At 42.4% G+C, this 576,716-nt stretch overlaps 3 protein-coding genes across 10 annotated transcripts in view; 1 reads left to right on the forward strand and 2 right to left on the reverse strand.

The window, feature by feature from the left end:
- Window positions 1-94,775, reverse strand: part of SUPT3H (SPT3 homolog, SAGA and STAGA complex component) — a 429,490-nt gene extending 334,715 nt beyond the window's left edge. The window contains exons 1-3 of one of the 3 annotated variants that reach the window (XM_067006330.1): window positions 94,575-94,773; window positions 92,120-92,170; window positions 84,615-84,715 (exon numbers count right to left, since the gene is read on the reverse strand). In XM_067006330.1, coding sequence (XP_066862431.1) covers window positions 84,615-84,715 — 101 coding nt within the window. In that variant the 5' untranslated portion in view covers window positions 92,120-92,170; window positions 94,575-94,773. Of the gene's footprint in view, window positions 1-84,614; window positions 84,716-86,438; window positions 86,509-92,119; window positions 92,171-94,574 lie in introns of those variants that run through there. The other 2 variants (XM_059077802.2, XM_067006331.1) reach the window with 2 other exon arrangements.
- Window positions 94,776-132,431: 37,656 nt separating this feature from the next.
- RUNX2 (RUNX family transcription factor 2) lies at window positions 132,432-434,490 on the forward strand. Of its 5 annotated transcripts, XM_059077788.2 has the most exons (7): window positions 132,432-133,298; window positions 141,947-142,103; window positions 148,076-148,180; window positions 202,467-202,640; window positions 222,081-222,242; window positions 253,163-253,228; window positions 254,833-256,198. In XM_059077788.2, the coding sequence occupies exons 1-7, from the start codon at window positions 132,918-132,920 to the stop codon at window positions 255,309-255,311; spliced, it is 1,524 nt and encodes a 507-aa protein (XP_058933771.2). In that variant the 5' UTR covers window positions 132,432-132,917; the 3' UTR covers window positions 255,312-256,198. The 5 variants fall into 5 exon arrangements, with proteins under 5 accessions (XP_058933771.2, XP_066862430.1, XP_066862429.1 ...); XM_067006329.1 differs by lacking the exons at window positions 253,163-253,228; window positions 254,833-256,198 and adding an exon at window positions 434,205-434,490; XM_067006328.1 differs by lacking the exons at window positions 253,163-253,228; window positions 254,833-256,198 and adding an exon at window positions 362,728-363,498.
- A 128,184-nt stretch (window positions 434,491-562,674) lies between these two features.
- Window positions 562,675-576,716, reverse strand: part of CLIC5 (chloride intracellular channel 5) — a 112,510-nt gene continuing 98,468 nt past the window's right edge. Inside the window, exon 6 of one of the 2 annotated variants that reach the window (XM_067006336.1) lies at window positions 562,675-563,558. In XM_067006336.1, the coding sequence (XP_066862437.1) occupies window positions 563,544-563,558 (15 nt within the window). In that variant the 3' untranslated portion in view covers window positions 562,675-563,543. Of the gene's footprint in view, window positions 563,559-566,089; window positions 570,634-576,716 lie in introns of those variants that run through there. The other variant, XM_059077805.2, reaches the window with a different exon arrangement.

Here is a 576,716-nt window from a genome sequence, read left to right on the forward strand (position 1 = left end):
AAACTGGATCACAACAACATGCAAATATTTATTCTCAACTGTGTGCCATATATTGTACTATAGACATCTCACTCAATCCTCATCAACAGGTGTTAGTTCTATTTTAGACAGGAAATTATGATGAGACAGGTTAATTAACTTGTCCAAGATCACAGTTAATAAGGAGAAGAAGCTTCTGATTTAATTCTACAGTTGATGTTGTTCTGGTCCAAAACTCATTTACACACAATTTAAAAATGAAATTTAATACTTTCATCTGAATATGTGTTTATGATGCTGTGAAGCCCATAATACTTCTAATGAAATAATGAAGCAACACAGATTCAAGGAAAAATGGTATTTGCCAGTTGTCTCTATGCTGTCTTTCTGCTCAATTTGCTTATCAGTTCAGTTCAATATTTGTCATTTTCTACTATATAGTAAGCATTGTCCTGGTGCTCAAAGTTCTCTCCAGTGGAATTTCAGATGTGGAAATGGCAGAGTAGACACTTAAACATATAAATTAGAAAGGATTAAAAGTTCTAAGGTTATAATACAAATAGGCACCAAAAAAGGAGGGTGCTCTCAGAAAAGGTATACCAGAAGAGGTGACTCTTAAACCAGTTCAGGAAGTTTATTTCTCCATTCAAAACTATTTCCTGGGCTTCCCTGGTGGCGCAGTGGTTGGGATCCCACCTGCCGATGCAGGGGACATGGGTTCATGCCCTGCTCTGGGAAGATCCCACATGCCGCAGAGCGGCTGGGCCCATGAGCCATGGCCGCTGAGCCTGTGCGTCTAGAGCCTATGCCCCACAACGGGAGAGGCCACAACAGTGAGAGGCCCAAATACCAAAAAAAAAAAAAAAAAAAAAAAAAAAAATATATATATATATATATGTATATATATATATATATATTTCCTACCATCCTATTATATGCCAGTAATATTTAGTAGCAAGTAACAAGACGGACATTAGTAAGTAACTAGGACTGGGGTTATGAAGAAGAGAAGAAAATCAGGGATAATGTATCAGAACACAGGAAAACAAGCCAAGAAACCAAATGTTCTAAATCCTATAGATTACTCCTGGGAGAACTGGTTCAAGGTCTAATGAGTATTTAAAAAGATCAAAAATGCCAACATGTAAGCCTACCATCTTCAATGAGATATTCATATCAGCTATGAGGTGACTTTAAATACTAATGCTATCGAGAGTATTCACCAACCATGAACCAAAGTCAGAAAACCACAGATAAGAATGTTATATGTGGGACTTCCCTGGTGGCACAGTGGTTAACAATCCGCCTGCTAATTCAGGTGATACAGGTTCAAGCCCTGGTCTGGGAAGATCCCACATGCTGAGGAGCAACAAAGCCCGTGCGTCACAACTACTGAGCCTGTGCTCTAGAGCCCGCAAGCCACAACTGCTGAGCCCACGTGCCACAACTACTGAAGCCCGTGTGCCTAGAGCCTGTGCTCCACAACAAGAGAAGCAACCACAGTGAGAAGCCCACACACCGCAACAAAGAGTGGCCCCCACTCGCTGAAACTGGAGAAAGCCCGCATATGCAGCAACAAAGACCCAATGCAGAAAAAAATTAATTTTTACAAAAAAGAATGTTATATTGACATATAGATTTTAAAACTTCTGAATGAAAATGATAGGATAAACATGCAAATTTATTATTTCAAATAATAAACTAATAAACCTTTGAATTACAAACTATGAAGGTTTAAAGACCTCCCCTTAATACATGGAGGACTTACAACTCAATAAGGGAATATAAACATCTCTATCTTTTTAAAATGAGTAAGAAATAACAAATAATTCACATAGAAATTAGTCCGTTTGAAGCAAGTGTTGGGATCTACAAGTCACAAACATTTTGTTTGTGACGCAGGGATAATTTGCTGACTCAGGGATAATTTGCTGACTACCTAATTACCAAGCACTACTGGGCAGTTTGAAATAAACGCCTAGAAAAGAGCATAAATAAGCAGTCAAGTTTTAAATTTTAGTTAATCCACTTCTTCATCTGCCCCCATGCCATCCCCAACACACAATCAAAACTAAATGTAACAAAGACGTCACAAAGAAAGAAAACTACAGGCCAATATCACTGATGAACATAGATGCAAAAATCCTCAACAAAGTACTAGCAAACAGAATCCAACAACACATTAAAAGGATCATACACCATGATCAAGTGGGGTTTATTCCAGGAATGCAAGGATTCTTCAATATACGCAAATCAATCAACGTGATACACCATATCAACAAACTGAAGCAGAAAAACCATATGATCATCTCAATAGATGCAGAGAAAGCTTTTGACAAAATTCAACACCTATTTATGATAAAAACCTGAAGAAAGTAGGCATAGAGGGAACTTTCCTCAACATAATAAAGGCCATATTTGACAAACCCAAAGCCAACATCGTCCTCAATGGTGAAAAACTGAAACCATTTCCACTAAAATCAGGAACAAGACAAGGTTGCCCACTCTTACCACTCTTATTCAACATAGTTTTGGAAGTTCTAGTCACAGCAATCAGAGAAGAAAAAGAAATAAAAGGAATCCAAATCGGAAAAGAAGAAGTAAAGCTGTCACTGTTTGCAGATGACATACTATACATAGAAAACCCTAAGATGCTACCAGAATACTACTAGAGCTAATCAATGAATTTGGTAACGTAGCAGGGTACAAAATTAATGCACAGAAATCTCTGGCATTCCTATACACTAATGATGAAAAATCTGAGAGTGAAATTAAGGAAACACTCCCATTTACCACTGCAACAAAAAGAATAAAATATCTAGGAATAAACCTACCTAAGGAGACAAAAGACCTGTATGCATAAAATTATAAGACACTGATGAAAGAAATTAAAGATGATACAAACAGATGGAGAAATATACCATGTTCTTGGATTGGAAGAATCAACATTGTGAAAACGACTCTACTACCCAAAGCAATCTACAGATTTAATGCAATCCCTATCAAACCACCAATGGCATTTTTTACAGAACTAGAACAAAACATTTCACAATTTGTATGGAAACACAAAAAAGACCCCGAATAGCCAAAGCAATCTTAAGAACGAAAAATGAAGCTGGAGGAATCAGGCTCCCTGACTTCAGACTATACTACAAAGCTACAGTAATCAAGACAGTACGGTACTGGCACAAAAACAGAAATATAGATCAATGGAACAGGACAGACAGCCCAGAGATAAACCCACACACATATGGTCACCTTATCTTTGGTAAAGGAGGCAAGAATATACAGTGGAGAAAAGACAGCCTCTTCAATAAGTGGTGCTGGGAAAACTGGACAGGTACATGTAAAAGTATGAAATTAGAACACTCCCTAACACCATATACAAAAATAAACTCAAAATGGGTTAAAGACCTAAATGTAAGGCCAGACACTATCAAACTCTTAGAGGAAAACACAGGCAGAAAACTCTATGACATAAATCATAGCAAGATCCTTTTTGACCCACCTCCTAGAGAAATGGAAAAAAAAAACAAAAATAAACAAACGGGACCTAATGAAAGTTAAAAGCTTTTGCACAGTAAAGGATACCATAAACAAGACCAAAAGACAACCCTCAGAATGGGAGAAAATAGTTGCATATGAAGCAACTGACAAAGGTTTAATCTCCAAAATTTATAGGCAACTCATGCAGCTCAATAACAAAAAAAACAAACAACCCAATCCAAAAATGGGCAGAAGACCTAAATAGACATTTCTCCAAAGAAGATATACAGATGGCCAAGAGGCACATGAAAGAATGCTCAACATCATTAATAATTAGAGAAATGCAAATCAAAACTACAATGAGATATCATCTCACACCGGTCAGAATGGCCATCATCAAAAACTCTGAAACAATAAATGCTGGAGAGGGTGTGGAGAAAAGGGAACCCTCTTGCACTGTTGGTGGGAATGTAAATTAATACAGCCACTATGGAGAACAGTATGGAGGTTCCTTAAAAAACTAAAAATAGAACTACCATATGACCCAGCAATCCCACTACTGGGCATATACCCTGAGAAAACTGTAATTCAAAAAGAGTCATGTACCAAAATGTTCATTGTAGCTCTATTTACAATAGCCAGGACATGGAAGCAACCTAAGTGTCCATCAACAGATGAATGGATAAAGAAGATGTGACACATATATACAATGGAATATTACTCAGCCATAAAAAGAAATGAAACTGAGTTATTTGTAGTGAGGTGGATTGACCTGGAGTCTGTGCTACAGAGTGAAGTAAGTCAAAAGGAGAAAAACAAATACCATATGCTAACACATATATATGGAATCTAAGAAAAAGAAATGTCATGAAGAGCCTAGGGGTAGGACGGGAATAAAACACAGACCTACTAGAGCATGGACTTGAGGATATGGGGAGAGGGAAGGGTAAGCTTTGACGAAGTGAGAGAGTGGCATGGACATATATACACTACCAAACGTAGGGTGGATAGCTAGTGGGAAGCAGCCGCATAGCACAGGGATATCAGCTCGGTGGTTTGTGACCACCTAGAGGGGTGGGAGGGAGGGAGATGCAAGAGGGAAGAGATATGGGAACATATGTATATGTATAACGGATTCACTTTGTTGTAAAGCAGAAACTAACACACCATTGTAAAGCTATTATACTCCAATAAAGATGTTAAAAAAAAAAAACTAAAAGTAAGCACTGAAACTCTCTCCCTCTTTCTCTCTCTCTATATATACACACACACACATACACATATATGCACACACACACATTTATACCTATACCTATATCAATATTTGAGCAATATATACCAAACAATAGAAATTAATTAGAAATGCTGAGTTTACTAGTATTTTGTACCTTTAAAAAATACTTTATATCTGCATTTTTTCTGTAAATGAGTATGTACTACTTTTATAATCAGGAACCAACAACAACTTCCTCTCTATATAGCAACTCAGGTAAAGGGCTGGGGAAGGTAAGTACTAGCATTTTAAACATTTTTCTACTTCAATCATAATCTATATAGGAACTCAGGTTGTATTAAATCTGCAAAGAGAGGCTTCAATCATGAAGTGCTCAAGCGCAAGACAGATGCAGAGGAAATGAGCATCCAAAAATAAGTAAATTTTATGGCTGTTACTGTAGTTGCATATTAACCATAAAATCAGGACTACAAACAGATACATCCTAGAGAAGAATCATGATTTGGTGTCTATAAGCTGTTATATACAGTTTTTTGATGCTGATTTACTGCTTAGTTTAAATAGGTCATTCTGTTGCAACTGAAACTAATTATTTTCCACTAATTAAAAAATATAATGAGAAAGATGGCTTTCATAATAAAGTATATTACTCTACAAAAATAAAAAGTCAGTTAAGAGTATGCCAAGAATACCTAGAAGTCACTTCCTTTTCTCTCTTACTAACAAATGATTAACCACAAAGTATTAGCAACCACAGTCTTGTGCTGAGCAATACAAAGGACATTAAAATTTAAAACATAGCCCTTGCTATAAGCAAAGAATTTTTAATTCATTGATGACATACAAACTCAAAATAAAAATACAGATATTAGCATATACAAAGGCCAAAAGTGGTAAAGCCTCTAAGTATAACGAGAAGGGCACAGCTAACATGCACTGAGATAGAGTAAATGAAGGTGTTGTATCAGTAAGATGCCTTCAGCTTCAAGAAACAGACCTGAATCAAACAACTTATTTTATCACATAAGTAGCTCCAAAGCAAGGCAGCTTGAGTCCTTTCCAACTCTAGGACCTTCTCTCTTCTGTATACTGTTTCCTGACTAGCTCTTCTAGAGGCTTTAATTAATTTTTAGCATACTTATCATTATTTGAGTTATTGCTATGAGCCAAGCATTATTCAAATAACTTTATGCCTATAAGGTAGCCCCATGTTTAACAGCTTTATTGAAATATAACTCACATATCACTTAATTCACTGATTTAAAGTGTACAATTCAATGGCAACCATCATTATAGTCAATTTTAGAACATTTTTATCACCTGAAAAAGAAATCCTGTAACCTTTAGCTATCACTTCCCATCCCTGTCCTACTACCACCCACGACTCTAAGCAACCACTATCTATTTTCCATCTCTGTAAATTTCCCTACTCCAGATCTTCATATGAGTGGAATAACTTGGTATGTGGTCTTTGGTGACTGGCTTCTTTCACTTACCATAATGTTTTCAAGGTTCATCTATGTTGCAGCATGTATCAAAGGTACTTAGTTCCTTTTCGTGGCCAAATTATACACTGTATTGATACACTGTGTTTCATTTATCCATTCATCCACTGACGGGACATTCAAGTTGTTTCTACCTTTTTACCATTATGAATAATGCTACTATAAACATTTGTGTACAGGTTTCTGTGTTGACATATGTTTTCAGTTCTCTTGGGTATATACCTAGGAGTGGAATTGCTAGGTCATATGGTTAACTCTATGTTTAATCATGTAAGGAATTACCATACTGTTTCCCAAAGCATCTGACACATTTTACATTCCCACCTGCAGTATATTAGGGTTTCTCTACATCTTCACCAATACTTGCTGTTGTCTGACTTTCTGACTGCAGCCATCCTAGTGGGTAATGAAGTGGTATCTCACTGTGGTTTTAATTTCTCTAATTACTAGTGATGATAATGATTTTTCTCTAATGACTGATGTTCCAACTGTTTTAGCCCCATTTTTACAATAAGAAAAACTGAGATACAGAGAGATGAAATAAACTGCCCACGGTCACAAAGCTAGTAAGGGAAAAGCTATGGTTCTAACACAGGCAGGGTGGTTTCACAGTGCAGTCTTACATTATAATAGTGAGGCAGTTCCAATGTTTTCCATCCAGGGGAAGAGGGGCAGCCTTTTCCAGGTAATCTATTTTAACAGTGAGGGAACCTTCTCAAGAAGCCATTCAGACTTCTCATATCTCATAGACCATGTGTGGGTCACATGACTCTTCCTAAACCAATTACTGATAAGAATAGGGTCATCATTATCGGTTTAGATTATTCAGGATTTTTTTGTAAAATCAGGACTCTTCCAGAAAGATAGAAGGTAAGAATGGCTCTTAATCAGTCGAATCAAAAAAGTCTACTACAGATATATATATAGAAACAAAACTTCTGATTTTCTTGTTTATACCATCTCAGAAATGAGTGAATTTAACAGGTTTAAAAAGAGTTACCAGGGCTTCCCTGGTGGCGCTGTGGTTGAGAGTCCGCCTGCCGATGCAGGGGACATGGGTTCGTGCCCTGGTCCGGGAAGATCCCACATGCCGCAGAGCGGCTGGGCCCGTGAGCCATGGCCGCTGAGCCTGCGCGTCCGGAGCCTGTGCTCCGCAACGGGAGAGGCCACAACAGTGAGAGGCCCATGTACCGCAAAAAAAAAGAGTTACCACTCAGTTACTACTGTGCCAGTGTTACTTGTATGAGTAAATGGATAATTATAATGTCAGGCAGTGAGTAAAAGACTTAGATAACAAAGAAAGCAACCATTTCAATAAAGCAAAGAAACCAAGACTTGCATTAGGCTGAAATCTGGCTATGGAAAATTAAGCCTTAACTATAGAACCAAAGCATTAAATATGAAACATTTATTTGTACATTTTCAAACAGCCAAAATATAAATTAACTGCAGTTTAAAGCTGGAAAATGACAAATAATCATTAATAAAAAAATAACATTTTAAATTATAAGGCTTCAAAGTCTCTCTTCCAATAAAATACCATTATAACAAAATTTTTCATTCACTTTAAGGTTCTGTGAGGCTTAGATAACCTTTCCTTAAGAATGTACAGTTTAACTTAAAACAACTTTAAGTACTATTTTATATTACTTTAGCAACTATATTAGCAAACAGATTTCATAAATCATATTTTAAATAAAGTACTAATTCATAATCGACAAATGGTTTTCATTTTGCATACATTTTATAGTATATTACTTGTAAATTAGCATATATGCTCCAAAAATGATATAATACATATAAGCATTTGCTTCTTGGGAAGAGATTAGAAAATAAGATGAGTTTACCAGATCATTCAAATATATATTAGAAATACTTTTGAAGCATCTATGTTGATCCCTCACACACACAAAAATTAAGGTTGCAGGAGAAATTGAATAAATAATTACAAGCCAGGCCTGCCTTTAGAAAGAGGGTTTATCATGTAATTATAATGCTGATCATTTAAAAGTATCCAAAATGTCTCCAGCATTTTAAAGAGCTAAGCAGAGTTATTTTTAAAATCAAACATATGTGCTTTTTCTGTTTATGTCTTTGGAAAGAACATTCTGTATAATGAAAAACATGACCAAATTTTTCACAGTACATCACTATAAAACCCTGTAATTGACTTTTGGGGTTGGTTTACTCTATATCTATTTTTGACCACATAGAAAACAGCAATGATGTGGTGAAAAGCCCAAAATGTAAGTCCCATTGCAGGATAAGACTCCATCCTGATTAGTATAGAAGTATCATATTTATGCTGGGAAATGTGCCCATTTTAAAAGAGAAAATTTCAGTGCATAGGAGCCTCCTCTTTTTTAATCAAGCCATGTAAAAACTAGTTACTCTGGTGCCTGGTCTGGGCCTTGGCTGGAACCTAGATGTTGTTATACACAATGATCCCCTCCATTGAAGGCAGCTTAATACTGATGCTCAAAACTGATATTGAAAATAACAGGTTCATTTCTACTGGTTAATCTAAAGGAAGGTAACACTGGATATAACCATCTGACACTGTAAATTAACTATTAAAAATATAAATTAACACTGGATAGTTACTTTTCTCCTGTTTTAATAGAGATTATATAAAGAACTTAATCCCCTCCTAAAAGCTCCGCACTTAGTGACAAAACTAATTTGTCATGCCTAACAAAAGCACCGTTTTCCTTCACTGAAAAGAAGTCTAAAATATCTCTGAATGAGCCCTCCTGGCTTCGTTAATAAAATTTACATATTAGCAAGTAAAATAAACTAAAAGAGGGAGATGGTGTGTGGCTTAAAAAAATCAGCCTGTAACACCTACCACAGATTTATCTCCTGTGAGTTGACTCAACCATTCCTTCTTCTCAATAAATAAACTACATTCTATGCAGTGTACTGCAAGAGAGTTTTTCAAGGACCAAGTAAAGGAATATGTTTTAGATGGAATCTTCCAAATTGACAGCCTGCCCACTTCTGGTAGGTATTAAAGGGTCCACAGCCCTTTATGAATTAGTTGTGGTTTACCTAAAATAATTATGGCCAGAGCCACCACAGTCACTGCACGTTCAATTTATTCCTATCAGAAATCAATGTGTCTTAAAAAAAAACTTAACCTAGGGACTTCCCTGGTGGCACAGTGATTAAGAATCCGCCTGCCAATGCAAGGGACACGGGTTCGATCCCTGGTCGGGGAAGATCTCACATGCCATGGAGCAACTAAGCCCATGGGCCACAACTACCGAGCCTGTGCTCTAGAGCCTGCGAGCCACAGCTACGGAGCCCGCGTGCCTAGAGCCCATGCTCCACAACAAGAGAAACCACCACAGTTGAGAAGCCCGCGCACCACAACAAAGGGCGGCCCCCACTCGCCACAGCTGGCGAAAGCCTGCACGTAGCAATGAAGACCCAACACAGCCAAAAATAAAAATAAACAAATGTATTTAAAAAAAAAAAACTTAACCTATTTAGAACAAAGTTAAGCTAAGTGACAGCATTCTAGTAGTATTGTTGACTGAATGGCAATATATCATTATAAAACCTATAAGTATATTGAACAATAAGTCAATTTTTATTATTATTTAGGTCTTTCATAATACAGATCATTTGTCTTTTATCTCTACATTTTAATTGAACCAATAAAACAATGAATGAACATTAACTGCATAAGAATATGTACTAGCTTTTGTCAACTTCTTGGGGAGCAGTGGTACAAAGATGTTCATAGAAACCTCACTATTTTATGAAAAAGAGAAAACCCCTGACTAAATAGCCAAACAAAACATCACAATCAGACACCTGCTCTCCCAGTAAGAAATACGTGAAAGGCTTAACTGGGCTACAAGGGAAGTCACCAAGATAAGAATTAGAGGGAAAGACTTGACCCAGCCATGTCAGTCCTAGTCCAATTCCTTGCAATAAATTCTTCATCTAAACAAATGAAATTATCCACCATTAAATTACCTGCATCACTAAATGAGCCGGCTTTTATTTAAAGTGTATTTATACACATTTTTAAACTCCTGTGGTGAAGGAAAACAGGGAAAAGTTCATCAGCCAACATTTTTTCTTTCATTTGCTAACTTTCTCAAGAAAATTAAGCCTATGTTAAGGAAGGAAAAACAATTACCTTCTCAATAAATGACATAAGAATAGTAATAAGTGGGACTAAATAGTTTCTTCAAAGTCATTGCACAGATCCTTTTACTGGAAAAGCTTCCCACTATATTAACATTATATTTGATAACTAAAATTTTATTATTAAGCTCAAATTATTAAGACACTATTAAGTCTAAACCAGGGGCCTAGAAATGTCTAAATTTCAGTGAAAATTCAATCTAACTGCTGCAAACTTGTAATGATCCAAGACATTTTTACTTTCTCCATGTATACCCTACTATGTATAAAATAGATAAACAACCAGGACCTACTGCATAACACAGGGAACTATATTTAATGTCTTATAATAATCTATAATAAAAAAGAATATGAAAAAGAATATATATACATGTAACTGAATCACTTTGCTGTACACGTGAAGTTAACACAACATTGTAAATTAACTATACTTCAATTAAGAAAAGGGCTTAAAAAATTCCTCTTACAATAGTGGACAGAACAATTACAAAGAAGAAAATATAAGACTTTAACAACATTATAAACCAACTAGACCTACAGACATCTACAGACCAATCCAACCAAAATGAGAATGCACTTTGTTCTTCTCAAGACTGCATAGAACATTCTCCAAAAGAGACAATATCCTAGCAACCACATAAAACAAGTGTAAATAAATTTTAAATAGGTGACATCATACACAACCACAGTGCAGTAAAATTAGAAGTCAATAAAATTAATAAAAGATGGAAATTTGGAAAATTTATAAATATGTCAAAACTAATCAACACGCCCCTAAATGGCCAATTGGTCAAAGAAGAAACTACAAGAGAAATTAGAAAATACCTTGATATGAATAAAAATGAAAACTCAATATTAAAACTTATGAGATAAAGCAAAAGCAATGCTCAGAGAGAAATTCACAGCTGTAAATACTTACATTAAAAAGGAAGAAAGATCTCAAATCATTAACCAGTATCACAACAGTGGATTACAGGTGAAACAGCTCCAGGAAACAGACATTTTATCAGGGGTAGCACTAAGAGAGGCCCAAATTCAAGATGAGACAAAATCATGAACATCAGAAGAATTTGAAGTCTCTGGCACCTACTGATAAAGCAAACAAAGGCAAACTCTAAGCCAGACTGGTACAAATCCATAAAGATGTATTTATCTCAGTAACTGTTACCAAATATAGCATCCTGATGTCAAGAAAAAATTACAAGGTATGCCAAAAGGTAAAAACAAACACAGAGGAAACAAAGCAATCATCAGAAACAAACTTGTATATGACACAGATACTGGAATTATCAAAAAGGGAATTTAAAATAACTATGATGAACGGAAAAAGTAGACAACTTGTAAGAACAGATGGGTAATATAAGCAGACCTGTAAATTCTAAGAAAGAATCAAAATGAAATGATAAAGAAGGAAACTGAAATCACAGTAAAGGAAATGAAGAATCCTCTGATGGGCTCTCATCGGTAGACTCAACAGAGACAAAAAAGGAATCAGCGAAATTGAAGATTGGTCTATGGAAATTTCCTAAATTGATATGCAAGGAGCAAAAAAAAGCATGAAAACAAAACAAAAACAGACAGTTCATCCAAGAAATGTGAAATAATATCAAAAGGTATAACACACATTACTGGAACACCAGAAGGTGGAGAGAGAATAGAGAAATATTTCAAATAATAATGGCCAAAATCTTCCCAAACTAGTAACAGACAAGCTACAGAGGATATCTAGAAGAATAAAATACACCTAGAGGCGTGTGTGTGTGTGTGTGTGTGTGTGTGTGTGTGTCACACTGAAACAACACAAAAATCAAAACAACAAAAAACAAAAAGAAAATCTTGAAAAAAGCAAGAAGAAAAAAATACCATACCTATAGAGGTACAAGGATAGGAATTACCAGTTTTCTTATCAGAAACCATGCAAGCAAGAAGGGAAAGAAGTGAAATATTTAAAGTGTTGAAAGGAAAAACCAACCAACCTAGAATTCTATATCTGGAGAAATTATCCTTTAAAAGTAAAGAAGGAATACTAAAGACTTTCACAGACAAAGAAAAACTAAGAAATTTCATCACCAGCAGACTACCCTGCAAGAAATGTTCTCCAGGCAAAATTTAAAAAGGAAGAAAAGAAAAAAGGGGGGAAATAGAAAATACAGGAACCAGTTTAAGAAAAAAAAGAAGAAAAAGTGTTTTTAAGTGAGAGAAGACCTGATATGTCTATATCAGAAAAATAAATGTAAATAGGGCAAACTAACCTATTGAAAGAAAATAAATCATCTTAATTACATTAATTTGAATTGAAATTTCCCCTATGAAGTGTTTGGCTGAGAAGACAATAGCTATAATTAAAGTTTTCCTTGACATACATACAATTATTTCAAGACCAGTATATTTCCTCAAGAGAATTTTTATTCTTTTGATTAATGCAGTACTTTTTAAAGTGAATTGAATACATACAGTACAAAAAAGCACACAATAGACACCTAACATTATCAGTTTATTGTAAATGATCATAAATTTTAATAAAACCATATTAAATGACTAATTATATTTAGAGATTTTCTTAAGACCATATATCTGTTTCATTCTATATTAAATTTCAATTCCATTTTATGGTGTCACAAAAATAAACATGTATATTCCATTGTTTATGTATAGTTTTTTTAAATTGTCGATGGATGGAGAATGTTTAAACTGAACTTTGTCCTGTCGAATATAAGCAACTAACAATTGTTGTGGCTAATTTAGTAACATCTAGCATGACTTCAGTAGATGAGGTCTTAAAATATTTTTTATAATTTTTTAACCTTTCTATCTCCTAGGATATAAGTCTTCTTAGTAATCACAGCTCTCAAGTAAGCAAGAAAGGACTGCACATTGAGCAACACTGATAATACCTTTAAACACATTAAGGTTAAAGTCAAGTAATTTTTAAAAATCCTTAAAGATGAAAAAAAAAAAAAAAAAAAATCCTTAAAGATGCAAAGCACACCAAATTAGGGTTTCTACCGCCTGTCTTTGGAAATAATTCTTCAGAAAAAGTACAAACGATGTCACATGGCCATGAAAAACCACAGAAAATTTGTGTGGTCCTTGCAGCAATTCAATGAAAATTACACCATTTCTTTTAGTGGAGGTTCTGAATATATTATGCATGCAAGAATATTATGTTTGATCAATTAATCTCTTGAAAATAGTTAAAGACAAGACTACACTAAAGGAAAAGAAACAATGCATATGTGAAGAAGATAGAAATATCAATATGTTAAAATTTATCTTCTTAAGGTGATCAGAAATGAACTTTTGTATACCTTTTGCCCAAATATAAATCAAACTTTTTTCTTCACAAAATTATCTTTCAGAAAAAGAGTTGTCTCATCTTAGAATCCTAACAAAGGTTCTCCTATTACAGGGCACTCTACCACGATATTTTATTTAGAATCAAAAAGTATAATTTGGGAAACATACAGGAGCCTGAATCAACCTCACTCAATACTAGTTCTGGAAGCTTATAAAAGTCACCTAACAAAATTAAGATTTAAAAAATAAAGAGAGAGAGACAGAGAGAGAGAGAGAGAAGCAACAAGAAAATTCAATACAAGTTTAATTGTTATTCCTGGGAGAATTACTCTAAAATTAGAAATGCTAGATGCTACTGTAAAAAAAAATTTTTAATGCTAAAAAAGAAATAGATCAAAGTACTTATCATGTAGATACCATAAAGAATAAATACTTAGGACTTGGTAAAATTTTCTAATTATTACATTAAATTATGCTGTACCTCGATCAAGAATCTTAAACACAGCTCTAGCACAGATGAAGTTATTAAAGTCAGGTGCATGTGAACAATTTGAAGATTCATAAAATTTAAATGGGAAAATCACATTTCTAAATTACTTTTATTTATATAATAATTTAAATGTGTACAATGAAATTATCGTGCACAGAAATTTTAGGACATCTATATCCCTCGTAGTTTTCACACTCAGGTCGGTAAAAACTCATCAATCTTCTCATCCAGTACAAAGGAATTTGCCTTATATTCAGGGACACTATACTCAGGTATATATACCAACTTAAAAGCATAATATGAAAACTATATTTTCAAACATTAACAGCGATAGCCATCATGGTAATTCTTTACTAAAACTGTTGACAAATTTAATACAATAGTATTAATGAAAAGGCTGACTAAGGCTTCCCTGGTGGCTCACGGCCAATGCAAGGGACACAGGTTCGAGCCCTGGTCTGGGAAGATCCCACATGTCGCAAAGCAACTAAGCCCGTGCACCACAACTACCAAGCCTGCGCTCTAGAGCCCATGAACCACAACTACTGAGCCTGAGTGCCACAACTACTGAAGCCCGTGTGCCTAGAGCCCGTGCTTGGCAACAAGAGAAGCCACGGAAACGAGAAGCCAGCGCACTGCAACGAAGAGTAGCCCTGGCTCACCGCAACTAGAGAAAGCCCGCGTGCAGCAACGAAGACCCAACGCAGCCAAAAATAAATAAGTTGTTTTAAAAAGGCTGACTACGCCACACATATCTCAGATTCTAATTTATAAAATAGGTCTAGAGTGAAAACAAAATATTTTCTTTAATTCTCTCTCTACTACATTCATACATAAATACATATATGCACACACTCTTGAACATGCATTAAGTGTACTGTTTTTATTTTAAGCTTTAAAATGATCCTAACGGGCTTCCCTGGTGGCGCAGTGGTTGAGAATCCGCCTGCCGATGCAGGCGATATGGGTTTGTGTCCCGGTCTGGGAAGATCCCACATGCCGCGGAGCGGCTGGGCCCGTGAGCCATGGCCGCTGAGCCTGTGCGTCCGGAGCCTGTGCTCTGCAATGGGAGAGGCCACAACAGTGAGAGGCCCACGTACCGCAAAAAAATAAATAAATAAAATAAAATAAAATAATATGATCCTAACATTAGAGTATGTCAGGGCAGTTAATTAATATTTATTCAATTAAAAAATAAAAATAAAAAATAGATATTAGGGGATGGTGATTAGGAGAATTTAGTGAATATTCAAATCACTTAAGTGTCTAATTAATTTATCTCCTTTGAACTCTCAAACTGTGGTAGTTTACATAATGGGCTCCATGTCTCCAGCCACAACACTGCCATGGCCTCACTGTGGGTGGAGTGTACTTCTCTGCCTCTTGACTTCAAATTGGCCATGTGAAATTTTTTGTGAATGACAAATGGGCAGAAGTGACAAAATGTGCCAGTTATAAACCAAGGCCTGAAGAGGCCCTCTTGAGACTCTGCCATCACCAAAACAAGAACATTCCCTAGGTACCCCATGAAATAAAGAGGAAAGTCAAGGGGAGTAGAGCCACCCTCCGTTTACCCACACATGGGCAGTCAGAAGCAGAGTTGACTAAGCCCAGTCAACTGATAAACAAATAGGCTGTGTTTTGGGACATTGTTGCAATAGCAAAATGAGTTATAGGTAGACTATTCTCTTTGGCACCAACTGAAACATCAACAGTATAAAATTATTCTCTTTCCATAGAATCAAATACCTTGATTTCCAAACATACAACCAAACGGGAATAAAATTGTTAAAGTAAATACACCACTGAAAAAATTAGACTTTTCCTTTCACTATCTCCATAATTGTATGAAGTCATAATCCTGCTGCTGTGACAAATGACAGACTCAGAAACCCAAATAATTTATATCTTATAACTCCGATAAACACATTTAGAAAAAAAAATCAGAGGCACGTGAGGAACACTGCAATTAATAACTGTAAATCATCCAAAATTCAAACAAATTTTAATGATAAATGATGTGTTTTTCCATTGCTTAGCATCTAAGTAAACACACTGTTTGTATACCTCCTAACACGGTAAAGAAAAAGACACCTCATCCAACGTAAAAGTACAGTTGAAATGTCTTAGAATGTTTTTAAATGAATGATTAAGGTAAACTGGAGGTCATTTAAAAATATAATCTCCCTAACATAACCACAACACTTTCTTGTATAAATCAACATATGAATTTTTTCTCATTCTGAGCTATTATACAAATGTATAGTTCACCTACTTTCAAAAAAGTATTTAAACTATAAGAAAGGAACAGATAAAAACTGACACTATTCAACAAAACTAAAAGGTTAGATAACTAAGAAGATAGCTGTGATAGTTTAGGATGGAAAATTATTCCAGACAACCTAGTCTGAGTTAATAAACTGAACACAGATCTTTGTTTTGAACATCATGCCAATTAAACTTAAAAAAAGAGCACATTGGTTATATGGCTCCCATTGTTTTACCTAACAAAATGAAGCACAAGCGTCTGTCAGGAAAATATAACTTTTTTTCAAATCTTCAAAAGGACAGGGTCATGCAGGCTTTTTTTTTTTTTTTTTTTTTTTTTGCGGTACGCAGGCCTCTCCCATTGCGGAGCACAGGCTGCGGACGCGCAGGCTCAGCGGCCATGGCTCACGGGCCCAGCCGCTCCGCAGCATGTGGGATCTTCCCAGACCGGAGCACGAACCGGTGTCCCCTGCATCGGCAGGCGGACTCTCAACCACTGTGCCACCAGGGAAGCCCAATGCAGGGCTTTCTGATAGAGAAACTGGAGCGTTGTAACTGAAGGTATTGTTCTGTAAAGTCACTCATCTAAGGACCCAAATAAGTAAAGCCTGGGTATGTCATACTACCATCAACAAACCTGGCAAAAAGATAAAGAAATCAGAGCAGGATTTACTAAAATGTGTTTCAGGGAACGCAAACGCAAAACATGTTAATAGGTGTGGTGAAAACAAAAGAACGGTGGATAAACTAAGTTTGGGAAACTTAGAGTTAAAACAATAGTTTCTTTACTGCAGGACTACTCAGAGCCTTTAATAGAGTACATATAGTGTTAAGCACCAAAAATACCACTTTCCTCAAACTTATTTAACCTTAGTAGCTTTTATTCTAGAAGCACCTAAAGGGATGCCCGACTCAGAGCATTTAAGAAAAGGCTAATGTTGAGGAAGGACTAGTTCTGCAGACTATGTCACTTTAATTATTAGCGTCATCACTTTGTTACACAGCAGAAACGAACACACCATTGTAAAGCAATTATACTCCAATAGAGATGTTAAAAAATTATTAACATCACTAGTATTGTTGTCTCATTGTAACTATCATGACAGCTACAATTTGAGAGTCACTAAGTGCTGAATATTATTCACATACATTATTCCTACTTAAACAGGACTATCTGTCAATCCCTAAAAGTATCGTCTCCTCTCACACTTGTATGCTTAGCAGAGAAAATTCTGTCTACAGGGAACCCTTTCCCAGGTCTCTCAGACAGGCAACTAGTCAAACATCAAGCTTCACAATACCTTCACTTTATTTAACTCATCACATTATAAATTTAATTGCTTTACACATTTGTTTCCCACACAAGACAGATAGATGTTTAAAGGGCAAAGGCTATTGATCATTTTTAATAATTTTATAGAGATATAGTTCATAAACCATACACCTCACATATTTGAATTGCACCATTCAATGGTTTTTAGTAATTTATAGTTTTGCGACCATCACCACAATCTAAATCTAGAACATTTTCTTTATCCCAAAATAAACTCTGTACCCATTAGTAGTTACTCCCCCATCCCAACCCTATTTTGACCCTTGCCTACAGCCCTAGGCAACCACCAATGTATTTTGTTCCTATTTATTTACCTAATCTAGATACTTCAGAATAGAAGTATCTAGACGATATGGGAATCATACAATATGTGGTCTTTGGTAATTAGCGTCTTTAACTTAGCTCAACACTTTCAAGGTTCATCCATGTTTTAGCAAATATCAGTAATTCATTGTTTTTATTGCCAAATAACATTCCATTATATGAATAATTCTCACTTATCTATCAATTCATCAGTTTATGGACATTTTTGTTGTTTTTTACAATTATGAACAATGCTGTTATGAACATGTGTGTACAAATTTTTGTATGGTCTTCATTTCCCCCTTCACTGGGAGTAAACTGATGGGTCACATGGTAAAATTGTTTATCATTTTGAGGAAATGCTAAAATGTTTTCCAAAGCAGCTACACCATTTCACATTCTCATCAACAATGCAAAATGGTTCCATTTCCCAATTTCTCCAAATCATCAATGTTGTTAATGTCTTTTTAGTCACAGACAACCTACTGGGTGTGGAGTAGCCTATCACTGTGGTTTTGATTTACATTTTCCTGATAGCCAGAAATACTGACTGGTATCTTTTCATGTGTATATTGGTGATTTGTAAATCTTCTTTGGAGAGCCATCTATTCAGATCCTTAGCCCATTTTTTTAATTGGGCTGAGTTTGGGGGTTTTTTAAATTATTTTTTTGGTTGCTTGTGATTTTGGTGTCATCTAAGAAAGCTTCGCCTAACCCAAGGTCAAAAACATTTATTTTTATATTGATTTCTAAGAAGTTTATAGCTTGAGTTCTTACATTTAGATCTATATACTTCATTTTCAATTAATTTTTGTATATGGTGGAAAAAGGGGTCTAAATTCTTCCACCTCTATATTGTCTCAGTATCATTCGTTGAAACAGCACTCTTTCCTTACTGAACTGTTTCAGAACTGTTGTCAATAATCAATTGGTAATAAATGTGAGGGCTTTATTTCTGGATTCTCAATTCTATTCCATGGGCCTAAATTAAATGTCTGTCCTTATGCCAATACCACACTAACAGCTTTATACTAAGTTTTCAAATCAATAAGCATGAGCCCTCCAACTCTGTTATTGTCAAGACTGTCTTGGCTAATCTGTGCCCCATATGACCCAGAATATGGGCCATTTCCATGCTAGAACCTAGCATTAACATTAAAATTCCAGAATCAGCCTATTTCTATTTTTAAAAAGCAGGTAGAATTTTGATAGCAACTGCATTGAATCTATAGATCAGGTTGGGGAATATACTGCCACCTCACTGAGTTTTCCAAACTAGGAGCACAGGATGTCTTCCCATTTATTTGAGTCTTGTTTTTTTCAACAGTGTTTTGTAGTTTTCAGGGTACAGGTCTTTGGTTACATTTATTCCTGAGTATTTTACTCTTTTTGATGCTATCATAAATGGTATTATTTTCTTAATTTCATTTTCAGATTATTCAATCTAGTGCACAGAAATAGAACTGATTTTTGTGTATTAATCCTGTATCCTGCAACCTTGCTGAGCTCATTTATTAGATTTAACAGTTGTTTTGTGGATGTCTTAGGATCCTCTTTCTAGGAGGTCATGTCACCTGAAAGAACTGAAAGAGTTTTACTTCTTTCTCTTTCTTCTCCTCCTTTCTTGCCTCATTGTTCTGGCTAGAACCTTCAGTATAATGCTTGATAAAAATGGTGAGAAGGGCTTCCCTGGTGGTGCAGTGGTTAAGACTCCGCCTGCTAATGCAGGGGACATGGGTTCAAGCCCTGGTCCGGGAAGATCCCACATGCCGTGGAGCAACTAAGCCCGTGCGCCACAGCTTCTGAAGCCTGCGCTCTAGAGCCCGTGCTCCTCAATAAGAGAAGCCACTGCAATGAGAAGCCCATGCACGGCAACGAAGAGTAGCCCCCACTCGTCGCACCTAGAGAAAAGCCTGTGCACAGCAACGAAGACCCAATGCAGTCAAAAATAAATAAGTGAAATAAATTTTTTTTAAAAAAAAGAAAGAAAAAGAAAATGGTGAGAGAAGACATCCTTCTCTTTTTCCTGATCTCAAACAGAAAGCTTTCAGTTTTCCACCATCAAGTATGATGTAGGCTGTGGGTTTCTGTAGATGTTCTTTATCAAGTTGAGGAAGTTCTCTTCTATTCTTACTTTATTGTGTGTTTTTAATTGGAAAAATATGTCGAATTTTGTCAAATGGTATCTCCGTGTCTACTGAGATGATCATGTGGTTTTGTCCCTTATTGATATAGCATTATTACATTAATTGATTTTTTTGATGTTGAACCAACCTTACACTCCTAGGATAAATCCAACTTGGTCTTGGTGTGTAATCTTTTTTATATGTTACAGTTTGCTAGCAATTTGGAGGATTTTTGTGCCTACATTTGTAAGAGATAATATAGTCTATGGTTTCCTTGTGATTTCTGGTTTTGCTATCAAGAAAATACTAGCATCATAAAATGAACTGGGAAGCAGGGTAGTGAAGGGCTCAGTGGTTATAAGGGAGCATGAAGGGGGATGCTTCTGAGACAAAGACAATCTTCTATTTCTTGATCTGCATGCTGTTTTCATGGGTGTGTTCAGTTTGCAAAAATTCACTGAGCTGTACTCTTACGATATGTGTTCTTTTCTATGTGTGTTTTATGTCATCAATTTTTTAGAAAAAGGGAAAAATCACTGACATATCTTTAAATTTGTTCTTATAAAAAGTCCCTTTAAAAAGTTATCTCTTAGACATTCTACAGAATGGTTGCTAGTACTCATCAAAAGTATCATGGTCATGAAAGACACAAAGATTAAGAACTGTCACTGATTGGGAGAAACTAAGACAAAAGGAAAGACAGAACGTCTAAATGCAATGTGGGATGCTAGACTGATTCCTGGAACAGAAAAAGGCGAGTAAGGGAAAACTGGTGAAATTTAAATAAAGTCTGTAATTTAGTTAATAGCTTTATAAAAATTCATTCCCTGGTTTTAATAATTGTACTATAGATAGATAAGTTGTTACATTAGGGGAAGATCGGTTAAGAGTATACATGAATTCATCGTACTATTTTTGAGACTTTTCTGAAAAGCTTAAATTAATTCAAAATAAAAGTTTAAAATTTTATTTTGGGATTAAATACATTTACATGACTCAATATTCAATAAGTTAAAAAATTAAAAGTTACACAGACTGAAAAATCTCCCTCCTACAATCATTTGCCATCTATCCAGTTCCCTAACTGAGGGGCAACCAATATTATCTGGTTTTTTGTATACCCTTCTAGAGATTTTTTAAATGTACATGCAAGCAAATACATAAATGGATAGGTATGCATTTTATTTTCTCCCAGAAATAGCTTTTTCATACAGTAATTCCAGTCACAGAATTTATACAAAGAGTGAGCTTAAAGATTTTGCTGCAGGAATATTTGCAGCATCACTGTTTACTATACAAAAAGTTCAAACAAATATACACAAATAAAACAGACTAAAAGGTGAATAAAAATTGGACTAAACATCCATCAAAATGCTATGCAGACATATACACAGGGTGATAACGCAAAACTAAGTAAAGTTTATTCCAGAAACGCAAGAATCATTTAACATGCAAAAATCAGTATTTTTAAAATTCCAGCTTTTAAAAATTATAATATAGAGACATATTTACTACGACTGAAAACAAATTCGTAGTGTTTAAAAAAGAGAAAAAATGGAACCCCAGCTATAAAACCACTTATAAAAAGATCAAGTGGGCTTCCCTGGTGGCGCAGTGGTTGAGAGTCCGCCTGCCGATGCAGGGGACACGGGTTCGTGCCCCGGTCTGGGAGGATCCCGCATGCCGCGGAGCGGCTGGGCCCGTGAGCCATGGCCGCTGAGCCTGCGCGTCCGGAGCCTGTGCTCCGCAACGGGAGAGGCCGCAACAGTGAGAGGCCCGCGTACCGCAAAAAAAAAAAAAAAAAAAAAAAAAAAAAAAAAAGATCAAGTGACATGTAAAGAGAAGAAAGCTATGCACTGAAATAATCACTGTTCACTTGTTTTGGTTTTTTTATGTTTTGGGTTGGCTGCAATGGGCCCCAATTCTTCACCCTTCCCCATAGCTAGACCTTTTTCCACATGATTTTGCAGTTCCTCTCACTAAAGAGATGGTGTCTATTTCCTTTCCCTGGAACATTAGCTGGCCTGGAGATTTACTTTGGCCAACAGATTAGGATGGAAGTGATGGTACGCCCCCTACAACATCAGGCTTCAAAACGCATTGCATTTTTTGCTCCTTATTACAGTTCTGCCATCATCATGAGAACATACAAGGATAGCCAGTTGAATGATGAAACAAAGTAAAACTGAATCAACCAGTTATTCCAGCCAAAGCCACGCTAGATCAGCAGAGCTGCCTAACTGACCATCCTAGGCACATGAGCAATAAAGACTGATGGTTGTTGTAATGACAACAATCAGAGTTTGGAGTGGTTTGCGGTACAGCATTATTGTGACAGTAGATAACTTATACAAGATACCTATTTACTACTTTAACATTAGTACTTTGGTTGTCAGGAAATTACTTCTTCATTACAATACCTCTAAAGATAGAATGCATTTCTGTTTTCCATAAATTTTTCTTATATTATCTTTATATTAAACTCTGTAATCCAATGTGACATTATTTAATAATTACTTATTCTTGTTTTATGGTTCTTACAGTAAATTTTTAATTGCAACTGATTCTAGTTTGGGGCTCTCCATTTATCCCAGATTTCAGATTAATTATTATTATTATTATTTTTTTTTTTTTTTTGCGGTATGCGGGCCTCTCACTGTTGTGGCCTCTCCCATTGCGGAGCACAGGCTGCGGACGCGCAGGCTCAGCGGCCATGGCTCACGGGCCCAGCCGCTCCGCGGCATGTGGGATCTTCCCGGACCAGGGCACGAACCCATGTCCCCTGCATCGGCAGGCGGATTCTCAACCACTGCGCCACCAGGGAAGCCCAGATTAATTATTATTAAAGATAAATTCTAATACCTCAGAGTTTTCACTACAGAAGTATCTTTCTAAATTATATATAACTATTTTTATATTACTGAATAACAACCATATACTAATTATTCTTCTTTCACAAAGAAAAGGACACTTGGATCAGACAGTCATCAAGTATCTAGAATCAGCCCTTCTGATACATCTGGAATCATGAGGCTAAAACAAACATACAGGTTTATATGGGCTACAACCCTGAAGAATAGATAATTCAGGCACCAGTAAAAAACAGATGGGAATAACTGAGATAGTTGCATCTTATCTCTACTACCTGTTAATTTTCCATCACAAGTGGATCTGGAGGGCCAGACACCAGAAAAGAATTTAGAGTGACATGTGGTGACTCAATAGGAATTCAAGGGCTTCCCTGGGGGCGCAGTGGTTGAGAATCTGCCTGCCAATGAAGGGACACAGGTTCGAGCCCTGGTCCAGGAAGATCCCACATGCCGTGGAGCAACTAAGCCGGTGCGCCACCAACTGCTGAGTCTGTGCTCTTGAGCTCACAAGCCACAACTACTGAGCCTGCGTGCTGCAACTACTGAAGACTGCACGCCCAGAGCCTGTGCTCCACAACAGGAGAAGCCACTGCAAAGAGAAGCCGGTGCACCGCAACGAAGAGTAGCCCCCACTCGCCACAACTAGAGAAAGCCTGCGTGCAGCAACGAAGACTCAACGCAGCCAAAAATAAAACTAATCAATTAATTAATCAATTTAAAAGTTTACCATTGCTAATTTTAAAAAAAACAGGAATTCAAGCAGGTAGAAATTACATGGATCTGATTAGATCATCAACTTACAGGGACTTGGGAGAACAAAATTCTTGGTGGAATTCAAATTCTGTGTGCGGAGATTTATGCACACAATACCGCACACTACCTGGCTCTCCCATTAGGAAATATAAAACACAAATCACATCCTGACCATGTTAAGTATAAACTGTTTGCCTTTTAAAAGTTCCTTCATTATCTTATTCCATGAAGGTATTAGTAACTATGAAAATAAGTGGGTGGGAGTGTGTAATTTGAAAATATTTGGTCAAAGAAAAAGCCCAGTATGACTAAAACAAGATGGCAAATGACTTCATCTTCTTTTGGAAAATGACCTCATTATGACAATTCGCTAACCAACTAGCTTCCAAAGCCACTAACAGTAGCTTACAAAGTCACAGCTGTTACTTTTTCTAACAACTAAAAGTTGATTTCATTTTAAATGTCATTTCAAAAGAACTGAATGATTTCTTCAAAGCACTACAATTTATGAGCAAGAATTACATTGAGGAGAGTACAATGATAAGTCTGTGACTTGTTCAATAAAGATGATTATAAAGAATGACAGAACAATCAGTTAGAAAACACTTGACTGTGGCATTCTTGGACAACAAGCAGACATATTGAGGAGAACTATAAATCATTCATGAATAAGACAGTAAACACAGAAAGTGCTTATTTTGACCTTTAAGCAATATAAAAATAATTTAACTGACAGAGGAGTTGTGATATAAATTTTTGATAACCAGCTTATTTCATAAGTAAAACAAGACGAATATCTGAATAATCTTTCTGGAAAAAATATTCAAATAATTCATGAAATTTAAAACTTCCAGATCCCAAGTACAATGAGAAAACGATCACCAATTAAAATTCTGTGGAATCCTGTTCTTCACTTATATTATTCAAAAGCCCGTCATAATGGAGCCCCTAATATGTCTGTAATCTCATCTTCCACGACATGCCCTGCCCCACCTCTACTCCCTCCACTCAGAGAGATGTATTGATAAATGAAGGTAGACGTGGGGATAAATTTTGACTTAAACATAGACCGAGGGAACTAACATACAGACTAACATCCTCAAAGCAGTGGAGGATTTCAGCATGTCAACATGGTATACAAAGTCCTTCATTATCTAAATCCATTTACTTCCCAGTCTCATCGCCCACCAACCCTTCACAAATATCAGCCAAGGGCCAAGCATAGAACCTGCAGTTCCCTCAGAATGGTTGTGCTCTCTCAAGCCTCAATGACATTGCACATGATGTTCCATCTAGGTAGTCCATCTCTTTGGAATTCTCAAACTTATCTCCCTTAAAGACCCCACAATGACCACCACTTGTGTCACAACCCTCTCTCTTATCCCAACCCTGGGACTCCAGGAGTCCTAAGATACAGTGCAGCAAAATGTTTAAGAGCACAGATTTGGGCCAACTACCTGAATTTGAATCCTTATTCCAAATTGAACTAAATCCTGTATCATCTTGGCAAAGTCCTTATCTCTCTGTGTCACAGCTTCTTTATATGTAAACCTTGACAATAATGGTAGCTATCATATAAGGTTGAGATGCAAATGAGTTAATGTATATAAAGCCTTAAAGAGTATGAGCCATGCAAGATACACTTCAAGTGTTAGCTATAATTACTCTCTTAAAATTCAGTTTAAGTATCACATCCAGCCCAACTGTTATCCCCTGAGGCTAAGTTATGTACCCCTCCTCTGCCATCCTTATAATGTTGTTTTGCTCATCTATTTACCACCTAATACACTCTAATGTCCTTTATCCATTCTATATCTCCAGCACTAAGCACACATACTATATATACTTAACCAGTACAAGGAATTAATGAAAAAAAAAATGAAGTAGTAAAGGATAAGGCACATGGTTTTAAAGATATGAAATACATAAACAAGCAGAATTATCAAGCGTAGTTAGAGGATTTATACCCTGCACAAAAGCACCTGGCTGAGAGAGTAGGTATGAGCTGAACTAACCAGGGGTGCACCCTGTTGCACGGCAAAGTACACCAGAAGAAGGGAGTGGTTGTTTTTGTTTTTTAATCCAAAGGTGTCATCTTCTCACCAGTCTGTATCGTCAAGGGTTTTTAGCCCAGAATGGAACTCTAATTGATTTGCCCAGAAAGGACACCTGTCCTAATTCACAGAAAGGATGAATAGGGTTTCCCTGGTGGCGCAGTGGTTGAGAATCCGCCTGCCGATGCAGGGGACACGGGTTCGTGCCCCGGTCTGGGAAGATCCCACATGCCGTGGAGCGGCTGGGCCCGTGAGCCATGGCCGCTGAGCCTGCTCGTCCGGAGCCTGTGCTCCACAATGGGAGAGGCCACAACAGTGAGAGGCCCGCCTAGCACCAAAAACAAACAAACAAACAAACAAAAAAAAAAAAAAAAAGAAAGGATGAATAGATAAACAAAATGTAGTATATACATACAATAGAATTCAGCTTTAAAAAAAAAAGAGAAATTCTGAAACACACTACAACATGAATGAATCTTGAAGACATTATGCTAAGGGAAATAAGCCAGTCACAAAAGGGCAAATATTGTATGATTATACTTATATAAAGTCCCACTGAGAGAGATACCTTGCTACTCCCAGTTGACAAATGAGGAACCAGAGGGTCAGGGAAGTGAAGTACCTCACATCCAGTCACACAGCAAATAAATGGGAAAGCCAAGTTTCCCCAAGAAGTCTGCCTCAACCACTACACTGCAAGCAAAAGAGAGAAACTGAGAAGGCTGGCCTTGAGAAAATAAAATCTAACAGAGATCTCACAAACATTTTCCAGTCTAAACCCCACCTGAAACATAACTCTTCTATACAGAATTCTTGTTAGCAATGGGGGCAGATAGATCTGGGTTCCAATCTTAGATCCACTACTTATTGGCTGTGTGACCTTGGTCAATTCACACAACCTTTCTCTGAGCTTCAGCTTCCTCATTTGCAAAACGGAGATAAAAAGAATCTTCACAGCTGACAAAGGAATGAGATAACTCATGAATGCCACATCTACTATGAGCTAAGCATTATGTCAGAGGGAGTTAAACTTTATCTCATTTTAGCCTTACAATAATCTTTCAAGATGCATTATCATCCGTTTTAATGATTTAGGATAGCATTTCAGAGGTTATGTGGTTTATCCAAAGTCACAGTTATTAAGTGATAGAAGAAAAATTTAAATTATACCCTTCAAAATTCAAAGATAACACAGCTTTCCTCTTATATCAATGTTATCACCAAGTAGAACAAAGAGTTCTCTTAGAAGTTAATCTGAACCACAATGAGATTATCAATCCTATGACCTTTCAGCAATCTAATAGTAATTCTGGACATACAGTTATTTCTCCAGACTCTCTAGACTCTGGACCATCAGCTAATATCATTGATATGCAACTTCCTATCAACCATCACTGCCAAGGAAAAGCCACTGGGATTCTCTCCCCTTGCCTATTCCCCTGTGTAACACAGATCTGCATTACAAACAACAGGGACAAAACTTTGGTGAGACCAGAAACTACAAACTCACAGAAGGCAGTGAGAGAGGTAGGTGGCAATGGCAGCTGCTTTTGCTGCCATTACTATTAACTGCAAGACTGTAGATAAGTCACTTAGAATTCATGTACTTCCATTTCCTCATCTCTCATAGTATTACTGTGAGGACTTAGAACAGCACTGTAGCCCTGTGCTAATTTGTTTACATACATTATCTAATCACATTCTTACAGAAGTCCAAGGGTAGGGGGAGTTCACTCTTAACCCTATCTTACAGATGAAAACACTGAGGTTGAGGTTTACCCAAAATCACACCATCCTAAAGCTGCCCTGGTTCCAAAAGACCTAAAGATATGTTGATAAAAATTCTGTACATAGTCTCTTAAGATGCAGTAGGTCTTTCTGACATTCAAGCATAGGGACTTTTGCTTTTGCTACTGAAAACATAAAAGACAATCTTACTTTCTCTCACCTTCATAATTCCCCTCCCCTAAATTATTAATGGTATGTAAAATTTTAAAACTTCAACATCTACTTCCCTGTGCAGCTCATCACCTACAGAAAACCCAGCACAGAGTAGACACCCCATATGTACTGAATGAATGATTCAACATAATTTGCTTATCAGCTCCTCGTATTAGGCACTTTACAAACAGTATCTAATTTTCATAATATTCATAAAATGATTATGCCCACTTTAGAGATGAAGAAGCAGAAAATTCCAGAGGTTGAATCACAGAGTCGATCATTTGCAGAGCCAGGGATGGAACACAGTTTTGACAAACTCCAGAGCTGTTTCCTTTCTAGAACCTCATGTTGTTCTCACTCTGAAGTTCACTAAAAAGTTTTAAGGAAAGGCAGGGCTTGTGAAAACTTGGAGGATGACCAGGACTTCAGAAAGTGGAGACAAGCAAGCCATTACAGACACAGGAATAAAGAGAAGTGAAGACAGCAAGAAAAAAGTTTGGAAAATGATGTTTAGCACCGTTACCTAGAACAAGCATTTAACCTACCTAACTATACATAAGTATATAAGAGGTTTGTAGTAACAAAAGTAAAAACAAAAAAGTACTAGAGTGGATAAATTTCGAGACAGAGAAATGAGGTCATCATTCATAAGGCAAGGGTCAGGAAATTTAGAATATAAACCAAGTTGGAAAAACAGAAGGGAAAGAAAGCTACAGGGAAACAAGTGATAAGAATCAACTAAAATAAAGGAGTCAAAGAACAAAATAGCTCCAGTGACTGGAGGAATGATGGTGACATTAAGAAATTTTGTTTTCTACATTTCAACAAAATACAGGTATAAACTTCATAACAGGAAAAACTACTGATAATATTCTTTTTCATTTAATTTTAATTTAATTGCTTAAATGAAGGAAAAAGAAGGGATTGAAGAAGAGAATTAAACATGTTTCACAGTTAATTCCCAGACATCTGTGTCTTGATCTACCTGTAACATATCAAAACAATCATTTACAAAAACCAGGAACAAATCTTACAAGATATGTCTAACAAATGTAAAGAATATTTATTAAAATGTTACCTAATTCTTAATGACAAATAACTCAAAAGTCCATTACAATACATTGTAAAACATACACAGCTACTAGGTCTGCTCAAATGAGAAAAATAAATGACTGATGATGAGCAACATAAACATTATTTCATGAACTAAGTGATAAAATTTGAAAATATCACATGTTGCAAATTAAACCAATTTATTTCTCAAAACTCTCTACCAAAATACTAGAATTTATCAAAATTCTTTGAAATCTCCAGTTTTATATTTAAATTTCCTGTTAACTTTACCTTGATCTCACAACACATCCATGTTTATAATTATATTTTTAAAATTACTTACCAGAAATTAAAATTGATGCTTCAAAAATATGGGTCATTTTAATCTTGTGGCTTTTGATTATCCCTGGCACAAAGCCATAAAACCACAGAAGTTGAAAGCTTAAAAAGCATCAAAATAAGTAAAAATGTTTTATATTCAATATAATTACATGAAGCAATGATGTTAAATTGATGACTATTTAAAAACAAAAGCAGTAACAGGCTCTAAAACAGCAGCCTCTGAAACAAAAGAAATCTTAAAATAATTGAAGATCCCAAATACAAAAACAGGTTTTAAATACACACATGCGCATTAGAGAAAAACAGAGAAGTGAAAGTTCAACCATGTGAAAATGCTATAATACCCACAAGGAGGAATACTATTTCGTAACTAAAATGGTATTACAGAGATTCTTAATATATTTAGAAAACATACCATAATGTTAACTTAAAAATTAAGTTTAAAAAGTCACATATATATGTATAAATATAGATGTCTCAAACATATACAAAAAGAAAAAACACTGATTTAAAATTTTTATCTCTAGGAAAAAGAATTATGAGTGCTTTTTGTTCTTTATATTATGCAACATTTTGCCATTTTTCTAAATTGGTATATAAACATGATTTGCAACAAAGCCTAACAATGGCAAATTTTGGTGAAAGCAGCCATTTCACGGGGGGTTGGGGGAGAGGGGTGGGGGGGACCTTACCTAAAGAGGTCAAGGATAATATTGGATAATAATTATATTGGACTTCTCTTCAGAAACTATGCAAGTAAGAAGAGAGGTGAATGAAATATTTAAAGTGCTGAAAGAAAGAAGCCACCAACTTAGAATTCTGTGTCCATCAGAATTATTCTTCAAAACTGAAAAAGAAATAAAGCCTTTCTCACACACAAAGAAAATCTTAAGGGAGTTCATTACCAGCAAACCTGCTTTGCAAGAAATGCTAAAAGACATCCTTCAAAGAGAAAGAAAATGATTAAGTCAGAAACATAGATCTATATAGAGAAAGAAACAGCATTATACAGGGAATAAAAAAGGTAAAATAAAACTTTTTAAAATTTTATTTATACTTAATTGATCTAACAAATATTAGTTTGTTCAAAATAACAATAGCAACAATGTATTCCATGATTATAGCTTATAGAGAAGGGAAATGAATAACAACAATGCTATAAAGGAGGGAATACTCTTTTATAAGGTACTTGCACTGGATTTCCCTGTTGGCACAGTGGTTAAGAATCTGCCTGTCAATGCAAGGGACACGGGTTCGAGCCCTAGTCCAAGAAGATCCCACATGCCACGGAGCAACTAAGCCTGTGCACCATAACTACTGAACATGAGCTCTAGAGCCCGCATGCCACAACTACTGAAGCCCACAAGCCTACAGCTCGCACTCCACAACAAGAGAAGCCACCACGATGAGAAGCCCGCTCACCACAACGAAGAGTAGCCCCCGCTCGCCACAACTAGAGAAAGCCTGCACGCAGCAACAAAAACCCAATGCAGCTAAAAACAGATATATACATAGATAAATAAATATATATTTTTTTTAAAAAGGTACTTGCACTACCCATGAATCTATATAGCGTTATTTCACAGTGGACTCAGAATAGTTTTAAGCATATATTTCAAACTGCAGAATAACCACAAAAAAACTTTTTAAAGAAAGGAAAGTATAATTGATATATTAAGAGAGGAAAGAAAATGGAATCATATAAAATGCTCAATTAACACCAACCAGGAAAGGCATAAAAAGAGTGGAAGTCAAGAAGAGAAAGAGAGAGAGAGAGAGAGAGAGAGAGAGAGAGAGAGAGAAACAAAGAACAAGATCAGTGATAGACAAATTACAAATATATAGATATTAAACCAACTATATCAATAAACACATGGGTAAAAGAGTCTCAAGATAAGTTTGAAAATATTTCAAAATATTTCAAACTAAATGAAAAGTAACATACAACACACCCAAACTTGTGGATTCAGAAAAAGAAGTGCTTAGAGAGAGATTTATAGCACTATATGCATATATTAATATTAGAAAAGAAGATCTAAAACCAGTAATTTAAGCTTCCACCTTAGGAAAACAGAAAAAAGACAAATTAAAACCAAGGTAGGCAAAAGAAATAATAAAATTTAGAGCTGAAATTAAAGATATTGAAAACAAAATCTATAGAGAAAACTGATGAAACCAAAAGCTGATTCTTTGAAAAAAATGAAATTTATAAACCTCTGGCCAGTTTAAGAAAAAAAGACACAAATTACTAATATGAGAAAGAGAGAAAATTACTACTTATCCCATGGACATTTAAAAGATAATAAAGGAATACTGTGAACAACTCTATGCCCACAAATTTGATAACTCAGATAAAATGGACCAATTCCTTGAAAGACACAGGCTACCAAAACTCACACAATGACAAATAGATCATCTGAATAGGCCTATATCTATTTTAAAAATTGAGTCAATAGACAATAATCTTCTAAAACAGAAAGCGCCAGGCCCAGATGGCTTCGTTGGTGAATCCTAGCAAATATAAGGAAGCAATTCTCTACTATCTGATCCAGAGGGAACACTTCCTAACTCATTCTATAAGGTTACCATTCCTCTGTTGCCAGACAAAGACACTGTAAGTAAGGAAAGATACAGAACAATATCTTCCATGAACACAGATGCAAAAAAATCCTACACAAAATATTAGCAAATAAAATCCAATATTGTATAAAAAGAAGTGTTCACCATAACCAAGTGGGATTTATTTGAAAATCAACTGATCTAATCCATCATACCAACAGGCTAAAAAAAGAAAAACCATACGCTCCTATCAAGAGACAAAATTTGACAGGATCCAACACCCCTTCATCATAAAAAATTCTCAGCAAATTAAAATTCTTCAACTTGATAACAAACATATGCAAAAACCCTACAGCTAATGTCATATTTGATGGTGTGAAACTAGATACTTTCCTCTCTAAGATCAGTAACAAGACAAGGATATTCCCTTTTCACCACTACTATTCAACATCATACTAGAAGTTCTAGCTAATGCAATAAGCTAAGGAAAAGACATAAAAGGTATAAAGACTGGAAATGAAGAAATAAAACTATTTTTGTTCACAGATGACGTGACTGTCTATGTATAAAATTACAAAGAATCAATAAAACACTCCTAGAAACAATAAGCAATTAATAATAGCAAGGTTGTAGAATATAAGGTAAATATATGAAAGCCAGTTACTTGCCTGCATACCAAGAATCAATAATTGGAATTTGAAATTTTAAAAATATGTACCATTTCCCTTGACATTAAAAAAATGAATACTTATATATAATATTAATCTAATAAACTATGTAGATCTATATGAGGTAAACTACAAAACTCTAATTAAAGAGATCAATGAAGACAAATAAAATGGAAAGACATTCTGTGTTCACTGACACAGCTTTCCCACTCAAAATTGTTAAGATATCAGTTTTTTCCAACTGGATCTACAGATTCAATGAAATCCCAAAGAAAATCCCAGCAAGTTACTTTGTGAATATCAACAAACTGATATGTCACTGCACCATAATAAAGCTACAGTAATCAAGACAGCACAGTATTGGCAAAAGAAGAGACATCTAAATCAATGGAACAGAATAAAGAGCCCAGAAACAGACGCAAGCAAATGAGCAGGGCAATCCAACAGATACTCTTTTCAGCAAATGGTGCTGGAATAACTAAACATCCAAATGTAAAAGAAATGAATCTAGACACTGACCCTACATCTTTCACAAAGATTAACTCAAAATGGTCCACAAATCAAATGTAAAATTCAAAACTATGAAATTTCTAGAAAAGAAGATAGGAGAAAATCTAGATGACTTGAATTTGGAAAGACTTTTTAGATACAAACACCAAAAGTATGATTCATGAGAGAAAAAACTGGTAAGCTAGACTTCATTAAAATGAAAAACTTCCACTGTGAAAAAGATACTGTAAAGAGAATGAAAAGACAAGTCACAGATTGGGAGAAAATACTTGCAAAACACACATGTGATGTGGCAGCTCCTCAGAAAGCTAAAAACAGAAGTACTGTATGACCCAGCAATTCCACTCCTAGGTATACACTCAAAAGAACTGAATACAGGAACTTGAACAGATACTTAAACATCAATGTTCAATTACAGCATTATTCACAATAACCAAAAGGTGGAAATAATTGAAGTGTCCATCAACAAATGAATGTACAAACCAAATGTGGTATGTACAAAGAACTCTTAAAACTCAATTTAAAAAATTTTAATTTAAAACAGGGGATAGATCTGAACAGGTACCTCCCTAAGATATATAGATGGCAAATAAGCATATGAAAAGTTGCTCAACACCATTTGCCATTAAGGAATATACAAATTAAAACAATGATGAGGTCCCATTACATACCTATCAGAATAATTAAAATCCAAAACACTGAGAACAGCAAAAGCTGACAAGGGTGGAGCAATGGTAGCTCTCATTCTTTACTGCTCTGAATACAAAATGGTAAAAGCTACTTTGGACGACAGTTTGGCAGTTTCTTACAGAGCTAAGCACGGTCTTAACAAACAATCTAGAAATCGCACTCCTAGTATTGATATTTACCCAAATGAGTTGAAAACTTATGTCCACACAAAAAGCAGCACTCGTATTTATAGCAGCTTTATTCATAATTGCCAGAAACTGGAAGCAACCAAGATTTCCTTCAATAGGTGAATGGATAAACGAACTGTGGTACATCCATATAATGAAATATTTTTCAGCAGTAAAAAGAAATCAGCTTTTAAGCCACAAAAAAGACACAGAAGAACCTTAAATGAACACTGCTGAGTGAAAGAATTCAGTCTGAAAAGGCTACATTTTGTATGATTCCAACTATATGACATTCTGAAACAGTACTATAGACAGAGTAAAAACACCAGTTGCTAAAATGGTTAAGACGCTGAATTTTGTTAAGCGTATTTAACCAAAATTTTATGACGATTTCTAGAAAAAAATATTCTGTATGGTACTATAATAATGGGTATATAACATTATGCATTTGATCAAGCCTACAGAACTGCACAACAAAGAATGATGCCTAATATAAACTACTGACTTCAGGAGATAACATACCAATATTGGTTCATCAAGTGTAGCAAACACAGGCCCCAATGGAAGATGTTAATAGTAGGGGAAACTGAGGGCTGGAGGAAGTATATAGAAGTCAGTACTTCCCGCTCAAATTTCTGTAAAATTAAAATGGCTCTAAAAAATAAAACCTATTAAGTTTTTAAATGGTTCTTTTGACACTTCCAGTATTAAATTTATAAAGATTTCAGACAGTAAATACAGAGCAGTGCTGTCATATATATCAATTATATGGAATAAGCTCTTCCAGAAATATGCAAACTTTAGGATTCTTAATTTTTTTTAAACTGAACTGATAGTTAAAAGGACAAGAACCCTGGAAATTTAAAATTGTACAAAGAGAAGGCAAAACATAATAAACAAATCTGTATTTAACCATTAATTTTTAGGCCAGGTTTTATTCCTCAAAGGTTCATCTTCCTACTAAATAAACATTAAAACTTTAAATGCCAAAACTCTTTTGAATTAATTTATAAAAATGCTACCTACATATTAAATATTTCCTTAACTTTTTAAACAAAGTATGTTTAATAAAATGTTCTTCCTGTTTGTTAAACTGCTTTCAGCACAGTGCTACCTTTTAAAAAAATCTATTAAGGTAGATAGGGTAGTCTGAATCCACATTAAATGACCTTGGAGGATGCTTGTTGAGGTTTGGTTTATTAGTACTTTTGTGTGTTTAGTCCCCAGACAGGCTATTCTCATTACTTGCAATGATTTATGTGTCTGTTTTATAATTAAATATTGGGGAAAGGGGTGTGGCGTAAAAACAATCATGTTAGAACTTTATCATAAATGAGGGCAAGCAGGCAATGACCAGAGCTTGCAGGAGAGAAAGAAGGGAGGAAGACTTTATGATGAAATTTTATGAGATTTATAAAGTAGTAATAATACACTAAAGGTCTCAAATTCAGATCAAAATATGGGTTCATTTGCTCTTTACCAATTGAAAAAAATGTGTTCTTTTCCTGTTGTTGTAATCATCACCATCACCCAATAAATAACAGTCAGTCTAGCTAATGTAGGTGAATCCTCAGAAAGCTAGATTACTTTGGATAATATGTACAGTGATGGGTGCAATGAATGTTTTAGAGATTAAGTAATACCAAAAATAATTAATTCCTTATTCTACTCAGATTTAAATTCAAATATAAATGAAAAAGAGAGAAAATAGCTCATAATCTCTGATAAGATTTCTGTTAAATATTTTATGCTTGGGCATTAAATCCCGTGAATTCTGAAAAGAAAACATTTCTGTGGATAAAAGGCATAGGAATCTTACCATCCTTCTTACTAGTAATAATGAACAACTAACATAAATACTGAGATTTATGATAACTTGGGGATACATTATAATCAAGATTATTTATTTGGATTCCAACCCTATTCCTAAAAGAATTTTAGGGTGCCTTATAAAACTATTCACAATATAATTATATGATCAAGATGAAATTACACTACTCAATTCAAATTCAAAAGACAGTTATAAAGCCCCACAGATATGATCTTTCACACAACAATCAATTAAAACAAAAACCAAAAAAACCCCAGATTTTTAAAATACTTCAAGAACAGATTTTCATTATAATAAGTAAATTAAAAGTTTGATCATTATTTCAAACTGTTCTTGCCTCTTCTATAAAAGAGGCTATCCACTAGGCCACAAGTTCTATATATAAAAGTACAGAGGTAGCAGGAGTGGGCAAACTATGGCACACCAGCTGCCTGTTCATGCATATATGGTTTTACTGAAACACAGCCATGCCCATTCATTCACCTATTGTCTAATTTACTTACTGTCTCTTTTTCAGACTACAATGGCAGAGTTGAGTAGTAAACAGGGACCTTACAGCACACAAAGCCAAAAATCTTTACTATCTAGCCCTCTACAGAAAAAATGTAAACATCTCTGGTAGGGTGTTAACTAAAAAACCACAAATTCAGAATAATTTAAATACAGAAATATAGGCTTCTGCTCATTAAAATACTTCTTCAAAGAGTATAATTTAATAGTATAAACAATTTAGTAGCAGTAGTACAATTCAGTAGTATTTATTTAATGTGAACGAACTTTTAAAGGCATTTTTACATATCTTAGAAGAATCCAATTAATAAACAAGGACATAGTAATAACAGATGCTTATTTTGATCCTCTATAAACCTCTAGCTTATTGGTCTAGACTTGTGTTACTATAATAAAAAGGTAAAATTTTTTATATTGCTATTTTCAAAAATATTTTACCATTTTCAATTTATATTTGCCATGTATAAATTTGTGAAAATTAGTTGTTTTAATGTGAATGGAATTTCAATGTAAAAAATAAAACTATAAACTAAAACCTAAAATTGCTACGTATAGCCCAGGCTATCCATATTCTCTTCCTTAAAAAAAAAAAAAAAACTTACTATTTATAAAAAGAAATGAATTTTCCCCACCTATCTGATTTCACTTTGAAATCAAATCTCCATACACCTTTTCCAAAACATGTTTCACCCTTAAGAAGTTATTGTTGTATGTATATGTATAGCTGATCTACTTTGTTATAAAGCAGAAACTAACACACCATTGTAAAGCAATTATACTCCAACAAAGATGTTTAAAAAAAAGAAGTTATTGTTTAAGATGAGAAATAGCAGAATAAATGCCTAAAATAAATAGTAAAAGAAAAAAAGTCCCCTCACCTGGACTCCCCAATAGTTAACATTTTGCCACATCTGTTTTATGTATGAATTTAAGTATAGTACTGACTTCATGAAAATAACTCATCATGCACCTCTTTTAAGAGTAAGGCTATTTTCCTATATATGGGCAACAGCATTATCACACTTAATAAATATTCCATAGTATCATCAATATCAAGTCCATGTTCAAGTTTCCTCAAATATCCTAAAAATGACTTACGAAGCTTTTAAAAATATCTAGCATCCAGTCAAGGTTCACATACATGACCAATTTCTGAGAGACAAGGGCCAAATTTTTCTTTAAACAGTCTTTTTGTGTATACTATCTTCTCTCTTCTTTCCGAAAACTTTTTCTCTGGAAAAGCTGTAGGAACACAATTTCCCCAGTACTTTCCTGCCAGAACCATTCAGCAATGGCAAGGTATTGGGATAATGGTGGGGAGTAAACTGAATTTCCAATTATCTCAGTAGATTCTGTTTTTGCTATGAAAATACCTAGAATGAAATTGCAATCTTATCAAAGTTGATTTCATTTTTTATAAATATATACCTAGCCAACCTTCATTGATCATCAAGTGAAAAGTCTTGTGACTAACACATGCCAGCAGGACTTAAGAAATTAAGCTTTAATACTGTTATCACTAATAACTTAATAAGAATCATGAATAACTATCCAAATACTATATCTTATAAAAACAATATTTTCTAAAAGTCTAAAGCGTGCTCTTTACTGGTCACTGAAAAAGCCAGTTTTAGAAGACAAAACATACTTTTTTAAAAAAAATGTAGTCAATTTTTATAGTTCACTAAGTTAAATAAAGTTTTAATCATCCCATAAAAAGACTGACTAGCTTGCATATTATGCCCATGCACTAAGAAACCAACTCTTTTGGCAATTTGTTTCAAAATTTTCAAGCTTTTACTAAAGTATAAAACTTATATTTTGAACAATGCTTTATTATACCATTATAAAAATATGTACTTCTGAATAACATGAACCACACATTTTTTATTATTAATATAATTAAAGTATATAAATATTTTCAAATTCTTTCATAATTTATTTAATCTTAAAGTTCAAATTGGAGCAATTTTTGACTACTAAGCTGTCTGGGAAATTGAGATTTCCAATGGGAATACTGTCAAATTTATAAAAACAAAAAGATCAGTATTCTAGTGATTCATTTCCAATATATTCTCTATATTGTTAATTATGGCTGAACTCAGAGTATTTTCCAGTGTAAATTATACACAAAGTTTAACAAATAGTGACCTAAATCTGCAATTGCCTTTACAGAAACCAATGAAAAATCTATACACAGCAATGAAATTGGCATGCAAATAAAAGAACTGTCAAGACATGTATCCCTAAAAATAAGCCTACAATAACTATTTTAAAGGCTGTGTGTGGTCTCACCCATATATTTTGGCAAGATGCACTTTCTCCAACCACAGCTAGATTCATCCAAATGCAGTGGCACTGGAGAGCCTCTGTCTCACCTGTCAAAGTTGAAGAACGTTGTTCCAAAGACCACCATGAGTCCATGGAGAAAAGCCACAGTGCTACAGCTGTTATTGATAAGCAGTCTCTTAAGGAGAAAATACTTCAAACAATTAAGCAAATCATCCTTAATACAGATATAGACAGATGGACAATATATTAATGTTTAAATGGTGAGATGACAAATACCATGCCAGGTCGGAAACAGTGACAACTTATATACTGTAATACTAAGGAATCTTTCATAAGTAACACTAACTTAATAGTCTTTTCTATTCTTTATCTAATATAATTTCTATACATTATTTACCAATTCAAAATAACTATTATGTTTCCCTGATTTAAATATTTAAAAACCTCCCGTATAAAACCTCAAAATTCGTCTAAATTACTAAGGTACTAAATTCATCAAAATTACTAAAGTCTGATAGTTAAGAGCACAAAAGATTAAGACTTAAAAACAGAAACCCTAAATATATTAAAACCTGGTTATTTTTTTAGAAGATATCTTTGTATCTTTTTCAACCACATTATAAAAGCAGTTTTCTGCTTTAGATTAACCCCCCCTTTAGTAAAGCATATAAACTGGTCAGGTAAGCTATATGTAGGTTAAGGTAAATAAAAAGAAAGAGCAAGAAAAACAGTTACTTTGAAAAGAAAAAAGCTTCAGTGAACAATTCAAGCCCCATCTCAAACCTGGCAATAAAAAACAACTTAAAGCAAAATGTAAAGAAATATACCTGGCTGGGTGAAAAGTTTAAATAATCGTGATGAACATCTCACAATTTAACTTATTTTTCCTACTGGGTGACAATGTCCTCGAACCCTATATAATACTGCAACAATTCAATCAAAAAAGAAAAAGGGTGCCCTTTTGTTCCTTTTCCAGGAAAGTGAATATCCAAAAAGTTCTCATTATAAGAGAGTTTCACCTAGAAACAAGTCCCATAGCACAAAGGCTCCAATGTACTATGATGTCCCACACTTTCATTTACTATATTCTCTAAGTATAAAGGTTCCAAAAAGATTAGTTTCACTTTTCCCTAGATATATTTAGTATGTTAACTAGTATAGCTGGGATATTATTTTCCTTTGGTTTTGTCAATAGCATGTCTGATATAAATTTTATTAAGTGGTAGTATATGTAACATTGCATTGTGGGTAGTAGTTTCCTGCTTTACCCTAGCCACATCCTCAGCTGTCATATGAGCATGTTTCCCATATTTTCTGCAAGTTCTCGACTTTTTTTTTCTTCTTAGAAAAATGACAGCAGTAGAAGATGAATTGTTCTAATAATTATAAGAAACATGAATTATTTATACAGTTACATTAAACAAGTATGGATCACTGTGTACTTTGAAAAACAGTCAAAGGGAGAAAAAAGTAATCCTCATAATTAAAGGGCTAAACTCATGTGAAACAATGTTAAAGTAAATTAACACAGAGGAAGGAAGTTAAAAATGTTAAAAGAAAAAAATCTCTGTAATCAGATGCCAATACCATCTAACAAATGAGGTGTACTATAACAAGATATAACAATGATTTGCCTTGAATGTTAGAAGCTTCAAACCTGTTACGTATTCATTAGTGAAGATTAATGTCAATATCCCCTACTAGAACCTTAAGAATCTACTTTGAGATTTTATAGAAATGTCAAAAGAGAGAAAGAGAAACCAAAAAAGCCTGGAGGAGAGAGGGAAGAAAGGGGGAGGAGTGGAGGGGAGAGAGAAGGGGAGAGAGGGAGACACAAAAGTTAACTACTTTCTCTTTTGGCATCCAACTTCCACATTATCTCACATTAGACAGAGAGCTGCTAATACTAACCAAATGAAGTTGTTCAAACAATCATGGATATGGTAGTGCTTTGGGTTTTTACAAAATTTAAAGAAATTGAGGAGAAAAACAAAGAATACTCTGATTGCAAAAAATACCACTTTTTTTAGTATATATATACATACACACACACATATACATAAATTTTTTAAAGTACCACAAGATAATACCTTGTACACACATACAACCACACGTGTGTGCAGCTGTGAACATGGATATATACCCCATTAAAATAAGGAAGTGGAATTAAATCTCTCATAATCATAATTTAAAATATCAATAAAATTATACATATTTTACTAATGTAAAAATTTTTCAAAGCATCAATAAAAGGCCCAATAAATGCTATGTAAATCTCAATAGCTATACATCAAATCCAAAAAAAATTGTCACATACCAAGTTGAAACAATAAATTAAGAAAATTCCTTGCTAAAACCTCATAATCAATGAGAACATTTTAAGCCAAAAATAGGACTTCAACAATTTATAAAACTCCTACATCAAACTTATTTTGCTTCTATTGTTTTCAATTAAAAGAAAAATAGAACAGCAACAAATATAAGTTTAAAACAATCAAAAAAATAGAAATGGGCACAAGACTGATATTGATAAAACTACTGTATTATAATAGGATCATTAATTCAGAAAATTAAAAAATGATTCAAAAGGTAACAATGAAGATATATATGTAGCATTTAAAACATTATAGTCTTATATCATATAACAATATACAAAATAAAAAATTCGACCAATGTTGACAAACTTATTAAACACAAGGCAATGGGAAAACAAATAACTAACTTCTTTACTTTTTGTGAAACTGTTTTTAAGTTCAAAGCTATATTTCATTTCCATGGCATTATAATACATAATTTATACAGCAGACTTAAACTCGATACTTACTTCAACATAGCAAATACTAATATATCCCCTAAAAGAATGAAGTTTTGAGGGTCTTTAAAAAACCAAAAAAACCCTGTGGTTTGCATTTCTGATTTTAAGCATAATCAAGAGCTTTATCTGCAGTGACTTTTCTGAGTCAGTCTCTCTTCAACACATGTGGTAAGCTATTTCTAATGAAACAGACTGTCAATTATCAAATGTGTACCAGTTATCACTGTTGTTTTTAAGTTTTTACCACAAAGTAGTATTTGCTCCAAAGAGGACAGATTTTCAATTTATAAAAAGAAAAAAAGTATACGTATGTATGTACGTATGCATGTGTTTGTGTGTGTGCGGATACTGAATATACAAACTTTAAAGCACATGACTTCACTACTTTCTCCTGCCAGAATTTGATGGGCCTCACACAGAACAGAAAGGGCATATTCAACAATATCTATTAAACTCTTAAGCAATAAGAGTGATTACCCTGACCCAAAAATTATGTGCAGGAGAGTTACCTGCAAAAACAGAACAAGCAGTTAAGAGATACATAGATGTTAAAAATTATTCAAATACATATACAGTTAATTTGGAGGGCCAAAGTACACTTAATAAAAACAAAAAATTTTAAGGGAGAAAATATTTAGCAAAAAGTTATAAGATGTCAGCAAATCCAAACGCAGAAACTGAAAACTCATTCTGAAAAAAGAAAAGCATTTACTTAGCAGACTACTAAATTTTTTCAATTGCCTGATTCTGCTGCTATTGTATGTGCATATGGAACTATGTTTGAAAATTCCACAAATGATATAGACAAAGCCCTCCTTTAACTTACTTTATATATTAATTAGAGCTACAGATCCCACTGTACACCTTATTTATGAAAGAGAATCAATGAATAAATTTTCCCTTTTGCATGAATAACTGCATGTTAAATGAAAGCCTTTACTTTTCAATGTAAAACCTGTTTACATACACAATGAGGCATGATAAACCTGTATTTCAAATAAAACACTAAAACGTATTTCTGGATTTTTATCACTAAAAATTTATTATGGAAAAGTTCTAGATATTTGAATAATAAAGGATTAAAGTCATCCCCATATCCTCCCAGTGTATTTTGGGCAAATTATTTTTTTGTAAGAAACTTATGAGCACATCAGTACATTTATCTTTATCGAATATAAACCAAAAGCAGATAATGAACTGTGCTAGGATGACCATACGAAGGGGTATTTTGGCTCTAACATCCTCCTCAGTATTTCCCAGTCCTTACCCCATTATACACCCCAAAATAATGTTTTGTAATTCACTGTCTCCGCCCACCCTCCCACTCATTTACTTCATGCCACTCCTCGTTACTATCACACTAGGAAGAAGTCTAACATGCAAATTCAGAGTGGCGTGGATAAATGGCAAAAAAATGCCTAGAAAATTGGTCTGTTCAGCTTTATAATTTTTTGCTGAAAAATACCCCATCTCTCTCAACTGATGAAAACAGGAAGCTCTATTCATAAATATGAAATTCTCTGCCTATGATATATAATCATCCTAATAAGAAAATGAGTTCTATACATACATGTCCAAAGGGGCAAAAAAGGAGATAGTTTCCCAAAGATGTTTCCAATTTTCTTCTGAATCAGAATTAGCAAATCGAGACGACTAACATACTCTGTGTGCATTATTCCTTACTGCACACAGCATTTTGTAATTTATTTCAAAAGCTTCTATTATAAACAAAAAATACAGCTTCTGTTAACCCACTCCATTCTGAGCTTAGAAAAATCAATAACATTGAACAATCTAAGTTACAACATAAGAATTTTACTTTATATTTGTATAAGACTTGCTATCAAAGGCTCTGTTAAAGTTAATATCCAAGTAAGCTATACAAAATGAGTATATTTCCTTGAAAAATAAAAATTATTACAAACATAAAGAAAACTAAGATTCATCCAATAAGCTATGCTATAATTTTTGCTATTCATTTTTATAAGATACTCAAACTAGCCATGAGATAAAGGTAAACATAATACAAAAGATACTAATTATAGTTAATCTTTATTGTAGGAGCCGGCATCTAATATTGATCATACATAAACTAGACAGACATGATTTAATATTTGTAAAGGAATCCCCAGACTAACACTTTCATGACAGCCAATTACAGTCCAGCCCAGCAAGCAGTTTGCAACCAGACCTTAAGAAAGGTAAACTGTTTTCCAATGAGTTACAGATTCATGAGTTTAAGAAGACAAGAAAAAGAAAAACAGAAGGACTCCAATCACCCAGCAAATATGAAGCAGACCCCAGAATGTGATACAATCCAAAGATGTAAATTATTGTAAATCATCACTGTTGTTCAGGATTTCACACACAGCCTCTTGAGCCAATTTTGCTCACTTTTCCACAGACACAATAATGAACTAAATAAAAGGAGGAAGCACAAAAAGTAGGGGTGGGGGGATAGAAAGGAAAGCCCACAACAGCAGAGTTCTGCTCTACAAACGCTTAACCTTACAGGAGTTTGGGCTCCTTCAGCATTTGTATTCTATCCAAATCCTCATGAGTCACAAAAATTAAAAAGCTATATCCTTCTGGATGCCAGGAAGGGCCTTACCACAAGCCTTTTGTCAGAGAGAGAGAGAGAGAGAGAGAGAGAGAGAGAGAGAAAGAGAGAGCCTGAGCAAGGGGGGAAAGCCACAGTGGTAGGCAGTCCCACTTGACTGTGAGTACTATGAGGTCACAAACCACATGATTCTGTCTCTCCAGTAATAGTGCTTGCAGAAAAAAGGAGTTTGAAAGCTTTTGCTTTTTTGGATTGTGTGAATGCTTCATTCGCCTCACAAACAACCACAGAACCACAAGTGCGGTGCAAACTTTCTCCAGGAGGACAGCAAGAAGTCTCTGGTTTTTAAATGGTTAATCTCCGCAGGTCACTACCAGCCACCGAGACCAACAGAGTCAGTGAGTGCTCTCTAACCACAGTCTATGCAGTAATAGTAGGTCCTTCCAATATTTGCTCATTCTCTTTTTGTTTTGTTTCCTTGCTTTTCACATGTTACCAGCTACATAATTTCTTGACAGAAAAAAATAAATATCAAGTCTATGTACTGCAGGCATACTGTAAAACTAAAACAAGGTTTGGGTATGGTTTGTGTTTTCAGTTTAAGGCTGCAAGCAGAATTTACAACAGAGGGTACAAGTTCTATCTGAAAATAAAAGGAGGGACTATGGCATCAAACAGCCTCTTCAGCACAGTGACACCATGTCAGCAAAACTTCTTTTGGGGTAAGTGTTATCATATTTTAAAATCCTATAAGAGATGAACCTGTTAAACATAAAGGTATGTTTCTCGGATAAACTTGCTAGCTTTGCCAGCTAACATTATATTACAGATCATAATGATGCTATTTTGTTGCACTAAAAGTTGAAAAATGAAATTGCTGTACAAATTTGCTTTTGGCATCTGTAACTTATCTACTTCTCGGACTAATGACCTGAAATAGAAAAAAATTAAATTATCTCACATTAGTCTAAATGTTTTCTAGAGCTATAGAAATAAGGTAGTTGAAACAGTAAAGGAAAGTTTAATATTCTCATTAACCTTTACTGAAATAAAATTAGACACTAGATTAATCAAAGTACTGTGAAGTATTCACTCCGGCAGCTCCCAATATTTGATCAAACTTTTAAAAGGAAGCAATTTTACAAAATAACAGACCACAGAATTAGCTTGACATTATACTCTACTATGTAAAACAGAGAAATAAACCTGAAGTATAACTTACATTTTAACCAGCTCAACTACTAGAAATCTACTTATAATTTTAGACTGCATCATAAGATATCTGCACAAGTTTGTTTCTAAACAACTTTACATAACTGAAGCATATATTCAACTGAAATAAAATTATGATAAGTATGTAATAGCCATTTTTAAAAGATCTTTATAGTTGCCCAGGATATCCAGGATATTAAAAAGCTCACAGAAGTCATCAAAAACTTACATGCAATCATAACTTTCTATACAATTTTAGTTTACATCTACACACTATTATCCATAAGTAGAAATTGTTATCAACATAGCAAGCATTAAAACGTCTAGGATTCTTTTAATCATATTCTTTGACCTACCAAAATGAGTATAGTTTAGTCTCATAAAAAAGAAAACTCTGTAAGGATACTCTACATGATTTAAAAGAGCCATACCAATTAAATCATGCTGGACTTTAAAAGAAAATAGGCATATATAGTATTAATATTTAATTTCAAGTTAGTGTTAATACACAAAAGTAAACTACTTCAACATTCATCAGCTAAGATGGTATTATAGTAAAATATCTAAACACTTACAAGATTTTCTTTATGCTGTCCAACATGTTCTACAAGGCAAGTTTATAAAATTTTCTTTTATCCTTTAAAATAAATCCTTTTGCTGTGTATACCTGTATTAACTTTGCTTTATAACTTACAACTAACGATTGGAGTTTCTTTTACTCCTCCTACTTCACACATTTTAACTGGCTACCAGAGGATCAGTCTTAGTTTCAGTCAAAGAGAAATAATTAAACCTGAAGGAGAAAAAAGGTTTCTCTTAAAAGGGTGAGGAAATATACTACGTATTTTACAAAAAAATGTAAAATTGCTGTAGTGACTCCCTCAATAGTTCTAAGTGGGCCCCCTCAGTTATAACACATACAATACAATAATCACAGATTATTTTTTTAATTTAATGGAAGGTAATAAGCATTACTGTAAAAATTTCTGCATTAAGGAAGCAGAACATATACACAACTAGACTGAATTAGCAACCCCTATTATAATTATAGTTCATACATGGAAACTTTGCTGTTCCCACCCAAGAGAAGAGGGGAAAAAAATGCTTAAAACTATTGTTATATGGAGGGATAACTTGAAACAGCATCTCAAGCAGTTAAGTTACTCTTCACAATGTTACTCTATTTTTTAAAAAATAAGAATTTTTCAAACCAGATTGGTAACACAAATTTCAAGGACTATTTCAGCATTAGATGTAAAGTTACTAATATAGTCACAAAGATATGTTAAAATGTTCTTTATTCTGTCATATGAGGGAGTGTTACATTTCTGTGACATCCTTAGTAACTATTTCTACAGTAAAATTTTCAAAACTTGACACAGTTTCAAACAGGCATGATAATGAATTAAATAATCTTCTGTCACATCACATATTTTTATACATCATAACTAAGTCTTCCTCTTCTGAAAAGTGGAATTTACCCTCTCTCACTCCCAAATAGTATTTGAGAGCCTGGATAGAGAACATAAGATGAACCCACTACACGGGACTAATTACAGGTGGGTGGTGGTGGACATAATGTATAGGTTATCATCGCACGACAAACATTTCCCCCTTCTGGAATCTATCTGAAGTCTGAAACCTCACTTCAGGCTTTAAATTCTTAAGTAATTGATTATCAAAACAACCTAATGAAATGTCAAAAGAATGTGCTCCAATTTTGTAAAATAGTTTTAAAAGTTCAGGCTCTTCCTAGGTAAGGGACAAAAGCACAGGCTGACCAACTGCCTCACCTCAAAATAATGAGTGAAAAGTGTGTGTGTGTGTGTGTGTGTGTGTGTGTGTGTGTGTGAATTTTCAATGTGCACTACTCAAAATCTGTCCATTATTTATCACAAATGAAGTCTGTTAAAATGAATAGATGTAACTCATGGAGTATCTTACCATTAAGAACTTATTTATGAAAATATATCAGCAGACAGACTAAATTTCTACATAAAACCTTTGTAACTGACCGTAGTGCCTGACTGAACGTGATGTGTGAAGACTGATTTCCAAAATAATAGTTGTGGTCCATATCAATGATAGTGATTTTATAGTTTCAAGATTTAACAGCGACAAAGTGTCACAACTTGCTTCTAAAATAAGAGTGCTAAATTCCAAAATCCAGGGAGATGATTTCAAAAGAGCATACATAGAAGACCACTCCTATTAAAAGCTAACAATGTCGATGCAATTTCCAAAGACTCTTATTACGTATTATTTAACATTATAGTAAATAATCATAATTTTACATGAAAACTGGTAAAGATTTCATTTAAACATTAAAAATATTTTAGAATGTAGAAGATTTAAAACAAATCACAGAAAAATATTGTTAGCCTATATAAATCTCTTGATAGTCTCTAAAATCACAAGAAAGCATGAAATATACATGGTTACATTATGATATACTTTAGCTATTTTAAAAGAAGAAAAAATTAATCTCTTCAATTACACCCTTCAAACTAATCACTGATAGTTTGACTTGTTTAAATCAGTCATGCTAAAGTTAAATTCAGTAAGATAGAAATGTTCCAGTTTGTTAAAAGAACACTGAAATATTTGATGGTTAAATAAACTGCAGAGGGGGGAAAAAACTAACTCATTGAAGGCACTAAGATTTTATCAAACACACAGAATTAATCTTTATTGAATAGAACCATTCACAAATCAAAACTCACTATACTTCAGTACTTTCAAGCAGCGCTAATCAATTACAAACCTTTTCTAGTGCTTCAAAACTCATGTGCTTTCAATTTTATACACTGGTGGTCCTCAAGTACTGTATTGGGGCTGAGTTAAGACATTCTGTATCACAACTTTTTTTTTCAACAAATATTCATCTAGAGGGCTTTTTTTTTCCTTCTCAAGAGCTGCTCACATGAAAACTGTGGTAATATTTTTATACTGTACTTCTTTGTTGAAGCAAAAGGTTAGGGGTTACCTAAATACCTCAACTGTATATATGAAAAAGGGAAAAGGTAAGTATTCATATAAAAAAATCCAATGGGACTGGATTATTTATTTTTGCATTTCCTATGATTAATGATGCACCCATGCATACTCAAAAACTGATGGCAAAACAGGGTAACATCTCGAACTCCTCTCCAAAGCATACAAATACCAACTTTCCATGCTGTTCTAACCCTTGTTGCAAGATACTAAAATGTGACAACTCTAAGTCAATAGTGAGGTCACGCAAATCTCCTCGAAAGCATTCACTGCAAATGCAATTAATTACCTAACAAAAGTCTACAGAGATATTTTTACATAAGGGATTCACTGGAACAATCTACCTCTACAGTGTGTCTCTGTAAAAATAATACACATATTGTCAAACAGACAAATACCTTCAATATGAAAGAATCCTTCCTACAAACAATAAACCTGTAAACGTGACAAAGCGTAACTATTTTTTCTAGTCATCTGCCATGCAAGATTTATTAGTAAATGGGTGCTAACAAAACCAATGCTAATTTAAGCAGTATTCCCATTAGGTTACCCAAGTGCACTACCTTTTTCTCCTATACCAATGAATTCCACTGAAGATAAAACTTCATCCAAAAAGAAAAACCTGTCATTAGCCTCCAATAATAAGGATAACAATAAACTCCATATTCAGTATTTTCTAAAGAGCAAAATATTCTAAGCTGTCTAAAATATATGGAAATTCTTCATGAAACAGGAAATACTTAATGTTTTAAAACAAATCTTTAGAAAAGGAAGTTTCACATAATGAAAATATACACCGTGATACAATCTATTGCCATTTCAAAGTTTATGGAATTCGGTGGATATGTATTTTGATTAATGTATTACAATTCAAAAAAATAATGGGGAAATTCTATACCTTATTCAAAGGGAGTTTACTTACAATTTTAACCACAGTTGACCACAAGCTTTTGTCCATTTAACAACAAGCACACATACATTCCCACATAATTTTTTAAAGATCTGTACAGCAACTGAGATTAAATGCTCTTTTATTACATTGTATGCAAAATCTTCATCTTATGTTGAATTCTTAGGAATTTCTCCCCTTTGTATTATTTACTAAGGATGTAGGATTCAACTTTGGACAGTGCTGAATGTAAGCAATACCATATCAATCATTTCGGGTGTTTATTGTTGTTGAACAGGATGTTAACTCTAAAGTATATTTTTTCATAAATATGCTGTCTTATACTAATAAAAACCTAATCATTCACCATTATATGTTAAGATAATTCCCCAATAAAATGAGCTTTAGAATTGAGTCCAGATAAGCATTTAATACTTGCAGTGAAGAAAAAATTCATTATTGATACACCTCCTATAAGTACTCTTTATTCTTGTTAATACTCATAAATCCAACATCCAATATGTAGTCCAGGACTAAAAATCATACCGAGTGTGATTTTGCCTCGAATTAAGTGATTTTCAATTTTTAAATCAACTGCCCACAAAACAAGGAATTCTGCACCATACAGACATATATTAAGTGAATGCAATTTTAATGATGCTTAAGATATTTTAAAATTATTATATTGATGTCAGAAAATTTACCAAGTTACATTATTCTCAGACATAGTATTTAAGATTATGGTGGCAATTAGTTTAAAGACTGTTATCTGCACTACTTCTACTGCCATCCCTTAAGAAATTATACATAAGAGTTACAATAGAGAAGTGAGAGTCTAAAAAGGTACATCCAAGTATCCTGTGCAAGGCCAATAATTTTTACCACAAAATCAAAAAAAAATTAATTTTATTTTATACTTTTCAGTCTTTATATCAATAGTGTCTACTGAAATCATTATACTCTCAACTATAAAAATATATTTACATAAAAGACTTAGCTAAAAACTCAAACATTTAAATACACATTTTCAGGTTCACAAAAATCATATGAACCATGAGTGTGCCAGACTTTGTTTACACATTCCTTATTGTTAGATATTCCTTGTAGTCAGGTATCTTACAACTAAATCCATTTTGTGGTTCAGTTAAAAGCAAAAGCAAAAAAAAAAAAGGGAAATAAAGGAAAAATGCTAGCCAAATCACAGTAACAATCAGTAAGGTTCTAAGGCATGTAGATGCAATGTCTTTCTTTGGAAAAATTCGAATAATGATGTTGCGGTATTCCACAGAACTTTCTATGGAAATGGACATATTTTTATACAGAAGCTAAATATTTGCCACATAAATACAACTTCAATTTCTTTCAATTATGAAAATTTTAATATGTAGTATATGAATTTACCTGTGCATATGAATGCATACACACAAGTGACTAGAGAAACTTGGGATAATAACTGTAAACCAGGAAGAAAACAACTGTAAATTAGTTAACTGAGGTATCATTTGCAGTTCTATTGGAAAGATAATCAATTACTTTTTGCATGTATACTAACAGAGAAATGTTAATCTGTAAAACCAACAACAGAGATTAGGCATCTGTTAGGGTATACAAGATTAAAATAATCAAAAACTATACTTGTAAAACACAAGCACACTATTTTCCAGTTATAAACTTAAATTAAAAACTGGTATCAGTTAAACAAATTATTACAGTTCACAAGGGAAAATATGAATGTAATTAATCTGCTAACAGATACCTATTTACATACATTATCTCAAAGAACAACTCTGGCTTGAAGCTAAACAGGTATATTTTCTGTATATTTACTCATTGCCCATATAACCTAGGTAAACAAGTTAAATTAGGCATTGTGATTTTTAATTCGGTTATTTCATTTTGATAGTAATAATTATAATTAATTTTATTTTTAAATTTTTCTACTGAAGTTCCCAATTTAAACTTCAAATTTCCAGATAATCTTTAAGTGGAAAGGTATCATCATTTCTACCAAATGATTAAGAATTACTTAAATGGATCTAAACAAAGTGAATTCACTAAGAACCTGAAAAGAAAAAAGTGCTGTATTTTACAATTAATATTTATCTCATGGGTTTTACAGTATTAGTGTAATTTGATCCCAGAATTAGACACAAGAGTATGCAAAAGTTACAGGGTACGTGTTCCCTTTAATCAATAACTTTATTATAAGTTTTGTAAACACACCTTAAAGAAAACCTATTTTTTGAAGAAAAGTGAATTCTCACTTTATTTTATAAACTTCTGTCAGATTACAGAAATCTGCAGTATTATACTACCACCGAAAGAAAACTTCTTTATGCTAATAGTCTACATTATTATCAGTCACTGTGTTTTCCATAAAATGTATAAATATACAAGCATTTCACACTAAGGACCTTAGCACCCGATTCAAAAATATTAAGACACTATAAGATATCTACAAGAAAACTTCCATCAAGACAGTACCATCCTAATATCAGGCAAGATAACTGGTTACAAAAGGTAATCTAGCAAGATTTTTACTTCTCATGAAACTTGTAAAGCTTTTAGGTAATTCGTCTTTTGACAAAATGCAGAAAAAACTGCTACTGCTCTTACAGAGTTCAAAACAAAAATTAAAATATTTAAGAAGATAATCCATAAAACAGCTATACTTACAAAGACAATGTACTACAGTATGTTCGTAAAGCAACATAAAGGTGAAAGTCAATGTAATCCAAACCTTTGGATTATGGTTAATTAATTAAATTTGGATTAATTAATCCAACCTTCTCTTCATCGTAGAAACTCCTCTTTTTCATATTATTAAAACTCCAGTGTTACAAAGAATTCTTTACATTCCCTCAGTTGTTAAAACTAAACACACATAATATATTCTATTTAAAGAGGAAAACATAACATTTTAAAAACTTTTTACCACAAGTATTCACTTTATTTTAAAAATACTATTATCTAAGCTAGGTCAAGACAATCGGTATTGTCAGAACATCACTCTTGATTTAGTAATAAAGATTTAACAATATATTTCCCATATACTATGTATAAGCAGATTGCAGAATATTTTAGTGTACCAATAGGACCAAAGAAAACACATACGGAGATTTATTTTTAATCATCATTCACAAGTATCTAGAAAGAAAATTGAGACATATGCTGATTTTTAGTTTATTTTTATTTTTATAAATGTTCTTACTTTTTAATGTAATGATAGATTGGAATATATCAAGAGATATAACTATTTTTTAAGAGAGCAAAATATTTGGCTTAAATTGCTAAATTATTTCATTATTAAATGGTTAAACCATTCTATATATGTTTATATGTGTAAAAATCATTTTTACTCAGACATGTTCAAACTGTTTTCTTGGCTATGAAATGAAATCATGTGCTCCAACAAATAACATAGTATTTTTGATAAAGTATTTATGTACAAAGTAAACATATATTACATGTACAAAATTATAAGCGATTTTCTATAATGAAACTAATATATGTAACTCAAATTCTCCACTTTGCTTTAAACCTTATTCAGCCAAATACATGGTCAATTCATTGTGTTTCCATGATCAAAAAACATCTGCCCCTGAATGCTGCTTTAAAGGAAACTTTAAGAAAAATTATCTTATTATTGTAAGCTGAGAGAAAGGAATTTTTTGAAAAGTAGCTGTGAAAAGTGTGTGATCTGAAAACTTACAAATGAACTTAAAACTTACATACTCAAACATATGAAATAAACAAGAAAACAGCAAACAAATGGCATAAAATAAAACTCTACCTAGCAAAAATACCACACTAAGAAGTCAACCCTGAGCATAGGAGAAACACATACGCTTTTTTAAATAAACGTTCAAATGCAAACTTGCATTTGAACATTTTAAACAGATAACATTCCAGTGATTACAGAATTTTCTTCTAAACTGGCAAGACTAAAAAGAATCACATCTAATTCCTAATTTTGCAATTATAATGTCTGATACTTTCTTTAATCATAAGACTACCATTTATTCTAAACTGGCTGGAAAGGCTTGCCCATTGCATTTTTCCTGTACGTACCTCTTCCTTATCAATTATGGTGTATCTTCATTCGGAGAAGAGAAAAAAAAAGCTTCGAACTTTAACAAAGTTTAAAACATATCATTAAATCAATATTCACAGGCTACTGTAAAAATATTCATTTCTAGAAGGCCAGAAAATCTTGCTTTTTTTAAGCTGACGCATCTACACATAGAAAGCAACTTTTAGTAAGTTCTTTTGCTACGCCATAATGATCTGCTCCAAAAACTCAAGGGTACCTAAAACAACGGGCTACCTGTTCTAGCCATGCTTAGGAATGTGTCCAAATCATTTTTATTGATTTAACCTTTATAGGAATGCTACATATCCTCAGAGCAAAACATTTTGAATGTATTTATAATATGATACACTTCTGAGAAACCATGAAAAAGAAAGCTAAAAACAAATCTAGATACTCCTCCACCCTTGGTTGTTATGGGTTTATTTTTGTTTACTTTAAACACTATCAACAGACCTAAATATTAAATAATTTTATTTAGGAAAACTTACTTTGGCACCACTGTAAGTAGAAATTAAAAATTTATTTTGGAAAAAAAAAAGTGCATTTAAATAAATTCTAACAAAATGCCTGACTTGACAATGATGTCACATCTACAAATTTTAACAGATTCTAAATACTCCTTTTATACTCTAGTTACACATTAATCATGGAACCTACAAACATATCAAACTTAAAGAATTTAGTCCTTATTGAATAAACTAGGATGTACTGTAGTTTACATTCTGAGAGTTTACAGAGAAAGTTCTATGTTGCCTATCTCTCTAGCTTTCTGCAAGTGGTACTTTATTAATGGCTTCAGCAGCTAATGCCTGCATTAGTTATGTTTGCCAAATAATAATTCACAATATTATGCTTCCTCACATTATGGTTCATCATTCGTTAACTTGAACCTCACCTCTAAAGAAGTTATACTTTCACTGCAAACTGTTCTCTTTAAAAAGGCAAACAAGGTTTGAGCATTTCCAGATGTGGCACTCCAAAAAAAAGAAAAATCATAGGCAAATTCTCAAAGAATTCTAAAATTATTAATAAAAATATGATAAAACTGGAGTTACCACTTATTGCTTCAATGATCATCCATAAGTTCAAGAGCTGAATGTACTATTTATCAAATTAAGAAACTTATGATAGAGCACTAATGATTTCAGATAGCTGCCAGTAGATAAAATAAGCACATTTCAGTGTGAGACAAGATTCTACTGAACTGGAATTTCTGACACTCTGACAATGACTGAACACGCAAGAATAAAATCATAATATTATCTTTTTCAAATAGTCAACCTATTTTTTCTGGGTAATATAAATTTGGGTTCGGCTACATTATTTTCATTGTCATTATTTTTTATGAAACATACAAGCATGCATAAGATTATGCTAAAATTAAAATAATGTATATGCAGCCTACTTCTCTGGAGCAAGGTTGGAAGAAGAGTGAGGCAAGCAAGCAGGCGCCTATGGTTCAAAATTTAAGGAGATCCTCAGGCACAGCCCTGACAGTGAGTGCCTCCTTAAACGCTGTGCCCTGGACACTCTGCTTGCCTCACTCTAGGACCAGGTTCTCCTCTGGAGGCACATTAGCGTAAAGCATTTCATGAGACATATTCTAAGCAAGGTATCATAAACAGAAATATGATAATATAAGAATAAGAAAATTAAAAATAAGTTTCTATCTTTATCTGATTTATATTTTTCTAAAAAAACAAAAAAGGAACCACTCCAACTTAAATGTAAATATTTTTAAAATAATCATTGTATATTATAATGAGTAGTTAAGAGTTCGGAGACTGCACAAATTTTCTTTAAAGGAGACTTATATTTGTCATAAATATCTTTCAAAGTAAACTAAGTTGCCTTATTGTTTTTTAAAAAAAGAATTGAGTGTGTTCCATTATAGGGTTCACAGAGCTACACTTGAGTTGTTGTAGCCCAGTGACATCCAGATCTGACTAATCAAAAGAATCATTTGAGGAATAGGTCTTGGGGAGGGGAAGGGAGAAGAGGCGGTCTTGGGAATTTTTTTTAAGCAAAGCTCTCCAGGTAAATCAGCCAAGTTTGAGAGCCAATAGTCAACTTATAATAAGCTTATTAAGACAAGTTATACATATTAATTATATAAATTTCCAAATTGTCTTCTTCCTAAACACTTGTAAAGCTTGTTCACAAAATAGAAACCATTAAAATTTCAGTTTGTTACTTTACTTCCCCTTCTTCAAGTAGAGGTTAGTCAATGGTGATGTGTCCAACAAGTAATATTAATAAGGAAAATAAAATCAGAAGCATACACAATTCAATGAGATGAATAGAGCTGCCCAAATTAATATTTTTATTTTTATTTTAGGTTTAAATAGCTATTCTAAGTATATCATCTCAATCTATTCTACAAACCTAGTATTTTAAACTTTAAATTCATTTAACTAAGTTCACAGTAACATATCTTAAGAAAATATATGTGCCTAAAATACCTTGAAACTGTACTTTGTTTTTATGTTAGCTTTTCTTTCTTGACTGTTTATTGTGCCAGGCACTACACTAAACCCTTTACAAACATTATTTCCTTTAATTCTCACAACTCTCTTATATGAGATGGGCATTATAATTATTTACAGATGAGGAAACTGAAAATGAGGTAATAAAATCTGCCCAAGGTCACACAGTTAAAGAGCTGGGATTCAAACCCAAGCCTTCTCACTCTTAATTACTACCTTATAGTGTTAAACCTAACCTTCATGAAGTTACTTCCTAATCCCCAATTTCGTCTGTAAAGGTATTAGTTCTCAGAAACATAATTAAAGTTAAACTGACAACATACAAAAAAAGAGAGAATCTTTGTATCTCCAAAGACTTCCAAAGTATAACTTTTAGTAATACTGATCAGTGAGAATAAAAAAGATTAAGAAAAAGTGAAACAAGAAGACACCAAAGGATAAGATTTGGGTCAGGTTTAATCAGAAAATGCAAATTCCAAGGAAATAAGTAATTCTTGACCAATCATTGTAATCAATAATCTTATTTAATGTCCACACCACACAGCATATACTTAACATGAGATAAAAATACCATTTTAGGAGTTAAAAAGTAAGCTCTTAAATTGAACATAAGGAATTTATAATCCTCCTTATTTATAAAATTAAAACGATAATCATTTCAATCACAGGCTTTGGTGTCAGTCAGATCTGGAGTCAAATCCTAGTTCCTGTAATTATCCACAATATTCCCTTTACCACGGTCTCACTGTCCTACCTAAAATGTAAGGCCTATATGCACACACTTATGCTAAGTGACAGAGACAACTTTAATTTCTAAATATTAATTTCTAACTATACTTTTCCTAAATTCTTATTCACTTAAATCTTTGATGTTCCCAAAGATCCATGGATAAGGGTACATGTTTCTTTACCTACCGAAGAGATTATATTCATGATTTTAGGAAGTATATATCTTTTGACATGCACTGTTCATCCCAATTTCATCCACAACCATTTCTCTATTATTATTCAAAACAAAAAATCTTAGAAAAACCACAAAAGAGCTCTAGCTGCTGCTTTTTTTTTTCTGGCAGAGGGTAGGAATAAAGCTGTGAGATTAAATTTCTCAGTCTACATGGATCCACTGAAAGAAGATGCACTGACTGGAAGCCACAGGTGATGATAAGTAGATGAGACATTTTTGCAAAGAATAAAGAACTGAGGAGAAGAGAAAACTGTTTGAGCATCTACAGACATCAACAGACTTCTCCAGTCATTCTGCACCCATATTTAATTTGATACGTAAAGTTTTAATGATCAAACCAACAACTTGAGAAAGCCTAAATAAGGTAGAGTTATTTATTAAAATTAAATAAACACACATGCAAGTATAAAACCATAGATACTACATTTTAGAAAAGGAAATATGCAAACCGGTGCCCTATCTGGCAATGGAGGCAAGAAGTTAAAACAAATTTTTGGTTAGAAATAAAAGCTAATAGGGTCAGATACTTCACTGGCTTTAAACTCCACATGCATTCACATTGATTTCATCAAAGTCACTAAAAAGATGTGAGAAAAGAAAGACTAAAGGTTTTGTGTGCAGCCAAAATAGTCAACCAATGAAGCAGAGAATGAATTTAAGAATTATATGGTGATTTAGTCATCATTAACTAGTAGAAAAAAATCTAGCCTGGATGTGAAAAACACAAGCAAGTTACAAAGATAATACAAAGAAATAGCAGAATTTGGCAGCAATTACTGGGAGAGACGAAGAATAAGGAAAATTTGATTGCAGCCTAGGAGAGAATGGTGAGGTTGCCAATGATTAAGAGAAAAACAGGAAAGGGTAAAGTAGAGTTTTGTTATGTCATTATTAAAGTTGTGCTTAGTGGGAAAAAATAGGTGTACACAACACAATTTTAATTTTTAAAAAATTATACAGGGGCATGATGTGTATCAGAAAAACTCAGAACAGTGGTAATCATTATGTTTAGATAATTCAGAAGAATTATGAAAAACTTTTTTTATACTTGCCAATATTTTTCCACTAAAGAATGAATAAATTTTATAATTTTTAAAATTTAGTTGATAGTATGCTGTAATGTTTAAAAAGCTTATTTTTCCTGAACCCATACAACAAATTTGGTACTAGAAACAATGTTGGGTTGTTTCCCACCCCCCCCATGCATGAAATAGAGTAAATTCCCACAATTAGAAACTATTTTTAAGCATGAAAATCAGTTTCACAAAAACCACAGAATCTCATGGAAATATGACAGACCTAGGAAGGGTTTTGGTGTCTTTTAAGTTTAAATCCCAGTCATACCAATTACAAACCATGAGCAAGCTACTTAAGCTCCCTGTGTCTCAATTTCTTCATCCATAAAAATATTACCACCTACCTTGAATGTTTTCTGTGAAAAGTAAGATAACGCGTGTAAAGCACCCATACCCAGTCAGAAAAAAATCACTGCAGTTATTATTACACATAATCAACTTACCAATTCTTAAATCTGACTACTTAAAAGACTAAATCTGACTACTCAAGAGTGTGGTCCACAGACCAGCAGCAACAGCATCACCTGAAAGTTTATATAAAAATGCACAACCTCAGGCTCCACCCCAAACCTTCTGAATCAGAATCTGTATTTTCACAAGATCCCCGGGAAAAACAATATTTGAGAAGCCCTGTTCCAAATAACACTCAGTTAAGGAGTTACCAGCTCCCTGAACTTGTCCACTCCATCTCTGTCCCAGAGTTCTTTCTGATGCTGAGTGAAGAGTACCTCGTAGTTTACTCTTAATTCCTAATTCTGAGAGACTAGCAAGAAACCGATGGAAAGTCTAATCTACTTCCAGTGCCAAAACATACTTTTCAAACCTAAAGAGAACTCTCACGTTCACCCCTCAATTAATCCACCGAGAAGGTCCTGTGGTACATAACTCTCTCTTGTGAAACAATGTCTTTAAGAATTCAATAAATTCAAATTTTTTAATAATTTGATAATTACACTTTAAAAATTATTAAGCTGCACAACTGTATTAACTAGGTACCAGGCTATATTTACCCATGTTGTCCATGAAGTCTCACCACAAACTTCTCAATTCCCTACTGAAAGTTAAAAACACTCTATCTGGCCCATGTTCCTGAGACAGCTGCCCAGTAGCCCTGGCAGCACAGAGTTTGTGAGGCATGGCTACTGCTGAGCACAAACTTCTGGCTTCCAGGACTCACCTTCTAGGTGGCTCACAAATCATGTCTTTAAGAACCTATTCTAGAATCTCAGAGGCCTCAAGCTGAGAGGTATTCAGACATTCATTCTGAAAACTAATTCCTCTCTTTGATATTTTATACTATTTACTGTTAAATATTCTACAATTGCAGGCGCCCAGTCTTGTCTTTTTTCCATTCCATGAAAACTAACTGAATGAAACAGGAAACACAGAAGACAACTGTATATATGAAAAATTGTCAGACAAAATAGCAATTCAAATTTCCTAACTTAGAGTCATAAAAAGTGGCATGAAGTAGTATCACAAAGAAAAAGAACATCTACTAGATTCAGCAGTACACTAATATGATTTAGACTATTACAGATCTCCTAGAAGTTGATCTCCTCTGAAGGATTTCTTAGACTGCTTTGAACAGAACTTTCAACTTTCTTTTATTTCTTGTACAGTTGAGAACTCCCTCACTTACTCAGCCTAAATTTCCCCTCACCTTTATACTTATTCTTGCTCTCTACCATTATAAAGGACATACCCTTAGTTGCCCATTCAGGTACCGCCTTCTTCTTTCCGTTCTCCTACCTGAACTTTCTTTTCATTCATGTCCACATGAGCACTGCCTTAGATCCCAAACTTCCAGGGAAGGGTCCATATGTGTAGGTTTCCCTTTGAAAATTACCTAGAATAGTAAAATTTAGGATGGGCACACCTATAATGATTAAAAGCCCACAGAAAGACAGGCTTACCACAAATTTAAAATTCATTAAAAATTAAGAACAGATAAACGCATGTCAACTTTTTGGGTAAGGAAGTTGTGTATGAATCAGCATTTTACTCTTGGCTAGGAACACTTAGAGAAAAAGAAACCTGAATATGAAAGGTGAATTGGCCTTAAAGACAACAAGAGGAATATACTTAGTGGATGGAGAAAGGAAGCTCATTTAAGAAATAAAGAATGTGAGGAGTTAGACAAGGGAGACAATAAAACAAGTGGAAGTTGAGAATTTTTAAATCTGATGTTTAAGGGACTATTTATAAGCAGGGTGGTTTGGTAGTTGCTATACACTATTCTCTAAAGCTGGCTTCACTCTTATGAGTCTAGAAATGTCTCCATTGAACCTAATTGAATCAAAATCAAACAAACTGATTTATGCTAAAAAAAGGGCTGTATATTAAAATGTTCCTCATGACCAGTGTCTACTTGCTCAGCACATGAATATCTAATAGGTAGCCCTACAAAGGAAACAAACTTAAAAATACAAAGTATGATGGCCAGCCAGGATATCAGAAAGTCAAAGTGAAAGATTAATTATAGTCACAGGACATAGTCTTAATAAATTATTCCTTTTGATTTCTTTATATGGTTTAGTTTTCTTGTTTTTTTCCAAGCTTCCCACTTCATCCCAACTTTTTTAGTATGATAGGATTTTTAAAGGACTAAGCTGCAAGTCAGAGAATTAAGATCTAGTTACAGGGCTTCCCTGGTGGCGCAGTGGTTGAGAATCCACCTGCCAATGCAGGAGACACGGGTTCGTGCCCTGGTCCGGGAAGATCCCACATGCCGCGGAGCGACTGAGCCCGTGAGCCATGGCCGCTGAGCCTGTGCGTCCGGAGCCTGTGCTCTGCAACGGGAGAGGCCACAACAGTGAGAGGCCCGCATACCAAAAAAAAAAAAAAAAAAAAAAAAAAAAAAAAAAAAAAAAAGATCTAGTTACAGAGTTATGATGATATAAGACAAAACAGTTTTTCTGAGCTTCAGTTTCATCGCTTACCAGTACTGAACTATATAAAACTCTCTATGGCTTTTCCAAATTCTCTGTCTCTGCCATACTTATTACATTCAGGATAGAAGATAATTTCTAATAGTACTTCCTGGCTAGCAGAAGGCCATACACAGCAGATATCATGATAGAAGGCATTTTTTCCCACTGAGACCCTGCATAACCACAATCCTTCTCAATTCTGGTCTTCAGGGAGCCACTAATAAACAATCGGAATTTGCAGAAGTTTTTTACCATTACATGCCTGAGGGTTTATCCTTCCATTTAAAATTCAGTTTCTTCTTCCTGACTTTCATCTAACCATGCTCATTTCTACTGAATCCTGACATCAATCTTTTATTTTGAGTTTTTGCTTCTGCAGCCCTAGATGCATGTTTTAAAGAGGCATTAGCAGGGCAGTGATTAGAAGCAGAAAGGTAATGAAAAAGATAGATAAGATGGAAGAATTTCATTCTAGAGCCCTTTTACTTTCCTGCATGGCTTTTAGAAAAATAATCACCTCCTCATGCCTTAGTTTCCCCATCTGTGAAATGTGACGAAAAATCCACCTACCTGCCCTGCCTTACATGGATGTTTTGAGATTTAAATGAAACAAAATACGTCAAAGCTCAAAAAAACATCTCACGTATATCATGTGAAGTCATTACAATTTAGTACTGTTAAAAAAAAAAAAAGTTCAAACTTGAATATGCCAAAAAAAAAAAAATGCTTCTGCCTTTAAATGGCAATAGGGGATATGGGCTGGCCAGTTTTTTACGAAAGAATAAAACTTTAAAATTTTCAGCAAACCAAGTAGTTTTGAAGACTAAACTTTGTGATACAATATTCATTACAAATTATCTCAGAGTTACTCTGTCTATACATTCCTCTAGCTCAGTGGGTCTCCTCTTTTTTGTAATGTAACCCATCAATAAAATATACATATAATGACCACCACTGTACATTTGTTTATAAATTATATATATATGTTACCTTTCTAACACATTATTTACCTTATAAATTATTCATGAAAACAGAAAATTTAAGGCATGAAAAAATATATAAATAGAAGTATTAGTATTTTTTCCCTGAACTCTACTTTGACACCACTGCTATAAGCCAGTGGTTTCAAACTTTTTTTTTTTTTTTTGTGGTAGCGGGCCTCTCACTGTTGTGGCCTCTCCCCTTGCAGAGCACAGGCTCCGGACGCGCAGGCTCAGCGGCCACGGCTCATGGGCCCAGCCGCTCCGCGGCACATGGAATCCTCCCTGACCGGGGCACGAACCCGTGTCCCCTGCATCGGCAGGCGGATTCTCAACCACTGCGCCACCAGGGAAGCCCCCAAACTTTTTTAAGCTATGGAACTCTCTGTTCCAACACCAAATTTTAAAATGCAAACCAAATCTATAAAACAAATAAAGGCAGAGCTGCTCTGATTAAAGTGGGAATAAGGGAACCAGAACCTGGAGGTCCGTGATGAAACACCTACGGTTCCAGAAAGCACAATTTGAAACAACTAATCTTGAGATCAGACTTTCCATTAACCTCCTTAAAAATAAATAAATGTGGATGGATCTAGAGACTGTCATACAGAATGAAGTAAGTCAGAAAGAGAAAAACAAATATCATATATTAATGCATATATGTGGAACCTAGAAAAATGGTACAGATGAACCAGTTTGCAAGGCAGAAATTGAGACACAGATGTAGAGAACAAACGTATGGACACAAAGGGGGGAAAGTAGTGGGTTGAGGGGGCTGGGGAGGTGATGAACTGGGAGATTGGGATTGACATGTATACACTGATGCGTGTAAAATGGATAACTAATAAGAACCTGCTGTATAAAAAAATAAATTAAATTAAGTTCAAAAATTCAAAAAAAAAAAAAAGTACACTAAATAAATAAATAAATAAATGTGCTTTTACTCAATAGTGCTGTTTCCTTAGCTGGAAGTCAAAGATGTTATAAGAATCAGCTGAATACTCAGGACTATATTTACTGCTGATACATAGTTAAGGATACTGTTGACTATATAATAAAGTGTCCCTCTGCAGGCTTCCAGGGAAGAAAATTTTCTCAGGCCTCAGTACCAATAAATGTTAAACTCCTAATAACTATGTGTTATATCATGGACTGTGAATCTAGTTTCTTTTGAGACAGTATAGTATACAATGCTATCTTTCATATTTTCTAGGAAGCTTAACAGTAAAACTTTTGTCCCAACTCAGCAATCAGAGAGGGACTTTATTATATGCATCTCAGTGCATTTTTACCACCTGTATTAATTTTGCATCTCCACTCCTTTTAGGTTTAATCTTGATTCTCATTTTTTCTATCCTATTCTATTATAAACAATTATGACAAACTCCTCATATCTTTTCGGATTAAGATACAAATGATAAAACTCAACACTCAAACCTGCCACTTAGCACCATCAGCTTCCCATTCCTCCAGGAGGGAAACCTCAGAATTATCTTTGGTAACTAATGCACTAATTCCATCAGCCCCCAATACCTAACAATCTAGCCCCTGCTTTATCACTTATAATCATTTCTTATTCTTCATTCCCACTGCCATTACCACTCACCTCAACTATTACAGTACAACAGGTCTTGCCACAGCCAATCCATTGTACATGCTGCTTACAATCAATCTTTCTTAATCAGTATCACCACATATCACACCTTTACCTTTTCAAACACCTACTAAAGCTTTCCCACTACCTACAGAAAAGACTACACTCCTTAGTCTGGCATCCAAAGCTTGCCACATTCTGATACCAATCAACAGTTTTGTCTGTTTTTCCTACAGTAAAGTTTCTCTCCGGACACATTAAACTTTCTGTCGCATATGCCTCATCTCTGCCTCTGGGTCTTGAATCATGCTGTTCCCCTTACTTGCAGTGTTCCCTACCTTTCCTCACTGCCACACTACCTCCAGACTTCTACAATGCCAAATATTAGCCATCCTTGAAGACAGAGCTCAAATGGCATTATTTTAACAAGCTTTCAAACTCCAAATTGAAAATCCCCTTAACCTACCTCTGTACTCCGAAACCAGTATATCTCATTTTTCACATATTCATCTCCTATCATTCTATTTCTGTTTCTATCTGTGTATAAGACTATTTATCTCTCTACTTACACATATATGTAAACATATACAATTCTCCTAGACCAGTGACTCTGAAGCCTTTTATTTTTTAGCTGTAAAAATCCATTTTTCACAAAAGATGCTATGAGAAAGCCCAATAAGGAAAATGGACTTTTAAAGGAGCTTTTCTGGTTGCAAGGGAGAAGGGCTGAGAAGATAGCTAGAACTTCACGCTCTCTGCAGACATCTTCACAAAGCACACCAAACCACACCTTCTATGAAGACAAGCAGTACACTCACTTTATTCACCTATCTCCCAGGTAGGAAGGCAACACTGTGTAAAATCAGATAGTCCTGGAGTCAAATCATAGCTCTGCTGCTTATAAACTATGTTCTCTATGCAAACCCTTAATCTCTCCGAACCTAAATCCCCATCTGTAAAATGGAAATGGTAAAATCTATCTCATGTGATGACCACATGAGATAAGACACATAAAAGTCATACCTAAGACATGCATCAGTACAAAAGAATTTCCATTCCCTTCTTCCTCCCCGTACTTTCTTTCCACATCATGTAGTCAAATGCCTAGCATATAACAGGAATTAAATAATCATTTCTTGAATGAATCAATAAGTGGATGAACAGCTGAATGAACAGTTGTCTAAACAAAACATAAAAAGACTTAGAAAAGGGATTTGATAACAAGTACAGAAAAGACATGGTAGAGAAATACTATATTAGAAAAAAGGAAAATACCTTACATATAACTTTAATGGTTAGAAAAGAAAAAAAGTGGTACTTTATATATTTTAAAAATGGAGATTTTTCAGTAAAAAATTACTACCAAAGAACGAAGCTAACATGAAAGAATTATTTACACACATCATTTTAAGGCTTATGTGTGAATAATATGATTATCTGGCTAATATCTAAACTCAATTTACATCCAACAGCTTAAAAATAAGAGTTATACTAAATTAAACTATAGTGAACGATCAGCATGCTTTTGTTTTGTTTTTTTTGCGGTCTGCGTCCTCTCAGTGTTGTGGCCTCTCCCATTGCGGAGCACAGGCTCCAGACGCACAGGCCCAGCAGCCATGGCTCACGGGCCTATCTGCTCGGCGGCATGTGGGATCTTCCCAGACCGGGGCATGAACCCATGTCCCCTGCATCGGCAGGCGGACTCTCAACCACTGCACCACCAGGGAAGCCCTAGCATGCTTTTTTTAATGAATTTTATTTCACTGATTTATATATGACTGTTATGGAATGGTGTTCTGATTTTCTTTTTAAAATGTGTTTCCTTGTTTCTCAAGTTACAAAGGTAAAGTTCTGCAACTGTATTTAAAATCTTTTGGAGGTAACTGTACACAAAATACCTCAACACAAATCACTATGACATATAATGAACCCAAAAGGAATAGGCATATATCACTAAAGGCAAGATGTTAAGTTTGATAAAACAAAATCTGACCTTTAATATTTTTGAAAATTGGTTAATAAACATAAAATGTGGCAAGGCTTACAATCCACAGATTTTTAAACTCTTCTGGCATCCCTGGGGGTCTGTCTACAAAAGCAAAGTAGTATATACATGATAGAAACAAACAAACAAAAAGTCAAATAAACATAATCCCATTGTACTGTGGTTTAAATACAGGGCTGAAATCTAAATGATTTTTCTGTATTCACAAAACAAACACACAAAACTTCATGCAATGGATAAAAATCAATAAAAGAAAAGTAACAGCATAAAAAAATTAGTGACACTATTAGCACAATACTCTTGAATGGTAAACTACAAGTCAAGATTATATCTTATTCTTAAAGTTATTTATACTCCATTAAAAAATGAGAAAAACAGCCCAGAAAATAGATTACAAATATCTCTTTTAAAAACTTCACTCCATCAGAGCAACAAGGTTAAAGAATGATTTACCAAATTTGACTCCCAAAGATGACTATAACAGAATGCTTTTAATCTGACTTCATGAAATATGTGAAACCCCTTCCCCTTCTCACTAACTACATGAAGGCTAAAGTCAATACATTATGAGATCAAACTATTATACAAAATTACTAGCATTCCAAAAATAGATGTATATCTCGTGTGAACACTGCAGGTCTATTTATCAGTAAATAATTTTGTATACAAGGTATGCTTACAATTTTTAAAAAATAACGAATGCCGAAATACTGAAATAATCAAACATAACAAAATGTCAAAGTGATTATCTCTGAATGATGAAATTATTTCCTTATTTTTTCTTCTAGAGATTTCAAAATCTCTCAAGTGTTACCTTTACAATGAGAAATAGTTAACGTTACAGAAATATAAATACGTATGTATGTATAGACGTGTATATCTGAGTATGTATGTTTGTAAACGGCCTACTCTAGTCTAATTTATAGAAAGAGCAGGGCCCGGGTGTAAAAATAAGAAAAAGTAAAATATGAAGTTAACTCATATAATTTGATAATTTAGAAAATATTCTCAAATCTCCCTAATGTAACATGGCAGTTAAAAGTTTGGATGTAGAGTCAGGAAGACCTAATGAAATCCCAGCTTCACCACTTAATAGCTGGGTAACTTTGGAAAAGTTATTTAACTTCTTTAATTTCAGTTTCTTCATCTAAAATTTGGGAATAATATTATCCAACTAACAGGGCTAGTAAATGAAATCACGGAAAGATGTTAGTGCATAATGCCTATTTAGTGATGGTAGTAGTAGTTCCTCTTCCTGTAACTCTTTGTGGAGCCAAAGTTCTTCCTTATCCTTCAGGCTGCAGCTTAAATGAACTTCCTTAGAGAGGCTTTCTCTAAATTAAGTTCCTATATTCCACTATTTCATAGTGGCCTGTACATTTCCTTTAATAATCATCAGAATTTATAATTATTTATTTATACAAATGCATCCACAGTGCATAGCATACAATATATACTTAGTATTAATTTATGAATAAAGATGTTTAAATTTGTAATCTTCCCACTGATATCATTAAAATTTTGTCTCTATATAATCAGTGGGATCTTGATTATAAATGTTATTGACTGTGATATGAATGGGCTATCTAAATTTGAATCTAGTACTTCTGGGGGCAACTGAATGAGGGAAAGAAAAGAACATCCCGGGCTTCCCTGGTTGGTGCAGTGGTTGAGAGTCCGCCTGCCGATGCAGGGGACACGGGTTCGTGCCCCGGTCCGGGAAGATCCCACATGCCGCGGAGCGCCTGGGCCCGTGAGCCATGGCCGCTGAGCCTGCGCGTCCAGAGCCTGTGCTCCGCAACAGGAAAGGCCACAGCAGTGAGACGCCCACGTACCGCAAAAAAAAAAAGAACATCCCATCACTGGTACTTCAGTCTACCTCTGCATAATTAGTCACAATGACAGAATCACAGTAACTACATTTTGTCCTTTGATTTTCCATTAATGAGTCTACTAAAAATAAAGGTTAAAAAAAATTTCAAGTTTCTTTGTTGGCTTTTAGCTTACCCACTGAGATTTCTTTTAATCACCACCTGCTAGAACTGTGATTAAATCAGCTATTTACTGATAAGTCAGGGAGTGCTACTAGATAACATTAGTGTGCTGGCTCTCAAAGTGTGGTCCCTGGACCATCAATACCAGAATCAACTGAGAATTTACTAGAAATGCAAATTATTGGGCTCACCCTAGATTTACTGAATCAAAAGCCCTGGAGGTGAAGTCCAGCAGTCTTACGGTTTAGCAAGGCTCCGGGGTGATTCTAATGCACACTGAAGTTTGAGAACCATCACATTAGCGGATTTAGTCTTTATAAGCAATAGTCTGTTTCATCGGTTTTCATCAATTTGTCAGGCTTTATAGTTCATCATTAAACTTCTAATATTGGAGTACAATCTCTAAAATACTCTAAAATCAGAAATAGGACATGGGTCAGAAACATAAGACAGACAACCGAAGAATGACTGTTTAATACACTGTTCTATCCAGATATGCTGTGTAGTCAATTCATGATGCCACTGTTTTCTTTTATTATAAATTAACTCCCTCTACATCTCCTCCTGAAAAGGTCCTTCTTCAGAACCACTAACTTCGAGTAAAGCTAGAAGGTGACAAAAAATACAAACACTGTTTTCAAAGGTTTTATAAGTCACAGGAAAGAGAAAATGATCTAAGCCAAAAATGTAATTAAAACTATTACCACTACATGTAAAGATATACACAATTAAGTCAAAGATTCAAGTGGGTTCTAGATTAATCTTTAGAGATATAAAAGGGTTCTAGATTAATCTCTATTTCAGAGATATAATTCATTAATAAATGATAGTAAACTTGCACAACAAGATTGCAAATGTGGCTTAATGATAGGAAACTTATTAACATAATATAACACAACAGTAGGTCAAGTGTGAAAAAAGCAATCGTCTCAAAGATATCCTTTTTGGCATGTGATAAAACTCAACTCCCCTTCATTTTCTTTTTTAAATCCAGAAATATAAAACTACTTCCTCAAAGTGATTTAAACCATTTTAAACCAAAAGTCAACATCATGCTTACTAGTGAATATGAAAAACATTTCCATTAAAATCAGGAATAAAAAGATCCATTATCCCCACTCCTAGTTATTAATGTTCTGGAAGTTCTGACTTAAAAGAGAAGCATTATTTGTGGATAATACAATTCTCTACCTAGAAAGCTCAGAAGAATTCACTAAAAAATTAATCTGATTAAATTTTTAAAATTTAATTTTTTATAGTAGTATTACCACTATATGTAAACATATACAGAATTAAGTCACAGCTTCAAATGCATAAGACTGTAAACTGCAAAAATACAGCTTTAATACAAAAACAACAGAACTTCTGAGAAAAGAGAAATAATAATGGTATTTCTAACAGAACTAGAATGTAAACTTCATGAGATCTGGGGGGGGGGGGGGTGTTGTTTTATTCACTGGTATATCGCCTAGCAAACAGTAGGCACTCAACAGGCACTTGTTGAATGAATAAATGAAAAGCACTAGCATTTAATAATCCTTTATATCAAAATATGGTCTGCCTACAAGTGACAGTCTCAGACTGCCTATTACAAGTCCACAATGAGTTAAAGAGTTTGCACCAGAATGTGCATCGCTGTGCACATCATTTAATTCCTCTTGTAACACAGGAAAACTATCTCAACGAAGGAAACAGAGGACTTTTACAATCCGGCTCAGGCTACTTATCTCATAAAAGACAATGAGAAACAGTTCACATACTGGCTACACTGGGTGGCACCTCTTTAGACTAAATGTTGGGAGTTGAAATGAGAGGGGAAAAAAAACAACAACAACAACAAAAAACTAACTTCAAACCAAAGAATAATTTGTAAAAATAATGTCTGGCTGCTGAAATGTGCTCATAATTAGGTCACTGTGTCTTTTAAAGGAAGCTTATGAAACATGAAAGCAACAAAAAAATTTAAGGATAAATTCTTTTTGTCAACCGAATGGCAGGTTCTAATCAGGAAATTCAGACATCCCAGTAGTGTCTAAATGAATGAAGTCTTTATACTTTCAGAGCAGTTTATAATAGATAATCACAGGAATTCAGGCACGTAGAGAAGTTATGCTTTAAGTTAACATAAACACTTCAAGTATATACTTCATTCCTTACTTTAAAGTGGGTCCAATACCGTAGTGTCATCACAAATATAAAAGTAAAACAAAGAACTGAGCCAGTGCTGGCAGTTTAAAAAATGAGGAACAAGTGAGGAATAGTCAAATTAACACTAATTTATAGCAGACAGGCTCTGCGAAAGTAAACTGGGCTGATATTCAGAAGACCAGGTATAGAGCCCTGAACCCAAAACTAACCCAAAACACATCCTAGGGCAAATCACCTCATCTCACTGTTCTTCAGTTTCCTCAGGAGTTAATAAAAAGACTCTCAGATTTTCTATTCAGTCAAAGTAATTGATACTACCCGGATTCCACTGTTTCTGAATAAAGGCAGATAGGTGGTCCTACAAAAATATGCTGAGGTTCAATTCTATCTATAACCCTGTAAAGTCAAACTAATTAAAAGGTATAGACATTTATATAGAGATCTACAATGAACACCTTTCTATTTTCTATATAAATGATTTATACAATCTAATTCAATCCACATAAGAAATCTGAGAGATGTATATGTTTATCTGAATTTTACAAATAGAATTCCCAGCAATATAAAAAAGAGAACTAATGGCACTCACTCAGATTTGTATGACTCCACAAGACCATCCTTCCTTCTACAAACCACATGACATATAGCTACAATTTTCTAAGGAAGCAGTAGAGGTTTCAAGTAAATCAAATACACTCAAAATATAGAATGTTAAGTACTTCCCTGGTGGCGCAGTGGTTAAGAATCAGCCTGCCAACGCGGGGGACACGGGTTGGAGCCCTGGTCCGGTAAGATCCTACATGCCACGGAGCAACTAAGCCCGTGTGCCACAACTACTGAGCCCGTATGCCACAACTACTGCAGCCCACGCTCCTAGAGCCCGTGCTCCAAAACAAGAGAAGCCACTGCGATGAGAAGCCCGCGCACTGCAATGAAGAGTAGCCCCCGCTCGCTGCAAGCAGAGAAAGCCCGCGTGCAGCAACGAAGACCCAATGCAGCCAAAAATAAATAAATAAATAAATTTTAAAAAGAAAGATAGCAAAATAGATAGGTGATGAGTGACATAAAAATGTTCTAACCTCTTCTCAGCTTTAGCAACTCCCATGGAGATTATCCTCCTAAATTATACTATCCCATTCTGAACACAACTTCCTATTCTTTCTATTAAATTCAACACCTACTAGGTACCTAACAGGTACCATGTACTGTAAAACAGGAAAATTAAAACAAGCTCTGTACTCATGAAGCTTACAGTGGGAAATAGAAATAGACAAGTAAATAGATCCCTGGAATGCAGTAAAATAAGGACTTCTATAAGAGTATACTACAAGGTGCCACGGCACACAGAAAGGAATTAACAAGATTGGACAGGCCAAGGACGTCTTCTTGGAAGATGAAACATCCAAGCTGATGTTTTCCATTTTGCTGTATTTTCTATACCTCTGTCTGGTTCTCTTAATTAATTTTCTATTTTACTTAATTTCATATTTCACTGAACTCTCTAAACCCTTCTCCTTCTCCCATTTTTCTACAAATTGGTCAACTCCTTCATACCTTTCTATTCCATCCCTCCCCACCAGCCTAGGCTCAGTGATCAGAGACTCAAACACCTCGAATTTCAATATTCTTCTGTTATATCTGCGCTTCAAATCCCTAAATCAACCCAATCATCTTGCTTTTCCAGTCCTATGCTCAGCAGTTGAGCACTGCTATAGGAAATTATACAACCTTGCTATTAGAGCCCTTTTATAAGCTCTGCAGAGCCCTTGACAAATTAGGTAACACTAAGCATATTCCTAATTAGCTTTCTCTCCCTAACTCCACTGTTGCCATTACAAAACTTCACCACTCTCAAGCTTCCCTACCTCCTATCCTTGCCAACCCCAGCCAGTGGCCTTGCCTGCTTCTTCAAAATGGTATGAATGATAATTACACATAGCTGAAAATGTTACTTCAGACTATTTTTTATGGGTAAAAAAAAAAAATTTGTGTGTATGGAACTAACCCAGAAACCTAACATGCTTAACATGGTTTCATTGTGAAAACAGATTCAGTCCCAAGCAAAGGACTTAAAAATAAACTCTGACCTGCTACCTGACAATTTCAGCTACTAAAAATACAGCCAAAACCCAAAAGTAATAAGTAAACTCAACTCTCAAAATTGATATTAAGTTTTTGCACCAAAGATCAAGTAACTTTTCTCAGAAGAGAAAGTGTATCAGGCTTTCCTAGAGTATGACTTCTTATTTTAGATACAAATCTAATAAATTTAATTTCTAGTCTAGAGTAGGCTGGAAGCAGCATGCAAAAGGTGGGGGAGGTGAAACATTGCCAGAACATGGCACAAGAACAGCAACAAAATTAGCAGATGCAAACAAGAGAGAAAACATAAAACTCTACCCAAAAAAATTATAAATTCAAAGAGCATAGCAAAGTAGGACTATTCATCATAGAAGCAAACTACACTTTATGTCTCTATGGTACCCTAGGGCATTACTATAGTACAAGTAGATTGCAACACCTGATATTTACAATGAAATTTCAGTTAAAAAAAGATTAAACTGTACCTGGTATTCCATTTATACATAGTCATAAATGTGCTATAATAAACTTACTATAGAAATATTTTCATTAAAATGGTCAAAATGAGATCTATTTCATCACTTAGATTAACTCATGTATTTATAAAATAAATATATTAAATGTTTATTTTCTATGATATATATGGCATGGATGCCCTTGTATTTAATTCTATTAGTCAGAATACAGATTTACACCCCTATAAAAAAATTAAGCTAGTCTTTTGTTTCTAGTCATGCTCTCCATTCAAAAATAAGACAATAACTGCACGATTTAAAAACTGAGGAGATAGTTTGGCTGATTTTTACATACTGCAGGCACAGCACAATTCTACATTCAAGCAAGAAAAACAAATACTAAAGAAAACTGAGAAGTTCTTCAGCATCTCTAATCACACACTAGTTAACCAAGTCACTCATTAGTCAGTTTCTATCCAGTGCTGTTTCAAATAAACTTTCTAAAAGTAAAATTATTTTATTAATCAACTTTAAAAGTAAAATGAATCACATAGACCAATGTCTGAAATTTGAGTATACAGCAGAAAGCATAAAAAGAAAAGAAAAATGAAACTGCTTAAAATTTGCACTTAGAATTTGCTTTGGAACTTGATAAAATGATTCCTTAAAATTCATCTGGAAGAATAAAAATAGGAAAAGAGACAAGAAATATTTTAAAAAGAAAAGTTATGCAGGTGACCCTGAACTGTAATACCAAATATTAAAACATATTAAGAAGCTATAATAACTAAAGTAATGTAGTACTGGCAAAGGAATAGACAATTCAGTGGACAAAGCAGAAAACTCAAAAATAATAATTTATTATCTGATAAAGGTAGCATTTCAATTCTGAGAGAAAAGGGAGGTTTATATAATTTGTGGTGGTGAGACCACTGGCAAACCAACTTAAAGTAAAATTGTTTTAACTTAGAACCCTCCCTGGCACATTACAACGAAATAATGGATTAAATATTAAACTGTAGAAACTAAAAGCCTGAAATATAAGAAGTACATGATGATTTGTACAAAAGTTGAGGGTAGGACTTTCTGTCAAAGTGGAAGTAATAAAGAACAAGGCTGGGACTTCCCTTGTGGCGCAGTGGTTGAGAATCTGCCTGCTAATGCAGGGGACACGGGTTCAAGCCCTGGTCTGGGAGGATCCCACATGCCGCGGAGCAGCTAGGCCCGTGAGCCACAACTACTGAGCCTGCGCGTCTGAAGCCTGTGCTTCGCAACAGGAGAGGCCGCAATAGTGAGAGGCCCACGCACCGCGATGAAGAGTGGCCCCCGCTTGCCACAACTAGAGAAAGCCCTTGCACAGAAACGAAGACTCAACACAGCAAAAATAAATAAACTAATAAACTCCTACCCCCAACGTCTTCTTTAAATAAATAAATAAATTAAATTAAATAAAGTACAAGGCTGATTTAACTACATTAGAAATGAAAACAAACATATTAAAAAGAAATAAACCTTAAGGTAACCAAATGATGAAGGGTATGGGCGATTGTGGGGTGACTGCTGTATATGATCAATAAAGGCTCAGTGCCTTTAGTATATTAAAAGCCCTTAATAAACAATGGGAAAAAACAAGAACTCAGTAAAATTGTGCTAAGAATATGAACATACACCCACAAATGAAGAAATATAAATGGCCAAAATATTTTCAAACTCATTAGTCAAAGGAAAGCTGTAATGTAAAATAGATAGAGAAAAGCACAATGCTTCTACTGTTAAAATGTCAGAGAGAGATGGAAGGGGGTACTCTCATAACTATTGATAGAAATGTAAAAAAAAATCCAACTTTCTTGGAGAAAAAGTTAGGAAGTTACTATCAAAAAAGCTTTTAGACTTTTAGACTTCAGTTAAGTCACATACACACACACCCAAAATATAAGCATCTCTTGGTAAAAGATTACAGATAGCTTTTATTTTCTTCTTTTTGCTTATCTGTGTGAGGACCTTATTACCTCTTCTGACTTAAGTAACTCATTTAGAAGTTGCCTCAGTTTCCTTGAAAAATAAAGGTCTCCCTTCTTTATTTAGGCTCCAGAGTTCATCGAACAGTAACTCATCTACAAAATGCTAGAAAAAGTTGATGCTAAAACGGCACTTGATAAAATATCTATTCCTGATAAAGGCTTTAAAAAACTAGTCATTCATATTCTTGAGTGTAGAGAAATACTGTTTGATTCCACTTATACGAGTTACCTAGAATAGTTAAATTCATAGGGTCAGGAAATACACAGGTAGATGCCAGGGGCCGGGGATGGGGGGAGTGGGGAGTTAGTGTTTAAAGGGGACAAAGTTTCAGTTTAGGAAGGTGAAAAATTTGGCAGATGGATGATGGTGTGTTGCACAACAATGCGAATGTACTTAGTGCCAGTTAAATATGCTTAAAATAGTATGTTTTATATTATGTGACTTTTACCAAAATAAAAATAATTAAACAAAAAAAGAGTGACCCCCCCCCCAAAAAAAATGCTAGAAAAACTTTAAATTAAATACATCCTCCCACCCTTCCTCCTTCCCTCCCCGCCTCCCTCTCTCTCACATGTTGCTATGCAGAGATCTCCTGGTGCATTTTTTTTTTTTACACCAAATATAAAAGAATGCCTACAGAATGGTACTCCATGTGTAAAAAGGAAAAAATAAGCGCATATTCATTATGTGCTTATAATGTGGATAAAGAAAGTCAGAAAGAATACCCAAGAAAGAATAAAAGTTGTTACTTAAAGGGAAGAAATCAGGCAACAGGAATAGGAAAACTTTTTATTGTATAACTATTCTTAAATTACTACCAATTAAAAACTAAACTAAAACAATTCTTTCATGATAATAAATATTTTAAATATGTATAAATTAAAAGATTATATATAAATGTAAATTTATTTATATATAATACATGTCACATTACTCAATACTGGCAAGGCATACATACACTATTGGTGGGATTATAATTCATTAAAGCCTTTATGGAAGGTCACCAAAAACCTTAAAGGAGGGACTTCCCTGGTGGTCCAGTGGTTAAAAATCCACCTTCCCATGCAGGGGGCTTGGGTTCGATCCCTGGCCGGGGAACTAAGATCCCACATGCGGAGGGGCAACTAAGCCCTCAAGCAGCTGCGGAGGATCGCACGTGCCGCAACAAAGGTCCCACGTGCTGGGACTAAGACCCAACACAGCCAAAGTTAAATAAATAAATAAATATTTTTTAAAAAAAAGAAACGTAAAGGAATTATTCCTAATGAAATATCCAGTCACATGCTCAAAGATATAGATACAGAGGAAGAGAAAGTGGGGGCGGGGAGGAAGGCAGGAAGGAAAGAGAAGGGGAAGGAAGGGAGGAGAGAGATCTATACCTGTAAGTAAAGGAAGTTCATTACAATCCTATCTATAAAACTGAAAAATTAGAAATAACCTAATGTATCAATACTTAACAAGACTGCTTAAAGACATCATAATGGAATACAAACTATTGCAGCTACGAAGATAATGCCAAATATTTATCAATACGGAAAGGGCCTATGATATTATATAATAAGTAGAAACCCAAGTTACACAACAGCTGCTATAATATGGGATTTTGGCATTTATTTTTTATGTGCATTAGAAAGGAAGTGGAAAGATAAATAGGAAAGCATTAACAGTGCTTTAATTCAGTGAGTTTTAATGTTCTTTATTACCTTTCCGTATTTTCTTTTCAGAAAATAACATGAACTACTTCTAAAGTATAAAAAAATACTTCATTTTGAAAAAATATTGATATAATAATTCCCCTACCCATAACATTTGCATGGTTTGTGATTTTTTTTTTTTTTTTTTTAGAGGAGGCAGGTATTTTGGTTTTTTTTTTTTTTTTGGCTGCATTGGGTCTTTGTTGCTGCACGTGGGCTTTCTCTAGTTGCGGCGAGCAAGGGCTACTCTTCGTTGCAGTGCACAGGCTTCTCACTGTGGTGGCTTCTCTTGTTGCAGAGCACGGGCTCTAGGTGCGGGCTTCAGTAGTTGTGACACGCGGGCTCAGCAGTTGTGGCGCATGTGCTTAGTTGCACTGTGGCATGTGGGATCTTCCCAGACCAGGGCTCGAACCCAGGTCCCCTGCATTGGCAGGCGTATTCTTAACCACTGTGCCACCAGGGAAGCGTGGTATTTTGTTCTTAACATTATGAAATCCACCAATACAAAAGTGAACCAAATCTTCTGGCTCCAAATCTACAATCCTTTCCATTGTACCATGTTATCTTAATCACTCACTTATATGTGGTATTACTGTCCTTAATGTTAATTTATCCTTTAAAATATTTATATTTTATTACAAATTCCAGATAAGTGAGGATTAGAGACACAAAGGATGCCGATAATCCCAAATTCTAGGTTGGAAGAGACAAAGTTTAAAAATACAAACAGTATTTGACTTAGAAATGGGTTGTACTCCAAGTTCGACTGTTTGGAAGTAATTCCACACAAAAAGAATGTTATTTTTGTTGTAGAAATAAGTATTCATTGACTGCCAGCCCAGCCCCAAAAGTTTAACCCACAATTGGCAGAAACATATTACTAGTATATTGTTATCCCTATTAAACACACATTACCAACCCACGTAATCTAGGAATAGGTAGAAAGCCACAAAAGGTTAGTAACACTCAAAAACTGGTCATAACCTGGTTCCTTCAAGACAGAGAAACAGGAAGAAAGCAGTTATTCAAAGATAACAGGTTAAGGATTATTTCTCACTACTCTTCCTCAGAACCGGGGTTTGTGAACTCTATTTATTCTGTCCTGGGAAAAAAATGTTATGCCAGTTAGAAAACCTAATTACTACAGTATTTTTTAAAAGGCATATGGTGTTTTACTTGAGATTGTTTAAATGTCTATGCAGAGATGTCAAAAAAAAAAAAGAAAAATTTGCAAAAGATGACATACTCATACCAATATATATACCAATATATACTTTTGTGATGTATTTAAAATATGTTAAAAATATGCACACACATATTCATAGGTATGTTGACATATTAAAACACACCACAGAATAAGTCAATTCCCATTTCTTTGGAGGTAATATAAAATTGCACATGTCTCACATCTAGAGAGAATCAGAACTGTGCCTCTCTGTAAACTTAAAAACAGCCATGGATCTTCTGACTCAAGAGAGTCAAGATCAAAAAGAGCCATTCCTCTATATTAAGAATCTACTATTCCTTTATAAAATCACACCTTTTTAATTTTAAGAGTTTACATTCTGTACCAACAGAATTTATTTTAAGGAGGAAAGCACACAATCATAGATAATGAATTTTAATTTCCTACCCAAAATTACTAACCACTTTCTGATATATTTTCAGTATTGAAGAATCCATTTTTATCGAGTAACTTTTTCAAAGATTAATTTTGACCTATATACATTTAAAAATAAGTTTTCAAAATCTCAGCTTATTAAAAAGAAAAAGAAAAACAGTGAATTGACAAAATGCTACGTAACATACTGCTAACTTATAGCTACCAGGAAATTTTGCAAATCTAGCTACATGAAAACGAGTGCCCAAAACTTACGACCATATTACATATTCAGTTACACAACTGGCATGATTATCAAGTGCAATACAATATACCCAGAGCTACAGTCACAGGATTTTCAGAAGGACTAAGTATAAATATATTAAGTAAATTCACAAAAAACATTTTTAAGGGCTTCCCTGGTGGCGCAGTGGTTGAGAATCCGCCTGCCGATGCAGGGGTCACGGGTTCGTGCCCCGGTCCGGGAAGATCCCACATGCCGCGGAGCAACTAAGCCCGTGAGCCATGGCCGCTAGGCCTGCGCGTCCGGAGCCTGTGCTCCGCAACGGGAGAGGCCACAGCAGTGAGAGGCCCGCATACCACAAAAAAAAAAAAAAAAAAAAAAAAAAAAACATTTTTAAGAAACACACTTCAATATTACCCAGACTGCCTACAAAATGGAACACAAATGTAATATTAAACCTCCCAATCAAATCTGACCTGCCAAAGTAACCAAAAATTAACAGCCCCAATCACTAAAGAACTGTGAGACAATGACAATCCAAAATAAGAGGAAGAAGTAAAAAGTAAATGGATGACAGTGTTAATAGTAAATACAAAATAAAACCATGTAACATGTAAAATGTGTTTTCCCAACTTCAATAAAAATATAAGCGTACCAAAAAGAAGTATTCTGTGTACTTTCCATATTTCTTCTGTGTTGTCCAATATGGTAGCCATTTGCTACATGTAGCTATTTAAATTGATTAAAATAAAATGCAAAATTCAGTTGCTCAGTTACCTAGCTCATTTAATGTACTCAAAAGGTACATGTGGTGCGTGGCTATCACACTGGAGAGCACAGAAGTAGAAACTTCCATTACTATAGAAAGTTCTACCGCGCACCACGCTGTAATAGACAAATCAAGTTTTTCTCTATAATTATAAAAATTCTTCCCATAAAACTGCAAACATTTCCCCCTGCACCTGAAACATTTTTATAACTTCCTAAATCTGTATGTTGATGATTATAATTATTCTTTTAAATACAATGATAAACGCTAACAGGACAGTGTTTACTATGTTCAGGAACAATACTACGTGCCTTATCTCAATACCTCACTTAATCTTCATATAAACCCTATGAGGTAGATACAAGTCCACAATGCCTTATCTGAAACATGTATTTCACAATTCGGAAGTTTTCAGATTTAGAATGTTAATACTAGGAACTTCCCTGGTGGTGCAGTGGTTAAGAATCCGCCTGCCAGTGCAGGGGACATGGGTTCGAGCCATGGTCTGGGAAAATCCCATGTACCGCAGAGCAACTAAGCCCGTGTGCCATAACTACTGAGCCTGTGTGCCACAACTACTGTAGCCCGTGTGCCTAGAGCCTGTGCTCCACAGCAAGAGAAGCCACCCAATGAGAAGCCCACACACTGCAGCGAAGAGTAGCCCCCATTCACCACAACTAGAGAAAGCTTGTGCACAGCAACGAAGACCCAATGCAGCCATAAATAAATAAATAAATTTATTTAAAAAAAAAAAAAAAAAGAAAGAAAGTTAATACTACACAAAAACCATATGTTACATAACACCCTCAGCAGGGTCTAGGGAAGCAATCAGGAACACAGAAGAATGTATGAATATTAACACCAAAGATAAGTGAAGTCAGTAAATAACCACATATCAGTTAGGTCCTGGTTCTGCCATCAAACTAGTTCAGAACAGATATTCCCATTGACCAGTGTAATAACTTGCATTTATACAATACTAGAATTTTAGAATAACAAATCCATGAATTTTTACCTATTTTTCCCCACATAACTAAGGATTTTCAACACAGAATTATTAAAATGATTCTCCCTGAATTTCAAGAATTCATTTCTAAGACTGAACAAAATGTTCTTCCCTCTTGTAATTACATATCCTAAAATAAAAGGCCTAGGTATTTTCTTTTCATGAAACAATTGATAGAGATATTTAATATAAATTCAAAATTGTATTCTGTCATATTTATAAAATGATACATTCTTTCAATGCAAGCACTTAATTCAGTTGGATCTAGCAACTTAAACATTACCTTGTTTCATTTCTGAAAGGAAAAAAAGTATAAACAACCTTCAGTTACACAGTGCTTTTATGTTCTCAATTAACTTTTGCACATTTTCTCACTTTCAGGAAAGATTATGACCAATTTTATAATGTGGAAATCTTCATTATTATCATACTTATAAACCAGTGCATATCTTAAAACATTCCAAATAGATACAGTTCACAAAAAGTACAAGGATAAGTTTATCCACATATTTTAATGTAATTTAAATGTCAGGAATTAAGATAAATTATTATTTAATAGTGACAAAATATAAAAGTAGGATAGACATTTAAATATTCAACAATATGGCCATGTTTATATCCATAATTATGAACCATCATAAATATAAGCATCCAATAAGGAGTATATTAGTATTCAACTTCTATGAAAAATTATACTTTCTCTTGGTTACCAATATGGCCTTGCTTAAAAAGATTTGGTGGTTAGGAATAGGAAATTGAAATAAATGCTATTATAATATGAAAAGAGCAACTTAATCCAATATTTATTATAAAAATTAGACCTCATCACAAATAACAGTAATTAACTGAACAATTATTCATCTTTCCCATTATTACCTCATTACACCACACTAGTCATACATGTTGGTAAAAGTTCATTTGTAAACTAAATTTTATAAATCAAAATAAGTTTTATTGGTCGAAATGTAGTTTAGTGTAATTTGTCAAGGGCATGGACTCCGGAGTTAGGCTTCCTGGTTCAAATCAAGTTCTTACCACTTGCTGTAATGGCAATTTTTGGTGTTAGGAACCTCTGGGTCTCAGTTTCCCCATCTATAAAAGGGACTAACAGTATCCTCACAGGGCTGTGAGAGGAGTAAATGAAATGGTATGTAGAAGTACTCAGGAGAATGCCTGGTACACATTAAGAGCATTCACTATTATTACTGGCATTATTAAAGCATCTCCAAAACTATAATATATTAATGTTAGCACTTTTTACCATTAAGAATTTCTTTCCTCCAGTTTCCTGAAAACCTTAAATGCACCAGGGAAACTCAAGGTTTGAAGGAACCCTGTGGCAGTTTAATAAACATCTATTACTAATTGATTCATTTATATATTAGGTCCCTTTAAAGTCAGATTAAGGTAAGGATAGAACTGGGAATACATTCTTTCACAGCACATAACTTCATACTGTTAAATAACAGCCAAATGATACCATTTCACATATACAACTATGTCATACTCTAGTGAATAAATGGTTGTTGCTATTTATCTCAAAAATTCCCAAGAGAAGCGAATCTTACTGAGAAAATTATTAGTTCAGTTTTGGATATACCAAGTTTGAGGTGCTAACAGAATACTTAACGGACATTCAGGAAGCAGTCAAAAGTACAGACCTAAAGTTAGGAAGCTTACACTCAGAAGTTCATCACTCCCTCCTTTGTATTACCATGGAATTTTTCACATCCTATTACATGACAATTTTTAGTCTCCACAACCCTTCTCTACTGCTAGACTATATTGAAGGCATTTAGGTCTTGCTATATATAAGGGCTTAATAATGTTGATTTTTTTTTTAAAAAATGCAAAACTTGCAGAATGGTACAACTAAGAGAATGAATTTTATTGTTTATAATAAACTCTGATTTAGAAATTTTTTTTTCAATCTGTGGATTTTAAATAAGGATGACATTTTCATTTGGAAGTACTCTTATAATATATAAGTAGCATACAAACAAAAATCCTTTTTTTTTTTTTTTTTTTAAATTTGGTCACATGAGAATTACTAAACGCTACCAAGCAGTGAAACCTGACATTATCACCAGGCCTATAAACCTTCAAAAGTACAATATAATGAGGCAAAGAAATTTATAAATGAGTCAAATAAGGAAAAGAAAGTCCAATGAAGATTCCTTGAAGTGAGTTTAAATTAATTTAAATTCTTAAGAAGTCTGTCAAAATACCTGCAATGTAGATTGAAAAGATTTCACTTTCTAATTTACTGGCTACTTGAGTTCAATAACTTAAAAATGAAAAGCCTCTGGACGCTTCCAGCACATGTTATTCTGAGAGCTGTGATAAGGAGCATGTAGCAAACGTGCTCAGTTACATGCACTAGGTAAGGGAAAGCTGCTGTCATCCGCAATCCACCAGCAACCGTCTGACCACCAATCCTTTAGTTTAAAATTTGTAGAAGCATTTCCTAGAGAATGCTGCAGTCATAGTGTTTCTCACCCAAACTTAAAATGTGGTCAGTCCCATCAAGGATCTAATAGGAGAACAAACCGGCTGCCAGTTCTATATTTAATAGCAGATCGTGACAATTCCATTTCTGCCTGACAACTAGATGCCTTTCAGTGAAGCCATTCCCTGGAAATGACACTACAATACTGTTACTTATTTAGCGGGCATGGAGCCAAGAAAAACCAGCTCATTAGTGGTGAATGAGTAGGGAAGACAGTAGCCAGAGGACTAAAAAACAGCAATATACCACACAAACAGGCTTAGAAGAACTGTGAAAATGCAGGAGAAAAAAATGTAGAGATCCACAGAATATAAAATTCCTACAACACAAAATTAACACAGAGACTTAAGTTTGCACTTTCTCATTTAAAATCACATAAGCAAGGATCAAATGCATATTGATTCTAATTTTACATAATCAAAAGCCTGAAAACCTCATGCCAATAGAAAATATTGGTAAATTAAAAAAGGACTCCCCTAATCTTGGCCCTATTTTCCTGTTCTATGAAGCAATTCATAAGAAGAAAAAATAACTTCAGACTATAAATGATGAATGTATAACTATTAGGAGTGGCCTCTCTATGAGGTCTGAAATAGAAGGAAAATGTACATTTCTTCCAAACCTGTGGCCAACAATAACTTTCGCATTCTGAATCTAGCTTAAGCACATTAGTTGGGAAGATGTTTGCAAAAGTATTTCATAAGAAAGTGCTGAATTTAGCTTTTATTTTATTTTTTTCTGTTTTCTTAAGTGGCCTGCAGTCTATCCAATGTGCTAAGTAGAACCTCTCCTAAGTATAAATAACAAAAGGAAATACAGCTTTCTTCTTACAGAGAGCTGTTTCTATAGATCGGGGTCATCAAACTTTCTGTAAAGGGCCATATAGTAAATATTTTCAGCTTTACAGGCCATATGTTGTCAGTCACAAATACTCAACTCTGCCATGTAGCATGAAAGCAGCAAAAGATAACAGATAAATAATGACTGTGACTGTGGTCCAATAAAATCTTATTTTCAGAAACAAGCAGCCAGTCTATGGCCACAGTTTGCTGACCTCTGCTATAAAGCATGTTTTTTTACCTACTAATAAATACGTTGTTTTAATAAATAACACCAAATTTGAAATATGATGTCTGGGATTTGCTTTGAAATATTTCATTTAAAAAAAAGTGAAGAGTAGAGAGAAAGGTTAACGAAGACTGGCAAGGGGCTTCCCTGGTGGCACGGTGGTTAAGAATCCGCCTGCCAATGCAGGGGACACAGGTTCGAGCCCTGGTCCAGGAAGATCCCACATGCCGCGGAGCAACTAAGCCCATGCACCAAAACTACTGAGCCTGTGCTCTAGAGCCCGCGGGCCACAACTACTGAAGCCCGCTCACCACAACTACTGAAGCCTGTGCACCTAGAGCCCGTGCTCCCAACAAGAGAAGCCACCAAAATGAGAAGCCGACACACTGCTACGAAGAGTAGCCCCTGCTCGATGCAACTTGAGAAAGCCCATGCACAGCAACGAAGACCCAACGCAGCCAAAAATAAAATTTAATTTAATTAATTAATTTTTTAGACTGGCAAAACACAATTAGCGTTAGTCTGATGATGGATGCATGAAGTTCATTATACTACTACAATAATTTTATGAGTTTGAAATTTTCAAAATTAAAAGTTTTTAAAAATACAAGGTAGATCAATGAGTTGGCTCTACAGGAAAATTAATTTCCTCACTTTACTATAAACATTCTAAAACATGTCTAGTATTTTTAAACATAATCAACATAGTACAACATAAAAGTTTAACATAAAGCTACTAAACCATAGCTAAAAAAAGTAAAACATACAAAAGTGTATACAAACCCTTAACATTTTCCATAATTTAACAGACAGCCTCACCTCATACAACTCCTAAATTAACACATTTTATTAGTCTCATCTTAGCTAACAAAATGTTTTACCAATTTTTGGTTTTAGAATATAATTATTTTATAGGGTATATATCACTTAACATATCATAGGTTTATTATTTTTTCAAATAAAGTAGTAAATTTTTATTTCTCAGTTTTAAACTCTAAGCAATAAATATGAATAGAAACAATTCACATAAACAAACGCTGTTTAAGGTCTTCATCCCGAGGCCAAAGTTTGAGAACCTGTGACCTGAACGTTTTTGATGCTGTTTAAAGTATATTTACCAAGCAACCATTAGATATATGCTCAAACTCATTTTTCCTTTGAACAATAATCATCACAAAGTGGAGTTAATCCACTATGAAGGCTATCAATATACACCCATTTAAACCTTCAACAGAAACATTCTTTTAAAATTGCTGGGTATGTCATGAATAATGTGAAAAGAAGAGCTCTAATGTGTTGTCCCCCTTATGCAGAAAATTGTCTCCTGGACCAATAATAAAGAAAAACTAATATGCGCCAGCAGACATTTCTAATAAATATGCTACCTCTCATCAAATCAAGATATGCAGTCTCACTCAATGAAAGAAGCCAGAAATCAAGCTGAAAAGAGCTTGAGGAAAGAAATGTTAATGACTATGCAATTTCTCAAAAACTAAATAAATGTGTTTTTTAAATGTCCTAAGTTTTTTCTCAAGTTCTGAAACACAGTGATTTCAAATATTATCAAAACTGAAAACTAAATTAGGCTCACAGAATTATTATGACTGACACTTGAGAAAAACTGAGAACTCTGTGAAAATATTTCCAACTATCCAAGAATATAATCAATGTCAAAATTTTCTAAATCTAAAACTAAAATAGCAATAAGCAATCCATAGCACAGATTTGGGCAGATAATAATCAGCACACAAATGTCTACATGAATATTCATTATTTTATCAAGATGAACCAATACTTACTTTTTGACTACAGTATCACTGTAGCATTTTTAACCAATTTGTTCCTTCCATATACAGCTATTTAAAATGTTTTCAGACTATTTCATTTTTACTTAAGTACAAATTTCCAAGTTAAGTTTTATAAATCTCGTTATTTCTATTGTCTTTTATCAACATGAACTTAAAATAGTAATAATTGACATACAGAACCATACTTACATCATACTCTGCAATTCTGCTGCAAAGCTTATAGACTTCCCTGTACTTCTTCCACTACTTGAAGTGGCAGTAGACATTGGGCTGGCTGCAGTGTTATTCATCTAAATAAAAAAGAGAACTCAGCTTACAAAATGTATTTAGCTATAAGTAAATGCATGGAAAATGGAAGCAATTATAAGTTACTTCAAAAAGTATAGAAATTTTTTAAATTCTGATTTGTTTTACGTAAATCTGATTTGTCCATACTTGTTCTTTATTAAAAGGAAATAGTAAGGTAGAAAACTGCTTAGTCAAATATGATGTAAAAAAATTACTCACTTGGGTGATAAACTTTTCATTACATATTTTGTAATAAGTATTGGAAGAAAAATACTCATTAAAATATTTTAACAAAGTTCAGTGGTTTTCAAAATCCATTCCATGGAGCCCAAAGATTCCCCAGCAATATTTCAGTGAGCTCCCAGTGGCCCCCAAGCAGTTCCATCCAGAACACAAGAACTCTGATTTTTCTATTTCGTATACTGGGGTTGCAAGTAAGATTTCATTTAAAGAAAGAGTTGCACAGCTGTAAGATACAAAATTAGAAAACCAAAACATAATCTAATTCCCATTTGAACCATAGCCTAAAATACAAATAATACAAATAAAGCCAATCAGTAGATCAGAAGTAAGCATTGTGATATTTTATAATCTTATGGTTGAATTACTCATCAATTTAAAATGTGACTTTAAAAAAAATAAAAAATTAAATAAAATGTGACTTTTTTCCCAATAAAATTAAGCTGATGCATAATGGGAAAGCTAGATGCTAATCCTAATATAAGTCATTTTATTTATTACATGTGGCAGTCCCACAAACAAGAATAAAAATAACATTAAGGTAATAGAAGTAGATAAAAGCCTCAGGCTTTTACCTCAAGGACACAGTAAGTGCTCAATAAATGTTAGTTATTATTTCATGTTTATATAAATTTTGTAATACTACGATTTTCTTTAAAAAATCCTTTGCTGGGCTTCCCTGGTGGCGCAGTGGTTGAGAGTCCGCCTGCCGATGCAAGGGACATGGGTTCGTGTCCCGGTCCGGGAAGATCCCACATGCCACGGAGCGGCTGGGCCCGTGAGCCATGGCCGCTGAGCCTGCGCGTCCGGAACCTGTGCTCCGCAACGGGAGAGGCCACAGCAGTGAGAGGCCCGCGTACCGCAAAAAAAAAAAAAAAAAAATTTGCTGATTAAAGAAGAATTAACAGATTTAAAATATATAATAAAGTAAAGCAGTTCTGAGAACTTTAAGTACAGTAAAATAATTAGGAGTCAGAAGTCAGTCTGCCTAGGTTAGAATCCCAGTCTACTACTTTACTAGGGCTCGGGGCAAGTTCCTTAACGTCTCTGTGCCTCAGTCTCCTCATCTGTAAAACAGGAATGATAATCGCACACTCTTAGGGTTGTTGTGAGGATTAAATGAACATAAACAAAGCAGTCAGAATAGTTCTTAGCACACAGTCAGTACACAATGTTAACTATTAAAAACAGAAAAAACTCAAGAATTTTCCCTTTCTTGATCTGCTAAAAGCTTTTAAGTGACTAATTTAATTATCCTTATTTCATAATCACAAACTTTAAGAAACTTGAATATTTTCACTACAAGACCTCAATACAATTCAACAAATATTAATTAGTTTCCTTAAAAAATAAGTTCTGTTTTCACACTGACATCACTACTGCTACTAGTCAGCCTGGCTTAAAATCTCAGTCATCATCTTTGACTCCTTCTCCTGCACCCTATAATTTGTAAGAAGCCAAATAAATTCTACTTCATGTTTTTACCTCCTCTCTTTCTTGTTGAGCTCTATTTATAGCTTCTTTCTTTGCAGCTCAGTTCATTCTCCACACTGCTATCAAATTTATCTTCTTAATACATCCTCTAATTTGACCACTTCTGTGGGCAATGGAGGCTTAAAATTGATAAAGTAAACTTGAACCAGGGTCATTCACTGATGGCTGAGATGGAAAGGCTGGGTCCCATAAATGAAAGCTGAAAAAATTAACTACTACAAACCACTGCCTGAGATGGGCCACATATGAAGCTTTCGAGAAGGCAAAAGGACAGAGACCTAAGACAAGCAGCACACTAGTTGGGTGGCTAGATCTGGAATGTCCCAATATCATTCTGTGGCAGGACCAACTCTCTGCCAATATAAGCCCTGGTCTAACCTAAGGTCCCTAGGAGCCAGGCGAAAACCACTAGACAGAGACTGCAAAAGCAGAGAGAGAGAAGGAAGAAAGTTTCACTCAAACTGAACCTGAAAACCAAAGTTCTAAAACACATAAAGAAGTTAGCGCTATGAAAGACCATCGGTCTTTTTAAGAGTAAATTTGTCCTATTTGTTCACAAAGACTTTTTTGGAATAAGTACTTTTTTCTACAAGTAATAGAGGAAAAGAAGCAACAACATTTGGAACTCAGGTTAAAAAAAAAATTGCATCATCAGTCCAAGACTGGAGAATAATAACACAGGAAAGCAAGTTCAAAAAGGAACTTGGCTTTCCAGTGACCTTAGAAAATGGTTCACTTGTCCCAAGAGAAGACTGACAGAGATATGACATCCTGGAGAAGATGTTAAACTCAAAGATTATGTATTAACCCCAGTCTATGATTTAAGTTGACTCATGTCAGATTTGAAGGCATGCCATTCTTGGGATTATCCTGAGACATTGCTGGAGTTATTGCCCTCTTTCATTCTACAAATCCAGTCACCTTGCTTTAACACTCTCTGAAGAAGAGACATTTCAGAAAGTAAATGCATACTAAAACCCCAGCTTTCTTAGGTTGTGTCTCTACTGCAAATGTTTCATATCAAGAGTATTTATTGGTAAGAGTGAAAAGATCCCAATCCTTTCACAGTCAAGTTATTTACTTCTTAAATCAAACAGGTGAATAACATTTTTCTTGACATCATGAGCTGACAGTGCATTAGAATCTTTAAAATAATTATTTCCTGTGCACATATCTTGTTTGATGTTTTAGATAATTAACTTCTTTAGACATTAATTTCTTTACACATCAAAGTCCTATCATTCCAATGCTTTATTTCCTATCTCCCGGACATTAAAAAAAAAATGTCGGTTAAAAGCAGAAGCACTCAAGTCAATTTTCTCTAATAAATACAGTTAACATGGAACTGAAAACCTACTGTAATCTTCTCAATGGGTTAATGTCCTGCAGTTGTTTTAGCTTTCAATTGAAATGCAGCTGTTTGCCATATTTTACAAAATGAATTCAGATGTGCAGATGGAGACCCAGATTATTTCAACATGCCACAGTTTAAATGTGAACTCAAGGAATAAGTTCATCTCTGATTAATACTTATATTTAAACCTGATTATTAAGCCAGTAGCCAATACTATGTCACACCTGTAAAATTCTGTTCCAGAGTAGAAAAACTGACATCTTTTAATAACAATAATGGAATTTAAGGATATACCTTTTCTCAGAAAATACCAGGACAAAAAAATTTTAACTGTAGTAAAGTTATACATCACAAATGTGAATTAAACAAAAATGTAATGAACATGTTACTGCATTTCTATTTATAGCTCATATTTTTAGTGACTAAATGACCAATGAAGAAATACCATGAAACATCTTCAGCTTAAAATACCTCAGAGTTGAAAACGTTATTACCAGTTACAACACCCTCAATACAGTGTCAAAAATCTGGGTTGTGAAATCCATCAGTGTACTCATTTACTAAAAGACAGTGGAATTTTTAAATTGTTTCACTCCTGAGAAATATTAATTCAGCAGACCTATGTACTGATTCTGAGCATCTACAGAGTCTCAATTTCAATCACTCATAATCTGAGCATCCCACATAATATAAATTAATAGAAAACAATTATGATCAGAACATTTTCATTTTCACAGAACCCCAAAGGCAGGAAGCGATTATGGTTAAGCCAACACTATTAGACACTACATTTTAGTTTAAAAAAAAAAAAAAAAAAAAAAAAAAACTCAAGTTACATCATGATCTAAATTTCTCCTGCTGTGCAAAAATAATAACAAACGACCATTCAATCACTGAGAATGCAAAATATTTTAAAAAAACAAATTAAAATGTGCAAAATTTTAAAACATCTATACCTAGTTTTAGTATAACACAATGATAATTCCAATATATTTATATATGCCCCAATTCAAGTTAATCAACATAGTAGAACCTGGTAATAATGATCAACTAATCTCTCAAGTTCAGTTTCTCCATCCGTCAAGAATAGTTTCTACCTGTCTCAGAGGAGTGTTGTAAAGAAGACAGTGGCTGCAACATAATGGGCGCTCAAAAAATATACGTGAAATGAAAACATCAAAACACCTGTAAATTATGAAAATTCCCTATAGACAGACAGATTGTAAACTGAGTTTACTTATCTCAGTTGTTTACATGAGCGATTATTTTTTTAAACCTATAGACATAGAAGCCGTGACACACTGCTCAGAGACACGTGAAGTTCTATTATTATATTTTTCTTCTTTAGTCTGATATTAATGTAGGCTTCTACTCCATGTGCTTTCATATCCAGTACTCTCAAAGAAATACTGAGTTTCAAAAAAAATTTTATTCTTTGCAAAAATGGTTCTTAAAGTGCACTGCCAACGTGCCTATCAGATCATCCTAAAATACGTGACATCCAAACCCTGAAAAAATGGCAAGCTTACTTTTCCATATTGAAAACACTGTTGTTTTTACATAAAATATTATATAATTGAGTGACAATGGTTAACGTTCTAGATATATGCAAAAATTTGGAATCAATTATACTTCTAATAGTAAGAAGTAAGTGTATTTGACAAGGATATCAAAAAAGGAGCTCTCTTAAACATCAAGATTCTCTTCCAGTCCAGATTCACATTTTAGAAATATTAAACCTTATGAGAAGTCCATATTAAATATAAACAATTCAATAAAAGATCTCATGTGGTTAAAAACACAGTTCATGTGACTAAAAAGGAGTGGGAGATTTACTGGAGGCATGTAAAAAAGAAGTGAATTTGTATAAGCATTTCGGAGTTTATAAGGGGTCTTTCACCTGTATTACCTCACGTGTTTCACAACCACCCTCTTAGGCATGTATCTCCTCCCTATTCATGAAGAAGGTAAGAGTAAAAACACTGGGTAAAGGTAACAAATCTAACACAAAAAACAGGTTTTGATCCGAGATAACCTGAAATATTCAGTCCATCTACATACATACTTTTAAAAATTTACCAATCCCCTACCATTTTAGTGCCTTAGTTTTAACACACTACAATAATATGGAATTACTGAGAAGTTGTACACATAGTAGCCAGGGGATTTGTCATTACGTTTTCTTGGAGACTGATGACTTTAAAAGTTAAGTTCAGGAATTCTTTGCTTAAAAGTAAATCTTAGGCAGACAGATAAACAACTATAACAGACAAAGTATAACTATGGAAATTGGCGGGAGGAGGGACCAAAGACATCTGACGTTCAGAACTACAGTTTGAAAATCACTAATTTCATCCAAATCCCTCATTTTTCAGGTGAGGATACTGAAGTCCAGAGGGGTTTCTTGAACTGCCCAAGGACACATCACTATTTAGTGATACAGCTGGGACTAAAACTGAGGTCCCCTGACTCCTGGTCCAGAGTTCTTTCTACTATCCCACAAGGAACACACAAATAAAAGTTGATTATAATTAACTCACAAGACCTCCACAATGTGTCTGTCATAGTGAACTTTGTTGTGAAGTATCTGTCTATGCCGACTCACAGTTAGCTGTAAAGAGCTGGGCTCTGGAATTCAAACACAGGCTCTAACACTTACCAGGTGACCTTGGGCAAGTCACATCACCTCCCTGCCTCAGTTCCCTCATCTTTAAAAAGGAGATTAAAAATACTCCTCTCATAGGTGACATCAAGTAATGTATACAAAGCACTTAGGACAGTGCCTGGTACCTAGAAAGCACTCAGTTCATGATGATGACGATGATGATGAAGGATCCAAGCAAAAGTATAGCTTCTTGAAAACATATCAAAAGTATTATTATTAAACATGTATAGTCTCAGAGGAAAAATATTATCATTAGGAATAGTCTTTTAAAGATTCAGAAATAAGTAATATGAATAAAGTAAAATATAAAGGATTCAGTCATAAAACTGCTATAGTATTTGAAATAGCAAAAGTACACTTCAAGATTTTTAAATAGTTTATATTTGTATAATATTTTATATTTACTGCCCTATGAATTCAATGAACACAGCAGTTTTTCAGCAACTAGTATATACTATAAGCCAGTTAGCATGTTATTTTAATATTCATAACCTTATTTAACCTTCAATATCCACTATCAGTCAGATTTTATCAGAGGCAGTAGTATAATGCAAAAAAAAACTTACAGATCCGTTCCAGAAAGTAAGAGACTCATCAGTATCACCTATTAAGTGGAAATGACATGTTTGGATAAATAAATGAGATGGAGCATTAGTCTGGAACACATCAAGTGCCCATGAAAACGTTGGTTCTCCCTTCACAGTAGTATGGAGTTGTTTTGTACGGGGAATATACTGTAACCAGATCAATACAGCACCATTACTGGGGCGTACAGTATTATTTGTCAAAGAGAATGATCTTAGGTAACAGTGTCTATTACACTCTATGCTGTTTCACAAATTAAAATACGTGTAAACAGTTTTTGCAGATTTACTGAAGGTAGTCGGTAGACAAGTTGAGAGGAAACCAATTAAATAGTTAAATGTCTGTAAAACAACACAACAATTTATGTTAATTCTCATCTGAAGCCTCCAGCGATCCTGGGAGGAGGTGGGATATGGTTAGGTACTAAGTCCCTTTTACTGATGAGGAAATTGAGACTCAGAAAAGTTAAATACCTTAATTGAAATCACAGAGAGAATTAAGGCAGAAAAGGGCTACATCTAGATTCTGAAATTAGTTTTAAGTGCTCTTTGCACCTATCCACAATGCATCTCGGAACATTAATCTCTCTCCAGATCCATTATTCAATAAATTTAAGGCTACAGCAGCCAATATTTACTGAGTACATACTTCTTATGTGCTTCGCTACACCCAACACACATCACATGGGTTACTTCATTTAACCCTCAGCAGTAAGGAATCAAACCAAATGTGTTTTGACTCTCAATAAAATATTTTATCCACTATAGTATAAATTCAATTAATACAATAAAACATTAAGTTGAATTATTTTTCTTTACTATTTAGGTGAGCCATCAGAAAAACCAGTCTTTAATATAATAAGTAGATTTCTAACTAATTTCACTATTCAGCCTCACCATAAAGTAAAACAGGTATTATTTTCAACAAGAATACTCAATGTTCTGATTTAACTGGCATGGCCTAACTTTCTTTGCAGATTCCTACATCAAAAATCAAGAGAGAACCAAAAATCAAGTTGCCTAAGATTTCTATCCAATTATATGGAGAAAAGTAGAAAATTTTAATTACCTGTGGCTTAAATGGACAGGTCACTTGCTGGCCTTATTCCAGATAGCTCATCTGTTATTTAAGCACATAAGCAATAAAGCTGTCACTACTTTAAAGCAAGTACATTTCTGAGGTTGCAGTACGTTTAATCCTCCTAAAATCATATATTCCAAATTTCAGCAAGCCTGAAAGGAGGGTGACCATATTATTAAGTAGACCCAACTGGAACATTTTTGAAAATGGAAGGAGTTCTACTAAGAATTATCCTGAGACAAACAGACTCTAAACCATGACTGCCCCAGAAAAAGCAGGGTATACATAAGAGCAACCCATTTTGATTTGGGTGTTATGGACTACTCTTTGTATATGCTTAATTCGTGAGCTTTAAGTTTTTGTTCCAGATCCAAGGGTTATCATCAGCCTTGAGACCAAGGGTACCACTTCACAACATCAGGCCTGAGTTAAGGGTGTGTTATCTATAAACAAAGTGGGGGTTTTTTCTAAGTTTTTCTTTCAAACTTAACTTTATAAACATTTGCTTGAAAAAAACCACTCTATGTATTTCAAAGAAAGCAATCTTGCAAAATATCGCCAAATTTCAGACTTATCTCTGCAAAAGTTTTGAATACCTATAACCACAAAACTACTTCTGAAATGGCCCAACGCTCAGTTTACTACTATAATTTATCAAATTGTTTTCTATACAAAAAGTTAAGGAAAAAGCACCATTTTTCAAACTGAAAAAACTAAGGAGTAAAAAGAGTTGAAAGGTTTTCACTGAAAACTAACTAAAGTGATAAAAGATAGTGGAAACCCACAGTCACGAAACAGTACAATGATTAAAGGAAACTCCACTTAGTATTATTATGACTCTCCAAACAAATCTGCCGTTAGCCGTACAACCTAGGAGTCAAAAGAATGCTTTGCTTTAATTTTCAAGCTGTAAGTAAGTATTAACAGACCCAAGCTTTGAACTCAGTATTTGAATGAAAGGCATTATTTGAATATAATTTTAATTCCCTAAAGCAACAAATGTTCTAAGAGTTGGCTTCTCTGACTTAAAACTCAACAAAATCAAGAACTGGAAAAGGTCTCAAAGGCTAGATTCTAGACCTATGCTGTCCAATAAGGCAGCCACTAGCCACATGTGGCTATTCATATTTAAGTTAATTAAAATAAAATTAAAAATTAAATACCTCAGTGCACTACTAGCCACACTTCAAGTGCTCAAGAGCCACTTGTGTCTAGTGGATACCATATTAGGACAGCACAGATTACAGAATATTTCCACAACGATAGAAAGTTCCACTGGACAGGGCTGCTCTAGATCTAGGCTGCTCTAGATCTTTTCTTGAATATTGCCAGAGATAAGAAACTTGCAATAACACAATGAAGTGCACTTTATTTTTGCAAAGAAGTAACTATCAGGAAATTATTCATAACATTCAGTGAAATCCAGCCTCTCTAAAACATCCACCAGAAATTCCACAAGTTCCATCCTCAATTTGGTCTTCAAGTCAATCTTTACAGAGGTAATTTAATTCTGTTTCCAAAGTTCTGCCCTCACACATATACTAAAACCCTACGTCCTCTCCTCCCAGATAAATACATCCTCATTTCTCTGGAACGAAAGAGTTTAAAGTTTCTATAGCCTCACGGAGTTAAGCTCATTTATCCACATGTACGTTAACAACACATTTCCAGGATCGCCTCTGAGTGTTAGATATTACATTCCACTGCCCCTATAAAAATCCACACCAGTTTCTTGATTTTTCCACTTAAAAAGCCAGGTCACAGTCATTCTGAATTCCTTAAACAGGGAGATTAAAATGACAGATAATTGACAGGTAATTGATCAGTGCCTGGAGCTTGTTATAAGCATTAACCTGTATTACCTCATTTAATCCTCACAATTCTGAGCTAGGTTATTACTATCCCCATTTTACAGACCAGAATACCCAGCCAAAGACACGCTAAATAATTTCCCCAGGGGTCACAGATGTCGGCTCACCCCAGAGAGAAGGGAGTCGATCCTTTCCTTTTCCTAGACGCTACACTTCTACTAACGCTACCTAACTCTTCTTCCACCTCGCCCATAAAGCTACAATTTCCTTGTTTAAGAATTCTTCCCCTCAAAACACGACCTAGATGACACGCGGAAGGTGCTTCTGAACACACCCAGCGACGCCCGCTCCCGCTAGCCCGCCCAGCTCCCCTGGCCCCACGCCCACCCGCCTACGGGGAGGAGTCAAGGCCAACTCCACACGCAGCGGGAGAACCCGGCCGACTCGCGGGGCCAGCGTCTCGGGAGACGCTGCTTCTGTGTCCCTCAGCTTCCCACGCGAACGACCGGGACCCCCCGCGGTAGCTCCCGGGGGCAGGGGGGCGGGGCCCAGACACGCAGGGCTCGGCGCCTCTCCCGGCCCCCAGCCCTCTTCCCCGTCCGCCCCCGCGCCTCCCCCGGTCCCCCTACAACCTCTGTTCTAAGAACACTTGTAGACCCGGCTGCGCGTCCCGCGTGGAGAATGTGGGGATAGAGATGGTGCGGTTTCTGCGGCGGCGGCCCGGGACACGCTTGGAAAGGGGCGGGGTAGGGGTCTGAGAGTGTCTAAAGGGAAAGGGTGGCTGGGCGCGGACGGTGGGGGGGGCAAGATGGCGTGAGCCCGACTCTCTCTGTGGGGCGGGGGTGGCGGAGGTGGAGGAGGGAGGGCTACACACACCCCCGCCACTCCCGACGCGGGCGCTGGCGCATGCGCGCTCGGCCAGGTGGCGCGCGGTTTCTTTTCTCTAGGCAGCCACTTCCGCCACGCTCGCTGGGGCGGGGCGTCGCGGAGCGCGCCGGACGCCGCTTTCCATGCGGCATTGGTGCGGGCGGTGCGGGCTGCGCGGAGCCGGGGGCGGGCGACCCTGAGCCACGCGGCGGCCCTTAGAGCGGGGGCTGCTGGGAGATGAGTGGGGATGAGTTGAGAATCGGAGGGTGTTCGAGGCCAGTCTTGGACTCCTTAAGAATGAGCTGAGAAGACTAGGGTTTTCGAGGGACTTAGTGACCGAGGCTGGAAGTTTGTTTTCAGCTTCAGGGCAGAGATTGGCCTCTGTAACAGTCTTGTCCGCAGTTGGGGTGAACCGGGATCTTACCGGGACGATGCAGGGAAACGGAGACATCAGAAAGGCCCTCCTCCCCCAAAGGACTGCGGTGCCGGAGTTTGGATATGCGACCCTTTCTGGGACCGTGAAACACCCCCTCTTACGCCGGCCCTCGCACATCACCGCTCCCCATCCTTCCCCTGCGCAGTCATTCCTGAGGCAGTGGGAGATGATAGTCAGCAGCGAATTTTTCCCTCCTATTCATTTTACCAATCTCAAACACTTAATGACCACGTTTTTATTGAAAACTATTTGCTATTTCAAGGCTTCTAAATGGATGATCCTATATTTATTTTTCCTTAGAATTTTAGCCTGCTTCTCCTTATTTTAAAATCTTGCACTCCCACTTTTGAACTGTATATCCTGTCCTCTCAGAATTGATACAGATGTATTTCTTTAAATAATACAGTCATAAGACAGTGATTTCAGTTGCTTTCATTATTTTACGTGGTCTTGTTATTTATATTTTTAACATTATTTTCAGCTGCTCAGGAAAAAACTATTACCCACTTAAGTCCATGCCTATGACGTCAAATATTATATTTCAGAGATTCAACTACTGACCCTCATCAAGTCTTTTTTAAGCATTACTACTTCAGTTATTTTCTTGCCTGTGAATATTTGTGTTCTGAAATAATCCCTTCCTCCTATTCGCTTACATTGTTTAAAATAGCAACTTATTTGGTTATTTCATCCTGTGGATTGTAGTTGAGTCTCTTGTTAATTTTGTTTTTAGCTCTCCTTTAATCTCCCCAACACTTAAATACTTGCCAAATAAAGTTCCAAAAGAATAAATTTGTTTAGGATGTAAAAACTCACCATGATGTGTAAATCAGGGCTCAATCCACTGATGGGCAAAGTGTATAGGGGAAGAAAGTAACAGTGAGAGAGAATCGTCATAATTTCTTATGAAGGAAGACTGGTTTATACAATAGTTGAGAAGCCCTTTCAAGTACATTAGCAAGAAAATAGAAGAAAATTAAGAAAAATATTAATAGTACGTCTAAGGAAATATAACCGGAAGGAGATCCTTTCAAGTAAAATTATGTTCAGTCAGTGTTGCCATACTGATATTTTCATGAGACTTTTACCTGCATCACATGGAGGCCAGATTTGACCTAGTTTTTCAGGACAGAACCCAGAACTTATTCTCAAGCCACTGGTGTTTAACCTACATATAATCACACACAGCAGGAGTTAATCGAAGTGTGCCATGGATAAGGGAAACCGAATTAAACAGGCCCTGGTAGAGGGCGCTCAAAATTTCACTCTTAGGAAATTGCGACTTCTGCTGTTGGCGGAGATCTTAGCTTTGCATTCACATGAGTTATCTTAGTGTTCCTACCTCCTGGAATCTGTTAAAATCTATTTTAAAAATTTGATTTATTCATAATTTTGTTTGTAGTTTGAGAGCACTCCTGCCCACAATGGATCAAAAATATTCTCCATTCGATTAATATCAAAGATCCTAAATTATCAATGCTACTAAGGTATCTTCATTATAACAAAGCTAAAACAATGGTGCTGAAATTAAGACATTGATGACTACCACCTCTCAGAAAAACACGTGGTTTCCAAAGTATATGGAAAAAACACATCAGGAGACCAAGTGAATTCATCACACCACAAAAATGTCTTCATCCCTTGAACAAAGCCATTAAAGGAAAATGAAGCATTGTTACTGTAGATTTTTACATTCCTCTGGTATAATAACCTTCATACAGACTGACTAATGAAAACAGAAAGGGTACATATCTAAGCAAAAATGCCTCTTGGCATCTTAGAAGATGACTACATTAGATAATGAAGGAAGGCTTAATCCTCCAAATAATAGCAGAAGCCATGCCTAGTATGGAGCTATCTCTGTGATAAAGTGTTTTCTTCTCCTGTGGATGCCAGGCAGACAGTTTACTCCAGGTGACCTGCAAATTCTTACTCTTTTGTGACCCATGACTGTCATGTATTAGGATGCTTGTGGAGGCTTTTTCTTTTCCTATTTATCAATTATTTTACCCTTTGCTATATTTGCTATTCTAATGTTTATACAGTCACCATGGAAATAAACCAGGTAGAGCTGAATATTGTTTAGAATTGCATATTGAAATTGTTGCTATATTCAGTTAATTTCCTAATATTAAGAACTCTTTTTCAATTGCAATCTCAGAGGTATCTTGTTTTATCTTTAGAACGAGGAGTTCTGACCAAAACAATTATTCATCTCTGTGGTACCTGGGCAAGTCATTTTATGTCATGGGTCCTCAGTTTTCATATCTGTAAAATGAGGTGATCAAACCAAATGAAATAAAACCTGTAACCCTGAGACTGTACGCTTCTTTAAAGTAGGAATAAACAAAAGACGAATCTTAAAGGTGTACAGAATAATTTCAGCATTTATATTTATGCTACCAAAAATTATGTGACTATGCAGGACTCTTGCTTTAGGCCAACTTGGATCAACTGATGTTATGTATTTCAAAAGAAAACCCAACATGAAAAGATATATATTAATCAAATTTATTGACACACTGGAGGGAGGGTGCATCACATAACTGTTCAGAGTGTAATCAAATTGGCTTCCCATACCTTCCAATTATATTCATATGTTTTGAAGTAAGAAAAGTAACACAGTGATGAGAGAAGAAATGCTAAGAATTGCAGCACTGAGCAGCTTGAAGAACTATAATCATGAACCATCCTCTTAGGAATCTCTCATTGCAGGTTTAACACTCCAGGATCTTTTTAAATTAGTGCTTGGCTGCTAGAAAATGGTCATTTTTGAGACTTAGATGGGAAGGGAATCTTAGAATATCAAGGTTTCATGGGGCCCCTGAACTCTCTAGACATATGGAAACTTAGTTGCTCGCATTCCCATAGAATCCAATATATAATACCTCTTGTACTGGAAACGAACAACTTTTACATTTCTCCCCTTGAAAATAAGGTCTGTTTGCTGAGTGTTAGTGATAGGTGCTAATTATTTCGTTCGTTCAACAATTATTATGATGGGCCTACCATGTGCCTGACACTCCTCTAGGAGCTGCAGATATAGCAGTGAACAAAACAAAACTCCATGCCATCATCAAACTCACATTCTAGAAGGAGGAGTTGGACAATAAAATAAATACCCAAATTGTGTAATATGTTAAAAGGCTATGAGTGGGCTTCCCTGGTGGCGCAGTGGTTGAGAATCTGCCTGCTAATGCAGGGGACACAGGTTCGAGCCCTGGTCTGGGAAGATCCCACATGCCGCGGGGCAACTGGGCCCCTGAGCCACAACTACTGAGCCTGCGCGTCTGGAGCCTGCGCTCCGCAACAAGAGAGGCCGTGATAGTGAGAGGCCCGCGCACCGCGATGAAGAGTGGCCCCCGCTTGCCACAACTAGAGAAAGCCCTCGCACAGAAAGGAAGACCCAACACAGCAAAAATAAATAAATTAACTAATAAACTCCTACCCCCAACATCTTCTTTAAAAAAAAAAAAAAAAAAAAAAAAGGCTATGAGTGTTAGAGGGGGAAAATTTTATACAACAGGGAAGGGATTATGGAATGAGAAGAAGCACAGGAGGAATAGAAGAACTGTGATATTTGTATTGGGCAAGCAGGGTAGGGCTCACTGAGGAAGTGGTATTTGAATAATGACTTGAGAAAGAAGGTGAAGAAGGTAGTTGTAGATATCTAAAGAAAGAGCCTCCCAGACAGTGAGAACAACCCGTGCCAAGGCCCTGTAGTGGGAACGGGGCTGGTAAGTTGCAGGAGTGGCCAAGAGGCCATTTTAGCTGAAGAATAGTGACCCAGAAAGAAGATAGTGTAATATGAGGTCACAGAAGAACTAGGAGACCAGATGGTGGAAGATCTGTGTGCCTGTGACTAGGAGGCTATTAGCAGAGAATTGATATGATGTGGTTAAGTGTTTAAAATGATTACTCTGGCTGCTGGGCTGGAAAGAGTCTGTAGAGGCACAGAGAGTAACCAGGCAAGAGATGACTGTAGCTTGTATTAGGGTTGTTACAGTAGATGCCATGAGACGTGGTTGGATTCTGGATATAGTTTGAAACTCATTGTGATTTACTGACAGATTGGATTTGGGATTCTAGAGAATGAGAAAAATAAAGGATGACTCTCAAGGGTTCTGAGAAAGTGGAAAAATGAATTTGCCATGAACTGAGATGGAAAGGACTGGGGATGGAGTATGTTGGGTGGGTATAAGAGATCAAGAATCCAGAGACTTCCCTGGCAGTCCAGTGGTTAAGACTCTGCACTTCCAATGCAAGGACCACAGGTTCTATCCCTGGTCAGGGAACTAAGATCCCATATGCTATGTGGCCACGGCCAAAAAAAAATCCAAGTGTAAGAGATCAAGAATCCAGTTTTAGGCATAAATAAGTAATTAAATACAGTGTTTGTATTATCTTTAATGTTTTTGCCATCATAAGCCAGTTCTTATGGAAATGAAGGAAAGTTTGTAACTCTTTTAATAATAATTTAATTTCTAATCCTGCTCACATAATAGAGGTCCATCTAGACCTAACATATGTCAAGGAATATTTTATTTTTGCTTTAAGAAGAGGTGAGGAAAGCTAAACATTCCCTTGTTTAAAAAGAAAAAAGAAAGAAAAGAGAAGAATAACTGTTTTTGGTTTTTTTTTCAGCAGGGTGTCTATCAATACCTGAAAATAAAGTAGAGAATTCAGTTGAGACAAATATACAGAAACATTCAGTTCCCCAAAGTACTTTCATTGAAAAATTTAGATGTAAAACTGGATCGAATTCAGTGAATTATTTGAATAACGGCCTCCATTTTATATTATGCATATACATTTATTTTTCTATGATACATGGAAACAGGGCACAAAATGAATCAGTACCATGAGTGAAATAAACCACAGTATAGTTAATGCAGCCTGCTATTCCTAGTTCATACTCAGAAGTTGGATGCAATAAACCTGTATTGACTAAGGAATGCTCAGATCAATTGCTAGTGATCAGGGATTTATACCAAAAATTTTGACCAAGTTACTTTATTTTTATTTTTAGTATTTCATAGATGCAGCATAAGGTATATTTTCTCTTTCCAGAATATACTTAAAACAACTTCATTAACCCCAAAAATATGGGCTTTCATGCCACTTATTAGCATAATTTATGACAAGGATGTTATAAACTTCAGAGTTTTGTTGTGAGGATTGCATGTAAAGTGAGAATGTATGTAAAGTATCTGGTACATAACATGCACTTAATACATCTTGTTTTTTATTAGTATTATTACTATTGAGAAAATGACTCAAAAACTCAGTCTTGGGGCTTCCCTGGTGGCGCAGTGGCTGAGAGTCCGCCTGCCGATGCAGGGGACATGGGTTCGTGCCCTGGTGTGGGAAGATCCCACATGCCGCGAAGCGGCTGGGCCCGTGAGCCATGGCCGCTGAGCCTGCGCGTCCGGAGCCTGTGCTCTGCAACGGGAGAGGCCTCAACAGTGAGAGGCCCGAGTACCACAAAAAAAAAAAAAAAACACCTCAGTCTTGAAAAGTGAGTAATAGCGCAACAAAATGAGGAAGGATTATTTAGGCAGAGGGCATAACATGAGCAAAGCCACAGTGTGTTAGAGGGAATTGCAAGTTGTCCAGTATGATGGGATCACAGGGTGTAGGAAAGGAAGCCAGAAACTTGGGAAGTGCCAGATCGTAGAAAGTCTTGTGCATTACTTTATAGAATTTGGACTTTATCTAATAAAAAATGGGGAAACTTGGAAATATGTTTTTTTAATGACATGATTCAATTTGCCTGTTAGTAAGTTGGCAGTAATGTGTAAGAAATACTGGAAGGGTGAAAAACTGGAAGAAGTTAACAATTCAGGAAAGAGCTGATATGAGCTTGAGCTACGTCAATGGACTAGGAAATGATAGAAGATGACAGATGGAAGAAATACTAAGGGAGTGGAATTTATAGGACCAGTAACTAACTGGTAAGCTATCAGGATGGACGTAAGGCAAAGAGGAAATATCCAAGTTTTCTCAACTTACTGAGAGGCAAGTTAGTCTTGGTAAGTTTAAGTTGACCATAATGAAATTGCAGGTGGCTATAAACCAGTAGCCAACTGGACTATCCAGACAGAATGGTGGTGATAGAAGCCAGAATAAAGTCTGGAGTTCAAGAGAGCAGATGGACATTTAGGTTTGGGAACCAGTAGCATACAGCGTTCCACACACATCACTTGAATGTAGAATTTAGACCTGTTCCCATCTTTGGCCAGAAAACATTCTCATGAGGATCTGTGGGCACAACTGAAGCCAAGAGAGACAATGAAATGGCCAAGAGAGCATGCATAGAGCAAAGAGAAGTGAGTCAAAGATTGAATTCTAGATGCCCACATTCGGTAGGAGAGGGAGAGGAAGAGCCTATGAAGGACACTGAGGAAGCAGTATTGTCATGGAAACCAGGAGAGCAAGGAATTAAAGGTACTAAAATAAGAATCAGAGTTAATTGGATTTAGCCAGTTCAAAATGACCTTTTCCAAAGCAGCATAAAGTGGTAGGATTAGAAACCTGATTGTAGTAACTTGAAAAAGGAAGAGTAGATAAGGAAGTTGAGAAATCAAGTGTGTTATTCTTTCCAAGAACTTGGTCTGTGAAGAAGAAAGAGAATAGCTAGAGAAATATTCAAGGTCACAGGATAGATTTTTTAGGATCATGGCCTTGAGCTTGTCCACAAGCTTTGGAGAAGAAGCTGGTAAAGAGGTTGAACATTTGATATAGAGGAGGGCCAATGGCAAAATCTTTAGGACATAAAGATGGAATTAGATCCTGGAAGAAATGGGAAGGTTTTTGATTAAGAGTCCAGGAAGTGGGATGAACCTTAAAATGGAAAAGTACTAACTGGAAGAGAATAAGAACTTGAGGTAGTTCATACCCAATGACCCCAATTTCTCCCTGAAATGTAGGGATGCTGAAAAAGTGGGGATGATGGAGTAAAATGGGTGTGAGGTGATAAAGTTTGGTTAAACCACTGTGAGGAATGGGAGAAAGATAAACAAGAGCTTGTTAAATGGAAGATAGCCCAGGGTATATAGAGCAGTGGTCCTAAAATCTGGTACATCTTGTTGGAAATACAAATTTGGGCCCCACCCTACACCTACAGAATCAGGAACTCTGAGATAGAGCTCAACAATCTGCTTTCACAAGCCTTCCAAAGGATTTTGAGGTTCCCTAATGTTTGAAAATAACTTCTACAGAACTTGTGACTTCCGCCAACTAGCAAGCAAATAATAAAGCACAAACTAGGCTACTCGACCATATTCTAGTTATTTTTTAGTAATGTTTTTCATATCATAGTAAAATATATTTATTCAGAACAATATCCTTAAGGATTTAAAAAACTCTGCTGGTTTCTCTCTGGAAATGGATGTCATATAGGATTAAAAATCTGAACCAAAAGAATCCTTTTTTCTAAGTTCTACCAGGCAAATACTGTAAAACATTTTTGCCTCTCTACTCAATTTCTACATTTATAATAGAAATACTAAAATTGTTATTTACTCCATCAAAAGTATTCAATAACTCACCATATAGTAGCAGTTCTCAAATTATGCTCCTTCATTAGTATCATCCCATTCTCATTAATAATAGTGATCACTTCTCAATTCATGGGGAGAAAGTTTATGAATTGAATTTTCTCAATTTTAAGTTATTCTCCCATAAATTGTTCTTAAACTTTTGGCCCTTGTAACTGCTTGTCTTGCAAAAAAAAATGCTAATAGATTACAATAGAACTGAACGAATAGTAAATGAATGTTAATGAAATTTGAAGTTAGCCAGTCATTCTTAGTTCAACATTTTCTCTATAATTGGACACATGTTTGTGACTCTGATTTTTATACTACATACCAAAAATATAGTCAGTTTCTACTACCATTGTCCCAACAATGTTGCCTTTGCTCAAATATTTGGAACCTAACTTAGAACAGTTCTCTTTCAGGATCTGGGGGGATGTTCTTTTGAATACCTTAAACAATGGAAAAGCCAACAGTTGCAATCTAGAAGAATCTTAAAGACTTATCTTACAGCCAGTAGGCAGGTGGGTGATCAGGCTGATTTTTTTTTTTTTTTTTTTTTTTTTTTGCGGTATGCGGGCCTCTCACTGTTGTGGCCTCTCCCGTTGCGGAGCACAGGCTCCGGACGCGCAGGCCTAGCGGCCATGGCTCACGGGCTTAGTTGCTCCACGGCATGTGGGATCTTCCCGGACCAGGGCACGAACCCGTGTCTCCTGCATCGGCAGGCGGATTCTCAACCACTGCGCCACCAGGGAAGCCCGATCAGGCTGATTTATCCTGGTGTACCTTGCTTTACGAAATATGACATAATATGCGGAAATCCATATTTACAATCTATAAGTGCAGATGACAGTAAGACATTTTTCTAATTACCAGTAAGACCAACCTCTGAAAGTCAATTTGTACAATAAACAAGAAATGGATCGCAGAAGGGATATAGATCAACACAACAAGCCTTAATTATATAACCTGATTTAAATAGTATGTAAATAAGAGAGGTTGGTTAGTTACAAAGCCCAGAAAAAGCAGAATTAGAACAAATTGGCATAGCACATTCCTGTATGGTGGAGACGAGTTGGAAATGATAAATGAGTCAGTCTATCAGAGTCCTAATATTCAAGAATTCAAATTAGGTAGCTAACTCTTCTTATCCTGATTCTCTTGTGACCAGCAATCTTTAGCTATTTTGGCTTCCATGAAGCTTTCCAAGAAATAGGATGACCAGGCTGATAGGACGGTTCATCCCACCCAACCGTTATATTTCCTCGTTACCAATCAATAACTCAGCATTTTGGTTTTTATGCTGGGTCTCTTATGAGTCAGGGTGAGTCACCTCTGAAACAGGGATAATATTGCCTGGTGAGCGCTAGGGAGCCAAACCCCAAACGCCAGCTCCACTGGGAGCGACTAAGACAGCCCTCCTTGGCAACACCCCAACCTGGAAACCTGCCTTCCTTTCTGAACAACTCCAGGAAACAGATAAGCGAGCATGTGATTATTCACTTCATAAAAGGATCATTTACTTTATGAAAGTATTTTGAAGCACAGGGAACTTAAAGTGGATGAGAAACTGAGAAACGACTTCCGAGTTCGGTCAGAAATCCTTTAACCTTAACATAACTAGTCTTGATGCTGTGGTGGGGTTGGAAATGTGAATGTCTTGAACATGGTACATTTGAGACATTTAGCCGTTAAAGAAAGGAAGGAAGCAAGGTGGGAGTTGGAAAGGGTAATGGTGCAAATGGAAAGAGGTTTGGTTCTTTTGTTGTTGGGTTCTCCCCCCACCCCCATGAAAAGGATATTAGATCAGGAAAAAAGAGAGAAGGAGCCAATAGAAACAGAGATATGAAAGTCATTGGGTAGAAGAAGAGGGGCTGAGTGGAATCCAGGCTCCCTAAGAAGACTGGGTTTTGGGGGCAAAGAGGTCACATTACTTCTCTGGGAAAAACTCCTTCAAAATTCCTCTGAAATATAACATTTAGGTACTTCTTTTAAATGCATAGCTTTATTACTATAGAATGGCTTTAGGCTCTCTTTCCTCTCATCAGTAATCTCTCAACTTTTTATTTACCAAATGTGAGTTAAGTGCCTCTCACAATTAAAAGAGGAAAAAAATGTGACCCCATCCTAGAGGAGCTTACACTCTAAGAGGCTAAATGGACTTGTAAACAAATCATTGCAGGTCTTATAAAGGCACAACATACCATGGGACCATAGAGAGAATGAGTTTTACTTTTTAAATATTTAAAGAATACTTCAAAACTATTTAATCCACTTGATTAGTGGCTTTCCTCTTCACCAGGCTCCAGTCTCAACCTGCAGGTCCCAGTGTAGTTAGGTTTTTACAGTTACTTCCAACCAGTTAAAACAACAGGATGTCATTTTCTTCAACACTATAGATGGCACTACACACTCTAAGGGATTCAGAATTATGCAGTATATAATCCCTGCCTTCAAGAAATCTGCAGTTCATTTGGAGAGACAAAGCTAATAGAACATTCTGTTTGTTGTTCTTTATACTTAAATAATTTCCTTATTAAAGAGGGAAATAATTAATTTATACAGCCCCCATAACAATTCTACCATATTCCCCAGACAGAGAGACTTTAGGTGGTGGGGGGAAGTCAGAAGAAAAAGAAGGGAGACCAAGTAGTTGTCATTTTTTAAAAATAAATTTATTTATTTATTTATTTTTGGCTGCATTGGGTCTTCGTAGCTGCGCGCGGGCTTTCTCTAGTTGCGGCGAGCGGGGGCTACTCTTTGTTGTGGTGCGTGGGCTTCTCATTGCAGTGACTTCTCTTGTAGCAGAGCATGGGCTCTAGGCACGTGGGCTTCAGAAGTTGTGGCACGTGGGCTCAGTAGTTGTGGCTCGCGGGCTCTAGAGCTCAGGCTCAGTAGTTGTGGTGCACGGGCTTAGTTGCTCCGCGGCCTGTGGGATCTTCCTGGACCAGGGCTCGAACCCGTGTCCCTTGCATTGGCAGGCAGATTCTTAACCACTGTGCCACGAGGGAAGCCCTAGTTGTCATATTAATTGGAAAAAACAAAACAAAAAACCCTTTACACTTTGGATCCATGCTCCAATTTCCCTTTGATTTTCTGCAGTTTGAATACCACATGCCTAGTTGTAGATTTTTTTTGGTATTTCTTCTGCTTCGTGTCCTCTGGGATTCCCAGTCTGTGGTTTGGTGTTTGTCATTAATTTTGGAAAATGCTCAGTCATTATTCAAATATTTCTTTTGTCTCTTCCCTCTTTTTCTGGTATTCCCATTACAGTTATGTTACACCTTTTCTCATTGTCCCACAGTTCTTGGGTACTCTGACCTTTTTTTTTTTTTTGCGGTACGCGGGCCTCTCACTGTTGAGGCCTCTCCCGTTGCAGAGCACAGGCTCTGGACGCGCAGGCTCAGCCGTCATGGCTCACGGGCCCAGCCGCTCCATGGCACGTGGGATCTTCCCGGACCGGGGCACGAACCCGCGCGTCCCCTGCATCGGCAGAGGGACTCTCAACCACTGCACCACCAGGGAAGCCCTGTCTTGATTTTTTTCCTTCTTTTTGTTTTTTGGTTTTGGAAGTTTCTATTGACACATTTTCAAGCTTACTGAAATCTTTCTTTGTCTGTATCATTTCTGCTGATGAGCCCATTAAAGGCATTTTTCATTTTGATTACAGTGTTTTTTTTAATCTCAAGTGTTTCTTTTTTGGGGGGCTGCGTTGGGTCTTCATTGCTGCACGTGGGCTTTTCTCCGCTTGCGGCAAGCCGGGGCTACTCTTTGTTGCGGTGTGTAGGCTTCTCATTGTGGTGGCTTCTCTTGTTGGGAGCACTGGCTCTAGGCACGTGGGCTTCAGTAGTTGTAGCACGCGGGCTCAGCAGTTGTGGCTCGCAGGCTCTAGAGCACAGGCTCAGTAGTTGTGGCGCACGGGCTTAGTTGCTCCACGGCATGTGAGATCTTCCCGGACCAGGGCTTGAACCCGTGTCCCCTGCATTGGCAGGAGGATTCTTAACCACCGTGCCACCAGGGAAGTCCTCTAGCAATTCTTTTTGATTCTTTCTTAGCATTTCCATCTTCCTGCTTACATTATCCATCTGCTCTTGCATTGTAGTCCACGTTTTCCATCAGAGTCCTTTACATATTAATCATAGTTATTTTAAATTCCCAGTCTGATAATTCCAATAACTCTGCCATATCTTAGTCTGGTTCTGATCCTTGCTTTGCCTCTTCAGATTGAGTTTTTAGCCTCTTAGCACTCCTTGGAATTTTTTGTTGAAAGCCGGACATGATGTATTGGGTAAAAGTAAGTGAGGGCCTTCAATGTGAAGTTTTGTGTTTATCTCGCTAGGAGTTCAGTTGTGTTTACTGTTGCTGCAGCCATAGTGTCAGAGGCTAAAATTCCTCTAATGTCCTTATTTTTGTCTCCCTGAGAGAGTCCTTCTTTAGTAGGGTCTGAGGCTTTCAGTTCTTTTAGCTGTAATTGTTTGTTTTTATACAGGAATCTGAGTGACATGGTGGTGAAGTATGGGACAGGAGGAGTGTTCCATAGCCTATGATTACGTTTCAGGTTTTCAGTGAGCCTGTGTCCCTGGGCTATGACCTTCCTGAGAGCTCATCTTTTCCTCCCCAACTCCCTGCTATTAAGTAGGAGAGGAAGGCTACAGGGGTTTGGAATTTGGTATTTCTCTTCCTCCAGGTATAAGGCTAGAGGGGGCTGGAATTAGGTATTTCCTTTCCCTCAGGTCATTTAGACTCTGATAAAATAGTTTATCTTGAGGGCAAGCAAAGACATCTGTCTCTCCAGTGTTTGGGGCAGTGGTTTGCCCTGCAACCTCAATTATCTGATAGATCTAAGAAGAATGGTTGATTTTCAATATGTTCAGCTTTTTTCTGTTGTTGTGGGGATGGGAGAGCGACAACTTCCAAGCTCTTTATATGTCGGACTGGAGACCGGAAGTCCACTCTAATTTCATATATAGAAATAATCTGTGAATATTAGAATCCTAATATCTATCAGTCGAAGCCACTCTAGCATCCAATCGTTGAAGGACACACTGTTTTTTGCTCAGATATAATTGTTAACTCTCCTGGATGCTGAGTCACCCAACCCACTTGAGCCCATATTTACTCAACTGTAAAATGGCAGTAATATCCATTCTTCCTAAATCATAGGCTTACTGGAGGGTAAACTAAGACTATATAAGAAAACATTTGGACAAGAAAGAAATGTCACAAAAATTCAATGAAAAAGGAGGCAATTTCTATGGTTCTTTACTTTATACTGTAGCCTGTAAAAGTAAACATTTCAAAAGTCATGCACTATTTAATCTAAGACATTTTTAAACCACTATATTAATGATAAAAAGATTATTTGCTTTATGAAACTATTTCTTAATTGAGTAATTGCTTTAAAATTGAGATAGAGTTTAAACCTGAATATACATGATCAAGTGACAGGCAATTATAAAGCTTTAGTACAGAAAACCCCCATATTCTATTCTATTATGTAATTATATATAATAATATTATATATTTTAATAATATATAATTATTATATATATTACTGAATATATTTGTTAAACTAAATATTATATAAAACAAAAATAGTTCCTATTAATAACTAAAATACCAGAGATTTTCAGTTCCATACTGATTTGTTTTAATGTTTTTAAAATAAATTTTGTTTTATTTTATTTTGTCTAGGATTTTAAAATAAGCTTTATTGAGGCATAATTTGCATATCATAAAATACACTTATGTTTATTGTATAAGTCAATAGTTTTAAGTAAGTTTACCAAGTTGTACAACTATCACCATAATCCAATTTTAGAACATTTAGAACATTTCATCACCCCAGTAAAATACTTTACGTGCGTTTACAGTTAATCATTGCTTTCATTCCCAGCCCTAGACAACAGCTAATTTATTTTCTGTCTCTACAAATTTGCTTTTTCCGGACATTTCATAAAAATAGAATCGTATAATATGTGGCCATTGGTGTCTGGCTTCTTTCATTTAGCATGTTTTCAGGGTTCATCCATCTTGTAACATGTATCAGTATTTCATTCCTTTTTATTGCTGAATAACAGAAATCATTGAATAGATGTCCCGTATTTTGTTTAACCATCTGCCAGTTGATGGCCATTTGGGTCATTTCTATTTTTGGCCATTACAAATAATGCTATGAATAATACTTATACATACTTGAGTACAATTTTTTTGTGTAGATGTATATTTTCATTTCTCACTTCTACTCATAGGGATAAACCTAGGATAAGACTTGCTGCATTTTATGGTAACTCTTATGTTTAACTTTTTAAGAAATAGTCAAACTATTTTCCAAAATGGCGGCACCATTTAACATTTTCCTACCAGCAATGTTTGAGGGTTCTGATTTCTCCACATCCTTGCCACCATTTGTTACTGTCTTTCTGATTATGGGCATTCTAGTAGGTGTGAAACTGTATTTCATAGTAGATTTAATTTGCATCTCCCCAATGACTAATGGTGCCAGATTTGTGATACTTGTTAATATTCCAAGAAAGGCATATTGGCCATTTGTGTACCTTCTCTAGTGAAATGTATATCCAAATCTTTTGCTAGTTACATAATATTCTAAGGAACCCAAATTAAAGAATTACAGATATACCATTTAGGTTCAATTTGATTTTTTTATTCAGGAATTGCATGTATACATCAATATAATTGTAGTACAATTAATTATCTTTAACCTTATAACGTTATATAAGAACAACACAACAGAATATCAATAATGACCTGCTGAGGTCCTCAAAGGCAGGAATCCTATTTCATCTTAGTATTTCCTGCATCTAACATTGAACCTAGCACCGTGCCTAAAACATTCTGTGGGTTCAGTGGATGGTTATTAAATAGTTTACACTTAGGTTTGGAAATTCAGAACGTGTGAAGTTATTTTTCTCCGTGGAACTTTGTCAGGGGTTCCGCTGAGCTGCCTCCTTGGCTCTTGGACACATGGCAGTATAATGCAGTAGCTAAGTGTGCAAGCTGTAGAGTCAGATTGCCTGGCATTGCGACTTTCTGTGTACACTTGGGAAAGTGACTTAGTCTCTTTTATCAGTCCCCAGGCTTGTCACCTATTAACTATACTTGCTGAATAGAGTTGTAGTGAGGAGGAGATGAGGCTACCCACATAAAGCTCTTAGCACGATGCCTGGTCAAAATAAGTGCTCAATAAAGATTAGCTGTTATTACTCGAACTGGTTGTTAGAGTCCGAACAGCCAGACTTCAGCTATAGGTTTAACAGAGAGGTAGGTCAGCTGCTTTTCCCCCAAAATATACTTACATGTGTATACTTTCTTTTGAAACCAAAACACATAACAACACTCTCAATATTCAAAAGGTGACATGTCAACAGCAAAGTTGCAAAGAGATTGGCAACTAGATACAATATGGTAGCTTTATTACGAAACCTTAAATATTAGCAAATATTACTTTACCACAGTCTATCATCATTCCCCGGGTTTATATAAAACATTTTCTTTTCTAATTCACCTTAAATCTTTATTTTGAAATCAGGCAGTCCCTCAAAAGAGCTCCTCAAACCTGAACACCAGTTTATCACCTAGAATTCCAATTTAGGGCTTACTGCCTTGTAACAGTAACAGCTGTCATTTGTTGAGGGCTTGCTATGTGGCATGTATTTTAATGCCCCTTTATCTCTAATCCTCACAACCACCTAGGAAAGGAGGTATTATTGGCCCTATGTTAGGTGCCAGGAAATTGAGACTTAAGGCAGTTGTATAATTTTCTTCAGGCACATAACAAGTAAATAAAGAGCTTGTATTTAATCCAGTGTTTGTGTGACTCTCATGTGACTTGAGAAGAGGTGTTTGAAGGTTTGTTTACAAAAGCAAACTGTAAAGAAATTTCTAATTAGGGATAAAAAGTCACTGAGGTACCTGTAACTGTAAGACTGACTTTCTGGGACTGAGTTTGGGTTTATGTGGGTAGGAATAATGCTTAGAAGAATTAGTGATTTCTCTTACACAAGTGTTTCCTCCTCTTCTCTCCCATTTTTCTACTGGCTCCACACCTCATCCCCCCATCAGGAGTAGTTTGTTTCCTCCTCTCTTTGTCTTACCTGTGCTAATCAATTGTCTAAAGTAGGAGCAGAAATTGAGCCTGATCAGATTGGAGGCAGAGAGAAGGGCCCAGATTCCAAAGTGACTTCCTTTTTTCTTTTCTTTGGCCCTTTCTCTTCTTCCTAATTTTTTCTTTCTTCTGTCTTCCCCTATTTCTCTCTTTCTTTCACCCTCCAGAGAAAGAAAGGAAGGAGTAAGAGAAGTAGAGAGGGAAGGAGAGAGAGAGACAAGGAGAGACAGGGAGAGAGGAAGGAAGGAAGGAGGAAAGGAAGGAAGAAAAATTAGGAGGTGTAGGGGGTGGGTAGGGAAAACAGGGGAGACCTAGGGCAGTGGCTGGGTCTCAGGGTTCAAGTCAAGGTTTTCTTTCCTCTCTGCCTTGCCCCTTCCTTCCAATCACAGGTGTTGCCTCCAGTGCTAGAACACCTCTAGTTCTAGTTAGTGGTAACTGAGAAAGAGGTGGTAATCTACTTGTCAACTGGTATTTGCTTGGCCTTTCAAGGATCTGCGTAAGACAGCCTCAGATCCCTAACTCCGCCTTGTGGAAAGTCGGATGCGCTCCCCAAGACTCCTCCACAGTACAGGGAGTTGATAATCTTGTGTTCATCTCTAGTTCTGACTTCCTGATTAGACTAAATTTGGCTTCTCCCCTTTGTCTTGTATATTCTTTTATCTCAAATTCTACATCTACTTACACTTGGAAGTCAGCCACTTTCCTTGACTTCTATTATTTAAAAACACCATTCTTACAAGGCCTCTTTGTGTAGAGTGAGCTTTACTGAAGGTAAGGAGACATGAAGAATTACAGTGCAGCAACACAGATAACTTAAATGGAATACAATACATCCCTGTTTTTAAAATGCCTGCAGCTGTACTAATGTCCACGATTTACTTTGAAATCCTTTATTTTTTTTTTTTTAGAAAGATGAATTGCTGGAGAGATAGAGGGATGATAGATGTACAGATGTGTGATAAAACATATGTAATAAAATATTAATGTGGAATATAGGTGGGTAAGAAAATGGGTGTTGGCTGTAAAAATTCTTTCAACTTTGCTGTTTGTTTAAAATTTTTTCACAATAAAAGATTGGAAAAAACAAAACCAAAAAAATCCCTTCTGTCTCTTTGCCAAGTCATTCATCCATTCATCCTACTCTCTGTCTCTCCAATTCTGGATTGTCTCTATAGTGGGGAAACCCTGCCAAAATTTCTGTTTATTTCTAATGGAAAGCAGTTCAGCTTTCTTTGTTGCATTATCTCCTACTAATCGTAGTTTTATTGTCTTTTCACCGAAGCTACTTAAGATCTTCTCCTCAACATTTCCTTAAGAATTCTTTAAGAGCAAGAACCGTCTTAGATATTTATATAATCTTTAATGCATTTAATGGTGCCTTGTCCAAAAGAGATACTGAACACATTAAATGAGGGCAAAGCCTAAAAAAGTTGGTTTAAGCCCTGGCTTTCTCACTAACTGTGTGACCTTGGACTCACTGTATAACTTCTCTGAGTGCATTTCCAAGTTTCCTAATCTGAAAAAGAGGTATGATTTTTTTTTTTTTAATGCCTACCTCACAGAATTGCCCTAAGAATTAAATTGGATAATGTGGGCTTTTAAAAACTAGAACCAGTAATTGAACTATTGGATAATGAAAAGAGGGCAGAACCTGTTCATGTGACTGACTCTTGGGGGTCCCTGCCTTTCTGGCTAATGCTCAACAGGAATTCAAAAGCCAATACATTTTCCTCATGTGGCAGCTCAGCCTCTTCCAGTTGCATTCCTTCTCCTTTCCCGTTTCTAAGACTAGTGGCAGCCCTCTTCCATGAGCTACTGTCCAGATGGTTCTAGTACTGTTACTGTCTGCAGTGCCCACTTGGCACAAACAAATCTCATGCATCCATGTCAATCCAAACAGTGGTAATGGGGATACCCAACTTCTCTTTGTTTTTAGCTTTAAGTCCTGGTGCCTTGGGTTCTAGTAGTTATTTCTGCAGCATCAAAAAATGTCCAATTCAACCTTTTCAAACACTATGAGAAATAAATTAGATAATGCAAGGTGTTGGTTAAAGTGAAAACAGTGTAAGCATCCCTTATCCTCTTCTAACTTGCCTACTTCCTTTTATAAGGAAATAAACAGATTTACCAAATGGTGAACTATTAGAGACATGGATAAAAACAACACAGGGGAAGGGACATAAGGGAGCTAGCTGCTGAGATGTGGGGTGCAGCCAGAATTGCTATTTAACATATACAGTCTAGGGAGGCCTCTCAGAGAAGGTGACATTTAAAGGATGAGGGAGGGAATTCCCTGGCAGTCCAGTGGTTAGGACTCTGTGCTTTCACTGCCAAGGGCGCAGGTTCAATCCCTGGTCAGGGAATGAAGATCTTGCAAGCTGCCTGGCAAGGCCAAAAAAAAAAAAAAAAAAAAAAAAGGATGAGGGAGTGAACTATATAGGTATCCTGGAGAAAAGTGCTCCAGGCGGAGGGAGATGCAAGAGGGAAGAGATATGGGAACATATGTATATGTATAACTGATTCACTTTGTTGTAAAGCAGAAACTAACACACCATTGTAAAGCAATTATACTCCAATGAAGATGTTAAAAAAAAAAAAGAAATGCAAGTGCAAAGGACCCACCTTCTTTTTTTGCGGTACGCGGGCGTCTCACTGTTGTGGCCTCTCCCGTTGCGGAGCACAGGCTCCGGACGCGCAGGCTCCGCGGCCGTGGCTCACGGGCCCAGCCGCTCCGCGGCATGTGGGATCTTCCTGGACCGGGGCACGAAGCCGTGTGCCCTGCATCGGCAGGCGGACTCTTAACCACTGCGCCGCCAGGGAAGACCAGGACTCACCTTCTTGAGATGGTCTCTTACCCTGAGAGTCTCCATCCTCAATCCCTGCCTCTCCACCTCCTCTGCTCCCTTCCGTGGTGTTTCTCCGTCTTCCTGCTTAGAAAAACAGCCTGTGTGGAAACTGGTTTCTACTCCTCTCCCTATAAGCGCTCATTTATTCTTTTTGATAGTGTTGTTGTCAATTGACATTTATTAATTCATTCTTTAAAATATCCATGCAATTGAATAGAATTTCCAATTCTTAGGATATCTGTCAACAACACACTAGACATCAACATAACAGACAGACTTGATTGATTACCCACAGTTTAACCAAAAAAAGGATGTGAAATTGGTATTTTAGCCAGAGGAAGATTCTCAGCATTCCAGAACCAGAACATCGCCTTTTGAAAGATTAGATTTAAATGCTCTCTTCATTAACGTATTTTAAGATCAGAAAGGCTAAAGAGTTACAGCTATAAGAATTAGAAAACTTGGAAAAGATTTCCAAATGTCATCCGGTTCATCCCCCTGCCTCTTGGCAAATCAATGTTGAAGCTGATCTAGGTCACTGAGAAAAATTTCCATTGAGAGAGGTTGTACAATTTCCTTTTGTAGTATGATTTAGTGAACTGAACTGATTTCAAAAAACATTAATTCACTTAAATAGTGCTTTTTGTTCATGTTCTTACCCCTGTTTAGAATGCTTTCCTCTTCACCCACGCAAATTCTGCAATGATTTAATAACGTTAATTCTCCATAAAACCTTACTTGTCCATAGAGGCCACTGCTATTTTTTTCCACCTCTAAACTACAACATTTATTTGACAATTAAATGTGAACTCTCATTCCTCTTATAAAGTTACATATGTATGTTTTATTCAGTATTTCATTAACGTAAATATTGTCTCTCCATTCATCCTGTCACTACCAGAAGGGCAGGAATTGGAGCCTGAACAATTGTTTTGCTTTAGCATAGTATTTCTTGTATACAATAAGCACTGATAAATCATTGTTCAGTTTTGCACTACAGCTGGCTCATATCATTTTGCTAGAGCCAATTGTGCATATCCCTTTCCAACCCAGTGTTGGTGACATCATGTTGGTAGCTTAAGGTCAATTGTGATGGAAGTATTTACACCATAGAAATTGGCAGATGCTACAAATCAATGGCCTGGGTTTGCATATGGCTTTACCATTTACTAGTTGTGTGACATTGGGTGAAATATCACTCTGCTTCTTAGTAATCTGATACTACTCTGCCTCTCAATTTCTTCATCTGAAAATAAGGATATTGAATTATCTACATATTTTATGAAGTTGTTGTGAGTAGTATATGACTTTGTGCATGTACACTACTTGGAAAAAACCCATGGTACATAGTAAATATTCAGTAACTGATAGCTTAATTTTTATTAGATCATCCATCTACCTATCTCATAAATTCTCAGCTGCTCTGTGAAGCTTTCAAGGAAGTCCACAATATAACCATGCTTGATTTTTGCAACATCATCTCCCACGATGCCTCTGCTGTATAGAGTGGGACACTTTCTCAGCTGCCTCAGTGAATTCTTCTTCACCTACACCTACGATAAGGGAAGCTGACCACAGGATGAAAATCTCTCTCTCTAGATATTTACAGGAGAAGGATCACTGGGTGAGAGACTGGGGCTATAGCAGTAGCTAGTATGTTCTAGCATCCTGACATCACAGGCAAAAGTTAAGCCTCATTTTCCACAGAATCAATGGAAGAATATAAGACTCGGTATTATATTTAGTTATATTGCAGGTTAAATAGGCTTTCCTGGGCCAGATGGGAATTTGACCAATATTTATAATACTGTTTTATGGGAAAAAGTATTCCCAACTCCCCAAAATTCTTTTGCAAACAAAATTTAAGAATACAATTCTTCTGAATTGTATACTTGGAAATTAACGAATAGGTTGATTTTTCTGGGTTAACTGATTCACACAGGATTTGACTAAAAACTTTTTCTTCCCTAAGATCTTGAATCAACCAATAGAATAATTAACAGTATGTAAAGATAGGAAAAATAATGACAGATTTTCCAAACCAGTCTCCAGCCCAACCCCAAACTGGGAAGCATATGTGCTTTAAGTTATACACTTTGGCTCTCAGAACCATAGAGTTTTTAAAAATAGCTTTTATTAAATATTGAGTAGTATCAAGAGGATTTTATAAAATATTGTTGAGTGTAAGGAATAGCAATACAATGAAAAGTTGTGTACCTACCACCCCGCATATGAGATAAAATATTACTTATATCTGTGAAACCCTGATCTGGTCTCTGATCCACTTTAGAGGTAACCACAAGCTTGAATTTGGGGTTTATTGTTATCTTTATAATTTTACCAAATATTAGTTTCTCCAATATATTATTTAATTTTATATGTTATTGAATTTCACATAAATGGTATCATATTTAATTAATAATTCTTTAGCAAGTGATCGTTGTTTTCTTTTTGAACTTTCATTTGATACATGACATACATACAGAAAAGTGTACACCTGATATGTGAATATACCCATTTAACCTTCACTGAAATCGAGAAACAGTATTATCAGCATCCCAGAAGCCCCTGTTGGCCACCTGACAGTCACTACCCTCCTTTCTGCCTGGGGTATGCAGTGTCCTAACTTTTAACCTTGTAGATTAGTTTTGCCTGCTTTTGATTTTTTTATAAAGAGAAACATACAGTATGTACTCTGTCACTTCTGGTTTGCCCATTCAATATTATTTTTATGAGATTCATCCTTATTGTGACATGTAGATTGTACTTAATTCATTCTCATTGCTCATAGTATTCCATTGTGTCAATATATCGTAATTTATCCATTCTACTGTGGATGTTGGTTGGGTAGTTTCCTTTCTGGTTATTATGAAGAGCATGGCTATGATCATTCTCCTATATGTCTTTATACTGAAGCAATTTGTTGTTTTAGTTCAATAGTGGTTTCCTGAGATTCATCTATGATACTGTGTGTAGCTGTTGTCTATTCATTTTCACTGTAGATAGTTCTGTGGCATAAGTGTTCCACTGTATGTTTATTCTTTACTGTTGATGTTTCTAGTGCTGCTATGAATATTCATATGTTCTCCTAGAGCACATATGTACAGGTTTGTTTCTGGAATAATTTCCTAGCTGAGGTGCTATAGCTCCTTTCCCCCAATATATTTCTAGTCCCAATCATTCATTTTTTTAAAAATTTAATTTAATCAAAAATTGAGATATAATTCCCATTATATAAAATTCACCCTTTGAAGCACACAATTCAGTAGTTTTTTAATATATTTACAAGGTTGTGCCATGATCACTACTATCTAATTCCAGAATATTTTTATGATCACTACTATCTAATTCCAGAATATTTTTATCACTCCATAAAGAAATATCATACTCATTAACAGTCACTTCCCTTTACTCCCTCCCACCAGCCCCTGGCAACCACTAATGTACTTTCTGTATTCTGGACATTTCTTATAAACAGAAGCACACAATATGTGGTGTTTTGTGCCTGGCTTCTTTCACTTAGCATAATGTTTTGAATGTTCATCCATGCTGGAGCATGGATCAGTACTTCATTCCTTTTTATGACTGAATAATATTCCACTGAATGGATATACCATATTTATTTATTCATTCACCAGTCAATAGACATTTAAGTAGTTTCCGCATTTTGGCTATTATGACCAAAGCTGCTATGAATACCTATGTACAAGTTTTCGTGTAAATGTATATTTTCTTTTCTCTTGGGTGTAATTGCTGTGTTTTATGGTAATTTTATGTTTAACTTTTTTTCTTTTTTAATCTATTTATTTATTTATTTATTTATGGCTGTGTTGGGTCTTCATTTCTGTGCGAGGGCTTTCTCTAGTTGTGGCAAGCGGGGGCCACTCTTCATCGTGGTGCACAGGCCTCTCACTATCGTGGCCTCTCTTGTTGCAGAGTACAGGCTCCAGATGCGCAGGCTCAGTAGTTGTGGCTCATGGGCCTAGTTGCTCCGTGGCATGTGGGATCTTCCCAGACTAGGGCTCGAACCCATGTCCCCTGAATTAGCAGGCAGATTCTCAACCACTGCGCCACCAGGGAAGCCTTATGTTTAACTTTTTAAGAAACTGCCAAGCTATTTTCCACAGTGGCTACACTATTTTACACTCCCACTATTAATGTTTTAATCTCTCCACATCTTCTCCAACACTTATTGTTCATCTTTTTTGTTATAGTCATCCTAGTGTATATGAAGCAGTATCTCATTGTGATTTGAGACCATTATGTAAAAATATATGAACAAGATCCTTGTCAGTCAAAAGTTATACATTGTTTCCTTTCATCCCTCTTCTATCATACATCCTGCACAGAAAGTGTCTTAATGTAATATATTTTTATGCTTTAAAATCTTCAACCAGTAATGCTGGACTATTTTTCAGCAGCAAAAATAGGTACATAAATTAACAGGTACGTAAATTAGAAATTATTAGCTTCCTAGGTCCATACGTTTCTAATGGTTAAAATACTTCTTCTGGTTTGAGTTATTATATTATTAGTGTTCCCATAGTATACAACTGATGAAAACAACATAAATACATTATATTCTTTTATAAATAATTACTGAGCATGAAAGTCAAACTGTTTCGGAAATGCATCTCTTAAGGAGTAGACTGAAATGGTGCTTTTGGTGTCTTGATTAATGGAGTTCTGTGTGGAAGCCAGGAGATTTTTAATTTGTCCTGGGGCAATGCGCAATAGGAAGGGAAGGTGGCCAGGAGGTATCCTTTCTTTTGTGAAGTGGGAAAAGGGAAATATAAAGAGAGAAAATGTGAAGCACAGGCAAGTTCCCAGGAAGATCATTTTTAAGTATATATGACTTTGAGGATTTTAAAATTAATTCTTAAAACAATTTGTGTTCCTGGAAAGTTTTCATGTCCTGTAGGGGTACATATAACCCAGCATTATGTGGGAAATTATCTTGATGCAATCAATGGTAGCCTCTAAGAACACTAAGGCAAGCTATTTGTCACTGAACTAAAGGCATACAGACCACATTAAGAATCTTGAATCGTGCAATTGATTGAATTAATTGAAATCAGAAGAAGAAGCAAGAGGATAGAGATGGTATAGATTGATACACTTAGGATAGGGTGCAAAGAGGGTGCATATTTCCAAATTATGCAAAGTTTGTATATTTCATTTCTTTCTCTGATGCTTTAACATTCTCCTGATGGTGTGGTTACAAGCCAGAGTGGAGGTTTATGCAACAGTGTTCTGCAGAAGGAAGGTACCTAGAACCAGTACACACTTGCTTATGGTACACCTGGTCATGGTTGTAGCTTACCCATTAGACTGATGAGCAGCTATTGAGTTTATTGGGCAGAGGACACATGGGCCAGAATGGATGTCATCAATGGGATGCCCATTTAAGACCCTGGGAATATTGAGTGCCTCATATTTACTTAGTGTGTCATGATTATTTGATGCTCTTGGTCCTTCTAACCCTTCCAACTGACGTTAAGTACACATACGCTCTATTTCCTTTATGTCTAATGTGTCTTACAAATGACTAGCTTCTATATTTAGTTTCATTTATCCTCATTTGCTTCTCTGATTTTCTAAAGCAGAGTGAGTATTCTTAAATAATACAGCAAACCACATTACACCGGGTTTGAAGACCACAGATGCAGCAAAAAGTATTGATGCCTGAGCACTCAGGACACAGGGTGGGCTGAAGTGGTGGAAGCCGCACTTCCTTGCCTGCAAACACAAGCCTCTCATTTCTTTACTCCAGTAAAACGTGTAACCTATCATCATTTTCTATGTGTCCCTCATCCAGGGTAGATACTTAGGTGTGGAACTGCAAAGTCACAGAGCATATGTGCAGCTTCACCTTTACTAGATATCACCAAGCTGTGATCCCAAGTCTTTCCCCGCAATTCACAGTCTCAATAAAATGTTAAGAAACTTCCTATTGCTCCACATCCTCATCAGTATTTGATCATTTCAGACAGAACCATAGGATTTAATAACACGAAAAGTTCCTATTTTAAAGGACAGAAAATTCAGGTCGAAACAGAATTTTAAGTAAGTTTATTTATACATGGACTCATTTAAACCAATATTTATAGGTACTTATTGTATTCTAGACATTATCCTAAGTGCTGAGGATGAAAAATGAATAAAACCAATCCCTGCCCTCAAGGAATTTACACTCTCTTTGAGAGACGTGTATGTGAACAGAGAATTCAGGTGATGAGTGCAATAATGGAAGTAAATGCAAATTGCAATAGCATTGTTGAAAGAAAGAGAGAAAATGTGGCTGATATGGGGGCAAGGGATAGTAGGAGATGTGTAGTTGGGGTTTTTCATAAGATACGTTTGTTTTCAAATTTGGGTTTCACCTTTTAACCTCTGTACTCGTCGTTCTGTGATGATAACTTGAGAAGGCCGGATCGTGAAGCGTTTTATCCCTTGTCCCATGTGATAGATGATATAGAACCACTGAAGAGTTTCAAGCCATGCAATGACATGGTTGACATTGTGTTATAAAAAAAGAGACCCCTGATGGTAACATGGAGGGTGATTTGGGATTGAGGCAGGCATGAATGGTGTCAGGGTGATAAGCTAGAAGTCTCTTGCAGTTGAGATTCAAGATGGTAGAGGCTTGAACTAATGCAGTGGTAATGGAGATGGAAAGAAAATAGATATGAATGATATTCAAGAAGTAGCATTAATAGAATTAGGTGATAGACTAGAAGTGGAAAATGATGGAGAAGACTAGTGTATCTTAATACTCAAGTTTCTTAGTTTATCTTGATACTCAAGTTTCTGCCTAACAGGGAATATTCATTCATTCAGTCAACAAATATATATTGGTCACATACTATAAGCCAGGCCTTATGCTAGCTGCCAGGGCTATCTAGGGGTACCATGTTACACCACTCCAGGGAACATTATTCACATTGTGTATATGTGGAACATAGTAGGAATGGAATTCCCTGGACTTCTTCAGTGGTATGGTTCTAGATTATTTGTGAGCCAAACAAATATAGTCCCTACCATTACAGAGTTCATCACAATCCTGTGTTCAGTAGGAGTATTAATAAAGATGGGGGGAAATAAGGACTGTGTACAGTGGGACTTTGCAGTATAAATGTTGCCCCTTGTTTCCCTTTCTGCTTGGAACAATGAGCTAGGTATATAGGACATATTGACCTTGACTGGTTTATGGAATGAGTCTTCAGATGGAAATTTCTGTGAGGTCATAGGACATGTTGGTCTGGAGCCCTTGTTCCAGGTTTTATGGGGAGTTAGTTAAAAAGATGTGCCAGTACACTTCCCATTTTGCACCTCTACCCTCTCCTCTAAAATGTGCTATAGTATAGAAGAGCTATAGTTCACATGTGGTCATGTTGCTGTGCTCCTGGAAGAGAGTTCAGAGGGAAGAGACCAAGTCTCCACTCCAATATAAACCTGCTGAAAGTTTGTTTTTTCTTTCAGTGGCTTCAAATTGCATGTTCTCTGACAGAGAAGAAAAGAAAGTTGAGCAACTTGTATTAAAATGATCAAGGCCACATAAGATTTTCACATAATACAATGATTTCAAGGGTGAAGTGAATTTCTTTTTCTTTTCATACATGTGTAATAAAAATCACTGATGGACTGTTTAGACTTTAATTTATTTAGATATAAGCCACCCCCCCTTTTTTCAGTGACAAGTGCAATGCAACTTTCCAACTATTTTTCTTCCAATTTTTTTTTTTTTTTTTTTTTTCGTGGTACACAGGCCTCTCACTGCCGTGGCCTCTCCTGTTGCGGAGCACAGGCTCCGACGCACAGGCCCAGCGGCCATGGCTCACGGGCCCGTCTGCTCCGCGGCATGTGGGATCTTCCCGGACCGGGGCACGAACCTGTGTCCCCTACATCGGCAGGCAGACTCTCAATCACTGAGCCACCACGGAAGCCCTCTTCCAGTTTTTTAATTTTTAACACTGACAGTAGGAAATCTTCTATAGAAAGTTTGGTTCTGAATGGAAATATTCTTGCCAGAGGGAAATTTTATTGTTGAGTTTATAAAAGTTTGTAAAACAAAGTTGAGAATTGAAAAACTTTCAAATTGCAAAGCTGACTCTAAGTTATGGCTCTATGTATCATACTTCTAGTAATTCTCTGCTTATTAATATATTTTCCATAGTTCGTTTTATCACAGATACCTTTGAAAAAAGATATTTATTTTTGTGTCAACAATACTGTCAGCATCAAAGAAGCCATGATTAAATCTTGAATGACAATATGTAATAAATTGTAACACCTCATAGTTTCCATGTTTACAGTTCCGGGTACACCATAATAACACCCTTCAATAAGGATAAACAGTGAAGCAAGTTAAAAACAGGAAAAAACATCTATGTTCAACGAAACTACTAGATGCAACCCACATTTTCAGCAATCTTAGAGAAGAATAAGCTTTAAACTAAGTAAATTAGATGAAGATCTGGAACATTTCATCAGTTTCTTTTTTACTTGACAATAATGAGAATAGCGTCAAATAAGATTTTAGATTTGTTCATTAGCCATATACATATAAGTCTGACCTAAATGTTGAAGGCAAAATCCTAATTAAGACTTGCTAGGAAGAGTCAAGTAAAAAGTTTGATTTTATGGCATGTGAAAAATCTATATTTCACAATGCCTAAGAATCAACACGTCACGGTTAAGCCTCAAACCTGGTCATCAAAAACTATAGAAAGTTAGAGATTTTACTTAGGAAAGAGAAATAAATATATTCTCTGGGCAAAGAGGTGAATTAACAGAAAAAGAACTGTATTGACAGAGGAAAGAACAGTGGCCAAGTAAGCTTTTTTTTTTTTTTAATATCTTACTTTTTTTTCCCCACTGGTGAAAGTTTATTTCCACCACATTGACACCAGTAGGAATTGTCTCTTATAAAACTCCTATAAAGATTTGATAATGGAATCCATTTAATTTATTAAAAGAATCTAATGAATTTAACACCAATACTACACTTACAGAAATGAAAAATAACAGGCCCTAATGTATCACGTTTGCAATGTATTTAATTTAAATAAAATTGAAGACAGTTCTTCTAAAACAGAGTTAAACTACAAAGAAGACACATTTTTGCCTTTTAAAATTGCATAATAGGGAATTCCCTATCAGTCCAGTGGTTGAACTCTGCGCTTTCACTGCTGAGGCCCCAGGTTCAATCCCTGGTTGGGGAACTAAGATCCCACAACCAAGTGGCCAAAAAGATTGCATAATTAAAAGCAGATGATTTGTATTTTTGTAGCCAAAGAGTGATAACCAGGTAAACACACATACAGAGTTACCCTTACATATTATTTATTATATTATTGAAGGTCAAACTCTTCTGTTATATTCACTATTGAAACCTCAGTTAGGTACTGAACATTATAAGGTATGTTCTTTTGTGGGAGAATATGGAATTATTGCAATTTGTATTTACATTTAGTAATATATGAAAAAAAAAGGAAAGACGGTGACAAAGCAAGGAGGTCAGGAATTGCTCTGTAAGTTCCACATCCCCAAAGAGCTGGGCCAGCTCTTTCATTAGGATGAAATGAATTGAGGCACTGGCCTTGAGTGCAAAATTTAAGGGCGTTCCAAGAAACCCATTATTCACGATAATATTTTCATGCAGTATTCTTAAAAATCAAATTTAATACCGAAAGATCTATGATTAGCAAAGTATCAAAACTTTAAATAAAGATAGGATGGGGACTTCCCTGGCAGTCCATTGATTAAGAGTCCATGCTCCCACTGCAGGGGGCACAAGTTTGATCCCTGGTCAGGGAACTAAGATCCCACATGCCCTGTAGTGTGGCCAAAAAATAAAAAATAAAATAAAATAAGATAGGATGGGACCCCGCCCTTGCAGGATCTTCTGCTTCACCCTCCTACTGGCCCTGCCCAGAAAAGCTTCCATTCAACTCTTCTGTCCAGATCAAGAAGGGTGGAACTTCCCTGGTGGTGCAGTGGTTGAGAGTCCGCCTGCCAATGCAGGAAACGCGGGTTCGTGCCCCGGTCCGGGAAGATCCCACGTGCCGCGGAGCGGCTGGGCCCGTGAGCCATGGGGGCTGAGCCTGCGCGTCCGGAGCCTGTGCTCCGCAGCGGGAGAGGCCACAAAAGGGTGAATGGGCTGGGATAGTGGGATGAGGACCAAGAGCAAGACTTGTAGAAGCAGCCTAAACATTCTCTCTCCTGTAAATGTGCACAAAGGTAGGAATCATGGTACCAAGGTCCCCATGACCTAGCTATAAGTAGCTTAGCCAACTTTATTTCCCCACTACATTACAATATTCCCTTCTAGACAGGATAGTCCCTTTAATGTTCCAACAATTTTTTTCCACTTTGATTTAGCTATGGATTTTCTAAAAATACTTCAAAGAACTTTAAATTAAGTAAATTTGGGAAATGTTATATTCTAGTTTCTCCCATGGAGGTTCAAGATACCTATAGCATATTAAAAGCTGGGAGAAAATTGGCAGTACTAAGTCTATTTACTTTGTTTCATTCAGTGTTTCTCTGGTTTATTTTACTGTAGAAACATAGCATCGCCTAGTCTCTGACTTCAAGTACAATAAGGCAACATCATTTAATCCGGCTCCCTGTCTTTCCTGGGCAGTAGCATTTTGCTCTCCAGATCCTGCAAGATATCTATCCACCTTCCCTGATTCTGGCTTTTTATTGGATCTAGGCATGGAGCAGCTCTGGAATTTTTGTGTGTGATTTTATTTTATTTTATTTTATTTTATTTTATTTTATTTTATTTTATTTTTTTGCGGTATGCGGGCCTCTCACTGTTGTGGCCTCTCCCGTTGCGGAGCACAGGCTCCGGACGCGCAGGCCCAGCGGCCATGGCTCACGGACTCAGTTGCTCCGCGGCATGTGGGATCTTCCCGGACCAGGGCACGAACCCGTGTCTCCTGCATCGGCAGGCGGATTCTCAACCACTGCGCCACCAGGGAAGCCCTATTTTTGTATATTTTAATTGAAGTGTGGACTACGGGATTTAATGACAGATGTCAAGAGACTCTGGGGGGTGGGGAGAATATTGACCCATTTTACCTCTACTTTCTGTCCTCTTTTGTTTAATTTTTTGGCTGTGCCATGCAGCTTGTGGGATCTTAGTTCCCCAAAGAGGGTTCGAACCCAGGCCCCGGCAATGAAAGTGCCTTGAGTCCTAACCACTGGACCGCCAGGGGAATTCCCAATGTCTTCTAAGTATATATTTATCATACTTCTCAGGTAGGGGTAAGTCAAATAGATGTGATGTAGTGTTGGAAATGCTCATCTTACAATGACCCAAAAGGTGTGACCACAAATGGAAAACACTGTGAACAAGTACATCATAGGGGCCAGAAAATTTTAAACCCTTGTAATATCAGTCTGGGAACAATGAGGAAAGAGAGACCACACAGTAATTTGAACAAGGAAAGTTTAATATAATTGTGGACTATAAAAATGGATTGGAGTAACAAAGAATTGGCTAGAAAGAAGTCAAGAGAACTCTAAAGACTATAGGAATAAAAGCATCCACCATCCTCAGGACTGAAACAGAGCAACCAAGAAAGAGTCCTCTTCTTTCCTCCCCCTGGGCTGAGATACAGATCTTATTGGGAGAGCACAGCCTTGACTCCCAGGATGGTAGAGAAGTCGCACTCGTGGAACTTGCTGGCAAGTTGCCCTCTAGACTGCTAAGGAAAGCTGTTCCCAAGTAGGTGACTTACCAGAGACACATTGCCATAAACCAGTCAAAGGTGGAGGGTGCTGGGGGAAAATGCTGGGTGCTGCTGGTGGCTGGCTGTGCACAGCAGGAGCCTGGCACTGGAGAAACCAACTTTGCTGCAGCAGCTGGGCCCTGGGGAAACTGCTGGAGTGTGTCCTGGAAAAGCTAGGAGCTAGAGAAGCTACACTTGAAGGGCTGTAGCAACCTGCCTTGTTGAGCACAAGGGAACCAGGAAGCAAACCCTTTTCCCTCTGTAATGTTTCTCCAATGCCCCCTACTGACAAAATGTCAATGCCAGCTGGTAAGGAGAAATATTTAAGGGGCCCAGATCCATTTTCACAGAGCAGGTAAAAAGATGAATTTGGACGTGAGAGGTAATAAGTTGATAACTGGCTCCTCTAGGGAAGAAAAATGATCTGGGGAACAATTGTGACTTATAGGAGTGTGATGAACAGATCCCGCCCGACAGAAAGATAATTCATCTGAAGTTAAAAAAGATAAAAGAATCATTGCGTATAGAACTTGATTATGGCTAGATGGGAAAAAGAAAGTGCTTTCTCTGAGAAAAGTCTAGTTCAGGAAATCCTGGGGGTGAACACTGGAGGAAGAGTTTCTGAATATGAAATACAGAGGAATGAAACACTTAGGATGGTGACCCAGAACTGGCATCCCCTAGGATTACAGCTAAGAGAACCACGTTGGATTATTGCTATTCTGTTCTTTTTTCCCTCTTCTATTTTTCCTACCTTTCTAGTTGGTAACTCAAATTTCTCAGACTGCACAAATGCTGATTTTGTACTTTGTTATTTGGACTAAGATTACTATGATTTATGTTTCTCACTCTGAAGCAAGTTGGAGAGAGGGGACAAATGGTTCAGGCCACCATCCCAAAGTCTACAGTGAAACTGTAGAACCGTAGGTAGTGGGATTAGAATTGAATAGCAACCTGCCTTGGTTCCTTGAAAGTAAAATGCAAGCACATCAATAAAGAATGGTTAAATCACTATGGTAAATTACTACGGGGCTTCCCTGGTGGCGCAGTGGCTGAGAGTCCGCCTGCCGATGCAGGGGACGCGGGCCTGGAAGATCCCACATGCCGCGGAGCGGCTGGGCCCGTGAGCCATGGCCGCTGAGCCTGTGCTCCGCAACGGGAGAGGCCACAACAGTGGGAGGCCCGCGTACCGCAAAAAAAAAAAAAAAAAAAAAAATTACTACTGAAGTTAAATTATTACTTCCTTTTAGGGTGTTCTTAGATGCTTCATCACAGACATTTGTAAACTTTTACATATAATATTGCACTACTTCTCGAAGATCACTGCCACCAACATAGGACAATTACCAACATCAAAATACCAAAGGACTGATTTAAGAAGATGAGTTTTATTTCTCTGACTCCTGGATAATAAATGAGATTTTTAGAAATTATATTGGTCGTCTGAGGTAAAAACGGTGTCATTTAGTAAGTTGATATTATCGTTAAACACATGTGCCACTCTAGTCATTGTCGTTCCTGAAGTACAATTAGACAGGTGCTCCATAAATGTGGAAATGATATGGCAAGCATCAGCCTTTTTATGACAATGCTGTTCTCTCTTATAAATACCTGAAAATGGTCCATGGGAATGCTAACTGGAACAACAAGGAAAGGTTTATGATGCTAAGCCCTCTAACTACAAACATTCATCTCTTGTTACAGCCATGCAAATTATTATAGGTCCATTGACAAAGGGAAAAATTGAGCGAGCTTACAACAAATCATACAGTATTGAACTGTATAAAAAATTAAAATGAAAAAATATGTCAGAGAGTTTTGGGATCACTTAAGTTATTAAGCTAACTATCTTAAAAGTATATATAGGACTTGTGAAAATCTAATATACCAGAAAACTCTTGGTAAGCTCATTTACGTTTCTTGTATAATCATTTGTAGAACACATGGAATAAACCTGTGCAAGCCATACGTATTTTTTTTCACGTTCAGACTACATGCAAGTTTCTTTACTCTTTTCTCATCTATGCAGTTAATGTGCTCTCACTGTGAAGGATAATGGAAGATGCTGACATATAGAGATGTGTAAGACAACAGTGCTTAAAGAGCTCATGCAAACGCACTAACTTCTCATTCTCTGATTTTCATTTTGGCCCACTAAAATGATTAAGTGAAAAATATTAGTCTAACTGATTAACATTTTATACAGAAAAGAATAAGTTAAATGAAAAAATTTTCACTTTTAAAGAACCAATTTGGACCTTACACACACTCCATCCTTCCATCTTCTGAAATAGCTACTTCTTTCTGCTGTCCCATTCCACCAGAATCCTGCATCATTTTCTCTTCAGGGCAGGGATTGGCAAACATTTTCTGTTTTAAAAAAAACCCTGATATTAAATATTTTAAGCTTTGCAGACCATGCAGTCCTTTTCACATCTGCACAATTCTGCTGTTTTAGGCAAAGGCAGATACAGACAATACATTATTAAATGAATAAAGCCGTGTTCCAATAGAACTTTGTGGACACTGACATTTGAATTTACATCAGAGTCATGTGTCATGAATATTATTCTTCTCTTAATTTTTTCCCAACTATTTGAAAATGCAAAAACTATCCTTAACTTGTGGGTTATACAAAAATAGGCATCAGGAGAGATTTGGCCTGTGGGCTGTAGTGTGACAACACCTGGTCTACTGGCAGTGCTACTTCTACAAGGGCTGGGTGACTTTCACTCAATTACGGTTCAAAGGAAAACTCTCTAAAGATGGTTCTATTTATAAAGTTTTCCCATACAACCATTCAAAACTTTAGCAGTCATCGATATGTCCATTATTTTTTACTGCATGTCTGAAAGGTCGTCCCACTTTATTAGCTGGCCCATTGAAAATTGTTTTACAATTTCACAGTGACTTTTTCACTTTTCATGAAGAAAAAAAGTATATATAAAATAATTTATCACTTAGAAGATGAAACCTGAGTGAAAGAAGCATGGATTCTGGTCTTGGTTTTGGGAGTTCAGTTCTTTGACTAGATAAATAACTTGACCGTTTCACATCTCATTTTCTTTGTCTGGAAAGTCAGAATTTCCAGGTGTTGTTACTAAACAGTTATATTAAACGTTAAAGGAGATGGAGGGGAAAATTATGCTTATATTTTCCGAACAGGCACATGCTCAGAAAAACGTGTGTGCGTGTGCATGTTTTAATGCCATAACATCCAACAGAAGAGAGGCATGCTTCTGAAGAGAAATCTTTTGGGTGATTTGTTCTGAACATTTCAGGGTAGAAAAAAAAAAATCTAAGCCCAAGAGTGAGATCATACAAACTATAGCACAAAATACACACATGTAAAATTTCACAGTTTCCCTCTGTGCCTACTATTACCAGGAGAGGTTCAGTTTAGGGGTCTGTAAAAATGTTTTCTTCCTTTAAGTATAACACTCTGAGCCAAGACATCATCAGTTCCAGGCTCAGTCAGCTCCAGTTGAAAGTGTGAATGTTCAGCAAGAGGATATTTTTGAAAGAAGACTGAAAATCCGCTGTGCCAGATACCTGAAACGTTGTTAGGGTATTCGGTGGAAAATTTCACTTCCCCATTATAAATAACTGTAGGATATTTTAAGGGATCCAAGACTAGAGTTGCTTATATTAGCTCCACTGAAATGTGAAATGGAGGGAGGATGTCCAAGGACGGCTATAAAGCTGAATTACTGGATATGATTAATTAAAATAAATAATTCACCATTGATTAAATAGCCCTTAAAATCCCCAGTCAAAGCACCCAAACATTGAGGCCTGCATATTTTGCTATCCACCAAGTAAAACAAAGAACGGACAAAACAGCAATGGAGAAAGAAAGAGGAGGAAAAGCCCCCATGATGATTACTTAAGTTCAACTGCCCTAGAAGTTCTTATTCAAAAAAGCCCGTCTGGTCGCCCATATTTGAAATATTGACTGTTATTGAGCACCACATTTTCTGGTAGTTCCCGGTTCTGTGGATTTCCAGGGAGAAGGACAACTCCAAAGAAGGCGGCATAACACCGACTTACGGTAGTTACTTAAGTTTTATCTCCCTTTGACCACAGAAATAATCAGCTTCCGGTAACTTCTCTCCTCCTTTGCAGCCCCTACACATTCAAAAACGCAACAAAAAAAGTCAGAGATCGTTGATAGACTGAGGTGCAACGCGCCCGAAATAAAACTGTCCCGCTAAAAGGCAAAAAAAAAAAAAAAAAAAAAAAAAAAGCCTTGTGTGTGAGTTGTGTATGTGTATTTATGTGTCAGTGTGGGGATGTGTGAGGCGTGTGTGCTCCGGTGCATGTGACTAAGTGGGGGGGGGGGGGGTGTAAGGTAGGAAACTAACGCAGGCAGTCTGGTCTTTTTTTTTTTTTTTTTTTGGAAGGGTAAGCCTGGCTTCCCGTGGCTGGTCGGCCGCGTGAGGCTGGGAAGACCTGACCCTGGCGCGCGCCGGCAGCGCGGCAGTGCCCGGGGTTAGAGCTCTCCCCTGTGACCGAAAAGATAATTAAAAATCACAGGCGCGGGAGACAGCTCCGTTCCTCGCTGCGCATCAAGTCTGTCGGGATAAGTGGGTCCTCGCATGCCGGGGGCGCCCGGGCTCCGAGGCCAGTGGGCCGCGGCGAGGAGTAGGCTGGGCAGGGGGTGTCCCAGCGGGTGATGCAGAATGAGTCATCCAGGGGGGCAGGCAGCCGTGGGAAGGCCGAGGAGACGGGAGGGGCGCGGTGAGGAGGCTCGCGTCTGCGGGGGGATTTCTGGGGAGAGGTGGGAACGTGGGGGAGAAAACTGGGGAAGGGAGAGCCGGACGAGGGACGCGTGGAGTTGTGGATGGGGAAAGGGAAGGTAAAACTAAAGTCCCAAAGAGGAAAGAGCAGTGTCCCCTGGACCGCATCCTTACCCCCGCGAGGGCGCTCGCCGAGCCACCCCGCCCCACCTCCGCTCGCACGGCTGGAGGCCCCTCAGTCGAGGGAGCATCTATTTAGAGGGCAATCCTGGTCCCCAAGCCACTCAACTACAGCTCTCCAAGTTCATCTTGCTCTTGAAATAGGCTCCAGAGACCTTGACAGACACCAGGTCCCCCCTTCCGCGTCCCCCACGCTCTCCAGGCCCCTTCAAAGGCGCAGACCCCCAAGTGCCCGCTGGGCTAGTGGAAGCAACGCTTTAAAAAGCGGGAGAGAGAGTCGTGGCAGGTCGCTACCGGGGTGAGAGAGGCGTTTGCGCTGAGCAATAAAAATGCCGATTAATGGGTACGTGGACTGATTTAAGTAAGATGGGGGGGCGATGAATGATGACTCAACTATGTTTCTTTCTGAATACTCCGAAGAGGAGGCACTATAACTTCATTTCTTTTATAAAATCACTTATTACTGTGTAGTGTCAGCTACGCTGTTAGGAATCTTTGAAACTTTGGCAACTGATGATTCTTTTTGCAGACAAGTTTTCAAGCCTTGCGAGGTTTAACGGAGATTGACAGCAAGGAACGTAGCAGTACACTACGAGGAGGGGAAACGGCCCGGTGCCCCCTTCTTAGGGGTGCAATAGCCTCAAGCGGATTTCCCGGCTTCTGCGGGCGCCCCACATTGTTTTATTTGTTTTGAAGGCTCAGAGTTTGAGGCTGGTCGGAGACACCCACGTGCTTCTGACTCTCATCAGCGTAATGATCGCCTTAGCCAGAGTCGTGTCTATATAAACCACAAAAACCTAATCATTAGAAATCCCAGCCTCCAAAAACCACATTTTAGGTAAAACTGCCGTTTTTTTCCTGCGCTCCTTCATCCTCTCGACCACAACTTTTTTGGGGATCCAAAGTCGCTTTTTAAACCCACATTGGGAAATAAATACATAAATAAATAGCCATTGAAGCATTTTGAATATTTTATTTTGTAGTTTTATTTTTTTTCCCCGGGAGTGGTGGGGGAGAAAGTTAAAACATTAGATGTAGTTTTAGATGCAAAATAGACAATAAAAGATTGAGATTCATGGAAAACTGCTGGGGTTTTCCCCCAGCGAGGGTTTTTGCAACTTATTTTAATCATCAAGCTGACAGTTTTCCAGTCCTTAAAAAACTCATCCTTGTTTTCTAGGAACGACAAATCTGAATATAGAAGAAAAAAGTGTCCAGCCACCCACTTGAGTTTCTAAAAAGTATTTTGACAAGTGTCCCCTCCATCCCAATTTTTTGTGCCACTTAAGTAAAAAACAAAAACAAAACAAAACAAAACAAAAAACCCACCCAAACCCTGCAAAATCTTTTTTTCCCTCGGGAGCCGCTCCGGCAGAGGTGGAGGGGGGGGTAGGGTGGGGGAAGGGTGAAGAGAGCTGAGAAGTCAGCACAGACGCTCAAGAATTTTCCTTCCTCCTCTCCTGAAGTTACAACGAAAAATAACGACAGTCAGATCAGCCGGCGGCTCTCTGGCGTCTCAGCTTCAACCTCCTCCGACCAAGAGGGGGTTCCTTGTCTTGGGGGGAGGAGGCGAGAAGCAAGAGGACGCGACCAGGCGAGATCCCCGTAGACCGGGGCCGCCTCTCTCGGCTTCCGAAGCTGCGCGCGGCGCCCCGGGGGCTCCTTCTCGCGGCCGGCGGGCGGCGGCAGCGGCTGCGATTCGCAGGCTCGAGATCCGTTGCCCCGAGATCCGCTGCCCGCGACTTACCTCCTGGCACCTCGAAGCACGAGGGTCAGGGGAGCTTTGCAAAGAGCAGGAGAGAGTGGATGCGAGGAGGTGGCGGTGAGAGGGCGAGAAGAGGAGAAGGGAAAGGAAGGAGCCGAGCCGGGGAGCCGGGCTGGCAGCCGCCGCGGGAGGAATCTGAGTGTGCAGCCGGCGCGGGGGGAGCGGCGGCCGCCGCGGAGGAGGCGGCGGCGGCGGCAGCGGCGCGGGCGGGCGGGCGGCGGCGCGGACGCCTGCAGCTGGGCAGCAGCGCGCGGCGCGGAGCGGCGGTGGCGGGCAGCGCGCGGCGATGCTGGCCTCGGGGCTGGACTGCTGAACCCACTCGGCCCCACCGCCGGACTCGAACTGGGAGGGGGCGCCAGCGCACCCAGGACGCGGTGCCCCACGGGACCCCACTACAAGCTGCTGCAAACTGAAGCCTCCCGCCTCCCCGGGCCAAACACATCCCGGTGCCCGTTCGCAGCTGCCACCCCGGGTGTTCCAAAGGCTCCGGCAAGATCTGCGCCTCCCGGGTCTCCCCACCCGCCAACCCGATTGCTCCGCACCGCCACCTCTGGCTCCCGTCAGACTCCGCCCGGCAGTCGGCTTCATCGAACTTGATTTCTCACCTCCTCAGCCCCATCACCTCCAGCCCCTTTCCCCCGTCTCGCCTCCACCCCCCCAATTTCCTCCTCCTCGCCCCTCATTTCCACCCTCCTCCCCCTCCCCCGGCCACTTCGCTAACTTGTGGCTGTTGTGATGCGTATTCCCGTAGATCCGAGCACCAGCCGGCGCTTCAGCCCCCCCTCCAGCAGCCTGCAGCCCGGCAAGATGAGCGACGTGAGCCCGGTGGTAGCTGCGCAGCAGCAGCAGCAACAGCAGCAGCAGCAGCAGCAGCAGCAGCAACAACAGCAGCAGCAGCAGCAGCAGCAGCAGGAGGCGGCGGCGGCGGCGGCGGCGGCGGCGGCCGCGGCTGCGGCCGCGGTGCCCCGGTTGCGGCCGCCGCACGACAACCGCACCATGGTGGAGATCATCGCTGACCACCCGGCTGAACTCGTCCGCACCGACAGCCCCAATTTCCTGTGCTCCGTGCTGCCCTCGCACTGGCGTTGCAACAAGACCCTGCCCGTGGCCTTCAAGGTAAGAAGCTGCGGCCGCTCCTCGCTCCCCGCCCCCGGCCGGGCGCCGCGGGACCTGCCCGGCGTCGTTTTCAAGCCCCCGGGGGCCGGGCCCCTGACTCGGACGGCCTCCAAGGCTCCTACCTCGGTGGCTCTGACCCGAGGGACCCCCGTCTGGCCCTCTTCCTCCGGATCCCACAGAGGGCTCGGGGCTTAGTGACCCCGCGCAGATCCTTCCCTCTCCCACCTGTGCCCGTAGCCACCACTTCAGCCCTTGTCCCCTTTATCCGTTCATCACCCCTGGAGCCTCCCGGCCAACGTCCCGACCCACTCCTCTGAGCGGTCTCCCCTCCCCCAGGAGCCCCCAGGTGCCCGCTCTCGGCGGCGCCGCCGGGACGTGCTCCACCCCGCCCCCACTCCCCAGGAGCGAGGATCCCCGGCGTTCTACCCCGAGACTCCCGTGTCCCCTTCCCCGGCATCCCGGCCGCGCCCGCACCGAGGGCCGCCGCGCCGCCCCTCCCCGGGATTCCGCGCTCTTCCCTTCCCAACCGAACACTCTCCGCCCGTCTCGGCGCCCCCTTCTCTGACCCGCTTGCGCCTCGGCGGCTCCGGCCCCTCCCGGACTCGGGGGCCGGTGTTGGTGGGGTGCCGGCGCCGGGCGTTTGCGCCCGGGGCGGGGCGCCGCGTGCCGGCTGCTGGCTGCGGCGCGTGGGCCGCGTTATTAGTATCCGAGAGGGTCCCGGGCGAACCTAGGGACTCAGGGAGCGAGTGAGGGGCAGACAGGACGGAGGCGCTTTCTCCGTCTGCAGACCCGCGCCCCTTCCCGCTACCGGGAGGAAGGCGGGGCTGCAGGGGTCGCCGCGCGCCCGGAGGCGGGGGAGTCCGGGAGTCCCCGGCGTCGGACCCTCAAGTGCAAGGCGGCGCGGGCCAGTGGAGGGGGCGGGGGCTCGGGCCGCCTCTTCCACCCGGACCCGCTCCCGGCCTCGCCGCGCCCGGGAGGTAGAAGGGAAACCTGTGAAATGCCTTCGGCTCGCCCGCCTTGAAAACTGAGGTGATATTGTGCGATTCTCCTTATTCTTACTTTTAAGGACTCAGACCCCCAAGGTCCCTCCCGCTTCTGAGAGGTCGTGGGAGGCTCGGGCCCGTGGCCTGGGCGCCGAGGGAGTGACTCCTGGGCTGGAGAGCGCCCTGCGCGCGCCCCGCGGCCTCCTCCGCCCTCCCGGCCCGTTAGTCTGAGGGCGGGTCTCAGCAGCCGGAGTCGCGGGCAGCGGCTCCGCAGGTTGAGCGTGTAGGGTCCGGAGTCTCTGTAAGGCGATCGGGATCCCTCGGGCAGCCCTCGTCTCCTCGCGGAGCACGCAGGGCCGGGAGCGTCCCAGGTTGCTGGGGAGATGGGGTCCCGGGCCGTGCTCCCTCTCGGGACTAGGCGCCTGGGATGGAGGGGGCGGTGAGCCAGACAGGGACGAGAGCGCTCCCAGGAAGATGCTTCCGGCCCTGTTTAGCCTCTGAACCCGCTAAGGTGGGCCTGGGTCCCCTGGGTTCTGGGATTGTGGAGAGCAGGGTAAGCCAGGCCTTGGGGGGAGGGGGAGAAGGGAGGAATCCTGCCAGTTCCTCCCTTGTGGACCGTGGGGCCAAACTCCCACGGGCGACTGGCAGTTCCCGGTTGTTAACCACCCCCTCCCCACGCGCATCAATTCAGATTCCAGGCGTGGGTGGGGTGGAAAGAAAGAGGAGTCCAGGTCAATTAGAGCTGGTTATCTCGCTATGTCTTGTATCAGAACAGAAATCGAATGAATTGTTATGGAAAGGGGATGTTGCATTCTGGGGTAAGTTTCATTTTGCAGTTGGCTCAAGAAATGTGTGTGTGTTTTAACCGTCCCATTTCTCCTTTTATAAACCACTCATTTTGTAGGTTAAGCCTTTCTTACTTGAAATATGAAAAGCTCAGAGTATAGGCGAATCGTAGAAATTTGGATTTTCACATGAGAGATATCTTTTACAATTCATCCTCCAAGGGCCCAGAATTTTCTAATTGGCCTTATGTGAGAGCAGAAATTTGTTTCCACGCCCCCCCAACCCCTCAAGACACACACAAAAAACACTGGATAAAAACAGTAAATAATACAAATAAATAGATAATTTATATATAAAGTGCCACAAGTTAGGGCATGAAAAAATTAAGGATAGGTGCCTACATTTTTAAAAGATGTCATTTAGATGTCTGATGTTCTACATTCCGTTTGTCCTGATAAACATGTTTAAGGTATAACTGTCTTGAACTATACTCTTACATATACGGTGCTGAATTGATTCTGAGCATTAATATTTTGGATAGAAAGGATGTTTTTAGCATAAAGATAGAATACAATTTAGTTAAAGCTATTCTCAGATAATTTGGCTACCTTCAAGTTTTCTCACTACCGCCCTTTTAAAATTATTTTAAAAATAAATTACTTTCTCTGCTCTTCATCATACTTATTTTTAATTACAGATTAAGTTTACTTTTAACCAGTAAACAAAACCATAGATAACACACGGCCATATTAAATTGAATGTTTTAATTCATATTAATTGAAAGTTAAATTGAGTTAACCAAAAACTTGACTTTCATGTTTTCCCACCCCCCCACCTGTGTTTAACAAAATTCAAATAGCGGGTGATAGCTGAGATCCACTCAGTATAGAAGTTTTGTCTCTGTTGAAAACGTGTAGATATTTGGAACATCCAGATTTTGACAATAATTTTTTTGTTTTCATCTGCATGTTAATAAAAACAACCTCTTTTTACCTTACTTTCGAGATAAAAGCCTGTGAGCTGTAGACTTTCTAGACTCTTGCAACATAATCAAATACATGTGCAAAGAAGAAGTAATATGAAGAAGTCTCAGTTTTAAAAGTGGTGACAGCAATTTGGCTGTCATATTTAGAGCTATGTACAAAGTAAATTATAGTGTTGTTGGGTAGATAGCAGACAGGTAAATATATTTAATACAGGACTTAATTGTTGAGAAGTCTGGTATTCAAATCAATATAATATTTATTGAGCTCATATTTTATGTCCGTGACACTGAGCTCGGCAAGGTAGAGAATCAGAAATGAATTCAGTAGACTGTGTTGTGATACGTTAACTTAAAACAGCACTTCAGAATGATATTGGCAATGTATTGTATTAAGACATGTCATGTATTAGAATTGTTCATCTGATCTTGTTTTAGGATTATAGGAAAGTAGTTAATTTATTTACACTCTGACATGTAAAAGTGCAAAAACAACTTGTGTACTTTGAAAAACACCAAGCTGTTTATAAGCGTTATATTTTTAACAAAGTTCTGCAGTTTTGAAATGTTCAGTGCTCCCAGGTGTCAAGGAAATGGAAATAAATATTTTTAACCTTTCTCTCAGGTGTATCTCACTGAAAGCTTAAAATAGTTAAGGCATACTATTAGAAGATCCCAGGCCCTTTCTGTCCTAGGTAATTGTAGTGATGAAAAAGCAATATGCAAATTCAGCTCATTAGTTAATGGTCAGGTAGAAATAGTGGAGAGAACATGTTAGCCCTGTATCCAGTAGCACCCTGGTAAGTTAGGGGTCTGTCAGCATTTCCACCCTGAAGCCTGGTGTTCAGGGTTCATAACTCAGCTGCTTTAAATAGCTTCAAGCTGAAACACTATGCAGAAAATTTAAGTCCAGATGTATATTTTAAAGCTAAAAGTAGTGTAAGACTGTTGCACTGTTTTAAGTTAGCAAACGCTGGACTATATATTTACCAGTATCATATGTTTTTCTGGCAATGTTAATGAAAAGAAACACAGTTTTAGATATATGATCTATTGCTCATAGTTAATTTTGCATGTTTAATGATACCTTTCAGTATTTGTCATAAGTAGGGTTTCAAAATGATGGAGCAATTTCTATTTGAAAATAATTTTTCAACATCATTGGCCATTTTTCTCTTCATAAGCAAGTATGCAGCTAATAACTATTTGACATAATGAGTTGTAGTTTCCTTACATGTTTAATGATCAGATTTTATGTTTGTGTCTTTTTGAATGTAATTACACCTAAACAAAGAAAAACAGGTTATTAAACCTGTTAAAACTTTGCTAAACCTACTATGAGTTGCTGTGCAAAATTATGTAAGTCGTAATAGATCTCAAGTTAGGTAAAGACAGACACATTTTTGTGTTATGCCTTTAAATGCAATAAAAATTATTTAAAGTTAAAAATTTTAGGATTGAGTATATAAAACTTACTGGTAAGGTAATGGAAACAAATAATTTTAGATGGAAAATAAATACTCAAAAATTTTAGAAAACTTATATTTGAAAACAGGCATGGTAAAATATCGTTCATTATTTTCTCCCCATTGGCATTGCTGTTTGTATCCTTTCAAAATTCCAGAATATTCATTGTTAGATGATCTAAACCAGCTTGATACATGGCTCATAAATTTCTGGCTTAAATTGAAATAATTTCCATCAAATTTCTCTTTGACATGTATTTAAAAAATTATGAAACATTTTATATTGTATTTACTCTTTTCTCTACAATTCAACCAGGTTTTTCTAAATTCTAAGTTAGATTGTAAGAAGTAACTGTAATATTTGTGAAACTTTTGGTTGGTAGTTAAAGTTATCTTTAACTAATTATCATAGAAATAAAACTTTTCCTTTTTGCAATTACTCCCTTACCTCTCTTTGTATTCCAAAGAAAGATTTGATAAGATTCTATCTTGAAAAATAATTATATTTCAATTTTGCTGCAAGTGCAATGTGCCCAGTGATATTGGTCTTAAGAGTAATTGATTATCGAAGACTAGACTTCTGTACGTGGAAATGTCATAGGCAATTTAAATTTCCATATAATAAGACCACAAAAACAATTTTAAGGGCCTGAGTTAATTCTCCATTGTTCCTCTTTCAGAGTAACTCACAGATTTAGCCGTAGGGAGTCTCATAAAAATTTTCAATAGCGTTTCTAGAGTTAAATATTCTTTTACTTTATTTTGCACAAGCTCCTGTATCATGTGATTTAAATGCTAGTTATAATGAGGTGTGCTAAATAAAGGAACTTCTTTCTCTATTCTAAAATGTCAGGACACAAAATTACTTCCCTCTTCCCCATGAAGTTTCTTGAATTTGTAGATTTTATATGTTAAAAGCATCTAGAAAAGTAACTGTTAAGTTTTCGTCACAAATTATTCTTTGCAGAACAACTTTTTGTATTGGGTAGTGTGGAAACAAATTTTAATGCGTGCTAACTCCTAAGTAGTTAAAGGGCGATTTTTGACTACTCTCTCTACCCCTTAAAGTGTTTTCCATTGCTTGGGTTTGGTACAGATGAAATGTGTAAAAATTTCTTGATTCTTTTGGTTTTCTTTTAGATAAACACAGTCGAGAATCTCCAAGGGAAACTTTTTAGCTTTAGAGATCTACTTTTTGTTTAAACCCTCAAACATATAATTACATTTCTGATTGGTATAAAAGTCACATACATTACTTCTTATCCCCCCTTTTTTCCTCAGAAAAACATTAGGCAATCTGCTTTGGTAGAGTGAATAGCAGAAAGAACCAATATATTTAGCCATTAAAAGAGAATTCAGCCATAACAGGAAAAGTTGTCACTATATCTTGTTAGTTAGCAATTTTTTTTTTCCGGGCCAAGTTGTAAGCCTCATAGAAGACTCACACACTTTGTGATGACCCATTTGTTTTGTTATTAAATGTAATGCATAAAACATACTAATATTTAATTATACTGCTTAAGCAAAGAAAAATGGATTTATGTATTTCACGCTTAGGGCCCTTTTCTTTTGTATTTTCCCATATTGAATCAATTTTCCTTTTCTTCTAACTAAAAAAAATCCATTATGTTAAAAATATGCAGTAAAATAATAATGTCCCAGAGCTCTTAAAAATCTTTATATTGGGGCAGATTTCTTCACTTTTTAAAAAATGAAATTTAGCCAGCCTGGAGTGAAACCCATCAGCAGTCCTCCTGTATCTCCAACAACACCAAAAAACATCTCAGGACATGAAGTAAAGAATTACATATTCAATTGAACCCTTTAAGGAAGCTTATAAGTAAAAGCCTGTGTTTAGCACACAGCTGACTTGGAACAGAAGTTAGCCTGCTCATCTTACAAAAAGTACATGATTATAACTGTACTCTATACTTATATAGTATCTTCTACATTTTACAGACTTTCAAAAAACGATTTCCAATTTATATTGGAAAATGGTAGTTTCAGGAGATGAAGTTACTTGAGATCATAGCAGATGTGTAACAGAGGTGGGGGAGAAGTGGGGCCTCTTGATTTTTGGTGCATTAATTCTCTTCTAAACAGTACAACTTTTCTACCTTCCTTAGTGCACTTACTGGTTCCGTATTTATGTTGACATAGAAAGCCTCACAGCAGGTGTTAAAACACAATATGCTGAGTGCAAAAAAATGTCAAACATTCAGATGAATACTGGCAAACAGTCAGTTTTTTCAGTATTTCAGTATTTTTCAAATGTGCACCTTTTTGGCACTGTGAATTCAAAAAGTTGGAAAGGACATTGCCCCCATCAGGGGTACAGCATTACCTGTGTTCAGCAGCCACTTGAGGCACTAGGTCAAGTATGCAGGAAGGAAGTCATGTTCTCAAGGGATTTACCCTTGACCTGGGAGACTTCTCAGATTGGATAGAGTAACCGTATATTCCGGGTAAAGGATAGTGGGCATGATTCCCTCTCTCTTCTGGGATGGAAGAAGTTATCAGAAAACTAGTTTGGAGCAAGGGCATATTGCTGCTAGCTGGGGATGCTGACTCAACCTTTAATTGGTTCTCTCATGGACTATTGGCAGTGGGAAGTGGTGCTCTTTGTGGAGCTCTTTCCTTTATTTATTTCAAAAATATTTATCAAACACTTACTCTGTGCCAGGCACTGTTTTGGGAGCTGGGTGTATAGTGGTGAACAAGACAGATGAAGGCCCTTGCCTTGTGTAATTTCTAGTCGAATATAATCTGGGCTCCTAAGAGGGAGTCTCATAGCTTTGGGCTAGCATATCAAAAGGAGTAGAGGGGTCATTCCTATATGTACTTTGAAATGAGGATCATTTGAGTCCAGTGGGACGCTCAGAAAGTGGTTTCTGTAATTTAAGGACAGCTTTAAGATTTTAAACTGAATAACAAAGTGCTAAAGAAGGAAGGGAACAGCCTAAGAAAACAGTTAGGGTGAAAAAGATATTGACAAGTTTGTTTGTTTGGTTGTTTCCCTGGCCTGAGCAGAGGGTATAGTGGTGGGGTGTTAGGGTAGGGTTCAAGGGTGAGGGAAATGCAGCTCTAAAGTGTAGTGATGAAGTCTGTCTCATCACATTGTAAGAAATCTGCTTTAATGAGAGTTACATACAAATTGTATTGGGAGCATGGGATTAAATGCTTTCGTTTGCCTTATGGACATCTTGACAAGGAAGTAGCAGAAGGATGAGGGTAATATTTGCCAGACAGGCAAAAGCACACATGGATATTGTCATTGGAGGGTAGTGGGGCTACTGTAGCTGGAGCTGTGGCTTAGTCACCACGTGGGCATCTGGAAGCCGAACGAGCAAGAGATGGAACTCATCTGAATATTATAGGATCCTGGAAGTTAGTTGAGAGAAAGGATGTTATCAAGGGGCAAGGCCTGAATTCATGGATTAAGAATAGTGTGTTTTATATATGACAGCAAAGACTCTGCACCGGCATTCCCTTCCGGGATCCATGTTAATGAGAGGCACCAATTTGCAAGTTAGCCGACCCTGGAGTGTGATCCTTGCCTTGCAGCAGTGAAAATGTTTATTAGACTCAAAGACTGATTATTCTGGATCCTGACTTGCCCGAATTAATCGGCCACAGGTTAATTGTTGAAGATTAAGGAGGCAAGTGTGTCATTCCAAGATGGCAGATGGGACAAGACAGAATTTTGGCTAAGGGTGTATTTTCTGTCTATACCACTCATTTGTCGGTGGTCATTTTCAGCCTCTTATATATCTTTATCCTGTACCTAGACTTTAGGCTTCTTGATGGCTTTGTATATTCCATGGGTCCCACTGCAGAGTGGGCATTCAGTAGTTCTTTGCAGTGTGATTGAAAGCTGAATATGTAGCTCAAAGTAAAGAGATGAAATGTAGTTCTGGATACCACACTATATTTAGTCTTCCCTATAGTCAGAAACTGTAAGGTTTCCCCTAAATATCTTCTCCCATAGAGCTGACCAGACTTCCTTTTTTTTTTTTTTTTTTGGCCTGTGATCTGGATGAGACCACACCTCAGGGCGCTCCAGGCTGCAGACAGGCGGTCCCTTAATATGTACGATGCAATCTGCAGATGGGGCATCAGCTTTCCTTCTGTGGCATAATTCCTATGGACAGTTTAACATGGGGATTTAATAAAAATGTACATGCATTCTGTGAAGAATCCAACAACAAATGAAGGAAACTTTTGCCTGCCTTTGGAATGGGTGGACCCTGAAACACTGGTCTCTTTGAAGTGGCATCCGAACCCATATGCAGATGCCTCACTCCTGTCTGCCATTACTGGGCTAGAGCACTAAGTCCTGATAAGATGCATCATTTACCATGAGACTATATTCTCAGGTTTTAAGCTTTTCTGATATGCCATTATTGTTGCTGTGTTTCCTGTTTTATGTAGGTGGTAGCCCTCGGAGAGGTACCAGATGGGACTGTGGTTACCGTCATGGCGGGTAATGATGAAAATTATTCTGCTGAGCTCCGAAATGCCTCTGCTGTTATGAAAAACCAAGTAGCAAGGTTCAACGATCTAAGATTTGTGGGCCGGAGTGGACGAGGTAGGTCTCTGATTTTTAATATGGATAATGGAATAAACACATTAGGATCCTCTGATGAAATGTAGGCCTGTCTGTATTCAAATCAGTACCTTCTACCTAATAGAATTACTAAATGTTTTCTTTAAATACGTCCAGATGAGGTTGAGTGTTTTAGTGAGTACTCAGGCCTTTTTCATTTGTTTTATGACATTGAAAATTCAAACAGTATTTTCAGAAGAACCAGTTCTTAATTTCACTGGGCGTGAGCATATAAGGTAGAGGGAAGAACAGTTGGAGGTTCAAGTTCTGAGTTACAGGAGCCAAGTAACTGAGTACATTTAGTGGCAAAGGGCAAAGAAAAGGGAATACATTGGATCAATTTCCTGGTAATATCACTTTTGCTCTAAGTTGTAGCAAGGGGAGCAAGCATAATGCTCTTCACTTATCACATATGTTACCTCTATAGGATTTAATTTACTTCTATAAGAACCTATTTAAAAATCATGGTGTTTTACAGAAGGCTTTTCATTTGAGTAAGTGAATAAGGTGTTACTCATGTTAGTATGACTATGTAGATGAATGATCAGGACTCTAAATATTTGTACATTATTTAAGAGTTTCCACCATCCACGCCCCCATTCACATATTAGCAATCCATCAAAAGATCATAAAACAGAAAATAATCCCTTTTAGGGTTTTTATAGCTGTTTCATAAATGGGGTTAATGTTTTTAAAAAAGTCTCAAAGCAAAACCAATATTTGGCTTTTATTTACTTATTCTATAGAGAGACTTTTAGTCATTATTCATTAGAAGTATTATGTTCATTTATTTATTGATTGAATCTAATATTTCCATGTTAAGTATTTCGATGAGAAGAGAGAAAATAGACCACTTTAGGACTGGGGTGAAATAAATTATAAAGACCTATGGGGTGACATAAACCCAGGTTCGAATTAGGAAATAAGAAGCATCAATTTTTAAACCATGTCCAATAATTGCCCTTTAGTTTGGATCAGATGTCAAATTATTACCATTGTAAAAACTTGATAAGGGAAGTTCAGGCAAGGCTGTTTCCGATGAGTAGTTTTAGTGTACTTTCTAGGAACGGGGCCAAGAAGTTGTACTTTTTAACTTAAAAAAAAATGATGCATGCTAATGAGATACTGTTACTGAAAGGTTTGAAATAAAATGAGGCTCAGAGCCTCTGGTAGAATCAAAACTCAAGGGGTTATCTCAGCATCAGGTTTAGTTCACTTTCATTAAAAGAAAAAAAAAGACACATTCTGTCTCACTGTTGACTGATTAGGTGTGAAGTGTGTATGTGTGTGTATTCATTTTTTTTTTTTTTCTCAGTTACTGGTGCAGGTCCACAGTACAATTAAAATTTCTTTTTTCTAGTAAGAATCAAGAAAAATTTGAACACGATGATTTACCTGTATGCTCTGAGTTGCATCTTTCTCCTTATGTAATATTACTTTGTTTTGAACTAGAGTAATGAACTTTAGTATTTAAAAGACCGGGCGCTATACTTCATTTTACTTTACAGATACAAACTAGTGTTTTCATTTATCTTGCTTTTGTATTATATAGATGCTCCATAACTTTTCTCTGATCAATTTGAGTAGAAACTATGGCAAAGTGATAGTGTACTTTGTAAACCCTCAACATATTTATTTAAGAAACTTCAAAGAGAAACAAAGGGTGTGCACTGTTTTACTATATTGGCTTTCTGAGTTTTGGCTGGTTTCCCAAATAGCAATTTTTATATTTAAAAAAAAAAGACAGACTTAACTGCTTGCAGACTTTTCACGCATGGAAGATGAAGAAAGCTTCTTTTGATGAAGTGTAATTATGTCCAAACAGAGCTGACCCCCTCCCCCTATATTTCTTATGATCTTAACTGAAGAAAGTAGGATTTTTCCTTTGAAGCAGCCGGGACTTGGTGGAGGATCTGAAATGCTACAGTTTGCTGCCAGAGGCAGGATGGAGAAATTGGTCCAGACTTGTCTTCGAGACTTAGATTGGGGGTGGGGGGAGCGGGTGGAGAGAGAAAGAAAAATTGACTTATCACTAATAATAGATTTTTATATCATGACATTAACATTATATGAAAGGAAACAGTAATATCAAGCTGAAATGAAGAGGAAAAAAGGACAGAATACTGACAAGAGATACTACTCTGAAAAAAAAAAAAAAAATGGGTCAGTTCTTCAGTGGCAGGAAACCCTTTAACCTGCCCGTGTACCTGACCTGCTTTCTAACAGACTCTTTCCAGCTTCCTCTTTGATTTTCACACTTCTACATTTCTCTCAGGTTTTTAAGTCTGGGTCAACATGCTGCTACCATTGTATTTTTTCCCCAGCTATTTAAATTTTCTATTTCAGTAGCATTAAAAAATAAAAAACACCAAGTTCCTCAAATGGTACAATTTTTTTCACTGGTAAAAATATAAACTCTCAGAAATTGAAAAACAGTTTTTGATTTATAAGGGAGTCACATCACTATTTACTCTGGCATTATGGGTTATCCAGTGACCACAACTTTTATGAAGTACTTTGGAATAAAAGTAGAGCATCGGTGAAACTTGCATTAAGTGAGGAGTGGCTTATATTTTTAAATTGTCTTTTCCTTTTTTCTCCTTTATATTTTAAACAGAAGTATTTAAAGTGACTTTGGTCTTTAAGTTTTCTTGGTGTGTTTCCTCACTTTTGACATCAAGCATGTTGCTTTTAATTTACAAGCACTTCTAAGCACCTGCAGTGTACAGAGCATGGTACTTTGTCAATTTAGGATACAATCCCTGCTTATAGTCTTAACTTTCCTGACAATTTCTGACAGCCCCTCGGGCTAGGCTAGAATTGTCTTTCAATGACAGTTCCTACTGTATCTCAGAAAATATATGACTTGAGGACACATTGCAGAACTAGTTCCTAGATGCAGCCAAGGATGCTACAATTAGTTGTCTAATGAGCGCTAGCTCCTTAAGAGCCTGCATTTTTATCGCTTATTATGGAAAGTAATAAACAATGGGATTTGGAAAATTTTTTTTAATTTAAGGAAGTCATGAATATGCATATAAACATTTGACTCAGGAAATGTATCACTATTTATAGGGGGAAGAACAAATTACCTAGTTGGGTGGAAGTTTCTTGAACATTACGTTCATGTTCCTTCTAAAGGGGCAATGAGAAGTTGAAGGAACCTCCTTAGTTTTTGTTTTAGTTGTTAAAGTACATCTTGATCCTTAGGATTTGATTTTAGAAGACCACCGTCGGACTCAAATACTTGTTTCCTTTCCCCCAAACCCACCTCTTTTTAAAAGAGGTCTTTATAGAAAACTGGTTCTGGTTTTTTTTGGTGGTACGCGGGCCTCTCACTGTTGTGGCCTCTCCCTTTGCGGAGCACAGGCTCTGGACGCGCAGGCTCAGTGGCCATGGCTCACGGGCCCAGCCGCTCCGCGGCATGTGGGATCTTCCCGGACCGGGGCACGAACCCGTGTCCCCTGCATCCGCAGGACCACTGCGCCACCAGGGAAGCCCACTGGTTCTGTTTTGAATATTTAGATGCTTTATCTTGGAGGTGAATTTTATATTTGGCTTTTGTTCCTACCTAAGGTGTTCCTCTGAATTTGGGAGAAGCATCGATGCCTTTTAATATCCTAAGTGCGTTTTAAAAGTCTGAAACAGCAATACTCTTAGAACCGGTTTATATAAACTCATGGGCAGTGTCTCTAGCAAGTTATTTAGAGTCATTAAGGACAATTGAGATGTGTACATCCTTGATTTATGAAGATTTGTGCCACAGATGACAACTGTCTTCCAAGCACTGCCCTCAAAGCCACTGTTAGAAATGTGATCCTGACTCACAGACCATTGATTCAACCCAGAATGGATCTTTTTACGGTTTAATGCAAATTAACTTTCAATCTAGGGGTTCAGCCCATTCACTCCTCCAGAACTTCCCATTGTTTTAAGGTCCTGATCTGGATCCAGTGGCTTCCTATGCAACTTTCTAATCTCCATTTCTTTAGACTTTCAGTTTTCTGTGACTAGTTTAGACTCCTGGCTGCCTTATTCTTCTGGTTAGTCTTAATGTTTATAATAAATCCTCTGTTCCTCAACCAGACAATTAAATTACTTAAATCCATGTAACATTCAATATATAATGGATGAAATACGATATATCAGTGACACTTTAAGAATAGATGATTTCATCATTCTGGCTGACCTACTACATTAGTAGATTTATATTTGCTTCTTGGTCTGATAGAGCTGTTTGGGACACATGTGGCAATAAATTACCTATTAATTTCTAAAAATGTTCTCTGACAAAGTTAAAAGGAAGAGCATTAATTTTAGGGTCTGGAAGACCTGGGTTCGGTCCTGATTTTTTCCACTTATTAGTTGTGTGGTTAAATTACCAATACTCTCTGGGCTTCGGTTGCCTCATTTGTGACATGGGGGTGATAAACCTGACTGGGTAGTGTTAAATGAGATAATGTGTATGAAGTGACTGGCACTTAATAGGTTTCTAATCAATATTCATTTCCCCTGTACCCCCTCCCCCTGCATCTCTCTCTCTTTCCTATTTTTTTTTTTCTTGGCCAAAGTATAGCCAAAGAGACTTAAAACTATATATACAGAGTAACAAATGATATGTGTCTTAAACATATTTTAGGAACTTACGTGGTCTGGGTTGAAAAGAAAACCCATTCACTAGACTTGACAGCCAAAGACCTGTTCCACATTAAGCCTTGTATATAACCTGTTCCATATTAAGCTTTGAAAAGATTGCATTAAACTTTGCATTGCTACATATTGTTTAAGATTTGTGTTTTGATTTCATACCCTCTGCTTTCAGTAAAGGGAAAAACAGTCTCTGACCAAAAAAACAAAGCAAAATGAAATGAGCTTTTTAAAGATCTGTCCCAGGAGCAGACTAAATGAATGCTCTGGCCTGAGATTGCTGAATGTTTTATTGAGTCACTGCTTCACGCCCACCTCTTCCGGTCTTGTAACAGTTTGCAGTTTTGACTATCTGACATGACTAACCGTCACAAATCTAACTGATTACAACTGTCAGTGAGTCTGGGTAACAGAGTCTGGTATCTTCTTCTGGAGAAAGCAAACATCCAAATCTGCTCCTAAACTCCCCCCCTCCCCGCTCCCCCCCCACCCCCGCGTCTTCCCCCCAACCTCTGTTCATCACCTTTAGCTCATTAATTTGAAACATCAGATGTAATATTTCGATGAAGTACACCCTCCGCTAAAAGCAAGTATTCATACTTACATTGGGAGATGTCATGTACATTTAGCCAAAAATAAGTCACTGTCAGGGAGTCATTTTAAGATTGCTGCTGAGCCAGGATGTATGTTAGGGAAGGGGTGGGCAGGGAGGAAAAAAACTTTGTTCCAGTAATGATGAAATCATCATACCACAGGCACATTAAGGCCAGGATGGGAGACACTGGCTCCTGTTAAAATGATTCCCATAAGAACCTTCCTCTTTCATCTTCTCACTGTAGTGCAGTTAAGCAAATGAAATGCTAAAGCCATGTGAAGTCAATAGCATAATCAACAGTGATTTACTATTGTTCTCTCACGGGGTCATGACCTAATCCTAAATAAAGACTTCTAAAATTTTCTGCTTGGATGTGTTCCTGATGTTGGAGAAAACTGAAGGGAAAGAGAACCCTCTTCAAGAGGTCCAGTTTTTGTTTTCATTATGGCTCTTGCTACTGAGCAATTCTTTTTTGGAATTGGAGCCTCCTTGCACAGGACTGCCATGAAGATGATGATCTTAGCACTCAGTGAGCTTAGCAACTCCCTAAGGTGGCCATCAGAGGGTTTCTCATTAGAATAAGGAGTCCTGACCCTTGTTTTGTTCCCTCTTCAGCAATACTTAAATGCATTTTGGACATCTGTACTGCTATTTTTATCATCAGAACTGTCTTTTTATATTCACTGTGGATTTTCCCCTTTTCTATCTGCAGGCAAGAGTTTCACCTTGACCATAACTGTCTTCACAAATCCTCCTCAAGTTGCCACGTACCACAGAGCTATTAAAGTTACAGTGGATGGACCCCGGGAACCCAGAAGTAAGTGCTTGCCTTCCTACTGGAAATGGGATTAGAGTTTGCAGAGACCCTGTGAGGAATTTATCCCAAATAAGTTAGTGCTACTTTCACATAGTTTCTTTGCCAAGTTTGCTATCTGCATATATTTTTATGAGGGACAATTAGGAGAACTTCACAGTTAGTAGAAAATCAAATTACACTTTTCACCTTTGCCGGAAAATTGCTAAGCCCTACATAACTTGGTGACTTTTCGTCGCTGTAATTTTTTACTAAAAATTCTGTTCATCCACTGGGCACAGTAGACAAGGCAGAACAGACCCACGAGAGCTGAGGAAGAAAACAATAAATTGAAAAATCCTGAGCTTAGTCAAAAAGCATTTGCGTGTGTTTCCCATGGTCTAAGAATGTGTTTTAACTTTTTAACTCGCCCACTCAGTTCCCTTTATAAAGAGGACACTGCTTAATTACAAAGAATTTATTTGCAAACGATAACTTGCTTGATTGTTACAACACTGTTGTTTGATCTTGTTCTAGTAATTGCCATAGATAGTTTCTTTAACAGAGTCAAGGCAGGTTTAAATGCACCTTGATTTATTTGTCTCCTGAGACATCTAGAAGGTTGAACCAGCATCATTTTAAGGCAGTGCACACAATCCATTTGGGCTAATATCATTTTCCTCCTAAACCTAAATTAAAACAGGTTTGCCTTCCCTGCCCCGCCCCCATAACTAATTTGAACATACTTAGCAGAGCAGTATTTAAATATATTTAAGGATTAAAGATTATTTGATATATACAACATTAAAAATTTTGTGCCAATGGAAACATCATACAGAACTCTGCCTTTGATGAGTGAATTCATTGGAGGCCTAGCCATTGTGTTTGGAGAGTTTAATTTGGTTTGTGGTGGAGGGACAGCTGGCAGAAATATTTGTTATATAACAATACACCTGCCTAGACAGTGAGAGTGGCATAGCTCTTCTTCCCCTAAAACCGAGAGCAAAGGGCTGGTGAAGTTTTGCCTCTCCCCCTGGCAGCCTGTCCTTGAGTGGTGGGAACACGTGTTGCCTTCCACTCCTCTGGCCGCTGTTTCATCTCAAGAAGGCTGACTGCTTGCCTGAACTAGGGAGGTTTCCTGCCTCAAAAGCCAGTCTTTGAGGTTTTTCTTTTCTATGCCTTTCATGTGTATGGCGTTCTTCTAGATTTTTCCAACGTTGGGAGTGCTGGACCTGTCTGCTCAGTTTGAGAATGTCCTATTAGGCTGTGGCCACACACACGTCTCTGGTCGCCCCAAGTCTGGTTGTCAGGGCTAGTGGTCATGCAGTGCAGGCGAATCAATCAGCGCAGGGCCGTCTGGCCGCGTTTGGGGTTTTGTCTGACTTTTCTGGACTGCCATCCATCTGGGACGATGCCTTAGGATGGAAGACATCTTCTGGCATTTAATCTCATTAGCCCCTGCGTTCCTGGAAAGGCAGGGGCATCCCTCTTAGTAATGCATAAAGCAGGATGGTAGTCTTTTAACATTTAACACGACTAATACTTGTCTTGTAAAGATGTTTCCTGCTGATCTCAGCTGCTTTTCTCAGTTCTTGGAAAAACCATCATTGTGTGTGTGTGTATATGTTTGTGTGTGTGTGTGTGTGTGTGTGTGTGTGTGTCTCCAGATGTTCACGGGTTGATGCTCACAGTTGATGGTTGGGAGAGGAAGCGGGGAAAGGGGGGTGCTGCCTCATTCTGAAAGTGGTGACAAAAGGGAGGAGGTACAGTAGCTTTGGGAAAGTCACTTCTCTTTCAAGCGAGGGTAGTATTACCTCATTCCCAAGAGGCTGTTGGAAGAATTAATAGTTGCTAGGTTCACTGCCCTGCGAAGGCAAAGAAGTGCTCTGAAAGCAATGAGGGTTAGGGGTAGAGGGTGCGGCTGGTACTTGTGTGACCTGAGTCCAGGCTTTGGGTGCTGCTGAGGGTGGGTGGGGGAAGCAGATACAGAAGTCGAGTGGCAGACCACCACCCTAGATCAGCCTCAGTAACGTTGCTCATGATCCAAAGATATCTGTGGAATGTGATGTCACTTGCTTGACATCACGAGGTGACCGGTCAAACTCAGTGTCTGGATGTAACGAAGTGTCTGGTATCAGTAACATTTTAATCCTACAACCTGGGTTCTCTGTACTGGATTATTTCCTTCTGCCCTGCTCTTGGCCATCTGGGCACTGAATGTTTGTAAGTATAGCTCTCATCTCAATATTGTTCTTTAATTTTGAGACTCCCAGGTGTGGAAAATGCCCGGGATTTTCTACTTCCTTCAACTGTGAGTATGATAGGATTTTGACTGATTTTCGTGTATGTGATGGTAAATGGAGAATCCTCTAGAACATGGGTTGGCCAACTTTTTCTGTAAAGTGCCAGATAGTAAATGATTTCAACCCTTTGGGCAGTACGATCTCTGTCACAGGTACTCAGCTCTGCCAATGTAACTCAAAAGCAGCCTTCACCAGTACATAAATGGATGGTTATGGCTGTGTTTCAATAAAACTTTATTTACAAAAACAGGTGGTGGGTGAGGTTTGACACACAAGTTGTGGTTTGCCAATCACTGCTCTAGACTTCAAAGTGGCTTATTTTTTCGACCATTAACCGAGAAGGACTTCAGAAAAAGGCTTTCCTGAGGGGAGAAAAAAAGACAATGAATGCAATTGTTTTAGGATCTTCTCCCACAAAATTTTAATTCTTTAAGTAGTGGTTGTCATTGAAAGAATGTACACCTGTTTATTGCTGCAGTGATCTGAAGGGGTTGAGTGTTTTGTGCTCTTGATTTCTGTTAATGGAATTTCAGTCCTTCTTTGGAAGACCATAGTATACATTGAACAGGCTACTTCTGGTAGATGAGCTGTTTGAACAAGGACAAGTTCTGCGTTAACTGGTTGGGTCTTTACTCAGCAATAACATAGTGATTGAGGGTATGGGCTTTTGTGTCAGGCTGTCTGGACTGAAAGCCCAGCTCCGCTGTTTACCAGTTGTGTGGGGATAGGCAAGTTACCTAAGTTCTCTTTGCTTCAGTTTCCTCCGTTAAAGTGAGAATAATAATAATAGTTAGTGAGGAGAAGAATAGTATCTTTCTCATCAGTTGCTGCAAAGATGTTCAGTGATGTCATGTATGTAAATGCACAGCACTGTGACTATCGTGTAGTAAGTGCTAATTAAGCATGAGCTATTATTACATCAATTTCAGTGTCAGAAGTTTGCTGTAGTTTTGCTTAGAGTACGCTTCCAGGAAATTGACACCATCTAGATTCTGATCTCTAGGGTAATATTTTTTTTTTCTTGCAGATGGCTTTACTAATTTCTGCTCATCAGTGAATAACACTAATAAGTGCTATAAATTGTGCGTGAGCAGGTATTCATGCTGCCTGGGGACAGCTGTACAGAACTGATGATAAACAATTTATTTGCAGCAAAGTCCAAGAGAGGATGCTCTGGCACTAGTACCCCTCCTTGGAGGCCCTGCTTATCAGCACATCTTCCAAGACTTGCTTTTCACTCAAAAATCAGGAAGGTTTCTTCCTTCTATGTTTTCTGTTTCTATGCTTCTCTGGCAGCTGAACTGGTGCTGTCACATCACAAACAACTCCTTTTCTTAATATACACATCTGGCATTGGCAGTTGGACTAACTTCATAAGAGCACATGATCATCACTCATTACAAGATTAAAAAGTACCCCATGGCATCATTGATGTTTTTTAACTTTGATCTTTTGCAGTTGTGATTCATCTCAGTTATAAAACTTCCCTTTAAAGGAACATAGCCGATGACTTATTAGAACCTTCATCTTAAGCAGCGTAAACATGAGAAGGTGCACATCTTTACAAAATGCCATTTATTTTCTGTGCCAGCTTATCATTTTAAGACATGACATCACACTTAAGATCCCAAATTTGTAAGTCTTGGGTTTAGGCAAGGTGTTTTGACCTCTTGTTGGCAAGTTAGCTCTGAAGAGGCGCTGCCATATGATCGCCAGCAGAAGTCAGTGGACCAGCAGCAACAGTAATGCGTTTGGTGCCTCTTGTTTTTCCTTTTTTTTTTTTTTTTTGCGGGACGCGGGCCTCTCACTGCTGCGGCCTCTCCCGTTGCGGAGCACAGGCTCCGGATGCGCAGGCTCAGCGGCCGTGGCTCACGGGCCCAGCCGCTCCGCGGCACGTGGGATCTTCCCGGACATGGGTACGAACCCGTGTCCCCTGCATCGGCAGGCGGAATCTCAACCACTGCGCCACCAGGGAAGCCCTGGATGCCTCTTTTAAAGATCAGTTTCTATTAGGATCCTTTGTTCTTTGTATGTGCTTGGTTCCAGCTGCAGTCTGCTCGAAAGAATTTCTCCAGGAAGGTGAAATGTTGCTCAGCAGTGTCATGTTCTATTGCAGTGGTTCTGAGTTAGGGAAGAGGACTGATGGGAAGGGTTTTATTGGCTGTGCAGAGGATGGAAAAAGTAAATCACCTTTACACAGTCAGAAGCCTTTTCATTCTCTTGCTGCTTTGTCAGTTTTCTGTTACTAAATAACAAACCACCCCCAAACATAATGTCTCTTACTTTTTTTTTGGCTGCACCATGCCGCTTGTGGGGTCTTAGTTCCCTGACCAGGGATCGAACCTGGGCCCTCGGCAGTGAAAGCACGGAGTCCTAACCACTGGACCGCCAGGGAAGTCCCCATAATGGCTTAGAACAGCAACCAGTTTATTATTTCTCATGACTCTATGGGTTGACTGGGGTTCATCTGGATGGGTTTTCTTTGGTCTTGCTTGGCATCTTTCTTGTGTCTGCAGTAACATGGTGGCTAGTGCTGGAACATGCATGCTGGCCTCATTGCTATGTCTGGTGCCTTGGTGGGAAGGCTGGAAGGTTGGGCTCGGTGGAATAAGGGGACAGCTGGGCCTTTCTCTCTCTCCTGTAGTCCTAGAGCCTCCCCCTCTCCATGCGGCTTTTCCAGCAGAATCTGACTTCCTATATGGCAGCTCAGGTCTCCCTCAGGTGCAAAAGTGCGAGCTTTCAGGTCTTTGTAAGGCTTCTTAAGGCTCAGAACTACTATGGAGTTACTTCCTCCACATTCTGTGGGTTAAAGCAAGATACAGGTGCAGCCTAGCCTCAAGGTGAGGGGGAACCCCACAAAGATATTAATGATGGGGGCAGTGGTTCACTGGACCACCAATATCACCAACTTCCATCAGTGCTTAGATGGGAAATGTCATTGTTGCAACAGGAGAAATAATTTTTTGAGGTACCATCTCCTGAAAAGATCTCTTGACTTTTTAATCTGGAAGACATTTAAAGTTCTACAGGGTGACTCCAAGTTTTGGTGATAGTAGCTTCACTCTGAACTGGACCAATTTTGTAGTTACCAGATGAATTAAGGGTGGGTGTTACCTTGTGGTGCTTGGTATTAACAGGTCGGTAGCAAGCCAAGCCAGATCAATACAGATCTTTGAACACAAAGAGGTTATTAGCCTTGCTTGGCAACATGGCAAGTCTGTAGCCAGAGTATCTTATGACTCTTCAAATGAGCAAGCCTGGAGGCTTTGTATTCTACATCATCCAGCACTGAAAAGTCTCACTTGCCAGCACACCTGCAAACCTGATACCTAACACACATGGATGGGTTTCTAATAGCTTTTGTGTGTTGTGCCCCAGGGAAGTAAATCATAGTTAATAGTTTCTCTCAGGGAGAGACCAGAGCCATCACCTGTGTCCTTACTGCTGGGACACTCCCGGTCACTGCTGGCCAGCTACCTGACCTGACCTGGTGGGAGGAGGGGGAAGCCCCGCCTTTTCTTTCCCACCATCCGGCTCCTTTCCTGTAGGCTTGGAGCGCATGGCCGCAGCAGTGCTCTGCTTGGCTCCGTTTGTGACTTCAGTAGGGCTGGTGCTTAGGTGAGTGAGAGCTTCTCTGGATGTGCAGGGCACATGTATGTTTCTAGAGCTGCCGCAGCACCCTGCTTCACCCAGCTTGTCAGGCTTGTGTCGTGCAGGCAAACTGTTTTCTTTTCCCTGACTTGATCCTTCTCACCTGTGTCCAGTTCATCAGCACGTTTAAAATTCTTTAGAGAACATTTTATTTTTCCATATTCTTGGGCACTTCCAGTTGCAGACATTTTACCTTATAAACTGAAGGTAACAGATGGAATCAAAACAGAGTGGTCTGGGCACCGAATCATCTCATTTTTCTCCTGTGCTGTTCCACCCAGTTCTGAGACTGGGTCACCTCCAGTTCCCTGAAGGGTGGCAAGAATGGCGAGCTTGGCATTTTTTCTGCCTTATTGCAGATGGTGTCAGTGGTAGCTGGCTTTTATTCTCCACTACTCTTCATCCTAGTTGGGTGAAGGAATAGACTTTTGATGATGGCTGGCCCATGACCTTTCCTTATTTATCCATGGTGGATGCTGATATAAAGCTTGGTCACCTGTGAAAGAAAATGGGGGACATGTAAAGTGTGTTGGATGGAGGGACAGCAGAATTGTTTTAAAGCTATTTGATACATCTGGACACAGTTCTTGTATTCACATTCTTTCTGTCTGTGAAGACAATTTGAGATACCCTTGCTATTGCTAAGCCTCGTAACATATTCCTGAGGCCACAGACCTGAATTTTAGTCTTTGGTGGAAAGTATTAGTAGAAAAGCCTTTAACTCTTTTTTAATGGGAAAAAAAATTTTTTTAATGAAAGATTCTTTAAATTCTATAGTGCTTTACAGTTTTCAAAAGTTTCACACACATGATTTCATATAATCCCATTATAACCCTTTTCTTTTTCCCCTACCCCTATATTGTCCCTCCCCTCTTCCCACCAGTAACCAGTAGTTTGTTTTGTATGTCTGTGAGTCTGCTTCATTTTTGTTTTATTCACTAATTTGTTGTATTTTTTAGATTCCACATGTAAATGATATCATACAGTATTTGTCTTTCTCTGTCTGACTTATTTCACTTTGCATAATGCCCTCCAAGTTCATCCATGTTGCTGCAAAAGAACTCTTCACTTCTTGACTTGCAGACTTCCAGTGGTTCTTCCCTTTCTCTGAAGTGCCCAAGGAATTTACGTGACGGATACATGTCATGTTTTGATATTTACAAGTCAGCAACACAAGCAGCAGTTTGATGGTCATAAATATTCATCCTTTAGTCACTAGTATACAAAACATCGTTGAACATTTTTTTTTAAATAACTTTATTTATTTATTTATTTATTTTTGGCTGTGTTGGATCTTTGTTGCTGTGCGCAGGCTTTCTCTGGTTGCATCAAGCAGGAGCTGCTCTTCGCTGGGGTGCATGGGCTTCTCGCTGCAGTGGCTTCTCTTGTTGTGGAGCACAGGCTCTAGGTGTGCAGGCTTCAGTAGTTGTGGCATGTGGGTTCAGTAGTTGTGGCTCGCGGGCTCTAGAGCGCAGGCTCAGTAGTTGTGGCGCATGGGCTTAGTTGCTCCGCGGCCTGTGGGATCTTCCTAGACCAGGGCTCGAACCCGTGTCATCTGCATTGGCAGGTGGACTCTTAACCATTGCACCACCAGGGAAATCTTGTTGAACATCTTTGACTTAAGAGTATAATCACAGTTTTAAAAAACTGCTCCCTCTCCCCCTTTCCTTAAGGAGGATGGTGAGGGAGAGTCAGAAGCGCTGGTGGAGGTTAAGTCTGGTGGTTGGTGGAATGTGCTCTTGAGAAGAGCATTTTAAAATCCCTTTCAGTACTATTTTTTTCTGTTGACTGACTGTCAGGGGCTGGGAAGATGGCCAAGAAGGAAATGACACATCGAGAGGCATTTTGGGTTGTGCAACATTCTGTGGAACTGATGCAAGGCTATATGGCCTGTTTACACATTCCTTTGCTCGCAGACGGCATGGCAGTAATTGAATTCAGCAGCACATGGCATGCTGCAGCAAGGAGCCGGGCCTTCACATCCTTTCATGGCAAATTGTCACAGCCGTTAAAACACGCTCATGTCCCTCCTTTGCACTCTCCCCTGGCTTCCCAGTTCCAAATGTGCTTTCTCAGTGTATCGGACGTGTGTTCACAAGGAGTGTGGCTTTCCCAGTAAGAACACCTTGTCCACAGACACAGTTCCAGTTGATATATTTACTTGTAACTAAATATAGCGTGGCAGGTTTTCAAGCGATATATGCTCTCAAAACACACACAGACTGGATCCAAGTGTGTCACCGGTTTATATCTCACTGTAAGTCAGAAATCATTCATTCTTAAAACAGTGTAAGGGACTTGAGAGAGAAGAAAAAAATTTTTGGCTTTATTTATTTTATAAAAGATAAATTTTCCTTCCCAAGAGAGATAATTCCCAGTAGATCACTGAACTACTTTACTTCTATTTTGTTTGTACTCTAGCGTTTGCTTCAGGAAGGGATGGACCAAGGAAAATAGGAAATACTTAAAAATAACAGAGAAAAAAGATTTGTCATGTTGCTCTTCATATTCATACTTGTCCCTACCTCGCATGTTACAGCATACCTTTATGATGTCAACTAAAGCCTATCTTTGGTCTTCACATGAAATCTCGGAAGTTTTTATTTAGGCAGGCATGGAAAATAATTGCTCATGTTCTTCGAGAAACTCTTGGAAATTAAGGGAGTTCATAAAACACATAAATTGAAAATATTAATTCAAGGTCATATGCAGGAGACTGTATTGGGGATGTGGTACTTACATAGCAAAGGAAGGGCTCCCCATTCCCTGCCAGATTTCTCTGCTGCTATGCACTGGCAGTGAGACTCTTTGCTAGCAGACAAAAGGACTTCATTAAAATTCAGAATTATGGCTTATATCCAGACACCTCTGAGAAAGGTAACTCAGACTTAAATTCGTATTAAGATAAAAAACAAGTCATCTTGAATCCTTTATCGGGGGTGGTCTTGGGGAGATAAAGGGAGAGTAATCAGCCAAGTCCTGGGTACTAGAAGTAAACAGAGAGTCAGGTGGGCAGGCAGGGCCTTGGCCAGCTTTGAAGGCAGTCATTGCCAAGTTCAAGTGTTGCAATTTTGCTGCAGGTCAGCTGTTGCAGTGTGGATTCCTGATGCTTTTCAGGTCTGGTGTATTACTAAGAGTGCAGGATTTTATAATTTCAAGCTGTGAGTTTGGGTTTTTATATTTCCATATTTCCTCCTTTTGCAAACATTTCCCTTTAAAAAGAGTATTTCTCATCTAGTTTTGTTCTAGATATGTGCCGGCTGTTTTCCTCTCATGGTTTGCAAATTATCATTCAATTTCTTTCTTTTCTTTTAGTAATTATCATTACTATTCTAAAGTGTATATCTGTCTTAATAAAACTCATCATAATCTCTGTCTACCTCTTGGATAATAGAAGAACCTTAGCATACTTTTAACTGCAGTCACTCTCTCTCTCTCTCTTTTTTTTCTTTTTTTGGAGTTCGAGAGATCTTGTTTTATTTTTCTCCCTTTTTAATTGAAGTATAGTTGATTTACAGTGTTTCTGGTGTACAGCAAAGTGATTCAGTTATGTATATATATATTCTTTTTCAGATTCTTTTCCATTACAGGTTACTGCAAGATATTGAGTATAGTTCCCTGTGCTATACAGTGGGTCCTTGTTGTGTAATCTATTTTATATATAGTAGTGTGTATAAGTTAATCCCAAACTCCTAATTTATCCCCCCCTTTTCCCTTTGGTAACTGTAAGTTTGACTCTGTCTCTCCTAATGTCGCTGTCTGATTCTTTTTCCCTGTGACCTCGCGGCATGGCATGCGGGATCCTAGTTCTCCAACCAAGGATCGAACCTGTGCCCCCTGCAGTGGAAGCGTGGAGTCTTAACCACTAGACCACCAGGGAAGTCCCTGTCTGATATTTTTATCTTTGTTTTATGCTCCCCGAATTAGTCATATCAGTATTTAAATTGTTTATTTCATATTTACCTGTATGTGTATCGATTTATTCGCTCAGCATTCCTTCTTGCACCTCAGTTCTTCCTTCCGGATTCAGTTTTCTTTTTTTTTTTTTTTTTTTTGCGGTATGCGGGCCTCTCACTGTTGTGGCCTCTCCCGTTGCGGAGCACAGGCTCCGGACGCGCAGGCCTAGCGGCCATGGCTCACGGGCTTAGTTGCTCCGCAGCATGTGGGATCTTCCCGGACCAGGGCACGAACCCGTGTCTCCTGCATCGGCAGGCGGATTCTCAACCACTGCGCCACCAGGGAAGCCCCAGTTTTCTTGATGTAGGTCCTTTGGTAGCTCCTTCAGCGAGAACCCGTTTGTCGGAAACTCTGGTTTTTTTCCTGAAAACGTTAGCAGTTGTGGCTGCTGGCTGCCAGCGTGACATGGTGTGAGAGAACCCCCTACGGGGAGTCTGGGAGCCACACTCCTAGCCATTCTCTAGGCTGAGACTTTCAGGCCATTATGATCAGGTTAGTGGAGTAGTAGTTAAGGGAATGCAATCCAGGACAGGTATACTTTCATGAACGATGGATGAAGGGAAATAGGGGCTCTGAAAAGTCCAGAGCCAGTGGGTGGAGAGGTGGTGGGAGGGTATGTTCCCACAGACAGAGTCAAAGGAAGGGACATTTAAGGAGAGGAAATTCAACCCCCAACTTCACTGTTTTGCCTCGGGCAGGGCCTGTGGTGCTCTGGAACTTTCTATCCAAATTTATGGTAAAGAACTTCACTACTGCACTTGACTCTCTGAGGTAATCTGGCTGCTGCTCATTGAACAAGCAGAGCAGCACTTCTTAGATGTCGTGTCCACACGTCTTCTGTCATTTTAGGGAGAGTACAGGATTCAGAGCCAAAAGATGCTTCATTTAGCGAAAGAAGGTAAATGAGTCATTGAATGAAGCAGGGGGAGAAAACAGAGGTGTGGACTAGAGGAGCATGGTTCAGGAGAACCAGGGCCATGATCTTGGGTAGTTACTGTCTGTAAGCAAAGTAGATGGGGTGACTCCGGTGTTGGCTCTGTGCACGCCTCCTTGGAGTTATGCAGGAAGTGGCTGGTGGGAAGAGGTCAGCTGACACTCAAGCAAGCTGGTACTTTCCACCTTTTCATGGCTCCTCGGACTGTATATGCACTCTGTGTGATGTGCATCTTCTCATTCTTTACCTTCTTTTTTTTTTTTTTTTTTTTTTTGGTGGTACGTGGGCCTCTCACTGTTGTGGCCTCTCCCGTTGCGGAGCACAGGCTCCGGACACGCAGGCTCAGCGGCCATGGCTCACGGGCCCAGCAGCTCCGCGGCATGTGGGATCTTCCCGGACCGGGGCACGAACCCGCGTCCCCTGCATCGGCAGGCGGATTCTCAACCACTGCACCACCAGGGAAGCCCTCTTTACCTTCTTGACACTAGTTTTCATGAGCTACAACTTGGGTGAAAATGCCAGTATGTATTTTGCTGGGCAAAACTCAGGGTGATTTAACCTGGGCTCTATGCCTCCTTAGGGTTGGTCCTGGAAATTATTCGTAGAAAAATATGGGCCCTTCAGAGAGATCATTAAGGTGCTGAAACACTTAAACCGGAAGTGAGGAGAAATATAGATGTGTTAAAAAAAAAAAAAAAAGAGGCTGATTGTGAAGTCTGGGTTACTAATTCTAGAGCTTTGGTTTCTGTTTCACCTCCTTGCCATTCACTCTATTCTACAAAAGCAAGTTACAATTTTTCTGTACCCCGAGGGCTATTTCAGAGCAGTTTAGCGGGGATTTCATCTGTATTGGTAGTTTGTGTTGAAGATGTGGGTTCAGGTATGGTTGACGGAATTGGAGACCTGGAAAGTCCTCTTCTGAGACCTCAATGCCATCTTAGTGACCATGAGCAAATCTCTACACTTCTCTCCAGTTCAATTTCTTCATCCTTTTAGTGGAAATAGACACGAAGACCACTTCAGAATAGCTGGGAGTGACCCCTAAGGAATGATCGTAAAGTACTTGGCACACATGAAGGGCAACTTAAATACCAAATAGTAATTATGTAGCGCCTTCCTGCCAAGGAGTTCCAAAGGCTTAGACTGTTACCTCACAGATTCTCTTTACATCCCTTTGAGGGACGCATTATGCATTTTATGGGTGGGTAAACTGAGGCACGGGCACTTGAAAACTCTTTTGCTGCATGCTGGTCCGCAAGTCAGCAGATGATTTATGGAGGTAGGCAAGGAGCCCAGGTCTCTTCCTGTTCAGTTATTCACTGCTCAGACTCCCTGATGCTTCGTCATTAAAGTGGTGGGAGCTCCTGGTATCGTGGCCCAGGGTATTCTTGGTTGATGTTATGTTTTTTTTTTTTTGGTACGCGGGCCTCTCACTGTTGTGGCCTCTCCCGTTGCGGAGCACAGGCTCCGGACACGCAGGCCTAGCGGCCATGGCTCACGGGCTTAGTTGCTCCGCGGCATGTGGGATCTTCCCGGACCAGGGCACGAACCCGTGTCTCCTGCATCGGCAGGCGGATTCTCAACCACTGCGCCACCAGGGAAGCCCTTGGTTGATGTTATGAAGTAGTATTACCTGAGAGGCAAGCCTGGTGATGTGGTAGCCTTGCTGTATAGTAAACAAGTCCCAAGGTATAAGGCCTCACACACAGAAGACATATATATATATATATATATATATATATATATATATATATATATGTAAATATGTGTGTGTGTGTGAATATCTATGTGTTTGTTGAATGAGTCTTGAATTCATTAAGATGAAAGTTGAACAGAGCTGAAAACACCGAATTTTGTGTGACGAACCCAAGTTTTGTAAGTTAACCCTCAGTAGAATCTCACTTTGCATACCGTTGAAATAAAGCTAGTTAACCTTAAAAAACAAAATCACCTGAGTAGAAAATGCAGACAAGTACATGGTGGAAAAACTAGAGAATAAAAATTAATCAAAAGAAGAAAATTTTAAAAAGGTCCATTATCGCATCTCCAAAGATTCCCACTGCCAATGATACATCCTAGATATTAGTAAATAATATTCATTACTCATTAAATTATCATAGAAATGAAATGCCGGCTCTTCTGTGAAGGGCTCAGCCATGAGGACATAGCATCAGGAAGGTGATGGGAATGCTACAGGAGGCCTGACTATGTTGAAGCTGAAAGGAGAGAGAATAACTGGACACGAGATTAATTGTTTTAAGGAGCAAAAACAAGATGGTGGGACGGACCACAGTTTCCAGTTAAAGCAGCAGCTGTCTCTGTGATGGGGTGGGGGTAGGCCAGGGCGTGGCCCTGGCCATGTCTGAATGATTAAACCAGACGGATCTGGATGGGATGCCCCCTCCTACCACCCTGTCCCACTGCTAAAAATACCATCCCCCCAAATACCACCCCCATTTGTAATAGCTGACAGAGCCCTTTATAAGACAGTTAGAGATGTTTCTTCCCTTCCAGTTTTATTGAGCTATCATGGACTCACAGCACTGAATGCATTCAAGGTGTACAGCGTAACGGTTTGGCTTACCTACATCATGCAATGATCACCGCAGGAGGTTTAGGCAACATCCGTCATCTCCTATAGGTACGACATTAAAGAAATAGGAAAACTATTTTTTCCTTGTGATGAGAACTCTTAGGATTTACTCTTAACTGCTTTCATATATCATAGACAGCAGTGTTAATTAGATCACTTATGTTGTATATGACATCCCTAGTACTTATTTATCTTATAACCCGAAGTCTCTACCTTTTGATGGCCTTCATCTCATTCCCCCTTCCCCCCCCCAGCCCCCGAGATATGTTTTTAAATGTAAATAGTTCCAGCAGTGGAGACATTTATTCCTTCAAAACTTGTGTGTGTGCTGTTAGCCAGTGCCAGTCATACAAAGCAGAGCAGACACATGACCCCGCCTTTGAGGAGCCATTCAGTGGGCAAGACGGTCAAGAAGTGGGCAAACGAAGCTTTATCTATAATTGCATCTAACTGCAAGTTGTGACAAGTGTTGTAAGGGGAACTGATGTAGTAATAAAGAAGGATGGGGCATTGGGGGACAGCTAGGAACCTATTCTAGAGTGTGAAGGGAAGGAGGTTCCACTAGAGCAGAGACCTGAGGGTGAGACAGAGCCAGCTCTAGGAAGAGTGGGGAAGAGGCTTCAAGGCGAAGGGCACGGTCAGTGTCAGAATCTAGTATTTCATTCGAGAGAGGAGAGGCCATAGGGAATGCCTAAATGGTTGGAGAAGGTTGCAGAGGGAGTCGACTAGAATCACACACCCCAAAGCTGCCTACCGTTCTGCCCACGGCTGCTGTGGTGCAGTTTGAGCGGTACAGAAGGGGTCTCCACGTCCATCCCGACTGGCCCCGACCTCCCTCGTGTGATTCTTACCAGAGAAGGTGCCGGAGATTCTTCTTTGAGTTAAGGCTTTGAGGACAGGACCTTCATAGATGTTACCTGCAAGGCATAGCATATTTTAAGACTTTTTTTTTGGTTAACAACTTGGTTTAAATAAGTGGATCCGATTAGCTAGATACTCATTGTATAACAGGATCGTTTGGGGAAAGTGGGTTGAGAAAGGCCCGTGAAGAGCTCTGGTGGGGAAGAACGCATGGGAGTGAGAACACTGGTTCCCAAAGAACATGTTTTCCTTAGAGAAGGAGCCGCTGGAGTAGGCTTGTACCAAAAAGAACCCAAACAAAGCAGTAGGTTTCCTATTCGAGTACATTCTGTGGGTTGTGTGTAATGCACTAAAGTCCTGGGTTTTTATAGACAACGAGAAGCAATTCCAAAGGTGAGCTGGGTTTCAAAACATAAGAGCAATGTGGAAAACTTAAGAATGCTTAGCAAAGAGCATTGATGATGATTAAAGGATTGTAAAATTGAACCTATAAGGATAAGTTGAAAGACTTGGGATTATTTAGCTTCAAGAAGAGGAGACTAAAAAATGACTTAATAACAGACTTCAAAATTATGAGGAGTTATTAAGCTGTGTATGGTGACCAGCTGTTTTGTTTCTGGCACAGACAGAGTAGGTTTTCACTGAAGCATGATAGATGTAGGTTAGATTTAAAGAAGAACTTCTTGACTCTAAGAATTGTTAAGTAGAACGGGTGGCTGAAGGCTGAGGTTTTGACTGGACGGCTTTTCATTCGAATCTCTTCCGTTTTCTCGATTCTCTGTGTGTTTATGAAGTGCAACAAAGTGCCACCTTTCTGCTTTTAAAATCAAAGGCACGATTTCTGTTTCCCATTATAATTCTGAAGCTCAGAGTCACAGAGGTTTATAGACATAAATGATGAGGGTAATTTGTCTTGCTTCAATGGCCATTAGAATCTTTAATTGAGAAAAAATATGATGAACAAGAGAAACGGATATGCCACATGGTCAAAAACAATTGTTATTGATAATCAGAAGAGATGCATTATTAAGAATTTGGGGGGCCGAGTGAGGGTGAGACCATTTTATCCTTAGAAAAACTCCTGTTTATTTGATTTGGGTATGCCATATTCAAAAGGTAAAGTTTTAGGAGGTCGATTCATTTTTCTCTGTTCCCTCCATACTGGGAGAAATTAAAAAGATTTCCAGGTGACACCAAAGTTCATTTAACCTGGAGCTTGAGAGACTCAATCCAAAAATCACCCTCAAGGAATTTATCGGCAAGGAGAAGGAAGGAGAGAGGAAATAGGCAGGATTTATTTCTGAAAACAAACCTTCATGCATTTAAAAGCTGGCACAGCAGGGGAGAAGTTGAGCAGAGCAAATCTGAGAAGGGCTGACGTTATCCACTGTTCCTTTCCGCCATGGAGCTGGAGCCGAAGGGAAGCAAAGAGCCCAGCTTCCTGGGTTAACCTTTCTCGTGAAGCCAAGTGTCAGAGTTTCTGCTTTAAAATTTATGCCTTAATCCACTCGTTCACTGATTAAATACCTGTCTGAGCAACTTTTGTAATCATAAATTAGCACGCCTGCAGATGGTTTGCTTGAAGCACTGTGAAAAACAAAGCACACACATATGTAGTGTTCTCAGATGGGTTCTTTGTTTTGAACTAAGTGGATATAATTTTCTCTAAAGGAAAAGAAATAATCAAAGAGACCAAAGAAACAGACTTTGAAACAGGTGACACGACTGGAAAGGCTAGATGGGTGTGGTGCTAAGCTAGGGGAAAGGAAAAATACTCAGAAGACATATTTTTCTTTCCTCCCAAAATAACTTGGGCTCCTTGGTTCATTAAGCACATTTAGACCCTTGAGCCACTACACTTGACCTTTCCAAGGCATCGCTGACCATTGGAGAGCCACCCACAGCCCGCGGTTGGGTCAGAAGTCACAACCTGCTTCCTTTTACAGGCCTCCTTTCTTCCTTGACTGTGGTATTTTCTTAATGGCCTTGGCACTTTGGGACTTTATGGAGTTATTTTTGTGATTTCTACATTTGGGTATCCCTCACCCCCAGATAATTTATTTTCAAAACCCCATCCTAAGGATTCTTAAAACCTACAGCTGCCTTTTCCACTGGAAAAGGTGACCTAAAGGGGATCGGTGGCCCTTCTTTTCTGCTCTTGAGGCCAAGAGATTGATAGTGGGAAGGAAAAACAACTGACAAGAGACGTGGTTTACTCCTATTATAAAAAGGAGCCCTCTTCTGAATCCTTCTTTGTTATGGGAAAAGTCTCTTCATTATACATATGTGGGCAGTGGAAGGGAATTTATTCCTTATTGTCCGTGATACTTTTGAAATACCGTGAACCGAGGCTGGCTGTGTTTCCCTGAGGAACGAGCCATGAAACTGATCATGTATTGGTTTATCTGAAGCAACAGAAAACCCACTGGTGTGTCCATAGAAACTGTCTGGTTGTCTGTTCTTCTCTGAGCTCCTTTCTTCCCTGAGGACTTAAGACTTGTGAACCAACCTCCCATTCCTTTAGGAAAACTGTGATAGAGACAGAGTGAGAGCTTTCAGTGGTCAGGACTTCACAGAAGGTTGGACACATGGCCATGGTAATGTCTAAAGCATAATCACGAAGGATGAAGGTTTTTGTAAAGGTCCAAAGGGAGCAAAGGTGCATGATTTGGATAGCGTGTTGGCGGAAGGTCCTGTGCTTTGATCACCTCTCAGGGGGTTCCTGCGTGGGGTGTCCGTGGGTATTTTTAGAGCTCTACATTGCTGGCACAGATCAGACATAGCAAGGAAATTTGCTGGGGCCAGGGATACAGGAGTTTTTGGAGTCTGTAATTAGGAAAGCATAGATGGACCAAAATGTAGGATATATACCCATTTTATTATTTACAGAACATATTTTGGCCCCTTTTTAATCTGTTCTATGTTGGTTCTCTATATTGTAAGCTTCGATTCCACCGTTCCTTGGTGGAGCCAAGTAGCTGGAATAACCCAAGCCGGACACGTGCCTTTTCCCTTTGCTTTCATCCAGCCTGTCTAGGAGTTGTACTGAGGATTCGGTTTGACTGTAGTTTGTCTGTCACATACTGGTCCAGTGGTAGCATGCGAATTGAAGTTAGTTATAGAACGGGATGAGGTATAGCAGCACCAGCCACCTGTTCTTTACTGCGGGTCCACCTTCCACCATCGGCTCAGGAGAAGCCCTTATGTGGTGTGGAGGCGACCACTTCTGCATTCTCTGTTGTTGGGGGAACTGAAATAAAAGTAAATAAAAATTTGCAACTGAATTGGAAGAAATCTGACAGTGAAGGATGAGTTGTAGCTTTTGCAGCATGAGATTTGTGGCACATACTGACCAGAGGAAGGAAATCTGATGATCTAGATAGATGCCTCTGGTTGTTACCACTTTTGTTGTGTGCCTCTAGGCTGGGCACTCAACAGTATGAGCCCAATTCAGCTGTAAATAAAGGCTTTTATGGGGGAATGGGGAGATCCTTGTGCTGGAAGGCGTAGGTGGCATTTCTGGCTCATTTATGTATGTCTCCTTTCATTCTTTTCAAAATAGGAATAAATTGCACTAAAAAAATCTATTGGAAGACAACTTAAAAAAAAAACTTTGCTACTGCAAAGAGCTTCTGAAGGTGAAACATAGCTGAGCTCTATTCCTAGTTCTATCCCTGGTACTATTTGGCCAATTCTGGGAATGGATTTTGATAGTTTTCACCTCAGGAAAATGTAATCATACTAGTCTCTTCCACATTTAGCCAGACTATTGGATGACTCATGGTTTGTAAATTATTAAAAATAACTGCTTTAAAAAATATTCTTATTTGCACATTAGGATCCGAAATCCCAAGACCTCTACACACTTACAAAGAACGTGTAGCAATGCAGTGAAATCCCAATGTTGATACTTCGACCCTTTTGTCCATGATGACTTTGGTAGTTAAAATAACCTTAGGAAGAAAAGTCAGCCTGTATCTGTATTAATTGGGCAAACATTTCTAGCAAGACTGCTCTGTGTCAGAGCCTCTGAATGCTGGGTGCTGAAGGAATAACTGAGAATCTAACTTGAAAGAGCCAAGGGTAGTGCACAGTATTATTTTGAACACATCAGGATGTAAAGCGTTTAATTTGTAGGGAGAACGAGTGGGGTCCCAGCTTTTATTTTAGTAACTTAGAACTTTATGGTTTACTTGTCATACTTTATAGTCAGCTGTCCCCACTCTGGCCACATCCGCATTTCCTTACAGCCTTCAGTGCCCTCATTGAGAACGCAGTCCCACCACCTCCCACTTTATCTTAGCTTATCCTGTCGCTCCATTCTCTTCACTTCTTTGTCCCTCACCAGACCCGCTTCCTCCCCGGCACCTTTGAGCTTCACCACTCCCTTCCACAGGAGCGGGGTTCCACCTTACAAAACCACCTTCCAAGGACATTTTGACTCTAAGGGTTCCAAAGCTGAATGGAGTGTAACAAAATTCATTCAATTTAAAGTGTGTCTGTGCTGTGGGGTGGCTTGGGGAGGACAAAAATTAATGTTCATTAGTTCACGAGGCTCCGGGCTGGATGCCTTATGTTTACTAACTTCTTTTTTACAAATGAGGAAACTGAGACCTCACGGGGTTGCATTTCCTAGTCCTTCACACTAGGAGAGTTGGCTCTGTTTTCTCACTTCAGGTCCGTACTTTTTCTGCTGCTTTGCTTTTTTTTTTTTTTTTTTTTTTTTTTTTTTTTGCCAAGCCATGCGGCTTACTGCCGAGTCCTAACCACTGGACGGCCAGGGAAGTCCCCTTTTCTGCTGTTTGATAACAAAGGCTTTGAATATCTGTGAGTATTTTGAGGGGGAAACTTTATAGAGATTTCTATCAGGGGTTAAGACAAAGCTAACTTAGACTCACATATATTTTTGTAGTCGTTTGATTTGTCCTTTGTTCAGTGTGAACTGTGAAGGACTAGGGTGCAAGGTGGGGGACCAGGTAAAGAGTCTCGTGTGACAACCAGTGATACCACTTTGGACTCCTCTGAGGCTTGCTTAACTTTATGTAGCCATCTTTTCTTTTTAGCGAAATTAGAATTATTAGTCACAGGAGACGAAAAATCTCACCTACTAAACAGGATTTGTTTTTTTCTGTTAGTCTTTAATGCCATCGTGGATAAATGCTCTGCCATGGTAGAGAAGTAATAATACTTTCATTTTTCGGTAGTTTAGATTATGTGGAAAATATGTTGTTTTGATGAAAATACAACATTTGTGGTAATAGTAACAAAAACATATGTGATGTTCAGTGCTGCCCACTTGTTTCTTCTTACGTTTTAAGTAGTTTTTTTTTTTTTTTTTTTGAGCAGGGAAAGGTTTATTGCAGGGCCAAGCAAGGAGAACAGGTGGCTTGTGCTCAAAAACCCCCAACTCAAATAATGTTTATTTTTAAGATTTAATTTTTTAGAGCAGTTTTAGGTTCACAGCAAAACTGAGAGGAAGATACAGAGACTTCCTGTATACCCCCTGCCCCACACATGCACGGCTCCTCCATCATCAATACCCCCCACCAGAGTGGTACTCGATACAATTGATGAACCTACATTGATTAACACATCGTTATCCCCCCAAATTCTTATTTTACATTAGGGATCACTCTGGGTATTGTTCATTCTGTAGGTTTTCACAAATATGTAATGACATGTGTCCACCATTATAGTATCATACTGAGTAGTTTCACTGCCCTAAAAATCATCTGTGCTCTGTCTATTCATCCCTCCCCACCCCACCTCAAACCCTTGAAAATCCCTGATCTTTTCACCATCTCCATAGTTTTGCCTTTTTCATAATGTCATATAGTTGGAATCATACAGTATGTAACCTTTTCAGATGGGCTTCTTTCACTTAGTAATATGCATTTAAGATTCCTCCCTGCATTTTCATGGCTTTATAGCTCATTTCTTATAACACTGAATTCCATTGTCTGAATATACCACAGCTTATTTATCCACTCACAATAACATTTGTTTTAATTTAATTACTACGTAAGAGAAACATTTGCTGTGAAATTTCAGAAAATGCAGGCAATATGAAGAAGAAAGTAAAAGTCACTTGAAATTCAATACCGAATATAACCCCAGTTAGTATTTTGATGTATTTACTTTTAATATTTTTCCTAATGCATATTTGTGTATATGCATATATGTACATATTTCCTAAGTGCATATTTGTGTGTATGCATATATGTTCACACATTTTATTTGACAAAATTTTGCTCATATCTTCTAAGCTGATTTTATTTTTTACTGATTGGAAGGAATTGGGCTGCATCCTGATTCGTAATCTCAAAATGGTAAATCTTCTGTTTGGTAAACATAAACATTGTGAAAATTAGCTTATAAAAATTGGCATAGGGCTTCCCTGGTGACGTAGTGGTTGAGAGTCCGCCAGCTGATGCAGGTGACATGGGTTTGTGCCCCAGTCTGGGAAGATCCCACATGCCGCAGAGCGGCTGGGCCTGTGAGCCATGGCCGCTGAGCCTGCGCGTCCGGAGCCCGTGCTCCTCAACGGGAGAGGCCACAACAGTGAGAGGCCCGCGTACCGCAAAAAAAAAAAAAAAATTGGCATAAAAAATTTCTTATTTTGGTTCCTTTAAAAATATTATAGCTCCTGGGATTATTTAGTTCCTTATATAGTTGCCTGTCTCAGAATATAACTTACGTTAATTGTACTTTCTCCCCGTCGCTTTTCTTGTCTCTTTTTCCTGTCACCTGTATTCTGTTTTATAGGTGCTCACGTGATGTCCGGTATGCTAAATGACCAAGAATATGCTATGCTGGGTGCCATAATCATGCTTTGAGGGTCTCTTCTCAAGCCTCTTAGAGGCTCCATCTCCATACGTCCTCTTTCAGAGTGGTCCTGTGTGCCTTCACTTAGGATATCATATGCTATATTTGTGTAGTTTCCAAAGTTTATGTTAACTCTTGATTTCACAATAACCCTGTGAAGCAGGCAGAGAAGATGTCGTTTTGCAGGTGAGGAAGAAGCTTGAGAAGTTAAGGGGCTTGCCCAGGGTCACACATCTTGACTGAACATTTAATGTTTAAAAACAGTTTAGTATGACTCAAAACAAATTCAAGAAAAGTTTCCTGCTGAGAATTTAAGGCAAAGTGCAGGAAACATTACTACAGTCAGAATGACTTTAGGTTATTCTAACTAGAAAAATTAATCCTTTTTATATGCCTTTTTTTTGCAAAAGTAAGTAGGGATCAAATACAAGTGAAAAAAGAAACAATTTAAATCAATTCATGGAGGAAAATAGATATAGGAAAAAAGATGGTCTCTTCAGTGTAGCAGCTCACACGTTATGAGGAATGGAAGCGAAAGATAGTGGTTTATCTTTCCCAACAGAAGGCTATAGGGAGAGTCAGTGGGTAGACCAGTTGTTCGTTCTCTCCTAGCCTATCTCCTTGGGAGTGAGGTTGTCTGGTGAAGGGCAAGTGAAAGGAAGATCCAATGTCAGACAGTGGCTTTACCTATTTCTGAAGTCCTAGAAGAGTGAAAGATGATCCAATGTATATTCAAATTTCTTAGAAATCCCTAAAATCTAAAACTTGCTCAGTTCATAAAGATATCTGGGAAAGAAAGAAGCATCCTGTTTGGCAGATGCTTTGTGTTAAGCTACTTCATCTACCTGGAAATGTCATTTGAATTATTATTATTTTTTATTCAAAGCTTGTGAAAATGAAACCAGCCTTTCTAGTGTCAGACTTCTTACGTCGGCAGGCTGAGTTGGGGAGTCTGCCCCACAGAACCAGGCGGAAGAAATAAGCCAGGACGATGATGACTTGGCTGAGGAGGGCCTGTGACTGAGGGGAAAAGATGAGAGGCTCAGTTAGTCTTCGTGGTCCAAAGCTCTGGGAAAAGTTTGCAGAGGTCGTTCTAAAGTCGTTATCCCTGTTAATAAGACAAGGACGCTTATGGGCCTGGACTAGGATGAATAAAGGTGCTCTGATCCAATGACAGAGGCAATGATGTGTTCTGGGGTAGGAAATTAAAAACAATCCAAGGACTTCCCTGGAGGTCCCGTGGTTAAGACTCTGAACTTCCAAGGCAGGGGGTGCGGGTTTGATCCCTGGTCAGGGAACTAAGATCCCACATGCCGTGGGCAGCCAAAAACAAAACAAAACAAAACAAACAAACAAACAAAAAAACAGTAAAAACAAGCCAGTGCTAACTCAGGGGCAACGCAGAGTATTTGTTAAGCACCTTAAATTCTTGATGGAACTACCTAGAGTTCTTATTTCACTTTTGTAACCTTGAAAAATCACAAAGAAGTACCGGGTTACTAGGGAACCAGCTATGATAACCTCCACAAATTATACCTTTATTCAGTGCCAACAATGTGTTCAATGGCAAATACAGTATGCCTTTCTTCCATTTCTAATCCTTTTTGCCATGAAAATTAAGTCAACAAAAATAATTTCTTGATTATTTTTCCTTTCAGGTATAAAAAATTCTATTAAAAGTATGTGAATAGCAGACTGCTAAGGGAATCACCTAGTAGTTAGCTCAACGAACCTGTCAAGGTTCACATACGCATTTTGTAAATAAAACTGATTGGGAGTGATCTGTGGCAGGACAGAGGGACTGGTTTGAAGCATGATCTGGAAACATTACAGAACCTCCCAGCGCCCTGAAATTCCAGAGCTGCTGCTCTTTTACTAATGATTCTGATTCTCAAGTCAGTGGTGCCACTGATGCAAAACCTCACATTCCTTCCTCTCAGAACAAACTTGTCCACAGGGACGTGGGGCTGTGTTCTTTGGTCCTAAACCCTGACAGGCACCTGTAGCTTTGGACCGCTACCTTCTTCCTTCCTCTCTCTGGATTAATTCCCCTCTCCTCTTTGTATGGAACATTCTTCAGTTCTTATTTTTATCTAGATTTCTTGAGTTAAAATCCCATATTCCGCCTTTAGCCTTAACACCTGTTCTATCTTTTAGTTGAATTTCTTTCAGCTTGGGTTCTTGCTGTAAGTGTTTGACCTATTTTTAGTTATTTATGTACTTGTTAAAATTCCACATACGTTATGATTTTCCATTTTCAGTATCATACAACTATATTCCCACAGGTCAGGGACTCTTATCGGTTCATTTTCTTTGTAAAAATCTGCACATATAGAATTACCTAAAAATAATGACTTGCTGAATATCCTTGAAATTCTGGTCCTGCTTTTCTCTGCATTGCTCAAATCAGTCAGGCAGCCACAGTCTTTATTGAACACCTACTGCGTGCCCACAACTATAGCAACTACATACACATTTGGAATGTAAGGCACAAGGTTCTCCCCTTAAGGAATTAAAATATGGTTCAGGTGATAGCATTTACAATTACTAAACAATTAGATGATATATACTTATTCACTTGTGTGATGTTATCATATGTTCATTCCTTCAACTAGTATTTATTGAGTCCTACAATATGTCAGACACTTTTCTAGGTGTTAGGGAGGTAGTCTTTAACAAAAGAGACAAATTTCTTTCCCTCATGGAGCTTGCATTCTATTGGAAGAGGCGTAAGCAAACACATACATATATAATATGCAAATATGCAGGGTGGTGATAAGTGGTTTAAAGGAAAAGGAGGCATGGTAAGGGGATAGAGGTCACAGACGGGAGGTGGGTGCTCTTTCATGTAGGTCAGGCATGCCTTGCTGATGGGGTGGCATTTGAGCAGAGGCCTGAATTAAATTACATATCTGGGGAAGGATCCAGGCAGTGGAATGTCAAGAGCAAAGGCATTGAGGCTAAGCTCCTTGACATTTTCAAGGAGTGGCAAGGAGGCCCCGTGTGCTGTAGCAGAGTGAAGGGGGAAGTGGTAGGCGAGGAGGCCGCAGAGTGAGTCGGGGGCAGAGGCCGGTGCTGGAAGGCTAGACCATATACGGGTTGGCCAAAATGTTTGTTCATTCGTCTAACTATGGAAAGGCCCGAGCGAACATTTTGGCCAACCCAATACATCTAGACTGTGGAGCTGGAGTTCAGGCTACAGAACAGGTCTGGAGTGGTGTTTAGAGCCATGGGACTGAAAGAAGTATTTTTATTTATTTTTTATTTACTTATTTTTAATGTATGTATTTATTTATTTATTTTTGGCTGCGTTGGGTTGCTGTGTGCCGGCTTTCTTCAGTTTCGGCAAGCAGGGGCTACTTCCGTTGTGGTGTGCAGGCTTCTCATTGTGGTGGCTTGTCTTGTTGCAGAGCATGGGCTTCAGTAGTTGTGGCATGCGGGCTCAGTAGTCATGGCTCGCGGGCTCTAGAGCGCAGGCTCAGTAGTTGTGGCACACGGGCTTTTAGTTGCTCCGTGGCATGTGAGATCTTCCCAGACCAGGGCTCGAACCCGTGTCCCCTGCATTGGCAGGTGGATCCTTAACCACTGTGCCACCAGGGAAGTCCCGAAATATTTTTAGATAGAGAAGGGAAGAGGGCCAAGGACAAAGCCCTGGGGTGGTTCCCAACATTTGAAAATTGGAATTGGGAGAAGGGACCAGTGAGGGAAACCGAGAGGGTACAGTCAGTGAGTAGGTGGGGCCCCAACGAGTGTGGTGGCCAGAAAGCCGGGGACTCAGCTCCAGAATAATGTCACCAACCGTGTCAGATTCTGTTGATTGGGTTTGGCCATACAGTAACCATCGGTGATCTTGGCCAGGAAATGTCCGGGAAGGACAGGTTCAGAAGATGGTTTGGTAAAGTTTAAGAGGAAACGGAGGACAGGAAGTGGGAAAGGAATTTAGAAAGTTGACAGCCTTTGAGAGTGTTGGCTGTAAGGGGATTACGGAAGCAGAGAGGACCTGCAGGGGGAGATGGCACAACAGGAGGACCATTTGGACTTTGTTACACACCTGGAGCCCCAGGGCCGGTCCTTTGGGAGGGAGTGTCCTTGACAAACCGCTCTGTGTGTCTCTTGGGGCCTTAGCATCGTCAATGGAAAAATGGGAGTGTTGAAACCTGCCTCTGATGGTGATCATAGGGGATCATGTATAATAAGTTTGTCAGTTGTAAACTGCAACATAAATGTCAAAGTCTTGGCATCTTTAACGTGTGGTAGAAATTCTAAAGAAAGATGTGATCATTTGGAGGAAGCTGAGTCCCGAAGAAAGTGGGTATGAATTACTGGGTGAACTGAAGACATTCATTAAAGGCACAGGGAAGGGAGGGAGCGTTGCAGTGTGAAGAGGGAGTCAGCAGCAAGGCCAGAGTGGCGCAGAGCATGCATGGAGGGGAGAAGAGGACAATCCAGCTGATGGTAGAACTGGGCGAAGGATGCAGGGCTGGAAGGCCGTACAGAAGAGCCTGAGTTGATGGGGCAGCCGGAGGGTGGCTCAGTGGGTTTGCCAGCAGGAGAGGTGGGAGTGGAAGGCTTTGGATTTCTACATCATGTGGAATTGCAGGAACTGCAGCGAATTCGGCCTCCGTCTGTGGAAGAGCTCCAGCGGTGGGTTGTGACTGGAATGTTTTAATTTGGTGGGGGAAGCAGGAGGAACCAAGAACAAGGAGGAAACAGGAGGTAAGAAGCATACGGGGGCAAGGAGGCCAGCTGGAAAGGTTCTTCCACGACCCAGGTGTGGTGAGAATCAGGGTTGATTGAACCTTATTGTTGGGGAGTTTCTGTGCCATTGAAGTCAGTGTTAGCACCGTGGAGAGGACAGTGCAGAAGGAAGGTGTGCCTCCATACAGTCAACAGGTATTTATTGAGCACCTACTATGTGCCATTGCAGTTCTTGGCCCTCCTCTGGGCCCTCTTCCCAGTGCCATCTGAGCATGGACTATCTACCCTTGACAGCAGGAAATGTGTGGGAGGAAGCCAAACTGTGACAAAAATGGGCTTAAATTTCCTTTTCTTTTTGTCTTTTTGTTTTGTGAGGGATTACATCTTACTGGGATTCTGTATATTCTTCTGTGCCTATCATACAGTTTGCTACATGAATCTGTAATACCTGTTCAATGAATTAGCCATGTTAATCTGCTGCCGCAGTTTCTTAAAAAACATGATTTGTCAGTAGACATTAATTACTAGCCTTAAAAATGTTCCCAGGGCAGCTGTGGTTAGGACGCATGACCACAGTTGGCTTGTCCAACTAGAATACTATCAAATTCAAGCCCCCACCCCATCACCATTCATTTGACACTCACACAAGTAAACACTAAAAATAGAAGATATTAACTAAGATTCAGAAAACATACAGAGAAACATTGATTCAGAATAAAGGGGAAAAAAAGATCCCATTTCTGACAGTCTCTCTTAAGGAAATTGGTTTAAATACATGAAAGGTTTTAGACACAATGAAGGGCACTGCAGAGTTATTTATATCAGTGAAGTAAGCTGTTTTCTATTTCTAATCCGGTGGGAAGTGCTGGTTTGATCCTTACCAAGGGAATAGGAATGGGGGGTGGGGGCTGATCCGCTGTCACTCCTTCAATGTTAATCTGACGGGGTGTGGCAGTTCTGTCATTGTTCTTCCTTGATATTGGTGAGCTGATAGGTCTGTGTATATATGTAGAAGAAGACTGCATAACAATGCACCTGGAGATTTAGGTGAGAATGGACATATACATGAATAAGAGAACTCTTTACTAGCTAAAAACTAGCTTCCAGCATGAGATAATGAGCACTCACTAATTTGTGAACTATAGTTTTGAGTAATTCATCAGGACTAAGGCGCTGGCTTTAATGGCTTGTGTGGTGACAATGCACAACTACTCACAGTAGAATTTTATAAACAGTATGCTTGTAATTGATGTCATTAAAATGATGGATTTGGGTTTGGGTTTTACAGCAGATGTTCAGTGGTTCAGATTAATTTCTAGCAATGGTTTCAGAGGTTGAAACCAAAATGTGTACAAGAGTAAACATTTCCCTTTCGGAGCAAAAGAATTTGAACTCAAACGAAGGAAACATAAGCAAGTAGGCATCAACTACAAGTTAATTTTGACACTGATGTCCGGAAAGCATCACCAATTTGCATACTTTTTATGAGCCATAGTGTAATATTGTCTCTCTGTACTCATGTCAGGAAAGACAGGTTACTTGCTTGAGCCCATGCTTGTACAGACTGACCAGAACCCGAGGCTGAAGTTATCCCCATCTGGACCTGCGTGAATGATGCACTGAAGCAGACAGCCTCTCAGAACCGCAGCCACTGTGTGTCTGAGCCGAAACAGAAGCGTGTCACAGCCAGTTTCTCTTTCCACCAAATATTGATCAGTGACTTTTTAAAGGGGAGGAGTCTTTACCAAATGGTTTTGTTCCTGGTCACTTCTTTGTCTTCCTTTTTGGTTTTATGAGTACAGGAAACAAGACATTCTGATACCTTCTAATGGAAATAAAACGCATGCCATTGTTCTCCAATGGAAATAAAATCTTTCCCTACAGAAGCAAGAGGAAAAGTCTATACAAGGAAGCATTTATATCATACTCAGGCGTATTAAAAATTGAGTGAATTGACTAAGTAAATAGTAAACACTATAAGGTGGGTTATATGCTAAACAGGTTGACATTAAGGCATTTTAAGTTCCCTTATTATTCCAAAAGGATGGAGATATTTCCTTTTTAGCTGGGGAGAAAAAAAATCTTTCCCATAGAGACTAACTTTATTTCATTTGGTACACGTTGGGTTTTTTTTTCCTTTTGTCTTGCCAGTAGAGTTAAAACTGATGGATTCCTTCAGTATAAGTGTCATAGTCATAAACCAAAGAAATTGATACAATGATGCTCACATATATTTAAGTGCTTTTTATTAAAACATTAATTCTTCTCTTACTTTTGTTCCTTTTTTTTTCTTTCAGTTTAGCTTTCCCTGGCAAGAAGAGGGTAGCTCAGTTTATTTGTCTTTCTTCTTTAACTAGAAGAATACAGTGAAATATTTGCATCCAGGTCTTTATTTTATCCCGGAAATAAATTAATTAACGGAAATGTTTTAACCTTTATTAATTTGTGGGATAAGACCAACTAGACAATGAGTTGGACTCGTTGTAGATTGTGTTGAAAATTAGAAAAAATGTCTCAACAACTGAGATAGTTGAGCTCCTAAACAAACATTTATAGGTTCTTTATCAGGGACCATGTCTCTTTTTATCCGAAAGTACAGGTACCCAGCTCAGTACATCAGGCACTAGTTAACTCAAATGTTTAGAATGAGCAAATGAACTGTTAAATGATGGCTAAACCCAAGAAAGCACCCTAAATATAAGCATGATTTTTTTTTTTCTCTTTAGGGGACTAAGATTATGACATGAGAGTAAATGTAAAATGAAATGCAAATCCTTTATTTCACCTTGAGCAGTGTCAGCCTTCCGAAGCTGCATCTTCAGTGGTCCTTGGTTGGCATGAGCTGCCTCAAACCAGATTACTGTGTCCTTTTCTTTGCTCTTTACAGAGCTGGAAAAACCAGCTGAGACCTGTGTCACAGCATTATCCAATACTTGCTTTCTTACAGGAAATGGAGGGATTTCCTTCTTTAGAATCTGTATAGGATTGAGCAGATATATATATATAGCCTGTTCATTCACTTTGCTTATTTTACCCTAATGAATATCCTCTTATCATTAGTTATAGCAGACATTGTTGTTTTGATAGCTATAGGCACCTGACTGTGTCTCAGTTGGATTTACAATTTTTAAGTTGTCTGGACAAGGCCTCTGCTGGGTGTGAATCACAATCTCTCTCATTGCACAGTGAGACCATGGCAGCGTCTTATGTATCTGGAACATTTGTCTGTAATGTGGCTACATCACTGCTTTCAAACACAAGGGAACTCTAAGGAGAGCCTCACTGATACTTGAACGTACATGATTTGCTATCTTTTATAGCAAATCATGTTTATAAACCAAGGGAAATGTTTTAGAGTTTACGTGTGACCCTCTTTCTTTTGTCTCTACTGTAGTTTCTTGTAATTCACCCAGTGGCTTTGGGGCCTGTTTCTGAAACCAGGTCACCTGGGCTGTGACATATTTATAAGACTTGGCCAGGGCGCTCTTTGTGGCATTCCATAGATACTCTGAAAACTGCAGGTTACTATAGTGATCTTAGTCCTGAGAAGAACACACTAGCCAAACGTCCGGGACACCTTCAGGTGGGCCTAGCGCCAGCCAGTTGGGCTCCCCTGGTCACCAGATCCCAGATGTCCTTCTCTCCCGTACCCTGCTCTGGCCTGTGGGTAAGGTGGGTCGGGCTTCCGAGATCAGAAGATGGCGGTGGAATGGAAACATTGCAGCTCTGAATCCGTTCTTTTGAAATAGTCATCTCTCGTGGGTAATTATATAGCACTTGGGGGTTTTGCCTGATGCATCTAGAAAGAGGTAAACATCGCTGGTCACAAGAGTCTTATTCTTCAAGGACTCTAATATTGGTACCACACTTACCTTGTGGATCACTATCAATACTTTGTTGATCTGAGCTGGTACAAACTATTCAGTCAATTAAGGAGGAGCCCGGGCTAGCTGGTATGGTCACTGTGATGCTAGCTTAGAAATTTGCCTTCCGTTCTGCATCTGTGGCAACTTAGAAAAAGCCACTTCATCTTTCCACGCCTCAGTTCCGTACCTGTTAAACTGCAGCAGTAACTCTAATCTTGAGATGTTAAGAATACCAATAATAATACCTTATATTATATAATATACATGACAGCCCTACGACTAGCTGCTGGTAGGATCTCACTTTAAACGTGAAAGAAAAGGAAAGGGCTTGGAGAAGTTAAGGAACACGTCCAAGTCCTCAGACCCAGTGGGTTGCAAAGCCACGATTGAAATCCAGCACCGGCACCGATGTCAGGGCCTGAGCTCCTGCCAGGCTGGGACGTGATCGTGCAGTGGGCTCTCAGGTCCCCAAGCAAGGAGGGGTCTGGGTTTTGACACCTCTTCAATGGTGGGCGTGGTGAGCCCTTCAAGTATTATAATGCTCTGTAGTCTATAGAAGGAGCCTCATAGGAGTGGGACATTTGTTTTTCCCTCTTTAAATCTCATGGAGAAATAAACCCTGTTTCCATGACACAAGACTTCTGTTACAATGCTTTCTTTCCTAACCAATGTGATTTGTACCGAACCACTACTCATCAGAGAATCTTAGGGTTGTACCAAAGGCCCCTGGAGCTCAGTTCATTTACTTGACAGATAAAGAAACTGAAAAACAGTCCCTGCAACATTTTGTTGTTTATCTGGTCAGATTTACCGTCCTAAGATGTCCCTTATCTTTCCTCCTCCTTTGAGCTAATATCTTCTTTCTCTTCTTTCTAACCACCAAACTTCTTGAAAGAGTCATTTAGACTTGTCGCCTCCACTTCCTCACGCCCACTCACCCCTGGCCTCCTGCAGGCTGGCTTCCGCTCCCTGGGCTGGACTGAGACTGTTCTGACGGCTGCTAGGAAGGCCTGAGCCTCTGGCAGCCATCCTCCTGGTCTCCAGCCTCGACCTCTCTGCACACTAACCCTGCCGATTATGTCCTCCGCCTCTGTCCTTGGCTTCTGCTGGATCGTACTCCGCTTTCCTCCTGCCTGTTTGACTATTCCTCTTTCTCTTCCTGCTATGGCTTTTAAACTCTCACCACCTCCTCCAAGTGGGCGTCACCCAGAGTTCTGAACTTGGCTCTCCTCTCTCTGTTTCCTTCCCTGCTCATTTATGGCACTGTCACATGAGCAATCACCTTGATTTTATGAACACCCCTCCAGATCTTTATCTTTCATCCTAAACATCTTCAATTGCCCCATTTCCCTTATCCCTAAAATGAGTGCCACAAAATCCTTTCAATCTTTAAATCCTTTTGACCTATGATCTTTAAATAATATATCCCTGTAAAAACTATCCTTTCCTTACCTTAACATAGAGTAGTGTAGTGACAAGCCAGGGTTACTAACTGTTGTTGTCACCACCAGACTCTTTCCTCTTAAAGTTCTCTTTACCCAGAGTTGCAGCTCAGTCCTCCTAAGGCTCAGCTTTGATCATGTCAACCTGAGGGCTTTCTATTGTGTCACCCTCGTGGGGCTCTAGTTGTTACCCAGTCACCTACAGGCTTCTCAAAGCCACAGTCACCTGGCCCTGTCTTACCTTTACATCTCCCATCACTTTCCTACACACTTTCTAGTCCAGTAGTTCTCAGATGTATTAGAGCCAGAGTCCTCTTTTTATAACAGAAACTCAGTAGTCTCCCTTTACTTATCCTGAAAAGAAATCATAGGTTTTCTATATCTATCTGATAGTAATTTCCAAAAGGGCAACATAATGCCAGGATTGCAGTATAAAGGAAAAATCAAGGAACTTAATTTAAAACTAAATTATATTTATATATTTTAGTATCTAAATACTTGGAGAAGAATAGGCTAGAAAACATAATGAACTAACCAGCTGCTTGAACGTGTGTGTAGAACTGTCTCACGTGGGACAGCTACAAATTGAGATTGATCCAGGGGTGGGTTAGGGGCTCAGACACCCAGAATGACATGACTGTTGGTGAAGATTTTCTGAAATGTTGTACAACTCTAGGTAAAATTCCTAACCAAAAAGTATGCTCTTCCTTTGACTTCTAGGTAGTTTTATTCCTAGAAAATCCAGTGTGTTAAAACTTCAGGGGAAAAAAAAAAACTTCATGTTTATATTTAAGTAGAGTTACGTTGTAGGGTCAGGTAATTATAACCAGATTTTTTTCCACCTATTTGAATGCCCGATGGGTTTTCCAAAAGTCCTGAGGGATGTGGGCAAACTACTTTGTGTAGGACTATCCCATGCGTTGCAGGACAACTAGCATCTTTGCCTCTGCCCCCCAAAATCCAGTAGTGCATCTTCAGCCATGTGACAATCAAAACCACCTCCCCGAACTTCTGAAGCTCCCCCAGGGGCTGGCACACTCTCCGTGTTGAGAACCACGGCTGTAGCCAAACTGTTCTCACTGCTCCCTGAATGTGCCTTGCCCTTCCCCAGTCACAGGTCGCTTTTCATGCTGTGCCTTTTGCTTTGAATATGCTTCTTCCATTTCCATCTTTTGAAACCTCACCCACCTCTCTAGCTCAAATGGTACATAATCCATCAAGCTTTCCTTTAGGAGGAAAGCCTGGCATCTAAAATCTTGCAGCGTTCTTGACTACAACACGTTACCATTCTTAAAACATACTGCTTTGTGTTAGTTACTTATGTATAGGTATTATCTCACTTACCAGCTTTATAAGATCCTTGAGGATATAGACCATCTATTATGGGAGGTTATTTCTTCAGTGTTTGTAGCAAAGGGCCTTACATAGTACATACCCAATTAATGTTTATTAGGTAAATGAATGGATAGTTTGTAAAGAATATTGTAGAGAAAAAGAAAAGGAAAGGTTGGTTCTGATTTTAGCATTTAAAAACTTACTTTTTTTTTTTTTTTTTTTTTTCGGTACGCGGGCCTCTCACTGCTGTGGCCTCTCCCGTTGTGGAGCACAGGCTCCGGACGCGCAGGCTCAGCGGCCGTGGCTCACGGGCCCAGCCGCTCCGCGGCATGTGGGATCTTCCCGGACCGGGGCACGAACCCGTGTCCCCTGCATCGGCAGGCGGACTCTCAACCACTGCGCCACCAGGGAAGCCCTAACACTTACTTTTTAAGTGATATTTACATTTTACCTTCACTTCACAAATTTCTTATAGTACAAATTAATATGGGGAAAGCACATAACAAGTTTATGGGTCTATAGGTTTGGTCTGTCTAAATACTTATGATATTTTATTATATGTGTTTGTTGGAATTATTATTAAAGATAAGAATTCTTTATCCAGAGCAAGAGTTTGGAGCAGAATTAAACCAGCATTCAAACATTGTAAGGAAAATGTGGATAAAGGGCTTCTTTTTCATTTAGTTCTGAAATGTACAGATAAAAATCAACTTTTGAAGTCAATCAGGATGCCTGTGCAATTTCCCTTGTTTTCCCTCTTTACTCAGAAACCTCAAAACCACTATGGGTAATTCCCTCGAGATCTACTTCTAACACATAGGGTCTAAAGCATAAGCAAGATTTCCAAGAACTCAATGCTTTCAACTTTTCCACTTTATACTCCAGTTTTGAGCATCTCTCTCCAAGGACATGAGCCCAGGGCTCACTCCACACACACCTTTCATCTCTAACTAGAGGCGCATGAAGCATTTGTGCAGTCTCTCCTGCCACGGCTTCATTTTCTGTCATCTTAACTCCATCACCAATCCTCAGCTTCCTAACAATATCCGTATGAAAGAAATCAGACCCCTTCGACAATGAAAACCACATTTAAGCTACTGCACACCACCACTGCCACTGGAAAAGTAGATATTATTTTTTCTGTCAATCCAACTGCAGCACTCTGGCAAATTGTAGTTCTGATGGTTGTGTTTTCATGTATTAAATAACGAGTCAGGCCATAGGTGCTCATCAACAAAGGCATTGTTACCGTTGAGGGTGACGAGAAAATTAACAGCTCTTTGTTTACATTATTTTTTTGAAGTAGGAAGTATTTGTCTTTGTATGTAAAGGCCATGTAAAGTGATCTAAGAAAGTGATACAGCCAAATGACATCATCAATTTTCATTATTTTCTTTCCATCTCTTGACTCATATGAGTTTGAGCCTTGTTCACACCCCATCTCGTTAGAAAAAGCTCAGACTTTGGCCAAATGAGTCAATTAAAAACCAGCTCTTCTTGTAGTTTGGGAGATCTAATGGAGAATAAAGATGGGCTCTGTCTTCAGGGACCTCATGTAGAGCTGGGAAGTTGAGAAATACACTCCAGGGGATATTACAAAGAAAAGAAGTATATGATACGTGTCCAAGGAGTGATACAGACCAGAGTTCTGCAGAGTACTGGGACAAGATCACTGTGGACCCCGATATTCAGAAAAAGCATCGTGGCCTCTTTCTGAGTCGACAGTGGTTCTTTGATCAGATTGTCCTTCTTTGATACCTGGAATACTTCTCTTGGTGACTATGAGCTTCTGTTGGGGCTCAGACACTGTCTTCTGTAACACCGAGGTAGGGCGTTAAGAATGGGTCACTCCCAGGCCTGTTGCTTTTCATAATACACCTCTTTGAAGACATGCCCCAAACTGTCTGTAGTTCTTACGTGTTTGTTAGCTCAGGACTCTGGCAGGTACTGTGGCTTCTGGGAAGGCAAAAAGTTTCCATAGGAATGAAACTGATTCATTTTAACTTTCCTCCCTCCACCACCCAGGGAAATTTTTACAGGTTTTGTGGATTCAAGTCCCCAAATTTGAGATTTAACAAAAACGTACATAATAATGGTATTGAGGTAATTAAAACGGTATAGCTGTTCAGTCTTGCCAGTTAGAACCAAGGAAAATAGAAAACCTACCCAGGAGCCGTCTTAAGAAGGGGTGACGCTGGGCTGTCGGGAGTGGTGGTGGCAGATTACTGCGTGTCTTCCCGTTCTTTTTAGCAAAGGTGCCTCAACTTTTAAATTGGGTAGAGTGGTTCCCAGTCATTGGCTTCACCAGATTTGTTATATGTCCAGACCAGAGATATTCCTCACTATAAGGAGTATGTATGGCTTTCGTACAAAATGCTGCTGTTTGGGTGATGTTTATGGATATAAACCGGAGAATTGTTCTATTTTGAAATTTCTAAGAAGCAGGGTCTGTGTTCTGTGCATGTTTTTTTTTTTTTTTTCCTCTGAGGAACTCAAGCGATACCTGTATGCCTCACCCCAGGCATCTTCAAAGCTATTTAAATTGAATGGAATAAGCAAGAAGGTGGTGTCCTATTATTCCATTGAGATTGGAAGCTGGCTGCTACCCTCTATTAACAGTTAATTTTTCAGGCTTGCCTTTCTTTTCTCTATTGAGCTCTGACTTTTTACTCTGAAGGACACACAATAGAGGCTGACTTTTTTTTATTTATCAGTGCTCTGTTTTTGTTTTACTGTTTTAGCCAGTATACTGTCAAAGTAAAACTTTGGTACTGCTAAGTGTTTTGAGAAATCTGATCAAGGAAGATAAGTCGCATTTTTTTTTTTTTTAATTTAAGAAAATTCAACCGAAACCTGTTTAGCAGCATAGTTCTCAGGTATGGCTAGGCCGTTTCCAGTTGTTTCTGTTTTTAAGAAATTTCAAGATTTCCAGTTTGTTTTTTATTTAAACATTCTCCTGGACTGTTCCAAACAAAAATGCCTTAGTGTCGGCTGGCACAATAAAGAGATGTAAAAGTCTTACTGGAAATGAAAGCGAGCAGAGAGAGATTTCTCCGCCCGATCAGTCAGCAGACAGCAGACACAGGGTTGCAAGTGAGAAACAGAATTTAAGTCTGGGGTGTCGGCAACAGAGGCAAAGTTTCACTCCGATGTGCATGGTGTTGGAATTTCATTCCCTCTCCCCGCAAAGAGAACATCCTTGGGTTTTCTCCTGTTGTGCTAAGAACTCCCTCCCAAGCTTTTGAGACGTTCTACAGGCCACACACACAGGAGCAGGGCTGTCTGTCACAGAACCCAGATGCCCAGCTGTGGAAGATATTCTTTCAGCAGCATCCGTCTGTTTCTTGGCAAGACTTTGAGGCAGTCTAAAGAAAACAGTCCTGGCCTGCCTCGTAGTGAATACTGTACCGCTTGTATCTGGTTCCTCCTCCCTGGGCCTGGACACTGCTTGCCCTACAACGCTGTCTGTCTCTCTGTCTCTCTCTCTCAGGGAATATTTGTGATTTTGGTTCGATTTTGTGAAATTCCTGTGGACATCTCCAGAAATTTTACTGTTTTTTTTTTTTTTTTTTTTTTGGTTGTTTCTCTGCTGATTCAAAGAGAGGTGGGTAGGTATTGGAAGGCAAAGATCTAATGTGGGGAAAAGAGACTTCAAGGTGCCAAGTACGCTAGCAAAATAAAAAATAGTTTTCCTGGGTTCATGTTCAAACTCGGTGATCTTTAATCGTCTGAAAGGGAGAAACTAGTTCATTTTCTAGCCAACTACTATAATAAAATTCAGATTCAGGGGCAACCTGACGTGGCTCAGCCTATTCTGCTCTTAAGGGAATATTCTTAGGCTTAAAGGGTGGTCTTCTTTGAAAGCCTATTTAATGGTTGTGTTCTTTGGTTGAAATCTTTATTTTTACAGCATTTGTGTTGTTCGGCTTTGGCACTGGAGGGATTTTATTTTCCTATTCTCTTGATTTTTTTTTTTAAGGTTAGCAGTTGAATGTTGCTAAAATTTACATAAGGGAGTGGTTCTCCATTACCCTCCCCGCCCCCACCCCCCCCGCCCTCCCCCAGCCCTCCTACCTGTCAATTGTGTCTGAAGTAATTCCGCAGCAGTGCTGTTGACTTTGGGAGATGCAGTATTTCAGGTTCTCAGCGCGAGCGCGTGCTGTGTGTGTGTGTGTGTGTGTGTGTGTGTGTGTGCGCGTGCGCGCGCTTGTGTGTTTGCCCTACTATCTGACTGATAATTAGTTGTTACTTGCAAGCTCTGTTCATCTCCCTCCTCTTTCCTGACCTGCTCAGAGCATTAACATGTGAGAGTCAAAGTGGGGGACCCTTATGCATGGCGACAGGTGCTAATCTAAAGGGAAATTTCCCTTGCATTCTACCGATTAAGGGTACGGTACATAAAAATGGCTTAATGTCTCTTTGAAGGTGTCAGCAGGCATGTGTGGACCACACAGAATGGGTTTCACTGAGAGTAATGGAGTGAAATTGTCTGCATAATTATTTTCCTTGGATTGAGAATCAGCAGCCCTCTTTGGGTTCAGGAAATAAACCTCTGTTAAAACCATATGGCACTATTCTCAGAAGAGATGTTATTACAGGGCCACTTCCCTCTAAAATTTTGAGTCAGGAGTTCTTGAAAGGAGTCACATATGTCTGAGAACGTTTTCTGCCTCCTGCTTAGTTGTGAAAGTCAGATGTTCGTTCTCTTGACTTTTTCACAAATGCCACCTCGGGCAACAGGTAGAAGGTCTTGGGACGGGGCTGGCGGAGTTGCAGTGGTCCAGCCATCTCAGGTATACACACTTTGAATTATTATCTGGGCCAAGCGATTTTGTTCTTAAAAGCAAAGAAAAATTCCCCTTAATCCAGTGAAACATGTGATTTGTCAACACCGAAAGCACATCTTAAGGCCAGGATAATTATATTCTGTCTGCCCAAACCCTGAATGCAGATTCAGTTGCTTTGCTATTTTTTTCCCCTTGTCTAGCATCAGTGACTGTAAAGTTTTCCTCTGAACTACTTGTCACAGTACTGGTGTGCTCTAGATATAGAGGGAATGGTAAAGTGAATAAGAGTATGGTTTGTATAATGGCTAAGGGAATATTTGAGGGAGAATTAGGTTTGGTAAATATATTAAAGGATACAATATTTTCATATTATACATGTATATGTATTTAAGTATTTAAGGACACAATACAACGTGTACCTTGTGATGAATCATTGTGCATTTCATATTTTTTGGGGGGGGGATAGTCTTCCTGTCTAGTGTTTGCTGTAGAAGGAATATAAGTTGATATTTGTTCATTTCTGTTAATAAGCCTGAAATATGATCAGAATCCGTAGCGTTTCGTCTGGCTGTTGGAAATACTAGGAAGTTAGAGTGTCTCCTTAAGTGTCAGACTCCCAGGGAGCACTTCATAGGTATTAAGTCCAACTTTTCATTTCTTATCTTAGAAAAAGAAGGCAAGATAGGTATGGTTACGAGGCTTTCCTGTTGCCTTTGGTGTTTTTGTAATGAGAACTACTTTTTTACTAGAGAGGATGATTGTTAGCATATAGATTCTGTCAGTCACTGGCCCATTTATTTATTCAACAGGCACTTGTTGGGTACCTATATGTACTTGAAAGAGGGCTGTGGGGGTGCAGAGATGACTTAGTCGTATAGATTGCCCGGAAGGCAGCTCCGATAAGGGGAGAAAGCACGGGTATTCACACCTGTGCCTTTGTAACAGAAGGTGATAGGAAAAGAGAAGGGGCATAAGGTAGCGGCAGTGGAAGTGACAGGGAAGTTCAGGAGCAGCTTTACTTCAATTTTGGGGGTGGAGGGAAGGTTTTATGGATATGAAGGCCCGTGAGCTGGATCTCGAATATCAGCAGTTAAACTTAACTGGCAGAAATTCTTGAATATGAAATTCTAGGTAGATAGATGGTGACTTTCAGAAGACTAACACTAAATCTCTTTTATTTTTATGATTAATGCCTACCACCCCTTGCCAAAAAGACCCCCTAAAAACCCCAAAAGCAAAAATGTCTCCATCTTGACTGTTTGCAGACCACTGATGGAAGTTATGACCTGGTGCTTTGGCTGGGGTGGTATTTTTTTGATTTTAACTCTCTTCTGTGTTCCTCTCTATTAATCTGGGGCCTCCTAGACATTCAGGGCTAAGTTCAAATAGCATTTTGCCCCTTGTAGATACTCAGTTGAGGGTAATTCAGTGGAACAAAGTAGATCAGGTAATTGAATTAACTTTTAAAACACACACTGAAATTTGTTTTTTTCAGATTAGTATTAAGGAATACAAATTTATGCTGTGACCTGGTACCTAAAATTATTGACCAGCCTAGGACCTCATTTTGAATTAACAGGAAAAAAAAAAAAAGTCCATTGCAGAGTCAGTAGAGGTGATAATCATGTTTTTTCAAGGGAAATTGTAAATTGGTCTGGACTTTAGCAACCTCCAGACTTCAGTGTTCATGGAGGGGAAAGGAAAAGGTCTAAAGATCTTCAAGGCCAACTTGGTGGCTCAGACTTTCTTTTCAAAGTCCTTTGATATGTGTTTATTAGTTAAGTTTGCAGTTCTCTAAATGCTATCACTCCTACTATTTGCATTGGACCCCTGCCACGTCTCCATCCAGAGCAGATGGATTCTTTCCTTCCATCTCCATATACATTCTTCAGGGTTGGTTACTTTCTGATTGACACTGAGAGTGAGACTACAGAAAGGGGGAGGGTGCAGAAGAGGGATTGGGTTTATTTGATTTTGTTTCTGTGTTTCTGTTAAGCTTATTGGAGTGCAAATGGCAGGCTAAGAAGTGGTCAAATATACTGCTGCATAGGATTCTGGAGGATTTTTTTTCCAAAGTTATACTGCGAAAGATGGTTAGTTTTAGAGATTTTTGCTGTCGCCTCATGTTTTCTTTTGCTTCCCCTCCTCTTGGACGCTGGTTTAGGTGTTCCCGGTGTAATATTTAGACCAGAACACACTTTGGTTACCCTCTGACCTGTGCCAGTGACAGGTACAGAGTCACAGTCTGACTTGTGACTTGGCCCAAAGAGGGCTGATGGCTTTGCAGTTGGGAGGCTTTAAAATATTCCTTTAAAATCACATGACCAAGACTGAACTCAGAAGACCCTATGCACACTTGCAGTCACTGGTGAAGGTATTCTTATTAAAAAGATGCCCAGAGGCAACTAGAAATGTGAGTCGCAAGTTCAGGAGAGGCTGGAGATGCATTTGAAGCCATAGTGTGGATGAAGTCACTTGGGGAATGGGTACAGAGGGATTGGAGGAAAGTTATCTTTTTTACCATTGTGGCTGAATTAACTTTGTGCCCTTGGTCCCAGAGTAGAAGGAGAGGATGCTTCCTCTCAGGCTTCCTCGAGCCCCTGAAGTAGCAGTGGGGCAGTGGTTCCTGGTTTGTGTCCTTTCAGGAGGAGGGCTGCCTCCTCCTTGGTTTCCATGGCACCACTGGCGCCTCCTCCTCCTCTTCCTCCATCTCTTCTGGCTCCTCTTGTTTGCCGACCCCTTAAGTGTTTGTGCTTTTTAGACTCCTTTTAAGATACTCTTCTCCACTCATTCTCTATATCCATTCCCCGAGGGACCGAGTCATTTACACCGATGGCTTCACGTTCCTGTGACCGCTGCAAATGCATCACCGTCCTCTTCGGAATCTCAGACTCTTAATTCTGGTTTGCTGCCTGGGCATCTCCACCTGAGTATGTCCCATAGGTACTTCCAACTGATGTCCCCTGCAATAGTCGGGATCCTCCCACCCTCACGTTAACCAAACTTCTCCACCCAAATAGGAACCCCCTCTAGTTTCACCAGTTTTGAACGCCCCACAGTCACCTATTTGACCAAACCAGAAACTGGAGACTCATCCTCTCCACCTTACCTCTTATATCTTCTTGTTCTACTGTCCTGTCTATCTCTTCTGTGTCTGAAATGCTTTCCTGCATACCCATTAGCCTGGCTGTAGCTGAGTTCACACTCTCAGTGTTTGTCTCTTGGTCTATAATATAAAAATAATCCCCTAACTGGTTTCATGCCCCAAACTGCACTGCTTTTTAGATCTGTTTTCCCCTTTAAGCAAAGTGGTCCTCTGAAACTATAAATCAGCCCATGGCACACCCTTGCCTACAGTATCTCAGTGATCCCCTGTTATTTACAAGGTGAAGTTCTGATGCTGTGACTTTGTGGACAAGGCCTTTCAGCATCTGACCTGCCTGACCCCCTCCCTCCCACACCCCCAGCCACGCCAGATTGTTTCCTCTATGCTTTTTTAACCTCTCTGTCTTTGCACCTGCTGTTCCTTCTGCTTGGAATGTCTTTTTCTTCTGCATTTGCTTGACTGAATTCTACTCATCCTTTCAGTTTACTCAAATGCCATCTCCTCTGTGAGCCCTTCCTGTCTGCTCTTGGAAGTTAAGCATTTATTCTTTGGTTTCCCTTTGCCTGTTCAGACCTCAGTTATGCTATTTGTCACATTGCTGTCATTATTTGTTTATACGATGCCTCCCCAAGTATATGCTGGGCCCCCTGGTGTAGCACAGTTCATGGTACATAATAAATGCTTAGGAAATTTTAATTGAGAAACGAATATTGTATTTGCATCGTGGTTTCCCCCGTGTAGGACATTTTCACCTCTATTACATTTCATCCTGATGATGTCCCTGTGATGCAAATACTTTGATCCTCATTTGATAGATGAGGAAGTTGAGTCATAGGAGGAAATTGAGTCATAGAGATGATAGATTATTTGCCTATAGCTCCACAACCAAGTTGGTGGCAAAGCCAGGAACAGACTCCAGATTTTCTGATCCTTGTAAAGTCAGGCCCAGATTTAGGTATGGGATTCTGCTTTTAGTCAGATGGTGGTTTGGTCTTTTAACTATTCCATTAAGTTCACTAATTGTGTGTGTGTGTGTGTGTGTGTAACCCATGGTGACAGGTGAGGTATCCATGGCATCACTGATTCTTAGAATTGTAAGTTAGGTAGTTTGTTATCTTACAGATGAGAAAATTCTGTACCCGAGAAGTTCACAAGCTACTATTAGTGGCAGAACCCAAATCTCCTGACGATTAGTCACGTGTTATCTTTCTTACTACATGTTGGGCAATCAGTTCTATTGGACAGAGTTTTACGGTTGAATCTCATGGGTTGTTAGTAGGATTTGTTGAGCCATTAGGCCAGTGAATTCTTGGGAAGAGCCTACCTTTGGAGCAGAAAGGATATCATTTCTGTGACCATTAAGGTCCATGAAAGTGATAGAACCCAGGAGGGAAAGAATAAAATGATGAGGTTGTTTCATTGGTTACCCCAATTTCCAGACCATATTCCTTCTTTTCCAATGGGCTTCCTGGATTCTTGAGCATGTGCCATTTTGAAATAAAACCAAGGCATCTAATTAGGCTGATGGTGTGTTCAGTAGTCAGAAGGGTTGTGGTGTCCTGGTGTAAGTAGAGTATATAGCATGTTGGGCCTCAAGAGGACAACATCCTAGTTACCTGGAAAGAGACATGGAACTGACATTGGTGGTGTCTCTGTCCCTTTCACTGGGCTCTCCCTCTCTGTACATATATATGTATGCATGTAATAGAGATAATGTAAATTTATAACCATATACACATGTATGTGGAAAAGCCAATACTTTATACATTCTACGCAGACAAAAGAAAAATCTTCAACTGTCATTACTGATTAGATAATTCAGCATGAAGCCAGCAGACAAAAATCTTTAAAACTTTACAGCTGCTTTTGGGAAAAAAAGGTTTAATTTTAATCACCTGAGTTTCTTCTTTTTTTTAATATCTAAAAAAACGTTGAGCTGGTGTCTCTATCATGTTCTTTCATTGAGGGGGTGCTGATGATGAGCTCTGAAAAAATGGCCACCAACCTACTTCCTTGGGTTTGATAAGAATGCACTTTTCTAATCTGTTGTGCCTTGAAAAAAAAAAAAAAGGTAAAACTTGCTATCTTCTAACTCCATTTAACACTACTTTAGATTCCCTTTTATATAACAATAACTTGATCCTACTCAAAATACTTGGCACCTTTAGTGACAGAGTGGAATGTAAGAACACTTTAGCAGATCTGAAAGTGAGTAAACGCTGGTTGTTTTGGAATGAAGAGGGTAGAGTTTTCAGTTCTTTATTCAGAGTTCGCAGAAGATAAGAGTACAGGGATTAACACAATAGACTCCCTTCATTACACATGGCTGAACAAAGCAATTATCTGTCTATCAAGACTATAGTACATTGTGCAGCAGCCTTTAGGAAGGGTGTATGGATGGGTGGATAAGCGCTATTCCATTGGAAAAGGCTGCTGATCCACGAGGGAATTTTTCTGAGTTTAACTTGTAAACTGTTTTATTTTGGAGTTTATATCATGTTACCCTTGCAGTTTAGAGAGAAATGAGGTTGTTATTTTTTTAATGTTGTTGATGGCATTTTTCAGTTCCTTACCCATCTGACTTTTATTAGGGGGGTTATTTCAAAGACATCTCCTGTTTAAGCATGTTTAAACAATCTGTTTGAGACCTGTTGTGTAGATATAAACACAATAGTCCTTTAATGTAGTAGAACAGACTTCTGACAGACACAGCACATAACAGACATCCATCCATTATTGCTTAAGCCGCTGTTCCTTCCATGCCTGACCTGAGAGGGTAACCACAGAGCTCAGCTGACAGCATTGGCCGCTCGGAAGACACTGACATACCCTGTATTCCTGTCTAGTGAGCAGAGAATTGCAGAGCGGCAGACAATTGGAGAGGCCTTAGACCAGATTAAAACTAAGTCCCTTAAATCTGTCTTAATGGCTGTTTACCTCTCCTTCTTCTTCATTCCTTTAAAAAAGTAATCAGGTTTTGCAAGTGTTAAGAAAACCACCTCTTCTTGCCAGCTGGACTAGGTCCAGTTTAAGCAAGAAATTCTCCCCCTCCCCCTCTTTTCCTTCTCCCCTGTCTTTTTCTTTTTTCTTCTTCTATGATCTTCACTGCCATTCAGCACAGCAAGACCAGGCTGCGGGAGCTGGCTGACTTTCTCCTTGGTTATTACTTTTTAACATTTTCTTCCTGTTACAGAAAGGGGAAAATTGAAAATGATGTTCCTCGGCTGTAGCAGCAAATGTCAAGAGAGGAGCCCTTTGCACTTTTTAATTGCTTCGATGTAGCGCTTTTTTTTGCTTTGCTTGAAACACACACACAGTCACACAGCACATGCCCCAAACCGTAATAATGAAAGAGAAACGGAGAAGATCGCATGCTAAGGAAACAGCCAGGATCCAGGAATTGCGTGACAGCCTGTAGGCTAGTTGTCACTAGGCTCTTTGAAGAATAATGCCATCCATGTTTAGCTGGATTATTGGCAAATAAACAGTGATGCTTTTTGTTCAACTATGGAAACTACCATTTCCATTGCCTAAAACGTTACCGTTAAGAAAAAACATCTTTACATCTCTCAGTGGGGTCCTCTGTAAAGGCCAGTAACACAAAACTGTGGTGTGTATGAATATATTATAGTCAAAGAAGGCAAAGGAAATGTTTTCAGAACTAACACACTTGAGTTTTACTAAGTTTTGTGAGTGAAGTGTAGACACAGAGAAAGAGATCTTTTGTTCATTTCCCAGAAACTGAAGGGAGACATGCGGATTCTGATGGCCCAGGACAGTCGTGGATGTTGGGTTGTAATTAATAGAACAAGATGTGTTGTGATAAAATGGAGTCAGTAAGACTGGATATAATGTAACAAAATCTCTGAATTAAGCTGCTCGGCTTTTTCTTATTTTGTTCTTTTTAGGTCTCTTTTCCTTAGCCTTTTTCCCCCTTCTTTCCTTGTATGGCAGCCTGGCATATGAAAAGGAGGACAGAGAGAGGCTGGTCAGGGGCTAGTGTCCAGTGTCACTGCCTACTTCTGTGACTTCAAACAAGTCACAGGGGTTTTCTGGGCATCCATTCCTTTTCTAAAATAAAACGTGGTCTGGTGAAATCCACATTCTCTTCCAGCTCTGAAAAATTCTAATTCATATAACCTTATTTTGAATGCAAGTAAAGATGGAAAGAAACATCCCTTGGAAACAACAGGCAGGCAAAGTCAAGGGTAGCAGGATTGGAACTAGAAAGAAAGTGCCAGAGAATTTAGAGGTAAAGAGGCACAGTAGGGCTTCCCTGGTGGTGCAGTGGTTGAGAATCCGCCTGCCGATGCAGGGGTCACGGGTTCGTGCCCTGGTCCGGGAAGATCCCACATGCTGCGGAGCAACTAAGCCCGTGAGCCATGGCCGCTAGGCCTGCGCGTCCGGAGCCTGTGCTCCGCAACGGGAGAGGCCACAGCAGTGAGAGGCCCGCATACCGCAAAAAAAAAAAAAAAAAAAAAAAAAAAGGCAGAGTAGATTCGAGACGTATTAGGACAGAGGATAGGGGCTGAGCTGAAGTCAGCCAGGTTCCCGGTTTAGTTCTTTTTCCACCGCCTGCAAAAATATTACATCTCCTCCTGTATATTTCCATTATGCTTTCATCTGGTCTTTCTTTACATTTCTAAAATCCCTTTTTCTCCTTACCTCCCAGGAATTTCTCTTTCTTTAGATATTTCAGGTTGCTTGACTCCATTATTTCAAGAAAAAGGATTGTACTCTAAGCATGTTTTTCAGGGGTTATTCCGTGGTGAGTGACTGTCCTTTCTTCCATATACTTATTCTTTGATTGTTGGGATCTGCCACAGCCTAAAATCTAAAAGTTATAGATTAACTTGCATTTATATACATGCGAATTAATATCTCACAATTCTTTCATTTGTGTATTTATCGAAAGATCTTGAATTCTTTAACCTTTAGAAGCCTACATTTTGAAAGAGGCTGTCCTTCAATGATCTCTCTCAAGCATCTAATTATATTTAAAAAATGACTCCATACGAGTTTGGGAGAGTGAACTTTTTACTCACTGATCTAAACTGGCGCCTCTTATTATTAAAAGAAAGCAAATTCAAGCTTTTAACATTTTTTTCTATGAACTGGAGTTCCTAGAATATTTCTATGGAGTCTATGGCTTAACTGTGTAATTATGTCTCTTGAGTAGATTATGTTTTTCTTCCCATAATTATGTTTTTACCCAAGAGACTTGGAAGCCTTCAGACCTCTCTTGGGTGAAATTGTTCTTCTTCTCTTCTTTCCTGATAAACTCTGAATTCTACATGCCTGACTCTGTTCAAGGGCTCGAAAGAGAGCTCTTGAAGATATGTGGTAGTGATTATCATTTTTTTTTTCCTTTAGAAATTGGTTTATATATTAAGAAGGCCCTTAGAGGGAAGATCTGTTAGTTCATTTTTGAAATGCCATCAGAGAAGAATCTCCTGGAAGGGGATTTGTTTATGATCTGTGGTCCTCTGTCTGAAGCCACACACTAACAGTGGTCTAGGGCTGTCTTGTCTCACGGGCCGTCCTGTGTGAGCTCTGGGGCCCCATGCACACATCATATTCCACGGCTGCTAATTTCCAGTGGCTCGGAGGGGCTCCAGGCCTTCCTTAAACATGAAGACAGTTTCTTAGTCCATTTCATTATCCTAGTCCCGAAATAGGTTTTGACCTGAACCAGACAGCATAGTCTTAGGAAAAAGGATGACTCAGCAGCCTTTCCCAGCAAAGATTAGAGACTCATCAATTTAACTGTGGGAAATGTTGCCCAATAACCAGCCTTCCCCCCCCCCCCACCTCCTCTCTGACTTTTACTGGACAAAAGGAGAGATAATTCTAAATGTAACAATGTTCTTATTTACTAATTTAGCAACTATTTGTTGTGTGCCTTCTCTGTACCTAGGCTCAAATTTACGTGTTAGATGTAGGACGTGACACCCATCCTTGGGGTTCACAGTCCAGTCCAGGAGAATCTAAGATATTAGGATTTGAAATTTTATATACATATTTTATATCAGTTCACAGAAAGTTAATGCTTACTGAATGCCTACTACACTTAAGTATAAACACATGTAGTGGACAAAAAGCAGTTGTAGCTGCTCTCAGTTTGCTGTGATAGAAACCAGAGGGCTCACCGAGGCCCTAGAGACAGAAAAGACCAGAACAAATGTGGTGACCAGGTTGAGACTGGGAAGGGATTTGGCCAAATGGAGGTGCTGGGGAGAGGCAGTTCTGAGGGGAGGAGGGAGCTTGGGCAAAGACACGGGGACTCTGAAGAACTGTGGGGAGTCCAGCGTGAGTGGGGCATAGGCTGGGAGCAGTACGGTTGGAACCATTGGAAGAAAGTGTGATAAGGTGCACTGAGACCGTCTTTTCCAGGTTCTTGTTTACTGGGCCCAGGGGGCTCTGTTTAATTTGATAGACACTGTAAGACGACTGAAAGGGTTTGAGCAGGTACATAACGTTAATGTTAGGATTTAGGGACTGAAAGGACTTTAGAAATGATGGAAACTAACTCTTCGTTTTTGCTAGGTCTCAGAGAGTTCCATTAAACCCTTCCTGTGGTCATACAGCTGGCTGGTGCCCTTTCATATATGCCAGCCTGCTGCTCTGGTATCTTAACCACAAGTGAGAGGTTAGGAGTGGTCCTAGTGAGAATGGAAACTAGGGGCTCATCCCTGTAGATGGGCTAGACCTGCAGAAACTACAGGCATGGGCTTGACCGGATGCTGGGGTCTAAGAAAGGGAGGTGGAAAAGACCTAGGCTGAATTTTGAGCCTGGGAGACTAGAAAACAGTTATATTAATGGAAACAGGGAAATTAGAGAAGAAGCTGGTTGGGACTGTTTGTAGTGGCACAGAGAGGTGTGTCAGGGAGAGGCAAAGCACTTATCTAAACATTGGGTGCATGACAAGGGTACAGTCTTCGATTTTTAGACTTTCACAAACCACCAGTGAAATGGATTCATTTGAATGTAAACAGATAAGAGTTTCACTTTTCTCAATAGTATTTTCATTTTCACATGTATGTAGGAACACAGAAAATCAAGGTTTTTAACCTAGAGCCTCAATAAAGTATTTGGATCCAAACTTTGCATGGCTTCCCTAAGAACTCACTTGAGTCTGTGTCATCTTCCATTTTTGCGGGAATGTAGTAACGCTCGTCCTCAGAGGTAAAATTCCAAGTAACTTCATTTGGAATTGAGTTCTGTCTTTAAAATTAGTCAACCTGTTCCCTAACCCCTCCCTGCAAACACTCTTTCATGTGCCACTTTCAGGGTAGAGAGATTAGAATTGAAGGCGTCATTTTTGTCCCCCCACCCCCCAGAACTGCTGTGGAATAGCATCTCTGTTGCATATAACCAGTTTACTCTGAAAAATGGTAATTCTGGTTCAAGTCCTCTCCCCTATTCCTATTTACTCTCTAAGTCATTGTCACAGCATTCTTAGATGGTTCTACTCTGTGGCTTGAGCCCTGGGGTATTGGACCAGATCTCATTCTGTCACTTGACTTGCTGGCAGCACAATTAGCTCATGTCTTCCCAGACCCCCCTCTCCCCTCAGGGAGGCCTGACGGCATGGCACAGGAGTCTCAGGGGATGCCAAAGTGTTGTTTTATTAGTCAGGGGATGAAAAGATCTGTCTTAAAAGACAGATTTCCGTATATATTGCATCGTTGAAAAGAATTAATGTTGTCAAATGAGAAGTGTCAAGTGATTTGTAGATGGTTTGCCCCTGGTTAGGTTAATATAACATATATGTTCAGCACCATCTTGTCTCACAGGACATCTATTATCATGGTTCTGTCATTTGTCCTCCAACTAGCTTTTCTCCTTCCTTCTCTGCTTATCAGGTTCCCCCTCCACCTTCAAGGATGTAATAATCTCATCGGTGAGGGTTTCCTCTTCCCTTTTAGTCAGCATCAGTTGTTCCCCTGTTCTTCCAATGGCATTTTATTGCTTTTTAAAGTTTTTTTTATTGTGAAAAATTTCAAACATACATTGAAAGAGATTATATTTCATAAAACCCCAGGTACCCATCGCCTTGTTTTATAATTAATAGCATTTTGCTGTATTTGCTTCATTTGTTATTTTGCTGAAATATTTTAGAGCAAATACCAGACATCAGGACATTTAACCTCTAGTTACCCGTTCTAAAACCTGAGGGCATACTCTTACATAATCACCAAAAGCACCTCTTCCTTAATATTTTGAAATAGTCCATATTTATATGTTTTCAATTGATCCCCAAACTGTAGCATTTCAGTGATTGTCTCACACAGTCCTTTGCAGTTAGATTTAACTGCTTGCCTTTCTTCCCTACTAGACTGTGCACTGCTTGAGGGCAAGGACGTTATCTTATATATTTTTTCCCCGCTCAAATTCACATAGTAGATGCCCAGCACACACTAGCTAGACTGACTGACCTGAATATGGACGCCATACTGATTCCTGATTGATGCTTTATTGCAGATCTGCCTTTTAACTTTATTTTATTTAAACATTGTATCTTCCTGATACCCAGGATACAAGTAGATAGATACCTAATAAAACAAGTGAGTGTTTAAAACTGATTTAAAATACTACTGTAAAGAGAGGAGCTGTCAAACATCATGCCCTAGTGACCAGCAAAATGACCCTTCTGTGCCACGTGAGAGCGAAGGGGCTGTGACACCCCCTGCCTGTTGTGAAAGGCGTACTCTTCTGTAAGTGCACTTGGGCATCCTTCAAGAGGGCTCACTAATTGGCATAGTGCATCACGCTGTGAATACAGGGCACAGAGCGTGAGGTTCTGGCTGGACGCCCACCTGCCTCTCCAGAGTTGTGAAGCGGTGCTCAATCTACTTTTATGAAAATGGGCAAAAATGGGTTACATCAGAGTGGCACGTTTGTTTTTGTAGTTCACATTACCACGGTTTCAGAGTCTTCATGGACCAGTTTCAGAAGCGTGATTTTTTAAGCAGAAGTTCTAAAGGCAACATTACCAACTTTCACCGTGGGTGAGTTGCCCTTGGACTGAAAGAACCGGGTGGGGAAGAATGGAACCATTAGACTATTGGTTGGTGACTTAACCGTTCCTCATGTGTCTTTGCTCTAGGGATGTGTGAATGCCGTGACCCTTCCATCACACTTTCTTCTTGTGCCCCTGAATCTGTTGCAACAAAAGTCATATTCAGCCAAACACACTGAACTTTTTGAATGAAATTTGTTCTGAAAACTACTTTTTTTTCCACTTGAAATTCACTTTTGACTGTGATTTTTTCTGAATAACTGATGATGTGCTATTTTAATCTAAAACAAGCTGGTTGGCAAATGGGAGGGAAAAGAGCCCCAGACCAGCAGTCAGAAGACCTGAGTTCTCGTCCTGCCACTAACTGTGTGACTTTGGGCAAGTCACTTCCCCTCTCAGGGACTCAGAGTCCTCTCCATTAAAGAGGTACACTGCTCTAAAACTGAGAGTCAAAATGATTTCTCTTGTCCTTTTCAGCTCTATGATTCTAAATGACTTGCGGCAATACTTAAGAATTATAGTAAGAGCAAATACTGCTTTTTCAGAAAGCAAGCAAGCAAGCAAGCTTTCATTTAAATGAACGTTCTTCAGGGAAATTTCTTAGGAAACATCCATCAATAAAGGCTGGTCTCTCAAAAAGGGGTTTCCCTGCTGCATTCACAAGACTGCCAAATAAGAAGGGAAGAGTTTTTCTGGGAAAGATAGTGCTATAATATGATATCCTGGGCCAGAAAAATTTCTCTCAACCAAGACATTTATCTAAAAGAGGAGAACATTCATTCATTGATCGTATAAACGTTTATTGAGCACCTACTGTACGGCAGGAACTGAGCTGGGTTGTGAGAATTACAGCTGTAAACATGCCAGAACAGTTGCTCTTGTTGGACTTACAGTCTTGCAGGGGAGACAAATCAATGCGTGAGATAATTACAGACGGTGGTTACAGCCATCAAGGAAATAAACAGGGAGTGCTCGAGGGGAGGGCACCTACTCTGGGTCTAGTAGGCAGGCACCTCTCATAGGAGGTGGTGTTCACCCTGAGGTCTAAGGGTTGAGAAGGAGTGGGCTATACAAAGAATCCTGGGGAGAGCATTTCAGGAAAATGGAAAAGTCCTGGAATGGGACACTAAGGGAGACAATGGCAGAGGCCTAGAGAGACATGATGGGGTCCTGGGTGAGGGTTGTGCTGGTGGAACTGAACAGATTTGAGATAGACTTTCAAGATGGAAATGACAAAATCTGTTAATGGATTGAATGTGGGGAGTGAGGGTTAAGGGGAAATTAAGGAAAGTGTTAAGGTGTTTGACTTAAGGGACTGAGCGGCTGGTGCCATCTGAGATGGGGGACTCTTAGGGAGGAACGGGGTTTCTTGGAGAGAAGAAGCAAGAATTGTGTCTTAAATATGCTGAATTTAAGATACCTTTGAGATGTCCCAGGGGAGAATCAAAGTCAAGTAGGCGGAGGGACACACAAACCTGGAACTCAGGACAGAGGTCAGGGCTCAGCCTAGCGATGGGGGAGGCATGGATGTGAGTCGGTGGCCTTGAGCGAGTGGGGTTGTGGGATCATTCTGGGCTGTGGCTCTCTACCTCAGCTGCACGTTGGACTATGTCGTGAGCTTTTAAAGAATAACTTTCCCCAGGACCCTCTTGCAGAGCTCCCGATTTAATTGAGCTGATGGACATCTATATTTTTCAAAGCTCCGTAGAGGAGATTTTTATTCGGCTTGGATGGGAGAGCCACTGATCAAAGCAGGCAGTGCAACTAGAAAAGGAGATCCAGGACCGAGCTTTTTCACAGTCTTAGATATGCAAGACTGTGCAACATGGAGACAGCAGTTCTCCATTCTTTATGGCTTCCTCCTGCTTGGAAGATCCACTCTTTGGCCCTTTGGATGAGGTTTGGTTCTCCCTGTACTGTGGCAGAGCACCCCGCCCTTGATTTAAGTCAGTGTGCCCTTTGTCTTTGGAGCCCCCAGTTTCCGAAGGGATGGCTTGGGTGCTGAGGATTTAAGTACCTCTTCTTTCAGCCCGTCATTTCTGTGTCACCCTGATGTGGTTCAGCGGTAGCAGTTATTTGCCACGGTTGAAAGATGAAGACCCCGTTTGGCTTTTGCTCTTCAGTCTCCTGTAAGAATTTTGTTGTGGTCGTGGTGGTGGCTGTGAAGGGGCAGACATTCTAGGAAGAAAAATGGGTATGTTTTTTGTATAGATGCAGCTGCAGATAGGTGTTCCCCGAATTACTCTAGCGTGTGTGTAGATACTCGGTAGCTTGCCTTCGAAGATCATTTCCAAAAGGTGATTGAGTCTTTTCAAATTTCACCTGCTCTTAAATTTCTCACACACATCCGTCCTTGCTCCTCCAAGGCGTTTCTTCTTGCCTACGACCTCCTATTACTGCCCCGAAGCACCGGACTCAGAGAAAATAAACGTGTCCTCACTCATTTGTGTACTGAGTTCACATCTCATACGGTCCCCATGAAAACCTAACGAAAGGGCTGTAGAAAGCAGAGGCAGAGCTGATTAAATTTTCTTGTGACCCATGGCCCACATAGAGCCCCAGTATATAAAGGAACCATGCAAGATCGTGTAGCCCTCCCCTCGCAGCCCTCAGGGAATCTGCCATTCCAAAAATATGGCCTATTAAATAACTTCCAGGGACAATTCCATAAGCTTTCTTGTTAATGTTTACAGCTGTATCAACACCACAGCAATCCTTTATTTTTTTTGGTATGTGTATGAGGAACAGAATCCGTGGATCTAAGTGTGACAAGTACTGTATGATTCTCTAATCGTGAACCTTGTAAGACACAGCGAGGTATACTGATGGAAGTATGTTTAGGGTAATGGGCGAGCTGTTAACTTTGTAACTGAATCCTTGCTGCTGCTTCTGCCTGCCTTGAAAACCAGCCTGACGCCTCCCAGGGCTTAGTCCTCAGGTGCATCACTCTGGATATTTGCAGTCCTTCGTAGCAGCTGGGAGAGGAAGGGAGAAGCTAGGATCCAGCATGGACGGTGCCACATGATGTATGGAAAGCTGAGTCCACTAGGACCCAGGCTGCATCCTGGTCCAGGCTGAGCTAGTCAATAGCTAAGACCCCCACGAGCTAGTTGTTTTATCTCTGCAGGCCTTGGTCACTTCAGCTATGAACACCTCACTTCCTGGGGTCTGGGAGCTGTTCTGGGTAATCCCTAAAGGCCCTTTAGATTTCTAAAATCTATGTGTAATCTGGATAAAAAGTCCTAAATGGTAGGGAGAACAACTATCAGTAAGCAATGAGTTTCCCTAGTTTTTCCTGATCATTTTTCTCCCAATCTTAGCCCCTCAGTTGTAGCACATGCCCCAGACTTACACTGGCAGGAAATAGGGTGGTGGGTGCATTTCAGTTAATGAGCCTTAGTTGGAACATGTTTGGCTGGGGAGACAGCTACACTCCTATTACCAAACCTTGGCTTCCTGTCTGTTTTCTTTGGGCTGGGTAGGCAATGAAAAAGGAGACAGGAAAATACATTTGGTGGCAAGTAAAATAAGGAATTTGTCTTAGGAAGACAGCTTATAGTTGGGAAATTCTAATGTTCGGCTTAACCCTGTCCTGATATATTCCTCTTGTCCTGTACTAAGTGGGAGATGAGGTGTTCTTGCTACTTGTAGAGTCTACCTTCCTATTCTCGAAGGCTCTTAATAATCCTCCTTCAAGGTTTTCTTCTGTTATAGATACTACTCCTAATGCCCTTAATTTTTCCTGCAAATTCTTTTTCTAGTCATCATCTTAAATGGCTCTTCTTTGAATCAGCTTCAGTTACTTAACATTTTACTAAACTGTTGGGGCAACATACCAGGGCTTCACTGGTACAGAATATGGAGTATATTTCTGTTTAGGAAGTAGGCATTATTGTACTTGTTCACCATAGTACCACTCTACAGATTTACACTTAACTAATGTTGCATCAATATTCAGGTGTTTTCCAGTTATGCCTGCACCAAGGCAATACCATGCTCTTTGCTAAGAATGATTGGATGATTTTTAAAAAGTCTTAGTACCTTGGTTATATTTCAACTTACATAGTTCTTTAATATCTAGAATTTCTGTGGATTTTACACTTGAATAGACTAGAAGAGAGATAAAGTGAGGTTTTTGTTTTGTTTGTTTTAAACAGTGGATTCTCACATTCACATGGTAACCCAAAGGGTATTTTTCAGTTTCTCTTACAGAACCACAGTACTAGATTTAAAATAAAAAAGCATTCTCTCTGATTTAACATAGTTTATTATACGCTTTCAGGCTTTGGCGTATCACAAAATATCCACATTCCTCTCGAGGATTTGAGTTTCCTTGCCTGTATTTCTGTTTTCCTCTTAAAGGGGTTCTCGGTTTGAGTTTTAATTTTTCAGAAAGGAGTCTCCATAAGGTACAGTGGTAACATAAAAAAGAAAAAGTCACTTATGGTCATCATGGAAGTGTCCCTTTAACAGATGTGTTTGTCTCTGTTTCTGCCCCAAGTATGGCCCACTGTGTGTCCCATGCACAGATTCTGAACTTTCAGGGCAGGTTTCCTCCTTCATGAAATGAGCAAACACAGCCCAGGACACAGTCACCTTTCCCAGCCTCCCTAAGAATCCAGAGGGGGTGCCCAGAGAGTCCCTCTTGGACTCTGGTGTCTGGGCCTCACCGCTGATGCTTGGCCCCGAGTCACCCTCTGGTCCCCTCCGCTCTCCATTCCTAGAACAGAACCAGGGATGCTTGCCACCGGACGATGCTTATTACAAAGCCCTTTGAAATGGAAGGCATTATATAGACGCATCATTATAAAGATCAGTATTGACAATTCCTTGGCTTAAACCCCTAGTATGTATGTTCACGTATCTATTTAGCATGGTCAATTGTTCAGCTAATTAATATGCTTTTATTTTATGATTTGCTGTTTCCAGGGCACAGACAGAAGCTTGATGACTCTAAACCTAGTTTGTTCTCTGACCGCCTCAGTGATTTAGGGCGCATTCCTCATCCCAGTATGAGAGTAGGTGTCCCGCCTCAGAACCCACGGCCCTCCCTGAACTCTGCACCAAGTCCTTTTAATCCACAAGGACAGAGTCAGATTACAGGTAAGACAGACTCATAGGTCTCACTTTCGCAGACTCCGGCAGGCTGGGGGTGAGGGGCTGCCTGACAGATGAGACGCGTTCACTTCAAAGCTTCTGGAGCTGGGAAATGGCTTATGATGAAAGAAATCAACACTTGAAGACACTGGCCTTCTTTTTTTTTTTTCTTTTAAATAAAAACCAAATACCAGTATTCACTAACTTTGGGATAAAATTTGGGGGAAGTTTCTACTGATACTGTCCTCTGTAGCGATGTCAGTCTGCACACTGGTGGGATGGTAATACCATGCTGTCTGGGAGAATGTTTGTTGTCAGTTTCTATATTGTGTCCAGGTGGTGCAGGGGATAACATCGCACCCTCACTATTAGAAAATTAGCATCACTGTCTCAGATGGGGGCTAATGTTTCTTACATGTATAACTGTTTCATTAAGTTGGCTGGAAAAGTGCCCTGGGCTAACAGGTAGCCTTAACTGGTGGTTATAAGGCAAGACCAAGGAGCGGCCCATTGGGCAGACAGAAGTCCCCTCTGCTTCACATCGAGCTCCCCGTTCTTCATGTGACATTTCTCTTTGTGCATTCCAGTGTGCTGCTTGCTTTACCTTTCTTCTTAAAAATGAATATCAGCATCGCATTACAGACTAATCATTCACATTTGGTGCATTAAGACTCCCAACCCTTTTTTTTTTTTTCCTGCCCCACTTGGGCAAAAGCAGATCTTCCTGTAGGACTAGTCTGCTTGCTTTTATGCCACGGTGACAAGAGAGTGTGCTAATCATCACAGGTCTTTAATTTGCAGATCACAGTACTGAGGGCAGCAGGGAACTCAACATGTCATCTAGTTACTACTGTTGGCAGACCGACTAGATGGGAAGGAAAATAACTCAAAATGTACAATAAACTCTCAACCTGGATCTTTTCTAATGGTTAGGGTTTTGTCTGTAGCCGTTAGGTTTTGAGTGTCTCTAATGGTTTATAAGCATAATTGTTTATAAACGAAATGACCTACTTCTGCTTCTGTCCTGCCCTTATTAGGTATATGTCATTTTGGATATTTACTTAGGTTTCTGTGGGTCTATGTGTACTAGTCTGAATATATGGATGTGCCTGAGTATGTATTTTTAAAATAATATAGAACTATAAAAATAAAATATCTAAACACTGAAGAGAACCAGATATCTGCATGAGAGAAGAAACTTAGAACTCTGTGAAGAATAGCCATGTGTTAGGTTTAAATAAATCTCCAGTTATTGAAATGTAGGAGTCAGGTTAGTGTGTTCACCTGACATGGGTCCTTGATGAAAATGCCAGGGTGAAATTCACACCAACTTGTGAATTTGAAGCTTGTCGCTATGTGTGCTACTACGTTTAAAGTAATGGACTTAATTTTTTTATTTTTAATTTTTTTATTGACATAGTTTTTACAATATTATATTAGTTTCAGATGTACAACGTAGTGATTCAAAATTTTTATTGATTATACTCTGCTTATAGTTATTATAAAATATTGGCTGTATTCGCCATGCTATACAATACATCCTTATGGCTTATTTATTTTATATACAGTCGTTTGTTAAAGTGATGGATTTTAGATCATTGATTAAGGTTCATAATAGCTGTCCTTTTGTCTTTATAGTAATCCTTAGATTCTGTGTGTGTGTGTGTGTATGTGTAGAAGTATGTGTGTACATATATAGAAGTGTTTACATATGATTTGTAAGGGTCTTATGATGGCTAATAAGATACATATAAGAAAAATATATGTTCTATGATTTGACAACCCCTGGGTTCTTAAAATGTGTGATTTCTATATTTAAATCCTTAACTGTTTACTAATTATATTTTGCTGATGGCTAAAGCCTTTAAAATGGCCTCTGGAACCTTTGTGCTGCGAGATTCATTTAAGAAGGTGCTTTTCTCAAGGCGTTGTCCTCAAACCTAAAGATGACACCAGAAAATAGGACCCAGAGGACATTTTAGAATCCAAAGCCCCCTTAGATATCATTAGCCAAAAGCTAGGTAAACGTTGTGAAGATCTACATTTTAGCAGCACCCCTGACCCCACATATGAGTGCAGAGAGGGAGGCTCCGAGGAGGCCTGAGGCACGTTGCTGCCCGATGAGCATGTGAGCCGAGCAAAAGCCTGGCCACCTCCACCAACCCTGCTCACCTCCAGGCATCAGCCTCTTCCCCGTCAGGAGGCTCACGGAGGTTAAGCTCCTTGACTGCAGTTTTACAGCACGTTAGTGACGGAGCAGAATTCGGTCTCTCGACTCCTAAGGCAGTATGTTTGGTCTTATACAATATCATGCTGCAATTCCATCATGATCATTTAAAAACAGTATTTCAATGTTCACTGGATGTATTCTTAAAAATGAAAATATCACTTTCTGGAATTATAGTACAGGAGTATTAGCTCTGCATTTTGGGATGATGGCGTCAATAGAATTGATTCATAGATGAGTCTCCTCACTTTTTTAAGCATCCACAAGGTATTGGTCCCTACAACTTCCTTGAACTTTCCAAATTTGCAGACTTACACACACTTTCATGCCACCCCTACCCACTGTTGGCCACATGCCCTTTCTTTAAACCCCTGCATGTCGTTAGTGAGACAATACAAGTATCTACCCATAACCAAGGATGTGCAGAGTTCTACAATGACCTGGCTTGTTAGGACAGCCCAGAAACATCCGTAGCAGCAGCAATTTCAAAGTGAATTGAATAGATCACTTTTTTCTCCCTGGATTAATTTTCTTATTTATTTAATAAGTGTGAGTTAGAGTGAATCACATGTAGAGAATTGGGTCTTATGGAAAACGGGGGAGAGCAGAAAGGTTCTGTCCTTGAGTTAAAGTCTAAGTGAAGAGTTGTCTTCTTTCCCAGCCCTTGCACAGCCACATTCTATCCCAAGGCTATAATGTACATGTCGTCCCTCTGTACCCCCTGACTTACACTGTTCTATCTATGGTGGTCTCTTCCTGTTGACAAGATCCACCCATCCTTCAAGGTCACTGTTATCTTCTTCATGAAAGTCTTGGAACCTTCATCTAGAGGCTGCCTCTCCATCCTCTAAGCTTCAGTTGAGATAGCCTTATTTTATGGCTTCTGTGTCTCTCCCCTTTAGATTAGAAATTCTCTGAGGGATTTATTCCAGGCATTTATTTTCTCTTGTGCCTAGCACAGTGGTAGCTAGCGTCTCATTAAATGTTGAATGAATGAAAGTTGAGATAAGAAGAAATCATTGCAAGAAGGGTTGGACTATCATGCCTGGTTCGTGTTGACCGTTCTTTCTGATTTCCCACCCCAGGGTGCTTATGTCCCTTCCGATGAACAATAACAGCAGAAATCACATTTCAGTAGAACATGTACATGGTTAAACCATTTGGTATCATTTCAGTTTAGGGTCTACATTTTCACATGATTAAGTTTAAATTCTCCTTAAGAGACTGGATTTTGTAACTTCTTTGCAATACGCCACACCTGCATTTTAGTGCACATAATCCTTTGGATAAAGGTATTGGCAACAGAAAGGGCCCAGTTATCTCTCATCGATCAGCTTGGCTCTCTTGATATCTCAAGCTCTTACCCCCAAACTATAGACAGTGATCATGGTTGTATAGTCACTATGAGTTCTCCTACATGCCAGCATAAAAGGCAAGTCGAACTCCCAGAAGAGTGAAATGAAATTAGGAATTGTAAAGTGAAGAAGTCCTAAGCCTTTAGTGTTTCATATTAGTGTGTCTTGCAGTTCCTAGGGCTCAAGGTCCTGGGAAGGACCAAAGGGCTGGCTTCTTTGCAGTGCAGGTCTGACCTGTCACTCTGTTGAGGTCTTTAATGGTGACGTTCTGCCTGAGGGCCCAGGGCCTGCCCATGGCTTCCTGAGGAAATTGCTTCCTCTGCACCTCTTTTTTTTTTTTTTTTTTAAATCTTTCAGACATCGGTTGCCTGTCTCTGGGTGCTAGGAAACAACCTAGCTTGTCACAAATGTCCCCTTCTTTTGATTCAGAACATGGTGGTAGCAGTGGAGTAGGGAGACTATGTTAGGAGATGTTGCTCAAGATAAGCACTGTTTTGAACTCAGTACCCTCTGGATGGGTAAGCCACATCTAGGGGAAAAAAGAGCTGACTCAGGCCCTTGGCGGATTGGGAAATTCACGTAACCTTGGGGGTGGGCATTCTGCGATTCTGTTACTCATTGCTAAAAAAATATTTATTGAATGCTTATTTTTTGCCAGAGAACAAGATAGTATAGTTACTCTTCACCAGAGGCTCACATTTTAGTGACATATAGTCAGCGATTGGGTCAATAAGCATGCATGCAAGGTACTTTCAGATAATAACAGAAGCTTTGGGGAAGTGAAATAGAGTAATGGGAGAGAGCAGTGTAGGGAGGGAAAAAGCTAATTTTGATTGGAAAGTTTGAAGAGCTTTGAAGATCTCTGAGGAACAGCATTTCTGGCGGAGGGGAAACTCAGGCAAAGGCTCTCAGGGAGCAGTGATGCGGTGTGTGCAGGGGACAGGAAGCTCAGGATAGGTAGAGCAGAGTGAAAAAGGGGAGCGGGCAGGGGCTCGATTAAGGAGAGTCTTCAAGGCCCTGGTAAGGATTGTGGGTTTTGTCCAGACCACAGGGGGGCGCTATTGAAGGATATGAAGCAAGAGAATGACATTATCTAATTCACATGCTTTTAAGAACTCCTTTGGCTGCTGTGTGTAGCATGGATCATAAGGGGGCAGTGGTAGGAGCAGGGTCATTCTTTAGGAAGTGACTGCAATAGCCCCAGAGGGAATTAAGGATGGTCGCATTCAGAACTCAGGTCAAATGCTGGCACCTCTGTCAGGCCTCTTCCAACCCACCCAAGCTGAGTCTAAGGCTCCCACACCACCGTAGCACATGGTGACAATTATTTGTGTACACGTCTGTCTCCTCTGTCAGAGTTTGAACTTTCAAAGTCTAGGGCCATGTTTTACTGACCTCTGTGTCCGTGTTGACTTCTATGGTGCCCACTGCTTGGTGACTTTTGGTTTGGTGATGAATGAATGAACAGGGGTTGGACTTCTTCAGGAAGTGTGACCCATTATTATCCTACCCTGAATATTTTTCTAGTACCTATTTGATTGGATTACTCTTAGCTGCCATTTATTGACTGTGTATCACGTAGCAGGCATTTCTCACAACGGTTCTATGAGATGGGTAGCGTTGTTGTAAAAACTGAGGGTCCGAGAGGCTAGTAACTTGCTCAAGGTCCGACTTACACACCAGTGAGTCGTAAATATAGGAATTAAGGCCAGATTTATGTAGGGAGGAGGATCCTGTGCACTCAACCACCAGGGACCCTCAGGAGGCTGAAGCGTACGTCTCTCTTGGCCCAGTTTCCTCCCATTTCAGACTTTCATTTGTGCAGCTCTTTACTATTTACAAACTAGTTTTACATAAAGTTCTTGTTAAAGCCTTAAAACAGTTCTGTAAAGTACATATTTTATAGGTGGAGGAAATGGACTCTTCGAGAAATGAGCTGCTAAAGGCCTCTTGAGCTACTATAGTTGACTGAGTTCTAGACTCTTAGTGGGCAACCAGCCTCATGGCCGTTGAGTCGGCCATGTTGCTGACTGTCTAAGTGGCGTGTGTCCTAATGGACCAATGTCTCTTTCTTTCTCCATCAGATATTATTTAGGATCCTCAGAGACGAAATGTTCATAAAAGGGATGCATTAGGAGTATCTGAATTAAGCTTTAAAATGCAATATAATTGCTTTTGCTAATTAAAGGACAGTTATATATGAGCCTATATCCAAGGTAACCTTTTTAGGGATATCTTGAAAATCAACTTGCCAGGCATCATGTAGGATGATGATGATCTTATCAGCAGTTACCTCGCCTGAAGCGAAGTCGTTTCCGCCCAACTTCAGTCTGCTGCTGTGTCCCCTTGGCAAACATGCTCCTTTAAGCATTAAGAGGATTCTGGCCAGCTGGGCTTCAGCTGTGTATGTGTTTGGCTGTTTTAGCCCTCAGGCTGCTGTGCTTGCACTGAAACATTTACTAGCAAAGCCTTCTAGAAATAGGAAAGCACAGCTGAGCAGCCGTGTCCCAAACTACCGTCCTATTCAAGTGCCGAGTGACCCCGCAATTCTTTCGGGTGAAACAAGTCGGGAGGTGAAGCGGGCGAGGGTGGGTGGCGGTGGCTGTGAGTGTGAAGAGGAGGAACCCACGAGGGGCACAGTGACTGTTACTGAGCAGGAAGGATGACTGCGGGTGCCTTCAGCGTGAGAAGAATTGTAGGATGTGGGGAGTGGGAGGCAAATGAGGTCCCCTGCTTTACGATCACCGTGGCCCTACTCACCTATAGGCATCTTGTGTCCTAAGGAACTGAAATCACCACACTCAAGGCAGGTGGTTGGAAGTTCTGTTCTTTCAGTTGGGTGGTGCTGTGTTTTCATTTCTGAAGTTACTGCAGAGTCTTGTCCTGTCTTCTTCCTCTGAGATCTTTTGGGCAGAATAGCCAGGAAAATTTGCTGCTGCCACGCACACGTGTGAGCGGGAAAGCTCTTCAGAGGAGGTTGCTGGTTACAGTTCTTATGAAGAAATAGCACAAATCCTGTGTGTGAACACAATTTCACATCTCTTCAACTCTGGCAGCCACCTGCTAAGGAAGAGTGGAGTTCAGGTCCGGCCTGGGCTGCTTTGAAGGATAAAGCTCAGTATGACCCTGTGAGGGGCTGGCTGTCAGTGTGCTGTGTGTTCCCTGCAACTGTTGGCATCATTCGTAGATGAGCTCCTTAAAGGTCTATGGACTTCTGTCGGTTGGAATTCCCTATTAACTGAAGATGCTCTGACTTTATTATGCTTTTAGAAAAACACAAGACGGGTAATGTTCCAAGAGAAAATCAATTTCTTGAGTTCCAAAATCTTGTCATCGTAATGTTCTCCTGTCTGGAATACAAGATGCTCAGTTAATATCAAATCACGATAAGGAGAATCGATCTCCTTCACGATGCGTCTCCTTGTCCTTCCCCAAGACTGTTCCATTTCTAGCCTGACTTCAGGACTCTGCCCAGAGGAGGTCTGGGTTTCGTTCTCTCATTCTTTTCCAAAGCATCATCTTTCTCTTTTTAGTTTTATATTTAGTTTGAGCTTTACATATATGTATATGTGTACACACATGTATGCGTGTCTTTACTAGTTGCCTAGGGACTCTTCTTGCCTCTTTTTACCTTTTGCTATGGATTCTGGGAAGAATGATCAGAGTAAGAGTCTCACTTTGAATGAAATATTCAACCTCCAGGGCTACCCCAGGAGAAGGGCGAGTCAGGCATGCAGTTTGATATAATGGATGCTCTCATGGTGTATTTTGATGTTGGATTGTGGATGGGTACCCAGGCCTTCAAACAGAGAGCTGGAGTTTATTGTACTATGTGGTATTAATAGCAGCAACATTATATTACAGATGTTATCAGTTTGAAAAGTATTTTCATTCCATTTTTTTTCATTTTAATATATGCAGAAGTATTCCAGGAATAAAAATGTATGGCGTTATTCCCAGTTAAGACCATCAGATTCTTTCCAGGGCTTTGTTTATTTTGATAAGGACTTGCTTTTTAACTGTTTAAAAACAGTTGGTAGTAACAGATTTCACAGAAGAGTCAGTAAGAGGACAGATTTCACAGAGGGGTCAGTATTGTGAACCCTGTTCAGCGAATAAGAAAACTTAGGCACCAGGAGATTCTGGAACTCTCAGGGCTGAAATTAGAAATCAGTGTCCCGGGAAGGTGAAGTCTGACAAGGTGGTTTTAGGTGGGGAGGGTGTAGGGGGAAGGGTTAGAAGAACAGTACACCTTTGGGAAGGTGAGTGGGGGGAAAGGAAAATGCCTTTGAGCATCTCTGAGGACCCCGGTAAGGACAGAGATGCTGGGAAGAGCCAGTCAGCAGTGATTGTCTCCTGAGGTGGTTGCAGCTTGTGAACAGGAGTGGGCCCTGCAGTGGTTCATGGTCAGGGGGAATGACAGTTTCTCTAGGACTCGGTAGGACTCGGTGCAAGTCAGGGAAACGAGGCAGATGTTGAGCCACTTACCAACGTGGAAGAATGTTCTGGAGGTTGGTAGGTTAGGGTCAAGACAGAAGAACTTCTGAAGAGGAGTTGGCTCATCTTGTGGGCTTGGAGAGTGAGCAACCGCCAAGTGGAAAGGTTAGGAGGAAGGATCTGGGGAAATCCAAGCTTCAGTTCAGGTGGGAAGGAGGTGTTTCATGGAAAGACTGAGGGTATATGGGAGCTCTATGGCCATTCCTTAACCATTCCTCGTGTGACAGATGGAGGTCCCATGCCTTGTTCTGTCTTCTCCAGGGCTCTGGGCTGACCCTAACCTTGAGAAAACACAACCCTCCAGCACTGACCAGTGGGGTAGGGGTCCGCTCGTGCTGTGTTAATCCATCTCAAGATTGTGCTGACTTTTTGTCATCCCATCACACTGTGGCTTGCAGTCCATGAAAAGCTCTGCTCTTAGGGCAGACTTCCCCTGTCCCGTCTTGCAGTTGACCAAATGCAGCACTGTACTCTTGTTCTTTGTCTATTTCATTGTGTCACTTTCACTTCCTCCTTCCATCTTGTAGGGTTATTTTATAGTTCTGGCTCCTCATCCAGTATGTTGACTGTTTCTCCCAATTTTGTCTCATCTTGAAGCTTATGAAGGTTGCTTTTCATTCTTAAAGACTTTGCTGAAGATGCAGGACGTAACTAGGATTATCATGCCCTTGAATATGCCACTGTGTTCCTCTCTCGAAGCTGACCGTGACCTGTATCAACAACCACTTTCTGGTAGGCCTTTTAACTACCTGTACCTCCCTTTAGAGGTAACGTGTGTATCTTGCCGAGGTCAAGAGGCACAGCAGACAGAGGGGCTTTCTTTTAACCTATTGCTCTTGTAATCCTAGGAAACAAGTTTTTAGTGAACCCATTCTGCTTTCTTGATGTCACTTTGGGCATCAAGTGTGAAGTGTTGATTATACACAGGCTTTTGAAAGGGACTCAAGTGTTTTTAGAGGTCTGCAAGCAATGGCTCCAAAAAACTAGTTGCAATTTCGCTTTTTACCATGGCAATGCCATTCTCAGGAAAGGCAAATGGGGAAAGAGATAAAAGTACTGTCTATCATGGAGTAAACTTTAAAGTCACTCTCTTCAAATAATAACTGTCATGTGGACGAGGAATCCCAGACAGCGAAGCTATGATGAGGAGTGAGTGGAGTTCCAGGGAGACACGTTTTCCTTAATACAAGGAAGAACTTTGCAGACCCTGCTCTGTCAAAGAGAAGCCCCTTGTCTGCCAGTCTCCATACATTCTTGCAATATTGTGGGGTGTAATTCATCTCGGAGCAGGAACTTGAATTCATTTAAAGCAGTGGGTTGCTCTCTCTTATCTCCTCACGTCTCTTGGGCCTTAATTTCCTCTTAAGCATGTTTTTTCTGCTCATTCTATTTGAAGATCATTCTTCCTGATAGGGCAAATTAATTCAGAGTAGTGTTGGGTAATTTTCCTTTCTAACAATCATCAGTAAAAATCAGTAAAAATGATACCCGTTGTTCTCAAACTTTGGCATCACCTGGGGAGCTTGTTACACGTACAGATGCCCGGGCTTTACCCCTGAACCAGAATGTATGAGGTGGAGCCTGCCCAGATCACAGCTGCAGGCCCAAGGCCCTTGATTGCAGGCTCACCTTGCCCCCCCAGAGCCAATCTGATCCAGCTGAGGCATCTCAGGACCTCATCCCCCTCGTTGGACCACGTGCAGAGGCAGCTGAGTGCCTCAGACCGCTTCCTGGTTCCCTGAGTGCAACTCCTGGACTCCACCCTTGCATCTGTTTCAGCTGCTGTTTTCCCTACACACCCTTCCCTGTGTGTGTCCTGGGATGGCTTCTGCCCTGTTTCTATTATGATGATGTCAGAGGGAGATTTTTTTAAATGTGAACCTGTTGATGTCACCCCATACTTAAAAACACCCCCGTGACCTTCCATGGCAGTTAGGATAAAGATCAAAACCTCTCGCGTGACCCAGCAGGTTCTGCATAGCCTGGGTCCTCCCTGCCTGTTTTCCAGTCTCTTCTCACACTGTCTTGAACCTTTTGTCAGTCTTCCAAGCACACTGGCTTTCTCATCTCTTCAAAAAAGCTATACTGCCTCCGTCCCAGGAACTTGATATATGCTGTTCGCTTTACCTAAAGCCCTCGTAACCCCACCTACGTATCCACTGGACTTCTGCTTGCCTGTCTCTAATCATCACATCATTAGAGAAACCTTCCCCAGCCTTGGCTGGAGTCCCCCACTGTACACTCTTATGATGCCAAGGACATCTCCTTTTTAGCACTTATCACAGTTACATGATTAGTTGATTAATGTCAGCCTCTCCCACCAAACTGTAACCTCTGTGAGGTCAGGCAGACTCTTTATTCACCATTAATATCTCTAGAACCTAGCAGAGTACCAGAGGAGGTACTCAATAGATATTTTTTGAATGAAGGAGTGGGAGCCAGTTCTTGGAACCATGGACAATACCATCATCCATCCGACAACAGGATTCACCATGTCTGGGGACCTTCTGTAACACCCCGACTGCTATAATCTCACCCACTAGATGTTAATAGCTTGATTTGAACTTGAATTTCCTGCATCCACTTCAATACTGTGATTTGAACTAAGGTCACTTCCCCTGGCCAGCACCACATCCCAGTTATTTCTCAAATTCTGGTCCTACCTGTTTGTAGCTAGTTCCCTTCCCTCTGCTACCTTTACACTGAGGTCCGGGATGTGCCAATGCTGAGGCCCGGTTAGGTGTGACATATGGTATAGCCTCTTGTTTCTTCTCTTAGGTTTTTCTAGGTAAATGGGGTAAGAGGATGTAAAAGTACTGTCTATCATGTAGTAAACTTTAAAGGCATGATCTTCAAATAATGTAATAACTGTCATGTGGACGAGGTATCCCAGGCAGCAATGATGAGGAGTGAGTGGAGTTCCAGGGAGACATGTTTTCCTTAATATAAGGAAGAACTCTGCAGACTCTGCTCTGTCAACGAGAAGCCCTAACTAAAAAGAAAATGAGAAAATTCCCTCATTTTCTGTAAGACAGTGATGAGTTCCATCCAGCCCCAAATTGGTGGTACTGAAAAACGGCACTTCTCATTACCTTGTCTTAACTTCCTTCTGGTCTTTTCTTTTGACATTTTGTTAGGGGCTGTGACGTCTCAGGCTGTACCTGTCATTTCTCATTCTCTTCCGCACCATATGGTCCCTTAGGATTTACTAAGTCCCCCTCGTTCCATTGCTTGTACTGACACATAACTCCTCATGCCTGGTGCACCCTGCATAGCATCCAGTTCTACCCGAACAGGTTGCTGCTTTTTTCTCAGATTTCAGCCTTAAGCTCTGGAGTCGGCTGGGCTGGTGGTCTGCCGAGCGATTCTGGTGGCCACCTTAGTCAGCTGGAGACCGCCTGGCTGGGGACAGGAGGGGAGTCAAAATGCCTCTCTGGGTGCCTTCTCTGCCGACGTTGAGCCCCAATGCTCTGTGCTGGGCCACACCGCGAGTGTCAGCCCCCATCACTTCCTCTCCCAGCCGCCCCAGGTCAGCTCAGGGCGGCTTCGGTCCTTGCTGTTGCAACTATCGACTCCAGAAAGGACTGAGGGTTGGGAGCCCAATTTTCCGAGTACTTAGAATCATAGCATTTCATTGCTGGAAAACATCTTAGGGATAACCCGTGCATTCTCATCTTACACCTGACGACAGCAGTGCTCAGTGAAGGTGACCTGTTGGTGCACAGCTGCACAGTTAGTGCCAGAGCCCCCCATCCAGAGCCCCTCCTGCCCTTGCAAGTGCCTGTTTGTTTTCAGACGGTGTCCCCTCTTGGTCAGGAGAACGGGGAGTGAGTGGGAAAGCTCATTCTAAAACTCCAGTCTAGTTAGCAGAGAGTTATTAGAGAAGACATAGAATTTAAGATTTAGCCTTTAGGGTAAATGTTTGGAAATAGGAATTCACGGAGTTAAGAACGTGAGTTTATTTGTCTTATGGATGACAGTAATATGACAGAAATAGTCTAGGATAGGAAATTGTACAGCTGCCTCTCTCCATGGAGAGGACTGACTTTGACCCTGGTTTCAAGGGAGAGGCATAATCTTCAGCTAGGAGAACCATCTATGCAGTTCATTTTAAGTACCTCAGTTTTCTCATGAAATATTGGAGGTTTGTGCAGCCCGCGTTGAGTGCTGAGGAGGGGGAAGTGGGTGGAGGAGAAGGGGTGACACTGTGACGCTCTCTGAATGGACTGGGCTCCCCAGATACGGCAGATGCTCCCTGGGGCGCACATGGCAGAAATTACCGGCCACTGTCCTGCCACGTTACACAGCAGCCCACTGGCAGCACAAACAGGAAACAGTCGCTTGTGTGCTGGTTCAGGCTTGGCCCCTGTTGACTTGTTTCCTCCTGTCTCTGCGTGAAGTTCAGCACTGCGTCTAAGGTGTGCCCTGTTGCGAGCGGTTCCTAGGAAAGCAGCCCTTCATTCACACCCACAGGTGTCTAACCAGAGTGTTTACCAAACGGGGCTCGTTAATAGCAACCACTGAGTTTCCACGTGTCCCTTTCCCTGCGCTTTTCTAAAGCTCTCTGCCCACTCTGCTGTCCCCACTCAAACTTCTTCATTAAGAGACTTCTTCTACCTGTTCTCCTGGAGTCAGTTCTTTTTCCTACGGTGCCTTTTTTTTTTTCTAACCATCTGTCTCTTTATTCCTCTCTTATTATGACCCCAAGTGTTCAGAGTTCAAGTAGGCAGACATGAAATTTAGCTTCTCAGTCATTTGAAAGCCTGGATACGCTTAGAACCCATGACTCTTTACAAATCATTTTAGGAAATGCATGGCGCTGCTTCCTTTTCCCCATATCCGTTATTGAACTTCAGAAGCTGTGGTCCAACTCAAAGGAGAGAGCTTGCTTTCCTCATATCCACGGTTTCAGTAAATGGTTGTCTCCATTTTTTTGCCTGATGCCAAGACCATTTAAGACGCGTGAACCACTTCTCCCCCAAGTAGCATCAATTTTTGAGCACCTCCTGGGAATGTTGCCTCCTGTACTTTTATGTTTTGGGGTCTATAGAATGGAAAGCAGATGGCTCAATCTCCAAGCAGCCTAGGCTGAAGGAACACCACCCTAGAAGGAGATCTTACAAAATCCACACTGATATTGGTGCCCTGTGGTTCATGTCTATCTTTAGAGCTGTTTGAAAAACACAGGTACATGCTTTGAACATTTTTAAGTTACTTGTTTTATATGTTAGTCTTACTTTCCCCTCCTGCATGTATAAGCTTTTGCACGGCAAGAAATGTCTTTTGTTACTTATCTATCCTTTAGGCCATTGCACAGCCATGTAGGTGTACAGAAGCTGTTCGTCACAATAAAAATGGATAGTTTGCTGACTCACCAGAATAGCATGTAAAAACTGTCCCCCCCACCCCAAAAACCCTGGTAAGGTGGCAGTAATGACGATTGGTACTTTGTAGGTGAAAAAGGGATAGCTAAATAAGAACCTTGACCTCAACTTTAGTGAGTTGGGAGAGAAAGTGCAAAGTGTATGTGGGCCCCTGGACTTCTGGTGTCTTTTTTTTTTTTAAGTAAAAAATTTTTTTTAAGCTTTTATACAATATTTAAAGGTTACTTTCCATTTCCAGTTATTACAGAATATTGGCTATATTCCCCTTGTGGTACAAAACATCCTTGAGCCTGTCTTACACCCAGTAGTTTGTGCCTCTCTGGTGTCTTTTTAAAATTTGTCTAACAGACATTGCCTCAGTTGGAACAAAGGCTGCAGGGATTCTTTTTGTCAAGTGACTGGCTCCTCTTTATTTAACCTGAGCTCCTAGTAGCTAGATTTGGTCTACAGTTTCTTGTGGAATTGTACAACTGTAGGTCTGAGGTGTCCAGTCACTAGCCTGACCTCGCAAGCCTGGTGGCGGTTCCTAGCACGCGTTGGCAGTTGGACTGGGGACTGTTTTCTCCTTGGTGTCGTCCCCAGCGCCTCCAGGAGCTCTGCCCTGCCCTAGGTCTTCTGCTTCTTTCTCTTCTCTCCCATTGAGTCACTGATGAGTCACATCCTGCTGTGAGCACAGCAGCCCATTTTATAGGGAAGACCCGATCTTCTCTCTCAAGTTTATGTTACAGGTCATACTTAATTACGACTTCGCTTTAAACTCCCTCCTCCCCTTTGTTAGGTGATAGGAGAGAAGTTTGGGGAGAAATAGGGGTGGAGTCCTATTAAAATGCTCCTGTGCTATTTCGTATTTCAGGTTTCCCAAGCACAAAAGAGTATGTGCCCATAAAAAAACCAACACCCAGGGTTTTGTTTTTCAATTGTCATATCTATATAAAAACTTCTGTCAATGCTTTGAATTTCTAGAACATAGTAATAAAAATAATATTGATGCTGTTTCCGAAGATTTGCCATAGAAAAATAATGAATTATCGTTTTTAAAGCACCCTAAAACCATTTAAAGTTCAACAGCAGTTTTCTTGTCTTTTGGGAATGTCTGTGAAATAGAATGCAGTTATTTTCTGAAAACTTGCTCATAGGTAATCTCAGGTCACCCAGGATGTAATATCAAGGCAATGATTGGCACCTCTAGCCTCTGAGACCCCCAAAAATCAAGGATATTCTTATTTATGTTGGAGTGGAAGGACAGGGTACTTCCCTCCATGTTTCTGCAGACACAGAAGGACGAAACATTCAGTACAACTCTGCATGGGGTATAGGAAAGGAGTAAGTTCTACTGGCCCTGTGGGGCCTGAGGTTGATGAAGACAGTTTCTTGTTTGTTAATGCTTAATTAGTAGGTTTGTCTCAGAGCTAGGCCCTATACTCGCTCTTCCCTATTAGTAACCTTAGGATTGACCAGCGGTGCCTAAAACCACCTGTCACCTGCTCTGACTCATCCAAGTTCAGAGTGAATCTCAGAAGTCTCAGGTTTCTTCAGGAAGTTGAGTTCAGAAATCGTTTATGAGATCAGGTTAAGGTGACTTTTCTCTATTGTAAGCATTAATAATTGTCCACAACAAAGCAAATATGATGTAATCATATATTTGTGATAGGATTACATTTTCTTAGTGATTGGACATTTTATGGCTATTTTGTAGCTTTGCCCCCCCTCCCCCCCCCACTAAAAGTTTGAAAAAAGTTGAAGCATACAGTATTAGAAAACACACTAAACAGGTGAGGATTTCTTGGTCTGGGAGAAGCTAAGACTAAGAAGGAACACAATTCAGGTGAAATGATTGTACAGGGTATCAAAGCGACCAGTGCAGATATGGTCTCCAAATGGCAGACTTCAGAACTACAGGAAGCTTTCTAAAAATGGCCCTCTGCTAGAATAAGAGGTTATGGGCTGGAAACATAAATACAGAATGAAGGCTCAGTAAAGTAGATGCTTTAACAGTGGTGAACATTTATTGGGTTCTTTCCATGTGCTACGCTCTTTCCTACATTACCTCATTGAATCTTTAAAACAACTTTAAGAGGGAGAGCTCTTCTTATTTATTCCCATTATACACTTTGAGCACCTTGAAGTTAGATAGGTTATGTAATTTGTCCACCGTCACACAGGCCAGACGTTCGGGAGCTGGGATTGTTGAGGCCTCATTCACAGGGTATTAGAGAAGCCCTGGGGTGCTTGGAGACCATTATTATTATTATTTTTTTAAAGATTACTGTTCCCTTTTAAAATTCCTTAGACTAGATCTAGTGAGCCCTATATGGCAGTTCTTGTGTTTTATTTTTCTTTAGTAACTCTCTCTCCTTAAGTAGGTCATTATCATAGAATCTTAGGACAGTGAACTTGGAAGAGAGATTGGCTGGCCTGCAGCCTGTCCTCTGAGAAAGAAAAAAAAAAAAGAGAGAGAGAGAGAGAGATCGAGATCTTCTCACTTGTTTAGGGCTAGTGAGAAGTTCTTTTTGCTAATCTTGGAGATCTTCAGGAAGGACCTCCACTCAAAGGAAAGCTATCCTTTGATAGACTGTTCTAGTATATATTCCAGCAGTCAGGAAGTTTATGGCAAAGCTAAAACGTCACCAATAGCAAGTTCTTTTGTAGCCTAAGGGGAAGTTAGAGAAGGACTAATTACTACTTTATTATAAAATTCTATTATTCACTCCAGCCACCCTGGGAGGTTCATGCAATGGTTATTTATTGAGCACCTACTATGTGCCAGGCATTGTACTGAATTGTGCTGAGTCTGATCTTGGAAATCTTCAAGACTTAACGCTAGACAACCCAACCACCCTGGACAGTTTAGAGTCAGATTTTTAATTTTTTTGAATAATGATAATTAGCCACTTGCTATATGTTATTTAATCCTTACAACACGCTCTGAGATAGTATCCCATTTTACAGATGAGGAAATTAAAGCTCAGCAACATTAAGAAACACCCCATGAAACACAGGAGGGCCTTGGCCACGTGATATGAGCTCCTAGAGAGAATAATAATCATTTTCATATAGTACTTTACAAAATGCTTTTACTTGTACTATTTCACCTAATTCTGTAAACAAAAAATGATAGTAGTTATAATTATACTCACTTTACAGATAGCAATAATCATATCTATTTATTATATACTTAGTATGTGCCAAGAGTGTCAGATAACTTAGAAGTTAGGCCTTAGAAGAACTCGGCCTTAAAGAAGGCCTAGTTCATGTAATGCTCACAAGAGCCCTAATAAGTGTCATGATTCCCATTTTACAGATGAGCCATTGAGGCCCCCAAAGTTTAAGTGACTCGCTCAGCAAAGTGGGGAGCTGTGATTCAAGCCTAGGCTTGTCTGTCCAGCCAGCACACGTGAGCACTTTGCTATGTTCACTTTACCATGTTATGCTGCTTCATTTTCCAGATGAGGAAATTGAAGTTCAGAGAGTTAGCTAATACAGCTGAGGTCATCCAGCTCACAGATAGCAGAGCTGGGACTCCAACTCAGATCCTCTCATCAGAAAGTCCCCTTCTTTCCCCCTGTACTGGCCTGCCTCTCAGCTTAAGGAGAAATGAAAGGCTGCATCTTACATCCAAACTAAGTTCCCTAATTCCTTCGTGATATGTCTAAAGGTCAGTGATTTTAGTCATTCTTTAGATTTCTTTGTATTTTTCCCCCACTTGCAGGCAGAGAGCCCAGTACTGCTGGTAACATGTTATAGTAGAGGGTTGGAGATAGAGGTTAGACTACTTGCTCAGGGAGTCATCTGGTGATGGTAGATTAGAACTCAAATCCAAATTTGAGTCCCGTGTGCCCTGCTCATTGTGCTATGTGGTTCTTGTCCTTTTTGTCTATTGAAAATAGTGCTTGAGAGAAGGCCTTACCTTTGTGAGATTACTTCCTGGTGCTGTAAGGAATGCATCTTTTTCCATCTGAAGATCATTTACCGTTTATCTGAATAGTGAATTACATTAATGGTTAAAGCAAGGAAGTATGGCTGTATCAGATATATAACAAGGACCACTCACTCAGATTTGAAATGTTGCCGATCTATACAATGTCAGCCTTGCACATTTTAAAGCACAAAAGTTCATTACTTTAATGATCAAGTATCCTGTAGATTTCTGAAGGAAAATTTTCTGTTAACCATTTACAGTGCTATACTTTTATTCAAATTGCAAACTCAGGTAAATATTCCTTAAAACTGAGTTGGATGAAATTTTCCTGTACATCTGTTGATACAGTAACATTAGATAAATATCCAGATGTATTTAATTATTTTGACTCAAGAAAAGTATGTCCTATTTAGATAGTCTTTAAATAAAATATTTCTGAATGGAACAAATAAACAAGAAATAGCTGAAACTAAATGGCGTTGTACAGAAAAACTGTGAGAGGCTTTAAAAGAGGAATCATCTCAGGAAAACCCATGTTTGGTTACACTCACTTTTATTTGTAGCAATAAACCTGAATTGACTTAAATATATTTATAGTTTTTTAAAATTGAGCTTTTCGTTTTCAGAGGCTGATAGGTGATATAGGAATAATTTAAAATTAGACCTATTCCAAATGTATTTTCTCCAGTTCAGATGTGTCTTAACCATGGAACTATCCTCGTGTCACCAAGAGTTTTTCTAAAAGACAAGAATTAATACTTACTGAGTGCTTCCTATGCTAGCCCTCTCCACATAGTTTTCTCATGCAATTCCCACATCCCTGTGATTCATATATTATTACTCCCCCACCCCCTTTTACAGATTAGGAAACTGAGGTTCCGAGTCACTGAGTAATTAACCCAAGATCGCACAGCTAGAAAATAGAAGTCTCAGAACCTGAACCTAATTCTGCACATTCCAAAGTCCATGGCTATTCTAACATACAAAGCTGTCTTGAGAACAGCCTGGTATATTAGAGTGTTTAACATTTTTAAAATGTGAAGTTAGAAAAAAAAAAATGATAAGAGGAATTTGCTTATGATTCTGTTTGTACCTCCAAGAAACTCCATAGATATAAATCAAAAGATATTGCTAATTCTCAGCAGTTCACTCTAACCAGTTGGTAGCCCATTATTTTTATCGTTATAGTGACTGTAGGTAACACAGGCCACATTCCAGACACGTGACATCTTTTAAACAGATTCCAATAGGATTGAAGACATTTCCCTGTTGTGTTTTGGATCATTTTCTTACTGTCAGAAACGCATGTGCTTAACATTGAAAGTGGATGGTGATGATGCTTTTCAGTTCTGAGTTGGCTTTGAAATTAAGTTCTGTTTTATTCATAAAGGTTACTTTCTGGCATAGCTTTAGCATGAGAATAACATAACTGGCTCCCCTCTTTCCTCATCTCCTACATGCTGCCCCTTCTGTGCTCGTCTCTACCCCAGCCTCCCAACCCTCAGGCTGGAAAGGGCACCCCATTGACATGTCTGGAAAGAAAGCAAACCGTGCTAAAATCATGGAATCATTTACCAACCAAAAAGCACGGCTGAAAGATAGTGGCTGGATGTGTAGCAGTAAAAGGCACCGTCTACCTGCTCTTTAATCAAATACATTGTTCCCAAATTTTCTAACTTTTTTAAAAAGAAATAAGTAATACATATTCATTGGAGTAATATTAAAAAACATACAGGAAATACAGAAAATAAATAAAATGGAATTCAACTTTGTGACGATAACCAAAGCAGACTGTTTCCTTAAATGACAGTTAGGCTTTCCAAATAGAAATATTTACGTGTGAGAGAGACAAATAGTCCTTACACACGATCCATTTTGTTACTTTCATAGAGACTCGAAGTCTAGAAAGCTCTGTGCCCTGGGGGGCCTGCAAGGGTGGAGTTGTGGGAAATAAACCGTCCTTGGGTATTCTGATTTTCCCCTGCTTTATCCTTTCTGAGTTTGGGGTTGTGTGTTCGAAGGCCACAGCGGCTGGTGTGCTAAAGACGTTTCTTCTTTGCCCAGATCCCAGGCAGACGCAGTCTTCCCCGCCATGGTCCTACGACCAGTCCTACCCCTCGTACCTGAGCCAGATGACTCCCCCGTCCATTCACTCCACCACCCCGCTGTCCTCCACCCGGGGCACCGGGCTGCCTGCCATCACCGACGTGCCCAGGCGCATTTCAGGTAAAGACCACACTTGAACTCAAAACCCACTCCGGTGCAGGGGTGGGGTTGGGACCGCGGGATGAGCCCAGCTGTCTCAGCTACACTCACAGTAACCCTCCATCAGAGGCATGTGGACAAGGGTCTTACAGCTGCAAACCAGGTCTTCTGAATTATGGGGCTATTGAGGGCTTGAACCTAAATTGAAGTCAAGAGACTGAAGGTCCACCAGAGATGGCATCCTTGTCTAAGATGACACTCAGTGCCCTCCCAGTTTCAGTCCCACTGAATTGCATGCCCTTTGGTTGGCTCTGTCCCCTAACTGGGGCCTTCTCCTGAGGGTCTTCTACCAGGCCTTCCTCTAGCTTGTGTTCCTTTCTGTTCCTAACATCTGCCTGAAAGCCAAATTACAGCCTGAGGGCACAGCCCTCCATTTCTAGAGGCTCTTAAATCCCAGGAGTCCCAGGTAGCCAGTTCTGAGAGAGAGCGCCTGCAAACTTCAGATACCTTGCCAGACATGTGTCACTCCAAGTGCAGTGGGGCTGTAAGAGTCTTTAAAGGCCACGTATGGCCTCTGAGCGGCCAGGTCAAGACCGAGGCAGCCTCTCCACAAATCACACAGCTCACTGCTGTTGCTGTCAACGTGGCAGCCCCGGGGCTCACACACCCCCCTCTTCCAAAGGCACCACAGAATTCTGTGACTCATGGTGGCAGCGTGTGTGATCCACGTCCTGGCTGCCCCTCTCTCTCATGGAGAATTCATCCCAGGGAGCCAGAGAGTATCCACGAAGATGTCAGACTGACAAGTGGAGGAAAGTTAAAGGCTCTTGGCCAACCACATGAGTCCTGTGAATAAGAAAAAAAAAAAAAATCTGTCATCCACCCCTTGACATCCAGACTGCAGCCCTGCCCCCATCAGTACAGAAGCAGCCCCCAGAGGCACACACAGTTGGATCTTCTATTTGTCAGACACTCTTCTCAGCGTTCGGGCTCCATGCACCTGTTTGACTCCTGGCCAGGTTAATGCCTTTCTTTCTTTCTCTTTGTGTTTCTGTCTCTGTTTTCTCTCCCTCTCTCATTTTCTGCAAAGCTCGAAGCTGGTACTCACTCCTCCGCTGAGTTGCACCACTGGCAAGCTGACGGGGCCGCCAGCAGGCTTGCAGGTTGTGACTAGCTCAGACTCCTTTATTTCTTTCAACTTGGGAGGAGGGAAGGCTTTGTTTCTCAAGCAAATAGCAGGAAAGGGCTCTCTGGTCCTAATGCCTTCACATTTTCTGCCACAGACGGACTCCCATAGGGGTGAGTAGGGAAAGAAGGGGTGGGGGAGGGAAACCTCAAGAGTCTTTGGAAAACCACGTGACCACTTTTCATTCCGACTGCTGTTCTTACTGTCATGAATCACATGGTGTTTGTTGGGGAAGTGTGCAGAGTATAGAATTTTCGTGATCATTTCCCTTGTCTGGAATGACTCCCTCCTATTGGCAAACATCCGTTAACGACACAGGAAAGGATGAGGAAGGCACAGGGGCTGACGCAGGATCGTAGGTATAGTGTTGGGCGGTGGGTGCTGAGTTAGTTCTGGTCATTCCTTCTGTATTTTAGACCGAGTCTGTTTTGTCTTACCTGGGGCCAAGGTGACACTTTGCGGGGACAGATTTGTGCAAACTTGTTTCTGTTTAGGGTCCTCTGGGGCTTCCATCTGTCCAGCCCTCTGTGGCTGAAGCAGATTTTGCTGTTTGTCCTCTGGCAGTACCTGGAGGAAAAGAAAAAAACCTCAAGGAGTGATCGCAGCCTTAGAGACACTTATCTCCAGCATTTTCCCGCTGAGGTGTATTCGTATGTGAATTCAATGGGAAAACCGTTGAAAATAACACTGAAGATGGCATTTTATGATTTGCATGTGTAATACGGAACAGCCAGATTATTTGGAGGCAATTTACTGATAATTAATTAAAACATTTCTATAAACGAGCACAGCACAGCTTTTCTCATTTCACAGAGGAGACAGAAACTGGTTAATTATCCAGCCGTATATTGATCTGAGGCCAATGGTGGGAACGGGCCTCTGCTTTAAACTAGTTTGAGATTGAGTTTAGTCCAGTATTTTCCTCCCACCCCAAACAGTTGTTCCTGGCAAAGTAACATGGTGCCAGGGTGGGAGGTTCTGTATAAACATTACAACGAAGAGAACAGAAAATCCCTCTTGTCAGCAGTAGGGAATCAGGAAGAAAGAACTAGAAGTGGACTGTAAGGGAACTGGAGGAGCCTTGCTTTCTCCGACCTTGCTCTTGGGTGTGGGCCTGTGTCTGCACCCCAGAGCGCTGCCTGGTGGACTAGGGGACCACATCATCTGGAGTGAGCCCCATTTTCAGTTCCCTGGGGACCGGTCCTAGGACACTTCTTGGAGAGGAGCCTGTCTCATAAGTTCTCAGGTACCAAGTTGCGTACTTTCTTCTTCTTATTCCCCTCAATATCTAAAGGTATCCCTAAGTTCCAGGATGCTATGTCTCTGCAACACGGACAGCTAAAATATTAACCTCTGTCTCCATCTCCAAGTAGTCCTGTGTTCACTTTTTGAGATGCTTTCCAGAACAGTTCCTGTTTTTCTGTGTAGAGAGATCAGTTCTCATCTTGCTATATGAAGGGGCACACAGAACATTCTCATGTGATCTTGGGTGAGAAAGAATAAAATTCCTCACTTATACAGTAGGGTTGGAGGTTCAGACCCAAGTTTGAATTCTAACTCACACATGTATCAGGCAAGTTTCTTACTTCTCAGAAACTTAGTTTTATTTTTTGTCAAACGGGTATAATATTTATCTCTTGGGGTTACTGTGAGGATTAAATAAGATGCTTACTGTAAAGTGCTTAGGGCAGGCCTGACACACAATATGTGCTAAACAGATTGTAGCTGAGATTATGAAGCTAACATTGTTTTGTAAAAATTGTATGTCTGTATATAATTTGCAGGCAAGCCCTGGTTTAAATGAATCAGTAGGTAAAAATCTAAACTTTTAAAGGGATTATTTGCTTTCTAAAATGGATGGCTACAGAGTATATTTAAAACAAAAACCACCATGAAATATTTAAATATTTAAACAAGTTAATACTCATATGGCATTCATAAAGCACTTAACACAGTGCCTAACACAAAGAAGTACTCAATAAATGTTTGTCATTATTATTATTATTCCATAGACTTATAAATTTTTATAGAGCTAAAAGCAGTTGGGAGCCATTCACAAAAACTCAATAAAGCACTAGGAGAAAATAACTATTCAGTTATAGTGTCAGAAAATAGAAGATGTTAAATTGCATTTACATGTAACTAGGCATGCTAAGGTCCTTTTCCAAGGGGTCATAGGAATAAAGGGGACCAGAAAGATCTTTCGGAAAGAAATATTCCTAAAGAAATGCCATTTCATCCTAAAAGACCATTGCAAAGAAAGACCATGATTTAATCTATTTAAAGACCTTCAGAGAATCCAATTTTACAACTTCTTTTTTTGTTATCCTTTCTTCTGAGTAATTTTTCAAGTGTGGCTACAAAGGCTCAAACTTAATGAATTATGAGAATGACAATGATATTATACCATATAGCTCCTGTAGTCTTCTTCAAATTCTTTATGGAAGCAAGGAGTAAATAAAATCAGATGATAAAGATATATCACTAACATTCTCTACTTTATTGCAGAGAAAGATACAAACCCAGATATCTTGAAGTTCACAGGGGCAGTCCAAAGATTCAGAAAATATTTCCTTAACCTTGAGTAGCCTTTACTATTATAACAAGAACAGTAGCAGCAGTTATAAGTTGTGGCTGAACAGTAAATTATTGTCGTGTAGTTGACTAATAGGGTCTACCTTATTGTAATCCAGCCGAATTATAAAAATCAAGCAGAAACCAGTCTAGAGATACCTAGTGCAGAAGAAGCCCTTGCAGGGGTTGGTTCCCCTCCCCACCATACTTACTATGGTAAGTATGGCCTTATCACATAATAATCTGTATTTAAGTGGCACCCCCAATCCCCAGAGATTTGATACATTATCTCATTTCATCTTATATGATCCTAAAAGAATATTCACCACACAGAGGTAGCCAAAGTTACTTCTCACTGATTCTATTAAAGAGCAAGGTGTGTGGCAAGACAAGCACGGAACCTTGACAACAAACCAAACCATTGCATGGCTTCATCATTGTAATGTTATCACCCATGGCATTTTTGATGTTCAAAGCACTTGTGAGGCTTAACACAGAGATTATAATTGCTTTTCTGGAGCTCATTAAAAATTAGTACATAGATAAATAATTACTGACTTTCAAAATGTAGTTTATGTAATTATACTCTTAGGAAAAGAAGCACAACTGTTTATTGAGTCTTATTCTTTGACTGGTGGGTAAGAGTGTGAGCTATTGTTAGCCTCCTAATGGAGACTGGTACCTTGGGTTATTCACTGCAAATCACTTCTCCTCGTCCCACCCATCTGAGTGAAGTATCTTAGATTAACCTAAGTCTATACCACTCTGGCATACACGAGGTGGAAGGGGTTTATATAGGCATTTTTCTGCATTCTTGGCCATTGTACCCATGGACCTCTCTGATCCTTTCTGGAGGTCTCTTAGAGTGGTAGGATACATGAATTAGAGATGCAAGGTCATACACGTTGTCTGCCTCAGGTACCCTGGGAGAGGCCAATACAGGTTGTGTGGATGATTTTTCTCTGCAATTGTAGGATTATTTTACATGAGACAGAGTTAAGAACTGTAATCTTTTTGAAGTCTTTTTTTTTTTTTTCCTGTTTAAGCAAGTAGTCTTGAATTCCTTCTTTCAAGATATTTAAATATTGACAAATTCCACTTAATCAACTGTACAGGACTATTAAAGATGTCTCCATTTTTATGACTCTTAGTCGCTAAACTCTAATATTTCCAAAGGTCAGCAGCATAGGGATTGGTCTAATAAACAAAGTTCCTAAAAATTATTTTATTACTACCACAAAATCTAGAAACTGCAGTGGAAAAACTCCATTTGATCACTCAAGGTCTATCGGGAGGATTGTTTCATGTCATTTCAAAGCCAGAGGTGTTTGATGTAGTTCATTTTTTAAATGTCCCTTATAGCTGAGTCTCTGTCAGTTCCCCTGGTTGAGGGTTTGGAACCAGCAGCTTCAGTAATGTTTCAAGTATATGTGGACATTAATTTTAGCAGGGCCACTCAACTCACAGGAGGGAATGATGCCTTAAGAGAGGTAAAAAGGAAAACTCCAGCAATTAATACTAATAAACCAGAAAGTTAAAGCAACTATAATAAAACACTAGACCATCTACTTTTTTTTACTATAGAACCATTCCTTTCTTAAGACCCACCTATTTGGTAGACACACCTCTGCCATCGCAGCCACGGGCAAGTAATTAAGTTTAATAGGAGCCGCTCTTATTTTGAAGAAGTTCTCTGTTTAAAGCCACAGAGGGGGAAGTTATTAAATTTAATGGACCCTAAACAAAGGCAAGCCCTGTGTTACCAATTGAACATTCAATATTCTTCCCTATAATATTGACTGTGATTGGTTGGGTTATTTTTGCATTCCATAAGTTGAAATTCATCTTGCTTTCTGTAGAAATGGGCTATTTTCTGACGTGAGCAGAGGATATTTTTTATCTTACTGCTGTAGGCCCAGTTTTCCAGGGCATCCCTGGACCTCAGTTGAGCATAACTTCTGAGTTACTGGTTCTGACGATGCAAGAAGTGGTTTCCGTTCCTACGAGATCAGTTGGGGATAGTTGGCCCAGCTCACACAGTTGACTAAACTTGGTTGTATGACTAGTTACTGCTACTTGCAGCTAGACTGAGCTACCAAAGCACAGAATGAAACCTGTGTACACGGTTCGACTCTGACTTTATACGCGGTTCTTGTCAGTTGTTTCTGTGACGATTTATTTTTGATACATGTACAACCACCCACATATGGAGAAAAGACTCTGTAATGAAAGCAATCATGCTTTTGCAGGGATGGCAAAGACATGGTTACACATTTTATTGAAAGATTTGCTCTAATCCCTTTCTTTTCATAGAAGAAAGCTTGGGAGCTTGAACCTAGCTTCACCAAAAGTATTAAAGTTAATTTTTGAATGACACAGTGGCTTCTGTGGTTCACTGTGATCTAAGAAGAGGGTGGAGACAGTTGAACTAAGGAAACCTGAGTTTTAGTTTCATTGTCACTAAAGACTCTTCGCACTGTTCTCAGATAATGTCAGTTAATTTATTGTGCCTCAACGGTCCTGTGTAAGTGAATTACTCAAAACTGCCCACCTACATGTCTCAGAGGTTCTGCAGGGAGTACGATCATGTCTGTCCAGGGATTTGTTGTTCTTAGGACTTTTGGTAAAGAAAGCTTGCCTGACCTGATAAATGCTAGTGGAAGAACTAAGTTATGTCATTAGCTTCAAAAGAGTAGAAACATACTATCATATATATTTGTTTTCAAATTAATGCTCCATTTTTGAGAGCAGTTTTAGATTTACAGAAAAATTGAGCACAAGGTGCAGAGGTCCTATATCTCTCCCCCGCACCATCCCCACTGCCCACTTTTTCTTATTATTAACATCTTGAATTTGTGTGGTACAATTGATGAACCAATATTGATATATTATTATTAACTAAAGTCCATAGTTTACGTTAGGGTTCACTGTCAGTGTTGTGTACTCCTGTGGATTTTGCCAAATGCATAGTGCCATGTAGCCATCATTACAGAATCACAGAGAATAGTTTCACTGCCCTAAAAAATCTCCTGTGCTCCACCTATTTCTCCTTCCCCAACTGCCCCCCAACCCCTGGCAACCACTGATCTTTTTCCTGTCTCTCTATTTTTGCTTTTTCCAGAATATCATATAATTGGCCTTTGCAGTATGTAGCCTTTTCAGACTGGATTCTTTCACTTGGCAATGTGCACTTAAGATTCCTCTGTATCTTTTCATGGCTAGATAGCTCATTTCTTTTTACCACTGAATGATATTCCATTGTAAGGATGTTATTAAATTTTAAAAAAAACATCCAGACTGTTCTCCCTGCACCTCTGAATACTACCACCCCATTTCCTTTTGTTACTGACTGAGTGCTATTTCTTTTTAGAAAGCATTTCATGCATTCCTGCCTGGGGGAACAAGTCCTCTGTCTCAGCAACTGTCCCCAAATGGTCCAGATTATGGTTTTCCTTATCTTTGGCCCATTTTAAAAAAAAAATATTTATTCATTTTATTTATTTATTGTTTTGGCTGCATCGGGTCTTAGTTGCGGCGTGCTGCGCAGGCTCTTTGTTGTGGCACGCGGGCTTCTCTCTAGTTGTGGCACACGGGCTCCAGGGCGCATGAGCTCTCTAGCTGAGGTGCGCGGGCTTAGTTGCCCCGCGGCATGTGGGATCTTAGTTCCCCGACCAGGGATCAGACCCACGTGCCCTGCATTGTAAGGTGGATTCTTTACCACTGGACCCCCAGGAAAGTCCCTGGCCCATATTTCAATTAAAATTTTTTTCTTTGGTTTTGCCTATAGAAACATTTACCTTTAGGTGGTCATGTTCCCATCAACTCAAGTACAGCACAGACCCAAGCTCAAAAATACCAATCCATTTATGTTATGGATTGATATCTGCCTCCGCAAGTACTCACCTCTCCTCGGTAAAGGATGCTCCTTTTCTCCTAAGAATGCCTGGCATTCCTCAAGTATGCTGTGCTGCTTCATACTTACGGGCCAGCCCATTTCTCTGCATTGGCTGGATAGGGCCCGACGGATCCTTCTCAGGCATCCTTTTCCCAACCACCACTTTCCTCCAAGTGAATCACTCTCTCCTCCATTTCTCGTCTCTGTACTCTGGACATACCTCTAATGTGTATGTATTTTCCTTTAGTAACAATTTCATTAGATGCCTTTCCCCTTTCGTAGGAGATAGGCTTCTCCAAGGACAGGACTGTGTCTTACATAGCCTTGCACAGGATATTGGTGCTGCATAGTAGGTGCTCAGTGAATGTTTAATGGAAAAACTGTTAGTGGAAAAGACAGTAGAAAAAAAAAAAAGGAAGATTGGCATGTAGGAAAAAATGGAAGAAGAAAGGGAAAAAGGAGAACGAAGATTTTATTCACCTGGGAAAACAAATAAAGGGCAAAACAAGAGAAACTTTTATGACTGATAAGGACAGGAAATAGCACAGTAAGAGTGTGCATGAGCAGTGTATATTTTTATTTCCAAGTCTCTTTGCAATGTGTTTCACATTTAGAACACATATCAAGACTGCATCTGTTTCCAGTACTTGCTGCTAACAGTTAGTAATCATGCCAAAACATACTTTAGATCCAGCTTGAAACCAAATGATCAAATAGAGTTTTTGATTTCTAATTTAGAGTCTGACATTAATTATAGCCGTCATGTAATAAAGTGTCAAAATCTTTTCTGAGAAAACGATAGAAATTATATTAACTAAGCCATAAAGTGAAGGAAAATTACTCCTCTAAAACAAAGTAAGAGATCTGGTTTGGACAACTATCATTTCTCACAAAGTCTTCTGAATTTTTCCTGTGTTCACCTATTCTTCCCCCGCCTATTTAAACTCTTGCCGTATGGTGGGGTTTTGTGACACATTACCTCACTGTCCTGGTCAGTGGTCTCTGGGCAAACTACACTTTCTCAGTGGCCCTCTTAATGCCTGATATCCAGAACCAAACTTCTTTATTCTTGGCCCCTGCTGGTGCCAGCTAACGTGGTCTTGGTTATTTGGTGACCATGGTACGCTGTTTTCTCACATTTGCCACTTTCTGTCAAGCTGCAATTCTCCCATTTCTAACTTCTGCAGTTTTGGGTTTTGTTTTTTTTTTTTTAGATCCAAGTATAGAAATTTAGTTATTCCTATTAGGTTTAATCTTATTTAATTCAGGTAATAGTTTCTACCTGTCAAGAACTTTAGATTTTTATTAATGTCACACAATATATTAGTAGTCTCTTGCTTTCTTTCCAACCTCAAGGGTCTTTCCTCAATTCATTTCAGCCATTTCAAGTCAGCTCAACAAATACTTGGTATGTGACTTAAAATGTGCTTAGGCAGGCAGTGAATAAAAGCAAAATGGAAGACATCATCTCTGCCTTCAGGAAGGTTTCAGTCTCATTCAGAAGACATGATGGGAATCGGACATGGTTACATTATGATACCAGCCCGTATGGAGGCCAGAATATGCAAAAAATGCTCAGGATTTTAGTGAAAGGAAATCTCTTTTGCCCCTGCATCAACTTAAAGTTTTCTCCTTTAGGAAATTAAAATTCACTTCCATTCTGCTCAGATTATATTTTTACTCTGAATTGCTTCAACAATTACATTTTCAGCTGAAAAAAAAATTTTCACTTGTTGACATGTGTGGTTTCTTAAGATATGACAAGAATATATAAGATCTTGTCTTTTCCCAGCTAGATTGAAAGCTCCCCTTAGGCCAAGGACCTGGCCTTCTAATCCTTTGCAACCTCTGTTACTCTCTCTCTGCTCTGCATGTAGATGCTCATGGGAAGTCCGTGCCTGAAGAAGAAAAGTCTACCCAATAGTCCAGGCCACATCCCTCAGAGTTAACTATGCTCTGACCATTGGGAATTGGCTAATAGATCTAGAAGTGGGGCTGTATAGGAGACTAAAGATAATTGTCATTTACCTTAATTTCATATTCCGTATACACAGATATGGTCCTAGCACATGATTATGTTATAGAATTTTCCACTGTCTCTTTTTTTTTTTTTTTTTTTTTTTTTTAACATCTTTATTGGAGTATAATTGTTTTACAATAGTGTGTTAGTTTTCCCTCTACAACAAACTAAATCAGTTATACATACACACATGCTCCCACATCCCCTCCCTCTTGCATCACCCTCTCTCCCACCCTCCCTATCCCACCCCCCCAGGCGGTCACACAGCACAGAGGTGATCTCCCTGTGCTATGCAGCAGCTTCCCACCAGCTATCTAATTTACATTTGATTCCACTGTCTCTTTTAAAGTGAAGGAACACTGTTAGATATGTGCTCTAACATGTACATGCATATGTGCATGTATTTACCTATTCACTACATTTAGAATAAATATACATGTGAATATTCTTGACAGGTCTCTTATTTGGGATATTCCTAAATATCAACCAAGCTACTACTTACTTTTTTCAGGAAAAATACATTATTAGTATTATTTTGTTACTTTATTGAGCACTGCTTCCTCAGAAAATATTACTTGATCAGTGCTGGTAGAAAAAGGGAAAGAAAAACTGCATGATTATATTAAGTTAGTTTTTAGGTTTGTTAATATGTAGAAATAGTTATAAGGGAGAACTTAGAAAGATATAACTAAACAACTAAAAAGCTTTTTAATAATTTAAATTCTGTATGATAAAATGTAGATTACAGCACTTAAATTTGAATTGTTCAAAGTCATTTTGGGGTAGTATTTTATTTCGAACAGTTCATTTTCAGAAAACAAATAGGAAGGCATATATTATTAAATTGGGTTGGAATATAAGTGACTTGGTCTGAGGTAAATCTAGGATCCCATTTGACTAAACTGTCTAAATTATTATTTTTTTGATGTGACTCTCAAGAAATTCATGACTATCAAGTCTATGAACATCATGTAAATTAAAATACTGCTCAGGCAACATTGTCCCTGAATTATCTCAGAGGATTTCTTCCGCAGGAAGGTGTCATATCTTTTCCAGAGAGACTTTCACCTTAAGTGACCAGCTTAGAAACAGCCAAGCATGGTGGACTGGGATAAGACCAACGTTTCTATATCCAAACACTGGCTACAGCTGTCTCCAACCCAAATGGTCACCATTCCAGCTCCCTGTTGTAATTAATAATAATGGTATCATTAACGGAATAATAATAACAAGTATAAGGATGGCTATAAACATTCTACCCTATGCCAAGGAGAGCAGTGATTCATAATAAATCAATAATAAACCCATTGATGTGGATACAATAAATCCACATGTAATTAAGAAGAACCCTTTCTAAATAACAACTACAGTGGAAATTAAAACAGGCTTGGAAAAGAGGAAAAAGTCTGATAATACTGTTGTGGTACTCATCATTAAAAATAACAAACCTGTAAGCTCCCAACCTACACCTTGGGAAAACAGTGGTTCTCAGTATTGCTTAAAGGTGTGGTGGAGAATTGGCCTTAAAGATTCCAAAGAGGAAAGAGTTTGACTCCCTGGGCAGTTAATAGAACAAGTTCCATTTTTTCTGACCTTAGAAGTTTATAGGTCGTCAAGAGTACCATACCTTTGAAGCATTAGCTGGGTCTTGGTTTTCAATCCACTCTCTCTTTTAATTGGCGCATTTAGACCACTGACATTTAAAGTGATTATTGATATAGTTGGATTAACATCTACCATATTTGTTACTCTTTTCTTTTTATTGCCCTGTTCTTTCTCTGATTTTTGCCTTCCACTCTTTTCTGCCTTTTGTGGTTTTGAGTGTTTTATATGATCCTCTTTTCTCTCCTTAGCATATCAGTTCTACTTCTTCTTTAACCTTTTTTTAGTGGTTGCCCTAGAGTTTGCAATGTACATTTATGATTACTCCAAGTCTTTCAATAACACCATACCACTTCATGGGTATTGTGAGTACCTCACAATATATAAACATCTGTGTGTAGGTTTTGTGTGGACATAAGTTTTCAACTCCTTTGGGTAAATGCCGAGGAGTTCAGTTGCCGCATCGCATGGTAAATGTATGCTTAGTTTTGTAAGAAACGGCCACACTGTCTCCCAAAGTGGCTGTACATTTTGCATTCCCACCAGCAATGAATGAGATTTCCCATTGCTCCACATAATCTCTGTGTGCCTTTATGTTTAAAGTGCCTTTCTTGTAGATAACATACAATTGGGTCTTTTTTTTGGATCCACTTTAACAGTCTCTGTCTTCCTCTCCCGTCGTGGAGCACAGGCTCCGGACGCGCAGGCTCAGCGGCCATGGCTCACGGGCCCAGCCGCTCCGTGGCATGTGGGATCTTCCCAGACCGGGGCACGAACCCGTGTCCCCTGCATCGGCATGCGGACTCTCAACCACTGCGCCACCAGGGAAGCCCGAACAGTCTCTGTCTTAATGGTGCATTTAGACCATTGACATTCAATGTGATTATTGATATAGTTGGATTAGTATCTCTTTGAAGGGTTAGTAAAGTCTTAAATAATCTTTTTAATCCAGCAAATGATTGAAGCATTTAAATTTGGGACACGCATCCCCAAAGAGACTAGAACCCAACAGTGATAAAATAGCAGTTGTTCAATAAAACTGTGTTGAATTGACTTGGTTTAGCAGAAAAACATTTCTTCTAAGGCCCAGGCATATGGCACAGTGATTAAACTCTCATAGCATCACTGGAGGTGTGTTGGAAACAGCACTTGGCTAGGAATTGAGGAACCTGGCATCTAATTTTGGATGTGCCTCTGAGTTCTTGAGCAAGTCACTTAACTTCCATGGGTCTTAGTTTCCTCAGGTGTGAAATGAGTTAGTTGGGCTAGATATTCGTAAAGCTTTGAATGTCTGTGATTCTAAATTAAGGCCTGAGAGCACATCAGAAAACTGGATACTGCCACCCATAAATAAGAATAAAGGCTAGTATAGTATTTGATTTATGAACTAAATTTATAGGAATAACTACTACAGATGTCAAGGAAAGCTTTGTCTTGTGCTTCAGTTGATTCTGATGAGAAGCAACCTAAGATCAGGTTAGTTAATGCCAAAGAACTTGACCACAGCTGAGCTTCTTTCTGTACATGGTGAAGCCTCATATATGTGCATGTATGTCAGGGTCTGCAGACAGATTTTGAAACCCCAGCTTTAATTTAAAATTAAGGAACTTAATTTCATTGACATTTTACACACCCTTGCGTGGCTTTATGCAACTTATCTGTGTTACACACTCTTTACCAGAGTACTTTTTATCTCACTGGAGAAATGAGAATCTTGTAAGCTAAAGGTTATTAAAACAAAAGGGGAGGGCTTCCCTGGTGGCGCAGTGGTTGAGAATCTGCCTGCCAATGCAGGGGACACGGGTTCGAGCCCTGGTCTGGGAAGATCCCACATGCCGCGGAGCAACTAGGCCCGTGAGCCACAATTACTGAGTCTGCGCGTCTGGAGCCTGTGTTCCGCAACGAGAGAGGCCGTGATAGTAAGAGGCCCGCGCACCGCGATGAAGAGTGGCCCCCACTTGCTGCAACTAGAGAAAACCCACGCACGGAAACGAAGACCCAACACAGCCATAAATAAATAAATAAAATTTTTTAAAAAAAACAAAAAAAAAACAAAAGGGGAGGTGAATTTTGTAAATAACAGAATAACTGGGATCAGAGACCAGACTTTCTCTATTAAAGAAATTAGATATATTTAGAGAAAATATGATTAGAATTATAACAAATTTCCTTTTAGTGATGCATTGCTATCATAGTGTTTTACGTCCACATGATAAAAATCTTTATTCATACGGTGATTAATAAAAGATCAGGGAGCTTTTTCTAATGGCATATGACATGGTGATTAAACATTCAGTCTTTGGAGCCAAACTCCCTGGGTTTAAATACAGGCCTCTTCACTCACTAGTTGTGTGATCTTGGGGTTATTACTTAGCTTGTCCGTACCACAATTTTTCTACCTGTAAAATGGGCTAATAATAGTAATAATAATATCACCAATATTGAAAGGTTGTTATGAGGACTCAAAGGTAGTTAATATATGTAAAGCCCTTAGAATAAAGCCTGGCACTGTATACATGTTAGCTATTCCCGGGGAAGGGTAGGCAATTGAAAATAAGAAAATATTATCTAGGGATATGTGCTGTGAAAAAAAATAAAGCAGGGTGATGTGATGAGGAAGAAGCATTTAAGGTGAGATCCAAATAGCCAGGAGGTGTAGCCCTGCGCCATCACCCCAGGCAGTGGGCAAGAAGCATGCCCAGTGGCTGGAGTGTGTAGAAGATGAGATGCCTCAGAGGCATGGGCTCCAGGTCACGCAGGGCCTCGCTGGTCAGGATTCGAGGTTTGGATTTGCAGGTATCTGCAGTGATGAGCCATTGGCAGATTTTAAGCAAGGTCACGATAAAAACAGATTTCTATCCTTCAAAGTTCACTCTGGCTGTTTGGGGGAGAATTGTGTAGAAGGATGAGGGAAGAAGCAAGGGTGTGGCTGGGAGGCTGTGGCCGTCATGCTGGTGACAGGATGGTGGTTTGTGCTTACCTGGAAGGAATGGGGATGGAGAGACTTGGGATTGGAGGAGGTATTTGCAAATACCCTCGTATCATTAAAATGTTTCAGTAATGCTCCCTCCACCCCGGTCATTAGTTTACTTTAAAAGGAATAATACTGCATCTTATAAAACCGTAGTTAATGTTTAGACGCTGTTCATACACCCCAGAGTGAAGTGGTAATTCAGGAATTGCTTGATTTATTAGGTGAATACAGAACCACCCACCTGGAAAATTCAGGCCAGCAATCCATTTTGAGAGCTGAAATGTTTGGTTTGGTTGTTTTCTTTGACACATTAATCTGATTATTTCCAGTAGCTCCCCTTCCTTGGCACCGTGCAAACCCCGACTACAGTGCAGTGAAGTGAAGTGCACTGATGAGATTAATTAGGGGGACTGACCTGCATTGTATGTCCTCCTCTGAAAATGTAGGTATTGTGTTTTTATGTCTTTCATGGCCTTTATATACTATATGCTATACACTGCTTTTAAGATGGAGTGAAATGCTGTGCAGGGGCTATTAGATGATCACAAGGGAAGCGTGTGTAGCAACAGTCCTGAAGGGGAGACCCATGGGCGAGGGGCTGGGGGTTCCTTACATCAGGCTTGCTAGCTCATCTCCTGCATTTGAGGCAAGGAAAGCTGGGTGAGACAGCAGTACTTGTCCTCACTGGGAATGGAGTCAACAACCCCGGACAGCTGCCTCCCAGAGGACTGAGAAATGGGGACATGGCTTAAAGTGGGAAGAACTTGAGTTGATAAGGGATGAGGGACTTGTTCTAAGCAGAATCTCATAAGCACAAACTAGGGTTAAAGGAGGAATCTTCAGACATCTGAGACTCTTGTACAGAGACACTGTTGTAGTCAGTGATCACTCCCTTCTCAAATCCTTTAACCGGGCCTTCAAGAGGGAGTCTTCCCTCCCCCCACCCCCAAACCTTCCATTTGTGGTTCTAGTAATTAGCTTCCAGATCTTATAAAGATATGAGCACTTCTGACATTTCCTGTTTGAAAAGTAACAAAAGTCCTGCTCTCCATGGACACCAGCCTCCTCTTCTTCCTGCAATGCCAAGGTGCAGAGGGAGGTGTGTCTTGAAAACCATTACCCTCATTTGTTAGCTTGTTTTAAAGGAAAGAAGGAGAGCAGTAAAATCAGAGTCTGGGGAGCATATTTCTCAGTGACCTGATCCACTTAAAATTTATTTGATGGGTTTATATTGAGTTTTGGAAGCCCAAAGGACCCCAAATAAGGTACGATTCAAAGGGCGTCAGCATCTTCTAGGATGGGACATGTAGAATAATTCCAGGGGCTCTGAAAACTTGATGGATTGGAATTCCGGATAACAGGTGGGGCCTTTCTTTAGCTGTGGAAGCTCGTTCTTAACCTTTCTCTCTGGCTTTGTCATTTAGAATAGAGCAGTCAAGGAAGATTGAAACCAAAAGACTCAGTGTAAGGAGGATGCAAAACCAGATTGAGAAACACCGAATAACAGGCCACTGGGGAAAAAAAATAGCCACTTTTTTTAAAGGAATAAAACTGAAAGACAACAGGCTTGAGAAGGAGGGCTGTTTTCTCCCCAGGAGCCAGGTCTGAATCCTGATGGTCAGACTTGCTTCTGCCTCAAACGAGGGGTGGTCTTGATCAGACTCATGGCCCCCTCCAGTTTTAAGGCTTTGGTCCTGTTCTTTTTTGCTATAACTTTGCAGTATTATATTGAAAAATCACGACAAAAGTGGGCAAGGAGGTAGATAACTAGGCCTCTATTTAGGGACCTTGGAACTACAAAACGGGCGATATTGCGGTTGTGTTTCAGCCCCTGTGCAGACCTTCCAAGCTAGTATTTGAAGTGTCAGCTTGAAGCCAGAGCTTACGCCCTGGGTCCCTGCAGGTGGCTTCGTGGCATTCCCCAGCTCTTTGCCATGTTCCCTGGTGCCTAAATTAAGAGAAAAACTATTTCACCAAAGTGAACCCCACCCAAGGGTCTTCCTGCTAACATTTTAATACAACGGTAACATTTCAAATGGTAAATAACAGAACTTCCGCTTGGAAGTTGGAGAAAAACATCTTTCTGAAAGTTTGTAAAAATCGAATAAGCAGGGCTTCCCTGGTGGCGCAGTGGTTGAGAATCCGCCTGCCGATGCAGGGGACACGGGTTCGTGCCCCGGTCCGGGAAGATCCCACGTGCCGCCGAGCGGCTGGGCCCGTGAGCCATGGCCGCTGAGCCTGCGCGTCCGGAGCCTGTGCTCCACGATGGGAGAGGCCACAACAGTGAGAGGCCCGCATACTGAAAGAAAAAAAAAAAAAATTGAATAAGCGAGTACCACTTGAGATTATGTAGAAGGCAAATTGGAGCCATTCACACTGAGGTAAAACTCTGCAGTTACTGAAAAATGTGGCAAGTGAGCTCTAACAAATAGAACAAAGAGGCAAGTTAGCCTTGAGGGGAACAGGGGACGAAGAAGACCTGCAGGTTGGGACTGTGGATTCCGGTGGCATCACACTGGGGGTGACAAGGACCATGGCCCCGTGCAGTTTGAGGACGAGGGGCCTCCAGCAGCACGTCAGGCTCAGAGGATGCTGGTCTGAAGGCTGGGTCGGCCAGGAGATGCGGAGATTCGGGCACGCACCCCTGAACATGTGAAGAAGAACTGAAGACGCCACCAGGGAGGAGGAATCGACCTCGTGGTTGGGAGGCTGGAGCTCTCCTGCCGCTGTAATTCAGCAACTCCCAAGAGGAAACTGAAAAGACCCAGGGCGCTCACGTCATCGATAACAGTGGCTTTTCTGATGGCAGAAGTTACTTAAAGCCTACAGAAGAAAAATAACGTGTTACAACGGATTAGGTGCAGAGGAAAGGATTCTACAACAGCAACTATATCCAAAGGTGATAGTAAAATTAAGTGCATAGCAAAACTCAGTATTAATAATGATAATAATATTTAGATAGTGTTTTAAATATATAGAAAAGACTTTCACAGACATTCTCATTTAACCTCACAGCAGCTCATCGGAGTATAGATGTTATTATAGTCCCTGTTTTGCCAGTAGGAGGTTGGGCTCAGGGACATTCAGAGACTTGACCTCTAGGTCACATGGGGAGAGGGGAGAGGGAAAGACTCAACCCCACATCTTGGGGCACCAAGTGTGCTTTCCCCACCATGCATTGTCATAGGGGTCTCCACATCAGAGCCAGATTTTGCTACAAAATCTGTTGGGTGTCATCCTAAGAGGGATTTTTATCACATTGGTCTTTCCAGGCTATCTTCAGGGGACATAACACCAGTAATCCTTCCTAAGTAGCCAATGTTCATGCTTACAGGTCAGAGAACCCAAAATAAAGTAAAAGTCAGCAGATTCCTATGAGAAACAACAGTGGAAATAATGCACCTTCTGATTTTTGTAAACCTGAATTTTATTCTGAGATGAAAAATGTACGTATTAATGAAATCTTAAAACCTGAAAGTATATATTTTTATGTGTGGGGCAAGGAAACTTAAGCTACTTAAATTATGCATAAAGCAAATTTTAACCCCCTTTTTACTGCTAAATTTAATGATGAAAACCTTTCTTGAAAAGCTAATAGTGTTCCCATTCTCTTTTGGCCTCCTTGCAAACTGTTGTTAACAATTATACTTTTTTTATTCTGTGGAAGAACTTAATTTTCTCATCGGCATTTTGTATATCGAGGGAAACCTGGTATTTTTTGCACAGTGGATTTATATATTTCATTTTAAAAAAGACTGTAATACTGTTTTTTAATGAATGGGCACCTTTCTTTAGAGGAACAGCACTTCTAATAGAATTTTAAAGGTACTTTTGGAATTCTCAAGGTTTTGTAATATGTAGCTGAATTAGAATTTTAGAGCTGGAAACCCATAAAGATGATTGAGTCAAGTTCCATCATTTTACTGATGGAGAATGGGGTGGGAGGGGGCTCCACCATGATCACCCTTCCCATTAGATACACTGCTGTGACCAGAACCCTCCCCAACCCCGACTGCTAGCCCAAGGCTCTAGAATCCTATTCTCCTGCTACATATCTAATAGACCACTGACATTTGTTTGCTGTTGCTGCACATGGCCATTGTAATCTGAAGGGGAAAAAAAAAAAGCTATCCCTGAATTGTCTCCTTTGCCCCTTTCCTCTTTTCACCCTCGCATTAACTCCTTATGAATAGACCAAGTAGACTCTGCTCCACGTCTGTGACAGCACCATCTCTCCTGGCCGGTCATCAGCTGTTTTGGGCCACCCCTAGAGTGCACTCAGTGGACAGTATTCCCAGGCTGGGGAAAAATAGGGCTCAGGTTTGGGGCAGGCAGAGAACTTCCACTGTTGGAGGAGCTACTGTTGGACTATTTGTTGTGTTTTTGTGTGTTTCTCTCAAGGATATGGAGCTGACCAGGCACTCTTTTTTTTTTTTTGTCATCAAAACAAGTAGCTCCTCTCAGACACCTGAATACATAATTAGGTGTGTCTGTTTACACTTGGGAGACAGCGGTCTTCATGTCCTAAAGAAGTGCAAGGAGTCTGGGAGCAGCCACAAACAGATGTTGAAATTGTCCATTTGAGGCAGGGTTATTTCTATAGCACCAGGAATAAACATTGAGGATGAAACCCCTCTGCAGGGGTGGGTGTGTGTGTTGAGAGGGCAATGTTATCGAGCAGAGTAGAAAGTGAAAGGAGGTCCTCTTTTTCTTTTTCTTTTTTTTCAATTTGCCTTAGTATTTGTTTATCTCCTACGACAAGGAAAATTTCACTATTTGGCTTTGGCTGTTTGAAGGCTTTTGCCAAATGCTTTACAATCTATAGGGTTTGATTTGTGTCAAAAAACCCACTTTGAGAACAAGGTTCTATGTAACTAAGATGTGTTTGTTTTTGTTTAAATCACTCAGAAGAGAAATCATCTCTTGTCCATTGTGAAAAGAGAGGTTTCAATCAAAGGAAAATTCTCCATATTCTAAAATATACAAACAGCTCTTTGAAATGGATGCCAAATCAAACTCTAAAAGGGACGTTTTTCTTGCAGAAGTTTTGAGTTAATTCCGTGTGCAGGGCCTGAGTGGAAAAACTCAGAATGTCAGAGGACCGAGTTACTGCAGCACTGTGTTTGGATTCGGAAGTTACATAAGGAGCATTGTCTCAGGACAGTATGAAGACTTGTACATGGTTTTAGGCTGAATCCTAGCAACAAAGAAAAAGAAATTCTTTTCAAAGTGAGTCAGTTTTTTCAGTTAAATAAAAGGTTGTAGTTTGGTTTCTGATATTATTGGATATAAACCTTCAACGTGAGAAGGCATGTCGGTCATCACTTAAAAAAAAAAATGTAATCGAGATGATCCCTGTTGTTAAAGAAATACCATCTTTCTCCCTGTCAGGACTTCTCTTAGGATGAAAAGTAGTAGATGCTAAAGGGACAAGTTGAGTGGGGGAAAGGGGACAAATTAAGAAACCCAACAATTCCATCCTGGCTCTGCCACTAATTGGCTGCGTCCTTGAGTTGGTGCCTTCTTTCCTTGACACAGCTTCCACATCAGTTGGTACCTGTCAGCTGGGCTTTTTGTGAAGGTAAAACCAGATGTATGTAAAAACGGTGACAACCTAAAAAGCAATGTACACATTTGCAACATGATTTTTTATTTTATTTTTTATTTTTTTTATTTTTTTGGTGGTATGCAGGCCTCTCACTGTTGTGGCCTCTCCCATTGCGGAGCACAGGCTCCAGACGCGCAGGCTCAGCGGCCATGGCTCACGGGCCCAGCCGCTCCGCGGCATGTGGGATCTTCCCGGACCGGGGCACGAACCCGTGTCCCCTGCATCGGCAGGCGGATTCTCAACCACTGCGCCACCAGGGAAGCCCTGCAACATGATTTTTTAATTGAACTATTATTTTTGAGAGTCGGTGTTGATGTGGGACAGGAGAGTTTGCTTGGGACTGAAAAAGCCAGAACAAATTTTTGCTCTTAGTGTAAGGGAGCAAACCCAGGGGACAGGATAGAACTAGAGATGCACCCCCAAACCAGTGGGCAGAGCAGTGCTGTGGGTCTGGAACCAACCTGAGCCCTTTTGGTGCAGGTAAACCACAGGTGTAGTAGGTCAGGAAAAGCCATCGGCTGCAGAGGGACAGGAAGAAATCGGAAGGCACAGGCAAAATGCAGTTAGAGAAAAGGCTTTAGGTCAAACCTGGCATCACCGTCTCTTTTTCCTCTCACACACATTTAAAAACTTCCCGAATGTCACTCTGAGAGGAGCTACAGTGTGTTTGAAGATATGTAGGTCAGAGTTGTCGTTCTCAAGGCATTTACAGGCTGGTAGAAGCGGTGAGGTGGTTGTAGGTCCTCTGCATGTACATGCCTGCCTAGAAGAGAAATATAAGCGAAGAACCAGGTGCAGAGGAAGGAGCGGTCACTCTGGGCTAAAGCAAAAACACGAGAAGACTCCCGGAAGCGGAGGGGGATTGTGAGGTAGGTTTTACAGGCTGCTTAGAATTTCAAGGGATTGAGATAGAGTGGAGGTGGGGACACTGAGGGCTGAGGGGAATAACCTAAAACCAGCACGTGAAGGAGGGAAAATGGAAGGTGGACAGGACAGAACACGGACAGGGGTCCAGTCTGAATGGGTTGTAGAGCTCCCGAAGGAGAGTGAGAAACGAGGCTGGAAAGGTAAGTTGGGACAGGATTGTGACTCCAGCAAATGTTTGCTGTGTGCCTAATAGAGAGAGCTAGAAACATACACACAAAGCCGAGTAAAAAGCGTGACATGAAGTCACAGGACGGGTAGGAAAGCTTGAGGAACCAGCAAGTTGGATGAGTCAAGGATTGATAAGCCATCTAGGCAGCAGATACAACACACACACAAGTGGACCTTGGATCTAAGGCTACCTTCTGTCACAACCAGGAAGCCTCTTCCATGGTCTCCCTGGGACAGGAACCCCTCCCAGGGCATGGACAGAGGGAGCCTGTAAGTGGATGCATCTGACTGGAGAGGGAGAGAGGGCACGGGTAAGGACAGGTCCCGACAGGACACAGCTTGAGGCTGAAGCCTGTGGCTTTTTTTTTTTTTTTTTTTTTTTTTTCCTGCGGTACGCGGGCCTCTCACTGCTGTGGCCTCTCCCATTGCAGAGCACAGGCTCCGGACGCGCAGGCCCAGCAGCCATAGCTCACGGGCCTAGCTGCTCCGCGGCATGTGTGATCTTCCCGGACCGGGGCACGAACCCGTGTCCCCTGCATCGGCAGGCGGACTCTCAACCACTGCGCCACCAGGGAAGCCCAAGCCTGTGGCTTTGATCCCAGATTAACGTGGGTCATATCAGGCCTGGGAGAGCTGTAGCTTGTGGAGCTGACTTCAAGCCTGAGCCAGAGCACTTTGGTCATCTGGTTCAAATTCTGGGTCTTGGGACATCGGGTGGTTTGAGACACAGGCGTTAAGGTTCAGGATGGCTTCAGGGCTGTGGGACCACACCAGGGCGCTAAGCCCTTTGAAGGGAATTTTATTTGAAAAAAATGGTGCCCCAAGCTTGTCACATTTTGAGCCATGCTACCTCCAAAGCAGCTGCTGCCTGGAGCCTTCCTGGGTCAGCGCTAGAGTCAGTCACAGGGAGAGTCTGAAACTGCATTGGTGCTGGATTTAGTCTATCTGTTCCTACTTTAAGAAGGGGAGAATCGAGCTGGATCTGAAAACAGTCTGTGCATTTAGGGGATGGTGGAATGTGGTTGCTATGGTGATTATTTGCTCTCCTAGCCTCCTTTTCCCACTGCAAGAGGCTTTTAAAAAAAAATTTTTTTTAACAGAAGAGTTTGGTTGGGCCTGGAGCTGGGTGTGTGGAGTGAATCAGGAGTTTCAGGATTCTAATACTCAACTCACGTCTCGCCTAGCTTGGACCCAATTTTTAAATTTTCCTTCCTCTCTGGCTCTACTAATTCAAATAATACCGTATGAAGGAATACCCTTTTGAGATGGAGATGTTTACTATTTGCTGTGTACTTTTGCCCATTCTCACTTACAAGAGCCTTACCCAATGAGAGGACCTGGGGAATAAATAAAATGTGACTTGCTTACGATTACTCAGAACATCAACGGTAAGGACCATATGAGCATTCTGGGGCTGAGTCGAGCACGGAAAATAGGTGGCAGGAATCAGCCCCCCCACCCCCACCCCGTTCCACATCCCATCCCACCTCCATCCCCAGGTCTGTCACTGACAATTGATCAGAACCCTTTCCGTCATTGCCCTCCAGGTAGGCATGGCCACCAGTATGTTAGAACTCGCATGAAAGTGACACAGAATCCCTGAACCGTGGAGGGGACTGTGGCAGCTGAGCCCCCTAGGTCTGGGGCCATGTCCCAGGCCACCATTTACTGGTGTGTAACCTTGAGGAAATCACTTTGCTTCTTTGGGCTTCAGTTTGTCATCCATAATGTGGGGTCAGTGATGCTGTCTCCCTCCCAGGGCTGGGGTGAGGATTTAATGTGAGTAGATGCACCGTAATGTGAGTAGACATCTCCCATGGAGTACAGATCCTTTGCAAGTGGGATCCTTTGAATCTCTTTCCCCTTAGTAAAACCTGTGACACCATGGGATGCTGTGACTACAAAATCACTTGGAGGATTCCTATGCTTGGAGCCAAGACTGGTCTGTTAAGCATCAGCCGGTACTGGTTCCCAGCCCATCCTCAGGGCATTCCTTTTTTTTTTTTTTTTTTTCCTTGCGGTATGCGGGCCTCTCACTGCTGTGGCCTCTCCCATTGTGGAGCACAGGCTCCGGACGCGCAGGCTCAGCGGCCATGGCCCACGGGCCCAGCCGCTCCGCGGCATGTGGGATCTTCCCGGACTGGGGCACGAACCCGCGTCCCCTGCATCGGCAGGCGGACTCTCAACCACTGCGCCACTAGGGAAGCCCAGCTCAGGGCATTCCTAAACAGCGTACCAAGCTTGAAAGACTTTCCCACTGAAGCACCCCAAAGGACAGAGGGAACTTGGCTCCTCCCCCACTCTGCGCCCCCCAATCTGCTGACGTAACCCAAAACAACCCCAACTCTTGTCTGGAGAGCATTTTCTGGTCTCCTGTTATACCTTAAAATTAATGTGAATTTTCCTCCATAGTATATCTGCTTTGGTGTTAATATAAAAATAACGTCTTGGGCTTCCCTGGTGGCGCAGTGGTTGAGAATCCGCCTGCCGATGCAGGAGACACGGGTTCGTGCCCTGGTCCGGGAAGATCCCACATGCCGCGGAGCAACTAAGCCCGTGAGCCATGGCCGCTGAGCCTGCGCGTCCGGAGCCTGTGCTCCGCAACGGGAGAGGCCACAACAGTGAGAGGCCCGCATACCGCAAAAAAAAAAAAAAAAAAAAAAAAAAAAAAAAGTCTTAACTTACTACTATCAGTTCAATGTCCCTTTTTAAGGTCCCTTCACTGTTTGTTCCCTTCTTGTATTTCATGCCTTCGTATCAGCTAAGCTTGATTGTCTAATATATAACATCTCAACCAGTTCATAAATTTCTGCTTTTAATATAGTCTGAGTTACCATTAGCACAAGCCACAGGAAAATACCAGGCTGTCCCTTCTGCATTCAGGCTTTTTGGAAAGATTTACTTAGGAACAATTTATCATTTAGTTGCAATTTTTAAAATAATCTTAATTGGCCACATATGTTATCGAATAAAAGCCGGTCTTCTAGCCTCTGCCTCTGTCCGCGTGGTCCCACCCCACACGTGCGCATGCGCACTGCATGTTGCCGGGATGTCAGAAAATTATGCCACCCTAGGCAGATACCGTCACAGGAAAGCCTCCCCCTGATTTAAGACAAGATTACTGATATTGAAGCTGTTATTTTTAGGAGGGAAAGGCTATTGCTTCTAAACCTCTGTCCCTCTTTTTCCTGGTTCCTCCTGTCTTAATTGTGGCTCTATGTTTTGGTAGCCATAAGTCATTAGTGGTTTTTAATTTCTCTGAAACTGAAATAAGGTCTGAAAGGGTGGATTTGTCCCTTTTTCCTCCTTTTCTTCCTTTTTTTTTTCCTGGCTAATCGGAGGAACGCAACCACATCTGAAGCCACTTGGCTCATTATGAATTTCATGGAAACTGATTCTCTGAAAGTGTTTCCATATGTGTGTTCCCCATATATCCCATCCTCTCTAAATGGGAGCACAGACGTGTGCATGGGCTGGAAATGGCTTCAGGATGTGACAGAGCAGTCATATGACCACCGCGGCACTGTGGGTGGCCCCTTCTGAAAGACGCGGTGTCCTGGGTGCTGGCCTCCTTCCTGTGGCGGATCTGGTTTCAAAGACTATCCACCCTTCCTAGCCTTTAAAAAGTTCTTAATCAAGGCCTAGCAAGAAGATCTCTCTCGTTTTTTCCTCCGTTTCTCTCCCCCCTTCACCCTTTGGTTTCTTCCTTCTCTCTTACCCTCCCTCCCCATGCACAGACGAACACACACACACACACACACACACACACACACACACACACTGCACATCTATGGCCTCCCTCCTTCTCACCAAGAGGAAATGTATTATTCCAACCATATCCTCAACATTTGGGTGGGTTTAAGGGATGGTTGAAGTTTCTGAAAATTGCCAGGTTGTGCGTTTTTTGCTTTATTTTTATTTTTCCTTTTTCTCTCTCTTTCCTTCAGCATAGCATACTTTCTTAGCCTTGGGATCAGCTGGTCTTTCAGCATTTGTGAGCGTGCAGTGGAAAAGTACAATTCATTACAACACGGAAAATAAATATTTATACTGGATAGTCGAGGCACTTTTCCTCTCTTTTGCAAAACTATGGAGCTTGCTAGTCTGACCTCTCATTATCTTCAAAAAATCGATTTCAGATTCTCATTTTGCTGCTTTCTTCTCCATCAATGTGATCCATTACATTTCTCCCACGTGGGGTATACTTTTCCACCTATTATCTAATGAAATTAAAAGCAAAACTAATTTAGTGTTTGATACTTGATCATTTTAGTGTGAGGGGACAAATTCAGGGAAAGTAAGAAAACTGATGTAAAAATCTCTTAAAACCTCAATGTGGAAAATGCAAAGTAATGTTCTGCGTAGAGTCGAAAGTTGATTTTTAGGTAATGTTTACATAGCATTTCTGCTTCTGTCATGCTGCTTGGGTCTATGCTAGTAACTGATTCGTTTAGTAGATGTTTTGGAAGTACTCGCCTTTTTTCAGTACCATACCGTGAACTAGGTAGGGGTGCTGCTTTTTTTTTTTTTTTTTTTTGGCTGCACAGTGTGCGGGGTCTTAGTTCCCCGACCAGGGATCGAACCCGTGCCCCCTAACAGTAAAAGCGAGGCATCTTAACCACTGGACCGCCAGGGAAGCCCCTACTAGGTGGGATCTCAAAGAAGGATACGTGGTTCTTCTTCTTCATTTGCTTTCCCTTTAGCTGGAAAATGAAAATGCTTCTCTAAAACCAGTGATGATACTTTAAAATGCATGGAGTGGTAAAATTTACATCTGTAAACGTTCCAGCTGTATAGGGTAAAGGAAAGGTGATAGGGATTTGTATACTTGGGAAGTCTTTGTGTAGTGGTGAGCTTTGAAGGCAGTGCTTATGTGCCCAGGTCTGGCAGAGAAAAGAGAGGTGGCCGTGAGCCTGGGGATGAGCAAAGCTGTAGTGAGGGTCCTGAGTCCATGTCCCGCCACAAAGAGGAAGGTTCATACCGAGCAGTAGTGGGACGTGACCGTGGAAGAGTAGAACAGAGGGCTCTGACTATGCCAACAGCCTCACCCTTATTTTCCGCGCCCCCTTTTCAGAGCTGCTCAGTCACGCCTGGTGAAGGGTGGCTGTGACCTGTGCTGGGTCGGGGTGACACCCTCTGGTTTCAAGGCTCTGCCCCTGTGTGGCCTGAAAAGGTGGAAGATCTTCCCCTTCTCTGTGTGTTTTCATAGAATGCGGATCTAAGGAAGCTCAAGGCCGAAGCTCTACGTTTCCCCAATGGCACGCACTGTCAGGGATGCAGACAGGGAGTAGCACAGTCAGGCCTGAGACAGGAGGGGACCGCGTTTTCATCTCGGGATGTCACGCAGATCCACGTGTCTCCAGGGTGCCATCTCTTCATCTGTAAAGGTCATCCACAATTCTGGATGATGCTGACATACTGGCTCTATATACTATCTAGAAATTCAGGCAGGAAGCAAGCTTTCCAACCCACTCCAAATAAACCACGTGACCTTGGTGGCAGCAGTTACCTTGGGGTCCAGAGGGAGAGGAGCGTGCTGACTCGCCTTCCCGCAGGCTGTACGTTTCTGGCCTGGCCCTCTTTCTCCTTCCTCTCTTCTCCCCCTGGCTCCCCAGTGTAGACCTACACACAGATATGGGCTCTCAGGATATCGGGAACAGCACGGTGGCAAAACAGAGGAATCCGTTCACTAGTGGCGACTGCCATTTGCAGGCCCCTGTCTGAAATGTGAGGTCAACTGATGTAACAGTGCTTGGGGAGAGCTTTGAACACCCTTTAAAGAGAGTTTGATGAGGTTTTATAGGTATGGAATCATACTGGAGTTGCATTTGAGGTTTGATGTCAGCATTACTTAATGTTTATTATAATATCTATTTTCTTGATGCGTCAAAAATGTACCAGCTGTTGTGCAGAGCTCCTGATCCTCCAACTAATTTACTTATTTGTTGATTTATCCATCCATTCATAGACTTATATTTTAAAAAAATTAAGCTCTTATAATATAGACGGTTCTGAAGGACAGGAAAGGAAAATAAATCATCTTTACCATCCAAAGCTTACTTTGTAGTTGGAGAGCACAGGCTACGAAACAGCTAATAATTCAGTAAAGTAGTGGCTGAGGGCCCGAAAGAGTGACATGGAAAATAAATGCTATTTCGAACAGGAGTGAAATAGGAAATTATATAATAGAGCAGTTGGGAAGGTGGCAGCCAAAATGTAGAAGGGGAAGAAGATTCTTAGAGGAGAGCAGCTCTGTGGAGATCTCGTGTGTTATATGTTCCAATAGAAAGGATGCTGCGAGGGGGTTAATAAAAAGTACCCGGATGTTATTTGAGATTTGGTGTGGCGACTACTCCTACCATTTGAAAGGCCTCGATGAAGCTTTGAAGTTAACGCCTCGTTGCTGAGAAGTATGATGGCTTTTCATTCTGTATATTTTTGCCCTTGCATTAAAAAAGGGCAGAGGACTCTGCGTGTGCCCATCTGTGTTCTACCTGGATTCAAGGCCCCTTGTCCTTTTCTCCGCCCCGACCTGCCCTCCTTGGCTGGGGTGTGTGAATTCCATTGCTGAGGGCTTCCCTGATGGCGCAGTGGTTGAGAGTCCGCCTGCCGATGCAGGGGACGCGGGTTCGTGCCCCGGTCCGGGAAGATCCCACATGCCGCAGAGCAGCTGGGCCTGTGAGCCATGGCCGCTGAGCCTGCGCGTCCGGAGCCTGTGCTCCGCAACGGGAGAGGCCACAACAGTGAGAGGCCCGCGTACCACACAAAAAAAAAAAAATTCCACTGCTGAGAGGGGGTGATACATGGGTACAGTGTTTCCTAGCTAACAGCCCCGAATGGCAAGTACCCATGTCTGCTATTCTTTTCAAACTCCTATTTCCATTCTTTTGAGAGCTCTCCTGGCCCATTTTCAACCAACCATAATGTCTTGAGGGTCTACTGAATAAGAAAATGCATGTGAAAGTACTTGGTAAAGGCCTAGAAACATCAAGTATCATTGTTATTAAGCCCCAAAGGGGAGGACGAACAGGGATTAGACTATCACTGCCCTCCGCAGCTCACTCTAGTTAGGAGTCAAGCATGACCCAAGATAACTCTCCTTAGCCATCGGAGTGTGGAAGGCGCTGAGTGGAGGCTGGAAGAATAAAAGATCAAAGTTTCTCTTTTATTCTCCCTTGTCTTGGTTCCACTCCTTTCCCCTACACTTTCCACTTGCTTGGGAGACCCAAGAGTCCTGACTGGGTAAAGCGAGGCCATTTCCTTTCTCCCCATAGACTTTGGCGGAGAGGAGCAAGAAATTTTTACTTTTAACATCTATTTTATTTTTATTTGAGCTTCACGGGCATTTTATTAATATATTCTTCCCCAGGTACACTAGGTTGTAAAAAACTGCCTCTGCTGCTGTTTCAATGAACAAGGTTCTTGCAGCTCTATTTATGCAGCTCTACCTAAATCTGCAGCTGTCTGACTGGCTAAGGGTGCAGCGAGCAGGGTGTGGAATGAAATGCATCTGTGGGGAACCAGCAGGTCCTAAGGGAATCAAGCCCTTGGCCTTGGTCTCATTCACATTATGCCACGAACAACTGAATTAGTTGACACTTTTGAGCAGATTAGATCAACAGGTCCCGAAAGAGTTTTTAAATAGTGTCCCAAGGACAGTAGCTCTCATTGGGCAACACATGGGCACCAGAAGAACCTACTTAAATATTTCTAGGCAAATTTATTTCAGCACATAGGCTCGTAAGACAGCAAATATATATATCTGTGGTTGTGTCCACCGAATTCCTTAAGGGTGACTAAGACTGCAGAGTGGTTAGAGGTTGAAGATGTCTTGTCTAGCTGTGGTTCTGCCTCTCTGGAGCTTTGTGATTTTTGTAGAGCACATGGCTCCCTTCTCCGCCTAGCTTCCCTATTTGTCAGCGGGTTAGATTAGGATCATCTAAACAGTAAACGAGGGGTTTGGAATTTTTTTTCACCAGAGTACCCCAAACTAGCAGAGGAGGATAAATGGGTACCTTAGGGAATCTGGGGGCATAGTTTAAAGCTTCACAAGTGCAAAATTTTGTTGAAGTCCTTTTTTGTCTGTCTGAAAATTCACCCAAGTGTTGCATTCTACTCCATATCATGTACATGTTTACTGTACAGCATACCCTTGTCTCCATGCTGAGTAAAACAAGCCTATCAGGAAGATGCACCATGTTTATCTTGGGCTTCAAGTAACTCCTGGCAGTGCTGGCTTTATTTAATCAGTAGGTTGTAATCTGGAGTTTTAAACTGGCTCTAAGGCTACAAGGCAGATCACTGGGGCCGTTACTGAGCTTTGGCTTTACATTTCTAAAATTAGATTGGGGTAAGAGTACTTTTAGAACTCTCCAGGCTTTCATGCTGATCCTTTTAATAAGTAGATATTATATTTTCTTTACTTTAGCTGATATAATATCTAGGTCTATAGATAGTTTGTAGCTGTACGTAATGTGGCTGGTGACATGGGTATGAATAGTTTAGGACGCAAGGTCGAAATAACCTAAGATGATCTAAAAGAAAACCTGAGTTCTTGTACAGAACGGAGGTTAGAAGTACAGGTACAACCCCATTCAATGAAAGAAAACTTAGTTATATCCTTTGCTTCTGTAATAATTATTATAAATAATCGAAGGTTAGGAAGGGGTTTAAGTTGTTTCTTTTTAAGTTTAGAATTCCTTCCATCGCCCCATCACTGATTATTATATAAGAGATCTCACATGATACTGCAGCAAGTTGTTAAAATTTCTTCCTACAGAACACATTGCAGTGTAACACGAAATAACTAAGGTCCAGAAAATTTTATTTTTTGTAACTTATGACAAGTACCGTATAATCCCTTTAAAGTCCTCATGAGCTCTCTTTGCCCAGAAGGAGTTAATCCTCAAGACATGACAGTCTCAAATGACTAGAAGTCATTGGTCAAAATTCTGTAAGGCCAGCGGAAGTTTGTCGCATTGTTTTCTATAAACCACAGCCAGAGCTCATTAATTGAAAAATGAATGTCAATTTGCATTAGCTGGCATTTAGAAGCCAAAAAGGTAGAGTGATCCTGGCACGTGATGGATAATAAAAACATCAGACCAATGTATCAGGTAAAATCGAGAAGTTGGGTGTGGGAGGTGGAGAGAGAAATTCAAAACCACACTGGAGTTTACTGGCAGGGTCCCCCATAAAGGGTTTTAATGAGGCTTCTGCATCAAAATCAGGGAAACCACCTGGAATTTTAATTATGACGACAGTATATTTTAAGTATAAATACCCACGAGAAGCATTTTTTACATTGATGAGTCTACCTGTATGAGCTCTGTGCTCCTGTGGGCGGCAAACGCTGATGTTTTAAGGGTGACATCTTTCCATTTGAAATTGCTCACGTCATTCTGGTTTCTCTCACGAGCTGAGCGTTGAACTTAAAGCGTACAGAAGTGGCCTGCCTGTACCCATGAACTCTGCCAGCTCAAGTTCACCTAGATGCCCTGCAGTGAAAATCAGGCCGGCGGAGAACATCTGTGGTCTCCATGCAGGGCCTGTATCGTGTCAGACACTGCAGAAGCACAGGGCAGGGAGATGGCAAATCTCATCTGGCCCCATTGGTGATTCTGTCCTAATCACTTCTTGTACCTTTTCACACCTGAGCTTGTCAGAATTTCCCATTTGGGTGGGGTTAGGGAGAGGCCAGTGGAGGATGGAAGAATTTTTAAAAAGCAGAGAGTAACTGCCCAGATGGTGCTAGTTTTGGTTTGTCATCTTGAAAGTGTTTGCTTCTGGTATTAGAAGCTGCTCACCAGCTTTTTTACTCTCTGCTTACGGGCCTGTGGATTCTGGGAAGGTACTGTGAGGGGTGGGACCTTCTCTGCCTCCCCTTCCCCACCCCCAAGGCAGTTGCTTCTCCTCCTGTCTTGGGATTCACGGTGATAGAACGTTAGAGCCGGAAGGGAACTTAGAGCTCATCCCCTCATTTTACAGATGATGACACTGCCACCTCTGACTTCTGCCTCTGGCCTTCCACTCTCAGTAAGAAGAGCCAGGCAGGTGAGACTTTTCACAATTGCTGGGCTGGGCTGGGTGGGGCTGTCTGATTGGGACTGTCCGATGAGTGAGAAACACCTTGTTAACAATATACTGTTTTGAAGTAGTCACTTCTTGCTATCAGTGCACATCACGGCACTTGCCCCGAGCATTTTATAAAGAACACAGGCAGTGTGCATTTTAACAAAAATGAACAACTCTCGATCAGCACCATGAAAGAAAAATATTGGGATGATTCATTTAATGAATATTGTAGCATCCAAGAACGTGGCTAAAAAAAAAAATGGAAGCTGAAGAAGTACCTGCTCACTAAGACCTTCAAGAATTACTGGGTGCTTTCCCTTACAGATAAAAGCGGTAGGAAAAGCAAGTGTATGAGATCCAAAGGATTGGAAGATTTTAGGTGTGAACAAAATCTTAAGAACACTGGTATTATAAAACGGCTTGTCACAATTCTGTCAGTGTTAGAAATTCATAAGCCTGTCTTTAAAGATCACGACGATAAGTTTTTGGCATTTCCGAAAACTGATTTCCACATGAAGTAGTTTCTAAGTGTGGTTTCATAAGTTAAGTGCCAGAAATACCTATTAAGGAGGCACCCTGTTAGCTTTAGAAGTTAAAGGACTTTACATTTTGGAGGAAAACTGTCTTTGCTTCAGGTTCCCAGTTCAAACTGGCCTGAAGCTGATTCTGTAGGATGTGGTACAGGGGTCCGGAAGGTGGATGGTGAGGTACCCTCCTGCTTTACCTCCTCTACCAGCGAGCCTTTCCCCAAAGCTGCTGTTGGCACATGGCCTTAATCAGGTCCTACTTCTCCCATCAAGACTTGAAATGCAGTGATTCTTAGGTACCAAGCCTTCCCCCCACCCACTTTCAAAACCTGCTAGTTTATGACCCTTGGGAGAATTTCTAAGGGTCAGACACTCCCTATACACCCCCAGATAAGTAAGATAGTTCCAGAAAACATTGAAATCTAGTTTGATTTTTTTTGAAATCTGTTACCAAGATGAGGAATAAAATAGGATCTCACATTATCTTAAGTGTTGAAGTGATAGGCCCATGCTAGGGTGTCTTTTTGACGTTCCTTCATTGACGAAGGGGCCCTGTTAAGAGCGCCAACAACAAAACGGATCACTTTGGAAGTTCTTTATATTGGGTTGAGAAAAAGAAACGTGTCCGACTTAGTAAAAAGGTCCCTTTCAAATACCTGAGGTACAAGAAGGAACAAAAAGAGAGGGGGAAAAAAAATCAATGAGGATTCAGTCTTAAAGTCTGGTGAGTGAATCTGTCTGATCAGTGTTGGGTTGGTTTACACACACGACCTAGCACACATTTGGGCTTTTAAAGCCCTTTGGGATTCTCTGGGGGTGAAGAACTTGAGGCTCAATGCTGCTAAGACCGTAAAGTAAAAAACAAACAAGCAGAAAAACCCCAGAAGTCTGTGTAGTGACCGGTGCATTTGAAAGTCTGTTTGTGGCTTGCTGTTCCTTTGGGGGAAAGCTAAAGTTTTCTTTCTTTTCTTGTAAAAAAAATAAATTCTTTCATGATTTTAACTGCTATTTACAGATGTTTCCCTCCCCCCCCCCATCTTCTGTTGTAATTTTTAGGTGCTTCAGAACTGGGCCCTTTTTCAGACCCCAGGCAGTTCTCAAGCATTTCATCCCTCACTGAGAGCCGCTTCTCCAACCCACGAATGCACTATCCAGCCACCTTTACTTATACCCCGCCAGTCACCTCAGGCATGTCCCTCGGTATGTCCGCCACCACTCACTACCACACCTACCTGCCACCACCCTACCCCGGCTCCTCCCAAAGCCAGAGCGGACCCTTCCAGACCAGCAGCACTCCATATCTCTACTATGGCACCTCGTCAGGATCCTATCAGTTCCCCATGGTGCCCGGGGGAGACCGGTCTCCTTCCAGAATGCTACCGCCGTGCACCACCACCTCGAACGGCAGCACGCTCTTAAACCCAAACCTGCCTAACCAGAACGAGGGCGTTGACGCCGACGGAAGCCACAGCAGTTCCCCCACCGTTTTGAATTCTAGTGGCAGAATGGATGAATCTGTTTGGCGACCCTATTGAAACTTCCTCAGCAGGGGCCCAGCGGTCTCTGGGAGCCACACCCCAAATGTATCAACATATACATATATAGAGAGTGCATATATATGTATATCAACTAGCCTATCTACAAAGTGCCTATTTTTTAGAAGGTTTTTTTTTTTTCTTGGCATTCACTCACTCTGTCATGATCTTGCAACCCTCAGAGGGTAGCTCTCGAGAAGCAAGAGGCCCAGCAGAGACGATCCTAATCAGATTTCAGATCATTCTCTATTTAAACACGTACCTTTGCAAGCAAACAAAGGAAAAAAGGTACTTTCGTTGCTGTTGTCATTTGGTCTGTTATCCTCAGTAACCTGTTCAGATGCCAGTTCAGAGAAGAGCAAAGACGCTTGTCCCCTGTGCTTTGAAACCACACACCCTCACGGTGCCGATGTGTGTGGACCAGTGCCCTCTGCAGACCCGCTTACACAGCCGGTCCAGGCGCCCACGAAGGGAAAAGGGGCAGAAAGAATGCTTCCATTCCCTTGTCACCCATTCAGAGTAACTGTTCCAAACTTTGGCTTTCACACTTTCTGCAAGTACTCATTTGAGCTGTTTGGTTCAGTTGTTTTTGTTTTAAGTTTTGCCTACTTTAAGAAAGTGACTGCAAAAAGTACCGATCAGGATAGATTATTTTATTTTACCGTTTTATACTTTTTTTTCCTTTTCCCATTTAACCAAAAAGAAATCCGATCCCAAACTACCCCCTTCCCACCTAACCCCCTTCTTCTTTTATGCAAAACTGAAAATGGCAATACCTTATTATAGCCATAACGGTAGAGATAGTGTTTGCGTTTGGCTGTGTGTTATTTGTCTTCTTTTTTTTTTAAATTATGAATATGTGTAAAATCTGAGGTAACTTGCTAACGTGAATGGTCATATAACTTTAAAGATATATTTATAATTATTTAATGACATTTGGACCCTTGAAACATTTCTTAGTGTATTGATATGTTGACTTCGGTCTCTAAAAGTGTTCTTTATTAAATAACAAATTTCTTCAGTGGGCTAGAGCCATATCTGAAATATTGCTAAGCAATTTCAGTTCATCCAGACACAATGTGATTTTTAAAAATACTTCCATCTCCAAATATTTTAGATGTAGCTTGTTTTTGTGATGTATGAAGGAAATGTTATGTTTAGTTCTTTTCGGATCTTTGATTGCCTCTAACACAGCTTTGCCTTTTAAAAAGCAATAATCAGAGATTTAAAAAGCAACCCTTAGTCCTTTATCACTTATGTTGCTCTTTGTCAGCATGAAATGCTGGAGTGATGTGGTTTCCTAATTTCTTTGAAATAATGATGACTCTTGTCATATTAAAAAGACAAGCACAAGTGAATCCTTGAACTGCAGAGCAATGTTCTGTGGTTTCATAGTTAAAGCAAAACTCAACATCACCAGTGAAGACGTAGTCAGCTTAAAGCCACACGTGTGGCTGAAGGATCAGTCGTGATACACACGGTACAGGAAAGCAAAACTGCTCCCAGGGAGTGTTACCCAAAACGCCTTACCAAACAGTAAGTCAGGTGAACCCAAATCTGCCTTAGCCCGGGGCCCATTGGCAGCTTCCCACAGAATTTGCATTTAAAGGAGCAGAGTTAAGTCCTTGTCTTCTGGGAGTAGGGTCGTCTGAAGGAGCAGGCAAGTTCCAGCAGGCAACTGATCTGAGAACATACAGGCAGTGGGGTCCCATAATACAGCCTCTGATATTCACATTTCTCACCATGGGGGGCGAAGGGAAGGCAAAGCTAGGTGGAATTTGGTGTCTACTACTGCGTGTGAATTTGAGCCGAAGCCCTCCTGTCGGATGCACTTTGACCACTCCTGGCGGCCCCGTGGCAGATTCTCAAGTGTGGATCCTTGATCCAAGCCAGGACCACTTCAGGACACCACCAGGCAGATCCCCACCCACCTCCCCCACAGGTCAGGGCCCTTTCATTTAAAGCTTGTGCCCGCCCCCAGGCAGAACCTTTAGAGATTTGCCTCCAGCCCCAGAGGCCCTGGCTCCCCGGTCATGGTCCAGCCCACCTCATAGAGCACCAAGCAACTCGGGATGGCTAGTGGGGCAATGGACCTGTGCTCCTTGCCTGGGAATTCACCCTGACTCCTCCGAATAAAGATCGAGGGGAAAACCAAGCCCAACCAAAACAAAACACTTTGCCTTCTAAAGGTTGTATACCAAGTATGCTTAGATAATAAATAAGCCACTTTCCTATTTCTGAAGATGGAAGTAGTAATTGATACTATTTATTATTTGTGTGTGGTAGCTTGAAGCAAGCCACTGTCCATTTATTTGTAAGTGTAAAATATGTGTGTTTGTTTCAGTAGCACTTAAAAGAGCCAGTGTCTGGTTACACGTTTCAATCTTAATTAATTGACAAAAATGTTACTGCCAGTGCCAGCTGTACCCTATTTAATAAAAAAGGTACTATATCTGTACATTCTTTTTTAATGTTGAAAGGGCTTTTTTAAGTTTACAGTACACATACTAAGTGACTTGAGGGATGCTTTTGTGTTGAAATGTTAATATAGTGGCTGCAGGCAGCAACCCAGAAACACTTTAAAAGTTTTCTTTTTTTTCCTTGGGAAAAATTCAAGCACTTCTTCCTTCTCCCCTCACTCAAACCATTCCAATGGGGTAATTTACATTTCTTAGATCAAATTCAGCCCTTTTTTTAGCCCCGGGGGTTAAATTTTTCTATCTTTTTTTTTTTTTTTTAACCAAATCCTTAATTTGCACTGGGTCACGTGTATGATTTGTGATTTCAAGACCAAAGCAAAGCCTTACTGCTACTGTGGAACCATGAACTAGCCAGCACTCTACTTCCTTCCGATTAAAAAGGCATGGTTTACAGCGTGACCAATACAGCCACTTTTTTAACCTGTTCTAACCTATGTCTATGTCAGAGTTCCAGAACAGGTACCGAAGCTTTAGTGTTTTTTTTTTGTGAAATGACATCCAGGTTGGAACTGAAAGACTCAACAGATCATCTGTGGTTCGCTCTTCAGGCCGTCTTACCCCCCCTAGGGCCTTTTAAAAGTGAGCAGAGAACTGTACACCATTGGGGCCCATCCGTTGCAGATTCAGAGGGGAAGAGATGTGTGTGCTGGCTGAAAGAGTTCCCTCCATTCCCAGGAAAGGGACGGACTCAAGAGTCTAGGTGAATACATGGAAACACAAAGCATTAGCAAAAACAATAATTATACCTATGACATTCGAAAGAACCATAATAAATAAAATAAATAAAAGACGACTCTTCCAAATCTTGAATTTGTTGTTCTTAAAAAGATAACACATTTGAAACATATTTTCTATGTGAGAATTTTTTAGATGTTTGTTTACTTCATGTTTACAAATAACTGTTTGCTTCTTCATGCAGTACTTTCAAATATATCAGCCAAAACCATAACTTACAGTAATTTCTTAGGTTATTTTGAATAAAATTCCATTTTTTTTTTTTTGGATATGCTTTACCATTCTTAGATTTCTGTGGAACGAAAATATTTGTAGCATTTTGTGTAAATACAAGCTTTTCATTTTTATTTTTTTCCAGTTGCTGTTGCCCAAGATTTGCTTTCTGTGCACATATTGTACAAATTCTGCTTTGTGCCACAGGCCATGATTGTGGATGAGTTTACTCTTAACTTCAAAGGGACTATTTGTATTGTATGTTGCAACTGTAAATTGAATTATTTGGCATTTTTCTCATGATTGTAATATTAATTTGAAGTTTGAATTTAATTTTCAATAAAATGGCTTTTTTGGTTTTGTTATGTGTGTACACTGGGTCTTTTCTCATCCGCGGTTTCTTCTCTAGTCTGACGCCTACTCCTGCCTACACCTGGGCACTTATTGGTCGTAGGACTTGCCAGGGCTGGATGAGAGCAGAGATCCTATATTACTGGTGAGAGGAAAACCGTCTTGGTAAGCGCTGGGTTCTTGTTTTGTCCTACCCCTAGAGAGAGGTGGGTGAAGAATCTAGCAGTGTGCTCACTTCCTTGTCAGCCTGTTGTCTGAAGAAGGAGTGCTCACCCCATGCTTGGGTAAAGCCCCTTATTCCAACCAGGGGACGAGTCAGGGTAGAAAGACAGCAGCCTCGATGGTTCCATGATGCTAATCTCTGGGCACATGAACGGGGCCGACAAGTGAACCCTTGACTGTAGTCACAAGAGCTCAAGCAGCCCGGCTGTAGGGGGTAGTCTGTTTTCCTTCTGACATCTCTTTTGGGTTCTTAAAAAGAAAGTCAACCAAAGACAAGGATGAGTAAAAATGGACCTTGGCCTGCAGAGCTCTAGCCTCAGAAAAATTCTACTACTAGTGAGGTTAACTCTAGTTTGGAGACTTTTTTTCTGGGCCACTGTTTATTTTTGGTAAGTCCCTCCCCTGCGAGAAGATTGAGGGCCTGGGGTAGAGCGGTTGCTTTCTTTCTGTCCCGTGCTGTCCGTATGCCTTGGCTTATCACAGTTCTAGAGAGGGACGGGGGGGGGAAACCTCGGTGCCGACAAGCGCAGTCACTGGCAGGGGGCCCACAGCACGCTAGGAGTTAGAGGCTGCCTTTTAGATCTGCTCATTCTTACTCCTTTGGCACTGTTTTCTGAGAGATCTTGGAAACAGCTCATTTCTAAGCCTGGGAGACATCCTAAAAGCGCTTGGGTGAACTTAGGCCAGGGAACTTGTTTGCAACTCTTTGAGGATGTATATTTATTTATCCTTTTAAATTAAACATCTGTGTGGCTTTAAAAGGCACTGCACGGGAGGTGGGCATGGTGGCCTTCTCGGCCTCTCTAGCTTTGTCCCGCAGCAGCAAATCACTCTCCTCCTCGGGGTCTCAGTTTCTTGGTTTATGGAAAGGCACTGGGCTAGACCTTGGCGCTACTGACATTTCAGGCTGGCTAATTCTTCGGCGTGTGCGCAGGGAGGACTGTCCTGTGCATTGTAGGGTGTTTAGCAGCTTCCCTGGCTTCTACCTGCTACGTGCCTGTAGCGTCTGCCCAGTCGTGACAATGAAAAATGTCTCCAGACGTTGCCAGGTGCTCCCTGGGGGGCAAAATCGCCCCGATTAAGAACGACTGGGCTAAAGGCTCTAACTCCTTAGGCTTTCTGGACAGAGCTGGTGCGATAATACGTGGCTCATTGAAACAGGACGGCCAGATAGGAGACTGAGGGACTTCCCAGGGATGGACTTCCCCATCTGCCTGCTCCGTCCCTCCACCTGATGGCACCCTGAGGGCTGTATGTGTTGGGACAGAGGCTCCTGACTCTCCAGTCTGCACTTCCTCCATCTTCCCCGCTTCACGGGCCCTGCAGCCAGCGAACAGCACGGCTGTGGCTGTGGGGCTTTGCTAGGCCTGGCCGGCTGGGCTGTATTTATCATGGCAGCTTCTGTTTCTCACTGGAAACGACAGGCGGAAGAAGAAAGCAATTTCTCCAGTGTTTTTGACCCTTTGTGCCTCCTGCCCCACAAATATTTAATCATCAGACATTTCTTGGAGAGTGGGTGTTTCCTGTTAACTCGATCCGGGCCGAGACTGGCCCCATAAACACCTCAGCTCTCCGTCGCGGAGTTTATTTGGCTGGGAAATGGGTATTGCCGTGTAAACAGGAAGCCCCCTGAAGTTATTATCTACAGATGCGGTTGAAGAGCCACATGTTTATATTTATGGGATTTGAGAACAGTCTGAAAAGGCCAGGGAGGAGGTAGAGGAAGCCCTTGTTCACAGGGAGGGCAGGGCCCACAGATCTGCATGTGTTGATTTTTCATCCCCTCTGGAAGCGGGTGGTTCATTGCACTGACCCAGCCAAGAGCCGGGGTACAAATGCAGGTACCGGCTGGTCTGATGTAAGCAAGCAACCCTACCTAGATTATCAGGTTAACAGTGGGCAGTCCAGTTTCAGTCTCTGACCCAATCACTTAACGCCATTTTAGAGACCTGTCCTAGGAAACGGGTTTTTTTGGTGGGGGAGGGGTGGGGAGGGGCGGATGGTATGATAAGACCGCTGTCTTACAGGCTCTAAGTTTTTCTGGGGACAACTGACTTCCTCCGTTTCAGTGAGCACACGGGCCAGCTCTCCTGTGAGACCCCAGGCAAACACACGCATTTGCTCCTTGAAATGGGGTCCGAAGGGCTCAGGAAGGATCCTTCGAAGGAGGCCTGAGCTGTCCGGGTTTTGGGGCAGAGAACATGTGGTTGGCAGCTGGTTGCTCATTGGTGCTGGGGGTACCGGGCCTAGTCCAACCCCTGCTCCACCACCTCTGCTCTTCCTTCCTGGGCTCTCTCCTTGGGTCTGCAGAAGATGCTTAAGTAAGGCCAGGTAGGAACCAATACATGGAAGGCTCTCATTTAAAGTATGAGCTCTGAGCAAAGGCGAGGGCATCTCCATCCTCCTCCAGCTTCTTTGTGTCTCCCCGGGGGCTTCACAGCATTCAGTCAGGAGGCCTTGGAAATGAAATTTTTAAGAAAGTTATTCATCAAAGTTTGGCAAAGGATCCACCGAAGATGTAAAGGGCAGTATACTCAGGGGTGTGTGTGTGTGTGTGTGTGTGTGTGTGTGTGTGTGTGTGTGTGTGTGTGTGATGGGTGCACGCACACCTGAAGGGAGGGAGGCAGGGAGGGATGGGAAGGGGTGCCAGAGCAACCTTCAGGGAAAGCTCAGCACACACACAGATACCCCTTGACACAGCATTTATTTGCCTCAAATTCTGCAAAAAGGCACACCATCCCACAAGCACTTACTCTTCTTCAAATAGGTTATTTAGAAGGGACAGGGGACACAGGACACCTCCCTGAGATGTCAGGAGCACGGTGACATGGACATCTCAGAAGGGTTATTATTCATTTTTGTAACGCATTTATTCACAAGCGTTTTGTGATTCAACCGGCCCTGCTGTCCTGGACAGACATGCTCAACCAGTTGGAAAGCAGAAAGATCAAGTTTCTGGAAACCCACTGAACTTTTACGAAAATTTATTTTAATTTCATTTGCTTATTATCTTGTTGCAATGATGTCTGACCACTCAGTGGGGTTTTCTGGAAAACCTGCTTTACGTCTTAGCATTGCAAAGGTAGCTCACGTCATGATTGCTGTCTTTTTGTCCCAGGTCTTTCTGTGCCACTCCACAGCCAATAGGATGGAAAGAATCCCACCCCTGCCCCCCCACCCCCCAACCTGTCATCCTTATAGAGAAACCAAGACCATCTAGCAAAATGCTAAAAAAATGGGAGGCGGGAGAGATGGGGACAAGCAAAAGTTCTTCCACACAAGCCCGTCAAGAACTAGTTTTGTCTTCACAACACTAAATGAGACCAGAACACAAAATTGCAACGAGGTCTCCTGTGGCCCTGTACTCCTTTTGCCTTGGGACATTTCTACTGGAGAACCCAAAGTACCAGAGGTAGCCCAGATGCGGGGGTGGAAGGAAGATAGAGTGGGATCAGTGGAGTTAGAGGAGATACAGGATGCAGTGGCAGAGCTGAAGGGGGTCTTTGAGAGCTGAGGGTACCAGGAACTCCCAAAATGCTATCGGATGATGGATTGATGTAAATGTGCAAATGTCTCATTTAAAAACAGCAAAAGCAAACACACAAAACCGCATGACATGTGTAATCGCGGGAGCCTTAACACAACGGTTTTATGATTTAAATCTCCTTGGACATCCTTTCCTTCCTAAATTAGGTCATTTATTTTTTTTATAACTGCATCCATCTCTGACAGTGCACAGCTCTGGCCAGTTTCACTTTCTGTTTCTCTGTGAGTTTCTCTCTATTTTTCTGCCCTGAATCGAGAGGAGCCTTTTGTGGGAATCATGACATATTCCAGCAATGTCTTAGCCCGATTCTGTTTTTCTCTAACAGTCATTTAGTATTGAAATCTTGAAAATCACGATGACCTTTCTCCTTTTAGCGGTGTGCTCAGGGCGTCTTTCTGGGTGTGGATTTGGGGGCATAGAAAATCTGACTCCTTATCAAGATCTTATTAGTGGTTTTACAGATGAGAAATGCAGAGACAATTACTGAATGTAATTCTCCACCACAACTTCTGGGACACACTGGGAACTCAGATTGTGAGGGGAGAGACCGATGGACCAAATTTCATTCTTCACGGGCATCAGAGGGAGAGAAGGATCCAGGAGGGAAGAAAGGGCGGAACTTTCTCAAGGAGTTAAGTGGTTAATGGGAACTCAGTTTTTTTTTTATTGGCTAATAAAACCTCTCAGGGTTTTTCATATTATACGGTTCCTTCAGGCTCCTAGCCCAATGCTTAAAAAAGCAAAAGACAAAAACAACAACAAAAAAGCTGGAGCCTGAATACCGATGCAGCCCCAGTCTTGTTTACTTTTTCATTTCCGCAGTTGTAAAAAAAAAAAAAGAAAAAAATTTCCTCTGGTAGTTCAACTTTATCACACAGCGGGAGCGGGTCAGTGTTTGAACAACTCCAGTGATTCCTGCCTCCCAGTGAAAGGAAAAAGTACACTCCATCTCTCTGTTTCAGAACGAGGAGACCACGATGCAAATGACAGATGCATTGGGAAATTTTAAAATGAAAGCCTGGTGGGGGGGGAGGGTGGGTAGGAGCGAGAGCAGATATTGAACCGAAACCCATCTTTGGAATCCTGAATGCAAATATCTCTGTCCTTTTCTTGCCAGTGGTTCTGTTCTCCCGACGGAGCAGGATGTTCTTGTTTTTAATAATAGCCAGACCAGATGCTAAATTCTCCTCGGCAACATGCTGGAGAAGTGAGAAGGCAAACAGCTGATTCCTGTTAAGATGAACACCAGGAGAATAAGCCAGAAAGTATGAGAATTCTCTGGAGGTTTTTGCTTTGTAAACCCCCGTTTGGCAGGAAGATCACAGAATCCTAGCTGAAAACACAGTCTGTCCTCCTGCACCCGTGCCTCCTTCGTGCTGCTTGCTGGGGGCCTTTGAGTCTCCAGCCTGCTGTCCATCCAGCTCTTTTCTGAGTTATCCAGAGGACCGGCTCCCAGGTGCCCCAGGAGGGAATAGTCGGAAGCCCCGAGCCCTTTGGCTTTCACCGACTATTAAAAAAATACTCATCAATAGGAGGGATTTTTTTACTTGCTCCTTGCCATAGAAAATAGTGAAATTCTGAACCCAGGCCAATAATTTTAAAATGGCATCTTTGTTCCATCTTTTTCACTCCCTTCTTCCCCCTGTCAGAATCCATCAAATCTCGCAGTTCTCATTTTGTTTTAGAATACGCCACACATGTAAGACGCTGCTTTCTTCTTTCCCAGGGAGCTGCCAGAGCCGCTGTGGGGCTCTGTGGGGCAAGGCTGCACACTGCTGCCGGCTCAAGCCACCCAGAAGTAGCTTCCCAGAGAGCAGGGGTGCCTGGTGCTCCCTGACATTCTCTCCTTGGGGCTTGCAGGAGTGCGAGAAGGAAGGGACGTTAGGAGCAGGTAGAGAGGCTCGTACCGGTCATCGGGTCCAAAAAGTCCTTCTTACGTGGCCTTTCTTCTTCCCATCATCCTCCTAAACCCTGGTCCTTCCTTTTCCTGCTTGCCGCTCCTTCCCCGGCAATACACAAAGGACACCCCAGCAACTATTTTCTCGCTATTTTTGTCCTCTGTAGCTGTCCTTGAAGTTTGCTTGGCCCTCATCTCACTAATATGAACATCCCGGGGAGAAAGGAATGGAGACAGAAGACGATTTACCTCCTTCCCCTCTTGGTATGGCACTGATGGCCATTGTTTTAATTTCCTCTTGGGGAAAAGTTGTATTTGGTACTGGTAATGTGATCAAATAATAATAATACTTAACAACATTTAATTTTCATGGCACACTGGACTATGCCCTTGGCTGAATGTTTCGCATGACTTATCTCAATCTTCTCAGCAACCTATGAAGAAGGTAGTATTGTTTTTATCCCCATTTTACTGATGAAGAAACTGAGGCTCAGACTAGCCCAAGTTACACAGCCATTAAGACTCAAGCCTAGATCTGCCTGATTCCAGAGACTATATTCCTAAGCTAAAACTTTAGACACAATCTCCTTTATCATCTGTGTAATGGAGAAGGTAAATGAGTTAATGAGATATGAGGAAGCCTAGCAAAGTGTCCACAGCATAGTAAGTATAAAATTGATAGGACCGGGCTTCCCTGGTGGCGCAGTGGTTGAGAATCCGCCTGCGGATGCAGGGGACACGGGTTCGTGCCCCGGTCCGGGAAGATCCCACATGCCGCGGAGCGGCTGGGCCCGTGAGCCATGGCCGCTGAGCCTGCGCGTCCGGAGCCTGTGCTCCGCAAAGGGAGAGGCCACAGCAGTGAGAGGCCCGTGTACCACCCAAAAAAAAAAAAAAAAATTGATAGGACCTATTATCGTTACTCATAATAATGAAGATGATTCTCTTAAAATGAATCAATAAGGTTTCCAAATAGTTTGAATCACAATAGAGCTGGAGCCTGAAGTGGAATGCTTTTTAAAAAGTAGTCTTTTAACACTTAAAAAAATGTTGCTCTTTGAAAGTAATATTTTTCTACTTATTTTATAAACTAATTTTCTACCAAACATCATGGCTAAGTTTAGCAATTGGTTTACCATGGGTTCTTCCCTGTAGGAACTCAGAGATATCACATCACATAAACTATACATTTAAAATACACGGGCACATTCAGAACAGAAATGTTGACCCTACCCCAACCTCAGTCCCCAGTCTGTAATCTCTTCCAAGGTTTTCCATTTAGGTGTGTTGAGTTTCATGTTAATTTTGTTACTGCAGAAGGTATTAATAAGCCTAATTTGGCAGCATTGGCCTCATCTTAGAAGAGAAAGGCCCAAGCAAAGAAATTCCTGTCAACTTCAGCTCTTTCATTTCCAGGAGTGGCTCTGGGATCCTTCTTACCACCTGATAAAGGGGCAGCACCCAGATCCCCCATTTCTGAAATGCATCACTAAGAGGCAGTGCTGTTTACTGGAGAGAGCTGATCCTGGAGGCCCCAGGCCTGAGATGGGATACCTGGTGTGTGCACGGTTTTGTGTACTTGTGCAGGGGTCTGGAGGAGCCTGGGAATGGGGCGTCAGTGTTCTCTGCCCTAAATCATTTAAATCTCTTTTACTGAACAAGTAGGCTTCTCTCCAACTGTTTTAAAGCATTTTAGAGACTATTTCCTTATGTCTACTTTATGTGGAATTAACATCCCATTTTCCCCAAATCCCAAGAGAACAGAAATGACCTCTCTCACTCTCACTCTCTCTGCCTTCTTTTCTTTTTTCTTTCTGAAAATATTTATTGAACACCTACTCTAGGCAGAGCAGTATGGTGGAAGGCTTAAAAAAGCACCATTACAAAGCACCTTGGAAAGCATCTCTATTCAACTTAATCCATCCCAATAAGAGGCGTTTGTCATGCCATTCTTTATTTAAGCGAATTCAGGTTGCCCAAAACAGAGATTAAAAAGTTAGTGATTAGTTTCTAGAGAGAATTTGGATAGTTTTGATTTCTGCTTATAGCCAATTTCATTTCCCATTTCTCATTTCCTGAAACACTCAAGTATTTGTGAGATACTCGGCATCTATATTTAGTCATACAAGCCTTTCATTTCTACCACAGTGTATGGGAGGCTTGGTATTGAAAAAGTGGATGATTTTCATATAATCAAAGGGGGAAAGCTGGTCTTCCATTTTCTCTTTCTTGTTGTCACAGTCATGCAGTCAACTCTGCATTAAGGGGTTGAGTGGTATATTGAAAGAGGGAAGCAGAGGGAATTCCCTGGCGGTCCAGTGGTTAGGACTCCGTGCTTCCACTGCAGAGAGCACGGGTTCAATCCCTGGTCGGGGAACTAAGATCCCATATGTCATGTGTCATGGCCAAAAAATAAATTAATTAATTCAAAAAAACAAAACAAAAAAAAAAAAAAAGAAAGGGGGAAAGCAGTTAGTGGCAAAAAGATCTGGGTTCCAGATCCCTACCAACTAAACGTGTGACCTTGAACAAGCCACTTAACCTCTCTTGACCTTCTCCTTAAATGTGGGCAGTGATATATTACCTTCTAGATGGTATGCTAAGGTTCCATGCAGCAACTCTTACCTATAGATTTGGAGTGGCTTTTAGAATGGAGAAATTATGGGGAGTTTTAAGAGGCAGGTAGAGTCTGCCTAGCATTAAGAGAGAGAACGAGGTCCATTGTTTCCTCACAGAATTGGCAAAAATGGCCAATTTGTAGAGGATTAGTAAATGAAACCCCAGAGAGGTCAAATCACTTACGCAGGATCACCCTGTAGACAGATGAGGGGACGTGAAGGGTTGGAATCTATTTCCAAGCCGTTCTCATACTCATTCACTGGAAGAGACATTTCCTTCCTTTATAAGAGTAGCTTCTTCTGTATTGTCTTTTCATTAAGCACTAATTTACTTTTGTATGTTTTATGAACTTATCTCCATATTTCATAAACTCATACTGATTCTGTTAAAAATTTCTTATACTCATGTGAATTAATTTCCAACATGCTATACTCCAGCTCACCTTATTGAAAAAGACCTGCTATATATAACTTCATTAAAATCATAGCTAAAGCTTCCAGGTCTGACTTAGTGAGAACTTCAGTCTAAGAGCATCAGTGTCATTCCTTCCTGGATAAAGATGATCTATCTGTTGGCCACATGGTTCAAGCTGATGTCCCTAGGCCCCCTTGTCCTCAATGCTAAGGGCAGACTAGATGTCATGACCTTGTCGTGGTCCAAGGTCTTTCTATTCGCTGTTTCATGCTCTGGCTATAGAGACGAGGCCACACTCTGGACTTCATTAACATGATATCCTAGCCATCTAAACAAATGGTACATGACAGCTAATCTTGAAAAAAGATTTTCCATCTCAATTTTACCTTTTATCTCTTTACTATCTGAGTTACCTATAGCAAAGATCTCTTCAATTTTAAAGATGCAAGAAGAAAACCGTGCTAGTGGGGCAAGGATGGAAGACACAGGTACTAGGTGTAGTGCTATCACAGAAAACTTACAATGTAATTAATCATCTGATGCCTGTTTAATGATAGACACAGCCTTATTGTGCCCCTTGATTATCAGACACAAGTGCAAAGCCATTTACAGGGTGGAAGGAGGTGCAGGGCTAAGAAAAGGAAGAATTTGTAGCTTACCCTATCCCTTGCTTGAGAGAATAGCTGTCATTGTTTGCTTCACAATTGCCAATTCTCATCTGACCTTGAGGGAGGGGCTGCATTTTTATTCATTCAGTAAAACACTGATATAAAAACACTTCTTAGGGGCTTCCCTGGTGGCGCAGTGGTTGAGAATCCGCCTGCCGATGCAGGGGTCACGGGTTCGTGCCCTGGTCCGGGAGGATCCCGCATGCCGCGGAGCAACTAAGCCCGTGAGCCATGGCCGCTAGGCCTGCGCGTCCGGAGCCTGTGCTCCGCAACGGGAGAGGCCACAGCAGTGAGAGGCCCGCATACCGCAAAAAAAAAAAAAAAAAAAAAAAAACACTTCTTAGAAATGATGGAAATGGCAGTGAATGAGACATACTCCATGCCCTCAAGAAACTCACCATCTGCTCAAAGAGACAGAAAAATAAAGCTGTGACCACATGGCATAGCAGTGCCACAACAGTGATGTGAACCCAGGGTAGAGGAGCCCCGTTCAGGCAGCAGCTCCTGGGCACAGCAGGAAGATGACGCTTGAGCTGGATCTGGAAGGCTGAGTAATTCCTTTGCCATTCTGGGTCTGCAGCTGAGCTCGTGCAGCCCCACATCTACCCTGCAGTGTGGTACCTGGCAGAAGATGGATCCCCGCCATGGAGATCCCACGGACAGCCCTCCAGAAAGAAAAAGAGGGTGAGACGGCTGCCCCCAGCTCGTGGCATTCGGTAGCATTCCAAATCACACTTCCACTGATAGGATGGGCAAGAGGGATTCTCAGAGGCGTTAGAGGGAGGGGGGTGGAATGAGCAGTATCAGAATCTCTGTGGGAGACGAGTCCTACTTCAGAAACCAGATTCAATATCAGATCATCAAAAACCAGAGGAAATACCTATGTTATCAAAATATACAACATGAAGAAAAAAAATGTGTGGTCTTAACGTTTAACAAAAGAAAGTACCACTATAAAGATGTCGAGGGATGACGGCACAAAATATCCAATTTTCAGGACAAAGTATAGATATATTTTATCCGATTGCTTATTCAACCTCTAGTACCAAGTGAACCAGAGCCTTGGTATGAAAGGGATGGATGATTTGGCACGTCGGACCCTTCAGCATTCAGTAGCATGACAAGTGTAAATGGTTGGGATATGTTTTTGCTCTGGATGAGACACAGTCAAAGAACTTCACGAGAGTTATGCTCATGACCGACCCTGCATAAAACAGTATTTTGGGGTCTTCTCTACTCAGTCCTCCAGACCCCTCTTTTGGAGGCCCACCATGCCCCTGAAGGACCTCCCAAGGACCCCGCATCTCTCTCCGAGCCCACACCAGTTACCCCTGCGCTGTGGACGTCCTCTTTTATAGAACAAAACTGTACTGACCCTCACCTTGGAGGAGTCAGTGTATTTGCATTTCAAGGAAGATTTTTTGGAACCGCTAAAACCTTCCTTCCAAAGCCACACACACCCTGCTCAAAGAGCAGGAAATTTCCTTGGGATGATTCTTTTGACATGTCGTCCTGGGGCTGCTGCCTTCCTGCAGGCTAATCTCATCCTTTTCCAGTTGAAAGCCAATCTTCATTCTTCTCTCTCTCTCTCTTGCCCAAGAACCCTGCCCTGCCCAGATCCCTTGAGGTGATAGGGGATCCCTGCTCTTAGCTGCTATGGGCTAGAGTGAAAATGAGGGAGGGGGTCCTGGTTCTACCTGAAGCTTACAACAGGGGTCTTGCATTTTATTCCTGTCTCTGCAAGAGGCAGTTTATTGATTAATGGAAATCTATTACAGTTATTAGAGCAAATAAAACACATGCACACACACATAAATCCATCTCTATGCCTCCCAAACCACTGGCTGGTGAAGCGAGTTCTATTTCCAGCCCTGACATCTTGCCCGTTTGTCATTCTCCGTCCTGGCCACATCAAGTTCCATCAGGTTTGAGTTTATTGGCTATGCAATGAAGTTTATGTTGTCATAGAAATTAACCTTGATGGACAGGGATACGGCCAGGGGATCAGGAGAGCTGGGCAGCCTCGTGGTGTTGGCATGACTGAGATGTTAGGGTGCCTGGAACCCTCTCCAAGAAAAATCAAAGCTGACTCTTTGCAGCAGCAAACGAGAGCAACAAGACACTCCCGAGGGATGGGGGCTGGGACATGATTGTGAGCCATCCAGTTCCCATTCCCCCCAACCCTCCCGGTGCCCCCCTGGTTCCAAAAATCCTTCCTCGAGCCATGGAGGCAGGGTGGCGGAGGCCTGAGGTTAATCTGCCCTTCTACAGTTCGTGGTTAGCTTTCGTAGGCTCTTGGCTGTTTGACAAAGTTGGATAATAATTCAATATTTCTTACTGAAATACTTGACCTTACTGTTAGTATTTGTGACAAGGGGAATTTAAAGGAGCTGCAAAAAATGCAAGCAAGTGTGGCTGAGAAAGGCCAGGGTATGCCACTGACTAGCGCACAGTTTCTTTTTCTGACAACTATAAAATTTAGGTGAAAACAGGTCAACATTGATGTTGGCAAATGGGAAAGCCAGTTCTATTGTTAGCCAATGAGCTTCAGATATAAACGTAAGTCTGGTTCGATCAAAACCACGTTTGGTTTTAGACACTAGTGATGTGCTTTCTATTTAAAAAAAAAAAAAAAGCCTACTTATATAGACACACGAAGTAAAAATATTGTTCGGCCAAAAGGATTCTTTTCTAAGTATCACATCGACTTGTTGGAGTACAAGACCACTTTCATTTTCTTTTTAAAATTTGTAGGGGACATGCTCCCAGCATCCTCTCTTCTCTTTATTTTGGACTGTCCAGGGCTGTTGAAGATGAAAATCATATATTAAGAAAAATTCTGCATTGCCTGACATGGGGACTTCCTGGAGACTGCTTGCTGGTGGCAGAGAAAGAAATGAAGTTATAAGAGCCAAATATATAGGCCCCCCCAGATGTGGCCTGAGTTTATCATCACTTCTATGGGTCCCTCTTGGTAGTCTCATAAGACACGTTTGAGCTCACAGTGGAGGAACAAGAGAGAAGTTCAGTCCCTTGCCAAGTGCAGGTCATAGATAGGGTCAATTAATTTTAGCCTGCGGGGTAGCTTGCTGATTTCATTTTCTCTCTGTCCTGGGAGCCTCCAAAGCTCTTGTCCTGCTAGGACGTGAAACCATCGGATAATGTGCGTCCTGCTTCTTCCCCACAGCCTCCCATGAGCACCTCAGGGGACTGAGGCCCAGTCAAATGTGGGCTGGTTAATAGGATTCTAGAAGGATTTATTTACTCTTTCTTGGAAGATCCTTTTAAAAAGAAAATTGAGGTGAAATTCACATGGCATGAAATTAACCATTTTTTAAAGGGAACAATTCAGTAGCGTTTAGTACACTCTCCACGTTGTAGGACCACTGCATTCCTGTCACTCCCAAACAGACACCTTGCACCCATTAAGCCCTGACTTCCTATTCCCACCTCTAGATTCTTTTAGTTATTTTTTATTATTATTATTTTTTTGGCTGCATTGGGTCTTAGCTGCTGCACGCGGGCTTTCTCTAGTTGCCGCGAGCGGGGGCTACTCTTCGTTGCGGTGCGTGGGCTTCTCTTTGCGGTGGCTTCTCTTGTTGCAGAGCACGGGCTCTAGGCGTGCAGACTCAACAGTTGTAGTTCACGGGCACTAGGGTGCAGGCTCAGTAGTTACTGCGCACGGGCTTAGCTGGTCCGCGGTATGTGGGATCTTCGCGGACCGGGGCTCGAACCAGTGTCCCCTGCACTGGCAGGCAGATTCTTAACCACTGCGCCACCAGGGAAGTCCCTCTAGATTCATTTTTGAATACAAGTTGGTTAACTGCCTTTCTGCAGAGTGTCGTTTTAGGGCTTCACGATTTTATTTTATTTTTTCTCCAGCTTTATAGAGGTATTATGGACAAATAAAAGCTATACGTATTTAGGTTGTACAATGAGATTTTTTGAAGATGTACAATGTGATGATGATATACATATACATTAGTTATTGCAGAATGAGCTTTAGCAAAATGAGAGAAAATATGAAGATAAATGACAACATCGAACCCAGGGAAAGGAGGTCCAATTCTTGAAAGGAATCCTTTCTTCCTTCCTGACTGCATTGCCTTACTTATTTCCTTTTATTCTTTCCTTTAAAAATTTTTTTTTAAATTTGAGTATAGTTCCTTTACAATGTTGTGTTAGTTTCTGTTGTACAACGAAGTGAATCAGCTATATGTACACATATATCCCCTCCCTCTTGGACCTCCCTTCCACCCCTGCATCCTACACATCTAGGTCATCACAGAGCACCGAGCTGAGCTCCCTGTGCATACAGCAGGTTCCCACTAGCTCTCTGTGATAGTATATATATGTCAATCCTAATCTCCCAATTCCTCCCACCCTCCCCTTCCGCCCGCTGCGTCTACATGTCTGTTGTCCACATCTGCGTCTCTGTTCCCACCCTGCAAGTAGGTTCATCTGTCCCATTTTTCTAGGTTCCGCATATATGTGTTAATATACGATATTTGTTTTTCTCTTTCTGACTTATTTCACTCTGTATGGCAGACCCTAGGTCCATCCATATCTCTACAAATGATCCAATTTCGTTCCTTTTTATGGCTGAGTAATATCCCATTGTATATATGTACCACATCTTCTTTATCCATTCACCTGCTGATGGACATTTAGGCTGCTTCCATGTCCTGGCTATTGTAAATAGTGCTGCAGTGAACAATGGGGTATGTGTCGTTTTGAATGATGGTTTTCTCAGGGAATATGCCCAGTAGTGGGATTGCTGGGTCGTATGGTAGTTCTATTTTTAGTTTTTTTATGGAACCTCCATACTGTTCTCCATAGTGGCTGTAACAATTTACATTCCCACCAACAGTGCGAGAGCTTCACGATTTTAAATAAGGCACGGCTGTATTTCCAGAAAGGACTGAGAGGAGAGAGTAGTTGTTGTGGGGAGGGGTGGAGGCCCTGGGCTGGGATGGGGGGTGGTGGGGTGCAAGAGAGACAGCATCTGGAATCACGCGGTAACCCAGAACCAAAGACTTTCTGAACTAGAGGTGACCATCTGTTGAGATAGCTGCTCTTTCTGAGGCTGATTTTTGGTCTCCTGCTGAGGTGATGATCCCTTTAAAATTCTCAGCATTCTCACTCTCCCGCGTCCCCGGCCTGTCTAGGAGGCAGTGTGTATGCCTTTAATTTGTGTTGGTCGGTATCCAAGTCTGGCACCAGGTAGTCCCCAGTCGAGAAGCCGGGAGGTAGTGCAGGCTCACCCAGGTCTAGGAAGGGAGCTCTCCCCGGGAGGCTAACTGCAGGCCGTCTCCTCCAATACACATCATCCTGCTAGATAATCATTTTCAAATGGCAAACAATAATAAAAGCTTTCCTCTCTTTTGCTTCCAAGTGTCAACGTATCTACACAGGCTATAGATGTGAGAGAGAGAGAGAGAGAGAGAGAGTGTGTGAGTGTGTGTGAACTGTCTAAGAAAAAGAAATTTGGGGAGCATTGCAGTGTGTTGGAAAGGCTGAGAATCACCCTAGGTTGCTTTCCAAACACTCTACGGGTGGCTGACCTGGAGGGTGGATCAGAGATAGAAGAGCTAAAGCATCAGGTGACTTTAATTTTTAATCCACATCTGGAGGGAGTCCTCCGGGTGTCTCCAGATTTGGGCCCCTAGGGCTAGTTTAAAGCTGGGAATGAGACAGGAAGGAGGAGGCCAGAGGCTAGATTTGTCTGCTGAAGATGTGTGATTATGACGCCTGCCTCGGGGTGCACGTGTGTTCTGGGGCTACACAGTCTCATGTGTCATTTTGACCTCTCTTCCGGGAGTATCTATTTTCCTTGAACTGGTTAGGGTAGGGTGAAGTTAAGTAATCTAACTGGTAAGTCATTTCAAACATTTTTTATATTAAGATATGGAATGCAATATAGAATTCGTGGGAGTTGGAGAGATAAAACAGGACTCTGGAGAAATCTTCTACTTGTAATGGGTTACTTTGGGCCAAACTCAGGCTGATGTCCCAGAGTTAAGGGTTTGCTCTCTGCAGGTGGCTGCAGTAGAAATAAATGAGGAGTCCGGTGGGGGTTCAGGGCATTTTCCCAGAGGCCTGTGGAGTAGTTGGATCTTGTAGAATTTCCTCTCCCCACGTCCTGTCCTTGCACTCAGCGAACTCCATCCCCTCCTACAAACCTTCAGGTCCCCCTCCTCTATGAAGACCTCCTTACCATTTTGACCCAATTGCTCAAGGACACCATGATGTCCTCTGTACTGTGAGTTTGGTGCTCTAATCCTCTTATACTCTGTTTCGGCTAGCTATGTTTCTGCTTAACTGACTACACCATAATTTAGTGCTTTAGAACAACAGCTGTTTTATTGCTCACGATTCTGTGGGTCAGGAATGCAGGCAGGGCTCAGCAGGGCAGTTCTGTAGGGCTACCTCGGGCTTCCTCATGGCATGGCAGTCCCAGGGTAATCAGAATTCTTCCACAGCCCAGGCTTCTAAGAGGCACAGAAGTGGAAGCTGCACATCTCTTAAGGTCCACCTTGGAAGAGGAGATGGGCAAGGCCACTTCCACTGTGTGCTGTCGGTCAAAGGCAGTCACAGAGGCCAGCCCAGAGTCAAGGGGAGGGGAAGTAGACCCACAAATCTTCATGGGAGGAGAGGCAAAGCCACTCTGAAGCCACACCCTCGGATATCACAGTTCTCAGTGACCCCTCTCAGTGCCCATTGCAGTGGGACTTGGTCAGCATTTGCTGATTATTTCAGGATTCAGACATCAGTAACAGGTGTGTGAGAAGAGATCTCCAGCATGAGGCATCCTGCACAGTTAGAACCCTCTTCAGTAAAACACAAGGATACGTAACATCCTGGCAATGGAGAAGGTGTGCGTTTGTCAGAGAAAGAGCAGTCCCCAGTATTTTGTAAAAATGGTCATTATATGCTTTGTTGAGTCTTGTGATGGACCCGAGTATACACCAGATGACCTAGGGTTGGGGGACTCTTGTTAAGGAGAAGATAGAAGCTCACGCCACTTAACAGTTCTGCAGGGAAGAGCTGGGTCGCAGGATTCCTCTAGACTTGCCCAGGCCACCTGGGGGGCAGTCAGGCTGGAACGGCTGCCCTGATTGTCACTCAAGAGACTCAGCAAGGGTCCAAGAGCCACCCTTCCAGGAAAGCAGAGAAAGAGTCTATTGTTTCTTGCCACTTTAAGTAGCTGATGATAGTACAAAGGAATGTAGTTAGAACCTTCCCTCGTAACTATGGAGGATTAAAACTGACTGAAGAGCCAGACTCTCAGAGCCTCTGGGCACAAGGTGTGGGAACCACTGTGGGGCAGAGAGGTGGGGGGGGGGTATCCCCTGAGGGTGGCCCTGTTGATCCTAGAATTCCATCCCTCTGCCTCCCAGCGGCTGAAACCTCCATTCCACTGGGCCTTGATTTCCTCACAGGCAAAATGGGGACACTGGTTCTTAGGCTTTTGTGGGTTTGTTTTTTTTTTTGAGGAGTAAATAAAATAATCTAGATAGAGGGCCTAGAGGGCCTAGCACGGTGCTTGCCACAGGGCCAGCACTTAATAAGTATTAACTGCTTTCTCCCCAACATGTTAGAAAACGGACCTTGGAAATCACTGAGTCCAATTTGTGAATAACCAGACTGAGGCCTGGGCTTGTTAACATGAGCTGCCCAAGGTCTATAACGCATCGTATTGGTGACTTCCTCCTCTCAGCCCAGGGCTCTTTCTTCCGTTCCATAGACATCTGAGTCCCTCTAAGGACACAAAGTATTTGAGTTGCAAGGACACGTTGCAACTCAGCACGGCCACTTTTGGCCTTCATTCTCGAGTAGCGTGCTCCGTAGGACCCCGAAAAACACGGGGGTGACCAGAAGAGAGAATGCTAGTGAAACATAAGATAAAAAGCCATCTCCACCACCAGCAAATTTCAACATGAAAATCTTTGAGTGAAGCCATCCACTGAAATCACTTTAGTAAGCCTTTGTTCTGTTATCGATTTCTTTATTTAAAAAAATTATTTGACAGATCAAAGAGTCCAGAGTTATACTAAAGCAAAAAAGAAAGTGTCTTCTTCTGCCTGCTTCCCCTCCGCCACCAATTCTACTCCAGACGACTCTTAGGTAGGTCCGGCTTTGCCTCTTCTTCAATCCACAAGTCCCAGTGGGAACTGCATAGGTCCCCCACCCCACCCTACCCCTGACAGCCAGGGCATTCAGCCTGTGGAATTCAGTTTTCCAGACTCCTGGGTTCTATGAGACATGGTACTTGGGTCCCGTCATCTGTTACTGAACAATAAATCACCCCAAAATATAGTGGTGCAGGAGGACAACATTTAATTACTCTCACAGATTCTGTGGGTCAGTGACAGCGGAGGAAACAGCAGCACAGGGAACGGAGGGGGTTGTGGCTTCATTTTGAGGGGTGATTGGACCCCACCCTCTAGCCTTCCCCCAACCTGTGTACACATACCCAGAAGGAACATCGTCTGTATTGAATCCAAAGAGGAGTCTTTGAAACCCTCAGAGATCTTCAGAGCAAAGTGCTGGGTGAAGTCAGGGCATTCAGGAGGCGTGAATGGAGGGAGGGTGGGAGGCTGGGTGTGTGCCAGCCGGGCTGCTTTGAGGCTGGATGCAGCTAGAGGGATGCCCACTCATGGCCAGGCTGCCCAGCAGCCGTGTGGTCCAAGGCAAGAGACTTGATGTGCTGCCCCCCATCTCCTGTGTTCCCAGTGTGAAGGGAGAATTAGAGAGCTCACAGTTTGCTTCGTACAGGGCACTGTGTTAGGCACTTTGTATCATTTATCTGTTTCATTTACTCCTATGAATCTTATTTCTGCCTCTGAAGTAGGCATTATGATTCCTATTTTATAGTTAAAAGACTGAAGCTCAGAGAGGTTAAATATCTTTTCTAAGGTCACACAGCACATCAGAAGGGATGCTGGAATTCCAAAGGGGGCAGATTCTGTTTGCTTTTTCAAAATCAGCAAGACCACAGGGCAAAGAAGCCATCCTCTTCTCTCCTCCTCTTCCCGTCTTCACTTCATTCCACACTTTTTCCTTTACTCCAAACCACAAGATTTCCATCACCAGGCGTCTTCATGCTTGCAAAACCTAATCCCTTTATGGTTAGGGCCAAGTAGGAGTTTTCTGCGAAACATATTTGAAGCAATGATGCTTTAGAGCCGTGCTGTCTGATACAGGAGCCTCCAGCCACATGACTGTTCAAGTCGAAATAAAATTAATACAGTTAGTTTAAAATTTTGCATGCAGTTCCCCAGTCACTCCAGCCACATTTCAAGTGCTCAGTAGCCACATGTAGTTAATAGCTACTGTGTTAGATAGTGCAGGTATAGAATATTTGCATTATTGTAGAAAGTTCTACTGGACAGTGCTGCTTTGGAGAATAAGTATAGAAAGATGCACATTTTTATAACTAGCGTTATTGTTAGTTTTATTAATATTTTTAATGGTACTCGACGTGTTTATTTTCTCCAGATCTTTCTCAGAGATAAAATAATAGACTATGTTTTTACAGTGCTTTAAAGTTTACAAATAGCAAGCGTATACTTGATCTTATTTAATGCAATAGATCTGCAAAGTATGGTAGGTAATGATTGTACAGGCAATGTAACAAAGGTTCAGAGAGGTTAAGCAACTTGGCCAAGTTTCTATAAACAGTGAATGGTTGAGCTAGGCCGTCAACAGAAGTTCTCTTACTGTGCGCTTTCCACAGAGAGAATCTGCGTATATGATGCCTGAAATGATCCTTAGGCAAAATTATTAAATCAAAAGTAATTTACCAGTGTCCTTGGAGGGGGGATTGTGCTTGTCCATTTTTCTTATTTAGACCATCAGATTTTTCATGAGGTCTCGCCACTAACAAATACTTTGTTTTCTTTCCAAAGTTGTCAGCAGCTTTTATAATTATTTTATTATAAGACCACAGTTTACACTGGTATATATTTATTAACTAGAAAATTACCTTTTCAAATTAGTTTATAATGAGAATGATTATGCTTACTGTCACTTAGACAAGTGGTAAATAAAAAAGAATCAATTAACAAAAAAAGGTAGCTTTCCAGAACTAGGTGTGAGGGAAGATACGTGGACAAGGTAACCAACAATACGTAGTCAGGCATGATATGTATCAAATTAATATATAAAGAGCAGTTCAGTTTTTCACTCATTTATTTATATAAAATACATGCCATCTGCTTTTCTAGACACTGCAGATTATAACAAGGGCAGATAAACAGTAAACCTATAATAAAACAAATAACATAATGTCAAGTTGTGCTAAGTGCTTCGCATAAACAAAAAACAAAGAAAGGGGATAGAGAATAATGGAGTGGGCAGGGATTTTGTTTCACGTAGGGTTGCCAGGAATGATCTTTCTGAAGAGGTCATACTTGAATAGAAACCTGAATAAAGTGAGCAAGTAAGCTATAACCCCTGGGGAAACTGTTGCAAGCAACAGGAGCTGTAAGTGCAATGGCCCTGAGGCAGGCATATGCTTTGTTTTTCTTCTTTCACTCACACATGATCGATCTTTATCAGATTATATATTATTGTCTCTTTCTCTAGTTATAATGCCCATGCTTGGTTCTAGAAACAGTGGGGAGGCTCATGAGCTTGGGGGGTAGTCAGAGAGCTGGGAAATGGTAGGAGATGGAGCCAGGACCAGTTCATGGACTACCAGTCGTAGGCTGTGATGGACTTTGGATTTTATTCTGAGATGACTGCGGAAGCTGGTGGTGACGGTAGATGGAGGGCAGGAGCTAGTTTAGGCTTTGTTATTTTATTTTTAATCCAACTTTTAATGTGGAACATTTTCAGATCTTTAGAAAAGTTGAAAGACTTTTTAAAATAAATACTCCTCACCTAGCTGGTTCACTAATTAATATTTCACCACATTTACTCCCTTTTTCTTTTTTTACTCAACCATTTTAAAGTCAGGTGCAGACATCATGACACTTTACACCTAAATATTTCATCATAAGTTCCAAAATACGACGATCCCACCCAGGAAATGTTGATCTATTATATCATATTACGTATGAGTATTTAAATATTAAAATATATGATTTAAATATATGACTATGTCACAAATCGTAATATATTAAATTTCTCCAATTGTCCCAATGATATTCTTTACAGCTACTTTAAAAACATTCCAGTATTCAACCAAGGGTTTCATCTTCCAGTAGCAGCCATGTCTCTGCTTCTCTTCTAATTTAGAATTGTCTTCTGTAAACAGCTCAGTGGGAGGTGTGTTTGAGAAGGGAGATTGGGGCCAGATAAGGGAGACTTTAGGTGCAAAGCTAGTGATTTGGGGCCAAAGGGAGCCATTGAAAGTTTGTGGCAGTGACCTATTGAAAGCAGTATTAATTTAGGATGGTTCATCCAGCTGCTGGCTGCAGAATGGATTTACACTGAGAAAGCCCTCATGGTAGAAATGAGTAAGATGGTGGCATTTGCTCTCGTCCTCATCCTCTCTTAGCGCCACCCTCTCCTTCCTTAATCTGGTTTCCAAAGCAAAGGTGCTGTCTCTGACTCTCCTCCTCCTCTTCTGGCTTTACCTCTATCCTCTGTTTCTCTTCCTCTTCCGTCCTCCTTTCTGACTCCCCTGTGCCACTCTTGCCTTCAGATGCTTCACCTAAATTGTGGAGCTGAGTGCAGGGGCACTTGGGGTCCTTGTCAGGAAGGAGGAGGCTCCACGGTAAAATGGGGGAGGGGCACACCTGGCCTGGATTTTCTCAAATTAGAACAGTTCTTTCCCAGAACTTGGAGGGTGAAAAGGGAAATCCCAAACACAGGAGTCTGCAGTTGTAACCCAGCTTCCTGCCTCTGCAAAGTCCTTCCTTCCTTTCCCCAACTGTTCCTGTAGCTCCTTCCTCCAACCAGGAATCTAGAGAGTAAGAAAGCTTCAGACTTAGATGCTGTCCTCCTCAGCATCGACCCGTGGTCCTCCTGGGTCCTTGCCAGTCATGCCTGTGCTTCCAAGTAGCAGTTTCCTTATGGGGTCAAGGGGTGCTGGCCACTGCATCTGAGGGCAGGGCAGGAGAGAGAGCCTGGCCTACAAGTGGGCTCCTAGGTAGGCACGGTGACCAGGACTTCCAGGAGAGCCCTTGCCTCTGTGGTCCTGTCCCGAGAAGCGATCCAGGCTGGGAGTATAGCCCTCGTTGGTGGAGCAACAACACGGCTAATGAGTCTTGAGCAGGTGGGGCTTTGTGGGAGCCCCTCAAAGCCCACCATGTAAACCGGCTACTCAGATATTTCTCGCTGTGCTACCCGTCCTTCCAAAAGTTGGTAAATGTTTCATGACTCGCTCGCCAGAACAAGAACAAAAACAAAAACAAAAGCCCTCGTGTGTAGTTTGCCAATTTCTGTGGTGTAAATACTCCCTCCTTGGCCAAGTTCAGACTCCCAATGCGACGTCACTACAACCAGAACTGAGAAGTGGTGGGCACAGCTGACTCTCGCCAGCTGGTGTGAACTGGCCCAGCGCACCTTTTCTTTCTGCCTCTGCAAAGTACCTGGGAACCTTTTCTTTAGGGCATCTCTGGAGATCCTGGAGCCTCTTATCGTGTTTGAGCACACATAGAAACCAGAGATGAATGTTCTAGGCTACACCTGGGAATGGCTTGTGCTTTGGGACTACGTTGCTGAAGTTGGAGGGCTTCCTGTTTTCAATTTGGAGATGCCACCTCAAGCCGTATCTGTTCATTGGAATGTGTGTGCTGATCGCCATCATAAATGGCTACTGGGTCTGCGTTCCTGAAGGGAGAGCCCTGGTGGTCAGCTTCAGCAATATGATGAGAATTAGCTAAATATAAAGGTGAAGGAGAAAAGCTGGCTGATGGTCAAAGTTCTCCTTCCCGGTGAAGGGCCACTTGCACAAATCATCTCCCTGAAAACACCTGGGGGAATATTGAGGCGTGCACAGGCTTTGCAATTAGGCAGTTAAGATTTAAATCTTTCCTGGACCTTGGGTAATCGTTACTCTCTTTGAGTTCAGTTCTCACATCTCCCATGTAAGATCATGGTGCACATCATGTGAGATAATGTACATGATGTACACAAGGTGCCTAGCACAGTGTCTGGCCCAGAATAGGTACTTCATGCTTGATACCCCCAATGTAAAGAGCAACGGCCATGTATGTACAAGGAAGCAAGCCCTAAGTTATCTTCAACCAGGAACCTGAGAGGAACCAGACTGGAAAAGGTGGATTGAGGAAGGCCTGGCCTGACAGATGCTGGGAGGACAGAGGACTAGATGGAACCGAGCAGAGAGACCGTAACAGCCATGAAGCCAGGGCCTTATTAGTCACCACTGCTCCAGCTGGTGGCCTTGCCTTCCTCCTTAACTCAGTGGTGGTGGTAGTAGCATTAGATGGTTGATTTCTGAGGGGACATTGAGGAGGAAAATCCCTATAAGTTGCTTTGTTTGCCAAGCAAAATATAAATGAAGAGCCCTGCATATGGCACGGGTAATTAGCTGCGGATGCACTGGATGGAATTTCCTACGATCTTAGAGTCTAGAGAAGCTAATCGTGGTCTAGGCCCCCTCTTCGATGCTCTGGGACTGAAATGGAATTGCTATTGGAGCAGCTTGCTGGCTTAGAATGAAATATGACATTTCATAAGCCAAGCAAAACAGAAAGAGCAGACGAAGAACTAGAGAAAGCCAAAAGGGTAGGCAGGAAAACATCCCTTGAAACACGAGCCAGGGAGGGTTAGGTCTGAAAGGACAGAAAATCTGAGCCCCAGAGAGTCTGGATGTTCTGTTATGAGCCAATTAGTAACACAAGCAACGAGGCTGCCGACCTGGTGAGGGACACCCAAGAGTAATGGAAGCAGGTGCAGAAACAAAAGCACCTTTCCTCCCAGCGCATTCCTGCGTGATCTAGTGTGTCTGGGACCAGATCTCAGGACACATCCCCGAGGTCACCCTTCTAGGCATGGCAACTGGATGCTAACCACGCACCCCGTTGAGTTCAGCATCCTGCTGGTTCATATCGCCTCCAGGCGCCTCTACTACAACCTGCGGATCCGGGAGCTTTGCTCCCTTATAATGAAGGATGTGGACATGGTGTGAGATGGGCGGTGGAGCATGGGGAAACCAAATGTGTAGAACGATACCCTCTTCTTACCTCAGATAGACTGGTGAGTCCCTGAGTCCCAGCTGCGGACCAGTAATAAAGGGAAGCCAACGGGTTAAGAAGGCAGAAGAAAAGCCAGGCAGGGTGAGTTAGGAAATTCTCTGCTTTGATGTGGGGGGCTGAGTGAAGAGAGCCACATTCTCCATCAGAGTCCTGGGTTCTTGACTGCTCCACCCTGGCTCGCCTCGCTAACTAGGGCCAGCCCCTCCACAGTCTTGAGGCTTTAGCTTCCATATTAATAAAATGGTGATGGTGGTAGCCCCATATGACTTCCAAGTTCCTATCCAGTCCCCTAATTCCCTTGTTTTACCAAGGCCAGTGCTAAGGCTAGCTTCTGAGGAATGCAGAGGTGGGTTGGAGTCCAAACTGGACGATTGGCTAATGTGGATGGGATACGCTAGCGTCACCACCTCCATCATCCAAGAATGCTTGCCATTCTCTTGTTGGTTCCAATGGAGAAGGGCTCTAGTCTGGGACAGTCGGTACGTGGTGTTCACATTCTGTTGGCCACACCATATACCAGTGGCATATGTTGCTAAATAAACCTTGGTTTCCCACTGCATCTGGGTTACGTGTCAGGATGCTTAACTGCATCAGAGGTGGCATTGAGATGAGTACTATGCCTGGACATGGTGGCCATCATTTTATATTTTGACTGGGCAAAGAGGACCTTGAGAAGAGTTTAGCTTGGGAAGGACTTCTGATCTTCAGAGACACCCAAAGATGGGTTTTCACACATGTTAAAAATTATCCTTCTCATGGGACGCTGACCCACTTATCAGCTAACTCCTTGCTCATGAGGCCAGTCCATCCTGTTACAATGTTGCTTAACTTGTAACATGGAAATGATAATATTTCAGGGAAGTGCTTGGAAAAATACCAAGTGCTATGCAACGATGGGGTTATTAATACTGTTGCTATTATACATTTTGATTGATGAGATTTTGATAAACGGAAAGGCTGCCCTCCTTCCCCCCGCCCCCAGCCACAAGACCTGTTCCCAAAAGTACATCTCAGTCCACACTCCAAAGACATTTCTTGGAACCACATCTTAGTGCGGTTCATCCAATAAAAAGCTCCTTTGGCTCCAAGTGGGCGTGAACGTTCATCACAACATTTGCCATCAATAAAAAACCAATTCTTTCCATATGAAAAGCATTACTGCTGTCGAATGGTTATTGAGTGATGATACCTGAATGATGGGAATACAGGAACGGGGAAATGTACAAAGGGAAACTTCACAGGGACGCCAAACTGTAAAGATAGAAACGCTGATATCAGAGGGAATTAGTTAAACCGAGCACAGGACGTTTGCCTTCACCAAGTGGGAAGGATGAGGGGAGCAGGAGAGATGGGAGGTGGAGAGAAACAGGTAGACATGAGAGAAGCAGTGCTGCCTGGCCAATGAGTCACAGAGGAGGGTGACACACAGAGAGTCACCGCAACGGCCCCCAGCTGTGTATGGCCAGCCCTCTCAGTCCAGGAGTTTGCCAAAAATTATCTCCTGGAAAATTCTGTCACGACAGCCATTGCCTTTATAATTAGAGCTCCCTTGGCCGCACAGGAGCCCTGGAGCTCGTCTGAGCTGCACCCATGCCTGGGGGGTGGCATCTGGGGCCAGAACACCAGACTAGCCATCTCCGTGATCCCTGAGGAAGGTCAACCTCTTTCAGAAACCCAGCCTGGCTGTCCATCCGCCTTCCTGGCTGGGACCCCCTGCCGGCTCCTTAATGCGGCTCTTCCGTCTGCCACCTTCCCATCCATCTTCGGGTTCATGCTACCACTCAACCCTGTGGCCGTTCCTGGCTGACCAGAAGGAATGTGGGTCAGGGTGGTGGGCAAAGACTACGGCTCTGAAGAAGAGCTGTGGTTGAGCGTGGTTCTATCCACCGCCTGCTGGGCCTGGGGCAAGTGGCTTATTAACTTTGCAGCCTCAGTTGCTTCATCTGTTAAATGGGAATGATCCCTCCCTCGTGGGGAGGAGCAGATGAGATCAAATAGTGAATGTCCTGTGTAAAGAGCTATGCATTTGTGGGGTAGGGAGACCACAGTCCTGGTTTGCCTGGGACCGTTTAGGACTGTGGTCCTGTTGAAATCAGTAAATGGGACCCCATTTCATGCTCAGAAGTGTCCTGGTTTGGGTGATAAGTCATTATCACCCTGGGCATTGTAATTACTGACAGGTGGAAATCTGGAGGGACTAAATGAGGCTGGGAACTCTCCCCAAAGACCCCCAGGTCCCTGCAATCCTTGTCCCTTCCTCTTCTGTTGCAGAGCTGAACTTCATGTCTGTCAGTCCTGATTCATTTTCAAAATAAAAATCCTTCAGGTCGTCTGTTAAAAGAAATAACAACCCTGATTTAATTTCAGCAACGGCTTTGGAATGAAAAGACTACGAATTACTCCAATTAACCAAGCACATTAAGTGCGCATGTTCAAACGAATATTAACATACCATCAGTCTTGGTCCTCAAGTGTCCGAAATGCTGGAATGTGTAAACATTTAGTGGAAGAAATTGTGACTTCAGAGAAAATAGAAACACAGCAGCCTGTTTGTTTGTGCGACTGCCTGCTTGTGGAGAAACAACCAAGAGATGCGGAAGGACACGAGGGTGTCTCCCCCACTTTATGTTTCCAATTATTGCCCAGAGGAGACAGAACAAAGAAGCTCCTATTTATAGCCAAGGTCTAAAGAGGCGGGAGGAAAAGAAGCTTAATCATGAGAAAACACACTCCACTATTGGCATTAATAAAATAAAATCAAACTGTAGTTTATCAGAAGAACCAACTCCCTGCAGGGAAAAGAAATAACTCCTTCCACGTCCTGCCTCCGTACACAAGTCTGTCTGAAACCACTTTACTTACCAGTGATGAGAGCCAGGGCGGGCTTTAGCCTCCGGGGGACACTGGCTTTGGGGTGGGAATCAGATCTGGAGCAGTGCGGGCACCAAAGCTTCAGCCTAGCTCGTGCCTCTCTACCTGTGACCAGCGAGGCCAATGACGGCCACGCTTCTCTGAGTGCATCGCTAGCCCTTGGGTCGTTTCTTAGGGCTCAGACCGCTGGACATGCTATGAGGGAGCAGGGACGAAGCTCAGGGACAGTGTTAGCTTCTCGGAAAGGATTCTGGTTAATAATGTCCAAATTGCCTCGAGGTTCAGAATCCCTTCTTGTTTTGGAATAGATAACATGGTGGCACCCTCCTTGGCATGCGAGAGCCGCTATCCCAGCCCTAGGAGAGGGCACCTGCCTTGTTTTATAGTTTGTGCTCCTTCCTTCCCTCCCTCGACCCCCTTTCCCCTCTCATTCATTCACTCTTTCCCTTATTCATTATTTACTCAACAGATACTTTGAGGGTTTTTTGTTTGTTTGATTTTTGTTTTGGGGTTTTTTTTTTTTGCGGTACGCGGGCCCCTCACTACTGTGGCCTCTCCCGTTGCGGAGCACAGGCTCTGGACGCACAGGCTCAGCGGCCATGGCTCACGGGCCCAGCCGCTCCGCGGCATGTGGGATCCTCCCGGACCGGGGCACGAACCCGCGTCCCCTGCATGGGCAGGCGGACTCTCAACCACTGCGCCACCAGGGAAGCCCCTTTGAGTTTCTTAGAACTAAAATAATGTTCGACCTGTGCTCAATGCCGTGGTGAAGAATCACAGTTTCTTGCCTCAGACATCTTACGAGCCCATTGCAGAGACAAGACTTCCCCTCCTGACATCTTTATTTTGATCATTGATAGCACACTTTACATAATCGCCCAGGCGTATATTTTCTGAATTCGTGAAGACTCCGTTTCTTTCATTCCCGCTATTTCAGTCCTATTGATTCTACCCTTTATTTTTCTTGTCTCCTCTTCCCTTTACGTTTCTCCTGGCACTTCTCCAGAAATGGAAGGGCTCTCTTTATCATCTCTTTTTAAACCACTAATTTAAAAAATGACTGTTAAATTAATACCTTGGCCAAACCTCTGCCACCTGATTTCTATATCATTGTCCCATTTAACCCTTATAACAAACCTTTAGACGTCTGTTACTGCCATCCTCATTTACAGATGAGGAAACCTGGGCTCAGAGACACTCAGTGACTTTCTCAGGTCACACAAGTGAAGTTCTAGATAGGCCTGGGGAATGGCCAGTTTGGATACCATTCTGGAGGCACCAGAAATGATCATAAAGGTGCTTCCATTTTCAGGGAATTGGTTCCTTGCCTTTTGGGGCTTAGAGTCTCCTATCCAACCACGGGATAGCATGGCTCCAGGAAGAACCTGGTCTAGGGTATGGAGAGTGGACCTGCCCGTCCTATGCCAGGACCTGTGACATGGTTGAGGTACTGTCCTCTCCTTTTTGACAGTTTATCCGGAATTCCAAGATCCTTCCAGATCCTCCAGTGTTGTGGACTGGGATTAGGGGAGCTTCCAGGAGAATAGCAAATGAGCATTTTTTTTTTCCCCCATTCTCATCCAATTGGCTTGTGTTTTGGAAGTTCTGAAGGCTACAGTAGTGTTTGGTCCTCTGTTATGCCAAATTATTTCCAGGAAAGATACCAAGGAAGGGTTTACAGTACAGCTGGGGGTCACTGCAAACACTCCAGAATGTCCAATAAGTAAATCTTTTGCTCTCCAAATAGAGAGTCGGAAGCTGGCTTAGGGTAGAAGTGACTCCTGCAGGGGCAGACTACAACAAGCATTGTCATCATCATTCATTAAATAATTTTTGCCTCTTCCTTCATCTTCAAGAACTCAGTTGCTCTCACTACCCCTGACCTGCAGGAACAAGAACAGTCAACAAAGACCATCACTTCTTTCCTTTTAGATTTGTCCTTTCTTTCCATGCCACATTGATCACACTGGTCCAGACAATCGTCTTAGTTGTTCCAACTTATTTCTCTGATTTCTAGGTTTTGTCTTCTGATCTCTCAATCCATCTTCTAGTCTACTCCCCGAATAATAACCCATTCTTAAGTCCCCCTGACTCAAAATTCTACAGTACCCCATTGCCTATTTATGAGTTTTTTTTAAATCACAAAAATAACACTTACTGTCCCAAATTCAAATAATACAAACAGAAGTGTATAAAGGAAAATATCTCCTATCTATCTATCTATCTATCATCTATCTATCATCATCATCTATCTTTCTATCTGTCATCAAACCAAAGAATTTGTCTTTTGAGATTCTTTCTGTTAGTCTTTTAAAATTTTACAATATTTATCCATATAATTCATGCAAATGTTAAACAAAAATTTATTCAAATAATAATTGAAAAAGTCATAATGGAAAACAACAGTCTCCTGTCCCATGCTTCACACTAGCAAGCCCTGTTAAATCAAAGTCAAATGCTAAGCTTTTATATCCCTGTGTGACATGGTACTGCTTGCATCACCTTCTCAAACTTATTTCTGCCCTTCCTCAACTTGGACCAACTACTCCTTCTAGGTCAGTCTCTAGTCTGATAGTCTTTGTCTTTCAACTAGAGAGTTTAGTCCATTTAAATCATTTGTAATAACTGAACTCTTTGTATTCATTTCTATCATCTTATGTTGCACTTTCTAGTAATATTTTTCCTGCTTTTTCTGTATTTCTTTTTCTTTTTCCTCCTTTGCTTCCTTGTTTTGAATTGATTGGTTTCATTCACCCTCCCCAATTTCATTTTTCTCCATATTCCAGTTCTTTCAGAGGTTACCCTAGACATTTCAATATGGATATTTAACATAATAAAGTTGAAAATTAATATATTTAACCTCTTTCCAGAAGATAAAAGAAGCAAAGAACCCTTGAATTCTAATTGCTCTCCTCCAATTTTATACCCAGTTGTCCAGGATTTTAATTCTCTCTTAATTTAAAAAAATCCATAAATTAGACATTATTCTTGTTTTATACCATCAATGTTTATTAAGATTTAGCCACATTTCAACCTTTTATTTTGCTAACTGAATTGCGTGCATTTTAGACCTACACTCTAGGATCAATTTCCTTCTTTCTAAAATGCATTTCCTTTAGAAGTTCCTACAGTGAGAGTGTTCTGGTAGTAAATTCTTTCAGTTTGTGGTGCTTTGAAAATTTTTGCTCCTCCCCCTACCTTTGGGTAATAGCTTTCCTTGTTTAGAATTCTAAATTGTTGGTTATTTGATATGAATTGGTTGATATTAATGCATCTAATTTTCCCTGCTGTTCTTAAGAATTCAGCTGTCAGCTTGTCATTCTTTTCCAGATTATCTACTTCTTCTCTCTGATTGCTTTAAGATCTTCTGTTTGTTTTTGTTGTGTTCATTGTGATATGTGTAGGAATGGATTTCTTTTTATTTATCCTGCTTGGGATTCTCTGGGCTTTCTTAATCCATGCACTGGCATCTTTCCATTAGTTCTGGAGAATTCTCAGTTGTTATCTCTTTTAATATTGCTTTTCTCCATTCTCTTTATTGTTTCCTATAGAATAGCCTTGCACTATTCTCTAAGGTTCTTAAACATTTTCATAGTTCCCATTGCTTTTTTTCCCTCTACTACTAGAGTATGTAATTTCTTCAGTATTTTAGTTCACCTAGTTTCTGTTTTAGCCCAGTCATTAAAATTCTAATTTTATTGATCACATTTTTCATTTCTAGAATTTCTATCTGATCTTTTATCAAATCTGGCCAGTTATGATAGTCTCTTTTTTCCTTTGCTATACTTTCAATCTCCTTTCATATTTTTGAACATGTTAATCATACTAATTTTATATTCTGTGTTTGATTAGTTCCAGTATCTGTGGTCTCTGAAGGTCTGATTCTAGAGTTTCTTTTTCCAGCTGACTCTCAGTGTGGCTTTTTTCCTTGTGTGTTTAGTGACAAACAAAACAAAACAAAACAAAACAAAACAAAACAAAGGTCCTTTTCCTTGTAACTAAACGTGTAGGAATTCATTGAGCCTTCATTTAAGAGTATTTTCTTCCACAGAGAATTGGAATTTTTTTCTGTCAGGTGCCTGAGGGTATCACCAAGTTGAAACCAGTTTAAACTAACATTTCAACGTTTTCTTCCAGCCGCAGTGGTTGTGTATATTCAGGCCCCAAACTCATGAAAGTCCAGGTCTGTAATTAGAAATAAGGGGGGGGAGGATTTTTTTTTTTTCTTTCTCTGCTTCACACAGAGCTGAGGACAAGTGGTCACAGATCTCCACCTTCCTGTTCTGTGGGATCAGGGTTTCGCCAGTTCACTTACTGAGAGGGTTCCCTTCAGTATTCTTGGTCTCTGCTCTGACCTTTCACTCAGCTTGGGCTTCAGGATTTGTCCCTCACATGTGGGAAATGCTAACTCCAGCACCTAATGACTCCTTTGGATTTGGGCTTTCTGGTCATTTCTGCAACACAAAGAATTACTTCACTTTCTAGCCAAATCTGTCATGCATTAAAAAAAAAGATTTTATATTTTATGTAGTGCTCTTAGGGAATTCCCTGAAAATCTAGTTGACCCTATTGTCAAAAATAGAAGACTTTACTTTTTTGTATCAGGCAATTACTTCTCTGAGCTTTAGTTTGTTTCATTCATAAGGCAGCATAATACCTATATCATTAAGATTTTGGGGAAGATTATATAAGATACTGGATATAAATGTCTACAATGTCGAAGTTTAATAAACGATGGTAATCACTATTACATTTAGTAAATGATGGTAATCGCCACTATTCTACTACAAGCACTACAGCAAAAACTGCTAAAAACACAAAAGGGCCTGTTATTCCATGGAGAATCAAAGAATTAGATAAAAGAAAAACAGTTAAAATTTTAGCTTTCTAAATATGTCTCTCATGTATATCTAAATATGTCTCTCATGTATATGATGTGTGAGAGCTGGGTTTTTTTGTTTTTGTTTTTGTTTTTTTTTAACACCACCCTGAAGTAGCGAATCACAGAGCTCCCTGTAGGACTTGGGCCCTGTCCCGTGAGCTATACCTTTGATAGGGGTATGTGTGTGGGCTTGAGGCGAGGTTCAGTCAATAACCAGTGTCAGAGTCCACAGTGGAAACACTTCCGCTCCGTGCAGCATGGGTGGGCAAGCTGAAAGAACACCATTTATTGGAAGAAAGGTGCTACACATATACAACGAGGTGTTATATTTATTATTTCTATTTTAAATTATCCATTGAAGAAAGAAGACATGGCAAGAATTTTTAATGACACCTAGGGTCAAACTGGGTTCAGAGGCCCAAAGGGAAACGAGGCAGTGTTCTGACTGGGATGCCTATGACCTTGGGCAGGTCAGGTAACCTCTCAGCCTCCTTCCCCTTGTGTGTGAAGCAGAATCGTGGGGCTGTAGTTTTAGGGAACGTTGACATCTCAAATACTATGATTCTTATCTCTCCCAACCCACACCCCCTGGGGCCCCTAGTTCACTGACTTCTAAGACCCACCATCACAGCTTTGCCAAAGAACACTGTTTATCCAGCAATATCTACCCAGAGTTCCCCTTTCTCTAACATGAGAGACAGAAATCAGAGCCACAATAGATGCAGACTCCTTCACGGGGCTTTGGTCTCTCCCACTTTATGAGATGTTCGTTTATCTCAGATGTGTGGTTGGAACGTGAGGAGCTCCAGCCAGGGGCCCCCAGTGCCATCTAAGGAAGGAAGCAGTTGGACCCGATAACCCGTGAGTGAGGTGAGCCGCGTGCAAAAGTAGACCACACCTAGAGACGCTTTGTAGTTGTGTTTCTAAGAAGACTTGAAAACCTGCTTGATCCTGCCAAAGGGATGGGGACGTATCCCTCAGCCTAGGAGGCAACTCCAGGGAATGAAACCACAGTCATGGTGCATGACCTCTTAGAAGAAGGGGATGGCTGACGGGCAGTGGTCTCTTTGGGGTCTGAAAAATGGGCAGCTGGAAAGCAAAGACATAGGTCTGTTGCTAGCACATACTGGGAAAGGGCAGAGGTGCTAGAGAGGCACGACCCCTCCCTCCGAGCTTCACTGTTCTCCACTGCTCTTAAGCTTTTGGCGTCTCATCTCTAACAAGATCGGAAGGTTGGAAGGTATGACACGGGGGCTGCCCTATCCTTGTTTCGCAAACTTCCATCATTCAAATGTCACAGAGTCAAGACGTTTGTCATATCTAACAGCTACCTGTCCTTTTATTTCCTCAATATTTGCCTTTAAGTTGATGTCTTCTTTTAATTAAAAGATGTTTATTTTAAAAGGAAGCGTTCTGTTACTAGCAGAAATGAAAGACCAGTATCACTCACCACAATTAGAAGTTAATCTTTCTCTCTCTCTCCCTCTCTTTCTCTCACACACACACCCCACAATGAAGAAAAAAGTCAGGTTGTTAAGTCCTAGCTAGGTACTATTGTCTGTGGAACTCTGTGGGCCTGAGGCTTGCTCTCTTTTTGTTAGAGGTCAGGTTAGCAAGTGTTAAGACTTACCAGCACAGCCAACCGAGATTCTCTCCTTGGTGTAGTAAAGATTGACAGGAGGCAACAGTAATGGATCAAATTTGCTGACCCCCTCTTTGCTTGTACTCCAACATCATATGAGACAACTACCCCTATGATTTCTATCCCTTTTCCAGCTAAAGGCACCAAGACTGAGAGAGAATAAATCACTTGCTCAAAGCACACAGCTAGTTAGGGGTACAGACACAGCGAGAATCAAAGTGATTTGTCTCCAGAGCGGTTGTCACCACGGGTCTATTTCTTCTCGTGCACAGCGGGGTCAGTGTTATTTAATGCTCTGACTTCGTGATGCCCAGAGCATCTCATGTGCTGCCTAAAAGCATTTCCTGCAACATGAATTATAGGGAGACATTGCCCTGCATGAAAGCAAGCAGTGTTGCACCTGACACCCAGGAAGTGCTCTGTAAGGCTTAGTTCCCCCTTTCCCCAATTCTCCTCCATGCAATAGGCCATCCTGAACCCTAGCTCCCAAGATGTTTGAAGGGAAGGGGCCACTTCAAGTTGTCACAACTTAAAGACACTTGCCGTCTTTCTCTAATGATCCACAACTTGCAGGCAGCCTTCCTATGGCAACTTGCTTTGCAGAGTGGACTTTCCAACTGGGGAGAGCATGAACTGACCGATGACAGCACTGTTCTGTCTTTGTTTCACCGTGTACCTCAGTGACTGGTGCAGGACCCTCTGCAAATATTCACCGAACGAGTGGGAAAATGTTTGGTGGTTATTATATTTCTAACGATAATACCATTGATAATAAAATGGCTACATCATGGAGCTCTTGCGCTGTGCCTGATACTGTAGTAAACCTTTCCCCTGGCTTATCTTATTTTATTTATGCATCAACTCTATGAAGTAAGTACTATTGTCCTAGTTTACAGATGAGGAAATTGAAGCTTGGCTAGTCAAGTAAGTGTTTGACTCCAAAGCCTGTGGTTGCTTTCAGCTCTAGCTTATGCTGTTACCCTCCAGAGCCGCCAAGTGGCTCTGAGTTCTGGTGAGTTTGGTGGAAGATAGTCGGGCTGTTTGAGCACCAGCTCTGACTTTACTGATGACCCCGGTTTCTGGCCTACAAAGCTCTCGGTGTGGCATGGTGGTTGCTTTGGCTTTGGTCTCAGATGGGCCAGAGTCCAAATTGTCCTCTGCCAGCTACTGGCCTTGTGATGTGAGGCAAGCCGCCTAATTTCCCTGGGCCCTAATTTCTTCATCTAGGCATGGAATGTTACAGAAGACTGCACACAGAAATCCCTCAGCGCGCTGCCGCCAGGGCTAGCTAGCATGCAGTCGAAGGTATTTATTATTACCGAGAGGAAGCAAAGAGGACCTGCCTGGGAAAGAGAGGTCATTGGAGCAGGAAAACGGAGATGGAAGTAGAGTTCTTTCTGTTTCTTGGTAACTTTGGGGAAAGTATCAGAGGAGGCCTGGGAGAGCTATTTCCTCCTTTCTAGTAAACACCTCTGGTGAGCAAACCTTCCCATCCCGAGGGTCCCCGGAATGCGTCTCTGGCACTTCTAGTTGGTGGAGACATGGCCTCCCGAGGCACGCGGCCAGCGCTGCTGGCTGTTCCCTAACCCACCCGAGAGGCTGCTGTGGCATTTTAGGAAGTGAATTCCCTCACACGGTAGCCAGAGGCGGGTGGGACACCCAAGAAGCATAGGCGGTGATGAAGCGTGAGCCAGGCAAGGGGCATGGAGGAGGAGCCAGAGGGTGGCCTGGGTCTGCAGGGAGGAAGGGGCAGGAACTCCTGGAGTTGGCCTGGACTTAGCTGAGATTCAGCCCTCTCCAGCCTGGGCACTGGTGGCACCGTCCTTCCCCTGACCCTCAAAGATCACTTCTACCATGAAGTGTCCATTCTGACCTTGAAGAGGACTCTGTCCATCAAACTCTGTCCATCCCCCCCTTCCTTTGAATCATGGCATCACCCTCCTTTGCCTGTTTACTTGGTTTTGTGGTTTTTAACTTAGATGTGGTTAGAGAGAGGTGGGGTCACAGGATAGCCCCTCCAATCCACTCCTCCACCTCTCCAGACAGACAGACATGTCCTGATCGGGCTCAGAGACCCGACATGGTACCGCCAGCCCAGCAGATGGGGAAATTCTGATTCCATTTCTCTGGGGTAGGGCCTAAGTATTGGTATTTGTTAAAAGCTCCCAGGTGATTGAGAGCCGCTGGTCCAGTTATGGAAAGAACTGGGATGGCTAACTGTACTTAGAGGGCAAATCACTGGGAAAAGTTGGGCCTGGCCCTAGTAAGAAGTAGCATTGCTTATTCCTGCATAAATATTAGCTAAGGATGGTCTGATAATCTAGAGCCCTTTGACAAGCCTTTCAAAAGCTTCTTCCCAACATTTCATGGATGTGGACCAAAGAGTATCTGTTTGTCCAGCTCGTGTGACTCCTGTCAAAATGGTGATTGTTCTCAGCAAACCCCTGAGAGAACTAGGACATTATGACGCCCATGAAAAGATTCAGCCCAGGTAGTGGTGGTGGTAACAGGAGGCGGCCAAGACCGGAAACCTCGGGTGCTCAGATCATTCCAGAGTTCTCCAGATCTTATTAAACTGGTAGGAGCGCTCCTAAGAATAATGAGCTCCACCCAGTGGGGTCTGCTGGATACTAGAGGCCATTCGATCTACCAGGATAGCTGGGAGCGTATAAAGAGAAAAAGGGCTCTGTCAGTGCTGCTTCTTGCCCACAGATTTATAGCAGAGAGGACAGGCTTAGAGCCTCAGTGAGACTGTGGGGGATTTTTTAAGGGAAGGATGGGTTTCTTGGTGGGCGTGTGTATGTGGTGAGGATGGATAGTCAAGAGTGATGGCGGTGCGGTGTCAAGAAATGCCAGGGACACGCGGCGGGCCTACAAGGGTCTCAGCTGTGAAGAGCATGGGACTCGCTGATGGGTGACACAGAGAGAGATGACTCCCCTGCCCCGCCCCACCCCATCCCAGGCTCTTAGACCTCAGGTGCAGACTCAACTCCGTAGTTCGTGGCACGGCGATCTGTAAGAAGGTCCTCTGTGCTTTACTGACTTTTCCCCTTCCCCATATTCAAGATTCATGGCCCACTGGCAATAACCAACTAGAAAAGATGATAGAAAATGAGATCCCATTCACAGTAGCAGCTAAACCCACCACAAATCTGGGAATCAACCTAACAGAAGACTGCTCAAAACCTTTTTGGGAAATTTTAATAACTCTTTTAAAGAATGTAAACAATAAAGGATGATATTATAGCAGAGTATCTTTAATGGAAATGAAAACACATACACTCCATTTTAAAAAAGGGTAGAGACATACTCAAGGACTTCTGGTAAATAAGTGGATGCCCCTAGGCGGGGGGTGGGGTGCAGCGGGGGTGGGGGGATAAAATAGGGGATGACAGACATAGACACATAGACATTGTTTCATAACACTTAAACCTGTTTCCTCAGCAAATGAGAGTTGCTCTCCTGAATACTCAAACAAAATAGGCAAAGTCGGCATATTGTCAGCATCATTATGCATGTCCATTTCTTGTAAACTACCAGATTTTAGACTTCCTTGAGGACATGGATGATTTCCATGGCACTTAATGCAGAGCCTTGCATATAAAAGGTGCTCGATATATATTTTTGTAAAAGTCCCTTTAAAAGTCATATTTAAACATTATAGAATATACGTTCTCGAAAACTTAGAACACGGGCATTACAGAGAAAACTTAGAAGACGCTTATTATGAAAATTTAGAAAGTGCCAATAAGTCAAAAGTGTATTAAACTCATCCAGAATATCACTATTTATGGATAACCAATATGAACATTTTGGGTATGTGATTCCAGTTTTCAAGTAGGGTATTTGTTTTATGGTGGCTGGATGACTTTTAAAATTTTTCAACTAGTAGTTTTGCCATTTTGTAGTCTGAGTGACAAAGCATTTAGAAATGAATTCAAGTTACAACATATTCGCTCTGCAAGGCTAAGTTCAGAGTGTACGCCTCGGGAACCGCCAGCCTGAGGGCTAGTCTGCAGGCAGCTCTGAAGGAAGAGGAAGGGGCTGGCCAGACTCAGCGTGGGTGTGCGTGGTTGACAAAGGGAAGTGGTGCAGAGGGCAGCAAGCTTGAGCTGTAAAAAGCCAGGTGTAAATATCGGTGGGTCACACGATCTCTGCCACGGTGACACAACTGTGCTCTTCTACCGTGAAAGCAGCCACAGACAGTATGTGAGATGAACCGATGAACACGGCTGTGTCCCAATAAAACCTGATTTATGGACATCCATGTCCATAAATCTGAATCCATTCTGAATTTCACACACTTTTCACAGTTTTCAGAGGGAAAATACTAGAGGCAGGTGAGAGCTCAGCAAATCGAAAGAACTAACAGATCAGCTGGAAGGAACATAGAAGTGGGTTCATTCTGGGATGGCACTGAGGTTTGAACCATGGCTCAAAGTGCTTTGGTCCAGGAAGTCTGCTTTCAGATTCTTCTGTACTCTCTCAAGAAGACAAAGCACCCAGGGAAACAAGGTCCCGCCTTGGGAACACCCAAGATTTAATACAACCAATGACTTGGGGTTGGATGGGAGCCGTGTACGTCAATCACTGCACAAGGAGGACGGATGGGCTGTGGGTCCCTGCAAAGTCAGCCCGGGGTATGTCTTCCCCGCTCTTCTCCTTATGACACTCTGCTACACACCTGCCATTTCTTCCTCTTGGGTCCAGGGCTACTGTGTTTCCAACAGTCTCACTCACCTCATCCCCAGGTCCCTGATTCAAAAATCAAATCGCATCGTCCACATGGCCTGTTACCTTCCTGATCAGTCTCATCCTGCTTTAAATGCTACATGGAAACCTTCAACCTCGAGGCTCACTATTTCCTTAGTTATTTCTTCCTTGCCTTCTCTCACCTCCTTGCTACCCCAGGTGGCAAGTCTATAGGATGACCTGGACGAAACCGGGGTCAGATTACGTTTATTCTCATTTCATCCTATTCCAGTGAAATTCAACATGTACCTCGATGAAACATGACACATCACAAAAATCTAAGCAGGGCTGTTTTTCTACCCCAAGTTCCTGATCTCAGCCTGGTTCCTTGCACCTTTTCCCGGATTTCCTGGACCTGCATGGTGTTTTGGTGCAAACGCCTGCCTATTTAACTCCATTGCTCGTCCCCATGCAAGAAAGCTCTCGACATTTGCGGTGTGAGATTGGATTCCTCACCCAGGCGAGATGTGAAGAAGCGATCTCAGAGGCATGGTCTGCACCTTGCAAACTTGCTTAGACTCTTAAGCCAGCGTTTTCAAAGCAGACTTGGTTTGCTGGCCTCAATTATGAAACAATTAATACACAGCACATAAAACTGTCCAGTCTGTTTGTTCTTGCTGTCATATCATCAGTAATGATGGCAGGAACTGACCTAATAAAGCGGCCCAAGTGTCTGTGTACACAGAGAAAGAGAGGAAGAATGGGGGCGAGAGAGAGAAGCACGCCTCACTAATATAACTCACATTTCTCTGAGAACACGTCTCTTCCTAATGCTTTTCTCATGAATAGTTCAGGTCTTTCCAGAAAAAAAAAAAAAAAAAAAAAAGGAAAAGAAAATCTATATGAAATTTAAGCCCCGTTTCTCATTTCATTGAAAACCCTTTCAGAAAAGCCATTTTTCATACTTAAGACTTTTTCAAATCTTTCCTAACCAGTTACACTCCGTATTGTATCTTTCAGAGCTGGCAGCCATCCAGTGACAATCCTTAAAAATCCCTTTACAGTTTTCAAGGAAAATACAAGCTCTCATTTACCACTGGATGGAGTCAGAAAATAAAAGCTTAATGCCTTGACAGGCCTGGATATTTTTTTGAGGCCTAAGTCTGATTTATGTTGGTAGCCAGCAAACCAGGCTGGTGAAATATTTGCTGCTGCTCCCAGGGATATGGAAAAATGAAGTGTGAAGTTCTGGGGAGAGCAAGCCACAGTCTTCCAGTCACTAAACACTCCCACCAAGTTGGCAGTGGAACAGAGTCCTGGGCTGCAAGATGAACCTCAAAGGAATAGAGGGGGAGTGAGGGACCGCGCATCGTGTCAAAATACTGCCAAGGCTTAACGCTCGCCATACATTTTGCGACATGGGGTGGGGTGTTTATGGGGGGAGGGGTTAGGGAGGAAAGAGAAGAGGAACATTCTCTTCCTCCTTTCTTTCTTTTATTTTCTTTACAGCTTCCCTGTAGGGGTTTCACTCCAAGTCGAAGAAATTAAGAGGAACAACGGGACTGTAGGAAGTTGCTTAAGCCCCCATCATAAAGCCATTCAGATGGAAAAATATGATCTGGTTAGAGAGAAAGCACTGCCTTGCCCTAGGGCTCGTAGCTGCAGGCCAGGAAGACCGACCCTCATCTCCACATCCCCAGATCCGAGGCGCTGCGTGGGAGATGGGATTTTCATTCCCATGAAAAGGGAATTTTCTAGAGGTAAAAGTGAAGTGGGTTTTTCTCCCCTCACTGGATGTTCTTGAAGTGAGTCATCACAAACACACATGCCAGGTGAAACACTGGGTGTTTTGGTTTTGTTTTATCTTTCCTTTATTTCAAAATAAGAAGACATAGAAATGGACATCCACTGTTTAGAGGTGTTTTTTTTTTTTTTTTTTTTTTTTTTTCCCCCGGTATGCGGGCTTCTCACTGCTGTGGCCTCTCCCGCTGCGGAGCACAGGCTCCGGACGCGCAGGCTCAGTGGCCACGGCTCACGGGCCCAGCCGCTCCGCGGCACGTGGGATCTTCCCGGACCGGGGCACGAACCCGCGTCCCCTGCATCGGCAGGAGGACTCTCAACCACTGCGCCACCAGGGAAGCCCTAGAGGTGTTTTTTAACCTCAGGTTTCGGAGGTAGTCTTAGACACCCAGGCTTGTCCCAAAGGGCTTCATCTGCACTTGATATTATTCACAGGGAAGGTGGGGGGAGGCCTGTGGAGAAGCAGGGGTTGATTTTTGTTGTGTTTTGAAGTGAAAAAGCTCTCTCCTAGGTGGTATTTTTTCAATAAAACAAGGCAAGGAAGGGCAAAGCTGGAAAACATGCAACTCATTTTCTCCCCACACGGACTTATCTTTGGAAGATCAATGTCACAATCTGATTCATTTGAGATCTAAAATGTGCCTCTTTATTATTATTATTTTTAGAATTTTAATAACAGCATCTCTATCTGCCGGCTGGAGATTTATGTTACTGTGGATTCAGTCTTTGGGTCAGTGAAAGCAGGCTCAGCAATTACAGAAATGTTTATACCCATGTGTGGCCACCCCTCCCCCACCCCTCTCTCAATCACAGATAAACACACCTACTCTCACTCAGACAGACTCTCCCAGACGCACTTTAACAGCCCACCTCCACCCCCAAAATCGGCCTCACTGGTTCACTCCCTTATGGCGAAGTTAAACTTAGATATACTTCAAGTCCACGAACGTGTATTGATGGATGCCCACCATGTATAAGGTACTGGTGGGCAATGAAGGGGGCAGGGGATCTTGGGGTAGAATATAAAAGCAAGATTCTGGTCTTAGACCTCAAGACGTTTGCAATTTAATGGAGGGAGAAACTGCTTTTTGATCCATTTACCTTGCAGTAAGTCTTTATCGTGGTAAAACCATAAAATGTGCTTTTCTTCCTCCCCACATTTGGCAGTAGAAGAGAAACTAAGTGACTTGCCCGATGCCACCAACAGTAATGGCAAACATGACAGAGAGCTCGTGGTATGTGCTGGCACCAGGCTAAGCACTCCAATGCCTTATCTCCTTTAATTCTTGACAACCCACTCAGAAGCTTCTCACTCTACAGATAAGGAAACCAAGGCAGAGAGTAGTTAAGTAACTTATCCAAGATCACTTGGCAAGGAAGTGCGGGGTGGAGATTCACAACCTCTGTCCAGAGCCTCCTTAGTCCCTGCACAGAGCTGAGATTAAACCTTCAGTCTCCTGCCTTCTGGTCCACTGCTTTTCCTCCCTGTCTCTAGTCCCCAAACCTGTGATGATGAGGTGGAATTTAAAAGGAAAAAAAAAAAAAAAAAAATACAACGTTTATTGTTTATTTTGAATGGGTTTGGGGTGAAGAAGCCAGGGAGTGCTTTGCAAACTATTTTTGTTTATTTGGAAGCACCTAGATTTCAGCCTGAAGGAGGTTTGGAAGTACTTGAAGAAATTTTGAGTATAGCCATTTCTAAGCCATACTTCTTAGAAAAACCTTGTTTTGGGAAACTGAGAAGTCCAGGGCATGTACGAGGCGACTGTACCTCCAGCGTGGCTGCCCTGGCTTTTGGTAAGCAACACGCTGAAAGTGATCATGGGATTCTGAATTTCCTCCCTGGCGACTGCCATTTCATACAGGCCTTAAAACACACACCCACAGTTCAGATATTTTAGCAAATGTCCTGGCTTTCCTCCACCACTAAAATGAAAGTGAAGGTGAAATCATTTGGGGGCCACTGGAGCAGACTTCTCACCCTTGATAGCTGCCCATAGATTTAAATGTCTCACAGGAGACCCAATTAAACATGAGTGAGATCCCAATTCACCAAAGGATCATATTTTCTGGCCATTTTCATCACTCACACTTCCTAGCAATTTAACAATGAGTTTAGGATATGACTTTTCCCCTCAGGCACCCCTCCCACCCCTTTTATTTTATTTTATCTTATTTTATTTTATTTGGGATCTGGAATTCTAGATGGCTCACGTGCCTGGAAATACCGAAAGCAGGTTTTTCTACCCAAGTAACCAATGGGTGTCTCTACACACACCCTGGTTTTGTTATGATCTGAAGTTATCACAAATGAGGGCTGATAAGAGTCTCCAGATTCCTGACAATGATCATTCAAGAGGATCCCTGGGACACAATGTCAAGGGAGCCTACAGAGCACTGTGGTTCATACAAAGCAGGTGTTTGTTGAATGACTTAATGAGTGAGTGAAGAGGGGACACCTCTTGCTTGTGACTGGTGGAATAACAGGCAGATGGTGGTACAGCAGGTGCTTCTCGCTGATGGCCCCCGAATGACCCCAATCTTGTGTGCTTGATCAAGAACAGCATCTTCAGTGTAGTATGCATCCTTCTGGGGGTACCTGGATTCTCCAGGGGTTATGCAGACGCACATGGCTTTAAAGGCATGGGTTTGTTTTTTTTTTTAAATAAATTTATTTATTTATTTTTATTTTTGGCCTCATTGGGTCTTTGTTGCGGTGCGCAGGCTTCTCATTGGGTGGCTTCTCTTGTTGCAGAGCACGGGCTCTAGGCGCGTGGGCTTCAGTAGTTGTGGCACGCGGGCTCAGTAGTTGTGGCGCGCAGGCTTAGTTGCTCCACATCATGTGGGATCTCCCACGAACAGGGCTCAAACCCGTGTCCCCTGCATTGGCAGGCGGATCCTTAACCACTGCTCCACCAGGGAAGCCCAAGGCATGGGTTTTGAATTCCTTCACTCCCATCTTTTCTACAGCTCAACAGCCTAAGAACATCATTCCTTTACAATGATGTTTCAAAAAAAGGCATCCTCTCACCCACCCTAGTGTCACTGTAGAGCATTGCCCCAGGGTCTAAATATCCTCTGGGTCTCTAAATGAAGGGATAATTTGTGAAGACATTTCACTCCAGGAAAAGTCCCAGGAGAACAAAGCAAAGAGAGCTTTGGGGAGAAATACTGAAAGGGGACAGAGCTTTATTCTACCCCGTAACAAACTCATGGCAAGTCTCCATGTATGTATGCCTGTATCTGCCATCAGTATCTACCCACTCATCTGTCTATTAGAATGACAATTCAGAAGTGAGTTAGTAGCCATGGGGATGCATATCAACACACTTATTTGAAATGAAAAATGAAGTTCGAATTTCTCTGTGAGAAAGTGAGTCTGATTTGGCTAATTGGATTGGCAGTGAGAACTGCTTAGTCATTTAGGTCCTATGGCAGACATTTCCCATAAATGGAATCACCTGAATCTGTTGCAATAAGGGTTTGATGGAATAGAGCTAAAGTACAAGTAAGTAGAGAGCACCAATTGCCAGATGGTACATCCTTTATAACTACATGTACGATGATGAAATGTAGATGTTATCTGAAAAATGTAGTTTTAAAAATTTCTTTTGTGGGTACACACACAGAAAATCCGAAGACCCCTAGTTTAGAGAAAGTTGAGAGACACAGGCAAGGAGGAAAACTCATTAATGGACAGAAAGGAGCCCGGGATTCGAAAAATGCTCTCAAAATTGCAGAAATCTAAGCAGAGATGGAAAAAAGGTGAAAAGGATTAGGAGACCCTGGGGGAGAAGATCCTGCTGCCTGTACTTAGGCATGAATTTGTCTGTCTTATATGAGATCTTGGCGAGCTGTCCTATCTAGAATGAGAACACCCGTAGCACTCAGGTTTATTTATTTATCCCTCAGAACACTCTGGAATTTAACTTTCTTCTTAACCAATTTTACTTTCAGAGAATGAGGTCATCAGAACATTTGTACAAAAATCATGAGTTTGCTAGGGTGTTTTTTCCAGTTCGTTAGGGAGAGAATTTCTGAGTCCTACTGAGAAGTCACCGTTGTCACGTATACATGTGACCGTTCGTCCAATAGTAGGCCATAGTGATATATTAGATGTATTAAGTAGGTGATTCTGAAGTAGTTGGGGCAGTGGAATGGTGAAAGCCGGGAGGACAAACTCCCCATAAAAGTATTTATGCTGAGGTACCTTGAAAAGAAAACACCTCCTAAAACAGATACACTTTGAAGAAGCTTTGCAAAAGACATGCAACTTGGTGCCGATGTTATGCCAGAGTTTGCTGTGTTTAGCTGCCTAATTTACTGCCATCTGGCCTCTGCTACACCCCCATCAATCTGTCAGCTGAATGAGCTCTAATTATGCATCTTGTAACCCGGTGTGCTACAGCACACTGCTTTCAAGTGGGGATAGATCTTCAAGATTTACTGCACATATGCTGATAAAATCCCTGGGTCTCCAAGCTGGGGAGGGTGAGGAGGGGGTGAAATCTACCTCCACCCACCACAGGCAAAGAGGAGCAGGCGGGCAGGCAGAAGAAGCCGAAGGTCCAGCCAGTGACTCAGTGCACTCTTAGTCTGACAAAATGCAAAATACATTTGAGATGAGCTTTAATGGATATGGGCAATGTATAGCCCAGAATATACAGAATCTATAATCAGTTTGTTTGAGGGGATTTTAGAAGCTTCACTCCTCCTGCTGTCAATCTGGCTGCCTCATATGTTCTGCCCCCTTCTGTGGCCCATTTCTAGAGGGATGTGACAGTGAGGAGGGAAAGGGAAGGGTTTAGGAGGGAACTGCCTTTTATTATGGATCAGTTATTTTTGTTTTATTTAATTTATTTTTTTACTTAGGTCATCTCCCTGAATCTTCATCAAAATCCTGCAAGGTGTACACTGTAATCTTGAGTCCCAGGGAGGCCCAGATTGTGTGTGCGTGTGTGTGTGTGTGTGTGTGTGTGTGTGTGTGTGAGGTATGCAATCCTGCAGCCCCTGTCTCCTTGGGAAAGCTGAATGCCTCTGATTTCTTTTTCCACCAGCTTGCTTTTTCCTGGGCAAGTCACTGATACTTCTTAAAACAGGTTTAGTGGATTTCTGACTGGTGTTCCAATCTATACGGCTGGCTTCCTCTCTCCTCCCTCCATCTACCAGGAGGTTGCAGGGGATAAGTCAGATAATGCCCATAAAAGGCTTTTAACCTCCCAGGAGAAAGTTGTCCATGACAAACACTGCATCCTATAAAAATTCCATGTATGTTTGTAGCCCCATCCATCCACAGGGAGCAGGAGACAGTCCCGGATGAGGAGGGATCCTGTGTGTCTGCTGCCGTGCCGACGCCTTCTAAGATAGACAGTTGTCCTGGATAGACTTTGCACTGCCACATACCCCAAAATATATCTTTGTGAGGGATGAGAAAAAAATACCTTTGTTTCCCAAACACAATGACTGACTTTTTTTTTCTCTCTGTTTATCCCTAACTTAACCAGGGTCCTAGCAGGGACTTTAGGTGGTGTGAGTTTGACCTTTAAAAAAGGCCATGGCACAGGCTTATTTTCAATTTTAGTATTAAATCTCATTTGCTTTCAGTCTAATTTCTTTGAGGCTCATCTTCGCTCTGCTGGCTTAGAAAGCAAAAGATTTCACTTCTTTGCAATTCCATGGACTAAATAAAAAGTATCAAGACCCTGGAGTCTGGTTGAGACCCCAGGACAGGCCCCCAGACACTGGTGAAAGGAATCTTTAAATGACCCCAAATATATAAGACCTTGTGTTTCACGGGCTACCCTCAAGCTCTCTGCCAGCAGTCCCCGAGCTCCTTTCGAGCACATCGGAAACCAAGTTCTCTAAACAGAAAATGTAACCCTGATAAGTTGTGTCACTTTGGTGATATATCTCTCAGAATATTATAAACTGGGTAGCTGAATTTTTCATTGCCTTAGAGACGTCCACAGCCAGAGATCTGAGAATAGAAAGTTCACGTCTCTCTCCATTAAGAAATTTAATTCACATTTTACTCGGTCCTAGCCTTTGATTAATACTCTGGATGTGTCATGCAGCAGTCCTTAGGATTATGAAAAGTGATTTGTCTAATCTGCGTGTCAGTCTCCACTGGGGTCTGCCTAGGGGGGAAAAAAAAACACCAAGAAACCAACACTCTGTAGCTATTGATTTCATAGCATTTGCTCAGCATTTGCCTTTACATTCTGGCCAAGTTAAGTGGATACAGAGCAATTTGATCCATGGAGTGTGGCGAGAGTGTTGTCACCATCTACAGACCCAATTCATCTGGAGGATTTCATGTTGCACATATCAAGACTGGAAGTGGCTTTTAATGAAATCTCTAGCAAAATGAAGTTCATGGAAAAGTGAATGTAAAAACATATGCTTATGATTCCAGCTGGCTGGCTGAGGTGCAATCAAAGTTGCACAGCATTTAGGTCTTCGCTTCAGACTCTTGGCCCCAAGGCACAGATGTTGCATGATCTGAGTCCATGCTGGGCTGAAGGACAATTGTGAAGGACAAGTATCACATCCCTGGTCTACAGTGGTGTTTTCCGAATGTCAACTCACCCTCCTCTCTCATCAGTTTTTCCTTTCTCAGCCCCCATTGACTCATTTCTCCGTCAAGGCAAAATCTCAGCCTCTCTATCTTCTTCTTTTGGTCCACAAATTGAATTTCTCCTCATCTAAGCTGGTATCATCTCAGAATCACTCCTACTTTCCAATAGATGATTAGCCAGTTGGAGGTGCACATCTACTTAAATAGATTTGCCCAAGGTGATGCACGTTCCTTACCTCAAAGTACTAAATCAAATAGGGGATTTTCGGTCAGAGAGAGATTAGCTGGAGAGAGTGGGGCTTTTATACGTCTCTGTATTAGAACTCATATGGTGGCCTAGTTTTTCAAGAGAGGTTTGGCCCTGCCTGGAGGGGTGTTTCATACCGGAATCTTGCTTTAATTAGTTACGTGAGCCAGAGAACGATGTGGAGGACCAGAGGTGAGCATCATATGGAGCTCAGATGCTGGTGGGCTTGGATGGGGGGCCTGTCAGTCTAACTTGAGAAGTGCAGGCAGGGCTGAAAGAGTCTTGGGAAACCACTTTTGCCGTCACCTAAGCTATAGATGAAGGAGACACGAAAAGCAGTGAGTTACTGCAGAATGAGATCACATAAACTTTCAGGCATCAAACTTTAACATCTCATGAATCCTTGAAAGGAGTAAAATTTTCCCAATGAAATATTCAATAGACATGCACTTTCTATTGCTTTGTTTTGCTTTTTCCCCCTCCAGTGAAAATAATTATCTAGTGCTTATCAGCAAACCTTGATATCACTTCAGATATTAAATATTGTTATTTCAGCTCCTTTCTAGACCAATTAATCCCCAATATTTAAGTTTTCTATTCCTAAATCTTGCATTATTCTTATCAATTTTCTCAAGGCTCGTCCCATGTTCTCCACTTTATTTCAGCTGGATGACATCCCAGTTGAAGGAGAGCATTGAACTATGTTCAACACTAAGCCGTAGAGTCTTAAGTCAGTGTTTAAATCCTATCTCTACCACTTAAAAACGGAGATGTTTCTAAGCCTCAGCTTCCACATCTTTAGAATGGGCATGAATAGGCTTCCCTCCCTGCCAGCATTGCTATGAAGATTAAATTTGAAATATGATAGCACATTGCTTGGCTCCTGGACCATGGGTTGAACATAATAAAAACAATTTGTATCTGCATCTTGTATGATCAAGACCAAAATAGGTGAAGTTACCTGAACTACCAAGACTGTAGTGACATCTAGACACATCATAGTACAACTATTGAAAGACAGAGACAAAGAGAAACCTTAAAAGTAGTAAGAGAAAATAATGCAATACATACTCAGGAACAACATGATTGAAGTTGAATTTCTATTAGACACATTGAAAGTCAGAAAGCAATGGATGACATATTCAAAACACTGAAAGAAAAAAAAATCAACCAAGAATACTATATCCAAAAAACTGTCCTTCACAAGTGACAGTGATGAAACATTTTACCAGACAAACAAATACTGAGAATGTTCATTGCTAGCGGAACTAACTTACAAGAAATGACATCGAAGATAACTGGAATCCACGTGAAATAAAGACCATTGGAAAAGGTAATTACATAGGTAAATATAAAAGACTGTATTATATATTTTTCTCTTTTCTTCTCATGTCAAGTTTAAAAGATCACTGCATAAAACAGAATTTCTAAAACTGTATTTTGGGGCTTACAGAAAGATGTAATATATACGTCAAAAATAGCAAAAAGGAGTTACGTAACAGAGTTATATTGAAGTAAACTCAATATTGTACTGGAATTAAGTTAGTATTAATCCAAAGTGGACTGTGATAAATTAAGATATAAACTATAATCCCTAGACTAACCACTAAGAATGTAATTTAAAAATCCAACGAAGGAATTAAAATGGCACAGTAGAAAATATCTATTTGACACAAAATAAGGTAGTAAAGGAGGACCAAATAAATTAAAAAGAGCATGAGACATACGTAAAAGAAAAAGAACATGGCAGACATAAATCTAAGATTTCAATAATTGCATTAAAGGTAAATGAATTAAACACTCCAATCAAAAGGCCGTTGGTCAGATTTGATAAAAAACAAGATCCAACCATGTGCTATCTACAAAGAGATGCAGTTTAGATTCAAAGACACAGATAGGTTGAAAATAAAAGGATGGGAAAAGATATACCATATAAAAAGTAAACATTAGAGAGCTATAATGTTGAACAAAATAGACTGTAAGACAAAAAATGTTATTAAGGGACATATCATAGTGATAACTGGGCAATTTATCAAGAAGATGTAAAAGTTATAAACTTATGCACACCTAAGAACAAAGTCCCAAATATATGAATAAAAACTGACAAGGGGCTTCCCTGGTGGCGCAGTGGTTGAGAATCCGCCTGCCGATGCAGGGGACACGGGTTCGTGCCCAGGTCCGGGAAGATCCCACATGCCGCGGAGCAACTAAGCCCGTGAGCCATGGCCGCTAGGCCTGCGCGTCCGGAGCCTGTGCTCCGCAACGGGAGAGGCCACAACAGTGAGAGGCCCGCATACCGCAAAAAAAAAAAAAAAAAAAAACTGACAAAATTGAAGGGAGAAATAGATAATTCAACAAAAATATTTGGACGCTTTAATATCCCACTTTCAATAATTGATAGGTAACCAGACAGAAAACTGGCAATGGTTTAAGAAGACTAAAACAACACTACCAACCAACTTGACCTGATCTATAGAACATTCCACTCAACATCAGCAGAATGCATTCTTTTCAAGCATACATGGAACATTCTCCAGGACAGGTTGTACGCCAGGTCATAAAGCAAACTGTCAATAAGTTTAAAAGCATTTAAATGATACAAAGTATTTTTCTGGACACAATGGAGTTACATTAGAAGTTAACAACAGAAATAAATATGGGTAACCTCCAAATATTTGAAAATTAAATGACACATGTTTTGATACCCCATGGGTCAAATGAGAAATCACAAGGGAAATTAGAAAATATTTTTAACAGAATGAAATCCAAAATACATCATCCAAGTTTATCTGAAGCAGCTAATGTGCTTAGAAGGAAATTGTTTTAAATAACAGCTTTACTGAGATAAACTTCTTATACCATAAAATTTGCCCCTTTGAGGTATACAGTTTAATGGTTTTCAGTGTAACTCTGAGAGATTTGCAACCCTCACCACTAATTTCAGAACATTTCATCATCCCGGAGAGAAACCCCATACCCATTACCAGTTAATCGGTTTTATTCCCTTCCCCCATTCCCTGGCAAACACTAATGCAATTTCTATCTCTATGGAATGCCTATTTTGGATGTTTCTTATAAATAGAATTATATGCTATGTGATCTTTTGTGTTTGCCTTTTTTTCACTTTACATGTTTTTAAGATTCACCCATGTTGTAGCTTGTATCAGTATTTTATTCCTTTTTATGAATGAATAATGCACTGTATGGATATACCACATTTAGTTTATCCATTCATCGCTTAATGGACATTGGGATGTTTCCACTTTGGGGCTATGATGAATAACCCTGCTATGAAAATTCATGTACAGGTTTTTTAGTGTGGACATGTGTTTTCCATTATTTTGGGCATATACCAAAGTGGGAAGTTGGGTTATATAGTAGATCTATGTTTAATATTTTTAGGAGCCATCAAACAGTATTCCAAAGCAGCTTTACCATTTTATATTCCCACCAGTGATAAAGGACATCTATGGAAAACCCAGAGCTAAAATAAATCATATTGGTGAAAGACTGAAAGCTTTACCCCTAAAGTCAGGAAAAAGATGCGGATGTCTGCTCTCGCCACTTCTAATCATTGTTGTACTGGAAGTTCTAGCCAGGACAATTAGGCAAGAAAAAGAAATAAAAGGCAACCAAGTTGGAAAGGAAGAAATGAAACTCTATTTGCAGATGACATGCTCTTATATATAAAATATCCTAAGGAATCCATAGAAAACCTTTTAGAGCTAATAAACTAGTCCAACAAGGTTGCAGGAAAAAATCAATATGCAAAAATTAATTATACTTCTAAACACTAGCCACAAACAGTCCAAGAAGATAATTCCATTTATAATAGAATCAAGAAGAATAAAGTACTTAGGAATAAACTTAACCAAGGAAATGCAAGACTTATCTGTTGAAAACTACAAAACATTGTTGAAGGAAATTAAAGAAGACTCAAATAAATGGAAAGATATCCTGTGTTTGTGGACTGGAAAACTTAATATTGTTATGTCTGTAATATTTCCCAAATTGATCTACAGATTCAACGCAATCCCTTTCAAAATCCCAATTGCCTTTCTTGCAGAAATGGAAAAGTTGATTTTAAAAGTCATAATGCTCCTTGGATTGTTATGAATTCCAAAAAAAAATTGCTTGTAACATTTTTGCCAATGTTCTTGTTGCTTTTATGGAGGAGTTGATTTTCAGAGGTTCTTAATCCATCATTCCATAAATGTTTCTAGAGGGAATTTGTACCTTTAAGTGTCTATATTTGAAAACAGGAAAGACCTCAAATTAATAACCTTAGCTTATACCTTAAGAAACTAGAAAATTAAGAGTAAACTAAGCAAAAAACAGAGGGAAGAAAATAATAAAGAATAGAATGGAAATGAATGAAAGAGAAAACAGAAAAGCAGTAAAGAAATTCAATGAAACAAAAAGTTAGTTCTCTGAAAAGATCAGTAAAATTGACAAACGTAGCTAGACGGACCAAGAAATGGAGGGAGAGAAGACACAAATTGTGGGCATTACAACTAGAAAACAGAAGAATCCTTATACTAATGAGCTAAGTGTCCAACTTAGGAAGTTAGGAGAAATGCAAAAGCATAAAGGTGAGGTGGAAGGAAGGGAAAAATACCAGCATGAGCAGGGATTAAAGGAACAGAAACAAAGATTCAAGAGGGGATTGCCAAAGTCAAAAGCTGGTCCTTTGAAAACACAAATCTGTGGCAAAATTAAGCAAGAAAGAACAGAAAGCATGAGCAAACCATGAAAAAAAGGGACATAACTATACATACAAGGCTATCTTGAATAATTTTATGCCGTAAATGTGAACATTTAAATAGACAACTTCCTATTAAATTACCAAAACTGACTCAGAATAAATTTATTTAAATGAATAGATCTATAACCATTGAAGAAATTTTTAAAAAATTAGTGGCCGCGTCTGGCTTATTCTAAGGTGGTGTCTCCCAGCCCTGGTGGCCTGTGAGACTCTCGCTCTCCCTCTCTCTGCCTCTCTGTTTGCCTGAGTGTTTTGAATATGCAGAATCACGCTAGAATTCTTTCTACTTGGGGCGAAAACTCCTGGGGGGTGGGGCAAATTAGAAAATGTGTGTCCAGTGGGAAGTTGGTTGTGTAATGCTCTCGAAAGGGTAGGCATGAGGGTGGGGGGGGGCGTCATTTCTATGTTAAAATTGGTGCTCTAGCAGCGTGTGGGTGTAGGGGTCATGGCCACACTTGGGTTTGCACGTGAGAGGGTAGGACTCCAGTTAGTTCCCAACTCCTGAGATGCAGTGGGGAGAGGAGTAGAGGGAAAGGCTGCTGGGACAGAGTTCTATGTGCGTCTCTCTATGGGGACCACACAGAAGGCTCCTGAACCCTACCGGGGACACCAAGGGGGTAGAGACAGTCTGAAGCCTCCCAGCCTCTAACCCGGGGCTGCAGGCTCTGCCAGGATGAATACATTCTACACCTGACCTTGTGCTGTGTGGCCTGCTGACTCTTCTCAGGTCTTTCTGCAGAAAGGCCTCCTTGGGGAGCTTTGTTCTGGGTAAGATGCTGCAGCGGGGTCAAGTGGCCATTGCATAGGGCTAGTCCTCTGCTGACTTTCTGTTTGTGCAGGATTGAAGGGGGAGGTGGGAGAGACTGCCTCATGGTGAGTGAACCGCAGGCTCTTCCTTGAGGAGCTGGAGAGGATAGGGTACACATACCGTTCGCCTTCCCTCTCCCCATCTCCAAGAGCTTACAGGAGCCCGAAAGGCTGAAATGAACATTTCTGAAGTTTTATTCCCTATGAAAAAAAGAGAGCTATTTTTCTGAGACCACATTTTATAGAAAAGAAGAAAGTTTAGTTAACCAGGTGTTGGGCTCCTTGAGTGAGGATGGGACTGATTTGGGGAGGACAACCATGGAAGAGAACCTGGGTACAGGTGGCAGGGAATGCTTCCTTATTAGGCGGGGAGGGCTGGCCCCCCAAAAGTTGTTCTTCTTGCTGAAATGCTCCCAGAAAGGTGGCTCGCTGAAAATGGATCATAGACAATGTTCTAATCCAACTGCCGTTTTTCAGGTTGGACAAGACAGATTTCATTTGATTGCTTTTGCATTTTCTTTTTATCTTAGATAAAGGGTGTGCCTGGTTTCTCTGCACTGAACAATGGCCCGCCTGTTAGAAACCTTGCTTACATGTATATATGTGTGTGTGTGTTTTGCAGTCACTCCTGTGTTTTGGAAGTCTTTGGGGACAGATGATATTTATGAATGATGTCCCAAGGGTATAATCAGAATGACTCATTCTTGGAACCCGTTTTGTCCGTTAAGAGTTGCCAGCTGCACCCAGTTCACAACTGAACATACTTGAGACGGCTTCTCGCACTAACCTGCTCCTGGTTTGGGGTCAGAAGGGCATATTTTCGAGGCCTTTCTACTTTTCCAGAGATTTCATTTCCCATGATGGAGTCTCGGGGACTTTTTGTTAAGTGTCTTGACATTGTGAAGTCGGTTACATACTTGAGAAAAAAGAGTGTATTGGGATTTCAGGAAACATACCCCCATAGGCAGTTTTGTGAATTTCATGGTTAATGGCAGCAACAAAGTGTCCTATTTATTCTCTGTTATTCTTGAAGTAGTTCAGAAGAATTTCCTGACGTTATTGTCTCTACTTACAGGACCTCAGTTAGGCAGGTAGAGTGTGGGGATTATTAATCATCTCTCTTATTCGGCCTCTTACCTTCCCAAGAGTCACCACCAAAGGGGGGAAACGGAGGTGCTCATTGGTTACATAATGTTCCAAAGCCCCTCCAGTAAGGCAGGGTCAGAATTGGAGACCACAGTCTTGGAGTCTAGGTTAGTAAGCTTTCATTGTTTAAGTTCCACCTGATCCAGTAAAGCTAAGTTTCCGGATGGCATCTGAGACTTAATTCGAGATATCGAGGTGTGTCTCACCTCTCAGACAAACCCTCCATGACCTTTACAGAAGGCTGGCCTCCGAGTCTGATTGGAGTCACCTCATCTCCAAGACATTTTCACTCATTGCTACTTGTACTTCCCTGACTTTTTCCCATGGGTGATCATCCTGGAGCACTTGGATCAGCCCAAAGGAGGTTCCTCTGTCTCCCTTACCCTGTTTCCTGGGGTCTTCATGACCACGGATTCATTTATCTTAGGGAATTTTCCAGTTTTCACTTTTTCCTCCCACTTTGCCAAATCGGATATTGTACCAGCATAAGGATTAGGTAGGCACCCCCTCCTTTTTTGGACTCGTCCTCGAAATAGCTGTCTGATCCCATCTCTTGGAGAGAAGACAGGCGGACCATCGAAACACACTTCAACCTACACATCTGGAAGGCGGGCGGGCAGATGAGAGTGGAATTCCTGGACCCGTTCCTTGGTCTGTGGTCTCTGGGGATTGCTTGTTGAATAACTGCACATCGCATCACTTCACAGATAAGGAAGATCTCATCCCCACGGCATCTCTGATTTCGGCACAAGCTTCAGAAAACCCCAAGCAGCTAATCTAGAACATGATGTTTTAAGCTGCTATAATCACCAGCCAACTATGAACATGTGCCACGCACATGCCGGCCTCCCCTTCTTAACTGCAACGCTCAACCGGCGGGACTACCTCGGTGCGTTCTTTCCTGGTTCCCGTCAGAGGCGGCCTATGTCATGCCTGTAGGACGGAGTCTTCTGAAGACACTGGCCTGTGACAGCAGGGCTTTCTGGAAAGGGCACTGAATGGAGGTCAAGGCCCTTGACTCATTCCTCCCCACCGGCACCAACAATTTGTGAGATCTTAGGCAAGTCCCCTCTCTGGGACTAAGTCTCCTTACCTTCCAAATGGAAACCTGTGTGGCTGGGAAGGATCTTGACTATTTCAGGAGCCAAATGAAGCAGGCTGGACCAATGGGTCATACAGACTAACAAGAGAATGTTTAATGGGAAGAGATTAAACATCCTAGACACGGGCTCAGCAAACAACTCAGCCAGGCAGGAGCAGAGAAGAGCTGAATAAGCAGACGCACGTGGGAATAGTTGTTGGACATTTTAGTTAATTGCAATGGAAACATGAGGAGTCCAAAAAAGCAAGTGTAAACATAAGCTGCATTAGTAGAAATATACTTCTTAAAACAAGGGAGTATCGTATTGGCCAGACCAGTATTGGAGACCTGGGTTCAGTTTGGGGCCTCACCCTTAAGAGGACAGTGATATCCTGGAGTGTATTTGGGGAAGACGGACCAGCATGGTCAAGGGTATGAAAATCGAGGGCATCTAGGAATCAGCAGAAAGAACTGAGAATGTCCTTTTCCATTTCTGGGAAAGGGTCCATTTAGCAGGAGCTGGTAGTTGCCCAGAGAACCAACCCAGGACAAAAAAGCAAAAAGCTTCAGGTTTTTTTTTTTTTTTTTTTTTTGCGGTATGCGGGCCTCTCACTGCTGTGGCCTCTCCCGTTGCGGGGCACAGGCTCCGGACGCACAGGCCCAGCAGCCATGGCTCACGGGCTTAGTTGCTCCGCGGCATGTGGGATCTTCCCAGACCAGGGCACGAACCCGTGTCTCCTGCATCGGCAGGCGGACTCTCAACCACTGCGCCACCAGGGAAGCCCAAGCTTCAGGTTTTTATTTGTGTTTTTCTCAGCTCAAGGAAGAACTTTCATTTCTTTTTTCTCTTTTTTCCTTTCTTTTCCAACCCACCTGCCTCCACCACCACCCAGCTTGTGACATTGCTTCCTCGTAGCAACCAGAGAAAATTTTATTTAGTATGTGGTTAATATAGTCACGTAGTTAAAAAAGCTAACCAGCCAACCAACTAACCAACGAAGCAAACAACCAAACTAACAAAAAGTATAAAAACAAGTACAGATACAGGGAAAAGCCTCCTTCTCGCCCTTGTATTCTGGAAGGAACAGTTTGGCAGGGTCCTTAGAGCTGGATCTCTGAAGCTACGCTGCGTGGATTTGCATCCCTTCCATGCTGCTTACTAGCTGTGTGACCTTAGGCAAGTTACTTAACCTCTCTGAGCCTCAGCGTCCTCATCTGAAAAACAGGAATAATGATGCGGGATTGTAGAGAAGATTAAATGGGTTCATACATGTGAAACATTTAGAGTAGCTCCTGGCTCGCAGTAAATTGCACAATACACGTTAGCTCTCACTCCTCTCATTATCCTTGGCTTCATTCTCCCCATTCCCCCTTAAGTACCCTTTATTTTTCAAGTTTCTTGTATATTGTTTCAGAATTTCTTAATGCACATAATATAAGCAGATATGAATGTCATTTCTCGTTTTCCTCATTTTTAAAAATTCCAAAGTTAGTATGTGGTACACATTGTTCAACACCAGATTTTGGGGGTTGTTTTTTTTTTTTTTTTCTTTCCTTTCACTTGATAGAATATCTTGGAGATTTTTCCACATCAGTACAAAGAGAATTTCCTCATTCTTTTTCACAGCTGCATATAAGGAAGAACTTTCTAACAATTGGGGCTTGTTTGAAAATAGAACTCTGTCACTGGGAGCATTCAGGCAAAGAACAAACAGGGATGATGGAGCTGAGATTATGTGTCAGCGAGATAGTCAGGCTCGAAAACTTCTTCTGTTCCTCCAACTGAGATTTCCTGATCCTGTGTTAAGTTGTCCAAAGATTAAAGAGCAGTTTAAAAAACTCCAGAAACAACATTGTTTTCTGTCTCTGACTGGGCTCTGACTTGGGGCTCAGCCAGCCCTGGGTGGATCAGACTCCAGAGGGCTGGCTCGCAGGGCTGACCTGGGCCATGTCAAAACGCAAGGGCTTCTGAGGCAAGGTCCTGGCTCATCATCTAGCCCCGTCGGGAGCTAACCAGGCCCGTCATTATTACCTAGAGGGAAAAAGGATTCCATTCCAGTAGATTCCAAGCCATTCTTTGGCAGGCATAGTCTCCCTGTGAAGTGTCCTCCAGAGTGATAACTATCAGGGTTCTTGGCCTTCCCCAGTCACTAGAAACTGATAAGAGGCCAGACAAGAAATTCAGTCGAGGCTTTATTGGGGCCCCTGCTGCAGCAGGTGGGGAGCAAAAACAAGTCCGTTTTCCCTGCTCGCTCCCCAGCAGGGTGGTGAGCTAGCTTCTTACATGGGGTGAGGGTAGCGGCGTGTTCAGGGGTAAGGCCGGAAGGGTGACATAGGTGGTTTGCCAGCCCCTTTGCCGCCGTTGTGTGAGGGGGGCACGCACAGTACCCTGCTTTTGCTCCTGACACCCTATTTTTGCCCTCAGCTCTTCAGAAGTGGTAGTTGGTTTTTGTTTGTTTGTTCGTTTTTGTGTCTTGCTGTCCATACTTTGCCCTAACTGCGCACGCCTGCAGTTATTTTTAGTCCCTTATAGGTTCTTTGTATTTTGTTGCTTGAGGAGACATTTGTCCAGGTGCAGGCGCTGCAGTAGAAGGTCCCGGGTCCCAGCCTGTCTCAATTGGACTTTGGGTTTGTTCCCCACTTCTCAGCCTGCAACTCAGCATCTCAGGTGGAACTTAGGTGGTGGCCAGCATGACTGGGCTTCCAACAGGCAGCAAAAGCTCCAGGGCTTTCCTTCCACCTGCTCTTTCCTGAGCGGTCAGTTTGAAAGGAAGAAGAAATGAGCTCAACTTCCCTTTGCCCGCAACTCCCACAACTGGAGAGTAAGGGTCTCTTGACTTGTGGTTGCAGAAGATGAGAGGGGATTGTGGCCCATTGCCCAGGTGATGGAAAGGTCCCACAAGTCCCAATAGAGTCTGAAATGTCCCCTCTAGAAATGAATCCTTTTGAGTCTTTTTGCTCCACAGATCTGTTAAAATGCAGGTCCCATTGAGAGAAACAACACAAACATTTTTCAGGCACTAATTCCTCCATGGGTGGGAGTAGCTGAGAACAGTGCTTCCCACAGGGCACTCAGAACGGCTAGCAGGAGGGAGTACAGGTGGGAGGGGGGAGAAGGTTCTAGAGAGAGGTGGGAGGGCTGCTGGCGGCTGGCCCTGGACTGGGGTCATATGGGTCCAGATCTTAAAAGGAATCGATCTGGTCTCCTTGCTAGGATTCTTAGCAAAGAATTAACTGCAGCAACAGTTAACCTTGCCTAACTCAAGGTTACAAATATTTTCCCCTGTGTTTTCTTCAAACGTTTTATAGTTTTAGGCTTTAGGGCTAGGATCCAATTTGAGTTAGTTTTTGTGTGGAGTATGAAGTATGGCTCAAGGTTCATTTTTTGGGGGCATATGAATATCTATGTATTCCAGCAACATTTATTGAAGAGAACTTCTTTTCTCTCCTGAAATGCCTTTGCACCTATGTCAGAAGTCCATTGGCCATATACCTGTGGGTCTACTTCTTTCAATACTCCTGACCCCCACTCTGTCATAGCCCCTGCTCAGGGCTAGCACGTGATAGGTGTTTAACAACTGCTGGGGGCTATAACTTGATGACAGGTGTTTTCAGCGCTTTCTCACTGGGTCCAGGTGAATGTTGCTGGGCTTGGGGAGAGTAGCGCAGTGAGGAAGTCAGGTGGTATGAAAACAGCAGTGGTTGCTGGTTGGTGCTGGTTTTCGCTCACACCGTCCCTAAGAGTTGGCACTAAATAAGTCAGGGTCAGCCTGAGTTCCTGAAAGATGCTAAGGATTAGGGTTAGGATTTGCCTTCTCATCAAGCCAGCAGGTCTCAGAGACCATGCCCCCAGCTTGTGAAACTTAGAGCTAAATAACCCAAAATAACCTTCAGCAAAGGTTATCCTTGATTCCTGGTAACTGTCTAGAGCAGTGGTGTCCAATAGAAAGATAAAGCAAGCCACAGATGTAACTTAACATTTTCTAGTGGATGTCTTTTCAAAAGTAAAAAGAGTCAGGTAAAACCAATTTTATAACATAATTTAACTCAACAGACACAAAGCATCATCCAACACTCAATCAATATGAAATCATCGATGAGATATTTTATATTGTTTTGAACTAAGTCTTCAAAATCCGGTGTGTATTTCACAGTTATAGCACAACTCAATTCAAACTATGCACATTTCAAAGCTCAGTAGCCACGTGCAGCCAGTGGCTACCATGTTGGACAGAACGGTTTTTGAACTTGCCTTACGTTTCTGGCTTTAACTCTCTCCCTTTCTTCAAATCTTTGTTCCATAGAAAAAGCTCTTCCCTCTGGAGTCTAGCTTCCATTTCCCATCCTAATATCTCCTGTTGCCAAAAGACAAGATCAGAAGAGGAGGGGGAGGAGAAGAATATCTCGAGGATGGAAAATAGAGAAAGAAAACCTAAATCCAGGGCAAACAAAAGCACGTGAATCAGGTTTTATTTACACCTGATGAGTTGGTGAAGAAGAGTTGGTGAGGAAGGCTCCACGGTGTGCAGTCTCACGAGAACCAATCTATTACTTTCCAGGAATTTTGCAAGCCAGTTGTTAAACACAGCCATCAATGAAAATTAAGCTATTTAAACTTTCCAGTGAATATATTAAAAACATAAGTAATAAATATACAACACTCACCACTTCCTAATTACGTGACTCTATTTTGCTGTCATCTCTTATGACTATGACATCTGAGTGACAGAAAGACTATATGATGCTGTGCTCCTCTTTCCAACTCTGAGTCATAACTTGAAATCCATAGGAGTATTTACACCACAGAAAATGGCAAATGTTACAAGTCAGGGCTCCACCCCCAAATTTGCCAGTTGTTGAAGCTTTACCATCATGCCCCTGGGAAGGCTCTAGAAGATGTCAACTCAATGAGATGAAGGATGCTTGGCACATTACACATGTGGAGTAGCTCTATTGACAATGATTGGAAATCTGAATAATTTCCAAGAGGGAGAGGACGTTTGGTTTGAAACAGCCTGTATCAGTTCTGTAAGTTTTTTCCACACACGCCTACTGTTGGCTTTTCCAAGTGTCCAAGAATGAGGTTGATCTAGAAGTTACAGCTGACTCTCAGTGGAGCCTTGGTAATAAAGTTATCCTCTAAGTACCGTCATTCCCATCACTCTAAAGGACTAAGACAGAGAAAGAAGGCTTGAAAGCCTACCTACTAGATATTCATAGCAATTTTCTCCAAGAGGTGAGAGTTTTTCTTCTGTTTACCTGCATTTTCTAATTTTTCTACAATAACATTCCCAGTTTTAACTAAGTTAATTTTAAAAACAACACATAAGAAGGTTTAACTGTCTCCAAAGGCCTATCTATGTGCTAAGAGTGAGAAGAGAAGTATTAAACATGAGAGAGTTTCAGCTGAACTGGATGAGTCTCCCTGGCTGACCAGTATTTGAGATAAATCAATTAAAAGGAGTCCAGGGACTCCCCTGGTGGCTCAGTGGTTGACTCCACGCTCCCAATGCAGGGGACCCAGGTTCAATCCCTGGTCGGGGAACTGGATCCCATATGCATGCCACAGCTAAGGATTCTCATGCCACAACTAAGGAGACTGCAAGCTGCAAGTAAGGACCCCGCCTGCCACAACTAAGACCCCGCACAACTAACTAACTAACTAAAAAATATATATATATATATAAAGAAATTCTTAAAAAAAAAAAAAAAAGAAAAAAGAAAAAGGAGGCAAAACAGGAAGACCGTAGACAGGTGTCTGTGAGCCCCGGAGTGTTTCCATTGAAGTGCCCTTTCTCCCACACGAGAGCCCCCATTCATCTGCACAGATGACATATGGGATGTCGATAATGAATATGGATTTGATGTGACTTCATCTCTCTGCCAAACCAACTCACGGAACTAATTCCACTTTCGACTATGTTAAATGAGGTTTTAAAAAGTGTATCAGAGGATAACTTTTGAAGTCTCTCAGCTAGATCAAGAGGTGCATTTGGGAGAAAACTTTGGGGACAACTCTTTCCCCCTATACCCACGGTTGGAGCCATATGCGGATGCCTTTGATTTATAAGGGTGAGAGGCTAGAGGGATCTGTCTTGAGAGGGCTTTGACTTTTAAGGGATTCAACTAGTTGAAACCTTACGTGCAGTTGGAAATAAAGCTCTTTTATATCACGAAAGCTTGAAGGTGGGATGGCACCCCGGAATTCAATACTCTAAACCTAGATTGGGTTCCTGAGTCCCCTCTTTATGTCTAAGTCCAGTTTCCTTCTTTGCCTGACACACCTCCCACAACAGTGCAATCCATTTTGGGTGTCATCCATAGAAAGCTCGGCTCACGTTGATCCTATAATGTACACCCATTGTTCCTAGGTCTACAAGTTGGGGGCAGGGACACACATGGATGCAAGCTAGTGAGATCTTTATAAGAAAAACTATTTCTGTAGTAATTTAATGCAACATGACCAGCACTCACTAAGCCATCCTTTATGTGCAAGGCAGTGATTTAGGCACTCTGGGAGATATAAAAATAAATAAAATAGGGGCTCCACCCACAAGGAGTTCACAAGCCGCAGTCTAATGTGTGCATACAACCAACTCAAATACAAGGCACAAGATGAACTGATGAAGGAAATGGAAGCAACATTTGTTGAGTACCTTTGATGTGCTATCCTTGTCATGGGTCTCATGTAATCCTTGTGGCTTGTGCATTAAACTCCCTGAACCTCATTTTCCTTATTTGTGAAATTTGATGTTGGATGAGATGCCCTCCAAAGTCGTTTCCAGCCCTCACATCCCATGATTCATCCCTCCTTTCCTGGTGGCCCCAGGCTTCCCTCTCCTGGGTTGGGCTGGCTAGGGGAATGGAGAGGCAAGAGATATATTGTTGTTCTTTCTTTCCCCTCCCTGTGGGAGGTACTGTTGACTTCAAACCAGTTTGAGCAAAGCACTCAGGAATAAACCACAGAGAACCATCTAGAATTGGCAGAGGATAACCCTATGACCCCAGAGGCCTTTTCCGACTCTAATTTTTATGATTCACTAATTTGCTGCACCACATTCTGTCCGGGAACTCAGAGTTCAAAAAGAAGATGCAATGTAAATTGCTGGAGGTAATGAGAAGGCTGCCGGCACTGTGGGACCAGAAGCATGGTTTTCAGTGAAATTAAATACAGAGAGATATTTAAAGAAGCCAGAGACTTTTTTTTTTTCCCTGAGAGACTCCCATTTTAAGGCGGGTAGGGCACATTTCAGGTTTTCTTTTTTCAGTGGTGTGACTAGGTTTTTGCTATGTTATGACTCCAGTAGAGCTGCTTATCTGTGTTATAACCTCCCCAAAAGCTATCGGATGCAGACATGGTTGTTTAGCAATAAGTTCTGCTGTAATTAAAAGAAATCGTGTTTGAAGTGGGAGATGCTGTAGGAAGACCAAAGTTCTATAAATATGTTTGTCTTCTTTGAGGGAATTGCTGAGGGCAAGGAGCAGTAACTTGGTGTTTGATGAGTTTCATGGCTTTTTAGTGCTTTCTACATTGCCCCAAATTTGGGAAATCTTTATGACTCTTTGCAACTTTGCATTGAAATTATGTGATGGAGATAAGAGACAAGCAGGATAATTGTTCCAGAATTATAGTGTGTCCAGAAGACCAGAAAGCTAATAGCCTTTGGTGTCTATAGGAGTTCAGTGAGGGGTGGTTTAGTTGGGGGATGGAAGGAGAGGGCCGGCCAGCCAAGTGCATATATATGTGGGAGGTTACTGAGTAGTCAGTACAGCGGAATCACATATTTCCTGGGTCTATGTTCTGAAGTCAGCCATAAGGTGTATACCATGCATGCTTAATAATGTTGATTTAAATCCCATAGAAAGGCACACACTGGAGAGTGTCAGGCATCTCGGTGATTTTTCCTCTATGTTGGATTATGCTACTGTTTTGGGGCTGGGCACCAGATGAAGAAGTGCACCTGTGTTCAGGGACCATGTTGTATAACAAAATATGTCTTTACATGTTGAGTTTGTACTCAGAACACATGCTCAGCAGAATCACCTGACGTTGAATGTCCCAGAAGGAAGAGTAGATTCATATCCTTCATCTTATATGCTCTTTGCAGAAAATGACTATAGAGAAAAACATCAGGCTTAATTACTAACACAATTTAAATAGTTATTTTCTGCTATTACGATCTTTCTCTCATTTTCTTTCCCCCCCAAATATGGAAAGTTGAAACGGCAAGATATAATAAATGGGTACATGATGCAAATAAACTGCATAAAGATTGATGTGTATTATCTCTCTTGCTTTTCACAAGAACCCTGCATAGCAAGTGGGGTTATCCCCATTTTGCAGATGTGAGAACTGAGGAAGGTTACATGACTAGCCTAAGCTCAGCTAATGAGTAGTGGTGGAATTTGAGCTAAGGTTCCAAAGCCCTAGAGACTGGATATATTATTTAACAGGAGGATAAGAACATAGAAAGCACAGGAAGGAAGGAAGGGATGGAGAAAGACTTGCAAATAAGAAACAAACCTTTATGGAGTGTCTTTTATGTACCGTTTGTTGCACCAGGCATTTTCACATCTCTTTGTGTTGCAGACTGTGTTAGTTTCCTATGGCTGCTGTGAAGAATTATCACAAACTTAGTGGCTTAAACAACAGAATTGTATTCTGTCACAGTTCTGGAGGCCAGGAGTCTGTAATCAATATTGCGCGGCTGAAATTAAGGTGTGAGCAGGGCCATACTCTCTCTGGAGGCTCGAGGAGAGAACCTGTTTCTTGCCTCTTCAGCTGCTGGCAGCTGCCAACATTCCTTGGCTTTAACCATATCCCTCCAAACTCTGCTCTGTGGTCACATTGCCTTCTCCTCTTCACGTGTCAAATCTCTCTCAACCTCTCTCTTTATAAGGACACTTGTGATTAGATTTAGGACCCACTTGGGTAACTCAGGATAATTTCTTCATCTCAAGAATCTTTAACATTTGCAAAGGCAATTTTGCCATATAAGGAACATTCCCAGGTCCTGGGAACTAGGACATAGATATCTCTTGGAGGACCGTTATTCGGCTGACCGCACAGCCTAACCATAAATGTTAGGAATGGCCTAGGTGAACAGCTTAGCCATTTATATATTTTGTTGTTGTAGTTTATTTTTCTAACTGCAGAGCCCGTTAATCATTCGTTCTATGCCTTACGTCTGAGGTCCCCTTGGGCTGAGGAGGGAGAGGAGTCATCCGCTGGCTGAGTTTGCTTCACACTGATGTTGGTGCAAGAATTTTTAAAACTGTGTTTGTTACATGTTGTTGACCCCAGGTCCATATGTGAACCTCAATTTTTGCCTTTGGCGTGAGGTTAACTTTCAGTTAACTTAACATATGGTTGCCCTGGGTTATTGCTTTTTGCAGAAGGCTACAGCCTGTCTGATGCCCACATCTTCTGAGAGCAACCAGTTCACATGGCAGCAAGAGAGACTGGGCGAGCTGTGCAGGACGGCTGATCACGGAGGCAAGGGAGAGGTTTGATGAATGCTTCTCCGTGCGATGGGGGATGGAGTTAGAGGAGGTCTGAGATGCCCTCAGAGACTGAAGCTGCAGAACAGGAAGTGACTCTAGCATGTTCTATGACCTCTGAGTGGAGGACTACAGTTTAGAGGGGGTGAGGAGGTGCGCTCACAGGGAAAGGCTGAGGGTTCCTCAGAATTTGAAGGTGTCAGTAGGATACTGGCACCATGATGAGGCCAGTGCACAGTTCACAAGGGCCAGCCAGCCCTTCTAGTGTATAGGAGGTGCTCCTTTGCACAGAGGGGACAAGTGCTGGCTCTGACCCAGAGATTTGCAAACCCAAATCCCAGTGATGTCTCCCAAGGGCTTGAAGTTCTCTTTTGACTTGAAACTTAGACACTTGGATGTCCCTTCATCACTTTAAATTCACGCTTATCCCACTGTCCTCCCAAACCAATCGCCTCTGCTGACGTGTCCATTTTGGACATTCGTACAAGCATTCTCTTAGCCACTCAGGACTGAAGTCTTAGTGTCAAGATTGACTCTAAATTTTCTTAGCTTTCTGCCTCCCTCAGTCCCCTTTGAGAAGAAGCAGATAGCCTACTTGTAGGACTGTAGGATCTGGAGTAAACAGAGAAACCAAGAACGCAAATTGTGTTCCAATCAGGCTCTTCCACTTATTTGCTGTGTGACTTACTCTCTACTATTCTGTCTCTGAAAAATCAGAATAACACAATAAACCCTACCCAGCAGGGTTAGTGTGAGGATTATATAAAATAATAATAATAGTTATTACTGTTTTTGTTATTCTTTCTCTCATAGCTTCCAATTCAATTCAGGTCTTAATCACCCCAAATCAGGACTATAATAAATTCTTCTAAATCAGTACTTTTCAACCCTTTTAACGGTGACCCAGAGTGAAAAATTTATTTTAGATCGTGACATTACAAACACCTCCACAAAATAGAAGTACAAGTTTTATGATATACTGATAGTTTCTATCCTTTTCTCGTTTATCGCATAAAAATTTTGTTTCAATCTATTACGTTGATTTCATGACCACCGATGAGTCAGAAAAGGGGCTGGGTCACGTAGAAGTTTGAAGCCATTGTGAGGACTATGGGATTAATTTAATTAGTTCTTCAGAAAAGAACTCTATGGAATTTTTTTTTTTTTAAAACCACATTGTTAGATCATTTTTCTTTTACACTCAAACTTCTTTAGGCCCTGGTAGCTCACTGTGTTGTCCTAGCTGTGAGTCCACATCATTATCATCGGTGATAAAAATCCCAAGTCGTACTTTGAGAAGAAAACAGCCCCAGGATCACATCCTCACTCCCTTGGAGAAGGGTGGTGGCCCCTGGCCTCAGCTGACCTGATCTCTAGATAACCTTTTAAGTTGTGAAGAGCTTTAGTCTACCTGTTCATTCTCAGCTAAAAATAACTCACTGGTCAAGAACCATCACATGTCAGAATGCAGCCTGGGGATGTCACCTCAATGCAGGGGTGAATCTCAAGGTCTGATCCGTCTGACCTGACCTTTAGAGGGGGATGCACTTAGCGCACCAGGTAACATGGCGCCTATGGATTACTTGGGGTTTATCAATCAACCCCATGCATGTCCTTCAAGGAGCTCATCATGTACAGCTCATTTTCCCATTTCACAGGGTTCAACCCAAGAGGCCTTGCAATGCTCACCGCCCTTGTTCTCCTGTTTAAGGAATACGTCTTCCTCTAGACGCCTGTCTGGAGTTCAGGGCATCGTGTTCCTCCCAAAGACTAACAAGAACTTACAAATAGCAAGTCTTCAGCGAGGAAGGCTAAACATCCATTAGTAGGGCAGAGATTAACATGCATATCCTCTTAGTCCTCCAAACATGGAGTTAGGTACTAATGTTGACCTCCTTTACATTATAAAGGAGGAAGTCAGGGCATAGAAAAGCTAAATACTTTTGTTTTGTTGTTTGTTTGTTTGTCTTTTTTAATATGCTCCAGTATTTTAATAAGTAATATTGTCTGTGTCATGTAGAGATAGCTTATGTACTTCATATATATACAATTCATTTTTATGTTATATTACATATATAACTCACTCGTAGTGTCACAGATGGAGGATAGATTTTTTTTAAATTATTTATTTATTTATTTATTTTTGGCTGTGTTTGGTCTTAGTTTCTGTACATGGGCTTTCTTCTAGCTGCAGTGAGCGGGGGCCACTCTTCATTGCGGTGCGTGGGCCTCTCACTGTTGCGGCCTCTCTTGTTGCGGAGCACAGGCTCCAGACGCGCAGGCTCAGTAGTTGTGGCTCACGGGCCTAGTTGCTCCGTGGCATGTGGGATCTTCCCAGACCAGGGCTCGAACCCATGTCTCCTGCATTAGCAGGCAGATTCTCAACCACTGCGCCACCAGGGAAACCCGAGGATAGATTTTTAATGACAAAAAAAGGCCATTGGCAAATTTGAGCCTCATGTATATCAGTAGTGTGTTTTTGTTAAATTTATTAACTTTTATAAATGCAGCAAATTATTCAGTAAAACCTGATCATGTCTAAAATTTCCCAATGTTCACATTTTATAAAATCTTATTTTCTAAAGAGCACAACATAATATTCCCAGAATCTCTTCCTTGAAAGTAATCATGGTTAAATACCTTTTCTAAAAGAAGAGGTAGAGTCTAATTCAAATTCAGAACATTGTCTCGCAGCTTGATTAACTCCAGGGCCACATGTCGTGTGGTATATTTGAACTGGTGATGAGAAAGGGAAGCAGGGTTGAATGAAGTTATGAAGGAACCTCATTTCTTCCTCAGTGCTCCTACCTTTGCTCTCCCTTTCTGCTTTCTTTCTCTTTCCTTGATGGCCTGTTTTATGTTCCAGCTCATTTTTTTTCTATGTCTCGCCCCCTTTCTTTTATTTTTTCCCTCTCCCTCCCTCAACTAAAGAAAACCCAATATTGGGAAAGAATCTGATAAACATACAAGTATACGTAAGTGGTCATAAGGTCTTAACTCTCCTGCAGGCTAGCCTATGGTTGGTGCACATCTGTTCATCAAATATTTAGAGAGCACCCCTTTACAGGCAGTCCTTGGGCCTGTGTGACTTTATTGAACCACCAAATTGCCATTATTCCTGGGACCTTCCTGGACTTCATGTACATAAGGGACGAAGAGATGAAGTGAGTGCCCAGGATCTCACAACTTGCTAATGGCAGAGCCAGGAGACAGAAATCCCTGATTCCTAGCGGTGTTGTTCTCCCCACTATAGCATATGGCCTCTCCGATTTGCTTTTTCATATCCATCATGGTGAACCTCTACGTGGTCTTGAATCAGAAGTGGAGAGTTCTTGGGATGATGGAGGCAAACAACTGGTGTGGTTAAATTCCCAACACAAAGGAAATGCCCTTTTCCAGTTATTTTTAAGGTTACCCTTAAAAATACATTAACGGAGATTAATGATCATACCCTATGATCAGTGTAGGGACCCAGGTCAGGCAAGTTTTGGTAAACGTTTGGAAAGGGCAACATACTCCCCTATCAGCAAAGTGATTGAGCTGAGAATTCCTGGGCACAGAGAGGGCCCAGAGAACCCGGTGGGAGAGGAAGGTCTTAGAACACAAGGTAGAGTAAGGCCCGCTTGGCAGCTGCCTACACCACATCAGTACTACTAACTGGCTCTTTCATTAATTGGGTCATCTTGAGAATCTTCCAGTAGCTAGTTCATCCCCAAGATCGCAGGTCAGAATGCTGCAGGGCTGAGCTAACTGACCCCTCAGATGCACATCCCTGCCCGGCCCCCAATTACCCAAGTGCTTTGAACTCTCCAGGCAAAATTCCCTTTGCTTCTGGGCTGAAGCACACTGGGCACATTCTTGAATAGAGTTCAATCTAACAGGATTTCCCTAGAACAAGCAACTCCCTGGATGTCCTGGGAAGTACTGTGACTACTGGGGAGATTAACATAGCCAGAGCAATGTGGCTGTGGTCCAGAAAGAAAATGTATGTGCTTTTAAAAAAACTGGCTCAGAGTCTTGGGAACCCCATAATCAGAAGCATACTCATTCTGACAGTTTCAAAAGACCCAACACCCACCTCAATGCGACCTGGCGAGGGTTCAGAGAAATCCACCCCCTCTTTTGTCTTTTGGATGGAATGCAAGAGCCATATAAGACTTCCTGCCTAGAAGGCAGAGAGAGGGCAGGCCTTTGCCACCCTGTCTCAGCAAAGTGGGGGATGGTTGGAGGTGGCTTGTTTGGGGGCTGTGGTCTCATCTATGGCACAAGGCATTCCGTGTTAATTCTGCATGGCGCCCAAGCCACTGCAAATCTGCCATCTCATCTTTATCTAGGGCTTTTGCTGGTTTATGTCTTGTTTTGTTTGTTTCCTGAGGGAGAGGTACTCACAGTTTGAGGTGTGGGTGGCTCCTGTCAGGACCGGACATGCAGAGATGGATCAGGAATCGAAACTAGGGGTCTGCAGGCCAAGAATGATGAAATTGACGTCTTCAGCGACTAGTAGATTTGTCATGGCAGGACAGGGCAAACAAGTCTTGGAGGTCAAGGCAAGCAAGGTCAGGAACCCCGAGGGTTGGATACCTCAGAACAATAGCGCTGGCTGGTAGAAAAGTCATCCTGGGTCTAAAGTAGGCGCTGAGTCATCTCTGGCTTCCTGATTATTTCTAGTAGGCTGGGCACAAGTCTGGCCCCCTTGGGAGTCTACCTTCTATCTTTAACAAGCTAGAGACCAAAGTTTAAAGTCTGGGAAAAGGGAGAGTCTTACAGCTACTAACAGACACCTCCCTGGGGTCTAACTTATCCTCTGCAGAGAGAGGGCATTGTCTGTGGGTGTTGGGTTTGCAGGCCACTTTGGCAAAGGAAAACGGAGGAGCCATCAGCCTGTAGTCTGTTGTGATCCATATTTTCTACAACTGGAAGTGCCAGTGGAAGATTTTAAAATATTGGATCTACACCGAACCAGCTTCATGGGAGGACTCTGCAAAACGAATGCTTCAGACCTTTCCTTAGACATCTTGATTTTCTAGAATTAGCTGAATTTTAGGACGAAACTAGTTTTGCAGGTCTGGTCACAGTTTTGCAGGTCTGGTCACCTCTGCACACCCTGGTCCTGGTCTGTGCCCAGGGATGGAGTTTCAGCGTTACTCCGCATTCCTCCTTGTAAGGCTTATTTCTGCCGTTGGACTCTAATGATGATCAAGGGTGGATGTGTTACCATATTTAAAGCAGGATTTCTAGACCAGTGCTTTGCAGACAACTCCTAGGGAATCCATCAGTGGTTGCTTCCCACTCCAAACCAATCATCCGTGCACCCATGCAATCATTCATTCAAAAAGCAGAGACTCATTAAAGGACTTCAGTGTGTCAGAGCCTACAAGGTGCTGAGGAAAGACACAGAGCTGATTGAGAAGGAAGAGATGGAGGCATGATCCTAAGGGACTTGAAGAGTGGCGGGATCAGTATCTGGCTTAGGGAAGGAGAAAGAGGGAAGATAAGCTCTTTTGAACATGTGAAGACAAGGCAAGCCTTGAAGGCTTAGTTGATTAGACTGATGCATGATCAGAGTACACAGAGCAGTGAAAGGAGGGGCTGAAATGTCCAATCCCGGAAGAGACTGGGCTCTGAACTTTGAGAAGAAGAATATGGTTTCCTCCCTGGGGGTGCATGTCGCTGCCCTTTCTATCTGAATGACCCTAGTGATGGGCATTGCTGTGAGGTTGAACTTGAAGAGTCCAGCTTTCTGTTTATGAGCAGCCCTACCCAAGTGACTTCAAAGGTTGTAGCCTACAATGAACTGATCTGGTTGGCTTGATTGGAGCAGGTCATTCTAAGCCACAACTACAGACTCCTTCCAGTGGGGCCAGTTGACTTCCCTCTGTTTTAATGGTGAGGGCTGATCCTAGAATGAGCACACATAGGATCACGCTTGACTACTTGACTGGACGTTTCTTGAGGTCAGTAGCATAGCTGGCCATCACAACTCTTCAGGGCCTAGCAGGACATATGCTGGTGATTATATGAAAGCTATGAACTTCAGGTAAGACAGTGTGGAAACCCATTACTTACCATGCATAGAAACCCATTGCCATCCCTTGAGAAACTCCCCTAGTACATGTCTGCTCTCGTTGGGTTAGATGGGAGACTTGAGTCAACTCTGCACACCCCCACCCAAAAAGGCTGGGTGCAGAATTATCATTCAGTTTTCCTCTTCTGCAACACTTTGTGTGTTGTTATCTACAATAATTTTACAAAATGATACTAGTCCAGGGAGCTTAGAAATCTTGGAAGGAAGTCAGCTTTGGCAAATTCTATTCTTCAGGGTTGAAAGCAAATGTATCAGCCTGGGTCTCTCAAGAAAAAACAAAACTCATGCAGAGTAATATCATAGAAGAAATTTAATATGGGAAACTAGTTACAAAGATTTTTAGAAGAATTGTAAGAGCAAGCTTGGAAGGTAAGGCAACCCCAGTTTTAGCAATTATAGCTTACTCTTCCTTTCTAGGGCTGGAGGAGTAGAGGCATCACCTGAGCTCAAGAGCCTGGGCTATCTGTTGGAATCTGGTTCCATGGGAAGTTCAACAGTTGTGCTGAATGGGGAAGACTCAGCCCAAAGTACAGGATGGGGTGAAAGTGAACACCTGGCTTCTCTTTCCAGTCCACCGTCCAATCTCTTGCCTATGCTTCCCTTTGGCCAAACCAAGCAGGTAGCAGTGGGTGAGGTAGCCTTGGTAGTTTCCTGGGGTCTCCCCCTTTGAATACAGAGAACAAGGAAATGGTGGGGACCGGATCTGAGGTCAAATAGGCAAGTGACCAGCATTCATCCATAGACCCGCCCCAGTGCTCCTTATGGTGTGGATTTGAGGCAATATGGCTGCAGTCATCTTAGATAAATGGTGGCCTCTTGGGAGGATTGTACTGAAACTTTTCTCTCTTTCTTCCCGATTTGGCCTTTCTTGGAAAATATGTAAACTGCTTAGTGAATCCACCGCACCCCAAAGTAGCTTCACCCTTGACACTGGAAATGTACATGGGTGGAGTATCTTTTAGGCAGCACCTCATTAAATAAACACTTGACCTGTAAGAGTACAGGCTGGGGTCACTGTGATGGGAGAGGGTATGAGGGAGAAGAGAGGAGTGGGAATGTGCTTTGGGGTTAGAATTCGGATTCACAGGTTTTCTGATCCTGGTTCACAGGGGAGGAGGCCAAGCAGACTACCTACAAGAGAGAAATGGAGGAAACTGGGAAGTCCATCTAGCCTGTGTACCACAGCGTACATGTCTTGTAGGCTTCCTGGGGATGAGATTCCTGGTGGGGGCCCCACTTTGTTTGGAGGTTCTATGATCGCATAATTAGCCAAATGCTCTTTGTCAGTTAGGGTTTGATCAAGGAAGCCAAACCACTATGAGCGATATGCTCAATAAGAGATTTTCTGTAAGGATTATAGCTTACCCATCTGCAACTGGTGAAGAAATCTATGGAAGGCTGTTGCCCCTGTCTGATGGTGGCCTGAAGTCACTGCAGGTCAGTGTCGAAAGTTGGGAAGAAAAGCTTGGATTTGAAGTGGGGTGGGGGGAGCCAAGGACAAACTGGAACGCACCTTCAAGAAGCCCATGAAGACATCCTGGAACCCGTGTGCATCACTCGTCACCTCTAACCTTAACCATATGGATGCCCTGCAGAAGCAGGTGCCCGTCTCTCCATGGAACTGCATGCGTGCCTGGCCCAGGACTCAGAGAAGCTGAAGAAGGCGATCTTGTAGGGCTCCTACAAGATCGTCCAGGCGATCTTGTAGGAGATCTTGGATCTCCTCCAACAAAGTGGGCTAGTGGACCAGTGGCAACAGGTGCAGGCCACCAAGGTGCTGGGTGCTCTACACCACCTTCCCCATGTGATGGAGGCTGCTTGCCTTCCACCCCCCAAATCCCTCTCCAAGTTCTTTGGTGGCCAACCCTAATCTGGAGCCATAGAGGGAAGGGAGTTCTGGGAATCCCAGTTACAGCTTAGCTGAGTTGACACTAGACAAAGCCAGCAAGTGTTGCAAGAATACTCTGAAAACTAATGGTTGGAGGAGAGGTCCCCATTTGGGTGCAGAAATGAGCTCTCCTCACCCCGAGAGAGAGGAACTGTGTCTGTCCTTGGGGACCAGCAGCTGTAAGCTGGTGGCCTTCTCTCTGGGTGGCTCCTACAACAGAGGTGTCACCTCTCTCTCAGGCCTGGGGAAGATGGAGCCCTCTTTGGGCCACCTTACCTCTCTCTCCAAGACAGAAATAATCACACCTCCCCTCCCAGCGTGTTGGGAGGATTCATTAGTTAATGCTGGCAAAAGGGCTTTAAAGGTGAAGGGTGTGTTGGAAATGCTGTCATAATTTCACCCAGATGCCTGAATCCAGATTTACAGGCACTCTGCTAACAGTAGAATTTGTCAGAGCTGGTGGTGACCTTTTCTCCCCACGGCATTTCTAAATATTTTGGTTGTCAATTGTAAACAAGCCCGTCCCCAAACAAAAATCAGACTTTCTGTTGGTGCTTTTAAAATGGTCCTTATTCCATTGAGCATTTACGGCTCCCTTCTTTCTCCCTCGTTTTTCTTCTGTTAGGGGTGGCTGGATGAGGCTGGCTTCATTTCTGCCTCCACCTGGAGAGAGCCAGCCTGGTGGTAAGACTTGAACACACCCTTTTCAAGCAGGCTACCTTCATACCGGGTGGCTAGGATGTCAAAGCTTTCAGTCAAGTTTGTCAGGATGGCAAACATATTAGTCAAACATTTGGATTCTTTCTTGTTTTAAACATCTTTATTGGAGTATAATTTCTTGGATTCTTTTTTTTTTAATGGTGAGAAATAATTGCTCTTTTCTACTGAACATTTGACATCGTGTAGGTAGTGCTGCTGCACTGTTTGTACTTCTGTCCTTTCGACCTTCATCCCTTTCTTGTCCTAGTTGCTCCTACGTTATCATCTTAAAGTCGGTAACAAGGGCAGCAGATTGTGATAATATTCATAGCCTCTCTCCCCATCCATCTCTCAGAGGAAGGCTTTTAATTTTCTGGGATCTTTGATATTGGACAGGATAAGATGGGTTAAGGCTAAGACAGCCAGGGTGACCTAGTTGATAATAGAGAGCTGAGCCCCAGAGGGGAGCAGGAAGGGAGAAGTGAAAGCAGGTGTGAAATGGGCATTTGGGGGAGTTTGAGGGTCATAGAGAGAGAGAGGGAGTAAGTGGGTTTTGTTTTGTTTTTTTTTGTGGGGGAAGCAATGACAGATATGAGAGAGAATAAGCATGAAAGACATCTAAAGAACCTTGTATTTGTTTGCCACGGTTGCCATAACAAAATGCCACGGACTGGGTGGCTTAAGCAACCAAAATTTACTTTCTCATAATTCTGGAGGCTGCACATCCAAGATCAAGGTGTTGGCAGGGTTGGTTTCTCTTGAGGCCTCTCTCCTTGGCTTGTACGTGGCTGTCTCCTTGCTGTGTCCTCACATGGCCTTTTCTTTGTGTGCATGCATCCCTGGTGTCTCTTCCTCTTCTTATGAGGACACCAGTCATATCGGATCAGAGCCCACCCTTATTAACTCATTTAACCTTAATTACCTCTTTAAAGGCCCCATCCCCAAATACAGTCACATTGGGGGTTAGGGCTTCAACATATGAGTTTTAGGGGGAACACAATTTAGTCCATACAAGGGTTTTAAAGTTGTTTTATTATATTAAACGTGTGTCTGCCCCCACCATCCCCTATTTAGTTTTTCTAAAAAGAGGTAAAAGTGGTTTAAATTGCTTTCAAGTATATTTGTTTTCTATTGAATTGCTTTTAATATAGCCCTGTACCAAGCCGGGGTCACAGGCGCCCTGAGTTTATAGGGGTTGTATGTAGCTTTAGGCTACTCTCTGTTACCGAATTTTCAAAGGATCAGAATATAATAAAACAAACTTGATAAGAAAATCAGAAGGAACATAATTGAATCTCTCATTTGCAATTTGAAAGGCCTCGTAGGAGTGAATTCACCCCCAAATATGAAAATTACATCTGAAAAATATCTGGATATAGTTATGTTGTTGAAAAAAACTAAGCCATAGAACACTTTTGGTTTTTGTAGGTATAAATAAGTATGGATAAGCACATGAGGTCTATATAGTTATAACGCAGGTTTTCTTCTGCTGTTAAGAAAAGGAATTATAGCCTCAAACTTTACGAGTTTCATTTTTGATAATCATCTAAATGAAACCTGTCATTTAGTGACTGCCATTTGGAAGTATCAATAACTGTTTGAAAATAAGCAAACCACAATCTGGCTGGAAAAGAAAAAAAAAGCCTGTCCTCCAGTACCGTGTTGGGCTTCTCTGATTACTGCTGGGAGCTGCTGCAGAGTCACAAAAGGACCCCTTTTTCAGCGCTTGGTATGGTGACTGTGAAATCTGGAGCGAATTTTGCCCAGGCTGCAGATACAGGTTGCATGTCAAACACACGCTGCTTGTCAAGGTGCTGGTCTCAAGGATCGGTGGCCTCATGTCTTCAATGAGATGTGTGTTGAGAGCACAGAGAAATGCACAAGTCATTTTCCATGGGGAGTGAGAGCTTGTCTGTAGTCACCGGACACATCTGAGCTACTTCATCGCCTTGAGGCGGTTAATTGCAGGGTCTAACCTTAGATCATATCACTGAGGAATGTCTCAGAGCAAACGTTAGTGGTGGGACTGGGACGGGGGGTGGGGGGTTGGGGGGGTGGAGAGGTAGGGTGTGGTCAGGATCAGAGAAGGGGAGAGAGGGAGGGAGACAAAGAGAGAGAAAGGGGAGTCCTGTGCCGGGTGTGCATGGGAGAAGATATGGCTCTCTTATTTATTCAGGGGCAATTTCTAGGCCAATCAAATCAACACTGTCCTCAGGCTAATCTGGTGCCTACTTATGCAGTCGGATGGTAGTGAGACGTGGGTCTAATTTTATGAAGACCGTAAAAGTTTGTCTACGTTTCCCTGGTATAGGCCTAGTTTTTATTTTTTTTCAGTCATTATTATTTATATTCCCTTTATATATGGAACACGACTGTTCTTCATGGTTCAAATGATTTAAATCTGGGCCTTTAGAGCCATATGCGTGATTTATTTGCTCAAGGAAATCATGTTTTCTTTGGAGCTTTTCAATGGAGGCATAATTACAGCGTTGCAAATACAGTGGTCTATTTAAGGGTCTGTCAGCATTTCCATAATAAACCTCTATTTTCAGGAGTCCAGAATATTGCCAGAGAGAGACAGACACACACATGGAGGGATAGAGAGAGAAAGAAATCCTTCTAAAATATAAACTTGGTGGGGTCCATCTGGGGACTTTATTTCATCCAAATCTGTACAGGTATCTGCAAGCACACATTCTTCTTTGTTTGTGTGGTGGTGCCATTATGGGCCAGGCATCTCTGGACCCTGCCCAGTGGGGCTTCGGCTTTAAAGCGGTATCTTCCCAGGAAGCAGCAGCGTGCTGGGTGGCGGGCTGGCTCCCTTTCCAGACCCCAGCTGACTGCCAAGTTGCATCTCGGCTTTAAGAAAAGGAAAACATTTTTTGCCTTTACTCCTGGTTTGTTTGTGTGTCTGTTTGTTTGTTTCGGTTAACTCAGGCGTATGCTAACTTGAATCCTGAATAACAATATTAAGAATGATAATGATATGAATAATAATAATGAACATATAATATTATTGAATATTAATGCTATCATTAATATCAATATTGTTATGAATGATATCGATATTATATCAATATTATTATTGAATAATATTATTGAATGATTCGCTTGAATAATAATATCGATGATGATGATATTCTTATTAATACTAGCAATATTAAGTACAATTTAAGTGCCCAGTATGTGCCTGGCACTTTGCAAATTTTTTTTTTTTTTTTTTTTTTTTTTTTTTTTTTTTTTTTTTTGCGGTATGCGGGCCTCTCACTGTTGTGGCCTCTCCCGTTGCGGAGCACAGGCTCCGGACGCGCAGGCCTAGCGGCCATGGCTCACGGGCTTGGTTGCTCCGCGGCATGTGGGATCTTCCCGGACCAGGGCACGAACCCGTGTCTCCTGCATCGGCAGGCGGACTCTCAACCACTGCGCCACCAGGGAAGCCCTGCAAATATTATTTAATTTTTCTACCTTATACCAATCCTGCAAGGGAGCAATTATTACCCCTGAGGTTCAGAGGATGCAAACAAGCTGAGGGGAGATAACTTGCCTGGCAGAGAACTGGAGAGCAAAGTTCAGGGTGACTAAGGTATTCACCGAGACAGCCATTTCCAGGCTCCACAAAGGCTGTAAAAGGCATCTCTGAAGCTGGAGTAGCCCGTTTCGAGAGTGAGGCTAGGAGAGGCGGGTGCACTCAGAGGCAACGTAGGCAGGACCAGAGAGAGCTTGGGGGAACTGGCCAATCAGGAAGAAAAATCTTGAAGGCCATTTAACAACTCCCGAAGCATGGTTTAATAGGTAAGTGTGGGTCTGGTTGAGCCTGGATAAAAATATCTGAAGTTTTTTCGAGGCTTATTCTGTGGCAAGCTTGCACTTTTACATGGGTTATCTCATTTATTTCCCAATTTGAGCAATGCAGAGAGCGAGTTTTATGGAGATTGGATAAAACGCCAGGATTATATAACCAGGAAGTGGCAGAATTCCCAGGTCTGGAATCCTGGTTCTTGACTGTTATGCTTTATGGCCCCTCAGGACCCAGTCTCTCTCTCCGTTTGGAAGGTACATTATGAATGGAGACAGGAAGCTGGAACTCAGGATCCTCCTGCCTTATGTGGGGGATCCTGTCTTGGAATGGCTGATGGACCATTTCCAGGAGTTTGTGTGTTGGCATTTAACAGAGGGAAAGGTAATATATACCCCTGGCGCACAGGGAGGACGCGGGGACCAGCGATGGAGGGCGAGACCACCCTCCAGATGGTGTTCGCAGCCAACCACGGGGAAACTATATTGTAAACTCCTGATCCCTTGTGGGTGGTGTGATTTAATCCTTCTTTTTCCTTCTCTTTTCTGGGGCTGCTTTTGGGTTGCTAGTTCCAGCTGAGGCTAGAAGTGGTAACACAGACCAGGGAGCTGCAAGAAAAGGAAGATTTTTCACTGAGAAAATGTTCCTCCTTCTTCTTGAAGCAAAATCCAGAAACCGTATGGGCGGGTATTACTTACTTTCCTGCTCTCATAGCTGGGGTTGAGGCTCAGACTTCTGAAGAAAGGATTCAAATAGACTTTAGAAAGCAGAATGCACTTGTTTATTGAAAACCACTCTGGGAGGCTGCAAATTCTGTTCAACAAGTATTTACTGAGGGTCCTCTAAGGGCTCGGTGTTGGGTGTTATCTTCCACAAGAGGGGTGGCTTGACTGGCATAAAAATCTGAGTCGAGTTAGCATTGGAAGTAAAATGGTGGAGTGGCCTCTCCACATCCCCAGAACCTAAACACTACTGGGAGTAAGAAGCAAAGTGACCAGTGTCCACTTAGAACCAGGGCTATTCACTTAACCAACCAATATTTACTGAGCAACTACTATATGTTGGACAGTGAGTGAAGATCTGAGGAATCAGCAGTGAGCCAGACAGAGGTGGTTCCTGCCTTCACAGAACTTAAAGTGTACATGGGAATAGAGACATTGAGCATATAATTATACTAAGGATTGAATAGTATATTAAGTGATTATAACTGTGATAAGTTCTACAGAGGAAAATACAAGGTCATATGAAAGTGGCTAACAGAGGGACTGATGTGTTCAGCTGCAAGGAACAGAAAACTGACAGTGACTTATACAAAGTAGAGTTTATTTCTTTTCACATAACAAGAAATCCAAAAGCAGGCATTTGTTGGCAATGGTTTGGTGATGTCTTCAAGGATCCAAGCCCTTTCTATGCCTCCTCCCTCCCCTCTTCAACATATGGACTTTTTACTCTTGGGCTTGTGGTCTCATGATGACAGAATGGCTGCTGCAGCTCCACTAGTCTCATGATGACAGAATGGCTGCTGCAGCTCTGCTTTCAAAGTCAGGTAGCACAAGGAAGAGGGTATACCAGAGAGCTCTCCTCTCTAACCTCAGTATTTCAGCAGCAGCAAAAATTTTTTTCCCAGAAATCTTTCAGCAGACTTTCTGTTAATTCATTAGCCAGAACTGGGTTTTTTAGGGATGACTATAGAAAAGACAAAATGGTCAGCAATTACGCAGGTATAACTGTAAGTAACACTTGTGGAATGTCTTACAGACCACATTCATGTGTCTTAAGTTGTTTGAGTCTCCCGTCAAGCCTGTGAGAAACACAGAGCAATTTCTCAGATGAGGACATTGAGGCTTAAGTGGGGGGACTTGCCAAAGAACACACAGTCAGTCCTCCTACAGCCAGGTGTCCTCGGCTCATTCCTGGGTGCATGCATTGCCTGATCCCTGGGTTTTGGGACAATCCTGAGAGCTAAATACATCCCGAAGGGACATGCAAGAGTGTGGGGGTTTGCAAAAGGGTGAGGTTTTGCTTTCTGAGATGTTTGCTTGGGGACTCAAAATTTAGATGGTCTCTCTGACATTTTCTTACGGCCATCCCTAGGGTTGAAAGGCACACAGTGGGAAGACAGTCCAGCAGGGAAGCAAGAAGCCTTCCTCTGATAGCAAAGTCAGAATCTCACAGTGGAGCCTTTGGGGCTCTCACTTGCCAGAATATAAAAACATGTATAGCTAATAGCATCTGCTGATGGGACTGTGACCTCATTTCCAGACAACTTTGGAAATATTGATTTTAAATGTTTTTGAGTAACCCTCAACCCTTGGCATCCAGCTCAGGCCAAAGGTGGTATGTTTAACAACTGGGATAAATGACTAAATATTAAAACCACAGATTCTCGTGGTATTTTAAAGCCACGCAGAGAAGTCATCCTGCCCCTCACATGCAGCACCCTAGTCTGTGCCCCCTCCCCCATCTCCCAGTGTGCTGTGTGCGCCTGTCACAGCAGAAGTGATGTCCTTGGCTGATTCCACTCCCCCACCATGTCCCTTGCCTCTTGGATCTGGGTTATGAGGTTTTCTGTTGTCTGTTGCTGGGCTGGTGGAAGGAGAGATGACCTATTGGCTTGGGACCATCCCATGAAAATCAGGATGGGCAGGATGCCCGGAGACGCACCAGTATCCTTGAGTTACGCCAGTGGAAACAAGAGTCATGTACCCTGCGTTGGAGAATGTGTAAAATTGACACCGTTTACCAGATGTTCCAGGGTTTTATGAGCTTTACAAGGCCTTCTGTTAAGTAACACTTACTTGAAAAAAGTAAAGCTTCCCTGCTCTGAGTGGAAAGCTTTTGTTTTGGGGCTTTTGTTTTTTGGGGTTTTTGTTGTTGTTGTTGTTGTTCAACTCTTTTGGATGAACTCTGCTGCACCTGTTTGCACAGCAGAGTTCCAGCCTGCAAGGGGCCGCTTCTGGTGAGTGACAGGCAGAAGTGAGGTATGTGGCAGGCAACCTGGTCCCGATTTAAAAGGCCAGAGACCAGAGGCCCAAGCTTATGGATGCAGAAACACACACATACAGACAGGGACCCAGATGTGCTCCCGCCCCCGCCCCCATCTCTCTTTAATGCAACAAATATGCTCCTTGAAATGTTGGGTGCAAATCATGGATTTTTGTAGCCCCAATTAGGATATCCCTGTCTTATGCAATAAATTGATTCTTAAACAAATAACCACCATCAAATTAATCTTTAGTGTACATCTGCATTTTCAAAAAATAGAGTTGATTAACATGACATCCATCTTTACCACATGCTGTGGAAAGCAGCGCATTAGGAAGTGGCCATTGAGCATGGCTGATGTCTTGAGGATGTTACACAAGACGGTGAAGGATCTTAAATAATTAGAAATGAGAGAAAGCGAGAAGCTGCTCTGTGGGAGCTGAGGGGAATTCTGTTCGGTAGCGTTGAGGAGTTCTTTTCAATTGTGGGGAGACGTGTGTGGGCAGTGGAGCCACCAAGGAGGCTAGTAACACCCTGGTTTGGTACCATCCTGACCAGATCCCTGCCACACACACAGAACGGACTGGGAGTACCGTCTAAAGGGGCTACAGGGTGTGCTGAAATCCACACAGGATGCCCTCTACCGCCCCACTCTATCCAACTGTGTTTTGGGAGGAACAGGAGGACATCTGGGGCTGCTCTGTTTGTCCTACCAGTCGGTATATTTTGCGCAGAACTCACTTATGGCCTAGCAACAGTCTTTAAAATGATAGCATCACATTCAGCATCTACGGGTTAGAGGTCTTCTGACTTCTTATCTGAGATTCCTTAATTGCAAGTGTGGATCTCTGTCTTTGTTTCTTTGTCCAGGGTCCATTGTCAAAACCTAGACCTTTGGGCTTCCCTGGTGGAGCAGTGGTTGAGAGTCCGCCTGCCGATGCAGGGGACACGGGTTCGTGCCCTGGTCCGGGAGGATCCCACATGCCGCGGAGCAGCTGGGCCCGTGAGCCATGGCCGCTGAGCCTGCGCGTCCGGAGCCTGTGCTCCGCAACGGGAGAGGCCACAACAGTGAGAGGACCGCGTACCGCAAAAAAAAAAAAAAATTCTAGAACTTTCCCGGGAGCAGGGCTTTTATCATGCTCCACTGCTGTGTGGAGAAAGCAGCATAAAGATCAGGGTGGGAGGAGGGCATATTAGGTAGCACTGGTGCCCTGCAGGGGAAGAGTATTGAAGACAGGGAGGTGGGAGATAAGAAAAAAGACCATAAAAGAGAAAAAGGTGTGCACCTTATAAGAACACTGGTACTTATTACCTCCCACTTATATAGAAAGCATATGTATGTTCACTAACAGAGATATAAAGAGATGGATTACCAAAATGTTAGTGGTGATTAACAGACTAGTGGATTTCAGGTTAGTTTTAGTTTCTTATGTTTTTCTAGAGTTTGAATTTTTGGCACTGTTTATTATTTTTGAATCAGAAAAAAAAGGACTATTTTCAATGTAAAAATTAAAAATAGCAACAATAAGATAAATAACAAGGTTCTACTGTACAGCACAGGGAACTATATTCAATATCCTGTGATAAACCATAATGAAAAAGAATATGAAAAAGAATGTATATGTATAACTGAGTCACTTTGCTGTACAGCAGAAATTAACACAACATTGTAAATCAACTATACTTCAACTTAAAAAAATAGCAACAATAAGACAAAGTCAACATGTACATTTCAGAGGTCAGAGGGTATACCTTTGCTTTTTTCCCCCTCTCAGAACCCTGGACCCAAACTGGAGAAGTGGCTTACTGGAGAAGTGGCCTCCAGGAGAAATAGGAAGAAGATACAGAGCCATTGACCCCACGGTTGGGGCCTGTGACCTCCCTCTGGAAAACTAGGTGTTGATAACGAGGTGGTATCTCAGCAGAGTATCAGTATCATCCCTGTGGAAGCTGGGTTTGCAGAGGCTGTGGTGAGACCCAAGGCTTAGCCTCAGTTACTTCCCCCAGCATTGCTCTTTCCAACAGATAAGAACCACCAAGAGTGCAAGTCACCACATAAAGCCAGGTTCACTAACTTGCTGCAGCGAGGGGAACATGCCCCAAAGAGCCACGGGCTTCTCAGGAGGAAGGCCTGGGGAGGGGCTTATTATAAGCTCTGGGCTCAGACTGAATGATGGCAGGAAGAGACCAGGGAATCGAGGTCTACTCAGGTCGGCAGGCACACAAATACAAAGTGTGGTCCGTTTAGTAACTTAGTATCTCACCAATCTCCCAGGCAGGAGGAAAGAAGCAAGGCAATCACCCAAAGAAGGGGGTTGATAGTCACTTTGTAGCATGGCGTGGCCTGGGAAGAAACACTGAATTTCGTCGGCTTTGCCATGGGGCTTGTCTGAGACTTTTTGGTTGGGGGGGTGTCTCTGTGTGATGAGGAACAGGGCTGAATTTCATGTTTCACTCTCTGGGATCCAGGGGCAATTAGGGCTTGGGTCTGATAGAAATTGCTCTGTTCCTAGGCCTGGCTCAGAGGAGTAAGGATGGAATGCGTGGTCCTTTAGCTGCTGTCCAGGACCTCATCCTCCACACGTTGGTGAGGCATTGAAGTTTATGGGCATATGGAGGAAGTTATACATCAAGTTCATGGGTTAGGTTCATGGGCAACCCTTGACATTGAGGCTTTTGGAGACAGGTGCTCAGCAAGCAAATACAGATTTCTCCAGGCTTCCTGAAGGATCTCCAGGGCCCCTCCTTATAGGCCAGGAAGCCTGCCTGGATTCCTCCTGTTTCTGTACCTCTCTGTACCTGTTTTCTCACCTGTGAAGAGGGACAATTATACCACCTTCTCTAAGTAAGGCCAAAATGGCATTGAGTGAAACCCACATTGTATGCTCCAAGAACTTCTAATTTCAAAGAGAAAGATGAGGCAGACGTGTCAGTGCCTTAACACAGGCGAAATCTTCTTCTGTGGAAGAAGCAAACAGCAGCCTCATGGATGATAGCACTTACCTGCCTGGTGCTCCCTGGGCACCTTGAGGCATCACAACTGCAGCAGCTCCTGCTTAGTTTCCCTTCCCTGCTCATCCTACACGGCCCCTCTTCAGGTGGACCCTTTTGAGCCTTGACTTTGGCCGTGTCTCAGAAACGCCTGCTCTGCCCTATGGCTTCTCAGCCTGAACTTGGCCTTGGCCTCCTTCTGCAGGCAGGAGGGTGGAGGGCCTGCAGCTGAAGGGCTAGAGGGGAAGGTCTGAGTCTTGGTCTTCTGACTCAGGCCACTAGACTGCCCTGTGTGTGGAAAACAAGAGCAGCCAAGTCAACAGCAAAAGCAACAACCACACACAGCAAGTGGAGACCTTCCCTTCTCCTGCAGAGGGTGGTGAGCAGACATGGGAAGGAGAACATAGTTTCCTGCAATATTAGAATAAGATGAGCCGTGGTTATTTGGGGCTGGGCTCCAGCAAACTCGTGGAGAGCACCTCAGAACTGCAGATGAAGCCCCAGGTTGATTTGATTGGGGCGATTTCAGCACTGCCGAATATTTGTATTGTCAAGAAATCATAAAATGTACCGGTGGTCTGGGTGCTGGATGGGGTACACCCTGTCCGTATTCGAGACGGCTTTGTGATCTGCTGACAGGTCTGTTTGATCCCCCTCACCCAGAAATCAGTTTAGATCTGCCAGCGAATGAAATTAAATGTAGATGGCCCTGAATCCTTTTTTTCTGCTGCTCTTTCCCCCTTATCTGGAGAGAGCAAGGGTTTTTGTCTGTTTGTTTGCCCCCAGGCGCGATTTGTATTTAATTATCACAGTTCAGATTTTTCTCTACCCGCACTGGAAGCCTGAACCAGCTTCCTGTGCATCCCTGATTCTGGAATAACATTGCTCCCTGTTAGCGATTATCGCTGCCATTTGGGAAGTCTGCAGCATGCGCAGTGTAAGGCTGATCAGTTTGCTTTCATTAAGCTTCAAAGGAGAGCGGGAGCCTCCATCTTATCTGCAGTTTGCTTCTCTAATTCCTTTTCCACGGTCCCTGCTGTAGGTGGGAAGCGCAGCCTGGTCTCTGATGGGCGGGATGGGGACCCTCGGGGGCGGCGGGGGAGGGGGAACCCTCTTGGTCTGGCCCAGCCTTGCCTGGTGAAATGAATTTCTCTGAACCTCCTCCAAGGGCCTCCTTTCGATTTTCCCCGATTTCCACAGGGAACTAATTGCTAATTATCTTAAAAAAAAAAATCCCCTTGGGCGTTTCTCACTGCTACCAGCTCAGAAGGAAGAAGAGGGGCCTAGCAGGAAGAAAGGGGGTGCGGGGCAGCCGCTAACCCCACCACCCAAGAGCTTCCGGCAACAGGAGGCCTGTTTCCAGCCCCACGGAGAGCACATTGCCCTCAGCAACGGACGCCTGCTGCTGGCCCCCCCACGCTTTTGTAGACTTTTCCTTCGGAAACTAACGCGGGGGCCCCGCCCCCCTAGCGGCAGCTTTTTGTCCACCGGTTGGGATTTTTAGTTTTTTTACGTCCAGCCACCAGCTTCTGTGCTTCTGAGAAGGAACATTTGTAACCCTGCATTCTTGATGTGGTCTTTGATTAATAAACAGGAACCCACCTTGCGAGGCCGACTGGGAAACCTTTTTTTTTTTTTCCTGTTTGCCGCTCCTGCGCGTGGGGTCCATGAATGGGGGCTTTGAGAACTGGCCCTTCCTCGGCCAGATATCCAGGCGCTCCTCACACCTACACCCTGGCGTTTCGGAGGTGCGGCTGAGCCTCCGCCCCTGGGGCCGCCCTGCGGTTCCACGCCGGCCACCCGGTCGGGCCGCAAGGCCAGGGCTGGCATGGCCCAGGTTTCCTCCCTGGGATGAGCGCCGACCCACCAGGAAGAAGCTGGAGACCACCAGCATCCATTCCCCACCAAGCTCTAAAATAACTGTATTTATATTTACTTGTCTGTGCTCCCTTTTGTGGCCTTCCTCCCCATTACATCCCTCTGTTGGGGAAGAGAGTTCATTTTTAAAGGTTTTGTGGTGAAGTGTTCCTCCCTTTCTCTTTTTCTCTTTCCTTTCCTTTCCTATCTTTTCCTTTCCCTTCCCTTCTCTCCTACCCCCGCCTGTCTTTTCTCCTTTCCTTCCCTTTCCTGTGTTCCCCACGCCCCACTTCTCTGATGTCTTGGTTAGTGTGTCCTCACCCTCCCACATTACAGCTTGGGGTTCTCCTGGTGTCTTCCCTGTGTCACCCCAAGGCTCCGAGCTCGGGCGGTTTTGCTGGGACTTCAGGGAAGGGAAGTACGAAGCCTAGAACAATGACCACTGTCAGGTCCCTGCAGACGGAGAGGGTATGTGAAGGGCTGGGACTCCTTCTACAGATCCTGCAGTCTGAGATGGGGCTGATGAAGGCTTTGTGAGTTACCATCAGGAGGCTAAAGGAGATGCAGCACAGAAACGGGAAGGGCTTATCCTGAGCCCTTTGTGGGCGCCCTGGAGGGCTCCTCTGTCTGGGGAAAGGCACCTTCTCTACTTGGGCATCTTCCATTTGACTTATATTCTGGGAACCGGCTTCAGAGCGTCTGTAACTGGAAGCACTGATCTGGAGGCTGGCTTGGGGGAGTGAGGAAGGAGCAGAAATGAACCCATTCTGTTCTCTCTTCCCTGTGGTCCTGCCTTCTCACTCCACACGGACCAGTTAGGAAGATGGACGTAGGGTCACCTTGGGTTCAGTCTTGTCAGGGTCAAAGTCACACGTGCTCAGCCACAGTCCTCATAGCTTCCCAGGAAAGAGCTTGGCAGAGAAGACGAGACAGGCATAGTTAGAGCGGGTAAGTGATAAGGGGGCGGGGGCCGTCTTTTCTATGATATGATTTGTAATACCGATTCTGTGATTGGAATTTAACGAGGTGGGACCTTTGGTCTCCTGTGGCCTCATGTGTTGGCTGAGAGGGAGGAGTCTCTATTTGATCTTCATGGGGGAGAGAGGCTGAGGTGCAGGAATGGAGAGCTTCGGGGAAATGGAGGGGAGACTGGTCTTTAGTTCTCTCAGCCCCCTCTCCCCATGGCGCATCTCAGAGGCCCTGTGAGACAAGCCAGGAGGGAACCACTGTGCCCACGTCCCAGATGGACACACTGAGGCTCCAAGCTGCAAAGCGACCACACTGTCTCACAGAGCATATGGGCAACTCCTGAGCTGTGCTTCTTCGCTGCCTCACTGGGTACTCACGCCCATGGAGGGGAAGAGGAAGAAACATGAGTTGGCCGGCAGTGGCTTGGTGTGATTCTTAGAAACCCTGATGGTTGTCCAGAGGATATCGTCTGCCTGTTTCTCACCCAATTCCCATCCTTCTTTGGAGGGACAGTGTCAGGGGGAAATGAGGAGGAAGTGATGGGAGTAAACACTCTGCCAGCAGAGATGCTGCCGTGGATGGCAGTGGCCACACAGATCCTTTGCCAAGTGAGCTCTGTTTACAAAGCTTCCAAGTCGGTGCCCTGTGGGAACTGGCCTGGCTTTTCCAAATGCCCTGATCCCGTCCCTTGGATTGGCCCCAACAGTTCCCCCTCTCCCTACCCCAACTCTCCGACATTGCCAATATTCCCAGGAAGCTAGCAGACCACTCCTCTCTTCCCCTGGATTTGAAGAAAACAAAATTAGCTCATGGATCTATGTCCAGGCTGTAGGGCAGTTCGAAGCATCCAGAAGAAGGACACAAGTCCCAGAACCTTGTCACATGGACCACCAAAGAGAGCCTCTGGGGTGCCAGGAGGTGAGAGTTGATTAACCAGGGGCCTCAAAAGAAGTTAGAACAAGTCCAAGAAGGCGGCCAGCAGGAGGGTAAGAGTTGTATTTAAAAGAGTCATCACGGCTCACTGCCAGATCTGGACTTTTCTAGGCTTTGCCATGCTTTTGTTGCCCTGATGCTGGTACTGCTGGTGATGAACAACTGAGGGCTCTGGATTTTTATGAGAGCCTCTGGTGGAAAGAAAAGCTTTGGATATTCCCTTATTATCCCAGGTTGAAACACAAAGACTGGAGCAAATCCCTCATTTGCCAAAGGGCTTCTTCCTCCTGTAATTGTCCAAAGTTCTGGAAGATGAGGCATTTCTATTCTTCTGGCTTGAAGGAAGGCAGAGGCGTTGGTCTTTAATGAGCGTTGGCCTGTGCGTGATCCTTGCTGGGTGCTGTACATCGTTCATGAGAGGAGCTGATGTCTACTGAAGCACTGACCAAAGAGATGCCAGTTCCTTGAAATATTCCTCCAAAGACGGGGTCTTGAGGTTAAGCAGATTTGGAAAACCCTGAATTCTACATTTCTTGTGGGTGATTGCCAGGCCCTTTACTGTGTTAAGATACCGAAAAGTCCTGTTTAACTTTGTTCAGCTCCGAATGTTCCAGCATTTCTACGTCATGGAACTGAATTTTCATGGCACTCCATTTAACAGGCCTTGGGAAATGTAAAGTAAAACACAATAAAAGAGAGTAAAATATAGATAAGGAAGACACAAGTAAATACTATTTTTCCCAAAGCACACGGGATTGGGAGAGGAGATTTTATATACAGACACACACGGGATTTAACACGTGATGTTTTTCTGATTTGGTTTTTATTTCCATAGGGATGAGTGAAACACTGGTGGTGTGGTGGCTTATATGGGAAAAGAATCTAAAAAAGAGTGCATACATGTATATGTATAACTGATGCACTTTGCTGTACACCAGAAACTAACGCAACCTTGTAAATCAACTACACATCAACAAAAAATAATAATAATTTTAAAAGCCACTGTTGGGGGGCTGCTGTATAACTGTAGATGGCACAGTCCCTACTCTTGTTGAGGAGGCAACACACACGCACGCGCGCATGCACAGACACGCGCCCGCACACACACAAGCACGCAGACACACGCACGCGCGCTCGTGCACAGACATGCGCAGACACGCGCCCGCACACGCACGCACGCGCGTACCCCACCAGGGTAACTAGCTCTCCCTGAGAGGAGGGTGGGCTCTGGGAGGTGAGAAGCTGGGGCAGGTGAAGGAGAGAAAGGCAGGACGGGTGACAGAGGGGACCCAGGGGCAGGAGGAAGGTGCCTGGTTCTGTCCTGTCCCCAAGCTTAGGAAGTGCGGTGTGGCAGCCTCTCTGGAGCCGTGATCAGAGCCAGCCAGTGACGGGTCAGCCTTGCCCTTCTCTGGAAACACCTCCTTTCCTGCAGTGAGGCCGGGAAGGTGCCTCTCATTGGAGGAGTTGCTCTCATTTATCCAGTGAGCCTCACGCTGAGGGCGGAGGAAACGTGACTGGCTGCTTTTTGTCACCTGGGACTGTCTTGTGCCCGAAATCTCTGTGGCCTCAGGACTGGCGGGGTGAATGGAGAGAGGCCATGTCGGTGGCCCTGATCTGGGATGTTTCTGTGCGTCCAGAAGAGGGGGTGATACATGCAGGCATGCCCGGCGGCCAGCCAGCACCTGTTGAGGACACAGCTGCGGCCAGGGCCGGGGGCATTCTTGGCCGCTGTCTCACGGCCGCCTGAGCAGCTGCCTGGGTGTTTTCCCACATTCCACGTGGGATGCTGAGGTCGGGAAGCCCTGAGTAGGGAAGAGCCTCCTCGCGGACAGCAGGGCCCCGCTCCATCACCGCCCGGTGGCCCACACTCCCCAGGAGGCACCAGGCTCCATTTCAGAGAGTGCCAGTGCCGGAGGACGAAGCAAATTTGACAGCCAGGAATTCAGAGTCAAATTTGTTTCAATGTATCAAAACGTATGGCATGTTGAAAACAGGGGGTGCGAAGGGAAGCACAGGCAAAGGAGAGGCAGGGTTGAGAGACAAAGAGGAAAGAGCAAGATGGGAGGGGGCCCGTCTCCAACCAGCTGGCTCCTCGTCTGATAATCCACATTAGGAGAGAGAAGGTTTTGGCTGCGTGAAGAAGAAAAAAAAAAAGCAGGAGTAGAACTAGAATTTATTAAAAGGTAAAGAAGAGCAGGCCAAGAGATGACTGAAAGGCTTTCTGGGGCTTCCCTTGTGGTGCAGTGGTTGAGAGTCCGCCTGCCGATGCAGGGGACACGGGTTCGTGCCCCGGTCCGGGAAGATCCCACGTGCCGCGGAGCGGCTGGGCCCGTGAGCCATGGCCGCTGCGCCTGCGCGTCCGGAGCCTGTGCTCCGCAACGGGAGAGGCCACAACAGTGAGAGGCCCGCGTACCGAAAAAAGAAAAAAAAAAAAAAAAAAAAAAAAGGCTTTCTGAACCCCTCATAGCTTACCGTCCTTGTTCCAAGTCATGTAAGACACGGGGGTGTGGTGGCGGGAGGGACAGAACACATGACCACCGAGTGGAATTCCACTCTGGAATCGTATTTTCTTCTCTCAAGTAAATGCTTTAATCCGAGGACCTTAAAACACTTGACAAATTTGCAAGGATTCCACCTCATCTCCTGCCTGTGGGAGGGAAGAGTGTTGTTTTGCTCATTTTGTATAGAGGGGAACCACAGCATGATGCGGCGGAGCTGGAAGGAAAATGTTTCCAGGGCCTGCCGGTAAGAGAGGCTGGTCCCGGGCTCAGAGAAATTCCGGATCCCCCAGGGCCCAGCCCGGGGCCGCATCTCAGCAAGCGAGCTACAAAAAAAGATGGTAGATGGTTGGCTAGGAAAAGGAAAGGTTCTATTAGTTTAAAAATTAAATGATAAATGTATATATATAAAGTTATAATAAAAATAATTTAAAATAAATCTATAAAAATCTACAATATGTAATACATTTTTTTTAAATTTAGAAATCATAGTTCACTAAGATTTGATTCATTCTTACCCAATGGCCTCATTTCATTCTCTTGTTTTGCCTTCACAAGTCAGTGAAAAGACAGCAATTCAGAAAAACAGTTTTTTTCCAGAACGAGAAGAAAACCGAAGAGTTGTCTCTTTGGATGGTGGTGAGAAGACAGGAAGAGAAGGGAGGGGGTTCTGGGGAAGGAGAAGAAACGGGGGGGGGGGGAGAAGAAAGTTACCTTCTTCACCTTGGTTGAAAGAGCCCTAGAAAATATTTATCTTCCGTTTACATCAGAATAGCAGAAGATGTAGGAGCTCTGAGAGCTTTTGCTTCAAACTGGGGTTTTCCTTCCCAAGTTCGACTTTCTACAACCGAGGATGCTCTTCCTGGGGGTCTAAGGAGGGAGAGGGGCTACGTAGGCAGAGGGGTACGAGGTGCCTCATTTTCCTCAATGTCTGGGTAACTCCCCCTAGGGTCCGCCCTTCGTTTTCTGCATTTGAAAGAGAGGCACATGGCCCTAAACACTTGCCCCTACACTCACTAGGACGGTTAGAAATTCTCTGCTCTATTTATAAAAGGCTTAATCTTCTTTGGTCCCAAGGTGGGGTCTTAATACACCCTAAGGATGGTGATTCCTTGCTGTTTGCGTAGCACATGACAGATTGCAAAATGCTTCCACGCACGTTCCCAAGAACCCCGAGTGAGGCCAAGCTCCACAAACATTTAGCAGTCTTGTTTAAACACTCCATTCGTATTAATTAATTGAAGTGTAGTTGACTTACAATATTACATTAGTTGCAGGTGTACAGCATAGTCATTCAGTATTTTCATAGGGCTTCCCTGGTGGCGCAGTGGTTGAGAATCTGTCTGCCGATGCAGGGGACACGGGTTCGTGCCCCGGTCCGGGAAGATCCCACATGCTGCGGAGCGGCTGGGCCCGTGAGCCATGGCCGCTGAGCCTACGCGTCCGGAGCCTGTGCTCCGCAACGGGAGAGGCCACAACAGTGAGAGGCCCGCGTACCGCAAAAAATATATATATATTTTTTCATAGATTATACTCTATTAAAAGTTATTACAAGATAACAGCTGTAATTTCCTGTGATATACAATATATCCTTGTTGTTTATCTGCCTTATTATACATAGTAGTTTGTTATCTCTTATTCCCCTACTCCTAATTTGTCTTCCCCCTTTTCTTTCCCTTTTGATATCCACTAGTTTGTTCACTATATCTGTGAGTCTGTTTCTATTTTGCATATACATCCATTTGTATTATTGTTTAGATTCCACATAGAAGTATTTGTATTTGTCACAGAGTATTTGTCTTTCTCTGTCAGACTTATTTCACTCAGCCTAATATGTTCCAAGTCCATCCATGTTGCTGCAGTTGGCAAAATTCCATTCTTTTTCATGGCTGTGTAGTATTCCCTTCGTTTTAATTCCAGGATCTTTTGAAAGATGTCATTGATCTGAGCACTTCCCCCCCAAACTCTGGGGGGGGGGATTATAACCCATCACTAGCAGATACTGGTTGTAGCTGGTCTCCACTGGCAAGTGATATCCAGTCCTGGCAGTCAGATAATTCACATGCAACATTATAATTAATCTGCTTTGTTTGGCTATTTCAGATTGGTTGTCAACATCAATAAAGTTGAGCCTATAAATCTACCTGCCTACCTAGTCCGGTTCACCTGGACCTTTCAGGGGATGTTCTAGGATCTTGCCAGGACTTTGTAAATCTGAGCAGTCTCCTCCTTTCTCCTCCACGGCTGTTCTCATCCGCCCCCTGCCCCATTCTCTAAATACCCCAAACGTAAAGACCAACAAACATCATACAAGAGAGCTTAATTCTGCAAAGGAAGTCAACTGCATCAATAGAGATCTTTCCGTACTTCTAGAGAATATTCATATCCTGATAAAATATAGTTCCATATCTCCTTTAATTTGGAGACAATATGGAAGGAAAGTTGGGGGGAAGGCGGGGGTGGGGCCCTTATGGATTTTCATCCTCAGTTACTCAGCTGGAAGATGCTTTTCACGGTGTTCCAGAAGGGAGGGGAGCCTCTGCAGGTCACACCGTGTGTCACAGTGCCTCACATTGACTCATGGCCAGATCTTGAGAAAAATTCACAGAAGTCAGGAAATTCCGAGAGAATGCTCTCATTTCACCCTCTGCTGACCCTGTAGTGAGAGCAGAGGTAGGGTCAGGCTGGAGGACGTTTTTAGAAAGGGAAAAAATCAAAGCACCTCTGTTGCTCTTGCATGCCTGGGGCAGGGCAGGGTCCTAACAGGCCTGGCTGAAGATGCAGCATCAGCCTTCAGCCCCAGTGCCCTGGGGGAGCCAGAGCTGGTCTGTTTCTTCTTCTTGTTTTAAAATAAATTTATTTATTTATTTATTTATGGCTGCATTGTGTTTTCGTTGATGCTTATGGGCTTTCTCTAGTTGCAGTTTGCAGGGGCTGCTCTTCGTTGTGGTGTGCAGGTTTCTCATTGTGGTGGCTTCTCTTGTTGTGGAGCACGGGCTCTAGGCACGTGGGCTTCAGTAGTTGTGGCTCAAGGGCTCTAGAACACAGGCTCTGTAGTTGTGGTGCACGGGCTTAGTTGCTCCACGACATGTGAGATCTTCCCGGACCAGGGCTCGAACCCGTGTCCCCTGCATTGGCAGGCGGATTCTTAACCCCTGCGCCACCAGGGAAGTCCCTGTTTCTTCATTCTTGACTTTTATTTTTGCAGGAGATTCCACTCCCCCCATCCTTGGCTTTGTTTCCCCTTGGGGAACAGCACCTTTCTTTCTGGGTAGAGCAAGATGCCCAAGACCTCCCCTTCCAATGGACAGGGCCAAGTTTAGAGTTGGGGCTGCTCATTTGAGCTTTGTGTGTAATTGAGCCTGGCATAAGGGGTTATCATTAGGAGGGATGGCATGGAATGAAGAAAAGGGAAAGCTCGGACCTAAATTAGAAAAGCTTTCCTAAGGAAAGACACAGTGGCATGGCTGGGCGATCTAATCTCCAGGGAATTCTCAAGAGAAAGAATCAAGTATTAAAAGTGTCTGGATGGGGCAGTGAGAGAACTCACAGGGCCATTTCTTCGGGTCATTTGCTTCTATGTGCGGGGGGTGGGGTGGGGGAACTGTGGAAACAGGTGACAGACACCAGAGGCGTCAGATGTTAAGAGCGAGGCTCTGCTCCCAGGGCTGCATGGAATGCTGGGAAAAACAGGGTAATCCACTTAATAGATGTTTACCAAGCGTGTCCAGAGCTGGGCATTGCCACTTAGGTCCAGAGGACAGCTAAGGGTCCCTTTCCTCTGCTCTGCCATTGACTCAGGGAACACCCTTGTTGAGAACCTTGCTGCTTATTATGGCTTTGGGAAATGGGAGGCTTCCTCCTTGAGGTGCTGTACCTGCTGAGCTGGTGAGTGGACATGCGTGTGCGTCCACCTGCCCTACTCCAGGGGTCATGGAGCCTGGTCGTGTGAAGAGGGCCCAGGCGAGCCCCGTGCTGCGGGCACAGCACTGCTCTCGCCCAGCTGTCCTGGCCTCTCCGTCCGCCTGTTGACTTGCATCAAGGAGCTGGCAGCCGGGGCCCCAGTGATCTCCAGCGCCCCCCCCCCCAACCCCCGCCAGACAGTCTCTCCTCCCCGCATTCCTGGTGGCGTCCCAGCTCCGGGTGACCCCAGGTTCTAATATTCTTGGGTTGGTTCAGACTACCCAGCTGGCGGCGCTCCAGGCTCCTGGCCTTGTTAAAGCCCAAATGCCGTCTTTTACAGCCTGGCTCTTTCCATCAAGTTCATCAAGCAGCCCGCGGGGTTTTTTTTGTTTGTTTGTTTGTTTTGCAAGCAAGATGGCCCCTTTGGTTAGCTCTCTTGTAGGGGTGTGGGATAGGGGCCGGGAGCCTGGGCTGCAGTAGGGCCTGGTCTGGACTGTGCAATTGTTATTTTTTTAAATGATAGTTTTAAAAAATAAAGTTCAAAGGTGAGTGCCCTTCCAGGAGGAAGGATTAAATGGGTGGATCTGGAAATCTTTCAACCCTGGAGGCATTGCTAGGGAACATAATCTATTTTGCATTTTTCTTCGTGAGCCAAAGTCCGTTATGGTGTGGGAATCGCTTTTGCATTCTATCTCTCCCTTTCTCCATGCTACAAACATATTCATGCCAAGGAATATACAGGTTGTATAAACATCTCTTCAAAAAAATCACGTAAAGATATTATATATAGTCACATATGTCTCCTTCCTAATGGGTGTGCTCATAAAGACACATAGAGATATCCCTCACACCCTATGTGCAAAAAACGGCCAATTTAGACATTGGCAGAGCAGTTCTGTCTGAGTAGAAAAGCTTGGCTCCGTGCTTAACAAACAATCCCATAAAACCCACGCTCGCTTTTATTGAATATTGATGCATGAAAGGCCCAGGGTGGACAACTTGAACCAGGGCAGAAGGCAGCCTTCACTGTATTGTCCATAAAGGGTGGCAGAAAAGTGTCTTTGTGCCGAAATTCAATCCATTCCTAGAAAAAAAAATTTGCTTCTAATACTGGTTGGCTGGACTTCACGCTTGTGTCTCTTTCTGCTGTAGTATCATTTTAGCTCCTTGAACAGCCAAGAGGTTCCTTTTACCTTTGGTCTTCCTGCCTCCAGCCTCACCCCCTGAGTTCAGCCTCCACAAAGCCGGCTGCCAGAATAATCGCTTAAAAATGCAAATCAAATCTATCACTCTCCTGCCTAAAATCCTTCAGTGGCTCCCCTCTGCCTGCTCAAGCTCAAATTCCTTACCTTAGCAGAACAGCCGCTCAGCTCTCTGTCCTTGTTACCTAGTAAGTCATTTCATGCAGGTCTCCCAGCCCTGGGCACCTTACACTTCAGCTCTTTCAAATTGTCTTTCAGGCCACAATCCCCAAGCCTCATATAACTCCCTCCACCTGGAATGAGCCCCAGGTTATGAGTGGGACAGTGACATCATCTTTTGGGCAGGGTGAGGGTGACAGAAAACTGATGTGGGGGAATGAGGGTAGTCCTTTCAACTAGGGTGTCCAGAAAAGACCGCTGGAGAAGTTGACCTTGAGCAAAGGCTGAAGGTGGTGACAGACTGAGCCATGGGGATGTTCGAGGGGGGAAGCATACCAGGCAGAACAGCAAGTGCAAAGGCCCTGAGGTTGAAATGTGTCTGATACCTTCAAGAAATAGTTGGGGCAGAGTGAACGAGGAAGGGGTGGGGCGGCTAGGGGCCGGGCTGAGGACCTGAGGCTCTTGAACTGAAACAATCCCCACTTTCTCTCAGTGGCCAGTGGTGCTAGTGAGAAAGGGGGACCCTGAGGAGCCAGCAGCTTGGGTGCGAAATGCTTGGAGGGTTGACATCACTTTGCTTCCAGAAGTAGAATGAGTCTAAAAGTGGATCTAAAAGTGTCAGACTCCAGACTTTCCTTTCTTCTAACCTATGTCCACAGTCTCAACAAAACTACTTTAGAACTTTTCACCCTGCTGATTGAAAATGGAATGGTCTTTAATGATGCAGTAATGTTTAGGTCCAGATCTGGGTAAAGGGTCCTCATTCTTAGGGGTGTCTTTGGGGTGTTTACATCTGATCTGTAATGTTCTCAACAGTAATTTATTTTACCAGTTTTTCTTATTCCTGTTTTACAAACCGTCCCAGAAATTTCATACATAGACCTTCCTTCAAGTGTATTGATAAAATTGTGAATTACTGTGTCACACCTCCCCCACCTGTTTTTTTTAATTGTGGTAAAATATATACACTGTACATTCATCATTTTACCCATTTTTAAGTGTACAGTTCTGTGGCATTAAGTACCTTCCCATTATTGGGTAACCCTCACCATCATCCGTCTCCTGGAATGTCCTCATCTTCCACAACTGGAAGTCTGCACTCATTAAACACTAACTTTCCACTCCCCCTCCCCTCAAACCTGGCAACTCCCATCCTCCTCTCTGCCTCTATGAATCTGACTGCCCCAGGAAACTCACCCAAGAGAAATCATATAATATTTTGTGTATCTGCTTTTGTGACTGGCTTGTTTCACTTAGCATAATGTGAAGCATTACCCATGTAGCAAGTATCAAACTTTCCTTCCTAAAAAAGGTTGAGTAATGTTCCATTATATCAATATCACATTTTGTTTATCCATCCATCCACGGCCACATGTGCTGCATCCACCTTTTTTTTTAAACATCTTTACTGGAGTATAATTGCTTTACAATGGTGTGTTAGTTTCTGCTTTACAATAAAGTGAATCAGTTATACATATACATATGTTCCCATATCTCTTCCCTCTTGCATCTCCCTCCCTCCCACCCTCCCTATCCCACCCCTCTGGGTGGTCACAAACCACCGAGCTGATCTCCCTGTGCCATGCGGCTGCTTCCCACTAGCTATCCACCCTACGTTTGGTAGTGTATATATGTCCATGCCACTCTCTCACTTCGTCACAGCTTACCCTTCCCCCTCCCCATATCCTCAAGTCCATGCTCTAGTAGGTCTGTGTTTTATTCCCATCCTATCCCTAGGCTCTTCAGGACATTTTTTTTCTTAGATTCCATATATATGTGTTAGCATACAGTATTTATTTTTCTCCTTTTGATTTACTTCACTCTGTATGACAGACTCCAGGTCCATCCACCTCACTACAAATAACTCAATTTCGTTTCTTTTTATGGCTGAGTAATATTCCATTGTATATATGTGCCACATCTTCTTTATCCATTCATCTGTTGATGGACACATAGGTTGCTACCATGTCCTGGCTATAGTAAATAGAGCTGCAATGAACATTTTGGTACATGACTCTTTTTGAATTACGGTTTTCTCAGGGTATATGCCCAGTAGTGGGATAGCTGGGTCGTATGGTAGTTCTATTTTTAGTTTTTTAAGGAACCTCCATACTGTTCTCCATAGTGGCTGTATCAATTTACATTCCCACCAGCAGTGCAAGAGTGTTCCCTTTTCTCCACACCCTCTCCAGCATTTATTGTTTCTAGAGTTTTTGATGATGGCCATTCTGACCGATGTGAGATGATATCTCATTGTAGTTTTGATTTGCATTTCTCTAATGATTAATGATGTTGAGCATTCTTTCATGTGTTTGTTGGCAATCTGTATATCTTTGGAGAAATGTCTATTTAGGGCTTCTGCCCATTTTTGGATTAGGTTGTTTGTTATTTTTGTTATTGAGCTGCATGAGTTGCTTATAAATTTTGGAGATTAATCCTTTGTTAGTTGCTTCATTTGCAACTATTTTCTCCCATTCTGAGGGTTGTCTTTTGGTCTTGTTTATGGTATCCTTTGCTGTGCAAAGGCTTTTAAGTTTCATTAGGTCCCATTTGTCTATTTTTGTTTTTATTTCCATTTCTCTAGGAGGTGGGTCAAAAAGGATCTTGCTGTGATTTATGTCATAGAGTGTTCTGCCTATGTTTTCCTCTAAGAGTTTTAGGTCTTAACCCATTTTGAATTTATTTTTGTGTATGGTGTTAGGGAGTGTTCTAATTTCATACTTTTACATGTACCTGTCCAGTTCTCCCAGCATCACTTATTGAAGAGGCTGTCTTTTCTCCACTGTGTAGTCTTGCCTCCTTTATCAAAGATAAGGTAACCATATGTGTGTGGGTTTATCTCTGGGCTTTCTATCCTGTTCCATTGATCTATATTTCTGTTTTTGTGCCAGTACCATACTGTCTTGATTACTGTAGCTTCGTAATATAGTTTGAAGGCAGGGAGCCTGATTCCTCCAGCTCACTTTTCTTTCTCAAGATTGCTTTGGCTATTCGGGGTCTTTTGTGTTTCCATACAAACTGTGAAATTTTTTGTTCTAGTTCTGTAAAAAATGCCAGTGGTAGTTTGATAGGGATTGCATTGAATCTGTAGATTGCTTTGGGTAGTAGAGTCATTTTCACAATGTTGATTCTTCCAATCCAAGAACATGGTATATCTCTCCATCTATTTGTATCATTTTAATTTCTTTCATCAGTGTCTTATAATTTTCTGCATACAGGTCTTTTGTCTCCTTGGGTAGGTTTATTCCTACATATTTTATTCTTTTTGTTGCAATGGTAAATGGGAGTGTTTTCTTAATTTCACTCTCAGATTTTTCATCATTAGTGTATAAGAATGCCAGAGATTTCTGTGCATTAATTTTGTATCCTGCAACTTTACCAAATTCATTGATTAGCTCTAGTAGTTTTCTGGCAGCATCTTTAGGATTTTCTATGTATAGTATCATGTCATCTGCAAACAGTGACAGCTTTACTTCTTTTTTCCCAATTTGGATTCCTTTTATTTCTTTTTCTTCTCTGACTGCTGTGGCTAGAAATTCCAAAACTATGTTGAATAAGAGTGGTGAGAGTGGGCAACCTTGTCTTGTTCCTGACCTTAGTGGAAATGGTTTCAGTTTTTCACCATTGAGGATGATGTTGGCTGTGGGTTTGTCACATATGGCCTTTATTATGTTGAGGAAAATTCCCTCTATGCCTACTTTCTGCAGGGTTTTTATCATAAATGGGTGTTGAATTTTGTCAAAAGCTTTCTCTGCATCTATTAAGATGATCATATGGTTTTTCTCCTTCAATTTGTTGATACGGTGTATCACGTTGATTTATTTGCATATATTGAAGAATCCTTGCATTCCTGGAATAAACCCCACTTGATCATTGTGTATGATCCTTTTAACGTGCTGTTGGATTCTGTTTGCTAGTATTTTGTTGAGGATTTTTGCATCTATGTTCATCAGTGATACTGGCCTGTAGTTTTCTTTCTTTGTGACGTTTTTGTCTGGTGTTGGTATCAGGGTGATGGTGGCCTCGTCGAATGAGTTGCATCCACCTTTTGGCCAATGTGAATAATCCTGCCATAAGCATAGGCGGATAGACCCCTGTGGTCACTTCTCTTTCTCCCCTCTTTAAAGAGTATTCTTTGTGCAGGATAATCTTTTGGCTGCTCAAATCAGTCTCTGGCTGCCCTTCTGCCTTCCCAGTTGCTTTTTTACTAAGTTGATTGATGATAAACATCCCATCTCATTAGCGCAGCCCTCAGCCACTCGGAAATTAGAGGCTTGGATAATTCACACGGAAGTAAAAGGGTGATGACTTTTCCCATGTCATCCTTGGGAAGTCACTAATGCTGCTGGAAACAGAGACTAAGGATTTCCCCAGGGCTGGGCCTTCTGATCTTCAGAGGGTGGCTCCTCAGAGGCAGGGACTCCAGTGGATGGGTGATGTTCTGGGAGACTCTGCAGGCACATCCTGGCCAGGGCTACTGGGCATCTCTTCAGATGTCCTGGTCCATTGGCTGTAGCAGAGCCTGGATGAAGCCATAGCCATGGTTTCAGAGGCCCCTGGGCCAGCCCATTCTACTCAGTAGCTATAGACTGCACTGCTACTCTCCAACAGCTGGCCTAAACAGTACTTGCACTTGAACAAAAAAAGATGAAAATTGCAGAAGAAATTTACATTAAGAAAGTTCACACTTTCATAATGGAGGAGGCCCAGATATGAGAGAGAATGGAATCAACATGATTCCATTCGTGTTGTCATGGGAGTCAGCCAGATACAGATCAGGTCTCGGTGACTGTGGGCTTTGTCTAAGCTATCCAAATGCGGTGAGCCTCAGTTTCTCCGTTTGAAAATGGGACGAAGGCCACTGTTGTGATTAAATAAGAAAACGTATGAAAGTTGCTTTTGTCGAATAACCTTAGCTGCGTATTAGTGTTATCTTATAAAATGGGTGCTTTTGAAATATAAGATGCCTGGTCACCATCCCCAGAGATCATGATTTAATTGGCTGGGGCAACAGTAGTGTTTATAAAGTTCCCCAAGTGATTTTAATATGCAGTCAAGGTGAGAAATCATCAGCCTAGAGTGTAGCAGACCCTCCACAAATGTTAGCTCTCCTTCTCAGCCCTTGTCTCATCCCTGCAAACTCCATAAAGCATGTGCCCTCCTTCACACACAACAGCCTTTGGCATTAGCTGCCTGGATTCATATCCTGGCTCTGTGGCAGTGAGCGGGGTACTTAACATAACAGACCCTCAGTTTCCTACACAAGAAAATGGGATTAAAGACAGAATCCACATCATGGTCTTCCATGAAGATTAGAAGAGAGAAATTCCAAGCATATGGCTTGGAGATAGCACTCGGTCAATGTTGGCTGTTATTGGGAGCAGTCAGTATCAAGTCAGGAATCCCATGGTCTGTACTGCAGCCGGCCCTTTTCACCCCCTCCAGAGACACCAGCCCTTCTCTCCCCTGCCAGGCTGTCCTGCTCCAGCTCTCCTGCTGAGCCACGTTCCTGGGAGATGCCTGGTGAGAACTTGGGATCACATTGAGTCAGAGGTATTTGTAGGCGTGACTCACCAGGTCTTAAAACCAGAAGATTGCCCTGTGGGTCTCATGACGTTTCTGGAAAATAAAAGGAGTGAATATTATTGGGTTTAGTTCATCAGACACTCACCCTCCCTTTTGTGTGCCGGGGGTTCTGAAAGAAGCAGGCAGTGGCCCAGCCAAGTCTGAACCATCAAAGGCCAGGGCCCGGCTGCACTGCTGAGAGATGTTGCTTCTCCCCGAGACAGGTTTCATCCTTTTCCCACAGACTTCTGCTTCTCTGGTTCCCTGCCCAAAGCTACCCTGTTTCTCCTCCCTCCAGGCTCCTGGGAAAATGTTCCCACGGGCTGCCTCTGCTGAGGTGTGTCAGAGCTGAGCTATGCTGCATGGCTGGGTGTGGGCTGGGAAGGGGCCACCCAGACTCCAGAGCACAAGAAAGGGAAAGTTCCCCTTCTGCAGCCAGAATTTCTGGAACCTTGCACTGAAGCAGCAGCCAGGAGTGCACCCGTTTCTTTGATGCCTTTTCCCCCACCTCCTGCATCCCTGCTGTTAGTAAATACTAATGTTTCTGGGTCCCAGCTGTCTCTAGAAGCTGTCTACTTCTCTGCATCTCTAGCTACCACCCTAGCAAAAGCCACCGTCATTTTGTAATTTCTCACCTGCAACGGCAAACTCCTAACTTGTGTCCCCGGCTTCTATTCTGTCTACTTCTTGCCCAATGCAGCCAGGTGAACTTTTCAAAATACAAAACTGATCATATCACACACACACACACATACAGACACACACACTTATGTTTAAAACTTTTCAAAGCTTTCCATCGCTCATAGAATAATGACAAAACCCCTTAATAAATTCAGCAAAGCCATGTTTATCGGGATTTGGTTTGGCTGTGAGTGACAGAAAACCCAATTTAACAGGAGTTTGAATAGATAAGATTTTATTTTCTCATACAAAAAGGCTACAGTTGAGCTGGCTAGAATTTGTATAGCAGTTCCTCAAAATTCTCAGGGACTCAGTTCTCTGCTATAATCCTTAGCACGTGGTTTCTACCTCATGGTCCAAAGGGGCTGCTTGAGCACCAGCCATTGCAACCAAAACCCAGGCACAGGAACAAAGAATTGTACATAGCAGTTCTACTGACATTTTTCTGCCCAGAATTTAGTGACATGGCTAGAGCTAGTTGGAAGAGAGGCTAGAAAATGTAATCTTTATTCTAAGTGGTCATGGACCAGCTGAAAAGGAAGAAGAAAATGGATATTGAGCAATACTGGCAGTGTTTATCATACACTCCATCTCCTGACCCCTGCTCTCCCTTTTGAGCTTCATCTTACCTCCTGGCTCTCTCCACTCTCAGCAAACTGGCTTTCTCTGGAAGTCCCACATATTTGCAGCACTCCCTTCTGCCTCAGGCCCTTGCTCATGCATCAACATTCTCCCCTCTTCCTACTTAACTACTCATCCTTATTCGACTCCAACAGCATTTCCTCAGGGAATCTTCCTTGATTAGATCAAACCCTCCCTTTTCTTTTAGATGCTTATAGCATGTAGATTGTATCACTGTTGCAATTCACATTTGTTTATGCAATTATTTCATTATTTTCTGCCTCCACAGTGAGGTCAGGATTTAGGTCTGGCTTTGTACACTGTGGAGCATATTGTAGGTACTCAATAAATATTTGTTGAATGACTTAATGAATAAATGTAGCTATTATCTTATATAAAAAAGAGGCTAAGACTCAGCAAACAATTTTCCTGGGCAAATGGTGGAGGGTGGCCAGGAGGGCTGGGGAGACACAATAGAGCCAGGGGAGAGCTCTAAATGATTCATTCAAATCCAGTAAGCTTTTGGGTGTGGCAGAGGAAACACTGACCTGGAACTCAGGAGCCCTGTTTTCTGGTCTCAGCTCAGCCACCAGTAGCTGGACCACTGCCTGGAGCCAGCGAGAATTGATCAGATGCTGGATATACTTTGAAGGCAGAGGCTATAACCACTGCTGGCAGATTGGGTGTGGGGAGTAGGGGAAAGAGATGGGTCAAGGGTTTGTCCTGGGTGTTTGGCTAAACAAAGGGAAGGTCACTTACTGAGAAGGGGAAGGTAGCAAGAGGAGCAGGTTTTAGGGGATGATCTGAAGGGTTTATTTGCAAACGAATTTCAGGTTCCTGTAGGCAGCTGCACACTTCACCTCTTCCACAGGCATCCCCCAGGGAAAGCCTAGGCCCAGGCAGGTGGGTTTAAGTGGTGGTGACAGGGAATGCCACGCGGGTGTAAAAAAGATAGAAAAGGTCAGCCGTTCAAGGTACATGGTTACCAGGCAAGCAATGATTCAGCCTGACTCAGCAATAGGATTGAACAGAAAGTACTCCGAAGACCTTGACTTACAGGCTTGGGAGGAAGCAGTCACTTTCTGCTAAAGGTCAGTGACAAGAGAAGGCATGTTCATGCATGGTCACTGCAGAAATCTTTGAAATTTTAGCTTAAACAGCAGTGAAGAGCTTTCCTCTTTAAGAAACCTTCACTCCTCCCTAAGCCAGTGCTCACTGGTTCAAGGCTTTGCTGGAAAACCATCACACTAACAGCAGGATAGACCACCTCTCTTATTCCTCTGATAGCTAGGTGAGGTCATCAGCATCATTACTATTACTATCTTCATGATCGTATGAGGCTTCTAGGTTGCTCCTCTACCCCTGGTTACTCTAGTTGCTATGATTGTGAACCCTAAGCTTTATTGCCAACCTTGTATATTTGGTCTACACCTTTGCTCTGCAAGGTGTGGTCCCCAGACCAGCAGCACCCACCTGACCTGGAAGCTGGCTAGAAACGCAGAGTCTCTGGCCCCCGTCCTGACCTGCCAAATCACAACCTGCCCTTTAACAATGTCCCAGGGGAATGGCCTGCACATGAAAATTCAGGAAACACTGCCCTAGAACATTTTGTGTACTTGCCTCTATCTCATTTTCCTTGTTAGACTCCTATTCGATTAAATATAACAGCCTCTTGTCTGCTGTGTGTGAAGCTTATTAACATCTTTCTCAAGCAAAAGCAGAGCCAACAGTTTGCAGGGTTTCTCTTTGATTCTTTTCAACTCATGACGGTTATGTGCCCGGAAGTGTCTGTGATTCGTGGTTAACAAAAGAAGAGCCTCACAGAAACCGGAGGAACTTAAGTTCTGGTGGAAGAGAGGCAGTTCTGTGAAAGCCAATAGCAGAAAGTGCCCATGCAATTTCCATCAGAGGAGTTTTCAGGCACACGGGTGGCTCTCCTCAGCTGCGGTCCCCGAGGAGCCACTGCTTCTCTGCTCCCATCAGACCAAATTCACAACCACACCGACTGGACATTGGAACATCTGGGACCTGTAAGTACTGTGAGAACCTGGTTGCGTTGAAGTCAGGATGAGGGAACAAGCTCTCGCCAGATGATTGCTCTGAGTCTCCGCAAGACTCAACTCCCAAATGAAGGAACAGCTCACCCATGAGGGGCAGGCAGCGAGAGCACACGTGTTCACAAGCAATGGGGAACGTGTTTACTCACTGCCTCTGTCATCATGTCACTCTCCCTCCCCCGCAAGATAACAGGCTGAGGTAATAGAGCAAGTTCTGCCTTTGAAAGGCTGGGAAGCCCTCAAGGGCAGGGCATAAAGGTGGGCACCCAAACAGCCAATGAGGAGAGCCAAGAGTAGACGCTCCAGCTGGAACTAGGAACAAGTCTTCAGAGACTGGGCTCCAGTAAAACTCAGAACCGCTTCCAGCGTGAGCACGCGCCCTCTACCCAAAGGCGGGAGCAGGGCGGCCGAAACAGCTGAGGTCATCAGCATTGAGGCGGATCCTTTGATCTGAGGTTGGTAAACCTTGCTGCCATACCCAGTTGCAAAGAGCTGCTGCCCACTTTCTACGTGGGGACTCAGGGGATTAGGGGAGAGATCACAACAGGAGGCTTATAGAGTCTTTGAGTGCGGCCCCCTGTGAACTTAGAGCCGTTCTTCAAGCTGAAGACTTTTGAAGGCAGGTTGATCAGTCCTAGTTGGGACCCAGCGGTCACTGGGATAGGAAACCAAGTCCTCAAGGGCGGAAGGGTCTGGCCCAAGGTTCCACGGCATTTTCTGGCAGAGTGTGGAATGGCGCTGAGATCTGGCTCCGGGCCCCAAACTCTTTCAACTTCCTTCTGAGAGCTTGGCTGGGACAGTGGAGGGGAGCCCTCTGCTTAACACACTTCTGCCTCTGAGGAGGGTGGAGGGGTCCTCCTTTCACAGCCTTGACCTACTGTCCTTGGCAAGACTTGCCTGCGAGCAGGCTGCAACTTCCGCCCCCCGCCTGGACCTCTCTCGCCGTCTTGCCAGGAGTGCCCCTCTCTAGACCTCAGCAGAGAGCCTTACCCACCAGGATGCCTTGCTGGACTCCATGGTCTCCCCTGCCTATGGATTCCCGTGCTCCTGAGACCCACTCTTCCTAATCGGATCACAAGGCTAGGGGCAGGAAATAAGTTTCCACCTTCTAACTCAGTTCCTTTATACCTAGCATGGAGCCGGGCATACAGCTGGCAATCAATAAATGCCCGAGTGACCCTTTCTCGTTTCCTCCTTGACAGATTCAGAGCCCAGCACCTTGGACTCCCAGTCTTCGACCACCTTGTTCCTCTCCTCCGAGGAGCCAGGCCCCTCCACCACCGCGCTTCCTTCTCCCTCGTCGTCCTGCGAGCCCCAGGCGTTCTCCCCGGGGCCCTCGGTGCTGCCCCCGCTGCCGCCGCCTCTCCCCGCCGCCCCTGCGCCTGCCGCCTCGGGCTCGGGCGCCCCCCGGCGCGCCGGCCTCTACTCGGTGGTTACCTCCACCCCGGAGGGAGCCCCGCGCCTCGTCGACTGGCTGCCCGGCTGCCCCTCGACCACCCCTCCCGGCGTCCGCGGGGATGAGCGTGATGGGCCGGCTACGTGCGCCCCGCGCCCGGGCGCAGCGGGCAGGCAGGAGGGCGCGGAGGACCCGGGCGCTTCCCCGCCGCCCTGCGCCCGGCCCGCCGCCGCCGCCGCCGCCGCGACCTTGGAAGCCAACGTCGGCGACATCCTGGTGGAGTTGCGGACGATGAATGGCCACCTGGACGTCATAGCGAGGGCCCTCACCAAACTGGCCTCGTCCCTGGGGCCGCAGCCGCAGCCACCGCCGGATGCCCCGGATGGCAACTGATGGAGCTGCCCCCGGACTGTGTATCCGAGCCGCGCAGTAAGGGGATCCCGAATGCACCAGGCGTGCCTGCCTGTGTCACCCCCGAGCCTGGCAAACCCAACAGAGGACGGAATTACTCTGCTCAACCTACTTATGGGAAGGAATAGACCTCCCCTCGCATTTCAACCTGAAATGATGGAGCTCTTCACACTCTCTGCCGTGCCAGGCTCTTTCGTAGCGCTCTCCCTCCTGCCCCACTCCTGGGAGCCCTCCTGGCCCTTCAGATGTCCTTCTCTTGTTTTGGAGAAGGCCTTGAGCTCCCGGCAGGACAGGTGCCCGAAGATTGTGGTGGGCCCCTGGGCAAGATGCTCAGAGAACCATCCTTTCCCGACCCACACTGGTGACTTCTGAGTCCTGTGGAGGGAAGGCAAGCGCGAAGCATGTTACAAAAAGCAGTAGTTCAAGGGCAGCTCCAGTGTTCCTTTCTTGAGTTGTTGACGTGGTATCTGATCTCTGGTGACTTTTACACATTTCTTTAAAAAATATTTTTGGGAAAAGAAGTTTATTTTTTCTAATTATAACCACATTTCAGGAGGTTTGGAAAATAGAGAAGTGAGAAAAATCTGATGTATTTGGAGAAGGGGGGTATTTAAGTCTTTCTTATGAATAAGAAAGAATTTTGTGTAATAAACCAGATTTTTATATGTACTTTCTGGGTGTTGGCCTTTTGGTGCCACATTTCTTCCTTCCCCTGCTCTTTCTGTTCTGTTACCTATCCCAGCCTTACTTTACTCCTCGAGTCTTATTTCAACTTTTCTCGTGCTTGTGAAGAATAAGCTTTTAAAGGTTGTCATGGTTCTATCCTAAAGCTCCCGGTCCTCCCTAAATTTGGTAAATCCACGCTTATTCTCTGGATTGGAGCAGAAACCGATTCACTGGCCAACAAGGAGGAAGCCAGCACCCCTGACCTTTCCTCCTAGATGCTGGTAATACCATCCTTCCCAGTTGTGACAAACAAACACGTCTCCAGACTCTGCCAGTGTCCCCTGGTGGAGCCCTAGATGGAATTTCAGAAATCTGGAGGAACCTATGCCCTCCAGGATCTGACTTCCCATAAGGAAGAGGGCCCTTCTCGCCTTCCTGATTGAATTAGAATTTTAATTAAGTGTGCTCATTTGCCAGAAGCAAATCTACTGCTCTTTTTCCAGAAACAAACCAAGCATTGGAAACCACATTGCACAGAGTAAAACCCCACCCTGAGCATTTGCAGGGCGCACAGCTGGTGAGCTGCCTGGTTTCTGCAGTTTCTGGCATCCCCAGAGCTTCTCAGACTTTGGCGTGGAGAGCTTACGATGCGGGTTCTGCTTTGGCGGCTCCGGGGTGGGCCTGGGACTCTGCATTTGTAATCAGCGCCAGGGGATATGCTGATGCCCCTTGCCCAAGACACACTTTGTGTAGTAGTGATTGGGGGTTGTCTGCTCTGGGATTCCTGACCGTTGCATTGTCACTGTTCCCCAGAAACTGCTGTTTGTCTTTGCCCCTGCAGAGGCCTGGATTCCTCAACCTTTAAACTTTCAAAGCAGCTCTTTGGGGGACTTTTCTTTTTAAAGCCAGGGTGTATCAAGTCTAACCACCCACTTCTAAAGAAGCTTCAGTGGAGTTCAAACCAATTCCAACAAGCATTTATTGGATATCTACAATGCTGATGCCCTGGGGGACACAAAGATGAATAGAATAAAGGCCCTGCCCTCCAGGGCTTCCCAGCCCAGTGTCCCACAAGGAGAGGGATTCTCAATCCCACCGTGTAAACAATTTGAAGCAGCAGGGAGTGGTGAGAATGGCAGCCACAGGAGGCCAGGCTTCTTGAGGTTTTTGACTTTGGGAGAGTTATTTACTCCCCTGAGCCTCAGTCTCCTGATCTGTGTCAAATGGGGGATGATGGCATCTGCCTATCAGAATCAGACATGGACGCGATGGCGGCTTTGCACTCCCGAAAGAAAGTGCAGTCCAAATGCCTTTTTATGCTCAGTGGGCATTTTTACTTCCTCTCTCCTGGGTCCTAAGTCGGGAGGCCCCAGGTGGAGTGAGAATCACACACTCAGGTCTGAGTTGCCTTCCCGCTCTGAGGGACTAACCCCTTCACTTTTGCAGGAAGAAAATCTATGGCCCAAAGGGACCAGCCTTTGTCCTCCTCTTTAGTGGAAGAAACAGCTAAACTGGAATGCCTGTGCCACCCCTGAGGGCAGCAGCTTCTGGTTTTTACCATTTGAACAGTCGTTTGTTTTAATTTTAACTGACTCCTTTTGTGTGCGATTAAAAACAGCAACAAAAAACTAAATCTTTCAAGAACAAAGAGGGGCTGGCATATAAATCCTAAATTTAGATATAGGGACTGAATCATTTGATCAGAATCCCCATATATATTTATATATGTATATTTCTATGTATGAGATTGAGATTGAGGATATCAGAGGAAGGAACCGACATAACACTGATTCCATCTGGGCAGACCAGAGGAAAGTCTGAGCTCCCGTCCTGGGTGAGTGGCGCCTCAGAGACTGGGCCTGGTTTAGGGTTTTTGAAGATGGGGCTGAAGGAGGTTAAGAAGGGCAGGATGGCCTTCATCTTGCAGAAGGTACAGCCAGGGGAAATTGGACAGTTTCTGGGGTGGGGGCTGGGGGCTGGGATGGAAATGAGTTCAAACAAAATATCAGTTTGAAGGTGCTCGACAGAAAAAAGGAAATCTAGTTTTGTAGATTCTTTTTTTTTTTTTTTTTTTTTTTTTTTTTGCTGCGCGGCTTGCAGGATCTTAGTTCCCCAATCTGGGATTGAAACCAGGCCCTTGGCAGTGAAAGTGTGGAGTCCTAACCACTGGACCACCAGGGAATTCCCTAGTCTTGTAGATTCTAGATTGAAACTTGCCTCCCATACCTGTCCTGATACCTGTTTTTCCCAAGGCTTAGGGTGTCATTTGGGTGGGCACGGCACGAGACAAGCGCACGATGGTTCAAGGTGGCAAGCATAAGACCTATGGTGGAGGATAGCAGGCTTCAGCCAAGGAAGGATTTACCAGCAGTTACCGGACTCAACTGTGTGAGGTAGTGAGGGCCCTGTTTTAGGAGGGCACCAAGCAGAGACTGGATGGGGAGCAGCTGGTGCTTCAGCAGAAGGGATTCTCCACTCGATGGGGCAGTGATTTAAGGACTCTTTCACTCTAACTTTGAAGTAATTCTTGGCTCTTCCTTATCTCTCATGCCTATATCCAATCCAAAGCACATCACATTGGTTCTACCTTCTAGAGAGTTCCATGATCCAGCCACTTCTCACCACCTCCATTGTTACTACCTGGTCCAAACCACTCTATCCTTTCTCACCTGAGCTATTGCAGTTGGCTCCTAAATGGGCTCCCTGCTCCCTCTCCATTCTCACAGAGCAGCCAGGGTGGGCTTTTAAAAATATTTCTGACTAGGCTATTCTTTTGCACAAGACTCTCAATGGCTTTCATCTCACTCAGAGTAAGAGCCAAAGTTTTACATAATCTGGTCTCCTGTTACCTGCCTGACCTCATCTCTATGACTCTCCTGCACTCTGGTCACCCATGCCTCCTTGCTGCTTCTCCCAGGTACCAGGCACATTCCTACCTCAGGGCCTTTGCACTGCCTATTTCTTCAGCCTGGACCACTCTTTCCCAGATATATCACATGGCTTGCTCCCTCACCTCCTTCAGGTCTTGGCTCAAGCATCACTATCCTTTTAAAAGTTGTAATCTGCTCCCTAACAATCAGCCTCCTCTCCCTAGATGCATTTCTTTTTCTCCTATCTTGCTTTTTTGCCTCACACCAATATCCACTTTACCCAGTATATGTCTTACTTTATTTTTTGTTCTTAGAATGTCAGCTTCCTGTGAGGGAAGAAATTTTTGTCTGTTTTGTTCACTGCTGTTTTCCCAGCACACTGCCGTTTTAAAAAACAAAGTGTTTTGTAAAAGGGACCTGTCAATTGTTGTAACAATTCAGACAACACAGAGGAGAACAAAGAAGAATATAAAACTCACCCCAAATTCCACCCCCAAGAGATAACTGCTGTCAGTATTCTGGCAACTACTATATGAAACATCTGTGTTTCAATAGAAACACATACATGTGTGTCCAATTCTACAGATGGACAGTATGTCTGCTGCTCTGTAGTCTGTTTTGTTTGTTAACTTGATAATAGATGATGAAAATCTTTCTATTTAAAAAATAGACGTTATATACGAAGCAAGATTTACTTAGCCCATTTTCTATCTGTGCTTTCAGATTTTTCACGATCGTAAGTGGTCCTGTAATGACCGTGCCTGGGGATACATGTTTTGTCTCTTCTGTGACTATGTCATTCATGTAAATTCCTGGAGGTGTAATTGTGGAGTCAAAGGCATACGTTCCTACTTCTTGCTTTAGGCTGTTGCTGTGGCTTCATCAGAGTTCCAAGAGGGGAAGTGAGTGGATGGCAGGAGGAACACGGGGACCTTGGGGTGCTTCCATCCAGGAAAATGGAAAGAGGGGGAAATAGAAACAAGTCTGCCTTCTGAAGGTTGAACTTTAAAGTCGGCGCGTGGGGGGCCAGACAGAGGTGTGCCACCACCCTGAAGATGTGAATCTTGGATGGTCACTCTGGGTCTGGTCAGGAAACAGAGGATTCTGGATTCTGCACACAGAGGTCTGTGCATTCATTCAGGAATCGGGAGCAAGGGTGTTGGAAGGCTGGAGGAGTGTGGAGGGGAAGGTGGGTACCCAAAGACGAGTGACTGCAGGAAAGCGCCACCAGCCCTGGGCCGGAGATGCCAAGGGGACTCAGGACCAGTGTGACGCCAAGGCCCCGGCGGTAGAGCTGAGCTGCCTCAGCAGGAACCCAGAAGCGACCCCGCCAGGCTGCAGCCCCTGCCACCGTCATCCTCGGCTGTCACCAGTGCTGTCACTACTGCCTGACACCCACCACCGGGGGCCACGGGGGAGGAAGGGAGAGAGTCGCTTCTCCCCGCCTCCCGCCTTCCCTGTCAGCACCTCTTCTTCCCAGAACCTGGCTGGGGGCCCATTGGAGGGAGTCTGGGAGGTGCGGTTTGTGGGGCTTCAGCCCTTATGACACAGAACAGAGCAAAGAAGAGCAGGAATGCAGCTGACAACAAAAAAGCAAGTGACAGTCCCAGCAGGAACTCTAGTCACAGTAGTGGTGTAGCTGAAGAAAGCAGCTCTCTATCCGAGAGCAGGCACCAGGGAGACCACGTGGGCAGTGCCTGTGCCAGCAGATGAGTGCTTGCTGGACCCTCTGGACCCAGCCAAGGCCTCACAGAAGGCACCCTGGCTCTCTTATCTGATGCCACTCCACTGTCCAGAGGGTGGCAATGAGATACTGTCCCCAGGAGATGGCCTCGTTGCCAGGTGCAGACGGGCTGGGTTTCTGACCCTTCTTCGTGGGCTGTTAGGCTCTGGACCGTTGTAGGCTAACTGGTGTGTGCTGCCACTCTGGGAGCAGGAAGCCAACCCTGGACTTGCCCTTGGCCATCTTCCTTTATCTAAAGGACGTCCGCACTAACACCGATCGGGCTCCTATCAGGTGCTGGGCCCTGTGCTGTGTGCTATGTACAGGGCTGGGTTTACTTCTCACAGCATCCCTGTAAGCAAAGTTGGGAGCTAGCGCCTATCAGGCTCATTTCATTGATCAGGAAACTGAGGCGAAAGGGGGTCATGTGACTTGCTCATGGTCGCATAGCTGGTAACCGACAGAGGCTGGATCTGTCTGTCTCCAAGGCCCTGGCTGTGCCACCACTTGGGGCTGCCTCTTCAACTGGACTTTCTCTTTCCAGAAGTAGGTCAAGGACCCAGGACTGTTGAACTGCCTTTGGCTGATGATTCTTCCCCAGGGTGACAGCAGAATTGCTCTCTGGAAGTAATAGGTCCCTGAAGAATCAGAAAATGTCAGCAAACTGGAACAATAAACAGGAGACCGCCCACCCCCGGCCACAGTACCCATGATGTCATGTGTACTGGGCATGGAGAGGCAGAGGAGATACTGGAGAATGAGACAAGGCACAGGAAAGAGTCGATGAGGACCGGCCGGGAGGGTTGTGCCGCCTGCCTCGGTGGCTCTGAAATACTGATAACCTTCGGGTCCTTTAAGGTCGATGTCATTAGCCACATTACGCGTACAAGGGGACTTGGCCGTAACTGTATTTTGTTTCCTTCACTCCTCACCCCCTCGGGCCACCTGGCTTCCAACACCCAACTCTGTGTAGAGAGCCAGAAAATGCAAGGAATTCTGCAGGTCACTGTGGCACTTGCACCAGAATCCCAAGTCCCAGGGGGCATCTGCTGAGCCTCCTATAAAGCCAGGGCCCCAGCAAGCAGCAAGCAGGTTGACCCTAACCTTGGCTTTCATGGATGAGGCTGGCTGGGGCGGGGTACCGGCAGCTCAAACCATTTCCATAAAACGAACGTGCAAAGCCTCTGATGAGGGGGCCACCAGGGGCATCAAGGCATCAGGCTCTCTGCTCCAGCTGCTTCCTCCAAAATGCACCAAGGGCTGTGTCTTTTGCCCTCGTACTCTCCATAGGGCACTGATTCTGGCCCAGCCACCTCCTCTGGAGCGGGCATTTCCCCCCATTTGCCCCATCCCCACGGGGCCTGGCAGAATTGAGGCACGGAGCTGGTGCTCAGAAATGTTGCCGGAGGAAGCAGTCCCCGGGCATCCAGTCTGGCAGCGGTGGGTGCCACCTCCTGCACCCTGAGGGCTGCCTGGGCCGCCTGGATGGAGATGAAGACCTGTTTGCCGGCCAGGCTGGTGCTGGCCCAGGAGGGAAGATCATGACGACCTGCCTCCGCTGCAGCTTCCAGGCCTCGCCTTTGCTTGTTTTCTGGGAGACTCGGTGTCTGCCCACAATGGCATGGCTCATTCAGCTGCCTGGATTCTTGGCGTGGTGAGCGGGCCGCATGGCTTGTTTCCGTGGTGAGCATGACAAGGAAGGCTGGTACTCCCGGGCCGAGCATTCCTTCAAGGTCTCCTCAAGCGGGGCTCGTGCCAGGGGCTCCGCTCCCAAAGCGGGGTGTTCCGATGGGGGATGGTCTCCTTAAGTCACCTCAAAGTTGGCTGGGCTTTGTGCTGGAGTGAACGGATCTAACAGATTTTATCCATTCCTTTCTCTTGCATCCCACTTGGTTCCCAGAAGCGTTTGAGATGACCAAATGGAATATCGCACTTGGGAGGGAGCTCAGATGGCATCTGGCCTGTCACTGTGCAGACGGCACAGGAAGCGTCAGAAAGGTCGAGTGACTTGCTCAGGGATGGCAGGCAGAGCAGATGTCTCCTGAGTCCTGTATTCTTTCAACTGCCACTCTTCCTGGCTCCCCAGAGTGAATCTTTCCATTGCTGGGTGAGCTGTCGGTCCACCTCCTCCAGCACAGGGTGGACACACCTACACTCAGCACCCACGTGGACACACACGGAGGATGCATTAGCATTTTTAAATGAAAACAGCATTTTTTAGTTTTCTAAACCAGGGGTCAGGCAACCCTGGCCCATAACCTGTTCTTGTTTAGCTTGGGAGCTGAGAATGATTTTTACATTTTCAAATCCTGCAAAAAGAATATGTGACAGAGACCGTATGTGACCTGCAAAGGCAAGAATATTTACTATCTGACTGTTTGCAGAAAAAAAAGTTTGCTGATTCCTGGTCTGGACAATCCATTTAACTGCTCATCCAGGGATGGTAAACGATCTTCCCAGGATGCTAAAAACTCCCTTTATAGGTCGATCTGGTCATCTTTATAGGGCTTGGACTCTGAAATTTAGAACTTGCAGCTTCTCTCTTCATCCCTCAGAGGCTGGTGCCTTCTCTGAGTGGTGTCTTGCTGTTGCTAGATTTTTCTCTTCTAAGGGCAAACCATGTAGTGACCCCGTTGTCCGGAGATTTCCAATGGTGAATTAGGCGGTCAAGGCTGGCAATGGATATTGACTACTGGTACCCACTGCGGGGTTGCTGCCGGAGGCATCCTCAGAATGACCAGGCTGGGAGTGACCCATGGGGTGGTGGCTGAGACCAGAAAACTGCCCAGAGGGTGACAAGGAAAATGTCTTTCCCATCAAAGAGAAACACAGAAATGCATGCTCTCTGAATAGCTGTATTTCCTCTTCACCACGGCAGGCAGGCTTCTCCGAGTTCCTGTCTCTCCAGGCCACTCATTTCTTTATAGTTACTGAAGCAGAATAACCACAAGTCGAACCGGAAGCACACGATAACCCGTTGAACTCTGCATGGCCTTGGCCGGGCGCACATTCAAATCTTGCCCTGGCCTGCGCAGCTGCGAGGTCTGCAGCCAGCACCCAGCGGTGTCTGCAGCTCCAGGCTCGGGCTAGTAACTTCCACAGTCAGAGAGAGGCCTGGGGGGCGGGGTTGGCGCGGGGGAGGAGAGTGACAGACAAACAGAACCAGGAACGTTCCCAACTGTCGGAGCCGTTCACGGCCATTACAGATTTACGGGCAGGCAGTTTGGAGTTCAAATATGAGATGACACCAGAAGCCTTTAATGTACAGGGGAGCTTTAAGCATGATCTGGGAGCAGAAAATGGTCTGTGAACACCCCTCTCTGAGATCTTAGAAGTTCTGTTCTATTGACTCCAGGCTGGGCTGCAGCCCCGGTGCACTTCATGGGCTCATAAATATAACATTATTGGACCGAAAAACCAATCCTTCTCCAACAGATTAGGCTCAGATTGGTCAACCCATAAATCAATGCTGAATAAGAACTATAAAGTTGTGAATCAATGTGTCCCAGATCTCCAAACTGGAATGAAGAAGTTGGAATAAAATAGCTGGAGTTCTTCCAAGATCCTTTTTTTCATCCCCTCCTCCCACCAGTGCCATATCCTAGTATGTTCATTTTAAAAGGTTTTTTTTTTTTTTTTTTTTTTTGGCTCCTTGGCCTGGCTGTCGGCAGCATTGCAGGGCAGGAAATTCGGTCTAGAAGGGAGGCTGGGGAAACAGAGGCCGTCCTGTTGTGTTTCCGGTCAAGACTGATCTGCGGCTCCATGGTGTCTCCCTGGCCGGGGTCTCCACCTGTGGCTGAGAGGTGACGGCGTTTATCATCCGTGGAATGGAGGCAGGAAGGAAACAAGATGCCCCATGTGTCACTGGCACATAGTGGGTGATCAGGTCATGTTTGGTCAATGACTATATGTTTAGATCTAATTCATTCAAGGGCTCTGAGCCCCAACATTGAATTACTAAATATAATAATCTGCTCTCCTCTTAGAACTGTACATCTGGTTCAAAAACGCCATCTGGCTATCCCTGTAGGATGTGGTCACCCTTTTGGATCTGGGAGCTGAGGCTGTCTGCTGTGAATGCTGCCCACACATATGCAGAGAGAATTCCATCTCGGTTCCTCTGGAGTTCTAAAGCGAAGTTTGTTTTCCGAACCTCCCCCTCTCTTTGATGTCCCCACCTGGGGGACACACCACACAGCCCCTTCTGCCCTCCTAAGGTCTTACTGTAAGGGGTCTGCTCTCCTGGGCTGGGGCATCTTACTCTTCTCCAGTCATGCCAATGTCCAGCTTGCCTGCTATCTTCTCCCCTCTGGGGAGAACACGTGCGTGGTACCATACACATCCCTTGAAGTGATGGCCTCCAGGTTTTCCCCAAACACAGACGCCAAGGGCTGGAAGGGACCTCAGTCCCACCTTGCTTCATCTGCTTGTTTGGGGAAACTGAGACCCAGAGAGGGGTACTCACTTATCTAAAGTAGAACTCAGGCCTCTTGCAACCCAGTCCGCTTCATCCTAGTGCAAGTCTTATGCTGACTATGTTCTTGTCCTTCTCCCTGGGGGGAAAGAAGGTCCTTGTCACGTTCTCCTGAAAGCACCGTGTCTGTACAATTGGCCGTTTCCTTTGGCCAGTTTCATTTCTCCCATGTTTTCCTCTCTCCTTGCCGTGACTTACAAGATCATGAGCAGACAAGCCCAAGGCGTCAGAGGAGAAATTCTCTCCTCCAGTGTGTGCCCCTAGGGCGCTCTTTGATGAATGAGCTCCATTTTGGTGTTTTACCCCCAGGGGCCACAGAAACCTTGCAGGATGTGTCCAGGGAAATGGATTTTGTAGGGTTAGCTAAATCTGTACCACCCAATGCACAGTAGCAGCTCTGTGCAGAAAGGCAGCTCTGAAACAGGTTTAGTTTTCCATCAGTTCCAAGTTCAGGTGAAGAGCCAAGTTCAGGTGAAAGGCCATTTCTGCAGCTAAAGGATTTGTATTTCCCCTTCTCACCCTGATGCCAATTTGTCATCCTGGCTCTTCCACCCCTCATAAATTCTGACATTCTCTCTCTAATTCCTGGGAAAACATTTAACTCTCCAAATGAGCTATAGGAAATAAAGTGATTGTGCTGCTTGGATGTACTCTTCTATCAGCAGACCTGTGAATGAGTGTGAATGTGATGAACACTGCTGCCTAGTGAATACTTTTTAGCCACTTAGTTCCACTTTTAACCCCTAGGTCTGAGGGCCCGTGGCCCATGGAGGGGGATGGGGAAGACTGTAAAAATGATCCTAATTCTTCATCCTTCCTATATCCATGCCTTTGACATATAACTTTGCATTGACCTCCAAGGCTACATCTGGGCTTAGTCATGAACTTGTTTTGGCCAACAGGATAAATGGAAGTGTTGTGCATTGGCTCCAAACCTAGATCCCAAGAGGCCTTGCATGTTTCCCCTTGCTCTCTTGTGCCTTTCATTGCCATGGAAACATGCTCAAGCTAACCTGTTGGAGCAGGAGACACTGAGGAGCAGAGCCAGATCATCCCAGTTGTCCCAGCTGAAGCCAGTCTAGATCAGCCAACAGTCAGCCAACTCCCAGACACATGAGTTAGCCCAGCCTAGATTAGCAGAGCCTCTTAGCTGACCCCCAGCTGACCCTAGATGTTTATTCTCGCGTGTCACTGAGGCTTAGTGATAGCAAGGCAGTGAGACAGGGTGGGACCTGGGACTCTTTACTGCAGTGCTTGAAACTAGATAAACATCTCCTTGAGCACAGAATACAAATAAAGTACTAAAAATTAATGCAGGCATGCACAGGTGGGGCAAATTATCAACAATAAGATACAAAAAATCCAAAACCCAGCTGCCACTTCTGAGGTGCCAGGAGCGAAAGTAGGGTACTGAGCATTGTCCCTGCACACAGCACCACCAAAGGGGTGGGCAGACCACCTAAGCTACCTCTCTGGCCCGACCCACTGATCCACCCCTACCCTCACCCCATTTAAGGGACCAGTTCGCCCCCCAACAGGTAGCAAGCAAGGGTACTTGCTACTTGTTTTTGCTCCCTTGTGCTGCAGCACAAGCCCCAATAAAACCTTGCCTGGGGCTTCCCTGGTGGTGCAGTGGTTAAGAATCCGCCTGCCAATGCAAGGGACACGGGTTCCAGCCCTGGTCCGGGAAGATCCCACATGGCGCCATGACTACTGAGTCTGTGCTCTAGACTCTGCAAGCCACAACTACTGAGCCCACGTGCCACAGTTACTGAAGCCTGTGCGCCTAGGGCCCATGCTCCACAACAAGAGAAGTCACTGCAATGAGAAGTCCGCACACCGCAACGAAGAATAGCCCCCTCTCGCCGCAACTAGAGAAAGCCCGCTCGCCGCAACTAGAGAAAGCCCGCACGCAGCAATGGAGGCCCGTCGCAGCCAAAAACAAACAAATAAATTTACAAATTTATAAACAAAACAAAACAAAATAAAAACCTTCCCTGAATTCCTCATCTGGCATCTTATCAATTTCTATTGATTAAGGAGTCCAAGGACCCTGGTCTGTAGCAGCAGCATTATTGTGGATGTAGAAGATTGATGTGAGGATTTACCCCTTAGACTTTTTATCACTCCTTTATCCCTTGTGTCAATCAGCTGGTCACAGACACCATCTGGTCTACACTGCTAGGTGTCTACCCACTATCCATTCCTCCTTTCTTCCTTACTATCAGAACCATGTGCCTAGCTAAAAACCTACATTTCTCAGCTTCCCCACAGAAAGCAGTTGTCATGTGACACTCCTTTGGCCAATGAGAAACGAGTGAAACATTGAGTGGCACTCCTTGAAAGGGTGGTGCGGACCCCCTTTGTCCTACTTCTTCTTCCTGCCTGGAGTGAGAATGTGATGCTGAGGTGACAGCATGATATAAGAGTGACTGGGGAGAAGACAGAAAGGGCCTTGGTCTCTGAGAGTATGGCCACAGGACTAATGCTGAGAAAGCCTTCTTTGTGGACTTCTAGTTACATGAGGAAAAATGAGACTTCTAAGTTATTTATGTTCCTGTTTCTCAGGCTTCTCTTACTTATAGCTTACTATAATTTTTTTAAAAATTGAAGTATAGTTGACTTACAATATTGGGTTACTTTCAGATGTACAGCAAAGTGATTCAGTTTTGTATATAGGTATATATATATGTATATATACATATATATATATCAGATTATTTTCCATTGTAGGTTATTACAAGATATTGAATCTGTAATTCTCAGTAGCACACTCTAGCACCCACTTTGTCCTCATCTGAAGAAAGTGCTTAGAACAAATGAGTGAAAGTACATTCTAAAGACATATCACAACAAGGACATACTGTATAGCACAGGGAATGATATTCAATATCTTGTAATAACATATAATGTAAAAGAATCTGAAAAAGAATATATATGTATATATCTGAATCACTTTGCTGGTAAGGAAACTGAGGTTCTGAAAAGTTGAGCAAACTAGCTCATACAGCTAGTGAGCAGCAAAGCTTAGATTTGGATCCAGCCTCGCCTGATTCTAAGGTCTTTGTACTTTGTCCTGCATTTTTCTTAACATGTGAATTCATTGCTATTAGTGCAGAAGTAGCAGAGACAGTGATATTCACCAATTAGCTCATGGGTTCCCCTAAATTTCTCACTCTCGCTTCCAGTTACATTGGGGCCACGTGATTGGTTTCTGACAATAGGATGTGGGCAGAAGTGATGTACTACCACCCCAAGCATGACCTTTGATAACATCCTGGATGGGTCACCATCCATCTCTTCCTCTTCCACAATACAGGAAGCCAGATGTTGAGGTGTTAGCATCTCAAGATGGAGGCAGCCTGGATCCCTGAATCACTGCATGGAGGAAATTGCCCTCAAGAGCCACCCAATCCACATTTAAATTTAACTAAACAAGAAATGACTCTTTGTTGTATTCTTGGAGCATAGTGTCACTTAACCTAACTAATATAGCAGAAATGAACAGAAAATTTTCATATATTTATTTTATATAATTGTTTTTACTGAACAAAATATTTTCTTGATCCTCCTAACCTTGCGAGATAAACAGGTATTCGAAGCCCCATATTATAGGCCAGGAAACTGAGGCTTAGAGAAGTGAAATGATCTGCTCAGGACCACAGAGTTGGTAGGTGGTCAAAACAATGTTAGGGGCTTGGTATTTTTCCTGCACTCTGCAATTTTACAACTTCCAAGCCTGATGTTACAAAAGCAAGCAGTAACCTCAGAGGCGATGAGGGTCCCCTGTATAGAGTTCTGCAGATTAAATTAAACACCTTGAAAGACTAAAAGGCTAGGTAGCCAGTCCAGACAGGTGTAGTACATTCCAATGGTTCATATTCTTAAGTCAATAAGCTGCAGCCGGCTGCTCGGACTCCTGGGTGGTCCTGGAGGGAGATTCCAAGCCCAGCCCTCAAGGAACCCAGTGTGCAGATCCCTGATCTGAACCACAGGTCTTGAATGAAAGACAAAACTTTGCACTCTCTGAGTGAAAATCCTCACTGTCTCCAGGAGGATTGGGGACCTGAATTTCCTTCCTCATTCCCGCTCAACAATCACCATTTTATTCTTTAGAAAATTCTTCCCAGGATACAAAATGCTCCATTATCTCATTGAATTCTCACAAAACATGGTCATGGTTTGTTTTGTTTTTTTTTTTTTTTTTTTGCGTTACGCGGGCCTCTCACTGTTGTGGCCTCTCCCGTTGCGGAGCACAGGCTCCGGACGCACAGGCTCAGCGGCCATGGCTCACGGGCCTGGCCGCTCCGCTGCATGTGGGATCTTCCCAGACCGGGGCCAGAACCTGTGTCCCCTGCATCGGCAGGCGGATTCCCAACGACTGCACCACCAGGGAAGCCCAGTCATGCTTTTTTGTGGGGAAACTCAGAAAGGTTGATCTGTTCTAAGTTAATGATGGGGTTCTGCCTCTGAGAATAAACTCTGACATTTATTGAGCACACACTATGTGTAGGATCTTACCCGACCCTATAGAAGTCCTCCAAGGTTGGTATTACTGTGACGGTTCTACCAGGAGGAATCTGAAGAATGAGAGATGGAAAGCTTGCTCAAGAACACTTGGCTAAGAAGGCTCCCAGTGGGAATCCATAAAGCCCATGGAGGAGTCCTCAACCAAGACAAAAAGAGAAGGAATGGAGGGTAAAAACACTCAACTCTCCCATACTGTACAAATACCCAATAACTTCTGGTAACTCTATCAGGCATCATCAATTGAACACTTTAAAAAATCTATTGGGGCTTCCCTGGTGGCGCAGTGGTTGAGAGTCCGCCTGCTGATGCAGGGGACACGGGTTCATGCCCCTGTCCGGGAAGATCCCACGTGCCGCGGAGTGGCTGGGCCCGTGAGCCATGGCCGCTGAGCCTGCACGTCCGGAGCCTGTGCTCCGCAGTGGGAGAGGCCACAGCAGTGAGAGGCCCCCGTACCGCAAAAAAAAAAAAAAATTCTACTGTAGTCTTTGATCTTTCCTCCTCTCAACAATTTTATGTGGTCCCTTTTACAGGAACTAGAGTTTCCATTTAATTGACCTCCAATAACCTCTTTATACTAAGAAGAGGGTGGAACCACCTCTTGAGTTTGTAAACATGGATCTTGTCCACGTTCAGTCCCTTTTGCTGACTAGATTCTCCAAATCCTTTCCTCTCTCTCTAGGTCAAGCTCCTGGGATTCTGCTCACATAGACCTGATAAGCTGTCAATAGCTTGAAAGTGACAAGGATCTAAGTCACCTCTACTTACGGTTATTTGGCTTCTTCCATTCCTTGCTGTAGCGAGTCCTCATTTGGCACTTTCCCCTGTGAAGCTCAGGCTATTGCGACAGGGGACCATCCTCAAGCCAAGGGTCTCCGGGCAGGGCCTCCAGCTGTCCAATTCCAGGGCACTATTCACTTTGCACTCTGTGTAGATGTCCCCTTGGAGTTGGACTCTGAGGTAAGACTATGGCCCTATTCTTGACTGATGCATTCATTCATTCGGAAATAATTTTAAGCACGGCTATGTCTCAGACATTCTATTGGCCTCTGAGGTTGGAGAGGTGAAAAAGGTCCAGATCTGTCCTGGTTGAAGGTGACAGACCGTCCACACTCGAGCCACTTTAGAAACCTGAGTGTCTCCCTCTCCTTTGCCTCCACACTGCAATCAAACACGGAGTCTTGTCAATTTTACCTTCGAAATATTCATCATACTCAACTCTACTTCTGCATGCTATCCAAGACTCCCCTAGTTTAGGTCCTTCGTACCTCTTTCTTTGATTATTGCAGTTTCCTCATAGCCAGTCTGTCTGATTTGGTCTCATCCTCCTTCATCGCTTTCCCACCCTGATGCTTGAGTGATTTGCCTAAAAAAATACATCTAAGTCACTTAGCCAAGCTTTCAAATGGCTCCCTTTGGCCCACTTACCATGGAGTACAAAGTCCTTGGTGCCCTGGCTGGTCCCCGCCTCTCCAGCTTTGTCCCTTAGTAGATGCTCCGGACCACCAGACTGACTGTTCAGCCCTTTGCATTGGCCTCTGGTCCTCCTGGTGGGTAAGTGTTTTGACCCTTCCTTCTGCACCCATCCCCCACCCCACCACCTCTCTGCCTTTGCTCCCTGCCCCCTGACTCCTTTGTCACGCAGGATAACTGCTATTATGAGCTACTGAAGAGGATAACTCCTAGTCATTCTTTAAGGCTTATTTTAGGGCCCAGTTCCTCCAAGAAAGCCTTTGTTATTTCCCTGCCCACCCCATGACGGGAGCCTTTCCTCAGTGGGCCCATGGTACCCCTTGCACATCTCCATCATTGCTCCTAACATATGGTCAGATAAGCTGTCTTCAGTGTCTTTGGCTTCCCTAGACTCTGGACTCCACGTGGGGAAGGGACAGGGTGCTTGGCACGTGGGAGACTCCCAATAAACTCCTCGAATGAATAAACAAATAATTTCAATAAAATGGAAAACAAGGGGGACAGAGGTAGTGACTGACTCCAGCTGAAGAGGTCAAAAGTGACTTTAAAGAGAATACATGCGGCTGTATGTTGAAGGAAGCAGAGAAGCTTGTGGGAGGGGAGTGGGGAGGAGGCTACGCTCCTAGTGACCCACCATCAAAGGTTTTGCTCTCGGTTCCTGTGACTTTATGCTCTGCTGGCTTAGAGGTCTTAGTTCCAGAAGGAGGAAGGCTTCCAGTAGGAGACACAATAATGATTCCACTGAACTGGAAGTTAAGACAGCCACCCAGCCACTCTGGCCTCCTCCTTCCTCTGAATCAACAGGTACAGAGTTATAGTGAGTTATAGTGTTGGTTGGGGTGATTGAACCTGACTCCCAAGGGGAAATAGGACTGCTCCTCCATAGTGAAGGGAAGGAAGAGTGTGTCTGAAATATAGGAGATCCCTTAGGGCTTAGTATTCCGTGCCCTGGATTATTCCATGCCCACGAAATTAGTCTCTTAGCATTTCCATGTCCTGTGATTAAGGTCAATGGAAAACTACAACAACCCAATCCAGGCAGGACTACTAATGACTCAGACCCTTCAGGAATGAAGGTTTGGGCCATCCCACCAGGAAAAGAATCACAACCAGCTGAGGTGCTTGCAGATGGCAAAGGAAGTACAGAGCCGGTAGCGGGAGAAGGTAATTATAAACAGTAGCTATGACCATGTGATCAGTTACAGAAATGAAAACTGAAATTGTCATGAGCATTCCTCTTGCTTTTATTATGAACACGTTGGTGTGTGACCCATGCAATGAACCATCACAGCCACTCAAGGACACAGCCTTCCTGAATATAGCAGCCCCCAGCTGGTCTGCCCTATGGTCATCTGATTTCTGTCTCTGTGGTGCCGGGCAGGAGCTGAGCTATTTCAAAGAACATGTAGGCCACAGCGTTTGAGAAAGTGGATTGAGAATTTACCAGAGTGAGAGGCTGTGGCAATAGATGAGTCAGCCATAGATTCTACCCTCCAGCGGTTTTACAGTCTAGTAGCAAAGCAAATACTGTTGGTTTGTTTGCTTTTTCTTCTTTTTGCTATTTTATAGTTAGATTTGTCTGTATCAATAGAGTGTTCGTGCATGGTTACAGGGAGAGCAGATGCAGCCCCCAACACTTGTTGGTGTGGTCTGTACTGTCCCAGAGCCCTGCTCGTGAAAGCCCATTCCTGCCAGCAATCAGAAGCTGATTCAGTTCAGGTTCCTGCCAGCAGTGCAGTCTCCAGGAAACCAGTCCCTTCTGGGCTTGGAGGGCTGAGGTGTGAACCATCAGGACCCCAAGAACCCACGGCTGCCCTCCCCAACCCTTCTGTTCCTGCATGTCTTCTTGGCCTTTTTTATTTGTTTCTGGTAACTCGTGTTGGAGGCCAGGCAGTTCAGGAGCCAGAATGGTGTTCTTGGGACAGGTGGCATTTCAACGCTAGCTTTTCAGGGGTGATCACCTCCAAATCACTGTAGTGTTATGATGGAGGGCCTCAAGAAGATCCCCACAGACCATTTGGTGGTATGTATCAAGAACGTTAAAAGCACATGTGGAATACTACTCAGCAATAAAAAGGAAGGAGCTGTTGATATGTGCAACAATGTGAATGAATCACAAAATAATTATGCTAATTAAAGAAGGGAGAGGGAAACAATGTCCATACTGTCTGATCCATTTGCATAAATCAGTAGAAAATGCTAACTATTCTGCAGTGACAGAAAACAGAACAGTGGTGCTGGGGAGGGGGAGAGCGGAGACAGGAAGGGCACAGAGAAACTTACCAGGGTGATGGACATGTTCATTACCTTGATTATGGCAACGGTTTCATGGGTGTGGACCTATGTCAAAAATTACAAAACTTTAAACACGTGCAGCTTACTGCATGTCAGTTATACCTCAATATGTCTTTTAAAAATGTAAAGATGTGTCCACCTTTTGACCCAATAATTCCATTTCTAGTCACCCTCCTAAGGAAATAATTGGAGCGCCCAATTTAGGTTTAAGATCTTCAGCACATTGTTTAGAAAAGTGAAAATGTTCAATGAGAGGGCAGAGTTAAAAAAAATTAATGTCTCTATAAATTCCAGATGATGATGGACTACTCTGTCTGCTTTCAAGATAGCAAAATCTTATTTACCGTGAGGAAGAAAATGTTTACCATGCAGTGCTTGGTGGAAAACCCGTTTAACAAAACAGTCTGAACGTTATGAGATCAATATGTTACAAAATAAAGATACATGTAGAAGAAGAAACTGGAGGATTTTGTACAAAATGTTCACAAGCTAGGTCGTGGGTGGGGTTACAGGTGATTTTTGTTTTCTTCTTAGTGCTTTTTTTTTTTTTCCTTTACGGTATGCAGGCCTCTGACTGTCGCAGCCTCTCCAGTTGCAGAGCACAGGCTCCGGACACGCAGGCTCAGCGGCCATGGCTCATGGGCCCAGCCGCTCCGCGGCACGTGGGATCTTCCTGGACCGGGTCACGAACCGGCGTCCCCTGCATCGGCAGGCGGACTCTCAACCACTGTGCCACCAGGGAAGTCCCTTCTTAGTGCTTTTATGTATTAGTTAAATTTTCTACTTTTAAAATGTATCACTTTTTAAGAAACTTCATTAATTAATTTATTTATTTTTGGCTGTGTTGGTTCTTTGTTGCTGTGCGCGGGCTTTCTCTGGTTGCAGCGAGCGGGGGCTACTCTTCGTTGTGGTGCGCGGGCTTCTCATTGCAGTGGCTTCTCTTGTTGCAGAGCATGGGCTCTAAGCGCATGGGCTTCAGTAGTTGTGGCACGCGGGCTCAGTAGTTGTGGCAGGCGGGCTCAGTAGTTGTGGCTCGTGGGCTCTAGAGCGCAGCCTTGGTAGTTGTGGTGCCCAGGCTTAGTTGCCCCACGGCACGTGGGATCTTCCCAGACCAGGGATTGAACCCGTGTCCCCTGCATTGGCAGGTGGATTCTTAACCACTGCACCACCTGGGAAGCCCAAATGTATCACTTTTAAAGTGATAAAGCAAGAAATTTGTTTTTGGTGAAGGCAGCACAGCCATTCTGTTGTCTAGGGAGGTAGCTGGGAAGGGCCCGATCCTCTTGTGTCTCTTCCCCCATCGCTAAGTAGGTACTGTCCCTTGAACTTGGCGACACACAGGCCTGGGCCTTCCAATCCTGCCTGGGGCCCTGGCGCTCCTTCTCTGATGCACGGTCAGCTCTCACAGTGGCACACGTGCTCCCTGTGCTGTGACAATAACTGAGCAGAGGATGGTTATGGCCAGCTCCCCAGGGCACCTGGGCATGGGGGAGGGAGGCCAACCTTGGACTTCCTAGCTCCTTCCCAGCTCTGTTTCGTCTGGTCAAGTGCGGCTCTTAGAAGCCCTCAGAAAGCAAGCCATCCTAGGCTTGGCCAGGTCACGTGTCTATCACCTTCCAGCAAAAAACGGTAGCCACGGGTGGGGAGGCTGGGTGCGTTTTGAGTGTGTAGGTCAGCCTGCCTTTCCCCGACCTCCTTCTTCACTTTTCTTCCCCCAGCAGCGGAAGCTGAAGAGTTGCTGAAAGAAGGGCCCTCAGCTTCATTCTCGTTGAAAGCAGGATGGCTTCCTGTGGTCGGCTTGCTGCTCTCTGCATTGCAAGCTGGTCCTGGTGGTATTAGTCCCTGGTCTGGACCAAGCTGAGATCAAGAGATTTCATGCAAAAGGTTTAATGCACCTTGAAAACACACCTGCTTGTTCAGTCAAGGATGGCAGGGTTGAGAGGCCTGAGGTGCCTTGTCTCAGGTGGCTGCTAGTGAGAGATTGCTCCTGAATGAACATTGGGATGAGCTAGGAGCAGGAGGGTCTGTGACCTGAAGACTGGGTTTGTCCAGCTGGGTAGAGAGGCTTGTGAGGGCAAAGCCAGGTGTATACCATTGGAAGCCCTGAATATTTGGAGAGAGGATCACATGATGGATGGGATGCCTACCCTTGAGGAGGCTCAGTTTGCTCATCTGTAAAATGGGGTGGGACTCATTCATTAATCCATTTATTCTCTAAATACTGGTTGAGCACATACTGCGTACCAGGCACTGTGCCGGGGGCTGGCGATATAACAAATTAATTAGACATGGCCCTTAGTTCCTTTTGGTTCTTCCTATTAGGTTGTTGGAAGGTTTTGGGGGATTATATATATATCTATGAGTGATACATAGTAGATGCTCAAGAAATGCTACTGTTATCACCAAGGCAAGGACTCCTGCAAGGGAACAATGCCTGGACCTGCGGCCACAAGGCAGAAGCCTGGATACTAGCTCTGGTGCGTGGGCCGGTGAGGGTCAGCCAGAGAACCTTCAGAAGAGAGTCAAGGGCTGAGCTATAGGTACAGAAATGTGTGGGATCCAGGCAGTACTGGAGAAAGGTTTTGATTGGCTGCTGGATCTTCTGCGTGTTTGTACACATGTGCTTATTCATGTGAACGAGTGCTCATGTGGTAATATCATTCACTCATTTAAAAAGCATCTCTTCACTTCAACAGCATTGCTTCAGTGCTAGGCTCTGGGCTTCAAGCTGAGGAAGAGACAGGGGATACTCTGGGATCTTGCAGGCTGGTGGGAAGATAAGTGGATGCACACAGACAAGGCAAGGGGTGGCCTCGGGGTCAGGATGAGTGAGACAGGTCGGTGGAGTGGGAGTTCAGAATGGTTCAGTGGGGCGAGAATGGTTTGGTTTGGAGAGGGCAGCAAGTTGGAAAATATCTTAGGGCAGATGGATGGATATGGACCCTTAGCTAGGCCTTGTGGACTGTGCTACAGACATGTTCATAGGAGTGGAGGCTATGGCTGGGTGGCATTCATTCACTCAACAGATCTTTACCGACTGCCTACTAACACCAGGCACTTTTCTAACCTCTGGGGATAGTGAACAAGACAGAAAACAGCCCTGCCTTACTGTAGTTTCCATTATAAAAGAGGAAGACAAAAAATAACTAAGAAGTTATATATAGCAGCAGTTCTCAAACATTTTGGCCTCAAAACCCCCATCTATCCTTAAAAATTATTGAGGATCTTAAAGAACTTTTTTTCTATGTAGGTTATCGCTATTGAAATTTACAATACTAGAGATCAAAACTGAGCAACCAAAAATATTCACATATGAAAATTTAAAGGTAACAATATGCTCATGACATTTTAGGATAAATAACATATATCTAGTGAAAAATTGCTATTTTTCAGAAAGCGGAAATTTAGAGGAAGAGTGGCATGTTTGACTTTTTGGCAGATCTCTTTCTTTTTAAGATTTTTTTTTTGGTGCGGACCATTCTTTCTCTTTAAGTCTTTATTGAATTTGTTACAATATTTCTTCTGTTTTATGCTTCGATGTTTTGGCCCCAAGGCATGCGGGATCTTAGCTCCCCGACCAGGGATGGAACCCATACCCCCGGCACTGGAAGGCCAAGTCTTAACCACTGGACCAACAGGGAAGTCCCAGATCTCTTTATTTCCTGATTGAAGTGGGAGATGGCTGGATTCTCATGTCTGCTTCTGCATTCAGTCTGTGCTGATGTGTTGCTTTGGCTGAAGTAGATGGAGAAAAATCTGACCTCACACAGATAGGTAGTTAGAAAAAGGAGGAGTATTTGAATAACCTTTTAATTGTGGATATTCTTCTCTGATACTACACCAGAACTCAACAAGTAGTAGTCTCTTAAAGGTTGGTTGCAATGTCGAATCTGAAACCATATCAATACTCTATTTCATTAAAATCTGTTGGTCTACCTTGCACTTTGAATAGGTCTTTTACCCACGCCTTATGACGAATTGATCATTTGCAAATAATGGGTTCACCAAATTATGCAGATTCTTCCCAATGTTCATACATTTCACGATCCAATACCAAAATCACATTTATGCATGTCATCTTCAAACTCACCAGAAGTCTTTAAGTTTTGGGACGTGACAGATACAAGTCTTCCAAAAATTTTAATTTTTGCTTGAAAGCCAGTATTTTATCTTTGGCAGCAAATACCAATTGTTTTCCAGAAAATATCTGTCAAATGCCCAAGTCGGAATGATCGTAATTTTTCTGTCAGTCATTCTTTTGAGTGAAATGTAGTCCATGAAAGAAGCAGCTGATTCAGCCTGTAACTCAAACAATCACATGAATACTTTTCCTTGAGACAAAAAAAAAATTATTCCTTGATAGGTACCAGAAGGGCTTTGTGCATATTTCTCAGAATATTAGAAAGACATGTGCTCAGGGGTCAAGATTTAATAGAATTAATAATCTACACCCTTTCCTCAGGGGCATTCTTAGGTGAAACTAGCACCTTTTCTAGTGTGAGTGTGGCAGTGAAGGACACAGTGATCAAAGGTACAGTTTGGTGTGCCTAACCCAATTCACGCCAAGGTGCCAGCAGTTTTACCCCCACTGCCTTTGTACCATGGGTGCAAATTGTCAACACAGGGAAAAGGGCAAATAGCATCTTCGCGTTATCATGAAAATAGTTTGAACGTGTCTTGGAGACGTTCAGGATTGTTGCACCATGCTCTGAGAACTACTTAGACGGTGATATATGTGAAGGAGCGAGTTATGGCAGGGAAGGGGTACCAGAGAGCAAAGGAGGAAGGTTCACTTCAAACAGGTGGTCAAAGCAGGCTTCAGTGAAGAGGTGACACTTGCGCAAAGACTTAAAGGAGGGGAGGGAGTGAGCCTCGTGGTATCTTGGGGAACAAGAAGAGTCAAGGGAGAAAGAACAGCAAGTGCAAAGGCCCTGAGGCAGGGGCATATTTGGCATATTTCAGGAATAGCAAGGAAGCCAGGGTGGCAGCAGAAGTGGTTGATGGAGGGGTGGTAGAAAATGGGGTCACAGAGGAGACAAGAGCCAGACCCTGTGGGGCCCTCCAGGCCATCATAAAGGACTTGGGCTTTAATTTTAAATTGACCAGAGAACCATTGAAGGGCTCTGAGTAGGAATGACATAATTTGTTTCTGTAGCAGAAGGGGCTAACGCTGAATGGCAGGGAGTGGTCAGATGCTATATTTGTAAGGTTTGTACATTTATCCTTGAATAATGCCTTGCACAGAGTAGGTGTCTAAAAGAAGTATGTTGGGCGAAAGAAAATCCTACATTCCTGTGTCTAACAAGGAGCAAAGCTGTGTGTGTCAAGCAGCTTTTGATGCAGTAAAAAACACCCCCAACAGCTCAATGGTTTAAAACAATAAACACTTCTTTCTTGTTTACGTCATATTACTTGGTTGCAGCTCTGATGGAATGAGGAGGGGAGGATAAGTACTTGGGAATGATAATATGATTGATAAGGTTCACCCTGAGGGGGAGGTGTGGCCCCAGTCAGCTAGCTGAATTAGTGCATTTGACTATCTCTTTTGCTTATGGGGCCCCCAAAGGCCATCTTACAAGAATGCTGCTGCCAGAATTGAGTCACGGGCTTGTACGCACAAAGAATAAATGCAGAGTCCTCCTTCTGTGATTCATTCTAAAAGAAGGGCCGAGAAACCATGGCCTTTTCACCCTAGGAGCTTGTCTGAGGTTTGCTCGCCTCTGAAAGTGTTATGTTGGGGCCATGAGTGGAGCCACGCTTGGTGCTCTGGGGAGTCCTGGTCACAACGGGTCCTCAACCACCGATATCAGAATCATGTGATGGGGAAGGGGGCTGGTTAACATCACAGATTCCTCGACCACCCTTGGGGTCATTGGCGATTGGACCTGGGATTTCCAGCCTTTCTTACCCACTCTAAAGAGAAGGGGTATCTTGATAATAGAGAGTTAGAAAATAAGCTTTATCACAAGCCCTTGCTTCCCGCTGTTCTGCCTCGACCTCTGTTGTCTACATCTGCGAATACTAGAGAATGGACCCTGGGGTGGGTTCATTGTACCAGGCCATGCACCGGCCTGAGTGTCATTGCAGACTTGCGTGAAGCAACTTCAAACTCTAGGGAACTGTTTTACTTTAAACTGACACCCACGACCCGGCCAGGTCCCCATCTCAATGGCCAGCCTCTCAACTTCTCTCTCTGGATTTGGCTGACTGCTTGTCTAATATCAAAAGGAAGCCTCTCCCAGACAACTGAATATGGCCCTTCCCCGACCCGGGCCTTTTAACCTGGAACCACAGCCTCTGAATCTCAACACATCTTAACTTCAGAGAAACGCTTCCTTGAATATCTCTCCACTACCAAAACACTACACCTGCCAGGTTCACTTTTGTGGGGTGATGTTGTGGGGCCAGAGCCATTGCCTTTTAACCACATCAGGCGATTAACACTGGCCTGTAGTCTGGCTCCCCCGACCCCTCCCGCAATGGACGGAAGTTTCTTCTTTTCAGGCCTCACCAAGCTCAAGCCGCTCGGGGATACCTCCGTGGAGGCCCTGTTTGTGATTTGCAGTGATTTACAGCTGCACTAAAACCTCTCACAACAGACAAATTAATACCCGGACACCTTTCCTGCGCCTCCACTGAGAAAGCCGTTTAGACGCGGGGCCCGGATGCGGCAGGCAAGGTGCTTCCCTCGAACTCCACTGGGTGGCAGCCTCTGGGATCGCACCCAGCTCATCCTGAAGTCCTGCGTGCTCCAAAATTGGTCTCTGCTTTTGACTTGGTTTCTGTCTCTGTCTTTATTTGTCAGTTTTGTTTTATGTGAATTCATCGTTCCTAATAAAAGAACACCGAAGGAGCAGGCTTGGGTTCAGGGAGATGGAAGAGTTTTAAGTGTTCTTTGCACATCTTGGGTTTGAGCCAGGTTCACTTTTCCTCCTTGGAGGATCCCATCAGCAGTTCCCATACACTTTTCCTTTGGTGGATGTGTAATGTCCTATGACTAAAATTCAAGTTACCTCCTTGAGGTTCATGATGAAAACTGATGAGAACCTCCCCGTGTCTTCCAGTAAAAAGACTCCAGAGTGCTGGCAGTGGACGTTGTAGATGGGCTCAGCAAGGGAAATACTGAATAAAAGGAATAAAAGTCCGCACAGGGAAGGGCTAACTTTCAAAGATCATGTAAGGTAAAGGCAGGACTTGTAATCAGCGGGAACTCAAGTTCCATATCTTTATGTGGGATGATTTAAAACAAAATTTAAGTGAATACTTCAAAAAAGGAACTAGGAAATGAACTGATTGCTATGAGTTATTGCTATTGTTATGAGTTTTTCCCCCTGACAAGAGGCAAGGGTTAATAACAGACCTATTGGGGCTGCCCTGGTGGCGCAATGGTTGAGAGTCCGCCTGCCGATGCAGGGGACGCGGGTTCGTGGCCCGGTCCGGGAAGATCCCACATGCAGTGGAGCGGCTGGGCCCGTGAGCCGTGGCCGCTGAGCCTGCGCGTCCGGAGCCTGTGCTCCACAATGGGAGAGGCCACAACAGTGAGAGGCCCGCGTACCACAAAAAAAAAAAAAGGTCCAAACCCCACATCAACATGCTGTCATTATCCAGGCTGGTGCCACATGTGTGCTGTGCTCGACGGGACTCTCTGAGCTGGTCCTCGGTGTCTCGGGAGGTTCTGTCTGCCCTGTTCCCTGCCCTGAGTGACCAGGATGGAAGGGCTCCCTGAAAAGAGCAGCTTTTCTTTCCAGGCTCCCCTGGCCTCAGGTGCACCCCTGACTGAGCTTCCCTCCTTCTCACCTTCAGCACCCTTGTCCTCCTTCCATGATCATGAAGGCTGAACTGTCCTTCTTGAGCCAAATCATTGCCCAGCTCCCCTCCCATGCCTGGGTTTGCTGGAGGGTCTTCCCACCGGCTTCATTATTCACTCATATCAGGGCAGAAGTAAATTAAAAAAAAATAATGCTGCTGAGTTTTCAAAATATGTGCCCCTTGAGCTTCAGACGAGTCTTTATTGACTCTGATTTAGCACCTTGTTCAAGACCTGCATTGTCCAGGACAGTAGCCCCTAGGCACACATGGCTATTTAAATTTAATTGAAATTAATTACAGTTAGAGAAAATGTAAAATTCAATTCCTTAGCTGAACTACCCATACTTCAAGGACCTAGTAGTGGTAAGTTGCTAGTGCCCAGAGAAATTTCCATCATTGTAGAAAGTTCAAAAGTTCTATTGAGATGTATCACAATTTCTTTTAACTATCCATGTATGTATGTATGTATCTATCTTTTAGTTTCCCAACCCATAGAAGATTAGGAATAGCAAATTAAGGGCCAAGGAAATCTTTTCAGTTCTGTCCCTTGATATTATATGATTCTGGATAAGTCATCTGAACTTTTTGAATGCCTCAGTCAGAAGGTGAAAAAGATACAGAACTAATACAGACAAAACCGTGGGTGGCATAAATTGTATCAACAAAGTGCCGGAGAACCAGTACAAAGGTTTTGAGAGCTTACGGAAGCAAGCGAGGACCAGGGGGGGATTTGATGAATCCATATGATTTCTCTTTTTTCCCCATTCTCTTTCCTGTCTCCCACTCAAAACCCATAATGAATTCTCTTCTTACCCTTTATACCTGGTGAAAAACACAGAAGCCAAGCAGTATTAAGTTTAAATATTTCCTTAGAGAAATAATTCAATTCTGGCAGTAAAAAAAAAAAAAATTGTGTCAGAACAGGTGAGGAAGAAATTAAGTTCTTTGTAGAACACTCCAGAGCTTGGCATTCATAATTCTTCCAGGTGATGGAAGGAGCTCTGTGAAGGAAAGGGGAGACATATATCTAAACTTCTTTTTAAGAGTGTAGGTCAGAAACCCCTAATATATATATACATATATATGTGTATATATATACACACATATATATACACATATATATGTATATATATATTTATTTATTTTTGGCTGCGCTGGGTCTTCGTTGCTGCGCGCAGGCTTTCTCTAGTTGCGGCAAGCGGGGGCTACTCTTCTTTGCGGTGCGTGGGCTTCTCATTGCGGTGGCTTCTCTTGTTGCAGAGCATGGGCTGTAGACAGGTGGGCTTCAGTAGTTGTGGCTCGCGGGCTCTAGAGCGCAGGCTCAGTAGTTGTGGTACACGGGCTTAGTTGCTCCACGGCCTATGGGATCTTCCCGGACCAGGAGTCAAACCCATGTCCCCTGCTTTGGCAGGCAGATTCTTAACCACTGCGCCACCAGGGAAGCCCAGAAACCCCTAATTTAAAAATGATGTCAAAGACTGAGTCCAAGGTCATTGATGGATGGGAGACAGGACAAGGTAGTGGAGAAAAACACGGCATTTGGAAACAGGCAAATCTTGGTCAAGTTCCAGGTCTAGCACTTATTAGCTCTGATACCCTAAGTAACTTAGCCCCTCTGTGTCTTAGTTCACCGATTAGAAAAATACAAAGAGGGTTGGTGAGAGTACCTACCACGCAGGGCCATTACAAGGGTTTAGTGAAATAATTAAGGTAACGCTAGCTGTTGTAACAGTTAAGTGCCAAATTCCAGTGGTTTCATATAATTAAAGTTTATTTCTTGCCCATGTAATAGACTTAACAGGGAAGCAGGAGGCCTTCCTCCACCTGGTGACTCAGGGATCCAGGCTTCCATCCTGTGACTCCCCCACCTCCTAGAAACTCTAAGGCCTCTGACTTCAGGTGGCAAAGGAGAAAGAGAGAGTGGAGAAGCCCTACTGTTCCTTAAAATCCTTACAGGTGAGATGCATCCACTTTCATCATGTTACATGGATGAGAACCGGTCCCATGGCCTTACCTGGGTACAAGGAGAGCTGAGAAATGTAGTCCCAGCTTAGCAGCCCCTCTGAACCATAACTCCGCACTCTCTAAGGGGTGCCAAATATTTCTGGCCAACAGCTGGCCATTTTGCCACAAGGCTCAATAAATGGTAGCCATGCTTATGTTGTTTGATATGAAACACACAGCCCCAGTGAGCAGTGAGTGATTTTCTCGGAGAACACTGTGTGCTGTAAAATGCTAAAGGATAAGGGAGAAAATGCAAAACCCAGATGATAAAACTGGATGAGTGAACTAGTTTATAAGGTTCTATAGTATCTTGGACCATGTTTTATTTGATCCTATTGGAAACCAAAGAGGGTAATGTTTTCATAATCCATCAAACAAATATTTATTAGAGTGTTTATAGGCAAGACACTGTGCTAGGCTTTGGGTGTGGACTGAGAAAGGGGTACAAAGATGAGTAAAGCTTGGACTGGCCTTCAAAGAGTTGATATTAGGGGGGAGATGCATGTATTCAAAGAGCCACAAAGACAGGCAGTGCGGGTGGTGCCCCAAGAAGTGGGAGATTGAGGCTGGGAGAGGTCGTGTGACTTTCCCACGGTTAAGTAGGATAGATGGGATTCCTCTCCAGTTCTCCTGGACACAGTCCTAGCCCAGTGCTCTTTTACTACATCAAAAAATACCATGGAGGGTCAAATGAAGGAACTGAATTTTATCAAATTCAATTGCATTCAGTAAGACATAATTTCTTGTGAGAAGATTAGCAGTGTAATAGGGCATGCTTGAAAGTTAGACTGTAAAACCTTCAGCAATCAAATAACTAAACCTCTCAATCACTATCTGCTACATAACTGAAGGATGACATTGATGAATTAATGGGTGGCCGATGCCCTGCTAGTTCCTCTAATCGGAGGGTGTAGGCAAGTCCATACCCTGTCCATTTCAAAGCAGGTACTGACTCTGACACTCTGGGCTGTGGTGTTGGGGACATAAAGTCCTCAGCTTTTGCTCTTTTGGACCCTCATCTGTCCCAGGAGCCAAGATCTGAAACACCTGGTGAAAGTGTGCCTGGCTCAGGTTAGCTGAAACTGATGTATTATTTCAGTTCTACTACTACTCCTTCCTCTCCAGATTGTCGGGGAGGTGTGGCAGGAGGGAGGGGCCCTCCTTGTGAGACCACAGTAGAAGGTTTCACTCAAGACTGAAGAGGGATTTTAAGAGAGGGAGGGATTTGAAAGGGTTTGATAGAGCAGAAGAAACGGGTCGTCCTAAGCACAGGGGACAACTTTGAAAAGGACAGAGCTGTGAAACCAGTGGAAGGAATGGAGGCAGGAAGTGGGGAGCCAGGGGAGCACGTTTGGGGTATTTATTGTGTGATAGCTACAAGGCCTTAAACACGAGCAAAACATTTGGAGCTACTAATAGCAATGCTGAGCTGTCATGGGTCGGGGAAAGAATTCAGAGATGCGGTGTCTGAGATGAAAAATGATCAAGTTCTCTGCTGTCCCGGGGCTCAGAACCTACCTGTCCTATGTGCAGAAACACAACCCTTCCCTGGTTAAAAAAAAAAATGTTGTGTTTTCCTATTTGGGACCAAGCTGCAGCCCTTTCACCCCTGGAGGTTGGGACCGGGAGGTATGAAAGAAGTGCAGTCAGTTCTGGCCATGAGCACTTTTCGAAAAGACTGCTTTTCTTAAACGCCCCATATTTTGAAAGGTAACAAAAATCTATATCTGAGATTAGAAAAATAAACGAGAGGGAAAACACATTCAACAGAATGTAGCTCACATGGCTATTGGGAGGCGGCTTCTTAACTTTGAGTCCTCCAAGGGTGGGGTCTCCTCCATCTAAGTAAGTGAAGGCTTCGGTTAAAACAACGGACAAATGCACGACTGATGGGGAAGGAAACTCATCTTCTGGATTCACTGAAGAAATGGGAAGTTGAAACAGGGTGCCTGGGCGCCTGTCTCAGATCAGACTTTGGGGGCCGTGGTGCACCCCAGATCTCTGGAGGCTGAGTTTCCTGGCCTCTTCCTCTAGAGGGTGCAGAGGCAGCATTAGCCTCGGCAGAGACAGGTGGTCGGGAAGGTGTTGGGGTGGCATGTGCATCCCTCAGGATTAGCATAGGAGGTGCTTCACCGGTGGGGTCACCGTTTGCTGAGCTCCTGGTCTGTGCCAGGCAGGAGGGCACAGCTGCAAACCAAGCAGGCGCCGCTCTCCCCACATGGTGCTTCCCTTCCAAGGCGGGGAGAGAGACAATACATAAACAGATACATAATAACTAATATAACATCTAACATAACAGTATGTTAGATGGTGGTACCTGATGGAGGAAATGTAGCAACAGAGGGGCCAAGGGAGTGCAGGACGGTGGTCAGGGGAGGCTGGGAGAGAAGGAGACATTTAAAGCAGATGCCAGAGCCGTGGCTGTCTGCGGGGTGGGGGGGTGGTGGAAAAGGGCTCCCTGCAGAGCAGGTGCACAGGCCCTGAGGGTTTCCCTGCCAGGAGTGTTCTAGAAGCTGCAAGGAGGCCGGTGTCACTGGAGCTGAGTGAGGGGGCCGGAGAGTCACAGGGATGAGGTCAGAGAGGAGCCCAGCGTCTGGGCCTCGCAGGCCAGGCCTCGAATGGGGGCTTTTCCTGTGAGACGGAGCCTCTGGAAGGTGAACGGAGCCAGGCCAGGATCCGATGTAAGTGAAACGGAATCATGCCTTGTGGACTTCGGCTGAATGAAAATCTCGTAACACACTGCTGAGAACGTAGCAGTTAATGAATGTTGGCTGCTGTTGCTATTACGCTTATTAAAACGTGGCAGGGAGAGAGGATCACCAAGTGCTAAACGGTTTCCTGTGACATGGGTGCTACACGCTGTTTCCGCTGACTCCTCACACACTGGTTCCGATAAAACTCAAGGAAATCAGATAGTAAGTATGACTGGGGGTTCCTGGGCCTGAAGCTAGACGGGCAAGTGCCCGATTTTGTGATGAACTGCCTTCTGGGTGGAAAAAGCATGTTTTGAGCATCTCCTATATGTCAGGTGCTGAAGCAGAGGCTGGGGATAGAGTGATGAACAAGACTGATGGGTTCCTGCCTCACGGGTGTCACTTAAGCCAAACCTCCCTCTGGGCGGGGTGTGAGATGCCATTCAACACACAGTCATGCAGGTAATTATCTCACTCTAACAGTGATAAATTGAAGATCAGGGTAAGGTGCCCTGGGATGCACTGCAGGGGGCCTAAACGGATCATCATCAAGAGTGGCTTCTCTGAGGAAGGGACATTTACGCTGAGACAGGCAAAGGGGGAGGAAGGCGGCCTGGTGGAGGGCAAGGTGGGATGGGGCTCTCAGGGAGGGGGGTGCACGTGCAAAGGCCCTGCGGCAGGAAGGAGGAAGTGAATGCCCCGTGCCTGGAGAGCAGAGAGCATGGACAGAAGGGGGGGATGAGCCCAAAGAGGTGGGTGGGGCCGCTCAGGTGGGACTTCTGGCATGTGGGGATTGGGGTCTTTATTCTGAGTGCAATGGGCGGTGCTAAAGGGCCTTCAACAAGGCAGTGATCTCCTCTGATGGACATTCAATCACTTTGGCTGAGTGTGGAAGGTGGCCTGGAGGGGGACCAGAGTGGGCTCCTGGCTGGTTAGGAGGCCCCTGCAGCATCCAACTGGCCAAATTGCTACACAGTGAGAATTGAGGTGCAACAGGAAGGTCTCCCCAAGTATCAGCTCTACCCACTGGCCTAACAGCCCTCCTGGTTAGCATCCCTGGTTTGGCTCCTAGCGCTGTCAAGGTGTTCATTTCCAACTACCACCATCTGAACTAATGCTGTTTGTCCTTGATATAAAGATAACGGGCATTGGACTCAGCCTGACTTGGAATCCCAATTCTGTCCCTTCCTTTCTTTGTGGCTTGGATAAATCTCTCTGACCCCAATTTCTCATCTGCTGAAAATGGGCAAAATTACACGTGGGAGGATTAAATGAAATAAAGATTAAGGGTCTGTCCCAATACCTGTAGAGGTAGGCAATTCACCAAATACTAGTTTCAGACTATTCAAATGAATCATCTTCTAAGGAGAACTAGTCTCTTAGTTAATAGAATAGTTTCTATTCCACAAAAGCCCCTGAGAGAGAGAGAGTGAAAAACATGATGGTGTGAGATATTGGAGACCATGACCTTTACCCTGGGACTGGACAGCCCATTGGTGCTCTGAAAATTGAAAATATGGACAATGTCAACGAGATCTGAGTGGAAGGTGTTGAACAAATTCAACATATAACATAGTTTCTCTTTCTGTACAAACTCATTTCTAGGATTAATGAACACATTTAAAAAGGAACAAATACCAGAAAAATCGTAAATAGAAAAATGGCCCCTAAGTATAGTATAGGATTGGGGCCTGTATTTCAACTTGTAGAGACTGTATATTTGAGTGTTTGCATATATGTATTTATCATTCATTCATTCATTCAACGAATTATCGATTATGTCTTCTGTTGCTGACATGATACTAGGTGCCATCTAACAGTGACAAGACTTGGCCCCCCATGTCTATTTCTTCCACAGGAGACTACAGACTTTCTGACTTGATTCCTCAGTTAGAAACCAAAGGGCAGAAATCTGGTTTTTTAATTGTTCCTTTAAAGTGTCAAGATTCAATTGTGCATATCATCAGCTCTTAAATTCCATTATCCTGAAAGTTTCTACTCAAACTCCTACCATTTAAACATTCAAATTTCAAACCCATTCAAAATTGTAATACTTTTAACAGTGGGCCCATTAAAAGTAATTAATCTCATGAAGTTACAGAGGGTGAAAATGTGGCTCAGAACTGATTAAAAAGCAGACCAAAAAGACGCACGTGGATACATCAAAACTTGTACCCCTGGGTCCACTGAGACTCATAATCCACATAAATCACTGGTTTCTAATCTTGAACATAAAACACGAGGTGGGGGTTATGTGTGCCAAATATTCTATCCTGATGTCTCATCACCCCTGAAAAACATACAATGGTCAGAATCACGATACTACAGTAAATTTGCCAGGCAAATTGTGAAGTCTGAGTCATGGTTCTATTTGTTCTGCAATTTTGAAAGTTGCAAAATTTTGTATCAATATAGAAACTGAAAAACTCTGAGTGTCACCACACGGGGAGCCCTGACACTCTCGCGTCAGACTGTTCTTCTCACCCGCCCCCTACAACTCTAGTCACGCTATGCTTCTGCCAGGAGTTACCCCCCTTTTTTTGTGCTCAGCAACCAGAAGCCTGCCTGCCCTAAGGCCCTTCCTAATGGGCCTCACAGGCACCTTGCTCTTAGCCTGATCTCCTGCTCTCCTGCAGGGCAGGGAGCTTGTGGTCTTGGAGGCACCATTTCTCACATCACCCTCTTCTCCTACTATTCAGACTCTGGAGTCCAGCCCCCCCTGGACCCAGCTCTGCCCTTGCCAGCATCCCTGCCCTGAGGCTGGGATGTCCCCATCACTACTTCCCTGGACTTAGAACCAGGTTTTTGAAAACGGATTCACACTAATGCACTAACATGTCACTCCTTCCAAGAAGGAGGCGTTATCGTAAAGTGACCCTTGGTAGACAGCACCTCAATCCAATGGCTTAAAGTTGTGTTTCATGGAATTCCTCCATGGATGTGCCTGAGGGTGACCCCATCCCCATGGAGCCTGGAAACCCTGCCCTCCACCTGGGCTCCGACCAGGGCCATGCTGCCTTCTCCTCTGGGGCCACCCAGTGGGGTCAGTATTGGGTGGGCTCTGTAGCCAGACCACCCTGATTCGAACCCCAGCTTCACCACCTACCAGCTGCGTGATGTTGGGCAGGTCCTTTAACCTCTCTGTGCCTCAGTTTTGTCATCTGGGAAATCTTGACAGTAACAGTACACTGCATCTGTCTTACAGTGTTGTTGTTGGACTGAATAAGTTAAAACATCTGGCACATAGTAAATGCTATTTAAGAATCCGCTATTATGATTTTATATGGGGCACTCTGCAAGATTTCGCATGAGGGAAGGTTTCCACTGCTTTATTAAAAAAAAAAAAAAAAGGAAAAACAAACAAACAAAACCCCCAATTCCCACTACCTTCACTCAAAATATGAATAACTTATTGGAATTCTGCCACTGAGGGTAGGTTTCTTGGTGCCTCTCAAATCCTACCTACATGCGGGGCTCAGCTGGCTTTGGATCTGCATGTAGCCCGGCTCAACCAGCCTATATCCAGCGTTCACACTCAGAGTTGCTGACTTAGAGGGGGGCGGGGGGTTAAGTGCAGTGCCTGGGGCATTTTATTCATTCTATCACTCTATGAGGTTTTTAAAAAATTATATTAAATGAATGATATTACGCTCTATTCCTGATGCATGCTGACTAATAGCCAATTGGCTTACAGTGTGACAAGAGCCCACGTGAAGAAATGTTTCCTGATTTTCAAGGAGAGAGGTCAGATATTATTATCAAAGAACGCTGAGGCGTGTGCTTCGTTAGAGAGCTTTGAAACCTTACACGTGGCCTTCATTTCAGTGTTTGAGGGGTAGGGTCCAAAACTTCCTAGGAAACCTGAAGGTCTTTTCTGGTTCCAGAATAAGCATCTACGTTGTGTTTTTTCAGATTCAGTGCTCACTGTGCTTTGACTGTGCATTGGGAATATAAGTGTAACTATCAGAGACATCGTGAGTGTGGGAGAGGAGTGTGGGCTTTGGAATTAGCGTCCTCCCACCTCCATACAGGCTGTGATGCCCATCCCAGGGTCCCACCTCAGAGCCTTTGCACTTGATCCTTCTTGCCTCTGCTGGCCTCAGGTGCTCTTACCTGAGCCAGTCTCCTCCTGCATGTCCCCAGGAGGCCTCCCATGCATTCTGGCTCTCCCATCTCAGGACCTTGGCCTCCTGGCGCAAGGAAGAGTTGCTTACAGCTAACAGTCTCTCCCTCCTGTGGGCTCCACAGTGCCCTGTGCTTACCCCGCACAGCACTCGTCACCCTGCACGGTCGGCCTCCCCTGTGCCCTTGTGAGGTCTTTGAAGGCTGAACCCGTGCCTAGTTCACTGTTGATTCTCCAGGGTCTGACACAGGGCATGGCACATAGTAGGTGCTTAATAAAAGTTTGTGAGATGAATGAATAAACCAGCGCACCTTTCAGTTGGGAGTGGCGACATGCTCTTGATCGCTTGGGACACGTGTCACAGCGAATTTCTTTTTAGAAAATCTTGAGGTCTTCAAACTTGGAAACCACGCTCTCTCCTCCTTCCCTTTTCACTATTTGTGCAAACTCAAGGTTCTAATCCCAGGATAATGTGACTCTCATTTGCAGGAGTTAGAGTTGGGCTGGGGTTAGAACCCTCGGGAACTGTGCTGCCCCTGAACTGCTCCAAGAACATCTACTTGACCTTGACTGAGGAACAAGAATGGGAACGAGGCACATACTGTTTAACACCATCAGGGCGGTGTCTGCCCACCTCGGGGCTGTCGGCACACACCCCCACACAGATCCCATACTCCACTACGATCTTCTAAGTGGGGTCCAAAATATTCCATAGCATGAATGTAGGGTCATTTTAGTATAGTCAGGGCTAGAACAAGGACGGACCCAATCTCTCGGTGTCTGGTTTTGATTTCGAGGGCAAGGGCATGGTGTTTTCACAGGGTTTTACTGGATCTGAGAAATATTTGTCTTTTGGTGAATATGCTGCCGTTTCTATTGACCAGGTGGTTTCATTGGTAGAACTCCAAACTCGTAAGGGCTGTTAGGTAGAACGGGAAGCAAATTTTAGGGAGCACGTATCAAGCGCCCCCGTGACTTTTCTTTGGGTGTCAGTCTGAAATCCACAAGTGTTAGTATGTTAATCCTAAAGAAATTCCCTTAGCCTGTGGAAAGCGAGAATTTTCTCATACATCTCTATTTCTACTTAGAAGGGCGTTGTGGTATTATTTCACTTGCAAAGTAAGATAGTAGCTAACATCTGAGTGCTTGTTACATGCCAGGCACAGTGCTGAGTGGCTTCACACAGATTATTTCACTGACTTTGGCAATAATCAATCTATAAAAGATGAGAAAATGAAGATTCAGAGAGTCCAGGTGACTTATCTAAAGATATCCAAGCAGAAGCTCATGGGGCTGGGATTCGAACCAACATTTGGCCCCAAAGCTTGAATATTTCTTCTCTTTACACACACAGGCTCTGCTAATGAACATGGGGCAATTATCTCTATACTGTGGCCGCAGTCCCCAAGCAGCTTGGAGCTTTGGAAAATATTTTGAGAATTCTCACTCAGATGGACCAGCAAATACTCCTTATTTTGCTTGAGACTTTTCCCCATTTCTTGCTCCTTTGTCTATTCAGCTTGGAGACCAACCTCGGGGAATGAAATCTCCCTCCACCTACAGCACCTGTTCTCATCCATCGCTTTAAGACAGCAGCCGAGCTGCCATACGCAGCTTCCCTTAACCAGGACAGGTCCCTCTGGTTTCAACAGAAGGGGTTCCTGCCAGACTGTCGCCATCCTTTGCTGCCCTCCCCCCTCTCCTCCCAATGCTGAAAAGCCTGGGGCCTGGTAATGCTAGTGAGGCTGGACCCAGGTACGCTCTTGAACCTTAAGCCTTAAATGGGCCATTTACAAGCAAAAGAGCCCTTCTGTGGAAGTCTCACTGTGAAGTTGCAAAGGATGTGCACCCTTCTGTTCCCCCAAAACTCCCACGGTGGGCACGCACATATTTTATATGTAAAATATACGTAAAATATATATGTAAAAAATATATATATGTAAAATATATGACATATTTTACTCTCATCTTTACCTCTGAAAAACTGAAGGGAGAATCATAGGAGTTGGAAATTCCGACGAACCATTTGCTGTCGGTTGTGGTGCTGAGGCTGGGTGAGTCTTGTTCTCAGAAGATGGTGAGAGACTGTGGACCGAGGCTGCCAATCAACCTTCATCTGGGGAGGAGGATTTAGTCCCATCGTCAACTTGGGAAGGAAAATGAGGCAGTTAGGAAAAAGTGAATGGCGGGGATGCACTTTTATTTCCTTAAAAGCATTCTGTATCCAAAGAGGCACGCGGCCAGGGTCTCAGGCAACCTCCGTGGACTTTGAAAGTTTTCACTGGGGAAGGAGAGGGAGGGCAGGGCAGGGGAAAACCCACCTGGGACAAGAGTGAATTTTGAGCTGGTAAAAAGTTGTTGATCTTTGTCAGGTTCCAACTTTTGACAGCTGCTAAATAAGGCACCGGAGAAAATAGCTTCAGTTTTATAATTTGGAAGGGGAAAGGGAAAATTCGCACACAAAGGGCACGAGGGGCTTTCCTGGGTCTGTAACGAGGCTTCTAGCGGTGACTCATTAAGTCTGGGTATATGGAGAGATTTGGGGGTCCTGCAAGGACACAAAAGACACATTTCCTGCCCTCTGAGCTTGGGCACCCACTATGACAAGCTTAAGGCAAAGCCTGTCAGGACCTCGCCTCTATGCAGCAGCCCCATCTACTGGATTCTTGCATGGAAAACAGTAGCCCAAAGGCCCTCTGCTGCCTTAGTCTCTTCAGAAGTTTTTCTCTACATTAAAACTTATCTGATGTTGGCCAGTGCAATCTCCCCTGCCCTCTCCACCATGTCCTTGATCAAGATGAACATTTCTCTAAATGCACACACACCCAAGAAAGATAAGACACAGACCCGTGAGAGGTGAATGAATGGAGGATGGGGCAGCATCGAATTTCCGGGCTTCAGAAGACAATGGTTTCCCTAGTGGGAGACTGAGGGCCAGAGAAGAGGAGTTATTTGCTGAAGACACACAGCTAGTAAAAGGCAGCCCTGGGGCTGAAACCCCTTCTCTGTTGCTCATGTTAGTACTTCTTCACCTGTGACAAAGTGACTTGTAAATATTCAGGGTGGCTGAATCTCGAGAGAGTCTCTGGTCATAGAAACCACAGCACTAGTCTAGGAGGGAGGTGGTCCTTCAGGCTGTTTCTCTCTCAAAGTCTCCAGGTCCTTGGGGACCCACAGACTCAGAGTCTATGCAGAGCCTGGGTGACGTGTGAAGTACCTCCAAGCCCTGCTCACTCACAGGGTCTGGACTCTTTCCTGTCAAAGTCACTGCTTCTGGACCAGTGTTGCCCAGTAGAAATTCCTGCAATGATAGAAATGGTCTAGATCTGCACGGTCCAGTAGGGTAGCCACCAGCCACAAGTGACCACCTAGCACTTGAAATGTGGCTAGTGTGAATGAGAAACTGAATTGTAAAGTTTAATTTTAATTAATTAAATATCCACAGGTATTTACCTAATGGACAACGTAGTTGTAGAAGGGCCTGTTGATATGTGTCCATCATTTGGCTAACAAGGTATAGTTTCCTTGTTTGGTGTAACCTGGTAATTATCAGGTGTGTGTGGAGAGGACGGGGCCCAGGATGGGACAAAGCAGCTCGAACAAACAGCACTGGAAGCAAAACTCTGGGGTCGTGCTATGGAATCTTGCTGCTACTCCAGAGAAGCTGCTCGGGTTTGGGAGAGGCCTAACTCCTGCGATTCTGTTTCCTCACCTGTAAAATGCGACAGGTTGGTGGGTTTTGCCCCTTTTGCCACTAAGGAGCCTTTTCATCATTTTTCCCCCTTAGACTCCTTGTTTAGAAAAGAAAAGTTCGTCAGTGCTATAAACAGCATTCATTAAGTAGTAATTACTGCACTTAAAAATTATATACTACTTATTAGAACTTTTATCAGTACCAGCTAACCAGAATGATCATACTGAATTGATGCAATTCCATCCAGGAAAGACGGAGACATGATTAGCCCGTCCAGTCTCACATGGGGCACATGTATGTTTTATGAACAGCTTTTTAAAATAGAATGTCTCTAGTTACCCCCATGACTGCCTGCCAGGATGTTGAAAGGGCTCAGTGACCCAGGTTAGAATCCAGATAGGATGCTCTCTGAATCCCGTCTGTGTCCCAGAGTTCCGAGTCTAAGGAGGCTTTGACAGGAGGATCTGGAGGTCTGGTGGATGAACTGGTGCAGCACTTCCTGTGGAGCCCCAGGCTGTTGGGGGGGAGGGTGGTGAAATGCAGATGGGAACACCGTGCAGGAGGATTTCATCCAATTCCCCCTGCTGTTTAGGGAACCGCTTGGGGGTCACGGGAGATGCTAGAGCCATTGGTCCAGAGCTGCCACCAGCGACCACCTCAGGCCATCTTCCCTCCCCTCCAGCCACCACCTCTACCAGCAGGGGACAGAGCATGAGGTGAAGGGCCATTTGCTTCCCAGCATGCGACCCTCCAAGGCTTGTGGAAGTGCCGCAGAGAGGGTGGGGGGAGGAGACCCAGAGCAATGAGGCAGAACTTGAGGCAAATTTCCACAGGCAGCTGTAGGGAAGCTCCTCCTCCCCTCTGAGGGTCTCTGAGAGCAGAATGGTTTCTTTGAAGGACAAACTCGCAGGATGAGCTAACATCTGTGCAGCACCTCTGTGCGCTGGCCTCCGTTCCCTCATTGGATCCTTACATCTGGCTGTTCTCTATGAGGGAGGAGACATTAGTCCACCTTGTACGGAAGGAGGTGAAGGGCCCGGGAGGCCAAGGGGCCAGCTCAGGTTATGAAGTTATTTAGCTGGTAGATGACAGCTCTGGGATTCACATCCAGGACTGCCAATGACCTGAAGCTGGGTGATATGACAGAGCCCTTGAAGGAAGAACACAACCCGTGATGATCTGAGCATCCTTACTCCTGTTACCTACTACCATATTGGCAAGGAGCTGCCTCTGGCACTCTTTGGTACCCACATCATCTGTCCTTCACCAGTGGCTGCCAATTTGTATGTGTAAGTTTCCATTCTTGAAAAATCTTTCTCAGGCTGTCTAATTTTATTCTCCCAAGAACGCCAGCAGGGAGACGAAGCCTACCTCTTTGTTCCCATTTTATGGATGCAATAAACTGAGGCCCGGGGAACAACATGACTTGGGCATTGGTTTCAGGATTGGAGTGGCTAAGTGAAAGGGAAATTTTCTGGCTGGTACATTGGCCCTTTTGACCAAAGGGGCCAAAGTGTCCATCCTACAATCTCGGTACTCTTCTGACATACTTTTGGTGTTGATGTTGGTGGTAAAGAGGTTTTTGTTCACTCTAGTTTTGATAAGGAATCAGAGCTCCGATCTCAGCAATTTCTGTAGTGCTGACAGAGATTCCAAAATCTTTAGATGCTTCCAAAACCTTGCAAGGACCAGATTTTCCCAGTGTTTGTGTGTCTCAGTGTGGGATGTCTGCGTTAATCCTTTCTTTGAGGGACCTGGGAGAGGCCCCCTTCTCTCAAGGCCAGGTGCAAGCTTCGATATGCTGCTTTAATCAAAGCAGCTAGTAAGCATGAAGGTGCTTTTGAAAAATCACAGCACTCTGGGTCCAGGTGGGGACTGCAGTAACAGTAACCCGTCTTGTCTGTTCAGACTGGGGCTTGACAGAGCATGGTCCATGGGACAGCTTGTATGGATGTTCTTATTTATTTTTTGATAAATATTAACTGAGCACCTACTATTTGCCAAACCTTGTCTCAGACTCTTGCACGGTCATATCCCTTTGAATAAGGCTCACGTTTAATTTGGGTTTTGTTTAGGAGCGTACTTGAGCATCTGGAATAAGATTAAAATAATCATAGCCCTCTCTTTTTCCCTTCTTAACTTTTCAGATTTTATTTCCCAGGAGATGGTGTTCAGTTGTTTGATGATGAAGGACTTTTTTTTTTTTTTTTTTAACATTAAATGCTTGCCAAGGAGGTGTGTTCTATGGAGGGTGTACATCAGACTGGAATGAGATTCTGCGGTGAGGGCAGCTTAACCAGGGGGAGGGGACAGCAACATTAATAAACTGAGATCATAGAGGAACGGGGGTGGGGAGCTCAGGGCCTTTGTTGGAAAGATATTAATGCGGATCATGCTTACATTCTTAGCTGAAGAAACTATTTGATCTCCTGAGCATAGCTCTGATGTCTCTTATGATATGTATTAAATGTAAAACCCCCTTCCACTCAGAAAGTCATTTGTCAAATCAAGTGGTTGGAAGTTTTTATAAAGTCCTGGAGACTCAGAAAGAAAGATGGACATGGCTGGTCCATCAGCAGCTGTAGTGAGACTGTGATGTTATAAATGGGCTGGGGAAGGTTCTGGAGGCTGGGGATCTTCACAGCCAGTTCAGAGCCTCTGAAGATTGTCTTCTGGGGTCTGAACTTCATGGTTTTGGTGGGCAAATGTGGGGGATGGGAGAGACAATTACCCTGACATTAATAAAGGGCCTATTATGTGCCAGGAACAGAGTGGGGAGTTTTAAAAATCCGTTTTCTCATCTAATGCGGACAATGATCTCATCAACCACGGGTCATGACTCCTCTTAAAGGGCCTGGTGGGGACAGGGGAGGAGGAGAAATAGGACAGGAGGGGTAGAGAGGGCCCCACGCTGCCCTTACGGCCACTCTAACTCATGGACAAACAGAGAAAATGAGCCATCATTCACTGTCATTTTGGGGTGCTTCTAAAGGATACTCTGGACAAAACTATCTCCCCCAGTGGACTAAAATTCCAAACAACTGGGCCACTAGTGAATCAGATTTGAAGCATGAACCCTGCACGGATTCCAGAAGCCCCTGTTAAAATGCCCCCAAAATTCCCTGTGAGAGAAGAAAGGTACTCCTGGCATCGCCACATAATTACTTCTCAGGTTAGTGGAAATCGTGGGTGTTGGTTTAAATGAAAGGGATGGAGACCCAGAGTTTTTCTTAGATAGATCTCACCTCTCTCGCTGGGCATCCAGGTACCAGCGAAGACCAAGTGTCCCACCTGCAGCCTATGAAGTCTTTGTTCTCTGCAGGTGAAGTCCAGGTTTACCTCTGTATTATGTCAATCATGAAGGCAGCAGGCAGGGCTGATAATTTATAGGACATTGGTTTGGCAGGGCCGTTGCCTGTCTTTGGGCTGGCCTGGCAGTCGGAGGAGAAAGGGGAGGGTAGTGAAGGTAGGAAAAGAAGACCCCAGCTCACCCGCTTGATCCTCACAACCAACTGGACAGCCAAGATACTCGAAGGGAATGTTGGGAAAACCAGACAAGAATCAGAAGCAAGCAACACAATCAGAGCCTGAAAGGAGTAAGTTCTTCCAGGGAAAAGTAAAAGGTGAGCAGTGACCTGGTAAAAGCGATCCTGCACGTGGACCGAGGTTAACACAATTTCTCAAGAGTTTCTTAGGCATCATGTGAAGTGCTTTATATGGAATGGCTGATTTCCTCCTCAAAACTACCCTAAGAAGATACACTTGACACACACAGGCACCGACACACTGTGTTTGTTGGTTTTTTGTGTTTGTTATTGTCTGTTAGCACCCACTAGAAAGTAAGCTTCCATATTTTACAAATGAGCAAAACAGAAAATTTTCTAGTCTGTGGAATGAGGGAAGAAATATGACCAGTTACATCTTCACTAGGACCATACAAACTGAACAATCCAGTAGCTTATGAGAAACATGAGTATGCCTGGTATTGAAATCAGAGGAAAAAAATGTCTCTGTGAAATGTATGGATGATCCACTATCACCAAATTGCACAATTTTAAACCGTATTATACCCAAATCTATACACCCAGATGAGGGCGGAGCTGTTAAGAAGACCACCTCTGCCCAATATTAACGGCATCATAACTGGAGCTTCTGGAGGGAGGTGGATCTCACCTCCACTGGATGGGGTACTGGTCTGTAGAAGGAAATTCGTCCTCCCTGGAGATGGTAGCCGACTTTTCCGGTGGCATGGCCACAGCTAGAGATGTGACGGTCCTCCGTGGTGGCCAATTATCATCCTGGGAAAATGGTTTTAATTCTTTGGAGGTTGAGTCAGGTCCAGTGAACAAAGTCAATGTTCAAACTGAACTTCTGAGGGAGAAATGACAAGGCTGATGTTCTTTACCGCCCGTAAATCAATCCAGTTCCTAGAAAGAAGTTCCAAGGATGTTTTGGTTGTTTGGCTGTTTGGGCAGAATACATGTATATGGCTTCCCGAGATGACAGCTTTGGGCATAGTGTTCACTTGTAAGTGTAAGTTCTGATGTATCAGAAGTAATCAGTTGTTTTATCTTGTGTGTCTTGATTTCCCAACTGAAATATAAAATCCTGAAAGCTGGGGGCCAGAGCAGAGGCATTAGCTTAACTCTGGTGGGTGGAAGTATTCCCTGATTTCATCCCTCCCCACCCCTTGTTTCTTTAAGCGTCTTTCCCTCCGATGACAGGCAACTCCGTTATCTGAACAAAATCCTTGGAATCACACAACTCTTCTCTTCCTGCCACCCTCCACATCCAGTTGGTCAGGCAATCCTATCGCCTCTACCTTTAAAATATACCCGCAGGACTTCCCTGGTGGCGCAGTGGTTGAGAGTCCGCCTGCCGATGCGGGAGACGCGGGTTCGTGCCCCGGTCCGGGAAGATCCCACGTGCCGCGGAGCGGCTGGGCCCGTGTGCCATGGCCGCTGAGCCTGCGCGTCCGGAACCTGTGCTCTGCAACGGGAGAGGCCACAGCAGTGAGAGGCCCGCATACCGCAAAAAAATAATAATAATAAATAAATAAAATATACCCGCAGAAAGAAGGGCTCTTGAAACTTCCACGGCTCCTATCCACGTCCTCCTTCCCCGCCACCTCCCCTGCCCTGGGTACTTGCAGCAGCTTCCTAGCTGGGCCCCTTTCCCCTCCCCCCCCCCTTTGCCTCCCGTGGTCTGTCCCCTGCCAAGCAGCTGTTTAGAAATCAGGTCACTCTTCTACCAAAATCCTCCAGTGGTTTTGGTGGTTGACAGACTAATGGCCCCCAAATGTCCATGGCCTGATGCCTGGAGCCTGTGTGTTACCTCACGTGGTGAAAGGGATGCTACAGATGTGATTAAGAGGATGGGCCTTGACATGGGGAAGGTACCCTGGGTGATTCGAGTGGGTTCAACCCTAATCCCACAAGTCCCTAAGAGTGAAGAACCCTTGCCAGGCTGAGATCAGAGAGGTGCACTTGTGGGTATGGAAAGATGGTCAGAGGAATTTCAGGTGAGAAGGACCTGACACCCTGCTGCTGCCTTTGAAGGTAGAGACAAGGGGGCCGGGAGGCAGGGAGCAATGTCAGCCTCTGGAAGCTAGAAAAGAGGAGGCAAGTGTTTCTCCCCTGGAGCCTCCAGGAAGGAACCCAGCCCCACTGACACCTTGATTTCAGCCCAGTGAGACCCATGTCCTACTCTGACCTCCAGAACTGCAAGATGATACATTTAAAATATTTGAAGCCACAAAGTTTGCCTACAGCAATTTATTATAGAGCAATAAATAGAGATAAACCCAAATGATCTATCCAGTCCTGCCATCTTTCTGACTTCATTTCCTTCTACCCTCCCACAGACCTTATTGCAAACAGCGCCCCCTGCTGGCCCTTGTTTTCTGTCTCTCTCTTAACCTGGCTTTGCTGTTCTTCATAGCGGTCACTACCACTCGATGCACTCAGACACCTACACACCGATATTTATGTACTTGTTCGTTTTTTGTGTTTTTTTGTTTGTTATTGTCTGTTATCATCCACCAGAAAGTAAGCTCCAAGAAGGCAGGGATTTTCGCCTGTTTCCCCTCCCTCCCCCGCTTTCCTGGTATAGTGCCTAGAATATGGCACATAGCAGCTGTTCAAGAAATACTTTTTGAATGAATGACGGTATGAACAAGGTATTCATTGTCCTATGCTATAAACAAACCCCTTGCTATAATGTACTGGTTATTGTCTGCTTTGGTTGGATGTAAAATTAGCCCCCAAAAATCAGTTCCCCAAACAGGTGATTCATTTGGGACCACCTAAATTTTCTTCTTTAGACTATGATGAGACTCGCTGTTTTGTATCCAAAAACCAAAATTAGAATAATGTCACCCCTGTCCCTACAAACTGCTGGGACGGTAACTTCTGCTCACAACACAGGACTTATTGTTCCAGCCCAGTGGCCCCTCACTGGCTTGGTGACCTTGGGCAAGACACTTTCCCCTCCGGGAGTTCATTTCCTCCTGTGTCAAAGGGGGAGTAGACGACGATTGCTTGGACCTCTTCCACCTCTAAGATTTTCAGCGCCCACTGATTCTGTCACTGCTAGGCTTGTTCACGGTGGTTAACTGTAGGGAGGCTGCGGCACCATCTCTCCACCTGCCTTTGAGAGAGGAATGTTAGTTTCTACTCTGCCCCTGGAAGCACACTGGATTCCTGGAGCACAGGTAGGGTGTGGGCGTGTGTCAGCCAGTGTCATCACCAGGAAGGTGGGGAGAAGTGATGGTGGGAGGAGACAAACAAGGTAAGATGGCCGGGCAAGGGGGCAGGGAAGAGAAACAGATCATGACACATAAAAGATTCTTAAGCTCTTGGAGAGAGAACATTTTGAATCTGGGTGAAGAATGTTAATGGGAGGCATAGTGAAGGAGGCAGGTGGCTGAGTTAGGAAGCAGGTCAGGAGCATGGAGTTTGAATTCACTTCTTTAGACAACAGTTTGGCAATATCTAGTAAGGTTGAAGATAGGTGTAACCTATGACCCAGCAATTCCACTCTGCTTTGGACCGACTTGTGCTCCCCTCGTCAGTTCACATGTTGAAGCCTTAACCCCCCAGTGGAATGGTATTTGGAGATGGGGCCTTTGAGACATAGTTAGGTCTAGATGAGGCCATGAGGGTGGGGTCCTCATGATGGGGTTAGTGCCCTTATAAGAGAGCTTACTGTCTCTCTCTGCCATGTGAAGACACAGTGAGAAGGTGGCTGTCTACAAGCAGGTAGAGAATTCTCACCAGATAATGACCAGGCTGACACCTATATTTTGGACTTTTAATCTCCAGAACTGCGAGAAGTAAATTTTTGCTGTTTAAGCCACCCAGTCTCTGGTATTTTCTTATGGCAGCCCAAGCTAAGACACACTCCTCGTATTTACACTCTACGGAAACTTTTGCATATGTACACCAAGAGATAAGCATATTTACAGCACCATTGTTAAGCAAAAAGTAGGAACAAACTATATATCCACCAGTAGTAGGAGAAATAAATAAATGGTGATATACATTCATACAGTGGAATTATATAGAAGTGAAAATGAATATATCCCTCTAGTCAAATTAATAAAGATGAATCTCCCAAGTTGCAGAAGAATACGTGTAGTATGAACCCACTTAACTGAAGTTCAGAGTTATGCACAACTCAATAATATATTATTACACACATCTATGTATAATATACACACACATAGTAAAACTACCGAGAAAAAAGCAAGGTGAAAAAAATACCCATAAAATTAAGGAGATTGGATACCCCAGAGAAAAGGGTGGAGGGAATGAGAATGGGATGGGCACACAGGTGGATTCAAAAGCATCTAGAATGTACTATGCTTCAGACTGCATGGTAGGGATTATTCTTTATACTTTCTATATAGTGTTATGTATATGATTCTGTATACATATGAAATATTTCATCATTAGAAAGACAATTTAAGCAATGAAACAAAACATAATAAAAGCATAGGTTTTGGAGGCAGGCCAACCTGGGCTCTCCTCCAGACTCTGCTGCTTTATGAACTTGGGATCTGAGCAAGGCTCTTCCCCCTGAGACTAATGACACCTCCTCCCGGGCACCGGAGGGGAAACCCAAGAATGAAGTGAGCAGAGCCCACACACAGTAGGTGTTCAGCCATGGAAGCAATGATGAGGAAGATGGGAAGAAGGCCTAAAAGAACTATTAAAAAGCCTTTTAGGGGACTTCCCTGGTGGTACAGTGGTTGGGAGTCCACCTGCGAATGCAGGGGACACGGGTTCGTGCCCTGGTCCGGGAAGATCCCACATGCCACGGAGCAACTAAGGCCGTGCGCCACAACTACTGAAGCCTGCTCTCCTAGAGCCCATGCTCCACAACAAGAGAAGCCACCGCGACGAGAGGCCTTCGCACCGCAACAAAGAATAGCCCCTGCTCGCTGCAACTAGAGAAAGCCCATGTGCAGCAATGAAGACCCAACGCAGCCAAAATAAATAAATAAATAAATAAATTTTTTAAAAAGGCTTTTATTCTTCTCAAGATGGTGAGAGGTGTTGCGAAACTTTTCAGCAGTAATAATTATGGGGTGCTTTGTAGTTCACAAACCCTCTCTTCCCTGGAGCTGACAACTCTTTGAGGCAAGTGAGAGCAGATAATGTTTGTCGAGAAAGAGTGAATTAGGAGGAGAGGCTGTGAATCTCACCATCACAGGGGCAGATGTTAAACACAATGGACTTTAGACTAAGCAGACCATGAGTTAGTACAGCTGTCGAGGGTTTGAACAGCTCACAGAACCAGATCGATTTGGTGGACATACAGGGAGCCCTGTGCCCCACAATTGGGGCTTACAGTCTTTCCTGTGTAAATGTTTATAGAAATTGGCCATATATTACGCAATAAAGGTTACTAAGTTTCCAAAAAATCAGGAACACACAGACCACGTTTTCTGACTCTAACGCCGTTAAATTAGAAACTGATGACAGAAAAATAACACACTTATATTTGGAAATTTAAATTTGGGAGTCAAGATAAAATGACGGGGTTTCCCTGGTGACACAGTGGTTAAGAATTCGCCTGCCAATGCAGGGGACAGGCCCTGGTCCGCTGCAGGGTTCCAGCACTGGTCCCGGAAGATCCCACATGCCGCGGAGCAACTAAGCCTGTGCGCCGCAACTACTGAGGCCCACACACCACATCTACTGAAGCCAGCATGCCTAGAGCCTGTGTTCTGCAACAAGAGAAGCCACCACAATGAGAAGCCCGCACACTGCAACTTAGAGTAGCCTCAGCTCGCTGCAACTAGAGAAGGCCCACGCGCAGCAACGAAGACCCAACGAAGCCAAAAAAAAAAAAAAGATAAACTGATATCAACTCTGGCAGAGAGGTTTTAGAAGCTGTAAGTGGCTAGCAGTCTTTGCTAAGGTTGGACTGACCTGGAGGCCAGGACTTGGAAGGTGATGCCGGTCCTGAGTTCTTACCTTTAATGATTCTTCTCCTGGATCCAGGCTTCAAGTGACTGCTTGCTGTATTCAGACCAAAGTAGGTTACTGCTTTGACCCCATTCTGCCCCATCACTCCTTTTTTCCATATCAAAATCTCCTAGCTGACTGTCAGGGGTGGCAGAGAACACATATTTGTTGAAGGCTGGCTGTGTAGCCGGTGCTGGGATCTGGGGCAAACAGATGAATTAAACAAAGTCCTTGTCCACAAAGAACTCACGGTAGAAAGGGGGAAGGAATATTATCATACCTATTGTATCCATATATATATATAAATGAAAGAATATAATATAATCTGTTCTTTATATTATATCCAATAGACCCAAACATAATCATGGGGCCCTGGGATGAGAGTCTTTCTAGAGGGATTCAAAAAGAATCTTTGGGTGAAGAGAAAGGCAGGACAGAGGGTGCATAGAAGCATGGGGTGGGATATGGAAACCCAGCCCAATAGGGATACAATTCCAGGTGCATCTCAGTTCAGGAGGATGGGAAGAGGAAGGGTAAATGGAACACCCTGGAGAAGAAAGATGTGAAAGAGCCTTGTTTGCTGGGGAAACAAATGCTCAGGGTGTGGGTGACGGAAGTGAAGAGTCTCCATCTCCATGCAGGAACTAAAAAATGAGAGACCTTGAACCCTAAGGAGTTTGAATTGGATTCTATAGGAGAAGGGGAAGTTGTTAGGCAGGGAAGCAACAAGGACTGAGTTTTTTAAAAGTAATCGCTGGCAGAAGAGGAGAAGATGAGTGGGAGGGAGGAAAAAGCAGACCAGGGCAGCTGGCAAGGGGGCTGCTGCAATGGTCTGGGTGAGGGTGATGAGAGCATGATGAATGGATTCTAAGATGCTGGGGACCAATAGTCAATGTGTTATCCTCCCAGGAATGTTTTTTTTTTTTTTTTTTTTTTTTTTTTTGCGGTACACGGGCCTCTCACTGCAGTGGCCCCTCCCGTTGCGGAGCACAGGCTCTGGACGCGCAGGCTCAGCGGCCATGGCTCACGGGCCCAGCTGCTCCGCGGCATGTGGGATCTTCCCGGACCGGGGCACGAACCCGCGTCCCCTGCATCGGCAGGCGGACTCTCAACCACTGCGCCACCAGGGAAGCCCCTCCCAGGAATTTTTATACTTTGACAGAGAACACTACCTTAACCCAAAGGAATGAAACTGTAAAGATGGCAATTCCTTGGATGGAGACAAGCCAGCTAGAGAGAGGTTTGGGGGGTGAGGAGCCCTTAGGGGGTCCTTTAAGTAGATATCGTGTAAGGGGGTGTCACTACATTGTCTTCTATGAGGTTCTTGTTTGTGGTCAACACGGATCTTTGTCCATGTTGCACTGTAAGTGTGATCATAATAGTTATAGCAGAAATGGTATAAAAACATAATTCAACCAGATTTGAAAAGGAAAGCTTTCTCCACCTAGATCATCCAAGCTTAGCCAGCTGATTCTGAGAGCATCCACTTCCGCAAGGCAGTCAGTGCAATGACATGATGAGGGGAAACCGCGGCCCCGACCAGCCCAGAGGTTAGGAGGCTCTTCTAATCGGTCCCGTCACAGAAGCTGCTGCAGGGCTGCCACCTCCAGAGCTCAGGACCAGAGGAGAGAGGCCCTGGGTAGGACAGCCTTGTACTCAGGGAAATCTCTATGTTGCTTTCAGGTCTGGGATCAGAACTCTCACTGAAACAGTTTCGCAAGCCCTGAACAATCATTTCCCATCCTGGCCAGCACTTGAGTGGGTAGAGAAAGTGTTTGCTACTCACAGTGATGGAGCTGCTGAGAAGAGTGGTCCTTTCCACACTTAAAGATGATGCTAGGGCTTCCCTGGTGGCGCAGTGGTTGAGAATCCGCCTGCCGATGCAGGAGACACGGGTTCGTGCCCTGGTCCGGGAGGATCCCACATGCCGCGGAGCAACTAAGCCCGTGAGCCATGGCCGCTAGGCCTGCGCGTCCGGAGCCTGTGCTGCGCAACGGGAGAGGCCACAACAGTGAGAGGCCCGCGTACCGCAGAAAAAAAAAAAAAAAAAAAAAAAAAGATGATGCTAGCCTATCTCTACCCCCAGGGCTGCTTGGGTTCTTCTATGGTCCTGGCGACGAGTTTCCCTGAGCTACCCACACTCTCACCTGGCTTGTTTGTTGTCTACACACAAGTATTATGAAGACAGCTGGCTGGAGTTGCAGGTGAGGGGAGGATGCATCCACGGCTCAAGGGTATGACCTGCTTGGGCTATCCAGTAGTCCCACGCTTGGCCTTGTAAGCATGGCTCTCGTATACACTTGACACAGGCTCCTCCCCAGGCTGGCCTGGGGCATCTCTTCTCCATTCCCACATGGTTCTCTCAAGGCACAAACGTGAATAAAACAGGTGCACCCAGAGTCAACACAGCTCCAAGGAGATGGAAGCTCAGATTTCCTTGGGACCTAATTTCACTGGAGGCCAGATGATCAACATGGCCTAGTCATTTCCAGTACCAGGGTGAGCTGATAGCCCAGGTGGGGATCCACAAGCAATTTGCTTCTTTCTGCAGCTGTCTTGGCTCTGACCTTCACCTACTGTTGCAAAAATGGCTCTGCAGTCCATCTGATTAAGCAGATGTGACAGGAGATGGATCCCCTGGGCAGGGGAAGGGAAGGCTGAGGTCTGGCAGCTTCTCAATCTCTACAATTTACATCCTATCCTAACCAAGCCTAGGATGCCCCTATGCAGTCCAACCAGTGGAAGTGGTAGTGGCTGGTCCCTGGTTCTCCAGAAAGCTAGAACTTGGTGTGAGGGATGCAGAAGCCACCCAGAATCCTCTGAGTGCTTGGCTCAAGTGGGAGGGGAGATGGAAGGTAGGTAGAAGATGGGTACAGAGATTTATAGCATGTACTCTGGAAGAAAAATATGCCAATTTTTTTTTTCTTTCTAAATGTTGAGAGAGTCCTTGGCTAATGGCTTGAGAACTTCCAGGAAGACTCTGGAGAGTTCTGGAATACTGATGGTCATTTGGGCTCTGACATTTGTCCTCTATTGTAAGGGGGCTCACAGAAAGCATTCTGCTTCTAAACCTACTATGGTTTAGAAAACCTACACCCCACTGCAGGGAAGACAAGGAAGACAAGCCCTGCGTGCGGCACTCACACCCCAACGCCCGATCCCATGCAGCCTCGGAGGATAAGCTTCTCTCTTCTGCTCCTTCCAGCCTTACCCAAGTCAGACTTAGACTTTTGCAGCCAGAGGGACCCTAAGGACTCCCCAAAGTCCAAGATTTTCAATCTTAAAGACCCTTGCCCTCTACTGAGAGCATGACAATTTTCTGCTGACTGAACCCTGACTCCTGCTGTGGATAGATCTGGGCCTTTTTTCAATTTGCATCCCTACTGGCTAAGGTTTTGTTGAACTTTCTATCTTGTGGTGTGTATTATGACAACAATGAAAAACATCCATTTCTGAATATAAAATTAAATTACAATAATGGATATGTTTGTATGAGAGTTCATAAGCATGGAGTGAGGGGTTTGCCCTTGATCCTGAGGACAGTAGAGAATCATTTATGTAGCTCAGGATATGGCCAGGCTCAGGGCTCAGTGATTTATACACACCTAGCCACTAATCCTCTCATCAACTCTCGAGATAGATACTGACAGTCCCATTTTGCAGATAAGGAAACTGAGGCTTGGGAGGTTGAGCGACTTTCTCCAGGTGCCATAGGTCAGAAGGGCGAAGGCAGGATTAGAACTCATGACTATTTGACCTCAAAACCTACGTGTTTTCCAAGATTCCAGGTAGGCTGGGGAGCTGTCACACCTTTGGGGTCTCTGTCTCATCATTATCAGGCTGGTGCAATATCACTCGGGTCCCTTTCCAGATGTAACAGTTGGTTCGGGATTTTTCAGCAGGCCCTCTCCTTTTTAAAAAATTGAGAGGTAATTAACATATACTGTTATATTAGTTTCAGGTATATAACATAATGATTCGATATTTGTATATATTGCAAAGTGATCTCCACAGTTAGTCTGGTTAACACCTAGCACTATACACAGTTACAATTTTTTTTTCTTGTCATGAGAACTTTTAGATCTACTCTCTTGGTAACTTTCAGATATGCACTACAGTATTATTAACTATAGTCTCATGCTGTACATTACACCCCCAGGACATTTATTTTACAACTGGTCGTTTGTACCTTTTGACTCCCTTCACCCATTTTGCTCACCCCACCCATTACCTCAGGCAACCACCAATCTATCTGTCCTCTGTATCTAGGAGCTTGGGGTTGGTTTTTTGTCTTGTTTTTTCAGATTCCACATGTAAGTGAGAATATATGGAATTTGTCTTTCTCTGTCTGTTATTTCACTTAGCATAATGCCCTTAAGTTCCAACCATGTTGTCACAAGTGGTAATATTTCCTTCTTTTTTATGGTGGAGTAATATTCATATATATATATCACATTTTTTTATTCATCCGTTGATGAACACTTAGGTTGCTTCCATGTCTTTGCTATTGCAAATAATGCTGCAATGAACATGGGGCTGCAGATACCTTTTTGAGTTTTAGTTTTCATTTTCCTCCGATAAATACCCAGAAGTGGAATTGCTAGATCATATGGTAGCTCTATTTTTAGTTTTGTGAGGAACCTCCACACTGTTTTCCATGGTGGCCACGCCAGTTTATCTCCTCACCCGCAGTGCACCTGGGTTCTCAGTAAGGCATCTCCTCCACACCCAGTTGGGCCTGTCCATATCCTACCTGTCTATTTGCCCCTCCACCACGAAACCTTCTCCAGACCACCTGTCCTTTCTGCAGACGCCCCGTCCCGTTTGTGCATCTTCCCTCATTGCCTTCTATTGTCAGCCACGGTGCTGTGGTCTCAGTTGCCCTGGAACCATGTGACCTCGGTTGGCTTGGGCTAGGCAACTTCCAACATAGGCTCCGCCCCTCAGGAAGTGCTCCAGGGTGGGGCTTGGCCAGAGAGGTGAAGAAAGGGGAGGCGTGTGGTGAGGAGGAGAGCCATGCTCAGGGGTGGAATCAGCTTTGGCCAAGAAGAGGTGTCCGTCTGGGGCCAGCAGTCTTAATCCCTGAGATTTAAGGGGGAAGGAGGAAATCCCACGTGCAAAAAAGGGTCCTAGGATGAGTGTTATGAGATGGGAGTTGAGATGACTGTGGGAGGTGAGTCAGAGGTAGAAGACAGGACCATCCTTCCTGCTGGTGGGTGATGGAGGGGGCCCACATGCCCCAGACGGAAGCTGTGTGGACAATTTCACAGCGGGTGGCAACGCTTTCTTCCTAGCGGGGGAAGCAGGCAGGCCCAGACCTCAGAGCCCCACAAAACTGCTGGCATCTGGCCTGTCAGTTTAAAAGCCTGAGGGATTTTACATTCCAGAGCAGGCCAGAGGGACACAGAAGTTGTCTGATAAGTAGGGTTTTTAATAACTTCCCTCTTCCTCAGTTGCCATGGTCACGTCTCGGGCATCATCTCATCTCTTGCCTGTAAGACACGGGTCATCTGGGAGGGACCTGCTGCCAGGCGAAGCAGGCAGAGCAAGAATGTGCTGGGTAATGGGACGGCAGATACAGTGATAAATAACCCCAAGCGGTCCCCTTCCTCACGACACTCACTAGCCACCCGTGTGACGGCAGCATCTTAGAGTGTCTGAGCCATGGTTGTTCATCTATCTGTAAAATCAGGAAGTGTATATCTATCCCAAGATGTCTGGAAGATGTCAAGCTCTTGGTGGGTACTTGAAACAAGGTTAGATTTTTTTTTTGAAATTTTTATTGGAGTCTAGTTGATTTACAATGCTGTGTTAGTTTCAGGTGTACAGCAAAGTGAATCATATATATATATAAAACTAGTTCTGTGTCCCTCTGGCCTGCTCTGGGACATGAAACCCCTCAGGCTTTTAAAAAGATAGGCTAAATGCCACTGTTTTGTGGGGCTCTGAGGTCCAGGCCTGCCTGCTTTCCTGCCCACCATGCAATAGATATACATATCCATTCTTTTTCAGAAACAAGGTTAGATTACCATGCCTTTTTGCCCAGGGCCTATGTTTAAGGTATGCTGGCCACAGCTATTTCTCCTGAGCCCTCTCCCTTCTTCCTCTCGACTCTACCTGATAAGAATTAGCTCTTATGCATTTTTTGGGTCTTTTACCAGTTTCTAAGTGCTTGCTGTCCTAAGTTCTTTACATCCATTATTTAATTGGATCTTTAAAACAACCCCCAATATTATTATCCCTATTTTAGAGATTTGGAAACCAAGGCACAGACAAGTCAAGTAACTTTCCCAAAGTCACACAGCTCATGAGTGAAAAGGTGGGACTTGAATTCAGGGCTCTTCGGTGTCGGTTAGGTTAATCTCAAAGACTAGGTTAATCTGCTCCATCTGGGTGCAGGACTGAGTGAGGAAGCAGCCTGACCACAGGCAGAACTTCAGTGGTTTTGGAGGGTCAAGCTTTCATTCTGAGGAACGACACCCAAACGTCAAAACAAGGACCTAGGTACAGGATATTGACTAAGAGAAACCACACACACACACCACTTCGCTTAAATGGCTTTCACTTAATTTATTTCCATCGACCAGCTAGGCAGCAACTGTGGGCTGGCAAGAGGGTCTGGGGGGCACATGCTGTCTTGTCTAGGATGGACCAGTCTCCTCTCAAGGCCTTGACCACCCCTCTTTCTCAGCTCAGCCGGCTCATCTGCTGCTGTCTGTGTTCCTCACTTGGAATTCTCGGTCCCGATCAGCACAGGGGGTGGAGCCCCCGAATGGTCAGCGTGCAGTGGTGGCTACTAGTTCATCGCACTCCACAGAGATCCAGGGAGCTGATGTCTCCCGAGACCTGGGGGGCCAGGCTTGGCACAATGAAAGGAAATGCTGATGTAAAATGTGATGATTAAATGTATGGGGCAAAAGCAAAGCATTGTTACGGAGGGATTGGGTATCACCTCCCTTGCAAAGAACTAAGCTGAAGATCTAGCTTAGGGGGCTAATCCTTGCTTGAGGTCACAGATGAAGAAAGTAACACCAAGACTTGAATCCCAGTGTCCCCAACTCCTTGTCTCTCCCACCTGGGGTTGGAGTCTGAAATTCTTGACTCCAGAATGGGCTGAAGACATGAATGCTTTGAAATGCATGGCTTTCCCTGCAAAGAATGCAGCTTTAGGGAAACACAGAAAATAAGATGATTTTTTTGTGTGTATGAGAGCTGTAGGTATCAGCCTCCAGAAAGCAGGTCTGTGGAAGCAGGAGCTTTGTTCCTACGCATAGGACTGTTGCCGGCACATGCCAGGCCCACTGAACTGGGTCAGGCAACTTTGTCGTTTCCAATCAATACATTGTCCACTGAACTCAGTATTTCCAAACTGGCATTGCCATAACCTGGGGCCTCGGGAAAAACTCTTGTCTCACAAAACACTTTCTGAACGAGGGGTATCGTGAACAGGAAACTTGGGAACAGAAGCTGGTAGGAGGTAGAAAAGTCAAGACAGAAGTGAAACAAAATGTAGAGAGGAAGGGGAAACCATCAAGAACTCAGCTTTCAAAAGATCTGTTTGTATGTTCATTTATTTTTATTACACACCTCCTTTTCTGGAAAGCATTTAAGAGGACTAAACTGTCCAGGAGATGTAGCAGAAAGGTGTGCACTGTGGTAGGGACGTAGCCACAGATCCAAACCCTCTGCCTTTTCTTAGGGCTGTGACTTTAGGCCAGTTACTTAACCAGCCTGATCCTCCATTTTCCCAGCTAGAACACAGGGGTTGTTAAAGATTAGACACAATGTAGATAAGGTGCCCATCAGCGTGGCTTCCTGGCTCACAATCGACCTCAAGTGACTGGAATCTATTATTATTGTTATTTTACCAAAAAAGGAGGAGAGAGAAGCATCCGTGCTGTCATACAATCACCTCCACCCTCATCATCATGATCATCCTCAGCATCATTGTCACAAATACCTACTGAGCGCTCACTACGGGTTGGATGCTAAATGCTTTACATGCATTAACTCATTTAATCCTCACAACCTCACGTGTAGGGACATGAGGAAATAGACACAGAGAGAGGTTAGTAAGTGATCTAAGACCACACACCCAGGACGTGGCATCAGTTTAAGTAGGGTGACAGCTCTTGCTAGCATCAGGCTGTGTGCATAACCCGAGATGCCCCAGGATGTCACCAGACCAGTAGCCTTTCGGATGCCCAGTGACCTACAGAATGCATGTGAAAAAATTCTAACTGCAAAGCAATATTCAAACATGACATTGATGGCTTGGATAAAATCTAGCATCAGCAAGCACCCTAGACTTCAGACTAAAACTAGCCCCTTCCTCTCCCTGGTTGCTGAACAATGGAGCACAGAGGAACCCCACTGATTTCCAGTTCACTCCTTGTAGCCCATCATTCAATGTCCTCAGGCGGGCCAGTCATCTTGTCCCAAAAACCACAGACGAGAGGCAACAAACTTACCACCCTTTGGCACTTCTACTATTGGAAATAAACACACAGCGGAAATCTCTGGTTAAAATGCATGCAATGTTCCTTTAAAATACACAGGCGCTTTCTAAGACAGGCATTTCACTTGGCAGTTGGACGCTCAAGCCTCCAAATTAAACAAGAGTCTTAGTGAATTGAGCCAATTCATCTGCTTGGTCCCAGTGTAAATGTATACGCCAGTGTGGCCGTGGGTGTCCGTGTGCAGCTAGGGAGTGTTTACATGGTGAGAGTCAAGCCTGGACAGTTAGGATTTGATCCCTCCTTCTTGCTTTTCCTCTGTTGCTCCGCGGTCTACTCTTCCCTGTTCAGAGGTGCAAATTCTCTGCACAGGGTGAGCTCGCAGCCTGGGGTTCTGGCCCCCAGCTGAGGAATCAATGTATCTCTTATGATGTCCTTTTCCTTTGAGGTTTTGGGCCATTGCAACAGGTGTGGACACCAGACCCTCATGAACTGAAGGAAGAGCAGACTTGAAAACTCCTTCAAACCAAGCACAGGACTGTCCTTTAGAAAGACAGTGGAGAGATTTGAAAGTGAAACTTTCAGCACGTGAACAAAATATTGTAGAGAATCTTTAAACCTCCATCACACTTCTAACCTTATTCTGTCTCCATTTTACAGATGAGGAAGCCAAGGCACAGAGAGGGTAAGCCACTTTTCTAGAGTTGCACAGGATGCAGTGACAGATCCGGTGTTCACACCTAGGGAGCCTGGCTCCAGAGCTCGTGTTAAAATTGCTAAGTGTCCTGCCTGCGGCTTCACCATCTGGAGACGGCACAGTCAGGATTTCAGCTTGAAGATGTCTGCTCTAAGGGCTGACTCTTTTACGGAATGACTGTGAACTTGGCCAAGTTAATTCATGTTCCCGGGTCTCAGTTTCCTCCTCTGTAAAATGGGGTGACATTATTCACGTGACACATCCTGCTGGATTGTGATAAGGAATAAATGATATAGAAAATGTGTGTGAAAGAGATTTATGAAGATTATAAAGAGCAGTTAAGAATTATACATGGTTTTAGTGCTTTTTGATCTACAGCGTGTTATAATCATGCTACTTAATCTTCATGCCAACTCTTTCATCCAAGTCTTATCAATCCCAACTCAAATATGAGGAAATTGATACTCAAAGAGGAAAAGTGACTTTCTTAAGGTCCAGGACATAAGCCAAGTTCTTCTGAATTCAAGCCTAAGACTCTTTCACATGATTCTTTTTTTTTTTTTTTTTTTTTTTTTTGCGGTACGCGGGCCTCTCACTGTTGTGGTCTCTCCTGTTGCGGAGCACAGGCTCCGGACACAGGCTCCGGACGCGCAGGCTCAGCGGCCATGGCTCACGGGCCCAGCTGCTCCGCGGCATGTGGGATCTTCCCGGACCGGGGCACGAACCCATGTCCCCTGCATCAGCAGGCGGACTCTCAACCACTGTGCCACCAGGGAAGCCCTACATGATTCTCTTATGCTAAGAGTTCACAGGGTTTGGGGGCATGGACAATGTCATGTTCTTGTTATTTTATTTTATTTTATTTATTTTATTTTATGTCTCTCTGATCAGGTAGCATAGTGACTTGAACATGGAAAGGATTTTGTTGGTTTGTTCTTGACTGAATGAAACATGACTGGATGGAGATGAGGCTTGATTCATCAGAAACTTGGGAAAATGCAAGTTCTAACTGAGTTTCTGATGAATCTAGAATCATCCTGTAACAAAGGCATTGAAAATATATCTAAAAGGTTCCAGTTCACTCTCTTTCTCTCAGGAAGAGAGGTGTGATACACATCAGTGAATCTTCACTGGTGGCCTAAGGATCTTACAATGTCTCCTAGTCATGCAATTATGGAACTTTTAGAACCAGAATGCATCTTGGAAATCATCTGATCCAACTTTCTGCTCAGTGGATAGATTCCCCCCACCACTGTGAACCTCAGCTGGCAGCTGAAGACCCGGGCCAATCCATCCTTTTCTCATACTTTTCAGAGTTGAAGTTAGATAATTTGGATTCAAGTATCAAACCATCTGTAAGAAATGTAACATCAAGATATGCCTCAGTTTCCTGATTGGTAAAAGCATACTTTGATAGCTTGCCTTTTTCACTAGCTACACACCTGGGAGATTGTCCCATATCAATATAGAGAGAACTGCATAACCCTTTCACACACACACACACACACACACACACACACACACACACACACACTCAATTATTCAATCAGTCCCCCATCGGTATAGTTTATTTCCTATTTTTTTGCCATTGCAAACATTCTCATGATAAATATCCTTGAACGGAAAAAAAAAAAAAAAGAAAAGCAGGACCTGTTTCATAGGTTGTGGTGACAAATAAATTCCTATAAAGCACTTAGAACAGTGCCTGGCATATAATAAACACTCTACAAAGGCTAGCTCTGATTATTTTAACTTCGTTAACTGAATACTTGAAATTATTAGAAGGGGAAATTTTGGAATAACTGGAAGAGGAAATGAAGCGAGAAAACACGCAGCATGTTAAGGGAATGCATCAGTCATGATTAAGTTTAGGTGTGAACGACAGTGTAGACCAGGTAGAAGTTTCTTTACACCTTACATCCAATAAGTTAGGAGGCAGGCAGTCCAGAGCACCCCTGGACTCCGTGGCAACAGGGATTCAGGCATCTTTAAGCTGAATACTCCGTGATGCGTGGCTTCTCTGGAATATGTCATGGTCCCAGTTTGCTGCTGGGGCTCTAACCACGATAGCCACATTCCAGCCAGTGGGACGGAAAAAGGCTGGGGAGAGAGGTGGGGACAAAGGGCATGACTTTGCTTTTAAAACCACTCCCAGCAAGTTGCACACACCACTTTAACTTCATTGGCCAGGACTGAGGTACCCAATCACACAACTGCAAGGAAGGCTGGGAAATGCAGTCTTTAATCGGGCAGCCAGGTGCCCCACAAAAAATCACGCATCTAAGGACTGCAGAAGAAAGACAGAAGAGGTATTGGGGGACAGTCAGTGATCATTGCCACAGGAAGTTTGTGGACTGTGGGGAATCGCTGTTCATCAACCTTTGCTTTGGTAACAGGGAGACTTTGGGTTCAAGCTAAGAGCTTTGGATTCATGCCTCAAGCATTTTCATTAAAAGTACCTCCATACCCCCAAACCATTGCCTCTCTGAGTCACCGTCCAACAGGCCATTGCACAGGGTGGAGGTTCCCCACTTCCCGAAGTGGGTGTGCATGCTTCAGTCATTGGCCCTTGGGTTGACTTTGCAAGGGTCTCAGACGTACCCATGAGGAGCTGAGTATCCTGGGTGGCTTGTGGAGTCAGTTCCTGAAACTTACATTGTCAAAGATGAGCTTGACTCAGTCCTGAGCCCAGGTCAGACCTTGAACATTTGAGCTGCTTTTCTTCTAGAGAGAAAACCATCCCTGATAGAATCTCTTTGAGACTCTTCTTCTAACCATGTAATGTAGACTTTCTGGTTACTGGAAACATTGAGCAAATCCCATTCTCACTGACTGGGGCCTGTCTGTGTTCACTAGAGCTCCTTCTCTTATTCTGTACCCGATCTTGCTTTCTCGTTCCAGTAAGTGGTCCCTGTCTACAGTGGTTCCATGAGCAGCAGGAATTTTGTCAGGATGCACATTAATTAATTTCTGGAAATCAAAGCAACCTTGGGATCAGTGATTTCCCCTACGTGAAGGATAATCTCTCTCTTTTTCTCTCTCTGTCTACCTCCTTCCCTCCTTCTTTCTATTTGGAAATGCCATGGAACGTGAGGCAGGGGTGTTGGCTGCCCTGTGACCCATTTCCTCAGTGGGACCCTCAGAGGGGACAGGATGTAATTTGGAAAGAAAGATGGCCTCAGTCAGACCCACGAGAGGGTCTCCTGCGGTCACAGTCTCCATTGAGGGGCTGCTTGGTTTTCAGAGGGACTGAGTGCATTTGTATGAGTTGTAACTCGTCTCTGGGGCTAAATTGTGGAGTAAGTGGAGTCGGTTTCAGCGCCCTCTAGCTCCGCTTCATAACCGCCTGCTCCCTCCTGGGTCCCCCGCTCTCAGAGTATCTGACCAGCGTCGTTCCTCTCTGTTGTCTAAGAGCTTCCCATTCTCCTAAATGTTGCTTAACTACTCCATTACTGACTTCTCCTCAAACCACTTAGCATTTGAAGGGTACTGGACTAGAGATAGTGAAGGGGTCCTCACTAAACATGTTGAATAACTGAACCAAACTTGGAGCAACAATGTGATTTTGAGGTAGTCAGACAAATGTTAGGAATTTAAAGAAATCGTCAACATTTGCATCAAGAGTTTGGCGATTAGCAGCCTCCCCTCCCCCACCCCGCCAAGGTCATACAGATAGTAAATTGTGGAGGTAAGGTTCCAACCCAGATTCTCTGCTGATCACCGTCCCAGGCCCCAAGGGGGATTTCAGAAAGGTCAACAGAGTGACATTTGGGGACAGGTGGGTCTTTCAGGGTAGTTCTTGCCCCTCCCTCACAGACTGGCTCTGCTCTCTCTGGGGTGGGCTTGGGCTTGGGGAGTGGACCTCCAGGAGAAGCTAAATAAATGGGATTTGGGTTCCCAATTCAACTCGAATCTAGCTGGGAGGACAATTGACAGGAATCACAGAACTGTGGAGGTGAACCAGCGGCAGATTTTTGTAGGAGAAATTGGAAGGAGTCTGGGGCAACCTTTCCACCTCTTTCTTCTCCTCGACTCAACCTGAAAGTACGTCAAATAATGTGGTTTCAGCTCCGTTTAGCTTCTTTCAACCTGAAAGTCAAAGTTTCTCTCCAAAGGAGGGAAACCTGCATGAATGGAAACTGAAAGAAGTTAACTCAAAGCCCTGTGAACTGAAACTGATGAATTTCACACAGCTCCGGTTCATTTTTCTCTCCTCCCATCCACCCCAACACCCCCGATCATATTCATTCAGGGAATGAGTCCGATGTAGATGTTTTTCCAACTGCCAGGCTCAAAACACCATCGACACACCAAGCTTATATTCTGTAGTTACGATGGCTCAAGATGGCAAGGAATTATGTTTGCTTTATCTACCGCTGGCTTTGCCATGCTGGACTCATCGGAAGGATGCTTCCTTTTAGGGTAGAAAACCCTTTGCATAGAGGGCTGGGCAAATTCCCAGGATACCCGGGCTATTGGAAGGAATACTGCTTTCAGAGATGGCAAGAAAACGTCTGCTTTCCTTTCTGCCCTCTTTGAACGAATAGTCTCTTCCCTCCCATGAAAAGATGGAAGTATCAGATCTACCCAAAGTTGCTACTCAGAGGGCCTGATCCTGATGCAATGAAAGGCAGTAGCTGAGACCAGTCGGGCTCATCTAACGCTGGAATAACCAGTGGGTGACTGCGGAATGTGATTTGGAGGTTTCCGTCCAGGGCTTGCCTCCAAAACATCTCTCCCGTAGCCCCCAGTGGCCACCAACAGGATCCCCAAGGGGGGTCATCAACTCTAGGAAGATCGTTGAATGTTGAAGGCCTGCTGACAGCATGAGCGACTCGCTGTCTCCTCTGGGCTACCTGGAGAGAAAAGAGTAATTTACTGGACAAAAAAAAGTGCCAACGTAGAAATTCCTTCATCATTTGGGTGGGTTTCTTAACCACTTCTTGTATTTTACTTGAGTCTTCTGTCAACTCAGGAAGGGGCCTGAGGGGAGGAAGGGAACCAAATGGAATGGAAATGAATATTTAATTGTGTCTTTTGCAAAGAGGCTTCGTGCATGCCATCTCAATTCATTTTCCCAGGATGTGTTTACCAATGGCTGTTGTGAAACAGAGACAAGTCCGAGATCTAGGAAGGGACCGAGCTAGATTCGAACTCCCATCTCTCTGACTTCTTCCATAATTTCCATGCTTTCTTTCTAAATGAAGGGATTTTCAAGATTGCCTAGTACAATCTGCCCATTTTATTGAGGAGCAAGCTGAGGCCACAAAGGCCTCACCTAAAATCATACAGCTAGTTGATGTCAAAGGAGGGGAAGACCATGTTTCTGGGTTCCTAAACCACAGTGTCTTTCAACTAGTCCCCATGACTGCAACAAGAAGAGTCAAAAGGCCTTTTGCAAAGGCCAATGAAAAAATAATCAGGGTATGACTATGGGGTGGGGAGGGGAGTGATTTATATTTTAAACATTGTTGGAGGGAAATTATATATGAGCCTTCTTGCCGCAAGTTTTCATTATTATAAGCAGAATATTTCTTTATGTTGCAAAAATGAACCTAGCATAGTGAACAGTGGAATTTGCTGTAAACAGATTCTCTACAGGTGTGGATTAAAAATACCAAGGTCCTGGTGATTCTGATGTGTACCCAGAGGTGAAAACTCATTGAGAGTAATTTTATTAACTTCTTTGCCTTTAAACTCACCTTAAATGAAAATGTTTTGAAATTAATTATCATAATTCAGCCTGTGAATTAAGATCCTACCTTTGTTGGGTGCCATCTGCAGAATTTCAGCAGGCTGGCTAGACTGCAGATGGGTAGATGTTTCTCCTTGGCTGTAACCCACGTTATACCTCATGCAGGTGTGATTCAGAACGCATTATGGCGAGAGAAGGGCTTCTGCTAGTCGTACCCATCTGACCCCGAGATTATATGATTTAATGTGTGTATATGTGGGTTATGTCAGACTCCCACATATTTTTAAACATACAATATAGATATCTGCATACTACCTAACTGAAATGATTACAGGTTTTTCTTTCTTTTTCAGAGTCAATGATTTTGAAGAAATATGACAGTATTTCTGGGGGGAGAGTTCTCACCTCCTCCACTGCCCCGGTGAAAATCTCACTCGGAACAATACATCTTCTGTGAAACACTCTGCACAGAAAGTTGTGGGAATAAATCTTCCCTCTCACCACTGGAGCTGAAGTCAAACCGAGTAGAGCACAGAGGCTTTGGAAGGATTGACACTCCAAAGGAAGAGGGAAAAGTGTCCAGAAAATGGAATAGGTTGGGGGAGGGCCCGGCAGAGAATTCCCTTCTGGCAACTGTGCCGTGTGCACTGTTAAGAGTGTGAGTTAAGGCAGAAAAGACTATAAAGACCCCTTTAATAAATCTCAGGCTCTTACCTTTCATGCCCCTTTAGTGGAGAATCATAAAGGAGACCTTGGGCTCTACTTGCTTTACAGCGGGGAGAACGGCCACAGGCAAACTGGCCCAGCCACATCTTATGGCTCCAACTGCTAGGGCAGTCCCAGACCGGGTCCGGGGTAACAGGTCCAGCAGGCTGGGGAGCTGGATCTTGAATGTGGGGGGGTCTCTGAGACACCCGCACACTCTCCAGTCGCTCACATTCATTTGGAGGAAGTCCCTTGTTCTCAACTGTTAGGGCTAGGAAGCCAGTGGAATTGATGGATGTCCCTTGTGAATTAAGCGGTTGATAGATGTCCTTTATGAATTAAGATAAGATTGTAAATCACATTTCTTTTATTGAATGAATTTTATTTATTTATTTATTTTTGCAGTACGAGGGTCTCTCACTGTTGTGTCCTCTCCCGTTGCGGAGCACAGGCTCCGGACGTGCAGGCTCAGCGGCCATGGTTCACAGGCCCAGCCGCTCCGTGGCATGTGGGATCCTCCCGGACTGGGGCACGAACCCGTGTCCCCTGTATCGGCAGGCAGACTCTCAACCACTGCGCCACCAGGGAAACCCGAATTTTATTTATTTTTTAAAGGGCCATTTATTTATTTATTTATTTTTGGCTGCATTGGGTCTTCGTTGCTGTGCGCGGGCTTTCTCTAGTTGTGGCGAGCGGGGTCTACTCTTCATTGCGGCGCGCGGGCTTCTCATCGCGGCGCGCGGACTTCTCATTGCGTGGCTTCTCTTGTTGAGGAGCACGGGCTCTAGGCACGTGGGCTTCAGTAGTTGCGGCATGCGGGCTCAGTAGTTGTGGCTCATGGGCTCAGTTGCTCCACGGTATGTGGGATCTTCCCGGACCAGGGATTGAACCCATGTGCCCTGCATTGACAGGAGGATTCTTAACCACTGCACCACCAGGGAAGTCTCTTGAATGAATTTTAAAATCGCCTTCTTCATAGGGCCTGCCCTTATCACCCAATCCCCTTTACCGGGCTTTCTTTTCCCTTTTCTGTAGCACGTGTTACCACCTTTGCACACACATTTGTTTGCTTATTTATGATGTTAACCCCCTTTCCCTCCAAAAGTAAGTTCCTTGGGGCCAGGATCTTTGTTTTGTTCACAGATGTCCCCAAGCCTCTAGCACAGATGGCATGCCAATATTTTTGAACTCAAGAATGAATCAAAACCCTCATCTGTGACAGGCGCTGTGCTAAATGCTTTCACAGCGATTCCATCAAATCCTGAAAATACCCTTCAGGGCAGGTTCTATTAATAACCCGACTTCATACGCGAAGAATCCAAGGCTTAACCAATTTAACTGATTGCCAGAAGCTCTCCAAGCAGCCTGACGGGTTAGTCCCCGCAGAGGTCACCGGCGGAGACGCTCCAAGCAGGCGGCTGCCCCCTGGCTGCCCATTCCCGCCTGCTCTGTGGTGAAGGCCTGGGCTTCCAGAAATTTCTTTGAAGGAGAAGCCCTGTTCTCTGCGGTTCTTGAGGCACTGCTGGCCTTGCTGTGGGTTCTTGCCACCTGACGTTCCAAACAGAGGCATTTGCTAATTTCCTGGGGAAGGCTCCAGGAAGGCTTGTCCTCGGGTAAAAGCTGTTCCCAGTAGGTGAAAAAAAGGGAAGTTTTCAGACCACCGCACACTTGGAGGTTTCACTTTCAGTGTTGTGTGGAGCTGACAAATAAACCTCTTCTGAGCTGGCGCTCCTTCCCCTCCAGCCCCACCCGCTGCCTCTCTGCTTTTCCAGATTCATGTGAGTGTTTTGGTTAACTTTATCCCCTCCTGTGTGACTGTTGTTCTACCACAGATTAATGCGGGGCTTCTGGAGCCGAGAAGACTAGGCTGAATTACAGGAACAAGCTACAAGCCAAAGGGAAGCACTGCAGCTTGTGTCCAGTCCCGTCCCAGATATACACCCGCACATCTGGACAAGAGATCATGTGACAGCTTGAAAAGCCAGAAACATATCCTGGATACCATAAAAAATAGTTCCGTTAAATTAAAAAGGCTTTAAATACTGGCTCAGCTGGTTTGGGGGGTCTTTATGTCTCTCTCTCTCTCTTTTTTCATTGTTCTGGAATTCGCTGTAGGATTTGTGATTGCGGAAGACTGTGAACCCATCGGACTGTGAATTTGTTTGCAAGTTTTTTGAAAGTTCAGCCAGCCCTTCTCTACTGTCGTAACTTTGGGCATGGCTTGTTGATTTGGGGATCGGGACTTGGTATCTTGGTAAAAAACAAAACAAAACAACACACTCGAATAAAAAAAGAAACCCTCCCCTTTCCCACTTGCCAACCCCTCCCTCAGATCCCCCCAAGAAAACCATCAAAACCTTTGGCCAAATCCTGTCTCCTTTGACAATATTTAAGAAAGATCCTGTAGGGTATTAAGCTCTAAAATAGTATCGGTGAAGAGAAATGTCATAGTTCTCTTTGGATAGAATCCAGAACAGACTGGAAATAAAGAGATGAATGGATGTGAAACACCAAAGTATGGTCAAGACTTGATTCCTGCAACTCGGAAAAAAAATCTATTTTCTTTTTCTTACGCAAATAAAACATTCTTGTGTTGCCCACTGGACATATCTTTCTCCCTGATTTACCAAGATTGCAGAAACCAGGATTAAACAGGGCACCCATTCCAAAACCAAAAATCTGTTTCCTCAAACTATCGAAAAGTGAATGACTTTGAGAAGCGAGCGTGTGATTAAAGGACAAAAAAGGAAAATCGTGCCTCGTTTCTTTTTCAAGAATGGACAGCCAGTCAGGCAGAATGGTCTCTGCTGGCATTTGCCTTATCGGCTGGTGATAGTTCATCTTTTAATTTAGGAAAAAGTAGCCAAAGCAATATTGGTAAAATACCAACAGCTTTGGGTTTTCTAAAATATGTAAAATCATGTTATTTTCACCTATTCATTAGTTCAATACTTCTCTTCCCACCCTGGACTGTTAGCTTCAGCCAGGACCTTGTCTGCCTTGTTCTCTACTGAGTCCTCAGTGTCCAGAACAAAGTCTCACCAACGCTGCTGCCTGGTTTCGAGCGGGGTGTCTCTGTTTGCCCCTCCAGATGCACTCTGTACCTTTTCTCACCTCATTCTGTGCCCAGGGGCTGATGCCTATGAACCGTGATCCATGGGCTCTGTGATGGTTAAGTTTATGCTCCAACTTGACTGGGTCAAGGGGTCCCCAGATAGCCGGTAAAGTATTGTTTCTTGGGGGTGTTTCTGACCGTGTTTCTAGAAGAGATTAGCATTTGATTTGATAGACCGAGTAACGTGGGGGGGGCATTATCCAATTCATTGGGGGCCCAACTGTAACAGAAAGGCCAAGGAAGAGTGAATTCTCTTTCTCTCTTCTGGAGCTGGTATGTCCACCTTTTCCTGCCTTCAGATATCAGAGATCCTGGTTCTTGGGCCTTTGGACTCCAGGATTTACACCGTGGCCCCCAGTTCTCTTATACCACTGACTTTCCTTGTTCTATAGCTGGCAGGCAGCAGATTGTGGAACTTCTCAGCCTCCATAACCACATGAGCCAATGCCTATCATCAATCTCATACATGTCTGTGTATATCCTATTGATTCTCTTTCCCTGGAGAACCCTGGTTGACACAGCCTCCCTGGCCCTCCAGCTTTCCTTTGGAAACCAATGAAAGCACCAGGGAATATCAGCATCGAGCTGGCTGAGTCTCTGGGCTGCAGCCACAGCCCCTGCCAAACCCAGGGATGGTAAAACCTCCCTCCTTCTACTCCCAGGATCCTGTACTATCCCTTGTAATAGTCTTCATTAAACTCAGAAAATGACTCCTTTTGAGTTTATCTGTTTCTATCATTATCTGTATTCTGCTGGGGTCCTGACTAAGGAAATTAAGATTTATTGAACGAACAAATGAAGTGAGTTGGCAAGTGGGAAAGGGGAGAGTTTCTTTTTTTATTCGAGTGTGTTGTTTTGTTTTGTTTTTTACCAAGATACCAAGTCCCGATCCCCAAATCAACAAGCCATGCCCAAAGTTACGACAGTAGAGAAGGGCTGGCTGAACTTTCAAAAAACTTCATTGTAGTGAGCCATACTTATGGATAATTGCAACACGTTGGTTCCAGAGCCATTTCCTCCCAGGTTCAATTCTTTAGAAATGTAGTTGTCACCATTAGTTCAAGACTCCAAGGATGCCCTGGAGTTGTTTTTCTCCAGTAAAATCCCACAGTCTAATCCAACCCCTTATCGGTTTCTCTTGTGATCAATAATATGAACAAACAGAGCAGTTTGCAGCATTTAGAAAGGTCCATTATTGAATCACCTACCTATTCATCCATTAATTAATTAATTAATTAATTCATCATTCAAGAGAAATTTAATAAGCCCCTACCATGTGCCATGCATCTGGGGATGGCAATTTTATTTCATCTTGCATGCCACCTGGTAGATTCATAGCACATGGCATTGAAGTAAATTCTGAAGCAGTCTGAAATCAGTGGGAAAATGTGCCCAGGTCAATTAGTAATGTCTGCCATGGATAGAGGAATGGAAGCACATATGATCAATATTTATAGGACCAGTATTTGCCATCTGTGTGTTAAAGAGTAAGCAAAAAAAAAAGCAACATAAACCCTAGTAACAAGCTTATTTTTGCCTCCCGTTTTGCTGCCTCATAAAACTGTGTGCTTGCTCAAAGGCTTCTGATATACAATAACTACCTCTCCTCAGATGCACCCAAATGATTATTTGATTGTACAAAGACATCATTGACCTGAAAGTGCCTATTTTCATGATTTACCTTATGGATTATATTTGCTGGGTTACAACACACAATTAAATGGAAAGTTTTTTCTGTCTACTTTCCTGAAAGGGAAATCGTGGACTGCAATGACCAGCCAGCCCCCAACCTTAGTCAAGATGAAGATTTGCTAGCAGGTTCTCATCACTTTTCAGTAAATTGTCACAACCATCACCCAGGAGTCAAAGGCATCCTTTACAATAGCTTTTCTCTCCAGACCGGTCTCCCTGGAATTTTTAAATAAGGAAAAACACATGAGGAAACTTACTCTCCTTAGCTTTTCATTCTCGATTAATCAATTTTGGTTCTATAGCCAGCTCAACTCATAAGACACTGGATTTGACCTACAGATTCCTTGACTTGAACTTCCTGTGTCCTGGGTACACAATCCTCTGGGGGCAAGTTTCCTGATTGCCCTGTTTGGCACCTAATTCTCTTTCTTGAACCCTGTTTCTTTAATACAAGCTAGCTCAGCAGCCCTGGGAAAACCACTTACCCTCTCTCTGGGCCTTCATCTGACAGGAGGGGGTTCCATAATAAAAGCTAATAATTATTGAGCACTTACTTTATGCCAGGCTGTGTAATAAATATTTAAATGTGTACATAGTTAGTACTAAATTACTACACTAAACATGTAATAGATGCTTCATGTTGAGGATCAGCAACTCTTCCTATAAAGGACCATACAGCAAATATTTCCAGCTTTGCAGGCCATATGTTCTCTGCTGTGGTTACTTAGCTCTGCCACTGCAGTGTGAAAACAGCCGCAGACAATGTGTAAACAAATGAGTGTCATTGTATTCCAATAAAACTTTATTGGAATAAAGTTTTGCCTGGATAAATTTGCCTGAATTAAGTTTGGCTGGATAAGAATTTTCCCATTTAATTTTTGTAACAAGCCCATAAGATAGGTGCTAGTTAACTAGATAGATTAAGTCACTTTTCTGAGGTCACTAAGACAGGAAGAGCCAGGATGCAGACCCAGACTAGTGGCCCCACCCTTCTGAGTTTCTAAAAGCACCAAACATTGACCCACACCCTGCACAGGCGCCTCCTGGGGCCCTCGGCATCCCAGCCGGAGTCCTATCAACTCTCTCCTATCCCCCTTAACCTCTCTCAAAAAGGTCACCCTTCTCAGGCATTCATTTCCTCTTAACTCACTGTCTGTCCTCAGCACGGAGTTTGGCATCAACCCCAGAAAGTCCTAAATCCTCTTACATTCTGAATATTAAGTCCTCTGCCAGACTGGGGTTTCTCTCAGTCTACATACAATTGGAATGAAATCACCAGATGAAACCAAAGAGCTCACATTTGAACAATGCCTGTTCATTGAATGCGTTGACTACCTCGTGGTGTTGAATTTGAACCTGTAGTTCCACTGTCAATTTGCCATGTGACCCCAGGTGTATCATAATCTCTTGGTTTCTTATCTATTGAGGGGTGATGTTAAAAAAGAACAACCCGTAAGTTTGTTGTGAACTCTTGCCAATAGAAGCATTATGCAGTCATGGAGATATGGCATGCAGTGATGCCAAGCCAGACCTTATTTCTTTTTTCTTTCTTATTTCCGTGTTTTCAGGGATGGCTGTAGAAGTATTTTACTCACCGCCAGTTAGTGGTCTGTACTTGTGTCCAGTGGTGCTTCTGTCCCAGGTGGGTGGGCATGAGTGATAGAAGCATCACTTTCAAGCTTTTGTTCCTGTCATCTATGCTGGGTTACACTCCAGCCGAGGGTGGACCCGTGGATCCACCCGCTCATTGGGCCAATATTTATTGTGTGCCAGCTCTGTGCCAGACACAAAACAGCCTGGGAATATGGTGGTGGACAACCCAGACTAGATTCCTAGAGTCTAGCTAGACCCACAGACACTCAACCACTCCTTAACCAGGGTTGTAATGACATGCATGATAAGTGCTGTGAAGCAAGCTGGTGCTGTGAGCACTTAGGACAGAAAAGGACTCCAAACTGAGGTGAGGAGAGTCCAGGGAAATACTGCCTAGGACATGGCTTCCTCCTCCTCCATCTGCTGAACCTGGCTGTGTAAAGGACCTGAGGACAGAAGAAGCTGGGTGTTCTGAGGAAATGAGGCCAGGTGCTAGGGGTCTTGGGGGTATGAGTTGAGGCCAGAGAGGTAGGCAGAGGCCAGAGTGGGCAGTGCCTTGTAGGTCATGGGAGGGAGAATTGACTTTATCCCAAAGATAATAGAAAACTATTAACAGTTTTCAAAGGTGATGAATAGGGAGTAACATGATCATGGAAGGGCTAAGAATGTATAAGCTCAAAAGGATATTGATTGATCTTAAAGTTTTTGAGGTAAAAATGTGACACCAGCCAACTTTCTCAACCTTCTCTCCCTGTATTTCTTTCTATTCTCCTTCCCTTCTCTCAAACAGATGGGTCTTCTTTATATTCCTTGAATCCCAACTACACTGCCACACCCTGCTCCTCACTGGAAGGTTCTCCCTACTTCTAGGTGCTCATCTAAGCCCTGCCATCCTTCAGAACCAGTTCACGTCTCACCTCCTCCATGAAGCCTTCTTGGGTGGCCCTTCAACAAATTACAACATATAGTCAGCACTGTAAGCAGATAAGAAGGGGAAAGACTAATCTCTCACATCAGTCTTTCTGTCTAAAGTCCTTTCCAAAAGTCCCAGTTCCAGGCTTTCTCTCCAAACCAACTTGTATTTTCTCTCACCAGGAAATTGTCTGCTGGCCATGAAACACTACCTGGCTCATCCAAATCCTACTCTTCCTTCAAGATGGACCTCAGAATGACTCCTCACAGGAACCCTCCCTGACCACTCCTGTGGGAAGAGACTTTGATCCATCCCTCCTCTCGAGTACTATCTACTTACTGATTAATGCCAGTTAAGAAGAAAACATGAAACAAAGCAAACAAACCCTTGTTTGCACATCTACCTTGTTCCCTTGCTTGACATAAGAATCTTGAAGTGTGGGGACCATGCTCTGTGACTCTTCCTACAATTCTTTTCACTGACTCAGCATCCTGTAGATGCTCAATAAATGCATGTTTCTTGATATTTCTTGGTCTGTGGTCACATACTCATTTGTATGCCTGGCTTTGTGGAAGATGAGAGGCTTCTAACCTTGTCCCTTGAAGTCCTTCTCCATCGCTGTTGTCAGAGTGACAATCCTAAAGCTTACTTCTGTATCATTTCCCTCCCTTGAGCCATCATCTTGGCTCCTCATTAACCATGTGATAAAATCTAGACTCCTTGAAGAGTGCCTCCCCACACTTTTACTGTGTTTTAATTTCCTACTGATGTGTAACAAGTTACCATGAACTTAGCAACTTGAAACAACTCATATTTATTATATGGGAGCCTGGGCCTGACTTAGCTCGGTTCTCTGCTTCAGAGCCTCAGCCAAGTTGCAATCAAGCTATCAGCTATAGCTGTGGTCTCATCAGAGGCTCAAATGGGGAAGAATTCACTTCTAAATTCACTCTGATTGTTGGCAGAATTTATTTCCTTATGGTGGCAGGAGTGAAGTCTCCTTTGGCTATTAGGAACCTCCTACAGTTTCTTGACATGTGAGCTTCCACTTACTTAAAGAGCACTTGCTTTCTCACAGCTGACAAGGGAAGGAAAAACTCCAGGGCAAGTTTTCCAGGAGTCTTATGTAATGGACTGGAATCAATACCATCACTTTTGCCATATTTTATTGGTTAGAAGTAAGTCATAGGACCTTTCCATTCCCAAAGGGAGCGGATTATACAAGAGTGTGAACAATAGGAGGTGGGGATCTAGGGTCTGTCTGCCACAGACTGTAGCTCCCTCTACTGCTTCTGGAAAGTGAACTCCAGCAATGCCAGATGTTTCTACTTCTGACAAACATACCACCTCCTTTTACATTTCTAGGAATTTATATATGCGTTTGTATCTGACTGCAGTGTCTTCTATCTTAGAAGAATTGAATCATTCCTTTCTCTGTGATATTTCTCTTCTCTGGACCCATATCTATGGTCATGCTCATCAGGCAGTGGGTACCTTACTTGTATATCTCTGCTGTATTAGACTCTAATTTCTTTAAGGTTGGGGAATACGTGTTCTTCATTTCTTTATTTCCAGTGCTCACACCTAACATAAACCTGGAGCAGAAGTGATGTATACCACAGCTGCACAAAATGTGTAAAAGTGGTTTACTTAATGGGAAATGATCCTTGATCTAAAATGGAGGTTGGCAACCTTTTCACTCTCATACTCCATAAATAAATTTTGAAAAGTTACTTGCCCTTGCCATCAGCTGTTTTTGAGGTGCTATCTATAATTAGTCAGCTTCCTTTTTTATTTTATGGTTTAAAATTTTTATTTTATAATTGAAGTATAGTTGATTTACAATGTGTTAGCTTCAGGTGTACAGCAGAATGATTCAGTTATACATGTACATAGATCTATTCTTTTTCACACTCTTTTCTGATATAGGTTATCACAGAATACTGAGTAGAGTTCTCTGTGCTATACAGTAGGTCCTTGTTGATTATCTATTTTTTATATGTATACAATTTTATATATATATATTTTTATATGGTAGTGTGCATATGTTAATCCATCCTCCTAATTTATCCCCCCCCCCACCTTTCCCCTTTGGTAACCACAAGTCTGTTCTCTAAGTCTGTGAGTCTGTTTTGTAAATAAGTTCGTTTGTATAATTTTTTAGATTCCACATATAAATGATATTATATGATATTTGTCTTTCTCTGTCTGACTTACTTCACTTAGTATGATAATCTCTAGGTCCATCCATGTTCCTGTAAATGGCATTATTTCATTCCTTTTTATGGCTGAGTAATATTCCATTGTATATATGTACCACATCTTCGTTATTCATTCATGTTGATGGACATTTAGGTTGCTTCCATGTCTTGGCTACTCTAAGTAGTGCTGCGACGAACATAGGGGTGCATGTATCTTTTAGAATTATGTTTTTCTCTGGATATAAGCCCAAGAGTGGGATTGCTGGGTCATATTGTAGCTCTATTTAGTCAACTTTTATTAGGTTAGGATGCTATAACAAACGTACCCAAATCTTATTGGCTTATAGTAACAAGGTCTTATTTCTGGCTTACCTGATATGTTGACCGCAGGTTGTTTATGGATCTGTTCCATATGTCTTCTCCTTCCAGGATCCAGGCTGAAGCAGCACCTGCTATTTGGAACATGACATGCTTGTTGCAGAGGGAAAAAAAGAGCTCTGGCAGAAGCATGTGGTGACTTTTAAAGCTGCTGTGCAGTGATGGCATATACATCATTTCTGCTCACATTCCATGGGCCAAAGCAGGTCATAGGGCAGAGCCTGACCCAAGTATATTCCTTTTATAAGAATGGGGCAGCAAACAATTGGAAATAAAAATACAATCTATCACTCCATCTAAAATTTTTTAGTAAGTTTAATAGTTGCAAATTTTATAATTTCTGGCATATTGCATACATGCTTTACATATATTTTGTCATAACCTTAGAAACTCATTCAGTTTGAGAACATTTCCACTCACATAAAACCCCCTTGGCAAAGGTGGTTCACATGTTCAAATAAATCAGTCGGATCAGCCTTGTCTTTTGTCAGGAAAAAAAATCTAACTTAAAATTTTAATTCAAATATACTTGTTGATATGTTCCTATGACAATTATTTATTTCTAATTTGTAAATAGGTAGATAGTCCCACAGTTAAAGTCACAGAGTCCTGCCATTAGTTGGTTTCCTGGAAGAACAAAGGTTCTGCCCTTTTAATAATTCTTACTAAGGTCCTCACTGCTTTGCTGCCAAGGACTTCCTTTCGGAACAATGCATTATCGTATTGCTCCTTGTTTGGTGTCCCAGAGGTTTTTACTCACCAAAGTCATACCCCAAAGCAAGACTTGGCTGGGCAAGAAATATACCATATTTTGTCAAGTAAGAAAATGGTGACCTTGAAAGGGGAAGTGAAAGCAGATGCCACAGACTGGTGGTGCTGATCTAAAAGAATTTATGGAAGTTTAGGGTCTGGAAAAGTATACTCTTACATTATTCTTTTAAAAAAAAATTTATTTATTTAATTTATTTATTTTTGGCTCTGTTGGGTCTTCTTTGCTCTAGTTGCAACGAAAGGGGGCTACTCTTTGCTGCAGTGCGCGGGCTTCTCATTGCGGTGGCTTCTCTCGTTGTGGAGCACGGACTCTAGGCGCGCAGGCTTCAGTAGTTGCAGCACGCGGGCTCAGTAGTTGTGACGCACGGGCTTAATTGCTCCGCAGCATGTGGGATCTTCCCAGACCAGGGATCGAACCCGTGTCCCCTGCATTGGCAGGCGGATTCTCAACCACTGCGCCACCAGGGAAGTCCCCTCTTACATTATTCTTGCCTGAAAGAAAGTCTTTGGACCTCGTAGGAGTACACACCCCAAGTTTGAGGATTATTTCCATAAGATATAAGATGCTATAGACGTAGGAGAAGGTAAAATGAATGGAAAGACCTCAACGAAAAAAAGAACCAGAATGAAAGAAGTGGAGTAAAAGGCTTAAATCATATAGCAAATGTGTGAAAGTTGAGAAGTAAAAACTTTACTTGGCTGAAGCTGGCTAGGGAGATGACACAAATCTTCCCCTTCCAGGAGAGAAGGAGAAATCCGTGATGGGGCTGGAGAAGGAGGGAGAGTTTGGGGGTGGATCCTGGAGTGAGGGGTAAGTCTAAGAGAAAAGGGTCCTGGACACCAGCCCATGAAGGATGACTACGTTGGTGCCAGTTTGAGGAAACATCACGTACGTGGTCTCTTGAGTTGATTTCAGAGGAAGTTTCAGGAATCATTGATTTCATCTGCTCGTCACCAGCATGATTAATACATGTTTCGGGACACACACACACACACACACACACACACACACACACACACACACTCTTATTAATGAAGCCCGTATGCCTTATACAAGAAACAGATCACAAAGCTCTGGAAATACTTTCCAGGACATTTCCTGTCCCTGCCCACACCCCTCCATCACCCACAACCCACCACTACTTTTCCTTCCTTTCCTCACCTTCTCTTACTCTTTCTTCTCCTTCGCTTGTTTTCTGCCCGTTTCCTGTTGTTTCCTTTTGTCCTCATACTCATCCCCAAAGGCTTAACCCTGCCTCCGTTTTTTAGTCAGCAATTGACACTGATTTAGAAAAACAAATGAACCTTCTCTGTGCCTCGTCTCAGAAAAGCTCAGGAATTTTTTAGTTTTGGAAGAGTCTCTTTGCTGGAAAAATGAATCAGGAAGGTGATAAGGTATTGTTGAAAGTCTCGAGCCAGGTACAACGTGGCACAGCACACAAAGGCTTACTTAGGACCATATCTGTATTTATTACTAAAAAATACGAGTTTGTATAGAATTGTAAGTTGTCGGGAAGTGACAGAAACTTAGATACCATCTAATTCAAAGTGTTCATTTTACAAAAGAGGAAACTGAGGTCAGAGAGGGGAAGAGATTTATCCAAAGTCACATAGGACTGGCAACTTTCCACCTTGTAGTCCATTGTCTGTGGGGAAAGCTGGGACCCAAGTGTCAAAAGTCCAGGGGCATCCATTTATTAACATGCAGAGGTGAGCAAGTCCACAAACATGCATGTAGTAGTTATAGCAAATATAGTAGACATAGTGGGCACTCTCTGGGCACTCTCTGCTCTTTACCTCCTTTTTTTTTTTTTTTTTTGCGGTACGCGGGCCTCTCACTGCTGTGGCCTCTCCCGTTGCGGAGCGCAGGCTCCGGACGCGCAGGCTCAGCGGCCATGGCTCACGGGCTCAGCCGCTCCGCGGCATGTGGGATCTTCCCAGACCGGGGCACGAACCCGTGTCCCCTGCATCGGCAGGCGGATTCTCAACCACTGCGCCACCAGGGAAGCCCTTTACCTCCTTTCTGATTGAATATATTCAGCTCTTATTTATCTAACAGCGGGATACCTATGGTGCTTCAGTGAGTTATTTGCCTATTTGTAACCATGTGGTTATATTTTAGGTCCAGCTGGAAGGGAATTGGGGCTGCACACAGACAGGGGTATATATCTGGGGCATGTATCTCTGATTGAAGTCTTAAGCAAAAATATGCCTGATGGTGAGATCGCCCAACAGTACCTATTCTCCTAGGAAGCATTTTTTCTGGCAATTAGGAGAACCGGGTTCTAATCCCACCCTGCCACTGGGTTTTCTCTGAATGGACTTGGGAAAGTCCCTTCCCCTCTCTGGGACTCCATATCAGCATCTTTAAAGTGCAAATAACACCTCAGAGAGTAGCGAGAAGCTAATGAAGTGGTGAGTGTAAGACACGTGATAAGTGATCAGGTGCTGCAATACCGTAGGAACTTTAATTTTTATTACCACCTTTCATTGGCGTAGGGAATTCAGGATTTTTTAATAGGTGAACGATGTCGTCGTGCAGCCTCTCTGATTGCACTTCCATCCCTGCCAAGTGTCTCCCCTGCAGAGGGGCTCCTCTGACAAGCCCCTTGCCATCTGCTGTGCTACCCAATTCCTTTAGTTCACCCTCAATCCTCTTAACCAAGTCTATTTTTTTTACCTCTAGCCCCTATCACCCCCTGCCATGTTATGAAGTAGTTATTTTCTTTTTCCACTATTTAACTGTAAGACCCAGGAGGGCAGGGATTTGGGCAGTGTCGCCTACCGCCTTATTCCCAGGGCCTAGAACAGGCAGTGCTGGCACGTAGTGCATGTTCAATAAACATTTACTGATGCATGAATGAGCTCGGGACCTCTTGAAGGAATTTGACGCAGGCATCTGTAGCTGGAGATGAAGTAGGTACAGGAGGACACGGGGGTGATTCCAGGCGGTGGTGACAGCTTGGATGTTGCACAAATTCAGCTCTCGTGGCCTCTGTGGATATTTTTAATGCCCAGAGATACTGGAGCACTTTTTTCAGAATTTTATCTCTACATCTCCAGTGATATAAAAGACCAAGAGGGTGGGGCATCGGCCACCCAGCATAATGAGGTGTTCTCCTGCTGCCACATCCATCTAGAGATGTGGATGGAGCTGGGATGGGGGGGAGGAACAGCTCATTCTTAAAACACTATGGCAGGAGAGGTGGGGTGAGGAGAAGGTCAGGGAAGGAGCCAGAAGCTTGTGGCACTTCGAGAAGGCCCTTCCCCATCTTCAAGTGTGAGCCAGCCTCTGCCAGATGCTACCAACCGTTTGCCCAACCTTAGAAGCTTGTTGATGTGACAGTCATGGAAGCTAATGGAAGCTTCTGGTATTGTGAGCTGAGTAAAAGAATCCACTCACAGAGAACCTTTGGAACACTTAAGGGAAATACACCTGATTCCTCCTGAAAACTGGTAGCACAGAGATCTCGAAGTGACCCTGCTCTGAGCTGATTTTCAAAGTGCTGGGCTGATGAAACCGGCCGTTGCCCCAAAGTCAGTCTCAAGGATCTTGACTTCTATGCTGATACACAAGGATCTATTGTATTGTATTATACTACGTTATATTTTATGTATTTTATAGTATTCTATATGTATATATGTGTGCACACACACATATCTTCTGTGTGTAAGAAAAAGGCAGCAGAGAGAAAGAAGCAGCAGAGAGAAACGAGGGGATGTCCCGTCCATCACAATGAGTGGTGTTGACCACAGGAAAGGGGCCTCGTGGCATCCTCTCGTCCTGAATTTTCAGCACACCGAGTGCCCCGGCGGTGCTCTGGAACCCTACGCGAGGCCCTGATGTCGAGATGGTCTGAGCAGCATTTGTAAGAAATGACAGAAAAAAGGCTAAATGCCGCTGATCCCTGGGGCCGTGCTGGTGGAATGCCAGCCACCCAGAACCCCACTCTGGTAGCTGCTCGGTTAGTGTTTGTACATTACCCCTGCCTCTGCAGTCCACGGACGCAGGGCTGCCTGTCAGCAATCTGGAGCCATTTTCTTCTCCGTTCTGGTTTCATGGCTGGGCTTCCCGGGGTCCCGCCAGGCACATCCATTAGGGGTCTGCCCTGGGCTGGGGGCAGCTCTGCGATGGGATTCTGTGGGGTCCACTGGGCTTTCCCTGTGCTGCTCTCTCCCGTGGAAACAGATGACTCTTCTGGGTGTGTCCGAGTGTGGTAGATGGAGGAGGAGGAGATGGGGACCTGGTCCCCTGGTCTCCCTAGGGGCCTGAGAGAGTGTGTGGGAGAGCCATCCTCCACCCCTGTGCTCTCCCTCCACGTTTTCTCTCTCCTGTGGTCAACCACAGGGTTTGAAAAGGCTCCTTTGGTGTAGCTCTGGGGTCCCTGACCTCTCTCCAGTCCTCCTGCCTTAAAGCAGTGGGGCCCATCTTGGGATCTTTTCAGCTTTCTGTGAAGATCTGGGCAAGCTGCTTTTCTCCTCAGGAGGCTTTGTCCCCGCCAGCCAAGTCATGTTCCACTGAGGTCATGGGAGATGGATTATTTTACACAGGCATCTGCAAATGACGGCTCAAACTTGAATCTATAAGTAGGTGTTGACGGCAGAGACTCCCAGGCATCTGTTTCCATCTCTTTGGCAACCCCATCCTCAGGATCTGCTCCACACCTTTCCTGCCTTGCAGAAAATTTCTGTTCTCCTTTGACTTTCAGTCTTTCCTGGTGGTCAGTAGGAGCTATGACACGGGGAACCCAGGGCTGGGGGTGCCTGGGAGCCTCCGGGTGCCGTGGGGCTTTCCGCCCGGTGGAGTGGGTTAAAGACTCGAGCTGGATGGCATTTGAAGTAGCCCGTGGTACAGAAACTCACCCATCAATTGCCAATGTGTGTGAGGAGGACCACACACGGCTGTTTCCTTTTGTAATAGTCTCCCCTCCTTACCCTCCACCTCACGTTAGACTCAGTACTGTGCTACATCCAGCGGAGTTTTTCTTGGCACAATCCTGGATTTGTCTCTATTTTTGACGTAAGTCACAGACCGATTGTTCTCAAAGACAGCGAAAGGGACAATGGAAGAATCGGGACCGAGTCCCCCCAGCCACCTGCTCCTTCATTTCCTGCCTCTAAGGAGGTTTAGCTGGTACCGTGGCTGCTTCTCCCTCTCCTCAGCCCCACGGCCTGCCCCTCCTCCTCTAAACTCTTTCAGACATTCTGCTATTAGAGAAGGAGAATTTTAGAACAGCCCACAGTAAAGATTGGACAGCTGGAATATGTTCTATTCTGAGATTTTTCTCCCCGGTCAGCTTTGAAAAATTGTTAACTTGAACCAAGATTCCTTAAACTCCAAAGGTGCAGAGACTGTGAATCGTAAAGAGCCAGAGCTTTAAAGCACCATGACTTCCCTCCTTCTCCACACCCAAATTGGTAATTGGTGGTCAGTTATTCCATGGAATTGGTGATACCCACTTCTAAAACTCTTCCAAGTTGAGTGCAATGTCCTCAACAACATATATAAAAATCAGATCCTGATATCTTACTCAAAAATCGTCAGCGCCTCATGGCCACCTGCAAGATGAAGTCCAAAGATTTAGCCAGGCTGCTAAGGACAGTTGTTTAGGTTGTACACTGCACAATGCTAAGGTGTCTCATACTCGGCACAGTCATGCTAAGGCCCTGTGATAAGCAAAGCATTCAAAGCTCTTCGCAGTGCATGTTCAAGCAACTCTTCTAATCTTCTGTTCCCTAAGCTTGTAGGTGTACCTTTACCTTTGGCCAGGCTGGTTTCACTGCCTCTAAACACATCTTGAAATCCCTACATCTGGGACTTCACAGAGACTCTTCCTTTAGATTAAGGAGCGCTGCTTCCTCATCTCCACCTAGCTGAGCCTTCCCAGTGCTTCAGAACCTACTTTATCTTATTTTTAATTTTTATACGATTTTTAAAGGTTACTTTCTATTTACAGTCACTCCAAAATATTGGCTGTATTCCCCGTGTTGTACAGAACATCCTTGAGCCCGTCTTGCACCCAGTAGTTTGTGCCTTCCATTCCCCCACCCCTGTGTTGCTCCCCACCCCCCGCTTCACTCTCCCACTGGTAGCCACAAGTTTGTTCTCTATATCTGTGAGTCGGCTTCTTTTTTGTTATATTCACTAGTTTGTTGTGTTTTTTAGATTCCACGTATAAGCAATGTCATCAAGTCTGTCTGACTTGTTTCACTTAGCGTAATACCTTCCAAGTCCATCCATGTTGCTGCAAATGGCAAAATTTCAAAGCCTCCTTTAGGTTTCACCTTCTCTGTGACATTTTCCCTGCCCACACCACCTGGAAGGAATCCTGTTTCTTCTGTACCTCTGTAGTTTTTGTGATCAACAGACCCCTTGAGACAGACTAGCCACAGCTGGAATTTTCGTTTTCTTCCCGTGAATTCTATGTCTCTAAGTAGACTGTGAGCATTTGAAGACCGAGCCACGTCTAACATGGCCTGGATTTCCTGCAGCACCAGACACAGCGCCTGACACCCAGTGGGTGCTCATTCGATTCGTGACCTCTGGGCTGGATGGTTCCAGCTGCTTTGTGAGCCATCCACTCACCCTCTCTCCCACCCCCTTGTTATTTTATTCCAGTTCCTGGAATTTCATAATAACAGAGATGGTTCCAAAAAGCCGATACAGACCATTTCCTTCAAATAAACCCATGTTTTCATATGACAAATGCTGGAGCTTTCTATAAAAGAAACCCCTCTGTTTGGGTTCCATCAAACATGCCAAATAATAATGACAATAAAACAATATCCATTTATTTAGTGCTTCCTAAAGATAGGCACATAGACTAAATACATACATTACCTTCTTTAATCCTCAGCAAACCCTGTTTTCCCAGCTTTACACATGAATAAATGAAGCCTAAAATAGGTAAAGCAATTTGTCTTAAGTCACAGAACTAGTTGGTGATGGCTCCAGGATTTGAACCCAGTCTTTCTGAATCTCAACTGTCTTTTTTTTTTTTTTAAATAAACTTTAAAAAAAAATAATTAATTAAGTTATTTATTGTTTTGGCTGGGTTGACTCTCAAGGGTCTTAACCACTGTGCTGATAGGCAAGGTCTCCCATGTCTGCTCTGCAATACTTTTATTTGAGGGGCATCCTTGTTTTCAGACATTCTGTGGGCTCAGGGCTGACCTGGCTATGGATAGAGGCCTCGGTCCTCAGAGCGTGTGTGCCAGAGCTAGTTAATAGGCCTTATCTTTAAAATGAAGCTATTGGATCTGGTCCCTTCCTGTTCTAAGAATTTATGAAGCTACAAAAAAGTAAAGACATGGCCCTTGCTCTCAGGAATTTACAACCTTGTTTGTTGGTTGGGGGGCAGGGGGGCAGGGCTGGGCAGGGAATAGAAACCTCAGGAGAGAAAGAGCCAGCTAAGGTAGACTCTGTCCCAGCCAGGTGAGTGCATGAGGTCCACTGGTTCAAGTACATCAGAGGATCAGAGAAGCCGGTGCTATTGCTTTGCAAGCAGAGCAAGCTTGGATCTGCCATCAGAGGGATACCTTTTTCCCAAGGACAATGAACTTGACCTAGGGCCGGGTTGGGGGCAGTGGAGCTGCTGGAGGAGAGACACATATCACAAACCTTAGGATGTTTATCGGCCAGACCAGTTTGACCCTTCAATAAGATGTTTCTTGAGCAAATTTTTTGGAATTTTGGTGGGCTCTGACCTGCAGTTTTCACTTCCAAAATAACTTGACTTTTCTAAAGTGGTAATTTCATTTTCATGATAATACTAAACTGAAGCCACATGATCCCTAATTGGAAGCAGGTCTTGGGCCGCAGAGTTGCCAAGAAGCAGTAAGAAACATGCTTATTCTACTACTTTGCTTGAGGCACTCAGCATTTTTGAATGCCTGGGCAGAAATATAGTTTTTTAAATAAAGCCAACCCCTGAGAGAGGAGGGGGCGAGGGGAGGGGGTGGTTAGAAATGGGAGAAGGAGTTTTTTGTTAATCCAAAGAGAGGAAAATAACACTTTATTTTTGTGTTTAAATTTTCCCGTCTGTCTGTGCCATCTTTCGACATGAGTGAAATCGGGATGTGTCCTATGGGTCTTGGGGTGGGTGTGTAGCTGATGTTCTTTCAACTCTCAAATCTGCTGTTCTGATTTCCTCCAGCCCAGCAGAGTGCAGAGACGACTTCATGAGGGACAATGGGAATGATTCCTTTTTCTATTTTCTTTCCCACATCACTTCATTTGTTCTGTTAATTGTATCCTGATGAGAGACGCAGAAACTCCTTCTCCGGTGGCAGTCGGGAAATTGTCTGAATAAGTGTTTCTGGAGGGGGACAAGAGAGCAATCACAGCTTTTTTTTTCACAGAGAAGCAGAAAGTCTCCCAAGGAAGGTGACTACAGGAAAGACTGACTCAAAGGAAATCTTTTTAATGATGTTTTTTAAAAGAAACCAAACAGACCCCTTTCTGAAAACAAAAATTAGATCATGGATTAAAGGCATATCTGAACTTTCTGATGGAAGCCGAAGCTGTTTTCTAAATACAGTTGGGAGCTCAGTAATCACATGGTGGTTGATGAGTCTCTTCCCTTCCTGCTGCCCTCAGTTTCCTGCGAGGCACCTTTTTAGACAAATCTGCTGGAGGGGACTCTGAGGTTTGCTGCTCTGTCCCACCCTGTCAGTCAATACCCGCCTGAGTGCTGCTGGAGCCTCTGCTGGCTGGCTGGCTTGCCCTGCCAGCTCCGGCATTAGGCCTTTCTACCAGGGCTGCCCATGGCTGGGCTGTACCAGAAGAATCTCTGGTTTGATTCCGATTCTCCCTTTCCTACTTAGCGCACCTCTGTAGGAAAGAAAAGATATAACAGGAACCATGAAGAAGGGAGCAAGGAAGCGGCAAAATTGATGTGGGGAAACAGAGAGCTGTAGATTTCAGCTTTAACGGTTGCCTGTAAAAAACCACTGCCCCCTGGGTTGGGTAAGGGTAGCCCAGAACTTGGGTTGAAAGAGAAAGTCTCAAGGGGAAGCATATTTAGATATGCAACCACAGTGCCTCAAGATAGATGTGACTCAGTGACTTCCCAAAACACGGATTTCAGATCAATATCACGTTACGGCCTTTTTGTACTTTTCCCTTGATTTTTCTAAGGCAGTCGTTGACGTTTTTAAATTGAAACCCCGCTGTTACACACCCACTTCAGTTTCCAAGGAAGGCATGCAGGTGGTGAAGGTCCAGAGGGAACATTTGCTTTCTCCTGATGTCCCCAAGGACCCCCTAGGCTCCGAAGCCCAACGAAGCCAGAACATCTGGCCCATTTCAGCAGTTTATTCTCAAGTTCAGCCAGTCATCTGGATGTTTTGTCTATATAGTGCCAAACATCTGGGTTGACTTTTTTTTTTTTTTAACCAGACTTACTAGATGTTTTGGCATTGTGTAGACAAGAATTCAATTTTTTAATAGTTATTTCTCTACTCATCTGAGATTCTTAGTAACTGTTGCTCTGGTACAATGAAGGAAAGAGATGGAAGGCTTTTTTGGTTGTGTTTTTTTTTTTTTTTTTTTTTTGCTGATTGCTTTCCTTTTTGGAGGTATCTACACCATTCGAAATCAGTGGTTTGACTGCTTTGCTTTTCCACTAGTAGATGAAATTGACCAAAATAATATGGTGTGTTGGTTTAACAAAACACAACTTTGGCTCCAATTCATTTTAAAAGAATTAGAATTTTAATGTTTTTTGCAAGACCTTAAAAACAGAGAATTGAGTGACTCTTGAACACAACTTACGAGGATTAGGTTATGTCTGGATTTTCATACTTAGCCTTTCAAAGATAAGATCCTCCGTGTCAGGGTGGAGAGCTTCTTCCTATAGTTATTTATGGTCTGCTCGTGGGACTTTCATTTTTCCCTGGGAAAATCTTACCTTCACTGCTAGTGTTATTGTTATCATCCTGGCAACTGCCATGAAAAGAGCTGGGTTTTGCCCCCATGTTCAAGTTTCCTGTCCATCTTGATGGATAATGTACACTCAGATTTTATTTGATGGCCATATTGAAGACAATTTTTGTGTCTTCTATAAAACTCAAGGTGAGGACATCCATTATATTTTCAAGGTCTCAAATAGAGACCTCTGTGTAATATTCCAAGTATATTTTAGCACAGGGGAAAGGCTTTGTCTCATTAGGATATATGTTTCCCTTTTTGCCAAGGCTGCAAGGGAGCTTCAAGCTTAACTTAGTTTTCAAATGTTTTTACTGTTACATTGCAGGCATTTAACAAAACAATATCCCCTCTCTAATTAAATTTTTTTAGAACCTCTCTTTTTAGTTTTCTATTCTGAGTCAGTTTATTGCATTATAATGTTGCAAGCTCAGTGCCTAAAGTTCTAAAGTATTGATATGTAATTATATATGTAAATATGCAAAGTAAGTATGTAAAGGATATCTACCGCTAAGAAAAAAGAAGCATACAGGATACTATCCATATTGAAAATTTATTGAAATGTGTATAAATAATATAAATTAAACACTATATAATTAAGTGCTAAAAAAATCCTACTAGTAAAACAAAATGTAGGTTATGAGATATTAGTGGGCAGTATCCCCAGTTTATATTCTTTTGTATTTTTTTTCACAAAAACACTGACGGAGGCAATTAAACTTCTCATAGAAGCTACGTTCTTCACAAAACTGGATTGCAGCAGGAGACTGTAGGAATGAACTTCTACCTGGATGACAAATAATTATTCTCTAGGGCCACATGACAAACGGAGATTTAAGAAACAGAGCAGGTTCTCCTAGGATGACATTTTCCCAAGTTCAGCTGTATGGATTGAGTTCTGATGCCACAGCTTTCAATATCTTTTTTCATAAGTCTTAAGACATAGACAAAGCATTAGACGAGGTTTTTTTCCCCTCGTGTCTATTTGTTACAATTCCTCAGGGGATGTCCTCTAAAAGTTCAAGTTTGGGACCAGTCTTGCTACGGTACTTCAGCCCTGAATTAGATCTCTCTGCCCCTTTCCCTAGTTCCTATTCAATATTTTATTGTGAAATGAGCATGGTTACGTCTGTGAAATCAGGTTGAAACAAGTCAAGAAAAGTAAATTGCAAACTCAGTACCACATTACCACTTTATACCCCCTTCACTGCCTGACCAGCTGGTCCCTGGGGGCCCCGAGGTTGAGCGGTATCTCGGGAAGATTCCAGCGATCTGCCTTGCTGTCGGCTCTGGGATTTGTCTTCTAATATGCTTCCCTTCCATACACTGTGAACATGACTGCTTCAGTCACTCAGGTCTCTCCCATCTTTGAAGATTCCTCTCCCCCAACTTTTATAATACAAGTGATATAGCAGAGGCTCCATATTATTTTTTGCTGCATTAAAATTGCTCCTTTGCTATAGAAATAGTGGGCTATAAGTTAGTAGTGTGCTTTAGGTTAACTCTCTGTGGTCTGATCTTCACTCCCTTGTCCAAAGTCCTGCAGGGTTTCCAATCAGCTGAGCTTTTCCATACACCTATATGCACACTTCACAAATGCACATGGGCGCCCATGGTGAACAGGAAGCAGAAGAGAGGAGAGCTAGGGAGTTCTCTAACTCAGGCAAGGGAGATAACTTCAGCTGGTCATCTGAATGAAGTAAGAAAGAAACTCATTAATTTCTGTTATCTCCCACAATATCTTCAGTCTAGGGTGCCTTAGACTGGTGAATTCCAGTCAGTGTGTTGAATTAAACACTTGCTATTAAACCTCATTGAATTATTTAAAATGACGGCGAGGCTATGATGATTCACAGGGCCCCCAGGCTGAGAACGTGCTCTTATGAGCTCCCAAGCCCACGTATAGGTAGAATTAACTGCTTGCTCTACAGAAGTTAACAGAAGTCATAAGAGAATGACTTTTTTTTTTTTTCAAAATATTGTGTCCAGCTAAAGTGAGAATTTCCAAATTAACTTAAGAAGTGCTTAAGTCTTTTAGGAAAGAAGTTTGAATTCTCCCAGAGACAACTGGGTCACAAAATCTCAGAATTTAGGGAGATACAAGAGAACATCTAGCCCAACCCTCTCATCAGGCTCAGAGCAATGCAGTGATTTGTGCTGACACCCCAGAAACCTCTTGGTTCTGTCTTGTAGACCACAGGCCTTTGCCTGTCATTCTCCCTCCTCAAATAACTTAAACTCCTGGAAATTCAATTTTTCTGGAATAATTAGAGTGGCTAACGGAGCAATCTGAGCCTTTAGAATCCATTCCGTCCAAAGGCTGAGTAACAATTGGGCTAAAACAAGCTAAGAGAGAAACATGGGCTCCCCTGCACCTCCACCAGCCCCCCTCTGCAAAGCACGCCTACCTGAGTTCAATAGTCAGAGCTGCATGAGTACCAGCTATAAAATGAAGTTAAAAATAAAATTAATTTTAGGGAACACTTCAGTAAGGAATTTCTCAAGCCTATGATTTGAGAAAGAGGGATCCAATTTTCCTCATTAAGGCATAACTAGCATCTGAGATTCCAGATCTGGCTCTTAGAAGCGCTGTCTTCTGCCAAAGCCAGCAGAATGGACCAGCACCATCCAGCTCTGTCCTTGCACTGGTCAGGACAGAGGCTGTGTGACATCAGCTCTTTTTCATCCCATTCTGAAGCCCATTCCCTGTTCAGATATATTATAGACACCATGAACTTATAAAATGCCCCACCATTTTGAATCCTTTCATTTTAAGTCTTTTACCTTTTCAAGTTTCACAAGAAAATATACAAGTTGTCTTTTAATCAAAAGCCAGTTTACGATTTCAATCAGGCTGCTGTACACCTGAAACTAACACAACTTTCTTAATCAACTATACTTCAATATGAAATAAATTTTTTTTTAAAAAAGAGATTTTAAAGTTTATACTATTTAATGAGCAAGTATTAAAGTTTAATTTTCCTAAGATGTTTTTACTGGGAACATCACTTACTGTTTGTTAAGGGGAAAATATGTATCCAGCTCTTTTAGAACAAGTTCTAGATAAGATCATTCTATGTATTTTTTTTTTTTTATTTATTTATTTTTTTTTTTTTAATTTTTTTTTTTTTGCGATACGCGGGCCTGTCACTGTTGTGGCCTCTCCCGTTGTGGAGCACAGGCTCCGGACGCGCAGGCTCAGCGGCCATGGCTCACGGGCCCAGCCGCTCCGCGGCATGTGGGATCCTCCCGGACCAGGGCACGAACCCGTGTCCCCTGCATCGGCAGGCGGACTCTCAACCACTGCGCCACCAGGGAAGCCCTATTCTATGTATTTTAAAGTTGGGTAGTGGGTTTGCTACATATAGTAATGCTCAGTGTTACCCAAGTCTTGGATCTTTTCAGTGGGAGGGTATACTTGCTCTCTGCATTTACTTGATTAAAATAAGCTAAGAATTACTTGGCGATTCAGTTTATGGAAATAAACTGCTATTTAAGATGTGAAAAAAATGCAAGAAAAAATTGTAAGGAGAAAAGCAAAGCCTTGAAACTTAAAAGTCAAATTATAGAAGACTGGTAAGATTTCATATTTTAGACACTCAATGGAATAGTACGTAGACATTTAAAGTCATTCATGTGTATACCTGTTGACATGAAAAGATTTTCACATTATGCAGTTAAGTGAAAAATGATTACAAGACAGAAAACTTGTTCTTTTTAGTTTTTTATGATTGATTGCAAGATACAGACACCCAATGAAGAAGTTCTATTAAATAAGGGAATCATTCTTAATCATTCAGTAAGATAATGTGATTATTTTAGCTACAAAGGAATACTCATGAAATCTAGGGGTAGGAATTACAGCACAGCCAAACATCCTGGGAACAGGCATACAGAAGCTATCAGACCCTGAAGACATGGGAAATACAAAACTCTAAGTGTTACTTTAAATTATTTCATTGCAAGGCTTTCAACCATGGAGTTTTTGTTTTGCAGAAAAATTTCAGGGTATAGATTACAATTTTAAAAAGAGTTAAAAATTTAAATAAAGAATGGAAAAGAAAACTATGGTTAATGCAAGAAAACTAACTAATGCCTGAATATGGGGATGTTTTTAACATGCTTATAATTTATACTTGTTTTTTAAAGTCCATTTTTGTGTGTCTTAAATTGAGAACTGTAACACCATGATGATATTTTCTTATGGTTTCAATGATTACATATCTTTAGAATTATAATAACATTATTTGTTTAGCAACGGTTCTATGCCAGGCAGGGCATAGAACTTGTTCTCTCTTTTCAAAAAGACTATTCAGTCAATAAATAATTAATAAGTACTCTCTGTGTGCTTCTTCTCTGGGTTCCAAATGTACAGTGTTGAACAATTCCGTGTCTGCTTTGTCGGGCTTACAGTCTACCTTGGGAGATAAGACAAGACAGATGTAATACATTAGAAAGTCAAAGCTCTTATGAAGTAAAAAAGTTAGCTGGTAATGGAGAGGGATTGGGGGGCGATGGGGACGGTTTTAGTAGGATGGTCAGAGAAGGCGTCTCTGAGGAGGTGACATTTGAGCTGAGAATGAAAGAAGGGAGGCAGCAATGCGGGGGAAGTGGATTCCAGGCAGAGTATATCAACCGCCAAGTCTCAGAGTCGGAGTGGGTTTGGCATACGGAGGAAATGGCAAAATGTCCAGGGTGGCTGGAGTGGGACAATTGAAGGTGACAGTGGCAGGGGATGAATTGGAAAATGGTAGCCAAACATCTAGGCTAGGCTCCTAGGGCTGCTATACCAAAGTACCGCAACTTTGTTTGATTAGCTAAACAGCAGTTTTTTATTTTCTCATAATTCTGGAGGCTAGAAGTTTAAGATCAAGGTGTGGGCAGGATTGGTTTCTTCTGAGGCCTCTCTCCTTGGTGGTTAGATGGCCATCATGCCCTTGTGTCTTCTCAGGTCTTCCTTCTGGGTGTATCTGTATCCTAATCTCCTCTTATGAGGGTATCAATCATATTGGATTAGGGCCCATTCTAATGCCCTCATTTTAACCTAATTACCTCTTTAAAGACGCTGTCTCCAAACACAGTCACTTTCTGAGATAGTGGGGGTTAAGATTTCAACAGATGAATTGTGGAGGGACACAATTCGACCCATAACGTCTCATTAAAAAAAAATAGTTTGGCAGTTTCTAATGAAATTAAATATTCCTCTACCTATGACTCAGTAATTCCACCCATAAGTGTTTATCCAAGTGAAATCACATTCCCTCCCACCAAATGCCTTGTGCAAAAATGTTCATAGTAATTGTGTGATAATAGCCTCAGAGTAAAAGCAACCCAAACGTCCGTTAGCGGGTGAATGGGTCAATTCATATACATTCATGTAATGGAATACTACTTAGCAATGATCTACTGATATACGTAACAACATGGACAGTCTAACAAATGTTATGTTACATAAAAGAATCCACGACGCCAAAGGGTAAGTACTGTATGATCCCATTTATATAAAGTTCTAATGTAGGCAAAGCGAATCTACTGCCAAGGGAATCAGGGCAGTGGCTATTCTTGGTGGTAGTGGGGGAGGGGTGTTGACTGGGAGGGAACTTTCTGGAGTCATGGAGTGTACCTTGATAGGGGTTCCTGTTAAATGGATGCATGCATTTATTAGTATCAGTCACCTAAGATTCATAATATGTAACTTATACCTCTATTAAAAGCTTAAATAAATAAAATCTCAATAATAATAAAAATTATCTAAGAACAATCATGAAGTCCAAACTGTATAATTGTTTATGGGCCAGCTTTGTTTACAGAAGTATGAGCAGGCACTCTTGGGGCTGATCTGCTGGCCAGCCTCGCTGGCTCAGGGTGGCTTCCAGGCCTCCAGAACTCTTCACCCAGCTTCTTCAACTCCCGGGCCAGGCCTGAGTGCAGCTCCCCGGGGAAAGGCCTCACATCATCAAGACCGGAGGTGGTGATTGGTCAGAATGGCTGTCATCAAAAGAATACAAATGATAAATGCTGGCAAGTATGTGGAGAAAAGAGGACCTTTGCCCACTGTTAGTGAGAATGTAAATTGGTGAAGCCATGGTGGAAAACAGTATGGGGGTTTCTCAAAAAACTAAAAATAGAACTACCACACGACCCAGCAAGTTCACTCCTGAGTATACATCTGAAAAAAACAAAAAGACTGATTCGAAAAGAGACATGCACCCCAATGCAGCATTATTTACAATTGTCAAGATATGGAAGCAACCTAAGTGTCCATCAACAGATGAATGGATAAAGAAGATGTGGTGTTTATATATATATATATATACACAATGGAATACTACTCAGACATTAAAAAGAATGAAATTTTGCCATTTGCAGCAACGTGGATGGACTTGGAAGGTGGCATCTAAAAAATGCAACAAATTAGTGAATAAAACAAAAAAAGAAGCAGACTCACAGATATAGAGAACAAACTAGCCGTTAGCAGTGGGGGGATGGATAATATAGGCGTAGGGGGAGAAAAGGGTTATTATAGGATAATATGAAATCATGTGTGTGAAACTCTTGAAAATTGTCAAGCACTATGGAATTTAAAGAATCTTTCATTCAGTTAAAAAAAAAAAGACTGGAGGTGGTAAGGGCTGCACACCGTTCCTGTTGGATTTGACCTTTCCCACTTCCCCTTCATCCTCCCTTCCTGGTTGCCCACACTGACAGCAGGCAAAGGATTTAGAGAAGCTCGGTAAGCCAGTTCCATGACAGTAAGACGTACCCGCAGAAGGTATCCCGTCCTCCATGACATTCACAGAGGCTGTGCTTCTCTGACTGAACCCACACTGATACGGGATCTGGCTTATCGGTACAGATGTGGTGCTGGGTAAAAGGAACCACGAGGGAACTCACAAACAGTGGGGAGAGAAGAGCACACCGTCATGAAAGCACGTGTTCATGTTCCCGCATCCTCATCCTTTCTGTGTGACCTTAGCCAAGTCACCTAATCCAGCTGAGCCTGCAAAGGTGGATCATCACACCGCCTCCCAAGGGCCGAACCAAGCGGCAGTCGATTCCTTCCTTTTCCCCTCCGGGAGCGTGCATGGTCTTATGCACCCCCAGGCCAGGGAGTGGGTAGTTAGGCCTTTCCTGATCTGTATTTGGATCCTCTCAAGACCTTTCAGTGAGAGGGAGGAAAAGTGAAAATAGAGACTAAATGGAAAAAAGGAGGATCTCAAGGAAACAGGAAACCTGATGTGCTGTGGGATTTCATTTCTCATGTGCAAAGCACATTTTCTCCAACCTATCATTTCTGAAATAAACGATCCGCAATCATTTAATGTGAATGCATCCCAGACCTGGGTTGGGCCCGTGTAATTTGGAATCAGAAATGACTGACGGGTTGACAGGAAAGTTCTGCCAATAAATTACATACATCCTGTTAGTACAGTCTCATACCTAAAAATATCTTCAGAGACTAAAGAGAAACTGGCAGTGGCTATGGATTGACTGAAAACACACACACACACACACACACACACACACACAAAAAAAAACTAAGCAACCTTATATCCATATCCCCTAAGCTGTAGTTCAAATTAATTTGCTTTTAGACCAAAGTCAACTACTCCGGAGCTATAGGTCCTTCATCGAATACATTGAGTAAAGCGTTCATTCAAATTAGGTTTTTGTTGTTGTGTAGACTCAGCAGATAAGATTTGTGTTTTCTTCTTATCAGAACTTCAGAGTGTCACCCTCCTGTGGATGTGGGCTGCGTGTAACTCCATGAAGTGTTTCTGTTTCAGGAAGAAAAGCTGATTCATAGCAATAAAGATAACAGGATTCTAGTTCTGGGCAATCAAATTTGCTTATTTGCTTCACTTTTTCCATCCAAAAAGCAGGACCTTTCATTCCTGTAATACCAGTTACTTACTGTCTTGTAGCTGAGGGCCTTCCACACAACTGGACAAGGTACAGTTTGCCCACAGGAAACAATTTGGGCCTTTAGGCCTTCTAAGGTAGTGCCTAGGAATTGCTTTCTACCTCCCTGATGGAAGACCAGACTGGTTGCAAAAGCACTCAAGGTGAGCATAATCTGGGCTGGAATTGGGAAGGCCATTCCTCAACTACTGCTCTCCATCACTGTTTCAAGTTCAGGTCAGGAAAAGCTAAATAATTTGTTTAACCCGACCCCCTTTCCCTACCTTGAGGGAAAACTCCTATAAGCTCACTGTAAACACAATTATGCCATGTGGGGCTTTCATTAATCTAGTATAAACCACAGCCTGACATACACTGGGCAGGATTTACTTTATTTTTTTTTTTCTTAGCCTTTTTTCAGCACCAGCTTATCCTTACACTTCCTACCCAGTGGTGGTAATGTGTACAGTGTGAATTTGGGGGAAGAAAGATGTGACTGGAACCAAATTTTGCCATGGCAAAAGCATTTTCTAGGACCCAGAGATAGTCATGGATTCTTAGGGTAGGGTTTGAGGGGACTCCAAGTTTACCAAGAAGTGCTGAAAATTCATTTTATAAATGAGGGGATTTGAGTCTCAGAGGTCACTGAGCCAGTTTGTGGTTTTCATTCATTTAGCAAATATTTATTAGACACCTACTTCATGGAGATACTGAGTGAGGATGCCTAGGTGAATAAGACGGATGTTGTGTCTACCTTCAGAATCCCTCTTTTTATTACATAGCCCTTAACTAGGGACAGCCACAGCTTTGGGCTGGCAGAAAACTGTGTTTATCAAACTCTTTTGACCAAAACCCACAACACAAAGACATTTAATATTTCAGTGCCTGAAGAATATTTATGTACTTATAGGACATATTTGTACATAACTAAAAAGTATTTCTGTATATAAAAACCCAAAATTCCAGAAACCGTATTTATGTTTATTAAGTATGATGAGCTCAAGTGCTTTCTGTTTCGCTTTTTAGAAATGTTGACTACGATCCTCTGCTTAGAAGGTGGAAGGTGGGTTTGTAGCCGAGCCATCCCTGAAGCTTAGGGGTGTGGTGACATTGGTGGAATTGTGATTTAATGATGGCTTTCAAGGATTTGAAGGATTATGGTGTGGAGGATGAGGAACCAGCTGCTTTTGCTCGCTTGAGGCACTGGGGACCAAGCTGGAGGAAGTGGGCTTAAATGGTAATGGCTGAGATTTAGAGTAGACAGGCTAGTGTAAAGACTGCCAGCGGGGCGCTGAGAAAGCTCCTTCCTGGGAAAAGGCCATCTGATGGAAATGGAAGCAGTGGGAGGGTGACAGGTCACACAGATCCTCCTACAGCATGGGAGTTTGGGAGCTTGTGGGGAGAAAGGATCAGGCTCACTGGAAAATGGCCAAGTGGCCTCAGCTGTAGCAGGGTCAGAGCACACAGCCCAGGGAAGCATGGCACGTACGTAAAAGTTCAGGGACTCATTGACCTAGCCTCTGCGTGACACCTCCCCCTAGAATCTATAACCTAATCCCTTTTGCAACCCATCTTTCTCAGTGAATTAAGAGGGAGTAAAGGGAATCCAGCATTATTCACAATAGCAGGTTGGTTCCTTTGAGCTCTAGGAAGGAACTGGAGGTGTTTAGTTGGAGAGGAAAAGGCTAAGATCCAACAAATGTCTCCAAATAGTAAAAGAGCAGGGACATGGAAAAATGAGTAAATTTCTTTTGTTTCTTTGGATGACAGAACTAGAGCCAATGGGGGGTAGAAATAGGAGGACAAAATTTAACTCAAAGGAAGAAAGATCTTTCTAAGAAATAAATGCTGCTCAATCTTGCAAGTGAGATCCGAATGACTAAGGTTGAGAAGTGGTTGAATTCATCTGCTTACTCACCAGTCTTTCCTGAGTTCCTCCTACTTTCAATGTATTCTACGAGCCTCGGGAATATGTTTCTCTTAAGGGTCTTGAGAAAAAGTTTCTGCATTGATGAGAAATAGATTTGGCAACTTCTTAGACTGCTTCCAATTCTAGGATCCTCCTCACGTTTGCAAGGATGCCTGTAATTTAGGAAGAAAATCTGTTGAAACCACATGTGATGCGGGCAACTCAGAAGAGTGTTTCTACGGTTACAAGGAGCAAGGACTCAATGGAGCAAGGAACAATGATCAATATTTTAGACTCAGGGAATTTTGGATGACCAAGAGCCTAGCTTACATTGTTTATCATCAAACGTTCCCTACTACTCACAGGATAAAGTCTGAGTTGCTTAGTCTGGCCAACTGATCTACCCAGTCACTGTAAGGTCATATCTTACTGCCCCCAAATGGTGCTAGCCTGCTCGAGCTGTTCATTCTTCCCTGATGGTGGTGCCTATCTATACCCACTCTTCTAGATTTTTGGAGGTCTCTCCTTTCATCTCCACTATGCCTCTCATGCCCACAATTCAAAGCCCTTCTCCATGAAAACATCCCTGACCTGCTTACATCCACATTCTTTTACTTAACACACATACTGTCTGTACTAGTCTTTTGCTTTTTCTTACGTTGTCTGATGGCATCTCTTGGGTAGGTGTTTAACTTTGGGCACGTGCATAATTTACTTCACCCATTGGATTGTGATGTTCTTGTAGGTAGAGTCCTCATATTCTATTTTGTTATATCCTCTTTCGCCATAGGGCAAAGCATGTCGTCTTCAGGTCCTATGAAATTGGCTGCAAGGACACAAGACCTTTCATCATCCATTCTTGTTAGGACACAGTCACAGCTCAGGCCTATTGCTTATATGAATGGAAAAGTCTTGTAGATAGCAGTGCTGAAAGCGTTCCAAGATGTCTGTGGCAGGCTTTTATTTCATGTGGGTTTTGAACTACAAGGGTTTTTATTTCTATGTTATTTATTTACAAACACTCTCATAGCATTTTTTTAGGAGCCAATCACTAACCATGCTGGTCCGTGAGCCTTTGAAGAGCGTGCCCTTTCTTGTCCTCATTTTCTTTGTCTTGGCCCATTGCTAGAGTGCTGCATGGCACGTCATTCATTGATGTCCATTCTGTTTGCTGGGAAAGAACTGGAATTCTGGAAGGACTGTAACATCTTCTGAGGCAGGCTTCTGTCTTCTTGTGGGTTTGCAGCTATCTAGAATGAGCCTCACCTCTCTGACTTCTCCAGCAAGACTTCTATTGTTTCTCCATGGCCAACTTCTTTTTACAGCCCTCTTAGCCCCATTTTTTTCACATAGGGCTCTGCTTTTCCACTTCTTGAACAATTTCAGGACTGTGGCCTAAAGTGTCTATTCTCCAGGAGTTTTTCATCCAGTAGTGCAGTAGAGGATAGATCTTAAGAAGATTCTGAGAAGGAATATTTCTTCTTTAAGGGCTGTCTCATTGGTAAATATGAACATGGAAATATATGAAGTGTGGTCACATCACAGAGAAGATTGGTTTTCTTTTCAAATCAGGGGAGTTGAAAGGGAGGGTAGTATTAAACTTTTGCCTTATGCAACCCTCCCCACCTTCCCCCCGCATCCCCCCACACAATCTTTTCTGGGCTTCCAAATATCTCATGAAGCTGTAATGAAATTAGAGTAAGTTAGAGAATCTATATTCTCAAATATAGAAATCAAAACCTCACTTCTGGAAACAGAAAAAAATCTAGTTTTCTTAATCAATAGATTTAAGAGGATCCAGTTCTGGGATTTGGGTGTTATGACCTGAGTCAGTAGCCTCTACACTTTACAGATGAGGAAAATGAGGCCCAAGGAGGCTAAATCATTCACCTGAGGCCACAGGTGCCTTCATGATAGAACTGGGCTTAGACTTTCCATCTCTCACATCCGGGTTGGTAGCTCCTCAAAGAACATGATGACAAATCCTGAGAGCTCACAAATACTCCTTTTCCTTAGCAGGCTCAGCACCAATGGTCATGCTCTGGAGAAAATTGCTGGTTGACTGCCATTGTGTTTGGATTCACTAACGCTGGGATTTGTTTTGAAATTGATTGGCACTGGCTGTTTCCTAGTATCACAATAGGCCAAGGCTACATTTATTCTGTTGTTATTCAAGTCACATACTTTTATAAAAGGCTTATTAGATGGAATGCTTGGGGAACCAAATAGGTTGGATCTTTTAGAGAAGTTAAAAAACACAGAAAGAATGTTTTCCAGATGACAAGAAATGTAATGATTATTAAGGACTGATCTTATGGATCCAAAGGGAACATTGGAAGTACCAAAAAAGCTTGCATAGGGAATTTCCTGACTGCCCAGTAGTTAAGACCCTGCACTTCCACTGCAGGGGGCATGGTTTCCATCCTTGGTAAGCGAACAAAGTTTCTGCAAGCCACGCAGTGTGCCCCCCTCGCCGCCAAAAAAAAAGAAAAGAAAGCTTGTAGAGAGACCATACTTACCAGCTCTTTCAATGAATCAATGCAATTAACTTTCTTTCAGCAAATATAAATAACTGCTGAATATGTATTGAGGTACTGTGCTGGATAGGAGCTTTCGAAGGACATCAAGGAGAGTAAGAGATGGTCCTTGTCTCTGGACATTAGCAAACTAATGGGGAAATGTGAAGACTTTTGAGTAGTATTCTCCAGAATCATGCTCCAGGTTGAAGATGACAATGTTCCCTATAAGAAATGGACAGTTCTTTGGCCAAAGATATATGAAGAGCTGCATTCTCCTTAAATCAAATTCTCAAATTTATCTACATTCTTTTTCTAACTTTCCTTGAATTATTTATAACATCTGTTGAATTCTCCTGGTGGAATAACCAGTTCCAAACATTTCCTGTGGATAAATGTGAACACTATACCTGTGAGATATCCTTTAAATATATGTTGCTTTATTGGATAGAGTATGCTTTTGGTGAGTCCCCACACTCTTTTCTCTAAGGACTTATGAATGGGGTTAAAGACCATGGCCACCTTATTTTCTCCTTTGTAATTCTGTTGATAATTTGTGGATATTGGTAACATCCCTTCCAAGCGTTCTCAGTTGGAGAATCTTCTATCACTCTAATTATTTCAATACCCCTCTTTGAAATTCTTCAGTCAGTCCTGCATTTCTCCCTCCCTCCTTCTCTTCCTCTTGCTTCTCTTGCCCTGTTTTCTCTTTTTGTTTTCTGAGTTGTCTTGCCCAGATCATTATATCTTTCTGATGTATAAGAGTGAGAACGATGCAAATTACCTTAGTTGGGTTGTGCCATGTTTTTATTCAGGAGTTGGATAAAGCATCTATGTATTTTTTAAAAAGCAGTCATGCTGACTATGTGCCTGAAATTTTATTGGTCATTTTGATGCTGAATATACATTGGGATCATGTCTTCAGAGAATAACTATGGAGTCTTCTGCATTCCTTTCTTGTAACCAGTTTCTTGTGGGGACGCCAGTTGGGTTATGGATCTACTGGATGCCAACTGTTTCTTTTTGTTGTTCTTAGGCTTCCAGCACTCATGCAGAAATGCTTATGTATTTTGGCTTATTTTCCATATACTTCCTTCACCGGTTGGTTGTCTGATTAGGTGTGCAAATAAATTGTCCCAATTTCCTCTTAAGGATTCTCTCCAAATCTCTCTAATAAGAATCCTGGAGCCAGGGCTTACATTCTTCTGGTTGGAATCTCATTCTGTTAGAATGGAAGACACCTCAGCATCTAATCTAGTGGTATCAGTTGTTTCTTTCCAGCTTAGGAAGACTTTTTACAAACCAAATTTTAAATCTTAAAGGGAAGTTCATTGTAATAGCTTTAGTTCATACATTTATGGAACCATATGTATGCTTATGTGTGTGTGTGTGTGTGTGTGTGTGTGAGAGAGAGAGAGAGAGAGAGAGACAGAGAGAGACAGAGAGAGACAGAGAGAAAGAGAGAGAGAGAAGTCAGCCTGGCCCTCGGTTCAGTGATGGCATACCCCAGAGTCAGGGTGAGACAGGAGAGGTGACTTTGCTTTTCTTCACTTGGTTTTGGTTCCTTTGAACTTATCACAGTATACATTGGGGGTGATTTAAGGGTTTTTAAAAGAGTGATTTTGGTTCTATGTAATTTTCCTTTAAGACCCCATTTAGGACCTTAGAAAGATAGCTACTTGGATTGAATTAGGAACAAGGACTTTATCCTATCCTCATCTCTCTCTCTTTCCTCTCTTCCTTAATACAGGTTCTAAGGAACAGGATTTGTAAGTCAGTGAACTAGACTGATTCCATTCGATGTGCAAGGAAACCTAGACTTAGAGACAGCTTTGAATTACTCAAGGTCACACAACTTGTTAGTAAGATCTAGATGTTGAATTTCTATTCTTTGAGACACTCGGGCCATTGCTTTGGAAAGAGTATATTGGCTTCCTCTGCCTTCTTTGGTTTATAACATCCTCTACTACCTTGTAAATATTTATTGGCCATGATCTGATACCATTTTAGTTCAAGCTGAGATCACATTTCCTATCTATCTGTTGCCGAAGATCTCCCCTCAAATCCTACTCACTTGGTCATATATGGAACGTCACTCCTCGTGCATGCTTTTTTCATGCATTGAAGCTTAGGTTATTCTTTGTCAACCACTTATTTAGACCCATGCTCACGATATGAGCCATGATTCTAGAATACCTTGCCCATTAAACTCTATCTAGTGTCTTGGCATCCGTTAACTATCACCGAACCAACCACTAGATTTGGGGAGATATTTACAACGTCCCTGGCTTGTGTTGGGCACATTACAAAATTTACATCAGTCAACTCTTATAACAACTTCTGACGTAAGGACTGTTTTCTCTTTTCCAGATGAGTAAATGGGGCTCAGAGAGACCACAAGAAAATAGCAGAGCTGGAATCGGAGCCTGGGTTTGTCTGACTCTAGAGCCCAAGATTTAGGCCTTCAGGCTCTCCTGGATCTCAGTCATTTGAAGCCAGGACTTTCTTAACAGCATCAGCTTCCACATTTATTGCACAAGTAACTATAACGATTAGGGGAATGGCGTGGGGTGGGCTGCTGTTTATGAAGCAGCCTAAAATGATTTTAACTCCAGTTTATAAAGCAAGGACTATGGATGAACTTGTTCACCCAATTCTGAAATACCAGGGCAAGCAGGCAGTTTGGAAGCTTGAGGTAAGTTAGGGCAAACAAGGAAATAATACTCTCCTAGCACATAATAAAGTTATGGAACTCATTACCCTGAGAGGCGGTACAGACAGGAAATGTAAATGGATTAAAAAAGAGTTTGGACAAATTTATGAATGACAGAGTCATAAAAGGCTTCTAACAGGAGCTGGAATATATGAGGTGTGACTATAAAGCAATGAAAATCTTTTTTTAAAAACAAACAGCAGGACTTGTATATCCAAATAAATATATTTTTCCTTCAAAGTAGTTGCCTTAGGATAATACTTGATTATTATGATATTGCTTGCTTGCTCAGGACATAGAAATTTAGAGGTTTAAGTCCACCCCCATCCCCTTTTACAGATGAGGAAACTGAATGCCAGGGTAATTAAATAGGTTGCCCACGGCCACACAGAAGCAGTTTTGGGGTCAGAATCCAGTTGTCTGACTTCTGGTTTAATTGCTCCCTTCACTCTCACATGCTGTCTCCTGCTATAGTTTTTTTTTTTTTTAGAGTCTGTGACTAATTCTTTAGGCTATCCTAATGGGGGTAAATCTTTACCTTTTGTAAATGGACTTCTGGGACAGCCAAAACTGATTTAGATTTAAGGTTGATGATTAAGATGTGTGTTCAAGCTTTATATTAATATTATTTGTTCAAAGCCCAAGAATAACTTTTTTAAGAAAGAGGCAAAAAAACCGTGTTTCTTTTGCTATAAACTGGCTTCCTGCTGGCCACCTTCAGCCGGCCCCAAGGAATGCAAAACACATCTTCACTTTTAGGCCACTTTTCCCAAGCCACGTTTGAGCCGAGCTGCTGTGGCTCGTCTTTTTCCACGACAGCTAATGAGAGCACCACCAAGGGAAATTACTGTCTCAAGGGCAAAAGGAAATGAGCAGAGAAGCAGCCCATCTGAGCAAACGGAGATGGCTTTGGAGCTCTCAAAACTCCTGGAGGGAATGCTGCAGGTACCCTGGAGTCTGACTTTAAATAGATCAAAGATCTTTTGAATAATGACCAAGGAGAGGAGAGACTTGACAAAGCAGGGTTAAAACCTCAGCACAGATCGCTGTTGCCATTGAAAAGATAAGAAGAATCACAGAGCTCAGATAAAAAAGCGGAGAGATGGCTGCAGTCCCCCCCAGAGGCAGCAAACATGGGTACCAGGGATGGATCTCATCAAGATCCAACCAAAGACAGAGGTCACCGGGAGCTCATTGGTTTGTTTCATTCATGCCCTGCCAGTTGAATTCCCTTTGATCACCAAATATCCTTTCCACTTGGATTTCTAAGAAAAATAAGAGGGGAGGGAGAGCAATGGAAGGAGGGGCAGGCATTGAGAAACCCCAAAGTCCATGAAGCAGATTAGAAGACTTTTACTTAGGCTTGGAAACGTCGATTCTCCAAATGGATTCACGGCCTTGAACCAAAGCTAACAAAGAAAAGACAAACATGTCACTGAAAGTAACATGTTGACATGTGTCAATGTCTCAGCCAAAATTTATAACACAACCCAGAAGGACTTGAGATGCCTGGCCATGCAACCCGGTTGATGGCGTGTTTCTGGGGAATTCTGCTGGGAGATATCCCAGCGAGGTCAAGGCCAGCAAGGAAGAGGAAACAGCAGTTCTAGGTCCTATGACTGAGGCTGTTAAAAAAAATTAACCTTTGTTTTGTGATGTTTGAAGCAGACATAACAGAAAACCTGGTTTGGATAGGAATGGGAAAGAATGGTTATCAGATCTGATGAAACCTTTGGATTTCATAAGGAGAGAAAGAATATATATTTATATGTGTTTACACACATACGCATACACAGAAATATGCACACATGCATACACACTGAAAACACTTATGCAGGCATCCCAAATGCATGTTTTCTTTGGGGCTTGGCCAATTCTGCAGTGCAGGGAAGGTATGGATGTGGCCTTGCAGTTCTTGTGTATAGACGTGCATACACATATGTGGTCCACAACACACACGTGCACACACACACGCAATTTATCTCACACAACAGAATTATTATATACACTTCTTGGCTAATAAAGGGAGGGGGAAAAGTTGAGCCTTCGCTGTAGGTGCAAAGTTGCTAATACTAGGAAACTGTTTATTCGGAAAACCTCTACAATTCCACTTAATCCCACCTTGGCTCCAACCCAACTCCATGGAGCCTTGCAGATTTAGCAGAGATACAGAGGTTTAAAAAGGACCCCAGAATGTTACTTGGAAAAAGCTCTCACTTCTTGGGGCCCCCACTGGGCTTCTGAAGTGAGAATCCATGTCCTGGACCTTATGGAGAGGCTGCTGAGGCTGTCTGCTACCCAGGGATGTTTCTGGGGACGGGGCATACTATTGTGGGGCTTGACTTACTCTGCAGTGTGCGGAAGGTGTAGACATGGGTGTGGCATCCTTGCTGTGTTTACTTAGGAATAGGGCAGTTTTCTGGCTTAAAACTGGTTTTTGTGTCTTACCTGTTTTTGTTTATTTGTTTATTTTTTGTTTTTGTCTATCTCTATCTTGCTGATCACCAGGATGGATGAGAATTTTGTCTTCTTCCTGACTCTTTGGAAGATGTGTCTCTGGATCCAGGAGGCCAAAGCTCACAAGCTTGTGTCACAGTCAGGCCACAGTGGACCCAAGATGCTCTGAGTCCAGAGAGCGGCCTCCAGCCAGCTCATTTTCCCCCATCTCCATCCAAACCTCTAGCTACTTGTGTCTTAGTCTGGGACACAATAGACCTTTTTATTTTTTATTTTATTTTATTTTATTTTTGCGGTATGCGGGCCTCTCACTGCTGTGGCCCCTCCCGCTGCGGAGCACAGGCTCCGGACGTGCAGGCTCAGCGGCCACGGCTCACGGGCCCAGCCGCTCCGCGACACGTGGGATCCTCCCGGACCGGGGCACGAACCCATGTCCCCTGCATCGGCAGGCGGACTCCCAACCACTGCGCCACCAGGGAAGCCCTAGACCTTTTTAAATGGTGGCAAATATTATTTCTTTCCAAAAAACTCATTCGCTTTCAAATTAGGATACATGTTTCAAAAAAAAAAAATCTTGACAGACACTGAGAAATGAGGCACAATCAATAATTGTCAGACTTGAAGGGGCAGAGAAAACACTAGAATCATTTTGTCCATGAGTAACCTCCGGGCTAGAACAAGGAGATATCTACCTGCTCTGTTCAGTCTCTCGCGTGCTCATCAAATGGGAAAATGACTAACCATGGAAGCTTGTTGTCCCTTGACAAAGTAAGATAAAAATTCTTGCCACCCCTCCCCCATTTCTAAAAAGTTTAAAAGAGAGTGAGTTCTGGTTCATTATGGCCCTCCTCTTGAGATTGGTCAGCAGGATCTGTTGCTTCGTGCATTTAGGTTTCAAAGGAAAACTTCATCAATAAAGAGCAAGGAAAAGAAACAGGCCTTTAGCAAGAATCTGAGTTCAACAAGCCCTCATGAAAACTACAGCCCGAGGATGTCCTCAAAGGCCCGTTCAGGCCTTGGCAGACTCTCCTAGAGATATCTTCTCGCTGTCCCAAATTCCAGAGTTTTTCCGCCTCACCAACACCTGACCATGCCCACATTATGTAAACAATTTCAAAGCAAGTGGAAAATAGAAGCTGGTACCATGGGTCCATTTACCTGATCCTTGTGTTATACTAAAAGGAGCAGTATCTGGTCCACTTTAAATCCACTGTGAGTTTGAGAAAAATGGCACCTGTCAGAAAAGAAAGCTTTTTCTTGTAGTATCTTATCTGACTTCATTTTCTTTTTTCCATTTCACAGGAACAATTTTTTTTCCAGACACTTCCACACAATAAGCTCCTGGGACATTCACACTTAAGGCTGCTAAGGGACTGCTTCAAGCTGGTTCATGATTCTGGGCACAAAAGAAGATCTACATCCCGGCCCAGGCCGGGGGTGGGGAGATGGGTGGTCGTGGGGCTTCTGGGGTGCGGGGATGCAAGGCAGTGTGGTGGAGTGGAAAGCCACGCACTCCAACAAACCAACACGCGTGGCTTTGGAGCCCTGGCTCCACTACGGTCTAGCTCTGGAAACGTGGCCAGTTATTGAATCTCTCTGGACCCTCATCTGTATAATGGAGATAATGGTGGGTACTACGGTAAGTTGACTCGGCGCTTTGGTAGCCATGGTAGAGATTTTGGCATTCACACTAAACTTTTAGTTTATGACACTAAAAGAAAATCCTCCAAATGTTAGCTTTTAAAAATGATTGAATTGGGCTTCCCTGGTGGCGCAGTGGTTGAGAGTCCGCCTGCCGATGCGGGGGACATGGGTTGCAACGTGCCCCGGTCCGGGAAGATCCCACATGCCGCGGAGCTGCCGGGCCCGTAAGCCATGGCCGCTGAGTCTGCGCTTCCGGATCCTGTGCTCCGCAACGGGAGAGGCCACAACAGTGAGAGGCCTGCGTACCGGAAAAAAAAAAAAAAAAAAAAAAAAAAAAAATATATATATATATATATATATATATATATATATATATATATATAATTGAATAACTTAGAAGGAAGACACTTCCCTACCTCCCACCCATCTCTGAGCCTCATCTTAGCCGTGAGATCGGGTTTGATGATGGAATATGCTCGGGGATGGGGGTGAGAGTCCCAGATGAGCTGAGGGTTACACATCAAATGGGACGTTTAATGATATGGCTTCTGAGCTTTAGCAAGAGGGCTCTCTTTAAAATTCCCTTCTTCAGATGGTAAATTCCACAGGTTTAAGGGGAGACTTCAGTGAGATAATGTCTGTAAAGGGCATGGCACATGGCTTGGCACATGGCTTGTATGGAACTGGTATTAGCCCTTTTTCTCCCATTCCCTCCTTCCCTCCTTCCAACCTTCCATCTTTCTTCCTCCCTCCCTCTGGCTTGTTTCAGAGCTGATGCTCTTAACCTCAAGCTCTACTGCCTCTCAAACTTAATACCTCAAAAACTGAGCCCTGTCACAGCACAGAGGGACTGGGACTGATTTTCTTGGTATCCACAGGGCATGCAGCCTTAGTCCTGGGTCAATTAAAAGATTGTGTTTGTTAGGTCCCTCCATCACCTCAAGCCTCCTCTTCTCAAGGATCCTCTAGGTCTATCGACTCTCCCCCATTCTGGGTCATTAGCTAATCATTTATCATCCCCAGCTAGCTGAAAGGAGAGTGTAAGACACAGTCCAGGGACCAGAAATCCACAGTGGAGATGAGCTGGGTTCACAAGGAAAAGTTGGCAAACAGTAGGGGCTTAAGAGCCGTACTGTATGGGAGAGACCAGGAAAACAGGGTGGGGATGGGGTGTTGAGGGAGGAGGAAGCCAAGGTGACTGAGAATCCCATGTCCTGCCCCTCGGCTCAGAACATACTGCTCTGGGTCCTTCCCTGAACCTAGAAAGAGGGTGTTGGGAGACGTTCGCATCCTGTGATTATTTTAATATTTTAATTTTTCAGTTACCCAAGTATAGCAAGGATTTTCTTCTTCCCATAGCCTTCTTTCATTCAAGTCCTCATCCCTATTGGGGAAGAGATCTTTGAGAAAGACATCGAAAAGAGACATTTTTCTTTCTTCTTCTTTCTTTTTTTTTTCAAAAAAAAAAAAAAAAAAAAGCATATCAAATTTACACTGCCCGAGGGAGGCCAACATGGGCAAGAGACAGCTATGCTGGGTTTGTAGACGTCCCTTTCTGAAGATCCCAAGGACCTACAGCTCTCTCAGCCACACAGGGGTCTCGGAGTTCTCCCTGCAGATGGGGCTGGGCTGGGGGCAGGCAGAGGGCTGGGACGGTCCCAGAGGTTGGACGCTGGGTTGTGGATGGAAGAGCAAGGTGGCTACATCCATGCTGACATAGACCATCATGCAGCTGTTTTTTTCTTATCAAGTAATTTCGATTACCTTCCTACACTCAGAGAGGTACTTCTCCAGCACTATTCTTAATGGGATTCCATGGGATGAAGGCACCCTTTTTAATTTTACTTTTTAACTTCATAGCTTGCCTTTCTCGGATGCTTGCAGTAGAGTCCTCAGACCCTCCCTGCAAGGTCTGCTGAGCTGGGAAACGTCCCCTGAGGAGGAAGCAGAGGCTGAGTTGGTTGATGTGAGTTTTTGCTCCCAGGGGTCAATTTTGGCCCCAGCCGTGGCTCCCCACAGTGGGGTCTGTCCCAGGCCCCCAAGTGTACACCCACAGTACTCACTCGGAGTTTCTACCAACACACACAACTATACTATCCCTTAATCAGAACCCTCTCTTTATGCCAGGGAAAGCCTCAGCTGCTTGTCAACGAAAACATATTTGTACCATGGCCTTAAACACACACACACAAATTGCCAATTATTCCCCATTCATAGATTCTGGCAAGACGCAGGGGCGAGCTCTTTGCTTTCCCTTAGGCCAAATGAAGACTTGCCTTTCATGGCAACTTATTTGCTGGAGTAATTTTCCACCTCTTTTAATTAGGCTAATTGATTCAGCTGTTCTGTCCAGGGGCAATGTAGCGCTGGGTGTTTGGGGCAAATTACTCCCGTGTTCTTTGGATTCCCATGCAGCAATAACTTGATTAGCTTTCCTGTGTTTAAGCCGGGGTCAGCCCAGACCCTGTGCATCTGACTTTGTGGCACACGAGTGAGTACGCGTGGAGAGCCACTGATTTATTGAGCCCTTTGAAGAGAGCTGGGTGCTGAGCCCAGGGGTGAGTCTATTTAAGGAACAGTGAGCCCACCGGGGCATGAGAGTGAGTTGTAGTAGCTGCATCCAGGGAGATACTGACTTGAGCAGATTCCAGTGCAAATAAGTATCATCATTCTTGTTCACTGTTAGTTTGGATTTTATAGGATTTTATAGCTATTCTGCAGGCCGTATCCTAGAACATCCAGTTCATGGATTGTTATGAATGATTTTTAGAAAAAATACATAAGAGGTAGGAACTTAGATCTTGCTAAATTGCCAATGGGTGACTACCTCTTTTTCGTGCTCTCCTGTTACCCCTTTTCTGAGAAATGCATGTCTCGTGGATCATGAGTGTTGAGAGATGGCTTGGCAATGAAAAAGGACCACTCCACAGCCAATGTGCATGGAGGCTGCACTACGGCCAGGCACTGTCCTTGACTCTTGACATGAATACAAGGGTGTGTTCATTCACGTAATCTCATTACAACCTTATGAGCCAGGTGCAATCGCCATCCCATCTGCCATCTCATCCGCCATACACGGATGAGAAAACTGGGACTTGGCAGGTTAAGGGGCTGGCCCAAAGTTACACACCTGGTGAGCATGGAAGCGGATGCTGCTCTTTACCTCCACTCTAAGGACATGCTCATGGGTGCAGAAGAATAATGACATGATCGTAAGCTACAAGGGAGGGTCCTAGGTTGTACTTTTGCATTGTTATATAAATGTCCTCCTGTTAAATTAAGAAGATGAGACTGTGCCTCCATGTTGGTCTAAAACGAAAGTTGGCAAACTTTTTCTGCAGAGGGCCAGATAGTAAATATTTTAGGCTTTGTGGCGCACATGGTCTCAGTCACAACTACTCAACTCAGCCTTGGAGCATAGAGCAGCCATAGACAATGTGTAAACAAGTGGGTGTGGCTGTGTTCCAATAAAACTTTATTTATAAAAACAGATGGCTGACCAGATCTGGCCCACAGGCCAGCGTTTGCCAACCTGTGGTCTAAAACATGGTATCGTGTGGGTGTAAACAATCACAAAACATTCTGAAATCTTAAAAAACCACCAAAACCTGTAACCCTTCTATTTTCCTTATGCTATAAATGCATTCATGTTCTCCTTCCCAGATTAACTGATTTCTTGAGGCGCTCTCTCTCTCTCTCTCTTTCTCTGCTTTCTTCTCACAAGTGATAATTCAGTGTGTTCCACACACGTGGTCCTGAGTTTGCCGTTTTCCCAACCTAAAAGCGAGGGTGGTCATGCCACCCAGGGCAATGGTGAGTGGTGGGGGAGGGGCAGAGCCCCTCTCCAATAAACAATCTGGACTGTTTATTGGGTTTTTGAGGCAACTAGTCCTCAGGGGAATTCCGGGAGCCTGAGGTTGGCAGTGACACGGAGTGGGGTAAACATTGTTGTCACTGGCCAATGGCAAATGTGCCTTCATTCTAGATGCCATCAAGAACACCTCTGTAATAATTTTCCTGTCCTCATTAAGTTCAAGTTTGCAAGGAGACTCTCAAAAGCCAAGTTAAATACTCTGAGGCTTTATGTCTGATTCAGCCACCCAGAGAGGGGAAATGCTTGGCATTAGAGCTTCTCCCACAGAACAAGATCAGGGGGTGGAGGGGGGTTTTCCTCCCAGAGAAATCCACATTACTCAGCCCATATTTTAATTAAAATTATATAGCCTTAAGGGGAAAAAAGATAAAGCAACTTGAACATTCATAAGTATAAGAATCAACCACAAAAAGTATCTATGACAATTTAAATAAATTTTAAAATGTAGCTTCAAAACATGAAAGGAGACTTGGGGGAGGAGGTGATGTATTTTTTTTTCCCTTTATCTCTTCTCTTTCTCTTGTTGCACAAATCACTTCTAATTTTTGTAGAAAGTCATTAAATATAAACCCATTTAAAACAAAATAATGTATAATAAGATAATGGTCTCATGCTCCCAAATAAAGAAAGTTTCCTTTCACAGAGTTGATAGTTGTTATATTTGTTATGGAGTCAGAGATGCCTTCTTGAACAGAGCTAGAGGACCAAGGCCATATTAACAGCTATAAGGAGAGTGACACTCTGATTCTTGCATGGAGGAGGGGCAGGGAGGCTAGCCCAACCACATGTGGGTGCCTCTGCTGGCTCCAAAGATGTTGCTCTTGGAGATGGCTTTAGATGGGTGTATGGAAAGATACCTGAAGAAAGCCTACATAAGAGGAGCTGGAAGTCCCTGAAAAGGAGGGTAGCTGGGAGTTGGTGAGCTTTCACAAGCACTTTGAGGTACCACCTACCTGGTACCCATCAGAGATGATGTTCAGAGCTTGCTCTCAATTCTTTCCTGGCTGTGGACTTACTCCTGTCTTTGCGTATCTTCTTGACTTTCACTCTCTTACTTCTCTCTTCTGTATCCCTTCATCCACCAACCCTGGCCATATTCCATTTTTTTCTGTTCTGTTTTATTATCCTGCAGCAGAGGGTGTCCAACCACAAGGGAGGGAGACCACATTTCTGCCTAAATTCCCAACGTAGGATTGCCAATATAACCCTGTAGATAAGGGCTGAAATTCCATAGAAAGTTGAGAATGACAAATGTTGTAAATGAAAGAGTCTCATTAGAAATAAAAGATGCTGCTTTGGTGCAGGTTATGTTTTAGGCTAAATTCTAAGCAGGGTATTTTCCCAAGCTTCAAAATTCTCATTGCATTGTGTGGCAACTTGATCAGCAAGACTATAAAATTATCTCTCAGAATAATATGAACCTTTTCCCTTTTACAGGAAAGAAGTTTCCATGTTCACATGTTAAAATTAACTACATTTTTTCACCGAGATATTGGGGCTTGTTATATTTTCATTTATGCAACAGATATTCATTAGGTGTCTCCTATCTGACAGACACAGTGAAAGACTCCAAGTTCTAAAGGTGTACAAGACACACTTCCTTCCCTCAGGGAGCTTGTTGACTAATCTGTGGTTCATTACATCATAAATGTAACTGGTACACCTGTCTACCCACTCTTCCTTCTTTGGCAATTCCTCTGGGTTGGATGCATATATATATATTAGTTTGTTCAGGACAGTCCCAATTCATGCTATTGTCCCTGGAGAATTATTGGTAACTCTACCTCTTGCTCTCCGGAATGCCTCAGTTAGGTTGATGTGATGATAGCGTAATTCTAACCGAGACTCTGGTGAATGAGTGGGTCTACAAAGATGTGTTTTCACGTGGGGACCTGCTCTTTTGTTCACATTAGGTTGAAACTGTAGTGAATGTCTGTTCAGGGTGGAGCCAATCAGATTCCCTCTCTTGAAAATTTGCACTGAGACCCAGAGATTGAGGTAGTTGGAATTGAGCAATAGAGTTGAGGTCAGGTGGACTGGTGGTTGGATCTGTTAGCATAGCAACCCAAAGCCATATTTGCAAGCTATCATTGTGGAAGAAAAAGAACCAAGAGACTTGGAAAGGAGCCATGTAGCGGGGGAGTGAGATCCTGTTTTCACATCATTAATGGATCAGACACTCCCATCGGGCTTGCCAAGAGGCGTGGCTTCTGCTACTCTCCATCCCTCGTCCCAGTAGATATCAGAGGGCAACGGGGGGGTGGAATGAGACTTCCTACTTGAGGGAGTGCCATGAGCCTCTCAAACCATCCTCCCTTTCCCTTCCCAAGGAAGTTTTACTTTCTGAAGCCAAAGGATGGAGACCTCAAGAGAATCCTTCATAAGTTTTCATGTAATCCATTGAAAGTCCAGCAAGTAGAAGAAGTTAGACGTTTAATTCCCTGGTTGTGACATCAAGTCACCAGACTTGAGAAGCCATACCAGGGAGACCAGAAAGGCAGAAAGAACCCTGGGGGCAGATGGTACAGTGTGCTGCCGGCAGAGAAAAGGACTGCCTCTCTATCGTTCCTGAGAGTATGGGAAATAGATCCTATACGTGTCATGGACCCCACATTGGGGGTTGGGAAGGGTAATTGGGAGTTGGGGCCATAGTCTTTCCAGAGACCAAAGTATTGATAGTTTTGGAATATCAGAGCAGGTAGGTGAATCCATTGGCTGGAGGACAAGTGAAAGAGGTGGCTTCATCACTCAAGAGACCACCTATGCCTAGCAGAACATCTCTAAATTGAACCCCTTATCAGCAAGGCTGTTGGAACCACCACCTGACCATTCTGAGTTCATAGATAATGAGCCAAGTCAGCAGGTAGGACCAACCAAGATGAAGTTGGGAAAAGTCTGAAAGCTCACTGTGAGCAGTCACGTAAGAAGACATATATACAGTCTAACCCTGTGCTCTCCATCCCAAAATGAGAGTGGAGAAGGGGAAGGAGGAGGTGTGTGAGAGCAGACCATGTCTCACTTTCCCTCCCCTGGCTAAGCCAGTTGAGCTCCCAGTGTAGCTTACCCTGAGGTCTGGAAGGTGGAAAGTGAAATGTTCCCCTTGAATATGGAATTGGAAATTTTACATTGACAGCACTGTCTCTCACAGAGCTGAAATTAGACTGCTCTGATAATTGAAGGTGATGGGACACGTATGCTGCCATCTCAGCTATGGTTAGCTGTACAGCGTCCAGGGGAAAGGGCAAGTCCACAGAGCCTGGTTGGTGGCAGATACTCAATAAAGCAGACTGTTTCAGGTTTATCTCTCAATGAGTTGAGACTCCTCATTAAACCACTTTATGGAGAGATTGTTAGAGGTGCCCTCAAACCCAGCAACTGTCTTCCCTGGCAAACCGTGGTACCCTGACATGCTGAGCTGCCACCACACAGCTTTAGATTTCCTGCTACCTGACACCATTGTTATGGCTGCTCAAGTCCAATAGAAATGAATGAAAGAAATCTTTAATGTGGGTGAATCAGATACGCAACTTCATTACCACATTGCAGTTACCACCCTTGATAAATATGTCATGGTTCATGTACCAAAAATCTGTTGGACTCTGAGTCCAAGACATAACGCCAGGTTTTATATAATGTCTTAAGTAAAGCTTGTCCACTTAAACATCTCATCTGAGTCCAGCCATCAAATATTGCAATAAATGGTGCCATATAACTCACCCTCTATTACCCCTCATCCTTAAAATAACAGTGAGGGAACATTGGAAGTTTGTGTGGACGAAGGATTTAGGCATTTGGATTTTGCAGGAGACACACAGCACTGGGCAAAAGCAGGTGAGAGCCTTCACCTAGAACTTACTAGGTTAAGGAGAAGGTAACTGCCTGATCGTGACTTTCCCAGTCTTTTAGGACTTTCTGAAACTGATTTCCCAAAGCTGACTTCCTTGACATTTCTTTGATTATAATAAATCTCTTTTTACTTCATTCTGGACTAAAGTATGTATACTTGAATCCAGATAAAGGAGAATAATTGTCATTGCAATTCTGAGGACAGGATATGGGAGCAACCTTAAAAGTGGTTTTAGAATATTCCTTTCTTCTGCTTTTGTGAAGAATTTAAATACTCATTTATCTAAGATATGCATTCTTAACAAGGCAGTATTTCTGCCCACGGGGAAAAATTGGTTGGGAGGGAATTAGATACTACAATAACTTTGGCCCCCCAAAACTCAACGTTACCCATCAAACTAAACAATATATCTGTGGTAACAAAATTTCATGGAGGCAGGGGGACAATTAGGAAAGAAATGTCCTAAAAGATGCCTTAGAGGGAGATATAATGAAACATGTTTGAGAAATATTGATCTAAGGAAGAAAAAAATTAGACAAAAAATGGAACCCTTTCCATCTAAAATGCTGGACAATGTTTTCCCACTCTCACTAGACATATATAAATTCCTCTCTAGATGACTCTTGTGAAAGAAGTAGATTTACAGATGGCCTCTGCTTCTAAATAGAGATTTGACTCTATTTTCTGGCTTCCCTTGGGGTCTTAGGTGCAGAGGGAGATCCTCCACACACAAAATCTTGCCTATTTTCTCCAGGCAGCTGAACTGTTATACAGACGTTCGGCGAAAAGGAATAGTTTCTAAATTTCATCTTTCACAGATGCATTACTCTAGCCTATGAGTAGTGTTCAAGGTCTATGGGTATTTTTATGACTGAGCACTAGATTAATGTGACAAAGTCTGGGATTTGTTGAGGACAATTTGTTCCACACAAATATAAATGCAGAATATATTCTTAGAATGTAGCAAGGCAAAGTAAGCTGATGTGAGTGTCTCTGCCCAAGTACTGCATTCCATTGATAGCTGGATGCATACTCCCTTCATGCTTTGCATGTTTATGGGCAAAGTTAGTCAGAATTAATCAGCCACTTTGTTCTCAAGTAGGAATTGTTGGCCAGCTGAAGGCTGGTATCCCATTGGGCTCTGCAGGCAGCAAACTTTCATGGTGGGCATACCTCCTTACTCCTACCCGCAGCCTGGTGCATCTACAGCACTCTCTTCTTTGGCATGATTGCTTCCCTGTGATACTTGCTGGCACCGTGACCTGGTGATCTTTGCCTGGATCGGTGTCCACTGCAGCCAGCCTTTATAACCTCTTCAGCAGGCGAGAAAATGTGGTGGAGCTCAGAGAAAGAACACTTTAAGTGAGGCTCAAAGATACCACAACCTATTTGCATTAATAATTCTTGTAATTTGTACATCCCAGGGATACAAAGTTGCTTCAATACTCAGAATGTAATCAATGTAATTCACCACATTAACAGGCTAAAGAAGAAAATCACATAATCATATCAATTGATCCAGAAAGAGCATTTGACAAAATTGAACACTCATGCATGATAAAAACTCTCAGAAAAATAGGAATAGAGGGAACTTCCTCAACTTAATAAAGACCTGAACTACAGTTGACATTATATTTAATGGTGAAAGACTGAACGCTTTCCCCCCAAGAGTGACAACAAGACAAGAATGTTCATTCTTACCACTCTTATTTAACATGGTTCTGGAAGTGCTAGCCAGAGAAATAAGGCAAGAAAATGAAACTAAAGGCATGCAGATTGGAAGGGAAGTAATAAAACTGTTCTTCTTTGGAGGTGACATGATTGTCCATGTAGAAAACCCTAAGGAATCTACAAAAAAACTCAAATCTCCTAGAACTAATAAATGATTTCAGCAAGCCTGCGGGATACAAGATAGACATACAAACATCAATTGTATTCCTATACACTAACAAGGAGTACATGGACAACAGAATGAAAAATACAATACCATTTAAATCACTCAAACTAAATGAAACACTTAGATGTAAACCTAACAAAACATGTTCAGAAATTGTATGCTGAAAACTACAAAATGCTAATGAAAGAAATCAAAGATTATCCAAATAAATGGAGAAAAATATCATGTTCATGTGTAAGAAGACAACATAGTTAACATGTTGATTCTTCTCAAATTGATTGAGGTACAGGTTTAATTCAATCCCTATCAAAATCCTAGGAAGGCTTTTTGTAGACATAAAGAAGATTATTCTAAAATTCATATGGAATCACTTCTTGGCCTTTTGGCTAAGATCAAGTGTAAAATTTATATAGAAAGGCAAGGGAACTAGAATAGCTAAAACAATTTTGAAAAATAAACAGGGAGGGATCAGTCTACTTGACTCAAAGACTTATCCTATGGCTACAGTAATCCAGACTGATTAGTATTGGTGGAGTGACAGACATGTACATCAATGAAAGCCATTAGGGAAATGGGCACAAATATGCCCAACTGATTTTTGACAAAGGTGCAAAAGCAATTCGAAGGAGGAAGGGTATCTTTTTAAACAAATGCTGCTGGAACAACTGGCCATCCATGGTCCCTCCAAAAAAAAAAACTTGGCCTAAACCTCACATCTTACACAAAAATATCTCAAATGAATAATGAACTTAAGTATATAACATAAAATTATAAAACTTTTAGAAAAAAACATAGAAGTAAACCTTCAGGATTTGGGGCTAGGAGAAGAGTTCTTAGATTTGATACCAAAAGTATGATTTACAAAAGGAAAAATGATATATTGGATGCCATTAAAATTCAAAACTTTTGCTCAGCAAAAGACCATGTTAAGAGAATAAAAAGAGAAGCTACAGACAGGGAGAAAATACTTACAAAATACATATCTGGCAAAAGCCTAGTATCTGACATATATAAAGAACTCTCAAAACTCAACAGTAAAAAATAAAATAAAATCCAGTTAAAACATGTGCAAAAGACAGGAAGAGACATTTCACCAATGAGGATATACAAATGGCAAATAAGAACCTAAAAATTTGTTCAATAATCATTAGCCATTAGGAAAATGCAAGCTACAACCACAATGTGAAATTACTAAACATATATCAGTTAAATTAAAATAAAAAATACCAACACCAAATGCTGGAGAGGATGTGGAGAAACTAGATCATTCTTCCACTGCTGGTAGGAATGTAAAATGGTGCAGCCACAAATTTGGCAATTTCTTTAGAAAAACTGCAACTAGTATACCACCCATCAGTTACCCTTTTGGGCGTTTAGCACAGATTGAAAAAAAACACTGATGTTCACACAAAAACCTGTACATGAAAGTTTATGGCAGCTTTATTCAAAATAGCCCCAAACTGGAAGCCAACCCTATATGCTTCAATGAGTGAAAGCTGTACCATGAAACTTATTCAGCCATAAAAACAGCAAACTATTGATACATGCAGCAACCTGGATGAATCTCCAGAGAATTATGCCAGTGAAAAAAGCCAATTCGAAGAGGTTACATAATATATGATTCCATTTGTGTAACATTCTTGAAATGTCCACTAGTGGCTGCTAGGGGCTAAGGAGGGATCGTGGGTGAGAGGGAAGTTGATGTAGCTGTAAAGGGGCAGCAAGAGGGATCCCGTGGTGATGAAAGTGTTCTGTGTCTTGACTGTATCACCATCAATATCCCAGTTGTGATAATGTACTAGAGTTTTGCAAATTGTTACCACTGGGGGACCCTAGGTAGAGGATACAAGGATCCTCTGTACTATTTCTTAAAGGTGCCTGTGAACCTACAGTTACCTCAAAATACAATGTTTAATTTATAAAAGGAGGTATATGGTGAAAAGTAAATGTTCCACCCTCACTGTCTCTTAGTCATCCACTTCCTCTTTCCAGGAACAATTTTCCTACTTATCTGTCCAGAATATTTTATGAATATACAAGCCTGAACAAGACTATATCTATATATCTGTATATATATATATATATATATATACACATATATATCTACATGGTATTTCACCATAGTTTTAGTTTACATTAATCTTTTTATGAGTTGAACATCTTTTCATACAAGGGTGATAGTATTCTTTTGCCTGTGAACTGTTCTTATCTTTCGCCTATTTTTCTCTTTGAATCGTCTTTTTTTCTGTACCAATTTGTATGGATTTCATTATATATTGAAGACATTATCTTTTTATGATAAGAGCTGCAACTATGTTTTTTTTCCCACAGTTTGTCTTTAATTATTTGACTTTTTATGAGGTTCTTTTTCCCATACTGTAATTTTAAAGTTTTAATTTATCAAATATATAAATCTTTCTTTTTACTTCTTTACTTTTTACTTCTGCATCTTATGTCACACTTAGAATGCTCCTTTCTCCTCCAAAACGATTTTTTAAAATTTCCCCACTTTTTTTTTTTTTTTTTTTTTTTTTTTTTTTCCGGTACGTGGGCCTCTTGCTGCTGTGGCCTCTCCCATTGCGGAGCACAGGCTCCGGACACGCAGGCTCAGCGGCCATGGCTCACAGGCCCAGCCGCTCCGCAGCATGTGGGATCTTCCCGGACCGGGGCACGAACCCGTGTCCCCTGCATCAGCAGGTGGACTCTCAACCACTGTGTCACCAGGGAAACCCACCCCACATTTCTTTTAATACTTTTATGATTTTATTTTTCCTGAAGGATCCAGGCTTTTTCCACCCTTCTCTATTAGCATCTTTATTGTGTAAACTGTGGTCCTTTTGGTCACAAGATGGTTGTGAACCTCCAAGCATCAAGTCCACATTCCGAGAAGCAGGCAGGGGGAAGAGCAAAGGGACAAATGGACCAAAAAAATCAGGCTATTGACTCTGTTCCTTTGAAAAAACTATCCAGGAAGTTCCAGTTATCAGCTTCTGCTTTCACTCATTGGCCAGAACTGGGTCATATGCTTACTCTTAGCGTCACGGGAGTCTGGAGATGTGAATAATTTTAACTGGGTGCATTGATATCCCCCTTCCTAAGAAAATGGTAAAGAAGGCAAGAAACTAGCCGTGTCAGCCCCCAGATTACTTTATGATACACAGGTGCATTTTCTGGGTCCCTTCTTGTCTCCAAACTCTGTGTTTGCACTGCTTTATTGATTTCTAGCATCTACTGTAACCGTAGTCTGATATCACTCTGATTTAAATTCCCTTATAAAAACTGCTTTTGCTCTCAGAAGCTTTTAAGCCTTTCTCTTTATTTTTCAAAATCCTGAAATCTCTTGTACCTTTAGGTGGGATCTTTTTAGGCATTCTTCTGAGATTTTATGGGCCCCTTCCAATCTGGAGATTCTTATCATTCCTCGGCTCAGGGAACGTTTATCCTTCCCTCCTGTCTTTGATTGTTTTCTCCTCTCCCTTGTCTCTGTTCTCGACTTCTAAAACTCTTATTGGACATAGACTGGATTTAGTAGATTTTCCTTCCATGGTCTCTTAATTTTCCTATCACATTTTCCATCTCTTTGTTGTATTGCTCTATATTATAGAATGTTTGCCCAGTCATAGATTCCAGACAACTACCTTGGTTCTGTTATTGGTGTGACTGTTATATTTTGAAAATTATTATGTTTTAATTTCCAGGAACTCCTTCTTGTTCTTTGAATGCTTCTTTTTTGCAGCACCCTGCTCTCCATTTCTGAATGCATTATCTTCTTAAAACTCTCTGCAAACACTAATTATATATATATTTTAATGTCAATTCTGTTCTCTGAATAACAGCTGATCTCTTTATTCACCTGATCCTTCTCTTTTATGGAATCAGCTTTCCTTCCACATTGGATGACCCTTGGTTTTAGGGTTCCCCTGCTTTTGTAGAGGACTGTTTGCCTAAAGGTCCCCTCCCATAAATAGGAGGACATCCTCCCTACTCTGCTTATGTGGGCAGGGCACATGTTTCCATATGGGGTACCCTGCACGGGCAGGCTGGGCAACCCAAAAGGAGCAAAATAAAGAGGACTTCCGTTTTGGGATATTAACCTTCACGGTGTTTTACTCCTGGGTGGAGCTGATTTTTTTGTTTCCCTAAGAATCGAGAGGGAGTGATGGCTAGAGTTACCAAACTATTTATTTTAATACTATCTCAAACTCAACCTCACCTGTATCCTTCCCAAGCAGAACACCTATTGTCTTCAGAGATCAACCCTCAGGTTTTATTCTGAAGACAAAATTTGCCATCAAATGCACGGCACTGAGGGAGGGGGGGAGGTCTCACTGCCTCAGCTGTTCAGAATGCAGTTTAAAAATAATAAATAGTCTGAGGTTTGCTAAAAAATCCTCAACCGAGTCTGAGGGCCCAGTAAAATGACTGATGTTCATAATTAGAACCATCATGACTCATTGTTTACAGTTTATATTATATTGAGAATTTTATGTTTAAGAAGTTTGAGTAGTGTGTATTTTCTTTTAGAAAGTTTTGTGATTCCAATTAAAATATATAACTTTCAGTGGGTGAGCTTTATTTATTTGGGAAATGTACTAACAATAATGTCAGATAAATGAGGCATTAATCTAACTACAGATGTGAGTGTCTCTGTGGTGTGTGTGTGTGTGTGTGTGTGTGTGCGTGCGTGTGTACATGAAAGAAATACAGATAAAGGCTTAACTTGGCTTAACTTAACTTGGTCAAGAGTCAGGCCTTTTTTCAATTACCTGTTAAGGTGCTTAGCTCTGAGCTATGTGCTGTGAACAACTAATTCCTAAGGAATAGGACAGGTGAACAGAGACTCTGGGCCATACGCTAAGTTTATAATCAGATTGCACATTCATTATTCAGAGGTCTGTTTATAGTTCTATTATGAATTTCTTAGCTTGAGTATGATTATTTTGTCCTAATGCCATTTTAAGTGTATCTTTTGAGAAATAAATGTATAGTTTGTTTTCAACTATCCAAAATATATGATTCAAACTATCAATAGACATGAGTGCATGTGTCTAATTAATTAAATCTCCAATTACTTGTTCCTCCTTAAACACCATTAGCCTAAGTAAAACTTGTTATATAAACAGATATATACAATAAATCACTATATTTCTTCACTGGGAGTGGGGTTGTGTGTGTACATGTATGTATGTGTTATATATGTATATATATATATATACTTTTTGTATATACATGTATGTATATATATATGTATATTTTTGACAGAGATTATATCAGTCACATTCCATAAGGAATTCACAAACATAAAAATTCATGAGAGTTTATTGATAGACTTTGATTCAAGTTTTGTCCCATTTCAAGAACTGATATTTCTCCCACACTTTTCTCACTAATTTTAGCTTTGTTTTATTTGCCCCATCTATATTTATCGATATCAGTAAAAGACAAAAACTTTTGCCTCATATAAAATATATATATGTTTATATACATACTGCTATGTACAAAATAGATAACCAGCAAGGACCTACTGTATAGCACAGGGAACTATCCTCAAAATATTTATATATATTTATATATATAACTGAACCACTGTGCTATACACCTGAAACTAACACAACATTGTAAATCAACTCTACTTCTATAAAAGAAAATATATGTGTTTAAAATTTTATAACTGCTGGCATTTATTTACTTATTTATTTATCTATCTCTCAGCTTTATTGAGATATAATTAACTTATGGAACTGTATGAGTTTACAGTGTACAGCATAATGTCTTGACTTACATATATTGCAAAATGATTACCAGCATAAGTTAACATGTCACCTCATAAAGATACAAAAAAAAAAGAAGAAAGTTTTTTTCCTTGTGATAAGAACTTTTAGGATCTACTCTCTTAGTAACTTTCCAATATACTGTACAGCAGTGTTAATTATAGTCATCATGTTGTACATTACATCCCCAGGACTTATTTACCTTGTAACTGCTAGTTTGTACCTTTTGACCACTTTCATCCAGTTCTCCCGCCTGCTACCTCCCACCTCTGGTAACCACATATCTGATCCCTTTTTCTATGAGTTTGGTGGGGTTTGTTTTTTTGTTTTTTAGATTCCACATATAAATAAGATCACACAGTATTTGTCTTTCTCTGTCTGATTTATTTTACTTAGCATAATGCCCTCAAGGCCCATCCGTGTTGTCATAAATCTCAGGATTTTCTTTTTTATGGTTGAGTAGTATTTCATTTGTGTGTATGTGTATGTATTTTATATACATATATGATATCAGGAGAAAAACCAATGGCTGTGGTTGCAGAATGACTTAAGTAGGTACCTTCTCTCTGCATTTCTCCTCATTTCATTCCCTCCCTACATGGTCAATTTCTTCTTTTGCTTTGCAAAGTACAAATATGCTTCCTCTTCTCTATTCCACTAGGTCTGTAGACCCACTGAGTTTTGTTGATAGAGATTAATTCAACACATATTTTTTGGGACATTTATTGTGTCCTAGTTACTGCTGCCAGACTACACAGTTTGCTCCTTCACCAGAGAGAATTCATAAACTCATCTTACTAGTGTATTGTGTGTCCAATGGCCCATGTCTGGAAGCTGCCCAAAGAGAAACAAACATGGAGGAAGATCAGAGTTTCTATGCTTGTGAGGGCTGCTAAAGGTTTGTCTTAATTCCAAATGGCAGGAATCGAATCCATCTGGGCAGGGTGTCTTGAGAAGCTCCAGTAAACCAGAAATAGTGTATTCGTGTAGATTTTATGGGATTCCAGAGCAAAACCATGAATGAGTGTTTATTTTTAGTCCTCCTTACAAGGGTCATTTCAATTAAAGTCAAGTTAAAGGGAGTTGGTGAGTTTATCAGCCTAAATTTGATCTAACGTATCTTCTGTTTCTTTGCAGGGCCATGAAATTCTTCATGCTCCAGGATTTTTGTTTTCTTGAAAGCTTTGACACAGAGCTTTCATTGAGAAGGGGAAACGAAGAAAGAAGCAGTGGTTCCAAGTACCATGAGTAGCCCGACCCTAGGGGGAGCACCCCAGGGTGAGTCAAGGAGCTGCCATTTATCTGACAAGAGGCTTACAGTAAATTATGGAGGTAAAGGGAATTTCAGGGGAGGGAAAGTGAGCCAACAGAAAAACATCCTTTTTGAACACATCCTATTTTTTAGTTCAAATTCATCTCAAAGGCCATCCTGGAGCAGCAACCCTGCCTAGTCCAAGCATTTTCACACTGAACAGAGAGTTGACAAACCACCTGGGGCAGAAAGGTTCTTAAGAATAATGAGAAAGCATTGGACCAGATTTGGCCCAAACATCACCATTTCTTAGTTTCAAGTCGAATTTAAACCTTTGGGGGTTCAGCCTTTTTTCTCTTGGCAAACCGCAACATCCTATTTCTAAGAAAAGAGCTTTAAGAATGACTTCTTGGCCATCAAATAGCTGTTAGAAAACAACATTTTGATGAGTTAAGTGTAAATGAATCAGAAACATGTGGATTAGATTTACCTCAAAGTCCGTGTGGGTTTGAAGGGAACTGAGGAAAAGTCTTAGTCAGAGTCACACTTGGGGTTTTGCTGATCATTATATGAGTGAGAAATAGGTTTGAGGGGCCATCAACCACCAACACTAGGAAGATGTGGTTGGTTGGTCCTACATGGCCTGTTGTCATTGTTGTTGTTATTATTGTTATTGATTGTGTTTGTGGGCATTTATATTTTGTAGTTTTTTGTTCTTTCTCATCCTTGTTGCTCAGACCATCCTTATGAAGTGAACTGCCTGGCGTGATGAAGATTAGTGGCAAGACTGGGCCTGGGACACAGAACTTACTCTTGCTTTATCATCAAATGATGCTCTGTCTCTTCAAACATATGAGAAGAGAATATGTTATAATGTCCTTACATTGGGGGCTTCCCTGGTGGCGCAGTGGTTGAGAATCTGCCTGCCAGTGCAGGGGACACCAGTTCGAGCCCTGGTCTGGGAAGATCCCACATGCCGCGGAGCAACTGGGCCCGTGAGCCACAACTACTGAGCCTGCACGTCTGGAGCCTGTGCTCCGCAACAAGAGAGGCCGCAACAGTGAGAGGCCCGTGCACCGCGATGAAGAGGGGCCCCCACTTGCCACAACTAGAGAAAGCCCGCGCACAGAAACGAAGACCCAACACAACCAAAAATAAATTAATAAATAAATTAATTAATTTTTAAAAGTGTCTTTACATTTTTTAAAAAGAGATTTGTTTTAAATACGATGGAGATGTTCCCATGTCAAAACTATCTACCACCTAAGGCTCCAGTGACTCCTCAAAGTAACATGGAAGTCAAAGAGAATTTCAAGGAAGGATATCTCAGCTTGAATATCACTCCTTCAAGAAGTATTCTATGACTCCCACAGTCTAAATTAGTTCCACCTACACCCTGTGATCATCTCCCATACTGCTTTGTACTTTTTCTTCATAACATGTCTCACAATTATACAATTATGTGCCATATCTCCTCCCCAATATTTTAAGGCTTCTGAACTGGACTGCGTCTTATAGCTTATGTATACCTTTGGTGAAGTAGTATTTCTTACAACGGATAATGTTCTAGAATCAAAGAAATACAGCATTTATCTGTGTTTGTTAATATCTATTTCCTTCACTTGGCTGTAGCTCCATCTGGGCAGGGGTTGTGTTCCCTTCGTTCTCCATCTTATGCCCCCAGCTGCCAGGACTGTGTCTGGCACACACAGAAGGTATTGTGTGAATATCTGTGGAAGAAATGGGTTGAATGAAAGAAGGAGGGAGGGTTGGCTATGGACACTGCAAAAGTGACCACTGCAGTATGCTGTTTTCTCCAAGCTTGTCTCCCAGACTTTGTGCTCACAGGCCCTGAACTCAAGCCAGATATATCCGCTCCACGCCCGACCCCTCTTGATTTTGCCTTTCCAATTCCAACACATATATGAAAATTGAACATGATTTCCAGATACTCTAAGAAGACTTCTCCTTTGCTTTAATCCCTGGGTCAGAACCGAATGAGATATAATTTGGAGGCAGATGAAACGGGACAGGCCAGTGGATTAGAGGTAAAGAGGGGTAGGATTCATTTCCTGAGATGGTGAATCCTCAAGAATTTAAATTTGGGCCGAATAAACTATGAATATGCTGGTCTGAAGTTCAGAAAAGAAGTCAGATGCTAGAGATGTACATTGTAGGGTCATCAGTGTATAGATGGCATTTAGAGCCATAGGGACAGATGAGAAAGTCTAGGAAAGAAGGATAGAGAGAAATGAGATGAGGGCCCAGGGAAAAAACCTGACATTGAGAGGTAAGTAGGAGGAGTAGAACCAGAGAAGGGACATGGGAACGAAGGGCCAGAGAGGTAAGAGGAAAACCAGGGGAGGGTGGGTTTCATGGGATCTAGGAGGGAGCAATGTTTCAAGACATAGGGACCAGTCCCCTGTATCAAATGCCGCTACCAAGGTGATGAAGATGAACCAAAAAAAGTGTCTGTGGAACCTGACTCCATGAGGGTTGTTGGTCACTGGTAAGAGACGTTTGAGTGGGAGGGGAATGTAAGTTATACTTGTAAGCATTTTGTTTTTAGAGAATAGCAAAGATTCTGGGGCAAAGAGAGGCACCTTTTTATAGATGGGAGATAGTAGAGCCTGTTTGCTTGATGATGAGAAAGGTCTAGAAGAGACAGAGGCATAAATGAAGCAGGAGAGTAGGACCTGTGTCTAATCCTCCCCCAAAACCAGCATTTTTAAAATTTTAATTTTATTTATTTATTTCTTTTTGGCTGCATTGGGTCTTCATTGCTGCGTGAGGGCTTTTCTCTAGTTGGGCAAGCGGGGGCCACTCTTCGTTGCGGTGCGCGGGCTTCTCATTGCGGTGGCTTCTCTTGTTGCAGAGCACAGGCTCTAGGTGTGTGAGCTTCAGTAGTTGTGGCACGCGGGCTCAGTAGTTGTAGCTCATGGACTCTAGAGCTCAGGCTCAGTAGTTGTGGCGCATGGGCTTAGTTGTTCCGCGGCACGTGGGATCTTCCCAGACCAGGATTTGAACCTGTGTCCCCTGCATTGGCAGGCAGATTCTTAACCACTGCGCCACCAGGGAAGCCCAAGTGTTTTTAATATCTCTTTGCAGAGTGACAATCCCCATGGTCACTGTTCACTCCTCTTTCATCTTGAAATCAGCTTGGAGGGCATCCATTGATTCCTTTAGGTCAAATAAGAGTCTTCTTGGGGTTACTCCTTGCCTGGACTTCTGTGTGACCTCTGCAGACAAGTGACCGTCAGAGTTACCCAGAACTGAGCAGGGACGTTTTGGTCTCATGAAACTTCCTCCACCGAGCTCAGAAACTGCAACTTTCCCTTTGAACACAATATGAATGCTACTGTGGACCTCAGAGGTTAATCCATTACAATGAAGCAATTAAATTTAGGGACCCTTTGGAAGATAAAAAGCAGCGAGTAATAACCAGCTCAGAAAACTCAGCCGTGATGGATTTCTATAATTTCCTCTGACTTCACAGAGCCAAGTCTGGTGACCCAAGGCAGGATGGCGTGACTGCCCAGTGGTGTCAGAAATGCGAGGGGGAGATGATTTTTATTAAATAAGTTACTTCTGAAGCATTGGCCTCTCTTGCTTCCTCTTTCTCTCTCCCGAAGGTCGTTTGCCAGCTGGTGACGCATTTAACCCTTAAGCCTAGACAACCTTGTGTTAGCCAGTGGAATCATTTTACAAAGGGAAGTGATCTAAACTGCTTTTTTCTCCTAGCTAGGATTCTCGGTTTTGAATTTGGACCACTTCCCCTCTGTGTTAAAAGTGGATTAATTGCTTCGCTTGCTTACCCACCTCTGGCGGATTTCGTATAGATTATTGAAAAATATATGCTTAGCTTGTCCTATTCTTCACTAAAGCACTTTACCCGTGAGAAAGAAGAGTAAAATGCTCTTACAAGGCTGGAGCTGCGAAGAAAGCCCTCAGACCTTAATTTATTATTCTTTGGCTCTGTTCTCTGCACCTCTTTCTAGCTCACAAATCATGTACCCATCCTGAATTGTTCATCTCATAGACATTCCTGGGCGCCCACTCTGCCTGTGGCACTGTGCTTGGTACCAGGGAGCATATAAATGTGTAACCACGTGGCCCCTGCCCTCTGGGAACAGGCCCCTGCTCTGTTTCAGTGGGGAGTCCAATGAGGTTGCTGACACAGTCATTTTAGGATATTGTTTTCTCTGTGCCAAATTGCCCTGTCTCATTAATGACAGGCTCAATTTCCATCAGGTTCTTTGATGGGTCTTGCAAGGCATCCAAGAGGGAGCTTCCTTCCAGCCCAGAATTGTTAATTCCCTGCAGATAAGCATTGGCATCCGCCACTCAGGAACATAATGAAGTTAATTTTAAGAAAAAGCAAACACAAATATAACGGTGATCAGGAGAACAGCCACGACTGTCTGAGCCATTTCTTCAATGGAGGAATTAGCTCGTTAAGTAATGCTCCCCTTTTCCCCGAAGGATTTAAGGGGATGATTGTCCAGTTCGGAGGGCTGTGGTTTCAGATTCGCAATCAGGAGACTGAGTTGAGTCTCAGCTCTGATTATTTGTGCTCTGTCCTTTCTCAGCCTAGAGGACCCAGGTGTCATTAAACTCTCTGTCCTACCTACTTCATGGGGCTGGTGGGAGGATAAAGACATAATAACGTGCATAAAGGACTTAGTTAAGAAATAAAGCATGGTGCACATATTAGCTATTATTTCAGAAACCAAAGTTAAGAAGAGATACAAATCTTAATTTGGGAGGAATTTTCTTTTTTTTAAATTGAAGTATAGTTGATGTTACAGTATTATGTTACAAATGTACAGTATAGAGATTCACAATTTTTAAAGATTATACTCCATTTATAGTTATTGCAAAATATTGGCTACATTCCCTGAGTTGTACAATATATCTTCGTAGCTTATTTTATATGACAGTTCATATCTCTTAATCCCCCACCCCATCTTGCCCCTCCGCCCTTCCCCCTCCCCACTGGTAAGCACTAATTTGTTCTCTATATCTGTGAGTCTGTTTCTTTTTTGTTATATTCACTAGCTTGTGGTATTTTCTAGGTTCTGCATATAAGCGATGTCATACAGTATCTGTCTTCCTCTGTCTGACTTATTTCACTTAATTGGAGGAATTTTTCCATAGAGCTAATTGGCAGATCATTTCTTTTTTTCTCAGTTCTTTTTTGTTTGCATCTCAGAGAATTAGCAACCAGATAGGAAGGAAATGCCATTATTAGAATATAAGCCGTCTGGGTGGAGATGATGTTCCAGTCCAGGCATTTTCAGTGGTGTGGTTTCCAGAACTCTGATTTGCATACCTGCCACTGTCTGGCCCGCAGATGACAAAAATACACCCAAGTGATAATATATTAAGCTTTGGTTGTCCAGGGTGTCTTCAGTTCTTACCTTGAAGTTCATTCCTTTGGGTGGAGGCATTGACTCCAAACAGATGGTTCTGAAGAGTGCTCAGCCCAAAGGTCTCTAGAGAGTCTGGACATCAGAGGACCAAGTGTGGCCTCTGTCAGTACCAGCTGCTTTGTCCTCCAGAGAGGCATCGCCCGCATCTGACAGGACCTGCAGGTGGCTCATTAAGACGCTCATTAAGATGGATTTGTGAAATCCATCTTAGAAATTTCTTATTTGAAATTTAAACATGTATGTGTGCCTACACGCACATATAGACATCCATATGTGTATTTTTTCTTTTTTTTTTTAAATCTTTAATCTTTTCTTTTTGTTTGTCCACCAATTGTTGGTGTTGACCAAGTGTTTGTTCACCAGTTGGTTGCTCACCAATGTTCTTTAAAAGAGTGTTTCTCCAAAGAGTGGACATTAAAAGTCCACCTTTAGAGGAAAGACTTGGTGTGTTTATTGTGACTGCAGACCCCCAACTTTGAGACCCATCAAATAAGATTATCTGTAGATGGAGCCCTGGAAGCTGCATCATTAACAAGCTTTCCAGGAAGACATCAAGCACACTCAAGTTTGAGAACTCTAAATACCGTAGGGGCTTCCCTGGTGGCGCAGTGGTTGAGAGCCCACCTGCCGATGCAGGGGACACGGGTTCGTGCCCCGGTCTGGGAAGATCCCACATGCCACGGAGCGGCTGGGCCCGTGAGCCATGGCTGCTGAGCCGGCACGTCTGGAGCCTGTGCTCCTCAACGGGAGAGGCCACAACAGTGAGAGGCCCGCCTGACGCAAAAATAAATAAATAAATACTGTCCACAGGATTTGGTAGTTTCTATTGCTGTTTCTTTCAAGTTCAAAGTTCCTAGGTTAGCACTCTTGATTTCATTTCAAACAGCTGGGTCAATTCTTATTAATTCTACATCCTTAACCAGTTTTGCTTTTATTCTTCTTGGCCTGAAGATCATTCTTCTTTCCAGACAGAACAAAAGCAAAGCAGGAGTCTGAGCGCTCTACTTTCAGTATATCATCCTTCAAATCTACAGCGTGGAGATCAGCCCCTAGGCTTCTCTCTGACTGTGTAATTAGTCTGTGCTGGCCACACAAAAATATCTCTTCTGACTCTTGCATGGTCACTAACCTCACTCATGGTAGACCAGGGTGACCAACCATTCTGGTTTATTTAGAACTCTCCCAGTTTTAGCACTGAACACTCCATGTCCTGGGAATCCCTTCAGTCCTATGCAAACAAGAACAGCTGGTCACTCTGTCAGGACTATGACCTCCTTGCTACTCTTCTTCTGTATGTATAGTCACATGATATTCCTGTTTGATTTACCATTTATCTTTGGTCTCTATTTCTAAAATACAATTCTGAGTTGTGTAAGAATACTGATTTATTTCAACTGCATTACCTTTTAAAAAAAAAAATCAGGTGGAGACATCACTTGACTTCTATTGAATAAAGGGATAATTGGGACTTTCCACGTGAGCATCCTGTGTGGGGCGTCAGAGCTGCTCAAGGAATTGGCTTGCTACTTGGGTTCTTTTCCTATTTGCAGATGAATTCTAACCCATACAGGTCCTTCATTTGACTAAGAGAGTGACACAAAGGATCTGAGACACCAAGACGATGACCCTACTTAATAGAAAAGGAAAACAAGCCAGCTGATCTGTTGCTCATAACAGAAAGGCAGGAGACTAAAGCACAGCCAATTCCTGGAGCTTAACAAGCCACCAAATGTTCACAAGGATGCCCAAATACCTCCAAGCTGATCCCATGCCTTCTGCTAACATCCCACTTCTTGCACCTCTTGCTTCCACCCTCTGACGTGGGTGGTTCTAATATCATTTGGGGAAGGAGCCGAAACCACAAGAAAGCTGTGTTGTATTGAGTTAAGAGAGGGGATTTCTTGAGATCTATATTAGTCTTAGTCAGAATGCACACATTTGCAACAGACTTTATACTCTCTCCTCTGTGATTCTTTGGCTTTAAATGGATACTAAATTTCTTAAAAATGACTTCAAGCTAGGCCAACTTTTAATTTTCTTTAAAGTTACATCAGGTCCCCTACTATTTAAAAGGGATATAGGAATCAGTACCAGGGGCTAAAATGAAATGAAACCCCCAAATTAACCATTCGATCTACTTGAGGCATTTCCCTCTTTCCTTTCACTTGAGATCGAAAGATGATTTTCCATCACAGCGATAACTGTTTCCCCACTCCTTTTTAAGATCTTCCCAACACTTTCTCTTGGCACTCTACTCTTGGAATCTCCCACTATCTTCATCTGAGTGGCACTTTCCATGCCCTCCAGTAGAACACAGTCTTCTCTGACCACAACACATCCTCCCTCCTGTCCTGGTCCCCTCACTCACCTGTTTTCCAGAAAACGTTCCATAGCAGATCTGTGAATTTTAACATAGCTGTCTATCTCCTTGACTTGTATTACTCTGCCTCCTTTTCCCAAAAATGTCCTCTTCTTTGGAATTCTAGTTTTAAGATCCATCTCACTAGGTTGTAGACCCATCTCATTAAGATGTGGGGATGCCTGGGAGAACATAATCCATGAGATCATCTGAACTTCTCTTCGTTTATGCATCAAATCAAAGGCTATCTTGGTTTGCAGGTAAGGTCTCCTCTCTCTCTTCCAGATACAAGGATACCTTTAAACTCCACCTGGAAATACTTAAGAAAACCTTAAGCACCCTAAAATCCCTCCACCATGATTGGAATAAATCCTCTGATTAACTTATCATGGTGGAACCAAAGAAAGAAAGGTGCTGCCTTTCAAAGTTATAGTCTTGCCACCTCCTAGAAGGAAGGCAGACCTTCTACTAAGTGGGGAGCTGCTCTTTTTTTAAGAAGACACTTTAATGAGCCTTTGGTTATACATCCTGTTCTATTTATATGGATACCTTTGAGTCAAAGAGAGGCCTAAAATGGTTTTGCATGATTTTTGTGAAAATTTCGGTGTCCTTTGGGTTAGCCTAAGGGCTCACCATTGCGAGAGGGGAGGTAATAGCAGGCAGAGGCTTGGGGAAGAAAGGTGCTGAGAAAGGAGCCCTGATTTGTGATGGATCTGGAGTCGCCATCTTGGATAGTGGACATCCAAGCCCTCATGAAGGGCCAAGACAACCAACTTTATTAACATTCATATCAAATATCCAATCGTAAGCTGTTTCCTGTCCTCTGTTGTAATCCTTCAAAGTCTGTTCCACACAAGATTGTTGGGTTTGCCTTGGGGAATAAAAGGAGGCTGATCTGTCCTTGGGGGCAGTGTTACGGGTGAGGAGAGCATGGGCTGAAATCAGAGATGACTGGGGGGAAACCAGGAACAAGGGTTTAGGGCTGGCAGGTAGAGGCAAGCTCCAAAAGATTGTAAATACCTTGTCGAAATCCTGAGAAATACTGGAGAGGCACTGCATTCCCCATAGTTATGGAAGGTAAAGACTTGAATTATTTTGTCTGACTATTAGACAGAAGATAATACCCAAAGCTTGTAGACCTGGGGTCACTTGGGTTATATTATTTATGAGAAGCCTTCTTTTTGAATAGCAGACAAGCTAAAACCTTCAGGGAAGATATCAAGTCTCTCAACAGACTTTCATAAACACTGTTGCTTGGACCCCTGTCCAATGAAAATTCAACTTGCATAGTAATTTTCTCATGTTTTGCTACTTTCCTCTGACACAACACAGATACGTAGCAGTGTTCAGAGACAACGGCTCCACTTTTGGACATGCACCGAGTACTTCTGTTATTATGGCTGCAGGGTGATCTGAAACATCCGAGATAGGGCAACAGATGAGGGGAGTTGTCAGAATGTATGAGACCAACTCAAGGTCCTGAAGGAGGATGGCTGAGTGTGTGTCACAGTGTGTGTGCCTGAACTTGGGTTGCATGTTTGTTGATGAATACATCTTAGGATGCCAATGTGGTGAGTGGGGCTTAGCAGAAAGAGTGTTTAAGCAGGGGTGATAGTTTTTGTCTGGAGGGTAAGGTGCCTTGTGCATCCAGGAACTTCTGTTTGTGAGAAGCAGGACCCCAGGCAATGGGGAAGAGTATGGTAAACATGCCTTGGACCCAGGGAAAGATGCCTGGCTAGAACCATGTGTTCATTGAAATGAATCTAAGATAATGAACCGCAAGTACCTGATCAGCTGCTTACCATTACCACAGACTCCTGAGGGAGAGGGACAGAGGAAATGTACTTTATTTCTAACCTAGACTTTGACCCCATGTCCTTATCTGTTGTCATGCCCGAGGCACTGGGATGGGTCATATGTCAACTGTAAAGACATTTTTCTCCTGTAATCCAAGACCTAAAGTCATGGCTCTTTGCCCTCTTCCTGCTGGTTTCTACTCTCACCTCTCTCTTAGTGAGGGTGCACCCAAAATGATGAACCCAAGAGAAGGAGAATATTGGCCAACTTCATGCCCACATCATCTCCTCCTGTCCAAAGCTCACTGCCCAGAGCAGAGATCCAACTGGCCTAAGACTTTGTGATTTCAGAATTCTTCCTCTTGGAAATGGCAGAGAGATGAGAGTGTTGGAGAAGCCACCTAGAGAGGAGTAGGAGGCTTTGAGCTACTTGTAGAGGTGAGAGGCAGTCACAAATATTATGTTAGGGTGGAGACTCACATCAGTGGGCTGTGCTTCAAAGCAGGTCACCCCGTCCCCATGGAAATAACAGGATAAGGGGGGGACAATGACTGCGAGGGTTAGGCTAAGGCTAGAGGTTTGGTGGACACGGAGTGCTCACCTCGTTCCCATCAGCTCCCAAGACTAACTCTAAGCTAGTATCAAACATGCCCATTGGTTGGGATGGGGCTTCTGATTTGCTGCCTGGCTTGGTTAGGGCTGAATTGGGGCCAGAATGGGTCTGGGATGGTAATGAAGAGAGATCAAGTCTTACAGGTCATGAGGCTGGGACAGGAGGGAGGGATAAAAGAATCATCCATGAGATACTATGGGCTCTGTCTTTCCTAATCATGGAGACCCACATGAGTCCTCTTTAAGCTTTCCTGTTCAGGCAGGATTGGGACAAGAAATTCATCTGTAGCAATTCTACAATGACATCTCTAATATACCTGGGAGAAGGTCATATTTTCATACAGCAGCAGGAAATTGTCAGACGAACTGCTCATTGAAGACTCAGCCATGTCTTTGGTTAGTTGTCACCTAGCTATTCTGATATATTGTTTGAACATATTGGTTTCGTGGCTAGATTTATGGCATTTTATACACTTACAATATGTACAAATCAGTGCAGCACTGATTCAAACAATAAGAAGGGACGCCAGGACCCATTGGATAGATGCCACACCCAATCAGAAGGGATGCCATGACCCATCAAAACTGATAGCACCACACCTGTGTAGACAGGCCGAGGGGCAGCCCAGTGTTCCCAGGAGAGCTTGGAATAATTCATTCCAACAGGAGCCTTCTACGAGTGAGAATTTCAAGAAAGTATGAGAGGCTTGTCGAGCTTGTAGTTCTTTAAATTCTTGCAAGAGGTGCCTTGAGGCAAGGCTGGTCTTCTTAGCGCATTGCAGGGCAAATGCAGTGAAACTTCGTGAGGGTAAAGTGGCAACCAGATCTTGGCCACTGGCCACCACTCTTCTGCTGAGAACTTTCGAGCAAATGTGTGTGGGGGGCGGGGGCAGAAAGATACACGCCAAGTTTAGCTTGAATTCCATCGAGACCGATGTGTACGCTCAGGCACATGTGCTGCTGCTCACGTGTGGGAGCTCACACGGCCCTCCTTGCTGGCTCGGGCTGTTGTGGTTCAGGGGAGCTGGGCCCAGGCAGAGCCAGCGGCTGGCAAAGGCATTGTTCATTGTATTGTGAGTGACATGAAATCCACGTTTGCCAGCCAGCCCACATAGCTGTGGCGATGCGAGAGGCTCGCTTTAGATCACGCATTCCACTGCCGTGCATGGATTAATATGGCTTTGAAAGGGCTTTTATTTCTTTCTTTCAAATTTAATATGAGAGTATATGAGGAAGAACATGGTAGCAATTAGCTGCTGCCATGAATTTTATGAGCAGTTTGCAAGAAACCACATTAATGACTCCACGGGTAGTGCTGAGATCAATTTTGCTATGTTATTTTTTCTTTTTTCCCCCCTTTCCCTCTTAAAAGGCCAGTCCAAAGCTGCAGGATGGTATCAGGTGGGTGGTCCTAATGGTGAAGGTTCTTTCTTTCAAGACAGGTAGCCTGGCTCATCCTGACCTTGGATCCAGCACAGAGCCTGTCAGGTGGGTCTAGCCTTGTTCTGGAACCTGGAGCAGCCATAAGGATGGGAAACAGTCTCACCTTGGTTCTGACAGGTGGAGAAAAATCCTTGCAAGCAGCGTCCACAGTGGAGCTGCTACCAAAGAGAAATCAAATATCCTGCATGTTTCTCAATTTCAGCAAAGGGAATCAGAATAAAACATGGGTATTAGCTAGGGGAAAAAAATGGAAGTGAACAGTCTTTATAAATTCTCAGGAAGCGTGGCAATGGTTTAAAAATGTTTCACCTGAAGCCAAGGGAAAGGGTTGGTATTGGATAAAGAGACTGGATGCAGGAAGCCAGCCTCTGCATAGCTTTTTGGGACCATGTGATAGAGCCAGCTGTGGTCAAAAAAGATCTGGATTCTTTTTTTTTTTTTTTTTTTTTTTGCGCTATGCGGGCCTCTCACTGTTGTGGCCTCTCCCATTGCGGAGCACAGGCTGCGGACGCGCAGGCTCAGCGGCCATGGCTCACGGGCCCAGCCGCTCCGCGGCATGTGGGATACTCCCGGACCGGGGCACGAACCCGTGTCTCCTGCATCGGCAGGCGGATTCTCAACCACTGCGCCACCAGGGAAGCCCTGGATTCTTGAAAGAAACGAAAATAAGCGTGTTGCCAAGTCACAAACCTTGATCTAGTCATGAAAGGAAAACCTGTAAACATAAAACAAGTGAGATAGAGTCCCAGCCATGGTCGAAAAGCAGCTGGCAGGAGAGGTAAATAAAAAAACCAAACCCGACAACAACAAAAATAACAAAAAGCAAGAAATGCCTTAAGCTGCTTGAGGAAAATTCGATATGAAGGTGGTGAGAACAGAGCTTTGACTTCTGATCCTTTTCTAGGACAGGAAAAGTTAGCAATGCAGAGCTCTGGGAAAAGCAGAGCCGAGATGGAAAACTGAGGCTTCTTCTAAGATTAAGAAGAGACGGATATATGTCCAGGAGTGGAATTGCTGGATCATATGGTAGTCCTATTTTGAGTTTTCTGAGGAACCTCCATACTGTTTTCCACAGTGGCCGCACTAACTTACTTTCCCACCAACAGTGTAGGAGGGTTCCCTTTTCCATGTGGACAAAACTATAATTCAAAAAGATACATGCACCCCTATGTTCAGAGCAGCACTCTTCACAATAGTGAAGACATGGAAACAACCAAAATGTCCATGTGGTACATATATACAGTGGAATACTACTCAGCCATAAGAAAGAATGAAATAATGCCTTTTGCAGCTACATGGATGGACCTAGAGATTATCATACTGAATTAAGTAAGTCAGACAGAGAAAGACAAATACTATATGGTATCATTTATATGTGGAATCTAAGGTATGACACAGGGTTTCCCTGGTGGCGCAGTGGTTGAGAGTCCGCCTGCCGATGCAGGAGACAGGGGTTCGTGCCCTGGTCTGGGAAGATCCCACATGCCGCGGAGCGGCTGGGCCCGTGAGCCATGGCCGCTGAGCCTGCGCGTCCGGAGCCTGTGCTCTGCAATGGGAGAGGCTACAGCAGTGAGAGGCCCGCGTACCGCAAAAAAAAAAAAAAAAAAAAAAAAAAAGAATAGTATAAAGTATGACACAAATGAACCTATCTATGAAACAGAAACAGAATCACGGATATAGAGAATAGACAGGTGGTTACCAAGGGGGAGGGAGTTGGGGGAGGGATGGATTGGGAGTTTGGGGTTAGCAGATGCAAACTATTATATACAGGATGGAAAACAACAAGGTCTTACTGTTTAGCACAAAAAACTATATTCAATACCCTATGATAAACCATATGGAAAAGAATATGAAAAAGAATGTATGTGTATGTATAACTGAATCATTTTGCTGTACAGCAGTAATTAACACAACATTTTAAATCAAAACTAGACTTCAATTTAAAAAAAAGAAAAAGAAAAAGAAAAAAAGAAAAAAGAAAGGATGGGCCACCTATGGGTGAGGGAGGGAATCGCAGCTGTCTCTGGAGAACAAGCACATGCACCATCCTTCACGTCGGCTGAACTGAGTTGTGGTTTAATGTCCAGGAAGCCTTTGGGCTTCTGACTCAAGCAGAGATTCAGGATGACCATAAAGGAAGATCTGATTAACACAGATCAGATCTGTGTATTTTCCCCTAAAATATACAAAATGATAGTGGCTTGTTCACTTTGCTTCATCTCAAATGTTTTCATGAAGCAGCACCTTTTTGACCAATAGCAAGTAGAAAAGTCATGATGCTACATCTATAGGGGCTTGAATCTCTGACTCACCTGAATGCTGGGCACATCTGATATTTGGCAGTTTGTTCGGATGATGGAAACAATACCGTCAAATATCATCTGCTAGAAACATGATTAAATGGCCTGTTTCCTGACATTTCCTGATGAAAACATTGTATTTTAGCTCAGACATGAATATTTCAATAATACAGAACTAGACTGTTAGTAAACTTGGCTCAGTGAAAACATTCCCCATTTAAAGATTTTTTTGATTTGGGTTCAGCTTTTTTTAGAATGGGCCACCTTATAAAATTTCTGATGCCTTAGCTAAATAGTGTCAGATTGGAAAGAGGCTATAACAAACATGTGTGAAGGAGTTTAAATAGCATCATTGGTTTAAAACATAGTGTGATTTAAATGTAAATGTAATTTAAACTACAAACAATGGTGAAATGACTCTCCATCTCCTCTCAAGTAAAGCAAATCAAACACAAGGTCAGTGTTAATAGAAAAAAGAACTTGTGCTGGGTATGTGAGTTCTCATTGTATTTTGTTTTTTAAACCATGCATGTATGTTATATAAATTCTTTTTGCTATTTTTCACAATAAAAGAGTTTACAAAATTAACTTGTTGGAACTGTGAGCTTAACCTCCCTCCTATATATGCATGTACGCATGCACACGTTTAGTTAGTGTACACACGCACACGTTTAGTTAGTGTACACACACGTTTAGTTAGTATGAATCAAATCCTCATAAAATTTCTAGATTTGAGTGACACAGAGAGTCAGGAAATAATGAGAGGGACTGACACGATGAGGGAACTCGGAAGGCGTTGGCATCCATTGTGTAACCTAGAGAAGACAAGGACCTGGTTGATTTAATAATGGTCTCCCAGCTTATGCAGGGTTTTTATGTGGAAGATGGTGTCCAGCTGTTTTTCATTTCTAGTGAAGACAGAAAAAAAAAAAGAAAAGAAAAAACTGGAGGAGCTGGAATTGCATCAGGGGAGATTAGGTTGGAGATGAAGGAGCAGGTCCTGGTTGAAGGGTTGTGAGACATTGGAACGAACAACCAAGGAAGATTATGAAATCCCCATCTCTGGAATTCTTAAATGAATGTGATCTGCGTGAATCAATGCGGTGGATTGGTTTAGATATCTGCCTGGGATGGCTGAGCCGACCATTTCCGTGGGCCAAGTCCCCCTGGGGCGCCCTGACTCTGCTGCACTGAGTGTATTGCACGTGGCAGGGAACCCAGTGCGTGGAGCCAGAAGCCTGCTGCCTCGTGGCGAAGCTGCTGGTCTGTGTGCTGGGTAAGCTGACACTTCACGATCCTGTAGACTCGAAAGGCTCCAGGGGCATTTAGGATCGTTCTGACTGCCAACTGCCACCTTGAAATAGGAAAAGCATTTTAAACAAACCCTCCAAGACATGCAGGCTGAGGGTGTGTTTGCAGTGCTCAGAATACACGGTCACCGGACACCTCGGAGAGGCAACTGAAAACTATTAGCGCAGCAGGAACCCCCGCGGAAAAAAAGAGATGTGGGGAGCGGGACGATCTGAACATTAAACTTATCTCCTCTCTTGCTCTTTCTAAAACATTTTTTGACATAGAGCTAAATGTTCTTGATGACCAGATTTCTCTCTCTCTCTTTCATTTTTCTTTCTTGAGTTCTTTCAAGCTTTTTTTTTAAACATAAAAACAAAATATTTAAAGTATGACAATTAGGTCTCATGGATGCTGAGAGGCAAACGCAGAGAATTTGAAGGAGGCAATTCAATTTTTTTTGTTAAAAAAATAAAAGCCCAGAGCCTTGCTTTCCTTATAAAAGGATACTTTTCCTTATGTCTGTTTTAAATATATTTCCTAAGGTGATGAAACATCCCAGGGAACAGAGCTGTATGTGAAGAGATTTGTGTGGAAAGGAGGATTTAAAAAAAATTTTTTTTTTTTTCATCTTCCCGAGGCAGCCCAGCCTCGTACTTCAAAAGAGCTGAGCAGAACTTCTACCTAAGGGACAGCTTACCTCCCCCGGCGGGCTTGGTTTCCATACCATGGTTTTTCTGGAAATGTCCTCTTTCCATAGCTACCTCTGAGTCACGCCTCATTAAGAGTGATGATTATGATCTCCTCTGGACGTTCGGACGCTGCTGAGAATCGGGAGGATATTTTGAGCCCTGGAATTCAGTCTCTGCCACATGTTTGGATTAACAACCAGTTAAACCTTGCTAAGGCAATATTTTTCTATGCAGTTAGTTTTTATACCAAACAAGGTTTGTAGTAACTGGATGCCCTACTTGAGCAAAACTGTTTACCAGAAAATAAATCACTCCTGGCATTAAGAAAACACAAGCCCAGGGATTTGCCAGCCGAGCCTCATCCCGTTCATTTCTCATAAACCTAGCCCCAGACATGTGCATTCTCATCTACGATGATGACTTATGCTTTGAATTGTGGTCTCTTTATTTCCATGCCCATTATAATGCTTACCTAAACATTTCCCTCTGTTTAGCTGCGGTGCTTCTGGTAATGACTTCTATTTGGCTGCTGGGAAGCATTTGCCAGCCTTCAGCAAGCCCTATGGAAAAAGAGAGAGAGAGAGAGAAAGAGAGAGAGAGAGAGAGAAGGCAGGAAGAAGGGAGGGAGGGAGGGAGAGGGAGAGAGAGAGAGATTGATTGAGGAAAGAAGGGGAGAAAGGGAAGGAGGGAGAGCAGAAAAGAGGCATAGTTTTTTCCTAAGAGGCCATAGAATAACAGAGAATTAGAACTTGAAGCGATTTCAGGCTTATCTGATTTCACCTCTGTGACTTGTAGATGAGATACGTAGGAGCATGACTGGCTTTGGGTACCATAGGAGGCTGAAAGGTGGGATGTGAACACAGGTCTGCCAGCTCCTGTTGACCTTTGCCCTGCGCTGAAATTTCTTCTCTCCTCCGGTAGTTTTCTTTTCCACCGGAGATCCTGAATGCCTAAATAAGAGGTTAGAAAAACAAGAGACGCTTGGCCAGGTGCTCTTGGGAAGAAATAATGGAACTAAGCTGAAGTTGGCAGTCTTTCCGTTATGGTAACCGAGAGAGTCAGTGGGTTCCAGGGAGCAGCTGCGCGCTGCCCATGTGGGACAGGGCCTCCTATGAATGGTCCTGTCCAAATTCTGGCAGTCACTTAACACCAGTCAAAGCCATGTTGGAAGAAGCTGTTAGTTATGCAAATATCAGGGAAAAACAGGAAAATGATCCAAACATATGAGTTTGTCAGATTTTGAGGATTTTGTTGAAATTCTTGTTAAAAAAATGGAAGAACATCCATTCCTTGAGTAATGATTTGTTTATTCTATTGACCCCAAGTCAGAGCTAGTAGCTCTAATCACTTGGAATAAATCTAATTGGCTTTCTACCACTAGGAAGGCCCCATCCAAGTCAGTTCTTTTCATAAACCATAAATGCCATACAAAGGAAAAGGCACCCCCAAAATAATCCAAAAGATTTAGAATGAGCTCCTTCACCATTTCTTCAATCTGACTTTTGCATATTGGAATATTTTTGGAGAATTTTCTACTCGTGTTTTGTTTTGTTTTTTTTGCGGTACGCGGGCTTCTCACTGCTGTGGCCTCTCCCGTTGCAGAGCACAGGCTCCGGACGCGCAGGCCCAGCGGCCACGGCTCAGGGGCCCAGCCGCTCCGCAGCATGTGGGATCCTCCCGGACCGGGGCACGAACCCGTGTCCCCTGCATCGGCAGGCGGACTCTCAACCACTGCGCCAGCAGGGAAGCCCTACTTGTGTATTTTTGACAATAAGTGCAAACTCATGGATTTTGAGAATCCAAAAATGAGTTGTTGAGCATGTAAAGATTTAGCCATTAATGAAATAAAATTTTCTTTTCTTCCAAGTAAACTTTTTCCTTTGCTTTAACTGAGTACTGTCATTTGTCAGAGAGACTGGGGTCATGAATGTAACTTCAAGGGAGTTCCCCTGATTCACTTGTTTCAGTGATAAAGCCATATACATGGAACCACACTGAATTTGGATTCTAGCGTTGAAACCACTTCTTTAGGACTAATTTGCATAGGCTACAAATATCTTGAGAGCTGGGGCAAGATTTTTGAACCGACCACATTATCCAGCATTTTTCTTTGCAAATGCAGTGGATGGAGGAACCTGTAAATGAATGAAGGCCAGGATGAATCATTTCATAGCACAATGTGATTTAGATATTCCTATGCACATAACCATACAGCAGTGATTACTGGGTCCTTGCTGTGTCTAACGCTCTGTGAGAGGCACAGAGGGAGACAAACAGATTCATATACTAGCAGATGGTTTCTGCCCTCAGGAAGCTTACACACTGCACAGGGCAGAGCCTCATTCTCAACCTGTCCCTCTTGGTGACATCGTGGATCAGGTCAGCTGTGGGGGTCACCATCATCCCCAGGGGTCCCCCCTCACTCATAAGAGGTCTGGCTTCATCTCTCTTCTCCCTGCAGGTTTTCCTCCACCCCCCCTCTCTCTCCCTTCCTACCCACTTCTGATGTCAAGGCACCTGGCTGGAGGACCAGTGCTGATGGGTGGGATTCTTCATGTATTTGACAGTTACTGAATATTATTAGGGGAAACCCATATGAAATTGCAGTTTTTGTAGATCAGAAACAGTCAGTTATCAATAAGTTCATATGATTAAATCAAATATTTAGCACATTTGTATGAAGTGGATAATCCATGAGCTTTGGAGGTGTTTTAGATTTTTCCAAGAAGTCTGTTTTCTAGGACCCTCCCTCAGCCAGAGAGGCCCAGTGTCAGTGGCAAAGGGTTTTGGGTGCACTGTGCTTCTAGGAGGGGAGAGTTGATAAGGTTTTGTTCATTCCAGCTGAGGTGCCCTGAGCTGGAGGGATGTCTTTGGTGTGAAGAGTATTTTGTGGGGGTTTTTTTGCGTTATGCGGGCCTCTCACTGCTGTGGCCTCTCCCTTCGTGGAGCACAGGCTCCGGACACGCAGGCTCAGTGGCCACGGCTCACGGGCCCAGCCGCTCCGCGGCATGTGGGATCTTCCCGGACCGGGGCACGAACCCGTGTCCCCTGCATCGGCAGGCGGATTCTCAACCACTGTGCCACCAGGGAAACCCTGAAGAGTATTTTGAAAACTCTTGTTTGTTTGCCAAACTAATCTGATTTGGATAATTACATCATACAAATTGAAAAGTAAGTGCAACTATATGAAAATGTCTGAGAGCTCAGAATGATGTGACTTAGTGAGTCCCTGTTTTTCCTGTGATCTCTCCTGTTTCACTCAGTGCTTTCTTGAAAACCTACTGACTTCATTTGGATCTGAAAACAACCAATTTAAAAAATAACTCAGGTACTACCGTTCTTGCTTTAAAGATGAAGAAGCTGAGCTGGTGACTATAGTTAATAATATTGTATTGCATATTTGAAAGTTGCTTAGAGAGTAGATCTTAAAATCTCTTATCACCAGAGAAAATTTTTTGTCACTATATATGGTGATGGATGTTAACGAGACATATGGTGAGGATCACTTTATAGCATATACAAATATTGAATCATTATGTTGTATACATGAAGCTAATATAATGTTATATGTCAATTACCCCTCAGTAAAAACAAAAAATTACTTTGTCAAAAATGCATTAAAAAATAACAGATCATGCAGATATTAAACGGAAGAAAAAAAGAAGAAGAGGAGGATCAGGTGTAGGGGGAGAAGGAAAAGAAGAGGAAAAGAAAAAACATTAAACCTCTATGAACACAGCCTAGAGAGAGCTGATTTTCATGTTTCGGTGAAGCTGCTTCTAGACTTTTTTCCAAACAGGTTATGCTTTGAAAATGCAAATATTCTAGGGAGGTGGAGGGGAAACTATTAATCACTTATAATTTACTGAAGATTAATGATAGCAAGCGCTTCCAGAACTGAAAGTGTCTTGAAAAATATTTCAGACCAATCCTCAACCAGGGGGTGATTTTAGCCCCCAGAGGACGTTTGGTGTGTCTGAAAACATGTTTGGCTGTCACAGCTTAGGGCTGCTCCTGGCATCTAGAGAGCAGAGGCCAAGGAAGTTTCTAACCATCCTATAATGCACAGGACAGACCTCAACAACAAAGAAGAATTAGCCCCAGATGTCAATGGTGTCAGTAGATGAAAAAGCCTGTTTTTGACCAGTTCCCTTATTTTCAGAGTAAGGAGTCCAGAGTTGGAAGATCATTTATACAAAGTCACTCAGCCAATAGCAGGAGAGGGATGAGAACCCTTGCCTCCTGATTATGAGTCCAGGGTTCTTTTCACTGCACCGGAATGAAAGGCTTTTCTCCTAATATCTTGTTGAGACAAGCAACGTGAGTTGAGAAAGTAGAAATCTTGATAGCTAATGGGGGACTCAGGACAATATGAGGGGATAATTCCACAACAGAGGTCTGGGAGGAGAGACAGATCCAGTTAGTGGGAGGTGAGAGCCTGCAAACAGCAGAAATGCAATAGCCACAGAGCACAGAAGGGGTGATGGCAACCAGCTCTAGAAAAGGCACAAAAAGAGCAGTGGGGATAGATGCCCCCCAAATATTGCTTGCTTGGCAGTTTTGTATGGATATCTTTAGGGTGACTAACTTGTCCCTGTTTGCTTAGGACAGTCCTGGTTTAAAATCTAAAAAATCCCATGTTCTGGGAACCCCCTCCATTCTGGGCAAACCAGGAAGGTCAGTCACCCTATTTCCCATTCCCTCACGTGAAAAGACCTGATAAAAGTGATTCTGCCACACTGCATATCAGTTTGGTGAATTGGAGAAATTTGGTGAAGGGTACCTGGGACCTCTCTGTACATTTTTGCAACTTCCTGTGACTATACAAGTATTTCAAAAATGCAAATTTAAAATGTGATATGAATGAATAACTAACCCCTCAACTGAAACTTCAGGGCGATTTCATGGGGCCCGATGGAACACCCAGGGTTGAAGTTCTTTCTGAGTGTTGTCATAGGTGCCACACCACCACTGTAGGCAATGACTTCATGGGGTGTGTGGAAAGAGCAGCGAGGGTGACTTTTGGTCACAGTACGGATGGTGTGGTCGGCATATAGGCATTGTCGCTTTATCTTGAAGCAGTCCAGATCTCCTTGTGATGCAAATAGTGTTGTTTGGGGAATAAGCAAGGGACAGTGATTTATAGGAGAGAAAAATCACAGAAGCTTCCACGGAGAGAGCTGTTCGTCCATGCATTCATTCTGATACCAAACCCTCTGCTACGTGAGAAAAGTTGAATTGGGAGCTCTTCTCATCCCTGCAAGGGGTTTTGGTTTGGGGACCAAAAGAAAGGCCTTGAGCAAAAAAGGGTCCAGGTTGACTTTAACAGTGTAAATTTTACTTTTTTCATAAGAATGGAACACTAGTTGAATACCTTCTGTGTTCAAGTCATTGCGGTTGTAAGTTAGACAGCTCAGCATCTGTGTCTTCAAGCAGATAAAACAACTGCACTTTACAGAGGCCCTGGGGCTTTCAGTTTATAGACATCTTTAAAAACATGTTTTAATTTAATGGAACTTCCATTTTTTAAAGGGGGACATCCACAAATTGAAACACATCAAGTAAAAAGTCTCCCTGATGGGCTTTGGGAGGCTGAGCATGGGGCAGAAATGTTTGACCAGAAGACTTCCCAATCCACTCCAAATTTCTTAGCTTTTTGGGTTAAATCCTGGAGAAATTGTGTCTAATTTTCCACTGGAGGTGGAAGGCATACAACTCTTCTGCATAACCAGAGAATGTACTATTCCACAGGGTTTGACTTCAGCCTTGCTCCCGACTCTTAGAAGTGTCTTGTCCTATTTGCTTGAGGACTGTAATTGCATTCTCAGGGTTAGAGGGCCTTTCATCTTCCTGTTACGGTTCATCCTTCCTGAGAGCAGGAACTCTTTTTAGCTTCAAATGAATGCTACTGTATGCTTTACCAAAAGCAGAAGGAGAGTATAGCAGGCAGTAGGCCATAGCAAGTGGGTCAGGAGAGAAATGGAGTCAGGAAACAGATGGTAATGGGGGAAAAGGAGGAAGGAAAGCATAAATATGCTAAAACAGGAAGTGGAAGGAGGGGAGGCAAGCCTTGCTCTCTTCTTTTTGTTGAGAATGGCCTATGGTCAGAAAGCCAGAGCTGCCATCTTGTTTTAAGGTGAGTCCCCTCTCTCATTTTGTCTTTAGTCTTTAGCAAAGAAGATAGAGCTGGAAGAATCAGTGTGTGGGGGGGGGGAGCTTATAAAAAATACCTGCTCCCAAGCCCCACCTCCAGAGATTCTGAGACCATTGGTCCCAATAGGATTCGAGCATTGGTATATCCTTGACGCTCCCCAGGTGAAAGCCATAGTTGAGAACCACTAGCGTAACCTCCCTAATTATTATGGTTGGAGAAATCAAGTCCCAGAGATGTTAGGCAACTGATAGAGGTCCACACAGCTAGACCCAGAGGTGGATCTAGCACTCAGGTCTCCTGCTCCCCGTGGAAAAATTGTCTAATAATGCAAGTTGAATCCCTCACACATCAAGGACAAGGCCAGGCATGCTACAGATGTCAGAGAAGTACTTCTTTCCCTAATAGACTTCTTTTTTAAAAAAAAACACCTGACATGGGGCCTGTCACATAGCAGCACTTAATAAATATTTGCTGAATGAAGGAGCATGGCACATGAGATTTTCCTCCTCACTTCCGCCAGAAGCATTACAATAACATGTTCAAACGTGCTAAAGCGAAATGGAAACGACTTTCACATTCAGTCCCTTTCTTCCTGACCACTGGTTACCTTTTTGTGACTCAACCTACAAGCCTGTGATTGAGTGGATGATGGAATTCAAGGGGATTTCCATTCAAGTAATGAAGGAGCTGTTGGGTTTTCAGCTTCAAATTCTTTCCCTTGTTAGAGAAAGTGAAACATTATCTTGAGTATTTAAATCCTGCTGAATGGTTTTTCAATAGAAGTGATTGAACAAAAAACCATTTTTTAAAATAATTTTTGGAGGAATTTGTTCCATTCTGTCTTGTGTTTCACTCTAAACAATTTTTTTTAGCAAAAATTATTCTCCGTGCCATAAGTGTGTGGTGAGTGCCTCCCAGCCATATTTCCACACAGAACACAGGTCTTTGCCAATTTCTTTTTTTTTTTTTTTTATGTAGAGCCCCACAGATGATGGCCCAGAAATGAAACCCTATCTAATGCTGCTAAAGTCTTGGATTGAGAAAGGTCTTAAAATCACCTTTGGTGGTTTAGAGAGAAATCTCTAAAATCAACCCAGGATCTCTGGTTTCTCTTCTTTACTAGGATTGTTGATGATGCGAGACAAAGCCTTCTTCGTATTGGACTGGAAGCTTTTGAAGGCAAGGATCAGGTCTGTTTTCTAGTCTCATATCCTTCACACATGGTACGTCCTCTAAACCATGCATTCTCCACAGAGGTGATAATGCCCCCAAGGGGTGAAAGTGATTATTGGGGGAGGGCAATGAAAATGTCTTAGAAATGGTTTATGGCCCTTCAATGGGCCACAGTACATAGACATGTGCAGTATATCGGTGGTATTAAAGTTTCATGAGGAGATTGGGCGAACATTTTCTAAAAAGGCTCCTTAAGGGGAGTCATAATGAGAAAGAGGTTGGGAAACTCTGCTCTCAACATATTTACTGACTGAATGAATGAATGTGATGTCGTGCTGGAGACAACGAATATTCCTGGAAAATTGCTAAGAGACAGTGTTTTGTGGCTCTGTTTTCTAGAGCTGGACAATAACCTGGGCAAAGACTCCCGTGTGCAGAGATTTTGCCAAAGGCCATGACATTTTGACTTCCACTGGACCTGTTCTCTACATTTGTCATTGTCATTTTGATTTGAGATTCGAAGTTAAACCACGGGCACCAGGGATGACTCCTTGGCTTTTTGCTTGTTTGAGTGTAAAAATAGGAGAGTTGGATCCGTGGGAATCACCCGAAGGGCATAAAGCTGGGTAGCATGAGAGTAGCAGTGACAAGGAACAAAGCAAAGCAATTTAACAGGGACGGATCCACCAACTTTCACTCACAGAGCATCTGTTCAGCTGTGTGTTACCTCCACTATGGCTCCACCACTTACCAGATTCTATGAAGACGTGAATCTCAGTTTCCTCATCTCTAAAATGGGGACAAGATGGGTACCATAGCCACATCACAGAGCTCCTGCTGGTATCAAATGAGACCGTAGGTATGGACAAACATTCTAAACTGCAAATTCTTAATTTTAGGGTGCTATCATTATCCTGATGATTGAAATAGTATTAGGAATAGATTCTGTATGAAGAAGCAAGGGAATTTGAAGGAATAAAATCTTCCCATGCCCAGGGCAGATAGTGGGCCCTGGAACACCCCACGTGGCCCTACTTGAATGCAAGGGGGGCTGGGAAATGAGACCTCTGATAGAGCAGTGACCACCCAGAAATGATGGGGGCACAAGGAGGCTGGATAACAGGCTCTGCCACAAGAGACAACAATGTACCTAAATATTAATCTACCCTAGTGCAAGGGCATCCAGGAAGTTAAAGCATCATAGGATGGTCCCCTAGAAAGTATTCCCAGTGCCGAATCTTGCCACCCCCTGACCCTCCCCATCTCTGTCCTTGGGTCTCTCTTCCTCTTTGCAAGAGCACCTCCTTCTTTTCCACTTTCACCATGTAAACTTCTAGGTCTGAGGAAGTGCTACTCCACCTGGTAGGAGTTTCTCTCACCAAAGAATCCAGCCCTTACCCTCCAGGAGTTTTCCCCTAAATTGGAGTTTTCAGTCTGAAATAATCTGCCATCTTTGGTGGTTCCTGAGGGGAGACTAGGACAGTAAAACATTCCATGGTGGTCTTTGACATCCCGAGACCTTCAGATGTATCTATGGGGTGGGGGGAGCAGGTATGGGCACAATCGATCTGGTCCCCACGGAGGTTTCCAGGTTCAAGATAAGGAGCAGTTACACTTTCTTATTCTTCCAGGTTTCTGAACTACATATTATTGGAAGAGGCACACACACACACATCTTCCGAGGATGAAGACGAATTTTCAGAGAAATTCTGATTTCAACCGATGAAGAAGGTCAGAAACACTTTCTTAATCACCCCACATTTGGCGGACTGCTTCTCTCATAGTAGAATTAGTGATTCGAGTATTAACACAGGGAAGTGTTGGTTGGTTGGTTGATTTTTCCCATTCTTCTTTGACTTTTAAAAGTATTCTAAACCCTTCTGAGCAGTGTGAAGCATTGGAATTACCGTTTGCAATCATCTAGTTCAATTCCTAGACAAATGCCCTCCCCTCGCCCAATCCCTGTAGGGGGTGGGAATAGTTTCATTCTTCCACTTCAGACGTCCTTCCACTATGCTTCATCCTGTCATGCTTATTCGTGCCTCAGTACCTTTGCCTATCCCGTTCCCTTGACTAGGAATGCCCTTGAATAATTCTTTTTTTTTCACTTTTCAATACACCACCTAAGTCTTACTCTCTCTGTAAAACTCTCCCTGGGTTCTCTGGTCCATGCCGTCCTGTTTCTCTGACCTTCCATTATATTCCACAAAGTTGGAAAAAAATAATCATTCTATGTATTTTTTTTCTCTGTTGCCAATGTTGTATCTGCAGATACACATAGTAAGTGCTTTAGGCACATTTATTGGCCGAAGGAATGTTAGTGAATGGCTAGAAGTAAGAGAATCCTGGGAGATTTTTTTTTAATTAATTTATTTATTTATTTTTGGCTGTGTTGGGTCTTCGTTGTTGCCCACTGGCTTTCTCTAGTTGTGGCGAGCGGGGGCTACTCTTCATTGCGGTGCACCGGCTTCTCATTGCAGTGGCTTCTCTTGTTGTGGAGCACCGGCTCTGGGAGTGCAGGCTTCAGTAGTTGCGACACACGGGCTCAGTAGTTGTTGCTCGCAGGCTTAGTTGCTCCGCAGCATGTGGGATCTTCCCGGACTAGGGATCGAACCGGTGTCCCCTGCGTTGGCAGGCAGATTCTTAACCACTGCGCCACCAGGGAAGTCCCAATCCTGGGTGATTGATGAGAGATGGTTTTCTTAAAACTCCTTGGGAGCAAGGAAATGATCATACGATTTCATTATTCTCACTAGTTGGGCAACATTAAGCAACTTACTTAACTTCTGAAAGTTTCAGTTTATCAGTGTATAAAATAGGTAATGACGACCACTTTATCCATTTTTCAGAAGAAACAGAAATAAGATACGAAAAGTGGCAAGCTCAGTGCCTGGCACGTAGTAGGTGCTCAGTAAATAGTAACTGCCCTTGCTATTATTGTTGTTGTTGTTATTTTCCACAGTACCTGGTACAGTGGGGGGGGGCGTATGTTGATTAGATCAGGGGGCAAGAAATCAACAGAGGGAAATAATTTGGAGGAGAAACCAGAAGACCCAGTAAGAGTGCCACATCTTAGCACCATAGCCCAAGCCAGGCAGAAGTGAAAACTTTCCCACTGCATTTCCTGGACTGGTATGCACTGCTGCACCCATACCTTAGCTCAGACTACGTGAGGAGTGTGATAAACCAGTACTCTGAATAGTGCCTTTCATGAGGTGGTTCAGATAAAAATCTTACCAGTCAATTTTTTATTTACAACTTCGAAATTCTAGATCGGTTGACATTGGCTCAAACCTTGAAACCAACTGATGGGAAGGAAAATCTGTTATTGATTTACTGACTTTCTCTCTCTCTCTCTCTCTCTCTCCTCTCTCTCTCTCTCTGTCTTTTTTTCCTCTGAGCACGGACTAAAATTCTCTCCAAAACAAGTATGGGGGCCTCACAGTCCTTGGGAACTGACGGGAGAGGCGTGGGATGGGAAGCATTTACATCTCATTGCTGGCTCCTTAGGGGTATTCCCCTCTTCAAACTTTCACTCTCTGGCAAACCAGGCTTCTTCCACATCCCTAGGGAAGCCCTTGCCCAGCAGAGAGTCCTATAAACAGGACTCAGCAAACTTGGATTCTGTTCTGGCTGGGCTCTCTCTATAACCCCTTCCACCATGTATACACATTTTAGCAGACGCCTTCCCTGGACAGTCTCCTGCCTTTGCGATCACTTTCCAGAGGGGAGGGTCTAGAGGTGGAATATTCCAATCAAGTAGGTAAAGTCACAAGGAGAAAGAAAGGTTTTAATGCAGCCCTATAGGGAGCCCCACACTTCATGTTAGGGTTAAGCCTGATACAGGGCACAACCCAAGAATGATGGTAATGTTTTAAAATTAATTTTTATTGGAGTCTAGTTGATTTACAATGTGGTGTTATTCTCAGGTGTACAGCTAAGTGAATCAGTTATACATAGCCACTTATCCACTTGTTTTAGATTCTTTTCCCATGCAGGTCATTAGAGTACTGAGTAGAGTTCCCTGTGCTATACAGTCGATCCTTATGAGTTACCTATTTTACATATAGAAGTGTATACATGTCCATCCCAATCTCCCAATTTACCCCTCCCTCTTCTTCCCTCTTGGTAACCATCAGGTTTTTTTCCTACATCTGTGAGGAATGATGGTAATTGAATGAGTGCCAGATACCGAGCTGGGCACTCGTGTATTCTCTTATTGATTTTTCATAGTGATCTTGGAGAGTGGAACTTATTACTATGAATAAATTAGTCTCGGGCAGCCTAAGCGACTTGTGCAATATCATAAGGCTGGTAAGTAGTGGGACCAAAGAAAGCATTTCCCCCAGGCTTCACCCTCCCTTATAGGAAGGTGTTTCAGGGGCTCGCTGGACCCACTGGGGACTTACAGATCACAGTGGAGAATTGTGCTCAGAGAGACTGATGATGGACCTCTGGTCTGCGTGGTGGAGCCCTGGGTCCTGCTCCTGCGATGGCAGTCCTTTAAAAAATACCCGGCATCAATCCCACTGTATTTTATTTGGTAAGTCGTTGCAGGACCAACAAGACTGAAGGGGAGGGAAAATGAACTCCCCTTCTCAACAGGGAAAGTGACAGTGATTGGGTGGTCATTCCCAATCCACACTAGGTCTCCGGAACTACTAACCCCTGAGGGGTCTGGAGAGCTGAAGTTTTCCCTGTACTGCATCTCCCTGTTGTGCTTTGTGCTTTTCAGAACCGCTCGGCAAATATTCTTTCACTGGATTCTCTTTTCTAAACACAGCAGCTGGAGAGATTCTTTTCAAACTTGAGTCAGACTATGCCACTCCTCTGCTCCAAACCATCCAGCGACTCCTGCCTTGATCAGAGTCCAAGTCAAAGGCCTTACAAGGCCCTACCCTGTCTGGTCCTGCTTCCCTGGGACCTCAGAGTGACCGCTCCTCTCACGCCCTCCGCTCCAGCCACCCTGGCCTCATCATCTTTGAACTGCAGGCTCACACTTGCTCCAGGGCCTTTGCCCCTGCCATGCCCACCACCTGGAATGCTCTTCCCCCCAATATTCCCTGGACCCACTCCCTTACCTCCTTTTGGTCCAAGTCCCAATTGCAGCCTCTTAGAGATGTTCTCTTCTCCCCAATTACTGCACAGCACTTCCCACCTCCCTTTTCTGCTTTACTTTTTGCCAAAGCACTTAGCACCACTAGAAATTCTGTATGTTTGGCTTATTCCCTTATTCCTCTGTCTGAAGTCACGCACATAGTAGCACAGCCAGCTTTGGAACCCAGCTGCCATGCCTTGGGTCTCTTGGGCTACAACTTGCTCAGTTCCCACGTGGCCGTTTTCATGCAGAGATGTGAATGGTTCAGGACAGTCACGATCCACAGTCAAACAGGCTTTTGCCACAGTGAGAAGAGGGTACCACATTGCTGTCATTTCCTGGACAGAGAAATATGCAACTCTGCCAGCTGGGTTCAGAGCAGTAGTAATTACAAAAGTCTGGAGGGAAGTGAGAAAAAGCATCAGGGACGTTTAACAACCCTCACTGACCTGCAAATTATTATTTACAGTAACACAGAGCATTTCCTCTGTGGAGGCAAAGACGTAGACCCTATTACACATGTGCTTTTTTTTTTTTTTTTAATAAGCCTGAATCCCCATAGGGCTCTGTGGAAGCAGATAGAGAACAGAAAGGGTGACCGGGCAGGTCAGAATGGACTTACCCTTAGGAGACAAAAAGAATGAATGCTTGCTGTTTTTATTAAATTCCTCCCAGAAAGTCTATGAAGATGATATTAAATATTCATCAGACATCTCCTGCTGGGTGGGCACACTGTTTGGAGATGGCAGATCTGGAGAAGTGTGTTGGGATTGACTGCCAGGGATTGGGGAGCTTTGATTCTGGTCTCTTCCAACCTTGTCCCTGGGGTATAGACCTTCCCTGGCCTGTGACTGCCCAAGCTGTAACACTTCCACTGACGGGGAGCTCATTACTTACCACAGCCCTTTTGTCTTATGACACAGCCTCTGTTGGGCCACTGTCTGCCTCCTGTACATCCCCCCCTTTCAGTTTTAGTTCTGTGCTCTGGAGTGACAGAGAATAAATCTACTATGTTAGTATCAAATAAGCGCTCTTAACACATGACCAACAAGTTCTTATTGTCTTATGGGCTCTAAAAGGCAGAACGTGGCAACTAGCAGTTCTTGAAAGCAGGAGTTCCCTGACGATCCTCCAAGGGCGTTTGTGTGTGTGTGTGTGTGTGTGTGTGTGTGTGTGTGTGTGTTATGGGGTAAGGACCATATTGCTGGTGTGATGGCACAGCATGGCACTGGAGTCAAGCTGTCTGTGCTCCTGACTCTGTCACACAGCTGTGTAACTTGGGTGTAACACTTTAGCCTCTCTGTGCCTCAGTTTCTCCATCTGTAAAATGGAAATAATAATAGTGACACTCTCACGGGGTTGTTGTGAGGATTAAATTAGCTAGTGCCTGTGAAGCACCAACACAGTGCTTACGTAGCACATAGTGTGCTTACCTGTGCACTTACCTGTGCGCTCTTATATGCTGTCCACCCAGAATCCTTCGGGAGGATGCTGTTTCTACCTGGTCATAAGGGAGAAGAAACCTGGGGGGCTGGTGGAATAGTCCTTGGTGCCTCCCCTTCAATGCTTCCCTGTTTCTCTCTCTCTTTTTTTCTGCATTCATTCCTCGGTCCCTCCCCAGTGGTCTAGCCCCCAGAGACTGTGCTCTCAGCTGGATACCTGCCCCTTCCAGTCGTAGCCAGAGACCCTTGCACTGTCACAGGGGATTGCAGAAATCCAAAATTCTTCAAGGTCCAAAGGAGTGAATCTGACATCTCAGTATCATGAGTGAGAAAGGGATATCTGGAGATAACTAAATGTCTTTCCAGTACCCCCTCACATCACACGCCCATAAACTCACCTACTTGGAGTGTTGGTTGGATGTGTCAGTGGAAACACAGCTTCCTGCCAAATGTGTTCAACTTGATATCCTCCACCTCCCTAAGGTCATGACAAGCCCTTCGATACAGCCAGGCCTGCACATTAGAATGAATTGATACATCACATAACATGATAAGCAGAAAATGTGATTGATAGGTGGTATTCATGTTCCAAATGTTGGACGGGTTAAAAAGAAATATAATTAAGGAGTTATATTCAATATCTTGTAATAATGTATGATGATAAAGAATCTGAAAAAATATATATATTCTTTTTTAGTTCTTTATATGTATATAACTGAACTATTTCTCTGTACACCTGAAACTAAGAAAATATTGTAAATCGACTATATTTCAATTAAACAATAAGCTACAAGGATATATGGTACAACACAGGAAATAAAGCCAATATTTTGTAATAACTACAAATGGCAGAAGATGATTTTTAAAGTGCTTTGTTTTTTCTACAGCACCATCTTCAGACACATTTAGTCAAATTGTTCTTCAAGGTCTTGGGGCCAGCGACAGTTCACAGGTCCACGTGACCCCCAGAAAAACTGGCACGTCCCTAGGCCTCCAAAGTCCTGGGGTGGCCCTGTCTTTTGCCCACCAGCCTCTTGTCTCCAGATATGTTTTCCGGGGGTGAGACAGATGTCACTATGAGCTCCGCAAATGAGAGGTCAAGCCCTCTCCCCCACTGAGGGATTGGAAACTCCACTCTCCCTGGCTGTGTGACTTTGAGCAAGTTACATAACCTCTCTGTACCTTAGTTTCTCCAGCTCAAAAATGGAGTTAACAATAGAACCTACCTCAGAGGGTTGGAATGGGAATTCAGGGAGTTAGTTTATACCCCAAAAGCCCTTAGGACTGTGGTTCTCAGCTTCAGTACGCTTGGAATGTTGTTAAAACACAGCTTGCTGGATCTCTACCCTCACCCCAGAGTGTCCCTTTAGTTTGTATTTCTAACAGGTTCCCAGGTGATGCTGAGTCTGTCCAACAAGGCGTACTGTTTTAGTTTACTTTATTTATTTTTGATAGGTAAGAAGTGGATTTATTTAGAGAGAAACACACTCCACAGACAGAGCGTGGGCTATCTCAGAAGGCGAGAGGCCCCCGAAATATCAAGCACCATGTTTTAGAACAATGCCTGGCATGGGACCAGTGCTGTGTGATTTATTTGCTATTCATTATTTACATGAGAAATGAAAAAAAAAAGAAACACAGTATCTTTGGAATACATGACATGATTAAATGTCACATTTAGAAGATTTTGGATATCAAGTGGATTAGCAAGTCCTCCTACCGCAAGAGAAGGTCCGTAGGCGGATTTGAAGATGGTGGGACATGGAGAGCAGCCTGATATGTCTCAGTATCCAGGAGTCCCACTGGCCCGCCCTCTGTTGCTGGATTTATGGGTAAAACCTGAGACAGGAGCTGGGGAGCCAGATAAGGCCTGCCTGGCCTCACTCCCCAAGTATTTAGGGCTCAGCCTGCCACCAGGTGCTATAGGGGAAAATGACACGAATGATCGGGCCCTGCCGTAAATGATCTCAGTTAAAGAGCTGCATCCAACACACACCAAACAATGAGAAAACATCGTAGGCACTGGAGGTCAGACACGGTGCCACTACAGACGCTGTAGGAGGTGACCCGTGTGTCCAAAGCTGGAGAGCCATGCACCATACTGACCAGCGTCTAAAGCTTTATCCCCCGATTACCAGTTGTACAGCCTTGGAGAAGATGCTCTGGCTGGCTGAGCTTCCATTATCCCATCTGTAAAGAACAGGACAGCCTATTTATTCCCAGGGTCCCTGGGATGCTATGAAGCACTGCAGAGCCCAGCGAGGACAGGGCCCCAGCCTGTCCCGTGCATTGCCGAATCCCTGCTCCTGGCTGGTCCCCTGGCCTGTCATAGGCGCTCCTTACTTTTTATAGAATTACTGAGTGCACGGCTCAGTCCAGTGTTCACAGAGTCTGGCTGGTGGGGCTCCGCATGGGTGACTGTCCTTACTGCTCTTTTCATTTGGGGTGATGACTGGCTTGATTCGGGGAGGTCAGTGGAAGAGGAGGACAGTGCTCTGGACCCGGAGGGATGGAAGGGACGAGGAGGATGAAGGCATTTCCCGTGTCGCCGAGGTGGAAGCCATGACGGGGAAGCAAGAAGGAGCAAGGTGTGTCTGGGGAAGCGAGGGGACAGGAGGGCTGGGGACCAAGATGGCTGGGGAGGGGTTGGGGGAGGGGAGCTCCAGGGACTATGCTTCCAACAAAAGGCACTTCTCGTCCCCCACCCCCTCCTGAGGTCCATGTGGTTACACGCAAAAAAAAAGGAGGCAAAGAGCCGAGGTCAACGTTTCTTCTTGTTTCCATTCTAGTACATCATTTCGGTAAAGGGGGTCAACCTGGCATGGAGGGGCATTTCTTAACGTTTTCAAATCAGCTCTTAGTGTCTTAGGGCAGCCCATAAACACAGCGTGAGTCCCAGGGGCCCCCATGTAGCTCACCCTGATAGTTAAGATATTAGAAAGATAGCCTCAGAATAAGTTGTTCTTTCATCTTATTTCGTTTGAATGCTCCTTTATTCCTCTAGACTTCTGCAAAGTCTAGACACCGATCTGGTCTCTTATGTACCCCCAAGATGAAGAATCAAAGGAGCACGATGTTCCCTGCAGGAGGAAACCATTAGGAGCTATTAGCACGTGGAGAAAGAAAGGAGATTAGAAAGCCTGCAGAGAGAGAAGAAGTGCATCTTCATGAGCCAGCTGGGTAGCCCTCGGTACATGAATATTGTTAACTTTGACCTTGTCGGATAACTGCCCACACCCAATCCTCTCCTGCCAGCACCTCCGTCATCTACCCTCCACACTGTCACAGGGAACCTTGAATAAACGCGTGCCTGATTGTCCTATCTGCTTTTTACTTCTGGCTTATAAACTGCGAGATTGGGTAGGTTTGGCAGAGAAGGCTTTTTGCAATTTGCCTCCAATTTAACTTTCCAGCTTCATTCTCATTTGCTTCTTTCCTCTTCCTAGACTTTGCTGTCTCCTTTCACTGGTGTCTTACCTAGAAAACTCCTATTCACCCTTCAGGTGAATTCATCCCCAGCCAATGCCTCCTCCCTTCGCAGGCCTACTAAGAGGAGGATACTTCTGCTGTCGCCCGCAGTTCCCCAGCCTCCAGCCCGGAGGGAGAAATGCAGTCCAACGGAGTTCACTTCTCCATCTGTCGCCATGGGAACCTCAGCCGTCCTTCAGTCTTTCAAAAGCTCCCTCCTCCAGTTTTCCTTCTAGTCTCCAGAAGATATCGTCTGAGTACTGGTGTGTGCGGCTGTCATCTCCCACATGTGGAAGCCTGAGCTTTCTTTCCTGTATCCTATGTGTGCCAATCTGCCTCGCAGCTCTGTGCTGCTGAACCACTCCCAAACGGGGACAAGGAGAGAATAATCCTCATACAGATCTACTGTGAAAAGCTCACACTCCCCTCGCCCTTCCTGTCCACCAGACACGATGCTAAACACTTCTGTGGATTCTACATTTTAATCCTCAAAATTACTCTGGAAGCAAATATTATTATTCCCATTTTACAGGTAAGGACCACAGCAGTGGAGGCTGGGAGAGACGAGGTACCTTGCTTGAGTTCTCACAGCTGGTAAAGTTTGGCTATGAGTTTAAACCCAGATCATTTGGCTCCAGAGTCCACAACCTTGACCTTTGGGTGGTGTGCCCTCCCATGTGGTTTGTACACCAGCTCCCCTGAGATGGAGAGATGCCTTAGCTCAGAGATGGCCAGTTCCCTCGGCAGTCTATCAGCTGGAACTCTCTAATTTACCCCCAGACAGTGCCTGCGTATAGTAGAAGCTCAACGAGTATTAAATGGATGAACGAATAAATACATAAGTAGAATCTCATTCTCATCTGACCCTCTCACCCCTAACTGAGGGGCCTAAGGTTGCTCTATCCTTCCTTCCTCAGCCTTCAAAATCAGAGCAATAATAGTGCCTAGATGGGTTCCTTCTAAAAAGCAGGCTAAGATGCTAATGTCCGTGAAATGGAACTCCCATCTCCCCAGGTCTCAATGTCAGCAATGAGATCTGAGCTGGGTTTTTCGATCACCTGCTCACAAGGCTCTCACGTTCTGCACAGCCCCACCCAGTCGCTTGGGGGATCCTGGGAGGATGTGTCACAGGTGCCAGCGGTGGTCAGCACATGGTGTCCTCCATCTGCCTCCTCTCCCCATCAAGGCCCTCCCAATGATGTTGCCCTCTGTGCCCGGCTCTTGAGCTGCCTCTCCACCTCCGGAGCACCACCGTCCACGTTCAGGGCCATCTCCTTGGAGACTGGTGGCTCCTAAAGTGGTGCCAGAGCCGTGAGTGTTCTGTTTAGATGGGAAAGGGCTGCTACCCTACCCTTTGTCACACACCCATTCACCTGGGGCTCGACCAGGTGAAGATCGGAGTGCCCATGGCTTACCGAGTCCTCCAGCAGCCCTCCCCTCCAGCTTCACGCGGCAGCCACTGGCTCCGCACATTTGGGCCTGGTGGGTGTGTGTGTACGTGTGTGTCTCTGTGCCGTCCTCCTCCCCCTCCCCCATCCCCTGCTTCCCACACCCCAGGCCAGCCTGCTCGCTGGTCTCCTTCCCCCACGATGCTAATCAACCCCTGAATATAGATGTTTGCTGGTCTTGGGTCCTCACCCTCCTCCCCACTCATCCGACAAATCCAGCAACATATGGATTCATTTTAAGGATTATCCAGGACGCCCCCCGCCTCCGTCCGCTAGCTACAGACCTAGAAGATCAGTTCCTCAGCCCAGACATCAGATGAGCCAGCCTTCTGGGAGGAGGGGATTGTACTGAGCTTTATCAACAGGTCTGGCATGTCCAGATTTAAGGGCTGGATTTACTATGAAGCTGATGAGGCTTAAGTTTTAGGACCTGCCTCCCCCGCTTGCATGCGAGAGGCCCTATAGTGCTCATAGGTCTTTGTAAAATTGGCAGAAGTAAGCTATTTTAAGGTAGTCAAGATTTCTGTCTTTTCTCCCCACACTTCCCTCCAATACCTCCCTTCCTGTCAGGTGACATTGGAGTGGCCGTGGGTACTTGGAGGATCTGGATAAAGGGCAGTTGCATTGGGGTTACATAAATTCAGGTTTCTTGGGTGTATATTAGTGTACTTTGTCATCATACCCATGTACGATTATGTTATTGCAAACCCTCCTCCTGTGGGAACATCAGGGAAAAATCTTATTACCCGCTGGGTGGACTTACCCCCCATCATGGGCTGAAGGTGCAGGGTCAAAATCGTCTCATTTTGACTGTGTTCTAAGGCGCCTAGCACTGGTAGGATGAGACTGGAGGAAAAGCCAGGTATAAACGTGTGGAGCCAGAAGCCAACCTGTGGAAACGTCTTCCCAACACCACACATCTAAAATGGTAAGTAGAAGACTTTGGCATCTCATCACCAGAGGACCATTCCAGACAGGGGTGGGAAGGGAGAGAGCATGTCAGATCCAGACTACCTTCTGGTTTATGCATCAGCCTCCTATGCATTTGATTATCAAACACCTGCCTGTAAGAAACTCATCTTTCATATGTGGGTACGTGTGGGCTAAATCGAACTGCTGCATCCACCGGGCTGAGGACCCGTGTGTGGACGGCTGGGGCTTCACCGGGCTGCTGCTTCTCTGGGAGCCGGTCAGCCTGCCCCCGATGACACCTTCCCTCTCACCAAGCTTCCTCTTAAGTGTAATCGACCTCAGAACATTTTGCGAAGAAGTAAGTGCCACCACCGTGCTTTGGAATATGCTACTCAGCCAATACAAGCAGGTTTGGGGGGTTTTTTTTAACCAAATTTGGTAGCCTGGCTTATCACCCCCTCCTGCCCTCTGGCAAGTTGCAGCGAGTGCTGCTGGTTTGCTGCAGAGCACCGGCTCTTGGGGGTTGACGATTTGTCACTTGGGTCTATGTGGCAATCGAGGTGGATTCCAAGAAACACATGTTTAAGAAATTCAGGAAGGAGCAAGGAAGTGAATATGATCATTGGCTAATTGGTCTGTTCGGCCAAAAACGCCCTTTTCCGTGCTCATCCCAGCACCGTCGCCAGTTCCTAAGTAGTGGTGACCTCCCTTGAGGTCGTTGTGTGAATGACTGATAAATGGCTGGTTTGGGAAGCTTAGGGATTTTTCTCCCTTTGCTTGTTCTTTCTTCTTTTTCCTCCCCTCTTTGGTTGTTTTGGGATCTTATTGAAAATCACAAACCAGAAAGAAAACGGCTGCCAAGATCAGTGGTGAACATTCCAAGAATCAGGTTACTGTGGCCTGTGGTTCTCAGCTCAACTTAAGTTCAGGTTGCTTTGGTGATCACTCAGGACATTCTCCTTAAAATACACACTTACCCTTGGTTTACCAGTAAGCAGGGGGTGGAAATGGGCGGGAGGTTCAGGCTCAATAATGTGGCAGGATATATTTTTATATATCTATCTATATATAAATATAGATAGATAGATAGGTAGATAGATAGATAGATAGATAGATCTCCTCTACCCTCCCCACCCCCACCTAAACATTGTGTCTCTATGGGGCTGCCACTCAGTCAGATGCCTTGGAACAAAAACAAATCTAGGGCTTCCCTGGTGGCGCAGTGGTTGAGAATCCGCCTGCCGATGCAGGAGACACGGGTTCGTGCCCCGGTCCGGGAAGATCCCACATGCCGCGGAGCAACTAAGCCCGTGAGCCATGGCCGCTGAGCCTGTGCGTCCGGAGCCTGTGCTCCGCAATGGGAGAGGCCACAACAGTGAGAGGCCCGCATACCGCAAAAAAAAAAAAAAAAAAAAAAAAAAAAACAAATCTAGAGGCTAAGTACATGGTTTTCAGGGGAAATTGAACACCTCTGTAGGCAGGCTCTCAGTGTAACTTCAACAAGGGATTCTGTGGCTGCTTGGTGTGAAGGCACCGGGTCAGCATAAGAGCACTTATGACAGAGCAAGATGGTGCTAGTGAGGTTTCCCCCTTTCATCACATAAAGACTGGGTAGTGAAAAAGCCTGAACCCATAGTCAGGAGCCATGCTTTCTACATATCGCTCCCCTTCCTGCTAAACTGAGGAGGGAGCCGCATCTTCTCTGGGCCTTACTTTGTTCATAATGAGATGATCGGGTCAATTCTTTGACAACATGCGTTCCTTCTCTGTTTACCCAAACTCAACTCAAATATTCTTTCTACCACAAATGCTTTCGTCCTTACCCTGGGGTGAGTCATAGAAAGCAAATTTCACACTGTGATCAAACATGTCACATTTTCCAACATGGTATATTCTGTAGCGGTGATATTATTGATTTTTACTAAGTTGCGGCACCAGTACACCCAGAAAGGGAAAAGCTAGAATTGCAGAATGTATAAAAAAATGATTTCTTCTATAAACTGTGTCACAAATAATGGCCAAAAATATATTGTGCAGAGAGGGGCTACTGTGTCAGCTTTGGAAATTAACTTAGGATCATTTGTATGTAGCACCCTTTTCTGTTTTTTAAATGCGAGAGTTGGTTTTTTTTTAATGTACTTAAAACTATGTCTTCTTAGGAACGTTAAAAATTTCTTAAATGTCATTTACACTACTATTTGGCTTAGGTTTGCCTATGCGCCCCCAAGGTGAACAAATTCTAAAGTAGTGAGGTCTGAATTAATGAGATATTATCACATTTACTTTTGGAATGCGTTGAATCAATTGATAACTAACTCTTGAAATACCCTAAACTAGAGAAATAAATATGATATGACCTAGGAGACTACATCTGAAGCAGAGAGTCCTTTATCTAACAAATGCTGGGATATATAGAGTTAAATTCAAAACAAAATGAGATTTGCTGAGGTCCTGAATGCTAATATGTACTGCATTAGCCTTGAGATGGGTAGGGTCCTTCATAACAAAATAGAACACTTGCCAAATCTGGTATCTTAAAACAGTAATGTAGACTCCAGCTTTCTGATTAAATTCTTTGGATATTAAAATTTGGTTTGACTTAGATTCGAAGTGACTAGTTTTTTTTCTTCCCTTGTAAATTTCAGGGACCTCCACAGCGAGGCAGGGGGGCTGAATCTAAATCTCGCTTTTACAGACACTCATAAAAACACACTCAGGGGTTTCTGGGGCTTCCCTGGTGGCGCAGTGGTTGAGAGTCCGCCTGCCGATGCAGAGAGCACGGGTTCGTGCCCCGGTCCGGGAAGATCTCACATGTCACGGAGCGGCTGGGACTGTGAGCCGCGTCCGGAGCCTGTGCTCCGCAATGGGAGAGGCCACAGCAGTGAGAGGCCAACGTACCGCAAAAAAAAAAAAAAAAAAAACACTCAGCATTAAAAGTTTCCACCCAAGGCAAAGAGCAAAACAAGTTTGATTCAAATAGCAACAACAGCAGTAAAAAAAAAAAAAAAAAAAAAAAATTAGAAAATTCTGTAATTAGACCTCAACATGGAAATATGTTCTAAATAATTTAAGTGATTGTGGTCAAATAAAGAACAGAAATAGCAAAGCTGTTCCATTTTTGCAGGAGCTACTTTTCAGTTCCTTTCCCTGCACTCACCAGTACCATAAAACGTTAGTGTTGGAAGGGTCATTAATGAACATCTACTCCAGCCGCCCTTTTAGAGAAGGAGATCCAGAGAGGCAATGGAATTGCCAGTGTCGGGAATCAATTTGTGATGGAATGCCAACTAGAACCCAGCTCTTTCCGAGCTACCACATGGCATGGCAGTGTGTCTAATAGGCACTTACTAGATGTTTGTAGAATTGAATGAACATACCCTTCGAGTTTTTACTGGGAACCGAATCAGTCAAAAGTCACCCATCTTTTTTCTCATATGTGTCTTTTCTCCAAGACACCTTTTCCGAGTCTGATTTCCTGGATTCAAGGAATGATTTATGTAGAAGGGAGTTGAGTTGGGGCCGTTGAATGAGGAGGATTTTCTTCACACTGAAGTTTGGGATGGGAGGGAAGGGAAAAAGATAAAGAGAAAAAGGCTATGAAAATCCAGTGATTTTCCGAAACAAATTCTTGAATCTATTTTAATAGGATTGGTAGTTAGGTCTGCATTCTCATGTTTTTGAGGGAGTTAAAAGTCATCCTGGTGTAGAACAGAGAAGGCACTTACTAATTGTTGAATGAATGAATATGTGTTTTATATACAGTATCTCCTTCCAGATTTCTGGAAGCAGCTTTCATCCCCATCTTCTGAGATGCTCAGAAGATCTTCTGGGTATGCTCAGAGAACATAATGGCTGGCCCAAGGTGTTAAATATCTTCTTTGAATACTTCATACTTTTCCTCTTGCCTCTTAGTGAAAGAGTTCCAGTCTTCCCATCAACTTCTTGTTCTACTATGAATTTTTTTTTTATGTGGGCAAAAAGGAAAAATATAGCCCTCTGATGCATGGCTGAAACCACAGAAGAATAGAAAAAATCAAAACGGCTTTGGGTTGGCATATGCCAAATGCCATTGCACAAAGGAAATCGCATGCTCATTTGGAAGGAGAGAAGGGTGAAAATAAATGACAGCTCAAGTGCTTTGTGATTTGCAACTGCCATGCTTAATCCTGTTTCCAGTTTAATAGCATGTTCTAGGTCAAGAGTCCTATGTTCAGAGACTTTGTGGGGTCTATATAATGAGCCTGGGTATTGAGTTCCTGGGTTCCCTTTTCTGAAGAACCCAGCATAACTCCATCGGCACGCTCTCTTCCAATAGGAGGAGAAGAGCTACTTTGTTTATCCCTGTATGTCTAGCCTCTGTTTCAGGGAATGACATCACCTCTCAGCAAGTACTTCAGCTAATGGAAGAGGTCAGGAAAAATGACCGGCATCGCCCTTTTCTGAATCCCACCTCATCTGCAAAATGAGCTTTTTATGAAGGAAATGATTTGCTTATTAGGTAAAGTAAACAGAGACACAATATCAAGTTAAAAAGGAACAGGTTTAGATTCAGAGTGACACTGAGCAAATAGCCAGGCTGGACCTCTCTGGGCCCCATGGGATGTGGGGAGGCCAAGACAAGAATGACTCCAATTAACCTCAGTGGGGAAGGGCTTGCAATGTGGCATGTTCGCTCCACGGATGGCTAAACTGTTCAGCCCTGGAGAGTAGAAAGGCCGAGATGGGAAGACAGAAAGGCATCTGATTGCAGCATAACTGCAGTTTTTTTAAACTCTGAAAACCAGACTCTGATGAAGAACTGAGAATCTCCAGGTGAATTCTGTCTTTCTAACCACAAGGAAACTGAGGCTCAGGGAGATTTAGATGCTTGGCCAAGGTCCCAGAATAATTAGCATCTGAGCCAAGTCTTATACCCAGGTTTCTTTGTTATCATAGCAGGGGTTGAAACTTCTACCTTCAAGCATTCCAAGCAAAACTCACCGATGCTTGCAGGAAACACATCTGTCTTGTTCACCAAAGTGCTGGGTACATAGCAGATGCTCACAAAATATTTGAAGAATGAAAGAAAGAAATCCAGATCTGAACATTGGTTGGGACCAAAGAGTGAAGCAAACAAAAATTCCAGATTATAACCAGCTTGAGCCCTGAGCTGGTTCCCAGGATGTAGGTTGAAAATTCTATTCTGGTCCTGGACTAGACACACACCAAAGAGAACCTGGAATCAAAATACTGTGGTGATCAAGTGTAAAGGTCAGCCACTTTCCTCTAGCTTATAGTATGATAAGGAATAAATGAGTCCATAGCAAGTACCTAGTGGGGAGAGTGAATGCTCAATTAGTTAGTTAGTGTTGATAATAATGATGATGATGATCGTGTTGGTGGTGATGATGATGCATGGTGATAATGATGATGAGGGTGATGATGGTGATTATGATGATGATGATGGTGATGGTGATGATGGATGATGATTGTGATGATGATGATGATGGATGATGATGGATGATGATTGTGATGATGATGATGATGATGTTGATGGTGATGATGGTGATGATGATGGATGATGATGATGATGATGATGATAATGATGATGATGGTGATTATGATGATGATGATGGTGATGGTGATGATGGATGATGATTGTGATGATGATGATGATGGTGGTGATGATGGTGAAGGTGACGATGGTGATGATGAGGGATGATGATAATGATGATGATGGTGATTATGATGATGATGATGGTGATGGTGATGATGGATGATGATTGTGATGATAATGATGATGGTGGTGATGATGGATGATGATAATGATGGATGATGATGATGATGATGATGATGGTGATTAAGATGACAATGACGAAATTTGTACTACACCAGATTCAGGTCCCTAACTTGAGGTTTCTTCCATTTTTTAGGAACTTGTGTGACTCGACCATAGCCATTGTTTTTCATAACTAGAACTAGTGTAGATATATTGTTCATAAAAAAATTAAGAAAACAATAAGAATAAAGGATGTTGGAACTGCATCCCTGGCTTCCTTATAATTTGTGATGAGTGTAGATGAATAAGAAGTGAGAAGATTCACAGAATATTCAGGATTTCCAACTGTGAAGAAGTCAGAGCATATGGCGTGTACAATTTCCTTTTCCATAGAATGACCAGATTAACCTTCCTAAACGTTGTGTTCATCACGTCACTCCCCTGCTTAAAAACCTTCAAGGGCTCGCCATCACCCACCCAGAAGCATACAAAGAGTACCCATTCATTAGCCTGGTGCTCCAGAGGCTTCAGTCTCACCTTGACTGGTCCCCATGATCTTCAAGGAATGTGTACTATAGCCTCGATCCACTTGTCCTCATCTGAACTCACCTTGCAACTTCTGCCTTCAGGTAGTTGACTACCTGTGATACTGTATTAATAGTAAGTGTTCCAGCTGAAGTCTTCCCACTTGATTCTGGCAGGGGAAGATTGTCTTTCTGCCAAAGACTATATGAATTTGATATTTTCTACTGTATCAGATGCACTAAAGATGGTGGAAAGATCCGTGTCCCCAGGTGTAACACCAGTGAGAGAACGAATACAATGCAAGCCCCATGTCTGCTGAGCCTGGTTTTCCTGGATGATCTGCCCCAGCCCCTGGGGGCCCTCTAAGTATTTTCTTCAGCTGGAGTCTTCAGCTCACTGGCTTTAACATCTGCAATGCCCACGGTCCTCCCAGCAAGTTGCTGTTATATTCACTGTCAAATGACTGTGCAGCCATTGCAACAGCTCTGAGTGAGTGTCTGTATGTGTCCATGTGAGAAGGGTCATGGAAGCTGAGATATTTTAACTGGAACCTGGCTATGTGACGAGGACTGGGGAATGGCATGAACATGGAGGAAGGATTGCACAGACGTGTTTAGGATCAGGGAGTAACCCAGTTTGATTGGCGCTTCAAGTGTTAGAAGAGTGGAAATTTGAAGTGAAAGAGTGAGGTCATGTTAGAGATGGCTTGAAAGCCAGGTCTGAGACTTCAAATTCCAGGGAAGGGAAGGCCGGGCCTGGTGGCAGGAAGATCTGAACTAGGACGGCAAACAAGAAGGTCAACTCTTGTTCTAGAATTTAACCTCCTGTGTGATGGTTTATTTATCAAGTGGGAATATGGTACTTTTCCTATTAAATTGTCATGTAGATGAAATTATGTAACATACGTAAAATGACTCTTTGTGAAATGAATGGTAAATGAATTTAGCAAATTATTGGTCCCATTTTCATAAAGGATAAGAGGATAGATTCTATTAATTGCAGAACAATCAACATGGTGGTGTTCTTGGGTGAGATTCTAGATCACACGGTTGGGAATTTGGTTTGTGGTTTGCAAGCATGAAATAAAGAAGCTGTCATTGTCAGGAGGCAGCTTGGGTTTCATGAGAACTCTTCATGTGAGCACAGTATCATTCCCTTTGTTGTGAGAGTTGCCTGTCTCACCCAGAAAAGGCAGCAGAAGTAGCATGTCTGGATTTCAGCGAGAAAACTTGCAAGATTCTTCTTCATAGCAGTCTGATGAACAATAGAGAAGAGGGCACCACAGGACAGTGTATTGGCTGGTTTGAAAACTTGTCCCCCAAAGTGGTGGAATCAGTCAAAGTGATGTCAAGCTGCAGATCGTTTCTAAGTGGCATGCTACCCATTTAGTTCAACATTTTAAGAAAAGAACTTAGAGGAACATATAGGTCTGCTTATTGAATATGCAAATGGCAAAGACTCTGGAAGGAAAATAAAAGTTAAGTAATAAGACCAGGATTTTAAAAATTCTATTATTTAGAGATTGCTACAGTATTTAGGTTTTGACAATAAACACTTTATTTCATGATGAGTTTTCAGAACAGTATTATCCATGCATCCAAATCACAGACACACTCTTCTCTCTCTCTCTCTCTCTGTGTGTGTGTGTGTGTGTGTGTGTGTGTTTCCTGAACTTCTATGAATATTCTGTTCCCTTGACACAGAACTAGCCCCATAGGAATGGAACAAAGACAGGACTCTCCTTCTAAAAGACCAAGCTGTAAAATTAGTAAAGGAATAAAAACCAGCTGGAGAAATATGATAGCTGTTATTCCGAGCCCATGAACCTGAAAAGATAGTTTATTTTAGAAGACAAACAAAATCTGCCTTCTGTTTGATCTGGGACAGCATCCACCATCAGAAGCCATCCGTTTGCATTTAGTTACTCTAGAGGTTTGGGACAAGCTGTACAGGCACTGTAAACAAAGAACAGAAAGGATCGGTTTCCATCTTAATTTGACAGTAAACAGTACTAATTTGACTCTGCAGCTGTTTATCGATACCCAGGAAAAAAAAAATAAGTTGCAATTCAATAGAAAGAACAGTAGCCAGTGTGTTGGGGCAGAATGGTTCATAAGATGGCAAGAGTCAGGCTGTCTTGAATCTGTCCATGTTAGAAGAACACAATGTAAATTGCCACGTGATGTGGTTTTCATCTGGCAGCAGGGCCAGCTGTGGGAACGTGTAGCTTTTAGCCTTCAGAGAAGGCTTTCTGTAGTGGCTTCATCTTGACTTGTCTTAGCAGCTACCGATGGGTCCCCTGTCAATCACTTAATATTTTACAGAAAACCGTTCTGACCCCAGGGAAAACTTTTTATTCACTCACTCACTTATTTGATAAATGTTTATTAAGTGCTTACTATATGCCAAACGCTGGGTTGTTGGAGATAAAAAGATGAATATAGCTATAGAGAAATTTGCAAACAAATAATGGTGACACAATAAGGTAAGCACAGTAATAGAAGCATACTCTGGTTAATCAGAGTCTGATTAGTTGAGTTCCTGTTATGTGTCATCCATGAATTTGTCATGCAGAACTAGGCTTTAGTATCATAGATTGGATTTGAAAGCTATCACCAACATAGCTCATTTTTTCCCTCCTTCCTTCCTTCATTCATTTGTTATATTTTGGGTGATTCTGACAAAGACTAATGTGCCAGACACCTTGGAGAGTGCTTTTCATGCATTATCTCAGTTAATCCTCAAAACCACATTATAAGGTAGGTGCTACTGTCACCATCCATTTGGCCAATAAAGAAGCTATGGTGTGGTCTCTATGGAGAACAGTATGGAGGTTTCTTAAAAAACTAACATAGAGTTACCATATGGTCCTGCAATCCCACTCCTGGGCATGTATTTGGAAGAGATGAAAACTCTAATTTGAAAAAAATACATCCACCCCAAAGTTCATAGCAGCACTATTTACTATAGCCAAGACATGGAAACAATCTAAATGCTCATTGACAGATAAATGGATAAAGAATATATGATATATATATATATATATAAAATGGAATATATATATATAATGGAATATTACTCAGCCATAAAAAAGAATGAAATAATGCCATTTGCAGCCACATGGTTGGACCTAGAGATGATCATACCTAGTGAAGTAAGTCAGAAAGAGAAAAAGCAAATATTATATGATATCACTTACATGTGGAATCTCAAAAAATGATACAAATGAACTTATTTACAAAACAGAAACAGACTCACAGACATAGTAAACAAATTTATGGTTACCAAAGGGGAAATGGGGGGAGGGATAAATTAGGAGTTTGGGATTAACAGATATATACTACTATACATAAAATAGATAAACAACAAGGTCCTACTGTATAGCACAGGAAATTATAGTCAATATCTTATAGTAACCTATAATGAAAAAGAATCTGAAGAAGAATATATATATATATATATATATATATATATATATATATTCACTTTGCTATACACCTGAAACTAATACAACATTGTAAATCAACTGTACTTCAATAAAAAGTTGTTTGTTTGGGGGAAAAAAAGAAGCTATGGGTGCAGATGTTGAATTTCTTGCCAGTGGTCATGCAAATACTACGTGGAGAAGCCAGGGACAGAATCCCAGTTCTGTGGACTCCAAATTCCATGCTCTTTATAATAATGCTTCCTTTTAAGGTACTTAGAGATTGTGAATCCCTGTGGCTCATCATGTACATCAATTATCACTGTCATATGTTTTTGAAAAATCATAGGTTTTCCAATATAGACAACATTTATCCTAGTACTTTATTACAATTTACATCTCAGACCTGTTCACAGAACATTAAACTGCCACCTTGAGAGGACACTCAGGGTCTTCTGCTTAGAATAAACAGGATGCTGTGCTTTAGTTCTTTCAAACATATTTGTTGAGCACTTACTATGTGCCAGCAGTGAATGCAGGCTTTGTCATTACTGAAAGTCACAACTCTGATCAAGACATTATCCTTGTGACATTTTCCCAATTCTTTACCAGGAACAGTTTCCTGCCTTCCCAATACAAAATTTAAAACAAACATAATCCCACAGGATTTTAAATAATTTTGAAGATATTGTCCATTTGCTGTCAACCCAGGGAAAATAGTAAGAGTGAACAGCTATTAGAAGAAAAAACAAAATCCTGTCATAGGTTCAGTTTAGTAAGAACATGCAATTTTACTACTTATAGCTTAATTTATGTTCCTTTCAGATGCAATTGAATCTCTGTCATTAGGTCATATCTGGCCTGGCCAAATCAAGCATTCTATTTAGAAAATGGAACACTTGCTGCAGCCAGCATCTCTCTATTTCACTTTTTAAAAAGCTGAAGCAATGGACTTGTGACTTCCAGATGATTTCATGCAGTTGGTTTGCCTATGTTCTGAAGCACAGTAAATGTCAGCTTTGGAAATCTGGATGGCAAGGGAGAGGGCATATGGATTTCGTAAAGTGGCAGAATGTGCTCCTTTATCATACGTTATTTCTTTAGGACACTCTTTTGTTGAATATAAAAATATGGCTGAGCATAGGTCTGAACGTCATTACAGGGAACTAAACTGTGAAGCTCATTTAGGCTGGTTTTGTACCAAGATTCTATTCTGCATCACTGATCTACTCCTTGTCACCTGAGTGCTATGACCCGCTGGGGTTTTGCTGGGTAATTTGTTGTTATTCTCTCACTTATGCAGAGAGTTTGGAGGATTCACTGCAAAAGATAGTTCCACAGATTCATAAAATAGTACTTTACAGTGACCTATCAGCTGGGGGACACTACGGCACTCTCAGACGTAAACAGCACAACACCCTGACTCCACCGCTCTTAGACAAAGAATTTCAGAGATAGGACATCTTACGATTGGCCAATTAAGTGGCTCAGCAACACTGTCCGAGACCCGGTTGCTTTCCATCCCTCTTCTCTGCCATCTTCCTGGAGTTAGCATCATGCTCAGGCATGTCACCCTATAGTAGCAAGACACCTGCAGCGGTAGGATCAGTATCACATCTAGATGCACCATGTCCAGGGCAAGGAGATACCATTTCTTCCTATGCATCTTTGTAAAATCAGGAAAATCTTTTCCCCAAGTTCAAAGAGAACCTGGCCTCACATCCCAGTGGTGAGAAGCGAGTCACCTGCCTGACTTCCACCAGTCACCGGTAGGAGGAATGGAGCTGCCATTATGAGCTTAGACCAGCCAGAGCACATCCCCTAAAGGAAAGGACTATGGGGAAGAGCAGAGCCTGAACAAAGTCAGGGTTCAGTTATCAAGAAGTTGGGGTAAGTGGCTCTTGGGTAGGCAACCAAAAGTGTCTGCTGGAAGGGTCATGCTTGGTCTGTCTAACCTTCTAACAGCTTCATGTAGAAAGTAAGGCACGACAAACCCCAACAAGCAGAAGAGAAAACTGAACAGTTCAGTTATTTGCTCAAGTCCACTTGGAATTAAATGGCAAAGTAAAGATTCTAACCAAAGCCTTCAGTCCTGAGTCTATTGTTCTTTGCATTACTGGCCTCCTTGGTCTTGGGATGGTCCATGACTTTTCGTTCCTCTAGTGCTTACTACTCCCTTTCCTGGTGCCTGAACTCAGCTAAGATTTGTCTTCTCACAATGATGGATGAGCAGCCAACATTCAGAGAGCACTTACTATGCCAGGCACTGTGCTAAAAACTTTACACAGTTAGTCCCACAAAACCCCAAATCATACAACTAGTGTGAGGACCTGGGGCTTGATCCTGAGCTATCGGTTCTAGAATCATGTTCTGAGCCATTACACTGTTAGGGAGGGGATTGTCAGGGCTGCATTGGGCTAATGTGAAGTGAATTCAACATTACACAAACCAGAGAGAACTTCTGAATGGAAGTGGCTTTAGAAGGAGAGATCATGTGCCCTTGGAGACCACTGTCACGTGGGATGGCGGAAGAGCCCTTGTAGTGAATCCACTTACGCCCAGGTACAGAGCCTTCCACGAAGGCTCCACCCTTCCTGAACTTTGTCCAGGAAAAAGCAATCCCAAGTGATCCTCCGTTTTCTTATTTGCAAAATGGGAATAAAATGTAATTCCTACTTCACAGCTCTGTTATTGCCAAGATTAAGGAAGAATCTCCACAGAAATGTTCTGTAAATTGCGGAACATTCTAATGATTATTAGTTAGTAATCATTATTTCTCCTGGCATCCCTTGCTTTCAGAGATCAGGGTGTTTTGTGCATGTGACTCATCTTCTCTGCCCTCTGAGATGGGCAGAGGGTTAAGAAATGAGAAACTGTGAAGTGCTACTGTCAGTCTTGTAGACGGCCGAGGACAGTCAGCTCCATCCCTCCCAAGGGCCCTCTATTCTCTGTAGGAGTTCACCGTCCCCCACACCTCCCCTCCTCCTAGGATGTCTTCCTCACCTCTCCTGCTGTTCCTCACATGCCTCACCTCTTGCCCTCAAAGCTGTATAATGCCCCTCTCTAGGTTTTTCTCTAGGTTGGCAGAGATGGGTAAGATTGTACACTACACTAACAAATTACTGAATGCACATAAATCATAAGGTAGATAAACTCCTGTAGATGGCCTGGGTCCTGTATAAGCTGAGCATTTGCTTATTGAAGCTGACTTTACATGTGCTGCAGCAGACGTGAGCCAGACCAGAGAGAGTCAACCTCCTTGGAGCAGTACGATGTAGACCTACAAGGCACTGTATTTGGAAAAGACCCCGGTGATCACCTAAACCCTCCTGTTCCCAGTGTTAATGGATGTGACTAAGAAAGAAGATCCGTACTTAAATATGTTTCCCAAACACGGAGTTAAACAGGCTTCTTTATTCGTGGTTGGATTTTTTGAAGTCTTTAATAGGCTAATACGTATTACAGATGTCTAAGGAGTGGGTTCCCAGAATGATCTGACTATTCATCTTTTGGTTTTTTTCATGCAGCATTTGAGGAAACCAGTTTTCCCTAGGACACTGAGGAAATCCCATCATGCTATTGGATATCTGGGGAAACTGAAGTTCACAGAAGTTAATTGAGTCACTCAGGGTTCGAAACTAGCTGGAGGAAGACGAAGGCTCCCTGTTCATTATGCTCTATAGACAGTTCTCAGCCTTGAAGTACATCAGCCTTCCCTGGAGTGCTTGTAGAAACAGAGATTCCTGGGTCCCACCCCCTGAGTTTCTGATTCTGTATTTCTAATGAGATCCCAGGCGATACCCATGCTTCTGCTGCAGGGCTCGCAATTGGAGAACCTCTGCCTTACACCCCCTCGGCTGTCCTGTTAGGTGCTATGGCAGAAAACAGGTGTATCAGGTTTCTGATCCGAGGAGCGTTGTGACTTCCTGGATGCTGAAACAACTTTCTACCTAGATAGAGCAAGCACTTGCCCTTGTGGTGTGACTTAGGGGCACTAGCAGACCCCCTGGGCCTTCCATGAAGGCTCCACCCTTCCTGAACTTTAACCCTTCTCTTTGCCTCCCTCCCTGGAACCCTACCAAGGAGAGATTCATCTGCCTGCTTCTTTGTTTCTTTTTGTCACACATTGCTTTTTTATAGTGTAGATGTTCCTGGAAGCACTAAGGAAGATCATCAGTCACTCATACGTAAGATTTAATTAAATCAGGCTCCCCTTTGACTTCGTGGAGAATACCTTCACGGGAGAAGGGGACTTTTGATTTGTTTGGAGAAATTGCTGGAGGAAGACCTATTTTTAAAGGAGTGAGGGTTGCTGGGTGCCCGGTGGGTGAGCATGCCCATGGAGGCCACGTGCCATTTGAGCTGAGCTGTACCTTCTTGCTGGGAGGAGCTACTGAATCTGGGTGGGGTGAGGGAAGAAGGATGCCGATTTTCATTTTGGATCACAAAGGCTTGTCCTCATTCAAATATAGGAATCAAAGGTCGGGGGGTGGGCAAACACGAATGACTCCCAGGGCCTCTGCAGACTGAGATACTCCTTCTGGTGACAACACCCCAGGATCTGGCGAAGGAGTCTGAGTGCTGGGTGGTCTGTGCCCTGCGTTCGTGGGAACGTCTGTTGGCTTCTTTGCTGAATTCTATTTACTGAAGAGCCTTGGGTTTATTCCCAAGGACTGTTACAAAGGCCACTCAGCCTCTGTCTCCAGTTTCCTCTCTCTGTGTCTCCCTCTGGGCCTCCTTTTTCTCTCTTTTTCCTCTTGTCAGCCTCTCCATTTCTCTCTGTTTCTAGTTTCTCACTCTCTCTCCCCATGAAGGGAGATGTGAAGAAACTTTTCTGGACAGAAAATCTAAATTTCCAGCACCTGAACAACAACTTTGTCCATTTCTAGGAGGTGCCATTTGCAAAGAATTCCATCAAAATGGCACCCTCTCAGAGTCGAGATACTTTGGCAGCTGTGCCCAGCGCTTTCCATAGTCTCTGCTCTTAACTAGTTAGGAAGAATGAGGATAGGGTGAGTGTAGAGGTGGGTTGTGGAAGAGCAGAGACCCCCTTCAACAGGCCCAGTACCAGGGAAAATTCCACTTCCCTTTCATCTCCTCCTCTGCTTCTCCAGGACAACAGGCAGCTGTCCTAAATAGCAGATGGGATTTCAGACCCCTGGCATGCTGATTGGGGAAATACTCTAGGTCAGAGATTTGGGGCTGTCCATAGCTTTCAGAGGACCTGTCTCACACTGTATCTGGGACAGTGATCTCCAGAGGGCAATTAACATCTGCTACCCCTGTCTCTGAGGCTTCTGGATCCCTTAAAGGAGAGTCTTAAAGCCGTCTTCTCTCTGCATTCCTATCTTTTGTTCCTGAGACACAGGGCCATGCACAGCAAGGACCAACAGCCATGGAGAAGTGTGGAAATCATTTACTATAAGTCTCCCAGAGGAATGCAGAATTTCGGATCAAAGTTAGAATGGACCCGTCAGGCAGTATTTATCCTCCCATTTCTGAGTTCTGATGACTGACATTGTTCTGTTTTTATTACTGGCCCTTGGAAGCAATTGTTTTAGAAAAATATTGTCTAGACCTGAAATTGAGTGAATATGACATTAATTACAGAGGCTTTCCTCGGAGTGTCTCTTTGCCAGCTGTGTTTTCTGTGCAGGAGCTGCTGAGGGCTCCCAGAGAGATGCTGATGGCGAAGGGAAGGAACCTCCAGGGTGGAGGGCCTGCTGTCCACCAGGTTTTGAGCTACGCCTTTAATACTGGTTCCTTAATTTCCCCTTCACGAGGACCTTATGAAGTCGGCACTAATTTCCCTGTTTGACAGATAAAGAAACTAAGTCTCAGGGAAGTTCAGAGGGCAAAAAAGGTGAAGTCAGGATTCAGATCCAGGTCAACCAAGCTCTGCAATTTATGTCTTTCTATCCCATCCAGATCATTGCAGCAAGGTAACTTGGGATGAGACATGAGACATCCATTTAGTAATAGATTCACTTAAAATGATAATTTGTTTGTATAGATTTTTAAGGAAGCTTTTTTCTACTGGGAATCCTAATGCATTACTATATCACTGCATCAATGTAGTGGGTTATAAGGACCAGCATTTAAAAAAGAAAGAAAGAAAGAGGGCTTCCCTGGTGGCGCAGTGGTTGAGAATCCGCCTGCCGATGCAGGGGATACGGGTTCGTGCCCCGGTCCGGGAAGATCCCACATGCCGCGGAGCGGCTGGGCCCGTGAGCCATGGCCGCTGAGCCTGCGCGTCCGGAGCCTGTGCCCCGCAATGGGAGAGGCCACAACAGTGAGAGGCCCGCGTACCACAAAAAAAAAAAAAATAAAAAAAATAAAAAAATAAAAATAAAAAAGGAAGAAAGAAGGAAAGAAAGAAAGAAAATCTGTGTTTTAATAACACACAAGTGTGTGTAAGTATGTGCATACATAGTCCAGGTTTTGTGGGCTTAAAGCTGACTTGATCTGGGGGCCCCTATTTATGAAAAAGGATGTACAATTTTTTTAGAATGAAGATAGCATCACAAGACATTACTAATTTTAAAAAGCTGACCACAAACATCACAAAATCCAGAAAACAACATGATGTTTTTATTAATTAATTATTTGATGTACTCTATAATACTAGTTTCCCTATATGTGTAGGCTGCATGCTCTTTGAGCATTTCTTTATATAATTGCAACGTTATAATATCATTTTCTACAGAAAGAAATAGATATTTTCTTTCTTTCTTTCTTTCTTTCTTTCTTTCTTTCTTTCTTTCTTTCTTTCTTTCTAAGCTTTGAAGTATAGTTAATTTACAATGTTGTGTTAGTTTCAAGTGTACAGCAAAAGAAATATATTTTTTTTCAGATTTTTTTCCATTATAGGTTATTATAAGAGAAATAGATATTTTGACCTTTTTAAGTGTGGTTGATTGAAAAACAATTTTATTATTGATAGAAAATGGTTTTTTTAGCATCACAACTTGTAATTAACAGTGCCATCTGACATTTTTAGACTGTTTGCAGATTTGGGGGAAAAAAATCTACCAGATTTTTTTCTGTTATGTACTGTAAGCCTGGATAGAATTTCCCATAGACTAGCTTCTGGCTTCACACATTTCACAACATTTTCTCCCCTGCAACCACCCACTTTCAACGATGGATGTCACAGGACATATCTGCTGTGCTAGGACAGCTAAGCCTGTACTTTTATGTCACAATGACAACGGTTTGGCGCAGTGGGTGGTCAGAAGAATCCAGAGATTTATTCCTATCTTGGGAGGACTGGCCGAAATTTAACCTAAAGAGAAGTGCCTATGAGATAACATCTCTCTGTCTCTCTCTATCCGTGTCTCATGAAACCCAATTAGATGTATCCCCAACTCCCCATCTCAACTTCTATTTAATTGGATCCACAAAATTCCCACTTTCCTTCCAGCACTACCCAAGACATTGAGAAGATTAGCGGAAGGGAAGCTGGAATGGAAAGACACAACAGTCTCTATCTCTTATGTTTTCAAATGTTATAAAAACATCTAACCGTATGAACACATCCCTAGGGGCCTTCCCAAGACCTTCTGCAAGTGAGCAACACGAAGCTTAAATTGCACTAGCTTCATGGAAAATCCTTACTCCTTAGAGGAGGTAGATGGTATTACCGATGGATATATGTGTTTTCCCTAAAGTGTGCTAGGGTTACAGAAGGATTGAGAACCAGAGTTTGGGAGTTGATAAAATACCAATCTCGGTGCTCTGTAGCTGGTGCTCTTTTTGGTACAAGAGTTGGCTAATTTTTTCTGTAAAGGTAGTAAATATTTTCCCCTCTGTGGGCCATGTGATCTCAGTGGCAACTACTCAACTGTGCCTTCCCAGTATAAAAGCAGCTCTAGACAATACATAAACAAATTGCCTGACTGTGTTCCAATATACCTTTATTTAAAAAAAAAAAACAAAACAGGAGTAGTTTGCTGACCCTTGTTTTAGCAGATCTCCCTTGAGTTCCTTTACTGAGGGCAGGGAAGCCCTCAAGGAGGGAGTGTGCCTTCCACTGCTGCTTTGTGAGGGAGTCTTAACTGGCGTCTGCCAGCTTTTGTTGACTCCAGGACAGGAGGAAGGAAGAGAGATGTCTTATGAGATGGACAAGATCAAGCACTTTTTAGGGACACAGACTTTATTTTCTGCTTCCTCCTGCCATTTTTAAGTCAAACATACTCTAACATGTAGAAGCAGACTTGTGGTTCTCCCGGCTAACCTGAGTCACCTCACCAGATGTAACTGAAATACTTGGCGAGTCCAATTTGTTTTTGTCTATTTTTTGAGGTTTTGAGGACCCCAGGAACCTTCTGGCACTGACCCTTATCACCGAGACCCGCCACTGTTGGTCCATGTCTATTTCTGCAGCATCTGTGTTAACATTAGCAACATCTAAATTTTCTTGGGTCAGAATATTACAATGATTAAGGTAAAGTTTCTGTAATTATCTTCTCGAAGAGAAGGCTTACAGGAAAAACACAGAACTCTTCTTTTTCTTTTTCTTTTTTTGGGGGGAAACTTCAAACTATTTCACCAAATCACTATGATTTGTATACTTCAGAGTTAAAATTAGGAATAAATTTTAGTATTACTTTCCCTTTCTCTCTTCCCTCTCATTTTAACTGAGTTAGAAGAAAGGACTTGATTAAATAAAGTAGGAGGCATCATGTTGTAATTTAAAGCATTTTGGAGTTCAGTTTTCCTCATATATACATTCTCTTTATTATATTATATTTCCACTCCCCCAATTAGATGTTTAGCATCAGTAACAGATGCCTATGTTACATCTAATGTACACTGATGGGATAAGGTCCAATATTAGCCCAGGGATTTAGCTAATGCTCAGTGTAAATAGTATAAAAATATTTTATTTAACCCTTCAGATATGAGCAGTTCCATTTACCAGCGTTACTAAGAAAATGAATGACATTTCGATTACATTTCAGTTATGGCAAAAACAGCAAGTCTTGGCTAATGGTAAGTGAGTTCATTAGAGAAAGTTAATAATTATAATTTTTATAATTGCAAAGTATTTTGATTTGGGTTTTGTGTTTTTATAATCACTTTCCTGGAAATTATTTTTATTTTATATTATTATTATTTTATATTTCTTCTATGAATGGTACAGGATCTATCAAAAGAGATGGGTCCAAAGTTACACTTTTGATAAATGGTCAAGTTGGGACCATTTATCCAAGTTGGTACCCTGTCAAAAAATTCCCCTATGGTGAGTGAATTAAGATTCAATGTTGGCTCTCTGATAGCATGAGGTAGTGATGGGTAAAGGGCAGGGCTTCTGAATCACCCTGAAATATATTAGCATCCTGTCCTTGCTGCTCTGATGGTGTGAATTTGGGCAATAATTTAATCTCTAGAACCTCTGTTTTTCATGTGTGATTGGGAATAGTAAAACTCAATTTTTTAAGACTGAAATGAGATTATCATGTCAGAACATTTGATAAGCTGCAACAACTTAGCTAGTTAGGTTAGATATCTTTTCTCTACCCATTTTCTGTAAACAGTGCTTATTCACCTTGGATGCACATTTGAATTACCCAGATAGCTCTTGATGCCCTGACAAACTCCAGATATTAAAATCTAATAAATAACTGAAAATTAGACTGCTTGTCTCTGAGATCATTTAGTTGTCCCCACACCAAAAGTGGGCACAAGGGAGCCAGAAATCTTAGCTATAAACCCAACAATGTTTCCTTTGTGTGTGGAAATTTGGTAGGAGGGAGGGAGAGGTCTTGTAACAATAGATTATATTTTCACAGCTCTTTTATGTTCTGTTTTACAGAGCTCTTCATATATGTTACTGATTTTATTCTCTTGGCAAGTGAAAGTTCTTTCAGCTTCAAAAATATTACACCACTTGCAAAAGTTCACACAGTTTTTAAGTGGAAGAACCAAGACTCACTCCCAGGTATTCAAACTCTAACTCATTCCCAGCCTCCACACTTTATGTTAAATCAGTGTAGACAATGTTCCATTATCTGTTTTGCCAAGTGTTTCTTCCCTCTAAGCAGACTGGTGAAGGGAGGAGCAGAGGGGCTTCCCATGTCAGGAAGAAAGTTACCTGCTCCCACACTGGCCAGCCCCGGGAATCAAAGGCTGTTTTTCCAGAAAGATGCAAGAAGGGACTCAGTTACTCAAGGGTATCCCAGCTATAGCCTGAGAGCCCAGGGTAAGTGATTCTTGGGTGTGTGGCTTTCCAGAGTACAACAGTTTCCCCCAAAATTGAAGAACTAACATGGGATTGCCAACTTTTTTATTTTACTGAACAAGGACATAAAAAACAAAAGCAAAAACAAAATGACACAAAATCTGTCATCTTACTACCAACATCATCTCAATGAAGATATCTAACATGACCTCCAAAAAAAGACAGAGAGAACATACTCTCAGAATAAAGCACATCTCTTTCACAGAATAAATCTAGCTTTATGAACAATTCCCTCCCTCCCTCCCTTCCTTCCTCTCTCCCCTTTTCTTCCTCTCTCTCTCTCTCTCTCTCTCTCTCTCTCCTCATCACATTGCAGTGCAGTCCATACCTCTTCGATTTGGTAGAGGCCCAGGGGTAGGAGTGAACTAAAACAATTGTGTGTATCTTGGAGTCTCTGAGATCTGTGTGTTTCCAAGAAATGTGCAGGATTAAAAATATGAGTGCACCATGATGTAAGAGAGCATGTAGCAGAGCGGAGGCAGGACACCAACGTACTGAAATGTGCCCACTGAAAACCAAAGGGACCCACTTCTCCTCTTCCCAAAGGAGTTGAAAAGAGCTCAACTGCCATGGAAAACACAAAGTCTGAGCACTGCCCATGCACTTGACAGCCCTGAGGGCTCCTTAGGGAAGAGTCTGGGTGGGTCCGTCAGGAGAGGGAGGAGGCTGTATTGCTTGGAGAGCAACGCTCCAAGTTGGATATTGCCCTTTGCAATAGGGAGATTGGGTTTCCCTCTGATTGTATTTAATGCTCATGCAATCGCAGTTGAGCATGAATCATTTCATTTCCTTTTGGTTGCCCCACCCTCCTACCCACTCCCTTCTACACACACTTGAACCTCCCCCGAAAGTTTCCAGAAACTCTCCACCAAGCCCAGGTCTTTGGTAGTCAGGGCTGTCTCTTGGGTTGGTTCTGCTGTGCCTTTCGAAGGGCAGGGGGTGATGGGTGGAGGTGGGGACACAGATTTACAGATCCATCCAGTCTTTGGTGAAGACTCTGTACATTCTACAGCCTCAGTGAAGTGTTGTCCATGGACCAGCATAGCGGGCATCCCTGGGAGGCTTGTGAGAAGTGCCCCACTCCAGAACCACCAAATCAGAATGTGCCTTTTAAAAGGTCCCCAGGTGATTCGTGTGTCCACTAGAGTCTGAGAAGTGCTGCCCTACAGCACTCTGGGTCTTAAAATACCTCTGACGTTGGCCTCTGCCCACAGCTGAGACGTAGCTGAGAGTTTAAAAAAACCAAAAAACTCGTAATTCCCATACAACTGTAGAGTGAGTTCATAGATTCATTGAACTCATTAATCAAGAAGACTGCAGGATGCTAAAACTACTTTACAAGAGAATGAAAGAGACTGCAGTGTATATAGTCAGTGCAAGACAGATTGATGAAGTAAGATAGAAACTTTAAATAAATAATTAGGTAGTGTCCTACAGGACCATACAACTCTATCCCTTGAAATTATGTTTTTTATTAGACAGACTTTGATTACATCTCTACCAGATAAAAATTATATGTCATCTATCAATCTTCTATAAATTAACAACTAACTTTACAAAGTCCAGGCTCTTAATTGGTATTAAGTAAGAAGTCAAAAAGGCTATATCCCCAGGACAAAAGCAAGGCTTGTGAGGCAGTGCTCTAGTATGGCTCCAAAAGGGAACTCAGTCATCTTTTGTGTTATTTCCAAATTTTGGATCATCTTTCTTAACATGGAGTATGACTTAGAGAAAGTGTGACCAGCTTCTTCCTGCCACAAAGCATCTTCTTCTCTGACCTTCCAAGGAGATACATCCCATTCCACTAGTTTCAGTTCCTCTCGCTGGAGGCACTTCAGGACTAGAAATTAAGATTGAGGTCTGGTTCCAGAAGGCAACCATGAAGATGCAAGGGGTTTTCCCAGGACAGAAACAAGAGAAAGGAGAGGCTTGTCTATTTCTCTTCCTTTATCATGTTGACACGGATCCCTTTAACTATTACCTTAGATGGCAGAGAAAGCCCAGCCCTCAGGAGATAAGATGCAAGATGGGTCCAGAACAATAAGAAGATGGGTTCAAGAAAAGGACAGGTTCTTGGATACCAGGATAGAAGCTCGAAGCACAATGGGCAGGTTCTGTGAGAGTCTTCCACACTGGCATCCGGATCAGCAGGGAACGTGAGTCTCTGTCCCCAGGAGGGCAGATGGAAGTCCTGGGGGCCAAAAAGTGGGGGGGGGCACAGAATTCATTCCTATTCATTCAACCTTCAGTGACCAACTAGGGTGTTCTGCACATCAGGCTACCATGATAAATCAAAGTCAATCTCTGTCTCGGGGATGGTTTAGTCCAGGCATTTTCACCTGGGTTACATAAAGAGGCTTCTGGAAGCCCTTGAAATTACAAGCATCATCTTGTGTTCATGTGACTTCTTCTAGGGAAACAGTCCATAACTTTTGTCAGAATCCCAACGTGTTTGTGTCCACAGACAGATAGAATCCAATGACTAAGTAGATACTAGATTTTAAGAAGGCTCGAACTCAAAAGATTTGCATTATTAGCACCAGAGGCCAACGAAGTGGGAACATTAGTCCATCTAGAATATAAGTAATGCTTATTTAGAAAGTGTTCTTATGGAATGTCCCACCAGCCTTCCAGTGTTGAACTGACCCACAGGACAACCGTGAGTGACATGCTTTTAAAGTTTACGGCTTCTTCTGTTTGAAAAGTTCTCCTCACTTCTCACTACTCTTCCTGGGCCCCATCCATCCTTCGGGGCCAGCTCTTGCATGGAGCCTTCCTAGAATCTTCCAGCCCTCAGAGGGCCCTTATTCCCTGAACTCCTATGGCCCTTGACCTGTCTGGCCTTATTCGTGGTTCATGTTTTCCTTTTTTGCACATTGTAAACATTTTTAGAGCAAGGAGTGGAATGGAGGAGGGTATTATTCCTCATTGCTCCAACACCATTTGACTCAGTGCTCTGCAATATTGCCTTTGAATGGTATTATGCTTTTATTTTTTCTATTTTTTGGCTCTTAGACACCCTCCCGCTCCACCGGCTAGGAAACGGGGGCCTTTTGCTGGGATCCTGGAGACAGGAACAGAAAATCGAGAAAGGCACAGATGCAAACCAAAGGAAATGAAGTGGTAACGACCTGAAATCCTACATTGTGGTTACAGCCTCCATCTTACTCCATTTCTAACTTGAACCAGTTCCTTTGCAAATGGTTTGGCACTGAAACATCGTGATGCTGCTCCAGGGAGGTGGGAAAGAAGGTAAGTTCAGGAAAAGGGGAGCTCGAGGAGACAGAAGCTGTACAAAGGAATACAAAGGATGGATTCCAGAGAAAGGCAGGAGGCTGTGCGAATAAACAAAGATGGGGAGAGACTTCTCCGGACAACACGGGCTCATCGCTGTGTATGCATCGCCCACAACTATGTTTGCACAAATATATCAGGGGTATCAAGAATGTTATAATGATACTCCATCATCCGTGGTGCTTGTTTTAACCACTGTAATAAGCAAAACATACAGAGCACATTGCTGGCTTTCAAGACTATAATTTTCTCTGAGGAGAAATATTGCAAAAAGGGAAAAAAGAGAGAAAGAGAAGAAAACATGATATTTTGTTCTGTTCCTAAAAAAAGCATTTTCCCCCTTTCTTTGCTGCTCTTTCCTTTCATTAAACTGTCCTTAAGTGCTTTTAGAGAAAACTAAGTAGGCCACAATTCTGGGCTGCTGACTGAATAATTATAAGTCTGGAAGGCTGTTGGGATGGCCAGAGAAAGAGGCCCGGGTCCCTCTTCCTGAAATCCAAAGACCCAGGAGGATTGTGCCAGTGCGGCCGAACTCCTCACGTTGAAATGATTTCTCATTTTGAAGGAAAATCAGGGACATTCTTATCCTTATTAGTCCTCTGAGAACTTGGGCCAGGGCCAGATTTTATTGGAAAATTGCAACAAAAGAAATTAGAGATAGGGAGTTCTGCAAGGGTCTTATATTTTTGAAGGGTTACACGAGAGGCATATCGAAACCAGATTATTTCCAGATCAGCCCCACTCTATGAGCTAAAATATATTCTTTGCTTTTTAAATATTCACGTTTCCCTCGACTGAGATTCTTCTTGTTAACTATTGCTCGTTTCTGTGCATACGTGTGTGTGTAAGTTGTTATAAGATTAGCATAGGGAAATTTACAAAAGGGAGGTGAGTGGGGACTTGGTCACCACGGGGTTCAACTCAACTGGACAAGCCTCTTCTTGTCCACTGGGGCCCAGGGAATGGCTGGACATAAGGGGGTGGGGGGAAACCAGGGAAGAGACACAACAGGAATTAGGACATGCTACCCACTGTAGGACAGGACAGAGATTTATGTTCTCAAGTAGAAAGTGGCCTTTGCAAATGGCCTGAGGAGAAATGGGTCTGATGCTTGAATCCCTCTGTGGTGTCAATGTCTGAGCATCTCAGGGGTGGCTCAGCACGGAGAAAGAATCTAAGCTTGGGGGCCAATCATACCTGGCATTGTATCCTAGTTTTGCTCTTTGTTGTGACCTGGGTACATTCCCTATCCTTTCTTGGCTTCTGAGAACGGATTGTAGCAGAGGATCTCTAAGTGGCTCCTTTATTCTAAAATTCAGAGATTCCTCATTTTCTAATAACTTTTCTGCCACTCTGATAGATTTTATCCTGCTCATAAGTATAGTTTCAAGGGAGCAGGAGGGATTTGAAGTGGGCGAGTATCCTCTCTACATCTTAGCCCACCCTTCTCCCTCCCAGTACTCACGTATCAATCGCCCACCCTGGCGATTCTTTTTTTTAAAAATTATTTTATTGAAATATAGTTGATTTACAATGTTGTGTTAATTTCTGCTGTACAGCAAAGTGATTCAGTTATATATATATATATATATATATATATATATATATATATATATATATACTTTCTTTTTCATATTCTTTTCCATTATGGTTTATCCCAGGATATTGAATATAGTTCCCTGTACTATACAGTAGGACCTTGTTGTTTATCCATCCTATATATAACAGTTTGCATCTGCTAACACCAAACTCCCAATCCTTCCCTCCCCTAATCCCCCTCTCCCTTGGCAACCACAAGTCTGATCTCTATGTCTGTGGCTCTGTTTCTGTTTCGTAGATAGGTTCATTTGTGTCATATTGTAGGTTCCACATATAAGTGATATCATATTGTATTTGTCTTTCTCTTTCTGACTTACTTCAGAATTATCAGATTACTTACTTCAGATTATCAGTATGATAATCTCTAGATCCATCCATGTTGCCACAAATGACATTATTTCATTCTTTTTATGGCTGAGTAGTATTCCATTACATATATATATATATATGTATATGTATGTATGCCACATCTTCCTTACCCATTCATCTGTTGATGAACATTTAGTTCGTTTCCATGTCTTGGCTATTGTGAATAGTGCTGCTATAAACATAAGGGTGCATGTATCTTTCTGAATTATAGTTTTGTCTGGACATATGCCACCCTGGTGATTCTTAATGTAGTGTCCTCGTGCGTCAGAAGAAAAATGATTGGGGGGAAAGGGGTAAATGTTAGAAATGTGAAAGAAAACAAATCATAATCTTACATAAACTCATCATAGTAAATTGACATCTGTTATGTATGTCTTTGTTCTCTGATAGTATAAAGATCACAAACATTAAAATCCAGAAAGAAACTAAAATACAAAGGAAGACCGGGAGCACAATCTCAGGAAGAGACCCTCCACCTGTTTAGATTGTGTCTCTCCTCCCCAGCTGCCACGAATTTTTGTCATTCAGCATCTATGAAAGAAGGTAAGATTTGAGAGAGACAAGTTATTCTGGCACTAATAGAGAAACACCTTCTTACCTCATTTGGCCCAGAGTTTTGCATTGTGATTAGAGTCTCAAGTTTTCAAATCTCTGTTGAAATTTCCAATTCTTCCCTCTAGAGCCCTGGGGGTTAGATGTCCATTCTAGATGCCAGAGCTTCTGAATGTCCATCTTTGAGGATCTCCGCCATGCCTGCTGCACAGAATGAGCTGAATGTCAAGAGCCCTTGAACACCAAGACAATGGCCCGATGTTCATGAGGCTAGTCTAGGTCAGAGCCATCGGTTTGGGCACTCTTCATTTGCATAAGGGGTTTCCATGAGCTGTCATGAACTTGAAGGACCAATATAGGCAAGGTTAAAACATGGTTGGATGAGGGCTAGAGATCTTGTCGTGTTAATAAAGAAATTCAGCTGCTTAGAACAAGAATCACGTAGCGCAGGGCAAACATTCTCTCCTCTCTTCTACCAACGTGATTTTTGGCGATCACAAAACAGTTGACTCTGCTGAGGAACCTCAGCTAGAGATCTGTCCCTCCCACCTCCCTGGCCTGGAGTGAGCCTGGCACACGGTCCCTGGCCTGGTACTGGGAGGCATGCATGAAGCCTTCTTCCAAAAGATGGTTCATTCATCTCTACGTCCCAGTTTCTCCCACACCAATTAGAGTTCAGTGCACATGTTTAAATCCCTCAAAAAAGCAGTCCCCTTGTCATTGTTATCAAATGCCGTTTCCAAACCTCTGGATTCCTCTCTTGCTGTCTTTCCAAGAAGCGATTTTCACTTGAGGCTCCCACTTTAGAAATGTCAGGCTGGCTTCTCTCGTTGTTCTCTCCAGGAGAGCTCCGTGAAAGGAGGACTGGGGCCATATTTTGCAGATTCCCATGGGAGCTATAGAATAACTCTCCCTGAGTATTACAAGGAAGCGTGGAGTTACCTTGCTTGTGGTCCCACAAAAAGTTGCACAGCAGCAGAGACAGGGCCCCCATGCTTTGCACAGAGAGAGCATTCAATAAAAGCTTGTTGGGTGCGTGAAAGTAATGAACGACCCTCCTTTTATACTTCCTTTTGCATTAATAATGCTTGAAAGTGGAGGGTATTGGTTAAAGGATTTTATACTTTACCAAGCACCTTTCTTTGCTAACTTTTTGTTGGCTGAAACTTGACTCCGCCCCAGACGGAATTGTTGGTGAAGAATGTCCCTTGGGTAGTGTGCTTGCCTATTCCCTTCCAGCACTTGCTGTCACAGCCCCTTCCCCAGTCAGAAAGAGGCCCTTCTATAGCACCCCTCCAAGGCCTGGACCACATTGTCCCCATCAGTCTGTCACCATGTCTCAGCTGGTGTTTCTGCTTACACCTGTTCTGTGACAGTTAGCCAAATCTTGCTGAAATATAATGCATCACTTGCGTTCTCTGTCCAGGGATAATATATTTGCATTTAATAGAAACCTTTAGGAGTTCCTGTGCTCTTACTCCCAGAAGTGGCTTCAGAGTGAGGATTTTGGCAGGGAGAATTTAAAAGCAAGTATTATAATAATTTATCTCTCCTTCTGGATTAAAATCCTCTTGGCGGAAGTCCCCTGTTTCATACATCTAGTTTGCCTGGAAATACTTAGTTCTATACCTTCATCAATAATATTTTGTGAATAAATATGAGATGTCTAGCTAACGTAGTAATTTGAGAGGTGGTATATATGGATTAATAGAATCCTGCCTACATCATGTATTTGCATTATCCACACTTCTCTCCAATGGTTTCACCCACTTTGGTTGAGAGAGAACATTTTCAAAATGGAGGTTCCCAATGATCCCCATGTACTGGTATTCAGAGCTTTGTATATTCCCCTTACCTTGAGTAAACTGTTTCTAGCCAATAGAATCCAGCAATGTTAATTAGGTTATATGATCAGGTTATACTTCTATAATTAGGTTACAAAGCTTGTCACTTCCTTCTTGGTAGCAGACAACTTTGTGTGCCCATATGATCAGAAACTCTCAGAAGTCTTCCACTAATAGCCGACAAAGAACCAAGGTCCTAATCCAACAACTTGTAAGGAGGTAAATTCTGCCAACAACCACGTAAGCTTGGAAGCAGATTCTTCCCAGTCAAACCTTCAGGTTAGACCTCAGCCCCAGATGACAGCTCATTTGCAGCCTTGTGAGAGATTCTGAAGCAGAGGTGCCAGCTGAGCTGTGCCAAGACTCCTGACCCACAGGAGCCCTGAGATAATAAGTGTGTGTTTTTTTAAGCTGTGAAGTTTGTGGTAATCTGTTATGCACCAAAGAAAACAAATACAAGGGTCTTTTAGCCCATTTGTCCTCCAAGTGTCAGACTTCTCCAGTGACATTTTCCATGGAATTAGTCCCAGACAAAAATGCCCAAGATTGAGAACTGGGTCACAAACCAGCTCTCAGGAGAGTTGCCCCTTCCCATCTTGTCTCCTTCCCCAACATGATTCCTTTGAGAAAATTCACAGCATTAGACAAATTTCTCAGTCTCTAAAATCCCACAGGGCTCTGACTGACAGTGATTAAACAGACCCAAGAGACCCTTACCTTGTGCCCTCCTGGCTAGGTGTAATTTCCCATCTCCGTGGAGGTCTGCCTGGGTCCTTACCGATATCCTTCTCCCTATCCTAGGTCTTATCCATGTGAGTCTTCCCTGGAGGAAATGCCAACCTCTCTGGCAGCAGGTACCAATCTTTGGTTCATAAAACGATCTGGATAATTTGTTCAAATAGCAGATGTGAGCCTCACTCATAGAGACTCTTAATCAGAGAATCTGAAATGGGGTCCAGGAATCATAACTTTCAATAAGCACCCAGAGGATTCTGATGAGGATTCTGATGCTGGTGAAGTCCCAGGCTTCGAGAAACCCAGATCCAGAAGTTCAGAAACATTTTACAAAGTTTCCGAAAGAGGACCCTTGGCACCAAAATGTCTGTATTTCCAGGACCTGCCAGCAGTATGTAATTGCTCCTGTGACCTTGAAAATATCAGTTTTGAACACTCCAGACCTCAATTCACATAACTACCATGTGAATTGACAGATCTGGATATTCTCCTTCAGTCTTGTAATCTAGGACTTAAGTAATGAAAGGGATAGTTTAATAGTAAAATGAGCGTATACAAATGGCATTCACCATGTGTCAGACACTGCTCTAAAGTCATTTACATTAATTCCTTCAGGCCTTACAACAATCCTGTGAGGTAGAAGCCATTATTAATCTCATTTGACAGATGAGGAAACTGAGGCCCAGAAAGACCACGTGACTCGCCCAAGGTCACACAGCTAGTAGATACTATAGGCAGGAATCAAATACCTTCAGGGTAGCCATGTAAAAATCCATGTTTTTAACCACCATGCTAGACACCCTTTCTTTCAAATTCTAAGTGCTCTAAATCCTAAGTCTGAACCACGATGCATCAGTGACCTGTCCCAGTCTCTCGGTGTCTCGTGCGCACGAGTGATGATTTGCCTCGCTCGTCAATAAACGTGGTAGCATCTTTGCTTGTCATTAACAATATCCACCTCCACAAACTCGAAAGGAGGGGAAATCGTAACGCCTTCCGTGTCTTGGGAGAGGCCTGTGGCTTCTACCTGATGTGCCCAGAGCATCCGTCTGAAGGCGCGGACAAACCCAATCGAATGAGGTTGTTAGCAGACAGTGCTAACAGACCACTCCCCACAGTGGTCCTGAGGGACCTTGTTAGAAGCGTCCCATCCCTGAGGAGTTCCTCGCCAGGTGATGGACAAAGTTGTCAGCAGTGGGAAGTCTGGAGAAAGACCTGGGGCTCTTCTTATGTGGAGAAGAATCCTCTGAGCAGGTACACGATCTTTTCCACTTCCCTGCGGGGACCACCCCCGTGTTGTATGCCCTGGAAATGGCCACTGAAGTGGCCACGTGTTGTCACTTAGGCGTGGGGTGCTCAGTTGTGCGAGTGTCACTGCCTACGTGGTCTCGGTCCCACGTGGACCCGGGCTTCTGAACAGTGACTCTGACTCCTTCGCGCTGTTTCTGATGATGACTCGAGTTGAAAAAGGATCACGGAAGTTACAGGAGGACTGAGTCATGAGGGCACCTTCCTTGCTGGTCAGAGGGTCATTTCCTAAGTTCCGAGTATAATCAACATTGATATTTCCGTGATCCGGTCTGGTCCTCATAACAACCCACAAGGCACATGCTGCTTCTTTATCTACTGTGCAGATGGTCGTGGTCTGAGGTCACAGAGCCAACAGGGGACAGGGCTTTTTCACCCTGCTCAAGTCTAGCCTGCTATTTAAACGGATCTCAAGAGTCCCGGGCTGTCCTCCCCTCTTCTCTTCCAGTAGCTGGGTTGGCTGTGGTGGGAACAATGTTTTCCTAGCTTTATAAAGACCTCAGGGATTCTGGAGTGTCCTTGCAGGTGTTCTCATTACTGCTCTTTTTTTTTTTTCAACATCTCTATTGGAGTATCATTGCTTTACAATGGTGGGTTAGTATCATACGGCTCATTTTTGCCCTTTGCTGCTCTCCCCGCCCCTTTATACCCTATTTGGAGGCAGCTCCATATGGACGTGAAGTGTGGGCTGCGTTCCGTGATGTGATTTGAGGGCTGCTGGAAACCCCCAGCCCTGAGCCCCTTCCCTGGAGTCTTGTTGCTGAGAGCTAAAATTTGGAGCCCAACTCTGGATTCCGGCCCCCTGGGAATACAGCCCTTCCTTACAGAGAGAGTGCACCCCATAATGCTTGACCATTCAACCTCCCTAATTTGTATCCGGAGGTTTCCCGGCTCCCAGACTGGAAGACGGACAATGAGGGAACGTTCGGCTCTCAGGGGTGAGGGAGGAACTGGCCTGTGGGGGGAAAGAGGGATAAACGGGGAGGCTGAACTTGGACTTGGACCACAGCCCCATTGGGCCCCATCAGTGCCACATGGACCTGAGCTCAGAGCTTCTCCGCCTCCGGTCTGGCCGAGGCCACAGCAGGGCTCGCGACCATCAGCACTCAGGGAGAAGGGACCCAGCAGAAAGGAGGGACCCGCCATGCATGGGTGTTTGCAGAGGGCTCTGGGGAGGGTGCTGTGGGTAGCGCAAGAGCCCGGCTCTGGTATCGCGGCCCAATGAGGCCTGGCAGCTGGGTCTTCCCAGGGCAACTCCAGCACAGCTCATTTGTGCATGTTTTACAATAGTGTTGATAAAATCCCCATGGAGCCCTGGAGCATGTGTGAGGAGTTCCCACCAGAAATCTAAACAACGCCCTGGTGTTGCTGACAGCTTAATAATGTGACAAAGTTCAGCTCCTTCAATGACAGGGACAGGAATGCAGCTGGGCTGGGCTGACCTAGAGCTTTAAAAATACCCGCCCTCCCCCTCCAACTCTGACCCAGCATTTGACAAATAACCTTTTCTTAGCCTCCTTGAAGGCACCAGACAGAACCGAGTGCCACACAGGGGCCACATGCCACCGTTAAAATGTTAAATGGAGTGGCAAGGGTCACCAGAGTCACTTGGGGCTGACATTTATCTTTATTATTATTATTAATAATAATGCATATATTGCTTTTTGGTGCATTCCAGGGTTTTTTGCACTCCAAAATCACGTGGCTGCACATCGGCAGGCCCAATAAATCACCCCATGAACCCAAATTCAATGCAGCTGTCAGGCCAGATCCGAGAGAAACAGAGTTAGCTTAATTGAGCTGCAGCCGGGAACCGACGGGCGTTGCCCAGAAAATCAGAATAATAGCAGTGTTGGCTGGTGACATTTCAAGAGCAAGATGTGAACTGCTAGCTTCAGCTTTAATTTTACAAGAGGGAATGGGCAGGGCGGGGCGGGGGCTGGGGGGTGGTGGGGGTTGGTGGGGACGGGTGCAGGGAGAAATCTAGACTTCAACAAATATTTAAACTCTTAGGTTGTTTTTTTTTTTTTTTTTTTTTTTTTCTGCCTCAAAGCCAGTACAGACAATGAGTTCCACATTGGGAAATTTCAGTAGAAGGAATTCCGCTTTTTCTCCTTTCTCTCTAGCTTCTTCTCATTTTTCTTGCCTGCCCGTCCCCTGCTCTATGCCTCTTCCCAGCAAAAAAAGAGCTGAAAGTACAGGAACCATAGGATTTGAGTTGGAGCCAATTTAATGGGCCAAGGGGTTACATATGGAGCCAACAAATCATGGAACCATGAAGGATATTACTGATTTAAAGTTATGTATGTTAAAGCCCAAATCTTAACAACATTCATAAAGGTAAAGGTAACTAAAGGAGAGGCTTAACGGACAGAAAATGGGCTTTTTCCCCCGGCTGCCCTGACTCCCTCTTCAAAATTGCAGGGCATTTCAGTGGCAGATGGACTCCCAAGCCCCAGATTCTCCTGTTCACCAATGTTAGCTGCTCCAAGGGGAGGCCTTAGCCTAACTCAAGGACAAGTTCAGCTGGAGCCTGCATTTATAGGAGCCCTCAGACACCATCGTTTGGTTTATTTTTGTGTGCCCGAATGTGTGTGTTTCTTCTTCAGATGTTTTGGGGTTACCAGAAAACCCATTCCCTTTCCCCCCTTAATTTTTAAAACTGTGTGTAATTTCAGGGAAATTTGATCCATGTGTTTCAGATTCATTTGCACTTAATCACAAATATCCCTCTGGAAAGAGTTCTTTTCTCTCCCAGAAGATTTTGGAGTCCTTTTTAAGAAGCCCTGTAAGTGCCCTTCTACCCCAGGCTGCCCCGTCCAAGTGCAGAAGGTTGTGTTTGGCCAAAGGAAAACCAACCTGACCGCTGAGGGCATGGGTCTGGTTTGAAATGTCGAACTCGTGAATTTGGACAGTGTTCTGGAAATGGGGAAATGACTTCTCCTGGTCTCAGTGTTTACACAATCAGAGAAAGAAGGCTTCCGTTAAAAAAAAAAAAGGCGGGGGGAGATGTTCAGATCAACTCTAGAGCATTACCCCGTGGCCATTGGCATGTCGGTCTTAGCCTCTGGTTCGCAGGTTCAGAATGAGCAATTGCTCCTTTTGTTTGAGGTTCTTTGAGAAAATGTTTTTAACCCAGAGACTCCCAACTACCAAAAAACACCCACGAACCCTCTTGGCTAGCTTCCAAGGGCCATGGCACAACTGTACCCAGGACACACATTTCCCCACCCTCCATCCACAACAACCCAACCACTGCACTGAAGCCACAATGGCATCCCTTCCATCCAAAACAAACATGTCATTACCGATCTCAGATTAATTGATGCCATCTTGGGTTTCAGCTGGAGTCCGCCCAATGGCAATGGCCACCACCCTTGAAAACCTCAAGGCACTTACAACTTTGGCCTTTGGCAGAATTCTCTTCACTGTCCTTCTTTAGCCCTGTGACTACAGACGTTTCTTTCTCCCCACTCCCTGCCCACTCCTCTCCTACTCGCGGAGACTTTGGGAAATTTCGAAATGAGTTTCCAGTGGAATGAGGTTATCTGTAGAACTGAGTTTTGCTTTGAGTACATGTCTTTGCTGTATTTCATTAATTTTTTAAGATACAGATTTGTTTTTAACAGTCCTGAAATTAGGATACCCCTCACAGTAGATGATGGGGAAGTATTAAGGTGAGGTCATGGAAAGCATCTTCCTGTGTAGTGGAACATAGAATAATGATGGTGCCTCTATTCTAGTCCCCAAAGAGATATAAGATCCCTTTTCAAAGCACTGTGATAAACTTTTACCTCTCTCACTCATTTCTTCGCCATTCTTTCTTCGGTCAGAGTATATTGGCCCCATGCCTGACTCTCTGCACTCAGGAGGAGATGAGGAGAGCGATGAAATGGCCCCTCCCTTTAGGAAAGTTATAATTTCATTCTAGACAGAAGTGCATACACGACCAACCATGCAAAGCGCTAAATTAGTGGTGTGGCCAGAAGTGGTGGAGAAGATCGAGATGGAGCCCCAGAGTGAGATGGAGAGACTGAGCCGGAGGCAGGCAGCCTCACTGTTGGGTTGGCGCTGTGATCCAAGGATGTGAATTCCCACCTGCAGAACGAGGGGCCTGTGGTGGGTCAGTGTCCCACAGTGAGGTCCATAGAACCGAGTCCAAGGGGAAGGTTTGAAAGAACAGCGTTCCACTGGGAGGGTGCAGTGAGAGGGCATTGAGAAAGGGCACTATATTCCTTTCTCAGAGATTCCCAACACATCCTAGCATATCATGGGCTAATATAATATTAGAAGTTTTCACTTCAGAGGAGTTCTACAGGGAAGGACTTATTCAGATTTTCTTCCACTCTTTGTTTTCCATATATATTTGTTCCTCAAATCCTTTATTTCAGTCAGGAGCTGCTACTGCTGTAATAAACCTTAGGAAAACTCTAAGGTCTCTTTCAGCATTCCAGGAGTTCACGAGCCGATGTGGAGCTAGAGCACATGGGAGAGGAAAGACTCAGAGAAATGATGTGAGCTGGGTGCTGGGCTCCTGGCTCAGGCGTAGAGTGTCAGCGCTGAAAGGAACACCTTTACCAACTGATCAATCGAGAAACATTTATTAGCTATGGGCAATCTAAAAAAACAACACAGATGAATGGATATGCAAAACAGAAGCAGACTCACAGGTATCAAAAACGAACTAGTGGTGACCAGTGGGGAAAGGGAAAGAGGGAAGGACAAATTAGAGGTATGGGATTAACGCGTACAAACTACTATGTATAAAAATAGATAAGCGATAAGAATATTCTGTACAACACAGGGAATTATAGCCTTGTAATAACCTAGAATGGAGTATAATCTGCAAAAATACTGAATCATAATGCTGTACACCTGAAACTAATAAAATGTTGTAAATCAACTATCCCTCAATACAACAAAACAAAACAGAAACCAAATATTACTTGGACAAAAAGAAACATTTATTAAGTACCTATAGTGTACTGAATAAATAGAGTTAAATAGGTATAACTTAATAATAATAGTATGTAGTTTAATAAATACAGTGTTCTGTTGCCAGGAACACAGAGAAATGGAAAACACTTCCCCTGACCTCAAGTGACTCCTAATCATGGAGAAGACTGGGTGTTAACAAATGGTCACAGTAAAACAGCTGGTAGCTGGTGGCTGTCACCGAGGTAGAAGGTATCCTGAGGAGACTATGCACGGCATAGAGAAAAATAAATATGATGCCATGTCAAGAAGCTTCAAATGCGGAGATGGCCCAAGATGGGTGGGAGGCCCTCCAAATTCTGAAGACATAATAAAAACATGAGCCTTGGGAGAGAGCAGAGGTCCTGACCTAAAGGAACCAATATGGCACAAGAACTTCTGCAAATTTCCACAGGATGAAAGTAGGGGAACATAACTGAAGATGGATGCTTAGGAGTGAGACCAATTGGCTGGAACAGTATCTGAAAGATTAAGTCCCAAGTGAGCTGAGCCTTTTGAAACTCTAAAACCACCATAAGGGGCTCTCTGGGGGTCTTGTCGGAAGAGGTCCTGACATGGATTTGTCTGTGGTTCGAGATGGCACCACGTGGCCAAAGAAAGCAGAATGCCCAACACCTCTCCCGGGTGCCACCCACCGTCCTAAGGCTGCCCAGGCTTTTGCCTCAGCATCTGGGTCAGTAAAGAAAGGTTTACCCAGGGAAGACACTTGCTGATCCCCTCCAGCGCTTGGTGCGCTCGGAGGGGCCCCACCCTGATCGAGTGTGTCCTGTCCTCATCCACCCAAGTCACACCTGCACAGACCCTTTGCATCAGCCCAGCTTCAAGTGGCAATTTAAACCTTTTACGGCCACCTGTCGAGCACCCACTGTGTAGATTTCCTTTTATCACCGGATCACGGGAAGTTACTGGATAACGTAATTATGGGGCGTTTCGATTTGTGTTCTTTGAGGATTCGCCAAGGGCACCACTGCCAAATCCATGATCACCTGCAAGGAAACCTGAAGGAAGAACCTGCTAAATAAAGATTCCAGGTGCTCTTCAGGCAAATGGCTTTAAAAATGGGTCTTTTCTGCCCTTCGTCACTGCAGAGCTCAAAGGCGTTTGGGGTGGACGAAGCTGCGTGGGTGCATCCTCGCAGGAGGAGGTGGAAGGAAGCAAAGGAAGACGTGTTTTCCAAATTGCCTGGAGCCAGGGCGTGACGGGGTTGAGAAGCCCTTTGGATGTGGGACGATGCATAAAATAACTTCATGAAGCCAGACCTCTGATCTCCTGGGACTTCCCAGGACATTACCTGCGCCCGTGCAGTGCAGATGCCCTCCAATGCCGAGGCGGGGAGGCCGGGGAGGTGACACGAACAGGCCACTTGGTCTCAGACTTGAGGGCACAGGACACGGACATCCCACTTTGGATGCAGCCAGACAGCCTCTCTGAAGATGCTTGGCTGACATCCCGTTTTGGCTGGAATATGTGGAAACAGATTTGGGAAGGGGCACACACAGGACATTTTTAGGAATGAAACAGATGCATGGTCTGTTCATTTCCTAGGGCTTCTGTAATAAAGTACCACAGTCTGGGCGGCTTCACACAACAGAAATTTATTCCCTTACAGTTCTGAGGGCCAGAAATCCAAAATCAAAGCCTTGGCAGGGCCTTGCTTTCCCTAAGCCTATAGAGGAGAGTCTTTCTTTGCCTCTTCCAGCTTCCGGTGGCTTCTGGGCTCCTTGGCTTGTGGCAGCATCACTCCAATCTCTGCGTCTGTCTTCACATGGCTGTGCTCCCTGTGTGTCTGTCTACGTTCAAATTTTCATCTTCTTATAAGGTTGCCGGTCATCTTGAATTAGGGCCCACCCTAATCCAATATGACCTCATCTTAACCTGATTACATCTGCAAAGACCTATTTCCAAATAAAGTCACATTTACCGGTACTGGGGTTAGGACTCCAACATATCTTTTGAAGGGACATAATTCAACCCATAACACATGGATATGTGAAAAAGCAAAGATGCTATTCATATGATTTATTGGCTCTATTGTCACTTCAACTTTGGGTTCATCCTCTAATAGAGGCAATGGCTTTTTATTTTTGGCTTTAATTTCAAAAAAGAGATAATCTGGTATGATGTAACATAATGTATAATAAACTCAGGTATAATGAAATTATAATACAAATATGGAAGGGGGCTGTAAGCCTAAGGAGCAGGGAAGCTACTAGGGACCTAATTGTCACATGAAGTGTTCTTAGAAGAGGGTGAGGAGGATTGGGAAGAGAAGAATGATCAGAGAAGCTTCATGGATTGAATTCCCCCAGTACCTTGGGCAGATTGTAGGATGACATTGACGAGGGAGCGGGGCTAGAGAAAAACAAACAAGGCAGCACCAGCTTACAGTGTGTGGTCCTAACATTCCAGAAGGTCCTCGTGGTGGGAGACTGTTGCGTGCTCACAGAAGTAGTGGTGCCAAGAAGAGGACTGAGGTGAGAGCAGGTCCGTGGAGTTCCCTCAAGGGGTACCCGTGGGGCGTGAAACACAAAGTAGTGCCTGGTTCCATATCACACATGGGCCAAGTGGGCGGGGCCTTGCAAACCAAGGCTGCCCTGGGATTCCCCACAGCCAGGCATCATCTCTTCACCTGACCTTGGCTCTGATCTACATGTGAGAAAGGGTATTATCTATCAATTATAGTTCTTAACTGAATTCTGTAGAAGGCTCTCTTAGCTGGTGTTTCTAATGTTCCTAGGGTTCCAGGAAGAGGCGCTAGCTCTAGCAATATTAAATTAACCACCTAGGGAAGAAAACACATGACAATCGATGCGGATGGTCATGCTACAAGCCAGGCTGAGCACTAAGGGTTGAATCTGGAGGAGAAGCATTATGGCCATTTATAACTTTGCTTCCGGAGCCTAAAGATGCCGTGAATGGTCTGGCTTTAAAAAATAAGCCCTGTGAGTTCATCCAAACCTGTCATAAACAGATTTTGACACATATTACATAATTTTCAAAATTGGTAGGTAGCACTGTAGCATGGTCACATGATTCAATTAAAACATACAAAAATGTGTACAGAGAAAAATTTCCTTCCTACCTTTTCTGCCTCCGTTCAGTTCCTATCCTTCCCAGCAAGGAACATTATTAGGAGTTTTTTATTTATCCTTCCAAGGAATTATTACAAATGTGCCAGCCAACACAGATATATAATTCTGTTTCACCTTAATTTTTTACACCAAGGTAGCATGCTATATGCTTTTTCCTACAACTATTCATATGAGTGTAGAATGGGGTATGTACATGTTTATTCATTACAGTGTTGTTTGCAACATCAAAAATTTGGAGATAACGCCAGTGTCCATCAAAAGGGGACTAATTAAGTTATGAATATCTCCACTATGGAGTAATACAGAGTTGCGAAAAAAATAATAATAATGAGGAAGAGCCCTATGTACTTATATGAAAAGATCTGTAGGATGCATTAAGTAAAAAATTTAGCGTATAAATATGTATTTAGTATGTATTCGGGGTAAGAAAGAAGGAGATAAGAATAGATATATTTTCATTTTCTTGCATCTGAATAAAGAACAATCTGGAAGGATTCACTGGAACCTAATAAAGTGTTTACTTACAGATGGTGAAGGAAGTAAAATGATCAGAGACAGGGAAGGGGGTGAAATTTTCCAATATTTATTTTGTTATAGTATTTTAATTTTTGAACCATGCAGAGTGTGTTTTCTCTTTAAAATAAGACATGCAATTAAAATAAATTAATTAAATGCACATCCCCAGCATCTGATAAGCATACCACAAGGAACTTACCCTACAAATATTTCTCACACGTGTTCAAAAATACCTTCAAGGAACTTCACTGTAGCATTATTTCAACAGCAAAAGACTGGAAATGACCTAAATACCTATTAAATGTAGACTGGTTAAGTGAATTAAGTTACATTCAAATAGTGAAACACCATGCAGATATTCCAAAGAATGTGAAATATGTATTGATATGGAAAGGTCTCCAAGATATAAGTAAAAAAAATGCAACATAAACAACATTGTGCCCCCATTTTTGATAAAATAAATTGGATGCATGCACATACTCCCATGTATCCTGTATTTCTATTTAAAAAAAACTTGATGTGCAACGTTATGTGTGTGTGTGTGTGGGGGGGTGTACACACATGGAAAATTTCTGGAAGCAAATACAAAAAAATTGCTAATGGTGGTGACCTCTGGGAAGAGGGTGAGAGTGTGTAATGTAGTAAAGTCATCTATTTTTCATTGTAGTGACTTTTGAACTACATGCCTTTTACTGTGTGCATTTTTTTCGATTAAAAATATTTACAAATAAAAGTATATCCATACAATGAAAATTGCAGCTGTAAAACAAACAACTGAGGAAGATTTTTTATGTAGTTATACAGAACAGTTTCCAAGATACGTTGTTAAACAATATATTTTTAAATTTTAGCTGCTTCAGGGTTTCCCATACTATGTGTTATTTGCTTGACACTGCTACCTGGTGTTCAACCCACACGAATTTTCATTACTTGGGCTATGAACATGTCACATCCCTGTCTTTCAGATCAAGGATGACTATTTTTTGTTCTGGTTTGTCTTCCTCACCTCTAAGATTTGATACCAGTCTTTGGGGTTGAAATCCTAGCTCCTACTGGCTTGTGAACTTAACTGCTGTGGGCCTCAAGATTCCCCATCCGTCAAAAAAATAAAAAAAAAAAGAATACATGACAGGAATGCTGTAAGAATTTGCAATAACTATTTAGCACATAAGGACCCGAGGATAAGCATTTTTCAAAGTGGTGGCTGTTACCATCATTAATATTCCTTGGGATGTGGCCATCGGAAGTGTAGACAGGAGGGACCACACCCTGGTTTTGCACCAGGGGAGGCAAGGCTTTGTGTGTCAAGGCCAAGGCTGTTCCAGAGGAAGCCTAGCATTTGGCCGGTCTTTTTGGCCACTGTAGCCTTGGGCCTGTATCTCAGAGAAGCAGCTACTAATAATAGTTCAGAATTCAATATTCTCTGGGTGCAACTGGGGCTGTGTTTTGCTTATACGGTGCATTTACAGCCCCTCTTAGGGAAGCTTATTCTCATCTTTTAAGCATGAATTGTATCTAGTGGCTCCTCCCCACCCCCACAAGATGCCTCTTGTTGCCTTCTGTTGCCCTGGATCCATTAGTCCTATTTGTGTTTGAGTGTCTGTTTATAACAATGTCTTTCAGAAGAGGAAGTGAGGATGCCCATGTTGTCTTTCTTCACTTTTACAGAGTTAAAAAGAAAAAGAACTGCCTCTCCACTGTCTCTCCCTTTCTTCTCCCAGGGCAGCTCTGGGTCAGTTGGTCTCACTGATTATCTAGTAGGATTTCTGCCTTGATGCATTGACCAGGGTCTTTTATTATTGACTTTGGAGCTCTTTGTAAGGTACTCCAAAAAAGCATTTTAAAATAGTGTCTAGTGGGCAATTTACATTTTAACTGCTCCTTTCACTACCCCTCACAACACCCTCACGTAGTTCGCTTTTCTAGAATTAAATAACCACATCATAGCTTTTGGGCTCCATGTCTCTTTTAGATGTTGAACTTGGCCCTGTTATGGTCTTTATTTATATAGTGGTTCAGTTAGAGTCTCACGCTTGTTCCCATTCCTCATCTTTCTCCTAGTTTGTGTTTTCAGGTTATATGGCATCTTGATAAATTAAGGGCCAGATAGTGCTATCTGGGCTTGTTTTTTTGAGAATCACTCTGAGAACCACTGATGCTGTGATAAGAGATTGTGCTCAAGGAGTCATGTGATCATGAGAATGTGGTGGGTGTGAAAGGAAAGACTGAAGACCACCATTTCCCAAAAGTCCTTTGGTTCTGGGTGAATGTCAAGTGTCTTTTCCCCATTAATTAATCTAGGATTTAAGATCGAAGATATGTCTGTCTCTTGGGTTTTATTTCAGATGTCACAGTACTTTGGAGACCATTACCCTAGAAATACAGACCTGGAGTTCAGGTTCTCTCTTGTCACTTTCCTACCACACTTTTACAAATCCCAGTGGGGGACCTGCCAACTTGCCATTTTCCTTTCTCTTTAGTTTATCTACACTCATCTTCCCTAAGGGTGGGCCCAACCTTATTCTGAAGGTCAAAAGCTCAATGAATGGTGAGAATTTCTTGTGGAAATTTCTAGTAGAAAATAACACTTCACAAGTCCAATACTAATGTTTCCAAAGCTGTACGCCAGCGAGGACCCTGTCTTTCCCCACCACCAACACACAAATACACCTTCCCATATTATGTTCCCAATACCCTGAAGACGATACTGGCAGGGTGTACATTTGGCTTAATCTTATGTGGCCTCAAGTAAGGATGTGTTTTTAATTTTCTTTTATTTAAAAGAGGAATTCTACATTTTTTTTTCCCCTTCTACTTTAAAACTATACCAAGAAGTCACAAGGGGATCAGCAACTTCCTCAAGAAACAGTTTAGGGCTTCCCTGGTGGCACAGTGGTTGAGCGTCCGCCTGCCGATGCAGGGGACGCGGGTTCGTGCCCCGGTCCGGGAAGATCCCACATGCCGCGGAGCGGCTGGGCCCGTGAGCCATGGCCGCTGAGTCTGCGCGTCCGGAGCCTGTGCTCCGCAACGGGAGAGGCCACAACAGTGAGAGGCCCGCGTACCACACACACACAAAAAGAAACTGTTTACATTCAACTCATTCCATGATGTGGCAGCCGCATGGGTATGTAGCAACTGAATTACAGAGGAAGAAATGAGCACAATTTCTTGTGCTCTCCAAGAGAGAGAAACCTAAAGTCAGTAAAGAAAATGGAATTGTGCACTTGGGAGAGATCTTCAACAAGTAGACAAATAGATAGCAGTCAGATATATTTCACTTCTCAAGTTGAGAAGAATCGAAAAATAATACAACCCAGTACTGGCAATGATGAGAAAATATAAGCACTCATATTTCCTCTGGTGAGAGGATAAGTTGGAACAATCTGGAGGCAAAGTTAGTAAATATCAGGAGCCTTAAAATCTGCATGCCTTTTGATTTGGCAATTTCACCTCCAGAAATCTATTCCAGGGAAAAAACAGAGGTAACAGAGAATCTCACTGATTGGAACCTCATTATAGCATTGATTATAAGAGTAAAAAATTAGTAATACCCTAAGGACCAAGTAATAGGGAATTGGTTAAATGGATTATGATACATAAGAATGATGTCATAGATGAAAAGGGGCTTGAAAGATGTTCTTGATATATAAGCAAGAAAAAAACATTAGAAAAACAGTATAAAGAGTGTTAGCTGACAATTACACCCCCCCCGAAAAAAACCCCAAACCAAACTAAACAAAACAAAACAAAAATAAAAAACCACACTAGAAGAACTTGATTAAGAAAAGCTAAGTTTATTCGATTTATTTCAATAAAGAAGAATACAGAGTCTTAGTAGTAGAGCATAAAGGGGAAGCTGCAAGAGGAGGATATTTACAGGGCTTTACGCCAGAGCTGAGTGATTGATTATAAGGTGGGTCTTACCAGGTGGGGAACTGGTGGGGATTGAACGATTTATGACATAACAGCTTTGGATTGATGGACACCGTAAGGTATGGTCTAGAAACAAACATTGTTGAGCAAACTGTTGATCTTGATAAGTAAGGAAGTATTTTCTGGAGCAAATAGCAGGTTATTTGTGCCTAGCCCTGGTATAGTTTGGCACAGAAAGAGGAATATATGTTTTGCTCATAACTGTTTATCATAGAGACAAGAAAGTACTTTGATTTCAGTTGTCAATAATAGCTCTTTTGTTAAAAATTTTGTTCATATTTATATTTCAATCTCACTAGAAAATGCCTAGAAAGATAACTGTGTAAATTAAATGTGGTTATCTCCTGGTGGAGGAGTTACAGGTATTCTTTTAGTTTCTTCTTTTTTGCTAGTTTGTATTTTCTAAATTTTCTCTAATGAACATATATTCAGAAAAAAAGATGCATTCATTTAACTCATATTGAGCCAGATAATTGCAGGACTATAGCATCCATAGTCACTCTCATTTCAAAACTTCTAATCCATTTCTAAGTACACCAAATCGAGGCAGAATTTTGTGGCCAACTTGGGAAACTGGCTAGATCATTACCTAATCACAGCCATGTGATTCAATGTGCATTAGACGGCTTTTCATCTTTTCAGACAGATAAGCTCTGTACAGACTGTATTAGAAAAGGATCCATTCTTCAGATGTATAATGAAAGCATACTTAACAAACACAGACATGCATTTCTGTCCTGGACTCTGTTATCATTCTACTTTCAGAATTATGATACAGCAGGGATCAGGGACTCCAGGGAAGTGAGGAATAAGATCCAAGGTGAACCATAAGTCTCGAATACTGTCTCATGACTCTCCAATCAACCACTGATAAATATTTTTGAGCATCTGATATTTGCTGAGTGCAAGACAGGTGAGGCATGGCACAAAAATTGGATAACCTACGTTCCAGTCCTTAAAGGAGCTTAGTTTTTCAATGGGGAAGGGGCTATGAGGAGTGACTGACACACAGGGAACAATTCCAGGTAGATACAAAATGGCATATAACCAAGCCACAGATGGAACAGGACTTGATTCTATGCTGGTCTCTATTATGACATTTGTATTATGCACCTTGCGTGGTCTAGACTCCAAGTCCTATACAAATTCACTGGTTTGAAGGTTTGGGACATTGAGATATTCTAGTTAAAGACAGGTTAAACTCAAATTTTTAAAAATGTCCTTTCTTTATATTGAAAATCTTTCCAAAACTTGAGTCTGCTTTACTTTCTGCAAAAATAACTGTAGCTCAGTGAACCTAATTGCAGGGTCCACCGTCATTCTCATTGCATCTAGATGTAGATTTCATTCAGTGTAGATGAGAAAGATAGGAGGCTGATGTGGATGTGAACGGACTCCAAAATCGCCTGAAATTTACTTTAAAAGACACACCCCGGGCTTCCCTGGTGGCGCAGTGGTTGGGAATCCGCCTGCCGATGCAGGAGACACGGGTTCGTGCCCTGGTCCGGGAAGATCCCACATGCCGCGGAGCAACTAAGCCCGTGAGCCATGGCCGCTAGGCCTGTGCGTCCGGAGCCTGTGCTCCACAACGGGAGAGGCCACAACAGTGAGAGGCCCGCATACCGGAAAAAAAAAAAAAAAAAAAAAAAAGACACACCCCCAACACACACACACACACACACACACACACACACACACACACACACACACACATATTCCTAGTATCCATGTGTTTTCTGGTGATCATCTCTTTCCATTAAAGACTACAGTGAGACCTTCCAACAGATTGAAGATTCCAATTGGCCAAAATGTCATTCCACTTGAAAAAACCCTTTATTATTCATAAATACTCTTCATCAAGGATTTCATCATCTCATAGGCAAGAGGCCTTAATAACCCCAGGGGGAAACTGAGACTCAGAAAGGGACTTTGTGCCAAGTCACCTAGTAACTAAGTGATGATCTCCTTGTTTTTTATCCTCAGCCTCCTACCTCTCTAGTCTGATACCCCCTGCCTTTCCCCACAAGGCAAAACTTACTGGGGACTCTGGCGATCTTAAGCTACTAGACATACGAGTGAAAAATACACGGCTCACAACACCTTTGAGTATATGAGATGCTCCCATCTCCAAGTCCACCTTTTGGAAGCTTCTCTGGAACAAAGCGCAGTTCTCCTCAATGCCAAGCACAGTGATTACCACTCACCTGCCCCTTGGTTTTGTCATAGCATAGGGAAGGAAACAAGATTCAGAGCAGATGAAGACCCAAGTTCCCAGACCTTGGTCAGCCTGTAGAACAGATCCTCTGCTTGCAAACCATAGAAACACAGAACACCTCCTGGGTGAACAAAACGGATGATCTAACCGGCTATTAACAGCAACAACAAACTTGGCTAATATACCACTTAGGATAAACATCCTCAAACAGTCTAGGATGTATTACAGGACAGGAAGTGCAGAGGTGGAACCAGTCTCAAGATTTGACATTTCAGCAGCTCGGGGTCCCATCAAGGACCCAGGCTCTCTCCACTCTTGTTGCATTTTGCAGTGTATTAATGCCTTTGCCTGAGGCTTGCCCCTCGTGGTCTCCAGAGGGCGTCAGCACTTCCAGACCTCACACCCACGTTCCGTTCCGAGGGAGCGCCGGAGGCAGTGACTTAGGGAGTCACTTTCTGAAAAACAAGGAAGCCTTTCTCAGCAGTTCCTGAACAAACCTCCCCTCACAACACTGGGTGAAACTTGGTCAAGAGTCCACTCTGAAACCAGCCACAGCCAGGAGGACAGGCTCAGACCATTCATGATTCGCCCCTGAACCTGGGGCTGCAACCAGTCTCACCTGAGTCACAGGAGGGTGGGGAGAGAGTGGGCAGGTGGGGAGGAGGAAGGAATGCGGAAGTGGACTCCGACCCCATCAGAGATCGCCAGAGGAAGATAGGTAGGGGTGGTCGGGATGGAGAGATGACCACCAACAGTATCTGCTCTGAGCTGCCGGCTGCCTCTCCCACCAGGACTTATTCCCTGAGTCAAGGGTCTGATCTCTTCCAAGGGGTGAGAAGCTGTTCTGACAGAGCACGGACAGCACAGAGGACTGCCAGAAGCTTTGCACCTTTCAGCAGTGTGAATGCTCACAGAGGTCCTGCTCAGGTGCTACGTTGGCTACAGGTAAATTCTTTCTTTTTAATTTTATTTTAATAAATAAATTAATTTATTTTTTGGCTGCATTAGGTCTTCGTTGCCGTGCGTGGGCTTTCTCTAGTTGCGGCAAGCAGGGGCTACTCTTCATTGCAGTGCGTGGGCTTCTCACTGCGGTGGTTTCTCTTGTTGCGGAGCACGGGCTCTAGGCACGTGGGCTTCAGTAGTTGTGGCTCGCGGGCTCTAGAGCGCAGGCTCAGTAGTTGTGGCGCACGGGCTTAGTTGCTCCGCGGCATGTAGGATCTTCCCGGACCAGGGCTTGAACCCACGTTCCCTGCATTGGCAGGCGGATTCTTAACCACTGCGCCACCAGGGAAGCCCCTACAGGTAAATCCTTACTGAGGATTCTGGGGACCTTAATCCAGTCAGTGAAATGATGCTAAGGGAGGGAATTTCAGGCCAGGAAAGCTGATAGGGCGAGGCCACCGAGGGACAAGAGAGAGCTTTGGGTGCAGATAGACCAGTCTTTTAAGGTGTTCCTTAAATCGCACCCACACTGTCACTGCTGGCTCACCCCCAGGTACAATACACATAGGAAATTGAAATAAGACCCATGAAGGAACATCAGTATATTTTTTTCACCTGGGCCATATACCATGATAGAATTTTTAGCCTTGATAAAATAAAAATCTGTTTTTGGATGTCTGAGTCACGAGCTTTTTGCTTTTCCTTCTGTTCTTCTTCCTCCTTTTTGTTTTTCTTTTCTTTTTTTAATTGAAGTATAGTTGATTTACAATGTCATGTTAGTTTCAGGTGTACAGCACAGTGCTTCAGTTTTATATATATATTTATGTGTGTGTGTGTGTGTATATATATATATATATATATATACACATATATATATATATTCATTCTTTTCCAGATTCTTTTCCCTTGTAGGTTATTACAAAATATTGAGTATAGTTCTCTGTGCTGTACAGTAGGTCCTTGTTGGTTATCTATTTTATATACAGTAGTGTGTGTCTGTTAATTCCATCCTCCTAATTTATCCCTCCCCATCTACCCCTTTGGTAATCATAAATTTGTTTTCTATGGCTCTGGGTCTATTGCTGTTTTGTAAATAAGTTCATTTGTATCTTTTATTTTTCAGATTCCACATAGAAGTGATATCATATGATATTTGTCTTTGTCTAGCTTACTTCACTCAGTACGATAATCTCTCGGTCCATCCATGTTGCTGCAAATGGCATTATTTCATTCCTTTTATTACTTTTTTTTTTTTTTTGGCTGCACCGTGGGGCTTGTGGGATCTTAGTGCCCCAACCGGGGACTGAACCCGGGGCTTCGGCAGTGAAAGCGCCAAATCTTAACCACTGTACCACCAGGGAATTCCCTATTTCATTCTTTTTTATTGCTGTGTAATTTTTATTTGCTTTTGATTTTTAAGAAGAATGAACATATTTTCTTTTATAATGGGAAAATAAAATAATGTTTGGGAAAAAAAGAGGTATTTCGTACACATTTCAAACAGCATAGGAAATCCCCACCTCCAGTAAGAAGTCTGATGATCGCCTTTGTAATATTTGAAAATAAACCAACTTTATTTGAATCAGTCAATATCAATCAAGACTGGAAAACAAATTTATAACTGGTTCAGATTCATGAGGAAGACACTCAGCAATATCTTCATGAAAAGGCATTTTACATTATTAAGGCTTGAAAGCAAGACCTGTTATTTTATCACCATAGTTAAAGGTCTTTAGAAAATCAAGTTACCATCCATCATTGGGGGTGTCTTTATAAAATGATATGTTTGATCTTTTATAAAAGCTAGGCTTCTTTTGCTAAATTAGTTAGCTCTCCAGCTTATAAAATGGGATAGGCAGGTGGTCAGGAAAGGTAGACAAATTCAAACATCAGCTGCATATTTTATATTTTAAATATATGCATAGTCAATATTGCAAAATCTCTAATTATACATACATACCTTAGACAACTGTATCCCTAAAATTGTATTTTGCCCCAAAACAGATTGCTTTTATAGAAACACAGATTAGCCCAAACCCTACAATGAGGCAATTTTTAATTTTATTTTTGGTTGCGGAGGGGAGCATTGGATCCATTTCCTTGAGTAACATTAAGTAAGATTATGCACACTTTGGATCATACCTAATTCCGAAATGAAAGTATCCTGAAACTAAACTGGGAGGAGAATATTGACAAAGGGAGAGGAAGATGCATTCATAGGAGGGCACGTGTTGTTTGGATTAAATGCCAAGAGCAGTGGATAGAAGATAATGGGCTCTGGGTGCTAGAAGGGCCCCAAAGCCAATGATGTGATCACTTCTGTCCTAACATCAGAACGAGGATGCGTCACAGGCACACTCCTTTCTCTAATGCTTTAGGTTCTTTTTAATGTTACAGAAAAAATAAGAAAGTGATCCCTTGTGAATCATCGAGCTTAGTTTTAACCATGAGTTAATGCTTCACCTTTCCAAGGAGGAAGACACCAGCATCTTGATTCCCTCTGCTGTTGAACTGGCTCCTGGTCGGTGGAAATAGGAGCCACAGACGTACCTACTGGATGTCTGCTGTCCCTAGACCAACTTAATTTCAGACAGACTCTCCCTGTTTCCTCCTGATGGAAAACTTACTAGGTAGACCTGCACTTTCCTGACTCTGCCTCCCTCTTAATTATATTTGTCCAGACCTTGCTGATTTCTAAGACTCTTAGATCTTCAGGGTCCATTCTGGGCATGATGCATTTTGCAACAATTCTAAGATGCTTGGTCTTGTCTTGCTGCAGAGTGGCCAGTGGGCACAGGTGTTGTGAGCTTCTGTTATTTCATTCAGTGCTAGAAAATTCAGCCCAGGAAACCTCACTCTTGCCATGGCCCCTTTCTAATGATCTAAAGATCAACCTCCTCAATGGCCCCACCAGCACGAGAAGTGAACGCTGGAGATAGTGCCATTTCCTAGGAAGCTGAAACCGGTTTGAGATCCTGCGGTCCAATAACCCAGTGGAGTGTGGGTTTCACTTTTCAACTCATGAGCTTGGTGCCAGGTAGCTGTATCCTTGTTCAAAACAAGACAGCCATACTCGTGCCTGTGATTCTGAATTGTCAGGTGATGAAGGCGTGCGAGGGAAGGACCTATGCTCTGGACCAATCCAGATTTTACTGACCCAGCTCATCTTTTATGGCCATTAAAATCTTATCCCATATCCTCTTGGGGCCACCTGAGAGGCAGGTAGGACTGAGAAGATGGGTAAATTCAACACAGTCGTTCTGAGTATGATTCTTGTTTCTCCCCCACTATGCTACTCTACCAAAAAAAGCCACAGTGATGTGAAAGTCGAAGGAAAGAGTTAAATCCAGAGTAAAACAGGATCTTAACCCAAATAAATCCCCTTTCAGCGTCACTGAAATGCTTTCTGAGGCATCGATATGCATTGCAGACCAATGACAAAGGTCACCTCCCATCTTAACACTCTGGAGTTCAGGGTCAAACTGCAGACCATCAATACTCCCTGAGTTGGTTCTGGGGACACCTAAGGACCTCTCTACACTGTTGCTGGGAGATGATGTGCTGTGTACGTGACAAGTCATGGCCAAAACCCGGCGAGGCTGAAAGATCTGGAGAAAAATCTCTTTGGAAAAAAATAATTATAAGGCAATATTATTATTATTTAAAAATATTCTGATAAATCTGGTCATAGACATTAAAGCTTTAAATCAATAGTCAGTTGCATCACATGATAATCTCCTGTTGCAATAAAGAGATAGTCCTGGATTGAGTACCAGGAAGTGCCATTCATCTATAACTCCTCTCCCTCTTCTAAGTGGTTACGATGGATCATATAACTGTCCCAACCCCACCCCCGTGCCTTCATATTGTTATTTATGTAAAACTAAGTCAACCACAGAAAGAACATCTAGAATCAACAATGTTGATTTGGTTTGGCTTGTTTGTTTCTAAAGGCTGTGTTTAAAGACTCACCAATTGCTGAATTCTGAATATCAAACCAGAGTCTTGGTGTGCAAAAAACTCCTCTGGGGGAGCTACTCTACTTGGGCCTCCTCCTGTTTCCTCTGTCGCTGGCTGGCTATGCTTCTCAGACGTGCTTTAAGGAGAGCGCCTCTCTGGGTCTCAGGAAAGTAACTGCCTCTTCCATCATCATGCCCGCGCTGTGACGTGGAGGGAAGGATTTCTGGGACAACAGGATTTCACACTACTTAAAAGGCCTTTGGGGTCATTCAAGCTTTCACCTACCAGGAGGCCAGTTTGGGGCTTTTCCCTACGGTCAAAAGGATTGTTTCCTTACCAGTTCTTTTCAAACATCTCCAGGGACAAAATTACCAGGGAGTCTGTGGAAAGGTTCCCTTAGAGGTGAAAATGCATCAATTCTTTCTGCTTTTTTTGTTGTTGTTGTTGTTGTTTTGCGGTACGCGGGCCTCTCACAGTTGTGGCCTCTTCCGTTGCGGAGCACAGGTTCCAGACGCGCAGGCTCAGCGGCCATGGCTCACGGGCCCAGCCGCTCCGCGGCACGTGGGATCCTCCCGGACCGGGGCACGAACCCGCGTCCCCTGCATCGGCAGGCGGGCTCTCAACCACTAGCGCCACCAGGGAAGCCCCCAGGGAAGCCCCCTTCTGCTTTTTGAAAGGTCTCAGGCTTATAGGATGTCTTGCTGAGAAGTGTCGTCTTCCTCCCTGGGCTGGAGGAGACCCTCCTGTTTCTTATCCTTGGCTCTGATCAGTGGGCCCCTTTTATCTCCAGAGATCCCTGGAGGCAGGTAGGTCCGGGGATTGCTTGGGTTAGAATCGGGTGATGTTTCTACAGGAAGGCCCTGTGCCGTCCTGCCCTCACTGACCAGTGAGCCAAGTCCTGGGACTTTCAGGCACTTGGGAGCCTCTCTCTCCACCAACAGTCAACACAGAAGGAAGGGTTAGTTGGAGGTGAGGGTCTGTGGCCGGTGGACTTTCCCCCAGGGTGTTCTCGGGAGGAGGGAGCTGATGACTAGTTCATTTTTCTTCGTTTCCTCTGCACAGGTCCCCGTGCAGGGTGAGCTTTTAAGGAGGTGAAATTCAAGGAGAATGACTACAGAGCGAAATATTAGCTAAAAAACAGTTTCTTCTTTTTCATCTGGCAATGGAGTCAGATGGTAGGAAAATTTACCCAGATGTGTATGTATTTTCTGTTCGAGTTTAAACCACACGGTTTCCCAATCAGAAAGGCCCATGGACTTTATTCCTAAGGCTCCGCGATCAAGCCACCTCCTAAACGTATCTCTCACCCATCAGAGGCTACAGTTGATTCAGAGTGCACCCGGCTTAGCAGACTCACATCCTGGAACAACTTGAAGAGACCAGACAGTCATTTTTGGCCAATTCTTGGATTTTTGTTATAAGGTGGGTAGTTACGCGACATCGCCAGTTCCAGACTTAGTTAGAGCATAAGAGAGAAGATCTATCTAAAAGATTCCCGGGAAACATTGAGCCTCCTAAAGAACTTTTTTGATCCTCACCCATCCCTCCACCTCCCAATCCCATCTGCTTTCTCAGAGGCCAAAATTCACTCGTGGATAAACACAGTCAAACCCAGGCATGCAATCTCCAATGAAACCACTCCCGTAAGCAAGCAAACCCCATGGCTGGTAGACCCCTTGGGCCTTTTGGCATTGACACTGTTCCCCTCCCCTCCCCTTCCTAGTCACCCCAGCTTGGAATTACATGCCAATTTCCCTTCCTGGCAAGGCCTGGACAGATAAAGATGGAGATCAGCATCAAGCCAGGTACTTGATGGCATCAGACTGTGCCTGGCATTGCAGAGAACTGAGACTGTGTCTGAAATAGTTTCTCCAATCTGGCCTTCAGTGCCCGAAGTGACAGGAGTGCCAGAAAGCGGTGAGTGACTGGAGGTGTGTCTGCCGGATGCCCAAATCCACACCTGCTCCATTCTTTCCATTCACTCTCTGTCTCCCCCTAACAAAGCACTGCACCTCTTTCTAATGAGAACTAAGATGGCGTTTGGCCTTGGCCTTGGAGTTTCTGACAAAGAGGTGAGTGGACGAGGACAGGGTGTTGCACGTGTCTAACGCAGCCTAGGAGATATTCTGATATTGGCAAAAAGGGCCAGTGACAATGCCACAGACGGGTTCGTTCTCCCGCACCGACCCCAAATACACTGAACCCAGCCCAGGCCCGAAAGGCTGAGAGCTTGACCGTTTCTCTCATTTCTGCTTGCAGATTCCTGCCTGGTCAGATGCGGGGGGGCGGGTGTCGACCTTCATCAGAGACAGCAGGCTGGGGTTCCGATGATGGCAGCAAGATGCGGCCTGATAAAAACAGAAGTTTCTGGAGGTGACATGGAAAAGGAGTCCGTGAAGCTGGAGTCCTTGGGGAGATGGTGAGTCTTTCTGCAGCAGTGATGGGGCAAGACGGCCAAGTTCAGGATCGGCTGAGGCGCTTGGCCACATCCGCATAGGCCAACTCAATCTCACTGTCGGCCGCGCAGGTGTTGGTGAACTCGTCCCGGGCATAGGCGTTCTTAAGGTACCGCCACAAGCCCGTCATCTCAGCCGGGAAATCGTAGTTGCGGTATTTCTTGGCCACAGTCTACAACAGAGATGGCAGGGTGGAGATGGTGTTAAAGCATGAAACAAACCACCGGGAAGGTGTTAGCGGTGTGACCGAGTGTGTGCACAGCAAGAAGACCCTCCATGCATCCCAAGGGGCCAGCAGCAAGACGCTTGTCATACAAGGTGGCAGTGCTGCCTTTTTAATGCAATTTTGTTTATTTTATATTTTATTTATTTTTATTGTATTGTATTTTCTCAAGTAAATATAATTTGCCCTTTGACTTAGTAATTCTGCTTCCAGGGATTTTTTTTTCCTTAGGAAATACCATGGGTGTACAGGAAGATTTACCTACACACATAGGACAGTAGGACTATTTTGGAATAGCAAAAAATGGTATCCACACAAATGTCCAACAACACATGAATGGGTAAATACGTTATCATACATATCTGGAGAGCCATGAAAAATGATGCTGCAGAGGAAATCCCAGTGACTTGGAAAACACTTCAAGAGAGACCGTTAAGTTTGAAGTGTAGTATAAGGCATTTGGAGAAATATGTAGGATGACTAGAAGTGTATACACCCATCTATTACCTGTGGTTATGTCTGCTTGATAGAATCATAGACAACTTTGTTTTTCTTTTCTCCCTATCCACTTTGTTTTACTAAGCATCCTTATTTACAGAAGAGAATACAAAGCATAAAATGTAAGTTAGGTATAGGAATGTATATATAGGTTCAGGGTATGTGGGAGTGAACAGACAGTGATTTCTGTTCTGTCCTTAGTTTACCACACTCGGGGCTATGGACTTGGGCGTTCTGGGGAAGTGGTGTTTGTGTTGAGAGACACAGTAGCATAGTGGTTAAAAGCGTGGGCTCTGGATCCCAGCTGAATGGATCTGCAATCCTGACCCCACTACTTGACAGCTGTGTGATCTTGGACTAGTTACTTAACTTCTCTGAGCCCCAAATTCTTTTCCTTTAAAATGGAGGTAATAAGACGAGCTACCTTGGAGTAATAAATCAGTTAATACACATAAAATGATTGGGTGGGGGCCTGGCTCATAATAAGTGCTCAAGAAAGATTACCTGTTGTCAGAATTCACTGAGACCCACCTTTTGCCCATTGCATGCATTCCTTCCTAGGTAGGGGCTGCGTGGTCTCTTTAATAAGGTCTCTCTAGCCAGGGAGGGCTTCAAAGACGTGAGACCTGTGAGTCACAGGGGGTCTCACACGCAGAAGGGCCCTGCCCTTGGTTTAACACTCAGCTGTCAACATCTGGAAACTGAAGACTTTTTTAACGGGCACCCTTTTAGTTTCGCTGGGCACTGGGGCCTGCACATTGGCTAGTCTTGCCTCTACCCCTCAGGAACTAGCGAGGAGAGAGCAAAGAGTAGCCTCTCTCCTACAGCGCTGACTTCTGACTCCATTCCTTGCTTTCTTTTTAAACAGGTCACCAGATCACTGGCCCGGGGATCCTCCAACTCAGGGAACCCCCAGACCAGCCACTCTGGGCTTTCATCTTCATCTGGGCGCCAGTGTTGTGCAGGGTTCCCCAGAAAGCAGTTCTGAGTGAGGGACACCCATGACCTATTGTATGAACAGCTCAGTCGCATAGACACGACCACATTCCAGGGAGGATGCATTTCCCCGCTCCGATCTCCTACATCGGTTTTGAACTTTCATTACGGCCCTAAGCTCTATTCTACTCCGAATCACAGTCAGTTCATATCCTCCCTCTCTTCCCTAGCTTGTGAGCAGTATGAGGACAGGAACCACAGTTTCCTCATTTCTGTCTCCCTTGATAACTTCAATAATGCTGTTGATAAGAGTAACATCAATAGCAAACATCTATTCCCTCTGTGCTCTGCACCAGGCACTGCCTTAAGCACTTGGCAAGCTACTGAAATCTCTAAATAACTCTACAAGGAAGAGTGTGTTATATTCCCATTTTACAGATGAGAAAAATAAGGCAGACAGAGGTTAAACAAGCAGGGAGGGATTCAATAAAAAGCTGTATTTAATCTTTACCATCTTGTTATCTGAACATCAGATAGAGTGCATCTAGTGTCAAACGTATATGATCACTTAACTTTAAAGCTTGAAGATCCTCTGCAATGAGCAAACTGGAGTCACAAGAGATTTAGTGGTTTATACAATGTTCCACAGGAAAATATTTCAACCAGTATCTGTTATCTGTAATTTTCTATTAATCACTAATATTTATTACAGTCTCTGCTGTCTAATCCAATTCTTGCCACTTTGCCACTCAGCCTTACGTAAATGATAAAGGAATAGCTCTACTCAGAACCCCTCTTGTGCCAATTATTCAGCTACTGTTGCTTTATCTCCAGACCTACCGGTGTAGCTGTACCGGCTTCTTGGTGATGCTGGGCCTGGGACTGCAAACCTTACCTCGGCTTTGCCGGCAACTCCCCTGAGGCTCTGACGACAGGGGGAGCTAGAGAGAGAGGATGTGCGTCTGGAGGACGGAGCAGGGACTGGCCCCTTCCTGTGGGTTTCCTGTTCCTACGACAGTCTCCTTTTCTCCAGTAGCAGCAGCTGAATCCAGTTTGCCATTCTGCAAACGCTCACAGGACCCGTGTCCTCACACCAGCTCAGAGAGGCCAGCACACAACAGTGAGCCCACCACTGAGCTTGGGTCCCAGCCCCACAGGCCGCTCTGAACTCAGTCCTCAGCCCCAGCTAAGCAGCACCCCACCTCGGAGGTCCAAGATGTAGCTCTGTGGGATCCCTCATGGAGTTCAAGTTTTTTAATTTATTTTGTTGAAGTGTAGTTGATTTACAATGTCGTGTTGATTTCTGCTGTACAGCAAAGTGACTCAGTTATACATATATATTACACATTCTTTTTCATATTCTTTTCCATTACGGTTTATCCCAGGATATTGAATACAGTTCCCTGTGCTATACAGTAGGACCTTGTTGCTTATCCAGTCTATGTATACTAGTTTGCATTTGCTCGTCCCAAACTCCCAGTCCGTCCCTCCCCCACCCCTGCCCTTGGCAACCACACATCTGTTCTCTCTGTCTGTGACTCTGTTTCGTAGATAAGTTCATTTGGGTCATATTTTAGATTCCACATATAACTGATATCATATGGTACTTGTCTTTCTCTTTCTGACTTGCTTCACTTAGTATGATACTCTCTAGATCCATCCATATTGCTGCAAATGGCATTGTTTCATTCTTTTTTATGGCGGAGTAGTATTCCACTGCATATATATATATATATATATATATATATATATATGTACATATATGTATACACACATATATATATATTACACCTTCTTTATCCATTCATCTGTCAATGGACATTTAGGTTGTTTCCATGTCTTGGCTGTTGTATAGTTCAAGTTTGGATCATTCCAACCTCTTCCCTCTGCCGTGCTGCCCTGAAGGAGGAACCTCAAGGTACATATTGTCTTCCTAGTTCTTAGTACTTAGTACTTCTTCATATTAAATTATCTCGGTTAAAATAACTGGTTTGGGGTGGTCACTACAGAAGCCACCTGGCAATGTCTGTCTAGCATAGGTGTGGCCGATAACACAGGTGATGGAATCAGGGTCCTTCAACAGAGCTCTCAGCTTACTGCAAGACGGCAGCTCCTTGGATTTGCTCGCGAACCTTTAGAAAAGGCTGTCTTGGGTAATGAGAAAATCCATGCAGGGGTGGAGGTTCCACCAAGGGAAGCAGCTGGAAATTGCCAGAGTGAATGAAAAAGGCCCACACAATGTAAAATGATGCAGCCCCCATGGAAAACAGTATAAAGTTTTCTCAAAAAACTAGAAATAGAACTACCATATGATCCAGTAATTCCACTCCTGTTTATACCCTAAAATAACGAGAACAGTATTTCAAAAAGATACATGCACCCCAGTGTTCATAGCAGCACTATTTACAATAGCCAAGATATGGAAGCAACCCAAGTGTCCATCAACAGATGAATGGATAAAGAAGATGTGGTCTATATACAATGGAATATTACTCAGCCTTAAAAAAGAATGAAATAATGCTATTTGCAGCAACATGGATGGCCTTGGAGGGCATTATGCTAAATGGAAGAAGTCACACAGAGAGAGACAAATAATGCATGTTATCATTTATACATGGAATCTAAAAAAGAAGACAAACTAGTGGATATAACAGAAGCAAATTCATAGATACAGAGAACAGACAAGTGGTTACCAGAGGGAAGGAGCAAAATAGGGGTAGAAGAACAAGAGGCACAAACTACTAGGTATAAAATAAGCTATAAAGATGTACAATATGGGGAATATAGCCAGTATTTTATAGTTAACTATAAGTGGAGTATAACCTTTAAAAACCATGAATCACTATGTTGTACACCTGTAACTTATACTGTATATGAACTCTACTTCAATTTGTAAAAAATGGAGAAAAACAGAAAGAAAAAGGCCCACAATAAGGTCAAGGCATTGATCAAAACATATTTTTCAAAATTAAGGGCTTCCCTGGTGGCGCAGTGGTTGAGAGTCCGCCTGCCGATGCAGGGGACATGGGTTTGTGCTGTCCGGGAAGATCCCACATGCCGTGGAGCGGCTGGGCCCGTGAGCCATGGCCGCTGAGCCTGCGCGTCCGGAGCCTGTGCTCCGCAACGGGAGAGGCCACAACAGTGAGAGGCCCACGTACCACAAAAAAAAAAAAAAAAAAAAAAAAAAATTTTCAAAATTATAAACTGATCCATGGGGCAGCCTCAAGTCTCTCCATGCTGGAATGTATTTTCAAGTTTTTAAAGGATATATATAATATAAGCTTGCAAATGGCAGAGTTGCAACTTATGAATATGTATTTGTATTTATATATATAGCTCCCTTTCTGTTTGCTTCAGCAGCTGAACAGGTCCCTGTGCCAGGTGAGGGTCCAGGGGCCGAGGGTCCCAGGAGCAGCCACAAGAGTCCCGTGTGTCCCTCCCTGCCCGGATCCGTGCACCATGACCTTGGCCAGAGCTGGTTCTTTCCTCACATGTTGGCTTGTGTGGGGAGATGAGAAGAGAAGGCAGCCAGGCAATGAAAGTTCAAACCAGGCTGTCAGTGAGCAGGGGGGCCAGGGCAACTCAGCCTCCAAGGATGCAAACTGAAGGAGAGCCAATGAAAGAGAGAGGGAGAGGATGCGCACGGCAGAAGCTCTGACGTCTGCAGGAACCTCCATGCTCATGTTCTGAATTTGCTTTCATATGAAAACTGTTAGCTCCCCCAGCCCAGATTGAGTCTTGGCGTCTGAAGCCAAACTGGAGGTCTGACTTGGCTTCCCCTTCACGCTTTCCACACTTCAGAGGTTTGCCAGGGCTCTGGGATCTGCTAAGCTGGACCAGCAGAGATCCAAGGAGACGGGAGGTGATGCCCGGCCTTTGTCCCCTCGCAGGCCATCCTCCCTCTCATCCCCAGCTCTTCCAAGCAAATGACACACTGAACTTCATCCCAGGACAGGAGTGTAACTTAGTCGTCCAGGGCTGGAAGGAACTGGAGAAACCAGAGGATGAAGCACGGGGCCTGGAAGGTCCATTGGTTCACCTGATCAGACACATGATTCTTGAGTGGGTGGTCAACCCACGTGTGAGTGAGAGGAGGGGGAACGGAAGTGAGCGGAAGAGGCCAGAAGGAAGGGAATCCACACCTCTTCTTTGGGGGCATGAGAGAAATGATTCCCCAAGAGAGTAAAAGGCCTGGCCCAGTTCCTGCTGCTTGCTGGTGGTGTCCACGGGACCAGAACTTGGGTCTCCGGACTTCTAGAACAGGGTTCTTTCCATTACCTCACTCTGACGGTGTGACTGATAGAATCATATCGCCCGGAATGGTGCCACTTGTTCCTCAGGAAATGAGAATAAAAGATGGGTGGGGTGGGCGTGCGTTAAGTAATAACTTCAAAGACAGAGCTTGGCTGGACCTACCAGTGACCATTGGCTTGGCCCAAACCCAAAGTGTCTTTCTTTTAATAGACTGAATTTGCTCTGCCCATCAGCCCTGGCAAGCGTGATTCTCTCCCAGCCTCCAGCCCTGACGTGTCCCGCAGGAGCAGCAGTCTGTGCACAGCTAACATTTCAAATCAAGCTGGCGTGTGTTCTGATTGGAG

This window comes from Kogia breviceps, chromosome 10, assembly GCF_026419965.1.
Source record: "Kogia breviceps isolate mKogBre1 chromosome 10, mKogBre1 haplotype 1, whole genome shotgun sequence".
Classification (NCBI taxonomy): domain Eukaryota; kingdom Metazoa; phylum Chordata; class Mammalia; order Artiodactyla; family Physeteridae; genus Kogia; species Kogia breviceps.

Coding starts and splice junctions, on each gene's coding strand:
- RUNX2 (XM_067006328.1), top strand. CDS start 132,918: ATGCGTATTCCCGTAGATCCGAGCACCAGCCGGCGCTTCAGCCCCCCC. Junction 133,299..141,946: donor CCCTGCCCGTGGCCTTCAAG/GTAAGAAGCTGC, acceptor TGTTTTATGTAG/GTGGTAGCCCTCGGAGAGGT. Junction 142,104..148,075: donor TGTGGGCCGGAGTGGACGAG/GTAGGTCTCTGA, acceptor TTCTATCTGCAG/GCAAGAGTTTCACCTTGACC.